This window comes from Scyliorhinus canicula, chromosome 2, assembly GCF_902713615.1.
Source record: "Scyliorhinus canicula chromosome 2, sScyCan1.1, whole genome shotgun sequence".
Classification (NCBI taxonomy): domain Eukaryota; kingdom Metazoa; phylum Chordata; class Chondrichthyes; order Carcharhiniformes; family Scyliorhinidae; genus Scyliorhinus; species Scyliorhinus canicula.
The window spans coordinates 138,386,949-138,963,664 of NC_052147.1; the positions used below are offsets into that span (position 1 = coordinate 138,386,949).

At 48.1% G+C, this 576,716-nt stretch overlaps 1 protein-coding gene and 1 non-coding gene across 2 annotated transcripts; both read right to left on the reverse strand.

Annotated features, from left to right (window-relative positions):
- Nucleotides 1–25,411: 25,411 nt before the first annotated feature.
- On the reverse strand, nucleotides 25,412–322,005 carry bard1 (BRCA1 associated RING domain 1). The gene is made up of 11 exons (XM_038787068.1): nucleotides 321,683–322,005; nucleotides 318,296–318,352; nucleotides 314,130–314,278; nucleotides 245,989–247,058; nucleotides 240,413–240,493; nucleotides 235,872–236,044; nucleotides 117,812–117,920; nucleotides 116,597–116,729; nucleotides 89,395–89,487; nucleotides 33,032–33,135; nucleotides 25,412–26,300 (listed from the first exon to the last, which is right to left on the reverse strand). The coding sequence occupies exons 1-11, from the start codon at nucleotides 321,793–321,795 to the stop codon at nucleotides 25,965–25,967; spliced, it is 2,418 nt and encodes an 805-aa protein (XP_038642996.1). The 5' UTR covers nucleotides 321,796–322,005; the 3' UTR covers nucleotides 25,412–25,964.
- Nucleotides 74,180–74,374, reverse strand: LOC119962543. The gene has a single exon (XR_005459906.1). It is a non-coding gene; the product is annotated as a U2 spliceosomal RNA (small nuclear RNA).
- Nucleotides 322,006–576,716: the final 254,711 nt, after the last annotated feature.

The following is a 576,716-nucleotide window of genomic DNA, read 5'->3' on the forward strand; positions in this document are numbered from 1 at the left end:
AAGAAAATTGATTGTGACATGGGACATGCCAAGTTAAATCTCATGCAGAATTCACTTGACTGACCCTTGGCCACTCCAAAGTGTGTGTGCGTTCGGCATATCTGTGCATTTCACCTCCCCAAGCATATTTCAAACATAAACTATGAATACTTCATGCACTTACAAATAATAAATCTCCCAGCCTCGTATATGCTCAGCAAGTGATTTGAAATAAGGATCAAAAATGCTGGAAATACTCAGTAGATCAGGCCGCAATGGGAGAGGCAGAACAGAGTTAATGTTTCAAGTCAATGATCTTTTTGTCAGAAAAGACTTGAAGCTCAGCAAGTGATCTGTTCCCTGCATTATGAAAAAATCATAGAGGTCGCTGGCAGAGAAAATATTTCAAGCATAATACCAAAATTGAGAGGATATAATCATCGGGTGAGATTCAGAAGAATGAAGTCCTTTTCTGCAGAAGAGATTGAGTTTTGACCTGTTAGGGGTCCTGAGAATTATGAAAAAGTTCCACAGGGTAGATCTAGAAATGGTGTTTCCACCTGAAAGGAATCCAAAACCAGAGATAGAAATATGTTTTTTTAATGTGCTGTATCGGGCCTGCATTTATTGCCCATCCCTAATTGCCCTTGCCCGAAGGAACGTTTAAGACTCAACCACATTGCTGTTTTTCATGAAGGCTATTCTTCTGAATCTTGCCCTTCGCTTGAGGTGTGGTGATCCTCAGGTTAAATCGCCATCAGTCAGCCCTCCCCCTCAAAGGAGGAAGCAGTCTATGGCCATCTGGGATTATGGCGACTTTACCTTTACATTGCTGTGGATCTGAAGTCACATGCAGGCTGGACCAGGTAAGGACGGCAGATTTCCTTCTCAAAAGCGCATTAGTGAACCAGATGGGAATTTTTGACAGTAGGCAATGGTCATCATTTTAACTTCAGATTTTTATTAAATTCAACTTTCACCATCTGCTGTGGTGGGCAGACATACGATGAAAAACACAGTGCTGCAACGTGGGGGCTCCACCCACAGTGATGTGGGAGCATGAAGCACCAATTAGTGTCAGTCCACCTCTGCTTTTTTGTATGCCCTTTGGGATGATTGGGACCCCATGTGTTTGTTGATGTGGCGACTGGAAGAATTTAGGAACATTGGATTCTAAGTATTATCAATTTAAGGGTTAAAAGCCTGGGGTTAGAGTGTTTGACTGCAGTGGTCATTTTAAAAAAAAATTATATTTTGCAGGGCCTGGGTGTTTTAGCAGCCAGAAGGTGAGATTGACAAAGGAATGCATTTTTCAGTCTGGGCTGATGGACTGTGGTTTGACTGGGAAACTTCCTGGGGAATTAATGTGCTTTGCAACCTGCAGAGATCATTTGTTTTTCAGCTTGGGGAGATGAAGTCATTGCTGGGAAGAGCCAAGAAATGCAGAGAGACATTTTGAAAAACTTTAGAGAGGCAGTTTTAGGAGAAAGCTTAGGAGAGAGGTGTTGAATTCTAATCTGCCTGATGCTGAGTCCACAATTCTCCCACAGAAATATAGTTATAGAAGAGTAATATGTAAAGCAGAGCAGGCTTGTCTGGGGACAAGGAAGAAGCTGAAACATGCCACGTGAACCATCTTTTTGAAGATACTCAGCTAGAGTCTGAAGGGGTTCCAGGAGTCAGAATCTGTTCTATGTAGAAAATATTACTCTATTCCATGCAGACTTTTATGATCGATTGAGAGCTGTTTGTTTCTTTTCTTGTGGTTTAATGGAGAATTGAGTAGTAGTGTTTAAGGGCAATTGTAAACTGTTCTTTTCAGTTGTGAAGTTAACAGTATAATATTGTATTCATAATAAAGTTTTGTTTAAAAAATACCCAACTCTATTTCTTCATGCAATAACTCCTGCCGCAAATCATTCTTTCCACGCAGTCTTACAAATAAACTGAAACATTGGGGTTTCGGCCCAGTATCCTAGCCACTGTTGGGGTCTGGGCTAGGATTAGAACATAGAACATAGAACAGTACAGCACAGAACAGGCCCTTCAGCCCTCAATGTTGTGCCGAGCCATGATCACCCTACTCAAACCCACGTATCCACCCCATACCCGTAACCCAACAACCCCCCCCCCTCCCTTAACCTTACTTTTATTAGGACACTACGGGCAATTTAGCATGGCCAATCCACCTAACCCGCACATCTTTGGACTGTGGGAGGAAACCGGAGCACCCGGAGGAAACCCATTGGAATAGATTGGAATAGTTGAGATGATTACAATTACGGAGATGGTGTTGGGCCAAAGACATACATCAATTTCAACTGAAGCACAAAACATATTTTATTGTACGTACACAAACATCAAATCCAGTAGGAGAATAGGAACTTCAGCAAGGCTGTAATGTTACTAGATGAGTAATCCAGAGGCCCAAACCAATTCTCCAAAGATGTAAACTCAAATCCCTCCACAGCAGCTGGTGGAATTTAAGTTCAAATAATCAATGAATCTGAAACCCATCTGGTTCACTATTGCCCTTCAGTGAAGGAACTCTGCCATCATTACCTGGTTTAGCCTACATGTGACTCCATACCCATAGCAATGTAGCTGACTCTTAAATGCCCCTCTGAAATGATCGAGCAGGCAACTCAATGTTATCAAACTGCATCAGAAAAGTCAAATGCGAATTAAGCCTAACAGACCAACCGACACCGACTAGAGACCAGAAATGGCAATGTCAACCCTGTGAAATTCTCCTCACTAACATCTGCAAACTTGTTGCAAAATTGAAAGAGCTGTCCCATAGTCTAGTCAAGCAACAGTCTGGATTGTACCAGACAGCCAGTGCCCCAGGCTCCCTCCATCACCATCCCTGGGTATGTCCTGTTTCGCCGGCAGGATGGACCCACCAGAGGTGGCAGCAGAGTGGTACACAGATGGGACCGAATGGCCCTTGGACTCCTTAGCATTCACTCCAGGGCCCAATGGATTCATTGGCTTCAAGTCAAAATAGTGCAAGAAAAATTCCTGCTAATTCCCACCTACAACTTTCCCACAGCTGGTGAATTAGTACTCCTCCATGTTGAACACCTAGATTTCACTTGGAAGAAGCATTGATGGTAGCAAGGATGTACTCTGGATGGGGAGTGCTTTAAAATCCAGCATTATTACTTACTGAGCTGCCTGAGATTTGAGGGATATATCTGCTGGACTGGGCCTGTGACAGGTGGTGAGAGAACCTCCAAGAAGGAAAAACCGACTTTACCGCACCCGCATAATCTGCATGCTGCAGCTTGCTCTGTCCATGGCTGCATTGGTAAGAGTAACCATTACACTGCTCTTGTGGAGAGTGAGGACATCTTTCTTGAGTTATCTGACCCTAACTCCGTGCTGAATGGGATAGGCTCAGAGCAAATCTAACAGCTCAAAACCGGGCACCCATGAGATGCTGTGGGTCATTAGCAGCAACAGGATTGTGTTCAATCACAATTTATAACCTCATAGTTTGGCACCCCTGCCATTACCATCAGGTCAGGGGAGCAAGCTTGGTTCCATGAGGAGTGCAGGAAAGCATGCCAGGACCAACACCAGGCATTGCTAAAAATTAATTGCCAACCTGGTGAAGCTCCAAAACATGTCTATGCTAAATAGTGGAAGCCGCATGTGATAGACAGAGTTCAGTGATACCACAACCAACAGATCAGATCAAAACTCTGCAGTCATGAATCGTGTTGGACAATCAAATAACTAACCAGTGAGGAAACTCCGCAAACATCCCCATCTTCAATGATGAGTCCAGCACATCAGTGTATAAGACAAAACAGAAGCATTTGCAAATGTCTTCAGCCAGAAGTGCCAAGTGGATGATCCATTTCGGCCTCCTCCTGAGACCTCCAGCATCACAGATGCCAGTCTTCAGCTGATTTGATTCACTCAGCACGATATCAAGAAATGACCAAAGGCCCTGGATACTGCAAAGGCTATAGGCCCTGACCTGAGTCCAGAGTCCAGAACAAGTGTGCCCCTAGTCTAGCTGTTCCAGTACAGCTACAAAACACACATCCACCAGGCAACTGAAAAGAACTATATTCACTCCTGTAATATGAATGTCCCTGACAAGGTCATCAGTTATTGCTCATCCCGAATGGAGCTGGTGGAAAATTGCTAAAGTATGTCCTGTCCACAAAAAGCAGGACAAATCCAATCCTGTAATAGGAGGAAACACTTGACTGGTTGGAATTATATTGGCACAAATTAAGATGGTTGTGGTTGTTGCAGGTCAATCACCTCAGTCCCAAAACATCATTGCAGGAGTTCTTCAAGGTAGTACCTTGGTAGTACCTTCAAGGTAGTACCAGGGGCTGGTTTAGCACAGTGGGATAAACAGCTGGCTTGTAATCCAGAACAAGGCCAGAAGCGCGGGCTCAATTCCCGTACCAGCCTCCCCGAACAGGCGCCAGAATGTGGTGACTAGGAGATTTTCACAGTAACTTCATTGAAGCCTACTTGTGACAATACGCAATTATTAATTTATTATTATTCCTTTTAAAAAATTAATTTAGAGTACCCAATTCATTTTTCCAATTAAGGGGCAATTTAGTGTGGCCAATCCACCTAGCCTGCACATCTTTGGGTTGTGGGAGCGAAACCCACGCAAACACGGGGAGAATGCTAACTCCACACGGACAGTGACCCAGAGCCGGGATTGAACCTGGGATCTTGGCGCCGTGAGGCAGCAATGCTAACGACTGCGCCACCATGCTGCCCTATCTTATTATTATTAGTACCCTTAGCGCAGGCATCTTCAGCTGCTTCATCAATCACCTTCCTTCCAAACTAAGATCAGAAGTGATATGTTTACAGTGTTCAGTACCATTCGCAACTCCTTAAATACTGAAATAGTCTGTGTGTGGCAAGACTTGGAGCACAGTAAAGCTTCAACTGTTAAGTAGTGCATGCCACACAAATGCCAGGCAATGATCATCTCCAACAAGAGAGATCTAATCAATCCCCTTGACTTTCAATGGCTTTACCATCACTGAAAACCCCACCATCAACAACCTGAGTGTTGGGGGTATGTCACCACTGACCAGAAATGTAATAGGACCAGCCATATAAACACTCTGGCTACAGAGCTCATCAAAAGCTGTGAATTCTCCAGCAAATAACTCATTGACTCCCCAAAGCCTGTTCACCATCTACAATAAATCTTCACTGTCTCATATTATAAACTAAGTTACCTGTGCCACATGAGCCTAAAAGCTGCTTGATATATTCTTTTAGAAGCTTGTGATATCCATAGAATCCCTAGAGTGCAGAAGGAAGCCATTCAGCCCATCAAGTCTACACCAACCCTTCGAAAGAGTACTCTATTAGGCCCACTCCCTCGCCCTAGCCCCATAACCCTGTGCATTGACCATGACCAATCCACCAAAGCTGCACATCTTTGGACTCTTAGGTGGTAAATCACAGAGTCCAGCAGGTCTGAAGTTAGATATCTGATCTGCATCGAGTTAAATGATCTCAGATGGAGTTGTTGGCAGATGAGGAGGTGTACGAGCTGGTGAGGTTTGCTACCCGGGATATGTGGAACTCAACGATACGGGGGAGGTCACGGCCATCACGCTGTGGGAGGCACTCCAGGCCGTGGTTAGGGGGAAGTTTATTTCGATTCGGGCGCACAAGGATAAGGTGGAACAAGCAGAGATGGCAAGGTTGGTGGAAGAGATTCTGCAGGTGGATAGGAGGTACTCGGAGGTCCCGGAGGCAGGGTTGTTCATGGAGATGCGGAGGCTACAGATGGAGTTTGGGTTGGTGTCCATGGGGAAGGCGGTAGGGCAGTTGCAGAGGGCCAGGGGGACAATGTACGAGCATGGGATGAGGGCGAGCAGGATGCTGGCCCACCAATTTAGGAAACAGGAGGCGGCGAGGAAGATTGGACGGGACAGGGTGGTACTGGACCCGGTGGGGGTGAATGAGGTTTTTGAGGAGTTGTAGAGGAAGCTATAGGAGTCTGAGCACCTGGCCGGGGGCGGGGGTGGACGAGGACCTAGTGGAGGGACTGTGGGCCCTCATTGGGTTGAGGGAGGTGATGGAGAGTATGGGGGCGATGCAGGCAGGGAAGGCCCCGGACCCGGACGGGTTCCCGCTGGAGTTTTATAAAAATAAATTCGGAGTACCCAATTCTTTCTTTCTCAGTTAAGGAGCAATTTAGCGTGGCCAATCCACCTAGCCTGCACATCTTTGGATTGTGGGGGTGAGACCCACGCAGACAAGGAGTGAATGTGCAACCTCCACATGGACAGTGACATCGACCCGGGTGGAGTTTTATAAAAGATTTGTGGGGATCTGGAGCCACTACTGGTGAGGGCATATAACGAGGCTAGGGAGATGGGGGAGCTCCCACCGACACCATCGCAGATGTCCATCTCCCCGATACTGAAGGAAGATAAGGAGCCGAGGAGTGTGGATCCTACCGTCTGATATCGTTGTTAAATGTGGATGCCAAGTTGTTGCCGTAGGTGTTGGCTTCGCGAATCGAGCACTGTGTCCCGGGGGCAATAGGTGAGGGTCAAACGGGGTTTGAAGGGGTGGCTGTTGTTGGCAAAGGCTTTCAACTGGGTGGAGTAGGATTATCTGTGGGAGGTGTTGGGACGGTTTGAGTTTGGGGAGGGGTTTGTGGATTGGGTCCGGTTGCTGTATAGGGCCACGGTAGCAAGTGTGCGGACGAACCAAGTGAGTTCAGGATATTTTGGTTTGCACCGTGGGACAAGGCAGGCGTGCCCGCTCTCCCCGTTGTTTTTGCCTTAGCGATAGAGCAATTGGCAATGGCGCTTAGAGTATCGTGTGGTTGGAAAGGGATTGTGCGGTGGGGTGGGGGGGGGGGATTGGGGGGGGGGGGGTGAGGGGGGTTGGGGGGGGGGGGACCAGAGGGCAGGAGAGGAGGCTGGGGGAGCTGCCGTTCAAGGTGGTGGGAGCAGGCTTTAGGGACTTGGCCGTCCAGGTGACCCTCAGCTGGGCGCAGCTTCATAAATTGAATTTGGCTCAGCAGATGAAGGGGGATTTTAAGAGGTGGGATGTGCTGCCATTGTCGCAAAACATTTTACAGCCAAATAAGTCCTTTGTGAGCTGTGGACACTGCTGTAATTCTTAATGTGTGCCAGCCATTTTGAATACAAACAGCAATGTATTGATGACTGGATAATCGGTTTTAGTGGATCCCATTCCATCCCTTACGTTGACTGTGAGATGTTGGCCTGGGAACCAGGGAGAACTCCATTTATCTTCTGAAGAATGCCATGGATTTTATTTTTTGTTATTTAAAAATATTTTATTAAGGCATTTATATATTAACACAATAGACAGAAACACAACCCAAATCCAACCAACATGACTGTACATAACCAGCTCAACAAAATGTACAGGTTAGGTGGATTGGCCATGCTAAAGTTGCCCCTTTGTAACCAAAAAGTTACCTCTTTGTAACTAAAAGGTAACCAAAAGGGTAGGCGGGATTATGGGGATATTGTGGGGTGTGGGCCTAGGTAGGATGCTCTCTCAGAGGGTTGGTGCAGATCTGATGGGCTGAATGGCCTCCTTCTGCACTGTAGGGATTCTATGATGATTCTATGATTTGAAAGATGGCAGGTGCGATTCTCCACTCCCCACGCTGGGTGGGAGAATCGCGGGAGGGCCGGGTGACTCATGACACGCCCCTCTGGCGCCCCCCCCATGATTCTCTCACCCCCCCCCCCCCCCCCCACCCACCCAGCTTGGAAGAATCGCCGCTCGATGTTTTTCACGGCGACCGGCGATTCTCCGACCCGGATGGGCCGAGCGGCCTGCCGTTCGCAACGGCGGCAACCACACCTGGTCGCTGCCATCGTGAACATGGCGCCAAACGCTGGTTTGACGCTTGTGGGGGGCGGAGAGGGGAGTGAGCACCACGGCCGTGCTCAGGAGGGGACTGGCCCGCGATCGGCGCCCACCGATCGTCGGGCCGGCGTCTCAAAGGGACGCACTCTTTCCCCTCCGCCGCCCCGCAAGATCAACCCGCCACGTCTTGCGGGGCGGCGGAGGGGAAGACGGCAACTACGCATATGCGGGTTGGCGCCGGCCAACCAGCGCAAGCGCAGCTGATGTCATTAGGCGCGCCGGCAGCGTCATTCTGGGCGCTCCGGGCCTTGACGCCAGCGACAAGGCCCGGCGGCCGAGAATAATGGAGCGCCGCTCCTAGCCCCCCGGGTGGGGGTGAATAAGGTGAGAGGAGCGGCCTCCAAGGCCGTCGTGAACTCGGCCGACTTCACGACGGCCTTCTCGATTTTCCACGGGAACGGAGAATTCCGCCCGGCATCTCTGACAGTGCACTTCTCAGGTGAGGGAGGAGGATTGGAAATGGGATGTAGTCCATCAGGTCAATGCCTTTTGAAGAGGTGAGGTGGAAGTTGGCAAAAACATCCAACCATGAAAAAGAAGGGAAAGACAAAATATTCAGTCCCACTAAGTAGGAGCAAAGTTTTAAGTGTTGTAAAATATTGCATGCCGTGCAATAATAGAAGTTGTCTCTGTACATTGGAAACTTCCCAAATCAGTGAAAAGGAAAGTCGCCAGAGTCCCAGATGATTATAGGCTGCTCCCCACTTTAAGAAGGGATGGGGTGGGGGGTGATGACTGGTGGTGATTTAACCTGAGGGTCATCACACCTCGGGTGAGGGGGCAAAGTTGAGAAGGCGGGCCCTCATGAATAACCCAAATCAGTACACCATCTGATGGGCACAGTATCCAGAGGAGCAGGTCTGACTTCCACTGATATGACCATTCTTCACGACTGACAACCAACCTAACCATACATCGTTAGGTTTTAGGGCAATCAGGATTGCCGACTCTGGTTGGATGTATTTCTGGAGGTATAATCACATGACCAACTGCCGCTTTAAAGTCAAATTGACCCCATCGCTAATATCCTTTGTGCTTAATAAAATAAATCGCTGAAGGAAAATGAGAAAAATCTGCCATTTTTTTTACATGTTCCAATCAAGGGTGGAACCAACAAATCGTGTGAACCCTGGATATCGATGGAAATGCAGCATTGGATAAAAAGAAAAAGGGAGGCTTTTGGCAGGATCGAGGGCTGTAAACAGCAGAAGCCCTGGAGATGTATAGAATGTGCACGAGGGAACTTAAAAAGGAAATTAGGAGAGCAAAAAGGGGACATGAAAGGATACAGGCAGGTTAAATAAAAGAATATCTTAAGTTGTTTTACAAGTACCTTAGGGTAAAAGGATAACCTGGGAAAGAGTCGGGCCCATTAAGGATCACAGTGGTAATTTGTGTGTGGAGCTGGAGGGTGTAGGTAGGGTTCCAAATTAATACTTTGTGTCAGTGTTCGTTCATGAGAGGGACAGTGTGGGTATAGAAATCAGGGAGAAGGACTGTAATAAAATTAAAGAGATTAACAGAGACAGGGAGGAGGTTTTGCGTAGGCTGGCAAGTTTAAAAGTAGACAAATCTCCCGGGTCAGCTGAAATGTATCCCAGGCTGCTGAGTGAGGCAAGGGAGGAACTAGCAGGGGCGCTGGCAATAATTTTCAATTCCTCTCTGGTCACAGGAGAGGTGCCGGAGGACTGGAGGATAACCAATGTGCTACCATTATTCAAGAAGGCAAAAAGGGATAAACCAGGAAACTGCAGGCCAGTTAGTCTAACCTCAGTGGTGGGGGAACTATTGGAAGCAATTCTGAATGACAGAATTAATCTGCATTTGGAGAGGCAGGGATTAATCAAGAACAGTCAGCATGGTTATGTTAAGGGGAGTTCATGTCTGACCAACTTGATTAAATTTTCCAAAGAGGTGACCAGGTGTGTAGATGAGGGCAATACATTTGACATAGTCTACTTGGTCTTCAGCAAGGCTTTCGATAAGGTCCCACATGGGAGACTGAGAGCGAAGGTAAGAGCCCATGGGATCCAAGGAAATTTGGCAAACAGGATCCAAAATTGGCTGAGTGGCGGGAAGCAGAGAGGAATGGCTGAGGGATATTTTTCTGACTGGAAGCCTGTGTTCAATGTGGTCCCACAGGGATCGGTGTTGGTGTCCTTGCTGTTTATAATTTATATAAATGATTTAGATACGAATGTAGGAGGGTTGATCAGTAAGTTTGCAGTGATACGAAAAGTTGTGGGGTGATAAATAATGAGGAGGATTGCCTTAGATTACAGGAGGATATAGACAGCTGGTAAAATGGGCTGATCAGTGTCGAATGGAATTCAATCTGGATAAGTGTGAGGTGATGTACTTGGGCAGGTCAAACAAGGCAAGGGAATATATGATAAACGGCAGGACCCTGGGAAGCTCAAAGGATCAGAGGGACCTTGGTGTACATGTGCACCGATCCCTTGAGGTAACAGAGCAAGAGGACACAGTGGTCAAGAAGGCATATGTATACTTTATTAGCAGAGGCATCGAGTTTAAGAGCAGGGATGTTATGCTGGAACTGTATAAAACGTTGGTTAGGCCACAGCGAGAGTACTGTGTGCATTTCTGGAATCCACATTACAGGAGGGGTGTGACAGCACTGGAAAGGGTGCAGAGGAGATTTACCCAGGATTTTGCCTGGGCTGGAGAGTTTTAGTTATGAAGAGAGATTGGAAAGATTGGGTTGTTTTCCTTGGAGCAGAGGAGACTGAGGGGTACATGATTGAGATGTATAAAATTATGAGGAGTCTTGATATAAAGGAAGAAACCTTTCTCCTTGGTGGAGGGATCAATTACCAGGGGGAATCGATTTAAGGTAAGGGACACAAGTATTTACTTGTGTACTTGCGATGCCAAGGCATACAAGGCTAATAAAGTATATCATATATGCCAAGTGCTGGAAAATGGGATTAGAATAGTTAGGTGGTTGATTTCAACTGGTGCAGACACGATGGGCTGAATGGCCTTTTTTGTGCTGTAGGACTCTATGACTCTAATGAGAGAAGTCTGCAATGTTTTTTCTCAGTGCCCCTGTAGTGTTTCTTTGAGTTGCTGCCAGCAATGTACAGGAGATTAATTTTCATGTCCTGTACCCTCTGGGACAACTTTACAGGAAAGAGGCTGCGCATTATATCTGCTTTACAAGCCAACTTGTTTTGTTCACTCAGCCTGTTCGGTTCCTAGCTCTAAAATCCCTCCCAGGTGCTTGACTGATTAAATTCACAGTTCTGTTTGATGGCTTGTCAGGCAGTGCTTGCTCTTCAGACTACCCAACATAATTGAAATCCTTTACACTCAAGGTTCACAACACAAGGATCCAACAACAGGACAGGAGGCCCTCTGCAAGGATGGACAGGGGGCCCTCTGCAAGGATGGACAGGGGACCCTCTGCAAGGATGGACAGGAGGCCCTCTGCAAGGATGGACAGGGGGCCCTCTGCAAGGATGGACAGGGGGCCCTCTGCAAGGATGGACAGGAGGCCTGCTGCAAGGATGGACAGGAGGCCCTCTGCAAGGATGGACAGGAGGCCCTCTGCAAGGATGGACAGGAGGCCCTCTGCAAGGATGGACAGGGTTGGACAATTTCACATTGAGCAGAACTTTGACCACTGGACATGCTTGCAGAGGGCCAGCAGCGGGACAGGAACCTGAAGGAGCGGGGAGCATGTTTGGTTGTGACTTTTCAACTCAACCATGGCTTTAACTTCCAGTCACTGATCAAGCAGGGTGGGCGAGTGTGATCAGGACCCATGCCTCAGTCGTCCAGCTTCAGTATCTAAATGGACCTCAGCGGGGGTCAGAATGGACTATCACTGTACGATGGCTGTCCCTAGCTCATGGAGGTATCCTTGGAGCAAATACCGCTTGTTTCAAAAGCCTGCAGGGCAATATTCTTTCTGGGAAATGGACGATACCAGCCTCACAATGCAATCAGGTGAGGTTGCAGTGAGCACGAATGTACCTTGTTCATGAATACAGTGTCTAAATAGGTTAAATGGCAACATCAGGGCCGAAAAGGTAAATGATAATAATAATTTTTATTATTGTCACAAGTACTCTTACATTAACACTGCAATGAAGTTACTGTCAAAAACCCCTAGTCGCCACACTACGGCACCTGTGCAGGTACATAGAGTGTCATGTGAGAGTACCTTTAAGAAATGGATGTTTAAGCAATGTACCTTTAAGAAATGCAGCAGCGCATATTACTGAAGTGATGTCAGAGGGAATCTGAGCTGAGATCACTTCTGCTTTTAGTTTCAGTTTGAGAAAGCAGCTGAAAAGTGCCTAGCTGGTTTGCTGTGAGCTGTTTGAAAGGAGAAAGCCAGTTTTTGAGGAAAAGAGCTTGGGTGTGTCTGTGTTTGCAGTAAGCTGGATCTGATGTGATCTCTGCCATGAAAGACTATCTCTGAATCATTTGGGTGATTTAAACTCATAATAGTAATATCTTTAACCTGATGTGTGTCTGTTTAAAGGGGTTAAGTCTTTTGGAGGTTTGAAGGAACATTTTGAGGGATTATTTAGTGTTGTATTGTTTGAAGTAAGGGGTGTTAAGGGATCCAATGTTTATTTAAGAAGGTTAAGTTGAATTCATGGCATAAACATTGTTTTGTGTTTAAAAACCCATGTGTCCATAATTGTAATATCACACCTGGAGAACAAGCCGTGTGCTTCAAAAGCAACAATACATTAAAGGGAGAGGTTGGTTGAATTCCATGATACATTTTGGGGTTCTGAAAACGCCGCTCCCATAACAATTGGGGGCTCGTGGGGAATAAAAGTTTATCTATTGGATTGGCTTTTGTGAATTTAAAGACAGTGAAGGATTGTTGCTTTTCCAGTGTGGTTTTAGTTTAAGTGAGGAGAGCGTTGTGAACAATGGCTCTTTCAGAGGCTCAGACTTTTTGGGGGTGGAGAATGTCACACGCAGTACCTTACGGACAGAGACAAAAAGCAGACTGTTACGTTTGGGAAAAATATTGCAGTTAACATTCCCTGACAAAATGCGAAAAGGTGAGGTAATTATGGTGGTGGTTAAACATTTAAAGTTGCCTGAGATAGAGTCTGTCTGATTGGAAGTGGCAAAAATTCAGTTGCAAATTAAACAAATGGAACAGGAGAAAGAATTAAAGCGGCTTGAATACGAAAGAGAGAGAGAGAGGAAAAAGAAAGAGAGAGAGAAGAAAAAGAAAAAGAAAGGGAGATACAGATCAGATAAAAAGATAAAGAGAGGGAGTTTGAACTTCGGAAAATGGCCATGAAACGTGAAAGTCAATTAAAATTGGCAGACATAAAAGGAAACGTACAGTGGATGATAGTGATGAGGATAGTGAGAAGGAACGTCATAGTCGAAGGCTTGTTGGGAATCTATTTAAATATGTCCAAGTATTGCCAAAGTCTGACGAGAAGGAAGTGGAAGCCTTTTTCATTTCATTTGACAAGGTAGCTAAACAAATGAAATGGCCACAGGACATGTGGATATTACTGATTCAAACAAAGCTGGTAGGTAGGGCTAGTGAAGTGTTTGCATCACTGCCGGAGGAGGTATCTGGGTTGTATGAGGAGGTGAAGAAATCCATCTTAAGTGCATATGAACTAGTGCCTGAAGCTTACCGACAAAGGTTTAAAAATTTAAGGAAAGAATTTGGTCAAACATACATGGAGTTTGAAAGGCTCAAACAGAGTCATTTTGATAGGTGGATAAGGGCTTTGAAAATAGACCAAATGTATGAATCTCTCAGAGAAATTATACTTTTGGAGGAGTTTAAAGATTCAATTCCTGATGTAGTGAGAACTCATGTGGAAGAACAGAGGGTTAAAACTGTAAGATTAGCAGCAGAAATGGCAGATGATTATGAATTAGTTCATAAATCAAAGATTGGTTTCCGACATCAGTTTCAGCCGGTGAGGGATAGAAACTGGGGACATGATAAATACTCAAGTGGTAGAGGTAAAGGTGATCTGATGGGAGACAATAAAGAGAGTGAACCTCAGATTAATAAAGATATCCAGGAGGGTGGAAAAGAAATGAAAATTTTCAAATATTTTCACTGTAATAAACTAGGCCATGTAAAGTCACAGTGTTGGTGGTTGAAGAAAAGCACTGGGAAGGCTGGTGTGGTTAAAACAGGATAAGACAGTGGGATTTGTCAGAGTGGTAAAGGAAAGCCCAAGGGAAGTAAAGGAGGTGCAAACGATTGTACAGCCTGTTCAAGAAGTAATTGTTAAGAAGGTGCCAGATGTCTTTTAAGAATTTACTTGTGTAGGTAAAGTTTACTCATGTGTATCAGGAGGAGCAGGTAAAGAAGTCACAATTTTAAGAGATACAGGGGCTAGTCAATCTTTAATGGTAAGAGATGAGGAATTATGTAGTTTGGGAAGAATGTTGCCAGAAAAGGTGGTGATATGTGGAATTCAGGGTGAGAGGAGTAGCGTTCCATTATATAAGATAAGGTTGGAAAGTCCAGTGAAGAGTGGTGAAGTGGTAGTAGGTGTAACAGAGAAACTATCTTGTCCAGGAATACAGTTTATCTTGGGTAATGATATAGCTGGATCGCAGGTGGGAGTGATGCCTACTGTGGTTGATAAGCCAGTGGAAAATCAGACAACTGAAGGGTTGAAGGACGAATATCCTGGGATTTTTCCAGATTGTGTAGTAACCCGGTCGCAAAGTCACAGGTTAAGACAAGAGGAGAAATCAAAGAGTGAAGATGAAGTTGAAGTTCAATTATCAGAAACGATTTTTGATCAGATGGTTGAAAAAGAACAAGAACTGGTGGAGGATGAGGTGGATATTTTTAGTTCAGGAAAAATGGCGGAGTTACAACAGAAAGGTGTAGAAATAAAACGGATATATCAGAAAGCATATACGGAAGAGGAATCTGAGTGTATACCAGAGTGTTATTACCGTAAAAGTGATGTCTTGATGAGAAAATGGAGACCTGTACATATGCAGGCAAATGAAAATTGGGCAGAAGTTCATCAAGTCGTATTGCCGGTAGGGTATAGAACGGAGGTGTTGCGAGTCGCACATTAGGTACCAGTGGGAGGTCATTTGGGAATAAGGAAAACTCAAGCTAAAATACAGAAACATTTTTATTGGCCTGGACTACATAAAGATGTAGTTAAATTTTGTCAATCATGTCACACATGTCAAATGATAGTGAAACCTCAAGCAGTGATAAAACCAGCGCCCTTAATACCCATTCCAGCATTTGAGGAACCTTTTACAAGGTCCTAATCGATTGTGTAGGACCACTTCCTAAAACAAAAAGTAGGATTCAATATCGTTTGACTATAATGGATGTGTCTACTAGGTTTCCAGAGGCCATTCCAATACATAATATTACAGCAAAACAGATTGTGGAGGAGTTACTTCAATTCTTTACTAGATATGGACTACCCACAGAAATACAATCGGATCAAGGATCGAATTTTACTTCAAAGTTATTCAAAGAAGTTATGGATAGCTTAGGAATAAAACAATTTAAATCAACTGCGTACTATCCAGAATCGCAGGGAGCATTAGAAAGGAGGCATTAGACATTAAAGACAAGGTTGAGGGCGTATTGTCAAGATTATCCAGAGGATTGGGATAAAGGAATTCCATTCGTATTGTTTGCAATTAGGGATGCACCTAATGAGTCTACCAAATTTAGTCCTTTTGAACTAATTTTTGGTCATGAGGTAAGAGGAACACTTAAATTGATTAAGGAAGAATTGGTGGGTGAGAAATCGGAAATTACATTATTGGATTACGTGTCAAATTTTAGGGAACGATTAAATAGAGCAGGTGAATTGGCTAGTCAACATTTGAAAGTTGCACAAAATGTGATGAAATGGGTAACGGACAAGAAATCCAAAGTTTGTACTTTTGCTAGTGGGGATAAAGTTTTAGTGTTGTTACCAGTGGTAGGTGAGCCTTTAAAAGCTAGGTTTTGTGGACCATATCAGATTGAAAGGAAATTAAGTGAGGTGAATTATGTGGTAAAAACACCAGATAGAAAGAAGACTCACCAAGTGTGTCATGTGAATATGCTGAAAAGGTACTTTGAAAGGGAAGGAGAGAAAAAGGAGGTTTTAATGATTCTAACTCAAAATGACGAACCAAATCCAGATGACTGAATTTGACGTACCTCAAATTAAATTGGAAAATTAAGATGTTCTTAAAAATTGGGATGAATTATTAAGTTATCTTCCAGAGGAAAAACGGACTGACCTGAAAGAGTTATTGATATCACATGGGCAAGTTTGTAGAGATAAATTGGGAAGTACTAAAATGGCTATACATGATGTAGATGTGGGAAATGCTGTTCCTATCAAACAACATCCGTATAGACTTAATCCTTTAAAATTGGCACAGGTTAACAGAGAGATTGAGAGTATGCTGAAGAATGGCATAATTGAAGTGGGTTTCAGCCAATGGAGCTCACCCATAGTTATGGTACCTAAACCAGATGGTATCCAATGGTTGTGTGTGGACTATCGAAAGGTGAATGCAGTTACAAGCACAGACTCTTACCCTATCCCACGTTTGAAGGATTGCATTGAGAAAGTGGGACAGTCTGCTTTTAATTCCAACTTCCAGATGTGAAAGAACAATTAAAACATTGTATGGAGTCCTTTGATCGACTTCAGGAGGCGGGTTTGGTGATGAACCTCACCGAAAGTGAATTTGGAGAAGCCCGAATCACTTTCCTTGAGGAGTTTCCGATACCCTCAAGACGAAGGGAAATAATCCAATTCACCTAACAAGCGCGTCTTTTGGGGCTTGTGGGAGGAAATCGGAGCACCTGAAGGAAACCCATTCAGACACGGGAGAACGTGCAGACTCTGCACAGACAGCAACCCAAGCGGGAATCGAACCTGGGTCCCTGGCCCCGAAAATGAAAATCGCTTATTTTCACAAGTAGGTTTCAAATGAAGTTACTATGAAAAGCCCCTAGTTGCCACATTCCGCTGCCTGTTTGGGGAGGCTGGTACAGGAATTAAACCGTGCTGCTGGCCTGCCTTGGTCTGCTTAAAGACCAGCTCTTTATCCCTGTGCAAAACCAGCCCTAATCAACAGTGCTAATCATTGTGCTACCAAATGGCACACCACATTGAAGTGTCAACCCCCATATTCTATCTTCTCTTGTTTTCTTGCAGCGCCACCCATTCCTCTCTCTCAAGGTACCACCTTACATTCCCCTCTGAACAGCCATCATTGATACTCACATTCACCTTGCTGCCATCCCAACTCCACTCCTTGCAGTCACCTCCACAAATTGCGACAGTCAGCCCAGCCTCTCAAAACATTCACTTTCACACATACCTAACCCTCTCTCCTTGCTGAAAAGAATACCGAACATCAGGGAGAGGCGGAGATCCAGAGTTGTCATAGTCACTCTGATCGATGCGGAAGAGCAGCCCTTGAAGATCAGCAGTGGCGGAGTCCATGGCCACTGGAGATGGAGAAGGGGAGGGGGCTTCTCCCTAAAACCTGGTTACAGAACTTGAGGAGGCAGTGGCATAGTGGTATTGTCACTGGTCTAGTAATCCTGAAACCCAGGCTAATGCCCTGGGATCCTGAGTTCAAATCTCACCACGGCAGATGGTGAAATTTGAATTCAGTACAAATCTGGAATTAAATGTCTAATGATAACCATGAAACTATTGCTGATTGTCGTAAAAACCCATTTGGTTCACTAATGTCCCACTAACCTTCAGGGAAGGAAATCTGCCGTCCTTACCGGGCCTGGCCTACATGTGACTCCAGACGCACACAGCGATGTGGTTGACTCTTAACTGCCCCCCCACAGAAATGGCCTAGTAAGCTACTCAGTTCAAGGGCAAAATGGGATGGGCAACAAATGTTGGCCCAGCCAGCGACACTCATATCTCGAGAACAAATAAAAAAATGAAATTACATAAGTTACCAGACACATGGTACAACCCTCATTTCATGTTGCTCTGATGTCATCCATTACTGAAATCTACACACTGAGGAAATGTATCAGTTAGCAGTCAGTTCTAATTAATGTCAAGTGCCACACAGGATCTGGTACAGGAGGAGGTGTGCACTCTGAAGAAGCACTATCAGGCGGACTCTCTGTCAGGTCTGATCACACACCTTGGCGGGCTTACCGAGGTCAGTGGTTGGATTGCTACTTGATGAACTACCACACCACAAGTCAGCAGGTGTTGGGAGACAGGGGCAACAGTCCTAATTTGAGGCTGCAAGGAACTCCAAGCTCTGCTCAGCTGGATGCACTTGCTGAGTCTTTAGGGTGATTAGCGAAGGGGATTGTACTGGAGCAGCAGCAGAAAAAAGTGTGTAGCTGCCATCAGCATTTCTAGAGGCAGTGTGCACCAATGGGGAGTTTGGAGGTGATCCAGATTTAGTCATCTGTCCTTTTTAAAAAAAATTTAGATTACCCAATTATTTTTTCCAATTAAGGGGCAATTTAGCGTGGCCAATCCACCTACTCTGCACATTTTTGGGTTGTGGGGGCGAAACCCACGCAGACACGGGGAGAATGTGCAAACTCCACACGGACAGTGACCCAGAGCCGGGATTGAACCTGGGACCTCAGCGCCGTGAGGCGGTTGTGCTAACCACTAGGCCACCGTGCTGCCCCTAGACATCTGTCCTAATGCTTCCTCGTTTGGCTCAGTATCAAATTGATTTGGGAGATTACATTCTATGAATTGCCTTGGGACATTTAACTGTATTAAAGGCACTCTATAAATACAAGTTGGTGAATACATAGTTAAAGAAAAAAGTGGGGGAGAAACCTTTTCAAACTTGTATATCATTAGTCAACATATTTCTGAAGAAAATATACCAATAGCTATATCGTGACACGGACATGATTTGTATGTTTTGTTATCTGTGATCAGTCTTTTTTACGTGGAGGTGATTGAATTTTCTGTCCCTCGGAGAGACTTGTCTCAATTTAAATTAATCCAGCAGCAAGCTTTTGTGAATTGAAAAATAAAGAAAATGATTTATTATCACACTCTTGCCCAGAAGTTTTAATGTGACATCACAAAGAGGAAGAATAGAAAAGATGAGGGAAATAAATACAATTACAAGTCAAAATTATTTCAGTCTCTTTAATAGCAGGCCTGTAGTTTTATTTTACCTAATTCATGATGTAACTGGAGTGGAGCTCAGGTAAAAGAAGGGGATTCTCAGTAAGCTGCAAGGCTTATAGTTGAATTGTCAGGAGGTGGGCTCTGATGTGAACTTCAGATTGACATCAGGTTGGAGGAGAATCTTTCTCCCACTTTCCTCTGTGGTTGGCTTGAGGCTGGTTTGATGGCTTTTTAAAAATGATATCTCAGGTGGGCATCTCGCAAAGTGTTTCTCTGATCAGAATAACTTCTGCTCGAACTTTTAAACACCATGCACAAATCTGGCTGCTTTAATCATGTGACCTATACAAGTCTAACGATCTCTCCCAAATAAGGTAACAGGCTGGGTCAACACCCATCTTGTGTTGTGGCCGTTCACACTTTTGAGTGTTTTGAGACTGCCAGTGTCTTTGTGTTTGAGATGAGGAACCATCACAATACATTGAATGGTCAATGAGTCTTGTTCCATATTTGTTAGTTTTGTGTCTCCGTTGTCCAAGGAGAGGCAGGAAAACAAATTGACTTCATAGTCCTGGTTTTTTACAGTTCATATTTAACAAAAGAGCTTGAGAGTTTGACAAATGTCTGGGCTTGTCCATATTTTCACGAGATATTTGCTTGAGTTTCAGGTCTTGTCTGGAGCCGATTTTTCCAAAATCACCTGACATGTTGTCAGTCATCATGAAATCTGTTGTGTCGATTTAAAAAACATAGTTATAAAGTTTGGAGCCAATTCATGCCTATACCAGCTATGTAAATTAACTTTTTGGATGTGGAATAGTTTTAAATCTGATTGTCAGAGTACACAAATTCTGACAGAAATTGCCTGACCAGTTCCCCTGCAGCTGCTTTGGGAAATGACAAAATACCAGCGGAAGCATGAAACGGCACCTGCAGAGTTGCACAATGTTGTTTTTTGTACAGAAAAGAAAATCAAAATACTGCGGATGCTGGAAATCTGGAATAAAAATACTGGGAAATCTCAGCAGGTCTCTCTGCATCTGTGGATTAATGTTTTGAGACTAAATGAGATACCCTCAATTACGACACAGGAGAGAAGATAGGTAATTCAAAGGCTTTAATCATCTGAGAACTGAACAGCAGCCGAGAAGTGTGCTCATCACATGCTGCCGAGTGAGCCTCACCTTATATACCGTTTCCTGGGGGCGGAGCCAGAGGCGGAGTCCCCCAGGATTCCAAGCCCGGTCTTAAAGGGCCAATGCATTAAAGGTAAGGTACCGTTACAGCAGCTACTGATAACATTCATCACACTACATGATTCTCCTTCAGAGCTTTTTGGGCAGCCAGCTTAAGCAGCCTATGCTGGAGGGGTCTGCAGCTGAGCCCGCAGTCAAGGGATCAATTCACTGGAAACATTTCTATGTTCGGGTTTGGGCATGTTGAACGGGGTGTTTCTTGGGGGCTGCAGAGTAGAGAATCATCTCACTATTCAAATGCACTTTGCCACATTTTTTTACCTCGGAAGTTTTTCTCTGCCGAGGCTGCACTCAGGAATTTCCTGCTGGTGCGCTCTCTTCGCAGATCGAGCCGCCATTTTCTCTGGCTGCATCAATCTTCCCCCCCAACTTGGGGAGGTCCCCGGGAATCGACCTCACCACCCCCCCCCCCCCCCCCCCCCCCCCCCGACCTGGCAAGGCCACTCGGGTCCGAACCCTGGTATTGCCAGCCTGCAGCAGTGCCACTGGACATCCGGGAGAATCCAGTGAATGTATCTTTAAATGAGCCATATCGCGCATTTAAATAGGATGATCTGGGTCACGCCCAGCGAGGGCGAGATTTGAATCGCGACGTCTCACGAGTTTATGTTGGATCACGCGGGAAGTTTCGAGCATCGCATATCCCGTGGGGATGCCTCTCTCGAGATTAAATGGTTTTATTCCGACACAAAGTCGAATCAATTGCCGCAAAAACCCTACTAGTCTCTTCAGGGTAGGAAATCTGCTGTCCTTACCTGGTCCAGCTGACATGTGACTCCAGATCCACAGCAATATGGTTAAAGTAGTCTTCAACCTCGTGGGGAGGGGAGCCAACCTGGGGCTGATTCCCTTTCATCTTGCCAGATTAAGCTTCAGGTATCTGGGTGTCCGAGAGGCCCTGTTCTAGACCTGGTTCCATAAACTGAACTGCGCCAGCCTGGTGAGTAAGGTTAAGTCTGATCAGCAAAGGTGGGATTACCTTCTCCTGTCCTTGGCGGGCAGAGTCCAGTCCATCAAAATGAATATTATTCCACGGTTTTTGTGACTTTTTCAATGTCTTCCTCCCTAAATCTTTTTTGGGAGGGTTAATAAGTTGATAGCAGCTTTCATATGGGGGGATTGTATTCCGAGAATTCATAAGACAGTCTTAGAGACGGACAATCAGAGGGCCTGGCATTGTCTAATTTGCTTTATTGGGCGGCCAACGTGGGAAAGGTGCTGGGTGGTGCAGTGACCCAAGTGCCGCGAGGGTGCAGGTTGAAGTGGGGTGATGTAAGGGGGCTGGGTTGGTGTAGTGACCCAAGGCCGCTAGGGTATAGGTTGAAGCAGGGTGATGTCAGGAGTCTGGGTTGGTGTAGTGACCCAAGGCCGCTAGGGTGCAGGTTGAAGCAGGGTGATGTCAGGAGTCTGGGTTGGTGTAGTGACCCAAGGCCGCTAGGGTATAGGTTGAAGTGGGGTGATGTAAGGGGGCTGGGTTGGTGTAGTGACTCAAGGCCGCTAGGGTATAGGTTGAAGTGGGGTGATGTAAGGGGGCTGGGTTGATGTAGTGACCCAAGGGCCGCTAGGGTGCAGGTTGAAGCAGGGTAATGTAAGGGGGCTGGGTTAGGCACACTGGTGACAGCTTTGTTCCCGTTTTCCCCAACAAAATATTCGACTAATCTGGTGGTTATATTCAGTTTGAGGATATGGAGGCAGTTCAGGTAACATTTTAAGCTCAGGACTCTGTCGAAGTTGGCCACTATTTGTATCAACCACCTATTTGAGACGGCGAGGCTGGACACCTTGTTTGGGGAATGGCTGGACAGATTAGGAGACTTGTTCTTGGAAGGTCGAATTTGTTTACATATCTCCAGTTTTGGAATTTCTTAAGACCTTCGCGACATGCCGCCTACGTCTCTTATGTAAAGGATCCTTTCATTTGCGGGGTCGGATGAGGATAGCACATATGACATCTATGGGCGGATCCTGTCAGAGGAAGTGGGCCCGGTGGAAGGGGTAAAAGTGAGGTGGGAGGGGGAGCTGGGGCCAATTGAAGATGACAAGGTGCGGAGTGAGGCCCTTCACAGGGTGAACTCCACACCCTCGTGTGCGAGGCTAGGCTTGATCCAGCTCAAAGTAATGTTTAGGGTGCATCTGACCAAGATGAAGATGAGAGTTTATTTTTCGGAGGTAGATGATAGCTCTGAGCAGTGTTCCGGGGGCCCTGCTAATCACACACACATGGTGTGGTCCTGTCCCAAACTTGAGCTATTGGATCGCCTTCTTTCGCACTTTGTCGGCGATTCTTAAGGTCAAATTGGAGCCCTGTCCTCTAGTTGCCATATTTGGGATGTTGGACTCACCGTGGCTACAGACAGGAATGGAAGCAGATGTCCTTGCCTTCAACTTTGATTGTCCAGAGGTGAGTTCTGCTGGAGCGAGATCTCCAACCCCACCCAGAGCCTTGGTATGGTCAGGAGTCCTAATGGGGTTTTTGTACCTGGAAGTCAAATATACCGTGACGTGATCGGTCGAGGGGTTCTACCGAACATGGCGGCCTTTCATTGCCTATTTTAAGGAACTAATCACCGTCAGTTTCTAGGGGCGGGGGGATGGGGTGGTGGTGGGAGGGTGGAACAGGATATGGGTTGTGTGGGTTTGTGTTTTTTTGGTTTGTTTTCTTGTATGGTATCGGTGGATTTGTAAACATTTTAAATTTTTGTACAATTGGAAATTTTTCTTTATAAATGACCGCACAAGCCACTCAGTTCAAGAGCAATTAGGCATAGGCAATAAATGCTGGCCCAGACAGTGACACCCAAATCCCATGAATGAATAAAAACAACCATCTGCAATAACGTTTTGCAGGAAGAACAATATGGGCAATGTGAACAAAATGGTACAGTTGAAAGGGAGGGCAGGAATACACCTGGATTATATTAAATTTTTATAAATCACTATCTGAGCCCCAGATAGAGCATCGGGTCCAATTCTGCACACTGCACTTTAGGAAGAATGAGAGGCACTGGAGAGAGTGCATAAGAGAATGATACCAGTGATGACGGACTTCATGTGGAAACACTAGAGAAGCTATTCTCCATAAGTGAGAGGTTATTTAATAGAGGTGTTCAAAATCATGAAGGGTGTTGAAGTAAATGAAGAGATAAAAGGTGGAATTCTCCAATTTTAAGGCCAAGTACGGTGGCAGACAGCTCCTGACCTGCTGCCCAGAATGAAGGGATGCCACACTTCATTGAACCCCTACAGAACAGGAGGCCTTTTGGCCCATCAGGTCTGCACCAACCCTCTGGAAGAACACCCACTCCCTAGACCCACTCCCCTGCCGTATCGCGATAAACCCACCAAACCAGCCCATCTGTTGGACACTAAGTATGGCCAATCCACCTAACCTGAGCGTCTATGGACTGTGGGAAGAAACCCACGCAGACATGGGGAGAACATGCAAACTTCACAAAGTCACCCAGGGCTGGAATTGAACTTGGCACTGTGAGGTAGCAGTGCTAACCACTGTGCTACCGCACTGACCCTTGGAAACTCATTTATTATGCATAGGTGAGCTCCCTTCAGACTTTCCTGGTGGGCCCTCAGCCGGGTTTGAAGGTTCTGACGCAATGTTTAAATACCAGTCCAGCACGCTCATATCACTGTCGCCAACCCACCTGTCTTCAGTAGACCAGACAAGTGTCAGCAACCCAGAGAGTAAAAACTCAGCCTCAAGAGAAAGCCTGGTCCTTGATTCAGCTACCATGTCCCGAGCCCATCACCTGCGAGGGCACCAGGCATAATTTAGACCTCTACTATAACATTTGAAGTCGTAATCCATCCCCTTCCAGTAACCAATGTGTATCCCTTTAGTCTCCTTATTTGTGACCTTCTCATGTAGCCTTATCAGGGTGCAGCTACCCTCCCCTTCGTCCTCCCTCTGCCTTTCATTGCTCATCTTCTTCATCCACCACCTTGCCCCTCTGTGCCAACGTGAGCACTTGCCTTCACAGCCCTCCTTTGCACATTACCCCCTTTTTTTTTATTAGGCCACACCCCCCTCACCCCCAGCTTCACCTGGCACTCCACCCCCGATTGAACTTTAAACCTTTGTTGCGGTGGCTGCGTGAGTCCTGTATCTCAGTACTGTCCAGATAAACACTGCTGTGTGACACCAGGCAGAAGATCCCCGTCGTCCCCAACCCTAAGTGCAGTACTGATCCGACTCGGTGACACAGGAGGGTCCATGGGTCCAGCAGCACTGTGCTGTCCGTGAAGACCAGATCCAGGACCAGGCATGGAGATAGAGGCACGAATGGTTCTACCCTGGCAGAGTGATGTACAGTGCATCAGGAGTAGCACAGCATTGTGTCAGAAAGTTGTTATATTCCCTCAGTGTCTCCAGCGAACTGAGGCCAGCCTTGTGCACGCCCCTCATTCGCAATCGGGTTTGAAGCTGACGCAATTTTCTGCCAGCAAGAAAAACCTGTCAGTGGGAAAATTAAGCCACCATTGGGAAAATTGTAATGGGATTTTACCCCAGCGGGTTCCTAACATTTTGGCTCTCTCCAGATTCACTGTGCCAGCCCTCAAACATACCACTCGTGCGCTGTGAAAATTCTGCCCATTGCTTCTACTGGCAGCAGGGTTAGTAAGCAGAGGACACAGATTTGGAATAACTGGTAAAAGAATCAGTGGGGAGATGATAATTTACACGCATCATGTTAAAATGATCTGGAGTATGCTGCCAAAGAAGGATGAAAGCAGATTTAATGGTAACTTTCAAAAGGGAACTGGGTGCATCTTCAAAAGGATACATTTGCAGGGCTCTGGGGATTGAGCAAGAACTTGGGACTAATTCAACAGACTCTTCAAAGCGCCAGCAGAGACATAAATGGCCTCATTCCATGGTTTCCGATTCTACGGCTTTGCCTGAATTCATAATTTCTAAACACATGGTAGTTTTCATTGCCCTGGCTGACTGAACCCGGCTAAACTGACGATACTGCTGATAATTATCCAGTAAGGTGCCACAAGTGGAAGTTTGCCTGCACAGCTCTCCATCCTGAATGGAAGTGACCGACAGTGATGATCCCAATTATCCGAAAATTATAGACCTGAGTAAATCAAGAACTGATCCACAGATTTTATTGGATTATTTTATTGGTTTATTTAAACTGCTTTTCATTTCAGTGATTTGGCAAGAGTTCGAGTGGTGGCCAGAAATAACTCTGGGACAATCCCTCATTACAAAGCACATGATTTGATAACTAGCATGTTAACAAAGAAAGGATTAACACATACCTACAAATGCTGCCACACAGCACGTCTGGATTCAAGTTAAACAGATGTATTTCATTATTCTTTTCATGTTAAAACAAATTGAGTGTGAAAAACGTGTAGAGCAAGATATAAAATAAATCTTTTTATTGAATGAGCTTAATTTAGCGTAATGAATACTTAATGTGACAGTATAAGTGAAGTTAGCAGAGGAAGGTCATTATAAAGCAATTTTTACAGTGATTAGTTTAACCAAATTTTGACCCATAATTTTAATGCTATTCACATTTTTTCTGAACTGCTTTTACATATTAAACCATTTTTCTTCCATAATTTTGAATCAATAACATATAGATGCACATTATTTTGAGTCTTCATTTTATAAAATAAATCAACTCTTTTTATAGATATAATTCCATCAGTGCTCAGGAACCAAGAGCAGTTCAAATGATTTCACACAGTCAATCAGCCATGTAGAATGGGTAGTCCACACTTTGCCCAGCCTCACTTTCTCAGGCTTGTAATTGCTGTCTTTGTCATAGATGATGTACTGCGTACAGAACGACTGATCTGAGCCAGGGAACGCATGGTAAGCTACAGTGTTGATGCTCTGAGTCACGTCACTATCTGGCTTGGGCTGCCGGGCAAGGACCTGACCACCACCAACCTTGACCAAATGAACAAGCTCTTCTTTCTTGCAACTTTTGAACGGCCCCATGAAGTAGAAGTGGCAGCCATCAAACAGCTTTGGCAGCTAACAGTCAAAAAATTAAAAAACCCAGAAAACATGTGATTAGAAGTATGTGACAGCATGGGACAATGATTCATTACAATGCATTTCAACTTATACCAGAAGCATGCACAGTATATAGTAAGGATCTGCAGAAAGAATTACTACTCACACAGTAATAAAGTATTAGATTATGGAATAATGTCAGATGAATTTGCTTAAATATCAGCATTTTTCACATTCACCAACATTGAACTATCGAACAAATATGAAGCAAGAGGCTCAGCTGTAATGATCTTAATTTCAATAAAATTGCTCTTCCATGAAGGACGTTATAAGCAATTTGCGCAAAATAGAACAGACTATGCCAGTACAGGAATAAATATGAATGATGAGGACGACAGAGAAGGGTAGGCATTCAGCCTTTCCGGCTCATACCATATTCAGGACTTAAGATTGAATTAATCAGAATTAAAACAGAAACACGCTATTTGGCCTGTGCTGGTGCTTATGTCTCTTACAAGCCTCCTCCCACCCAATTTCATCTCAGCCCCTTCAAAACGCCCTTCAATTTCCCCCCTCCCCCAGTGTTTCAAGCATCCCTTAAATGTATCCACGGTATTCATCTCAGCGATTAATCCCACATTTTAACCACTCTCTGGGTGGGGACCTTTCACCAAATTCCCAACTAGATTTATTAATGACTACTTATATATATGGCCTCTGATTGTGGTCTCACTAACAAGTGGAACATTTTCTCTGCGTGTACTCTATCAAACCCCTTTTAAAGACCTCCATCAGGTCAACCCTAAGATTTTCTAAGATGACATTCATTCCCCCCTCTTCTGAAGAACTAGTTATTTGCTGACTAGCTTTTTTCAAAATGCACTTATTGAAACTTTTGCTACTCCAGATGTACACTCACTCAACTAGCAAATCAAATTATCCCTATCTCAACTCCAGATTAAATAACATACTCTTCACTCTGTAATTACATGTCATTCTAGTATCAATATCGCATAAGATTCCATGAAATCCTTTCCCATCCCCCAGTCATTGGCCTAATTGCCAGGTTTCAGCAGAACTCTTAATTATATCCCTCTTGTTTAAGCATTTTAATTAACCACATAATTACATTCAATATCCTGAATGATTATAACGAATGATTAGAATGAAAAATTGAGGTTTGAGGACCAACACACAATTGACTGCACTGGATATATTTGGCCAACTCGAATTACAATTTTTAAATTTGCCCTGGATTCCCATTATCCAGCAATTGATTACACAAGTAACAGTTTCCTGATTCATCCTGTTTGGTTTTCAACTTGGCATGAAGTTGCTTGTAACCAACCTAATCAAATATAGATACCTATCTTCTCTATTGAGTAGTACTACACTCTGTATGCTTAACCCAATGTTCATGTCTATGTATTTACATTCTATATTTATCTTGTGTCTGATGTTTTTCATGTATGGATCCATCTGCCTGGACTGTACGCAGAACAATACTTATCTTTTTTTTAAATAAACACTTTATTGCGGTATTTTTGGTTTCACAACAACAAAATAAACAATGTACACGAGTCTATAAACATAGCGCAAAAGCCTGCTTCCTCCCTTACAGGTCCCAATTTATTAACCTCCTACTCGAAGCTAAACTAACCCCCACCTGCTGATGATTAATTTTCCACAAATAAGTCGACGAACGGCTGCCACCTCCGGGCAAACCCTAACAGTGACCCTCTTAAGGCGAACTTGATTTTCTCCAGACGGAGAAAGCTAGCCATGTCAGATAGCCAGGTCTCCGACTTTGGGGACTTTGAGACCCTCCAAGCTAATAGAATCCGTCTCCGGGCTACTAGGGAAGCAGAGGCCAGAATGCCTGCCTCTTTCTCCTCCTAAGAACAATACTTTTCACTGTACCTCGGTTAACGTGACAATAAATCTAATCTAATCTATAGAACCCGATACATTGGCTACACTGCTTTCATTCGTAAAACATGCAAACCAAATAATCAAACATAAATCCAGCACTAGTTCAGGTAGATAATTTTTACTCCAGGATGGGTTCAAATTGCTTCCTCTGAGGAGAGGCAGTGATGTTGTGCCAATGTCACTGCACTAGTAATCCAGAGGCCCAGGGTTCAAATTCCGCCACGCAACAGTCTGACATGTCATTTCACAGAATCATAGCTTCCAGACAATATTCCAAACATCAAAATCCTGTGTCTGTAGATAGAATGAGGTGACAGCAACCCGTTCCCCACTCTGAGCTCCTGACCTCATTACAGCCTTACTTCAAACATGGGCAAAGGAGCTGAACTCAAGAGGTGAGGTAATAGTGACTGCCCTCAGCATCAAGGCCGCATTTGGCTTTGCATAACCGAGCATGGCATCATAATAATAATCTTTACTGTCACAAGGAGGCTCACGCTAACACTGCAATGAAGTTACTGTGAAAAGCCCCTAGTTGCTACATTCCTGCGCCTGTTCGGGTACACAGAGGGAGAATTCAGAATACCCAATTCACCGCACAGCACGTCTTTCAGGACTTGTGGGAGGAAACCGGAGCACCCAGAGGAAACCCACGCAGACACGGGGAGAACGTGCAGACTTCGCACAGACAGTGACCCAGCCGAGAATCAAACCTGGGACCCTGGTGCGGTGAAGCCACAGAGCTAACCACTGTGCTACCGTGCTGCCCTCAAGGAGTCCGAGCAAAACTGGACTCAATAGCAATCAGGGGGAAAGCTCTTCAATGGTTGAAGTTATACCTGGCACGAAAGAAGATGGTTGTGGCTGTTGTCGGTCAATCATCTCAGTTCCAGGACATCACTGCAGGAGTTCCTTAACCCAAGCAGAGACCCAACCATCTCCAGCTTCTTCATCAATTAACTTCCTTCCGTCATAAGTGCCTGTAACTTGGTAAGAGACCCGTTCATTCCTGCTCTTTGTTTCTTGTCTGCCAACCAGTTTTCTATCAATCTCACTACACTACCCCTAATCCCATGCGCTATAATATTACACACTACTCTTTCAAGTGGGGCCTTGTGTGAAGCCTTCTGAAAGTCCAAATAAACCACATCCACTGGCTTCTTCTCATTAACTCTATTAATTAGATCCTCAAGGAATTCCTCGATTTGTAAAGCATGATTTCCCTTTCGTAAATCCAAGCTGACTTTGTCCGATCCTGCAACTGTTTCCCAAGTTCTTTGCCAGTAAATCTTTTATAATGGACTCTAGCATTTTCCCCACTACCAATGTAAGGCTGACTGGTCTATAAAGAGGTGGGAGACTAGAAATCTGTGGTGAGTAAATCATCTGACTTTGCAAAGCCTGTCCACCATTTGCAAGGCCCAGGTAATGGAGTATGATGAAATACTCTCCACTTGCCTAGATGAGTGCTGCACCAAAGCAGCCCGCTTGTTTGGTACCCTATCCACCACCTCAACATCTACTCCCTCAACCACTGGCACACAGTGCCGCATGTAACATCTATATGATGCACTGCAGCGACTCCACCGTGGTTCTTTCGACAGCACCTTCTAAATCCATAGCTTCTGCCACCTAGAAGGACAAAGGCAGAAGATGAAGGAAACACTGCTACCTGAAAGTTTCCCTCCGAGCTACACGCCATTCTAACTTGGAAATATAATGCCATTCCTTCACAGTCACTGGGATATCCTGGAATATCCTCTCCCATAACCCATGGCACCTTCCCATGCAATCGCAGAAAGTGTAACACCTGCCCCTTTACCTCTTCCATGCTCAACATCCCAGGCCCAAAACACTCATTCCAGGTTAAGCAGCGTTTCACTTGCATCTCTTCAAATTTGGTCTACTGCATTCGCTGATCCCAATGTGGTCTCCTCTATATCGGAGAGACCAAATGCAGACTGGGTGGTCGCTTCGCTGATCACCTTCAGTCTGTGCGCACTCAGGACCCTGACCTTCCCGTTGCTTGCCATTTTAACACAAGACCCTGCTCACATATCTGTTCCTGGCCTGGTGCAATGTTCCAGTGAAGCTCAACGCAAACTGGAGGAACAACATCTCATCTTCCGGTTAGGCACACCACAGCCTTGCGGTCTCAATATTGAATTCAACAACTTCAGATGATTAGCTCTACCCCACCATTTGTTTTCATCCCATTTCATTTTAACTGTCTTTTACCATTTATTTCTCTCTCGTCTTTCTTTATATATATTTACCCCCCCCCAATCTTATCCACCTTTCCTTACCCTTTCTCCCCTTTGCTTCCCTCTTCCCCTCCCCCCACATCTACATCTGTCACAGTTTACCCTGATGTTAGTTACTCTGCTGTTTGGCCTTTCACACCTTTTGTTCTCTCTGGGGACTGCCATTAGCACTCTTTCCCCGTGGTTTCTGTGGCTATTAGCATCCCGTTGCCCTGGGTTACTGTGGTTATGACTCATCACTCATTCTCACTCTACAGTATAAATATTTCCCACTTTCCCTGCATTATAAAAAGTCTTACAACACCAGGTAAAAGTCCAACAGGTTTGTTTCAAATCACTAGCTTTCAGAGCACTGCTCCTTCCTCAGGTGAAGGAGCCTGAGGAAGGAGCAGTGTTCCGAAAGCTAGTGCTTGAAACAAACCTGTTGGACTTTTACCTGGTGTTGTAAGACTTCTTACTGTGCTCACCCCAGTCCAACGCCGGCATCTCCACATCTCTGTATTATAGCTTTCACAAAGGGTCAGATGGACGTTAGCTCAAACGTTAGCTCTTTTCTCTCCCTACAGATCCTGCCAGACCTGCTGAGATTTTCCAGCATTTTTGCTTTGGTTTCAATATCCTGGAATGCCTTCCCCAGCAGCACTCTGGGTGTTCCTATAACCACGGACTGCAGCTGTTCAAAAAGGCAGCTCACCATCATCTGAAGGGCATTTATGGATGGGCCTAGCCAGTATCCACCCATTATCCACAAAATAACCAAAAAAATAAGCAGTTTCATAGCTTTCGCCCATAAACAGATGACTCCTGATAATTAAAAGTTGCTTTGGCATTAGAAAATTGAATTAGCCAGTCATTTCAATTAAGGGATGTAAAATTACAAAACAAAGTCAATATTTTTACATGTGTATGCCAGTTCTCAGGCTGTACATGACTCGACTCTCATTTTATTTAATCTCTGTACCAATATGTCTGTCAGTTCCTTTCTCCCTTTACAGCTCCAGGGTCCTAGGTTCTATATGCGGCTGGGTCACTGTCTGTGTGGAGTCTGCACGTTCTCCCAGTGTCTGCATGGGTTTCCTGCAGGTGCTCCGGTTTCCTCCCACAGTCCAAAGATGTGCGGGTTAGGTGAATTGTCTATGCTAAATTGCCCTTAGTGTCCAAAAAATGTTAAGTGGGGGTTACTGGGTGAGGGTAGATACGTGGGCTTCAGTAGGGTGTTCTTTGGGGGCCAGACCTCCAAAGTGCAGTGCAGACCTGATGGGCCGAATGGCCTTCTTCTGCACTGTAAATTCTATGATTCACTTGTCTAATTCTCCCCTTAAGTGCATCCATGCGATTTGCCTCAACCATTCCACATAATAATAACAATAATCATTTTATTGTCACAAATAGGCTTCAATGAAGTTACTATGAAAAGCCCCTAGTCGCCACATTCCGGCACCTGTTCGGGTAAGCCAGTACGGGAACTGAACCCGCACTTACTGGCCTAGTTCATCACAAACCAGCTGTCTAGCCCACTGAGCTAAACCGGCCCTCACAGGTAGAATGTTCCTCATTCTAATCACTTTGTGTAAAGAAGGTTCGCCCGAGTTACCTACTGGATTTATGAGTGACCATCTCATGTTTATGGCACCAAAAAGTGGGAACATTTTCTGTATCTCTGCCATATTGAACCCCTTCATCATTTTCAAAACCTCCATTTGGTTACCTTTCAGCCTTCACTTTGCCAGAGAAAAGAGCCTTAAGCCTGCAGTATTTCTTGATTGCTATGAACTCTGAGTGTAACAAAGATTTGCAAGGATGACACCAAAATTTTCTCCAGTGCCTAATCCTCTTCTAATATGGAGTTCAAAATGGTGTGATTTAACATAGGTCCTCTACAAATTCAATCTAACTCTTTCTTTTTGACTTGTTCCTGTGGAAATTAATCCCAGCACATTGTTTACACTTTTTATTGTATTTGTTTTATTTTAAGATGATTCTAAACGTGTTTCTATCAATTCCCGCACAATCCAATGTATAACCTGGGCATTGGCCGAGTACAACATAGCACTGGCCTGGAATGCAACTGCACCACAAATTGGATGAGATGGTCTCATGGAGGAGGAATCACACCACACTGAGTACAAGTGACAGTTTGATTGAAATGCACTGTCCAAGTTCTGCTGCCATTTTCATGCCGTTGCATAATCCAAATTACTGCATCGATATAAAGCTGTCACTATCATTCCACAGTGAAAACAGGCATTGACATAGATACAAATCCCAATGCCAAAAGCTCATTAGATATTTTCATCAATCTGTTAGGGCATGTGTATGAACATACAGTGGTGCTCTGGTACCCTAAAATCATTCTGATGACAAGCAGAGTTATGATTTTTCTTTTAAGCACAGTTCTCAAAAATCAGCTTCACAAGAATCAGTTTCAAATGCTGCAAATTGTGAGATGAAAGAAAAAGTGTTATAATTTGACAATTTAAAAAACAGAAATGGTGTTGTGACATTAAGTAATGTTGCAATATCCATCATTAGAGAAAAGGAGATTTGTGTTACCTGCTGCTCTTGGTTGAGTCGCCCACGTTTGGGACCATTTATACTGCTTATCTCATAGTCTTCTTCAGCAACTCTGTCATTGATCTCCAGGCAAGCTGTCACCCCTTGGCAATTGAGAAGAAAAACATTGCTGTTAACGAGCATTAACGGCACATGGAAGCAATTCTCCCTAATACTTAGCACACACAATTGTGCTTTTCCTGTCAGTATACAAAGAAAGTGACACAGCAGAGTAAGCATATGTCATGGTAAAACCACTGTGCAACTATTCTGTGCAAAGAGCTCCTGTCCCCTTACTGGCAAAAAAAGACATGTTTTTATTCTAAAGCTGTAGTTGCAATTTTTTTTTTCTTGCCATTATTTATTTGAAATATTTATACATGCATATGCTACTGTTAGATAAGGCATCAATCTGCCGACTGTAAGCTGGCAAAGCTTGGTTTACAGCCAAGCCTTGCGGCAAGACACAGCAAAATAGAGGTCGTTGAACTGGCAATAACATGTTATTTAGCTTCATGCAATGCAAGTTGACTCAACAACCCCGCTGGTTAACATCTTGAGTTGATTGTAATTAATGGGGCCACAGGCAACTCTGATATTTCCCTCCTCCCGTTTCCTCAGGGTGCTTTGGGCAATACCTTAGTCTACGTAAATACAGTTGCTGAAAAATGCTAAAAATGTGGAGATTTTGGGTACAGAATTTAACGTCTGACTAAAGTAAAAACATGTGGTTCATACTTACAGTCTTTTCTGGGAAGAGCATCAAGCAAAGTCATAGAGTCGTAGAGGTTTACAGCATGGAAACAGGCCCTTCAGCCCAACTTGTCCATGCTGCGTAGTTTTTACCACTAAACTAGTCCCAATTGCCCGCATTTGGCCCATATCCCTCTATACCCATCTTATCCATATAACTATCTAAATGCTTTTTCAAAGACAAAATTGTACCCGCCCCTAGTATTGCATCTAGCAGCTTGTTCCAGACACTCACCACCTTGTGTGTGAAAAAATTGCCCCCTGGACCCTTTTGTATCTCTCCCCTTAAATCTATGCCCTCTATTTTTAGACTTCCCTACCTTTGGGAATAGGTGTTGGCTATCTACCTTATCTATGCCCCTCATTATTTTACAGACCTCTATAAGATCACCCCTATACCTACTACGTTCCAGGGAAAATGTCCCAGTCTATCCAGCATCTCCTATAACTCAAACAATCAAGCATCCTAGTAAATCTTTTCTGCACTTTCTAGTTTAATAATATCCTTTCTATAATGTGGTGACCAGAACCGTACACAGTATTCCAAGTGTGGCCATACTAATGTCTTGGACAACTTCAACTGAACAACTTCAACAAGATGTCCCAACTCCTGTATTCAATATTCTGGCCAATAAAACCAAGCATGCTGAATGCCTTCTTCACCACCCTGTCCACCTGTGACTCCACTTTCAAGGAGCTATGAACCTGTACTCCTAACTCTCCCCAACACCGCACCACTAACTGAGTATGTCCTGCCCCGATTCAATCTACCAAAATGCATCACCTCACATTTATCTAAATCAAACTCCATCTGCCATTCATCGGCCCAATTAATCAAGATCCCTTTGCAATCCGAGAAAACCTTCTTCAGGTTAGTGTCCACTATGCCACCAATCTTGTGGTCATCCGCAAACTTATTAACCATGCCTCCTAAATTCTCATCCAAATCATTAATATAAAAAACAAATAATAGTGGACCCAGCACTGATCCCTGAGGCACACCGCTGGTCACAGGCCTCCAGTTTGAAAAACAACCCTCTACAACCACCCTTTGTCTTCCATAGTCAATCTAATTTTGTATCCAATTGGTTACCTCACCCTGGATCCCATGAGATTTAACCGTATGTAACAGCCTACCATGCGGTACCTTGTCAAAGGCCTTTCTAAAGTCCATGTAGACAAGGTCGACTGCACTGCCCTCATCTACCTTTTTGGTTACCCTTTCAAAAAACTCAATCAAATTCGTGAAACATGATTTTCCATTCACAAAGCGACAAAAGACGAGATAAAATTACAAACTCGGCCCTGGAAAGTTACATTCTTCAATGAATTTAGCAGAGAAAACATTTTATATTTAAAATAGAAAATCCACGTTAACAGAACAAATGGGCTTTCATAAAATTATAACTGCATTAATGAACGTTAAATATATTTATATTTAAAAAATGCCTTTTTATAATTTAAAGAATTTGAGTAAACTAGCCCAAAACTAAAACATATTATTTACCTGAAGTCTGTTAAAATAATGAATTCAGGTTGAAACCTGATTTTCTTGAGCAAAGAAAATCGTGGACTGCTTTCATCTCCCCAGAGAGCCGAGCAGGAATTTTATACCTCTCCACAGCTGTTACACACACTCAAGCATTTTTGAAAAATAGCCATGTCAACAACAGAATTAATCAAGGGCTGTGTGAGAATAATTTGTTGCGCGAACGCACATGGAGAGTCCAGTCTTACCCATTTGCATAAGGGAATAATGTCATGCACTGACCCACTATTAATGATGTTTGTCAAAGAAATGGTGACTGTCACGAACCGTTGGCTTTTAATACTGACCTCACACTCCCATACAGATCGGCGTATGTGTGCTTTCATCTGCCCATTTTCTAGATGAAAGGTATAAGACTCAGGCTGAACAGAGAGCCTCACCAATATACTCCAGTGTATTGGATATATCCCATGGTGTCAGGTGATCCTGACTTTGAGAGGTTAAATGCAAACCTTAATTAGAAAATCATATAGAACAGGGGGCTATTCAGCCATCAAGTCTGTGCCAGCTCTTTGAAACAGTTATCTAATTATCTCCACTCCTCTTATTCTTGCCCACAGTCCTGCAAATCTCCTCTTTTCAGATATTATCGAATTCCATTTTTGAAAACCACTACTGAATATACTTGTACCACCTTTTGTTGAATCATAAAATTTACAGCGCAGGAAGCCATTCGGCCCATCAAGTCTGCACTGGTCCCTAGAAAGAGCACCCTACTCAAGCCCATGTCTCCATCCCATCCCCATAATCCCACCTAATCTTTTGGACACTAAGGGGCAATTTCGCATGGCCAATCCACCTAACCTGCACATCTTTGGACTGTAGGAGGAAACCGGAGGAAACCCACGCAGACATGGGGAGAAAGTGTAAACTCCACACAGTCACCCGAGGCCGGAATTCTACCTGGGTCCCTGGAGCTGTGAGGCAGCAGGGCTAACCACTGTGCCACCGTGTCACCCAAGCTATTTTCAGGCATTGCATTCAAGATCATCATAATTCACTGCTTAAGAAAGAGTCTCATCAACTCACCTCGGGTCTATTGCCAATTTAAGGGGCGAGGGGCAAGGTTTAGAGTAGATGTATGAAGCACGTTCTTTGCACAGAGGGTAATGGGTGCCTGGAACTCGCTGCCAGAGGAGGTAGTGAAAGCAGGGACGATAGTGACATTTAAGGGGCATCTTGACAAATACATGAATAGGATGGGAACAGAGGGATACGGACCCAGGAAGTGTAGAAGATTGTAGTTTAGTCGGGCAGCATGGTTGGCACGGGCTTGGAGGGCCGAAGGGCCTGTTCCTGTGCTGTACTTTTCTTTGTTCTTTGAGACAGAGAATGCTGCAAACACTCAGCAGTGTCAGGCAAGGCCAACCAAAATTTATAATGACTACATATATTTAGTGAACATAAAACAGATACACGTATACGGATGATATTTTGAACACTTACAAAAATTACAAACTTTTATGAATCTTCTCAAAATGTCAAGAACAAACCACAAAATATGAACACTAAGAAGAGTCATACGGACTCAAAATATTAACTCGGTTTCTCTCTCCACAAATGCTGCCAGACCGGAGTTTTTCCAGCACTTTCCGTTTTTATGTTGAACATGAATGCAAGACGGACACCATAAAACAGGATCGTTTTACTTGTCACTGTAGAGCCCTTTGATGATCTCAAAAATCCAAAGCAGTTAATAACCAGTGAAGTACTCTTGTCACTGTTTCAATGTAAGAAATGTGGCAGCCAATTTGCACACAGCAAGATCATACAAGCAACAGTGTGATAATGACCAAGTTTCATATTTAATGGGCAGCATGGTAGCACAGTGGCTAACACTGTGGCTTCACAGCGCCAGGGTCCCAGGTTCGATTCTCTGCTGGGTCACTGTCTGTGTGGAGTCTGCACGTTCTCCCCGTGTGTGCGTGGGTTTCCTCCGGGTGCTCCGGTTTCCTCCCACAGTCCAAAGACGTGCAGGTTAGGTGGATTGGCCATGATGAATTGCCCTTAGTGCCCAAAATGGTTACGGGGATAGGGTGGAAGTGAGGGCTTAAGTGGGTCGGTGCTGACTCGCTGGACCGAGTGGCCTCCTTCTGCACTATATATATATAACATATATATATGTATTTATAAGTGATTTGAGGAATAAATATTGACCAGGACATTGGAGGGAACAGCCCTACTCTTCCTTCAAATAGTGCAAGAGGATCATTTATATTCACTTGAGAGAGAACATGGGGCCTCTGTTTTATGTCTCATTTGAAAGATAGCACCTCTCGACAGTGCAGCACTCCCTCAGTACTGCATTGGAACATCAATGAGATGTTGCACATACATTTTCAGGCATGTACAGTACCTCTGATGGCTGAAAATCAAACACAAATCTGCAACCTGTAGCTTCTAGCTAAAGAAATGTCTTCAATATCACCCACAAAGAATCATGGCCCTGCTCATTCATTCCATCAAATCTGAATTGTGTCTTCAACAAAGATATGGCAATTAATCAAGCCTATTCCTTAAAAATACAATTCACGTATGATGCGTGAACTGAATGGAATACTCTGATCCACTGATCAGTTCCAAACACGCTGAATGATCTGAAACACTTGTCTATATCCAAGGACAATGGCAGCAATCAAACAACAGATACCAAGGCCTTGTCCTGACACAAAGAGCCAGGCTGAGAAAGAGCAAGCAGAAACCAATTTTAATTCTGTACATGCGGTGGCCAGCAAGAAAGAATGCAATAAATAAGCCATCATTGCAATTTTTGTCACACTAACATATGATGTCACCAAGTAGTTGATTGAAATCAGACCAGGAATTTATCCAATAGCACTGCCTAGAGAAGGTGCGTGTCGTTGCTTTTTGGCCACAGAATAAACTCAATTGGCACATTGTTTGGTGGTGGGGAGGAGGAGGAGAAAAAGATGTTCTTGTGCACCCCAATTGCTGATATCACAATGGCTTAACCAGCAACTGTTTAGGTGATAGATTTAATAAGGGAGTATGATTACTTGACCTCACACTAACACTACCATTTTGAAGCATTTGATAAGTGTTCTCAGGCATTAATGATAGAATCATTGAATTGTACAACACTGAAGGAGGCTCTTTGGACCATCAAGTCTGCTCTGCCTCTTGAAGTCTGCTCTTGAAGGGCAATCTGGTTTGCTCTACTCCTCCTGCTCTATTCCCATATGCTTGCAATTTTTCCTCCAATTTCCTTTTGAAATATACTATTGAATCTGTATCCCGTCTATCAGGCAGTGCATTCCAAATCGTAACCAGTCATTGTGGAACCATTCCAATAACACTCTTCTATGCCCTTTTAAACTTTCATAATTTTCCTATAGGCGCAGTGCCATTAACTGAACACAGTACTCCAACTGGGGGGGGCAAACTGGTGATCCACATAGATTTAGCACAACTTCCTGGCTTTTGTACTTCAAACCACCCTGCCACCTTGAAAAATTCATATACAATCTCTCTGTTCTTGCACTCTTTTAAAAATTGCACAAATCAGTTTGCATCACCTCTCTTTCTTCCACAAAGTGCATCACCTCAATTTCCTGCAGTGAATTTCATCTACCATGTGTCCACCCAATCCATCAGCATTTCACAATGGCCTCTTGAAGTCCACTGATATCTTCTCACTTATTACTACACTTCCAAGTTCTGTGTCATCTATAAATTTTGAAATTGTGCTCACTATCCCAAGTCATTAATGTCTATCAAAAGCAACACTGGTATGAAGACAGAACTCTGGAGAATGATACTATATATACCCCACCAGTCCAAAGAACAGCCATTCACCACAACTGGTTCCTATCTTTTAACTAATTTTATGTCCATGTGGCTACTGCCGTTCTTCCCATTTCAAATTTCCCAACAAGCTTAATAGGCTTAACATATGTCTAAATACATCTAACAATGCTCCTACTCTCTTTAGGGCCCAAGGTTGGCATGAAATATGGACTGCAGCAGTTTAGGAAGGCGGCTCACCACCATCTTCACAGAGGTGCCCACATTCCATAATAAGGGAACATAGAACAGTACAGCAGAGTACAGGCCCTTCGGCCCACGATGTTGTGCCGACCATTTATCCTAACCGAAGATCAACCTAACCTACACCCTTTCAATTTACTGCTGTCCACGTGCCCGTCCAAGAGTTGCTTAAATGTCCCTAATGACTCTGACTCCACCACCTCTGCTGGCAGTGCATTCCATGCACCCACCACTTTCTGTGTAAAGAACCAACCTTCTAATCACCTTAAAATTATGTCCCCTCGTGACAGCCATTTCCGCACTGAGGAAAAGTCTCTGGCTATCCATTCTATCCATGCCTCTCATTACCTTGTACCTCTATCAAGTCACCTTTCTTCCTTCTTCGCTCCAGTGAGAAAAGCCCTAGCTCCGGCAACCGTTCTTCATAAGACACGCCCTCCAGCGCAGGCAGCATCCTGGAAGCACGGTGCTGAATTTGTACCCTTTTCAATATCAGCACTAACTCATCTCTTATCTCGCACAGGTCGTACACAAAATATATATATGTATGCGTATATTTGTCTCTCTGTCTGTCTTTCTCTGTCTCTCTGTGTTTTTTTCTCTCTGTGAGAGGGGAGATTGGGGTGTCCTCAGAGGAGGATGAGCACTCTGAGGATGCACCATCACATGACTCCAGCACACATTCCAACAGGACAGATATACAATTTGGTGGGCCTGCAATGGCAATAGATAGGTTGGCACATAGTAAGGAGCAGATCACATGAGCTGGAGACAATGAAGGCAGTGGAGTGTCCACATTGGAGGGTTCAGGACCCTTCAAGTTCTGCTCAGCTGCATGCAGGTGCTGAGCCTTGGGGGCCATCCATGGGGAAGCCACATGAAATGTGTATGCTTCTGTCAGCACATCCAGGGGCACCACTAAGGAAGGATTGGTGGACTCCATCTCTAACACGAGTGCCAATGTCAATGGTATATTCATTATATTGTTAGGATATACAAGTGAAGGGCATTGTTTAATCAAGTACTTGGATCATAGGTAAATATGGCATAAATTTGTTATTTATTTTTGTTCTGTTGTTTGACTCAAAGGAGTATAAATAGGGGATAGCTGGGACACTGTGCCTGTGAGGGAGGTCTGTGAGACTGAACCAAGTCAATAAACTTTCCTCCATAAATAAAAACTATCAACTTAATTCTGTTAACAGCCATGATCCTCTAGGCAGTGCTATTGGATACATTCCTGGTCTTATTTCAATCAGACCTTTGCGCTGATCTCTGTCTCCATGAGAAAAAGTGGCCGCCTGTATGGAGCATCAGATGCAACTGGCAACCAAATATATTCTGGTCAATAATGGTCTGAACACTATCTGCCAGTTTACACATTATGCAGCAAAGCTTTGCTCTGGTGGCTCAACTCACCACTCACATGAAGCCAAATGCTCTCCTTCTTGAGAAAGATGCCTTAGTTGCACTCGAGTGCTTATACTAATGTTAATGTAGTTATAATGATGTTTATTTCAATGAAGTAAAAAACACTCATCATTCCCTTGGCCTCCATTTTGTTGTATTTCCCCATTCATTCTGAAAAGTAGCTTTAAGGAATGGTCAGCCGTTATGGAGGAAAGGGTCTGAATGTTTAGATTTAGATTTAGAATTTAGAACAGTACAGCACAGAACAGGCCCTTCGGCCCTCGATGTTGTGCCGAGCAATGATCACCCTACTCAAACTCACATATCCACCCTATACCCGTAACCCAACAACTCCCCCTTAACCTTACTTTTTAGGACACTACGGGCAATTTAGCATGGCCAATCCACCTAACCCGCACATCTTTGGACTGTGGGAGGAAACCGGAGCACCCGGAGGAAACCCACTCACACACGGGGAGGACGTGCAGACTCCGCACAGACAGTGACCCAGCCGGGAACCGAACCTGGGACCCTGGAGCTGTGAAGCATTGATGCTAACCACTATGCTACCGTGCTGCCCGTAATGTAATGGTTTTATGCTCGATTGAGGTGTGGGTTAGTGGTTAGGGGTCTCAGGTTTTATGATGACACTCTTAGATGGCTCCACAAGTACATATTAAGTATGGCATGTTTGGATGAGTGCTTAACGGACTTGTCTGGTAGCTGGGTGTGCGACTGCAGTCACCATGATCACATCCAGCTCCTTCTCAAATGCTGACCATTGTTAACCTTACTCTTGCTGCAGCTCTAATCCCTCTCCACAAGGCTATGTTGTGAACGACACAGCACACCACACATCTTCTGGATGGAGCACCTCAAGAAACACATCTCGAGCAACCCAGTGGTTTAATCTATTATTGCCCGCATAGTGATGAGGCCTCCGATTGTATCTCTCCGCTGGTTCATTGGCAGGGTTTCTCACAGGGGTTAGAAAGCAGGCCTCTGGTGACTTTCGGTGGCGGTGTACTGAGTCCTCCAGAATACAACCAAACAGGCACTTTTAGTCGAATTTAGCCCGAACATTTGGACTAATTTCACCCATAAACAAGAAATGATGTGGAGATGCCGGCGTTGGACTGGGGTGAGCACAGTAAGAAGTCTTACAACACCAGGTTAAAGTCCAACAGGTTTGTTTCAAACACGAGCTTTCGGAGCACGGCTCCTTCTTCAGGTGAATGATTCACCTGAAGAAGGAGCCGTGCTCCGAAAGCTCGTGTTTGAAACAAACCTGTTGGACTTTAACCTGGTGTTGTAAGACTTCTTACTATAAACAAGAAAGGGAGAGAATAGGAACAACTTGCCAGTGAACGTGAGCTCGAGAGGTCATAGGGATGGAAGGAGCGGAGAGAAAGGCCAAGACTGTCCCTGGCCACCCCAGAGCGGAAGACATTCCTGACCAAGGAACTGTTGGCGATGAGGGAGGCGATAAAGGTGGAGATCCAGGTGGTCATCAAGGTGGCAGTGAAGGAGGCATTGGGTCACAATGCATACGGTGATGGACGGATTGGGGAAGAAGCTTGAAGCTCAAGGTAAGACAAAGAACGATACAGCACAGGAACAGGCCCTTCAGCACTCCAAGCCTGTACTGGTCATGATGCCACCCTTGACCAAAACCTTCAGCACTCCCTCGTGCCATAACCCTCTAAACCCATCCTATCCATGCATTTGTCGAGATGCCTTTTGAACGCCATTAACGTATCTGCTTCCACAACCTCCCCTGGCAGCACATTCCAGGCATTCACCACTCTCTGTGTAAATAACCTGCCTCGCACATCTCTAAACTTTGCCCCACAGAGCTTAAACTTATGCGCACTGGTGACTGACCCCTCCACCCTGGGAAAGAGTGCCTGTCCATCCACTCTATCCATACCACCCATAATCTTGTAGACCTTTATCGGGTCGCCACTCAACCTGTCATTCTAATGAAAACAGTCCGAGTCTATTCAGCGCCTCCACATAGCGTACACCCACCAGACCAGGCAACATCCTGGTAAACCTCTTCTGCACCCTCTCCAAAGCCTCCATATCCTTCTGGTAGTGTGACGGCCAGAATTATGCGCAGTATTCCAAGTGCGGCCTTACCAAAGTTCTATACGACTGTAGCATGACTTTCCAGTTTTTATACTCACTGCCCCGTCAAGACGATCAAGGAGCTTGAGAAGGCATCAACGGACCACGACAACAGAATTGTTGCTCTGGAGGCCAAAATGAGAAGATTGGTGGCAACCCAGTGGAGCCTAAAGGGGAAGAGGAACAAAAGAACCGGTCCCGGTGCCAACATTTACAGATCATAGGCCTGCCAGAGGGAATTGAGGGCAGGGACCCGATGGGCTATGGGGCCCAGTTGCTGGGCAACCTGGTCAGGAGGAACAGCTTCCCCAAACCACCGGAGATCGACAGGGCGCACAGATCTCTCCGACTGAAGCCCAAAGCGGGAGAACAGCCAACGGCAATAATTACCAAATTACATTGGTATCAGGATCGGGAAAGGATCCTGTCGTGTTATGTACTCTGGGATAACACAGGCTGTAACTGGATACAGCATTAACCAAAAGATACTCCAGACCTTGAAGTTAGTTCAATCTGATTTATTGAACCAGTAGCACAGTTCTCTATGAGTTCGACTCTGCTAACTGAAGTGTGGTTACTCTGTCTGACTGAACCAGAGTAGCTCTTAGCCACGTGCTGGAGGTGTGATACTGTAAATACACCCTGACACTCTGTAGATGTTCATCAGTGGAAAGAGGCAGAGTGTGAGTGCCTCGTGCCTTTTATAGTGAGATACCGCCCCTGAGTGTCCTGCCTCCTCATTGGTTGTGTCCTGTTCTCTGTGTTTATTAGCTGCCTGTCTGTATATCATTATCTGCATGTCTACATATCATGACAGATCCTGTGGTGGGTGAGGCAGACAAAGGTGAACATCTGGGAAGGACATAGAATTTGCGTCTACCAGGACATTTGGGTCGACCTGGCAAAGCGCAGAGATGAATTTAACCAGGCAAAATCGTCCCTGTACAAGAACGGAGTGAAGTTTGGAATACTGTTCCCAGCCAGGCTCTGGGTCACAAGAAACACGACTTCAACACCCCAGCAGAGGTGGATGAGTTTGTGAGGACGAACGGCCTGGACAAGGGCAGGCAAGACAGCGCTGATAGTGAAACAGAGGAAGAGAAAGGGGAGTACGAAAAGAACTACGATGGAGTTATACCATGTCTGTGCGGGTCAGTACTGCCTTGCTCTGATCATAAATTTTAAACCACATGAAAGGGCGAGGGCTGCGGAGCGCAAGAGAGGGTGAAAAGGAGACAGAGGAAACAGCAATCTAGCTGGCATAGGGAAGGGGGTATGATCAGCTCCGGAAGGGTGGGCCACCACACTAGCAGGGAAGCTAGCGCAGGACGTATGAGAACAAGGGGGGCTGCGGCGCATCTCCCGGCAGGGAGGGAGGTCTGGCGTGGGCGTGGGGGGGGATCACAGGGGCAGGGATGGGAAGTAGAAAGGGGTTAGATTGGAAGGGGGGGCACAGGGGCAGGGGGAAGTGGGTAGCAGGGGGGACAGAGGGGGGAAGGGGCAACACAAGGAAATATACAAGGATAAGAAAGGGATGGTTTTCAGATTGGCCTCAGCAGGCAAGGTACAGGTTGAGGGAACAAGATGATGTCGCAAGCAGCCATTTTGGAGGGTCCCTGGACAAAGGAAGACCCCGGAGTTCAGTGGCGCACCCATGTGGCTTACACACAGTTGGTGGCCACGTTGGGTGCCCCTTGGACAAAGGGAAACACCGGAGCGCAGGGACCCGGCCTCATGGTAAGTACGGTGACCGTGGCTATTTTGAACGGCCCCCTAACAAAGGGAAACCCTGGAGTGCAGCGACGCATTAACGAGGCAAATATGTTTAATCCCACAGGAAGGGAGGGATAGAAACCCACCACCAGGATTATCACCTGGAATGTCAGGGGGCTTAATGGCCCAGTGAAAAGATCCAGAATCTTCGCCCATTTGAGGAGTTTGAAAGCCGACTGTCTTTCTCCAAGAGACGTACCTGAGGAAGAAGGACTGACTGCGGGTAAGGAAGGGCTGGGTGGGTGTAGAGATCTACCATGCGGTTCAAGTGAAGTCTCGCAACACTAAAACTCAGTAGAAATTTGAGTTACACTTCTCGGATGCACATACGAATCTTTTATTGCCTCTACTGTTATCCCCTTGTTCAAGAAGGGGAGTAGAAACAACCCCGGTAACTATAGGCCAGTGAGCCTTACTTTTGTTGTGGGAAAAGTCTTGGAAAGGTTTATAAGAGATAGGATTTATAATCATCTAGAAAGGGATAATTTGATTAGGGATAGTCAACATGGTTTTGTGAAGGGTAGGTCGTGCCTCACAAACCTCACTGAGTTCTTTGAGAAGGTGACCAAACAGGTGGACGAGGGTAAAGCAGTTGATGTGGTGTATATGGATTTCAGTAAAGCGTTTGATAAGGTTCCCCACGGTAGGCTACTGCAGAAAATACAGAGGTATGGGATTCAGGGTGATTTAGCAGTTTGGATCAGAAATTGGCTCGCTGTAAGAAGACAGAGGGTGGTGGTTGATGGGAAATGTTCAGCCTCGAGTTGAGTTACTAGTGGTGTACCACAAGGATCTGTTTTGGGGCCACTGCTGTTTGTCATTTTTATAAATGACCTGGAGGAGGGCGTAGAAGGATGGGTGAGTAAATTTGCAGATGACACTAAAGTCGGTGGAGTTGTGGACAGTGCGGAAGGATGTTGCAGGTTACAGAGGGACATAGATAAGCTGCAGAACTGGGCTGAGAGGTGGCAAATGGGGTTTAATGCAGAAAAGTGTTAGGTGATTCATTTTGGAAGGAGTAACAGGAAGACAGAGTACTGGGCTAATGGTAAGATTCTTGGTAGTGTGGATGAGCAGAGAGATCTCGGTGTCCATGTACATAGAGCCCTGAAAGTTGCCACCCAGGTTGACAGGGTTGTTAAGAAGGCGTACGGTGTGTTAGCTTTTATTGGCAAAGGGATTGAGTTTCAGAGCCATGAGGTCATGTTGCAGCTGTACAAAACTCTGGTGCGGCCGCATTTGGAGTATTGCGTGCAGTTCTGGTCGTCGCATTATAGGAAGGATGTGGAAGCTTTGGAAAGGGTGCAGAGGAGATTTACTAGGATGTTGCCTGGTATGGAGGGAATATCTTATGAGGAAAGGCTTTTTTCGTTAGAGAGAAGGCTAAGAGGTGACTTAATTGAGGCAACCAAGATGATCAGAGGATTAGATAGTGTGGACAGTGAGAGCCTTTTTCCTCGGATGGTGATGGCTAGCACGAGAGGGCATAGCTTTAAATTGAGGGGAGATAGATATAGGACAGATGTCAGAGGTAGGTTCTTTACTCAGAGAGTAGTAAGGGCGTGGAATAACCTGCCTGCAACAGTAGTGGACTCGCCAACATTAAGAGCATTTAAATGGTAATTGGATAAACATATGGATGATAAGGGAATAGTGTAGATGGGCTTTAGAGTGGTTTCACAGGTCGGCGCAACATCGAGGGCCGAAGGGCCTGTACTGCGCTGTAATGTTCTATGTACCTGATTATAATTGAGAGAAACTTAAATCTATTCTCAATGAAGTCTTGCCAGCAAAAGAAAAGTAATTTATGAAACAATTTAACTTTCAAAATAATACAGAAATGGTTTCTTGCTTACGGCAAAATAGCTTGCGCCAACTTCAAGAGTTACAGTAGAAAAGTGAAAATATGAAAATAAGGATAGCAAGTAGTTAAAGTATAGAGTGATCCTGGATAGAAAATGGATGCGCGGACCCTCATGTTTAAGGAGAATGTTATCAGTCTGAAGCCATCTGTCTATACCTCTATGTCATCCTAATTGGTTTGGGTAAGTTTCAAATACATTTGATTCAATGGCTGACTGCCAATCCTCAATATGCAACATAAGTTTTGAATGTTTCATGTTTGAATATTTGTGTACGCTATGGAATGCGATTTTGTGCTGTAATCAAGACTAGTTTTTGCTGGTTTTCTGCTGACTTTACTTTATCCATATTCTGAACAATGGTGTCTTCATTTTGCTTTGGTGCTTATTTCAACCTTGATCTTGATTACTGGTACAGTGCATTTCTTATTGTGAAACTAACTTTGAAATCTGTTCATTAGAACAATAGTTTGTTCATATTGTCAGCAAAATTTTTTTTATCTCCAATTAGTTTGTGGATGTGTCAGGCTTTGTGCCTCTGTTTAAGTTATGTGTTTTGTCATGACCTAAGGTTATGAATACTGAAAACCTTATTTTAAAATGGGTATTAAAAACTGGGCTTTAATATTTACATTAAAATAGCCTTTTACCTATCAGAAAATAGTTGATTTCCTTCAGTGGGACAGACGTATCATTCATGTTATGGGATGAGGGCCAGGAGGTAGCTATCATGGTTAGCAAGAGAGCGGTGTTTACAGTGCCAAAGACGTTTATTGACCAAGGGGGACGGTACGTCATGGTCAGTGGTGTCCTGGACGGGGCACTGGTAGATCTAACAAATGTTTACGCCCTCAACTGGGGACTTTATAAAGAAGACCATGGCGAAAGCGGCACTGCAACACTGTGGTTAGCACTGTTGCTTCACAGAACCTGGATCCCAGGTTTGACTCCCGGCTTGGGTCACTGTCTGTACGGAGTCTGCACATTCTCCCCATGTCAGCGTGGGTTTCCTCCGGGTGCTCTGGTTTCCTCCCACAAGTCCCGAAAGACGTGCTTGTCAGGTTAATTGGACAGAATTGGACGTGCTTTTCACAGAAACTTCATTGCAGTGTTAATGTAAGCCTACTTGTGACAATAATAAAAAGATTAGATTACACCGACTGATCTTGGTTTGGGGGGGGGGGGGGGGGGACTTTAACTACGTACAGGGCCTATCCCATTGACAGACTGATCAAACCCCAAAACGAGGAAAAAGACAGGTATGGCTAGGGAACTGTGAACGTTCAGGAGCAGATTAGGGCAGTGGATCCATGGCAGTTTCTGCACCCTGGTGAGAAGGAATTCTCGTTCTTCTCACCGGTACACAAGGTGTACACCCATATCAACTTCTTTGCAGTGGGGAAATCTTCGCTTCCAGAAATAGTCAGAGCGGAATATTCCGTGATAGTCATCTCCGACCACACTCCACAATAAACGAATGTGAGGCTGGAGGCGGGCCATGCGCAATGCCCCACATAGAGGTTGGACACAGACTTCTGGGCCGACAAGGTCTTCTGCCAGAAAACATCACAGGCCATAGGCGAGTGCGTAACAAACAACTGGAACAGGAAAGTCGCACGATCTACACTCTGGGAGCCAATGAAGGTGGTGATTAGAGGAGAGACAAAGCTCGTAGAGACAGGGACCAGAGGTCGGCTAGGCAGCTACTGATCGACACCATCCTGGAGGTCGACAGAAAATACTCCAAGGCCGCGACCGTGGAGTTTCTGGTGGAGAGGAAAAAAACTGCAAATGAACTTTATACTGCTATTACCAGAAAGGAAGTGTACCAACCCAGTCAGGCACGGGGGACCTTTTATGAGCACGGAGAGAAGGCTCACCAGCTGAGAAAGCGGGCAGCCACGAGGGAAATAGCTCAGGTGAAGGCTAGCAGAGGCGGAATGGTAGCAAAACCAAAAAAGGTCAACCAAGAGTTTGAGGCCTTCGACAGAAGACGGGGACTCGGGGATGAAACGCTTCCTTGATGGACTGGGCAAGCCAGTCGCGGGGGACAATAGACGGAAGGAGCTGGAAGCACCAATAAGACTGGGGGAGGTCCCCTTTGGTGGCGATATTTGGCGTTTCAGAGAAGCCGGAGCTCGTGGAGGAGTAAGGCCGATGTTGTGACCTTTGCCTCTCTGATTGCACAGTGGAAAATTTTACGGGAGTGGCGTTCGGCATCGTCACCGGGGGTAGCGGCTTGGTTAAGTGACCTGTATGACTTCTTGCGGTTGGAGAAGGTAAAATATATGAGTTAAGGGGCTGTGTATGGGGTTTGAGAAAAGGTGGGGGCTGTTTGTGACCGTGTTTGAGGAGCTGCTCATCGTGTGGGTGGGTGGGGGGAGGGGAGGAAAAATTTGGACAGATTATAGACTTGATTGTTGGGAAGTATGTTTCCTGGGGTGTTTATGTGTTGTAACCTGTTTTGATACATGTTTGTAATAAAATACATTTAAAAAGAGATGATGTCTGTAACTGTTTATAAAGCCAAAAACTACCTCAATAAAATTGTTTATTAAAAAAAAAGAAAAGGACTGGGAGAGGTAATGGAGTGCATCAGCTCCATGCAGGCAGGGAAGGCGCTGGAAACTCATCGGCTCTGGCCCTCATTTACGGGAGATGTTCGCAGACTCGTTAGTGAGGGGCACCCTGCCTCCTACGCTAACACAGGCTATTACATCGCCCATGAAAAACAAAGATGCGACGGAATGCGGATCATATAGACCCATTTTTACTGCTCAACAGAGATGCGAAAATACTCGCCAAAGTCCTGGCAAAAAGACTGGTGAACTGCCTACCAGAGGTGGTTGCAGAGGATCAGACGGGTTTGTTGAGGGTAGACAGCTAACTAACTGCGAACATCAGACGGCTGCCGAATGTGATACTGATCAATCTGGGGAGCGAATACCAGAGGTTCTCCCTGGATGCAGACAAGGCCTGGAATCGAATGGAAGTACCTCACTGAGGTACTGGAGCAGTTTGGGCTAGGGACGGGGTTCGCGCTCTATGTGAAACTCCTGTACAATGCCCCCAAGATGACCGTTCGGACCAACACCACCAACTCTGAATACTTCCAGCTGCACAGAGGCACAAGGCAGAGATACCCGTTGTCCCCACTCCTGTTTGCCCCGGCAATCAAACCCCTGGCGATTGCTTTGCGAGACACGAGAGGCTGAAAGGGCATCCGAAGAGGAGGGAGAGCACACAGAGTTTCACTCGATGTGGATAAGCTGCTCCTCTGCATCTCGTACCTGCAGAATGGCTTGAAGGTAATCATGAAGCTCCAGGAAGAGTTTGGCCCTTCTCGGGCAACAAACTTTTTTTTTTAAATTTAGAGTTCCCAATTTATTTTTTCAAATTAAGGGGCAATTTAGCGTGGCCAATCCACCTACCCTGTACATCTTTGGGTCGTGGGGGCGAAACCCACGCAAGCACGGGGAGAATGTGCAAACTCCACACGGACAGTGACCCAGGACCGGGATCGAACTTGGGACCTCGGCGCCATGAGGCAGCAGGGCTAACCCACTGCGCCACCATGCTGCCCTTGGGCAACAAATTCAACTTGAGAAAGAGCGAGGTATTCCCGGTGAACTCGAACGGGGGAGGGATGGAGCTGGAGAGTGTACCATTCAAACTATCCCAAAGCAAATTTTGGTACCTGGGGATCCAGATAGCCCACGACTCGACACAAATCCACAAGTGGAATCTCACCAGTCTGGCGGAAGAAATCAAAATGGACCTACATATATGGGATGCACTCACGCTCGACCTGGCGGGGAGGGTGCAGATGATCAAGGATTTTGTACTGCCAAGGTTCCTCTTCCTGTTTAGATCCACACCGATCATCATCCCAAGCCCTTTTTCCAAGGAATAGATAAATGATTATAGCGTTTACGTGTGTTGGGGGAACGAGAGAGAGAGAGAGAGAGAGAGAGAGAGAGAGAGAGAGAGAGAGAGAGAGAGAGAGTGAATGAGCAAGATAAAAGAATCCCCAAGATTACACTGCAGAGGAGCAGAAACATGGGCGGCCTGGCCCTTCTGAACTTGCAATACTACCACTGGGCAGCCACAGCCGAGAGTGAAGGGATGGGTAAGGGAACCGAGCACGGAATGGATGAAGCTGGAAGAGTCCTCCTGTAAGGGAACAACCCTCCGAGCCCTAGCCACGGCAGCGCTCTCATCACCCCCCCCCCCCCCCCCCCCACCCAGCAAAATACACATCCAGCCCAGTGGTGGTAGCTACGTTAAAAAGATGGAACCAGATGAGACGACACTTCAGTATAACAGAGCTGTCCACCATGACCTTCATCTGCCATGCTAGACGCCACTTTTAAGAAGTGGAAACAAGACGGGGGGTTGCTAGTGATCAGGGACTTTTGCATGGGGGACAGACTTGCAACCCTAGACAAGCTAACGGAGGGACTGGAGCTACCGAATGGACAGCAAGGAAGGAGCCCAGTGAAATATCAGGAGGGGACACGGGAAAGAGCGAGGGGGCTGGGGGTGCCAAAGAGCCCCCTCCAACAAAGCCAATGGGACACGGCAACAATTACAAAATGAAAGAAAGACTACAATACCCATGATGGAAGAAGGGGCCAAGATGCTACCCGATCAATAATAGGGGGTGGAGAGCTGCTGAAAGGGGAACATGTAAATTGTACTTAAGAATCGTATCATTCTGTAAATATGATGTGTTTTTATATGTCGAATTGTTAAACTTTGAAAATTCTAATAAAAATATTTTTTAAAAATCTAGCCTTCAGAGGATAACCCTCGTCTCCCAAGAGCCAGCTGCTGAGGCTGTGTTGAGCAAAGAAAATCTGTGGGAGTTGAGATTGCTGCAAAATAAATGAGTCATGGCAGTTCTCTGGATATGTAATATGGAAATCTAATGGTCAGCAACGGGACATTGGGGGATTGGAAATTCAGCTACCACAGCGAAACCGACAGCCCTCTGTCTGACTGACCTCAGCAGTGGCAAAGTTCATATCATTGACAGCCTTGGAGAACAAGGTGCTTCGGGGAGATGCACGTATGGACCGCAGATTGAGGAATCCTGGAGATATCACCAACAGATCCCTATAAGTAGTCAGGGTGTAGAAATCTAGGGCTACAGTGGCCTTGACAGCCAGTGGTAATGCATGGCCCTTACTCCTCTTGGTCTTGCTCCAGGAGGCTGCAACCATCTGCCATGACCTGGCAGGAAAGCCTGAGGAGCCCATGGTGTTAAGGGCAAGATCCTGGCTTGTATGGAGAATTGGCTGACTGGCAGAAGGCAGAGAGTGGGGATAAAGGGGTCTTTTTCAGGATGGCAGCCCTGACTAGTGGTGTGCCTCACGGGTCTGTGCTGGGGCCACAACTTTTCACAATATACATTAAAGATATGGAAGAAGGAACTGAAGGCGCTGTTGTTAAGTTTGCAGATGATACAAATATTTGCAGAGGGTCAGGTAGTATTGAGGAAGCAAGGGGGCTGCAGAAGGACTTGGATGGGCTAGGCGAGTGGGCAAAGAAGTGGCAGATGGAATACAATGTGGAAAAGTGTGAGGTTATGCACTTTGCGAGGAGGAATGGAGGCATACGCTATTTTCTAAATGGGGAAATGCTTAGGAAATCAGAAGCACAAAGGGACTTGGGAGCCCTTGTTCATGATTCTTTAAGGTAAACGTGCAGGTTCAGTCGGCAGTTAGGAAGGCAAATGCAATGTTAGCATTCATAGTAAGAGGGCTAGAATACAAGACCAGGGATGTTACTTCTGAGGCTATATAAGGCACTGGTCAGACACAATTTGGAGTATTGTGAGCAGTTTTGGGCCCCGTATCTAAGAAAGATGAGCTGGCCTTGCGAAGGTCCATAGGAGGTTCACAAGAATGATCCCTGGAATGAAGAACTTGTCGTATGATGAATGCTTGAGGACTTTGTGTCTGTATACTCGTTGGAGTTTAGAAGGATGAGGGGGGATCCTATTGAAACGTACAGGATACAGCGAGGCCTGGATAGAGTGGACGTGGATAGGACGTTTCCACTTGAGGACACAACAGAGATGAGGAGGAATTTCTTCAGCCAGTGGGTGGTGAATCTGTGGAACTCTTTGCCGCAGAAGGCTGTGGAGGCCAAATCACTAAGTGACTTTAAGACAGAGATAGATAGGCTCTTGATTAATAAGGGGATCAGGGGTTATGGGGAAAAGGCAGGAGAATGGGGATGAGAAAAATATCAGCCATGATTGAATGGCTGAGCAGACTCGATGAGCTGAGGGGCTTAATTCTTCTCCTATGTCTTGTGATCCTGAGGCACTCTTTGCTCTATAGGGGTGGCACAGTGTTTAGCACTGCTGCCTCACAGCAGCGACCTGGGTTTAATTCCGGCCTTGGGTGGCTGTTTGTTTGGTGTTTGCACTTTCTCCCTGTGTCTACGGGGGTTTCCTCCGGGTGCTCCAGCTTCCGCCCACTGTCCAATGATGTTCAGGTTAGATAGATTGGCCATGCTAAATTGTCCCTTAGTTCCAGGGATGTGTAGGCTAGGTTAAAGGTTTATTGGGATCGGGTGGGGAAATGGGCTTGGGTGGAGTGGTCTTTCAGAGGGTTGGTGCAGACTCATTTGACCGAATAGCCTCTTTCTGCAGTGTAGGGATTCTATGATTCACTGCGTGGAGAAAGCTCACTCTCAGTCTGTAGACCATCGGGTGTATTGCCTCCTTTGAGTTGCACCTCTCGGTTCTTCCCCTCTGTCCTGTGGCTGCAAATGTGGCAGCTGTGCTGTTGCTGCTGGTATGCCTGTTCCTCTTCAGATCCCCAGGTTACTGCTTCACATGTTATTCCCTTGCTGCAGTGAAGGCTGACAACAGGCAAGTTTAGATGGGAGACCAGTAAACTCCAAGGTACTTAAAAACTCCAAAAGGTTGAAATTGAACTGAATGCAGTGATTTCAAGCTGTCAAATTAACCTGCAAACTCAAACCTTTCACAGTTGCTGACCAGAAGCGTAGTGAGTTCACTCTTTAAAGTCTTCCCAACACATCAATTTAACTAAGCAGATGCTCCCCACAGTGCTCTTATCTCCATTACCCTGGTGAGGTGCAGAGAGCTTAAACAATACTGTGCCATCTGCAGAGGGCAGTTCCGCTCGTCGGCGTCAAACATGGAGTAGGCAGGATCATATCATCTACATGATTCAATGCCACTTTTGGGAAATTTAATCCATGCTAACACCAGTGCTCATCTCCCACTGTCAGTTACAATTCTTCCCAATAGGACTGTAATAGTAGGAGATTTCAACTGCCCTAATATTAATCAGGATAAACCCAGGATACAAGATATATAGGCATAAAATACTTAAAATAGATTTCATATAACTATTTTTCTTTAAAACCAGCAAGGAATGTCATTAATCAGACAGAATGGACAATGCACAAAGTTTTCTCAGAGATTAATTGTTTTATCAGATATTCAATTGTGGTGTGCTCATGTCTCCCCAAACAGAAGACATATCACTGCAGTCACTTCATGGAGACTGAGGTGTCCAATAATGTAGCTCTCGCTGCTGCAGAGGTAGCCAATTCCGTCCCAATGAAAGTGTCTCCCTGGTGTTGCTGACACACAGCTGTTGGCCCCTCAGCAGCAACTACATTGCAAGGATGGCAGCGATCCTATTCACATGGTGCGCAGAATGGAACCTTGATGTTGAAACCTGGACATTGTCCCAATTGAGACACGGCTTCCGGAGGTGGATTTTTAATTGGCCACCTCCAAAAGATTGCATCCAACGCCCCCTGCCACCTTTTCCTGATCCCCAATTCACCCAGAAAAATTAAACTGCTTGGAATAGAATTTTAACAGAACGTGAAGAATGATACTGAAGATCATAGACTACTACACTTGCTGCGAGTGTTGAAGGGAGCAGAAACAATCAATATTCCACAGCGTGATACATGTTCTGCTTTTTGTTTTCAGTCAAAGTCTTAGACAGCAGTACCAGCTTTCTAAGGATAAAAAAAATCTCAAAATTGTTAACCTTGCGAGACAGCACTCATCCCTGTGTCAAGGGAGAATCACTGTCTTAAGCTAAGTTTCCTAAGGATCAAAGCCATCTGTGTTATAGTGTCTTTGCTATGCAAATACCTCCTGTGGTAACATGAAATCTGTTGACTGATTATTGGTGCATATATCCATTCTGGGTTCCAATTGTTCTGTGATGTAAAATTAGGACACCTCCATGTATCTTTGTGGGATAAGGAATTTTATCAATTTCCTTATCAGTATCAAAGTTACTGCATTTACATAGGAAATTAGATTAAGCCAATGCATTGTGTTTCTTGTGTCAGTAAACACCACAGCTTGCCTTTTTTCTGTATAAAGATCCCCACCTCCAAAACTTTGGTAGACGGAGCTGCACGAAAACAAATAATATTTTTCGCTCTGTGTTGTTAAAAACTGTCTCTCCTTGCAAGTAAAACTGACGTGAATAAAGATTATCCGTGGTTAAGTTTAAACTCTTGTTCGAGAGAATTTTTTCGACAGCTTAGTGGCAGCGGTGGGATGGCAACAGATGTTCTGAGATCGGAAGACCAGAAGTGGCTGAGAGCTTGAATCGAATTAAGTGGCCATGAAGGTAAGAACCTTGTTTCACTCTTGCTTGAAGGTTTCCAGTTGACACCATTCCGGAGAGATAACGAACATACAACAGGTACTCTTTATTCACGGCTCGCGCATTAGAAGAGAGTTAGAGTCCCCCATTGTAAAAAAAAAGGGAGGTTAGAGTCCCAAAAGATAAAATGGGTAAATTTTGAGTGTAGGGAATTTGATAAGGGAGAAAGGGATTTTAAAGTTCAGCCCACCTCCAACTGAAGGTGTGTTCCCAGTTAGGGAGCCTAAGAAACAGGCTCCGGCTGGTTCCAGGGATGTACAAAATGAAGAGGATGCGGTGGCCTGTGCGGCTACCTGCCTTGGAATACCCCCACCGTCTAATCCGACCCCCTCCTCGCCAATGCAGGAGCCCCTTCCTCATCTTCGTCATTCCATGACCAGATCAAGGAAATCTTACACCCCGTTTGTTCTAGCAGGCACAGAAATGGAAGGGGAGGTAATTACCCGCGGAGGGAATTCCCTAATGCTACCGGAGGGACAACTAGGGTCCACCGACCCTGAACTGCAGGGGAACTTAAGGATCTACTGAGTTCCTTGCCCCATCCCAAGGATGATGTGATTGGATGCTGTAAAGAATTAGACACCATAATTTTGAGCTATGATCCAATCATTTTTGACCTCTATATGCTCCTGAAAGGGAAAATTGGGGACACAAGGTTGGGAAAATTGTTGGACATGGCGAACTTGGGTAAACACAAAACTTTAGGGAAATGAGACATCAATGATAGAGACGAAGAGGGGCAGAAACATCTGGTAGCCATAGCACGAAACTTCAAACTAAAAATTGATTGGAGCAAGATAAGCGCTTGCAGGCAGAACCATGATGAAGATGTAGAGGATTTCATTCCTAGATTTTTAGACATTTTCTCCGCTAATTCGGGAATGGGTGAAGCGGAGTATTGTCGGAGGCGTTTATCATCAGTTTATGAATAATCTCCTGCCTGAGCTATCCCGGATGGCCAAAGATTTGCGTATTGGATGGGAAGTCAAAACTATCGAGGAACTAATCCCTATTCTTCTTCACTGTCAAGAGCAGCAGTGTAAAAATAAGGAGAAGAAATTCTGAGAGAAGGTTCCGATTGTGAAGCATGCACCTCCTGTAACTACTGCCCCTATACATACTTACGGTAGTTCTCAGCACAATAACACTTATAATAGAGGCCGAGATCGGGGACGAGGTAGAGATCGACCCTTCAATCCACACTATGGTGAAATTGGAGTGTGCAATACTTCCTACCAACCCGGTCATTGGAATAGAAATTGCCGTTTTCAAATTCAGCCCAATCCCTGTTTAGCTCAAGGCCAACGACAACCTCTTCAGTTTCCAGGGGAGGGAAACCAGGCAAATCAGGTGAGCCGACAGCAATGGCCGCCTCAGCGAAATTGGTTTCTACAGTAGGGTGTCAGACCAAAACTGCAGCGATCTAGTTTCACGGTAAATAATCCATTTCATTCCCAGTCTCAACCCCTGAATCGATATCCGCAATAAGGGTGCCAACCAGATGAAACTTCATCTACTAACAATCAACAGCTTTTGCAACTAACTAACCTTTCTTTACTTGATGCTATTTTCCTTCCATCTGAAGGGTAGCACGGTAGCACAGTGGTTAGCACTGTTGCTTCACAGCTCCAGGGTGTCAGGTTCCATATTCGGCTTGAGTCACTGACTTTGCGGAGTCTGCACGTTCTCCCCGCGTCTGCGTGGCTTTCCTCCCACAAGTCCTGACAGACGTGCGGTTAGGTGAATTGGACATTTTGAATTCTCCTTCTGTGTACCCGAACAGGTGCCGGAATCTGGCGACTCGGGGCTTTTCACAGTAACTTCATTGCAGTGTTAATGTAAGCCTACTTGTGACAATAATAAAGATTATTAAATTAAAACTTCCTATTATGAAATGCTGAGCGCATACTAATGCTAAAGATGAAGTTTCTAAAGGTAATGCCTTCGCTGACGTGGCAGTCAATGCAGCGGCCCAGTCTGGTCTGGACATTTCGCAGTAGTTAATCAAGGATTTTGATCCTTCCAATCCGCCTCACCACTCACCCCATCTAACTGATGTTGTTGACGTTCAAACTTCTGCCCAATCCCTGTTTATCTCAAGGCCAACGACAACTTCTTCAGTTTCCAGTGGAGGGAAGGAAAGGGATTCTTGGTTTACTGACAATTGTTTCATAAACACTGATAGTGTTTGGCAGCACAATGACGGCAGCATTGTGGCACCTTCGCTATTGTTACCATGGTTACTGCATTTTTTTCCCATAAATGGACACAGGCAGGAAAAAGAGGGATGGCAGACATGATTTTGAAAACCTTGTACACAAATGGCGAGAAATTGCCATATTTGCCAACAGCACAATGTTGGCAAAGTCACTAGAACTGTTCCTGCCACCCAACCTCAACCGTGGGCACCTTTTGTACATATGCAAATGAATTTTATTCAGCTGCCACCAGACAGTGGATTTAAATATGTTTTAGTGATTATTGGCCTTTTTTAGTAAATGGATTGAAGCATTTTGGTGTCAAAATAATTATGCACATACTGTATGTACAATACCGTTGATGGACATTATTCCCCGGTTCGGTATTCCTGGGAGACTTTTTAGCGATAATGAACTACATTTTGTGGCCACGATAAACAGACTGTGCAAAGCCTTACAGATTAATGAACATCTGCATTGTCCACACCATCCACAATCAGCTGGGATAGTGGAAAGAGCCAATGGAACTATCAAAACTAAATTGGCTAAATTAATGGCTGAAAAAGGCCTGAAATGGACAGAACTCTTGCCTATGGTTGTAATGTAATTGAGAAATACTCCCCAAAAGGATACCAAGTTAACACCGGTGTGGTAGTCACCAGTGATATATATACTGTATATATATGTGTTTTACGGTAAGGGCCCTGTACTCCAGGTACGGGGGTAGACCCCTGCCTGCTGGCTCCACCCAGTAGGCGGAGTATAAATATGTGTGCTCCCCGTACAGCAGCCATTTCGTCAGCTGCTATCGGAGGCCACACATCTCAGTGTAATAAAGCCTCGATTACATTCTACTCTCGTCTTCTCGTAATTGATAGTGTAATGCATCAATTTATTACACTGAGATTGTTCAAAGATGGACCTCCGCATCAAGCCAGATACCCTGTAGCTGCATCCTCTAGCAAACAATACCAAAAAGGACTTTGAACATTGGCTAGCCTGTTTTGAAGCATACATTGGGTCTGCGCCAGACACAATTCCAGAAGCACAAAAGCTCCAGATCCTTTACACGCGGCTGATCTCCAACGTCTTTCCCCTCGTCCAGGACTTGCTGACCTACGCAGAGGCCATGGCGCTACTGAAGGAAAACTACGCTCAGCGGACTAACAAAATCTACGCCAGGCATTTCCTCTCCACGCGGCGCCAACTTCCCGGTAAGTCGGTAGAAGATTTCTGGCATGCCCTGCTCTCCCTAGTTGGAGACTGTGACTGCCAGGCTATTTCGGCCACGGAACACTCGAATCTGCTGATGAGACACTAATTTGTTACGGGCATAGGGTCTGCCTACATCCGCCAGCACCTCTTAGAAGGGGCCACACTCGACCCCGCAGCGACCAAAAAATTAGCGGTCTCACTTATAGTCGCATCACGGGCCCCGCAGCCACATCAGCGATCGCCCTCAGCCAACCCCATGCCTGCGCCACGCGGCAACCAACCAACCCCGGGGGACCCAAATGCTACTTCTGTGGACAGTCAAAACACCTCTGACAGCGCTGCCCGGCACGGAGCGCTCTCTGCAAGGCCTGTGGCAAGGAGGGACATTTCGCTGCAGTGTGCCAGGCCTGCTCAATCGCCGCTATTGTCTCGGCAACACCCATGTGGGGCCAGTGGGCGCTGCCATCTTCCCCTCCTCGGACTACGTGCGGCCTGTGGGCGCTGCCATCTTGTCTCTCCGAAGACAAATGGGCGTCGCCATCTTGCCTGCCCCAGGACACGTGCAGCCCCAGGGCGCCGCCATCTTGCCTCTCCCAGGACATGTGCGGCCCGTGGGCACCATCATCTTACCCACCTCAGGAACCCTGCCTGTTGGGCACCTCATCAGGCCACTCATCGCCTGCAACCGCCGACGACCAGCCAAGTCTCGCCTCGGTCACGACTGACCACACAACCTCGTGACTGCTTCAACAAAGCTGAAGGTCAACAGGCACGAGTTCTCCTGCCTGCTGGACTCCGGGAGCATGGAGAGCTTCATTCACCCCGATACGGTAAGGCACTGCTCCCTCGCGGTACACCCCGCTAACCAGAGAATCTCCCTGGCCTCCGGATCCCACTCCGTGGCAATCCGGGGATACTGCATCGCCACCCTCACCGTCCAGGGCGTGGAGTTCAGCGGCTTCCGTCTCCACGTCCTCCCCAACCTCTGCGCTGCCTTGATACTCGGTCTGGACTTCCAGTGCAACCTCCAGAGCCTAACCCTGAAATTTGGCGGGCCCCTACCACTCCTTACCGCGTGCGGCCTCGCGTACCTTAAGGTCGACCCACCTTCCTTTTTGCAAACCTAACCTCAGATTGCAAACCCGTCACCACCAGGAGGAGACAGTACAGCGCCCAGGACAGGACAGGACCTTCATCAGGTCTGAAGTCCAGCGGCTGCTTCGGGAAGGCATCATCGAAGCCAGCAACAGCCCCTTGGGAGCCCAAGTGATAGTGGTCAAAACTGGGGGGAAAAACAGGATGGTCGTTGACTACAATCAGACCATCAATCGGTATACGCAGCTCGACACGTACCCCCTCCCACGCATATCTGATATAGTCAATCAGATAGCACAGTACCGGGTCTTCTCGACAAGTAGACCCAAAATCTGTCTACCACCAGCTCCCCATCCGTAAGGCAGACCGCCCATACACTGCGTTAGAAGCTGACGGCCGCCTTTACCACTTTCTTAGGGTTCCCTTCGGCATCACCAATGGGGTCTCGGTCTTCCTACGGGAGATGGACCGAATGGTTGACCGGTATGGACTGCGGGCCACTTTCCCGTACCTGGACAATGTCACCATCCGCGGTCACGACCAGCAGGACCATGATGCCAACCGTTCCAAATTTCTCCACACCGCCACTCTCCTCAACCTCACGTATAACAAGGAGAAGTGCATTTTCAGCACGAACCGCTTAGCCATCCTCGGCTATGTGGTCCAGAACGGAGTTCTGGGGCCCGATCCGATCGCATGCACCCACTCATGGAACTCCCCCTCCCCCACTGCTCCAAGGCCCTCAAACAATGCCTGGGGTTCTTTTCGTATTACGCCCAGTGGGTCCCAAATTATGCGGACAAGGCCCGTCCACTCATTCACCCCACCGTTTTTCCCCTGACGGCCAAGGCTCACCAGGTCTTCAACCCTATCAAGGCCGACATCGCCAAGGCCACGATGCACGCGGTCAACGAGACGCTGCCTTTCCAAGTCAAGAGCGATGCATCAGATGTCGCTCTGGCCGCCACCCTCAACCAGGCAGGCAGGCCCGTGGCATTTTTTACCCGCACCCTCCATGCCTCCGAAATTCGGCACTCCTCCGTCGAAAAGGAAGCCCAAGCCATCGTTGAAGCTGTGCGGCATTGGAGGCATTACCTGGCTGGCAGGAGATTCACTCTCCTCACTGACTAACGGTCGGTTGCCTTCATGTTTAACACACAGCGGGGCAAGATCAAAAACGATAAAATCTTGAGGTGGAGGATCGATCTCTCCACCTACAACTACAAGATTTTGTATCGCCCCGGTAAGCTCAATGAGCCCCTCGATGCCCTATCCTGAGGTACATGTGCCAGCGCACAAGTGGACCGACTCCGGATTCTACACAACAACCTCTGTCACCCGGGGGTTACACGTTTTTACCATTTCATTAAGGCCCGCAATCTGCCCTACTCCATCAACGAAGTCAGGGTAATCACCAGAGACTGCCAGGTCTGTGCGGGTGTAACCCGCACTTCTACCAGCCAGACCATGCGCGCCTGGTGAAGGCCTCCCGCCCCCCCCGAACTCCTCAGCGTGGACTTCAAAGGTCCCCTCCCCTCCACCGACCGGAACACGTATTTCCTCAGTGTGGTCCATGAATATTCCCGATTCCCCTTTGCTGTCCCATGCCTTGACATGACGTCTGCCACCGTCATCAAAGCCCTCAACACAATCTTCGCTCTGTTCGGCTTCCCCGCCTACATCCACAGCGACCGGGGATCTGCAATTATGAGTGATGCTCAACAGGGGCATTGCCTCGAGCAGGGCGATCAGCTACAACCCCAGGGGAAATGGGCAGGTGGAGCAGGAGAATGGGAAGGTCTGGAGGGCCGTCCAGCTGGCCCTACGGTCCAGAAATCTCCCACCCTCCCGCTGGCAGGAGGTCCTCCCCGACGCACTTCACTCCATTTGGTCGCTTCTGTGCACCGCGACTAATCAAACCCCCCATGAAAATCTCTTTGCTTTTCCTAGGAAGTCCACCTCCGGGGTTTCCTGGCAGCTCCAGGACCCGTTCTCCTCCGTAGACACGTGGGAATCCACAAGGCAGACAAGTTGGTTGAGAGGGTACAACTACTTCACGCCAACCCGCAGTACACCTATGTAGTGTACCCCGACGGCCGCCAAGACACAGTCTCACTCAGGGACCTGGCACCTGCTGGTTCCACACACACCCCCCCTCTGCCCCGGCGCCACCCTCCCTTCCCCCGGCGCACCCCACCGCAGCCCCCCTCCGGGACAATCCGTCCTCCCCTTGCTCCCACTCGGGGATGAAGAGGATTTCGACACGCTCCCGGAGTCACCGAAAACCAAGCCGCCGCCTGAGTCGCCACCAGCACTGCGGCACTCTCAACGGCAGATCAAGGCACTGGACCACCTGAATTTGTAATATCATCTGTAATTTTAAACACTACTTTCTGTATATAGTTCTCCACCGCCCCCGCTGTACTCATTTCTTTAACAGGGGGTGAACGTGGTAGTCACCACTGATGTATATACTGTATATATATATATATGTATATATATATATATATATATGTGTTTTACGGTAAGGTTCCTGTACTACAGGTACGGGGGTAGATACCTGCTTGCTGGCTTCGCCCAGTCGGCGGAGTATAAATGTGTGTGTTCCCCGTACAGCCATTTCGTCAGCTGCTGTAGGAGGCCACAGATCTCAGTGTAATAAAGCCTCGATTACATTCTACACTTGTCTTCTCGTAATTGATAGTGCTTCAATCGGCAAGACTTGTTTTTGGAAGACCCCTTTGTTAGCCTTACTCAGCCCCACTGACGGGTGATAAAGCCCTTGATATTCATTTAATGGAAGAAACAATGTTTAGATATGTGAAGGCCTTAACCAAAACCTTATCAAGTTTCTATTCACAGGCACGAAAAGCGCAAAGGACGCCAACCTAAGCCGAGTGCCACAATCTAAACCCAGGAGACGACGTCTTTATAAAGGCCTTTTATCGAAATACCCTTGATCTAAGGTGGACAGGCCCTCATCAGGTTCTCCTGGCGACGCACACCGCAGTGAAAGTTCAAGGAAAGCCAGGATTAATCCACGGCTCGCATTGCAAATGATCGATCTTGGACTCATCGGCGTTACCGTTTGTTCCAAGGCGTCTCAGCAGCAAGCTTAACAACACCAACAAGCAATGAAGCAACATGGACTCAAAATCCCCAACGAAAATGCAAAACTACCAAGTGTCATTCTAAAGATCCAATGATGCTTCCAGCAGGTGCGTCTGCAACCAGGGCTTTGATGGAACTGGTAGCGGTAGCGCTGAATGCACAGATCTGATCGAATGTGCTGATGGATCTGTGGAAGCCGGCATGCCCGTTATGACTTTACCCATCTTGAACTGTGTGGTGTTGAAAAATGCTCCATTTCAATTCATCCACCCAGTATAATTATTCTGCTTGTCCCACTCTCAAGAACAGGATGCGAACCCTTACATGTACCGGAGAGGTTGCTAACTATGGAAGTGCCACGAATGTTCCGCTCTGGATTCCTAGTGACGACTGTTACACCTTTTGACTTTTGTTTGATACATACTGATGGCACGATTGACCTTGGGGGCTTGGACTGTTCATTGTGCAGAAGGATGATCACATCCCATGGGATTGATGCTCGACACCTTCGGCGGGATTCTCCGCGAACCGGCGGGGCGGCCACTCCGGCGCCGAGGAGTGGCGTGAACTACTCCTGTGTCGGGCCGCCCCAAAGGTGCGGAATCCTCCGCACCTTCAGGGGCTAGGCTGGTGCCGGAGTGTTTGGCGTCACGCCAACCGACATCGAAGGACCTCCGCCTGCTGGCGCGATTTGGCGCATTGCCGGGAGCGCCAGCGTGTGCCGGCGTCATCCCAGCGCATGCGCAGGGGGGGTTTCTTCTCCGCACCGGCCATGGCGGAGGTTGACAGCGGCTGGTGCAGAGGGAATGAGTGCCCCCCACGGAACAGGCTTGCCCGCGAATTCGTGGGCCCCGATCGCAGGCCAGGCCACCGTGGGGGCACCCCCCGGGGCCAGATTCCACCGTGCACCCCCCCCCCCCTCCCCCACCGAGGACTCTTCTGCAGGCCGCCCGTGGAGCCAGGTCCCGCCGTTAAGGACCTGTTGTGATTTACACCAGCGGGACCGACCGAAAACTGCCGGCTACTCTTCCCATCGCGGGCCAGAGAATTGCCGGGGGTGCCACTGCCAACGGCCTCTGACCGGCGCGGCGCGATTCCCGCTCCCGCCAAAACCCCAGCGCCGGAGAATTCGTCAGCCGGCGGGGGCAGGATTCAAGCCGCCCCCCGGTGATTTTCAGACCTGGCGGGGGATCGGAGAATCCCACCCCTTAATTCTGAAATCCTGGACGCAACGGCATTCGACGGCCCACCAAGTGAGTGTGTGCAATTACAATTCCGAAGTTTGATACGACTGTCGATGGCGAGCAAAATGTGTGCTCTACCATCAATGAAAGGGACCTACTGGGTTTGTAGCCATACAGCATACAAGTATTTACTGGCTGGATTCAAAGGATCCTGTGGACTTGCTCACGTTCGTCCACCTTACGTGTTGAAGCACAATGTTCTGCCTGTTGACCCCGAGTGGGAAGCACGACAGATCTGGTCATCAGGACACAGGACCCCAACTAATCACCCGCAACAAAATAAGTGAAATGACCCTTTAGATACACATCAGCAGACTGAGTGGAACTGAATGCTGGGCGCCTTATTGCCCTTTTACGGCATCATGTGGTCCTTGGACCAGACTCGAGATTTGGTTCGGGACTTTGAAAAACTGGCAACTTGACTGCAAAAGGTATTCGAATCGTTGAACAAGAAGTTTCTCAAATCAGGATTATGACTTGACAGAACCATATGGCTCTCGACTTTCTCTTTACAGCCAAGGGGGGTAGGCATGCTCCATTATTGGACTAGAGTGCTGTACGTGGATTGGTGATTTCAATCAAACTATTTGGAACATAACAGAACAAATTAAGAAGGGTGGAGAAGTGGCTGGAGATATAGACAGAGACTCAGACTTAGGACTTTGTTGCGGACCGATTTGTGGGATCGAGAGTCTGATAGGCTCTTGGGGCAAGGATATTCTACTGTGGATCATTGTTATTATTTTTATTCTTGTCTCTATTCGGGTCCTGGCCACTTGTGTCGTACAGGTTGCCAGAGATATACTTTCTGTGCTACAGCTGTCTCTGAGACACAGATGATGAATCTAGAGTTTGAACAGCCTAATTGCTTGCTGGACTCTGAGATAAGCAGGTCTCACTGGAAACGGAAAGACTGGCGAAAATTTAGTTTGATTAACCGCTGCTACCACTCATGTTCATTCGGAACAGTGGATTAGTACTATTTGGAATTGTACCTCCACTTTTTCGGACTATCGCAGTAGTTACCTTTTGCATTGTCCTTGACAGGAGAAAAGAGGGGAATATGAAAGAAAATTGATCACTAAAAGGATTAAAGAAATATCAAAATTGTTAACCTTGCCACTCAACTTGAGCTTGACAGGCTCACGAAAATTCAGTTGAACTGGGGTGCCTGCGGCATGCATGGTCAGTCAAACATTAGCCCTCCAGCTGGCCAAAGTCAGCCTGTGCTAGCTGCCGCTCCAGTGGCAGCTGCTGCAGGGTTATCAGCCGTAAATACAACCTCTCCAGAAGAATCGGGTTCCAATACTTGCTCCCTTGCCCCATTAAAAGAATATAAGAAATCTTCACAATGTCTTTATTGTGGTAAAACAGGACACTGGATGAAAACATGTTGTTACAAAATGCATGACGAACAAAGAAATAATAGTTCCTGTATCAATTCGCCTAGTGAAATGTCCAATGACTTATATAATACGTTCCCGCCCCGTGTCCAGTCACGTCATGGGTACAGACAGGCCACACCCAGAGTTGCATTTCAACAAGACACGTACAGAGAGTCTAGGCCCCTCCAGCCGTTGCCACGTAGGGACGCACGCAATGACGACAATGAAATGTTTAACAGCTTAACCCATGCACAAAAACAATCTCTGTTGGAAGCTTCAAAAAACTAATACTGACCCCACTCTTGGTGATTCTTTTCACATTTCATTGCATGCACTACTTGAACAGAAAAAAAGATGGATTATATATTTCATTACGAGTTCGAGGATATCATATCGATTTTCTTTTTGATACTGGAGCTGAACTTACCTGTGTTACTCAAGACTATGCTGATTTATTGCCCCTAAATACAGGAAGATTAACACTTTTGTAGCAGGAGGAGATTCTCTTACCCTCCGAGAGACTGATCCTATGGTGTTAGAATTTGGACCACATCAACTGATGGCATTAATTTGGGTAGGTCCGGTCACTCAGGCACTTCTAGGTATGGACATCCTATCTCAACTTAATTCTTCACTCAATTTTAATAATGGAAAAATCACCTGGTCGATTAGATACATCAAAAAGAGAGAGATACCAAGATAACTCAATTTGGGCTAAAGACAAAAATGACTGTGGCCTATTAAAGATGGAACCAGTCACCTTCATTGGATCTGCACCACCTTGTACCAAACACTACCCTATTAACAAAACTTCAATTCAGGGCAAACTTCCTATAGTACAACAATTTGAAGAAAGGGGAATCTTGGTGCGCATTCACAGCTCATCAAACAGCCCAGTATGGCCTGTCAAAAAGGCTAATGGCACATGACTATTGACTATAGAAAAGCAAACCAATTCATTGTCAGGAAAGCTCCTTTAGTGGCAGATCCATCTACAGTCTTCAACTCTTTAACACCAGACCTTCAATGTTTTTCAGGCATAGGCATGTCAAATGGTTTTTGGTCAGCACCGCCAGCTAAGGATGTAGAGCCATGGTTTGCTTTCACCATAAATCAATAACTGTGCACATGGACTAGACTACCACAGGATTTTCACAATAGCCCTACTGTTTACCACATGGCTCTACAAAACCACATCAGGCCTGTCCTACCTTCCACCATTATCCAATATGTAGATGACATTCTGATAGCATCCATTAATAAAGATGATCACAAACAAGACTTGTATTTGGTTTTGGATCACCTCAGTGATAATGGACACAAAGCTAGCCTTTCCAAAGCACAAATCTGCCAGGATAAAGTTGTCTACTTAGGTCAGAAAATATCCAAAAGCAAAAGGGAACTGACTCAGGACAGAACAGCTGCCATCAAAGCTGCAAAGGATCCTACAACTGTCCAGGAAGTGAGATCATTTTTGGGACTGTGTAATTTTAACAGAAATTGGATTGATTCTTTCACTCAGATAGCTCAGCCATTGAATCATCTTTTAAAAGTCAACAGAAAATCAAAAGACACAGTTAAAGAATCATTTTTAAATCTGAGAAAGGCCCTATTTCAAGAGTAATTTGTTCCAAGAGTTTATGCGAAGAAATGGAATACGCGATGCTTGTACTGCTCATTTCCGTCCAGCGTCGAATGGTTTAGCAGAGTGAGCTGTACAGACACTGAAACAAGGTCTGAAGAGAAAGGCAGACCGGTACTTTGGGAACAAAGTTCTCACGGTTCTGCCAGTATAATAAGCCACAAATGACAACAGGACTTCCATTGGCTGAAATGTTGATGGGCATGAAACCAAAGTTTCATCTGGATCTGCTACATCCAGATGTCAATGCAAGAATGGGAAGGAGACAGGAAAAGCAGGAGAGGCATAACTACCATGCGAAGGAGAGGCATTTCAATGCAAATGACGGTGTCTATGAATCATCGTCTATGGATGGATTTTGGCAGTAAGCAATGATGGCTGCCTGGAGTTATTCGGAACCAAAGTGGTCCAGTATCTATATTGCTGAGAACGAAACAACTGGAAGGGTCACATTCAGACACAAAGGTCACATTCGCCAACGCCACGACTCTGAGACAGCTAAGTTTCTGGAGGGGAATTGCTGCTGTGGAAATTCAACTGGAAGTGGTTCCTGTTGCTCAGGAGCATCCAGTGGACTCTACTCCAGGAGAGGTTGAGGGACCTTCTTTCACTAACACCCAACCTTAGTGGGCATTCACAGCTCATCAAACAGCCCAGTATGGCCTGTCAAAAAGGCTAATGGCACATGGCGCCTGACTATTGACTATAGAAAAGCAAACCAATTCACTATCAGGAAAGCTCCTTTAGTGGCAGATCCATCTACAGTCTTTAACTCTTCAACACCAGACCTTCAATGGTTTGAATTGAATTGACATGGCAAATGGTTTTTGGTCAGCACCACTAGCTAAGGATCCAAAGATCAGAACATAGTCGCAAAGCTCCCGAAAGGCTGACGTATAATTGAGACATGTGTGTTTTTATGTTCCTTTTTCAAAGGGGGATTGAAATTTAAGAGGGGGGGGGGGGGGGGGGGGGGAGAGAAAGAGGGGAAAGAAATTTTATATTACGCATCTTCCTAATTGATTATATGTATGGATGTCTTTATCAAGTGTGAGCACGCAGTGTCGTCATTGGTAGCCCGGGCTTGCGCAGGTTTTCAGTATTGCCATGAGAAGTTTGGGTACAGTTGTGTGTAACTACTGTTGGTATCTGAAGTCAAGCTGTACTATTATATCGAAATTTTCATAAGATTGAATTTTTACAACGTGCTCGACTACCTTTTTGTGGTCAAGTTGCCAGAGTTGGCTAAGGCCTGAACTGGCGCTCTGGATATCAGGTTCCAATAATAAGTAATACGCATCCAGATTTGAATACAGATTGGCAAAAGCAAACCATTAGTCAAAAAGAAAATGCTTTTTTCAACCAGATGGGAAATCAGAGAAAATACCCTTTCTGTGGAATATTTACAAAGGTGTGTCCTTGAAAATAAATAAGGTCACTTTTTGAATTTATAGAGCATAAAATTGAATCCTTTTTGTCCTCACTTAAATGACAAGTGTTTTTTGAAAATTGAATCTTTGTTCCTTACAACATGTAATAGCCAATTATATTGATCAATGCGATCAACAGTATTCCACCTGGTCTAGAATAGGGCGGCATAGTTTCAACAGATACTTGCTTTTGAATATAAAGCAGCCAGAATAAGTTACAAGATTCCAAGGAATTGAGTCTAACCCTCTTGTTTTTTGATCATTTCCTATTAAACTCTTTTAAAAAAAAATATTTTTATTCTCCATTTTCACATTTTCTTCAAAATTTATACCCCACCAACAAAGTGAACAGTAACGAATACGATGTCAATCCTCATATCAACAACAACGATCCCATCCTCCCACCATCCCCCGGACAACGGCCCGCCTGACAATATAAGCATCAAATAAAACAAAACCTCCCAAGGAAAAAGAAAAGAAAAAGGAATCAGGAATCGCCTATGGTCACCATTGGGATATACAGTCCACCCCCCCGCCCCTTCCTAATATTCAATGCCATCCAATCCCCGAAAGAGTACCGTGAATGACACCCATGAATTGTAGACACCCCCTCCACCTCCCCTTCCAGACTCTTCCCCTCCACTTCCTCTTGTAAACTCTTCCCCCCCACCCGTGGTTCCTTCCCCCAACTTTTCACCCCGGCTAGACTCACCAAAACTTGTTCCACTAGGCTCCGATGGCCGCAGCACCCCCCCCCCCCTCCCCCCCGTTCACTGGCCGGCTTAAACCGGCAGTGAGGAGGCACCCGCCCAGATTTCCTTCCCCCGTGCCCGGTCCCAGGAAAACCAAGAAATCCCCTTTAGCACACAACCCCAGCACACACACCCACGCCCCAAAGAACCATCATTGCAAATGAGAGTCCCAACTCTTCCCTTATCCAAATATACAGCGTTGACTCATTTAGTACATACACCAACGCGCAGTGAAAAAATAAAGTTACATGAGGCTACATCGGTACAAGACGTGCTCTCAGTCCCACTTCTCAATTCTGCCTTTGCAAACTCCTCCGCCGCTTCCACCGTCCCAAAATAAAAGTCCTTGGATTTGTAGGTCACCTTCAACTTAGCTGGATACACTATGCCTCACTGCACCTTGCTGATGTACAGTGCCTTCTTCACCTGGCTGAAGGCCGCCCGCCTCCTCGCCAACTCCACCGTAAAGTCCTGGTATATGCGTATACCAGCTCCAGCCCACTGCACCGCCCGCTTCTGCTTTGCCCAGCACAGGACATTCTCCTTCAGGCTGTACCTATGGAAACAAACAGTTACTATTCTTGGCGGCTCACTCGCCTTTGGTTTAGGCCTCCATGACCGATGAGCCCGATCCAGTTCGTATCGAGAGGGATCGCCCCCCTCCCCCAATAGCTCCGCCATCATCGTGACAAAATATTCCCGTCAGCCTCGGGCCTTCCACCCTTTCGGGCAGACCCACGATCCTCAGATTCTGCCGCCTGGATCTGTTTTCTAGGTCTTGCATTTTGGCTCGCAGACCCTTGTTGGTCTCTATCACCTTCTGCAGCTCCTTCCCCATCAAGGTGAGTTGATCACTGTGCTGCGATAGTACCTCTTCCACTTCCTTCAGTGTCTCACCTTGCTCCCGCACCTCCGCTGCTCCACACAAGGAGGCTGGTTCCCGTACCAGCCTCCCCGAACAGGCGCCGGAATGTGGCAACTAGGGGCTTTTCACAGTAACATCATTGAAGCCTGTTTGTGACAATAAACGATTTTCATTTTTCAATACCACCGCCGTCACCGGGGCAATTGCATCCTCCACCAGCACTTTCAATACCGCCCCCATTTCCTTCGTCATCGCTTCCATGTGCTTTGTGAACTGTTTTTCAAGTTCCATGGCCATCACCTTGGTCATTTCTTCTGCCGTGAGCAATGCGACCTCCTCTGATACCCCAGCCTCCGCTTTCTTCACAGTTCCTGCGCTGACTTTTCCACTCACCGGCGGACTTTCATTAACCCCCTTTTTCATGGCAGTTTTTTCCCCAAACTTGGACATTTCTCCTCACTGTGCCTTCTTACAACTTTCTCAGCCTCCGTTGCCCCTGGGACTGGGCGTTAAAACCCCGAAAATTCTATTCCCAAGTGGGAGCACTCCAGTGTGTGGCTGCCTGCCGCCCGCCGTCACCGGAATTGGTTTCCTATTAAATTCGGTTGACCTTTTTATTTTTTGTTCCAACAATGAACGCTGACAACAGCTGAAATAGATTGGAGAGGTTTTCAAGCAGGACAGCGCAAAGGAACACAGTCGAACAGAGTGAAGTGAACGAGGTGCAAACATATACATATTGATCTGGATTCTCCGTTATTGGGACTATGTCCCCACGCCGGCCTCTGAACTGTGGACTTATAAGCCAGAAAAACTGGCGTGAAAGGGCCACATACTCCTAGCCGTGCAGGGGGCTAGCAAGGACCCGGCATAGATCTAGCAGATTTTGCTACAGATATGGGCCCCCACACTTCCGGATCGGAGGCCGCACATGCACACGGCGGCAGCCTCCAGTGGCCGAGCCGTGCTCCATGGCAGATTTGGACCGCGGAGTTGGACCCTGAAAGTAACCCCCCCCCCCCGATCGGCACACACCCTACCCTCAGCGCCCGCACAAACATTTCCCGGCCGCGTATTAGGCCCACTCCCCCCAATCGGTTGCCCCCAACCAGGGCGGCCGTGGACTGAGTTAGCAGCCGTCACGTGAGTTTCCCGACCGCCTGGGCCACATTTAATCCACGCCATCGGGACTTCGGCCGGTCGGGGGCAGAGAATGTCGGAGCAGGCCTCCAATAATGGCTCCAGGTAGGTTCTGGGTGGCGCGGCACACTCTGAGTATGCTGCTTTTCGGGGCCCGCAGAATTGGCGAACCAGCGCCGGTCCCAATTCCATGTGGGGAAATGGATTCTCCGCCCCACGCCTGCCGCAATTTTACCATTGGGGTGGGGAGAATCCAGCCCATTAAATGTGGCAAATGCTGGAAATATGGACTCAAACAGAAAATCCTGGAAATGCTTAGGAGATCAGCTAGCGTCTGGGACAAGGGCTAATATTTTGGGTTGAAGACCTGAAGGTCATCGACCTGAAACCATAACTTATTCCCTCGTCATAGACACTGCCGAAGCTAGGCGTTTCCAACATTTTCTGTTTTCATTTGGGTCCATTAAAAGTAAAATTTGAATAATTGATCTCAGAATGGCAACTTGGAAATTAACATAAAAAACATTTGTAAAAGGCAGAGCTAAAAGTGCAATATATGGGCTGGGGTTCTCTGTTCTGGAGACTAAGGTGCTGAGAGCGGGGCCTGGGTGCGAGTCTCTCTCCTTAACCATGCAAATATATGCAAAGGGAAGAGCCCGACGGAGTATGTCAGAATGGAATCCCGGTATCGGGCCTCCTGTGCAAAACGGAGCTAAGTGGCTTAATTTCCTCTTATCTACAGCAGAAAGCACTTAGCTGCTTATGTAATGGTGAGATGTCGCCAATTATAGCAAGAGTGTTTAGAAACATTGTGGTTCGCATCAAAGCAGGGTACTTGGGTGGCATTCAAGCGTGAAGGGAAAGATAGATCAACAATTCACCATAAATGTGTCTTTGGAGTAATAGAATTGTCAATCATTGGCTACTGCAATGTAGTGCTGTGTGAAAATGAATGAAGGCTTTACATTTCAAAGGTTGTCGGGGATTTGAAGCCCTTTCACGTGTACTTGACTTTCAAAGAACCTTCTGACACTTGTAACAGCTCCTGATTTAAACACTTTTATCTGAGTCCAGTATTCTTTCACTGTATTGCTCTGTACAGACAAGGATGAATGATGGGGGTCGGGCCACCCTCATGCGTGTGTGCTGTGTGAGGGTGGAATGACCCATTATTCTTATGAGTGGGGGATGGGGAACATGTTGGAAAGAGAATGCCTCTACTTGTCAGCTAGAGGGGGCAAGATTTGTGTTGATGGGGGTTGTGGAGGTTGGCGGGGAGGGGCATTCCGATGGATTTTAGGGGGCACCTCAGTTATGCACTGATCCCATTGACACACCTCAGGGTCCACCACATCAGGACCAAGTTTTGGCAAATCTTGCACCAAAGCCTGCCTGGTGGATTTCCTGCCATGGGGATCAGTAAATAACAGGGAGGTGGGGGAGGGTGTTGGTAAATCGGGCTTCCAGCCCATTAATCAAAATTAAATCTCCTGCCAGCAAGGCGCAGGTTGAAAGAATGCAACAATTCAAGAATTCATGTCTTTATCCTGTACATTTTAAAATAGCAACTATCAAAATTAAACTGGGATTCTTTCTCTAAATTTCAACATAGAAGACTGGAGACATTGGGTGAAGACACTGGAGCAGTGCTCAGAAATCAGTGAAGATGAACCAGTTTCGATGACTGGAACTGCTCGTCTGAAAGGTAAATTGATTTTTTGATGGCCAATTTCTAATTGTGATTAGGCACAAAGCCTAGTCTTGGAGAAATACACAAGGAAAATCAAGTGCAAACACTTTACCGTACCAAGTTATCAGGTTGTTGGTCAATTAGTTTGTCCAGATCAAAACAAGCAGCTTCTCCATCAAAGTGGTAATAACACCAAAGTCGTTCGTTCTGGTAGAGATGTTCAGGGTCAGTGGAAACATTGATGACTCTGGTATTATAAGTGCATCTGGCCTGTCCTAAAAGACTACACACTGACCAGTGCAGGTCCTCCAAGAAATGTTGATAGATGTTTGAAAGTTTGAATAAGTCCTGCACTATTTCATATTGTGTGTGTCTTTTTGTTTTAATCATTTTATCCGTAACCAAACCTGCCCATGCCATTTAGCCTTTAATCAGTAGTAATGTTGCGTCAGTCTTCATTCTTCCGAGATGCCAGGAATCTATGTGTATGCCAATAGATTAACTCTATTTTTGAAAGGCTTCTAGGAGCATTAGACATTTAGAACTTTGTTTCTCAAAGGATAATAAGTATTGAAATAATTTGTCAGGTTGTGTAAACGACAAGGACACCAAGGATTTCTGAAATACAGCTAGACATTACATAGGGAGAGTCAGACTATCAGAGCTTTAATGGGTAATTTCTAACCTTGTCCCTCATACAGATATGTTCTTGAGTACGAACACATGTAGGTTGAGACTCCCCTCATGGCTGGTTACATTACACGTTGCATTAGTTATCAGCATCTAGTTGTACAAACACAGAAAATAGCTCAATGGCATTGGTTTGTGATTTTGAGGACGGAAGCCTTGGGAGAAAAAGCCAACTTAAAGCAATGTTAATTTCTGGAAAGTACATGAGTACACACAATGTGGGCAGGATTTAACTCCGTTAGATGAGTTCCATCTAACCCACTTACAATCACTATACAGGCTCATAGAAGTAGCCAATGGTCTTACCCCACCATTCTCTGTTCTCTGCAGGAGAACAAAAAGAAAAAAGGCATTTCGTCAAGTATCTTCTTTAGACCATTGGGCTAGAATGCTGCTGTGCCAGGGTATCTAATGACATCTGCTCAGAAAATGTTTGCCCACAAAGTTGTTGAAAGTGCAAGCTGACAACAGTGCAGTGAGGGAAGCAGGACACAAAACAGTGTAACTTCTTTTTTTTTAAATTACTTTTTCAGAGTTACAAAGCCAGAGCTCAGAGTGTGGACAGGGGCGAACCCCTAATCTAGCTACCTTGCCTGCTCCAAAAAACAATTCAAATTGAATCCAATTCATGGTACCCACAAGAGAGACATACCAGATATGAACCAAAAGGCTGAGCAGATACTACACTTGATCTTAGCCAAAAGGCTGAGAAGCGATAAATGTAACTTCTTAACCTAATTGAATGATTAGGAAATAAACAGGAGGGACTCAGAGGGAGGGTGAGTTGAATGTTATGTCAGGTATACAAAGGTAAGAAAGAATAGATTGAGCAAAGGACAAAAAGGAAAAGATGGGAAAATAATTGAAGTTTAAAAACGTATCTCCCCAAAAATTCAAACCCTGAAGGAATGAAACTCCTGTCATAGTTAATTTTCAGTTCAAGATAGATTGATTGGCGGCAACATTTCTCACATTGTTAAAAAGGGTACTTTGGGCAGCACAGTGGCATAGTGGTTAGCATTGTTGCCCACGGCGCTGAGGACCTTGGTTCGAATCCCAACCCTGGGTCACTGCCCGTGTGGAGTTTGCACATTGTTCTCGTGTCTGCATGGGTTTCACCCCCACAACCCAAAGATGTGCAGGATAGGCGGATTGGCCACGCTAAAGTGCCCCTTAATTGGAAAAAATAATTGGGTGCTCTAAATTTATAAAAGAAAGGGGTACTTTGACTACTAATTGCTATCCATAAACATTTGCATGGGTTTAATTTGCATCTGAAACAAAAATACAGCCACTTTATGACACCTGATGCTTTCCTGTGTTAGCTAGAGAGCAGAATGTCATTTTCGCAAAGCTTGCTCAAACAGCACATTTCACATTTAACCACTCCTCTGCTTAACACCTAAAGTTGCTGCACCACTTACCCATAAATAAGATCGAGCACCATTCACCTCACCATTATTTTGACTCAAGTTCTTCCCCACTAATTTGAATGTAGCCTCCTGGTGCACAGTTGAATGTTTCATAATGCTTTTTATGTCTCAGTAATTCAGGAACTACTCTTCTAGCTGAAGCAGTCCTCTTTAAGCTCTTTCTCCATTTAGCTGGTTCAGAGCGTGCTGACTATGTCCATGTGAAATGTGACCTTTTGGCGAAGTCCTTTGATGCAATCGATTTTTGTTTAGTATGTGGTTGACGGCTTTTCTAAAAATTAGAGATGGGGGATACCATTCCTGTAAAGAGAAGTTAAAGGATAATCTTTTGTGCTTTGGAAAACGTGACACTTTAAATAATCTTCAAACTCGCTTCCGGTTGTGGCTATGCGGAGCTAAGCTGCATGTTCGGCAGCTCCCGCTTTAATAGGACTTGTGGGCTCTTTTAAGGGCCCCAAACGGCGCTGATTCGACGATTCCGGTGGATAAAGGGGTCTGGAGCAAAACCCCCCGGGATTTATGGTGCGGACTCGGAGTGGGGCGAGGAGAAAAACGGCAGCAGCTCCCCTGGAAAAGCGGGGGAAGGTGGACAAAATGGCGGCCGGTGGAGCCCCTGAGGAGTGGAAGCAGTGGGCAGAGGAGCAGCAGGCGGCCCTGCTGCGCTATTTTACGGAGTTGAAAGGGGTGTTGTTGGAATCCCTGAAGGTGACAACAAGTAAGCTGCTGGAGACCCAGACAACCCAGGGTGCAGCGATACTGGAGTTGCAGCAGCAGGCCTCTGAGCGCGAGGAGGAGGTTTTGGCCCTCGTGGGGAAGGTGGAGATACACGAGGCGCTTCATAAAAAGTGGCAAGATTAGTTCGAGGAGATGGAGTTTCGGTCACGGAGGAAGAACCTGCGGATCCTGGGCCTCGAGGAGGGGCTGGAGGGGTCGGACCTGCCGGCCTATGTGGCCGTGATGCTGAACTCGCTGGTGGGGGCAGGATCCTTCCATCTGCCCCTGGAGCTGGAGTACTGGCCAGGCGGCGTAAGGCGAATGAACCCCCGCGGGTGGTGCTGGTGCAGTTACATCGGTTCAGTGACTGGGAGTGTGTTCTGCGATGGGCCAAGAAGGTGAGGAGTAGCAAGTGGGAGAATTCGGTAGTGTGTATCTACCAGGACTGGAGTGCGGAGGTGGCCAAGCGGAGAGCCGGGTTTAACCGGACGAAGGCGGTGTTCCACGGAAAGCAGGTGAAGTTCGGCATGTTGCCGCCTGCGTGCCTGTGGGTCACCTACAAGGACCGGCATTACTACTTTGAGTCCCCGGAGGAAGCGTGGGCCTTTGTGCAGGCTGAAAAGTTGGACTTGAACTAGAGATTGGGGGCTGTGGGAGTTTTTTCTATTTCTGTTTCACTGTTTATGCTGTTGCTGGTTATTCTGTTTGTTTCTGTTTTTTCTCTCGCTTTCGGATGATGTTGGTTATGGTTTTGTGTTTTAAGGGGTTTTAACAGGGTAGTTGTTATGGGAGACTTTAACTTTCCAAATATTGACTGGAAAAGATATAGTTCGAGTACATTAGATGGGTCATTCTTTGTACAATGTGTGCAGGAGGGTTTCCTGACACAATATGTTGACAGGCCAACAAGAGGCGAGGCCACATTGGATTTGGTTTTGGGTAATGAACCAGGCCAGGTGTTAGATCTGGAGGTAGGTGAGCACTTTGGAAACAGTGACCACAATTCGGTGACCTTTACGTTAGTGATGGAAAGGGATAAGTATACCCCGCAGGGCAAGAGTTATAGCTGGGGGAAGGGCAATTATGATGCCATTAGACATGACTTAGGATGTGTTGGTTGGAGAAGTAGGCTGCAAGGGTTGGGCACACTGGATACGTGGAGCGTGTTCAAGGAACAGCTATTGCATGTTCTTGATAAGTACGTACCAGTCAGGCAGGGAGGAAGGGGTCGAGCGAGGGAACCGTGGTTTACCAAAGAAGTGGAATCTCTTGTTAAGAGGAAGAAGGAGGCCTATGTGAAGATGAGGCATGAAGTTTCAGTTGGGGCGCTTGATAGTTACAAGGAAGCGAGGAAGGATCTAAAGAGAGAGCTGAGACGAGCAAGGAGGGGACATGAGAAGTCGTTGGCAGATAGGATCAAGGAAAACCCAAAAGCTTTCTATAGGTATGTCAGGAATAAAAGAATGACTAGGGTAAGAGGAGGGCCAGTCAAGGACAGTGGTGGGAAGTTGTGTGTGGAGGCTGAGGAGATAAGCGAGATACTAAATGAATACTTTTCGTCAGTATTCACTCAAGAAAAAGATAATATTGTGGAGGAGAATGCTGAGACCCAGGCTATTAGAATAGATGGCATTGAGGTGCGTAGGGAAGAAGTGTTGGCAATTCTGGACAAGGTGAAAATAGATAAGTCCCCGGGGCCGGATGGGATTTATCCTAGGATTCTCTGGGAAGCCAGGGAAGAGATTGCTGAGCCTTTGGCTTTGATTTTTAGGTCATCATTGGCTACAGGAATAGTGCCAGAGGACTGGAGGATAGCAAATGTGGTCCCTTTGTTCAAGAAGGGGAGTAGAGATAACCCCGGTAACTATAGGCCGGTGAGCCTAACGTCTGTGGTGGGTAAAGTCTTGGAGAGGATTATAAAAGATACGATTTATAATCATCTAGATAGGAATAATATGATTAGGGACAGTCAGCATGGTTTTGTGAAGGGTAGGTCATGCCTCACAAACCTTATCGAGTTCTTTGAGAAGGTGACTGAACAGGTAGATGAGGGTAGAGCAGTTGATGTGGTGTATATGGATTTCAGTAAAGCGTTTGATAAGGTTCCCCACGGTCGGCTATTGCAGAAAATACGGAGGCTGGGGATTGAGGGTGATTTAGAGATGTGGATCAGAAATTGGCTAGTTGAAAGAAGACAGAGAGTGGTAGTTGATGGGAAATGTTCAGAATGGAGTTCAGTTACGAGTGGCGTACCACAAGGATCTGTTCTGGGGCCGTTGCTGTTTGTCATTTTTATAAATGACCTAGAGGAGGGCGCAGAAGGATGGGTGAGTAAATTTGCAGACGACACTAAAGTCGGTGGAGTTGTAGACAGTGCGGAAGGATGTTGCAGGTTACAGAGGGACATAGATAAGCTGCAGAGTTGGGCTGAGAGGTGGCAAATGGAGTTTAATGTGGATAAGTGTGAGGTGATTCACTTTGGAAAGAATAACAGAAATGCGGAATGTTTGGCTAATGGTAAAATTCTTGGTAGTGTGGATGAGCAGAGGGATCTCGGTGTCCATGTATATAGATCCCTGAAAGTTGCCACCCAGGTTGATAGGGTTGTGAAGAAGGCCTATGGTGTGTTGGCCTTTATTGGTAGAGGGATTGAGTTCCGGAGCCATGAGGTCATGTTGCAGTTGTACAAAACTCTAGTACGGCCGCATTTGGAGTATTGCGTACAGTTCTGGTCGCCTCATTATAGGAAGGACGTGGAAGCTTTGGAACGGGTGCAGAGGAGATTTACCAGGATGTTGCCTGGTATGGAGGGAAAATCTTATGAGGAAAGGCTGATGGACTTGAGGTTGTTTTCGTTAGAGAGAAGAAGGTTAAGAGGTGACTTAATAGAGGCATACAAAATGATCAGAGGGTTAGATAGGGTGGACAGCGAGAGCCTTCTCCCGCGGATGGAGGTGGCTAGCACGAGGGGACATAGCCTTAAATTGAGGGGTAATAGATATAGGACAGAGGTCAGAGGTGGGTTTTTTACGCAAAGAGTGGTGAGGCCGTGGAATGCCCTACCTGCGACAGTAGTGAACACGCCAACATTGAGGGCATTTAAAAATTTATTGGATAAGCATATGGATGATAAGGGCATAGTGTAGGTTAGGTGGCCTTTAGATTTTTTCCATGTCGGTGCAACATTGAGGGCCGAAGGGCCTGTACTGCGCTGTATCGTTCTATGTTCTATTGGGGTTTGTGGTTGATCTGTGTCTTTGTTTGTACGGCGTTGGTGGATGGGTTGGGACTGCTGTTTGGGAGCTGTGTTGGGGGGGGGGGGGGGGGGACAGTGTGAAAGCGCGGGCTTTTCTCTGGTTTCCCGCGCTGCGGGTCGAGGGGGGTGGAGCTGTTGGCGAGGTGCGTGGTTATCAGATCCGTTTTCCCGTGCTGAAGCGGTTCCAAGGAGCTGATGCAGGGGTGACCTGATATCGGGAGGGGTCGGAGTTAGGCGGGAGCTGCCGGGGTCAGCAGAAGTCAGCTGGCTCACGGGAGTACTGTGGAGGGAGCGTCGCGGCTAGGAAGGGTCCTAGCCTGTGTGGGGGGGAATAACGGGTTGCTGCTGGATTGGCCAGGGAGGAGTTGGTGTGGGTCGGGGGCAGGGGGGGTTTCTATCGCCGTGGGAAACGGGCCGAATGGGTGATGGCCAGGGGCGAGCAGTCGATGGGCTATGGCTCGTCGACGGGGGCGGGGTGCCCCCTGATCCGGCTGAACACGTGGAACGTGAGGGGGTTGAATGGGCCGGTTAAGCGGGCCAGGGTGTTTTTGCATCTGAAGGGGCTGAAGGCGGACGTGGCCATACTCCAGGAGAACCACCTGAAGGTGGCGGACCAGGTCCGTTTGAGGAAGGGGTGGGTGGGGCAGGTTTTCCATTCAGGCTCGACTCGAAGAACCGGGGGGTGGCGACCTTGGTGGGGAAGAGGGTGGCGTTCGAGGCGAATGAGGTTGCGGCTGATAGTGGCGGCAGGTATGTGATAGTGAGCGGTAAGCTGCAGGGGGAGAGGGTGGTCTTGGTAAATGTGTACGCCCCAGATTGGGATGATGCTGGTTTCATGAGGCATATGTTGGGCCGCATTCCTGGCCTGGAGGTGGGGGGCTTGATCATGGGGGAGGGACTTCAATACGGTGCTGGATCCCCTACTGGATCGTTCTAGTTCAAGGACGGGCAGGAGGCCGGCGGCGGCCAAGGTGTTGAGGGGGTTTATGGACCAGATGGGAGGAGTGGATCCCTGGAGGTTCGGAGGCCGAGGGCTCGGGAGTACTCTTTTTTCTCCCATGTGCACAGGGTGCATTTCCACATTGATTTCTTTGTTCTGAGTAGGGGACTGGTCCCGAGGGTGGAGGAGGCCGAGTATTCGGCTATTGCGATTTCGGACCATGCTCCGCATTGGGTGGATCTGGAGATGGGGAGGTGCGGGATCAGCGCCCGCTTTGGCGTCTGGACGTGGGGTTGTTGGCTGATGAGGTGTGTAGGAGGGTTTGGGGATGTATCGAGAGGTACCTCGAGGTCAATGATACTGGGGAGGTCCAGGTGGGGATGGTGTGGGAGGCTCTGAAGGCAGTGATTAGGGGGGAGCTGATCTCCATCCGAGCCCATAGGGAGAGGGGGGAGAGGACGGAGAGGGAGAGACTGGTGGGGGAGCTGTTGAGTGTAGATAGGAGGTACGCGGAGGCCCCGGAGGAGGGATTGCTGGGGGAGTGGCGTAGCTTGCAGGCCAAGTTTGATTTAATAATCTTCAAACTCATAAAGGTAAAACAGGAATGCTTAAAGCGTCACTGCTTTATTCTAGCCAAAAGGTGAAAATTCCCGTGATCAGCTGCTTGAAACAGAGCATTTCTATTAATTTTGGAGGACTGAACAAAGCAAATGATAAGAGGACAGTTCTTCCCTCAGATGATATACAGTCCACACAAAGCAGTGGCCGCTCCCCCGGCCTCCGCCACTTCTTTAATTTGTTTGGATCAAACTCAAGATTGTCACTGCTCCATTTGAACGACATGCAATTTACCCGTAGCAGACAGCTATAAGCCGAACTAAGCACCTTGTGATGAATCTGTATGCACTAAAACCCTGTTTCAAGAAAGCAATATGCAGTAACTGTACAATGAACGCATTTCTAAATTACCATCTGAACCATGCTTTTTCATAGTGATGAAATCACATCCAATCAGAAAACTGAAGTAATTAAAATGTGCATACTCAATCTGGAAAATTCTTAACTGCTTCCTGGAATTAGGCACAAAATATGCTATGTATAAATATAAAAGCTTCAGGTGCTTTCACCTGTTTGAGTTTAAAAGGCCTTAATTTTTTTTGAGCAATGCACTTCCATGGGGAAGGAAAAACATAGCGAGATTGTCAAGTCGCAAACATTCAGATCCCTGAAGAGTGCTGTCAGCTGGAATATTGGACTTTAAGCTACGGGATATAGCTTTGAATCCAACTTAAGATAGAATGGATAAAGATTGTTGATAGCTGTTAAGCATCTTAAGTGAAAAGGATTTGGTCAGCATGGATCCATTTTCCAATAATTGTGAACATGCAGCACAGAAATTTCACTCTCTTCTGGCAGCCTCAATTGGTTTCAATCAGGCAGCCTTCTGTAAAAAGAAGTGGGATAAAAGAAAAAGTGAACAGCTGACTAGGGCCTGCAACTTAGAAGGGCATTACACCTGGAGTTGGAAAAAGGTGACCAACATGGTTCCTCAATCAATGACTAGCAGGATTCCTAGGTCTGATTCATGGCGTATGCTGACTTAATTAATCTTAGTTGTGATGGTGTTAGGAGAGCAACATTTCATTTCAACAGTCATGGGTTAAAGGTGACGAAGGTCAAAAGGAGTCAAGATATCAGGAGTCACCTGCAAGTGCATGTATGTCGATGTCAAATAAGGGCAAGATCGAGTTCGGCTGTGATGGCCTCAATGACTCAATAATCTGTCAATGGCTTCTACACGGCTTTCTTTGGATGAGGTATGGGACACTGTGGTGTCACATCTCCACAAGCAATTAGTACCTTCAGGCAGCGAGGGGGCAAATAAATGTTGGGTGTAAGTGGGGAGAGAAAGAAGCTGCTTCCTTTTGCCACCATTTCTTACCCGGGTAAGTAAATGAAGAATCTACTTCATGCAATTGCAGAAAGCACCCGTAAATAAATCTGGAAGTTACCCAGAGCTGTAGCATCACAATAAAGGCATTAATTAATGGAATATCTAAATGACAACTACATTCCATAGACACGATTGAGATCGACAGGTGGCATATTGAATCAGCAGGACTTAGCACAGCAAGTTATAACTTCCGAAGTTACAAAAAAATAAATCCTTTGCTTGAAAACGCAGAACTGAAACTTCTTTGATCATGAAATAAAGACTTGCCTAAAGGTCACGTATATTTGAGCTGATTGGATAAATCGGAATAATATATCTGAGAAAATTTGAAGCACTTCACAATTTTTCTCTCCAGTTGTCTTAATTAAGGTTCCCCATTTCAATGTTCACGCACTGATTACACAGTTGACACCTTCATAGCATGAACACTACATATGGATAATCATTATTTTTTTCTTTTCAAGGCACTGCAGGGAACAGCATAATGGAAATGCTCTCAGATATATGGGAGAAGGTCAATGACTAACAATAAAATGAGAGCTTTAATTCATCACAACAATTTCTCAACCATCAGTAGGTTTAATCAGTGAAATTCTAATATGTCAGCATCATGGCCGAGATAGGATCCAAAGCACACAAGAAAGAACAAACTTGACTTACAAATCCCTATCCCACCCAAAGTGCTTTACAGTCAACTGAGTACTTACTGAAATAAAGGTAAAATATGCTGGAAATACTCAGCAGGCCATGCAGCATCTGTGGAGAGGAACAGTTAATGTTTCAGGTCGAGATGGCCTTTCATCAGAACTAAAGGAACGGGTGGCACAGTGGTTAGCACTGCAGCCTAAGGCGCTGAGGACCCGGGTTCGAATCCCAGCTCTGGGTCACTGTCAGTGTGGAGTTTGCACATTCTCTCCGTGTCTGCGTGGGTTTCACCCCCACAACCCAAAGATGTGCAGGCTAGGTGGATTGGATACACTAAATTGCCCCTTAAATGGGAAAAAATAATTGGATACTCTAAATTTATTTAAAAAAATGAACTGAAGGGAGTCAGGAATATAGTACCATTAAATCTTTAATTATTTATAATCTCTCCTGCTTTCCACCCTATCCTTCTGTGCTTCCTTCCCCTCCCCCTCTTCCATTGACTTGAAAGCTATACATTTCTACCTTTCATCAGAACCTAAAGATAATCTCGACCTGTAACTTTAACTCTTTCTCGCCAGATTTAGCCCGTCCTGTTGAATATTTAAGACCATAAGACGTTGGTGCAGGTGTCGGCCATTTGACCCAAGTATATGCCGCCAGTTAATGAGATCATGACTGATCTGATCTAACCCTCAAATTTTCAGTATTCTTAATTTTTACCTCAGATTCCTAGCATCCGCTGCATTTTGCTTTCATATAAGTACTTTTTGAAGTGTAATCACACAAGTGTAATAGTGTAAAGAATACGGCCGTTAATCTGCACATGACTGTAACAGTAATGAGATAATGGCCACATAATTTGTGTCGATGGCTTTCGTTGAAGGATAAAGATATTGCGTTGAACATTCATGTTTGTCTTCAAATAGTTCCATAGGATTTTTTGTGCCCATCTTAGAGGGCCTCAGTCACGTGAGAGACAATGCAGTACTGCAGCTGGACTATCAGCCTAGATTGTATGTCCACTGGAGGTACCTGAACTCACTCTTTTCTGATTTAAAGAGGCGAGAATGCCAGCACTGTGCCACGGCTGACACAAGGAAAAGGGACGACAGCAATTCTGACAGCAGTCTGAAGGATTAAGTAAGGAACTGACTAATTAAGTCTGGAATTGATTAAACTCTATTGCAGAGGGAAAACAGGAAATGTTCAGCGGAGAACAAACCATAATGACATATTAAACTAGAATGATTCAAAGATCAAGCAATCTCATTTAAAAAAGCTCACAATTTTTACCGGTGAGGCAGCAGAAGTCAAGGAACAAAATAATTCATATTAACATTACCCCTTTCCCCACGTGGACAGTAGTCACTGATGGTCACTGTTGCAGTCTCCATTTGCCCATGTGATCTACCTCAACCCAGCGACATTATGTAACTATTTTCAACATTCAAGAACTTTGAATTCAGACCACATAAAATATAATCAGTTCCCAATGACAAAAAACAGCTTCTGCAAAATTCAATGCCATGTTTTCTCTTCTGCTATGCGTGCATTTAAAATAAAAAGCCAGTGCTACAATTGTGCAGAGAAAGAAATCTAAGGGAAGAACAATAAGAAATAATAGACAAGGCCAGCATGGTGGCGCAGTGGATATCGCTGCTGCCTCACGGCGCCGAGGTCCCAGGTTTGATCCCAGCTCTGGGTCACTGTCTGTGTGGAGTTTGCACATTCTCCCTGTGTTTGCGTGGGTTTCACTCTCACTACCCAAATATGTGCACGGTAGGTGGTTTGGCCACGCTAAATTGCCCCTTAATTGGAGCAAATTAATTGGGTACTCTAAATTTTAAAAAAAATATTAGACAGAGCAGTTCCAAGTATAAAAGCAACAGAGTCACTTTTCGGGTTTGTTGCATGTGCATACACAGCAGCCTGGATGACTGAACATCAAATACTTAATTCAACCTGACAATTCATTATTCTAATGTATAATTTTGCTTTCCTCAGTCACATCAGACACAGATACTTAATCACGTGGCCTGGCAGTGAAGCAATCATTCCACAAAAGGCTGGGAAATTTGGTTCAATCGCACTTTTTTTTGGGGACCTGAAAAGTGGATGCACACTTGTGGGGTAGATGCCATGAGTGTGTAGCTGTCAGTGCGTGCAGTGAACGTCCGTTGAAAGTATGCAGAGCGCACAGATTATGAAGTCAATAACACGGATTTCGTGACCACCTTTCTTCTCAACACTCCAACCAAAGCCCCCTCTTAACCTTGCACATCTGAACATGCCTACAACAGTAGGCCAACCTTTGAGTCGCCCAATTTATATAAAGATTGAAGTCTGCCACAATACTGTATTACATTGCCTTAGTTACAAGCTCTAATAATTTGTTTAATGTTCTGAACGACAGTAGAGCTGCTGCTGTGGGATCTAAAAACTCCTCCTCCAGCATTTTCTGACCCTCGCTATTCCTACTCTCAATCCATACTGATGCCGCTTCCTGATTTTCTGAGCTAAGATCCTTTCTCACAAATGCCCTGCCACCCTTTGCCATCAGGGTTACTCCTCCTTTTCATATGCATATCTTTTCGAAATGTTGTGTACCCTGAAATAATTATTTCTCAATTGTGATCACCTTGTAACCATATCACTGTAATGGTGATTAACGCAATCTGTATGTCACGACCTTATTGAAGGTGTTCCGTTCATTCAGATAAAGTGAGCTTAATTCTATTTTTTCATTATTCTTTAATCCACTTTTTTCTTTTTTTTAAAAATAAATTTAGAGTACCCAATTATTTTTTTTCAATTAAGGGGCAATTTAGCATGGCCAATCCACCAAACCAGCACATCTTTTTCTGGATTTTTTTGGGGGTGAAACCCACGCAGATATGGGGATAATGTGCAAACTCCACACAGACAGTGACCCAGGGCCGGGATTTGAACCCGGGTCCTCAGCGCCATAGTCCCAGTACTAACCACTGCACCGCTGTGCTGCCCCACTTACTGTTAAACTTGCTGTCCCTGCCTGTCCCACTCAGCTTTTCTTCCCTCATATCCATATATTTTCCTATTGCTTCAAATATTATCTTTGGATTTCTAAGTCTCCCTTCACCCACCTCCATCTCTTCCAGCTTAAAGCCATGTTTCCCTACTTCAACCATATTTTCTGGTGCACTCATGTTTGTTCACTCTGTCCCTTCTGTCACAATCTGGTTACCAATACCCATATTGCTACTTTGCACTGTTGTCTTATCTCTCTAACTTTCCAAATCTCCATGTGAGCCCATTGCCAACTTGACATACGGAGCTTACTGAAACTCTTTGCTCCATGAGAGTTGAACATATTTCAGTCCTCTTGCCAGAGAGAAGCTGGTGAAGCAAGCCCATAGCTTCATTAGGATTGCAGAACTTCCCACAGGGCAGGGTATCACTGACTACACTTGCCTCAGTTTCCAGGTGCTGCATGTCAACTCTGTCCTATACTAGGACTGAAAAGGATCCCACTTGTTGAACGAACAGCTGGTGCGAGACCATAATCTGTGAATCACATAGATCTTTGCACAGCGTTATGATGCCAAAGGATGGTTACTGGACAACAAGGGCTATACCGCTGATAACATGGCTGAGGTCTCTGCTGTGCAGCATGTAGAGAATGAAAGCTATGACGCCATATGAAACGCAAACCACTGACTTACTGAAACAATGCATCTTCTGCCTGGGCAGCCGTGCTGTACTCAGTAGAGCAGGTGTGTTAGGATACTAGACCAGATCCCAACATTTGTTATAATACCCAAACAATTTTTTTAAGTTTGTAAACTGTGAGGAAAGGATTCTGGATCCCAGGAGTGATGACTCTGACCAATAGGCATCTTTAACATGAATAAAAACTTTAATTTAATCATAGAATTAACCACATTAACATCAAAGAAAATAGTGTTACAATGATCAGTTCTTAAATACAAGGAAAAACTTACTATCTATACCTGCTACTAACTCCAATCAAGGAACCCAATTCCGTTCAAATGACACTTATAAAGTTAATAGATTACTTGTCGAGTTGTGACATGACTTTTACGGAAAGAGAGAGACCCTTTCATGAGCAGAACCAGTGCACTTCTGCCCAACCCAGCAACATTTGGCAAAACTGATCAACTTAAAATCATTCTGTCTTGTCAGACACAAATCCTGTGGCAAAATCAATCAGGCCTGGCTCCTCCCATTAATTGCATCATCTATATTCCACTAAGATGTCACATGGCCTGCTTAGCTAGGACTAAATACAACCCCTCATAAATAATCTACTCACCAGGGAATCTCCAGCAATCATAATGTTCTATTAGCCCACCATGTGTAAACAAGGAAAGGGTTAGAATCAATCATGACTTCAACTTTTGCGACTTCTTAGTTACGGTTTTAGCTGACACAGTCTGGATACCTAGGTTGTTTATTAATATTACTGCAACGAGTGTATACCTCATCCCAGGCTTTTAACAACATTACTGTCATAAATATAAAATATAATATATAACAATTTTTACATTCATCACAGGTGTCAAGATTCGTCATGGTCTGCTGCATGCTGCACAACCTCACCATCATCAGGAAACAAACTTAGCCACCAGTTATATGGTGAGCAGCTGAGGAGGAAGAGGACAAAATCTAGACAACTCTTTTATGCTGGGTTGTCAATAAGGTGCAGTGATACCAATAACCATAATCTCAAATCATCATTAACAAAGTTTCATTCCATTCCTTTCCTCTATCATTGACCATTGCAGCAGTGCCCAGCTGGCCACAATGTAAAAGCCACTTCAAATTAAACATTCCAAACTAAACTTAACAATACAATTATGCTATTTGGCATACAAAGGTCGACTGATCACTCTTGTGGACCCCAATGTGCCTGTCTTCTGGGGGCCTATCCCCTCCTAGTGCTCATATGCAGTGCTACCCTCAATGCTACAGCGTGGCTGGTAGAGGTTTGCTGAATTTCACTGTAGGAGACTGCAGATGGCCTTGGAGGACAATTTTGAGTAGCTCAGCTGACAAGCCTCTCCCGCTGGCGTGGATTAAACCACCTGCCGTACCGGCGGGATTGGCGGCGCGGGCGGGCGCCTGGGGGGCCCCCGCGGGGTGATCTGACCCCGCTGCCCCCACGTTGGCCTGGGCCGCGATCGGGGCCCACCGATTGGCGGGAGGGCCTGTGCCGTGGGGGCACTCTTTTTCTTCCGCCTTCGCCATGGTGAAGCAGCCGCTGACGCTCCGGCGCATGCGCGGACTTACGCCAGCCGGCGAAGTTCTTTCGGCCTCGGCTGGCGTGGCGCCAAAGGCCGTTCACGCCAGCCTGCGGAGCAGGAACCACTCCGGTGCGGGCCTAGCCCTCAATGTGAGGGCTTGGCCCCTAAAGGTGCGGCCCGATGCCGGAGTGGTTCACGCCATTCCAACACGCCGGGACCCCCCGCCCCACCGGGTAGGGGAGAATCCCGGCCAGGGTTGCTGTCGCTTGTGCTGTAACAGAAGTTGAAACATTGGCCAACAGATTCTAATGATTGGGTTAACAACTGTGCAACAAAGTTGGCGATCACTTTAAAGTAGAATGAATGGGTACTAAAGTCAATGGAAAGCTCTGTACTAAGTTGGTGCTGGGCCTCTACATCTTTCATGACATTGACCACAGGCTGGCCTCCCAATGCACCAACCTTTTCCTTTTCATACCCATCTGGGTGCTTCTATTGGCTCCCCGAGCAAAAGCCTAATTTGAATCCTCGGCAGGGAACTCGTGTGTGATTTTGCTTCCTACAAGCTGGCACCTGCTGCCCAAATTTCAGTTTGCTTGTGCCCAGTGGTTCAACAGGTGCAGATCCCACCTCTTAAGCTATCATCAACTCTATCATTTATTTTGTGTAGGTTTCCAAGAAGCAACTTGAATGTGCTTTGTGCATCGAAACCAACTATGTAAAGTGTTGCAAACTTTGTGTGGTAGTTCTTGACCTTTTAACAGAGGTCAGTACATCTTTAGGCCAAAAGGAGCAGAAAAGCGCTTCAATTCCTGATCTGTACTGACTTAGCACATTTCAGCAAGTGCCTCATTAGGGGTATTACAATTGGCCTCAACTGCACCAGAGGGATTAAAAAGAAATCAGTCAGGATGAGCCCATGTTTATTGCTTACCAGTGACCCATGCCAAAAACAGAGTTAGGAAAGGGTCTCTTTTCTGCTGTGGGTGATGGGAAGACTATAGCCATGATGGCTTCCACGGCCAAATAGCATACCTTGTGTTACACATGAAGGTCAGCCAACTTGAGCAAGACACTGAGGGGCTGCTGGCAGGCATAGAACCATATCCTGGAGCCAGGTGAGAAAACTGAAAATGACGAGCAAGAGTTGGCCTTTCAATAAGATACTAGCTCAGCAAGTTCAATTTAATAAAGTCACTCTTTTTTTCTGCTCTGGTTAGATGGTGTCTCAAGCACAGCAGATACAGGTAACATCCAACTACAGATCAGAGTCTGGCCACTTACATCACAAAACCATGCAGATAAGTATAAGGAATTTGGGTTATTTCACAGTAACAGGCAGCAGGTAGATGCTGAAGTAGGAAACATGTGATTAGTTAACTCCTAAAGTGCAAGTGATTTACTACAAGTGTTGTTAAAATTTGATCGAATATCAAAGCATCAACATTTTCAAGTATCCCTGTATAATCTCTGGCCTTGCTGTTCCATTTAACATCTCAGCATTGATGTGAATTAGAATGCAATTATTTTAATCTCATGGTCTACTTACATTGAAAATCCACAAGCCAGCAGCCAGAGATGATCCCCATCAAACATTTCATGGTAGAGAGAGCACGGTCATTGGGAACAATAATGTGTGTCACTAAAAGCAAATAGGAAATCAAAACGCTTGGTTAAAAATACTTTCAAACAGACTAGAACATAATAAATCATTATCCCTTTTTCCCCAATAGACTTTAGTTTGCAGGTCAGGCTCTGATAGCTCAGATAATAGGATGTGTCCATTCATAAAAGATAAAGTGAGGCAACCATGACTACAAACTGGATCACATGAAAGATACGTAGACCTTTAAACCTCTGTCCATGTTTCATTATATTATCTAATTAAATAGTGATATGATACTGAATTTTCTGCATTCACCTGCCAATATTAAAACTAGCAACTGAAAATCAGGAGATCACAATTTTTGCCAGTGAATCCTTAAAAAAGTGTAATGCAAAATATATGCAACTGAAAAATACACACAATGCAACTTCGATTGTAAAATACCATCAACTTAACACCACAAGGTCAATGTTTGCAAACTCAGCTGGTAGCATGGCACACACCAGCCAAATCAGAAATGGTCACACAGGGCAGCACGGTGGTGCAGTGGGTTAGCCCTGCAGCCTCACGGCGCCAAGGTCCCAGGTTCGATCCCGGCTCTGGGTCACTGTGTGTGGAGTTTGCACATTCTCCCTGTGTTTGTGTGGGTTTCGCCCCCACAACCCAAAGATGTGCAGGCTAGGTAGATTGACCACACTAAATTGCCCCTCAATTGGAAAAAAATTATTGGATACACTAAATTTTAAAAAAAAGAAGAAAAAAAATTTTTAAAAAAAGAAATGGTCACACCACAAATGATTAGTGCACTCCATAGTTACAAACTTTTCCCTGCCACCATTCCTCTCTAAGTCTTCTCCACACAATGGTTACTTGAAGTCCACAGCTGCTTGTGATTTCTCATCATGGAGACAGACAGATTCAGTAGCGCTGTAGAAACAAGTGGACAACTTGCACGTAAGTTGTGGCAAGCAATTACTTTCTGGGTGCCAGACCATCCCCTAATGTTGACAAAGGTTCAAGAAAGAGATCTCGTCGGGGGCAGGGGTTCTGATGTTGTCCATCCACAAAAGGTGACAAGCTCTCCCCCAGTGCTGCTGCTGCTGCCTGTGGAGGCGATGACATAAGCCAAGCTGTTTTATACAGATCTCAGTTCTCTAGAAATGCTACTGCAGAAGCTTGGTGTGTGATCTGTGCTAACTCAGGAAGGAAACCTCAGGGTAACTTCCTTTTAGTGCCTCTGTTCCAGTTCTCTTGTCTTTCCTGAGATGACAGTGCAGTTTTGGAACTGATACAAGATCAGTACACAATGCAAGTACTTCAGGGAATGGAGACTGGCACGATTCCATGAACTGCATACAACAGGGTTTCAAAAATGATTTGAATGGAAATCTGCCAGAGTGAATGATAAAGGGGTGGGTCTCAGCTGACCAAAACACAAACAAAGGCACCGAGTCCAAAGAGTCAACAATTATGTTGAAACGTCTGAAAAACCATTTATCGAGCGGCTGCAAAATTAATTAGCATGATAACTACATTATGAACTATAAAACACTAATACATCATAGATAACGACAGCATAGAAGGTCAACTGGTCCATCACACTTTTGCTGGCTCACTGATCAAGTTATTCATTTTCCCACCACATTCCCAATACCGTTTTATTCTTTCTTAAATACTTACCTATGTTTTCCTTGAAAAACTCATATGGAGTGTGCTTCCAACAGTGGAAAATGTGTTTGCCCACCACCCAATTTACTTCTCAAAGCACGTCATACTCTTTCAACATTTTGATCAGATTTCCTCATAAGTGTTCACTGTTCAATTGTAGAGTCCAGTTTCTCTCATATCTGATCTTCATGAATCTCTCCTTACTCCTTCATGATCTCACGATCTTTTCTAAAGTAGGTTGCACAAAATGGACATGATATTCTAACTGTTGCCGAACCAATGATTTGTATACATTTGGGATCATCCGTTTGTGTTATGCACCATACCCTATTTACATCATCAAGGATTCCAATACCTTTTTCTTTGGCTAATTTACTTTTTGATTACGCCTCTGTGAAATGCCCTGAAATGCCGATATAAATATGTCATTGCAATAACAGCTGATGACAAATTATTTTCCATTTTTAAAGATTTGTGCATCTAAAATTTAAACTGTGTCTACTTCTTTTAATGTACATTTCTTCATCATTTTCACTCCAACAATGTATCACCTACTTTTCTCTTTGTGGTACATTCCTCCTGACTTCCTCTGCCCAATCTTACAAAAGTGCCAATGTCCTCTTGTTGCCAACAGAATCTCTTCAATGCTCATGCAGAGAATACCATGCTCTGTATTGTGTCCCACATATTCAAGCAAAGATCATTTGAACAGACAATAGGAATTCTTCTTTGAGCGTAACAACAATTGGCATTGTTTCAGGAAGCAAGAGAAAATGTAGCAGCTCAGCATGAGAGCTAATGGACTGGGGAGTAGCATCTAATCAAGGCAGCCTTGTATGGCACAAAGCTCCAGAAGGGAGAATATCATCTATTATTTTCCTTCTCCCTGTACCATCAATGGGTGTACAAAATTGTACTCTTGCCCATCTAAAACTTTCTTTGATTCATAATGGGCAGCTGTACCATTAACTGCCTCGGCCCCTCTCTAAACCGCTCTACCTTTTTTTACAAGATGCTCATTAAAACCTCTCTTTGACCAAACCTTCACTCAACTGTCCAATTGCCTCCTTACATCGCTCAATATCAAATTTTGCCTGATGAGACTCTTGCAAAGTGCCTCAGTTTGTTTTATTATGTTAAAGGCACTATATAATGAAAATAAGTGAATTCAAAATTGAATAAATCAAAATAAACTGCAATAATGATAATAAATCAGACCGAATTTACATCAATCTTGAACAGGAAAAAAATGAATGATTTATTATTAAATATTTACAGCCGCATCTTCTGATGACTAACTTGGTTTGGTTAAGGCTGAGCCACACAAACCAAACGTCCCAGGTTCAATCCCAATGTGGGACAAGTTTGCTGCTCTCAGACAGTGCTGAAATAAGGTATGACAACTGGGTTCTTTTTTTTGGAAAATGTTTTTATTAGGGTTTTTCTTTTTATACAAAACAAAGATGAAAGTGAACATACACAGAAACTATATACGTCAGCTACAATTCACATTTTTTACAAGTGCACAGCTTTGACTTGGCTTCCTAACCATAACTCCCCCTATTTCCCAACCACTTCTTGCGATCTGGCGTGTTTTCTTCATTTTTTTGTTCATCAATCCTGAACTTATCGGGATAGCATAGTGCTACGTGTGTTGCCTCGTGTTAAGTTGCTCTTATTTGGTTGTTCCTGTTCATAAGCATATTTGATCTAGAGGGGGTGCGTGCCCCCCCACCCCACCATGTGGGGTATGATTGGGTTCCGTGCTTTTTGTTCACTCTCTCCCTCCTCCCCCCCCCCCCAACTTTACAATTGTGTCTGTGGCTCTTCTGTGGACCCCACTCCCTCTGGCTTATTGGCTACAAACAGGTCTTGGAACAGGTTGGTGAATGGCCTCCACGTCTTTAGGAAGCCCACATCTGAGCCCCGGGTGGTTAATTTGATTTTCTCCATTTGGAGAAATTCCAACAAGTCAGAGAGCAGTCCACAGCTTTGGGTGGCGCTGCCGATTGCCAGCCGAGCAGGATTATTGGGCAGGCCATTAGGAAGACAAAGGCTAGGGCGTCAGCCCCCCTTCCCATAAAGAGTTTTGGTTGGTCTGATACCCTGAAGACTGTTATTTTCAGGCATGGCTCCACCCTCATCCCCACAACCTTGGACATCGCCTCATAGAAAATTGCCCAGAACCCAACAAGTCTGGAGAATGACGAGAACATCTGAGCGTGGTTGGCTCGGCCTCCCTTGCACTGTTCACATTTGTCCTCCACCTCCGAGGAGAACCTATTCATTCGGGTTCTGGTTAAGTGTGCTCTGTGTATCACATTTTGTTGCATTAGGCTTAGCTTTGCGCAAGCAGAGGTGGAGTTGACTCTGTACAGTGCTTTGCTCCAGAGTCCCCACCTATTTCAAACCCTAGCTCTTCCTCCTATTTTTCTCTTGTCTCATCCAGTGGGGAGCATGTCTTTCCCAGTAGTTGCCCATAAAGGTTCTGCAGTTTCCTTCCCTAAGTTGTCCACGTCCAGTACGTCCTCTAACAACGATTGTTTCTGTGCCCGTGGGTATGTCTTTGTTTCTCGACGTAGGAAGCTTTTAATTTGCATGCATTTTAACTCGTTTCCCCCGGTCAGTTAGAACTTCTCGGTCAGTTCCTCAAGTATTGTCAGTCTGTTGTCTGTGTAGAAGTCCCTAACTGTCAGTTTCCGCCCCCCCCCCCTCCCCCTCCCCCCCCCTCTTGTCTCCACCTTTTGAAGGTGGCGCCCATTCTGGCTAGTGCAAGCATGTGTTTGTTGCAGATGGGAGCCTTGATGGACAGTTTGGTTAAACCAAAGTGCATTCATAGCTGGTTCCACGGCCGCAGTGTGGCTATTACCACTGGGCTCATTGAGTGCTGAGTCGGTGGTGATGGGAGCCATCCGTGGCCAGAGCACGGAGGGATTTTTCCGTGCAGGGACTCTCCTCTATTCATACCCATTCGGCTTCTGGTTCCTTTATCCATCCCTTTACTCTTTCCGTTGTTACTGCCCAGAGATAATGTTGCAGGTTTGGTTCACCGGGAAGATTTCACTTTTGCTCAGGTTCAGTTTGGAGCCTGAGAAGGCTCCAAACTCTTTCAAGAGCACCATGATTCCTTCCATGCTGCTTTGTGGGTCTGCTAAGCAGAGGAGCAGATCATCTGCACAGAATGAGACTCTGCTCTTGGTCTCCTCTCTGGATCCCTTCCAGTTATTTGCCACTCTGAGCACGATCGCTGGTGGTTTGATCACTGGAGCAAACTGCAGCGGGGACAATGGGCATCCTTGCCTTGTTCCTCTGTGCAGCTGCAAGTCTTTAGAGTTGGTGGTATTAGTCCGCATGCTCGCCATGGGAGCGCTGTACAGGAGTTTCACCTGTTCTAAGTCCAAACTGCTCCAGTACCTCGATGAGGTACTTCTATTTGATTCTGTCAAAGGCCTTTTCTGTGCCCAGGGAGATGATCACCTCAGGTGTTCTCTCCCTCGAAAGGGTCACTATTACGTTCAGCAGGCACCTGATGTTCGACATTAGCTGTCCACCCATAACAAAAGCCCGTCTAGACTTCTGCCACCACTTCTGGTTCGCAGTTCTCCAGTTGCCTGGCTAGGATTTTGGCCAGTATTGTCATGTCTAAATTGAGTAGCGAAATGGGTCTGTAGGACCTACATTTTGTTGGGTCTTTGTTCTTTTTGGGCATCAGTGAAATTGTGGCTTGTTCTAACGTAGGCATAGGATGCGCCAAGCCAGTGGGTACTTGAACATCTTCCACAGGTGCGGGGCCAGTGTTGTTGCATTGTTTTGCAGAAGTCCGCCGGGAATTCATCAGGTCCCAGCGCCTTCCACGCCTGCATGGAGTTGATGTTCTCAATGACTTCTCCCAGTTCTAATGGTGCTTCCATCCCATGGTTTCCTATCCTCAGCCATAACTAGCATGTCCAGTCCATTGAGAAACTGCTTCATTCCCTAGTCTCCTTCAGGGAGCTCGGAGGTATTCAGTCCCCGGTAGAAGGCCTCAAATGCGTTTTGACCTTTTCCGGCTCCACTACTAGTTTGTTCCTGCTGACTCTAATCTATGCTATTAGCTCGTGGCTGCCTGCTTTCTCAGCCAGTGAACCAGCAGGCCGCTGGCTTTGTCTCTGTGATCGTACAAGGTCCCCTGTGCCTGGCGGATTTGGTGCACTGCTTTTCTCGTGGAAAGCAGGTCAAAGTCCATTTGTAACTTTCTCCTCTCCGCCAGGAGCTCTAGCAAGGCTGTGGAGTATTGCCGGTCCACTTCCATTTTGGAGTCGACTAGCTGATGCCGAGCCACCCTCTCTTCCATCTTTTTGTGCTTTGTAAGCAATAATTTCACCGCTGATCACAGTCTTCAGCGCCTCCCAGATCGTGGAGGGCGAGATCGCCCCGTTCCGGTTGTCAGTAATATACTCGTCCATGGCCTGTGATATTTTCTCGCCGAGGCGAGGAGGGCCATGTCCAACCTCCAGGATGTGTGATGGCATGTCCCGCCTCCAATCTCACATCCATGTGATGTGGAGAGTGGTTGGAGATTCCGCTCTTGCTACCCCTGGAAGCACCGATTTCCCCACTCCAATTAAATCAATCCAGGTTTATACATTATGCACCTGGGAGAAGGAGAACTCCTTTCGAGTGAACCTCCATGGGTACATTGCCCCATCTGCTCCATGAATGTGCTGAGTTATTTTGCCATATTCAAGGTCTTCCCTGTTTTGGGATTTGACCTGTCCGTCAGTGGGGCCTGTATACCAGTGGTTTATTCCCCCGGGACTCACTTTCACCAACCGGCCAAACTTTGCGACCCATGCTGGCCAACCTTTGTGACCCACACTGACCGACTTTCGCGACACACCATTTTCACTTACCTTAAATGTGACAGGTGAGCCTGCTTGGTCCTCATGATCTCACTTGCTTTGTCATTCAATGTTACATTTTTGCAAAGGACTTCAGCTGATGATATAAGTTCTTGCTGTATTCCTTGAAAAAAATCAAGACGTTTGTCCTTGAACTCGCCATGCTCAATCTTCAAATACATTTGTAGTTTTGAGGGTTTCAAACTTTCATTTGCCCGTACTTCCCTGCATATAACACACTTGGACTTTGAATCCTGATCTGCATTGACACAATTAGCAAGCCATACCTCAAGAAATCATTTTGATGCTGCTTTATTCCTGATTTGAGTTTCGTGTAAATGGGTTGTTCATCAGAGGCTTTGGAGATCTACATATAGTTCACCACCAGCATTACTTTGCTCTGCCGTGGACTCTCCTGTGCAGCTCACACCAGCAGATTCAGTTGAGAGATCCTGGCCTATTTGTGTCTCTGGCTCTCTCTTTCTTATTACGAAATGATCCATCTTCAGTTCTTCACAGTCCTGTGGCTTGCTTGCTGGCAGCTACAAAATGGAGAAATCTCTCCTTCGTGATTTTGCACCCAAAGTACGGACGTACAGGGTGCGTGATGTGCTCTCTGCTGCCACATCTGGTGGGAAGGCTCCTTCATTTGTAATTAAAGGCCGATTGCGGCCGGCATTCTCAACGTAACAGTCAGTCCCTGCCGGCATTCTTAAAAGCCGGTCGTGGCCGTTGGGCACTTCCCCTGCGATCGGGAATGTCACAACCAATTGCTCCATGACCCTTCTGACACCCACCTGCGACCCACCCGCGGGTTACGACGCGCAATTTGAAAAACACTGCTGCACACTAAGCCCCCCCATATAAGTCGGTGTCAATGGTGGGGATTTCCGCCATAGTCTTCTTTCTAAATTCCCGTCCAGGGCACCACTGACCATAATGTATCGTCTCCCTTGGTCCGTAACCATCTTAGTCGCAGTTGACATTGCGCTTTTATTTAGCAGTACGACTACCCCCTTAGTTCCCGTCCCGTAGCAAGTATGGTAGGTCTGTCCCAGCCCTTCCTTACCCGCAGTCGGTTCTTCTCCCTCAGGCGCATCTTTTGGAGGAAGACTATGTAGGCTTTCATACTTTCAGGTCTGCGAAATGCTGGATCTTTTCATGGGCCGTTGAATCCCCTGATGTTCCAGGTGACTATTCTGATGGTGGGTTTTGGTTCCCCCCTCCCACTCCTGTGGGATCAACCATACTTGCCTTGTGAATGCACCCCTACACTCCGGGGTTTCCCTTTGTTAGGGGGCCATCCATAATGGCCGGGGTCACCTTTCTCACCAGGAAGCCAAGCCCCTGAGCTCCGTGGTTTCCCTTTGTCCAGGGGCTACCCAACATAGTCACCAACTGTGTGAACGCCACGTGGGTGGCCCCCTGCACTCTGGGGTTTCCCTTTGTTTGGGGACCCTCCAAAGTGACTCCTTGTGGTGCCTTTTTGTTCCATGTTGCCATGTGTGGCCTGTTGTAGCTAACCTAGAGTCCTTACCATCATTGTCCCTGTGTTTCCTCTATGATTCTGCCCCCCTTGTCTTCACCACCCTTCTCCTATTATTGTCCTCCACCACCACCTTTCCCCTATTTACCCGTTAGCTGTTCCCCTATTGGTATTGTGTACATCGCACTCCTCCCCTTCCGTTGTTAGGAGCTCACTTCTCTATGGGAGATACACTGCGGCCCCCCTTCACTCATACATCCGACCGGTAGCTTTCCCGCTGGTGTGGTGGCCCCTCTCTGGGGTCGGTTATGCACCTACCCCATACCAGCTATATAGTTTCCCCTCCTGCTATTCTCCTCACCCTCTCATGTGCTCTGCTGCCCTCATCCCTTCCTTACTACATTTTGGCTCCAGTATTCAGAGCGAGGGCAGTGCATTCCCACGCAAAGTGGTTCTCAGGTCAGTTCAGTCCCTTCGGGTGATATTTTCATCGCTGTCTTTGCCGTTTCTTTCCCAGCCCGTTTTCCTGAGCAAATCTGTCCGTGTCCGCAGGGGCCATGAAGTATTGCTCCCTTCCCTGGAATGTGACCCAGAGTTCGCTCGGGTACAGCTCTAGTTGAAGAGCTAGGGAAAGATGGAGATTTAAGGACACTGGAAGGTTCACCCTGGTGGGACCAGAAGGATTCACTGGTATAGGCCATTCAGCTGGAAGTCCGTTTGCAAATTCTCAGAACACCGAGGGAAATTATTTGTGGTGGATATTGGATGGAGCGATCAGCACAACAGGCAGAAGCGTGCCTATTGGAAGCTTGGAGTGACTTTGGACTAGCTCTGTAAAGACCATCATTCTGTGGAGTACAGTACAACGTACAAGCATGATGTGGCGTTTTAGGTCATGTTGGGAAGTTAAGAAAAATGTACCTTTTCTGTAGTCAATCCATTAGTTGCCTACCAAGTATTGTTTAGTCAATAGTGATTTTTGTTTGCGACAGTAAAAGTCTTAATGTATGAAAACTTGTGTGATCCTTTGAGTCCGTCACTGGGAATGGGAATTCAAATTTTTTTCTCAATTAAAGTTATGTGGCATAACACATGCCACAGTCCTGGGGTTAGGGGCAAAAAATAAAACCATGTTAACTGAAAAATCTGAACCTTTCATTTTGCTGTGTACAATCTATGTTTGCTACACCTAGTGCGACACTTCACTCCTTGAAGGAGAAGCCAGAGGCTGTTAGTTCTGTTGTAGCATATCTGCCCACGATAATTAATTTCAAGAATTGTTTCTTTCGAATCTACAGATTAGCGAAGCATCTGGATCGAGTTACCTTTCAGCAGCAAGACTCCAGGAATCTGAATATCAGACGTAGCCTCAAGATTTCTATAACTCAAAGTATTAAATCAAAAGATGGAGCCATAAAATATTTAACAGTATGCCCCTAAATCCTTTCATGACTTTGTTGTAAACTTATATGTAAAATGTTCCTATTTCAAATATTTGGCATCCAATATGTTTACATATCAGTCACTGGAGGGAGTTTTGGTTCTAATAAAAGTTGCCAGGACAAGTTTGAATTACAATAAATTAGATTCTCAAGTTTCCAAAGGTGATTCTCCTTTCTTAAAAATTTGAGCTCGGTATTTTGTTAGTGTTCACAACTAGTGAAAAATGTGTGTTCCATTAACATTTTAACTCGTCTCCCAAAATATCACACGCACCCCAACTTAGATTTTTTTCCTCGATCCAACTTGTTAGCATGCCAAATGACATTCAATGAAGACTTGCATTTCTCTAGATTATTCCGAAGTTAAAAGTACTTTTGAAGTGTGGCCACTGTTCTAATGTAGGAAATACTGCAGACATTTTGCACACAGCCTTGTGCCCAAGGTTCCACAAACAGCTAAGTGATAAATGGACAGATAATTATTTTGATTTTCTTTTTTGAGGGATAAATATTGACCAGGACATCAGGGGAAACTTCCCTGCCATTCTTCCAAATACTGCTGTGATTTTTTAAGTTTTCCGGAGAGCGCAAATGGGGCTCCTGTTTAACCTCTCACGTGAAAGATGAGAGCTCCCACAGAATAGCACTCCCTCAAGAGTGTCAGCTGGGCCATGTGTTCATGTTTCTGGAGTGGGACTTGAACAAACAACCTTCTCGCTCAGTGACAAGAAAGGTACCAACTAAGCCACGTCTACAATTGCAAAGATGGGGCAGCACGATGGTGCAGTGGTTAGCACTGCAGTCTCACTGTGCCGAGGTTCCAGGTTCGATCCCGGCTATGGGTCACTGTCCGTGTGGAGTTTGCACATTTTCCCCGTGTTTGCATGGGTTTCGCCCCCACAACACAGAGATGTGAGGGGTAGGTGGATTGGACACGCTAAATTGCCCCTTAAGTGGCAAAAATGAATTGGGTACTTTAAATTTATATTTTTAAAAAATTGCTAAGATGACACGAGTCACAGTATTTTGCAGAAGGAGGCCATTTGACCCATGGAGTCCGTACCACCTCTCTGTCGAGCAATCCAATCAGTCCCATTCCTCCACTTCATCATGGTAGTCCTGCTAGTCTACTTCTCTTAAGTGGCCATTCAATTTCCTTCAGACATCATTCAATGTCTCCGTTTCCAATAAACGTGGGCAACGAATTCCAGATCATTACCGCTTGCTGCTCAACAAAGTTTTTCTTCACATCCACCTGCATCTCTTGCCCAAAATCTTACATGTATTCCCTAGCCCTTGCACTATTATCTCGCAAGAACTGTCAGTAGCAGTGCTGATGGTTTTTGGCTTCAAGATTTTGACTAGCTATGAAATTAACTGCAGCAATATAATGTTACATTAGCGGAGATTAGTGAGTGGAAGGAACTACACGAGAAATGTCTGTGTTATGTCACGACACCCTGGGCTAGTGCATGGTTAATTTCAGCCCCACTCGACCCAAAGTCACAACAAAGGTTTTTTTTCCCAATTAGGGAGCAATTTAACATGGCCAATCCATCTACCCTGCATATAGAACATAGAACAGTACAGCACAGAACAGGCCCTTCGGCCCTTAATGTTGTGCCGAGCCATGATCACCCTACTCAAACCCACGTATCCACCCTATACCCGTAACCCAACAACCCCCCCCCCCCCTAACCTTACTTTTATTAGGACACTACGGGCAATTTAGCATGGCCAATCCACCTAACCCGCACATCTTTGGACTGTGGGAGGAAACCGGAGCACCCGGAGGAAACTCACGCACACAGGGGGAGGACGTGCAGACTCCACACAGACAGTGACCCAGCCGGGAACCGAACCTGGGACCCTGGAGCTGTGAAGCATTTATGCTAACCACCATGCTACCCTGCTGCCCCTTAATATCTTTGGGTTGTGGGGGTGAAACCCACGCAAACACGGGGAGAATGTGCAAACTCCACACAGACAGTGACTCAGAGCCGGGATCGAACCTGGGAATTCGGCGCCGTGAAGCAGCAGGGCTAACCCTTTGCGCCACTGTGCTGCCCCAACAAAGATGAAAGTAGATTTTATTTTAAATGCCCAAGATCCTTGACTGAGTCTAATAAACTGCAGTCACTAGGTTTAACTTTAACACAAGTAACCTTTAATTATGTACAGTATTATAATTTAACTGACGGAAAATGTAACTGACTACCTAATGCCACTTACCCAACACAGCCACCCCCCTTCTAGCAACCCCGATTCTCGACATACACAAAGATAAACATCACTGAGGGGAAAGGGTGGTTGAAAGGCAAAGAAAATATTCATAAACTAAAAGGATAAAGGATATTTTATGCACTGGGATGATTTCCAGTTACTGGGCGGGATTCTCCCGTACCCGGCGGGCGGGGGTCCCGGAGCGACGGAGTGGCGTGAACCACTCCGGCGTCTGTCCGCCCCAAAGGTGCAGAACACTCCGTACCTTCAGGAGCTAGGCCGGCACCGGAGTGGTTTGCGCTCCACCGGCTGGCATGGAAGGCCTTTGGCACCACGGCAGTCGGGGCCAAAGGGACTCCGCCGGCTAGTGAGAGTCCGCGCATGCGCGGGAGTTAGTGTCTGCTGACGTCATCCCCGCGCATGCGCGGGCAGGGGTGTCACCGACGCGTTGGCCATCGCGGAGGCTGACATGGCCGACGCGTAGGAAAAGAGTGCCCCCACGGCACAGGCCCGCCCGTGGATCGGTGGGCTCCGATCGCGGGCTTGGCCACCGTGAGGGCACTTTCCAGAGCCAGATCGCCCTGTGCCCCCCCCCCCCCCCCCCCCCCCCCCAGGACCCCGCCCATGCCACCAGGTGCCTCTGGTAAGGGATCTAGTCTAATCTACGCCAGCGGGACTGGCAAAAAACGGACGGGACTTCGGCCCATCGTGACACGGATAATTCAGGCGGCCCCGGGGCCCATTGAGTTGCACCGGTCCCCGCCATTCTCTGGTGGGGGTCGGAGAATCCGCCCAATATCTTTCTGAAGTTCAGGTTTTCGATTTAGTACTTCTTCCTTCGAAGTTTGAGATTGCTTCCTCTGTCAAGGATGGGTGGCACGGTGGCATAGTGGTTAACTGCTGCCTCACAGCGCCAGGGACCTGAGTTTGATCCTAATTTTGGCTGACTTTGTGGAGATTGCACGTTCTGCCAGAGTCTGTATGGGTTTCCTCCGGGTGCTCCAGTTTCCTCCCACAGTCCAAAGATGTACAGGTTAGGTGGATTGGCCATGCTAAATTGCCCTTAGTGTCCAAAGATATGCAGATTAGGTGGATTGGCCATGATGAATGTGCAGGGAGGTAGGGCATGGGAGTGGGCCTCAGTAGAGTGCGCCGAGGGTCGATGCAGACTCGATGGGTCAAATGGCTTCTTTCTGCACTGTAGGAATTCTATGGGTTATCTACTTTCTCTGTAGATTCATGATCATTTTACCTCATTGTAATCCTTAGACACCCCTTCTGACAGCAAAGAAAAAACATTCTGCACCCATCCTCCCAGTTTATTTTACGCGGGAAATGTCCACTTTTCCTTCAGCTATTCCATTTGTGTTTCTATTTTAAATGCCATGAATAATGTCGCTTTGGTAGGGCCTGTATAAACTTGGGCATATTCCAACTGGGTCCTATCCTAGGATTAGGCTCCACTCTAGCTCTTGGCAGCTCTCCTTTAATTTCCACCATTTTTAGCTGGAACTCTCTCTCTTGCTTTTTCCTTTAATTCCAACTTCCTTATTTCAAATGCGCTTTCCTCCAATTCCATTTTTAAAAATTCCCTCTCATGCTCGAACTGCAATCAAATTATCTCCAGGTCAGATTCCTCACCAGAAAGTGCTTCTGATGCTACACTTTCTACACTACTTGCTCGTGGGCTCTCCTGTGTTTCTAACAGACCCAAGCACTCAACTAATATATTTTATATCTCTGCCTTCCTAGCTTTAACCTGAACCTCTACTTTTAATTCACTTGCCAATTTAATTAACTTGTCTTTTCCAAGACCTTGTAAATAAACCAAAGACAAGTCCTCCGCCTGAAAAAACGCTTCAAGAGTTTCCAGAGTCATCTTGTTACAAACCTGGTACCCATATAATATATACTGTATCCAAAAAAGTCACTGTCGACTGTTCCAAAGATCCCAGGACAGAGTTCCCGAATTATGTCATGACACCCTGGGGTAGTGCGCGGTCAATTCTAGCCTCACTCGACCCGAAGTCACAACACGGTGAAATTAGATTTGATTTTAAATCCCCGAGGTCCTTGGCTGAGCCAAATAAACTGCAGTCACCAAGTTTGTAACTTTAACACAAGTAACCTTTCATTATGTACAGTATTATAATTAAACTGACAGAAAATGTAACTGACTATCTAACACCCTTTAGCTAATCCCCCTCCTTTATAACAACAGTGAGGAAAGAATGGTTGAGAAGTCAAAATATTAGTAAAATAGATGGATAAAGTTTATTTGATGCACTGGGGTGGCTTCAAGTTAATGTCTTCCTGAAGTTCAGGTTTTCGTTTTGGGGTACTACTTCCATCTATGCTTGAGATGGTTTTCTCTGGCAAGGTTGCCTACTTTCTCTGTAGATTCAGGATCATTTCAAATTTACTGCAAAGATGTGCCAGGTACTCGCTGGTTTTAGAACAATAAAGCAGTTCTCTCACTTTAGTAAGCGAGAGAGAGAGAGAGAGAGTGAGAGAGAGAGAGAAAATGTTCTTTCTCCTTCCAAGGTCTAAACACTTCTGCCTAGGTCCCTCTCAGGAAGCATCACTCAGGGACCAATCACTGACTGTTGTCAGGCAAAACACTGTCCCTGGTCAACCCTTCGATTGCCAGCCAGCCAATCAAACTGATTTCCTCCGGTGCCGAGGAGTCTGAACTGATGTGTTAGGTGGGTTGGTTTGACGTTGACTGCAACTGGATGCAGGGAAGCTAGAAACAAACGTCTAACACCGTAGATGATCCAACACAGTTTTATTTAAACTATGAACGGCTGTACATGTTCAGCTGTGGGTTGACACTCCACTAATCCTACTGACGACCTCGTACTGATTCGACCAGAGTTACATAGCAATAATGTTCGCTGACTTGTGCACTCAGTCTCAGTGTCTGGGTCCCGAAAAGAGCGGGAGTCTTAATGCCCTGTGAGCTTTATAGTGGTGGTGTCTTGTCTGGTGATTGGTTGTCCTGTGTTGTGTGTTCATTGGTCATCCTGTGTGTCAATCACTGCCTGTCTGCATCTCATTATATACATGAGTGGATATTATGACATCTCCACCCCCTTTTTAAAAAAATAAGTTATGAAACGTGAAGGTATATACACGCCAGAGTATGTACAAACGGTGAGTTAACGAACATATATACATGGGAAGGTGTCTATCGTGCAGATACAGAGCAAAGTGAACAAAATTTACAAAAGTAAAGTCTATCGATTCAGTCTTTGAGGCGGGCACCGAATTCTGGTCGATCGCCGCAGAGGTGGAGCAGGAGACGCCGGCACTTGGGACAGGCGGGATTGCTGGCATTACGGCGGTGTCATGGACAGGCGGGATCGATGGCAGATCGGTGTCCTCATGGCAGGAAACATCCGGAGGAGGCACGATAGCCGGCGGAGCAATGCGGTTAGGTGGTAGGCAGGGAACTCTCCGCAGCACCCTCCTGCTGCGCCGGAGAATGGAGCCATCAGCCAATTGGACAATGAAATACCTTGGGGCGGCCTTCCTGATAACGACAGCTGGGGCCGACCAACCTCCCTCAGGCAACTGGACGCAAACAACATCTGGCAGCCAGCGCAGGCAGATCCGTGGCATGAGCATCATAGGTGATCTTCTGCTGGTCCCTGGACCGATGCACCTTTTGCAGCACCGTGAGGTGGTCAAGGTCTGGAATATGAATGGCTGGAACAGTCATCCTCAAGTTGCGGTTCATGAGCATCTGCGCCGGAGACAAACCAGTTGACAGAGGGGTCGCCCTGTAGGCCAGCAGCTCCAAGTTGAAATCGGATGCTGAGTCTGCAGCTTTGCACAACAACCACTTGACGATATGGACCCCTTTTTCGGCCTTCCCGTTTGATTGCGGGTAATGGGGACTGGAAGTGATGTGTCTGAAGTTGTAGGACCGTGCAAAATCAGACCACTTCTGGCTGTAAAAACATGGACCGTTGTCACTCATTACTGTGAGTGGTATCCCATGTCTGGCAAACGTCTCTTTGCAGGCTTTGGTGATGGACCTAGACGTGAGGTCCGACAATTTCACCACCTCCGGGTAGCTGGAAAAGTAGTCGACCAGGAGCACGTAATCACGCCCATTGGCATGAAAGAGGTCTACCCCTACTTTAGACCACGGAGAGGTCACAAGCTAGTGTTGTTGCAGTGTTTCTCTGGGCTGAGCCGGTTGAAACTTCTGGCAGGTCGGGCAGTTGAGGATCGTGTTAGCAATGGCCTGGTTGATAACTGGCCAATAAACCACCTCCTGAGCTCTGCGTCGACATTTTGCGACCCCAAGATGACCCTCATGGATCTGCCCGAGCACCATAGCTCGCATGCTTTGAGGAATGACGATTCTGTCCAGTTTAAGAAGGACTCCCTCAATGACCGTCAACTCATCCTTTACGTTAAAGAACTGGGGGCACTGCCCCTTTTGCCAGCCATGGGAGAGGTGTTGCATCACGTGCTGCAGTAGAGGATCCTTGGCAGTTTCTTCATGTATTTGGACCACACGTTCATCAGTGGCTGGTACGTTGCTGGCATACAACTGCACCTGTGCCTCTATGTGGCAGATGAGGTCGCCCTGTTCGCACAGCGTGGTGATGGACCTAGATAGGGCATCTGCAATGATCAGCTCCTTACCTGGCGTGTAGACGAGTTCGAAGTCATATCAGCGGAGGCAAAGAAGAATTCGCTGTAGCCGAGGTGTCATGTCATTTAGATCCCATCTGGATTATGTGGACTAAAGGCCTATGGTCTGTTTCCACCATGAACTTCGGCAGGGCATATACATAGTCATGAAACTTGACTATTCCTGTCAGGAGCCCCAAGCACTCCTTCTTGATCTGGGCATACCGTTGCTCGTTCGGCGTCATGGCCCTGGAGGCATATGCCACTGGAGCCCAGGACAAGGAGTCATCTCGCTGGAGGAGCACCGTCCCAATGCCGCCCTGGCTAGCGTCCGTAGATATCTTGGTGTCCTTGGTTGGGTCAAAGAACGCCAGTACTGGAGCTGTGGTGAGCTTCGCCTGTAGCTCGAGCCACTCCTTTTCATGTGCGGGCAGCCACTGGAACACTGTTGACTTCTTTACGAGATGCCGGAGGGCCATGGTGTGGGCTGCCAAATTGGGAATGAATTTCCCGAGAACATTCACCATCCCGAGGAAGCAGAGGACCCCCTTCTTGTCCTCCGGGGTCTTCATGGCATTGTTCGCCAACACCTTGTCGGATTCAGGTTGCACCCAGTGTTGTGAAATGTGGTCACCCAGGAACTTGATAGCGGAGTGACCAAATAAGCATTTTGCCCTGTTGAGCTGGAGGCCATTTTCGTGAACCCTGAAAGACTTGTCGGAGGCGGGCAATGTGATCATCAGGCGTTGTGGACCAGACGATCACGTCGTCCAAATATACTCGCATCCCCTCAATGCCCTCCATCATTTGCTCCACGATGCGATGAAATACTTTGGAAGCTATGATACCGAAGGGCATGCGGTTGCAGCAATAGCGGCCAAACGGGGTGTTGAACGTGCACAGCTTCCGACTGGACGCGTCCAGCTGTATTTGCCAGAAGCCCCGGGAGGCGTCCAGTTTGGTGAAGAATCTGGCATGCGCCATCTCACTGGTCAGCTCTTCACGCTTCGGGAACGGGTATTGCTCCCGCATGATATTGCGGTTCAGGTTGTTGGGATCAATGAAAATGCGGAGTTCACCAGAGGGTTTTTTGACGCATACCATGGAGCTAACCCAGTCTGTTGGTTCCGTGATCCTTGAGATGGTGCGCTGGTCTTGGAGGTCTTGCAGCTGCTTTTTTAGGCGATCCTTGAGAGGAGCCGGCATCCGGCGTGGCGCATGGATCACTGGGATGGCGTTCGGCTTTAGCAGAATTTTGTAGCGATATGGGAGCGTGCCCATTCCATCAAACACGTTGTGGTATTGCGTGAGGATGTCATCCATCTCAGCCTGAAGATTCACATTGGTCCAGGGAGTCGCCGGTGTCGAGGACATGGTGTGGACTCGCTGGACCAGATTTAGGGGCTTGCAGGCACGAGCACCGAGCAACGATGCCCTGTCAGGCCGAACGATCTTGAATCGTAAGTTTGCCTTGAATTCCTTGTGAGATACCCCTAGCCGACATGATCCACTGGCAGCTATGGCATTGCCATTGTAGTCGAGGAGTTGGCATGCTGGTGGAAGAATGCTTGGTCGGTCACGGATGCTGTTGAGATCTGACTGTGATATGAGGTTCGCAGACGTGCCGGTGTCCAGTTTAAATCGGATGCAAGCCTGGATGACTGTGAGGATAGCACACCACTCACCGTCGGGATCCACACTGAGGATTGAAAAGCGGGTTGCTGGTGCAGTGGGGGCCAGCTCGCGTGTGGTTACGATGCCCACCCGATATGGAGATTCGAGACAATCAGCATCGGGGTCCGTTGGGCTGTCGGGATCAGTATCCTGCATGCCTTGTTGTACCGAACGGATACTTCTGCGCCGTATCTGGGACTGCTGGCTGATAATCGGTGGAGCGGACCTGCAGCAGGCCGCGTAATGGCCAGGCTTCCCACACTGTAGGCATCGCCGTCCCTTGGCTGGACATTGCCGTTCTGCGCGCCAACGTGCATGCGCAGTGCGGTCGGCCGACGTACGCACCTGCGCATTAGGGTTGCCGGCCTCGTCGTCCACCCAGCTGTGGCGCGCATGTGTCGGGACCGGGAAAAGCTCTCATTCACTTCAATGTCGCAGTGGTTGTCGAATTTCGGCAGCACCATTTTAAACTTCGTCTTGTCTTCGCCATCGGCAAACGTAAGCCAGTTGTAGATATGGATGGCGTGATCCCCCGCGGTTGAGAGAAATAGCGCGATCTGATGCTGCCTCGAGGTCAGAGGCCTCGATATACAGGAGGAACTTTTGCTTGAAGATCTTCCAATTGGCGGCGAGGTTGCCGGAGATGCGGAGGAGGCTGGATGTTTTCCATGTCACTGGATGGCCGCTTTCTGGTCGTTGCAGATTTACTCGAGGTAGGTTCGGCAGGATTAATAGCTCTCTGGTACCATTATGTTAGGCGGGTTGGTTTGACATTGACTGCAACTGGATGCAGGGAAGCTAGAAACAAACGTCTAACACCAGAGATGATCCAACACAGTTTTATTTAAACTATGAACAGCTGTACATGTTCAGCTCTGGGTTGACACTCTACTAATCCTACTGACGACCTCTTACTGATTCGACCAGACTTACTAGCTACCACATGGCAATAATGTCCACTGACTTGTGCACTCTGACTGTCTGTGTCTGGGTCCCGAAAGGAGCGGGAGTCTTAATGCCCTGTGAGCTTTATAGTGGTGGTGTCTTGTCTGGTGATTGGTTGTTCTGTGTTCATTGGTCATCCTGTGTGTCAATCACTGCCTGTCTGCATCTCATTATATACATGAGTGGATATTATGACACTAACCTCTCCCCCAAAACAAGACCTGGGAACGCAATGGCCTGGCAAGCACTCTTCTGCTTCAGCTTGACTCTTCTGCTTAAAGACACCTTTCAATTATGGGTCTACAGACCAAAAATAATAAAAGAAATGGGAACAAAGGAAATAAACGGAAAGGACCTTTACAATTATTTGGTCTGCCATACAAGTTCATGGCATTGCAGCCTGATCGGTAGATTCAGGGCGACGTACCATTGATTGAAATCATGATGACTTACGAGCCTGAGACCAATTACAATCCCAGTCCAATAACTCTCAATCACGAAAGAGAAAACTGTCCATTAAATAAGTTAACTTACTGCTTGTTGGGTATCGTATTTCATTCTATTGGAAGATGCATAACATTGTTATTGTTTTAGCATTTTCAATCTAATGTGTTATTAACATGAAGAAAATCCACAGCCACATTTATATTGGAGATTTTGTTTGAACTAGACATGTTGGAAAAGACCGACAATTCTGTACTTTCACTGGTGCAAGTCGAACTGAAATGGAGCTTTTCACGCGCTACATGAAAATTCTTCATGCTTAACAGAATGGTGATTTAACGCTGTGATTTATTCATAATTTCTGAACTTTATTATAACAGAACGTAGCAGCAGATCTGTAGTTTATTCACATTTCATATTTACCTTTAGCATACATCAAATTTTCATCTGGAAAGAAATTTCTTGGTGGATTTTATCAAATGTTAAAGCACAAATTCTAAACGTCAACAATGGGGGAAACAAATTTATTTCAATTAAGTTAATGGATAATTCCTACATTACACTAAGTTTAAAGCATGGAAATAATCTATTCAATGCAGCTGGTCCACACTCCTTTTGATGCCCCATACAATCTCCCCCACCCATTTCACGTAACCCTACCTATTTATTTCTTATCTACCTTCCTCTGAGATACATCTTTGCAATTTGCCTCAACTACTTCTTGTGAAAGCAGCCTCCGGGTAAAAATGCTTCTCCTGAATTCTCTAATATATTTATTGATAACCATCCTGTACTTACGGCCATAATTTTAGGCTCCACATTAAATGGTAACATCTTTCCTCTATTTACCCTGTCAAGCCCTTTCATAATCTTAAAGACCTTCATCGGGTCAGCCCTCAGTCTTCTCTTTTATAGATAAAAGATTCCCCGCCTGTTCCATCTTTCTGGATAAGTATAACCTGTCAATTCTGCTGTCATCACAGTAAATCTTTTTTACACTTTTTCCAATGCACAGTATATTCTCTTCTAATATGGAGAGCAGAACTGTGCACAGTATCCCAAGTGTGGGCTAATCAAAATGTTATCCATGTTTAATATATAATTTCTGCTTTTAAGAACATATGATATAGGTGCAAGAGCAGACCACATGTTCCATTGAACCTGCTCCACTATTTAATACGATCATTGGTCTTGGGCTTCAACTTCATTTTCCCACCCACTCCCCAAATTCCCAGAATCCCCAACAATGTCTAACCCAGCCTGAAATGCATTCAACGATGGAGCAGCCCTCCCCTCTGGGATAGAAAATTCCAAAAATTCACAACCCTTTGAGTGAAGAAATTCCTCTGCATCTCAGTCCTAAATGATCAGCCCCTTATTCTGAGACTGTGGGCTGTGTTTCAGACTCTCCAACCAGCTGAAACAATCTCCCAGGATTGCTATCAAGCACCTTCAGAATTTTGTAGGTTTCAATGAGATCACCTCTCATTCTCCTAAACCCCAGAGAGTACAAGCCTAATTTACTCAGCCTCTCATTTTTAAAAATTAATTGATGGAATGTGGGGGTCACAGTCTGGGCCAGCTTTTATTGTCCATCCCTTAATTACCTTTGAACTGAGCAGCCTGTCAGGCTATTTCAGTGGGCATTTTAAGAGTCATCCACATTGCTGTGTGTTTGGGGTCATATGGAGGGCAGACCAGGTGAGGATGGCAGATTTCCTTCTCCAAAGTACATCACAGAACAACCCCCTTATCCCAGGAACCAACTTAGTGAACCTTCCTGTACTTCCTGTGATGCAAGTATATCCTTTTATAAATGCGGAGCCCAAAACGACACACTTATTATACTCCGTCTGCCATCTTGTTGCTCACCCACCTAACCTGTGTACATTTCTTTGCAGTCTCTGTGACTTCCCCACAGTTTCCATTCCACCTGGCTTGGTATCATCTGAATACCTAAATATATTACTCGCCGTCTCTTCATCTAATTTGAATACTAAGTGTGGAAGTGAATCCTACACCTTTGTTTTCCAAAATGGTTTTATCAACCTGTTTCGCTACTTTGTGATTTGTATGTTTCTTTTTTTAAATAAATTTAGAGTACCCAATTATTATTTTTTTAATTAAGGGTCAATTTAACGTGGCCAATCCAACCAACTTGCACATCTTTGGGTTGTGGGGGTGAAACCCACACAAACATGGGGAGAATGTGCAAACTCCACATGGACAGTGACCCAGGGCTGGGATTCGAACCCGGGTCCTCAGCGCCGCAGTCCCAGTGCTAACCACTGCGCCACATGCCACCCTGTGATTTGTATATTTCTAACCCCGAGATCCATTTACTCTTCAACCATATTTTGATTCTTATTTTCCAAGGAATACATGGCATCCTTATATTTCTGCAAAAGTGGACCTCCTCACACTCATCCATATTGAAATTAATTTGCCAGTTACACACACTGCATAAGGAAGTGTGAAGAGTGTAGTGAGGTGCTTAAGATAAAAATAAAGAGACACTGAAAAGGCTGGCAACACTCAGTAGAAAAATCATCCATCCCAGATTGGATGCAACCTGCATTGTTGAGGAAAGTAAGGGTGGAGATAGATGAAGCTCTTGATCACAATATTTTAATCCCATATCTTTAGATATGGGGAGAGTGGCAGTGAACAGGAAGGTTACAGATATTACATCCTTGTCCAAAAAAAAGATAGATAAGCCAGTTAATTACAGTGCATGCCAGTCAGCCTAATGTCAGTGGTGTGCAAGCTTCTAAAGACAATAATCTAAGATAACATTAAGTTGCACTTACAAGAGCATGGGTTAATAAATTACAGACATCAAGATACTTCATGTCTGACCAATTCTTCAATGAAATCATGAAGAGGATTAACAAAAGTCGGACAACAGAAGTTGCATAAGTGCTCTTTCAAAGACGTTTGATAAAGTGACACAGAATACACTTTTTAGCAACACTGAAGTTTATGAAATTCAAGGGACAGTGAGAGCATGGACTTTCCTTTTGTGTTTCAATTTTTTCCCATACCCTGCCTCTATGACCTGATCCTGAGCTACATGGAGAGAAAACAATTAGGCCCTTTCCAGTCTGCCACGAATATTAAGAGGCAAGTCATAAGTATTATCCAACCTTGTAGGTAATTCTCCTAATCCTTAAATTTTTTGTTGTTCAATTCTTTTTGGAGCCAATGCATCTCATTTGCCACTCATTTAGTCAGGACTAGGTCTGATGGGGCTAAAATGAAAAAAAGACACATCACTATTGGGCACAGCTTAAAACTACAGCTTTGTTTCTGAGTATCTCCTATTGTAATAGCTTGCTCAATATTCTTGTACTATACAATAGCTTATTATAGTAAGGGGCTGCAACATGTTGGGCAAGCTTTTATTTCTGGAACAATTATCTTTAACCATTCAAACTGACATAACTGAGGCAAAAGACTGCAGACTGCAAATCAAATAATCACTGGTGTGGGCTTGCACTAACTCAGAGTCAACTAATGAGTTTAAAATTGTTTTAACATCCATCTTAAATTCATTCCATTTCAGATACCTTAGGTCATTTTACCCCAGTCCAGCTCTTCCACTTCAGTTGAGGTTGCAGGGCAGGAGAGATTGACTGACAAAAGATTTCATGGAACAAAAAGGCAAAGGGCGTGGTAATGGCTGCAGTAAAGATACAAAGGCAAATACATGAAAAATTAGGTTAAGGGCAGCACGGTGGCGCAGTGGGTTAGCCCTGCAGCCTCACGGCGCCGAGGTCCCAGGTTCGGTCCCGCTCTGGGTCACTGTCCGTATGGAGTTTGCACATTCTCCCCGTGTCTGCGTGGGTTTCGCCCCCACACCCAAAGATGTGCAGGTTAGGTGGATTGGCCAAGCTAAATTGCCGCTTAATTAGAAAAAATGAATTGGGTACTCTAAATTTATATTTAGAAAATGGTTAAAACCAGCACATGCGGAAAAACAAACAAAAAAAAACAAGAAATTGTTTTACTCTATGTTGAGAGCAGAAGGCTGTAAAGTGTCTAACTGAAAGATGAGGTGCTGTTCCTTCAGGCTACATTGAGCTCCAATGGAACACTGCAGCAGGGAGCAGGCTGAGGACAGAGAAACATTGGTGGTAGGAAAGGGATAACAAAAAAAAGCAAAGCAACCATTACCCCTCCTTAGTCCTTGTTTCATGACAGTTTTATCATTCAATCTCTCCACCCTCAAACCTATCCCACACTTTCCCTTTTGTTCCTCCTCCACCTTCCCCATTTCAATGGCATAATAATAATAATAATAATAATAATTGCTTATTGTCACAAGTAGGCTTCAATGAAGTTACTGTGAAAAGCCCCTAGTCGCCTCATTCTGGCGCCTGTTCGGGGAGGCCGGTACGGGAATTGAACCCGCGCTGCTGCCTTGTTCTGCATTACAAGCCAGCTGTTTGGCCCACTGTGCTTAAAACCCATCACATTAGTGTCTTCCTTCAGTTCTGAAGGAGTCATATTCGACATGAAACATTAATTTTGTTTCTCTTGATAGTCATTGCCAGACCCGCATAGTATTTCCTACGCTTTGCTTTTATTATAGAATCTTAGTAGCTGTTTCACACTTTTAAACACTACATTGAACTTGGTCATTTTATGATTGTGGTTAGATAAATGTTCATGCACGGTTAGGCTGTTAACTAAATCTGCCTTATTATTAAATCTAATATTGCATGTCCCCTTGTTGGCTTGAGGATATATCCCAGAAAACTATCCCAGATGCACTCATGATATTATTCACGACCTTTCTAACATGTACTGGTCTGCTTGTCTCAATCTACATGCAAGTCAAAATCCCTGGTCAAAACCACTGCTTTCATTATATGCGTGTTTAAGATCTCCATTTATGCAATCTACCACTTCATACGGACTTACGGTGGCAGCCATGGTGTCAGTGGTCGCACACAGGGCAGCTCCTGCTCAAAGGCATAACAAAGAGCTCTTTTTACCCGATACCCGAAAAGGTGTAGTTCGAGGCCGGAGGAGTAGTTTCCCCCAGGAGTGGTATGTCCGCTGGCTACCAAACCTGGCAGAAGACGGTGAGAGGCCTGACCAAAGAGTTGGAGGAAACCTATGGCGCAGCAGTCGGTGTGAGGATGACAGAGGGGAAAGGGCTGGTACAAAGTGGAAAGCCCCAGATGGAACGTTGATGGCATTTATTAAGGAGGAATTCCGCCAGCAGAGGAAAGAAATGGGGGAAGAGTGCCCGAAGGCCATCGAAGGAGCTGTGCACCCCTAAAGAGTTTGATGGAGCAGGTGGAGAAATGCTTCGAGGAGCAGAGGACAAACATTCGAGAGATCGAAGGAGTGAGCTCAGACAACAGCGATCGTGTGATGGCACTGGAGGTGGGGGTCTTAGCAGACATTTGCAAAACGTTGAGGGCAAAGGTGGAGGAGGAGGAGAATGCCTCGAGAAGGCAGAACGAACCTGCGAATAGTGGGCCTGCCTGAAGGAGTGGAAGGTCTGAGTGCCACGAGGTAAGTTTTGAAGATGCTGACAGGGCTGGTGGTAGAGAAGGTGCTAGATAAGGCCCCTGAAGTGGACAGAGCTAGGGAGTCGCCACAGGCGGTGATCGTGAGACTCCACAAATTTGTGGAGAAAGATAAGATTTTACGTTGGGCAGGGAGAAGTGCACCTGCGAATGGGAGGGAAACAAGGTCCGAATATATCAAGACACTGGAGCCAAGCTGGCAAAATGCCGGGCAGGGTTCAACAGGGCCAAGGCGGTGTTGTACCAGCAGCGGATCATGGATGGCAGGGGAATGCCACGAGTGAAGAATCATAACCATGGACATGGCTGTTCTGAAGGGACTAGTAATGTTAATGGTATTGCTGATAGTCCTCGGCATTGGATTGAAAAATATCAGAGGTACAAAGAATGGAAAAAGAGCAAGGAATAACAAGAGCAGTAAAGTGAGCTTGACTGAAGAAAGGATAATATATTGAGATAGAGAACAAGAAATAAGCAAAAATGTAAGAATTTGAGAAAGGGGAAGGAGTTAAGTTGAAAATGAGCAGATAGGACAGATGATAACGCGTGGATTATTAAATTAGAAGACAAAGGCCATGATCACCTCAGCAATTTATTAAATTAGGTGCTTGAAAACGCATTTACCTCAGGCGCCAAGTGAGATCGCTGAGGGAAGCACTAACAGAAGAGGATGGTGCCGCATACAAGACAATTCACAAACTTATAGCCAATTATGGAGTTAACAAAAATAAGGTTATCTGAACGTATAGAAGGATGATTCGACTAAAACATCATCTGTAAAGCTTGTGCCTAGTCTTGACTGTATCCTGTTTATCGCACTGTAATATCGAAATAAAGGCAAGAAACAAGGACCAAGTCTGCCTATCATTTTACCTGACTAATTTAACTTCATTTTATTTCACTCTGATCCAGATACGATATTAGTTTTCTTGGGATGTCCAGCATGCTACATCTTCCTCTACTACAAATGCTGATGAAAAGTAATTATTTAGCACGCCCATCGTTTCCTTATTTTCATTTTTATGTTGCTTTTAACTTACCTCTTTCCTAATATAGTTGTGCTTTGAACCTGAATTTGTTCTTTCATAAGTGAAAAACGTCGCCCCGATTTGATTCCTACTCTTAAGAGCTTTTTGAATTTTTTTTTAAACCGAACACATTCAAAATCTTTCAGCTGACTTCCTTTCTGTCAAAGTCATTTGTCTTTGCAGCCTCAATGTCCAAACAAAACAACGGCTTTAGTTCGTCAACAGTGCTACACTAATGCAGAATCCTTTGCTATTCTGAATGACCGAACAATCGGTCAATCAGTTTACTCGATCAAGCTACATATTCAGCCAATCTCATGCCTTAATTTGCAACCTGACCTCTTGGGGCCCCAAATATCTCCCCCACTGGGTCTTCCAACTACTGCTATCCATCTACTTCCTGCAGTATGGCATGCAAGATATTCCCTCGTTTGGCACTAAACACTATACATGCCTCTATGGATTTGGCAAATTCTTTGTTGTTTTCCCCTCACTTTTGTTCTTTTGTCCTTTCTTTCTGTATCAGGGAAATAAACGTTATTTGTTACTGAATTGTTATTAAATGGTAATAAATAGTAATAAATGATATTCTCACTGGCATGGAAGGATTTGTAACTCACTCTAGGCTTTCCAATGGGTTTATCGCTCCAGCTATGTTTAATCATGCCTCTCTCTGCTGTCCCACAGGTACATTATCTTGATCTACCTGATCTATCCTGAGCAAACATTATAATTGAAAAGTAGTATCAACTACTATCTCCATAAATTCAGCAGATTTATAATTCATTATATAAACATTGAAAGAACCTCCCTCTTCTTTCCATCATGCAGGAGCAGGTATTTTTTTCTGGCTGCAATAGAGATCACCTCTTGATTAAGGTAAAGATAGTTTAGTATCATCAAGATCAACTGTGTGTGTGTATGTGGAGGTGGGGGGGGGGGGGGGGGGGGGGGGGGGGGGGGGGGGGAGAGTACACAGGTGGATTTTGACAGAACTTCCCCAATACTTGGGTATTAATCTATATTCTTTCCAACATTTTTTTTGAAATTTCCAAAATCTTTTAAGAAAATTAATAGAAATGACTCTCATTTCCATCTTTGTGTGTTCTTGTCCAGTTAAGCAACGAGTTAACATTTAGAATGCCTATTCAAAGGAGCATACCTGAGGTATTAAATTCACTGCAGTTCCCAGCTTTCAGCAGCTTTACCAACTTGTCAAGTTCATTCTTGCTGGCTGGTCGGAGCTCACTTCCCAGCAACACTATAGGTCCATCCCTTCGCTGGCTCGCAGTTACCTACTCGTTGGAAAGACAAGGAAAGGGTTAGCCTCAAATAAAATATCATCTATATTGAGACATGCAAACCATTGGGAACCCATCCTTCATGATTAAACACGCTCATACACCATGGAACTGAGAACCATGCATTCATAACGAATACACCATACCTCCCAGATACCAACTTGAGAATACAAAACACATGCTTGCACTAACATAAGTCTTCTCAGAGCAAAGAATCAGCGAATGAGTACTAAATACAACTACTCATAAGATGGACTGCAAAGATTACAGTCCAGCTACAACAATTATTACTCCCTGGGTCAATAATACGGCTAATTGTGTTTTAAACAAACTGATTGATTAGAAAATTAAGCTGCCCCAGATGGCTGACTGAGTAATCCCACAATGTGATATAGTTTTGAATCCAGGTCAGACCCATGTTTATATGGTGTTATCTGATCCCAGTTAGCATGCAATAACTAGGCTAGGGGCCGGTGAGGAGAATAAAAAACAAAACCAGCCAGAGTATCCATTAGAAACATAGAAACACTGAAAATAACAGCAAGAAAATAGGCCATGCAGCCCATTATATCTGTGGCAGCCGAATAAGAGCTATTCTTTCCAGTTCCTGTGCCATTGGCTGGTAGCTTATGGCTCTTCAAGTGCATATCCAAATATTCTTTAAATTGCAATGAGAGTTTCTGCCTCTGTGCTTTCAGATAGAGTTCCAGACTCCCACCACGCAAAAGTATGTGGATTTGAGTCAACCCAGGAGATGGAGTTCGTCTGTGGCACCCATTCAGATTAAACAGTCACTATCCGTGTTCATACAAAAATGCCACTTGGGTAATGTGCTAAAAGTCTCGCATTGTACATGGAACTACACACCATTCAATTGGTGAAAATAAATTAGACAATATCAGTGCTGAAAGAAGCTTAAATTGTAATCTAAGTATCCATTTAAAGGTTTATTCCATAGAATATTGCAGTAATAAAAGATGTCTTGATCATTAAAGACAATTAACAACAATGAATAGGTCATAAAATATTAAACACTTCAACGCAAAAATAATTGTATCATATCTCAGAATACATACTGCAAAGCACTGCTCAGCAAATGGATCTTCAACTTTCGGGGAGTGTTGTAGAGCTGCAAACATTTCTTCAGAATTTGCATAGTCAATAGGCCGCAAACCAAAGATATTGCTGAAGAGACAATTTAAAGATGAACATTTCAGCAACTTGGTATGACAGATTTATTCCTAAAACACATGAAATGTGATCAGCCACAGTTTAATTGTTCATAGTTTTGGGAAACCCACATTTGATAATTCTGGATACTCAATTCTTTCAAAAAACATTCTGAGGGAAGACTGAAAAGACACCTTCACCATCTCAGACATTAAGCACCGAAAGTGGAGAATTGGGCAGCTGAGTATTTTGTATAGTACCAATTTAACATTTGGAGGAAACAAAAATTTCCATCAAGTAAAACTGAATGATTATCCACAAATCCACATCTCACTGAATGACCTTCTCCTGTTTCTGTGCCTCAGATTTATCATGCAAAATGTGCTTTAAAAGAATTTGAGATATTTCTTAAACAATTTTAAGATTGCCTCTTCTGATTCTTCCTCTGTGCTCGAATATTGCAAGGCATACTCAAGAAATACTTACACTAGAAGAGATGTTATTCAGCAAACTCAAACCCCTATGTACACACAAGCCAAGGGGAACAAGGTGGAGGATTTAACATATTTTAAAAAGTTAATGGAGCAAATAATGGCGCTCAGGGTAGATAAATCTGCAGGGCGTAAAAGTTTCGATTCTTGGGTATTAAAAGAAACAGTTGGGAAATTCTAAATGTGTTCGTCACAATTTTCAATAGTGTTGTATTTGTGCACTGTATTGTTGGATTAGAAAATTGCAAATGTCACTCCATTACTCAAGACAAGTTTTAAGACCAAACTGGTTTCTGACTGGTTGATAGAAACTATGATTAACTGCATACACAACAACAGCTGACTGCCAAATCTTGACTGAAAAAAAACCATAACTAAGATGACAAAAATTGTCCCACATTTCTCAGTCTTCTCATTGTGAAACAGTGATCGAAATGGGAATTTACAAAAGCATTAAAATCTCATTGGAAAAATGTATGCCCAGCACAAACAAGAAAATGTCATTGCAAGGTAAAAAGTCAAGATTATCAAAATCTAGTGCAAGTACAATTAATTTGACACAAAAATAGGTTTGTGAAAAGTCAGATCCTTCCTGCAGGCCCAGAATCTCTCCGCCTTTGCATGTTGCCCTGAGGTAGCTGCGATGGGGAAGAGACCATCATGCAACTCCTTCTGGAATGTGCCTTTTCACAGGGGTCTGGAAAGACCTGCAGTGGTTTCTATTGAGGTTCACTGAACTGTTATATAAAATGCACCGCTACATATTTGATGAATGAAGTTGACATAAGAGAAGGTGCCTCCATTCACTGGGTGAACACAAAAAGGAGTCATAAATAACAAAGTCACGAATAAGCCCAATAAAGAATTTAGGAGAAACTTTATTCAGTGGTTAGAATGTGTAACGTGCTACTCAGTGGTTAGAATGTGAAATGTGCTGCACAGTCGAAGCAAACAACATGGATGCTTTTAAGAGGAACACTAATAAGGTTGGATGGAAAGGGGTAGGTCGAGGCTCGTGTGGAGCATAGCCGCACAAAATGGGCCAGTTAAGCCAAATGGTCAAATCTTTGTAAAATCTAACTGAGACACTGGCCTCACACATGCTCTTAGATAGTATGCACTATTGGCATAAATTTGTTGAACTGTTGTACATCACACTCTTCCCAGTGACTAAAGAGGTTAAGTGCATGTATGGAAACTTTCCAGATGCAATGGGGGGGGGGGGGGGGGGGGGGGGGTGGTGTTAAATATGGTTTCACACTTGACTGCATTCAGTGCAAACCACAAGAAAATCTCCTGAGTTGGTCCCACACTTCTTCTGTTAAGTGTACTCTGGAATGAGATTGTCAACCTGATAACGGAAGAATATCACAGGATTTGTAAGACATCTGAAATCATTCTACGTTTTTGTAAAAATAGCAGTTTACCAACTCGATAACTTGACTGAAATCTTACCTTTCTTCGAACATAAGAAATTCAGTAGAACTTATAATGGAACTTGGTTTAATTTTTGTTAAGTACCTTAAATGCACATCTTAAATTTATTAACGTTGGACACTTGGAGAACAGGCAGTTTGTTTCTTATAGTTCATTTTGAAAGGAACCCAGTAGATGACAGAAAAATTACTTATAATGAAAGTACCTATACAACATTGTCCATCGGCCTATAAATACAACAGTTTTGTATGAGTGCCAATTTTTCCAAAAGCAATTCAGCAGTTGGTGAAAGCGAGTCACATGTAAACCACAGGCATCAGTCATCATTAGGTTATCCGTTAAGTGGCATTCTAGTTATAAAGCCGAGAGGCTGAGTGTTGGGAAGTCTATGAAATGATGGATCACACAGCCAAGTCTATCAGGTGGCAGAATCTCTTTTTATCTAATAGGAATCAGAGACGTGATCAGGAAAAGGATTTTGGGGCAGCACGGTGGCAATCACTGCTATCTCACGGCGCAAAGGACCCAGGTTTGATCCCGCTCTCAGGCCATTGCTTGTGTGGAGTTTGCACATTCTCCTTGTGTCTGTGTGGATCTCACCTCCACAATCCAAAAGAATGTGCAGGGTAGGTCAATTGGCCACACTAAATTGTCCCTTAATTGCAAAAAAAAAATTGGATACTCTAAATTTATTTAAAAAAGGAAAAGGATTTCACCAGTCAAGTTCCTCGTTCAAGTCCACTGGCCCGGATATCAATTACAGCTCCTCGACAGGCATCTGATGTTAGCAAACTCAACATCAACTGGGAGTAGGACCTGATTTGTTCTGGCCTGTATGGTTTGGCAGCTCAATCATAGGCAATCAAACAATTGCTTGTTTAGTAAGAAATATTTAACCATTATTAGACCTTTAGCAATATGCGCCTTTGTGCGATTAAACTGTTAAAAATATGAAGGATTGAGCATTATTTTTGCACTCTCTCCTTAATTTAGAGTAAAATGGAGGCATGAAGGAGGTTATATGATCTGATTTGAGTACTGCCCAACAAGGACCTTGGATGCCTTGGTTATTAAAGGTTAAAGATGGCCCCAAGTCATATTATTGGGAAGAAGACATAAAGTATTCACATCTGTGGACAATGGAAAAGGAATCTGTGATGCCCGTGGTAGACAGTTTGTCTCCAAGTCTCATAGGGAGGTGTAAGGAAGAAAACTGTCTATTTAATTTAAGATAGAACAGAGTTAGGAATTTTAAAAGATAGTTAATCAGCATTTCTACATGCATACAAGGTCCATGCAATTTCTGGTCTTTGAGGGGAGAACAGGGCAGTGTAAGACTCGTATTTGGGTTACAGGATTTTTCATAAATTTTCCCTGAATCTTACAGGTAAGTTAGTCTGCAACGGTCTGAGAATAAAAGAGCAGAAAGAGATAAACAGCTGGTCCTGCACCTTAGGGACAGCACAGTAGCACAGTGGAGGAGTCTGAACATTTTCCCTGTGTCTGCGTGGGTGTCCTCCGGGTCTCCGGTTTCCTCCCACAAGTCCCGAAAGACGTGCTGTTAGGCAATTTGGATATTCTGAATTCTCTCACTGTGTACCCGGACAGGCACTGGAATGTGGTGACTAGGGGCTTTTCACAGTAACTCCATTGCAGTCTTAATGTCAGCCTAGTTGTGACAAAAAGGATTATTACCAATGCTCTGTTTAACTAAAGCATAATCTCCCTACTTCTGTATTCAATTCCCTTCGCAATAAACAATAACATTCTATCAGCTTTCTAATTATTTAATCACCTGCTAACTGTTTGCAATTCATGCACAAGGACACATCCAGATCCTTTTGCATCTCCGAACTTTGCAATCTCTCCCCATTTAGGTAATATGCTTCTTTTTTATTCTTCCTGCCAAAATGGATAATTCCGCATTTTCCCACAATATATTTAATTTGCCAGATCTTAGCCCACTCACTTGGGCTGGATTCACCACAGCCCCGCGGCGAAATCGCATTTGGTGCGGGGGTGGCAAATCCACTTTTGAGCTGAAACCGGGCCCTGTGTCGGTCCAGCGATTCTGCAGGACCCGAGAATCGGCGTCTTTGTGAATTACTCCACGCGGCTGGGGGGCCATTGCCAGAGGCCCACCCAGCAATCCTCTGCTCCCGACCAGCTGCGTTCCCAACAGCATGGACCTAACATGCTATGGCCGGTCGGGACTCTTGCGTGGCGACAGCGGACTCAGTCCGCGGATGCCCTGGTAGGGGAGGGGAAATTTTAAAAATGGGGCACGGGGGAGGGGGCCCGCGGTACAGATCGGGCGGGTTGAATGCAAGGGCGTGCGGCCGTTCGGGGGGGGCCTACATCTTGCAGCTGCCTCCGTGGTCCGAGCCCACCATGGTGCTCACGCGGTCGCTGGAGGCCGTTGCCGTGTGCATACGCGGACTCGAAACCGAAGTGCGGGGGCCCATGTCCGCAGCTAAAGCTGCGTGAATCACCACTCCGGTGCCTATTTGGGTGCACAGAGGAAGGATTCAGAACGTCCAATTTACCCAACAAGCATGTCTTTCGGAACTTGTGGGAGGAAACCAGAGCACCCAGAGAAAACCCACAAAGAAAAACTGGCAGACCCCGCACAGACAGTGACTCAAGCCAGAAATTGAACCTGAATCTAAGTACAATACATTCACTGGTTCACCTTTATCTACAGCCCGCTGTTTTTTTCAAACAATTCCAATAAATTGGTTCAACATGATTTTCCTTTCACAAACCATGTTGACTCTGCCTTGTTACCTTGAAGTCATCTAAAGCCTTGCTATAACATCTCAATAATAGTTTCTAACACTTTTCCTATGAAGATGTTAAGCAAAGCGTGTAGTTTACTGCTGTCTCCCTCTCTTTTTGAATAAAGGTGCTACATTTTCGATTTTCAAATCTAATGCAGGCTTTCCCAAATCTAGGGAATTCTGGAAAATTAAAACCAATGTATCAAATATCTCACTAGCCATTTCTTTTCACACCCTGGGATGAAGTCCATCAGGATCCGGCGACTTGTCAGCCTGCGTCCCCCAACAATTTACTTTGTACCAATTCCCTGGCGATTGTAATTTGCGAGTGTTCCTCCCTCCCTTTGATTTCCTGATGTTGCTTTTGTCATCTGTAGTGACGACCGGTGCAAAAATACCTATTTGATTTTTATGCTATTTCCTTATTTTCCATTATTACTTCCCCAGACTCACATTCTTTCACTCCAACACCCACTTTGTTAACTCTTCTTTTTTCAACATTGATAGAAACTTTACTTCTGTCTTTATATTGCTAGCTAGCGTTCTCTCATACTTCGATTTTTCTATCCTCAGTAATCTTTTAGTCATTCTTTGCTGTTTACATAATGTCCAATCTTTTTTCCTGCCACCTACCCTTGCACAATTATATGCTTTTTCTTTTAAGTTTGATGCTATCTATAATTTTTTAAACCCTGGATGGAGGGTCCACCCTTGAGATTTTTCTTCTCGTATCTATAAAAATGTATCAATACTATGCAATCTGAAATATACCCTTAAATGTCTGCAATTGCATCTCCATTGACCTTAACCTAATTTGCTAGTTCAATTTAGCCATCTCTGCTTTCGAGCCCTCATAATTGCCCTTATTTAAATTAACAAAATTAGTCATAGACCACTCTTCTCTCCCTCAAACATAATGTAAAATATCATAGTTTGAATTCTGCGCCTTCACTGTGAGGTTATTAAGTAATCCCATCTTGTTGCACAATATCAGCTCCAGTGTAGCCTGCTCTCGGGTTGGTGCCAGAACGTGCTATTCTAAGAAACTATCCCAAAAACATTTTGTGAATTTATCATCTAGGCTACCTTTGCAAATCTGATTTTTCCAGTCTACACATAGATTAAAATCCACCATGGTTATTGTCATATCTTTGTGACAAACTCCCATTATTCCTTCCTTTATATTCTGTTCTACCATGTGGTTACTATTCGGGGGCCTGGACACCAACTCCCACAAGTAACTTCTTACCTTTATAATGTCTACCCAAACCGCTTCTCCACTTATACATCCTGGTTTCCTGAACTTTTGGAATCCTTCTCTGTACCAAGACCATGATTAGTTAACAGATCCACTCCTCCACCTTTTCCTAAATACTATATTCAACATTCAATATTCAGGTCCCAATCTATGTCATGCTGCAGCCATGTCTCTGTAATATTCCCGTACCAGCCTCCCCGGACAGGTGCCGGAATGTGGCGACTAGGGGCTTTTCACAGTAACTTCATTGAAGCCTACTCGTGACAATAAGCGATTTTCATTTTTTCATTTCATTTCCGTAATGACTATCAATCCATTCTTATTTTTTATTTCTATTTGCGCCATCAGTTAATTTGTTTTGTTTTGAATGCATTCAGATACAGAGGACACGATCTTCCGGCCTTGTTACATTCGCGCTCAAGCGTAACGAGGCCACTGAATAGCGGGAGAGGCCAAAAAGGAGAACCATGCCAGGCACCAAACAGTTTGCGATGGAACCGGTCTGCTCTGCAGGCGAAATTGGAATCACACCGTAGTGTAGCTAGAAACCAATTATCACCACTTAAGCCCCAGTTCCATACAATTAACGAGAGCCATCCCATATCCAACAGCCTCCCATCATTCAGCGGCTTCCCCAGCAAGCGCTGATGTTGGCGCCGATTACTACTCCTTTTGAAAAACGTGAACCTGACGGAAGGGCTTCTGTGGGGAGCAGAGCAGGTGAGTAGCTCACAGGCAAAGAGCCCGGAGGTGCTGGGCTTGCTGTCCGTGTTCGGTGTGGGACCAACCGCTTACTACACCATCATGCCAACCCCTGGATCGTGTGTCCCCATTCCAGGGCAATCCTTATCCTTGCCTATCTGCTTTGGAACACCCATAACCCCCACCGATTGCCGAGGCCTCTGACTGTGCAGCTATTGCTAATAGGAATTGGTAATCGTGGTTAAGTGAACACTTCACACTTGCCAATTGTATTTGTGTGGGTGGGCGGGCCATGTAGCATGTTGCAGTCATTGCCTGGACAGTGTATCTGAACACTGCGGGAGGCAACACTACATATGCAACAGCTAATATCCGAACACTCAGGGGATGGGACACAGCTGCAGCGACATGTCCATGGCCAGAGGGTGGGTGAGTGCCACGGGGAGGGAGCCAGCACCCAGTCCGGGTGATGTTGTGAGCGGGTGTCCGGGGTACAGGATCTGGGTCCCGATGAGGGGGGCCCCGCTACGCCATGGAGTATGTGGGGAGGGCGTTCGGGTAGGGTGGTGTGAGTGAGAATCAATGGGGGAATGGAGTGCCCCGGGGTGGGAGCCACTGCTGTTTGTCGGTCTAACACACTCTCTCAATGACTTACAGATATTGGATGCTATGGCAGGGATGTTGGGCGCAGAGGTTGGTGCTGGTGGTATGCAATGCAGCAGCCTCTGCAGATGCTCAAGGCAGCGGCCCATGTGCCGGACCCCGCCCCACACCCTGAGGACCCGACCATCCATCAAGCTAGGGATGGATCCAGAGGAGGAGACCTGAAACAACCCAGGGTGTACAAGCGCTGCTGGTCATTCGAACAAATGACGGACTGTGTGTGCCACAGGAGGCTCCGTTTCAGCAAGGATATGGTGCGGCATCTGTGCCATATCCTCGTAGAGGAGGACACCCGCTCCCGGTGGCCGTCAAGTTCACTGCAACTCTGAACTACAGGGAAGAAGCCATGTCCTACATCACCGGGCCACAGGGTGTCAGCACACCAACATATTTGTCACACTGGACTGGTTCCATTTTGAGATTTAGTTTTGATATCAATTTTGTTCCATGTGGGACTTGGTCTGATTCACAAATGTGCAAGGGAGTAGTACACAAATGATAGACATTTGCAATTACATTTCTAAACAGTGTGTTCAGATCCTCTCCATCACAATTTAAAAATACAATGTCCCTCATTGTGTAGTATATCTACACACCACAAAAAACCCAGGCAGCATACAGGTCTACTCAAGGCTATGCCAATGCCTACCCACCCTTTTTCCATTTACGGTGTCAGCTAGTGAAATAAAATGAAATGAAATGAAAATCGCTTTTTGTCACAAGTAGGTTTCAAATGAAGTTACTGTGAAAAGCCCCTAGTCACCACATTCCGACGTCTGTTCGGGGAGGCTGGTACGGGAATTGAACCGTGCTGCTGGACTGCCTTGGTCTGCTTTAAAAGCCAGCTCTTTAGCCCTGTGCTAAACCAGCCCCTAGTGAGGCGGTATGTTCCTTGTCGTGCACTAATGTACACACCTTCATAAGTACACATTTTTTTAAAAACCTACATTCTGGTACCAGCAAACTGTCAATGCTTTTGAAGTTTTCATTTTAAAAATTAATTGGGTTAACAGCTTTCCTAATTTCATGGAATGACACTCGTTAGCTTGAAGATCTCTGATCTAAGCTAACAGATATAAATAGCGATAATGTATAATTACATACATTATTTCCAATTTGTTTCTCTGTGTCAAAATGCAGTCTGGCTTTGGAAATCACACATATTATGTAAAGTTCTTTCAAGAGAAAAAGAATCTACATCAAAACATCCATATGTAACAGCTGGTTTGTATATGCTTCTCAGAGTGAATTATTAGAAACCTCTGATGTCACATTTTTTGGAGGGGATTGGTATTTGAAGCTCAGTGAAATCTTTGCTTGAGGTGACCTTTTCTGTGACAAATGCAAGGCAGATTTTCATCAACTCATACAGCACAGGAGGAGGCCATTTGGCCCATTGTGTAATTTCTTCGAAAGAGCTATTCAATTAGTTCCACACCACTGCTCTTTTCCCATAGCCATGCATTTAAAAAAAAAATTTCAAGCACACATTTCCTTTTTGACAGTTACTATTGAATCCACTAACCCCATCATTTCAGACAGTGCATTCAGGAACATAACTCCCCATGTAAAATAATTCTCCAAATGTTCCTCTGGTTCTTTTGTTCTTCCAATCTTTGGTCATGCCTAGAAAGAGCACTTTTAGCCATATATCATCATGGTGAAGAGCAAGTCACACAGTGAAAGTAACAAGAGCAATTTGTGTCACTCATCTGTGCAATCTTCCAACCAGATAACAGCCGAAAAGTCCCACTGCACATCTGGTGAATAGCAAATATGCAGTTTAATATCTTCAAGAATGGTAGCTATGGCAGGACTTGAGACCAATAAATCAGGTCAATGCACTCTTAAGTTTCATATGGTGAATTAATATCTCAAACCCTTACATTTAACATACATTAGTGGAAATCCTGAAAGGTTGGTTTGAAGGATGGGGGAAATCATAGAATAGAATTTCTATAGTGCAGAAGGAGGTCAGTTGGCTCATCAACCCTTCGAAAGAGCACTCTACCCTGGTCCACACCCCATCCATCCTGCCCTATCCCCATAACCTAACCAGCACATCCCTAGACACTAAGGGGCAATTTAGAGTGGCCAATCTACCTATGTTGTTGGCAAGGCCACATTCATTGCCTATTCTTAGGCTAATTCAGAAGCAATTAGTAATAATTAGCATAGTATCGGACGAGTTGCATGGAGGCCAGACCTGGTTCCCTTTCCTGAAAGATATAAGTGGCTTCTTTCAACACACAAGCAACTTTCATGGTTACTCTAGCCCTCAAATTAGCTGATCTGTTGAACTCAATTTCACAACTTATCCAAGGGGGATTTTGGTCACAAGCACTGCCAAACTACCATATTACAAAAGACTTAATGTCACATTGAACTTCTCAGGTCAACACTGCCCTGACTTCCATCTCTGATTTCTGAGCAATTTGATGGGCTCTGCTGAGGGAGCTGGAAAGCTACAGTTAGCCTCAGCTTCTTTCATTACCGGGATTGGACGATAATGAACATTGACCGCAACCTGGTAAACATAGCAGTGTGGGCTATTTTATAATTGTTTGAATGAGGGTTAACTTTAATCAAGGTTATTTTCAGAAGCATTTCCATATTACGCCAGCCCTGGCTTTTTGAAAAACTACTCACTCATCAAATTACTTCACTACTAAAACTGATTAGGATTACAGGTTTTATATTAATCCATACGCAAGCCACAACATCCTGAGTTTCTGGTCCCAGACTCCTGCCACAGTCAACATCCTTGAAGACATTAAACAATATCATTGCTATTCACTATATGTGCAGTGTGACTTTTTAAGGGCTCACTGGGGACCTGTGAATTTGACCTCCACTCAGCTGAGATGGAAAAGTGCTAATGGTCTAATTAACAGTAGCCTTCACTGTCATATGCTTGCACTACAGCTATAAATTGACTACAGTCTATTGAACAAGGTTAAACAGAAGGTTTGGCTTAATTATAACTGCAAATATATATGAAAAAATACTAATTTAATAGCTAAATTTCAATCAGTGCCATTAAAACAATATTGTGGAAAAGGGTGTTTTGCAACTGAACAAAAATGCATCAAGGATACATGCTTTAATAGTGGAACTATAAACAACTGAGTATTTACTATACTTGTGCTTCAGTATTTGGAACTGCCTTGGGCTACAAAGTTAAAGTTCCAAAACGTCATCATTTGCGAAGGGTTCAGAGAGAACTGATTGTTGAGAATAAATCCTGCAGGGATTTCCTCTAGTGCCTCATGCATAAGAAAGTATAACTCCTCACCATATTTGACAGAACATCCCAAAGCGTTTCACACATAAATTGCTTTGTAATCCTTTAGCTTGCTATCCAGGTGATTGTGACACATTATTTTGTGCTCAGGTAAAGCCCCAAATACAGAAATGTGGTGAATGGATAACAAATCCATTTTTGGAGTTGTCAGATAAAGGATGCTGACCTGGCGCCACTGGGAGAACTCGTTACCGTTCATCAGGTAGTGAAGCTTTCACGTCTCATCTTTCGGGCAGGACAAGGACTGACATAAAAGAACCCAATACAGCCCTGGTGTGAAAGTTTGAAATCACAAGCCTAACTGAGGATCTTTCCTCATTATTTAGAGTAGGCTACAACTACAGCTTTTGTTTACTATATGAACCCTAATCCTCAGTGAAGCTTATTTGGAAACAACAAAGACTAATACTGAGCAAACAAATACAAGGGATGTTTTCGCTTTTCTAACAATACCAAGCACAAACTGTGATAAATATCCAGTTGTCTGTGGTTCCATTGCTAACCCGCATTAACAACACATTTTTACTGAATTTCAAAATACCCCATTCCAACATTTCCCTCTGGCAGAATTGATTGCTGCTCAATTGTGAGGTGTCAGTACTTTTCAAATATATTCATGAAATCCTTAGGCTGAGCCTCAAGAAATAGGAAGGGGCAGGCTCCAATATTTCCTGCAATAATTTTCTGCATTCTTAAACAGAACACAAAACAAGTGGTCTGAACTGCAATAAGATTCTCTGCAGAGCAACATGTGATATTTTGCGGAATCAAATTTTCCCTTGGCAGGAAATGGTTATCCCCTGCAGCACTGACATCAGTTCTAGCAGAGCTGGATCGAGATAGGAGCAAAAGAAATAATTGTCATAAGATATTCTCCGATGATGACTTTTACTCTGTCTGAATAAGCTACCTCCAGAGCTTCTCCGCAAATTGAAATTCCAGAAAGGAAGGAAAAAGTTGGCCGCACTATAAATATGGAACACCTTCCCAATGGAAATGGAAGGCAGTGATTCATGGATCAGCCCTGCATGTTTCTTGATCTGGGCCACAAGTGCTGCTGCGTTCAGAATTTTATAACCTCCAAATTTCTGAAGCCTTGTGAAATTCTGGGTGGATATGTACAAGGTGAATGAAGCATTTGATTTAGAAGGTAAAGCCTGCAAATGAACTCGAGGCAGATTTTAAATTTAGCTATAGGGCACTTGGGACTATACAGAAATGACAGAGAAATGCTTTCTGTGCTTTGAAGAACCAGCACGAGGACCGGCAGATTACATTATACAGGGCAGAAAGAATGGCATACAATAAAATAGGCGCCCTACCTGCTACCTCAAATCAGACATCACAATATTTGCTTATGTTTATAATGCATGCAATGATAAAAAATTTGAAAAATATTAATTTTTAATAATTTTTAATAAAAACAGCATACCATTAGGACTGAGCATTTTCACAGTGGAATCAGCATTTGTCATACCAGAGAGACCAGTGAAACTTAGGGCAGGATTTTACAGCTGTTCCAGCCAACAGTATCTTTCAGTCTCGCCAACAGCAACCACTCACAGTGGATTGACAAACAATGGGACCCGAAGATCCTGCTTCTGGCCAATAACGGGCCGCCTTCGTCCACACAAAACATGTAGTGAAGGGGTGGATCCTGCCCTTAAGAGTTTGAAACCATTTCACAGCATGTGTGTGTATTTCATAACTCTTTCACAACCTCATGGCTTGAAATACGCTCTGAAATACTTTTTATGGTCACAGCTGTAACATAGGAAACACAATAGTCTATTTATGTGCATCAAAATCCTGCAAACGAATGAATGAGCATATAATCTGTTAGCGATGATGGCTGAGGGATAAATATTGACCAGGACACATGGAGAATTCCCAAACTCCTCTAGACCAGTGTCGGGGGATCCTTTATATCCACGTGAGAAAGCAGTCAGGACCTCCACTTAAACACTGCACCTGAAAGCTGACACCATGAACAATATAGCACTCCCTCAATACGGCACAGAATATCAGCCTAGATTATAGTCTCTGAGGTGGTAGAACATCGGAATGGGACTTGAACCCATCACCACCTGATAGAGGGGTAAGAGAGATATCACTGAACTATTGTACTGACTACAGTATTACTTGGGATGAGAATATTGCATCCATATTTGGGTTTTACATTTTTAGAACAATCATTTCTGATGACAGCATTAAGAAACTAGTGTATCGTTGATTTGGACTTTGATTTGCGAAGAAAGCAATTGGCAGCTAATAAAAAGGAAACAAAATAGCAAGTAATGTATTGTTTGAGCTAAATTCATTGTGCAGAATGGCTAAACAGCTCCAGATTCAGACACCTAATGAAATCCCACAAAACCTATTTTTGTAGCTGAAGTGTGGACTTGCACTAAATACAACAAATAGGAAGCCTGTAGAAAGGTACTTGCCATTCACAAGGGAAATAAGAGGAAAGCAAGCATTGCTTCAGGGTATGGCAAGAATAGCCAGAGGCAAGGTAGGTAGCTGACAAAGATTTTGAAGCAATGAACGTGTTGGAAGTTACAAGTAGGAATTACAAGATTGAATTGATCAACTACAGTTTTAACCATGAGGTGAAAGAAAATGTCTGATGTGCCAGTACTGATATTTTTTTCTTCTTCTGGCATAATAAAGTCTGGTTTGGAAACATATTTTTATAAACTTAAAATCAGGCAATCAGTTTTTGCCCAAATTAAGTCCTGTGAAATGACAAGGAAATCTAGTTGCAAATAGTCACCAATGCTTTAACCATAATAACTGCTATGAACACTCTAAAATAAAATCATAGTGCTGCTTGCATACATATTGGAGGTAGGACTCATGGCAACACTAAGTTCCGCTGAGCTTCTTAATGAGTTTTACACAACTGCCATGCTTCATTGATTAGATTACTAATATGCCATGGCTTGAAATTCCGACATACGCTTTTCATTCAAATTTATTGTAACAGTTAAAACTTATTAAATGACTCATGCGGTTTGCTGGCTATGATTATAATAATTAATTTAACACTGTTTCACGTAGCTGAAAGCCCCTCAACAGCTAATGAACAGAGATTTGGCACATTACCAAATGCTTCATGCCTTCCACTTAGATTAAATGTAATTGTTTAAAGCATAGCAAGGCATCACGGGAATTGCAGCTCATCTGCTACTGTCTAACGACTCAGAACTCTGTACACATCATAAATGCACTCACTCGAGGCACTTGAAGAAACATTTAACAGCTCTCTCCTTGTGATGTGGCTGCTCGCTTCTTCACCCCCACCTCCGTCCCGCCCCAGGCCAGCAATGGTGATTAACATTTGTAGGCAGCTGCCCAGAGCCTGTTTACTCTGTCAAATTAGCACAGAAACCACTGCTCCGTTACAGTGGAAAATTGTGAAGGCTGTAAATGTGGACATATGTACATGGCTCTGTCAGCTTCTGAAAAAGGACAAGAACCAGAATACACATTTTGAATGCACACTGCTCCACACACACACTGCACCACCCCAAGTTTATTGTTTTTAGAAACTGTGACATATTTTCTGCTTTTGTGCAAAATCCATATGGTATTCTGGATTGCCAAGAAGTAAGGAGATTTGAGGTTATTGGGTTGATTGTTTTCTTTAATAAAGTACATTTTCTAACAAACACCTCTTGAGAATAATACATTTGTTGGCTTAATTAGCATTCACTTTTAAAATGGTGAACCATCTCAGCTTGGAGACAGATGGCTGAGCATTTGTTATTCCTACAGCAAGGTTCGAACTAAAGGGAATTAAAACACCACTAAATACTCCACTTACCTGGGAACCAATGACCTGAATAGAATTCAATCTCCTCAAATGTTTGGGCAGCACCTGGTCCCTGATGGTTTTCTACTGGAAGGCAATGATTACACTTTGATGAATGCACTGTGCTGCACAATGGGGCAGAAAACCAGGCAGCATTTGTATTCGGCTATTTACAAAAAAAACTTATCTGCAATTAGATTAAAAGGACCAATGTCCTTTTTTACTTAGTGAGGGAATAGCCAAATCAGAATTGTTTGGACGAGTTAATGCAACTCAGAACTGCTGCATTTATGTGCATTCCTGAATGATCTGCTGCCGTGTGGAATAGGGAAACAGTCCTTGAGGCCAAAGCAAAGTGTAAGATTTATTTTTGTCTATGCAGACCATAAAAGCTGCCGGCAAATTATTGATTTAATAAAGCTTTAAAAAAGTGAAGCAGATATCTAAATAAGAACAGAATAACCAGCCAATAAATCCACACAGTATTTGTAAGATCTCTCCAGTCTTCCACATCTTCTCGCTTTTATCTTCCACAAGATACCATCAACAATAATCAGTGTGGCATATCGAGTCACCATCCTGGTGGACAGCTGAGTGTGAAATCTTGCACAGATTCCTACACAAGACTGACAATGATCCCAATGAAAAAAATGCCAGCCCAGATTATAGCGTAATTTCCATTGCTCCCTAGGGCAGTTAAAGATAAGAGGTGCAGTCTTTGCTTCGTCTAGTTAGTTGGGTAACTCGTGACCCTCCGCAATTGCTCTGACGCAGTTGGGATTCTTCTTCAATTTAATTTTTTTTAATTAATTTACGGGATGTGGGCATCGCTGGCTAGGCCAGCATTTATTGCCCATCACTAGTTGCCCTTCAGAAGGTGGTGGCAAGCTGCCTTCTTGAACCGCTGCAGTCCCTGAGGTGTAGGTATATCCACAGTGCTGTTAGAGAGAGAGTTCCAGGATTTTGCTCCAGCGACAGTGAACGAATGGTGATATATTTCCAAATCAGTATGATGAGTTACTTGGATGGGAACCTCCAAGTGGTGGGGTTCACAGGTATCTGCTGCTCTTGTCCTTTTAGATGGTAGTGGTCATGGGTTTGGAAGGTGCTGTCTAAGGAACCATGGCCCGTTACTGCAGTGCATCTTGTAGATGGTACTCACGGCTGCTACTGTTAGTGGTGGCAGGTTTGAATGTTTGTGGAAGGGGGAGCAATCAAGCAGGCTGCTTTGTCCCGGATAGTGTTGAGCTTCTTGAGTGTTGTTAGAGCTGCACTCATCCAGGTAAGTAGAGAGTATTCCATTACACTTGTGCCTTGTAGATGGTGGACAGGCTTTGGGGGTCAAGAGGGGAGTTACTCACTGTTTTTGGATATTCTCTACCAGCAGGTCCTGCGCTTAATGCAGGAGTTCCCAAACTGTGGGGTCATGAGCTCAGATTCAGCCATGGCAGGCTTGGAGCTTGGGACTGAATTTTGACAGCTGCGAGGTCATTTTAAATCTCATGTTTTTCTCTGTTGGTGGCTCTATTGCCTGTTTCTTTGAGGCTGATTGTTGCAACCACAGCCTGTAAAGGTGAGATTTCACTTTTTTCTGCGGTTTACACCAGCCCGGCAAACACTGAACAATCCTCAAAATCCTTCCCAATTTTCACTCAAAGTCTGAGGCATTAAAATGGGATCATATCAGGAAAATGTTTGGCAAGCACCAGCCTAACACAGGACGACAAGAGTTGCATTTATGTAGTGCCTTGCACAAGCTCAAGATTTTCAAAGCATTTTACACCAGCGAAGTGCTTTTGAAGCATATTCACAGTTGTAATATAGGAAATGCCACCGCCAATTTGTGCACAGCAAACTTCCACAAACAGCAATGTGATAATGATCAGATCATTTGTTTGTAGTGATGCTGATTGAGATATAAAGATTGGCCCAAGACTTGACATGGAATCTTTAATATCCTCCTGATGGACAGACAGGTGCCTTGGCTTAATGTTGCATTTGAAAGACAGCATTGCCAATAGTGCAACACTCCCTCAATGCCAGACTGGGGCTTTGGCCTAGATTTTGTTATCAAGTGCCAGGGGCAGCAGCGACCTTCTGAATCAAGAGGCATGAGCCCTATCCATCAGCCATATCTGACAAGCACTGGATGGTGATAAACCTCAGCAATGACACTGCACCACCATGGACAGGTTCCAATGCAGGGAACATATAGCCTCAGTGCACAGATTTGGGTCAAAATCCTGGAACTCCGATTGTAACAGCACTGTGGGTGTACCTACACCATACGGAATGCAACAATTCAAGAATACAGCTCACCACCACCTTCTCGAGAGCAATTAGGGATGGGCAATAAATGCTAGCCAGCGTTGCCCACATCCTGTGAATGGATAAAAAACTACAGGGAACCAAAAATCACTGAGCTCTTAAGATATTGCAGGATCATGAAAGGCAAGACAGTGGCATTGATTCAGAATCACACCATGCATTAACTAAACATATTGGCAGATTCAAAGTAGAAGAAAATGTGGAATCGACAACTTTGAGCTACATCAAGTATTGGCTGTGAAACCATAATAAAAAAAATAAACGAGTAAAATAGTATGCAAGCCATATAATCAGCTGCCCTGTAAGTACACTCTAGCATTCAATTTTCTCGAACTATTGTTTCCATGGCACTGGTCACAAATATTTGGAGATATACATGCTGGAAGTTCAGATCTTTCTTTACACCTGCTTTAGTACTTTCCCTGAAGGGTATATGCATGTTCAGTATTTGTATTACCCACATGCATAAGAAAGGCGCTGTAGTGGCACATAAAGAGATTAGAATGTGTGATTGGCAAACAATCCCATAGATCTATTTTTCCCTCACCATCATCCCCTCCATCCCCACCCCACTTGGGCCATGTTTCCTGTTGCCATTCAACACACTGTTCACCTTTGCTTGCCATGAACACATTCAATCTCTTAATGTGCCACTATCAGCACCCTTCTTAGCCTTAATCATCTCTATTTACATTCCTTTTGTCTCTGTCCACATCTTTGCCGATCCCCACCTATCAGTGGCCACCTCACCACTCCACGCCCCCCCCACTACAATAGAAATCTGACTCTATTTCCAATTCTCTCCAGCTTTGACAAAGTCATCCAGACAGGAAACGTTAGCTCCCTTCTCTCTCCACAGATGCTGTCAGGCCTCCTGCGATTGTCAGGTATTTTCTGTTTTTGTTGAATAATACTACAGTTTTACTACATCTAACATTTGTCAATCACAAAACCCAACTATTAATGTGTTCCCCTAATTCATTGCAGACTTCTTCAAAACATACAATCAAAATAGTAAGATAGGGTCTCCTAGTTTTAAAGCCATTTCGAGTGTCCTTGATATATCCTTTACCTCTGCCATCCCTCACGATTCCCTAAAGCACTTTTCCTACTATAGACCTCAACTAATATGCCTTTGGATACCTCCATCAGTTTTATCGGCATTTTTTAAAAGATCTGAATTACATTAGCTGATCTTTCTGGTCTAAGTGAATAGTTCAGACTCCAGTGAGCTGTTAACAACATGGCTCAGGCATCAGCACAACATATGTCCCATCTCCCTGTGGACCCTCAAGTGGATATCATCCAACTGGCTGTCCTATCTATTTTAAGGTGCTGCCGCTATCTAAAACTTTTTTAAAAATTACCATTGAATTCTGACAGTCAAACAGTGAAGCCCAATCAACGCAAGGTATTCATTTTGTATCTTCGCCATACCTTGCAAATACTCTGCAGTCTTTCAGATGAGTTATTAACCCTAGACTCAATAGCTGCCCTCTAAGGTGAATGTAAAGTATCCTTCAAGGCTATTGGAAGAAGTAGGCAGCTTCAGCACTTTGCACCGTCAACCTGACATAACTCCTCCAGTCACGTTCTATGCTTCCGCCAATTCCTTAACCATTTGATAAAACAAAGCAGTAAACTTTATAGTTTACATTAAATCATAACTGGGGATGAAATTGTATAATTTTCCAAAATTCTGTGGCTAGCAAAATTGTAAAAACATTGGAGGGTAGCAAACGTGCCTCCTCTCTTCGGTAAAGGCAACAGGGTGAATTTCAAATGTGAGTTCTTTCCCTTGCACTAAACTATTAGAGTTCAGTATACATCATGAAATGACTAAACATTTGGAAAATAGTAGAACATTAATAGGAGTAGGCTGCACACTCCCACGAGCCTGCTCCAGCAAACTAACCAGCATTGGTCAGCAGCAGGATTTCTAAAAGACAGATCATACATGGCCAGCCATCAAGAATTGATTGAAGATATAACAGAGGATATGGAAAATGAAGTGAATTTGATTCACATTAATTTGTTTAAGTATTCAATAAGAACCCAATGACAAAGATAATAGCATACTGAATTAAGGGGCAATGGAGTCACATGGATAGAATAGAAAGAGAAAAAGGATGGAGGCAACATTACAATTTTTTGACTGGAAAAATAATTGAACCTGGTACTCAACTGGTGTATTTTTCACAAAAACAGAAAATACTGGACAATCTCAGCACGTCTGACAATATCGCTGGAGTGAGAAGGGAGCTAACATTTCAAGTCTGGATGACTCTTTGTCAAAGAGAAAGAGAACTGGAAATAAGATCAGATTGATACTGTTGTGAGTGGAGCTTGGAGCAGTGGGGCTGGATAGAAGACCAGCGATAGGTGGAGATTGACTAAGATGTTGTGGACAGAAAGACAAAGGTAACATAAATGGTAGGGATAATGACCAAGAAAGGTACTGATAATGCCCCATTCAGAGATCAGAATGTGTTAATGGCAGAGCAAAGGTTAGCAGTGCATCAAATGTCAACCTGGAACAGGGAACAGATGGCCCATGTTGGGCAGAGGAGAAGGGGGACAATGGTGAGGGGAAAACAGATCGTGGAAGACAAGAAAATGAATTGATAGAAATAAAAATGGGGATTTCTGGCGGCGGCCATGGTGTGAGTGGTTCCACATTTGGTAGCTCCCACTTGTGGAGGTGTGTTTGGGCCTTTTGCCCGATTAACAGGCGGATGTTTTAATGAAAAAAGGTGCAGGAGTGGTGGAGGAAGGGTTTATTCCACTGGTGGATCGATTTGTGGGCGAGAAGTGGTTTTAGGCGAAAGGAGTTGTCAGAACGGGAAACGTTTCCTGCGACACAGGGGAAGGAATCGGCCCTACTATCTCAGTGGTCTATGGCACAGCTGCTGGACTTCTTGAACGAGAAGTTCACCCAGCAGAGAAAGGAGTCTCTGGAGAGGACGGTGGTTCTGCTTAAGGAGAGGATCTACCGCGTGGAGCTAAGGCTGGAGTCTTGAAACCAGGCGATCCAGTGGATGGAGGAGATTGTGGGGGAGCCCGAGGAGTAGCTTACTTCGTTGGCGGCCGAAGTGGGGGTGTTGCAAGATATCTAGAAGCTTCAGGAGAAGGAGGAAGATCTGGAAAACAGGTGCGGAGACAGAACCTGAGGATTGTGGGGTTGCCAGAGGGCAATGAGGGACCGGACTTTGGCTCATATGTAACCAATATGTTGGAGAAGTTGCTGGGAGAGGGGCTCTTCGAACGACCCCTGCAGGTTGACCGGGCTCACAGGGTGCTGGTAAGGAAGCTGCAGGGTAATGCGCTGCCGAGGGCAATGATGGTACGGTTGCACCGGTTCCTTGATAAGGAATGGATCCTGATGTGGGCCAGGCAGACGAGGCAATGTACCTCGGAGGGCAGCAAACTTCAAGTATACCAGGATCAGGTTGCGGAGCTGGCCAAGAGGAGAGTGGGCTTTAACAGAGTGAATGCTGCCTCTTTAAAGGGGTGAAGTTCAGGATGCTGTACCCGGCCTGCCTCTGGGTGACCTACAATGGCCGGAAACATTATTTTGGGACACCGGAGGAAGCGATGGAGTTTGTGAGAGACAATGGACTGGCTGGAGAAGGAGGACATTGAACTTTGGAGGAGGTGTTTGGAAAGGTTGGTTCTCCCTGTCCCCTTGTCCGGGGAGGTCGGGGTTTTCTTTCTTCTTCCCCTTGGGGGGGGGGGGTTGTTGGTGGGAGGATGGAGGAGGGTTATGGGTGAGTGCATTGGGCTCTGTTTTTTCTCTGGGGGCCATTGCCCTTTGTTCTTCTGTGGCGGTTGTGTTCTTTCTTTCTGTCTTTGATTGTTGTATGAACCAAGAATCAGTGGTGGGTAGAATTCTGGGCGCCATGGGCTGCCAGGTTAGCTGGACAGATTAGTTCACGGAAGCGCAGTGGGAGTGAACAGGTGGGGAGGGGCTCTTGAAACATGGTATGATGGGGTTGATGACGGTGGACATCCGAGGGCGGGCCTGATAGGGTGCGGGACGTGGGCCAGAGGCTGGCCCAAGAGGGGCAGTGGTTGATCGGGGGGGGGGGGGGGAAGGATCCCCGACCAGGCTGAGAGGATTGAATGGGCCGGTCAAGGGGTCCCGCGTGTTCGTGCATTTGGGGAGCTTAAAGGCACATGCGACATTCCTGCAGGAAACACACCTGAAGGGATCAAACTAGGCTTAGGAAAGAGTGGGTAGGGCAGGTCTTTCATTCAGGATTGGATTTGAAGATGAGGGGGTTAACGTGTGAAGTGAGGAACATAGTAGCAGACACCGGGTGCAGATTCGTTACGGTGAGTGGGAAATTGGAACGGATGCCGGCGGTACTGGTGAACATTTATGCACCGATCTGGGACAATGCAGAGTTTATGAGGTGAGTGCTGGGGAAGATCCCGGACCTGGACTCTCACTTTGATATTGGAGGAGGATTTTAACACGGTTCTTGAGTCGGAATTGGATTGGTTGAGTCCGACGTCGGCGAGTGTATTGGCGGTGGCGAGGGAATTGAAAGGGTTTATGGAGCGGATGGGAGGAGTGGACCCGTGGAGGTTTAGGAAGCCGAGGAATTTTCATTTTCCTCCCATGTACATAGGATGTACTCCCGGACTGATTATTTTGTGATGGACAAGACGTTGTTGGCGGGGGTGGTCGGTTCGGCAATTGTGGTTTCGGACTACGCACCGCATTGCGTAGACTTGCAGGTGAATCAGGGAGGGGGGGTAAGCGCCCGCAATGGAGGTTGGATGTGGGGCTGTTGGCAGATGAGGAGGTTCGTGAGTGGGTGAGGGCTGCTATTCGGGGGTATGTGGAGCTCAATGACACGGGTGAGGTCTCGGCCAACATGCTACGGGAGGCACTGAAGGCAATGGTGAGAGGGGAGTTTATTTCAATACAGGCGCATAGAGAGAAGATGGAGCTGGTGGAGATGGAGAGGTTAGTGGATGAGATCCTGCAGGTGGAGGCCCTGGAGACGGGTTTGTTCAGGGAGCGACAGAAACTTCAGGTGGAGTTTGGACTAATATCTACAGGTAAGATGGTCGGGCAGTCGAGGAGGGCTGGGGGGGGGGTCTATGAATACAGGAAAAAGGCAAGTAGGATGTTGGCACATCAACTGAGGAATCAGGATAAGGGATAAGGATCCGGAGCAGTGTGGGTCTTACCGGCCAATTTCATTATTAAATGTACATGCTAAGTTGCTGGCCAAGATCGTGGCCTCAAGGATTGTAGACTGTGTACCGGGGGTGATAGGGGAGGCATCTGTCGGCTAACATCAGCCGATTGCTAAATGTTATAACGATGCCTCCGGAGGGCCAAAGTGCGGAGGTGGTGGTCGCAATGGATGCAGAGAAGGCCTTCGACTGGGTGGAGTCGTACTACTCATGGGTGATGTTGGGGCGGTTTGGGTTTGGGCAGAGGTTTGTGGATTGGGTCTGGCTGGTGTACCGGCGCCAACAGTGAGTGTGCAAACAAACTGGGTGAGTTCGGGTTATTTTAGTCTGCACTGGGGAACGAGGCAGGGATGCCCATTCTCCCCATTGCTCTTTGCCTTGGCTATAGAGCCATTGGCAATGGTGCTGAGAGCGTCACGGGATTGGTAGGGGATAGTGTGGGGAGGGGCGGAGCATAGGGTCTCGTTATACACGGACAATTTACTGCTCTACATATCAAATCCTTTGGAAGGTTTGGGGTGATTATGGGCATATTGGAAGAATTTGGTCAGTTCTCGGGTACAAATTGAATATAGAACATAGAACATAGAACAGTACAGCACAGAACAGGCCCTTCGGCCCTCGATGTTGTGCCGAACAATGATCACCCCACTTAAACCCACGTAACCCGTATACCCATAACCCAACAATCCCCCCATTAACCTTACACTACGGGCAATTTATGGGGAATATGGGGAAGAGCAAAGTTTTTCTGATTCAAGCGAGGGGGCAGAAGAGGTGGTTGCCGTTTCTAGTATGCGCTGGGCTTCACTTGAACATTGCAGCAGGCCAAGGGCAGACATGTGGACGATGAGTTGAAATGGCGAACATATTTTCATTATACTGTAATATAGAGAGAAAGTGATTGGGACTTGGGAATTGAAGGCGCATTGAAATTTGCTGCTGGTTCCAAATTGGTAATACATCAAATTGTGGCCACTTTGTGTAAAGCTGCAGAAGGACACTGATTGGCATTAAGAGGGACAGACTGGTGACAAATGTAGTTTAAAGTAGAAAAGGTGACATAACACCTTTTGAAAGTAAGAAAAAGGGAATGGAGGTGCAACTTGAAAGTAACATTTTAAATGAGTGAAGAACCTTGACATGTGCAATACAACAAATCATCAAAAAGCTACACGGTCAGATTAGACCATGAAGGCTAGCAGAATCCCGGTTTTCTAGCTATTGGCAGAACAGAAAAATAAGGAGTGTTAAATCTTTACAGGTTGTTAGTGAAGCTGTTGTTGAATTACAATTTTGAATATCCCTTTAAGAGAAGGATTAAAAATCAAATTGAAAAGTGTCCCAGCTAGATTTGTTAGACTGTTAGCAATTAAGATTTATGAACACTTTAAGAAGTGTGTGTGTGTGTGTGTGTGTGTGTGGTTGGGGGGATAGAGAGAGAGAGAGAGAGAGAGAGAGCAAGCGAGCGAGAGAGAAGAATGGAAGGGAGTTGTGTTTTTAACTAGAACAGAGAAGACCAAGAAAGAGATGTTCAAAATTCTAAAGATATGATAAAAAGGAACAGATTATTTCCACAGGTCACAGCATAGAATCATAGAATTTCTAGTGCAGAAGGAGGCCATTCAGCCCATCGAGTCTGCACCGGCACTTGGAAAGAACACCCCACTTAAGCCCATACTTCCACCTTATCCCCGTAACCCAGTAACCCCACCTAACCTTTTTGGACACCAAGGGTAATTTATCATGGCCAATCCACTTATGGACTGTGGGAGGAAACTGGAACACCTGGGGGAAACCCACGCAGACACGGGGGAGAATGTACAGACTCCGCACAGACAGTGACCCAAGCCGGGAATCGAACCTGGGACCCTGGGGCTGTGAAGCAACTGTGCTAACCACTGGCTAGCGTGCTGCCCCTTGAAAGGTCAGTGAAACACTAATAAGAAAACGCTAACTTAAGATCACAAAAATAAAAGTGAGCTGAGAATATATTGTTTGCACAGTGTATTTCAGCTTCCCTGCCGCAAGTTGGCTGTGAACCAGAGAACTTTCAAGAGGTAAATAAAAAGCCACTTAAAAAATAAATATTAACGGTAGCAAAAGAGGTCCCGAAAGATGTGCTGTTAGGTGAATTGGACATTCTGAATTCACCCGAACAGGCGCCGGAATGTGGCGATTAGGGTTTTTTCACAGTAACTTCATTGCAGTGTCAATGTAAGCCTACCTGAGACAATAAAGATTTTTTTTTTTTAATTAAAGAGGGTTAGATTCAGTGAGAAATTATATCGGTGAAGACCATAAATAACTGGCCTGTTTCTACACATTAACATTCTATGATAAGCAAAGTGAGGTTGGATAGACTTATTGGGTTCAAGAACATAAACATAAGTAGCCCATACTTGGGCAATCTCATTCACAGCAGCTATAATATCTGGAAAGGGGAAATAGAAAAGGGAATGGCAGCATGGTTGTGGCACAGAACTTCCATTTGATAAATAGAATTCTGGTGTCCCAGATAGTGGAAATTTAACACTGGAATTCGATCACATTGTTGGGACAACCGGGAAAGGCTTCTGAATTTAATCTAAACTGCGCAGAGTTTTAACATGGAGTTTGTATGTAAAACATAGAACATAGAACAGTACAGCACAGAACAGGCCCTTCGGCCCTCAATGTTGTGCCGAGCCATGATCACCCTACTCAACCCACGTATCCACCCTATACCCGTAACCCAACAACCCCCCCCCTTAACCTTACTTTTATTAGGACACTACGGGCAATTTAGCATGGCCAATCCACCTAACCCGCACATCTTTGGACTGTGGGAGGAAACCGGAGCACCCGGAGGAAACCCACGCACACAGGGGGAGGACGTGCAGACTCCACACAGACAGTGACCCAGCCGGGAATCGAACCTGGGACCCTGGAGCTGTGAAGCATTTATGCTAACCACCATGCTACCCTGCTGCCCCAGGAATACCTGGGGCTATTCCACTCCAAATCATTTATCAACTTGATCAGCAAAAATACATTCACGTGGTTAGATTAATTCTGTTGGTTTTGTTGCAATAAGCAGTGACAGAAACAGCTGAAATAGAAAACAACATGTGGCTTAAGACATACAGCGATTGAAAGCTAAGAAAATCAGTAGACTTTATAGAAGAAGCTCACACATGGCAAATTGTTCTTGCCATTTAAAAAAATTTTGTAACAACGATATTGATTAGTCACTGAAAATCACATATATAGCCCTTGAAAGGGAAGGAGGAAAGGATAATAAATTCAACTCTTGTAATCTCAAGAGACAATTGTGATGTTATGGTTGTCCTTTTTATATGGTGAAGTGGGCGCATGGTATATTGAGAGTTTTGTTGTGATAACCTTGTTTTTCTCTTCCAGTAAGAACTGAGGTTAGGGAACTGAACAATTCCAAAACCACAAACAGCGGTAAGTGACAGGTTTTCAATAATGCCAGCCCATACTTCTGAGCCAGATTTCTGGCACATATGCTCAACACTGCATGAAAGGACTGTCTGCTTGGTTAGATTGATGTGTGGATGGTGATTTTCACCCAGGGACTGTAGCTTCTCCCACAAACCTCCCTGGAGACTCTAAGGAACAAATGATGGAGAGTGTATTTAAAAGGAAGACATTAAAAGCACTTAAAGGACTGTTCACCAGAAAATTTGCAATTGATTTTCAACTTTCAGAAATCAGAACCATTTTCTCAGAGTACCTTTAAATCATTTTAATGGACCATTTTCTACACTATTGTATATTCAGGGTAATGTATACATTTTATCAGATCATTTAATGCAACTACATTACTCTATCACCTTCTGGGCACACAGAGTTTAGCAAGTGTGCCTTTTCATCCAGTATTCACAGCTCTCGACTGGAAAAACATTTTTATCTACAGGCAGTACACCGTTGTCCAGCCCACCCCCCAAAAAAGGTTTCAAACCATTGTTCAAAACCTTTTCAGATGGGAACGAGTCAAATTCCGAACAAACAGGTGAACAGCCTTGGTTTATTTTCACTGGAGAAGACCAGGAGGTTAGCTAACAGGGGTGTCTAATCTATGAAGGAGTTTAACAGGGCAGACTTAGGAGATGTTGACTTCCACTTTCATGGGAGTCCTAAATATGAGAAAGTCATTTCTAAATCTAACAATGGTATTCAGGAGCAACCTCTTCACTCAGAGTGGTGGTGAGACTGTGCAACATTGTATCACATGGAATATTTGAAGAAAATAGAATAAATGCATTTTAACTGGAAAGTAGACAAGCACATGATGGAGCAAGGAATAGAAAGATATGTGAATAGGGTTTGGTGATGTAGCATGGAGGGAGGCTCATGTGGAGCATAAACAGTGGCATGGACCTGTTGAAAAGACCCATTTTGGTGCTGTAAATTCTGTACAACAAATGCTGATGAATGGCATTATACAGAGAGAACAATTGATACCATAGAGGGAATGCTTGAGGGATTCAACTGACCAATTATTAGAGATAAACTAACTACCAAGTGAAGTCAGGAATTGGATTTCAGTACTGGCATCACTGCAGCGTTAACTGTGTTTTAGCACATACACTACTTCATTACGTGTGTGAGTTTTTAATCATCTTTTGTACCTGTGGAGTATGAAACTTTATAGCCAATAAATTCTGTGTGATTTACAAGCAACAGCCACTCTAATAACAATGCAACTTAATCAAGATATAGCTTCAGTTGTCTGCTGGGAAATTCTGTGCCCAATTTAAATATCCAATTTGCATGTTGTTAGAAGAAATACAGCTAAATGCATTTATGACAGAACGAAGAATATCAAATGACATTAAGTAAACAGTTCATGCAAATAGTAATCTTATCAAATATTCATTTTTTAAATTACAATATTTTCGCCATTCTTTTTAACCAAAGAATACTAGCTGCCATATTTTTCAGTGCAATAATTTTTGTACTTTTTCTAAAATGGAGTAAGCCTTTTAATAACAGTCCATATTCTAGCCTTAAATATAATAGTCTGATGGTCTTGAATTATAAATCTGGCTGATAGATTGTATATTCATCTCCGGTCTCAAAGAAAATAGGCTTGGGAGAGTTTCAACAGCAATCCTTCCAGCGCAGGGCTATAGAAGAAAACATCGCACATATTGACACTACGTTTGGGATCTTCAAACAGAATGTAGTCTTAGAGCATAAAAAAACATACAGGGCCAGGAGGAATGCTTGTTTGAAGCTGAGCTCAAGGCATCTTGTTCTACCAAATGCAAATTGGGAAGCTCAATACTGACATTACATGCAAAATACCTTAAAATGTCTTGTGCTAACATTCTTAATGGCATAAATTTATCAAAAGATCTAGAAATTGACTTTTTTCGTCAGCTATGACCATGAGAGTAAGGGAAGATGATAGAGGTAAAAGGGTTTAATGAGAACTCATTAAGAATAATTGACTATAATCATATTAAGCATTACTTGAGTGCAACAATAGCTGGGAATCCACTAAAGGTTAATCCAGATCACACACTTCAATTTATTTCTTAAACTTAGGCTTCACATCTACAAGTTGCTTGAGGCTGCAAGGTCAGTGATGTCAACGAGCTAAATGGCCCCATTGTATTGTAAGAACAGGTGCTGCTGTCCCGGTACGGGTACTCCCATTGCTATGGAAACAGCTAGTCTAGGGTGATAATGTCTTAACGAAAACTGGGTTTTTTCTAATTAATGTTAGGTGCAGGTGTGGATAATTTGAAAAATTGGCAAGCGATGGAATGGGAAATTTGCACCAACATTTAAATACATATATCTCTTAAATTGATGGACAGACATTTTGGCCGAATCGAGCAAATTATAAATTAGTCAAGGCCAATCAGAATTAAAAAGAAGGCTAGACCCTAAGATAATAATCTCCTTAAGAATCACTTACAAGGATGGAAAACCCATCCCGGGATCACCCCATCTATATTTCTGAAACCTATTTCCTTTGCTGCCTTTTTGCTAATCACCATCTCTCTTTTGTTTAAATTACTTAGTTATTTTATCCTGTGTATTATGATTTGTAGAATTACTACGATCTGTAATTGAATGAAAATTCAACTACTATATTCGCTTAAGGCAATCAATCTGACTAGCTTGCTGCAGGGCTAGTTGGAAACTTTCTAAATTTTTATTGAAAATAAGTTTACCAGTGGCACAGCTGACAAATAAAGTACAAGTGGACTTTGCCAAAAAGCACAGACTTGACCTCTGCTATTTGGGAACTGAGAAGGGATAACGGATATCCAGGGTTCCGAATAGACACAGAGGGCCATCAGTCATCTACATGTGACTGTGTAACATAAATAAATGTGTTGCTTTCCTATCAATTGTAAAATATTCCCCCACATAACAAATAATGGCACCAATCAAGTCAACTCAAAGTTCACCCTAGCACTGCGTACATAAACCATTGTACTTTCAAAGCTAAAATAAAATGTCAACTAGTCAACAAGATTCTCTCACCAGTATATCATGACTTAAATATTCCTGAAGAAAACTGCAATGATGAGCTCAGTACTGGGAAAACTTAAAAAATAAGCATAATGGTGTGGAGGCTAAAGGCACCAACATGGCCCCTCAGGAGTGTAAGAAAGGTTTGTACAACTTCTTTTGTTGAGCACCTTCTTCAGGAGGTTCATAATTTAGCAGGTCAATTCCAGAAATTTGATCACGTTAGCTATTCTAATTACACTCCCCTACACTTTCTGATTTTAGTATGAAGTCCAATCACGTCATTACAACTCACTGACTGGGAAATTCTTCACAGCTTCTGCTGCTGCTTTGCTGCATTACTAGAAGTGTGCCTGGAGTCCCAATTAAGCACATATATCCTATTTTCCATCGGATCTCCAGTGAAGTAGCACTGGTGAAGTCGGAGCAGATCAGAGGAATTTCAGGGCGACTATGTTCAGCTCCCTTCTTGCGCCCCCAACAGCCCCACATACTGTCCAGCTCAGAAGTGTACAAAATATGAAGCACACCATTTGGCCAAAGTATTGGACCTGTACAAACATATAACAATGAGGAGTCAGCACTGTTAGGAGAGAAAGAGTGAAAGTTGAAGAAGAAAATAAAGTGTCAAACAGCCTCTGGATTTAGAGGATCTCATCTGCAAACCCATTTCAGTAATAGCATTCTAACATTCTCCTGGCTATTAATATTCTGTAAGCAATATAATTTCCCAGCGAGACTGCCTAATACTTTCCAGATCTCATTTACTGACTGAGAGGCTCAATTCTGAATCAAATCTCAAGAAGTTCTTTATATTTGTTCGAATGAAGCATTTTAAGAAAAAATGAAAAATCGGAGAAAATGATGCTGACTGCAAAGGCTGCATTTCAACAGAGATCGAGAGTGAAAAGACTTATGGAGCTCAAGGATAGAAGAAAGCATTCTGGATAAAATATCCAGGTGAGGAAATGGTGCCGTGTTTAGTTCAATCTAATGCTGAACTGCTTGTAACAATGGTTAGATATTAATACACAATCTATTTACAATATTTAGTGTCTACAAAATGTCAAAACTCACATTTCCAATAATGTACAGTCAGTACATGCTTACGCAATGCAATAGGTCTCATTGTTATGGGCCAGGGTTTAACAACTGCAAAGTATATTATGGAGTCCACCTGGCCTGCAACCATTTATTGATTTTGGTTACGATGCGCACAAGAGCCTGCCTTTAGGCGTTATTCAACAGAGTTCTTACACTTTTAATCAGAAAACAAGCTTTATTCTACGAATTAAGTTAACATTTGTATAAACTCACACAGTAAGAATTATTATCAACTACAAACATAAAGACCCTACACAGCTACAGTAATCTACGCATAATCCTTAATAAATTCTACCCTTAACTGTTCCAATTCAATAACAAGATCCCATAAACCAAAAACCCCTTTTTACGAAAACAGTCGGTAACTAAAATAATTGGATTTCTTCCTTGGAATAACTCTTTAAAATTGAAAATAGAGAAATAGGCCAAAATACTTCTCTGTCTGAGTCGACAGCAGCCAAATGTGAAAAACAAAAGCAAAAACCCAGAGCCACAAACCAGCTCCAAACACAAAGCGAAAGTAAAACCAACTCCCAAAGCCACAGCCCAGCTCCACCCACACAATGATATCACTGAAGCCATGTGATAAGACAAAAACATTTCTTAAAGGGACGTGCCATGACAACATAAAGTGTAACATTAAATGACCACCCCTCCCCAGCTACTACAATGTATTCAGTCCTTCTTTGCCAGATTTCCCATTGCTTTCTTCCACCTTTTTGCACGTCCGATTCACAAAATGTTTTTCATTAATGTCCTGATGTGAACATCTCTAACATCCGACTTGACGACCTTACCAGGCAGATTATCACTCAAAAAAAGGTTTCTAATATTTGAATAGGGGGGATACAGTACAAAAGCAAGGATGTTATGATAAGTCTGTATAAAACACTGGTTTGGTCTCAACTGGAGTATTGTGTCCAGTTCTAGACACCATACTTTAGAAAGGATGTGAAGGTATTAAAGATGATGCAGAAAAGATTCACAAAATAGTTCCAGGGATGAGGAGTTTCAGTTGTGCAGATACATTGGAGAAGCCAGAGCTGTCCTCCTCAGTGATACATATGTCCAAAACCATGAGGTGTCTAGACAAAATAGATAGGAGAGACATTTTTCCCATTAGTGTAAGAATCAAGAACCAGAGGACACTGATTTAAGATGATTGGTAAAGGCATCAATAGCAACATGAGGAAAAACATTTTTATGCAGCGAATGGTTAGGATCTAGAATGTACTGCCCGAGTGTGGTGGTAGCTGATTCAATCAGAGTGTTAAAAAGAGAATTGGACCATTACCTGAAGATGAAACATTTTCAGGGCTGCAGGAAAAGGTGGAGGAGTGGCATCTGGTGGACTGCTCTTGCAGAGCTGGCATAGATACGATGGGCTAAATACCTCCTTCTATGTATATTATGATATTTGTCATTAAATACTGACAATTCTCTGGTCTAGAATTCACCTTTCAGCAGTTTAAATCATGTCCTATTATCTGACTACCTTGACTTGAAATTATGTTTTAGGTTCACTTTATCTGTACCATTTAATGTTCAAGTACACATCAGTGAGTATATAAACTATATAACTTCATAAGAGACTTTCTTTATAACACATTCTCTTTAAAGAAAAAAAAGTTTGTTTTTATTAGGCACTATTCATGACTTCAGGACTTCCCAAAGTACTTAACATCCAATGAAGTGAGTCTGAAGTGTAGTCGCTGCTGAAATATAAATGATTCCTTTTAACCTGCCCTACTCATTGTTCAATGCAGACCATCTCCTCTGCAACTGGTGAAAACAGCACCATTTGTCCAAATTTGGCAACAAGACACATGCAGAAGAACAAGTGCTTTACAGGCAAGAAAAAAAAAGAATTTATGGAATAATTAACAATGCATTTGTCATTAATCATTAATGCTCCCTTGAAAGATCATAAGGTCATAAGAAATAGGAGGAGGCCAATCTGCCTTTCGAGCCAGTCCTGCTATTCAATATCATGGCTGATCTCATCATGGCCTTAACTCCACTTCCCCCTTAACCCTCGACTCCCTTGCAGATCAAAAAATTGTCTAAAGCAAAGTACATGTGGAACACTATGAAAGATCTTTCAAATTGGAAGATTTTAGTTGTGGTTTATTTTCAGTTTTGGTCAATCTCACGCCCTTCCGTCCCTTATCCATTTTAATTCCACTGGCAAACAGAATAGAGTTAATGCAATTAGGTTTATGACATTTGCAGCAAGACACATCACAAACCTCCAGAGTCTCTATGCAGCTCCTTGTTGATTCAGTTAGTGTTTGGAAATAGTGAAAGCTATTAGAAGCCAATTCAGGGAGATTTACATCAACCCCTCATTTGCTTTCTTAATAATGGAACTTCATTTATCATATAGGAAGAATTAGATCTCCATAATAAGGATCGCAAAGTTGGAGAATGATGAGACCCATGATGGATGCACCACAAGAGACCCACCTTGTCAAGCACAGTTGAACACTTGACTGGGATAAGCCAACATGTAGAAATCCGCAAACCATTATAAAGGTCAGCCGCACTTCACAAACTGTACACTCAAACCTGTGCTGGCAAGTCTTTTCTTGTTGATCACAGCTTTATGTTGCAGAAACACTGGCAATCAAGGTCATGGTCAATCTGAGCCTTTCGGGAGTTTTACATTAAAAAAATAACGCAGGTAGAGAAGGTAATGTGGTGCGAAAAGTATAACAGATGGTCTCTTCAGGGAACTTCCACATCAAAAATGATAAATCTAAAATGAAGCCAAGAAATTTAATGGAATGCCAGTTGATCTCCGAGGGGGAGCAAAAGATGAGGCAGAACAGGATGGAGAGTAAGATCACGGTACACAAATTTAATTCTGTTCACATTTTGAAATACTTCCTTGTATTTTCCATTATAATTGCTTATGTCTCCAGTCGAACGGAAACGACCTCTGTAAACTTGCTACACTTGCAGTTCCACTGTGAAATTGCAGACTGGTAAGAACAATACAGTTTACATTATCAATGTGGACATAGAGATTTATCATGAAAACATTGACTGGAACTGTGTATAAGTCAGGCTATTTCTCATAAATTGCTGGTCGGCTTAAAAGATTGGAAAAAAAATCAGAGATCCCCTTTCCAAATGTATCCCCATGTGCTGCAGCTAGACAACCCCATATGCTTCTGTGCTACCTACCTACTACACGCTAAAATTGTTGATTGGGCCACCAAATTCACAAGAATGCAACACCTATTACATCTGTATGTGGCATTATAATGGATATTTCAGTTTTTAAAAAAATGCAATCTTTGAAAGCACCATCTGGGGAAGCGGTGGAATAGTGAAAATGTCACTGGGCCAGAGGTCACAGAGGACCAGACCAATGCTCTGGGGATACGGGTTCAAATCCCACACAGTAGTTGGTGGCATTTCAATTCAATTAATAAACCTGAAATTATAAGCTAGTCTTGGTAATGGTGACCACGAGACCATCGTCCTTTGTCGTAAAAGCCTGGATCACTAATGTCCTTTGGGGAAGGAAATCTGCTGTCCTTACCCGATCTGACCTACATGCGATTCCAGATCCACAGCAATGGTGTTGATTCTCAACTGCCCTTGAAATGGCCTCGCAAGCTACTCAGTTGTATCAAAGCACTACCAATTCTAAAAAGTGTGAAATGAACAGATCACCCAGCATCCACTTAGGCACCCGAAAGAAAAACAGCAACTCCAGCCCTGCTGACCTTGCAAAGACTGTCTTATTAACATCGGGGGCTTCGTGCCAAAATTTAGAAAGCTGTTCCACAGCCTGACATAGTCATGCTCATGGAACCATACCTTACAGACAATGCTTCAGACACTACCATCACCACCCCAGGCTCTGTTCTGTCCCACCAGAAGGCTAGACCCAGCAGAGGTGGTGGGACAGTACTATACAGTTTGGAGAAAGTTCTCTGAACCCCATTATATCTCAATGCAACAGACCAAAGAGAGGAAACTTCCTGAAGATTACCATATACCGCATGCCCCTGATGATTCAGTAGAAGAGGGAAAAGCCTACGGGACCATGTCCTCACCGATCTACCTGATGCAGATGCATTTGTCGATAACAATACTGGTAGGAGTGACCACTGCATAGTCCTTGCTGAGATGAAGTCCCATCTTCATATTGCGGATAACCCCCATTGGGCTGTGTGACACTACCACCATGCTAGATGGGATATAATTAGATGGGAGATATTTCGAACAGATCTAGCAATTCAAAACTGGGCATCCATAAGGGGTTGTGGGCCATCAGCAGAAGAATTGTAACCAATCACAATCTGTAACCTCAAGGCCTGGCATTTCCCCCACTCTACCATTACCATCAAGCCATCCTTGATGCAATACAAAGTGCAGGAGGGTATGCCAGGAGCAGCACCCAGCATAACCATAAATGAGGTATTAACCCGAAAAAGCTACAACACAGGACTACTTGCATGCCACAAAGTGGAAGCAGCATGCAATAGACAGCTCAGTGGTCCTACAAACAACACAGCAGTTCTGCAATCCTGCCACATCCAGTTGTGAATGGTGGTGGACAATGAAACAATTAACAGGAGGACGACCACCCACACATATCCTCACCTCAATGATGGCAAAATCTCAGCACATTAATGCAAAAGACAAGGCTGTAGTATTTGCAATAATCTTCAGCCAGAAGTGCTGGATGAATGATCCATCTCAGCCTCCTCACGAGGTCTCCAGCCTCACAAATGCCATGCTTCAGTGAATTCAATGCACGCCTTGCGATATCAAGAAATGGATGAAGGCACTGGATACTGCAATGACTATGGGCCCTGACAATAGTACCAAAGACTTGTGCTCCAGAACTTGCCGTATCCTGAGCCAAGCTGTTCCAGTTCATCTACAACATTAGCATCTCTCCTGCAATATGGACAACTGCTGAGTTATGTCTTGTCCACACAAAAACAGGACAAATCCAGCCCTGTCCCATCAGGCTACTCATTGGCAAAGTGATAGACGGTGTCATCGACAGTGCTACACAGTGGCACTTATTCAGCAATAGCCAGTTCACTGACGCTCAGTTTGGGTTCTGCCAGGGCCACAGTTCCTGACCATAATTAGTCTATGTCCAAACATGGTCAAAAGAATTGAACTCAAAATAAGGTGAGGGTGACTGCTCTTTAGTTTAAGGCAGCATTGGCATCAAGTAACCCTAGCAAAACTGGAGTCAATGGGAATCAGGGTGAAACCTCTTCACTGGTTGGAGACATATCTAGCATAAAATAAGATAGTTATCATTGGTTTATGTTTGATTCCTCAGTATTGTATTGGAGTGTTAACCTTGATTTTTATGCTTGGAACTGAACCCATAACTTTGTGATTTGTAGGACTACCGTTGACGGGGGTGCGCTGAGCAGTTGCACACCAGGTGGCTCTCCTCCTAAGAACCTGAAAAGAGGCTCTTTTACTCGAAATAGCCTGTTAAAACAGGGAAAAATGTATCCCCTCACCCTATTGACAGCACAAGAGTCGATGCCGAGCAACAGTATAACCAGAGACTGTAAAGAATGCGGCAGAAACCAAGAGAATCAAGCGATTGAGACGGCGGACACACAAGGCGACGAAGTGTTGACCACACCGAACGAGAGGGACTGTAGAACGAGAGGGGTATGTGACTCCGGGGGGGGGCTTCAGCGGTGGCCAGGCCTGCGATCAGGGGCCACCAATCGGTGGGCCATCGCGATCTGGGAGGGACCTAGCTTCTTCCGCGCGGGCCCGCTGTGTGGCTCCGCGATGTTGGCGGCACTTGCGCCGAGGTGGGCCTCCGCGTGCATGCACGGACCCTCTTGTGGCCGCCGTACGCATGCGTAGCCGTGCGGTCTGGCTAGCAGCTGCCCACCAGCAGCCAGAGCTGCGGGACACATGCCGGGGCTCTGCTAGCCCTCTGGAAAACAGAGAATCACCCCGGACCCTCGAGGAAAAAGTCCGGAGTGATTCTCACCCGTTTTCTGGCAGACATGGGGACCTAGTCCCCAGAAGGGTGAATCCCGCCCAAGGTTCTGTTCCTCCAGTTTGCACTGGGCTTCATTGGAACATTGCAGCAGGCCAAGGACAGACATCTGGACGTGAGAGCAGGACGGTGTGTTGAAATGGAAAGCAACAGGAAGTCTGGGTCCTGCTAGCAGACGGACCGGAGGTGTTCTGCAAGGTGATCACCCAGTCTGTGTTTAGTCTCTTCAATGTGGAGTAGACTGCACTGGGAACAGCAAATGCAATCAACCAGATTGAAGGAGGTGCACATGAAGTGCTGCCTCACCTGAAAAGAGTATTTAGGGCCTGAGATGGTAAGCGGGGAGGAGGGAAAGGTGCCATGGGCAGAGAGTGAGGTGTTGGGGGTGATGGAGGAGTGGACCAGGGTATCCCGGACTGAACGGTTCCTGTGAAATGCTGACAGGGGGAGTATGGGGAAGTTGTGTTTGGTGGTGGAATCATGTTGGATTTGGTGGAACTGGCAGAGGATGATTCTCGTTCTGGGAGGGAGGAGAGGGGGTGAGGACAGAGGCGCGGGAAATGGTTCAGATACGGTTGTGAGCCTTGTTGACCATAGTGGGTGGGAAACCACGATTAAGGAAGAATGAAGAATTGAAGATGGGTGATCATTTCCGTAATTTCTCCAAGAGTACACCAGATGGAGCTTCTCACTTCAGAGAAACAATATTAAACTGGTTTGCAGCAAAGTGAATACATTTCCTATAAATTGGGCCATCAAGTGCCATTCATCTTAGAAATGTCTAATGATTGGCTTTGCTTGCAAGAGAGTTAGTATAAAAGTGAGTACATTGGAAAATAACACACTTGCCATCTATGATGGATTGGGATAGTAATAGGGATATACAGAATATAAAAAATTCAAATTTAGTTCCATGATGTAAGGACAAAAAATATATTTTTCTATTTGGCATCTACAGGGAGTCATGAATCTATGGTCACTTATGGTAAATTCTAAATAAAGTATTCTTCCTTCATTGATGTCTATTCTGTAATGTTACTTTAAAAGATGCCGCCCCTCGTTGCAAAACAAGTTAGCATGGTTCAAAGTGCTGCATTTCTTGCCTGAAATCACTGAGGGACCAAATTAGATAACAATAGTCCCAATTCTCTTTCCGCACCTAGCGGTGCACAAAGGCAAACTTTCATCCATTTCCATTGCTAGTTATTCTAGGAACAGGTCACTAGTCTGTCACCAGAGGTTTACGGCTTGAGGAGTGCTATTCGACATCCAATATGGCTGACCAAGAGTCTCTCCCACTCTTACTGCCAGCTATTGACATGTTGGAAGGATTTGCACGTTAACACTCAATCTTTTCTACTGTGTTTTAAACGCACCTTCCCTGGCCATCAAGTCCTGGAGTGGGGCTTGAACCTGGAGCTTCTGGCTCAGAGACAGGGACGCTACCCACTGCACCACAAGACTCCCTCAAGAACAGTAAAGCTGGAACTATTTACAGTCAAACAAAATAGTTGCTGGGAAAGGTCTTAAATGAATATTTCTCGTCAGTATTTACTGTTGAAAAAGGCATGAATGTTAGGGAAATTGGGGGAACAAAAAGTGATGTCTTGATGAGTGTATTTATTACAGAGGAGGAGGTGCTGGAGGTATTAAAGTGCATCAAGATAGATAAATCCCTGGGACCTGATGACATGTATACTCGGACGCTGTGGGAGACTAGGGAGAAAATTTCCGACCCCCTCGCTGAGATATTTGAATCATCGACAGCCACAGTAGAGGTGCCTGAAGATCGGAGGGTAGCAAATATTGTGCCCTTGTTTAAGAAGGGCTGTAGGGATAAGCCTGGGAACTAGCCGTACTTCTGTAGTGGGTAAAATGTTCAAAGGTATTCTGAGGGACAGGATCTACAGGCATTTAGACAGGCAAGGGTTCATTAGGGAAAGTCAGCATGGCTTTGTAAGGGGAAAGCCATGTCTCATGAAGTTGAATGAGTTTTTTGAAGGGGTAACCAAGAAGGTAGATGAGGGCAGTGCAGTCAACGTTGTCTCCATGGACTTTACCAAGGCCTTTGACAAGGTACCGCATGGTAGGCTGTTGCAAAAGGTTAAATCTCACGGAATCCAGGGTGAGGTTGCCAACTGAATACAAAATTGGCTTGCCAACCAAAGTCAAAGGGTGGTTATGGAGGGTTGCTTTTCAAACTGGAGGCCTGTGACCAGTGGTGTGCCTCAGGGATCGGTGCTGGGTCCACTGTTATTTGTCATATATATTAATGATTTGGATGAGAATGTAGGAGGCATGGTTAGTAAGTTTGCAGATGACATGACGATTGGTGGCATAGTGGATAGTGAAGAAGGTTATATAAGATTGCAACAGGATCTTTGACCAATTGGGCCAGTGGGCTGATGAATAGCAGATGGAGTTTAATTTGGATAAATGTGAGGTAACGCATTTTGGTAGATCAAATCAGGGCAGGACCTAATCAGTTAATGATAGGAAGTTGAGGAGAGTTACAGAACAAAGAGATCTAGGAGTACAGGTTCATAGCTCCTTGAAGGTGGAGTCGCAGGTGGACAGGGTGGTGAAGAAGGCATTCAGCATGCTAGGTTTTATTGGTCAGAATATTGAATACAGGAATTGGAACGTCTTGTTGAAGCTGTACAAGGCATTGGTAAGACCACACATGGAATACTGTGTTCAGTTCTGGTCACCCTATTGTAGGAAGGATATTGTTAAACTAGAATGAGTGCAGAAGAGATTTATGTGGATGCTACCAGGACTTGATGGTCTGAGTTATAAGGAGAGGCTGGACAAGCTGGGACTTTTCCCTGGAGGTTTAGGAGTTATCTTATAGAAGTCTGCAAAATAATGAGGAGCATAGATAAGGTAGATAGTCAACATCTTTTCCCAAAGGTAGAGGAGTCTAGAACTAGAGGGTATAGGTTTAAGATGACAGGGGAGAGATATAAAAGAGACCAGAGGGGAAATTTCTTCAGAGTGGTGAGCATCTGGAACGGCTGCCAGAGGCAGTGTTAGAGGCGGGTACAATTTTTTTTCCTTTAAAAAACAGTTAGACAGTTACATGGGCAGGGTGGGTATAGAGGATATGGGCCAAATACAGGCTAGTGGGACTAGCTTAGTGATAGAAACTGGGCGACATGGACAAGCTGGGCCGAAGGACCTGTTTCCATGCTGTAAACATCTATGACTCTATGCCCCAGACTTGTTGGATTCTGGACAGCCTGCTACGAGGCGATGTCCAAGGTTGTCGAAATGAGGCTTGAGCCATGCCCAAAAGTGGCCATCTTCGAGGTATCAGAACAGCCAGAACTCTTTATGGGGTGGAGGGCCGACGCCCTAGCCTTTGTCTCCCTGATCGCCCGCCAAAGAATCTTGTTTTCCGACCCCTTCTCTTCAAGCATGTTTCCCCTATCTCCCCACCACTGAGCAGGTCCTTCTTTTTACCTCGTTTTCCCATCTTCTTGCTCTCCTTTTCCCACTCCTTCCTGTCTATTCACCCATTCTCCTGCCTAGGTCCAATTATCCCTCTATCTCGAACACTAATGAAGGCTGCACTTTTTCTGTCATCCCCTTCTGTTCGAACCAGATTTCCAAAAGAGCTTTTTAAAAAAAGGCTTCTCCAAAAATGATTGCAATACAATAACACAATAGGAACAGAGGTTAAATTAATTTTCTTTTTAGAATAGAGAAATAAGGTACATCACAGAAAAAATGTATTTATGTTCAAATTTAGTATTAGGTTTAAAAGTGTTACTGCACAAAGACTTTGGAAATTTCACTTATTTTATTACTGGAATATTTGTTTCATCATGGCATTGTATGATTAGAATGGTTAAAAATTGGCAAGTGTGGCTCCAAATATAATTCAAGGTATCTTTAACGTTAAATAGGATCTACTGAACCCAACAAATAAGAATTGCAAGAAGAAAGACATGCATTTATAGAGCACTTTTTACTACCACCAGACATCTCGAAGCACTGCACAACCAATAAAGTACTTTTAGGTGTAGTCACCATTGTAGAAGTGACATCCAGTTTGTGCAGAGCAAACGCCCACAAACAGCAATGTGATAATGACCAGATCATTTGTTTTGGTGACGTTGATTGAAGGATAAACATTAGGCAGGACGCTGGGGAAAACTCTTCTTTGGAACAAAGCGATTGGACTTTTAACATTCTCCCAATCAGGCAGATGCAAAATCTAACGTTGATTATTGTCCCATCCTTCTATACTGTATTGATTTTTATGCCTGGAGTTGAACCCGTAACCTTGTGATTAGTATGGAAAATTATTGAAAGCTGCCGTTGCAAAATGAGCATGTTACTTAGTATTTTAACACCGTGAAACCTGTTTAAAAATACATTTATTTTTGATACGAAGCACATAATAAATGAAAGCAATGTTTCCAGGTAGGTACAAGCGCTGAAGCAATGAAATGGTTATCATGTAAAGAATCTTTACTTGGAATATGGCACATAAGTTAAATGCAACTAATTTTCCGTTCACATCTAGCCCTCACCAGATATGTTGCTTCATGTGTCCCCAGATCTCAATACCTGAGTGTTTTGGAGATAGGGTGAGATTTACAACAAACATCTATTTTACAGCAGACAGAGTCTATTACTCAGCAGAGTCTACTTAAACACCATACTGCAGCAAATAGTCTACAGCGTCTATGAACTACAGCAGCTCAAACTGTATTTGGTTATACCACTGGAAACAACAGGAGCCTGAGTCTAAATACAAGCGTCCTGAACAGGATCAATTTTATCCTTTCCTCTAATGCTCCTGTTAGTCAACAGAAATGCATAAGGGACGTTTCACACATTTCACACTTCGAGCCAGTATTTTAATCTGGCTGCAATTCACTGAGTTTAGTCTGAAATCATGTTACGCAGGCTCCATGAGTTGAATGAATCAAATGCACTCATTTGAATCTTATCAGTCAACATTGAAGGAACTAGCTATTTACATTCCTCAACAATCCTGAATATCCAAAATAAACAAATTATTTTTAAAATTATGAGTTTATCCTTCATTAAGGTTATAATTGATAGCCATTTTAAATCATCAGGCTGAAAGCTTTTTCTTAATTTACTATCGAGATGTCCTTTCAGCAAGCAAACGCTGATATCTGTCTTGTCTGTTTGCTTTATATGCCCTGCCAGATCAACAAGGCAAAATGAAGAGTGCATCCAATCACCCATAACTAAATTAATCTTACAATAAGCACAGAGTGTGTTGTGTAAATCTTGGTTGAACATCATATAGTGTTACAACAGGTGTTTAGAAAGAAGTGAATTTAAAATGTCAAAAATAATCTTCAAAATTAGAGGAGAAAAGTGGCTCACATATCGATGAACAAGACATATTCCTCTTAATCAGCCAGAAAAAAAACCTACTAGTTAACACCTGAGCTTGTACAAACCATGTGAGCGCCACATCTCAGACAATATTTGCACCATGGCTTGAAGTACACAAGGTTGAAGTACAGTGAAGGGATTTAAATGATGGCATAAAAACTCAGAGGACAAAATGTAAACCATTTATGAGGACATCCAAATCCCTGACGAGTACTAACAGTTGTGGGCATGCTCCTTACTGTACATTTCTGAATAACCATGTACACTTTATAAGGTTACCCACTGGAAATTTCCTGCACTTTCATTCAATGTTGTCTTCTGTAATCATTATGGCACCAAATTTACACACCTGCTTATTCCTTATGTCACTGTTTCAGAGAGGTACAATCTTTTACGCACATTATGTTATTGCTGAGAATAGACTTTTGAAAAATACAAGGGCCACACAGGAATTAACAGATTAGAAGCACAATGATCAATATTTAAAATAAATTTAATAGTGCTCCTATTTTTGTCAAGTTATTCCCATTTGGTTTCCATTGTTTTGGCGTACTGTTACAAATATAGTTTGCAAGATTGCTGTGTCACTTGTGCTCACTGGTGGGTAGACTGTTAGTTTCCAAATGTCACAGGGAGGAATGTCAAGTTTCATAAACGGGAACACTTTGAGCTATCTGTGTAATTCCAAGATAGAATGGAGTTGGAGGTCGAGAGGATAGTTAATTAACATTTCCATCTGGTTCCAAGGCCCATGAGATTCCTATGTTATGGAGATGGGCTTCATGGGAGGTTAGAGTTCATAGGAAGCCATTCTAGTGTCCAATTACATGGTTTTGAAGGTATCCCTGATATCTACAGCCATCGAAAAGGAAAAGAGAGGAGATAGAAGCAGCTAGTCCTGCAACTGGCACAGAGAAAACGCTGACCCTAATGTCCATCAGGTAGAATGCAAATGGAAGCTCATACTCAGATTGAAGAGACCAAGGTTGGGTTCATATGACATGGGCAGTACGGTAGCACCGTGGTTGCTTCACAGCTCCAGGGTCCCAGGTTCGATTCCTGGGTCACTGTCTGTGCGGAGTCTGCACATTCTCCCCGTGTCTGCGTGGGTTTCCTCCGTCTGCTCCGGTTTCCTCCCACAGTCCAAAGATTTGCGGGTTAGGTGGATTGGCCATCTAAATTACCCTTAGTGTCCACAAAATGTTAAGTGGGGGTTTACAGGGATGAAATGAAAATCGCTTATTGTCACAAGTAGGCTTCAATGTAGTTACTGTGAAAAGCCCCTAGTTGTAACATTTCGGCGCCTGTTCGGGGAGGCCGGTATGGGAATTGAACCCGCGCTGCTGACCTTGTTCTGCATTACAAGCCAGCTGTTTAGCCCACTGTGCTAAACCAGCCCTCTAAATAGGATAGATATGTGGGCTTCAGTAGGGTGCTCTTTGTAAGGGCCGGTGCAGACTCGATGGGCCGAATGGCCTCCTTCTGCACTGTAAATTGTATGAACAGAAAACCAAAACTTTTTTTTGGTCCTATTTAAAAAAAGGACTTTCTGCTGAACCAAAAAAGATTACTGATACAAGTTACATGGCCATTAGTGCTGGGAGCTTCCGCCAGCAGTTACGAGAACAAAATAATTATTCTCAGCTTTGACAAAGAGTCACCCAGGCTCGAAACATTAGCTCTCTTCTCTCTCCACAAACGCGGGCAAATTGTCCACTATTTTCTGTTTTTGTTTCAGATTCCAGCATTCGCAGTAATTTGCTTTTAGAATTATTCTCAGCCTGTGAGTCTCACACCTTATGGTACAGGCCCCTTATAACCGATCAATAAAAGCAAAAGAAGTGCAGAAAAACTGATTCCCCAACATGTACAAAGGAGAGAAATCAAAAAATGTTAATGCCTGCAGAGCTGTTAAGGCTCATCTCATACACTGGACTGTCAAGATCCACTTCAAAATGGGATTATTGGGGGAAACAGATTATTAAACTGCAATTAATGGGCCAAGTCACATGACCCTAGTCTCTGTCCTTTCCAACAGTTTAACGTTTTACCTTTGGCAGACTGCTGTTTTATCAACTGGAAAGGACTCCAGCCACGAGGCTGCGCAAGCAGTCAGTTACCAGCTCTCAACTCATTGAAGCCAACTTGATTTTTTCAAAGTCTCTGATCAACACCTGCCAAGCGGTCTAAGCATAGAAAATCCACTGTACTGTAGCACCATTCGTGTTAAAGATTTTAGTATAGTTGTCTCCAACCATTAACACATCGGGACTCAGGGGCGACACGGTGATGCAGTGGTTAGCACTGCTGCCTCACGGCGCTGAGGGCCCGGGTTCGATCCCGGCCACAGGTGAAGTTTGCACATTTTCCCATGTTGGTCTCACCCCAACAACCCAAAAAGATGTGCAGGGTAGATCGATCGGCCACGCTGAATTGCCCCTGAATTGGGTACGCATAAAAAAACACCTGTTGAGACTGAACTCACCTGCGAAGAAAACACTGGACTTTGACTTACGGACTCCAGGAATCACATGAACTATTATTAATTTCTGTGATTCTTCACAGTTACTATCGATAGTTGTATAATTCTATTTTTCCATGAGTGTGACATATGACGTGTGTGTGTGTGTGTGTGTGTGCGTAATGGAGCAATTATTGTGCATGGTTGCTTTAGCAATGGCAATAGAGTTTTCACAGGTAGTTTTCAAACCTCAAGGCAAGCTGTTGTGATGTCTCCAGGGAGTAGCCATTGTTACCATTTAGGAATACAATGTGCAAGACTGAATAGGGCCACTGCAGTCTCAAATATAAAAACAAATACTGTATTCTTGTACCAAAAATTGCTCCTTTTTCCAAGAAACTACCCAGTTCCCTCTTGCACCTAACAACACCATCGACCTCTGCTGTTCCCCCTGGCTATCTAGCCTGCATATTCCGCACATATTTGTGCAAAATTAAACTCTATTCACCTTTGTACAGTCATTTCTATAACAACAATGGAATTGACGAGATAACGAAAGCAGTGATCTGTTAAGAGATTGATAAATTACATAGAATAAAGAGAGAAATGAACAAAGCAGCTGGCCAGCAGGCCAGACTGACCAGCGAGCCCAGCACCCCAGTGCTGAAAATAATTCTAAGTGTGGGCTCGCCTGGAGAGGAACCCGCTAGTGCCCAAAGAAATGTGCCGTTCGATCGTGGTCCAGACCTCATCAACGCGGCCATCAAGGAGCTCGTGAGAAACCTCACTTGCTACAGCACTTAGATCTTGTAGCGCCCTGCATCAAGTAAAAGAGATAGGTATTTTTTGATTTGGGGTTGTCACTGGACCAGTAATCCAGAGTACTGTTCTGGGGTCCCAGGTTCAAATCTTGCCAGGGCAGATGGTAAAATATGAATTCAATAAAATAAATTTGGAATTAAAAGTCGGATGACCACCATAAAACCATCGGGCAGCAGGGTAGCACAGTGGTTAGCGAAGTTGCTTCACAGCTCCAGGGTCCCAGGTTCGATTCCCGGCTTGGGTCACTGTCTGTGTGGAGTCTGCACATTCTCCCCGTGTGTGCGTGGGTTTCCTCCGGTTGCTCCGGTTTCCTCCCACAGTCCAAAGATGTGCAGGTTAGGTGGATTGGCTATTCTAAATTGCCCTCAGTGTCCATGAAAGGTTGGGTGGGGTTTCTGGGTTGCGGGGATAGGGGGAAGGTGTGGGGCTTGGGTAGGGTGCTCTTTCCAAGGGCCGGTGCAGACTCGATGGGCTGAATGGTCTCCTTCTGCGCTGTAAATTCTATGATTCTATGATTATTGATTGTTGTAAAAACCCATCAGCTTCACTAATGTCCTCCAGGGAAGGAAATTTACCATCCTTACCTGGTCTGGTCTACGTGACTCCGGGCCCACAGCAACTCCTAACTCAAGAGCAATTAGGAATAGGCAATAAATGCTGACACAGCCTGCGCCGCCCAAGTCCCAAGAACAAAAAAAAATTTAATTAAATGTCTTTAAGGGCAGCACGGTAGCACAAGTGATTAGCCCTGTGGCTTCACAGCACCAGGGTCCCAGGTATCGATTCCCTGCTGGATCACTGTGCGGAGTCTGCACGTTCTCCCCGTGTCAGCGTGGGTTTCCTCCGGGTGCTCTGATTTCCTCCCTCAGGCAGGTTAGGTGGATTGGCCATGCTAAATTGCCCCTCGTGACCAAAAAAGGTTAGGTGGGGTTATTGGTTTACGGGGATTGGGAGGAAGTGAGGGCTTAAGTGGGTTGGTGCAGACTCGATGGGCCAAATAGCCTCCTTCTGCACTGTATGTTCTATAACACATGGTCCACGTGACTCCTGTATTGTTTTTAATTGTCTAAGAGGGTTAGAGGAATTTTATGGAGTGTTTTTTCTTACTGGTCTAGTTATTTTTTTTACTTCTCTGAGATTAATGAGGGTGGATACGAGGGGTAGTTCAGGAGTAGAACATAGAATAGTACAGCACAGTACAGGCCCTTTGGCCCACGATGTTGTACCGAACTAGTCTGAAACTAAGATCAAATCAACCTACCAATCATTCTAGTGCACTCCATATGCCTATCCAATAACCACTTGAAAGTTCCTCAAGTGTCCACTACCATAGCTGGGAGTGCATTCCACACCCCAACCACTCTCTGAGTAAAGAACCTACCTCTGACATCCCTGCTATATGAACCTTATAGTTATGCCTCCTTGTAACAGCTACATCCACCCAAGAAAAAGGCGCTGAACGTCCACTCTATCTATCCCTCTCATCATCTTATACACCTCAATTAAGTCACCTCTCATCCTCCTTCGCTCCAATGAGAAAAGCCAGAGCTCCCTCAACCTTTCCTCAAGGCCTACCCTCCAATCCAGGCAGCATCCTGGTAAATCTCCTTTGCACCTTTTCAAATGCTTCCACATTCCTCCTATAGTGAGGTGACCAGAAGTGCACACAGTACTCGAAATGTGGTCTAACCAAGGTCTTGTACAGTGGCAGCATAACCTCATAGCTCTTAAACTCAATCCCCCTGTTAATAAATGCTAACACACGATAGGCTTTCTTCATGGCTCTATCCACTTGGGTGGCAACTTTCAGAGATCTATGGACATGAACTCTCTGCTCCGCCACATTCTTCAGAGAACCCTGCCGTTAACCCTGTAATCCGCATTCAAATTTGTCCTACCAAAATGAATCACCTCACACTTATCAGGGTTAAACTCCATCTGCCATTTTCAGCCCAGCTCTGCGTCCTATCAATGTCTCTTTGCGGCCGGCAATAGCCCTCCACATAATCCACTACTCCACCAATCTTGGTGTCATCAGCAAATTTACTAACCCAACCTTCAACTCCATCATCCAAGTCATTGATAAAAATCACAAATAGCAGAGGGCCCAGCACTGATCCCTGTGGCACATCGCTGGTGACTGGACTCCAGGATGAAAATTTACCATCAGAGAAGGGAAGAAGTGTTGAGCCACAATGCACATTAGACAGGATTGTTGAACTCAATGGCCTTTTCCAGCCCATCATCTCGGATATGTTTTTATGACTCTATAACTCAAGTTTGAAAAGTCAAAGCTTTCTTTTATACCACTTCATTTGTTCCCATAAAGACATTGCATAGAATCCACACGCTATCATGATAATTTACTGGTATTCACAATGAGTGGCACAACACCAATGTAATAGTCAAGAGAATGTCTACAAAATAGTACTGCGGAGTCACATCTACCATGTCTCTTCTTTAGAACTGCTTTCTCCTGAAGCGCAAGGACTAAGTCTTATGCTGAGCATAGGTCATTCAGAATCAGAGAGGGGAAGGTCAGAGGGTATGGTGAATACAGGGTCAGAGAGAAGGGATGTGGAGGAAGGATCTGGAGGGGCATTGGCATCGCAAGTTGTTGGCGCTTGGCTTGGAGAAAATACCTGAGAGGAAGCAAAAAGGTTTCTTGTTCATGACCAATGAAATAAAATTGGGGATCAAGGCAGCTTTGATATAGGAGAAGTGGCTGCTGCTGGAGAGTGAGGTTTATTGTGGGTGGCACTGTAGCACAGTGGTTAGCACTGTTGTTTCACAACGCCAGGGTCCCAATCAATTCCGGGCTTGGGTCACTTTCTGTGCGGAGTCTGCACGTTCTCCCTGTGTCTGCGTGGGTTTCCTCCGGGTGTTCCGGTTTCCTCCCACAAGTCCCGAAAGACGTGCTTGTTCGGTAATTCAGACATTCTGAATTCTCCCTGAGTGCCGAACAGGCGCCAGAATGTGGTGACTTGGGGCTTTTCACAGTAACTTCATTGCAGTGTTAATGTAAGCCGACTAATAATGATAAAGATTATTATTATTACCACATGTGGTGGCTCAGAGCATCACTGTGGCTCTCAGGTCATGGTTAGAACAGTACAAAGAATGTTGTGCAGCTGAGATACCTGTAATCCTGGTGAATTTGAAACAAGGATGAAACTTCAGTTGGAATTCATATGGGTTATAGCCAAGTTCCGCAAACATGATGTACGGCCTCAACTGGGACCTTGGATTCATGTTGCATTACATTCAACCCCCTACCATCTGGCCTGGACTTGCAAAATCCTGCCAACTGTCCTGGCTTGAGATAATTCACACCTCTTTAACCTGGGAATACCCCTTTCTCTGGATCTGTAAAGACTTAATTACCTGAAAATGTTTGCATTCAAAGTATCGTCTTGCATCTTTGACTTTGTCTATATATATATATATATGTTTCTGGAACCTAAAATGAAAGAGAAAATGCTGAAAAATCTCAGCAGGTCTGGCAGCATCTGTAGGGAGAGATTTGATCACTCTTTGTCAAAGCTATGTTTCTGGAACCTATCTCTTCATTCACCTAAGGAAGGAGCAGTGCTCCGAAAGCTAGTGATTCGAAACAAACCTGCTGGACTTTAACCTGGTGTTGTAAGACTTCTTACCATATGGGTTAAATTAGAGCTGCAGACAGTCACTGAAGAAAGAGTAGTGGCAATGAAAGTCAGCTTTGGTGAACACCTTATCAAACACCAGGAAGGAAATGGAAAGCATTGAAGGCAAAAAAGGTGAAAGAGACAAAACAAAAATCTCACGAGAGAGAAGAGCTGAACCTCTTCAAGGTAGGCACTCCTGGAAGAGAAGTGGCAGTGAATCAAATACGAAAACAAATGCTAAATACTGCAGATGCTAAGATCTCAAATAAAAAAAAGTGCTGAAAAAATTTCAGGTCTGGCAACATCTATGGAGAGACAAACAGAGCTAACGTTTTGAGTCCAATATGACTTCCTCAGAACTGACTATTTGGCATATCAGGATCGTTTTGATGATCTCAATATTCTCGAATCCATTTTCAAAACAATGCTACAGGAGTAATCCAAAAACTGTCTGGACAAAAGAAAGCATAGACAAAAAATTATGGCTTAAGTCTGCACCAAACTCAGAACTGGAGGCACTTAGTCATGCCGGACACTAGCTCTACCCTCCGCACCAGCACTGCAGTTCTGCCACAAGCTTTACTTAGTACATACTGCACAAAAAACCTGTTAGTCAATAAGCCTCAATGCTGCTTGACGCTTTGAATGAATCATCTCAAATTGTTTCAACCACTGACCACTAGTACTTCACCCCAGTGCTGTAGTGTTTAAAACATTCTATGCAAATACAATCCAAGGTTGGAGGGACAAATTCTACTGCTGACACTTTTCAGTCTAAATTGAATGCAATATCTACACATCATACTGAATTGTTACAAGACTTACGTAGAATGCTACAGCAGAGAAACAGGCCATTCAGCCAATCAAGTCTTTGACAATATTTTTCTCTTCAAATCATCTCGTCCCACTGCACTCCTGCATGCGCTCTATATTCTTTTCAGTATTTTAAAATTTTAATTTACTTTAAAACAAATACATGGCTTCTGCTTCAGAAATGGTGTTCACGTCACCCAATGAGACCAGCATGTAGAGATATCAGTCTTGTAATAATAATCTTTATTGTCACAAGTAGGCTTACATTAAAACTGCAATCAAATTATTGTGAAAATCCCCCAGCTGTCCGGCGCTTGTGCTTGTTCGGGTACACGGTGGGAGAATTCAGAATATCCAGTTCATCAAACAGCACGTCTTTCGGGACTTGTGGGAGGAAACCGGTGCACCTGGAGGAAACCCACACAGACACAGGGAGAACGTACAGACTCTGCACATACAGTGTCTCAAGCCAGGAATTGAACTGGGGACCCTGGCGCTGTGAAGCAACAATGCTAACCACTGTGCTACAGTGCCGCCCAGGGCAATGGTACGGAATTTCCAGCAGAAGCAGGATAGAGATGGGGTCGGGTGTCCAACTTGGGCCAAAGAACCTCATCTGTGAGGCTGCTAGTTAGATAATAAATTGCAGACTGTGACTTTGCAGCTCAGCAAGACAATATTATTGGTTCTACAAGCCCATGTCACAGGACTCCCACCTTGCCACACGATCTTTCACAAAGGACCTGTACCAGTCATCTGGATTGTTAAACATCTCGACCATTTGGAATTGAAAGGAAGGTTATGGGCCCCTCTGTCTTAGCAGACAAACAGACCGCTGTTGGTCAGCCTGGGTTATGAAATGCAATGCCGTTTGTATAACTCTTTGAATTTGGTATTTGACTCTTCGGGGATTACGATGTGCAAGTTTCCCAATACCTTCAGGTGGCTTATTTTGTTCGCAGTCATAGACAGACAGATTCAGCATTTTAGGTTATTGCCCTGATTTAAATTTTTAGAGATAGCAATATCTTATTTCAAAATAAAAAAAGACAAGCTGAGGCCTTAGTCGGTCATACTTTAAACTGTCTGCTTGTTCAGACAGATGCAAAAGATCAAAAGCACGAGCCAAAGAGCAGCAGGAAATTTCCCCATCCAAGCATCACGTTCCTCTACCAATATAATCAAAACAGATTATATGGTTATTTATCCAACTGCCATCTTTGGGAATGTGCCGTGTGTACACTACATAAATAGCAGTGACTACACATCAACAGTAATTCATTAATTTTGAAGCGCTTTTGGATATCGTGAGGACATAAATTAAGTTCCTTCCTGTCATTTTACATACTTCCTATGATGTGCCTGAATTGTACAGAATAGTTCAACTGCAACCTAATGTCTTGTACAAGCTCAACATCAAAATGCTACAGATGCACCGATTTTATTGTTCAGTACTTTATTACTGGAAACCAAGATTCTATCAAAAGCAATATAAATCAGGTGCAGGTTCCTTGAAAAAAATGAAAGATTCATATCTACCTATTTGAATTTTAGTGTCGGCATTCCGAGGTGAAACTGGCTTCTCTTGATCCAGCTGCACAAATAGATCAGAATTTCTATTATGCTCAAGTGCATAGTTAACCTGATATTCCAAAATTGTGAGAGCAGGATTAAAAATACATACATATTAATTATTTTTTATCAAACTATTTCCTCAAACCACTTTAAATTAAAAGAAAGTGATTTCGCCTGGCACAGTGGAGCATCTTTCATGTGTGAAGTTGCAATATAAAAGCCTTTGGCTGTGCTGATAATGTGTGACCCTGAATTATTTGTGGAACACAACATCCCTAAAGCAGGCCAACATAAGAACATAACGCCTTGCTCTGCAAACATGGTGCAAATACAATTTCATTTTGAACACACACCAACCAGAGATAGGAAGGTTCTAAATTAGATCAAAGGAGAAAACTCATCCTGAGCAATCGTATTTTCAATTTTTAAAAGAGGGATAAAAGGGGACCAGCTGAAATAAGTGCTGCTAGGCACTTAGGCCAGTGCTAACAGGAACAAGCAGGTGAATTCCAAACTGCTGAGCCACGGGTGCATGTGAGGCAGAGAATGAAGTTTAGTGATATTGTGTGGTTTGAAATTACTAGAGAATTTGTTGTGAGATTAACGTTTCCTGTTGCCAGGCTACCAATTAATAGGTCCAGTGGTCTATAACGTTTCATTTGATTTTTCAATTCTTTCTCAGGAGAGCTAGATTTAAAGGAAACCAGTGAAATTCTTTAACCCTCAGAGCATCTATTGCAGTTGGATCAAGTGGGCGCCAATTTTGCAAAAGCAAGCCTCACCATCTGAACTCTTTTCCAAAGATTCAATGTTTACAAACAACTCACTTCTTTACAGTTTCCACCATGAAAAAATCGTATATCAGAGTATTTTAACAAGAGGAATAAGATGTTGAGTAGGAGATTGAAAGGATGAGGATAAAAAGCAGTCAATTATGCTTTTAGCTAACTTCAGAAAGAAAATAAGTTGCAAGGCAAAATGGAAATATTAAATATATTATTTTCCCATGCGTAAATTGAGTTCAAATGAAATAATTAGGAACAATGGCATGGGAGAATTATAGCTTTGGACAGTTTGAGGGAGCTAAATCATCGAGAATTATTATTAATTCAGCTGTATGCTTATTAATTCAGCTTTCTTGCACTGTCAGAGACAGCAACCTACTTTAAGAGAGACAGGAACAAGAGTAGGACATTCAGCCCCTTAAGCCTATTCTGCCATTCAATGACGTCATGGCTGATCTGTATCTTAACTCTATCTATCTATCTTGGCTCCATGCAACTTGGAGGGAAATTTTAGTTTAGCCTGTCAGGAAATTAATATGATTTGGATGCATCAGTCCTGTATCCTGTTCAATCCTTCTCTCCAGTGAAAGGTCACAGACCTGAAACTTTGCTTCATTTACCCCTTCTACAGATGCTGCCAGACCTGCTGAGCATTTCCAGTGTCATCTGTTGTTGTTTCAACTGCAATTTTCCTAACCTCTCCAGAACTTAGGTGATTATCAGAGCGGTTTATTATCCACCTTGTAAGGTTGATTGATTTGCTGCCAACAGTTTAAAGAAATCACTCCCTGGAAGATGAGTGGATTAAATTTTCCTGAACTGGTGACAAATGCTTTTGGAAGAAATTATAGTTTTGTGTTAAACTTTCATAGTGACTAAAACACAATATGATGTCTGCTATTCAGAATCATGTAGCATGAGAATAAATTTTAATAAGAGTTGGCACTATTCCAATCCTTGTGATCATTATTCACGGCAAACTCATATTCTGTGTTTCATGGGATCTTTAAATTGAATTAGCGACTCAGTTGAGGGTTTTCAGGAGGATTAAAACATCGGAGTTTTCTTTGCGCCCATCAGCCATCTACAAATGTTAGTAATTTTTCCATCTCGTAAATCATCTGGCAAGAACAATTTATCAAGGAGGTTGTTATTTGGTAGTGGAGGAAAAGAGGACAATTATCTTTTCTCCAAATTTCGTAATTGAAGATATTTAAACTTCTCCTCCTTCTGCATTTTTCGTTTTCCCTGACTTCTCCCAAGTTGGCAAATCTACCCAAGAATAATTTTTTTACATGTCTTAATCCCTCTTTATGCCACTGTTTAAATTTTATATCCAATCTTGCCATGATGAATCAGTGGCTTCCATAAATAGGGGCTAGCACCGACATGTTCCCCATACCAAAATGTCGTCTCAATTGGCTCTAGATTTTTAAGGACGATGCCACCACCAGACGTTCGGTAAAACTTCCCCAGGAGTTGGGCATCAGCCGAAACCTTCAAGCTAGCATGATGCTTCCTCTACTTGTACCTATTCTGCTTCTTCCTCTTTCCACCATTGCCAAATCTTTCCTATATTAGCCACCCAATAATAATACTAGAGATTGGGTAGTGCTCAACCCTTCCATCCATAAGGAAAACATCGATTGACATAAAGAAAACATCGATTGGAAAACAAAAAGTGGGAGGGAGAGTTTAATATGGAATTGGAAACTATAGAGTGAAATTATGCACAGGGTCAATACTGCATCTTCATGTACTAGAATAAGCTTAATACAATTCAAGATAGTACAGAGGGCCCATATGACATAGGAAAGAATGAGCAGATTCTTCACAGAGGTAGAAGATAAATGTGAGAGGTGCAAAGGAGGATCAGCTAACCAACTCCACATGATCTGGCCATGTCTATGATTTGTGGTGTTTTGTACCCTGGTATTTAAAACATTATCAAAAATTGTGGAGGTGGAAGTATTACCTGGACCTCTTGAAGCAATTTTTAGAATGTCTGAAATACCAGGACTATTAGAAGGGAAAAGAGGCAATGTGCTGGCCTTTGCCATATTGATTGTCCAGAGGCGAATTTTATTACAATGGAAATCCAAAGATCTGGCAAAAATATTGACACAATTAGGGGATCTTGTGGAATTCCTTAGACTTGAGAAAATTAAGTTTGCCCTTTGTGGCTCAGATGGGGAATTCTGGATGAGATGGAAGCTGTTCTTGTCTCTGCAGATCTATTAGCGGGGAAAGAGAGAGAGTTGGTTTAATAGAAATAAAACATTTTAAATCTAAATATTAGGAGAATTTTATTTTGTTCATTTTATTACTGATTGATTGTACATTGTTATGTTTCTCCTTATTTGAATAAAACATGTTTTTTAAACATTGGAGAAACTTTTGTCGCTGACCAATCTGCTTCTTCTCCGGAAGGTATTGACTCTCAGTGCGGTAAATCTTGTCCAACTGTCAGTCTTTATATGGAAGCAATACTATGGACACCTCACAGGCAATCTTTGGGGCTGGTTGGGGGGGGGGGGGGGGGGGGGGGGAGAACACATCAGAGCTCAGCACAAACTTCTGTTCACCATGTCAGCACTGCTGCTCTTTCTCCATATCATCCAACTGTATTCCCCGTCCAAAGATGTGCGGGTTAGGTGGATTGGCCATGCTAAATTGCCCGTAGTGTCCTAATAAAAAAGTAAGGTTAAGGGGGGGGGGGGGTTGTTGGGTTACGGGTATAGGGTGGATATGTGGGTTTGAGTAGGGTGATCATGGCTCGGCACAACATTGAGGGCCGAAGGGCCTGTTCTGTGCTGTACTGTTCTATGTTCTATCTGGCTCACTCCCCATACTCCTAGGTTCCATGTTTGTACTTTTTGTAGTGTCCTAACTTAATAGAATCCAACCTAGTTGGTGAAGTGAAAGAAAAGGACACAAAGTTTTTTCTTACTAAGAGAGTTTATTGCCTTTGTTCAGTCTCAGACCTCTCCTTTCAACTCTGTGTCCCCTGTGTCCAGCTGTCCCCTATTTATGTATGATCAAAGCACTTCCCAGGATAATGAAGAACATTTTTAATTCTTTCCCACCAGAATAAGATAAACCTTGCTGTACCAGAACATCTATCCAGAAGATTGGCACGTGAAGCATTGCCAAAACTGACTAATTTCATATCTTCTGGATCACCTAAGGCTGGAACTCGAGTGTTCTCTGAATTTAATTTAATTTAATTTAATTTAATTTAATTTAATTTAATGTTTTATTTACCCTTAGAACTTCTTCAATTGTAGCATGTTTCATTGTAGTACTCAGTTCCAATATATCAAAACTAGCATCAGGACTAGTCTGATAGCACAACCAGGTGAACTGTTGAATTAAAGTTTGTAATTTGTAATTGGTCTTTATCTTCCTTGGATGCAGCATCCCCTTTAGGTGAGGACCTAGTATGATTTATTTGGATGCAATTGACATTTTAAAAATAACATTGTTGATTCAAGGACAGTCTTGACTTATTTCACATAATGTCTAACCCTATATATTTAATGGTCCTTGAAGGCAGACTTCAAATTAAACTCCTTCTTAATTTTACCTATCACCCATCGCTCAAATTCTGCAGAACCTCCCAATAGAAAATCATCAACGTGCATCATTGAAATGCTGGCCAGTTTCTCCTGACAATACCAAGGGAATATTGCTGGGTCTGCCTTTAGCTAAATATAAATTTCAAAAGGACAGAACTAAGAAATACCACACCATTGATGCTTCATCATTCAACCCATAATTGCACTCGATTAATTTCTATATTGCTAACTTCTTTCGGTGGTTTCAAAAACACTTCTCTTTGCAATTTCTCGCCCTGCAAAAATGCAGCTTTTAGGTCAATTGATTTACATTCCCAGGAATATGCTGCTAAAAGAGCCAAGGAAATCTTCAAGCTCACTTTTTCTGCAGTGGGGGTGTCCAGTTTGACATGTTGATCAACAAATCTCTCTTTTTGTTTGGCATCCTTTATCAACAACCTTTGAACTTGTCATCCATCACTAAAACTTTTCAATCATGGCAGCTTCCACTTCTAGTCATGTTTTTAGCTTGTTCAGTCGTCCGTGTTCTTGTCAAATTACAACCTCTACTCGCCTCCCCCCCCCCCCCCCCCCCCCCCCCCCCCCCCATCTCTTTCTGAACTACTGCTACACGATCACAAACTCTTACGACCAGATACTCGTTAACAAGCCCACGGTCTTTTCCAAGGACTGTGAGCACTTCCTGGTCCATTTTCCGGACTCTATGTCTTTTGTCCTTCCATATCTTTACCTAATTTTGCCAATCCATGGATCTTACCATCTGCCCCTCACCCTGCATATTCAGCCAATGTTTGTCTTTGCCAGTGGTTTTTCTTGCTCTCCCTATAATGGTGGCATCCTTCCATTCACTGGCCTCAACTGGTACATATGTCGCTCTAGTGTCAACTTTTGGTAGTTGTCCTTCAAGATAAATAGCTTTATCCTACGCTTCAGTATCACTTGTTCATATTCAGTCAGCTCCTTATCCGCCATAATCTGCTGCGTTCAATTGTCCAACATTTGTGTATGTGAAGTACATGGTGCCTCTTCACTTTCTATTACCTGTTCAGAATCTGTAAATGTATAATCAATGCCAATTAGCCTAGACCAATGTACCCTAACAGTTTGATTATCATGTTACAAAATTATTGTTTTTCCATCACTGTGCTGGCCTTCTGTCTTTCTGCTTTTCTATTTTATAAGGTACCATGTCCGAGGATTAAAATTAATTTCTAATGATCTTATGCAGTGCCGTAAGGCTCACCAAATTTTTATGGAATCATAGAATATCTACAGTGCCGTGCTAAATTGCCCGTAGTGTCCTAAAAAGTAAGGTTAAGGTGGGGTTGTTGGGTTACGGGTATAGGGTGGATACGTGGGTTTGAGTAGGGTGATCATTGCTCGGCACAACATTGAGGGCCGAAGGGCCTGTTCTGTGCTGTACTGTTCTATCTATCTCTGCAGGAGACCAGTCAGGCCATCGAATCTGCACCGACCGGTTAGGTGGATTGGCCATGCTAAATTGCCCTTAGTGTCCAAAAAAGGTTAGGAGGGGTTATTGGGTCAGGGGGATAGGGTGGAAGTGAGGGCTTAAAGTGTGTCAATGCAGACTCTGGGCCGAATGGCCTCCTTCTGCACTGTATGTTCTATGTTTATGTCTACCCTTGGAAAAAGCATCCTACCTAGGCCCACTCCCCTGCTCTACCCCAGTAACCCCACCGAATGGGGCAGCATGGTAGCACAGTGGTTAGCACTGTTGCTTCACAGCGCCAGTGTCCCAGGTTCTATTCCCACTTGGTCACTGTGCGGAGTCTGTACGTTCTCCCCGTATCTGCGTGGGTTTCCTCTGGGTGCTCCGGTTTCCTCCCACAAGTCCCGAAAGACGTGCTTCTTAGGTGAATTGGACATTCTGAATCCACCCTCCGTGCACAGGTGCCGAAGTGTGGCGACGGCGATTTTCACAGTAATTTCAATGCAGTGTTAATGTTAGACTACCTGTGACAATAATATTATTATAATAATTATAATATTATAAATTGGACACAAAGCGAGCGAGTAGCAGTAGCAGAAAGAGATGGGGGGGGGGGGGGGGCGAGTACATAGAACATAGAACAGTACAGCACAGAACAGGCCCTTCGGCCCTCGATGTTGTGCCGAGCCATGATCACCCTACTCAAACCCACGTATCCACCCTATACCATAACCCAACAACTCCCCCCTTAACCTTACTTTTTAGGACACTACGGGCAAATTAGCATGGCCAATCCACCTAACCCGCACATCTTTGGACTGTGGGAGGAAACCGGAGCACCCGGAGGAAACCCACGCACACACGGGGAGGACGTGCAGACTCCGCACAGACAGTGACCCAGCCAGGAATCGAACCTGGGACCCTAGAGCTGTGAAGCATTTATGCTAACCACCATGCTACCGTACTGCCTGAGTAGAGGTTGTAATCCGACAAAAACAAGGACGACTGAACAAGCTAGGAATACCACTACAAGTGGAAGTTCATCATGACTGAGAAGCTTTAATGATGGCTAACAAGTTCAAAAGCAATTTCGCATGGTCGATCCACCTATACCTGCACATCTTTGGACTTCGAATCTCAAACTATTTGATAAGGACTGCAGCTCCAAACCATTTAAAGTGAATTCTTCACATGGGCTGCCCACACCAGGGACCCAGGTTCAATTCTGACCTCAGGTGACTATGCGGAATAAAGAACAAAGAAAAGTACAACACAGGAACAGGCCCTTCTGCCTTCCAAGCCTGCGCCGACCATGCTGCCCGTCGAAACTAAAATCTTTTACACTTCCGGGGTCCATATCCCTCTATTCCCATCCTATTCATGTATTTGTCAAGATGCCCCTTGAATGTCATTATCGTCCTGGCTTCCACCACCTCCTCCGGCAGGAGGTTCCAGGCACCCACTACCCTCTGTGTAAAAAACTTGCCTTGTACATCTCCTCTAAACCTTGTCCCTCGCGCCTTAAACTTATGCCCCCTAGTAATTGACCCCACTATCCTGGTTAAAAGTCTCTGACTATCCACTCTGTCTATGACCCTCATAATTTTATAGACCTCTCTCAGTTCACCCCTCAACCTCCTTCATTCCAGTGAGAACAAACCAAGTTTATTCAACCTCTCCTCATAGCTAATGCCCTCCATACCAGGCAACATCCTGGTAAATCTCTTATGCACCCTCTCTAAAGACTCCACATCCTTCTTGTAGTGTGGCGACCAGGATTGAACACTGTACTCCAAGTGTGGCCTAACTAAGCTTCTACAGTAGTCCCCCTTTATAACGCGGGTGTTGGGGTCCAAGACCCCCACCCGCGTTGTAACCGAGCCGCGGATATCCACCATGGGGGTTTTAAATTTATTTAAAAATCTATGCTAGCGCTTCCCATTGTGAGTCTGGGGGGGGGAGAGGTCAGACCCCCGTAGACTCACAATGGGAAGCGCTAGCATAGATTTTAAATAAATTTAAAACCCCCATCGTGGATCCAATTAAAATTTCAGCGGCCGGCTCACTTTGATCCGGAGAGAAGCTGCTCTCACTGAAATCAGCCGGCCGCTGAAATTGACACTGCCCGCTGCTCTCTCCCTCCAATCCAACTTTTAAGTTTTAATGTTTCTGATTGGAGGGAGAGAGCAGCCGGCAGTGTCAATTTCTTTTTTTTTCCCTCCGGCTTGCCCCCTCTCCCCCCACATCCTCCAACTAGACCCCTCTCCCCCCACACCCTCCGGCTCGCCCCCTCTAACCCCCCAACACCCTCCGGCTCGCCCCCTCTCCCCCCACACCCTCCGGTTCGCCCCCACATCCTCCAACTAGACCCCTCTCCCCCCCCCACACCCTCCGGCTCGCCCCGTCTCCCCCAACACCCACTGGGCTCTGTCTCCTCCTCTCCCCCAACACCCACTGGGCTCTGTCTCCTCCTCTCCCCCCAACACCCACTGGGCTCTGTCTCCTCCTCTCCCCTCCCCCCCCACCCCACCCACCTCCCACCCTCCGGCTCGCCCCCTCCCCCCCCTCTCCCCCCCCCCCTCTCCCCCCCCCCTCCCCTCTCCTCCCCCCCTCTCCTCCCCCGTCCCCCAACACCCGCAGGGCCCTCCTCTCTCCCCCAACACCCGCAGGGGGGTCTCCCCCACACCCGCAGGGGGGTCTCCCCCACACCCGCAGGGGGGTCTCCCCCATACCCGCAGGGGGGGTCCCCCCACACCAGCCCCCCCTCCTCTCCCCCCCCAACACCCGCCCCCCCTCTCCCCCCAACACCCGCCCCCCCCCTCTCCCCCCCAACACCCGCCCCCCCTCCAACACCCTACCCCCCTCCAACACCCGACCCCCCTCCTCTCCCCCCCAACACCCGCCCCCCCTCCTCTCCCCCCCAACACCCCGCCCCCCCTCCTCTCCCCCCCCAACACCCGCCCCCCCTCCTCTCCCCCCAACACCCGCCCCCCCTCCTCTCCCCCCCAACACCCGCCCCCCCAACACCCGCCCCCCCTCCTCTCCCCCCCAACACCCGCCCCCCCTCCTCTCCCCCCAACACCCGCCCCCCCCTCTCCCCCCCAACACCCCCCCCCCCTCTCCCCCCCAACACCCGCCCCCCCCTCTCCCCCCCAACACCCGCCCCCCCCTCTCCCCCCCAACACCCGCCCCCCCCTCTCCCCCCCCAACACCCGCCCCCCCTCACCCCCCCAACACCCGCCCCCCCCCACACCCGACCCCCCTCCAACACCCGACCCCCCTCCACACCCGACCCCCCTCCAACACCCGACCCCCCTCCTCTCCCCCTCCAACACCCGACCCCCCCCCCCCCCCCCCCACACCCCCGCCCCCCCTCCTCTCCCCCCCCAACACCCGCCCCCCCTCCTCTCCCCCCCCAACACCCGCCCCCCCTCCTCTCCCCCCCAACACCCGCCCCCCCCTCCTCTCCCCCCCCAACACCCGCCCCCCCCTCCTCTCCCCCCCCAACACCCCGCCCCCCCCTCCTCTCCCCCCCCAACACCCGCCCCCCCCTCCTCTCCCCCCCCAACACCCGCCCCCCCCTCCTCTCCCCCCCCAACACCCGCCCCCCCCTCCTCTCCCCCCCCCAACACCCGCCCCCCCCTCCTCTCCCCCCCCCAACACCCCACCCCCCCCCTCCTCTCCCCCCCCAACACCCGCCCCCCCCTCCTCTCCCCCCCCAACACCCGCCCCCCCCTCCTCTCCCCCCCCAACACCCGCCCCCCCTCGGCAGTGTCAATTTCAGCGGCCAGCTGATTGTTTCAGTGAGAGCAGTTTCCCTCTCTGGATCAAAGTGAGCCGGCCGCTGAAATTGACACTGCCGGCTGCTCTCTCCCTCCAATCCAACTTTTAAGTTTTAATGTTTCTGATTGGAGGGAGAGAGCAGCCGGCAGTGTCAATTTCAGCGGCCGGCTCACTTTGATCCGGAGAGGGAAACTGCTCTCTCACTGAAACAATCAGCCGGCCGCTGAAATTGACACTGCCGGCTGCTCTCTCCCTCCAATCAGAAACATTAAAACTTAAAAGTTGGATTGGAGGGAGAGAGCAGCGGGCAGTGTCAATTTCAGCGGCCGGCTGATTATTTCAGTGAGAGAGCAGCTTCCCTCTCCGGAGCCGGCCGCTGAAATTGACACAACTGACAGTTGGGGTCCATCAGCCCCCCCGCGGTATATCGCGAACCGCGGTATTGCGGAGCGCGGTATAACGGGGGACTACTGTATATAGCTGCAACATGACTTGCCAATTTATATACTAAATGCCCTGGCCAATGAAGGCAAGCATGCCGTATGCCTTCTTGACTACCTTCTCCACCCGTGTTACCCCTTTCATTGACCTGTGGACCTGTACACCTAGATTTCTCCGACTGTCAATACTCTTGAGGGTTCTACCAGTCACTGCATATTCCCTACCTGAATTAGACCTTCCAAAATGCTTTTAAGATCCAAAGTCAAGAGCTGCCAATATTTTTCGAGCTCAACTGCCAAAACTCTGCTGATTGTTTTGGCCGTTAGTGGAGTGGCTGGAGAAGAATCTTCCATCATCATCAGTTGATCTGTGGGAGGCATTCGAAATTGGGGCCGACTGTTTTCCGGCTTTGCCTCCCCTTGGGCATCACACAGATGAGGGAACTCTACCCTGGTTAATTTACATGTTTTTTCAGCACGTTGAGACCTGTGGCACTGGGAAAAAGGGTTGAAAGGTCAGATTTCCAGCGGGAACTACCTCGTGTGTATCGTCCCCTCACATTGTGTCATCGGGAGTCCTCGATCCCTATGTCCTCAATTGGTTTCGGATCCCTGACATCTTCCACGGAGCACAGAGGATGCAGCTTTGGCTCCTCAGGGTCAAGAGCTTTCAACGAAGGACATGGCTGCTGACACCAATGCGGCGCCCTCAGATCCCCTGCTGAGGGAAGTCATAAGGTTAGGTGGATTGGCCAGGCTAAATTGCCCTTAGTGTCCTAAAAATAAGGTTAATGGGGGTTGTTGGGTTACTGGTATAGGGTGGATACGTGGGCTTGAGTAGGGTGATCATTGCTCGGCACAACATCGAGGGCCGAAGGGCCTGTTCTGTGCTGTACTGTTCTATGTTCTATGTTCTATTTGTCCGGATTAAACTCCATCTGCCATCTCTCCGCCCAAGTCTCCAAACGATCTAAATCCTGCTGTATTCTCCGACAGTCCTCATCACTATTCGCATTTCCACCAAACTTTGTGTCGTCCGCAAACTTACTAATCAGACCAGTTACATTTTCCTCCAAATCATTTATATATACTATGAACAGCAAAGGTCCCAGCACTGATCCCTGCGGAACACCACTAGTTACAACCCTCTAGTCAGAAAAGCACTCTTCTGGGACTTCCGGTGGCGGCCATGGAGAAGTAGGTCGCACATTTGATAGCTCCCGTCTGTGACAGACTTTTGAACATTTTTCTCCCGGTTTTTCCCGGATTTTATTGGATATATCGGTGAAGAGTGAGACAGTGAGGAGAAATCCCTCTCCGTTGTATGGAGAATTGGACCAGAAGTGTCCGTGTGAGAAGACAAAGTTTGCCATGGAAGATGCGAGCAGAGCTGGCAACGCGGGAAAGCATGGCGGAGAAGCAGGGACGGCACGGGGCAAGGCAGCTGGTGAAGTTTTTTGAAGATTGCTTCGCCAAGTTTAAGAAGGACACGCTGGACCCGATCAAGGCTTCGATTGATCAGGTGATGCAGAATCAAGAAACCCACGGACGCGAGATCCAGGAGGTGGAGAAAAAGGTGTCCGAGCACGAGGAATACCTAACCGTGCTGGAGACCAAGGTGGAGATGATGAATGGCCGCCAAAAGAGGCAGGAGAATCTGGAGGACCTGGAGAACTGGTCCAGGAGGCAGAATCGGAGAATTGTCAGCCTCCTTCAAGGCAGTGAGACATCAGATGCGGGGGTCTATGTGACGAACGTGCTGGAGAAGTTGATGGGGGCTGAGACGTTCCCTCGGCCCCTGGAAGTGGAAAGAGCGCACAGAGCCCTCGCGAAGAAGCCCCAAGCGAACGAGCCGCCGAGGGCGATGGTGGGACCTTTGCACCGATTCCTGGAAAATGACCACGTTCTGTGGTGGGCCAAGAAAGAACGGAGCGGCAAGTGGGAGAATTGTGAGCTGCGCATTTATCAAGACCTGGGCGCAGACTTGGGCAAGAGGCGAGCAGGGTTTAATCGGGCAAAAACAGCCCTCTTTTAGAAGGGGGTGAAAGTTCGGTATGTTGTTCCCAGCTCGTCTGTGGGTGACATATGAGGAACGGGATTTTTACTTCGAAACACCAGACGATGTATTGACTTTCATCAAAGGAAAAAGACTGGTTGTGAACTAACAGCGCCGAACCCTTGGAGAGTATTGTAGTGGCAATTTGTTGAAAATCACTTTTGTGCTGGTTTGAATAAGTAGTGTTACGTGCAATAAGGGGCTGTTTCGATGGCTAACGTTAACCTTGTCTCACTGGGAGCTGGTGGGAGTGGGGGTGGGGTTCTGTGTTTTTTTTCCTGTGGCCGTTTTTTCATTTTGTTTCTGATGTTTGTTTACTGGAGAATGTGATGCTTTGAATGTGTTTGTCCAAGTGGGGGGAGAGGGGAGAGAACAATGGGGATACAGACTCTTGGTGCCATGGGTGGGAGCTATCAAGTCAGCTTGGTTAGTTGACTCACAGAAGCACAGTGGAGGGCGAGCAGGTGTTGAGCTGGAGCTTGATATGGGGGTGGGGGTTGGGTTTCTAGTGCTGTTACCAGGGTGAGAGAGAGCGGGGTGGAGCTGCTTTGCTGACAGGGGAGGAACTGTTACTAGGGAACAAATGAGAGGTCGGGAACGGCGAATGCCCGGGGGTCGAGGAGGGCAGGGGCATGATCTGGAGGCTGGCCGAAAAAGGCTGATGGCTAGTCAGCAGGGTGGGGGGGCAGGAAGACACCAACCAGGCTGATTAAATGGAACGTTAGAGGATTGAATGGGCCGGTCAAGAGGGCTCACGTGTTTGCGCATTTGAGGGGGCTGAAGGCGGACGTGGCAATGTTACAGGAGTCACATTTAAAGGCTATAGAACAGACCAGATTGAGAAGGGGGTGGGGTGGCCAAATATTCCACTCAGGGCTGGACTCAAAGACCGGGGGGGGGGGGGGATGGGTACGTAATGGCGAGTGGGAAGCTGGAGGGGATGCAGGTGGTACTCATGAACGGAAATGCTCCGCATTGGGATGATGTGGAATAATGAGGCAGGTGTTAGGTAAGATCCCAGACAGAGAGTCACATAACTTGATCATGGGGGGAGATTTTAAAACAGTCATTGATCTGGAATTGGACCGGTCAAAATCCAGGACACGGAGGGTGCCAGCCGCGGCAAAGGAATTGAAGGAGTTTATGGAAGAGATGTGGGGAGTAGACCCATGGAAGTTCGCATGGCCAAGGACAAAGGAATTTTCTTTTTTCTCCCATGTTCACAAGGTATACTCTCGCATCAACTTTTTTGTTCTGAGCAGGGCGCTAGTACCGGGGATGATGGATACCGATTACTCGGCAACCGCAGTGTAGGATCATGCCCCACATTAGTTAGTTTGGAGCGAGAACAACACCTGTTATGGAGGCTGGATGTGGGGTTGTTAGCGGACAAAACGATCTGTGGGTGGGTGAACAAGTCCATCCAAAACTATCTGGAAACAAATGACACGGAGGAGATCACTGCAACAACGGTTTGGGAAGCTTTGAAGGCAGTGGTCAGAGGGAATCAATCTCGATACGGGCCCACAGAAAGAAGGCGAAGCGGGCTGAGAGGGATAGGTTAGTTGAGGAGTTACTCCAGGTGGACAGTAGATACTCGGAGGCCCCGGACGCGGGGCTACTGAGGGAGCGGCGGAGGTTACAGGAGGAGTTTGGGCTGTTGACTACAGGGAAAGCACTGAAACTGTTGAGGAAGGCAAGGGGAGCGATTTATGAGTACGGGGAAAAGCCTAGCAGAACGTTAGCACACCAGCTCAGAAAAAGGGAGGCGGCCAGGGAGAGTAAAGAGTAGAGGTGGGAATACGGTCCTGGACCCAGTGGGGGTGAATGAGGTGTTTAAGGACTTTTACTGCAAATTATATGAGTCGGAACCCCTGGCGGGGGTGGAGGGGATGAGGCAGTTTTTGAGTCAGTTGAGGTTCCCGAGGGTGGATGAGGATCTGGTGGATGGGTTGGGAGCCCCAATTGAGATTGAGGAAATAATTGAGGGGCTGGCGGGCATGCAGTCGGGCAAGGCCCCGGGGCCTGACGGCTACCCGGTAGAAATCTATAAGAAGTTTTCAGCGATATTGTGCCCACTGCTGGTGAGGACATTTAATGAAGCAAGAGAGAAGGGTGTCCTCCCCCCAACAATGTCGCAGGCCTCGATTTCATTGATCCTGAAACGGGAGACGGATCCGGAGCAATGCGGGTCACACAGGCCAATTTCTCTACTGAATGTGGACGCTAACTGCTGGCTAAGATACTGGCCACAAGGATAGAGGATTGTGTACCGGGGGTGATCGGGGAAGACCAGACGGGATATGTAAAGGGCAGGCAACTCAAGGCCAATGTTCGAAGGCTTTTAAATGTTATTATGATGCCCTCAGTAGGAGGGGAGATGGAGGTAGCGATGGATGCGGAGAAGGCTTTTGATTGGGCGGAGTGGGATTACCTATGAGAGGCTCTCGGAAGGTTTGGGTTTGGTGAGGGCTTTATTGACTGGGTGCGGTTTCTCCATCAGGCACCAGTAGCGAATGTGCGTACAAACCGGCTGAGGTCGGGTATTTTAAACTACATCAAGGGACGAGGCAAGGGTGTCACCTCTCCCCGCTACTGTTTGCTCTGGCCATAGAGCCATTGGTCATGGCGTTAAGAGCCTCTGGAACTGGAAAGGGCTGGTTTAGGAGAGGGGGGAACACGGGGTCTCGCTATACGCAGATGACCTGTTCTTGTATATTTCAGACCCGTTGGAGGGGATGGGGGAAGTTATGCGGATCCTTGGGCAATTTGGTAATTTTGAGGTATAAATTGAACATGGGGAAAAGCGAGATGTTCGCGATCCAGGCAAGAGGGCAGGAGAAGAGACTGGGAGAGCTGCCGCTTAGAATGGGAGGAAAGAGGATTCGATATCTGGGAATCCAGGTGGCCCGGGAATGGGAGGCACTGGACAAGTTAAACCTATCAGCTCGTAGAATAAATGAAAGAGGACTTTAATAAATGGGAAATGCTCCTGGTATCACTGGCGGGGAGGGTACAGACCATGAAAATGACGGTCCTCCCCAGATTTCTGTTTGTCTTTCAGTGCCTCCCCATCTTCATCCCAAGGGCCTTTTTCAAGCGGCTGAATAAGGTTATTTTGGGCTTTGTGGGGGTGAGTAAAACCACGCGAGTGAAGGAAGTGTTGCTGGAGCGCAGTCGGGGGAGGGTGGGTCGGTGCTGTCGAACTTCTGCAATTACTATTGGGCGGCTAATATAGCCATAATTAGGAAGTGGGTAGTGGGGGAAGGGTCGGCATGGGAGCGGATGGAGGCGGCGTCATGCAAAGACATAAGTTTGGGAACACTAATATCGGCACCTCTTCCGTTCTCGCCGGCCCGATAGTCCACAAGTCTAGTGGTGGTAGCGGTTCTGAGAATCTGGGGGCAGTGGAGGAGATATAAGAGAGTGGAGGGAGCATAGGTCTGGCCCCCGATGTATAATAATCATCGGGTTGTTCCGGGTAGGCTGGACGGTGGTCCGGAGATGGCAAATGGCAGGAATTAGGAGGATGGGAATCTATTCATAGACGGGAGCTAACCCAGCTTGAAAGCCTTGGAGGATAACTTTGAACTGCCAGCAGGGAACGGGTTTCGGTATTTGCAGGTGCGAGACTTCTTGAGAAAGCAGGTTCCGGCCTTCCCGCTGCTGCTGCCACGGAGGATACAGGATAGCGTCGTCTCCAGTACCTGGGTGGGAGATGGGAAAGGTATCAGATATTTACCAGGAACTTTTGGAATCGGAGGAAACTCCAGTGGAGAAGCTCAGGGACAAGTGGAATGACGAGCTAGGAGGAGAGACAGAGGAGGGTCTATGGGCGGATGCCCTAAGCAGGGTTAATACATCCTCATCATGTGCCAGGCTTAGCCTGATACAATTCAAGGTAGTCCACCGGTCACACATGACGGTGGCCCGGATGAGCAAGTTTTTTGGGGTAGAGAACAGGTATGCGAGGTGCGCAGGAAGCCCAGCAAATCATGTCCACATGTTTTGGGCATGCCCGAAGCATATAGGGTTTTGTTAAGGCAACGTCCACGGTACTCAAAACACGGGTGGTGCCGGGTTCAGAGGTAGCGATCTTTGGAGTGTCAGAAGATCCGGGAGTTCAGGGGGCGAAAGAGGCCGACGTCTTGGTCTTTCCCTCCCTGGTAGCCTGGAGACGGATCTTATTAATGTGGAGGGACTCGAAGCCCCCGAGTGTAGAGACCTGGGTTAGTGAGATGGCTGCGTTTCTCAGTCTCGAGAAAATAAAGTTCGCCTTAGGAGGGTCACTGGTTGGGTTCACCCGGAGGTGGCAGCCGTTCGTTGACTTTCTCGGGGAAAATTAAAATGTCAACAGAAGCAGAATTCCAAAGGTGGGTGGGAGAGAGGGCAAATTGTTGTTTTATGGTTGGGGTGTGTGAGGATTGTGATGGGGTGGAAATGTTTATTGTACCATGTTTATGTCACTGCTATTGTTATTATTATAAAAACTTGCAAATACCCTAATAAAAATGTTTTTTTTTTAAAAAAAGAAAAGCACCCTTCCATTGCTACTCTCTGCCTTCTATGACCTAGCCAGTTCTGTATCCATCTTGCCAGCTCACCTCTGATCCCATGTGACGTCACCTTTTGTACCAGTCTGCCATGAGGGACCTTGTCAAAGGCCTTACTGGAGTCCATACAGACAACATCCACTGCCCTACCTGCATCAATCATCTTTGTGACCTCCTCAAAAAACTCTATCAACTTAGTGAGACACGACCTCCCCTTCACTGATTTGTAGTCCAGGAGGTAGCGTTGCTGGAGTTCAGGAAGTCGAGGGCTGTGCAGTACTAAGGGTGGTACCAAGAGTGGACCTGCAGGCATGAAGGTGGTTTGAAGTGTGTCTACTTCAATGCGAGGAGCATCAGGAATAAGGTTGGTGAGCTTGAAGCATGGATTGGTACCTGGGACTACGGAGACGTGGATAGAACAGGGGCAGGAATGGTTGTTGGAGGTTCCGGGGTTTAGATGTTTCAGTAAGATTAGAGAAGGTGGTAAAAGAGGGGTGGAGTAGCATTGTTAATCAAGGATAGTATAATGGCTGCTGAAAGGCAGTTTGAGGAGGATCTGTCTACTGAGGTAGTGTGGGCTGAAGCTAGAAATAAGAAAGGAGTGGTCACTTTGTTAAGAGTTTTCTATCGGCCCCCAAACAGTAACAGAGATGTGGAGGAAAAGATTGCAATGCAGATTTTGGATAGGTGTGGTAGTCACAGGATCGTTGTCATGGGTGACTTTAACTTTCCAAATATTGATTGGAATCACTATAATTCAAATAGTTTGAATGGGGATGTTTTTATTCAGTGTGTGCAGGAGGGTTTCCTCACACAATATGTGGATAGACCGACAAGAGGCGGGGCAACATTGGATTTGGTACTGGGTAATGAACCGGGCCAAGTGTTAGATTTGGTTGTGGGAGAGTTCTTTGGAGATAGTGATCACAATTCAGTGACTTTCACTATAGCAATGGAGAGGGATAGCAACATACGGCAGGACAAGGTTTATAACTGGGGGAAGGGTAAGTACGATGCGATTAGGCTAGAATTGGGGAGCATAAGATGGCAACAGGAACTGTCAGGGATAGGCACAATTAAGATGTGGAACTTGATCAAGGAGCAAATACTGCATGTCCTTGATATGTATGTCCCTGTCAGGCAGGGGGGAAATGGTCGAGTGAGGGGACCATGGTTTACAAAAGAGGTTGAATGTCTTGTCAAGAGGAAGAAAGGTGCTTATGTAAAGATGAGAAAACAAGGTTCAGTTAGGGCACTTGAGGGATACAAGATAGCTAGGAAGGAGCTCAAGAAAGAGCTTAGGAGAGCTCGGAGGGGGCATGAGAAGTCCTTGGCGGGTAGGATCAAGGAAAACCCCAAGGCTTTTTACACTTTTGTGAAGAATAAAAGTATGACCAAGGTGAAGTTAGGGCCGGTCAAGGACAGCAGTGGGAACGTGTGCATGAAGTCTGAAGATACAGGAGAGGCCCAAAATGAATACTTTTCTTCAGTCTTCACAAAGGAGAGGGACCATGTTGTTGAGGAGGATAGTGCGATACAGGCTGGTAGGCTGGTGGAGGTAGATATTCGGAAGGAAGATTTGTTAGAAATTTTGGCAAGCCTGAGGATAGACAAGTCCCCTGAGCATGATGGGATCTATCCTAGGATTCTTTGGGAGGCGAGGGATGAGATTGCAGAGCCTTTGGCTTTGATCTTTATGTCCTCGCTGTCTACAGGAATAGTGCCAGAAGACTGGAGAGAGGTGAATATTGTCCTCTTCTTGTTCAAGACAGGGAATAGGTATAACCCTGGGAATTATAGGCCGGTTAGTCTCACTTCGGTCATAGGTAAATTATTGGAAAGGGTCTTGAGGGATAAGATTTATGACCATTTGGAAAGATACAGCTTAATCCAGGATAGTCAGCACGGATTTGTGAGGACTAAGTCTTGCTTCACAAGTTTGACTGTATTCTTTGAGGAGGTAACTAAGTGTGTAGATGAAGGTAGAGCAGTTGATGTCATATACATGGATTTTAGTAAAGCATTTGATGAGGTGCCCCATAGTCTGCTCATACCGAAAGTAAGGAGGCATGGTAGAGGGAAATTTGGCCAATTGGGTCAGTAACTGGTGGTCACATAGAAGACAGAGGGTGGTGGTAGATGGTAACTTTTCATCCTGGAGCCTAGTGACCAGCGGTGTACCACAGGGATCAGTGCTGGGTCCTCTGCTATTAGTGATTTTTATCAATGACTTGGATGATGGAGTTGAAGGTTGGGTTAATAAATTTGCTGATGACACCAAGATTGTGGAGTAGTGGATTATGTGGAGGGCTGTTGTAGGCTGCAAAGAGACATTGATAGGATGCAGAGCTGGGTTGAAAAGTAACAGATGGAGTTTAACCCTGATAAGTGTGAGGTAATTCATTTTGGTAGGACAAATTTAAATGCGGATTACAGGGTTAACAGCAGGGTTCTAAAGAATGTGGAGGAGCAGAGAGATCTTGGAGTTCATGTCCATAGATATCTGAAAGTTGCCACCCAAGTGGATAGAGCTGTGAAGAAAGCCTATAGTGTGTTAGCATTTATTAACAGGAGGATTGAGTTTAAGAGCCGTGAGGTTATGCTGCAACTATACAAGACCTTGGTTAGACCACATTTCGAGTACTGTGTGCAGTTCTGGTCACGTCATTATAGGGAGGATGTGGAAGCATTGGAGAGGGTGTAAAGGAGATTTACCAGGATGCTGCCTGGATTGGAGGGTAGGTCTTATGAGGAAAGGTTCAGGGAGCTCAGGCTTTTCTCATTGGAGCGAAGGAGGATGAGAGGTGACTTAATTGAGGTGTATAAGATGATGAGAGGGATAGATAGAGTGGACATTAAGCAACTTTTTCCTCGGGTGGATGTAGTTGTTACAAGGGGGCATAACTATAAGGTTCATGGTGGAAGATACAGGAGGGATGTCAGAGGTAGGTTCTTTACTCAGAGAGTGGTTGGGGCGTGGAACGCACTCCCAGCTATGGTACTGGAGTCAGACACTTGAGGAACTTTCAAGCGGATATTGAGTAGGCATATGGAGTGCACTGGAATGATTGGGAGTCGGTTGATTTGATCTTAGTTTCAGACTAGTTCGGCACAACATCGTGGGCCGAAGGGCCTGTACTGTGCTGTATAGTTCTATGTTCACAAAACCATGCTGCCTCTCACTAATACGTCCACTTGCATCCAAATGGGAGTAGCTCCCGTCTCGAAGAAGTAATTCTTCTCTCCAGTAATTTCCCTACCACTGACGTAAGGCTCACCGGCCTGTAGTTCCCTGGATTATCTGTGCTACCCTTCTGAAACAAAGGAATAACATTGGCAATTCTCCAGTCCTCCAGGACATCACCTGAAGACAGTGAGGATCCAAACATTTCTGTCAAGGCCTCAGAAATTTCCTCTCTTGCCCCCTTCAGTATTTTGGGGTAGATCCCATCAGGCCCCGACGACTTACCCACCTTAATATTTTTCAAGACGCCCAACACCTAGTCTTTTTGGATCTCAATGTGACCCAGGCTATCGACACACCCTTCTCCAGACTCAAGATGCACAAATTCATTCTCTTTGGTGAATACTGATGTAAAGTATTCAATTAGTACATCGCCCACTTCCTCTGGCTCCACACATAGATTCCCTCTTCTGTCCTTTAGTGGGCAACCCTTTCCCTGGCTACCCTCTTGCTTTTTATGTCAGTGTAAAAAGCCTTGGGATTTTCCTTAACCCTATTTGCCAATGGCTTTTCGTGACTCCTTTTAGCCCTCCTGACTCCTTGCTCAAGTTCCTTCCTACTTTCCTTATATTCCACAGGCTTTGCCTGTTCTCAGCCTTCTAGCCCTGACAAATGCCTCCTTTTTCTTTTTCAGGAGGCCTACAATATCTCTCGGTATCCAAGGTTCCCAAAATTTGTCAAATTTATCCTTCTTCCGCACAGGAACATGCCGGTCCTGAATTCCTTTCAACTGACATTTGAAAGCCTCCCACATGTCAGATGTTGATTTATCCTCAACATCCACCCCCAGTTTGGACATTCTCCCGGTGTCTGCGTGGGTTTCCTCCAGGTGCTCCAGTTTCCCTTCACAGTCTAATGATGTGCAGGTCAAGTGAATTGGCCCTGCCAAATTGCCCCTTAAGTGTCCAAAGGTTAGGTGGGGTTGGGGATTGGGCCTAGGTAACATGCTCTTTCGGAGGGTCGGTGCAGACTTGACGGGCTGAATCGCCTCCTTCTGCACTGTAGGGGCTTTATGATTCCATTCTATTCATTAAATTTATCATTGATCTCTTTTATAAGTTCAGCATCCATTTCCCTTGCATCACTTTTAACCTATGACAAAATGGATGATCAAACTGCCGATGTAGTCTTGAAATAATTTGTCTTTTTTCCTTTAAATTCCTACCCCTTGTTGTAAAGAATACTTATACATCATGATTAGAAATGTTAGGTCTTGTTAAGCAAATACAATGTTCCCTTCGTGTAATGTGTAAATCTATAGATTTCCCCAAAACAACTGCATCGTATTCCACTGATTTTGATTTCAAATGATCAGCCTCTAGCTTTGAAATTAGCTCAGCAGAATCTAACTTCATTTGAGCTTTTTTCACAGATGGCACACTCAACAGTAAGGGTATTTCACTGGATACTACATCTGTGCTAATAAAATCATGTACCCTGGCTGTTTTACATGGAATCATCACTCCACATGCTATCGTTCCTGAACCTGAAGGAAGTAGGATTTTCATATTCCTTAACTATTCTTTGGTCTTTACTATTTAGAGAATCTAGGTAACATTTTAACCGATCCACTCCACACACTATGATGTGCACCTACTGTTTAATACAGCACGGGGTGGCACGGCAGCACAGTGATTAGCACTGTTGCTTCACAGCACTAAGGTCCCAGGTTCGATTCCCAGCTTGGGTCACTGTCTTTGTGGAGCCTGCACATTCTCCCCATGTCTGCGTGGGTTTCCTCCGGGTGCTCCGGTTTCCTCCCACCAGTCCCAAAAGGCGTGCTATTAGGTGAACTGGACATTCAGAATTCTCCCTCAGTGTGGCGACTAAGGGATTTTCACAGTAACTTCATTGCAGTGTTAATGTAAGCCTACTTGTGACAATAAAGATTATTATAACAAAATTTCATGAGCCCACAACGGGAACACCCATTACCAAATGAAAGCTTCTGATGAGCAGTACAATTTCTTCAGACTAATCCTTATCATCAACTGTGGGTCATGGTTTGAGGACAAGGGGTAAACCTTTTAGGGCTAAGGTGTGAGTAGAAATGTCTTCACCCAGAGAGTGGTGAGCCTGGGGAATTCACCACCACAGAAAGTAGTTGAGGCCAAAACATTGTGTAATTTCAGGAAGTAATTAGGTATAGCTCTTGGGGCTAAAGTAAGCAAGGCTTATGGGGAGGGGGGATGGGGGGAGAGGAAGGAGGGATCAGGGTATTGAATTGATGATCAACCATGATCATAATGAATGGTGGAGCGGAAGAGAGTGTTGGGATAAGTCGGGCATTTTCAGGATGGCAGTCTGTAACTAATGGAGTGCCACAAGGATCCACGTTGGGGCCACAATTATTTACAACACATTTTAATAACTGGGAAGAGGGAAGTGAAGGAACCTTGCCAAGTTTGCAGATGACACAAAAATAGGTGGGAAGGCAAGTGGTGAGGATGATATATAGTCTATAGAGGGAAATAAGGTTAGGCGAGTGGGCAAAAATTTGGCAGATGGAGTATAATTTAGAAAATGTGAAGTTGTGCACTTTGGTAGGAAGAATAAAGGAGCTGAATATTATTTAAATGGAGAAAGACCGCAGGAAACTGCAGCAGAGGGGGATTTGGGGGTCCTCATGCATAAATCACAAAAGCTAGCATATGCAAGCTCAGTAGGTAATTGGGAAGCCAATGGAATGTTGGCCTTTATTTCAAAGGGAATGGAATATAAAAATAGGGAAGTCCTGCTTAAATTATGCAAGGCACTAGTTGTACCACACCTAGAATACCATGAAGAGTTTTGGTCCCCTTATCTAAGGAAAGATATACTGGCATTGGAGGCAGTCCAGAGAAGGTTCACTCGGTTGATCCTGGATATTGAGAGATTTTCTTATGAGGAGAGGTTAAGTACTCATTGGTGTTCAGAAGAATGAGAGGTGATCTTATGCAAACATATAGGATTCTCAGAGGCCTCACAGGGTAGATGCTGAGAGGATGTTTCCTCTTGTGGGAGAGTGTAGGACCAGAGGATATAATCTCAGAGTAAGGGGTCACCCATTTAAGACACAGACGAGGAGGAATTTTGTCTCTCAGAGGGTAGTGAATTGTGGAATTCTTTATCACTGAGCTGTAGAGACTGGGTCATTAAGTATGTTCAAAGCCGAGATAGTGAGGGAATCAAAGGTTATGGGGATAAGGCAGGAAAGTGGAGTTGAGGATTGCATCAGATCAGTCATGATTTCATTGAATGGCAAAGCAGACTCGACAAGCTGAATGGACTACTTCTGTTCCTGTGTCCTATGGTCTTCATAGAATCCAAAAACCAAGACATAAAGCTTTTCTTTACTGAGAATTTATTGACTTTGTTCAGTCTCATCCTCTCTTTCCAATCTCCAGAGTACCAGCTGTCCCGTACTTATATGTGCTCAAGTACTTAATTAAACAATGCCCTTCACCTGTGTATCTTAAACAATGTAACTAACATACCATTAACACCAACAATTTCATGTGATGGTTAATATTGGAGTACAATTATTGGAAATGCATTATTCTTTTTCAAAGGGCCTAGCACTGTCCCCTGCCAGATTCAGATGCAACCTGAGACATTTGTGATGGATATTCACCACAACCTTACATAGAAAATGCTCTAGGTTTTGGACATCTGGTGGTGGCCATGAGCTGAGCGGTCACATGAAAGGTGGCTCTCTCTTATAAACTTTGGTTTTGTAGCCACCGAGGTTGGCCATTCCCTGAATACAAAATGGAGGAACGCAAAGCATATAGGATAAAATGGACAATGTTTGCAGCGCCAGCAGGCTGCACCTAGCAGGTGTGGATTCTGTCTGCTAAGAAAGCAGACAGCACTGAAACGAACATTCCGCATACTAATGAGGCAATCTCCGGGATAGTTTACATGTTAATGGAACGATTCCAGAGACAATGGACACAAATGGGGAAGCAACTGCAACATTGTAAAGGATACCAGACACTCAGGCACCAGCAATGTTCGAAAACAAAGAGCCTGAAAGCTCGCCCAGTAGCTAAGGAACAGCCTCAGTGTGGGGGGGGATTCAAACATATCGATTGGGAAGAGACCCAATCGATTCCAAGCAGGTAAGGGAGTCCGCCCAAAGGGGCGCGGATCCCTGGGACCTATAAAAGACAGGTCCCACACGTGGTTCAGTCTTCTTGTCCAGCCCTCCTCAAGAACATAGAACAGTACAGCCCTCCCTTGTGGACCAGGACCTCGACCAGCTTTTGCCAAGAAGACCTTGAAGGAGCGAGAGAGGGGTTTTGGGACAGCTGCCGCCAGCAAGTAAGTGTCTCACAACGATCGCTACCAGAGATAGACACTCCTGACCCCTTTTTAACCCATACCAACCTGAAGTCTGCGGACCCAGTGCAGAGCAAGAGGCCTTGTCCCCTGATCCGGCAGTTCCTTCGAGATAAGTATTAGTTTATTTAGCGGTAGGAATAGTTTAATCCTTTTAGCGTGTGCATGGGTAGTTATTATAATTGTATTATAATAAACTCAGTTGTTTGAACTTACTAATTGGTGTATGGTTTTATTGCTTTGAACTTCACCTTGAACTTGTGGCGGTATCTTAACGACACCCGGCGACTCCAGAGCTAAGTAAAGAAACAGAGCCAAACTGAGTGTTAAGCACACTCACCCAGAACGAGCAACAGAGTAGACCTTTTAAATCCACCAAATGGGCACCAAAAGTGCAAAACATTCCCCAACGTAACCACCATCTACTACTCAACCGACCAAGATGCCAATGAGCCAGCAACCAAGCCGCAAAAACAGCAACGGTAGGGAGAAGAAAACCTCAACCCCAGAACAGGGGGTCCCGCAAGGTGGCCATAACCAAGTATGCCGGACCCAACAGATTCACCAATGCCAGCCCAGCCGATGGAGTCCATCACAACGGAACTCCAGAAGCACAGAGAAGCGGAGAAAGACAACCTCATGGTGGTAGTGAAGCCACGTTGGTCACCATGAAGGAGGCAATGGACAGGGTGGAGTGGTGACTGGGGGCCAAGAGGTAACGGTGCGGGACCTGGTAAAGGCAGCCACAGACCAGGGGGAGCTGATCGCCTCGCTCAAAGCCGAGGTGGCAAGGATTTTTGACGACACAGAAGGCACTGAAGGGAAAGGTAAACAACAAGGAAAACAGATCCTGTTGGAAGAATCTTCGGGTCATTGAGCTACCGGAGGGCACAGAGGGGAGGAACCCAACAGAATTTTTGGTTTGGTGCTCCGAACGCTGAATAGAGAGGGGGGGGCTTCATCAAGCTCCCAGAGATGGACCGGACCCACAGGTTGCTCCGACAGAGACCCATGTTGGGAGAACCATGACAGATAATGATAGTAAAGCTTCACAGGTTTCAAGACAAAGAACAGATTCTGAAATGGGCAAATAGCACATGATCGTGCAAGTGGGAAGGACACACCATCTGCTTGTACCAGGACATTGGAGCAAACCTGATCAAGCGGCGGGCAGAATTTAATGGGGCAAAAACTGCACTGTTTAAAAACAAGGTACGGTTTGGCATGTTGTACCTGGCTAGGCTATGGGTCACATACAAGGACAAAGAACACTATTTCGACATAGCGGAGGAGGCAAACAATCTTGTCTATAAGAACGAGCTTGGAAAGAAGCAGTAAGGAACAATAATCTTAACACGGATTTTCATGATCGGGGAGGGGGGAAAGTGCTAACTGTACTTGGCGACATGGTGGACGGAAATTAGATGGATGGATACAAAAGAATCCGTTCCCAGCGGGGAGCTAACACACTAGCGAGCAAACTGATGCACGGGAGTATTTGGGGGGGGGGGGGGGGGGGGGGGGGGGTGCATAAAGCAACAACCCATTGGGGACAGGGGTCGAGAGGCAAGGGAAGAGGGGGTGGTAAAAGAGTAATGGGGAAGTAGACAAAGGGAACACAGGACCGCATGGGCAGAAGAGGATATAACTGGGAAGAGGAAGGTTATGGTGGCCATCTTGATGGCTCAGATCAAAGGAAAACCCCAGTGCGCAGGGGCACATTTACGAGGAAAGTATGGCTGATCCCATAGTGAGCAGGGGGACAAAAACCCCTCCATCAGAATAGTGACCTGGAACATGAGGTAATTCAATGGACCGGCGAAAAGATCCAGAATCTTCGGACAGTGGCCCAGGGCCGGGGTCGAACCAGGGTCCTCAGTGCTGTGAGGCAGCATTGCTATCCAGTGCTCCTCTGTGCCGCCCAACAGGAGACACAATTTAAGAGAAAAGGATCGACTGAGAGTAAGGAAAAGCTGAGCGGAACAGACTTGTCAGGCGTGCTTTGACACAAGGGCAAGTGGCCATACTGTTGAACAAAAGAGTAGCATTTTCAACGACGAACACGGTGACGGACCCAGAGAGACAATACCTAATGGTTAGCGGGATCCTGAAAGGGGTCCGGGTGGTCCTTGTGAATATATATGCCCCAAACTGGGACGACGCACAGTTCTTAAAAAAAATTAAGCAATTGTAGAAATCCCCAATCTAGACTCCCACCAACTCATCTTGGGGGGAGACTTCAACTGTCAGGCAGCCTCAAGAGGAATAGCACAGGTAAGGGATGGTAACAATAGGTAGGTCAGAGCTCCAGGCGAGATCAATGGAGTCTTCGTAAACTTTTACCGGGGGCTGGGTACACCTCGGAGTCCCCAGAGGGGGACTTGAAGATGAAAAAGTTCCTTGATGGGCTGCTCCCACTCTCCTTGCCGGAAAGATTGTAGACGGTAAAAATGAACATGCTGCTAAGGTTCCTCTTCCAAATCAGATCACCCCCAATCTCCACCCCTAAATCCTTCTTCATCAGGGTGGATAAACTGATCATGGCATTTATCTGGGCGGGAAAGAACCCTAAGATAGGGGAAACCATCCCACAAAGGGGGTCTTCGTAAACTTTTACCGGGGGCTGGGTACACCTCGGAGTCCCCAGAGGACTGTGCTATTCCTCTCGAGGCTGCCTGACAGTTGAAGTCTCCCCCCAAGATGAGTTGGCTCTACCGATCCTCATAGTCTATCACACGGCAATAAACACAGAGGGTGCAGGGTGGTTGAGGGAGACGGAGGCGGAATGGGCGCAGATGCAGGAAGCCTTCTGGGATGATCCTCCGGTGCTGCCCACTGCCTCACTCCCATTTCCCCCAGCCAAGCACTCGGAGCCGGTTGCAGTAGCCACATTACGGACAACGAACCTGCTCAGATACCACTTTAAACTGGGTGACATGTCAATTGCGGCCTCCATCTGCAGGAACCTCAAATTTATCCCGGGCAAAATAGAAACCCCTTCAAAACGTGGAGAGAGGGCGGAGGGGTACGGATGGTAAAAAACGTGTACATGGACGGCAGAGTAGCGACCCTGGGGGAACTAACAGAGAAGCTCCAGCTCCCGAAAGGGAACGACCTCCGGTACCTGCCGGTGCGGGATTCCTCTGCAAGGAGACCATGACATTCCCCCAGTTATGAGGACATACCCTACTGGGCAGATTGCTCGCCAACAGTAAATGTGGCAAAATGTACATCTGATTGTTAGAAGTTAGGGATCCACTGGATGAGACGAGAGAGAGATGGGGGGAGGAACTGGACATGGAAATAGGGAGAGGACTCTGGATTGAAGCTCTGCACAGGGTAAACTCCACCTCCGCATGCGCAGGGCTGAGCCTAACGCAGCTAAAGGCGGTGCCCAGGGTGCAGGGCATGGATGAGCGGCTTCTTCCCGGAGGTGGAGGATAAGTATGAGCGGTGTCAGGGGGGGCCCGGCCAACCACACCCATGTGTTTTGGTCCTACCCTAAGCTCATCGGGTTCTGGACTGCTTTCTTCGAGGTAATTCCCACAGTAGTTGTGGGGAAGATGGAGCCATGCCAGTTAGTGGATGTCTTTGGGATATCGAAGCACCCAGAACTCGTGAGGAGGGGGGCCGTTGCTCTGGCATTCACCTTCCTGATTGTCCAGTGGAGACTCCCGCTTGGATGGAGGTCAGTAGCGTCATCCAGCCCCACTCAACCTGGCTATCTGACTTAGCAGACTTTCGAAAACTAGAAAGAATAAAATTTGCCATCAGGGGATCAGAGGAAGGGCTCCATCACATGTGGAAGTAATTCACCAGACTCTTCAGCAGCTACTGTGGAAGGGGAGGGGGGAACAATCTGAGAAAGGAAGGGGGTGGGGGTGGGGGTGGGGGGTTGGGAGGAGGTAACACCCACAGCATAGCGAGGGGAAGGAGAAAGCTGCAGAACACACAGAGCATGGTAGCACAACAATGCTGACACACACAGGGTGAACCCGCCATGCTAGAGCTCATCTCCAGTCTCTCTCCAACCTGGGGTGCGATATCCACGAGGTATCCAACACCTCAGGCCACGTAGGGACAGCTCAGATCATACCAATATTATGCGGATCAGTGTAATGTAAATAGACAATGTATCTGTTTCGTCATGTTTTTGTTTTTTCTTTAGCTGTTTTTATTGGATAACACTAATGTAAATTTAGACCACATGTAAAAGTAAAAGGGTGTAATTTATTTGGAACTTCAGTTATGATCAGTGCAACTGTACGATTGAACTTTATAACGATTCGACTTCCCTGTCATTAATGAAAACTCAAAGAAGAACATTTTAGAAAAAAAAATGTTCTGGGCACCCCAATTATTCAATTTCTTGGATATCTTCTCGGCAGGCCATTCCTCATTTCATACGCATTTGGGAAACATCAAAGATCATTGGCAAAGAAGTGCAAGTAACGTCCCGAGTTGCCAGTGGGACTCTAAATACTGTTCATCAGGCTCAGGCAGAGGAGAGCTGACTCTAAACCTTTCAAACTGCAGCTGTTGCAGAGCTGGTAGGAGGGCAAGGAAATGGTATGGAAGTGGATATCCCCACTAGCTCCAACACACCCATGCACATGGTCTCTCCACTGGTTCTAGGACTCGGTAAAACTCAAACTTTCAAATACTCCAGGTATAAATCCAGCAGTACTGCTATTTACACAAACTTGTTTAAAGACCTGCTCAGCATGTGTTGAGGTAACAGTCAGAAGCCAGTATATCCATTTATTTTAATTAGTTTTGTTCCATCCTACTGGCCCTATCAGGATGTCTTTCTATTTCTCTCTCCTTCATGTACTTACCTAACTTCCTTTTAAATTGGTCTATACTATTTACCGTAACTACTCCCATGTGGCAGCACGTTCCACTTCCTAACTACACTCAGTGTAAAGAAATGTTTTCTTAGCTCAGTGGCATAGTGGTTAGCACTGTTGCTTCACAGCGCCAGGGACCCAGGTTTGATTCCCAGCTTGGGTCACTGTCTGTGTGGAGTCTGCATGTTCTCCCCGTGTCTGCGTGAGTTTCCTCCAGAAGCTCTGGTTTCCTCCCACAAGTCCTGAAAGACGTGCTTGTTATGTGAATTGGACATTCTGAATTCTACCTCTATGTATCCGAACAGGCGCCGGAGTGTGGCAACTAGGGTATTTTCACAGTAACTTCATTGCAGTGTTAATGTCAGCCTACTTGTGACACTAATAAAGATTATATTAATGTTTTATTATTATCTTGATCCCCCTGCTGAAAGAGACAACAAGACATATTCTGGTCCAAATATATAATGTGCAACAGAGGTGAAGTGTCGACTGATGACTTAAGGATACATTTGGAACCTCTTTAACTTGATGCCGCTCTGATCATCAAATAGGTTTGTTCCAGTGGTAGCAGACATGCTTTCAATTAAGTTGACAGTAGAAGCAAGACACTACCTTGCTATACAAACTTCCAAGTATGCACTTCAGCATCACTTGCGACTCAAAACGACACTGAGCTTTTCGGAAACGAGCACAGGAAAATCAGACATTTTGTGGAAGTGTCCAATGCTTTTCCCTTGCTCATTTGAAACAATATGTAGCGTGTCTGAATCAGTGCTTTGAAACAGACTAATAACAATGAGAAAATATAAAAATCACTCAGCTGATTTAACTGCAAACCCAACTTTGAAGATTGAGAGTTGGCGAGTAGAGTTGTGATCAGCAAAATAAACACCGTCTTCAAAAAAAAGTTAAATGGAAAATGCAAAGTTTGAATCCAGGCACAGGCACAAGAAAGATTTTTTTTTTAAAAACAACCTTTTTGATTTATAAGGGAGCAAATGTAAGCCACTGAGCAACAGGATGAAAAGCAGTTTACGGTACGGAAACAGGAAATTATCCAAGACTCCCAGGACACAAAACTCTGTCCTAGTGATTTCTCATGGGTGCATTCCATTTGTTGGATAATAAGGATAACAGTGAGTGTGGAATGTTGAATGCACCAGAAAAACATAAGGAGGATGAAGAATCTGTGCAAATCAGGACAACTGGTCCCACTGGAAGTAATTTTGTCTTTGAATGTGATTGGCCAGCAAGCAAATTTGTCAGATACCCAGCTATAACTAAAAACACAAAGTACAGCATAAAATTGTACAGCAGCCAAGCAAAAACATGTTTTATAGGTTTAATTCACTTAAAGATTCAGATATTATATTAAGCATTTTACTTTTTACAATGCTCTGAGAATGGATATCATGACAATTTGAATGCATCAACAGCCTTGCAATTTGACTATGATTAGTCACAGGAGCACGTGCTCAAGGGCGGCAGCGTGTGATTAACCCATACCCATTGGTAGTGTTGCCACCAGCTGCCTGTTCACTAAAACGATTGCTGTTTGCAGCCACCAATGCCAATGCTATTTACTGGCTACACACATTAGGAGGGGGTTAATTGCAGGAGTCCACAACATTACTTAAAGGCAGTCAGCATCACTTAAATGCTGGAAAATATTTGAGTCCACCACCAATTTGATGCAGGACTTTGCACAGCATGAAGCCCAGCTTTTCCAAAGTAGAAGGTCTGCTCCATAGCACACCTGTAGAATTCAGCAAGGTGGAGCATTTCATTATGAATCTGACATCATAGCACAAACTGCTAGCCTGGAGGTTCAGGTGGCTATCTTTATGGGACTGATAACGACGGTTGCAAAAGGTTCCCAGCATATCTCAGCAGTCCAGCAAACTATTTTCAACAGATCACTAAACATGCTGAGGCACCATCCCAGGAGAGTGGCAGTGGCTCTATGGAAGAGGAATCGGTTTCATCAGTCACAATGATAGCACACCTGTTCCCACACTTGCCACTGCCGATGCCCCAGCTATTGCCTGGCAGACATCCAGGTCAAATTGCTGCAGCTTCAGATGGTGCAGTCTGCAGCTGGCCCCTCTGGACCCAAAACTGTTCGCGATCATCCTCCAAGGAAATCGATAGTCACCTCAGTGGAATCTCAACTGCCTTCCGCCTCCCAAGCTTCAACCACTAGGGAAGTACCTCGTAGGAGCACCAGAATAGGCAAAGGAAAAGAACAGAGCAACTAAAGGAATGGTGAGATTATGGATTTCACTAATTTGTCTTTTAATTTGGATTTGGAGTAGCTTTTTGCTTGCAGTCAAAATAAGTTTAAAAAAAGGTTGAGTGAGAGGACAATGTGATGATGAATGCAAAGAGATAGATAAGGAGTGAGGGACTGCTACTAAAAAGGGATTGGAAGTTGTGGCTTATCGAATAGCTCCTCGAGCAACTGTTCTCTTCAGAGCTCGGGCAGAAATGGGTTATCTTGGTTGCTTCCTCTCTTCCCCTGTTTAAAAAAAAATTTTTTAGAGTACCCAATTAATTTTTTCCAATTAAGGGGCAATTTAACGTGTTTAATCCACCTACTCTTCACATTTTTGTGTTGTGGGGGGTGGAACCCACGCAAACACGGGGAGAACATGCAAACTCCACACGGACAGTGACCCAGAGCTGGGATTGAACCTGGGACCTCGGCGCCGTGAGACTGCGGTGTTAACCACTGAGCCACCGTGCTGCCCCTCTCTTCCCCTGTTTATCAGTGTACAGGTGACAGTAAACGTTGGTCCCTCCCAATGGCAAAAGTTGTGCCGTGTGCAGCAAATGGCCACAATTCTGGATATCCCACAAATCTGGATATCCATTCAGCATTGGATGTGGTTGCTCCTATATGCAGTGGAAGCATTGTCGGAGGACTCTCAATGCTTGCTTAAGAAGATTCTTAATGTCAGCAAGGCCCTCACTATAAACCTTAGCAGAGCCATGAGCAATTGTTGCCCAATAACCAACCTTTAACTTGGGAGGCCTGGTTGTAATAAAGGTGACAGGAGGACTGATGGAGAACAAAGTTGTAATTGTCGCCTGGAAAGCAGACACAGATCTGCATGATGTGCTGCCTGTGGTCACAAACTAGTTTCACATTAAAATAGTGGAAACCCTTTCAACTGATGAAATTTCTTGTGCATGCGGTAAATGAAACGTTGCACTGAATCAAGCCTGTCATGTTGATATACTGTACATGGATTTCCAAAAGCTGTATGTTAAAATGTCACACAATAGACTTGTAGCAAAGCTGAAGCCCATGGATTAAAAGGGACAGTAGCAGGGTGGATACAAAGTTGGCTAAATGACGGAAAACAGATATTAGCGAACATAAGTTCTCAGAATGAGGAAGGTATAGTGCGGTTCCCACAGTTGGTGCAAGGACCACTGCTATTCTTGATGCATATTATTAACATAGACATCGATGTGCTAGACACAATTTCAAACTTTGCAGTTGACACAAAACTTGGAATTAGTGTGAACTAGGAGAACAGTGATAGGCTTCAAGATGATATAGACAGGCTGTGGAGTGGAATGGGCAGGCACATAAAAGATGAAATTTAATGCAGAGAATTATGAAATGGTATATTTTGTATAAGGAGCTAGAAGAGGCAATACATATTAGACGAGTATATATATTAAAGCGAGTGCAGAAACGAGACCTGGGTGTATAGTTGTCCAAGTCATTGATGGTGGCCTGGCTAGCTGAGAAAAATTGGCGAAAAAGACATGCGAGATCCTGGCTTTATGGATGGAGGTACAGAGTACATAAACAAAGAAGATATGCCTTTCCAAAAGCTCCAGGTGAGGCTGAAGTGGAGTACCGTGTCCATTTCTGAACACCGATCTGGATCGGCGCAGGCTGGAAGGGCCGAAGGGCCTGTTCCTGTGCTGTAACTCTTTTGGGCAAGCAAAGCCGTGATTCCCTCAGTTTATAAAGAAAGAGGATGCAAATGTTTCTCCGATGTAAAGAGACTTGTGACTCCAACCCCCATCCCATAGTGTATTGGTATATAGTAAACTGCTATCATCTGCTATCATCTGTTGCAGCCTATAAAGAACCTGTGGCATTAAAGGTTGAGGGCAATGGTGATCTTGAAATCACAGACAGCAATGTCCATACTTTGGCTCAACTTTGCAGTTGTGGCTTCAGCAGATGACGTTATTCACTAACAGCCTCCTTGGTAAATAAAGGCATCTCATATAGTGTTCCTCACTGAAGCTGACACAGGAGAAGTGCTTCCTGAAAACCGTCCGTCAATATTGCTTCCCACTGAATACTAGCCTCTCGTGACAGGTAGACTTGCTCTGTGATGTCTTCGTTCATGTTCCTAGTCATGCTGTGATTCCAGAGGCCTCCCAAACAGATCCCTATACTTTGAGCATTATAATGTGTGAAGGAAACAACAACAGCAGTGCACAAGCAGCCTGCCTCCTCGAGAAGATAAATTGAATTTTAAATCATGCTGGAAGTCACCTAGAAGTTAAGACTTAATTTATTGGCCAGAAATGTTGCTGCAAGTCCTGCATGATTCCTTTCAACATTGCTGGTCAGGGGTTCTTCATACCTGCTATCACTAAATTCTGCTGAGCAAAGTCAGCATCTACTCCGACACACTGGTGCCTTCCAAAATGACAAGCATGTCCTGTAGATAACGATACAATTGTCCATGCGATTTCTCTCTCCTTTACACCTTGCATGCAAAACTCTTACAAGCATGCTTTTCTACTAAATGTGGAGTGCTGCAGTCTTCCTATCCGAATCATGCTTGCATTTATCTTGGACAACATCTTGCATTCTAGACAGTAACTTTATGCCTATGAAATGTTTTTTTTTTACGCACCTCAATTTCTATGCCACTGTGTTGCTGAATACGTCATGCATTGACAGCCTTGGAAAAGTTTTAATAGGTGAACAATCAAGTACTCATAATTAAAATAATGTTAATGTAAAAGGCCATAATTCTTTCAGAGGCATATATGGCTTCAAACTGCGATTAATTTGACCGAGTGTGCTAATGAAATGCCCAGTATTAGGAATCATAATTCACTGGTGCCTATTTCACCTAAACCATGTGCAGGGACTGTAGCCATCTAAGATGGCCACCTGCAAAGGACCATGGGAATTATGGCCAACCCAGGACTCAGACAGATACAGAGCCTATGTGTATCTGAAATACAGGTAATCAGACCTGATCGAAACCCCCGCTTGTTTGCATTTCAATGGCCCATTTTCCTTGGACAACAGAGTAGAACAATGCCCCATATGGGAGGAAGAGTTAAGGAAATACTTAAAGGGGAAAGGATGGCCTCTTTGGTTGAATCTTTGCGCTAATGATGAGTCAGGTCCAGGAAAGATAGGACAAACTTAGTGGGAGAATCTAAGCGAGGTCCACAAGAAAAATGTAGGGAAAGTCAGAAAGCAGACGACAATAGTGTCCTATTTGGCACAGTTGCGAGGCACAGAGGAGGTCGTAGGCAGTCAATTGAGAAGGAAGAACAGAACGAGGGAAACAGTAACGAAAGCGAGAAGATAATTGAGCAACTCTGGGAACAGTTAGCAGCTAAGGATAAGGAAATGGCCGATGTAAAACGTGCACATCAATCTTGTCTAGTTCACCTTAGTAGCTTCCAGACCCAGTACAATAAAGCCTACCAAGATACACAGCGCGCAGTCCTGGTAAGACAGGAAACAGAACAATTCGCCCAGCTAACTAGCAAACGCGCAGATTTAAAAGCAGCTTTGAGAGCGCTGCACAGCTCCACTAAGGAACAGAGGCAGAGTACCGTTGATCATGCTAAATGCCGACAGAAGACAAAAAAGTTACAGTCGCTCTCAGTACAGAATGGCTTCAGGTACACTATCAGGCAGGATTTAGATGAGGAAGATTCTCCCGATTGGCAAGAGTTAAAGAAAAGCGCCTAAAGATACACAGAGGACACGGGAAATCAAAATCGAGCCGCCCACGCCCCAAAAAGAAAAGCACCCGCACCACCGACTGCACAGGCAGCACACACCCCCATGAATCCGGTTACCACACAACGCAAGACACCGGATCAGGATGAGCCTGATAACGTTTACACCACCCCACTATCCATAACCCAATTAAGAGAAGCCTGCACTAAAATCAGTCCATTCCAGCACACTGTAGACCCGCACAGCCTCTTTGAGGAGGTGAGCCAACAAAAAATTATGTACGGCTTAGATGAGAGAGAGGAAGTAAAGCTAATAGTTATGAGCCATAGCCAGTCCGTAAGATCAGCTTTGCCCGAACCCCAAAATGTAGCAGGAGGAACCCTACAAGAAATGAAAACAGCCATATGAGATGCCATCGGGTATAACAAAGGAGGTCCAGTCGAGGATTTAAATCACTGCAGGCAAAAGAAGGGAGAACATCCGACCGCATTTGCTGGTCGTCTATGGATTCATTTCATTGCAGCCTACGGACAATTGAACCGCGCACACCTAAATGAGGACACCACTAAATGGTCCCGCACCTTAGTCTCACATGCCACAGACGCAGATCAAAAGGCTTGTGTAAACTACGACCCCGCAGACCACACACGCCATGAAGTTTGGGTATTGAAACGACTTTCCAGAGCATGGGAACAAACCCTACACCGACAGACAGATCAGGACGAGATAGAAGCAAACATGCACCCACTTAGGACTAGCCAGGACCCAGCATGAATAAACGAGGGTAGGCACGATGGACAGCACCCCAGAGCACAGGCACACGAGGTTGTTACAATTGTGGCCACATGGGATATTACACCCGCGATTGCCGACAAAACCCCCCGAACCAGCACCGATACCAACAACCTAACCCCCCACCTAGGAACAATTTTAGGACTATGCATAACGTTAGCGCCCGTTCAGACAATTTCACGTTTAACTTCACAGATTGACGGTGTTCAGACTCCCCAACATGGGTCTGTGACACACGCTGGGACAAATCAGGCAGACCAGTAGTTACAGACACAGTCCAGGTACATACACTCTATTTTCTTTGGGACACAGGAGGATCCCTTACCACTTTGAACTCCTTCACCACGTTTCAACAGGACAAATGGCCCACCACAGATACCATCACCCTGAGTGGATTCACCGGCCACATACAGCAAGGATATATCACAGCTCCCGGACCCATTCAGGTGGGAACCATTAGCACCAGGCACCCAATAATTTTAGTTGACTTACCCCAAACAGCAGAGCACATTTTAGGCATTGATTTTTTGAGCTCCCATAACCTTTCCTTTGACCCAGTAAACAAATGTGTATGGCAAATGGCCAAAAAAGCTCAGGCTCCCGCTACGCTCACAGGATTTGCTGAGCCGGGGACTATTGGTTTAATCCGCAAACAATTAGTGCAGACCATACGATTAGAGAGGCCCTCATAAAAGACAAAGGTTCCTTCGCACAACACAAACACGATTGTGGGAAGATCCCAGGTACAGTAAAGATTTCAGGTCCCGATCCAAAGCCACAAAAGCAGTACGGTTTCCCACAGCAAGCCGAGGGTGAGATTTCGAAGGTTATTAACAGTTTGTTAGACCAAGGAGTTATTCGACCCGTAGCGTTCACAAATAATGCCCCAATTTGGCCTACAAAAAAAACGATGGTTCATGACAACTAACGATCGACTACCGAGAACTTAACAAGGTAACCCCTTTAGCAGCCGCCACTGTTGCTACGGGTCCTGAGACCATGCTCAAACAGGGAGTACAGACAAAATACTTCACAGTGCTGGACATCAGCAATGGCTTTTGGTCCATCCTGTTGGACAAGACCTGCCAGTATAAGTTCTCGTTTACGTTTCAAGGGCATCAGTACACGTGGACATGCCTCCCACAAGGATTCCATAACTCCCCCTCCATTTACCACCGACAATGGGCCAACGGACTTTCTAAATTTTGCCGACCCGAATGCCTCGAAAATATGTAGATGATCTGCTCTTGCAAACAGACACAAAAGAGGAACACGTAGAGCTCTTATCGGAATTACTAGACCTACTGCAATCAAACGGATGCAAGGTCAACCCCAAAAAGGCCCAGATTTTAAAGAAAAAAGTTATTTATTTAGGCACCATCATCACCCACGGGAAGAGAGAAATTGAGCAAAAACGGATCGAGTCCATCGTTAAATTGCCCCTGCCTCAAAATGTCACTGCACTTCAGTCATTCCTAGGTTTGGTAGGATATTGCAGAAATTATGTCGATGGTTTTGCCACCAAAGCAGCCCCACTCTCAGAGCTCCTTAAAAAGAACGCCCCATGGGAATGGCTTCCGCAGCACACAGACGCCACTGATGATTTAAAACACGCCCTGGGCACATCCCCCGCTTTACAAGTTCCAGACCCAGACTTGCCCTATGCCATAGAAGTAGAAACCACCCACCGAACCCTATCAGTAGTATTCCTGCAAGAACAACATGATCACTTAGGACCCATAGCCTATGCCTCAAGAGTATTAGACCCAGTACAGCAAGAATTCTCAGCCTGCGAACGGCACTCGCTTGCAGTCTTTTGAGCAGTACAGTACTTTGCGTACATCACAGGCCTCAACCCAGTAATGATCTTGACCGAACATACCCCCACTCAACTATTAATAGATGGTAGATTAAAGGTCAGCCAAATCAGAGCAGCTCGCTGGACACTACTGTTACAAGGTTACATTACGGTAAAACGCACACATTTCTGGCCGATAATCTCCAATATGCAGGGACCCCTGATGAGTGCCAGATCATAGCAGCCCAACACCACACAGGATCCTTTATCCCAAAGCCACTACATCCACGAGCAGGCAGTAAGACACAGGATTCCCAAACCACAGGAATGCTTTAAAAATTTATGTAGACGGTTCCTCCACAATCGAATATGGAGTTAGAATTACTGGTTGTGGAATTTACGTAGAAGACGCGCAGGGACACCAACGAGAAGAGAAATCTTTAAAATTGCCCAGCCACCTAGGTTCACAAGCAGCATAACTCGCAGCCATAGCCTATGTAATTCAGCACCCCGACTCTTTTCCAACTCCCACAGACATACACTCAGACAGCCTGTATGTGTGCAACAGCTTAACAGAATTCCTGCCCCTGTGAATCTCGAGGTTTTGTTTCAGCTGATGGAAAACCCCTACCCTCTGCCCCGTTGTTAAATGACATTCTCAAGACAGCCTCAGACCGCAAAAAAGTAAGAAGCCATCATTGCTCGTCCCCACCTGGTAATATAAAGACAGATGCCTTAGCCAAAGCAGGATCACGCCATGGTCATTCTGGCAGCCACCCGAAAGCGAACCGATACACTCGGTCCAGGTTTCCCAGACCAATATTGAGGATCTATCTCAAGCCCAAAAAGCAGACAACACCCTCCAACAGCAACTGCCCAGCCCCCTATGATAAATGGAAGGACGCACCAACTGTACAGGACAGCATAGTTTTAAAAAAAGAAATTTGTGTGGTCCAGCTCATTTACTAATTTCATGACGGACATGGACATCAGGGGATAGACAATACCATTGCCGATTTAAGACCTCTGTGTTGGTGGCCCGATTTAAAAGACAATGTAACCCAGTATGTCGAGAATTGCCTTATCTGTGCTCAGAACAATCTTGAACGTTACTCAAAGAAAGGATAATTACGTCACACCCGACCTCTAAATGGCCCTTGGACAAATTTGCAAATCAATTACATTGGGCCCCTTTTCCCTTGCAGAAATGGTTTCAAGTACCTGCTGGTTGTAATTGACACCTTTACTAAATGGGTAGAAGAATTTCCCTCACGGACAAACACAGCAAAGACCGCCGCCCAACAGATATTCACACGCTGGGGTCTCCCCCGCAGCATTGAGTCAGACCAAGGTTCCAGCTTCACCGGCAGAGTCATGCAAAATGTTTTAACAATTTTTGGGATCAGGCAGAAATTCCATATAGCATATCATCCCCAATCCAGCGGCATTGTCGAGAGAATGAATCGAACTTTAAAAGCAACCATTAGGAAGATGGCGCAACAGAACAATACCACGTGGGTCTGTGCAGAGTCTGCACCTTCTCCCCGTGTCTGCGTGGGTTTCCTCCGGGTGCTCCGGTTTCCTCCCACAGTCCAAAGACATGCAGGTTAGATGGATTGGCCATGCTAAATTGCCCTTAGTGACAAAAAAGAATAGGAGCAGTTATTGGGTTACGGGGATAGGGCGAAAGTGAGGGCATAAGTAGGTCGGTGCAGACTCGATGGGCCGAATGGCCTCCTCCTGCACTGTATGTTCTATGACACAGTTCTCCCATTTGCTCTGGTGTTTATTCGGAACACCGTTTCCAGTTCAACAGGTTTCACCCCCCACACTCTCATGAACTGATGGCCCATGAAAGGTACTGAATATTTAATAGGCCTCGATCTGGCAAGCCCTACAGCAACCGCCCTCACCCACGAAAAAGCAGTCCAACAGGTTACATATAACATTAAAGTGGCACAATTTGCTGCAGCTGTCCGATTAGGCACTAGAAGGAAGCAGAGTAAAGTCTGCTTTGACAAAACCGTCCACCCCATAGAGTCGGTCAGCAAGTAATGGTTTCACTTTACAACCCCAGTTCTTTCCGCTCCCAAATTTGCAGGACCCTACTCCATTTCCAACAAAGTGAGCCCCTCCGTGTACAAGATAACGTACCCCAACGGTAAAACTGGTTGGTTCCACATCAACCAACTCAAAGTCTACGGATCCCAATGTAGCCACTCCCACCACATCTCTCTGGCAAGATTACGCCCCGCCCATCGACAACCTAGTCCGACCCTACGCCAACCCTCCCCCAGCCATGCCGGCATTTATCCTTTGTCCACGCCCACAGACCCGAACTTGTCTCCGCCCACAGGTACAGACTTTCACCTTGAACTTGACACCGACAACAGCGCGAGCCTTCCGGATTTGATTACTATCCCTGAACACTGGCGCGATCTCTCTGCCCCAGTCACCCCAGCCTCCGGAACCACGAATTAGATATTTTTGACCCCCTATATGCCCTCCCGCAGCCACCGCCACAGCCCGACCACAGTAACTTGCTTTCCACAGCCACCGGCCCTATGCCTCACTACAAACAAGTCCCTCTTTGGCACCGCGGCAACTCTTGCAGAATTGTAAGGCACGACAATTCAGACTATCCGACGGCCCACGCGGCCAAGGTGCAGAAACGGCAGACACGAGTCTGGCAACCGGGAGATGGTGATGATTCAGATACTGACTCTCGTTTCGGTAATGCTTTTACAACACTGTTTGGTACAGAACCCCGAGGTGTCCAGATGATGAGAAAGAGACACCGCCTAAGTATTAAGGTGTCCAAGTTCTGATGAAGTCTGCCCGCCTTTTTCCTTCTTTTTCTACTACATGGTTTTAACTCATGTCGCCCGACACAAAATTACTCTTCTGATTCAAGGGTACAATGCCCTATGACAGTTAAAGGCACAAGTTTGTCGAGAAACAGATCACTCTTCTTCCAGTTTTTATGACAAGTTTCCACACGATTACAAACTCTTTCCCTCCACCCAGGTAGAGAGTAACGGCACTGGTCCCCGCCCTACCTGAGGACCCCAAATACATCCGGTCAGTTAAGCTTGGGTAGTGGAGTAACGGCACTAACAAGCTTATGCTTGTTTTATTACATTCTGCACTAAATTGTTATGGAGTTGATACAGCTTTTATGTGGGAAAATGCTGACTTTGGAGCAGGAATTGGGTCCTGTTTCCCGTTTTCGATCCCCAAGGTGGCTTTAATGCATGAGTTAGCAATGTGCACACAATTATCATGCTAAATGCTTGAATTGGCACATTTTGAAAATTAAATCAGAAGTGGCTGAATTTATAATTTGCACAAAAAAATGTTTGCAATTTTTGAAAGTTTTCTACACAGATAAACAAACACGAGTCAAAATAATGCAGAGGTCCAGCTTTCAAAACAATGAAATAGCAAGAGTATGATTTTTACGGAGACCACCTTTTGTTCCAAAAATCAATATCAGGAAGCAGAGTTCGCAGGTGGAAGCGAACATTTCTATAGCACCTTCCACAATCTGATGGCTTTTCAAAGCCTGCCATTGCCAACTGAAGTAGTCACTCTAGCGGGAAGTGTGACAGGTAACTTACATACAACAAGGTCCTTCAAACAGCAATGAAACAAGTGAACACTTAACCTTTTTCAATTAAGTTGGTTGAGTGACACTCCAGCAGCCCAGTGGTGACAGCCACCCTCCAATCCTGGAACCAACTGCGGCAGCAACTTGGCCTGACCAAAATGTCGAACGGGGCTCCCATCTGCAACAACCATAGGTTCAAACCAGCACTGACCGACGCCACCTTCAAAAGGTGGAGGCAGGACGGGGGGACACTGACAGTCAGGGACCTGTACACGGACGACAGGATCGCAACACTGGACGAACTGACAGAGAAATTTCAGCTAGCTGGGGGGAACGAGCTACGGTACCTGCAGCTCAAAAACTTCCTACGAAAGGAGACAAGGACGTACCCACAACCGCCACGACAGACACTACTGGAAGACCTACTGGACGCAAGTATCCTAGAGAAAGGGAACTGTAGTGACATGTATGACCGACTGGTAGATAGGGACGACACCGTACTGGACGCAACAAGGAGGAAATGGGAGGACGACCTGGGGATGGAGATCGGGTGGGGACTCTGGAGCGAAGCACTGCATAGGGTCAACTCCACCTCCACGTGCGCAAGGCTCAGCCTGACGCAACTAAAAGTGGTACATAGAGCCCACTTAACAAGAACCCGTATGAGTAGGTTCTTCCCGGAGGTGGAAGACAGATGTGAACGGTGCCAAAGAGGCCCGGCCAACCACGCCCACATGTTCTGGTCCTGCCCCAGACTCGTGGAGTACTGGACAGCCTTCTTCGAGGTAATGTCCAAAGTGGTGGGAGTGAGGGTGGAGCCATGCCCGATAGTGGCGGTCTTCGGGGTTTCAGAACAGCCAGATCTATTCCTGGGGAGGAGGGCGGATGCCCTTGCCTTTGCCTCCCTGATCGCCCGCCGTAGAATCCTGTTTGGCTGGCGGTCAGCAGCACCGCCCAGAGCTGCGGACTGGCTGTCCGACCTCTCGGAATCTCTCCAAATGGAGAAAATCAAATTTGCCATCCGAGGGTCGGACGACGGCTTCCACAGAACGTGGGAGCCATTCATGCAACTGTTCCGGGACCTATTTGTGGCCAATGTACAAGAGGAAGAATAGTCGGGGGAAGGTAGCGGGAGGGGGGGGGGGGGCTACAGGTTCGTTACGGGGGTTCGATGGCTAGCTAAGGCCCAAAACCAAGCTAAATAAACATGTTGAGGGGGGGGGGGGGGGGGGGGGGGGGCGCAGTTACTACTACGAAGATGCTTACCTGTAAATATGTGTGTTAATTTTTGCGTGTTTGTTTTTGTTTGTTTTTTTTTCTCTCTCCTAACAATTTGTAATTTGTTCAATATAAAATACGAAAACTGAATAAAAACATTTATAAAAAAAAAAAAGTTGGTTGAGTGATAAATATTGGCCAGGCCACTGGGAGAACGCTCTGACCTTCTTTCAAATTGCACCATGAGAAATTTTACATCCACCTGAGAAGACGACCAGAGTCTTGGTGCAACATCTCATCTAAAAGAGGCACCTCAGGCAGTGGAACGTTTTGTTACGACTGGTACTGGAGTATCAGTTCTAGATTTGTACATTTAAAATTCTGGATTGGGACTTGAACTCTCAACATTCTGACTCAGATAAGGTTGTTGCTATAGAATCATGGAATGGTTACAGCACAGGAGGCCATTTGGCTCATTAGGTTTGTGCTGCTGTCTCACATGAGCCAACTACCTAGACTTACCACCCACCTTTTCCCTGCAATTCTGCAAATTATTCTCTTCAGATAATTATCAATATATATTTTGAAAGCCACTTGAAAGACGGAATCTGCCTCCACCACACTGAAGCACTGTATTCCAGATCCTAACCACGTACCAGTTGATCTTTCGACAATCATCTTAAATCAGTTTCCTCTAGTTCTTTCACCAATGGGAACAGTTTCTCTTCATCTACTCTGTCCATACCCCTCATGATTATCTTTAACAAATTTCTCAACTATTTCTTTTTTTTTATTCATGGAACATGCAAGTCACTGGCTAGGCCAGCATTTATTGCCCATTCCTAATTGCCCTTTCGAAGGTGGCAGTGAGCTGCCTTCTTGTACAATTGGGGTCTATGTGGTGGAGGTACACCCACAGTGCTGTTCGTGAGAGAGTTCCAGGATTTTGACCCAGTGACACAGTTGATATAGTCAGGATGGTGTGGGGCTTGGAGTGCAATGTCCATGGGGTGATGTTCCCATGTATCTGCTGCACTTACCTTCTAGATGGCAGTGTTGTGGGTTTGGGAGGTGTGGTCTCAGGAACCTTAGTGAGCTCCTGCAGTGCATCTTGTAAATGGTACACACTGTTGTTACTGTGCGTCAGTGGTGGAGAAAGATTGTTCTCTTCGCCTTCTCCAATCTATCTACATAACTGAAGTTCCTCAACCCTGGAACAATTCTCATGGCACGCTTTGAAGAACAGAGAAAATAGTGGAAATTGTGATTCAGGAAATTACAAGAAATTCATGATTTATATATATGCACATTTACCCCCAAGTCAGTTTACAATTGTACCCTTTATATCGCCTCTCCCCGTTCTTCCTACCAAAATGAGGAGCTTCACCATTGAGCCAAGACAATGAAATTAGCAGCAAAGATACAGCCTTTGCCAATTGGCCTGTGTTTGCAGCAAAAATGACTGATCTAATTAATCAAAGTTTCATTAAAATTACCAAAACATGCGCAAATGGGTATACAGATTGTACTCAGTTTAAAATATCAGAAGTGCTGGAAATACTCAGCCAGCCTGGCAGCATCAGTGGAGAGAGAAACAGAATTAACTGTAATTCTGAAGAAGAGTCATCGTGGACTTGAAACGTTAACTCGGTTTCTCTCCCGACTGATGCTGTCAAACTTGCTGAGTATTTCCTGCTCTTTCGTTTTTATTTCAGATCAGATTTCTTGCAACCAGTCTTTTGATTTTATTTTAGTGTTTAGTACACTGGTTTAATATTGATGCAGTTGTAATACACTGGTCCATTATTGCAGATAAAAGAACCATAGTACTAAATGCTCAAAAAATGTCAACAGGTTCAGTTGGCATTTCTAAGAGCACAAATGGGGTAATTTTAGCAGCAGAATGGATACATTTTCCCATCTGTTGAGCACCTTTTAAAATGGACAAGAAACAGGAACAGAAACACTGAAACCCATGTAAACCGTACCGATGTGCTCCTTTACATTCGGGAAGAAGCACAAGTGTCCAGGTTGTACTGATGACCAAGGTATCCAGACAAGTTCCACACTCCCAAAAGTCAGATAAAGATTAGACTCAAAAAAGAGCCTAAATGAGCACCACGGCGCTACTGTGCTGACACACAGGTAGAGTGGTCCCAATGCTCATCATGCCACAATGATGGATAGTGGATTATGGGCACACTAACCCAGTGCCAAACCACAACCAACGGAATGATACTCCACTTCCAGCGCATAACATTGGGTGGTCTTAGCGGACTTCGTATAGGCAGATGTGTTTTGGATGTGACCATAAACCAGTTTTCAGGCTGTACTTAGCCCACCAAAAGGAGATAAGAGCGAAACAATTCACAAAACAAGGAGACAATTGTTGCAGCCTACACCATAAATTCCTTTCATATTACAAATTATGGATAAATCCATGTGCATAATAATGTTAACTCATCCAGTTTTACTGAATTATCTAAAAAATTAAATTCAATCATTAGAGATATTTTGATGTCCAGACACTACAGCTTAAAATATATTTTTAAAATTCTTCTTTTTGATAAAAATATATTAGGTTTAATTAACTAGTTTCAAGCTGACCCAAACACTGGCAGGACTCACATTTAGAACCTATTATTATATTATTTTGCAAATGTACATAATAAAGTTACTTAAAATACAAGCCTTCCACCGAAAACTCCAGTACTTCCTTTAATTACAAAGTGTTCCTTATGCCAATGTATAACTGCCACACAAAAACTTTTATATGACTAATTAAATGGCCGGAATAGGTAAACACAATGCATTTTTACCAGAAGAAATAAAAAGCCAAGAAAGTAATTTTTATGAGATGGAGAAGTGTACTGTTCAATTCTGTCACAAAGTGGTAGCATGCTGCTAAAATTAATATTTTTTTTGCACAATTAAAATCAAACTGCCATGTATTTTGTAAACCATGTCTGGGCAACAACTAAAAGAAAGAAAGGAAAATGAAATAGGGGACAGGTTGGCCTGTGCAATTGATACATTTAGAAGCCAGGAAGTAGGTTTGTCACAGGGTTTAAGAAGCAACAGCGAGAGAGGGAAAGAAGCGGTGGGGGGGGGGAGCTAACTTCAGGAAAACAGATCAGCTAGAGATGAAGTGCTAAAAGGAAAAAAAGTCATTTTGTGCAAAAGTTTGTTTTTGTCCTTGATCCAAAGGCCATTCCCAAGTCCTGATCACTTAAGCTCAACAGTGTGGTAGGCACTGGTTAGATTTGACCAATAGACTGATGGTGATGCTTGGGAAACGGAGGGGTCTCAGTAGAGTTTAGGACTATGGGGAAAATTGCTGCTTTTAGGTTTCCAGTCTTTGAGGGACTAAGTGCTTACTGTTAATGTGCCAAAGTATGAGATTGTTCTTTGTAGCATTTCATTATTTTTCTTTTACTTTAATAAATACTTTTATTGTTGTTTAATGAAAGAGAGGTTTGTGTTCTCATTGTTTCTGCAAACATTTCTCACGAATATCCAAAAGAAATATTCCACATGAAACCAGCGTTTTAGGTTGGAACACTCCCATACATAATATCAGTGGGGTTTCGTAACAAATCTCAGAAATGGGGGTCACTTGTCAAGGCAACTTTGCCCATCTCTAGTCATTCTGAGAAAATCATGATGGGTATACTTCTTGAACCACTTTCATACGCTCTGAGAAGTGTTTGATACAGTAAAGTGGTTTGCTCAGTGACTTCACAGAACAATTAAGAGTTAACCACATTAGTGGGGGACTGGAGTCACATCCAGGCTAGACCATATAATGGAAACAAAGCAGTTGGGCAAAATCACTTAGTTCGTGGCCTACCGGATTATAATGGTGGAACATGTACCAGAAGAAATAGCATCAAGCGGCACGGTGGCACAGTGGTTAGCATTGCTGCCTCACGGCACCGCCAAGGACCCGGGTCCAATCCCGGCCAAGGTTCAATGCCTGTGAGAAGTTTGCATATTCTCCCCGCGTTGTGTGGGTCTCACCCCCACAACCCAAAGATGTGCAAGGTAGGTGAATTGGCGAAGCTAAATTGCCCCTTAATTAGGAAAAAAATTGAAATGGATACTCTAAATTTTTTTTTTTTTTAAAGTAGCATCAAAATCATTTCTACTAAAATATACGGTAGGAAGAATACAATAAAAATGTTCATGGCTGATGACTCCGCTATAAATTTAATAATGACTAAAACATTTTATGCTTTCAAATTTCTTAGGATGTATGCTGATTCAGAGTAATTTCTAATTTCCAATTAGAATTTTTTTGGATAATAATAAAGGCAAGAGAAAAATATATTGCCTAGGGAATAGCACATATTACTTCGAGCCCTGCAACCAAAATGAGTAACTGCAGTGATGTGTGATTATAGGTGCATCTCAGAATCTAGCCCCTAGGTCCACAAGTATTATTCCAACCCAACATTAACGAGTAATTTGCAGAACGCCAGGACCAATTAGTAACCCACGAAGGATTGTAAACAAAAACTGGTTGCTTGGTTTTCTGAGAAACCGTGATTAGTTGAATGTGAAAATTATATATCTATGAACAAATGATAGAGCTACAATTTGAAAAGTTAAGGGAAAGGATGGGCAACAGAAAAGCTTGGTATATTTTACTTTCTATATACATGGAATATTTTCTGTCATTCTTATTTTAACTCTATGGTCACCTTTGCACTACCTCATGGATCCAAAAGCAACAACCAATTCAGTGCCACTTGGTCAGTTCTGTGTGCAGTTCTGGAATGCACATCATAGGAGGGATGTGACAGCCCTGGAATTGGTGCAGAGGAGGTTTACTGGGATGTTTGCCTGGGCTGGAGAGTCTTAGTCATGAAGAGAGATTGGATGGACTGGGGATGGTTTCCTTGGAGCAAAGGAGACCGAAGTGGGACATGATTGAGATGTATAAAATTATGAAGGGCCTAGAGAGACAGGAAGGAACTTTTCCCCTTGGTGGAGGGACCAATAACCAGGGGGTATAGCTTTAAAGTAGCAGGTAGGAGGTTTAGAGGGGATATGAGGAAAAACTTTTGCATCTAGAGGGTGATGGAAGCCTGAATTCACTGCGTGAAAGACCCTCATAAAATTTAAGAAGTAGTTAGATGTGCACTTGCTATGCCAAGGCACACAAGGCTATGGGCCAAGTGCTGGAGAACGGGATTAGAATACTTTGGTGGTTGTTTTGACCGGCGCAGACGCGATGGGCCTTTTGTGTGCTGGAGGCCTCTATGACTCTATAACCATGCATTTGGAAGATCAGTAAAAATATATTTTTAATTCTTCAAATCAAGTTTCTTCATATAGTTTAAGTGTTACAAGGGCGAGCAACCAAGCATCAGTTGAGAGTTCATATCTCACCATTTAAATTACAGAAAGTAAATCAGGAAATTCAGTAATATTTGAGCTGGCACCAGAGAAATAACCACAAAATATTTTTAAAACCTGACCGGTACATTAATGTTCTTCAGGGAAGGATGCCTGCCACTCTGACATGACCTCACCTATAATTGACTTCAGTTCCTAATATGTTGTTGACGGTTAACTTCCTCTGGAGTAGACTGGCACCTAGGCTTCATTACTGAGTCTATATGGTGGATTTCCTACGTCATAGTATTGTGGGAACACAAATATCACAAAAATTACAAGGGTTCAAGGAGGGAACTCACCACCATCCACTGAGCAACCCCATTGTCCAAATCTAAAAGAAATTATGAAAAAGAAATTACCGCCTCTTACATGTTGATGACTACACCCGTTGGTTCTGGGCAGCTATCAACATTCCTGGCATCATTATCTCCCCTCATCTCAAATGGAAATCTCAACTTGTACACTGAACCCGCTGGTTTTAGTAAACTCTCCAGCCCAACAGACATATTCACTTCAACAGCTCGGCTTTACAAAACCAAAGCAGAGCTGAAATTAACTAAGAACTAGTTCTTGACTTATCTTGAAATTTGTATTAAAATATATTTTTTTGACATGGTCTGCTACATTGGTTTATCAATTTTGAAAGATTCATTCATTTTTCCAGTATCCCAGGCCACTGACCAAATTACAACAGCCATTCGTACTATAACCGAAATAATTCTAGACCTTGACATTTATATGGTTATCACGTGACTGAAATAATTAGACAGATTTTAAAAAGTAAAAAGAGATTTTAAGGAATGCATTAAGAGTTAATTTAAATCTGTTAGTGGAAGTGTGTGTGTGTGTGGGGTGGGGGGGGGGGGGGGGGGGGGGGGGGGGCAGTGATGGAGAAACACTACAAATTGAGCAAATTAACTACTTCCTCTCAATATCTTGCATGCGACCAGGACTTTTTCTGGTCATGCGATTATCACAATTGACAAGTGCAATGAGACCGGAGGCTTTCATAATAGGCAGAAAAAAATTGAATTAAGACAGATTTCTTTCACCTGCCACCCTGTGAAACTCTAATTGCAGGCAATCCATCTTGTGGGATTAAGTCAAATTCTGTATAAAATTAAATCTAAAATGTTGTATGATCTATTTTCCTGAAAGTATTGATGACATTTTTTCTTCAATTTCAAATCTGCACTTTTCCACTCCAAAGGGGCTTACATATATAAAAGTATCTACAACTTTTCAGTTTTTTTAAATAATATTTATTAAGGTATTTGAAAATTGTTTATAACAGTAACATAAATAATGACATCAACATGGTAAAATAAGCATTTCCCCCCCAGCCCAATCTTCACGCACCTCAAACATACAATAATCACCCCCCTCTTCCTGGAATACTGCATCTGCTGACATTTTGATTTTCCCCGAGAAAGTCGATGAACGGCTGCCCCCTCCAGGAGAACACGACCATTGACCCTCTTAAGGCAAACTTTATCTTCTCGAGACTGAGAAACCCAGCCATGTCACTAACCCAGGTCTCCACACTCGGGGGCTTCAAGTCCCTCCACATTAATAAGATCCGTCTCCGGGCTACCAGGGAGGCAAAGGTCAAGACGTCAGCCTCTTTCGCCCCCTGAACTCCCGACACTCCAATCGCTACCTCCGGACTCGGCAACACGCGTGTTTTTAGTACCATGGACATTGCCTCAGCAAAATGCTGCCAAAACCCTCTGAGCTTCGGGGATGTCCAAAACATGTGGACATGATTTGCTGGGCTTCCCGCGCACCTCGCACACCTGTCCAAAAACTTGCTCGTCCGAGCCACTGTCATGTGTGCCCGGTGGACTACCTTAAATTGTATCAGGCTAAGCCTGGTGCATGATAAGGAGATATTAACCCTGCTTAGGGCATCCGCCCACAGCCCTGCCTCTATCTCTCCTCCTAGCTCATCCTCCCACTTGTCCTTAAGCTCCTCCACTGGAGTTTCCTCCACCTCCGAAAGCTCCTGGTAAATATCCAATACCTTCCCCGCTCCCACCCAGGTACTGGAAACTACTCTATCCTGTATCCCCCATGGCGGCAGCAGCTGAAAGGCCAGCACCTGTTTTCTCAGGAAGTCCCGCACCTGCAAATACCTAAACCCGTTCCCTGCTGGCAATTTAAATTTATCCTCCAAAGCGTTCAAGCTGGAAAAGCTCCCGTCCATAAATAGATCCCCCATCTTTCCAATTCCTGCCCTCTGCCAACTCCGGAACCCGCCATCTAGCCTACCCGGTACAAACCTATGGTTATTATAAATCGGGTCCAAATCGATGCTCCCTCCACTCTCGTTTGTCTCCTCCATTGCCCCCAGATTCTCAGAGCCGCCACTACCACCAGACTTGTGGAGGATCAGGCCAGCAAGAACGGCAGAGGTGCCGTTATCAGTGCTCCCAAACTGGTGTCTTTACATGACGCCTCCTCCATCCGCTCCCATGCCTCCCCCTCCCCCACTGCCCACTTCCTAATTATGGTTATATTAGCCGCCCAGTAGTAATTGCAGAAGTTCGACAGCGCCAAACCCCCCCCCCGGCTGCGCTCCAGCAACACGTTCTTCACTCGCGGGGTTTTACTCGCCCACACAAAGCCCAAAATAATCTTGTTCACCCGCTTGAAAAAGGCCTTCGGGATGAAGATGGGGAGGCACTGAAAGACAAACAGAAATCTGGGGAGGACCATCATTTTCACGGTCTGTATACTCCAGTGATAGCGGGAGCATGTCCCATCTCTTAAAGTCCCCTTCCATTTGTTCTACCAACCGGGTTAGGGTTAACCTGTGCAGTGCTTCCCATTCCTGGGCCACCTGGATTCCTAGATATCGAAAGCTCTTTCCTACCATTCTAAGTGGCAGCTCTCCCAGTCTCTTCTCCTGTCCTCTTGCCTGCATCGCAAACATCTTGCCTTTTCCCCGTGTCCAATTTATACACTGAGAAATTGCCAAATTCCCCCAAGTTTCGCATTACTTCCCCCATTCCCACCAATGGGTCCGAAATGTACAAGAGCAGGCCATCTGCATCGAGTGAGACCCGGTGCTCTACCGTTGCCTGCCCTTAACAAATCGCGTCTGATCTTCCCCATCACCCCGGGACAAAGTCCTCGATCCTTGTGGCCAGTATCTTAGCCAGCAGTTTGGCATCCACATTCAGTAGAGAAATTGGCCCGTATGACCCGCATTGCTCCGGATCCTTCTCCCGTTTCAGGATCAATAAAATCGAGGCCTGCGACATTGTTGGAGGGAGGACTCCCTTCTCTTGTTTTGTTAAATGTCCTCACCAGCAGTGGGCTCAATATCTCTGAAAACTTCTACCCAATTCATCAGGCCATCAGGCCCCGGGGCCTTGCCCGACTGCATGCCGTCCAGCCCCTTGATTATTTCCTCAATCGCAATTGGGGCTCCCAGGTCCTCCTCCACCCTCGGGAACCTCAACTGATACAGAAATTGCCTCATCCCCTCCACCCCAGCCGGGGTTCTGACTCATAATTTACTGCCAAAGTCCTTAAACACCTCGTTCACCCCCGCTGGGTCGAGGACAGTATTACCGTCTCTACTCTTCACTTTAGCATCACATTCACTAGTAAACAAACAACAGAAAAAAAAGTGAAGAAACAGTCACTTTAGGAAAAATAGTCACCCAAAAAGCAGAACTAAATTCAAAGCCCCCCCCCCCCCCCCCCAACAAGGTCCCTGCAAGACAAAGCAACCTATAACCATCACAGTCCACTATTTCACATAGAGCTACTTAAATGTATACAATCCAGCACCACAAATCGCTGCCACAGTATTTCTCCAAGGCTTCAGTGTCTTTTAATTCGCCTCCAGCTTCATTTCTTTAATAAAAGGTCCATACTTCGTCTGCCGTTTTAAAGTAGAAGTCCTGTTCCTCACGTGTGACCCAGAGATGGGCTGGGTACAGCATCCCGAATTTAACCACCTTCTTAAAGAGGGTCGTTTTTGCCCTATTGAACCCAGCTCGCCTCTTGGCCAAATCCACTCCCAGATCCTGATAGGTACACAACTCATAGTTCTCCCACTTGCTGCTCCATTCTTTCTTGGCCCACCGCAAAACGTGTTCCTTGTCCATGAAACTGTGAAAACCTACCACCATGGCCCTCAGCGGCTCGTTCGCTCGGGGCTTCCTCGCGAAGGCTCTGTGCGCTCTGTCCAATTCCAGGGGCCGAGGGAACGCCCCAGCCCCCATCAACTTCTCCAACATGTCCGTCACATAGGCCCTCGCATCCGATTCCTCACTGCCTTCAGGGAGGCCAACAATTCTGAGATTCTGCCTCCTGGACCAATTCTCCAGGTCCTTCAGCTTCTCCTGCATTCTTTTCTGACGATCGTTCATCATCCCCACCTTGCTTTCCAGCACGGTTATATAACGCCTCGTGCTCAGCCAACTTTTGTTCGACCTCCTGGATCGCTCTCCCGTGGGTTTCCTGATTCTGAACCACTTGATCAATCGAAGCCTTAATCGGGCCCAACATGTCCTTCTTCAGCTTGGCGAAGGAATCCTCAAAAAACTTCACCAGCTGCTCCGTCGACCACTGTGCCATCTCCCCTCAACCCTTGCTATCCGACATCCTGTCCCGTGTTACCAGCTCTGCTTGCGTCTCCCTTGCAGGGCTTTGTCTTCTCATACGACCACTTCTGGGCCAATTCTCCATATACCGAAGAGGGATTTCTCCTTACTGTCTCACTCTTCACCGATTTACCCCATAAAATCCAAAAATAAAACGGGGGAAAAAGGTCCAAAGGTCCATTACAGGCGGGAGCTATCAAATATGCGACCTATTCCTCCATGGCCGCCACCGGAAGTCCTACAACTTTCAGTTACAACAACAAAGTAAGGCTAAAGGAATGCAACTGAAAGACCATATTGATTACAATGATGAAGTAAGTGATAGAGCTACCTGTGCTTACTATTCAATTTTTTACTTCCCCGTTATCGCACTGCATTTTTTTATTTCCACTCCATTTTAAAAATTTTTGTTTGTTGTGATTTTATTTATAAATGAACAGTTCCCAAACCAGACCTGCATTCAGAACCTATAACAGTGAATCTCCCTGAACCACAGTAATATCTCGTCAGTGATCCAAGTCAGTATAATATATTTAGGAAAGTAACACAACAGAGTATGGTATTCTATATTCACCAAGTTATATTTACAATTTAGACTTCTACTCAATACTTTTTTGATGCAAAAACTAAACTATCTTCTGTGATTCCTTTGAACCAATAGTTAATCTTGTGTTTGATGTATTAGCTAGTACATTGCAGGGTAAACAATCAATCTTGATACAATTAAATATACTGGAGCAAGACATAGAACAACCCACCAACCATGTCTTCCACATCTCTCCAATTAGCAAATATCGCCGCCTTACAGACAATCTGGTTTAGGCTTAAAGTTGCAGAGAGTTTATTATACTCCAAATTATATGGAAGCAAATTGCATATTAATAAATAAAAAGTACTTCACTCTTACCAATATTTTAAAACTTTTGAGGTCAGAATTCTCAGTTAATTTCCTTTGTTCATTCTCCCTGTGTTTACGTGGGTTTCACCCCCACAACCCAAAGATATACAGGCTAGGTGGATTGGTCACACTAAATTGCTCCTTAATTGGAAAAATTGAATTGGGTACTCAAAATTTATTTTTTCTTTAAATAATTTCCTTTGTGGCTTTTTGGTTAAAATTATTTACTACACATGATCAATTAGGCTGTAGGGACAACAGCTCAGCAACACGGAATTAATTAATTGAATAATGTAAACTAATGCATTTGTCAACAGTTCCGGTAATAGGTCTTGCATCATCTCTAAAGATGTCACTGTCAATCAAGCCTTACTTCAGAAACAAAAGGTTGTGCTCATAACTGGTTTTCAGCAGATACTTACACCCTCAAAACAAATCAAACCTGTCTCATTAGAGTTTTGCAAAAGCAGGGCCGCTACCTTTTATCTAATTACCCGGAGAAACAATCTGGAATGCTTCTGCAGAGTGAAATCCACATACACTGAGAAAACAATCAAATCAATTTTACCCTGGCAAGAACATGTCTATGAGGGATCAATACAAAGACAGGCTACTCTTTTGAATATCAATGACCACACCAGGCAAAGATAAATTTGTTAACCATTCTTCCCCACTCTCCACAAAATATTAAATAATTCTCAGTGTTGCAAATAGAAGCTCAATTTTAAACTGGATAATAAAACAAAATAGAGGAAGAAGAGGTAATTAAAAGTTAAATAGGTTTTTCATTAAAATACAAAATGTGACATTATAAATTCCATTTCAGTAAATCGCTGATAAGATACTAAAGAAACAAAATAGTCGATGAGAAGTAGTGAAAATGCTGGAAAATTAAAATAAAAGCTGAAACAAAAAGGATTGGAAAACCACAACCAGCCAGGATCCTGAGGGCAAGGCCCTGCCAGAACTGTTTTTCAACAGTGCTCACATAGCAACCCCAATTCAATTCTTATTCCTCAGACATAAGCAGGCTAACTCCACATTATTACAAGCCGTGTAGGAAAAAGGGAGATGCCCAAGTTGCTAAAATGAACACAAATGCAAAAAGCTTCAGGGTGCACAGGAGACAAAAGGCTATTCATGAAGCTCACATTGTACTTGCTATAACAATGGGCGGGATTCTCTGGACGGCGACGGCAAAATCGCGTTCGGCGGTCGACCGGAAAATCAAAGTTGCCGTCGAAATCTGGGGTGGCACCACTTTCGCGATGCTCCGCTCCAAAGCTGAGTACTCTATGAGTACACCGCAAGCAGTATCTTTTTTTATTTTAAAATAATTTTTATTCAAGTTTTTCAATAACAAATTTTCTCCCCACAATTTAAAACAGACAAGGCGTGTTTCCACACCAACACAAGAAAATAACTCACCACCCCCAAAATAAATAATAACAAAAAACCAACAGCGATACAAGAAGAAAATAACAACATCACAAACCCACCGCCGCAACAACAAACCCCCTAACCATCCCCAAACCCCCCCCCCCCCAAGTTGCTGCTGAGACCGACCACTCTCTACCCCTTCGCCAGGAAGTCGAGAAAGGGCTGCCACCGCCGAACGAACCCCTGTACCGACCCCCTCAGGGCAAACTTCATCCTCTCCAACTTGATGAACCCAGCCATGTCGTTGATCCAGGCCTCCGAACTCGGGGGCCGCGTATCCCTCCACTGTAACAGAATCCTGCGCCGGGTTACTAGAGACGCAAAGGCCAGAATGCCGGCCTCTCTCGCCTCCTGCACTCCCGGCTCTGAAGCTACCCCAAAGATCGCGAGCCCCCAGCCCGGCTTGATCCTAGACCCGACCACTTCCGACAAAGTCCCCGCCATCCCCTTCCAAAGCCTCTCCAAGGCCGGACATGCCCAAAACATATGGGTGTGGTTCGCCGGGCCTCCCGAACACCTCCCGCAACTATCTTCCCCTCCGAAGAACTGGCTCATCCTTGCCCCTGTCATGTGAGCCCTGTGCAGCACCTTCAGCTGAATTAAGCTGAGCCGTGCGCAAGAGGAGGAGGAATTCACCCTCTCCAGGGTGTCCGACCACGTTCCATCTTCAATCTCTTCCCCTAGCTCTTCCTCCCACTTCGCTTTGAGCTCTTCTACTGAGGCCTCCTCCTCCTCCTGCATCAGCTGGTAAATAGCCGAGATCTTTCCTTCACCGACCCACGTCCCTGAAAACACCCTATCTTGCACCCCTCTTGGCGGCAGCCGCGGAAGCTCCGCCACCTGCCTCTTAACAAATGCCCTGACCTGCATATCTAAAAGCGTTCCCAGCAGGGAGGTTCCACTTTCCCACCAGCTCCTCCAAAGTCGCGAACTTCCCATCCAGGAAGAGGTCTCCAAACTGTCTGATGCCTACCCTGTGCCAACTCTCAAATTCCCCCACCCGTTCTCCCCGGCGCAAAACGGTGATTGCCCCGTATCGGGGCCCGAACTGAGGCCTTCACTTCCCCCCTATGCCGCCTCCACTGTCCCCAGATTTTAAGGGACGCAACCACCACCGGACTCGTAGAGTACTTTGCCAGGGGGAGTGGAAGTGGGGCCGTCACCAAAGCCTCCAGACTCGTACCCGCACAGGACGCCACCTCCAATCTCTTCCATGCGTTACCCTCCCCTTCCGTCACCCATCTGCGAATCATCGCCACGTTCGCCGCCCAATAATATCCACACAGGTTGGGCAACGCCAGGCCCCCTACCTCCCTTCTTCGCTCCAAAAATACCCTCCTTACTCTTGGGGCCTTCCGCTTAATCGACTTATTCACCCTTCTGAAAAAAGCCTTTGGGATCAAAATGGGGAGGCACTGGAAAAGAAACAAAAACCTTGGGAGCACCGTCATCTTAATCGACTGGACCCTGCCTGCCAACGAAAGCGGTAGCGCGTCCCACCTCCTAAATTCCTCCTCCATCTGCCCCACCAGCCTCGAAAAGTTACGCCTATGCGTGGCCCCCCCAGGTCCTAGCCACCTGGACCCCAAGATACCTAAAGCTCCTCTCAGCCCTCTTCAACGGGAGTTCACCTATCTCCCTCTGCTGATCCCCCGGGTGCAGGACAAACAGGTCACTTTTCCCCACATTGAGCTTTTAGCCCGAAAAGTCCCGAAACTCCTCAAGTATCTTCAGCACTTCTGGCATCCCCTCAGCCGGATCCACGACATACAACAGCAGGTCATCTGCGTACAGCGACAACCGGTGCTCGCCACCCCCCCCCCCCCCCCCCCCCCCGGGACAATCCCCCTCCAACTCTTTGAGTCCCTCAGCGCCATGGCCAGGGGCTCAATCGCTAACGCGAAGAGCAGGGGAGACAAGGGGCACCCCTGCCTCGTCCCCCTGGTAAGCCGAATGTCCGCCGACCTCCTCCCATTCGTCACCACACTCGCCACCGGGGAGCTGTACAGCAACCTCACCCAGCTGATGAACCCCTCACCAAACCCAAACCTCCGCAACATCTCCCACAGGTAACTCCACTTCATCCTATCAAAAGCTTTCTCCGCATCCATGGACGCCACTATTTCAGACTCCCCAGCCGCCGGCGCCATCATCATGACATTAAGGTGCCTCCGCACGTTGGCATTCAGTTGTCTCCCCTTTATGAACCCCGTTTGATCCTCATGAATCACCGTCGGGACCACATCCTCCACCCTCCTGGACAGCACCATTGCCAACAACTTGACATCTACATTAAGGAGCGAGATCGGCCTGTAAGCCCCACACTGAAGGGGGCTTCAGGAGCAAAGAGATAATTTCCCTGGACATCGTTGGGAGCAGTCCATCCCACCTGCGTCCCTGGGGGGCACCGCCCGGTACAGCCCCTCGTAAAAGGATCTGAATTGATGTCCTTTCCACCCCGCACCAAGTTCCCTCCTGCATCCGTGGCTCCCCAAATTTCTCTAGCTGCCTCCCGCTTCCGGAGCTGGTGAGCCAACATCCGACTTGCCTTCTCCCCGTACTCATATACCACCCCCTGCGCCCTCCGCCACTGCGCCCCCATCTTCCGGGTGGTTAAAATGTCAAATTCCGCTTGGAGATTGCGTGGCTTCCTCAAAAGCCCCTCCTCCGGGGTGTCTGCATATCTCCTATCCACCCTTGCCATTTCCTCCACCAGCCTCTCCCTCTCGGCCCTCTTCCCCCTCTCCCTGTGCGCCCGAATAGATATCAGCTCCCCTCTGACTACTGCCTTTAGCGTTTCCCAAACCACACCAACTTGCACCTCCCCGTTATCATTGGTTTCTAGATACCCCTCTATGCCCCTACGGATCCGCCCGCACACTTCCTCCTCTGCCAAAAGCCCCACATCCAGCCTCCACAGCGGGCGCTGATCCTTCCCCTCCGCCAGCACCAGATCCACTAAATGTGGGGCATGATCAGAAATGGCTATCGCCGAATACTCCGCCCCCACTACTCTCGGGATTAGCGCCCTGCTAAGCACTAAAAAATCAATCCGGGAGTACACCTTATGAACATGGGAGAAAAAGGAGAACTCCCTACCCCCCGGCTCCAAAAACCTCCAAGGGTCCAGCCCCCCCATCTGATCCATGAACCCCCTCAGCACCGAGTCCGCTGCCGGCCTCCTGCCCGTTCTAGACTTCGAGCGATCCAGAGCCGGATCCAGCACCGTGTTAAAAGTCCCCACCCAGGATCATTCCCCCTGTCTCCAGGTCCGGGATCAGGCCCAGCATGAAGCCCGCATCATCCCAGTTGGGAGCATAAACATTAACCAAGACCACCCGCTCCCCCTGAAGTCTCCCACTCACCATCACATATCTACCTGCACTATCCGCTACAACTTTGGACGCAACGAACGACAAGCTCTTACCGACCAAAATTGCCATCCCACGGTTCTTCGCATCAAGCCCAGAGTGAAAAACCTGTCCCACCCGACGTTTACTTAGCCTCACCTGATCCATAACCCTGAGGTGCGTCTCCTGGAACATAGCCACATCCGCTCCCAACCCCCTCAAGTGAGCCAAGACCCAGGATCGCTTCACTGGACCATTCAGCCCCCTCACGTTCCATGTGACCAGCCGAACCCGGGGGGCCATCCCCCTCCCCCGATCAGCCATAGCTCTTCCTCAACCCGCCACGCGCCCAGGGAACCTCCCAAGCCCGCTCCCCACGGCGGCAGACCCCCCTCCCAACCCCCCCTTCACCATCCATTCCCTCACAGTCCCTGCAGAAACAACCCGGTAACCCTCCCCTTCTTCCTCCCCCCCCAAACCCCCCCACCCCCTCAAAGCTGGGACCCCCTAGCTGCGTTACCCCTAACATTGTGCTTCCGTGAGTCAGCTGACTTCTGCTGACCCCGGCTACTCCCGCCATAACTACGACCCCCCCCCCCCCCCCGACGCAATACAGCCACCAATCCTTCCCTACCAGCGCCAGCCCCGCCCCCAATTCCTCCGGCGCGGGAAGAAAGCCCGCGCTTCCAACCCGAGCTCCGTCCCTCAATACCGCACGCAGGGTTTCTGACAGAGTGGGCCCCTCGTGCTATTATTTGTCGGGAACTCGGCATGGTGGCTGTGGACAGAGTACAACGCCACCACAGTCGGGAGAGCGCCGATCCCTGGGCAGGGGGTGCTTTGGCAGGGGCTGAGAGCACTGTTGAGGGGTGGTCCGGGAGTTGCGAGCCTGCCATAGGGGGTGCAGTATTTGACAGGCCAGGTCCACGCGTGGCTGCCGCCATGTTGCACAGCGTGGCTGCTGCAGGCCGCCGCCGTGCGCATGCGTGGCCACGGACCCGGCAATTCTCTGGCCGTATCGGCAACTAGAGCCGGGAGCTCCCCCCACCAAATGGAGGATCAGTATCCATTTTGCGCCGGCTTTTCAGTCGTAAAACACCACCGTTCCCACGCAAATGTCAGGACATAGCTTTAAAATCGGAGAATCCAGCCCAATGTGTTGGAAAAATAAAGGTAGTTTGAATGGAATTAAATTGGTATTGGTAAACATTAGAAATAAGTATGTTTAATTTAATGTTTCTATGCTTGGAAGGGTAAAAGCTATAGATACATTCAGTCTGGACAAAGGTGTTAGCATGTTGATTAAGTTCCAACTGTGTTTCTATTGTGTTTAGATAGGGCTATGATGTGAATAACAAATAGGCCAGCAGAGGTATGCAGACGTTGTTTAGCAACTGGAGCTTTGTAAGATAGAGAAGCTTTTAAGTTTTAATTTAGCTAATTTGATTGCAGTTGGGAGATAGGTCGTGAGAGACAAGGTGGTTCTCACACCTCTGCTGGAACCAGTCGATTTTAGAAGTCTCTCAGCTTTGCTAGAAGCAAAATCTTACCATGGAGTATTGGTTAAAGAACCAAATGCAAAGACCTGAAGAGCAGCAAGTTAAGGAAACTAGAGAAATGAAAAGTTTCCAAGAAGTCTGAGCTTAAAGGTACGACAACAGAGAACTGTTCAGCAAAGATAAACAGAACTGAGAAGAAGGCCGAGACTCCAAGAAAGATATTTGAAGTAATTTTCAGGTTTCTGAGATTTTACTACAGCCTGTGGAATGCGAGTTAAAGTAACTATGAAAATCGGTGGCTGGGTCTCCAAGTTAATGTAAAAGTGGTGCAGACAAAAGGAACCTAAAAGGGGTGGTGAAAAATCCCACACTGGATTCGCTGTTAAGAATCGAGAGAACGCTTGTGTTAAAAGAGTCATTTGTAAAACCGGGGTTGAATTTTAGAATGCAAACCACTAAGGGAAAGCAGATTTTAAAGCATGTTTTTGGGAGTGGAGTTTGGAAACTCTAATGTGATCGACATCTGGGGGGAATCTGTGGAAAAAGTCCAAGATATTAACTTAGGTTCAGAGCGATGGGTGTGTATTTGAGCACAGTCACCCTGTGTGCTTTAAAGGGACTTTGTGTTAATTAAACCATTGTAGATTAAGATGTACTTTGTAATCCTTGTTAATCCTAAAACCTGCGTGTAATTGTGTTTTTTTTAATTTAGACTACCCAATTCTCATCTTCCAATTAAAGGGCAATTCAGCATGGCCAATTCACCGACCCTGCACATCTTTTTGGGTTGTGGAAGTGAGACCCACCCAGACACAGGGAAAATGTGCAAATCCACATGGCCAGTGACCCGAGGCCGGGATCGAACCCGGGTCCACGATGCCATGAGGCAGCAGTGCTAATCACTGCGGCACTGTACTGCCACCTTAATTGTTAAGCCAAGGGGAAAGTAAAGGCGTATTGTATCATAATTCAATTTTTTCATGTTTAATGTTTTTTCTTGTTAAAACTAATTTGTAGTCCTGTGACTCTGTTCCTCCACGTTTTATTGAAACAAAAGTTATGGTCTTTTGAGCCAGATTTCCATTCTGGGAGCTCCCGTCCGATTAAAACATCAGCTAGGTTCGGAACAGTGCAAGAGTCTCAAGACAGATCAGCAAGATTAGAATTGGCAGTTGAAGCAGTGAACACACTTCAGCTTCTACAAAGTAGAAACACCTTATTAAAAGTAAAGAATTTTCATTGATGTAGTGTCTTTCATGACCTCAGGACACCACCAAGTGTTTTACAGCTGATTAACAAGTACTTCTAAAGTATAGCAACTGTTGTAATGTAGGAAACATGGCAACTAATCTGCACACACCTAGGTCCCACAAATAGCAATGAGACCAAATCTGTGTTAGAGATAGTAGTTGAGAGGTAAATACCTGCCAGGACATCAGGGAGAACCACCCTGTTCTTAACTGAATAGAGGCATGTGATGCATTCTGAATACAACATCTCATCCCAGAGATACCATTTCCAACAGGCAGCCATCCATCAGTACTGCACTGTTGTGTCAGCCGGGCACCTGCAATGAAGTCTTTGGAGTAGAATTTGAATCTATCCCCTGATTCAGAGGCAGGGGTCAAGGTTAACACTAGAATGGAGGACATAGCATGCAAATTTCTCCCTCATTCCCGCTGATTGAAGTCCTGGTCAATGTTGTGGGTACAAGCGTCTGGAAGTTGCAGTGGTGGAAGAAGAAGCAAGTATATTTCAAACAGAAGAGTTCTCCTGAAAATCACGGGGGAAAGGAGAGATATGTTTATTGCATTCTGCAGGTCACCTGATAGAACACAGAATAATCTTTTAGTGTCACAAAGCTGTTCCATGCGGGGCCAAATTCACACCTCAATATGCCAGGGGTTGGTTTAGCACACTGGGCTAAATAGCTAGTTTTTAAAGCAGACCGAGGCAGACCAGCAGCACAGTTCGATCCCCGTAAAAGCCTCCCCGTACAGGTGCCAGAATGTGGTGACTAGGGGGTTTTTCACAGTAACTTCATTGAAGCCTACTTGTGACAATAAGCAATTTTCATTCAACATCTTCACGCACAAGTTTGAACAAGACCTCCTCACCACACAGGACCTTCAACCGATGTTATACACCAGATACATCAATGACATTTTTTTCCTTTGGACCACGGTGAAGAATCACTGAAACGACTATACGATGACATCAATAAGTTCCATCACACCATCAAACTCACCATGGACTACTCTCCAGAATCGGTTGCATTCTTGGACACACTCATCTCCATCAAGGACAGTCACCTCAACACTTTGCTTTACTGCAAGCCCACGGATAACCTCACAATGCTCCACTTCTCCAGCTTCCACCCTAAACACATTAAAGAAGCCATCCCCTACGGACAAGCCCTCCGTATACTCAGGATCTGTTCAGACGAAGAGGAGCGTAACAGGCGCTGAAAGATGCCCTTGTACGAACGGGATACGGCGCTCGACTCATCGCTCGACAGTTCCAATGCGCCACAGCAAAAAACTGCACCGACCTCCTCAGAAGACAAACACGGGACCCAACTGACAGAGTCCTTCGTCGTCCAGTACTTCCCCAGAGCAGAGAAACTACGACATCTACTTTGCAACCTTCAACACTTCATTGATGAAGATCTTGCCAAGGTCATCCCCACACCCTCACTACTTGCCTTCAAACAATCGTGCAACCTCAAACAAGTCATTGTTTGCAGCAAACTACCCAGCCTTCAGTACAACGACCATGACACCACACAACCCTGTCATGCCAGATCATCGACATGGGTACCACCATTACACGCGAGAACACCACCCACCAGGTACCTAGTACATACTTGTGCGACTCAGCCAATATTGTCCACCTCATACGCTGCAGGAAAGGATGTCCCGAAGGTGCTAAATCGGGGAGTACATCAACTCCATCCAATCAGGGAAAACGCAGGGACCGGATGGGTTCCTGGCAGACTGTTACAAAAATTTCTCAGCAACATCTGCGAGAGATGTTCAACGACTCACTATCTAACAGGGCTCTGCCACCCACGCTGGCACAGGCCTCGATCTCACTGATCCCAACAAAGACAAGGCCCCGATAGAGTTTGGATCATACAGACCCATCTCTCTCAAACACTGATGTGAAAATCTTAACAAAAGCTCAGGCGAGGCGACTGGAGAGCTACCTGCCACATGTGATCAGACCACGTTTGTTCAGGGAAGAAAATTAACAGCGAACATCAGATGCCTGCTGAACATAATGACCCAATTCGGGGACAGGACATCAGAGGTGATTGTCTCCCTGGACGCTGAGAAAGCCTTTGATCAAGTAGAATGGGTTCGGATCAGGATTCATCACATGGGTGAAGCTCCTATACGGTGGTCCTATGGCAAGTGTATGGACGAACGCCACCAACTTCGAATACTTTTGCTGCACAGGGGAATGAGGCAGGGTGCCCACTATGCCCGCTCCTGTGCGCGCTGGCAATTGATCCAATGGCCATCGCCCTTAGATCGACGGATTGGTGGATGAGCATACGAAGTGGGGGCAGAGCGCATAATTTCACTCGAGCGGATGACCTGCTCCTCTTTGTGGAAAACCCCTTAGCCAGCATGGGAAAGATGACCAGACTCCTCAGGAAGTTCAGCGTCTTCCCAGGTTACAAACTCAACCTGAGGAAGAGTGAAATCTTCCCTGTAAACTCCCGAAAGGAGGGAGCAGAGCGGAGAAGCAACTACTGCTTGAAGTAACCCAATCCATGTTCAGGTACCTAGGAACCCAAGTGGCCAACACCTGGAGGAAGCTCCACATTGGAACCTCTCCAGTCTGGTGGAGGAGGTGAAGAGGGACCTGCAAAGATGGGATTCACTCCCTCTTTTGCTAGCCGGAAGTCTATAGTTGATCTAAGGGGTTGGTTTAGCTCACTGGGCTAAATCACTGGCTTTTAAAGCAGACTAAGCAGGCCAGCAGCACGGTTCGATTCCCGTACCAGCCTCTCCGGACAGGCGCCGGAATGTGGCGACTAGGGGCTTTTCACAGTAGCTGCATTGACGCCTACTCGTGACACTAAGCGATTTTCATTTCATTTTTCATTTTCAAATGAACGTGCTGCCTAGGTTCCTCTTCATATTTAGATCACTCCCGATCTTCATAACCAAACCCTTCTTCACCAAGGTTGACAAATTAATCATGGCTTTTTCGTCTGGGGCGGCGGGAGGGGTGGGGGGGGTGGGGGGTGGGGGGGGGGGGGGGGGGGGGGGGGGGGGGATTCTGACAGTAGAGGAAATGTATGTTGACAACAGACTTGCGATCCCGGGGGAACTCAGAGAAACTCCAACTCCCAAAAGGGAACAAGCTCAAATATCTGCAGCTATGCAACTTTCTTCCCAAGAAGATGAGAACATTCCCCCAGAGACCCACGCACATATTCTTGGGCATGATGTAGGGCTGAACTGTTAGGGGATGATAAGTGCAGTGACATGTACAGGAAACTCATAGAAAAGTTCAGGACTCCAATGGATGAGACCAGAGAAAAGTAGGGGGTGGAACTGGGCACGGAGATGGGGGGTGGACTCTGGATCGAGACACTGCACTGAGTCAACTCCAGCCCCTCCTGCGCCAGGCTAAGCCTGATGCAGCTCAAGGTAATGCATAGAGCATACTTTCCCAAAACACGCACGGGTGAGTTCTTCCCGGAAGCGGAGGTCAAGTGCAAGAGGTGCCGGGGAGGGGGGGGACCAGCCAAACACACCCACATGTTTTGGTCCTGCCCCACACTCCGGGAATTCTGGATGGCCTTCTTCAAGGCGATGTCCAAGATGATGGGGGTTGAGATGGAACACTTCCCATCTGTGGCGGTCTTCGGGGTGTCAGAGCACCCAAAGCTTTGGACAGGAACAGAGGCGGACACCCTGGCCTTCACCTCATTGATCGCCAGACGGAGACTTCTGCTAGGGTGGAAATCAGCAGCTCAGCCCCGGGCCTCGGAATGGCTATCAGATGGGCAGCACGGTAGCATGGTGGTTAGCATAAATGCTTCACAGCTCCAGGGTCCCTGGTTCGGTTCCCGGCTGGGTCACTGTCTGTGCGGAGTCTGCACGTCCTCCCCGTGTGTGCGTGGGTTTCCTCCGGGTGCTCCGGTTTCCTCCCACAGTCCAAAGATGTGCGGGTTAGGTGGATTGGCCATGATAAATTGCCCGTAGTGTCCTAAAAAGTAAGGTTGGGGGGGAGGGTTGTTGGGTTACGGGTATAGGGTGGATACGTGGGTTTGAGTAGGGTGATGATTGCTCGGCACAACATCGAGGGCCAAAGGGCCTGTTCTGTGCTGTACTGTTCTATGTTCTATGTTCTAGATCTGGCCAAATTCTTGAAGCTACAAAAAGAAAAATCTAATTTGAAATAAGAGGGTCCAAGCAGAGATTCCACACCACATGGAGAAAATTCGCAAGCTTATTTACAGACCAGTTTGCAACCAGCTGCCAGTAGGCAGGGGGTAGGGTGGTGCTGTGACATCATCTGAGAGGTCCTCATAGTCATACTGCCTTCTACAAAATGATCATAGTAAGATGATCAGAACTGCAAACAACTCCATTTGTGGCCTAACCAAAGTTTCGTACAACTCCAACATAACTTCCCTGCTCTTATAATCTATGCCATGACTGATAAAGGCCAGTGGCCCATATGCCTTCTTAATTACCCTATTGACCTGTCCAGCGCCTTCAGGGATCTGTGGGCAAGCACCCCAAGATTCCTCTGAGCTTCCTGGTGTCCACTGAGTACTCCCTTGTCTTGTTACTCCTCCCAAAGTATCAGCTCACACTTTGTGTGAAATTCCATCTGCCACTGATCTGCCTATCTGACCAACCTGCCTATATCTTCCTGCAGCCTAAGACCTTCTTTCTCAACATTAACCACCCTGCTAATCCTCCTATTATCCGCAAACTTACTTATTACCCCTCACATTCTCATCTATATTGTTTATATATCACAGACAATAGCAAACCTAGCACTGATTCCTGAGGTACATCGTGGGACACTGGCCTTCAGTCACACAAACAGCCTTCTACTACCACCCTCTGTCTCCTCCCACAAAGCCCGTTTTGGACCCAACTAACCAAGTTACCCTGGATCCGATGTGGTTTTATCTTTGTTATAGGCCAGGGTTTAGAAAGCTCCAAAATATATCATGGAGTTCACCTGACCTACAACTGTTTATTGATTTTGATTACAATGAACACAAGAGTCTGCCATTCTTAGGCACTATTAATTAAAAAAAACAAGCTTTATTTTAAGAATTTAGTTAACATTTGTATAAACACACACAGCAAGAATTTTTATCAACTAGAAACACAAAGACCCCACACCGCTACAGTAATCTATGTATAACCCTTAATGAATTTCCCCTTAACTGTTCCAATCCAAAACAAAATCCAAGTAAAGCCAGAAACCCCAGCATATGGCATTCTCACTGGTATAAGACTTGTTATTGATACTCTGTTCCCCTTTTCAAACAGCAGATTTGAATTCCTTCCAGAAAGCCATTATCTCTTTCAAGTTATCAAGCAGTCTGGAAACAGCTTTTAAATTGTAGAGACATTGTAAATCACAGAGCCACAGCCCAGCACCACCCACACAGTGACATCACTGAAGTCATGTGATAAGACAAAAACATTTCTTAAAGGGGCATCCACATGACACCTTCTTTATCAGTCTCCCAAATAGGCCTTAGAATCATAGAATTTATAGTGCAGGAGGTCATTTAGCCCATCTAGTCTGCACCGACCCTTGGAACGAGCACCCTACTTAAGCCCACCGTATACTCGTAACCCAGTAACCTGACCTAATCTTTTGGACACTAAGGGACAATTTAGCATTGGTAATCCACCTAACCTGCACAACTTTGGACTGTGGAAGGAAACTGGAGAACCCGGAGGAAACCCACAGAGACATGGAAAGTACAAACTCCACACAGTCACCCAAGACCAGAATTGAACCCGGGTCTCTGGAGCTGTGAGGCAGCAGTACTAATCACTATGCCACCGTGCCTTGTCAAAGGCTTTTCTGAAATTCATATAAACTACATCAAGGCACTACCCTCATCCACAAACCCAATCACTTCCTCAAAAAATTCAATCAATTTAGAAGAGTGGAAATTAAAATAAATGGTAAAAAGCAGAGGATTAGTGCCAAAGAACCTCATCTGTTGAATTGGCAGAGGGCATCAGAAGATTTAGGTGGGGAATAGGCAAAATACTGCCTGCGTCAGGCAGGCTCCATTTTTTTTAAGCTTTATGGACTGGAACAAAGTCATATAACAAAATGCAAAATTATGAACTGAGACTTATCAAATTATTGAATCCATCACACATTAAACAACGTCACAGACAAAGCAATGGCCAACTATTACCATCCCTGTTTGTTGTTGCTGCCACCGATAATGTAATTAGGATAAGTGAATTCAAACTCTTGCCAGGGCAAGGGTAATGCAACAATTTATTCTTTGATGACCGAAAAGTGAAAGTTAGGCCTAAAAGCATTACATAAACTAATAGACATTAGAGAGACAACTTAACATTGTAATTCAATGTCAGAACTCTGCTGAAAGCATTCAAACCACTCTGCAGATTTATGAGGGCAACAATAGAACTCAAATGAACTACAATCTCAAAATTCCCAAAATTCCACCAGTCTTAGCTGTTATTCATATTGCACAATAATGCATCTTTGAACATAGAAATATTTTGGAAATAGAATATTACTTGGCTGCAAATTAATCATATACCCTCTTAGAATAAGATTTAATCTTTCAGACAATTTTCTTTTCAAATTTTTTTTCTAGCTGATTATGAAGTATATTCCTTATTGCAGATTCTGCAGTCTCCTCTTACAGCATTATTTAATCAGGATGACATATTTTCTTTGGTAATACTGAACCAGATTTAACCCTCGGCTGATGATTGGACCAAGCAATGATTACTCACATGACATCCTGAGAGGCTCGGTGCAAGATCAGCAGCTTGACAACATCCACATGCCCATTCCTGACAGCATCATGCAAGGGAGAATCGTTCTGGTATCCTGGTGTGTTCAATAGAACGCCAAATTTCAGTAACAGCTCGACAATTTCCACATGTCCATGGTTACAGGCTTCGTGCTACAAACACATAGCCATTTATTAAAAGCTTGAAGAAAGATGTGCACAAAGATCACAATGCCAACATCAAGTCAAATAGTAAAACATGGGGTCAGATGAATAAGCTTAGCAATCAAGCAATAGATTTAAGACTCTACCATTGGACGGTTCCCAAATATTTGAGAGAGAGCAGTATTTATTTTCTGTGAGAACATATTGGAGCTACAAAGTGCATAAATTTTGTTAATATTCACAAGATGCAGAGGCAGGTACCAAGTAAAAAATTCTAATGCTAAAACAGCTTGAGCAGCAAGTTGGGGCAGAGTTCCATTGAGCAATGGGGTTAATCTACAACCCTCCCCCCCCCCCCCCCCCAATATGTTCAATTCCTGCTCTCCATCATCAAGATGGGAAGATCCCAGGACAAAAACCAGAACACAGCGACAAACACTGTCAGACTTCATTGCACAATCTGCAACCGCCAAATGAACTTCTTTGAACAAAGGTTGATTAGAATATGGAAATTGTTACCACAAGGAGCAATTGAGGTGAACAGCATTGATACATATAAAGAATGCTAGATAAGTACGAGGAAGAAAGAAATAGAAGGATATGCTGAGAAGGAATAGATGAAGATAGTTGGGAGGACACTTGTGTGGAACATGAACACCAGCATGTGTCAACTGGTCTGAATGGCCCATTTCCATGCCGTGCATTCTACTTAATTATATGTAACACCGGCAGCATAAGTGGTTAGCACAGTTGCCTCATGGCGCCGAGGTCCAAGGTTCGATCCCGACTCTGGGTCGCTGTCCGTGTGGAGTTTGCACATTCTCCCCGTGTTTGCGTGGGTTTCGCCGCCACAACCAAAAAGATGTGGCAGATAGGTAATTGGCCACGCTAAATTGCCCCTTAATTGGAAAAAATGAATTGGATATTCTAAATTTATAAAAAATAAAAAAATATATATGTACACCACAGGTCTGGCAAAAACTGACTCATTTTCTGTTCGGTAGCACAGTGGTTAGCACGGTTGCTTCATAGCTCCAGGGTACCAGGTTCAATTCTCGGCTTGGGTCACTGTCTGTGCGGAGTCCGGAGTCTGCACGTTCTCCCAGTGTCTGCGTAGGTTTCCTCCGGGTGCTCCAGTTTCCTCCCACAGTCCAAAAGTATGCAGGTTAGGTGGATTGGCCATACTTAATTGCCCCCATTGTCCAATAAATTTAGATGGGGTTACTGGGTTACAGGGATAGGGTGGGGGTATGGGTTTAAGTAAGGTGCTCTTTCCAAGGGCCGGTGCAGACCTGATGGGCCGAATAGCTTCCTTTTGTATTGTTAATTCTATGAAATAAATTTCTATGAAATGTGGAAGAACTGGCAAAAGTGATTTTTTAGCACCTTCCAACTTTCAACGGACTTGAAGAAAGCAAAATAGTATTTAACATTTTTTTTGATCAGCTACTCCAGGCTGGTTTCTCATGTGGATCTGTTGCAAATGGAAATTTTTTTGTGGGTAAAAGAAAGCTAAAAGAAAGCACAGCTAAGTGTAGCTTGCTCGCCCAGAGTGCTCTCAATAAACTAATCACCTATATGGGGATAGACATAAAACTGATTTAGATGCAGCCGGTGCTGTTGGGCATGCAGTAAAGCGTGAAACCAAGCTGAGCCTCAATAACAAACCTCTTGTTCTCATACATTCCCATCACCTGCATCTAAAGGAGTTCTGTCTTTCTTTGAAAGCACTGTGCGTAATAAATATATTTTACTTTAATGACATCCAGACATTGATGAACAATCTGAATTATGTTGCAGTGATTCCCTTTTGTTGCAGCTTGTACAATTTTGAGACTAGAATTGAACAAAACTCTATTTTTTGGGACGTTACTGTAATTTTCCTTATATTTCAAGTCTTTGTTGCTTTTTACACTTCATGCCAGTTGGCACTGATCAGGGCTTTTTGTAGAAGATCATTGAGATTGCAGCATGTGATGAAATACCCAAAACTTGGATTTGGCACTGCTGGGTCACAAAATCTCATGATCTGTCATTTCATTGCATGCAATTTGTGATTTGCTGCCTACTCAGTTTTCCAGGCACAGCTGTCTATTACACTGCACTGCTTGAGGAACAAGAATACTATGGGTTTTCCCTGGAGAACCTGTGGACACATCTGTTCACACATTACTTGAAACGCAACTGTCCCAATTTTATCAAGCTTGCTCCATGAAAGAAAATAAAAAGTTCAGAAGATGAAATAATGGCCAAATATCTGATTGCCATTAATAGTACAGCTTCTGGAAGGCTAGCTCTCAGCTAAGTGATAATGCATTTGTTATTTAACAGCAACTTTTCCATTGCGATAATTTGTATAATTAACAACACAATCTTTGAAAAGTTCTGTAAATTACTTTATTTTGAAACAGTCAAATGCAAATGAATTGAAAAAGCCAATTAAGCAAATTGTGCATGTCTATAGACATTGTTTAACCTGTGCAAAAAAAGTGTGGTAATTTACGCAGCGCAACTTGCATTTCCAAAACACTGATAAAATCCAGAACCGCAAAAAGCAGAACCGATGCATGAACAGCATGTTTGCCTTACTTGGCACCACAAACTAGTGATCTCAGTCATGGTACATCAATCACCCTCTGTAGCTCCTTGACTGAACAGCAACCATAACACTGAATTCATGCCTTAGCTTGGGCAATTGTAGGTGTTGCATTCCTACATTTTTCTGATCTCCCATGATAGCTGCAACAGTGCTTACATTGTAAATGGGTGGACGTTGCTCGAGGGAGACAGTTTCTAGTTGGGAGTGGAAGCCTCAGATTCCATAGAATCCACACAGTGCAGAAGGAGACCATTCGGCCCTTTGAGTCTACACCAACCCTCCACACTATGTGCAAGAGTACCCTACATTTGCACCCCCCCCCCCCCTATCCCTGTAACCCCTGCTAACCTGCGCATCTTTAGACTCGAAGGGGCAACTTTTCGCATGTCAATCCACCTAACCTCCACATCTTTGGACTGCAGGAGGAAACCAGAGCAGCCAGATGAAACTCAGCCAGACGCAGGGAGAACATGCAAACTCCACACAGACATTCACCCGGGTCCCTGGCGCTGTGAGGCAGCAGTGCTAATGACCTTGCCGTCCTTTATAATGCTAATGACCTTGCCGTCCTTTATAGTGGGTTAACTCACTGTAAACTGTCAGAAGCTTTTTGTCAGGTATCCCAATGAGGAAAACTTGTTGCTGCTGTTACTCGTTGAGAAAAGTAGTGAGACAAATCGAATCATCCTGATTGCAATAAAACAACTGACAGGTAATTCGCAGGCAGCTAAGCTACAAGTTACAGCAATCCTACTGAAAAAAGATAATCATATCTGACTGGTAATGTAGTCACATTTAATTGACAAATTGTTGTGTAGCCATCTGGGATGGCCACTTACAAAGGGAAACATGGCCACTTGCAAAGAATCACGGGAAATATGGCCAATGCAGATCCAAACGAACTCAGAGCTTAAGGGTACATTTGCCACTAGATAACCAGACACTATCGAAACCCCCAGCCGATTTGCATTCTAATGGCCCATTTCACCAGAACAAAAGACTTGTACTCAGGTATCAGATACAGATCCAGACTCATCGGCGCCGCTCCCTTCACCCAGGAAGCCCAAACAGCAAAGATCAATGACCACTCAGGACACGCCAGTCATCAAAGAACCCGCCCCTTTATTGGCTAAAATCGAAGGCAGTAATCGAAGGCTGCCAAAATATTGGGTCCAAAGCTAAGAACCGCCCAAAGAGCGCAAAATCCCCGAAGGATAAAAAGAGACACTGCCATGTGTTCAGTCTCTTTTGGCCCCGGCACTCTCTTGGCCCCGGCTTGTGCCCACAACCAATTGCAGCACCAGAACCAGAAGCAAGTTCAAGACCAACGATCGCTGCCAGACGGATAAGCCCAGCAGAAACAAAGTCACTTCTCCAGACCCAGCCACGCAAGATCCGAACAAAGGCCTTGTTCCTCTGCATAAAGCCGGGTGCCTAAAGTTAAGTGCAGGTTGTTGTAGTGTTAGGTGTAATTTAGCTTGTAGTGTTTTATGTTGCATGTCAAAGTAATTCTTTGTAAATAAACTATCATTGAACTTGAACTGACTAACGGGTTGTTGGGTTTTTGATCAATATCCGTCCGGTAAAACCTTGTGTGGTATCATTTGATACCTGGCGACTCTGAAAAGCAATATCATCATTAATAACTGTCATATCAGTATCCAGTTAAAAAGAGCAACATTATTGGCATCTCCGGTGCAAATTTGAACTAGTTTACGTTTTTAAATCAGATGCAGTCGTACAAAATAATTCTTTTGTGAATAGGAACAAATACATACCAATGGCGTCCATCCTGCATTATCTTTGATATTTGGATTAGCTCCATTGTCCAATAGCTGCTCCACTGCTGTAATGTCACCCTAAAACACAGTAAAATGGTCGGATCAGTATTACACTGGTTAAATAATACGGCACACTCCGTTTTTGTACATAATCTGCTTATACATCAATTCATTTTTAATATTTTGCTTTGGTAAAGTAAAATACAGTGACCAATTTACCAGAACTGTGATGTTACTTAAAAGATTTTATACTAAATACAATTCACCCGTTGCCTTCAGCTCTCGGATCGCTTCAGCGTTGCAATCCTTATGATAAGAACATAAGGGATAGGAGCATGAGACAACGTCATAGCCCTTCAAACCTGCGTCGATACCAGGGTGTGAACAGTTGTGCTGTATACCATCGAATTAGGTCAAAGATAAGAGAAAGTTGGGTCAAGAATAGCTCTTCAGCAGTTCGACCAAGATGCAAGGTTAATGTGATTCACACTGCCATGGGGAGGAGGCCATTCTTCCAGTTACAAACTTTGAAAAAGAGATTCAAACTTCCAGTTATCAGTCTCTGATCGTAACTACACAAACGATGTAAGGACACCCAGAGCCTTACAAGTTTCGGCATTTCAGACCACTTCTCTTGAGAAAACAACGCAGCCGACCGATCCACATAGAGGCAAGCAGTGAAATAAGGTTCAAAATATTTCAGAATAAATCCGCAACACCCAATATACCCAGAGGGTGGTGCAGCTGCAGAAGCTTCCAGAAACATCAATAGAAATGTGAACTGCCAGTTCTGTAGATGTCCATGGCAATCCTGCATATCCAGTCACAAGGGGACCCACAGGAAATAATGAACTCATGTACAGTTTGGAAATACTTGAAAGGAACCTACCAGAAAACATGAGGTGCCAATCTGGTGAAGCTAAAACAAAGAACTACATTTGGATGCTGAGCAGAATGAGAACACAAAGGGATTACACAACCAACAATTAGGTCTAAGCTCTGCAGTCCTGTCACATCCAGTCTTGAGTGGTGATGGAAAATTAAGCAATTAACAGGAGATTCTAGGAATAGACCCATGCTCAACGATGGCAGAGCCCGGCACATCAGTGCAACACAAGGTTAAAGCATTTGCAACCATCTTCAGCCAGTAAGAAGTGAATGATCCATCTTGGCTTCTTCCCAAGAGCCCAATTATCACAGAGGCCAGACTTCAGCCAATTCAATCCACATAATATCAAGCATAAATACACGAGAGATAACAAAGATTATGGACCCCAACATCCCTACTGTAATACTGCAATGATCTCCAGAAACTATGACAAACCCAAGCCAAGCTGCTCCACAACGGCTACAACACTGGCATCTATCTGACAAAGTGGAAAATTACCTGGGTATTTTCAGCCCATAAAAGCAAGACAAATGGAATCCACCCAATTTCCATCCCATCACAAGGGTGGCAGAGGTATAATTGGCAGTGCGATCGAGTAGCTGTTACTCAGCAAAAATCTTCTCACCAGAGTCCAGTTTGGATTTCACCAGGATCACTCACCTCCAGGCCTCATTAGAGTCTTGGTCTACACATGGTCAAAAGAACTAAAATAAAGAGCAGAGGGGAGTGCGAGTGCTCTTGGCACAAAGGCATCAAGCATTTGACCGAGTTTGACACAAAGGAACCCCAGTAAAACTGAAGTCAATGGTAACTGGGGTGGCGGCCGGGGGGGGGGGGGGGGGGGACTATTCACTAGCTGGGGTCCTGTGTAGCACAAAGCCTCGGGACATTGCATAGTTTTCAGGTAAATATTCCAGCCCCAACCATCTTCAACTGCTGAATCAATGACGTCTCCTGCATAGGTCAGAAAGTTCACCAGAGCTGGTTTAACTCAGTGGGCTAGACAGCTGGTTTGTGATGCAGAACAAGGCCAGCAGCGTGGGTTCAATTCCCCTATCAGCTGAGAATTCTGAATTCTCCCTGTGTGTACCCGAACAGGTGCTGGAATGTGGCAACGAGGGGATTTTCACAGTAACTTCATTGCAGTGTTAATGTAAGCCTACTTGTGACAATAAAGAATATGATTATTATTATTATTATTTATGATTGCAAAGGTTTTAGTTCCATTCATAATAATGAAACGTTTGTGCCCTCATCAAGACCTGGATGATACACATGCTTAAAAGTAGCAAGTAATATTCGTGCCACACAAGTGACAGCAATGACTATCTCCCACAAGAAACAGTTGAACCATCTCCCCATCACATTCACTGACATTACCATCATCGAACGCCCCACCCCAACATCTTTGAGATTCCCCAATGGCCAGAAACGTAACTGGATCTGTCACGTAAATACTGTGGCCATAACAGCAAGTCAGCGGTTGGTTATTCTGTGACAAATAACTCATCTTCTGATTCCTCAAAGCCTCTCCAACACCTGCAGGGCACAAGTCAGGAACATGATGGGATACTTGCCTGGATGAATGCAACTCCAAAAATATCAAAGAAGCTCGACACCAACCAAAACAAAGCAACCCACTTGATTGGTACCCCATTTACCACCTTAAATATTGACTCCCTCCACAACTAATGTAACATAGGTTCAACATACACCATCTATAAAATGCACTGCAGTAACGTGCCAAAGCTCCTTTGGCAGCACCTTCCAAACTTACAATCTCTGTCACCTGGAAGTACAAGGGCAGCAGACTCTTGGCAACAACACCATCTCCAAATCACCCACCATCCTGACTTGGAAATATATTGGATTCTCCAATTCTGTGGCTATGTCCACAGGATCCATCTGGCCTTATGACCAGAAAGTCGGTGCCACTCCCGCACCGATCCTCTGCCCGGTGGGGGGCTAGCAGCCGCCCCACGTAAAGCCCTCGGCTTTATCTGCGTATATGGCCGCAGAATGGCCATGTACATGTGCATTGTGGCTGCCTCGCTATATAACATGGTGCTGGCTGTGCACAGACCCGACCTGCCAAAAACTGCCCCCCTGTAACCTCCCTCGCTACCCCGGACCACCCTTCACCAGTCCCCCAAACCCCGCCAAAGCCCCCCCTTGCCAGCAGAACTCCTCCCCCCACCACCCGACTTGGGTGGCGCTGGACACAGTCCGCAGCCGCCACGCGAGATCCCCGAAGGTTGTGAGGATATGTGTCTCGGCTCATCGGGGACGGAGCATCAGGGGAGGGCCTCAGGTGATGCCCGAGGCCGTCCCGACAGCGTGCACGTATTCCTAGAGGACGCCGTTTTTGATCGGGAAAAACAGGGCTGCCCCCGCTTCCAGCATAAAAATGGTTTCTCCGGCTGATCACCGAATGCGATTTCGCCATCAGCAATCGGTGAATCCAACCCACTGTCTTTTCTTCAGCATTGCCAGGTAGAAATCCTGGTGCGCCGTACCCCATTGTCTCTGTGGGAATGGGACCATCATCATACAAACTGCAGCAATTAAATAGGTAGCCCACCACCTTTTGAGGGAATTAGAAATGGGTAATAAATTCTGGCCTTGCCAGTAACACACACACTCCATGAATAAATGAATACATGGAAAATAATAAACTGAATGACTAGCATTACTTGTAAAAATTCCAAGGGTCTGCAGGGAACTTGGGGCAAGCTTACTTTGTGTGCAAAGGAAAATAAAATTGGCACAGCAGCTTCCCCAACAACTATCAGGGGGTCATTTTCTTTTTGTTTCTCCGACAATAAAATGTCATTCAACCTATGTAGGTAGTTCAGGAATCTGCTGACATTTCACTAAATGTCATTTAGTGAATTCACAATTTCACAATTCCCTGCTCGTCTGTCACCGAGCTCAAGATGAGATTATATTACTGGGAGATGTATCTGACCCTACCTGACCTGACCGCAGTTGACCTACAGCCGGTTGCAAACCTCAAATGAATAGCAAAGCGCTCCCATTTCACCCCAGTGCCATACTAAAGGAGTTGTGCTCTGACGGAGGGAGCTAACTTTTGGATCAGACTTTAAACAGGGATGCTGTTTTCCCTCAGGTCGAAGTAAAAGATCCCTTGACACTTTTTTGAAGAACAGAGCATTCTCAACAGCGTCCTGGATCATTTTTATTCCCCAAACAATACCGAGAAAAAACGAACTGGTTATTTATTTCTTTATTGGTTGTGGAATGCTTCCCTGGCACAGCAACTATACTTAAAAAGGCATTTAATTAACTACAAAGCATATTGGGATGTCTTGAAAAGGTGCTATTACAATTCCAACTTTTCATCCACACTGTCACCATTCCAAAGTGGAAGCTGCTTCAGCACACTAGTCACAAAGACAGTGTCAAAACACAGTGACCTAAAGCTGTAATATTCCAATTTTAATTATCTGTACTGCATTTCAGACACATTCCCAGAGCATATATCAAATTAACCAAATTTTCTTCATCCAGCCGTAAATATATGACTACTGTCAAATTTAAACAGATTGCAAATTTAAATTGTCAAGTCAGAGAAATTGAATAAAATCCCCATGACCAAGTAGGCACCAATGTATTTAAAAAGAAAAGCGCAATGCTGTGGATGCAATAATCTAAAATAAAAATGCAAGTGTTGGAGGCGCTCAGCAAGTTGGGCAAGTTAGCTGTGGAGACAAACAGTTAACGTTTCAGGTTGATGTCCTGTTATGGGAACTGGATGATTATAGAGCCTAACCAAGTAGAGGGGATTTCCTATCGAGACGCAGCTAACAGTGTGTTGGTCCACACACTGGGACTACACACTTTCTTTCCTACATTCCTTGGCCATGGGAGTCTTTCTCTCTCTCTTCCATCTTTTCTATGCAACCCTCCCCCTCTTGTGATTCTGCAGTAACCAGTAGAGAAATAGGTGAGCAGGCGCGACAGAGCTTGAGCAGGCGCGACAGAGCTTGAGCAGGCGCGACAGAGCGTGAGCAGGCGCGACGGAGCTTGAGCAGGCGCGACGGAGCTTGAGCAGGCGCGACGGAGCTTGAGCAGGCGCGACGGAGCTTGAGCAGGCGCGACGGAGCTTGAGCAGGCGCGACGGAGCTTGAGCAGGCGCGACGGAGCTTGAGCAGGCGCGACGGAGCTTGAGCAGGCGCGACGGAGCTTGAGCTGACGCGACAGAGTCTGAGCTGACGCGACGGAGTCTGAGCTGAAGCGACAGAGTTTGAGCTGAAGCGACAGAGTTTGAGCTGAAGTGACAGAGTTTGAGCTGAAGCGACAGAGTTTTAGCTGAAGTGAGAGTTTGAGCTGACACGACAGAGTTTGAGCCGAAGCGACAGTTTGAGCCGAAGCGACAGTTTGAGCTGAAGTGAGTTTGAGCTGAAGTGAGTTTGAGCTGAAGTGAGTTTGAGCTGACGCGACAGAGTTTGAGCTGACGCGACAGAGTTTGAGCTGAAGCAACAGAGTTTGAGCTGAAGCGACAGAGTTTGAACTGAAGCGAAGGAGTTTGAGCGAAGCCTGTAGATGACCCAGGAATGACATACTGACAATTTGCTATGAGAGGTTCAGAACAGAGGCAAAATGAAAGTAATTCTGAAGTGGATGCTTTTGTCATCTTTCAGCTTTTATTGGTGTACTGTACCTTTATAGAGGCGATGTGAAGTGGAGTCTCACCCTTGTGATTTCTCTTCAACGTGGGAGTAAGAGGAGATATCGGAGTCATTGCACAACTTCCAGGTGGCTGGTTTCTATACGTAGGCAGAGGCGTTCGAGGAGATTTCGGTGTTGCACATTGTTTTCTCTGACTATTGTGTCTGCTAGATGGTGTTCTCCAGGTATTTTCTGTTGAAGGGAAGGCTCTTGCCCCAGTAATATTCTCGTTGAGTTCGGAATCAAGTCGTGTAGGAGCTGGAGATCCCTGGTGTGTGTCGAATTTAGCTGGCTCACGTTCATTCACACTATAACTTGCAGGTGGTCTTTCAAAGCAAGAAGAACTCGGTACTTCTTTTCTGCTCTTTTTTGAGGGAGTTTTTGTGCTTGAATCTGGAAATTTTCTTGACCTTTTGGCATTAAAATTGGTTGTTGGCTCTGGAAAAGAAGAAGTGTCTCCTTTCTTCTTGAAGGTTTGACCCAACTGTTCAAGGGTAACATCCTTAGAACTAGAAACGGCTGTAATGGAACATGCTTCAGAAAGATGGTTAATCATATTTTTGGTTGAAGACTCTGCACTGGAGCTAACCAAACTGTCAGCCAGTGGATCTACAAGTGAATCCTCACCCATCTCACCTGGAATTGTTTGTCTCCGACTGCTGAAGACCACTGGTTGGCTGCAAAATGAGACAACTCTATCACAATCTATTTCTCCAGGGTTGACATTTTCTTCCTCTGTTTTCCTGCTTCTTCGCTTTCCAAAACCCCAATCTTTATTGGCATCAGCCAATCTTTTCCTCACTGCCTGTTTTGACTTGGCCACAGGTTTCTTCTTTGGAGAGTCGTGTGGAGGAGATGGCGATGACAAGAATTCAAACACAGATGGAGACGTCCCAATAAAATCAGAGCTTCGATTCACTTTCTGGTTCTTCGTCGTAACATTCATATCCAGCACACACCTCATTTTTCTACTGCGTGGACTGAACCAAGTTCTCATTTGCCATTTTTTACCAGTTACTCCTTCAGGATTAATTTCTGGTCCAGCTTGATTACATTTGGCAGCTAAAATGAACAAGAAAATTAAAAAATGATTTAAAAAACAAATACTTTGCACGTAATTTCCAATCAATAAGCAGTACATCAGAAACAAAATGTAGGACCAACTTTCCTTAACCTTTAGCCAAAAAACTCAAAATTTCCTCCACCATTGGTTGCAGAAGCCCCTTTTCCTAGAAGCAAGGTTAGGAGAAAGGGAATTTGGGCGGTACGTGGCGCTGTGGTTAGCACTGGGACTACGGAGCTGAGGCCCCGGTTTCGTATTCCGGCCCTGGGTGACTGTCCATGTGGAGTTTGCACATTCTTCCCGTGTCTGCATGGGTTTCACCACCACAACCAAAAGATGTGCAGGTTAGGTTGATTGGCCACGCTAAATTGCACCTTAATTGGAAAAAAAATAATTGGGTCTCTAAATTTATTTATTTTTAAAAAGGAAAAAGGAATTTGATCTTCCAGGTCTCTGACCCACTCCTACCTTTGCAATACCAGGGGTTCCAGAGTTCCAGGTATTCCAATTCTAACTGCATTACTTAATGATATAATTACATCCATTATCTTGGCCAGTGTTTTTCAAACTTCTTTGCCGGGGCCAATTTTTACCAACCGGCCAACCTTTGCGACCCTCCTGGCCGACCTTTGCGACCCATGTGGGCCGACCCTCGAGACTCAGGCAAGCCGACCTTTGCGACCCACCATTTTCTCTTACCTTTAATGCGAGAGGTGAGCATGCTTGGTTCTCATTCACTTGATTGCTGCTGACAAAATGGAGGATTCGCAATCACGCCCAAAGCACATGACGTCAGTGTTCGGGACACGTGACCTGCTCTCTGCTTTGCTTCAGGCAGGAAGATTATAATGAACTTAATAAAAAATCTTCTCCTGCGTCAGCACGCTGACGTCAGGAGAAGGCGGTGCTTCTCGCGTGCATTTTCTTTATAGGTTCGCAATCATCATTTTCAAAGCTGCTTGCTGCCGGCCTTGTTAAAAGCTGTAAGATCTTCTCAATTTGTATTCCTACATTACAACAGTGGGTGGACATCAGAGTAAACTGTAAAGTGCTTTGGGACATCCTAAAGTTGTGAAAGGTGTTTTAGGAGCATAAGAAATAGGAGCAAGTGTATTATTCTGCCCCTCAAGCTTGCTCTGCCATTCAATATGATCATGGCTGATCTTCTGCCTCAATTTGGGCCTGTTCCACATATTCCTTGATGCCCTAAGAGTTCAAAAATCAGCCTATCTCAGCTTTGCATAATACTCATGATGGAACATCCAGCCCTCCGAAGTCAACAATTCCAAAAGACTCAACCCTTTCAGTGAAGACATTTCTCATCTCTGTTTTAAATGATCGGTCCCTTATCCTGAGACCATGGGGGACAGGGATTTGTGTTGGGGCACCCCCACCTCCCAGGGTCATCTGACGCTTGTTCTTTAGTCTTCCTTTCACTGAGCACTGACCATTGTTCTCCTATTAAAACATTCTGACATCTTACCTTTATGCCACTATCAGCACCTTTAGTCCTTAATGTTACCAATAACACTATGGTATACGGCACTGCCCGTATATTAGAGGTACAATGGTAAATCCCTGCCCGCTGGCTCCGCCCAGCAGGCGGCGTATAAAAGTGTGTGCTCTCCTGCGCTGCAGCCATTCTGGTTCCAGCTACAGAAGGCACAACATCTTGTTCAATAAAGCCTCGATTGTTCCACCATTCTCGTCTTGTGATAATTGACGGTGCATCACACTCCCTTTGTCTTGTGCCCTTTTTCAATCTCTCCTTGGCTCCAACCTATCCCCGACCTTCTATTTTGTTCCACCTTCTCCATCCCCCTCTCCCATTATATAATTCATCACACTTGTACCCTTCTTCAGCTCTGAAGAATCATACAGATGTTAACTCTCTCTCCACATATGCTGACAGGTCTGATGAGTTTATCCAGCATTTCCTGTTTTTATTTTATTTGCCTTGCATATTGCTTGCTGTACCTGCATGATCATTTTGTGTTCCTTGTATGAGTACACCCAAGTCCTTCTGAACATTTGCAAGTTTCATTCCTTTTAAAAAATACTCTACTTTTCTATTCTTACTGTCAATATGAATAATCCCACACTTCCTTTCATCATATGCCATCTGTCAGCTTGCTGCCTATTCAATTAATCTGTCCATATCTCTTGACAGCCTTTTTGTGTACTCCTTATGTTCCCACCTATCTTTGTATCATTAGCAAACTATTGGTCTCTTTAGATTGTAAACAGCTGAGGGCCCAGCACTGATCCTTCAACACTTCACTTGTTACAGTCTAACGAAAATGTGCTGTTCATCCCGCCTCTGCTGCCCATTTGTTTTTTTTAAACAAACATTTTATTAAGGTATTTATGGTTTTATAACAACAAAAGATACAAATACAAATGTAAACATAATTCAGTGCGTAGCACCCCCCTCCATTTCTTCTCACTATTCCCATCTAAACGAAACTAACCTACCTCCCCCTGCCCCCCTTAATCCCTAACCCCCCCCCCCCCCTCCTTATTGAATCTGCTAACAGTTTTGTTTTCCCCAAAGAAGTCGATAAACGGCTGCCACCTCCGAACGAACCCTAACGTTGATCCTCTCTGGGTGAATTTAATTTTTGCAAGCCTGAGAAACCCAGCCATGTCGCTAACCCATACCCCAGATTTCGGGGGCTCCGAGTCCCTCTATGCTAATAGGATCCGTCTCCAGGTTACCAAGGAGGTAAAGGCCAAAGCGTCAGCCTCTCTCGTACCCTGGACTCCCGGGTCTTCCAACACTCCAAAACTCGACACCACTGGACTAGGCGCCACCCTCATTTTTAGCATTGTGGGCACGAGATCCTCAAATCCCTGCCAGAATCCCCCAAGCTTCGGACATGCCCAAAACATATGAACATGGTTTGCAGCCCCACCTGCACACCTCACAAACCTATCCTCCACCCGAAAAACCTGCTCATCTGGGCCACTGCCATGTGTGCCCGCTGAACCACCTTGAATTGTATCAGGCTGAGCCTGGCACATGATGAGGACGTGTTGGCTCTGCTCAGAGCATCCTCCCACAGACCTGCCGCTAACTCCTTTCCCAACTCATCTTCCCATTTACGCTTTAGCTCACATATCTGGGTTTCCTCCCACTCCATATGTTCTTTATAGATTTCCGATACCTTACCCTCCCCATTCCCGTTCTAGAAACTACCTTGTCCTGTATCACCTGTGGCAGTAGAAGTGGAAAGGTCGCATCCTGCCATCGCAGAAAATCCCTCACCTGTAGATAATGAAACCCATTCCCTCCCGGCAATTCAAACTACTCCTCCAGATCCTGCAAACAGGGAAAGCTGCCATCAATAAACAGGTCCCCCAGCCTCTCAATCCCTGCTCTCTGCCACCTCCAAAACCCCCCATCCAACCTCCCCGGGACAAACCGGTGATTACCACAAATTAGAGCCCACACCGACGCTCCCTCCACTGCCCCCAAACTCTCAGGTCCACCACTACCACCGGGCTTGTGGAGTACCGAGACGGCGAGAATGGCAGAGGAGCCGTTACCAATGCCCACCAAACCTGTGTCTTTACATGAGGCCACCTCTACCCGCTCCCACACCGACCCCTCCCCCACTACCCACTTCCTAATCATGGCTATATTTGCCGCCCAGTAACAGTTCCTAAAGTTCGGCAGTGCCTACCTCCCCCCATTCCACTCCACTCCAGCAGCACTTTCTTTACTCACGGGGTTTTACCCGCCCACACAAACCGCATTTACCTGCTTAAAATAGGCCTTTGGTACAAAAATAGGGCGACACTGGAAAACAAACAAAACTCTCGGGAGAACAGTCAACTTTACGGTCTGTACCCTCCCCACCAGTGACAACAGGAGCATGTCCCACCTCCGGAAGTCCTCCTTCATTTGCTCAATGTACTGGGCCAGATTTAATTAATGCAATTGCTCCCATCCCCGTGCCACCTGGATTCCCAAGTATCGAAAACTCCCTCCCACCACTTTAAACAGCAACTCCCCCAGCCTCCTCTCCCATCCCCTCGCCTGGATCACAAAAACCTCGCTCTTACCCATGTTCAATTTGTACCCCGAAAACCGATTAAATTCCCCTCATAGCCGCATGATCTCACCCATTCCCCCTAACGGGTCAGAAATATACAGGAGCATACAACGAAACCCTGTGTTGCGCACGCCCCCCCCCCCCCCCCCCCCCCCAACCAGTCCTTTGACGTTCTCAGAGCCATCGCCAATGGCTCTATAGCCAGTGGGGTGAGAAGACATCCCTGCCTTGTTCCCCGGTGCAGTCCAAAGTAGTCTGAACTCACCCGGTTCGTCTCACAAAGCCCTGCCCAAACCCCAAACCAGCCCAGGGCCTCACACAGATAATTCCACTCCACGCGGCCAAAGGCCTTCTCCGCATCCACAGCAGCCACTCACACACCCCACACACACACAAACACCCCCCCACCCGGAGGGCATCATGATTACATTCAAAGAGCCTTCTAACATTGGCCGTTAACTGCCTGCCTTTGAAAAACCCTGTCTGGTCTTCCCCTATCACCCCCACAACGTAATCCTCTATTCTTAAGCCCCAAATCTTGGCCAGCAGCAATTTTGCATCAACATTCAGTAGGGAGATTGGTCTGTATGATCCGCATTGCTCTGGGTCCTTCTACTGCTTCAGGATCAATGAGATCGAAGCCTGTGACATTGTTGGGGGAAGGACACCCCACTCCCTAACCTCATTAAATGCCCTCACCAGCAACGGGCCCAACATCCCAAAAAACTTCTTGTAAAATTCCACTGGGTAGCCGTTCAGTCCCCAGGCCTTACCAAACTGCATGGCCTCCAATTCCTCTCCTACTTCTACAATTCCGATCGGGGCTCCCAACCCCTCCACCAACCCTTCCTCCATCTTCAGAAACTCCAACCACTCAAAAACTGCCTCATTCCCTCCACCCCAGCTGGGGGCTCTGACTCATATACAGCCAACCTTAAAACTCCTTCACATCCCGTTCACCCCCGCTGGGTGCAAGACCGTGTTTCCCCCTCTATCCTTCACTCTTCCTCTCTCCCTGGCCACCTCCCTTTCCCCAAGCTGGTGTGCTAGCATCCTACTGGCCTTCTCACCGTACTCTTATATCGCCCCTCTCGCCTTCCTCAACTGCCCCACCGCCTTCCCTGTAGATTTCAGACTAAACTCCATCTGCAGCTTCTGCTGCTCCTTTAACAGCCCCGCCTCAGAACTTCAGAGTACTTTCTTTCCACCTGGAGTATCCCCCTAACCAACCTATCCGTCTCTGCCCGCTCCACCTTCTCCCTATGAGCCCATATCAAAATCAGTTCCCCCTTAACTACGGCCTTCAGCGCCTCCCACGCCATTGCTGCTGAAACCTCTCGTGTCATTTCTCTCCAAATAATTCTGGATGGCCTCCCTCACCCGCCCGCTTCCTCATCGGCTAACAGTCCTGCATCCAATCTTCATTACGGGCACTGACCCCCCCTCCTTGCTCACCCATAAAGCCACCCAGTGTGGGACCTGGTCCGACACAACAATCGCCGAATACTCGGCATCCACCACCCCCGCCCAACAAAGCCCTGTTCAAAATGAAAAATTCAATCCAGGAGTACATTTCATGAAAATGGGAGAGAAAAGAAAATTCCTTCGCTCTTGACCATCCGAATCTCCACAGATCTTCCCCTCCGTTCTGCTCCATAAACTCCTTCAGCTCCTTTGCCGCGGCTGGAATCCACCCTGTCCTTGAACGCGACCGTTGTAACCTCAAACTCCACGTCGTCCCGGTTTGGTGCATTGATCCTCACTAATACCACAAGCATCCCCTCCTGTTTCCCACTCACCATAACATACCTATCCCCGAGTCCGCCACTATATTCCCCACCTCAAATGACACCCGCTTATTGATCAATGTCACTATCCCCCTAGTCTTAGAGTTTGGCCAACCCACTCCTTCCTCAGCCTAGTCTGATCCACTACCCGAAGGTATGTCTCCTGCAGCTCGATTGCCATGTTATGGGGAGAAGGCAGGAGAATGGGGATGAGAAAATATCAGCCATGATTGAATGGCGGAGCGGACACGATGGGCCAAGTGGCCTAATTCTGTTCCTATGTCTTACGGTCCACCTTCAAACCCTTCAAATGAGCAAACACGCGTGCCCTCTTGACTGGTCCAATCAGTCCTCTCACGTTCCATGTGATCAACCTGGTCAGGGGGCCACCCAGCCATCACCCTCCTTAGGCCAGCCTCCAGCCCACATCCTACGCCTCCTCAGACCCGCCCTCAAGTGTCCACCGTCATCAACCTCCAACGTGTTTCCAAGCACCAGACCCTCCCCTGTCAGCAGAACAATTCCCCCCTCCCTTCCCATAACAAAATAGCAATCCCAAGCCCCCATCAACAAACTTATCGCCTGCTCGCCCTACCCCACTGCGCTTCCGTGAGCTAGCTTGCCCAGATAGCCCCCGCCCATGGCGCCAAGCATCCTACCCCCCACTGATCTCCCTCCCCCCCCCCCACCCCCACTTGAACATGCATTTGCAAAACATCACAATCCCCAACAAGACAAAGAAGAAAATTCCACCCACTATCCCCATTAAGAACAAATTCACCTGCATACAAAACTGAGCAACGGCCCAAAAATTAGTACAAAAACAATACACATAGAACCCAAAGAGAAAAGGAATTTAGCAGCATCAGTACAGAATTACTCACCCCCAAGTTCCATGTCCACCCATCACCTGCCTGCCAGTCCCCTGTCCTTAACAAAGTTTATCGCCTCATTCGGCGATCCGAAATAAAGTTCTTGGCCCTCGTAAGTGACCCACAAACGAGCTGGGTACAGCATGTCAAACTTCATCCCCTTCTTAAAGAGGGCCAATTTAACTTTATTGAAGCTCGCCCTTCTTTTGGCCAGTTCCACACCCAAGTCCTGGTAAATGCGCAGCTCGCTATCTTCCCATTTGGAGTTTCTCATCTGCCTGGCCCACCTCACGATCTGTTCCTTGTCCAGGAACCGGTGCACTCGAACCACCATCGCCCTCGGCAGCTCATTCTTCAGCAGTTTCCTCATAAGCGCTCTGTGCATCCTGTCCACCTGCAAGGGCCGAGCAAACGCACCTTCCCTCAGAAGCTTCTTGAACATAGGCGCCATATATGCCCCTGCGTCCGATCCCTCGTTGCCCGCCGGGAGGCCAACAATCCTCAGGTTCTGCCTGCGCGACCTGTTTTCCCAGATCCTTAATGTTCTCTTGCAGCCTTTTCTGGTGGTCCCTTATCATCCCCATCTCTGCCACCATCACGGTTAGCTGGTCATCATGCTCAGCAACCGCCTCTTCAACCTTCTTAATCGCCTGGCCCTGGGCTTACAATCTTTGCTCCACCCAGTCAATCCCCATCTTAATGAAATCCCGGTACTCTTGTCTCTGCTTGACAAAGCTCTCCTGAAGGAAGTCCACCAGCTGCTCCGTTGACCACTGGGCCGGCAATCCCAGTCCCTGAGCCTCCGCCATATTTTTCTGTACTGCAGACTCCACTCCCTTCTTTGACCAACAATCTCTTCTTTTCAGACCTCTTCTGGTCCACGAATCCATACACTGGTGGGGAATCCGACTCATCTACCTCACCAATCTCCTATTTTGCCAATCAAATCCCCCATAAGTTGGGGAAAAAGGTCTCAAGGTCCACCACGAGCAGGAGCTACCAAATAAGCGGCCACACACTCCATGGCCACCACCGGAAATCCTGCTGCCCATTTGTTAACCAATCCTCTATCCATGCTTAAATATTACTCTCAATTCCATCTTATCGTGTATATTAATCTTTTATGTGGCATCCTAACAAACGCCCTTTGAAAATCCAAGTACATTACATCCATGGTTCTCCTCTACCAACTCTCCCAGTTACATCCTCAAACTGTTTTAATACATTTACCATACATGATCTTCACTCTCATAAAACCATGCTGACTTTGTCTGATCACATTAAGATTTTCTAAGTGAATTGTCAATAATTCTTTCATGAGACAGCACGGTGGCGCAGTGGGTTAGCCCTGCAGCCTCACGGCACCGAGGTCCCAGGTTCGATCCCGGCTCTGGGTCACTGTCCGTGTGGACTTTGCACATTCTCCCTGTGTTTGCGTGGGTTTCACCCCCACAACCCAAAGATGTGCAGGCTAGGTGGATTGGCCACGCTAAATTTCCCCTTAATTGGAAAAATGAATTGGGTAGTCTAAATTTATTTTAAAAAAAAAAAATTATTTCATGGCAGCACGGTGGCGCAGTGGTTAGCAATGCTGCCTCAGGGCGCCGAGGACCTGGGTTCAATCCAAGTCAGGGTCAGTGTCCTTGTGGACTTAGCACATTCTTCCTACGTTTGCATGGGTCTTATCCCCACAAACCAAAAAATACATGCAGGGCAGGTGTATTGGCCACATTAAACTGCCCTTTAATTGGAAAAAAAAAAGAGTTGGGTACTCTAAATGTATATTAAAAAAATAATTCCTTCACAATAAATTCCAGCATTTTCTTGAACATAGGCCCAGACTAACTGTCCTGCAGTTCCCTGCATTCTCTCTTCCTCCATTCTTGAATACAGTAGTGATGTTATATTTGCTATCATCCAATCTGCTGGGACCATTCTGGAATCCAGGGAATTTTGAAAAATCATAATCAGTGCAGTTCTTTTGTTTCCTGCATTGACCCAGCCATTTGATCATTTAATTACCTTTTTGTTGGTTGAAGCCAACAGTGAATCTTTAAATTCATTTAACAAAGGATGAGGGGAAGAGGGCAAAAAGCAAGTGGTTGACAAAGTTGAGGAGAGGGCTAAATTGCAAAATGCTGGCATCATTGATGAGTGTTGTTTCATTTTTTGTTGACAGCAAGTGAACCTATTGAGAGTGAGAATATAACATGGTACAAGTACCAAAAGAAAACCTTTGGTCTGTCAATTCAGCCTATCCACTGCATCTTCTTTGTACATTTCTAATAAGACTGAATCCCATATGTTGGCATCTTGTTGCTTCTTGAAACACATTAAAGTTTCTTGTCTACTGCATATGCCACAGACATGATTAGCATAGTTAGCACACCTTTAGTTAAACAGTTCCTCCTGCATTTCCTATTTTATGTTGACCTTAATCTATAAATCATGTCCATGTGTTTAAAACAGGAATGTAAAATTCCAATTCAAGACTATGTGCTGTACTCCATGTTCAACAAAGGAGTGTTTAACTTTTTTAAATATTCAAATCATATATCTCAATTACCTTTATCCACAAGAGCTCAACCTAGAAAGATGCTTTCTAGAAGGTTATGATTATTCCCCAGCAATTGGAAGTCAACAGAACCTGCATTATTTCACATTCCACCAATAGGGCAGAGGAGTCAAAAGTAAATACTCTGTGATCCAAATGCAGTCTCAGAATTATTATAATTTTCCCCAGTATCTATGCATGTACAGCAGAAAATCTAGCATTTTCCTCACAATTTGCAAGTTTGGTTATTTGCCAACTGGTTTAATGAACAGCCCATTTTCACTGTGAACTCTCCCCAGAGTTAACCACTGTATTTTGAGGGCCCACTCCTTTTCACCGAGTGTACTTTGCGTGAAAATTTGCAACATAGTGAGGCGACTAATCCTCTTTACTGCATTTATTTTGTTTATTTTGTTAACAGTTTATTTGTATTTTGTTTTGTCTGTGTCAAATCTTGTCTTTTTTTTCTCATTGGCTTGCTTAACCGTTCCCTTTGGGTCTTTTGTTGCCATTTTAAGCATTGCTATGACAGTTTAAGCTGTCCCTCTCATGGAAGGTTGACAACAGAAAAATGGCATTTGAGGCATTCAACTCATCCCAATTGAAATGTAAAGAAGCTGTTTGTTCTCCCTCCATCACATTCCAGTGTCAAGCTTTTATTCTCTCACTCCCTCGGATAAGGAGGCCACAATACATCCCTGGGGAAATAATAACCTAAATGGGGTAAAGCAGCAAAGGATTTTATGGGGTACATAATCACAAATAATTGAAAGTAGCAATGCATGTTAATGGCAACAATCACAAAAGGAATATCAAGAAGAATGATGCAACTACTGTGTTGTCCCTTAGAAATTCACTTTTTAAACGTCACACATGCCCTTATCCTGTAAACAACAGATAAATGCTGTAAGTGTGTACGACAACTATAATAACTTGTTCTGGATTGATTCACATGGAAAAGAAAAACCCTCAAATTGGAAAGACTGCAACCTTTCATTTTCAAAACTGATAATTATGTCCCCAAAATTACTTCACTCTAACGCGTTATGTGAGGGAGAATGAAAAATGAGCTGCTCAGATTATAACCATCCCTAAAATTTAGCTGTTATCAAAGTAAAGAAATCGAGCAATCAATACATTGAAGTAATCTCATTTATCTAACAATTTGAATAGTAAGGAGGCACAAATATGAAGCGAACTAGCAGAAAGCTTTACTGGAGTCAATTTTCTTTCAACAAACGACATCTTACATCAAACAAAGGTGGCTCAACTACATATTGAAAGCTCAATCTTGCAAGGCTGGCTTTAAATCGACAACTTGTACCATAATTGTCCCAGGCATTAAATGCTTGGCATTGAGCAGACAAGTCCCTCTAATTACTTGCAATAATTACAGTAATTCTGCACATTAAATAATAAAGCACAAATAAAAGACCTTTTTAAAAATGTGAACCCCTTCGCCTTTCAAACAGATAAAGATGAGATTGCACAGCTGAAGTGAATTGTTTTTTTTACCAATTAAAGCTAGATATAGGTCGATTCTCACCATAGTGTTTGAAACGGGATCAGATCAGTTGCTTGTGCTACTTATACCTACAAGGAAAGGAGTCTAATTAAACCAATATCTGTATTAAACCAACATTTCTCTGTCCAACTGCAAAATGACAAAGTTATCATTTTCTACTCAATCAAGAACCCGCCACAATGAAGAGAGTGAATTGAATGTAAGAGAGCCTTCACCTCAATTAATTATTCTGGTACACAATTATAAAACATTATGCCATAGGTACACAGATGCTGAAGCTCGGTACTGCTGCATAAATAGCCATTATAGTCATTCTGAGCTAGCTCATTCCAGCTGTTGCATTCCCACGCGAGGAAACCAAACTGTGCAGACTCTCTTTCGGTTATACTTCGGAGGTGACAAAAAAAAAGTGGCTATCAGCAAGCTATAGTCTGCAATCAGTTAAGAAAGCAAAACAGCAGTTTTTTTGCAATGTGTTTAGCAACAACATACAATAAAACTAGGAAAATAGGAACAGGAGTAGGCTATTTACCCATTCATGCCAGTTCCACTATTCAATAAGATCATGGATAATCTGCAGCCTAACTCCATATACTCGTCATTGCCCTGTATCCCTCAACACCTTTGGTTAATAATAATCTATCAATTTCAGATCGAAAATGAATTAGCAATTGATCTCACATCAATTGGCATTTGTTGAAGAAAGTTTCAAACTTCTAACACACTTTGAGCGTTGAAATGTTTCTGGATTTCACTCCCGAGGGTTCTGGCTCTAACCTTGACTATGATCCGTAGTCCTAGACTCCCCAACAAGCAGAAATAGTTTCTATCGACCCCATCAATTCTTCTGATAGTGTGAAAACTTTGGTCAAATTACACCTTAACCTTCCAAATACTAAATTTGGCTTTTAACTTGGCCTTTATTAAACCACCCACTATGAAAAAAACTCAAACGAGGGTAGTGCTAGTATTATTTCAGTTCAAATTTGTTTCCTTCACATTTTCTTTCCTATAGGCAGGCACGTTTGCCTGGGGCATTGTGCACACATGCCCAAAGCCCTCTTGCAATTGCCTCGTATCTGAGGTAACCACGAATGGACACAGGGCATTCAAACACAAGGGGCTGGATTCTCCGCCCCACCCCGCCACATTGCAGGTTCACCCCACTGGCGGGATGCTCCGTTACACCGGCTGGTCAATGGGGTTTCCCATTGTGGGGCAGCTCCACGCCGTCGAGAAACCTCCGAGCTGCTGGCAAAACAGAGCATCCCGCCGGCGGAGAATCCAGCCCAAGATGTATCACAACAATTTGTATTTATCTTGAACAAAGCAAAACATCCCATTGACTGCCTAATCAATCGCATCCAACCACTCACCCAGTGTCCTAGCTGGGCAGTGATTAGTGATAGTGGCAAGATGCAGGAAACCTCTGAAACAAAGGCAGGTAAAAAAAAGTTTAAAACAACGAATTAATTGATTACTTTAACTTATATAGCTTAAGCTTTTGTAAAAAGGGGCTGAGTCATGGCAGGAGAGCTCGCACCCATGGTAATCTCCTCCTGTGCTTTGTGGCAGATCATGGAAGCTCCAGCTGTCCCTGGTGGCCATGTGTGCATGCAGGAAGTGTGTCCAACTGCAGCTCCTGACTAACCGCATTTTGGAGCTGGAGCAGAAGGTGGATTCACTGTTGAGCATCCGCCATGCTGAGCAGGTTGTGACAGCACATTCGGTGAGGTGGTCACACCGCAGGTGAGGACTGAACAGGCAGAGAGGGCATGGATGACCACCAGGAAGAGTAGAGGTAGGCAGGTAGCGCAGGAGTCCCCCGTGGCCATCCCCCTTTACAACAGATATACTGTTTTGGATACTGTTGGGTGTATGACTGTACAGAGGAAAAGTGTGACAGCCAACTTAATGGCACTATGGGTGGATCTACTGCACAAGAGGGGAGGGGGAAGAATGGCAGGGCTATAGTGGTCGGGGATACAATTGTTAGGGGAGCAGATAGGCGCTATTGTGGCCGCCAACGTGACCCTAGGATGGTGGGTTGCCCACCTGGTGCCAAGGTCCGGGATGTCACTGAACAGCTGCAGGCATCCTGAAGGGGAGGGTAAAAAGACAGAGGTTGTGCTACATGTTGGTACCAATAAGAGAGAGAGAGAGATGAGAGCTCGCATCAGGAATTCAGGGAGCTAGGCTGAAGTCTAAAAAGCAGGACCTCTGGGGTTATTCCCAGTGCTACGCGCTAGCGAGTATAGAAATAGGAGAATAGCGCAGATGAATGCGTGGCTTAAGAGTTGGTGCAGGAAGGAGGGTTTTCGATTCCTGGACCACTGGGACAGTTTCTGGGGAAGGTGAGACCTCTACAAGTGGGGCGGTCTACATCTAAATTATAGCGTGACTAACATTCTTGCTGGCAGGTTTGCTAGTCTTCAGGTGATGTCCCGGAGGACTGGAGACTAGCCAATGTTGTTCCTTTGTTTAAGAAGGGTAGCAAGGATAATCCAGGGAACTGCCATTCCCCTGCAGAACAGATATACCACTTTGGATACTGTTGAGGGGAATGGCCTCTCAGGGGAAAACAGCAACAGCCAAACCCGTGGCACCACAGTTGGTTCTGCTGCAGAGGAGAGGGGTGATAAGTGTGACAATGCAATAGTTATAGGGGATTCAATTGTAAGGGGAATAGACAGGCATTTCTGTGGCCGCAAACGAGACTCCAGGATGGTATGTTGCCTCCTTGGTGCTAGGGTTAAGGATGTCTCGGAGCGGGTACAGGACATTCTGGAGGGGGAGGGTGAACAGCCAGAAATCGTGGTACACATCTGTACAAACGACATAGGTAAAAAAAGAGACGAGGTCCTAAAAACAGAATACAGGGAACTGGGAAGGAAGTTAAGAAATCGGACGTCGAAGGTAGTGATCTCAGGATTACTACCGGAGCCACGTGCTAGTCAGAGTAGAAATGACAGGATGTATAGGATGAATACGTGGCTGAAGAGCTGATGTCAGGGGGAGGGTTTCAGATTCCTGGGGCATTGGGACCGGTTCTGGGGGAGGTGGGACTTGTACAAACTGGACGGGTTGCACCTGGGCAGGACTGGAACTGATGTCCTAGGAGGGCTATTTGCTAGAGCGGTTGGGGAGGGTTTAAACTAATGTGGCAGGGGGATGGGAACCGATGCAGGAAGTCGGAAGGTAGTAAAACAGGGACAGAAACAAAAGGCAGTAAGGGGGAAAGTGTAAGGCAGAAAAGGCATAGTCAAAAATAAGAAAGGGTGACTGAGGGAAGCTCAGTGAATACAACTAAAAGGAATAAAACAGGAAGAAAAAACACAAATGGAAAGCAACACGGCAGTTTGTTACATGAAGATATGGGTTCAATGACAACGAAAATCAGGAGAAAAGTTAAGAGGAAAAATAACTTAGGAGGTTACCGAGCAAGGTGTTAAGATTCAAAACAGTGGTATAAAAGCCAACATAAGTGTACTTTACCTGAATGCTCGTAGTATTCGGAATAAGGTAAATGAGTTGATGGTGCAAATCATCGTGAATGACTATGATTTAGTGGCCATTACTGAAACATGGTTAAAGGATGGTCACGACTGGAAGTTAAATATCCAAGGGTATCAAACTATTCGGAAGGACAGAGAGGATGGTGAGGGAAGTGGTGTAGCTCTGTTATTTAAGGATGACATCCTGGCAATAGTAAGGGATGACATTGTTGCTATGGAGGATAAGGTTGAATCCATTTGGGTGGAAATCAGGAATAGTAAGGCGAAAAAGTCACTGGTAGGAGTAATCTATAGGCCACCAAATAGTAACATTATGGTGGGACAGGCAATAAACAAAGAAATAACTGATGCATGTAGAAATGGCACAGCAGTTATCATGGGGGATTTTAATCTACTTTTCGATTGGTTTAACCAGGTCGGTCAAGGCAGCCTTGAGGAGGAGTTTATAGAATGTATCAGCGATAGTTTCCTCGAACAGTATGTAATTTCACCTACGAGGGAACAAGCGGTCCTAGGTCTGGTCCTGTATAATGAGACAGGATTGATTCATGATCTCATAGTTAGGGATCCTCTCGGAAGGAGCGATCACAATATGGTGGAATTTAAAATACAGATGGAGGGTGAGAAGGTAAAATCAAATACTAGTGTTTTGTGCTTAAACAAAGGACATTACAATGAGATGAGAGAAGAGCTAGCTAAGGTAGACTGGGAGCAAAGACTTTATGGTGAAACAGTTGAGGAACAGTGGAGAACCTTCCAAGCGATTTTTCACAGTGCTCAACAAAGGTTTATACCAACAAAAAGGAAGGACGGTAGAAAGAGGGAAAATCAACCGTGGATATCTAAGGAAATAAGGGAGAGTATCAAATTGAAGGAAAAAGCATACAAAGTGGCAAAGATTAGTGGGAGACTAGAAGACTGGGAAATCTTTAGGAGGCAACAGAAAGCTACTAAAAAAGCTATAAAGAAGAGCAAGATAGATTATGAGAGTAAACTTGCTCAGAATATAAAAACAGATAATAAAAGTTTCTACAAATATGTAAAACAAAATAGAGTGGCTAAGGTAAATATTGGTCCTTGAGAAGATGAGAAGGGAGATTTAATAATGGGAGATGAGGAAATGGCTGAGGAACTGAGCTGGTTTTTTTGGGTGTGCTAGTGCATGAGTCACAGAAGGTTGGTTTACAAGTGCAACAGGTGATTAAGAAGGCAAATGGAATTTTGTCCTTCATTGCTAGAGGGATGGAGTTTAAGACTAGGGAGGTTATGTTGCAATTGTATAAGGTGTTAGTGCGGCCACACCTGGTGTATTGTGTTCAGTTTTGGTCTCCTTACTTGAGAAAGGACGTACTGGCGCTGGAGGGTGTGCAGAGGAGATTCACTAGGTTAATCCCAGAGCTGAAGGGGTTGGATTATGAGGAGAGGTTGAGTAGACTGGGACTGTACTCGTTGGAATTTAGAAGGATGAGGGGGGATCTTATAGAAACATTTAAAATTATGAAGGGAATAGATAGGATAGATGCGGGCAGGTTGTTTCCACTGGCGGGTGACAGCAGAACTAGGGGACATAGCCTCAAAATAAGGGGACGTAGATTTAGGACTGAGTTTAGGAGGAACTTCTTCACCCAAAGGGTTGTGAATCTATGGAATTCCTTGCCCAGTGAAGCAGTTGAGGCTCCTTCATTACATGTTTTTAAGGTAAAGATAGATAGTTTTTTGAAGAATAAAGGGGTTAAGGGTTATGGTGTTCGGGCCGGAAAGTGGAGCTGAGTCCACAAAAGATCAGCCATGATCTAATTGAATGGCGGAGCAGGCTCGAGGGGCCAGATGGCCTACTCCTGCTCCTAGTTCTTATGTTCACAGTGGAAGACACAAATAACATGCCTGTGACTGATAGAAATGAGGCTATGACAGGTGAGGAACTTGAGGTGATATCACTCACTGAGGAGGTAGTGATGGGCAAGCTAATGGGGCTAAAGGTAGACAAGTCTCCTGGCCCTGATGGAATGCATCCCAGAGTGCGAAAAGAGATGGCTACGGAAATTGCAAATGCACTAGTGATAATTTACCAAATTTCACTTGACTCTGGGGTGGTCTCGGCGGATTTGAAATTAGCAAACGTGACACCACTGTTTAAAAAAGTAGGTCGGCAGAAAGCAGGTAATTATAGGCCAGTTAACTTAACTTCGGTAGTTGGCAAGATGCTGGAATCTATCATCACGGAATAAATAGCAAGGCATCTGGATGGCAATTATCCCATTGGGCAGACGCAGCATGAGTTCATAAAGGGCAGGTAGTGCCCAACTAATTTAGTGGAATTTTTGAGGACATTACTAGTGCGGTAGATAATGGGGAGCCAATGGATGTGATTTATCTGGATTTCCAGAAAGCTTTTGACAAGGTGCCACACAAAAGGCTGCAGAAGATAAAGATGCATGGCATTAAGGGTAAAGTAGTAGCACGGATAGAGGATTGGTTAATTAATAGAAAGCAGAGAGTGGGGATTAATGGGTGTTTCTCTGGTTGGCAATCAGTAGCTAGTGGTGTCCCTAAGGGATCAGTGTTGGGCCCACAATTGTTCACCATTTACATTGATGATTTGGAGTTGGGGACCAATTTAGAAGGATGCGGGGGGGGGGGGGGGGGGGGGGGGGGGGGGGGGGGGGGGGAAGAGAGAGAAACTAGGGAGCATAGCCTCAAAATAAGGGGAAGTAGATTTAGGACTGACCTTAGGAGGAACTTCTTCACCCAAAGGGTTGTGAATCTATGGAATTCCTTGCCCAGTGAAGCAGTTGAGGCTCCTTCATTAAATGTTTTTAAGAAAAAGATAGATAGTTTTTTGTAGAATAAAGGGATTATGGGTTATGGTGGTTGGACCAGGAAGTGGAGCTGAGTCCACAAAATATCAGCCATGATCTCACTGAATGGCAGAGCAGGCTCGAGGCGCCAGATGGCCTACTCCTACTTCTTATGTTCTTATGTACAGGCCGGTGAGTCTTACGTCAGTGGGAGGGAAATCACTGGCCAGAATTCTTCCGAGACAGGATGTACTCCCATTTGGAAGCAAGTGGTCGTATTAGCGAGAGGCAGCACGGTTTTGTGAAGGGGAGGTTGTGTCTCACTAACTTGGAGGTTACAAAGATGATTGATGCAGGTAAGGCAGTGGATGTTCCCAAATGGACTTCAGTAAGGCCTTTGACAAGGTCTCACGGTAGCATGGTGGTTAGCATCAATGCTTCACAGCTCCAGGGTCCCAGGTTCGATTCCCGGCTGGGTCACTGTCTGTGTGGAGTCTGCACGTCCTCCCCGTGTGCGCGTGGGTTTCCTCCGGGTGCTCCGGTTTCCTCCCACAGTCCAAAGATGTGCGGGTTAGGTGGATTGGCCATGCTAAATTGCCCGTAGTGTAAGGTTAATTGGGGGATTGTTGGGTTACGGGTATACGGGTTACGTGGGTTTAAGTAGGGTGATCATTGCTCGGCACAACATTGAGGGCCGAAGGGCCTGTTCTGTGCTGTACTGTTCTATGTTCTATGTCTCTCATGGCAGACTGGTACAAAAGGTGCAGTCACGCGGGGTCAGAGGTGAGCTGGCAAGATGGATACAGTACTGGCTAGGTCATAGAAGGCAGAGAGTAGCAATGGAAGGGTGCTTTTCTGATTGGAGGGCTGTGACTACTGGTGTTCCGCAAGGATCTGTACTGGGATCTTTGCTGGTTGTGGTAAACATAAATGATTTGAAAGGAAATGTAACTGGTCTGATTAGTAAGTTTGCGGACGACACAAAGGTTGGTGGAATTGCGGATAGCGATGAGGACTGTCAGAAGATACAGCAGGATTTAGATAGTTTGGAGACTTGGGCGGCGAGATGGCAGATGGATTTTAATCCGGACAAATGTGAGGTAATGCATTTTGCAAGGTCTAATACAGGTAGGGAACATACACCCTTAAGTGTATTGACAGTCAGAGAGATCTTGGTGTACAGATCCACAAGTCACTGAAAGGGGCAACACAGGTGGAGAAGGTAGTCAAAAAGGCATACGGCATGTTTGTCTCATTGGCCGGGGCATTGAGTATAAAAATTGGCAAGTCATGTTGCAGCTGTATAGAATCTTAGTTCGACCACACTTGGAGTATAGTGTTCAATTCTGGTCACCACACTACCAGAAGGATGTGGAGGGTTTAGAGAGGGTGCAGAAGAGATTTACCAGGATGTTGCCTGGTATGGAGGGCATTAGCTATGAGGCGAGGTTGAATAAACTTGGTTTGTTCTCACTGGAACGAAGGACGTTGAGGGGCGACCTGATAGAGGTCTACAAAATTATGAGGGGCATAGACAGAGTGGATAGTCAGAGACTTTTTCCCAGGGTAGAGGGGTCAATTATTGGGGGGCATAGGTTTAAGGTGCGAGGGGCAAGGTTTAGAGGAGATGTACGAGGTACTTTTTTTACACAGAGGGTAGTGGGTGCCTGGAACTCGCTGCCGGAGGAGGTGCCGGAAGCAGGGACGATAGTAATATTTAAGGGGCATCTTGACAAATACATGAATAGGATGGGAATAGAGGGATACGGACCCCGGAAGTGTAGAAGATTTTAGTTTAGACAGGCAGCATGGTCGGCACAGGCTTGGAGGGCCGAAGGGCCTGTTCCTGTGCTGTACTTTTCTTTGTTCTTGTTCTTAGTGCTGTTGGGCAGAGTTTAAACTAGTTTGGTGGGGGAGGGGACGCAGACTGTTAGCAGAATAGGGACACAGTGTATCACAGAAAAATAATCAAGTCAGAGAGAATACAGCAGTAGCAAATTTCAGGAGAATAATGCAACGGAGATTAAAGGGAAGATGGATGAGTTAAGGGTGAGGGTTGACATATGGAATTATGAGAGAGGAGCCATCACGGAGACATGGTTGAGGGAGGGGCAGGACTGGCAGCTGAACATCCCGGAATACAGAATCTTCAGGAAGCAGGGGGAGAGGGCAAAGGAGGGGAGGCATTGCACTATTCGTTAAGAAGAATTACTGCAATAAGAGATGATATCTTGGGGGTGGCATTAAATTAAGCTTTGTGGGTAGAGCTTAGGAATAAAAGTGGGACAGCCACATTGCGAGATGTTTATTATAGACCCCAGATAGTCACCGGGAAATTGAGGAACAAATATGTGCGCAATTTGCAGAACTGTGTAAAAATAATAAGAGGGTAATTATAGTGGGTGATTTCAAATTTCCAAACATTAACTGGGATTGTTATTGTGTTAAGGGCTTAGATGGAGCAGAGTTTGTAAAATGTATACAAGGGAACGTATTAGCTCAACATGTGGAGGGTCCAACAAGGGATGGTGCAGTGCTGCACCCAATTCTGGGAAATGAAGCTGGACAGGTGGTTGATGTCATGGTGGGGGAGCATTTTTGTGATAGGGACCACAACATGGTGCAATTTAAGTTTGTTAAGGATAAGGAAATAGACAAATTGCAGAAAAGGGTCTAGGACTGGGGGAAGTTCAGACTTCAGTAAAATAAGGCAGGATCTAGCCACGGTAGATTGGAACAAGTTACTGGTGCGGAGAGCTACGGAAGAGCATGGGGGGGGGGGGGTGTTCAAATACGAAATGGGGAGGGTACAGTCCCAACATGTTCCCTGTGAGGCAATAGGAAGGAGTAACAAGCCCAGAGAACCATGGGTGTTCAGAGATATTCAGGATACAATGAGAAGGAAGAGAGAGGTTTCAATGATTACAAGGGGTGCAAATCAACAGAGGTAAATCAGAAAGTGCAGGATGGAGCTGAAGAAGGAGAGCAAAGAGGGGATATGAGAAATCTCTAGCTGGTAAGAGTAGGGAAAATCCCAAGATAGTCTATAGGTATATCAATGGGAAGAGGATAACTAGGGAAATATTAGGGCCCATTAGGGACCAATGGGGGAATCTATGGGTGGAGTCAGAGGACATTGTTAGGGTGTTAAATGAATATTTCACATCTGCCTTCACCCAAGAGAATGAGGAGGCAGATATGGAACTGCGGGAGAGAGACTGAGGTTATTGAGCAAGTTGTCATGGGGAGGGACAAGGTATTGGAGGTGTTGGCAGGCTTACAAGTGGAGAAATCTCCAGGCCTGGACGAATTGTGGCCCAGGTTGCTGTGGGAGGAGAGGGAGGAGCTTGTAGGGGCCCTGATCCAAATTTTGAATTCTTCTCTGGCCATGGCAGAGATGCCAGAGGGCTGGAGAACAGCGAATGTGGTCCCACTATTTAAGTAAAGTGGTAGAGACAAGCCAGGGAACTACAGACCTGTGAGTCTCATGTCAGTGACAGCGAAACTAATGGAGAAAATTGTGAAGTAAAGAATCTATCTCCACTGAAAGAGGCACGTTTGATCAGGGAAAGTCAGCATGGCTTTGTCATGGCTTTGATTGAATTGTTTGAGCACATGACTAAGTGTGCAGATGATGTTAGTGCTGTCGATATAATTTACATGGTTTTCAGCAAAGCATTTGACAAGGTCCCATATGGGAGACTTATAAAGAAGGCAAATGCACATGGGATGCCAGGGAACTTGATAAGGTGGATTCAAAGCTGGCTGAGCTGTAGAAAACAGAGGGTGTTGACGGTGGCTGCTTTCGTGACATACCACAGGGATTTGTGCTGGGTCCCCTATTATTCGTCATTTACATAAATGACTCAGATGACTATGTGGGGGGTAGGATCAGTAAGTTTGCAGATGACACAAAGATAGGCCAGGTGGTTAACAGTGAGGCTGAAAGTCTTGGATTACAAGAAGATATAGACGGGATGGTCAAATGGGCAGAAAAGTGGCAGATGTCATTCAATCTTGAAAAGTGTGAGGTGTTACAATTTGGAAGGAGCAATTTGATAAGAAATATTCAATGAATGGCACCACACTGGGAAGTCCTGAGAAAGAAAGAGGCCTTGACGTGTTTGTAAATAGATCTCGAAATGCAGATGGGCAGGTTAATAGGGTGGTGAAAAAGACATATGGTACACTTGCCTTTATCAATTGTGTCATAGATTACAAAAGCAAGGAGGTCATGTTGGAGTTATATAGAACATTGGTGAGGCCACAGCTGGAGTACGGTGTGCAGTTCTGGTCGCCACATTATAGGAAGGATGTGATTGCACTGGAGGGGGTGCAGAGGCGATTCACAAGGATGCTGCCTGGGATGGAACATTTAAGTTATGGAAAGAGGCTGGATCGGCTTGGGTTGTTTTCGCTGCAGCAAAGACTGAGGGGCGACCTGATTGAGGGGCGTCCTGATTACAAGATTATGAGAGGCCTGGAAGCCTACTTGTGACAATAATAAAGATTATTATTATTAATGACAGGGATAACCCCCTTCACCCTCCTCCCCCCACACTAGTATCAGCTAACCCCCATCCTGACTCATCCCTAACTGTTTCATCGGTTTCACATTTTATGTTACATATTTTTAGGGTTTTAGTTATTTACATGTGGCAGCACCATCTGAAAATAGGAACGGGAGGCATTACATGCCAGGGTATCCAGATAACCTTACATCTATTCCTGTCCCCTTTTGAATGTGCATTGGTTTGGCTTGTCCGCCTGTTTTATTTACATGTTTTCATCCGAGGAGGTGGGGTGGTGCCACTCCCTGTACAGGGTTAGTTTGGCATGTGCTTGTCCCCGGTTCTGACCTGGGACCTTTTGAACTGCTGTCGGGTCCTCTCTTTGTGGCCTTGCTTTCAGCCCCCTTCCATCTGCCTTAGCGGTTTCTGTCCCTCCCTTTCCCCCCCCACTTCTTCTCTCCCTTACTCTTTGGTGCTTTTGTGGTCCCTCTGCGGAGCCCCCCGCGCTATTGACTGTTGGCTTGAAACAGATCCTGGAACAGGTTGGTGAATGGCTTCCACGTCTTGTGAAAGCCCTCTTCTGACCCCCAGATGGTGAATTTGATTTCCTCCAGGTGTAGAAATTCCAATAGGTCGGCCAGCAGCCTGCAGCTTTGGGTGGTGCTGCTGATTGCCGGCCAAGCAGGATTCTTCAGTGGGCAGGAGGTCCCCATGTCTGGTGGAGTTGGTGCACTGTTTTCCTAGTGGATAGCAGGTTAAAGTCCAACCTCCACGGAGCTTTGGGAACGGCCCGTCTCCAACCTCACATACATGTACTATGGAGCTTGGCCGAGGATTAAATTGCGGAGTTTTCATTCTTACTATCCCTGGAAGCACCAGTTTCCCCAGTACAAAGAAGTGTATCTGCGAGAAGAATGAAGCTCCTCCTCCCCGGGTGCGTGAATCCCCTCAAATCCACTGCCCCCATCTGCTCCATAAATGCCGATAGTTCTTTTGCCACATTTGATGTCTTCCCCATTTTAGGGTTTGATCTGCCAGGCAGCGCTTCTGTATGCAATTAAAGGCACCCCCCCCCCCCCCCCCCTCCCCCATGATCAGTGTGTGGGTATCCAGTTCGGAGTGCACACGTTGACCAGGATCACTGGTGTCCTGTCCAGGATACCGTTGACCATGATGTTCTGTCCCCCTGGGTCCGGAACTGCCCTCATCGCAGCAAGCATCGTCCTCTTATTTATCAGTATGGCAAACCCCCATTGCTCTCGTCCTGCAACATGAATGGTACGTCTGTTCCTCCCATCCGTTTCTTACCTGCAGTCGGTCCTTCTCCGTCGGGTGTGTCTCTTGGAGAAGGTTATATTGGCTTTCATTCTTTTCAGCTGGGCGAAGGCTCTGGATCTTTTCACTGGGCCGTTTAATCCCCTGATATTGCAGGTGACTGTTCTGATGGGGGGATTTCTGTCCTCCCGCCCCTGCAGGAGCAACCATACTTACCTTCTGGATGCGCTCTGCACTCCGGGGTTTCCATTTGTTCAGGGGTCATCCAAAATGGCCGGGGGCCACCGTACCCACCAAAAGGCCGGGCCCCTGTGCTCCGTGATATCCCTTTATCCGGGGGCCACCCAACATCGCTGCCAACTATGTGTACACTATGTGGGTGAGCCCCTGCACTCCAGGGCTTCCCTATGTTCAGGAACCCTCCAAAGTGGCCGTTTGCTGTGCCATTTTGTTTCTTATTACCTTGTGTGGCCTGTTGTGGCCAGCCTAGAGACCTCCTTTAACATTTTCCGCATCTCGGGTGTCTGCTTCGTCGTTGTCTCTGCTTTTTACCCAGCCCATTCTTTTGGACGAAACCCTCCACGTCCAGAGGGGCGTGAAATAATGCTCCCTGCCCTGGAACTCGACCCAAAGTTTAGCTGGGTATAGCATCCGGAATATCACTTCAATCCTGTACAGGGCTGCCTTCGCTTTATTGAACTCTACCCGACGCCGTTAGCAGAAGAAATTGCTATATGTATTAAAGAATTGATATAAGTAATAATAAAGATGTTGCAGGTTCATAGCAGCACATCACAAGGGAAAAAAACAGTAGGCAGTGGTTAAAATGTAGAGCCTTAAAGAAAAGTCACCTGCATTCAGGATAATTCAATCATCCTACAGAGCATTAGAATAAGAATGGGGACCCACGTCACAGAAACCATGGCTTCAGCCTGTCTGTAGGCGATTCATTGTCCAGCCCAAAGGCAGGGAATAAAAACACATTAGCACCCCATCAAGGAGTTCAGGTTAACGGGAATATTTTGAAAGGATCCAGGAAATTGTAAAGATACATTGTATCAGCAAATTGTTTTCCCATTAAGGAGCCAAGAAAAATATGCCTACTGATCACCTTGTATTGTTTGGAATAAATCGATGACATCAATGCCTCCTTGTAACTCTGAAAGATCTTTAAACATATATGCATGTAACCTCAAACATGATCAGAGCTGACTTTTGTGAGCTAAAGGTAGCAGCAGAATCTGTGCGTACACAGTAATTTTGAATAAACACAACATTTGCAACTCCACGCGGTCAAGAAAAGGCTCGAGTATTCCTTCCCTCCAACAGGCGCTTTGCCAGGTCCGCCCCATTGTCCCGGTATATCCTGATAATCGCGGTCAAGAAAAGGCTCGAGTATTCCTTCCCTCCAACAGGCGCTTTGCCAGGTCCGCCCCAATTGTCCCGGTATATCCTGATAATGCCCCCCCCCCCCCCCCCCCCCCCCCCCCCCCCCCCCCCCCCCCCCCCCCAAAAGTTCAAGGCCTTTGTTTCCCTGGCCCAGCACAGAATTCTCTCCCTCTCTTGTTATTGGTGTAATTTGGTAATGATTGCCCTTGGCTGCTATCCATTCTTGGGTTTTGGCTGCAGCAACCCATGGGCCATGTCGATCTCTGGTAGGTTGGGAAAGCTGTCCCATCCCACCACGTTTCCCAGCATCTGGGCCACGTAGTCTGTCAGGTCCCTACCCTCAGTTTCCTCTGGCAGGCCCACTACCCTGAGGTTTTGGTGCCTTGACCGGTCCTCCTGGTCCTCAATCTTTCCCTTCAGGTTCCCCTGGATCGCTACCTACCTCATTTTTTCCACCCCCAGGGCGACAATCTGATTCCTCTGGTCCACCGAGACTTTTTCCAGATCCTTGATCGTGTTCCCTTGGGTCTCCAATCTCCTTTCTACCTTGTCAAGGGTCATGTGCATGGTGGCCTGCACTTCTGTGACCGTCACCTTAACCGCTGCCTCGATCTTGTTTTCATCTTTCAGCTCTTTTAGTTCCCTCATGAGGAACTTCTTCCATCCAATCTCTGCAGCGAGGGGGCTCGTTTTGTGGCTTTGCTGGTCTCCCTCTCTCGGATGTGGTTGGGGCCCCCTGCCTCGTGGGTCCGCTGATCCGTCCTCTCGCTTCTCCTGCCCTTTGCTGATGTTTTTGGCCTCTGCAGCTTCTGGAGCTATTGCTACCCAGATCTCTCCTGGCCTGTGTTATAGAAGGTGAGGGGGACATTTTTGTCCGCTTTTTGCAGGCTAATTTCGGTCAGAAGTGCCTATTTTCTAGTTCTTCAGAGGAGAGCCACCTTTTGTGCGTCCGCTCAGCACATCCCCGTCACCAGAAGTCAGCCATAATCATAATGAATTGCAGAGCAGGCTCAAAGAGCCAAATAGCCTACTCCCGCTCCTATTTTCTGTTTCACTGCTTTTACATTCCATTCCTCTTGCAATAATCATCGACATTAATTTGCTTTCCTAATCACTTGCTGTATCGGCCTTTTGTGATTCATGTACCAGGACACCTCGACCTCTCTGCACCACAAAATTCTGCAATCTCTCTTCCTTTAAATAATATTCTGCTTTTCTATTCTTTTGCCAAAATGAACAACGTGAAATTTTCCCACATTATACTCCAAATGCTCAAGTTTTGCCCACTTACCTAACTTATCTAAAGCTCTCTACACACTCTTTATGCCCTCTTCACAACTCCTATCTCCGTGTCATCAGCAAATTTAGCTACCACAAAGTCTCTTTATCCATGGGCGTGTTACGTCTTCTAAGATCTCGAATGAAAACCATGATTACTCTGCCTGATTGCATTAAGATTTTCTCAGTGCCTTGCTATAACGTCCTTATTAATAGGTTCTAGCATTTCCCTATGACAGATGTTAGGCATTCTGTCTCCCTCCTTTCTTGAATAATATTCCATTCACTATTTTACAAACTGATGGGATCTTTCCAGAACCTAGGGAATTTTTGAGAATTACAACCAATGTTATTACTATCTCAGCAACCACTTCTTTTAACACACTAGGGTGCAAGCCTTCAGGTTCTGGGGTCTTGCTAGCCTCAAGTTCTCATAGTTTTCTCAGTACACGCTACCTGGTGATTGCAATTGTTTTAACTTTCTCCTTCCCTTTCATCTTTTGGTTTCTGGGATTTTCTTTATGGAGAAAACAACAACAAATTTGTTCTAAGATACCACCCCTTTTCTTGTTTCTCATTAATAATTCTCCTGACTCTCGCTCTCTCTGGAAGACCAATGCTCATTTTAATTCTTTTTATTTTTCATTATTTATAAAAATTATCAATTATTTTTATATTTCTACCTAGCTTTCTCTCGCGCACTTAATTTCTCTTCGTCCCTTATTCAACTTTTAAATTATTCTTTGCAGTTTTTTAAAATCAGGTCCAATTTTCTGCCATTACTCTGGAGAGAGCTGTACACCTTTTCTTTCAATTTGATATTATTCTTCTCCGTCAGCCACAGGTGGGGTATCCTTCTCATGGACTTTATTTCCCACTGAACTGTTTCTTTGTTGTCTGTTATGAACTATCTTCTTAAATGTCTGCCATGCCTAGTATCCCCGTTCACTTTAGCCAGTTGTCTTCATATCCTTGATTTAAGTTTAAAAATACTAGTCTTAGATCCATACGTCTCACCCTTGAATATTTTTCTTACACGATTCCGCTATTTTTTCCGGTATACTCTGTCAGACACACTGTAGCTACTGTTAGGAGGCCAATAATCTACTCCAAGTGACATCTCACCTTTATCTTTTCTCTCCCCAAACTGCTGCTATATTTTGATTCGGAATTAAGTTCACCTCTCACTATTGCACTAATGTCATCTTTAATTAGCAGATCCACCTTTCCGGTGATGGGGATGTGCTGAGCGGACGCACGGAAGGTGGCTCTCCTCCTTGGAAATCAAATTTAGGCAGTTTTATCCAAAATTAGCCTGCCAGGTCTGGGGAAAAGGCATCCCCTCATCACCCCTGCTTCAACCCACTAAAGAAGATACAAGGGGCAGCGCGGTAGCATGGTGGTTAGCATAAATGCTTCACAGCTCCAGGGTCCCAGGTTCGATTCCCGGCTGGGTCACTGTCTGTGTGGAGTCTGCACGTCCTCCCCGTGTGTGCGTGGGTTTCCTCCGGGTGCTCCGGTTTCCCCCACAGTCCAAAGATGTGCGGGTTAGGTGGATTGGCCATGCTAAATTGCCCGTAGTGTCCTAATAGTAAGGTTAAGGGGGGGCGTTGTTGGGTTGCGGGTGTAGGGTGGATGCGTGGGTTTGGGTAGGGTGATCATTGCTCGGCACAACATCGAGGGCCGAAGGGCCTGTTCTGTGCTGTACTGTTCTATGTTCTAAGTAAATAACCAAAATCACGAATAGCAGCTGCACCAGATGCCGCGAGGAGACGAGAGGCAACAGGGGCAGAGAGAAACCAACGGGTGAGTCAACGGACCCACGAGGCGAGGAAACCCTGGCTGCACCCAAAAGAGAGGAGCTAATGAGCCGGGAAAGGAATTCCCCCTCGCCGGACGCTGGCTGGAGGAAATTCCTCACCCGAGAGCTAAAGAAGCTCAAAGAGGGCATTAGGCTCGAGATCCAGGCAGCTACCAAGGTGGCAGTCATGAAGTACTGGCCACCATGCAGTGGCCCTGGACAAAAGAGGGAGGCAGCTACAGGCCCAGGAAAACACAATCCACGGATTAAAGTGATCGGATTATCACCCTAGAGGGGGACATAACAAAGTTTGTGGCGACCCGGGAAGCCTGAAGAGGAAGATGGATGACCACAAAAATCTCAGAATAGTGGGACTGCCAGAGGGGACCGAAGGCAGAAATCCCACGGACTATGTGGCCCAAATACTGGGAAACCTGGTGGGAAGGGACAGCTTCCCCAGCCCGGCAAAAATAGACAGGGCACGCAGGTAGCTCCGATCCAACCCCAGGGCCAGAGAACAACTGAGGGCAGTAATTGCAAAGATGCACCAGTACGAAGAACGGGAAAGGATCCAGAGATGGGCAGGCAGACAAAAACCTGCCACTGGGAGGGACACCAAATAAGAATTTATCAGAACATTGGGGCAGACCTGGCCGAGCGCCAGGCTGAATTCAATAGAGTGAAGGCGGCGCTGCTCAAAAGTGGGTCAAGTTTAGGATGCTTTACCCAGCCAAGCTTTGGGTTACCTACCAGCATAAGGAGCACTATTTTACAGCCCCTGCAGAAGTGCACGGATTTCTCCAAAAGAATAGCCACACTCCAGTTGTGGAACCAGCTGAGACATCACTTAGGTCTGACAGAAATGTCCGTCATGGCCCCCAACTGCAATAACTATCGGTTTGAGCCAGCCAAAATGAATGCCACCTTCAAAAGGTGGAGACAGGACCGGGGGAGGGGGGCAGTGACAGTTAAGGTCTTCTACTTGGACAACAAACTGACAACACTAGAGGAACTGACAGAGAAACTCCAACTGATCGGTGGGAACAAGTTACGATACATGCAAATCAAAAACTTCCTACGGAGTGAAACGAGGACATACCCACGGGCGACGAGACAATCACTATTAGAAGAACTACAGGTTGCGGACAACTTGATGGTTGGGGGGAGGGAGGAGTGAGACAGGACTGACTGCAGGGACTTGTATGGGCGACGACTGGGGAAGGCCCGCTCCCCACTGGATGAGACAATAGAAAAATGGGAGAAAGAGCTAGGGTTTGAAATAGGGTGGGGTCTCTGGAACAAGGTTCTGAACAGGGTCAATTCCACCTCCACATGCGCAAAGCTAAACCTAATGCAGTTGGTGCATTGATCGCACCTAACCAGAACCCAAATGAGCAGGTTCTTCTCAGAGGTGGAGGACAAATTTGAACAGTGTCAGGGAGGCTTGGCCAACCACACCCACGATCCGGGCATGCCCCAGGCTTGTTGGGTTCTGGACAGCCTTCTTCAAGGCAATGTCCAAGGTTCAGAACAGCCAGAACTCTTTATGGGGAGATGGGCCGATGCCCTAACCTTTGCCTCCCTAATTGGCCACCAAAGAATCCTGCTCGGCTGGCGATCAGCCGCACCACCCAAAGCTGTGGACTGGCTGACCGGCCTGTCAGAATTTCTCCGAATGGAGAAAATCAAATTCACCATCCGGGGGTCGGAAGAGGGCTTCCACAAGACATGGAGGCCATTCACCAACTTGTTCCAGGGCCTGTTCGTAGACAACAGGGTGATGGGGGAGGGGGGCCCTCAGAGGAACCACAGACACTAACGAAAAGGGGGAGAGAGAGAGAGGGGGAGGATTAGGGAAGCACCTAAGCTGACCAACCCCCTCCCTCTTCTTCTCCCTCATTTCACACCCCCCCCACCCCCCGTTCCTGGGAGGAGACGAGGGGTGGGTGAAAATTGAAGATTTTTAAATACAGACAATTAAATAAGAACAACCTATCACGATGTAACATATGTATCATTATATCACTATATTACCTTGCTATGTACAGGATTGATGAACAAGGAAATAAAAAAAACACAGCAGATAGCAAGAGGGCGAGGGGGTCTCGGAGGAGCGGGGTGGAAAGATTTGGGGTTAGGAGGCTAATTCTAATGCCGGGCTTTTGTAAATTGTAAACTGGTTGAGGTGTACAGATTTGTTTATGTTTGTTTTTGTTGTGTATCAAAAGAAAAAAACTCTAATGAGATGTTCAAAATTCTGAACAATTTTGACAGGGTAAAGAAGGATATTCTGTTTCCAATGGTTGGTATGTTAGTGACTGGGGATCACAATTTCAAGATGGTCAGCAAGAGAGCTATGAATGAGACGAGGAGAAACTTCTTTACTCAGAGTTGTTGGGATTTTGAATGCGCTGCCTGGGAGAGTGGAAGAGGTAGATTCCATAGGAGGTTTCAAAAGAGAGCTGGAGATTTATTTGAAAGTAATGAATTTACAGGGCTACAGAGATAGTGCTGGGAATGGGACCAACTGGGTTGCTCTTTTGGGAGCCGGTGCAGACACACAGGCCTAATGGCCTCCGTCTGTGCTATAAATAACAAACAAATAATAAAAACATTTTCAAAAAAATAATTAACAGAGCCACCCTACCACCTTTTCAGAGTTTCTTGCCTATCAAAATTGTCCCCGTACCCTTGAATATTCAGGTCCCAGTCATGTTTCTCTAATGGCCATCAGGCCATACACGTATTGGTGCTTAAAATTGATCTGCCTTGTTGTGAATGCCACTCAAATTCAGATAAGAGAGCATTTAATTCTGACTTTCTCCTATTTCTGCAATCTCTCGCCTTATCTACTGGTGCACACTTAAATTTGTACTTTCTTATTGTTATTACCCTTTTTGCTACCTTACACTATTGCCTTGTCCTCTAATTTACCACATCTTTCTCAAGTGATCCTCACCACTCTGCGCGCAATTAGATTAAAGCCCTCTCCAGTGCCCGAATTAAGCGAAGTGCACCGAACAGTACCGTTCAGATGAAGACGGTCCCAATAATTCCCGTGTTTGCAATACTGGTGCCGGTGCCCAGGACTCGAAACCCATTCTGCCGACATCAATCTTCAAGCCAAACATCCAACTCCCTAATCTTACTTACCCTGTGCCAATTTGTTCATGGCTCAGATAATAATCCAGAATTTACCACCTTTGTGGTGCTGTTTTTTTAATTTAACCCCTAGCTACTCACTCCATGGAGCAGAACTTCTTTCCTAGTTCTATTTTATGTCGTTGGCATCTACATCGAATATGCAAATGGATCCACCTCTCACACTGCAAGTTCCTTCCCAGCCCAGAGCAACTAGCACCTGGTAGGCAACACAGTCTTCTGTGTAATGCTCTCGGTGTCTATTCCTCAGACTCTACTGTTCCCACTACTACATCCCTACTTACTTAATCCCCACCACTTGAATGACGTCCAGTGCCATGGTCCATTTGCTCATAACCCTGTAGCCCCTGCTCTGATCCATATAGGGTTAAAGAACCTCAAACTTGTTGGACAATTGCAAAGGCTGTGGCTTTTTTGCTTCTGCCTTTTCGACCTCCATGCCGTCCATGATAGCATGGCATAAGCTACACAAGTCAAAACCCTGAAGTATAAAACAATGAATAAAAGCAAGTAGATTGCCGCATTTCAGTGAGACGTCAACATTATAGCTTTTTATTTTCATCTTTTGAGAGTCTACAGCATCATGGGACCAAAAAAGTAATTGACTGTCAAACTGGAGGTTAGAGTACATCAATTGTTCAAACTTAAATTAGTTTGCTCAAACCATCATAATTTGTTTCCTGCACCAAAAGACTGCACAAAGCCAGCAACAACAGCAGAGAAGAACAGCAGAGTAACAATGGCAATCACCTTGACAACTGTGCAGGTTATCACTAATGATACACTTATTCTTTCTGTAACTCTGTGAAGAGATGCAAAGATTTTCTATGCCTGTGCTGAAGAATGAGTGGAGCAGTACACATTTGCATTTTGCTGCTACAACACAATCAATTGTGGAAAACTACGGCATGTTCATCAGGTGATGCAGGTGAGCGTGGTGTGAAACAGAACATTGCAAAAAATCAAATTCTAGTCTGCAATCAAGGTCTAGCAAATGATCCAATCCTATGGTGTGCAATTCCTGAGAGTTTGAAAGCAGCAAAATAGAATCAAATGAAAATGACAGAAGCCAAACTCCACTTGTAGAAAAGGCTCAGTGGCAGACTGGTTTAAAAAAAAATGATAAACTGCTCTGTGGCTGTCCCATTAATTCTGTGCAATTACTCAGTGACTAAGTGACAACCCGAATTATTTTGATTCACACTGCTAGCCTAGAGCTTCCCTAGAGTATTATAAGTCAGACTAGCTTTATTTTATTTTATTTTAGGGAAAATAAATATTTTATAGCTCAAATTTGTTTTCCTGACAAAGCAGCACCCAGCTGCCCCATTTCCCAGCAACATTAGAAAGATTTGCAATACACCCAGGGCCCTTAGCTTCTGCAATTCTTCAGCTGTGGAAAACGACAAAGGTGCGTACCTTTAGCTTCAGAATTTCTCCATTGCTATCCATCTGACATGTTTAACTTGCTCTTTTAAAGTCACAGAACAAGTAACAAAATGGCCATCACAAGGAAAAAAGTTTTCATCTGAAGGAGTGGGGGAGATTAAATTTAACTCTTTCAAACTCCATCCAACATATAGCTCAAATCAAGCCGAGTGTCTGACATCACACAGCCAATCAGGTGATTGAGGACAATACATCCAAGCAGCAGAAGAAACACAAGGAAGATGCTGAATGATCTCTTCATACTCGCCACACCCACCGACACATTGATCTTTGGAACTGTCCCACAAGTACATCTGCCTTTATAAAATTAAAACTTGGACTCTTATTCACTCTGTGCATACTTAATAATGAACCCCTGATCAGTGTAAAGTGCCTGTTGAAGAATATGTGGAATGGCCACCCCAATCAAAATTATCACCAGGTTAACAAGAACAGGCTAAAACTATGAAATCAGATTTATTTACAGGCAAAAGAAACAGCTGCAGCAAGATACTAAAATAGTACAATAATCAAACTCACAATATGTGCATTGGTTGAATATAACATAAATTATTGAAACTTCCTGAAGTTCTTTGCAGCATTAGTTTTAGTCTCCGATGCTCTCAGGGCGCTGTGCTACCAGACAAGCATCATATTTTTGCAGATTATAAACATCACTGAGATCATACATTCTTGGAAAAAGTTAAGTAGAAAACCATTTGAAATGGTAGAAATGACACCATTGTTGTGAAAAGAAAATACCGTGTAGCGCACAGTTAAAACTGTACACTTTGGTCAGTTATTAGACCGCGACACAGCTGAATTTACATGATGTTTAAATGTCATTCAGATCCACATTTGTGCCTTCTTGTGCTTTCTGGGACCAACTCTCTGCTGAACGTGTAGTCAGCCGGCTGCGCGTTCAGCTACACTTCGTAATCATCCCGAATGAGCATGAGGTAATCAAGCATTGCAATCCCCACACCCAAAAAACAGCTGTGACATTTTTAGTCAGCTGATACTTAAAGCCTGGCCCCATCCACCTTCTCAGGTCTATGCCAAAGATCCCACAGAATTTGGGAGTCCATTTATCTCTTAAGCACCATCACTAAAACAGATTATCTGTCATTATCTCATTGTCGTTTGTGGAACTTGCTCTCCCGTATCCTATGTTGCAACATGGATATCATTTCAAAAGTATTTCATTGGCTGTGAAGCACTAAGGGTCATGCTGAGGTCATGTAAGATATTATAGATACTATGGAACTTCTTTTTTTCCTTTTACAATGCCATCCCATGATTCTGGGATATTTGACACACAGAACTTAAAACATCTCGCTAATTACAGCTCCACATTTCGCTGCCAAACTCCAAAAGGTCTTGTGAAAGTGCGCAAGCCTGTTTGTGCCGCAGTGCTAAGCTACGGCCTGCATCAACAACATTACCATTTCTGCAGATGTATGGGAAAAGACAGTTCAATAAACTCAGGAGGGAAGAGCCAGTCATGAAGAGCTCCACTCTGCTGTGTTGACTAAAACTCACTCCCAGCCAACTAAATTTACCAGCCCCCACCACATGAAACTTCCGTTCGGCCATCTGCTATTCAAAATACAATACCATTAATTTCCTCAGGTCAAAAGTTTGGGACAAAATGTGTTACGACAATACCTGCCGAAGCTGCTAAAATGATGCCATCATTTAATCCTCTTGCTGACAGCATAATTCCGACCCTGCGCTGAGAGAAGAAAGAGTTTGCACACAGATTGTTGATAATCAAGCAGCTCTCTGGCAATTGAAATATTGTGAAGTACTCAAATTGGGTGTCAAAAGGCCTTGTACCCGCTTGGGGAAAATTTGTACTGATCACTGTGAGTGGTTAGAATGCATTCAAGAAGTGCTTACCATTTTGTTGCAGAACTGAAGCACAGACTTTTGGGGGCCAGTCCGTTGAAAGAGCAATCAATATAGCTGTGCAGTGGTACACAGGAACCAACAATCATTTTCTCAATGCTACACTGAGAGGTAGCTACAGTGACAAAACGAAAAGTTACTGCCTGCTCCTTAAAAACAAGTCACAGGACCAAAGCCCCTTTATCAAGCCATTACTCTAGAGTTTCTTTATAATTCAGGTGGTGCCAACACAGATACCACAGAAAAAAGTATTTGTTGTACACACAGCCAAAAACAATAAAATATAATTTAGCTCCTTATTAGCCTCCCACCAAAAATGTCTAGCTTGTTACCTACAAAATTAATAACATTTTTATTGGAAAGAAATTGAACAAGAATTTAAATTCATGTTTTAAAAATATCTCATAGTCCACGCTTCATTGCATCTTAGAATAGTAAATATCGGATTAGAAAACAAATGGGAACAAATCAGCTGAAGTAGGAAGGTGGGTGGAGGCCATGGAGTGAGTGATCGCACACAGGGAAGCTCCAGCTCGAAGGTGTGGATTTGAGCTCTTTCTACACAAAATCGGGAGAATTTTTAAAAAATAAATTTCGAGTACCCAATTAATTTTTTCCAATTAAGGGGCAATTTAGTGTGGCCAATTCACCTACCTTGCACATTTTCTTTTTGGGTTGTGGGCCCTTTGAAGTCATAAGAACATAAGAACTAGGAGCAGTAGGCCATCTGGCCCTCGAGCCTGCTCCGCCATTCAATTAGATCATGGCTGATCTTTTGTGGACTCAGCTCCACTTTCCGGCCCGAACACCATAACCCTTAATCCCTTTATTCTTCAAAAAACTATCTATCTTTACCTTAAAAACATGTAATGAAGGAGCCTCAACTGCTTCACTGGGCAAGGAATCCCATAGATTCACAACCCTTTGGGTGAAGAAGTTCCTCCTAAACTCAGTCCTAAATCTACTTCCCCTTATTTTGAGGCTATGTCCCCTAGTTCTGCTTTCACCCGCCAGTGGAAACAACCTGCCCACGTCTATTCTATCTCCCTTCATAATTTTATATGTTTCTATAAGATCCCCCCTCATCCTTCTAAATTCTAACGAGTACAGTCCCAGTCTACTCAACCTCTCCTCATAATCCAACCCCTTCAGCTCTGGGATTAACCTAGTGAATCTCCTCTGCATACCCTCCAGTGCCAGTATGTCCTTTCTCAAGTAAGGAGACAAAACCTGAACACAATACTCCAGGTGTGGCCTCACTAACACCTTATACAATTGCAGCATAACCTCCTTTGTCTTAATCTCCATCCCTCTAGCAATGAAGGACAAAATTCCATTTGCCTTCTTAATCACCTGTTGCACCTGTAAACCAACTTTCTGTGACTCATGCGCTAGCACACCCAGGTCTCTCTGCACAGTGGCATGCTTTTAATATTTTATCGTTTAAATAATAATCCGGTTTGCTGTTATTCCTACCAAAATGGATAACCTCACATTTGTCAACATTGTATTCCATCTGCCAGACCCTAGCTCATTCACTTAACCTATCCAAATCCCTCTGCAGACTTCCAGTATCCTCTGCACTTTTCGCTAAGGTGCTCAAAGGAGTGGGAAGCCTTCACCAGATGCGCTCTGTCCGGCCGGTAGAGGTGCGGTTTGCACTCCGCGCAGACCTGGCAGTCCCTGGTCATGGTCCTGACCTCCTCGATGGAGTAAGACAGGTTGCGGGCCTTGACAAAATGAAAAAAACGGGTGACCCCCAGGTGACAGAGGTCATTGTGGAGGGCCCGAAGTCGGTTTACTTGTGTGCTGGCACATGTACCACGGGACAGGGCATCTGGGGGCTCATTGAGCTTCCCAGGATGATACAAGATGTCATAATTGTAGGTGGAGAGTTCGATCCTCCACCTCATAATCTCGTCGTTCTTGATCTTGCCCCGCTGTGTATTATTGAACATGAAGGCAACCGACCATCGGTCAGTGAGGAGAGTGAATCGCCTGCCGGCCAGGTAATGCCTCCAATGTCACACAGCATCCACAATGGCTTGGGCTTCTTTCTCGATGGAGGAGTGTCGAATTTCGGAGCCCTGGACGGTGCAGGAAAAGAAGGCCACGGGTCTGCCTGCCTGATTGAGGGTTGCAGCCAGGGCAAAGTCAGACGCATCGCTCTCCACCTGGAACACGATAGACTCGTCCACAGCGTGCATCGTGGCCTTGGCAATGTCTGCCTTGATGTGGTTGAAGGCTGGGCGGGCCTCAGCCGACAGGGGAAAAAGGGTGGATTTGATGAGTGGGCAGGCCTTGCCCGCATAGTTTGGGACCCACTGAGCATAGCACGAGAAGAATCCCAGGCATCTCTTCAAGGCCTTGGGGCAGTGCAGAAGGGGAAGTTGCACGAGGGGCCGCATGCGGTCGGGATGAGCCCTCGGACTCCGTTTTCCACAACGTAGCCGAGGATGGCTAGGCGGGTTGTGCGGAAAACGCACTTCTCCCTATTAAACGTAACATTAAGGAGCTTGGCGGTGTGAAGGAAACGCTGGAGGTTAGTGTCATGGTCCTGCTGGTCACGGCCGCAGGTGGTGACATTATCCAGATAGGGGAACGTGGCTGACAGCCCGTACTGGTCAACCATTCGGTCCATCTCCCGTTGGAAGACCGAGACCCCATTGGTGACGCTGAAGGGGACCCTGAGGAAGTGGTAGAGGCACCCATATGCCTCAAAGGCAGTGTATTGGCGGTCCTCCGGGCGGATAGGGAGCTGGCGATACACGGACTTCAAGTCTACCGTGGAGAAAACTCGGTACTGCTCAATCTGGTTGACCATGTCAGATATGCGGGGAAGGCGGTACGCATCGAGCTGCGTGTACCGGTTGATCATCTGACTGTAGTCGACGACCATCCGGAGCTTCACCCAGTCTTGTCGACCACCACTTGGGCTCTCCAGGGGCTGGAACTGGCCTCTATGATCTCTTCCCGCAGAAGTCACTGGACCTCTGACCTGATAAAGGCCTTGTCCCGAGCACTGTATATCTACTCCTGGTGGCGACGGGCTTCCAGTCCGGGGTTAGGTTAGGAAAGAGCAGGGTTGTGGCGACCTTAAGGGTCGCGAGGCTACAGATGGTGAGAGGGGGCAGGGGTCCACCGAACGTTAGGGTCAGGCTTCGGAGATGGCATTGGAAGTCTAGGCCTAATAAAAGGGGAGCGCAGAGATAGGGGAGGACGTAGAGTTTAAAGTTAATGTACTCGACACCGCGTATCGCAAGAGCTACGACACAGTACCCCTGGACCTCAACAGAGCATGATCTGGAAGCCAGGGAGATTGTCTGGGTTGCAGGAAAAATTCGGAGGGAGCAGCGCCTTACTGTATCCGGATGGACGAAGCTGTCCATGCTCCCGGAGTCGAAAAAGCAGGTCGTCTCGGGCCCATTGATCCGGACGGCAATCATGGAGTTCTTGAGATGACGGGGCCAGGACTGGCCGAGGGTGACGGAGGCGAGCTGCGGAAAGTGGCTGGTCTGGTCGGTGGTAGCGGGTCGCGTAGAAGACGGCGGCCAAGATGGCGCCTCCAGGAGTCGCACAGGGCGGTTGCGTCGGGGATGCCGAACAAGATGGCGGACTCCACGGGTCTCACGAGGCGGATGACGCGTTAGAAGGGGGTGGTCCCAACAGGCAAGATACCACGCAGCAGGAATTGGATGTTTTAGGCCGGGCCTGGCAGACTTTTGCAAAGTGGCCCTACTTACCGCACACGCTGCAGGTCGCGTTCAGAGCTGGGCAGCGTTGTCTGGAGTGCTGACCCTGGCCGCAGAAGTAGCAGGACGGTCCCCCGAAGTTGGCGGGCTGCCGCGCGGCACAGACTTGTGACACTCCCGGATCGGGTGATGGCTGTGCCCAGGACGCCCACAAGGATGCCGCATCGTCAGGCGTGAAGGCATCCATATTCTCAAAGGCCACGTCCAGGGAGTTTGTGAGCCACAACGTGTCGTTTAGGTAAAGGGTACCCCTTTCGAGCAGGTGCTGACGGATGTAGTCAGACCTAACGCCGGCCACATAGGCATGCCGGATCAGGAGCTCGGTATGTTGAACTGCCGTTACTGCCTGGCAGCTACAATTCCGGGCCAGTACCCGCAGGTCACGCAGGAACTCGGCCAAAGATTCTCCTGGGCGCTGACGCCTCATGGCGAGGAGGTGCCGAGCGTACACCTCGTTTACCGCCCTCACGTACTGCCCTTTGAGGAGTGTAATCACCTCGTTGTATGTGGCCACGTCTCTGACGAGGGTAAATATTTGGTGGCTCACCCAGGTGTTGAGGACCCGAAGCTTGTGCTCCCCTGAGATGGCGTCAGTGGAAGAGTCGAGGTAGGCCTCGAAACAGATTAGCCAATGCTGGAAGATTGCAGTGGCGTCAGCTGCTTGTGGGTTCAGGTCCATCGCTCAGGCATGAGTGACTTATCCATCGCACTATCCTAGAGTATTAAATTGATGCACCATCAATTACGCACGAGGCAAGTTGTAGAAGACGAAGGAATGGTTTTAATACTCTAAGATGTAGCCTGTCTGCTGCTGAACCCAGACTGGAGACAGGGCTACACATCAGTCAACTATATACAACACCCAGTGGGGTGGAGCCACGGAACAACAATATATAACACAGTGAGTAACAATGGAACAAACAGTAACAGAGAATATATACACAGCACTGGAAGTAACATTGGAACAACTACAATAACAGTGGTTCACCACATTACGGGACTTCAGGTGGTGGCCATGGAGTGAGTGGTTGCACACAGGGCAACTCCAGCTCAAAGGTGTGGATTTGAGCTCTTGTTACACAAAATCAGGAGAATTTTTTTTTAAAATCTACAGTGCCCTATTAATTTTTTTCCAATTAAGGGGCAATTTAGTATGGCCAATCCACCTAGCTTGCACATTTTTTTGTGTTGTGGGGGCGAAACCCACGCAAACACGGGGAGAATGTGCAAACTCCACACAGACAGTGACCCAGAGCCGGGATTGAACCTGGGACCTCGGCACCGCGAGGCGGCAATGCTAACCAGAGCACCACCATGCTGCCCGGAGGAGAATTTTGATGGGAAAGTGTAGCTGAAGGTGTGAAGGAGAAGTTCCCCCGGGAGTGGCATGTCTGCAGTTACCAGACCCAGCAGAAGGTTAAAGACCTGGCCAAGTAATTGGAAGAGACCTGTGGCGCAGCAACAACTGGAAAGATGGCAGAGAGGGGAGGGTCATCGCAAGTTGGAAAACCCCAGGAGCTGCTGATGGTATTCATCAGAGAGGAGTTCCATCAACAAAGAAAGGAGATGCAGGAAGACTGATCGAAGGAGCGGTTGCACCCCTGAAAGTCTCGACGGAGGCAGTAGCGAAGTGCTTGGAGGTACAGAGGTCGCAGATCCAGGAGATGGAGAGGGTGATGGCTGACCACAGCGATCGGTTGGTGCACTGGAGGTGGAGGTGGGGCTCCTGGGGGACCTTTGCAAGTCTTTAAGGGCAAAGGTAGATGAGCAGGATTGCAGATCTAGAAGGGAGAACCTACGAATCGTTGGCTTGCCTGAGGGTGTGGAAGGCATGGGTGCTACAAGATATGTCTCAAGGATACTGGCTGGGCTAGTGGCAGAGGGAGTGCTGGACAAGGCCCAAGAGGTGGATAGAGCACACAGGTTCCCAAGGCAGAAGCCAAAAGCGGAGAGCCGCCCCGAGCAATGATTGTGAGGCTCCACAACTTCGTGGAGAAAGAAGATCCTGCAGTAGGCCAGGGAGAAACTGAACTGCATATGGAAGGGGATACGGTCTGAATATATCAGATGATGTGGAGATGCCGGCGTTGGACTGGGCTGAGCACAGTAAGAAGTCTTACAGGTTAAAGTCCAACATGTTTGTTTCAAACACTAACTTTCAGAGCACTGCTCCTTCCTCAGATCAGGAAGGAGCAGTGCTCCGAAAGCTAGTGTTTGAAACAAACATGTTGGACTTTAACCTGGTGTTGTAAGACTTCTTACTGTGAATATATCAGGACATTGGGGCAGAACTGGCAAAAAGGCGTGCCAGGTTTATCTGGGCCAAGGCGGCTCTCTATCGACGGCAGATCAGGTTTGGGGTGCTGTACTCAGCAAAAATGTGGGTGACTTCTGAAGGCCGGGAGTATTATTTCAAAACCCCAGAGGAGGCCAACTGACCTTTGATGGGAGACAGAGGAGTTGGCAGAGCGGAGTTCGGAGGATGCGGGTAGTGTGGGGGCCGGAGGGTGTTTGTTTTCCATTTCTTCTCGGAGGGGCGGATTTCACTGTGGTGATTATTTGTTAAGGGGTAATAAATTTGTTAGCCCAGCCCCCACCCCAGCCTGTGGTGATATTTATTTTTTGGAACAGGTGACCTGTGGTTTTGGATCTTTCTTTGTTTGGGTGGGGGAAGTTCACAGGGAGCCGTCTATACACATCAAGGAGGAAAGGTGGGGGGGCGGCGGCAGCAACATGGCATTGTTGGAGAAGTATGGTCATGGGCAGAAGAGGGGGCCATCCTGGATGGGCCTGGTTTAGGGTGAAATTAAAGGGGACTGATCAGTAGTGGGGGGGATGGCAGACAGTAGAGGGGAGTGGAGGTGCAAGCATCCAGTAAGGATCATCACATGGAACGTGCGGCGGGCTGAACGGGCCGGTGAAGAGGCCCCAGGTCTTGGGAAGCTTGAAGGCAGGTAGATGCACCTCCGGGTTAGGGATCAGGTTGGGTTGAGGAAGGGATTTGGGGGGGGGGGTCAGGTGTTTCACTCAGGCTTTGACTGTAAGTCGCGGGGGGTGGCCATTCTGTTGAGTAAGAAAACGGAGTCGGTAAGTGCCAAGGAAGTGTGGGGCCCAGGTGGGAGATATGTGATACGTTGGAGGGGACACCGGCAGTGCTAGTGAATGTATATGCACCAAATTGGGATGACGTGGGGTTCATGAGGGGGTTGCTGGGAGCAATTTCGGACTTGGCCATACATCAGTTGATTATAGGAGGGAAATTTAATTGTGTACTGGAGCCAAGGGTGGACAGGTCGAGCCCCAGGCGAATGGGAAGGCTACGGATAGCGAAGAAACTGGGAGGGTTTATGGAAAGGATGGGTATGGTGCGCCTGTGGAGGGTTAAGAACCCGGGAGAGCGAGAGTACTCCTTCTCGCACATCTGGTATACTCCAGAATCTATTATTTTGTGGTGGCTGTGAGGTGCTGGTGGGGGTAGCGGGGGCGGAGTATGCGGGAATCATAATTTCAGACCACGCACCGCACTGGCTGGAGGTTCGACTTAGGTTGCGACAGGAACAAAGGCCGGGGTGGAAGCTGGGCCCGGGGCTGTTAGCGGACAGAGGGTTCTGCGATAAGGCCGATGATTAAGGATGACATGGAGTTTAACCAAAATGGGGAGGTATTGGCGGCCACATTCTGGGAGGCGGTGGTTCGGTGAGGGGAGGGGGGGGTGTTATCTTGTTCAAGGCGCACAGAGATAGGAAGATGAAAGCGGCATATGGACGATTTTTGGATGAGATAGTCGAGGTGGTGAGGGAATATTCGAGAGACTCCACCATGGAGGGAGGTGAAGAGAAAGAAGTTACAGGGGACGACGGGAAGGACTGTTCGCAGCTACGGAGGGAGAGGGGGGCGCAGAATGAATATGGAGAGAAGGCAAGCCATATACTAGCCCATCAGCTCCGAAGACAGGCCGCATCCAGAGAAACCCTGAGGGTAATGACAGGGAAGGGGGAAGTAATGTCAGAGCTGGGGAAGATAAATGAGGAGTTCAGGGAGTATAATGAGAAATTGTATATGGCCGATCCAGGAGAGGAAGGGGATATGGGGCGGTTTTTGGATGGGTTGGCATTCCCACGGCTGGATGAGGAGAGGAGGCAGGCGCTAGAGGAGCTGTTAGGATTGAGATAGGTGATGGAAAGCATAAGAGGGATGAAGTTGGGGAAGGCCCCAGGGTCAGACGATTAGCCCGAGTTTAATAAGGAGTTTGTGGCAGAGTTGGCACCACATTTGCTGGGGCGTTTAGCAACGTGCTGGAGAAGGGGGAGCTGCCGGAGACAATGACACAGGCAACGATTACGGTAATTCAAAGAAAGGAAGGACCCGCTAGAGGGTGGGTCATATCAGCCCAGATCACTGTTGAATACAGACGTGAAAGTGTTGGCTAAGTTAGTGGTGGGGAGGATGGAAGGATGCCTTCCAGGGATGGTTGCAGAGGATAAAACAGGCTTCGTGAAGAGTAGGCAACTCTCAAGTAATATAAGGCGGCTGTTGAATGTTATCATGACCCCGTCGAGAGGATGGGTACCGGAGGTAGTGGTGCTCATGGACATGGAGAAGATTTTTGACCGGGTGGAGTGGCAGTACCTGTTCGGGGTTCTGGGAAGGTTTGGATTTGGGCCAAGGTTTGTGGCATGGGTACGTCTGCTGTACTTGGCTTCGGCGGTGAGTGTACAGACCAACAAGATGAGCTTACGTCTGTCGCCGCTGTTGTTTGCGCGAGCAATAAAGCCCTTGGCACCAGCCCTTAGGGGATCAGCAGAGTGACAGGGGATTATGAGGGGAAGTAGGGAGCACCAGGTGTAGCTGTATGCGGACGAGTGTGGGGAGAATTATGGGCTTATTAGAGGGGCTCGGGGGTTTCTCGGGTTATAAGTTGAGTGTGGGAAAAAGCGAGGTGTTTCCGGTGAACAAAGCTGGTCAGGGAGCTAATTTAGGGGTGCTACCATTTAGGGTAGCCAGGGGTACACTTAGATATCTGGGGATCCTGGTGACAGGGGAGTGAGTGGCATTTCACAAATGGAACTTAACAAAGTTGGTGGAGGAGATAAAGGAGGACTTTAGGAGGTGGATACACTGCACCTGACGCTGGCGAGGAGGATCCAAGTGGTGAAAATGAATGTCCTGCCAAAGTTCCTAATCGTATTCCAGACACTCCCGGCCTTTTCCCAGATCCTGGACGCAGTGATTTCAGAGTTTGTATGGGCGAGGGAGGTGCTCAGGGTAAAGACGGCCCTGCTACAGAGGCAGAAGCAGAAAGGGAGGTTGGCATTACCTAACCTGCTGCACTACAACTGGGCAGCGAATATGGAGAAAGTGAGGAGGTGGTGGGAAGAAGAGTTAGAACGGGTCAGGATGGAGGAAGAGTAGCATTGCTGCCTCACGGCGCCGATGTCCCAGATACGATCCCGGCTCTGGGTCACTGTCCGTGTGGAGTTTGCACATTCTCCCAGTGTTTGCATGGGTTTCACCCCCACAACCCAAAGATGTGGAGGTTAGGTGGATTGGCCATGCTAAATTATCCCTTAATTGGAAAAAATGAATTGGATATTCTAAATTTATTTTAAAAAAGGATGGAGGAAGAGTCCTGTAGAGGCTCCAGCCTGAGGGCCAAAGTTACAACAGCGCTACCGTTGGCACCGAGGAAATATACTGAGAGCCCATTGTACAGTCCACAATAAAGATGTAGAACCAGCTGAGGAGAGATTTTAGGGTGGAGGGGATGTCAGTGTTAACAACGTTGTGCGAGAATCACAGGTTCAAGCCGGGGGAGACAGATGGCATGTGCAGGAGGTGGAGAGAGGTAAGGCTGGTGAGGGATTTATATTTTCAGGAGAGGTTCACAAGTCTGGAAGAGCTGAGGGAGAGGGTAAAGCTCCTAAAGGTAAGTGAATTCAGGTATATACAAGTGAGGGACTTTGCATGGAAGGTGTGGAAAGGGTTTCCCAGGCTGCCAAAGTATGCACTATTGGAATGGTTGCTGCTTCCAGACGTGGAAGGGGACGATAGGATTGGGGACATAAATGGGTGGCTGGGGGAGCAGGAGGAAGCGCAAGTGGCGAGGATCAAGGAGAAATGGGAGGAGAAGTTGTAGGTGGGGGTGGGATGGAAAGACAGGTTAGAGAGCGTGGAGTGAGGTGCTATGCAGGGTGAATTCGACCTCCTCGTTTGCGAGAATGAGTTTGATACAATTTAAGGTGGTACACATGACTCAGGCGAGAATGAATGGGTTCTTCCAGGGGGTAGCAAACAAGTGTGGGAAGTGTGGGCAAGGACCAGCAACCCACACGAATATGTTCTGGGATTTTGAGAAGTTGGAGAGATATTGGGAGGGGGTGTTCGGAACGCTAGCAAAGATTGTGTGGGTAGAGGTCAGGCTGGACTCTATGATGGTGATTTCTGGGGTATCGGAAGTGCCAGAGCTGATGGAGGGGAGGAAGGCCAATGTCGTGACCTTCGCCTCTCTGGTTGCCCGGCAAAGAATGTTGCTGGAATGGCGGTCAACAATGCCGCCCGGGGTGGCGGCCTGGCTAGGGGACCTGTACGACTTTCTCCGGTTGGAGAAGATTAAGTTTGAATTGAGAGGTTCAGTGGAGGGCTTTGAGACACCGTGGGGATTGTCCACAACCATGTTTGAGGAATTGTATGTCGTTGGGCAGGGGTGGTGAAGAAGGGGAAAATCTTGTATAAACTGTAAAATTGGGAGTTGGGGGAGAATGTTCCCCAGTTTATTTATCTTTTAGTATTTTTGAATATGTTTGAAATAAAATAATTTTTTTTTAAAGTGTGAATTACATTTTATGCAGGGATGTGTGGAAACTATTCTGAATACGCGCCACATTTGAAAAAAAAAGCACAGCAAATCAACTGTACTTCTTACAGGAAACGTTTAACAATTTGGGTTTTGGAAATTGATTTTGCAGAGATCAAATTGAAGTTTGCAAGATTGAGGGGGCCAGACCAAAATTGATCAGGGTGAATTCCTCACTATAGCAGAACAGTCAAATAGCAGTGGTCACAAGTGATAGAGTTGGGTATTAGAGCAAAAAATTAAGTCAAGCAGAACTTCCCATCAAAGTATAATAAAGTGCCAAGAATAAGTAAATTACCAAGAGAAGGATTTTGGACTTTTCGATGTAAAATGGAAAACGCTTCTCTGGAAACTCAAAGAATTGGCTAGAAACCCAGATTGATTATCGGCTAAAGCAGCTGGGTATGGGTGAAAGTATTAATTTGACAAAAGTGTTAAATGGACTGTTCAACGGAAGTGCCGAGAGAGTTAGTCACAGTGGAAATACCTCACTCAGAAGGCTGTCTTGAAGGTTACCGAGAGCTGCAATGCCCCGAGACTCTGTAAGGAACTATTGTAATTATCAGATGCTGCAGACTTAACCTTATTTTAAGGATGGCACGGCGAGAGCGAGGGGGTGGAGCCGGAGGGAGCGAGGGGGTGGAGCCGGAGGGAGCAAGGGGGTGGAGCCGGAGGGAGCCAGGGGGTGGAGCCGGAGGGAGCGAGGGGATGGAGCCGGAGGGAGCGAGGGGGTGGAGCCGGAGGGAGCGAGGGGGTGGAGCCGGACGGAGCGAGGGGGTGGAGCCGGACGGAGCGAGGGGGTGGAGCCGGACGGAGCGAGGGGGTGGAGCCGGACGGAGCGAGGGGGTGGAGCCGGACGGAGCGAGGGGGTGGAGCCGGACGGAGCGAGGGGGTGGAGCCGGAGGGAGCGAGGGGGTGGAGCCGGAGGGAGCGAGGGGGTGGAGCCGGAGGGAGAGAGGGAGGGGGGCAACCGGAGGGAGCGAGTGGGTGGAGCCGGAGGGAGCGAGGGGGTGGAGCCGGAGGGAGCGAGGGGGTGGAGCCGGAGGGAGCGAGGGGGTGGAGCCGGAGGGAGCGAGGGGGAGGATACGGAGGGAGGGAGGGGGTGGAGCAAGAGGGAGCAAGGGGGTGGAGCCGGAGGGAGCGAGGGGGTGGAGCCAGAGGGAGCGAGGGGGTGGAGCCAGTGGGAGCGAGGGGGTGGAGCCAGAGAGAGCAAGTGGGTGGAGTTGGAGGGAGCGAGGGAGGTGGGGGGGAGAACTGGAGGGAGCGAGGGGGTGTGTGGCGCGTTAGGGAGAGTGAGGGGAGTGTGGGGGGCGGGAGAGTGAGGGATGGGTAGTGAGTGTAAGAAGGAGGGCCGGGATCCCTCAGGTAAAAGATTAACCTGGCCCCTTCTCTCATCTTCAGATTAGCGGTTTCCAGCGAGGCGAGGCAAAAAGCCAATCTGCAAGTGCCAGAGGATCCCCCATTAGCGCCCACTCTCTGACCCTTACTTGGCCATTCCTTTAAAAATAGCAGTGGGTGGGCCTGGAATCGGGCCATGCAGGGAACTGGTCCACGTTTCGTGTTCCTGCCACCGGAAGGAAACTTCAGCCCTCAGTCTCCCAAAGCAGACTTTCCAGTCATACTACTGACTTTAAAAGATTGTATGGATTTGTCAACTTTCCGTTTTAATGTTAATAAAACCAATTAGTTAACAATAAGCCTTGATTGATTCTAACCACTAATTAAGCTGAAGAATTACAATAAATATCCAACTCAAAGCAGTACAAATGATCAGACCCAATTCTTCTTTTTAATGTTTTTATTGGTTTTACAATTATTTACAATAACATTTGTCATGGATAACACACAATAGTAAAAACAACGAAGAATGAACATCCATAAAATGGGTATACAAATGAAAATAATGAGGAACCAACAGACCTTTATACATTCACGCAAATGGACCCATGTACAGGAATGGTGGCCCCTGTTTGTGAGCCCCCAGGGATTGGTTGTCACAACCGTAGTGGGGTGGGAGAGTGTTTGTTGTCGGTGTGCGTGCTTCAGGTTTTTCAGGTTTGCTGCTGTGTTTGCTCACGGTGCCTTCGCCCATTGTCCCTTCTGGCTCCCCTGTCCTGCTTGCCCTAGTGTTCGCCTTGGCAACTTCACTGCCCTCCTATCCCCCCCCCCTCCCAATCCCTTTTCTTCCCACCAAAGCCTCCATCTCCCTCCATTGTCTGGTTCAGTCCTCCTTCCCTTCCCCCTCGCTTATTGGTTGCTGGTCACAAACAGGTCTTGGAACAGGCTGGTGAGTAGCCTCCGCGTGCTGTGGAAGGCTTCCTGCAATCCCCAATGGCGTATTTTACTTTTTAATTTGAAAAACTCTGCCAAGTCGGGCAACCAACCTGCCAAGTCGGGTGGCCTTGGGTGGTGCCGCTGATCGCCAGCCGAGCAGTAGTCTTCGGCGGGAGATAAGGGAAGTAAAGGCAAAGGTGCCTGACCCTCCCACCATAAAGAGTTCTGGCTGCTCCGCAACTCCGAAAACCGGCATTAGAGGGCATGGCTTCACCCTCGCCCCCACCACCACCACCATGGACATCGCCTCGAGAAAAGCTGTCCAGCCCCAACAAGTCTGGGGGAGGGTCTCAGGCAATGTCCTGAAGCTGTCCATACGGCGTGCTCCTGGAGTACGCTGCTTTGGGGGTGGAGCATCGCAAAAGCAGCGCCGTCCCCGATTTTGTCGCAAACCGGGATTCTCTGGCCGATCATCAAACGCGTTTTTGGCATCAGAGACCGGAGAATCCCACCCATGGTTCTTGCAAATGGGAGCCATGGTGAACACTGCAATCAGACCAAAGTGGTGCCACAGTTGGTTCCAAATTTTCAGTGTGGCCACTATCACCAGGCTTCTTGAGTATCTGGCTGGGGGGAATTGGAGTGGGGCCCTGGCCATTGCTCGGATATCTGTCCCCGTGCAGGAATTCTCCTCCATTTTGAACCCCCCCACCATTCCTGTGCTATCTCTGCGCTATATCTGTGCTATTTCCCTTGTGGCAGCCTGCTTTCTCAGCTGGTGTGCTAATAAGTAGCTTGCCTTGACCCCATGCTCATAAAAGGTCTCCCGTGTCTGGCATAGTTGGTGCACTGCTTTCCCAGTGGAGCAGGTCACACACACACACACACACACACACACACACACACACACACACACACACACACACACACACACACCCCCACCACCCCGCGTAGCACATCCCTGCCACCGGATGTGGTCAGATCCAATTCTTACTGAGAGAAGCAATTGAAGAGCATGGTGCAAATGTTGGTAGGTGGTGTTTAATCAGCCAAATGGGAAGAAACCTTTTGGGTGCAATGGTTTTCTTGTGGCACTGAAAATTCTCAGTTCATATATTGAAAGGCAGCATTTTCCAAGATTTTTGGAGTGGAAAACATATGATGGAAAATACTGTTGACAAGAGTAGTGAACTAACTGGTGCCTCTAATATCCTTTCAACTATCCTTTATTTTCAATTTTTTTTAAATTAGACCAGCAGAGGAGCTGGCAATGTTATGGAGGTGGAAATAAACCATCTTATTCACAGCACAGGAAGTCAGAAACTCATCTTGGGGTCAAATATGACACCAAGGTTGCACACAGCCTAGTCTGAGCTCAGATAGTTACCAGGGAGAAGGATGGAGGCTGTAGTTAGTGAATGGAGTTAGATGCAGCCTAAATTCATATAAATCGAGATCCTACTACAACAACAGAAGTCCAATTTAACTGGGGACTAAGCAGGGAGCTGCAGCTTTCAGTTTGGGCAGACAGAAAAGGCCCTTCAACTAAGTTCAACACTTCTCCAGACCCAAAAAAGTTGTGGAACCTTACCTCCACCACAATCCTACCCAACCCTTGAGAGAGCTTCCCAAAACCACCTTCCCATCACAGTAGAATCGGGGTGTTTAAATACTTCTACTGGCCATAAAATCAATTCACTCAGGGCTAAAATCCACATCAAGGCGAGATTTTGTTAAAACTCCAGTCATAGCCTCGTGACCAGCTTGGCTCAACGTAATTTTAGTTCACTTATCAGAATCGCCAGGACAGGAATCTATTAATTTTGAACAAATACAAACTGATTTGTTCAGTTACGCGTGTGCCAGCCAATCATTTTTAAATGTAGTCAATAGCTAGTCAAAAACACAGGGAATACCAGTAACAGCTTTTGTTTTGGGAATATTTTGGAAAAGAAACCAGAGTCTGGAGTATGAAATTAAGTGTATTAGTTTGCTATTCTCCAGTAAATAGTTTAAAAGGAGTAAGAAACATTTTTTTTTAACAAACATGCATATATATATATATATATAAAATGATTCCAAGGAATATAATAAGTATTAAATTGCAATCTTTTAATTTTATGAAATTGGAAGGATTGTTCTAAATAAGTTTATATTAGTTATTAACTTTACATTTTTTGCACAAAGAAAACTTCAAAACAAAAAACATCTACTACTGTGCTATTCTCGGTCATTCACTAAAAGACAAAAAAAGCCTTTGATGGCGTGGTACAATTTCAGCAGTTTAAAGAATAATTCCAGGAGATCAAAGGAAATTCACAAAAAGGTTGTTCTGCTTGCTATCCTGAATGATGGTGAATGCCAGCTAACTGTCGAGGCTGGTAACGCCAAGGGGAATTGGGGGTGTTCCCAAGTTGCCGAACAATCTTGAGCAGGAAGGTAGAAGAGAACCAAGACACAAGCATGCAGTTCGAAACAAAAATATTCCACAAGCTATGCTAAAAATTCAACGTAACTGCACAGAATACAATCCAATTAGACGAAGGAATAGAGAGCTGTATACCCCAGTTTGCGAAAGACATTAAGGCAGGAAGCACAGTAAATGAAAGCAAGTTACAAAAGGAAATAGATTATGTGAATGGAGGAAGCTGTGCAGGTGCATTGTGGGGAAAGCATGATGCCATCAACTTCAGATCTGAACAAGCAAATCAAAATATTGGGATGGTGGATAGACTGTCTGAGAACAAAAGGATTTAGGTCTCTATACCAGGGACTTTCAAAGTGCAGGTCACAACCGGTGGGTAAGTCGCGGGCGGGTGTCAGGAGGGTGGCAGAGTGATCAGTCACGATGTTCCTGCAGTGGTCCCAGTCATGGGAGAAGCGCCTAACAGCTGCATCTAGCATTTACATTGAGAATGGTGTCCGCTGCTGCCTTTTAAATGAAAATAGATGAAGCTGTGGAGAGTCTTCAGATCAGAAGCAGCAATAGAGAGCAGGTCTCGCACCCTGCATGTACACTTAATGTCAAACGTCTTCCATGTACTTGCTTTTAACACCAAATCACAGAGCAGAGCTGCTTCCATTTTCCAGGTGCGAAGGTGGATCATTTTCTTAAAAGAGATGGCAAGTAACTCAAATAGGCAGTGTACCTACTGGAGAACAGAATCTGCTGGAGAGTGCTGCACAGGAGAGTCCAGGGTAGGACAGAACAGTGCTAGTGTTAGCTCTGTACAGAGCTCCATGGCCTCTGGTTAACAGCCTACAAAGAAGAAACTTATTTCGTAAACAAAGCAGTAGAAAGATGATTTCTTGAGGCATGGTTTTGTCAATTGTGTCAATGCAAATAAGGATGCAAAGCCCATGTGTGTTATATACAGGGAAATACTGGCAAATGAGGGAAGTTTCAGATTTTGAAAGAGAAGTGGTGGGTGAAAACATTCCTTCGGAGGTTGAGACCCCAGAGTCAGTTATTAACTTACAGCTGACTCCAAATTAAAAGACGACGCTGCTATACCACTTTAAAAACATGCCAAAAGTCCATTAGGCTTTAAGTACTCTGGAGTAGTATCTCCCAGGAGTATCCAGTGGTGTGTAAAACAAGCATTTTATTGCTATTGTGCTTCAGGACGACCTACACGTGCAGGGCTGGATTTTCCATTTTAATAAAGATGAAGATGGCACAAAGGAACTGGCTGAAGTCTGTATTGCCATCTCTGAGGAAGTGAACAAACGAATATGATGGACAGTAGGACCCTGAGGGTAATGAGTTCACAAACAGAGAACAAAGGGATGAGCACAGCATGGCTAGGAAGGGGGAGGGGAGCTTTGCCTCGTGGAGAGAATAGTGAAAAGGATGCTGGGTAACAAGAGGCCAGGATTGGGAAAATGCGAAGTGAGCCAATCAGGATATATGGCCAGGTCAGAAGGTGTATACATTGGCCTATGGGAAGCTTGTATGCGAATCTTGGTGTGATTCAAATAAATATGTGCTGTGATTTCTTTGTCTTAGCTCTCACTAACTTTTGGGAACTTTAGAAGACAGCTGTGTGTGTTCTAATGTCTCACGAGTGAGTCAGCCTTGCAAGCTGGTGGAAATAAAACAATAATTGATACCTGCTAATCCATCGCAGATTTTATTGAGTCCAGGGATTAACATCTCCTCCTATGAACTTGATTCAAGTGAGATTGTGAATACCAAGCAGGCTCCCCTTTCGCATTAAAGGTCCAGATCAGGAGAGCACAATCTTAAAATTAGCCTTGGTTCATTTAGGCATGAAACCATGAAGCATTTTATCACACAAAGAGTAGCAGAAATCAAACTTATTCCCTAAAACGTTGTGGATGCTGGGTCAATTGAAACTTTCAAGTCTGAAATAGATCATTTTTGTTAGTTGGGGATAATTGTGGGCTATGGAACAAAGGTACAAATTGACAATGTTGTAATTGAATGGTGGAACAGGTTCAAAGGGCAGAATGGTCTATTGTTGTTACTACGTTGCCATGAAAACTGAAATTTACGAGAATGTGTATTATTTTCATTCATTTACGGGACATTGGTGTCGCTGGATAGGCCAGCATTTATTACCATCTCTAGTTTCCCTTCAGAAGGTGGTTGTGATTTGCCTTCTTGAACTGCTTGTCCTTCAGGTGTAGGTACACCCACTGTGCTGTTTTCGAGGGAGTTCCAGGATGTTGCCCCATCGACAGTGAAGGAGCGGTGATATATTTCCAAGTCAGGATGGTGAGTGATTTGGAAGGGAACCTCTAGGTGGTGGAGTTCCCAGGTATCTGCTGCTCTTGTCCTTCTAGATGGTAGTGGTTGTGGGTTTGGAAGCTGTTGTCTAAGAAACCTTGGTGAGTTACTGCAGTGCATCCTGTAGATGGTACGCATGGTTACCACTGCTCATCGGTGGTGGAGGGAGTGAATGTTTGTGGAAGGGGAAGCAATCAAGCAGGCTGCTTTGTCCTGGATGGTGTGGAGCTTCTAGAGTGTTGTTCGAGCTGCACTCATCCAGGCAAGTGGAGAGTATTCCATCACACACCTGATTTGTGCCTTGTAGATGGTGGACAGGCTTTGGCGGGGTCAGGAGATGAGTTACTCGCCGTAGGATTCCTAGCCTTTGACCTGCCCTGGTAGCCACAGTATTTATATGGCTCGTCCAGTTCAGTTTCTGATCAACACAACCTCTAGAATGTTGATTGTGGGGGATTCAGCGATGGTAATGCCATTGAATGTCAAGGGGCGATGGTTAGATCCTCTCTTGTGGGAGATGGCCATTGCCTGGCATTTGTGTGGCGCGAATGTAACTTGCCATTTATCAGCCCAAGCCTAGATATTGTCCATATTGGGCGGGATTTACCAGCTGTTTACGTCGGTGAGATATTCCGGTCCCACCCATGGCGCACCGGTTTCCTAGCGACTAGGGATGCAGTCAACGGGAAACCCCGTTGACAATGGCGGGACCAGAAAATCCCGCTAGCGGGCTGCCTCCACTGCCAAAAACGGGTGGCGGTTTAGTCGGTAAATATCATCGAATAGGTTTAAAAATGCCTTTTTTAAACACCTCCGTTTGGAGAAATGCCGATGTGATCCAGTTACCATAGAAGGAGAAACTTAAATAGAAATCCAATGGGTAGGGTGACAATGGGTAAAGCACCAAAATAATAAGCTACTGTTGTGTAAATGCAGAGCAACTGTTTTTTGTTAAAAAACAAGTGGATGCTTCTAAAAGTTAGGCTTCTGTTCAAGAGAAAGGGAACAGAACAGACAAGAATGGGGAGATGTTGAGGTATGCCTTGCTGGTGATAACCATAGCTTGGAAAACTCAGGCGGAGTGGAACAACTGTCGAAGGACAATGGAAGTTTCGACCTGGCATAGCAGGGAGAAATGAACCTATGCTGAAGATCTGAAGGGTCTGTGGACTGTTCCTATAATGCCACATATCTGTCAGAATCATGGCACACAGTAAAGGTATATTTTGGTTGATTAGATAGTTAATGCAAAAGTACCCTTCCTTTAGTTTGATATATTAGTTACCTATTAAGTAACAATTGGTCTATGTCAATTTTAGTTTGTTTGTTACAGTAAAAGTCTTAAAACATGAACTCTTATCCTTCGGTTCTTTCTGTCAGTCATTGGGAAATTGATCTCTTTTTAAAATATATCCATGTCTACAGGGATTGTTAACAATGTTTCGACTAACACAGTTCATTTCACTCATTCAACAGAGCTGCTGATATCACATGTGAGCTATGGGCAAAAAAGTGAACGGAAATCGAATGCTTTTCCCAAATGGAGGAAGAAAATGACCGAGGAAGAATAGTGCCAGAGGTGCTATCTTCTTATTAAAAGACGATTGTAGTTTCTGGTTTAATGTGGACATGCTTGAATACTTTAAAAACAAATTTATATTCCGTGTACAGCAATTACTCCAAGTCACGAGTTCTGAATTGTTCAAGGCTACAAGTTGTTAATAAAATCTAATGAAGAACAACATTGTTTAGAGGTGCCACTACATGAGTTTTAAATCATTTCGACAATGCTCAACTCCAATGTTCTGCCTACCAATCAGTTCCTTGCTTTGGCTAAACAGAGTCAAGCTTCAGCTTTTTCCAGCAGTCTGGGCCAAGCATTGGTGGGAAAAAGTAAGAATGATATGATCCATCTTCTGTCACAACTTCCACTGCTGAGATTTTAAACATTTTTAATTGGAAGACAGAATGCATCAAAAAAGAGAGAAAAGCTGTGCTCTACAGGAGCTGGTGAATTGATTGTGATGCAAATTTCTGATAGCACTACAGTAGGGCATTCAACACAGTAACTTAACCTCCCTCACCCAGTGAAATTAGTGCAAAGGAGGCATTGGGCCAAAACCACTGACTGGCCCAAGGTCACTCTCCAATGTCATTTTATCTTCTCAGAGTTTCAAGTCAGCCAACACTTCTGCTTCAGGCAGGCAGGGCCCTACTTAACATTCAAAGATAGTACCCCGATTATGTCATGTGCTTTGACATGATCTTAACTAAATGTTAGAGGGAGGTTCCTACTGTCTGCGGTCTGGCAACTGAGCTTTATTAAGTTTCAAAAATATACTTGTGTCCGAACTCCTTGTGGGCAGGAGGTGGTCTGCTCTCCAGGCTCCACAAGGAGTTCATGGGTCTTCACAGCCCCAGCCACAGCCTCCCCTGACCCGATCATCATTGAATCTCCAGCCTGCCCTCTCCATCCTGTCCCGCTCCAAACTTATCTGCACCCACCCAAATCACTTTCAACTTCTGCTTTTTTGGACTGGCAGGGACCATTCCCACAGGTCCCCAACTGCAGCCTCCAACTGCAAAAATCCTATCCTGCCATCCAGCCTGGGTTTGGTTGGGTGTCAGGAGAGCGATTCCAAACTTTTTGGCTCAAAGATAGGGTGCAGAGGTCGCAGCAGCAGCAACCCGGGGGGGGGGGGGGGGGGGGGGGTTTGGCAACAACGGGTGTGGTGGGTTATTTAAGGTTGTAATGCGGACGAATTTGTTCGGAGTTCATGTTTGATGTTAATTGTTGCTTTGTTTGTTTTTTTGGGGGGGGGAGGGGGGGGGAGGGACAGCGCGCGCGGGGGGTCGGGCGGGAGGGGGATATCTGTTAAGAGGGAATATTGTGTAATAGTCTATGGTTAGGGGGGGTAAATATTTTCTTGTAAAAAATCTCTTCAATAAAAATTATTTTTAAAAAAAGGAGAGCGATTCCACAAGATTGAAACTAAATGAATCGCTGATGTTGGGACCACCCACTTTGAGGCTTACTGCCACCATTCCTGACTCCCTTAGAAAATCAGTATCAAACACAAACTACAAAACTTCGGTGGCACGGTGGTTAGCACAGTTGCTTCACAGCGCCAGGGTCCCAGGTTCGATTTACAGCTTGGGTCACTGTCAGTGCAGAGTCTGCACGTTCTCCCCGTGTCTGCATGGGTTTCCTCCGGATGCTCCGGTTTCCTCCCACAAGTCCTGAAAGATGTGCTGTTAGATTAATTGGGCATTCTGAATTCTCCCTCTGTGTACCCGAACAGGCGCCGGGGTGTGGTGACTAGGGGCTTTTCACAGTAACCTCATTGCAGTGGGATTAATGTAAGCCTACTTGTGACAATAATAAAGGTTATTATTATATTCCGAGACTGGAAGAAACAGAGACGCGGGAAATGTTTGCTCAGATACAGGAAATGTACATAATCCATATACAGACTCAGGGTGTTGTTTTCTTGTAACATGCAGTGAAATGAAACCTTGTGTCTGCAGGTCACATCATTTCACACAATCACCCATCGGCTAGAGCCACATAATTAGACTATTGGAGCCTGCCAGTTATCACTGTCCAACATGACACCCATAACCAGCGAAACATTAAAGAAAAAGTAAATGCCACAAAGCAGAATTGAGCCAGTCCCCAATTGAACAGAAAGGTTGGAGTGTTCTGACGCAACACATCCAGAAACGAAGGTAACGGTGATAAATAGTTCAAGTGTCACTATCTGTTAGACGTCTAACCACAGGCCCTCTCCTCCACAAACATGCTACTAATGTATAATGTTTTACAGTTTATTATTACAGTTTACGGCTGGTTTAACACACTGGGCTAATTCCCGTACCGGCCTCCCGAAACAGGCACCGGAATGTGGCGACTAGGGGTTTTTCACAGTAACTTCATTGACAATTAGTGATTATTATTATCATTATTATAGTTGAAGTGGTTAGCACTGCTGCCTCACAGCGCCAGGGACCCGGGTTCGGCTCCGACCTTGGGTAGCAGTCTGTGTGGAGTTTACACTTTCTCCCCCCATCTGCGTGGACTTCCTCCGGGTGCTCTGGTTTCCTTCCACAGTCTAAAGATGGTCTGGGATCTTAATGAATAAGTGAGGCTGGACATAAATGGCAAGGTTGGTAGTGTGCCACGAGTATAGCATGTGGGAATCCATGGAATACACTGCAATCCTGGACAACCATATCTGCAGAAAGTGTCTGCAGCATAGACAACCCGGGCTCAGACATGTTGAGCTGGAGTCCGAATAGCCGACATTGCAGGACATTAGGGAGGAGGGAGAGTTCCCTAGATACTTTGCTCCAGGAGGGAGTCACGCCCCGTAGTTAAGCAAAACTTTACGTTTGGTCAATAGTCAGCAACAGGAGCACGTAACTGCAGTCAGGCAAGGATGGGGAAACAGCATGTAGTGATGGAGAAGCCTCAGGCCCTGACTTTGTTGGACAGGTATGAGGTGCTTGTTAATTGTATGGCTGAGAAGGGCAGGTGGATGAGTGGACTGGCTAAGGCACCATAGTGAAGAATGGCATTCAAGAGGAGGGGACCGAAGAAGGATGCAATAGTGACAGGAGACAGCAGAGTGAAGGGGATAGATATCTGCATCCACAACTGCTGGCCAGGCGCCGGGGTTGAGAACATCTCCTCACGACTGGAGTGGAACTTGAAGCCGGGATGGAACTTGAAACCGGGGAGGAACTTGAAGGCGAGAGGGCGCGCGGGCGAGAGGCGGGAGGGCACAGTCCACTTGTAATCTCCGCAGATGCGAATGGTTTTATCCAGTTTCACAACTGACATTATGGATGCTGCACATTTTGCAAGTCGCAATAGTTGAATGATCCCTTGGTCTTCCAGCCTTTTCAAATCAGTTTCGACCTTCTCTAATATAGCCCTGAAAAATCTTGGGATGGCTTCCGGGTTCACATGAATTCTCGCCTTTCCTCTTTTTATTTTTCCCAGTTCTTTCTGAAAAACATCTTGGTACTTGCTGATGATCGTGTTCGGCCGCCTTTTCTAAATGCTAAAAATCTCTAGCCACTTTAATTTGACCTCCTGAAGCCAGTCACGCTCCATTAAACTCAGTCCCTGACCAGACACCACAACTAAAGACAGCTGGGATGGCAGTCAATAGCTCACCGGAGTCATTATTGTACCTATTATCTTTATGGCTCCGCCCGTATATGTTGTCAGCCTGGTCTCAGTGCTCTTCAACCTCAGGGGGCGGACCCCTTCTTGAAGGTACTGACCGGTAGGTCTGCTCCCCCGCCACGGTGGCTGAGCCCGTGTCCACTTCCATTCATAATGGCCTTCTGTTTACCAATAACCCCACTGTGATTAGAATCACTTTGACTGCAACATTATTGACAGACATAACTTCCCGCTCCTCCTCAGGACCATACAATCTCCTGGTGCTGTATTGTTTGGTTTAATAGTGCTAGGCAGGCTCTGCTTGTACTTGCACTTGTTGTCTCAAATGTCCTTTTTCTCCCACACACGGGGGTACCCCTCTCTCTGGCTCTGAAAATACTTAATTGCCTGCAAATGTTCGCATTCAAAGTATCGTGTTGCATCTTTGGCTTTGTCAATATAAATGTTTCTGGAACCTACCTCTCCATTCACCTGAGGAAGGAGCAGTGCTCCGAAAGCTAATGATTTGAAACAAACCTGTTGGACTTTAACATGGTGTTGTAAAGCTTCTTACTGAACAAAATAACAGCTCCAGTTAACAATTAAAATACTTAAATAAAAAGGAAAAACATTAACTTATCCCTACACCTGTCGCTATATTTTCCAATTCAGCAAACCAATATAGTTCAAAGGCCACTTATAAACAAAGTTAACAATCGGGTTTACTTGCTTTTCTCTGTGTAAAGACCTTGGAGAAAACCTTTCAAGAGCCAGCTGAAGACATGTCTTATCATGTTAAGAAATGGGTTAAGAGACATTCCAATTAGTTGTCTCATTTATGTTAAGTATCCAATAATTGACACTGATATATAAAGAGGCTTCAGATGGCCTTTGTGTCAGATGATGTGATGATAGAGTTTTGTGTAGAGTCTGTTGAGGTAAAATAAAGGTGTTTGTGGAAAGGAGTAGAACCTTTGACTCTTTATACAACTGCAGCTAAACATCTAACAAATGGTTGCTGTGCAAATGTGAAAGGTTGAAAGATACAACTTTTCCAGACCAAACCAAGGAGTGAGTGAGAAGAAAAAATATTTTTATGGCTGAACCTAGGATAAAGATGGCTGGATATGACTATCCCCCCTTATTTTCTGAAAGGGGATCGTACGACCAATGAGAAGTGCAATAGTTATGTGGACTAAGGTAACTGCCTTGGGAAAGAGAAAACAGGGTATGGCATTGGCTCTTTCTCTACCTTATGACAGTAAAATCCGAAGCAAAGTGTTTTCTAAGCTGGAATTGGAAGAGTTCAACTTAGAAGGTCTGGATACTCTATTACGTTATATGGATAAGATTTATAAAAAGGGTGACTTGGTAGGTGTGTATGAAGCATGGTCGGATTTTGATAGGTTCCAGAAAATAGAGGATTTCTCCATTGAATACTATATGATGGAATTTAACAGACTGTATAGAAGGCTGCAGAAACACAACCTGGAATTTCCAGTCTGTCTTGGCCTTTAAATTACTTGACTGTGCTAGAGTGAGCAACATGGATAGGCTCCTGGTTGTGACAGGGGTTCAGTTTGCAGATAAGGATACCTTATTCGATCAGATGACAGCTTTAAAAAACTTTTCTGGGGAAACATTCGATTCCAATGCCTCTGATGACCCAAATAGGTCAGTCTGCAATAAAGCAGAATACGGAAGATACACTACTAACAGGATGGCGTAATCGTATGGCTACGAACAGGTTCCAAGACTATAGGAGGAGATCGGAACCCGGAAATTATGGAGACCCAAACCCAGTTAGAACCTACAATAGGAAGATAAACCCCAGAAATGCACGACGTATGATAAATCGATGTTTTTGATGTGATTCTCAATACTATTATGCTTTCAACTGTCCAACACGCTATAATAATATTTGAAGCGACACATGACACGGAAGTCAGAAGAGGAAAAAGATAGTGACCAGAAAGAAGGCATTGTCCTATTAACAAGCAGTTTTACTCGGGTAATGAGTTGCAGAATCGTTCAATTGTGCTGTATTGGACAGTGGCTGCATATCTACTGTGTGTGGAATTGACTGGTTAAAATGTTACCTGGACTCCTTGAATGCTGAAAATCAAAACAAGGTTAAGGAATTTGAAAGTTCCACAAGTTTCAGGTTTGGGATGGTAATACTCTGAAGTCGCTGAAAAGAGTGGTGATCCCTTGCAATATTGCCGGAGTGAATCATTTCATTGGCACAGATGTTGTATCAAATGAGATACCTTTGTTTCTGAGCAGACCATCGATGAAGAAAGCACACATGACACTGGATATGGAACAGGATAAAGCAACAGTTTTTGGAAAGACCGTGGACTTACAATTGACAGTCGGGACACTATTGTATTCCACTACTGACAATATTTCAAGTACAGTTGTGAAGGATGTGTTAATGGTAGTTGAAAATGGGACTTTAGCTAAAAAGATTGTTGTATTAAAACTGCATAGGTAATTTGCACATCCATCTCCTCGGAGGCTGAAAAATGTATTAAAGGATGCAGGGGTGAGGGATGAAGACTATACTAAGCTGATAGAACAGGTTAGTGATCGCTGTGAAGTGTGCAGGAAGTACAGGACACCAGTACGACCGATAGTAACCCTACCTTTGGCCAGGGATTTTAACGACATTGTGGCCATGGACCTTAAGATCTGGGACAAAGCCAATAATATATTTCTATTGTATTTTGTAGATTTAGCAACCAGATTTAGTCAATCAACGATTGTACAAAGTAAAGAAAAGAGTAATTCTGGTTCAAATCATGGAAAAATGAATAGGGACAGGAATGGGCCTGCTGGCAAAATTCGTTACAGACAATGGGAAGAATTTGCTAATGATGAGTTTAGGAATGTGTGTGAAAACGTGAATATCACAGTTATGAATAAGGCTGCAGAAGTCCATTTAGTAATGCTTCGGCAAATTTTGGCAGATAGACCAAACTACGAGCTAAATTCAGTTTTAGAATGGGCGGTACATGCAAAGAATTCATTGCAGATGGTTGGGGGCTATAGTCCCTATCAATTAATGTTTGGTAGAAATCCTAAAATTCCATCCATTTTGGATGACCAGCCTCCAGCTTGGGAAGGGACTACAATTAGCTCTGCCTTTGCTGAGCATTTAAATGCATTACACAGCAGTAGAAAAGCTTCTTTGGAAGCAGAAGTCTCTGAAAGAATTCACAGAGCTTTAAGGCATAATGTACGGCCATCAAATACCGTTTTTCAGCAAGGAGACATAGTATATTATAAGAGAGACAATTTTAATGAATGGGAAGGCCCTGGGAAGATCAGACACATAGATGGCAAAGCAATTATTTTGCAACATGGCAATCAAATTGTTAGGGTACATTCATCAAGGATAATGGGTACAGATTACAAATTTTCAAATTTAGACAGAGCAGACAGACATGACGAGGAACCAGGGTCATCTGGTACGCACGTGTTACAGAACAATGAGGATCAGTCAACTGATATAGACAGGGTTTCTGTAGAGGAACACAACACTTCTAATGAATTAGAACATGCCATTTTCCCGAAAGGACAACTGCCAAAAGTTGGTACAAAAGTGACATACTTGCCTGAAGGGTCTTGTCAATGGAAGGATGCAACTGTTATTAGTAGAGCAGGGAAGGCCATTGGAAAGTATAAACATTGGTTGAATGTGCAACATTCAGGGGAGGAAGTCAAAACAATGGATTGGGAACACGAAGTTCAAATATGGAGGGCACAGAAACGCAGTGCCAGTTCAAATAGTACATCGGATAGTGGACAGGTCCGCAGGAAAAGGTCGAGAACTATTGCAAGGACATCCCACAGCAGAAGGGAAAGATCAAGCAGTAGCAGTACAGAACGAGTTACCAGGCGGGAGAGGGGACGTAGTTTATCAAGGTCTCAGAACAGGAGTAAGACTAAGAATACTAATAGGAGTAGAAGCCCACATGCACATGAGATTTTGGTGGCTTCCAATAAATTAATAGGATGCCAAACAGCAAGAACTGCATAGTTGGAGTGAATTTGGGGTATACATGGAAGTACCGGATAGGGGACAAAGAGCTCTAACCCATAGATGGATTTGCACGGAAAAGGTTCTTCCAGATGGAATATTAGGATAGATTCACCTACGGCAGTAAAGGTTATTTTAAAGATCTTCTTGGCTCTATTAGCCACAAAAGCATTGGAATGCAAATCTATAGATATAAAAGGTGCCTTTTTGCAGGGGCATCAGCTCCAGAGAGACATTTTTTTCTGTCCTCCTAAAGAGGCATCTAACACAGAAGGGGTACTCTGGAAGTTGAACAAATATGTATATGGATTAAATGATGCTTCTCGAGTCTGGTATTTTTCGATACGGTCAATTTTGTTAAAGTTAGGCTGTTACCAGTTGAAAGCAGATCCGGCAATGTTTTACTGGCACTATAAAGGAAATTGTTCTGGCATCTTTATGATGCATGTCGATAATTTTTTGTGGGGTAGGACTAGTGATTTCAAAGCTATTGTTATCTCTGGTTTGAAGAAAGAATTCAGGGTTGGAAGTCAGACTTCCGGTACATTTAAATATATTGGACTGGAAATCGGACAGACTAAGTTCGGGGCAATTTTACATCAGCAACCTTATTTGGAAAGCATCAGCCCAATAGCAACTTGTGGCCGGGTTGCACAAAAATGGTTTCAAAGATGGAAAAAGAGCAACTGCAAAGTTTAATTGGGCAACTGAATTGGTTAGGTAGACAGACTAGACCTGACGTGAGTTTTGATGTCTTAGAGTTGAGTTAAAAAATGAATGATCCCAAAGTAGAAAACATAATAAGAGCAAATAAAGCATTGGTCAAACTAAAAATGCAGGAGTGTGTTTTGAGGTTCCCGGTTTTAGGTGACCGTAGGCACTTGAAACTCAGTTTATAGTGATGCGCCCAATGCAAATTTATGTGATGGGGTTTCATGCGCAGGAGGTTTTATAATTTTCCTTTTGGGGAACAATGGTAAATGTTGCCCTCTTGTGTGGGAAACAAAGAAAATAAGGAGAGTGGTCAAAAGCACTTTGGCTGCTGAGACGTTACGCCTTGTAGAGACAGTGGATATGGCCTTTTATATATCTCCGATATTGACAGAAATTTGAGGATTTGTGTAATATACCTGTTCAATGTCACATTGACAATAAATCCCTGTGGGAAAATGTCCACTCAACAAAAAGTGTCAATGAGAAAAGGTTTGAAGCAGATGTTGGACAGAGGGGAAATAGCAAAAATTAAATGGGTTGACAGTAGCTATCAATTGTCAGACTGTTTTACAAAAAGGGGCGCTAGTTCACAGGATCTTTTAGATATTGTTAACGAAGTTTCTGTGACTGTTTTTCTCTTTTTCTAAAAATGAAAAAAGGGGGGAAAATTGAGTGTGTTTTTGTCATTTTGTTTTCACTTCATTATTTTTTCTCCAAGAAAGGGGAGACTGTTAAGCAATAGGTTAAGAGACATTCCAATTAGTTGTCTCATTTATGTTAAGTATCCAATAATTGACAGTGATATATAAAGAGGCTTCAGGTGGCCTTTGTGTCAGGTGATGTGATAGAGTTTTGTGCAGAGTCTGGTAAAGTAAAGTAAAGGTGTTTGTGGAAAGGAGTAGAACCCTTTATACAACTGCAGCTAAACGTCCAACATATCAGACTAAAATCCTTTGGCAAATTGCAAGCTCCAGCAAACCTGGCTCCACCCATTAATTACATCATACGGTATTCTTCAGTCTCCTCTCACTAAGATGTCCCACAATGTCCTGTTTATCCAGGATTAACACCATCCCTCATAAATTATCTACACCCCAGGATCCACCCCAGGAGGGGCTGGTTTAGCTCACTAGGCTAAATCGCTGGCTTTTAAACCAGGCCAGCAGCACGGTTCGATTCCCGTACCAGCCTCCCCGGACAGGTGCCGGAATGTGGCGACTAAGGGCTTTTCACAGTAACTTCATTGAAGCCTACTCGTGACAATAAGTGATTTTCTATTTCTATCCTCCAAAATCAAAACAAGATTCCGTTAGCCATCTATCGATATTTTAAATGGTTAAAATCAATGATTACCTCACTTTTACAACCCCCTACTCACAGCTTTAGAACACATGCTGCCTGTATTAGGGGCCTCACGGTAGCATGGTGGTTAGCATCAATGCTTCACAGTTCCAGGGTCCCAGGTTCGATTCCCGGCTGGGTCACTGTCCGTGTGGAGTCTGCACGTCCTCCCCGTGTGTGCGTGGGTTTCCTCCGGGTGCTCCGGTTTCCTCCCACAGTCCAAAGATGAGTGGGTTAGGTGGATTGGCCATGCTAAATTGCCCGTAGTGTAAGGTTAATGGGGGGATTGTTGGGTTACGGGTATACGGGTTACGTGGGTTTAAGTAGGGTGATCATTGCTCGGCACAACATCGAGGGCCGAAGGGCCTGTTCTGTGCTGTACTGTTCTATGTTCTATGTATGTATCTTCAACCAGGGTTATTGAAAATATTACTGCAACAAATGTAAAATCTAATATTCTGCAATTTCCTACATTCATCTCAGGTGTGAAACTTGTAAGTGTTGCTGTTCAAAGAGACTTGGTGTGCTTGCACAAGGATTGCAGATGCATCAAGCAATTAGGAAGGCAAATGGATGGTGGCCTTTACTGCAAGGGGATTGGAGTACAGGAATAAAGAAGTCTTGTTACAAACTGTACAGGATTCTGTATGTAAAACTGGAGTTGAATCCCAAGATCAGCCATGATGGTATTGAATGGAGGAGCAGGCTAGGCAGGTCATATGGTCTACTATGCTATTTCTTGTAGTCATGTTTTTGTGTTGACCCAGTCTCTACTTTGGAAAATTGATGTAAAGAAACAAATCAAATTGAACACCATACACTTACACATCAGGAAATTATTTAATAATATGGAAGCAATGAATGAAAAGATTGAAAATTCTCTGCTTCATGGACGAAATTGAACATTTATACGTGAGTATTTCAAAATCCATTCTCATTGGAAAACTCCCTCTGTAAGAAATATTCCTGTCGATTATAAAGTTGCCTAAACCTATAACTGATGACACTCACTGGTATGTACACATACACATTGAAGGATTCTTGCACTTTAGCTAAATTAACTGATAAAAAAGGGCAGTTGGTGGAGAAGGCTGTTAAATCAACTGTTCAAGAATTCATACAGGGAAGGTTAGCCAAACTCTCAAAGAGTTACATAGACTGACCAAATGGCTACAGAAAAGGAGGCTTTCCGAAACTGTGGTATCCACATGTGCTGCCTGTTAGCATCAGTCTATGTAACCATAGGAAAGAGAATGGAAAGTTACTGATGGGTTCAAGAACAGTATAGATTCAAGAAAAGTACGCAAGTCTGTCCACAAGACAGACCTTAAGAACACAACACAAGATGGCAAGATTATTAAATTATCATGCACGGAGGATTAACCTTTGCGTGTTTATGAAGCAGAACAATCAGCAATTCAGATTTTCAAACTCTCTACTTATGATCTAAAGATTGGCTTAATAATCTGTTTTAGTGTCTCAAGTAGGCTTACATTAACACTGCAATGAAGTTACTGTGAAAATCCCCTAGTCACCACACTAGGGCACCTGTTCCGGTACACTGAAGGAGAATTCAGAATGTCCAATTCACCTAACAAGCACGTCTTTTGGGACTTTTGGGAGGAAAGCAGAGCACCCTGAGGAAACCCACGCAGACTAATGGAGAAAGTGCAGATTCCGCACAGTGACCAAAGTCGGCAAACGAACCCAGGTTCCTGGCTGTGAAGCAACAGCGCTAACCACTGGCTGCATCACCATCTGTAAACCTGGGTTGTTAATATAAGCATTTACTTTGCCAATGGTTCCGAGTAGGTATTCAAGGAGCCCAGGGGTGTAGTCCACAGTGAAGATATGGAATCAGTTGAGGAGGCATTTTAGGGTGGAAGTGATGTCGGTGCTAACGCCGCTGTGCGAGAATCATGGGTTTGAGCTGGGGGAGCATACATAATGTATACAGGAGGTGGAGGGAAGTGGGGCTGGTCAAGGTGAGGGATCTGTATTTGGAGGAAGGGTTTGCCAGTCTGGAGGAGCTAAGGGAGAGGGTAGAGCTGCCGAGGGGGAGTGAGTTCAGGTATTTGCAGGTTAGGGACTTTGCGCGAAAGGTCTGGAGGGGGTTCCCTAGGTTTCCGGGGTACACCCTGCTGGAGCAACTGCTGCTTCCGGATGTGGAAGGGGAGGGAAGAATTGGGGATATATACAAGTGGCTGGAGGAGCAGGGAGGTGAGCAGGTAGCGAAGATCAAGGAGAAATGGGAAGCGGAGTTGGGAGGGGAGATCAATTGGGGTGTATGGAGTGAGGCACTGCGTCGGGTAAACGGGACCTCCTCCTGTGCAAGGATGAGCCTGATACAGTTTGAGGTGGTGCACAGAGTGCATATGACTGGGGCGAGAATAAGTGGGTTCTTTCAGGAAGTAGCAGATGAGTCCGAGAGGTGTGAGCGGGGGCCAGCAAATCACGCGCATATGTTTTGGGGTTGCGAAAAATTGGGAAGATTCTGGGCGAGAGAGTTCACGGTCTTAGTCAGGATAGTGGAGGATGAGGTGGACCCGGACTATTTGGTGGCGATATTTGGGGTTTCAGAGAAGCCGGAGCTCATGAAGAGGTGGAAGGCGATGTCATGGCCTTCGCCTCTCTGACTGCACAGCGGCAAATTTTGCTGGAGTGACGGTCGACTGCTTGGTTGGGGGACCTGTACGACTTCCTGCGATTAGAGAAGATGAAGTATGAGTGAAGGGGCTCTTCAGGGGTTTTGAGGAAAGGTGGGGGATGTTTCTGACCGTGTTTGAGGGGCTGTTCATCGCAGGGGAGGAGGGGTGGCAAAGGGGAAAAATCTGTACAGACTGTATAGTGGATTGTTGGGAAGTATGTTTCCTGAGGTGTTTACTGGCTGTAACCTGTTTTGATACATGTTTGTAACAAAATACATTTTTTTTTAAAAGCATTTGTTTGAAAAGTTTAAACTCCTGCTTGATCTCTCCTCTGATTTACTGTCGAGTAACAGAGTTAAAACAAATTCATACACCACACACTGCAGCATGGAGACACAAACGCTGGCCAAGTCTTTCCTCCCCACTTAGGGCAAGGTCAGAGAATGCAGCACAAACAATAATAAAGCAGGGAAATTCTAGATACACTCACTAAAGCATTAGGAAAGGACGTCAACAGATTACTTTCAGAGTATTTCAACTTTGCTGAGCTTATTTAACTTGTATTTAAGTTATTTGAGGACAGGGCAGCACGGTGGCCTAGTGGTTAGCACAACCGCCTCACGGCGCTGAGGCCCCAGGTTCGATCCCGGCTCTGGGTCACTGTCTGTGTGGAGTTTGCACATTCTCCCTGTGTCTGCGTGGGTTTCGCCCCCACAACCCAAAAATGTGCAGAGTAGGTGGATTGGCCACGCTAAATTGCCCCTTAATTGGAAAAAATAATTGGCTAATCTAAATTTATATTTAAAAAAAAGTTATTTGAGGAGAAAATAACTTAAGTGAGACAAATTCAGTCAACACATGCAAAACAAAACTTTTCAAAGTAGCAGAATCAATAATTTCCCTTCAACCTGAACATAGAACATAGAACATAGAACAGTACAGCACAGAACAGGCCCTTCGGCCCTCGATGTTGTGCCGAACAATGATCACCCTACTTTAAACCCACGTAACCCGTATACCCGTAACCCAACAATCCCCCCATTAACCTTACACTACGGGCAATTTAGCATGGCCAATCCACCTAACCCGCACATCTTTGGACTGTGGGAGGAAACCGGAGCACCCGGAGGAAACCCACGCACACACAGGGAGGACGTGCAGACTCCACACAGACAGTGACCCAGCCGGGAATCGAACCTGGGACCTGGGACCCTGGGAACCTGGGACCTGGGACCCTGGGACCCTGGAGCTGTGAAGCATTGATGCTAACCACCATGCTACCGTGAGGCCCCAAAATGAAGTGGAGAATGTGGGCATCGATCCCACTACCTCTCACATGCTAAGCAAGCGCTCTACCATTTGAGCTAATTCCCCCAACCTGCAACATAAGTAATTTTCAGCAAGAAGAACTGGAAAAATCCAGCAGCATCTGTGGAGTGAAAAAGAGTTAACATGGACTCCAATGCAACTATTCTTTGGAACGGACGGAGTCACAGTGGACTCGAAAAATGAACTTGGTTTCACTCTCCATAGATCCTGCTGAGATTTTCAGAACGCCAGCATCTCCGGTATTTTGCTTTCATTGTGTGAGTCAGTATCAAACTGTCAGACAAACTGTCAATGGCAAACACCATTCTCAAGTTCTCGCCTTACCTGGAGAGCCTCTGTCATCCAGTAGAACTCGAAGCTGGCTGCACAGGTTGGCCATGCTGTGTAGCTGTCTGTTTGGCTGCAGATCTTTCACCCAGGCTGGCGTGTGACATACTGGACAACCCTTCCCAAAAGAATCAGCAACACAAACTCTGCAACAAAAAAAAAAATCATACTTCAGTTTCATACCAACTTCACACAAAATATTCAAATCATCTGCAATTTTCCAGAGAGCGGGTTTAATTCTGGCCTTGGGTGACTGTATGTGTGGAGTTTACACATTCTCCCAGTGTCTGTGTTGGGTTCCTCAGGGAGCACCAATTTCCTCCCAGTCCAAAGTTGTGCAGGTTAGGTGAATTGGCCGTGATCAATGTGCAGGGTTAAAGGGGATAGAGCAGTGGGAGGGCTAGGTAGCATGTTCTTTCAGAGGGTCGGTGAAGACCCGATGAGCCGAATGACCTCCTTCTGTATTTTAGGGATTTTATGGATTATATGGCCAAGTTAATTAACCATTCCTTCCCTCTCCCTAAATTCATCACATCACCCATTGTTTCCCCAAGTGAACGCGGGAACAGGCAAATCATTCTCAATATTACCCCATTATTACTCTGCTGGCAACCCCTGAGTGTGGGGTGCAGAAATTGCTAAGGGACAATCAGCTTTATTATCACCCTCTTATTCCTAGCCTCTTGTCCGTACCATCCAGCAACCCTCCCAAAATTGAAAACATGCTGAAGTAAATTAAATAACAAGAATAATGCAGACGTTGGAAATCTTAAGAAAAAAGATGGGACAATACTGGAAACACTCAGCAGGTCAATCAGTGGGAGGAAAGATGAATTATCTTTCCCTGTGTGGACCATATTTAGTGTAGTAAGTGGACAGGTGTAGTACCACAATTAGAAAAAAGTGGAGGGAAATATACATCTGTATGCATTTTACATAAGAAACGGAGAGACAGAGATAAAGAGGGAGAAAAAGAAATGTATCCCAAATGGAATTATCAAAGTTAAATGAAGTAATAGGCTTTTTCAAATCGTCATGCTTCTGATCCTGTTGAGGAATCTACGGAGGACACAATAACCCATCTCAACTTTTTCATGAATGTATATGTGCACGTTTGCCTACACAGATAGGAATCTGTTTTAAATAAGAAACAAACTATGTTCAATTATAATAATGTTAAGATAGACTTGCATTTATATAGCACTTTATCAAGTCTCAGAAACATCTCAAAGGGTTTCACATCATATCCAAATGCGGTGACTGGAGGGAAAAGTGATGGCCAGCTTCTGCATAGCAATGAGATGCATTATCAGATCATTTTTTTTTTGTTTGAGACAAAGGGGAATGTGGGAGCGAGTACCAATACTAAGTTCTCATTACAGAACCCTAGTGCTTTTATTGGGCAATACAGCATGATACAGTTGAAGTAGTTATATCAAATTGATCAGGTAGGCACAGTAATTTACAATGTTTCACTTTAAGGTTAGTTAGCCAAATGAAGAGTAACTTGTTTTCACAATTCCGATCATTGCATTTGAGTTTTGAGTTTATAAGCTAAATATCTCTTGGATTCAGTGTCATTGGACCCTTCACCTCAGGGTCCCTGCAAATCAAAGGGCACATTTTTCTCCTCACTATCTCGGTAATAGCAATACGTACACAGAATAGCTCTAGACACTGGCTACATGATTAACCTCAGTGGACTGAATTATCATTCCGATCAAGTGCCCAGCCTTTGAAACAACTGTTTTCATTTATACCAGACAGATGAGCAGGAAATAGTGAAATATACATTACTCTATTCTCTCCAATACATGAAATAACAAAGTCACCAGCATGCAACACGATCCCACTGGGATTGACCCTTCATGCAATAATAATTACTGGTTCGACAGTGCTGCCCATATCCCCAGAGCAAACAAATAAAATCAAGAATCAATTGGCTATTGCTGTACAGGGTCTTTAGGGTCATTATGGATGGATACATTAAGATGCATTGAATATCTATCTTCAGCTACAATTATCGTGACTGTTAAAGATTCCAGCCAATCAATGATACCCTCTCTTCGCAAAAGGTCTCAAGACAGAGCTGTTAATCAATCCTGCTATCCCCAGGCTTAGCCTATTCCAGCTCTCCACCACCCCACCCCCCCCCAGCAATGCTGAAATAAAAACAATAAATGGCTACAGCTCAGATAGTTCCATAAAATCAAAGTCATTTATCAGTATCAATGCATGATTTTTACAGTACAAGTGACTGCAGATCAAAAGTACTTAATTGGCTGAAAAGATATTTATAACGTTCTGAGGGCATGAAGGGCCTGTGGAAGTGCATGTCCATCTTCTTTTCAAACACAGAAAGTTTGACAATGGCAAAGACGCCTGCACTTTGACAATACTTTAGATAACCATTATACAGGGCCAAGGAAACTTGCATCTTAGCTCTCAACTTCTGGCCTTCTGTTGAGAAATTCTGAGACAGGCCTGGGCACTTAGCAGAACATTTCCTAACATCGCCATTTTATCAAGGCTTGAACAGTAAACAGGAATTTTCCTTATATATAGATTGAAAGACTGTGGTCCAACGTGTTGATTTTGGCCAAGAACTGACATGAAATGAAAGAGCAAAATATTGGAAATCTGAAAAGGAAAGCAGAAAAATAATTCAGGAGGGCAGCATTCGAAACAACTTGCCTACATGTTTCCTCCACTGGTGATATAGGCCGCTGGAAATCCTCCTCCTACCCTTGGCTAAAAAGATTACCACCCAGGATTTATGTATTTCGCCTGCTCAGTGAAAACCGCCTGCCTTTGAGTGCTGTGTATATATGCGCGGGTAATCACAAGGGGTCACATTTCGATCAATATTGATAGAGGTTTCCCACACAAAAAAGTTTGAAGACTGGCTTAGTACTACTATTACTATTAGTAATATACTAATTACGGCACTATCATTTTATTCCTTGCAGAGCCCTGGCGCAGCATGCTAGCTACACTGAGATAGCATGGGTGATTAGGTAAAGGAATGAGGAAACTGTTGCAAATATATATTTCACGAGTTGAATACTGCAAGTATGGATATATTTAGTGAAAAATAAATCTATTTCACTGGTTGACATGTTCTCTAAGTTGGCAGCAGGAATCATATAGTCTTAACATATTCAGAGGATCCCAATTCAGTTTGAACATCAACCACACCCAGTCGCCGAACCGGTCAGGAGGTCCTGTGGCAACGTTCTAGGGCTGAGATGATAGGCCCCTAATAACCATTTTGCTTTGTTCTGAGTACAACTCCAGCCACTGGAGAATTCCCCCCCCACCCCGTTTCCATTGATTCAATTTTGCCAGTGCTCCTTAGTGCATTACTTGGGAGTAATGCTGTTTTAATATAAAGAGCAGTCAGTCTCATCTCTGGACTTCTGCCCTTTTGTCCATGTTTGGACCAAGGTCCAGAGATTAGTGGTCCTAAAAAAAACCTTAATTGAGCCTCGACGGCCAGGTTATTACTGAGTAAATACTGTTTGACGACACCTTCCACAACTTCACTGATGCTGGAGAGCAGACCTCTCAGGCAGCAATTTGGCCAGATTGGATTTGTCCAGCATCTTGTGGACAGGAGATACATAACTGAGCAATTTTCCAAATTGTCAGACAGATAGCTGTGTACAGGAACAGCTTAGACAGAGGCCCAGCTAGTTCTGGAAAATTATTCTTCAAAACGACAGCCAGCTATTACCAGCACTGGGAGTCTTTGCCTTCTCTGAACTCAGGTGTCATGCGGAATGAAGTGCATTGTCTGAAGGCTGGCATCCATGATCCTGGGGGCCTCAGCAGGTTGAGAAGGACCATCCACTCAGAAATTTTGGCTGAAGATGGTTGCAACTGCTTCAGCCTTTTCCTTTCCTGGGATCTGCCGTCACTAAGGATGGGGGATGTTCACTGAGTCGCCTCCTTCTGTTAGTTACTAAATTGTCCACCACCATTTGTGACTGGACACGCCAGTGTTACAGAGCGTTTTCCTGATCCATTGTTTGTGGGATGACTTAGCTCATTGAAATGTCATTGCTAATAGCTCCCGCAAAGTTACAATAACGTGAACAAGATAACAGCATCCTTTACAGCAATTTTATTTGACACAAGTCAGATTTTGACAATCCCCTTACCGGCAAAATATATGCTCACAGCCTCCAAGGCAGACAGGCTCCTGCAGGAGTTTGCAACTGAAAGAGAGAAACACTCCTGAATAATCAAGACACATACCATAAAATAAACAATATATTTTCTGCTCTCCATGTGCAGCTATTGAAAACAGACCACAGGAAATGCATATAAAAATCAGACAAGGATGTTTGCCCCAGTCACTGTCCGTGTGGAATTTGAACATTCACCCCATGTCAGCGTGGGTCTCGCCCTCACAACCCAAAAAATGTGCAGCTTAGGTGGATTGGCCACGCTAAATTGCCCCTTAACTGGAAAAAAATAATTGGATACTCTAAATTTATAAAAAAGAAAAAAAATGATTTATGCTTTAGTTTTTTTGGTATTTGTTAGGGGACAAAACTAAACCATGCAGAGGAGCTGCAGTACTCGCAGAAAGCACCTAAACATAGAAAGTGAATGAGCAAATCACATGGGTTCTTGTTCTGGCAGTGGTAATTTGACATAAGGATCTGTACAGGAATAGGCCTTACAATCTCATGGGTCTGCCCCAACATTCAGTAAGATCATGGCTGAACTCTTACGTTAATTTAGCTTTAGCATTCTATTTCCATATCTCTCGATTCCTTTCGTGCCCATAAATTCAATGACATCTGCATTGAATATATTCAAGTACTGCTCACATTCTCCACTTTCATTCTGGGCAGCACGGTAGCACAAGTAGCTAGCACTGTGGCTTCACAGCGCCAGGGTCCCGGGTTCGATTCCCCGCTGGGTCACTGTCTGTGAGGAGTCTGCATGCTCTCCCCGTGTCTGCGTGGGTTTCCTCCAGGTGCTCCGGTTTCCTCCCACAGTCCAAAGATGTACAGGTTTTGCCATGCTAAATTGCCCCTTGTGCCCAAAATAGGGTGGATGGGGTTATTGGGATAGGATGGAAGTGAGGGCTTAAATGGGTCAGTGCAGACTGGTCTCCTTATGCACTGTATGTTCTATATGCTACGCATTCATAGCTCTCTGGAGACAAAATTCTAAAGCCTCTGAATAACAACTTTCACCCCAGCTCATCCTAAATAGCCAATTCTTTATCCTGAAATTTCCAATTGTAGACTCTTCAGCAAGGCGACACAAGTCTCTCACATCTACCCTGTCAAGCTCCCAAAGAATTTTATACACTTGCTTCATTAGACACCTCTCATTCTTCTAATCTCAACAGTATGTAGGTCCACCTCTACTCCATCTTTCCTCACAGGAGAGCCCTCTCACCCCAGAAATCAATGGAGTGAACCCCCTAAGGAAAGTATAGCTTTCCTCAGCTAAGGACGCCAAAACTGTACACATGGCATCAGGTGTGGCATCACTAAAGCCCCGTTAATTTGCAGCAAGACTTGCTTATGATTATACCACAACCCATTCATAATAAAGGCTGGCATACCATCTGCCTTCCTAACTTCTTGCTGCACCTACATGTTAACTTTGTAACTCCCACAATGGCGTCCAAAACCCCTTTAAATACCAATATTTATTGACGTCTACCTTCTGCTTTTCCTGAATATGATCCATTTAGTTCTGTATTTAGTCCATTAAACAATCTTAAATTCATGCTAATTTACCTCAAATCCCATGGGTTGTGATCTTGTACAACAAGCCTATTGCACAGCCCCTTACCAAAAGCCTTCTGATAATGCAAATTGCACCCTCAAAAAACACTAAGATTTGTCAAACATAATTTCCCTTTTATAAAACAGTTGACTCTAATTATATTATGATTTTCTAAGCATCTGTTATCATGGTAGCACAGTGGTTAGAGACCCGGATTCAATTCCCAGCTTCGGTCACTTTGCAGAGTCTGTACGTACTCCCCGTGTCTGCGTGGGTTTCCTCCGGGCACTCTGGTTTCCTCTCGCAAATCCCGAAAGATGTGCTTCTTAGGAGAATTAATTGGACATTCTGAATTCTCCCTCAATGTTCCCGAACAGGCGCCATAGTGTGGTGACTAGGGGATTTTCACAGTAACTTCATTGCAGTCTTAATGTAAGCCTACTTGTGACACTAATAAAGATTATTCTCACACTTCCCAGCAATTTCCCTCCTCTTGTCTGAAGTTCACTATTTTCCCCTCCTTCATTTCTTGAGAAAGTGGTGATATATTAGATATCCTTCTATCCTTTGGGGCTGTCTTAGTACTGTTGGTTGAGAGAGGGATGTTGGTGTGGACATCAGAAGAACACAAATTCTCTTTTAAAACAACGTATTTGAGGGTTAAACTGAACCTCGGCTTATCATCCTGGGGAAGGACATAGCATTGTCTCACAGTTGTAATGAGTGATAGAGACAGCCAACCCCAACATTGTGTCTCAGCACTTCTGCCAACGTGGAAGACCAAATCAAAAATCTAAGTTCCAATGCAGCAGAAATGCACAACCAGCTGTTGGGCTGCCTGCTGTTGCATGGGTCAGGTCTGGATTGAATATACTTAATGAAGAGTAAAATACTCTTACGGTCAAACACGCTGATTGCGTTCCCAAGCAGCCCCACTCCACTTCCCAAAATCCCCTTACACCCCAACTCCACACCCCCACCCCAGTATCATCAACAGCCACCCTACCCCACACATCCTCCCCCCAGACATTCCGCCCCCCTACCCTAACCTCCCTAAATTCCTATCCCGACACAAACAAGCCCCACTAGTTCGAACACTCCACCCTGCACCATCCCTACCCCCACAAACACCCTAACCCCACCCCCTGCCCCGACACGCCACCCCCACCCCCACCCCCACCCCCACCCAGACACGCCCCCTACCCCCACCCAGACACGCCCCCTACCCCCACCCAGACACGCCCCCTACCCCCACCCAGACACGCCCCCTACCCCCACCCAGACACGCCCCCTACCCCCACCCAGACACGCCCCCTACCCCCACCCAGACACGCCCCCTACCCCCACCCAGACACGCCCCCTACCCCCACCCAGACACGCCCCCTACCCCCACCCAGACACGCCCCCTACCCCCACCCAGACACGCCCCCTACCCCCACCCAGACACGCCCCCTACCCCCACCCAGACACGCCCCCTACCCCCACCCAGACACGCCCCCTACCCCCACCCAGACACGCCCCCTACCCCCACCAGACACGCCCCCTACCCCACCCAGACACGCCCCTTACCCCCACCCAGACACGCCCCTTACCCCCACCCAGACACGCCCCTTACCCCCACCCAGACACGCCCCTTACCCCCACCCCACCACCCAGACACGCCCCTTACCCCCACCCCCACCCCCACCCCCACAACACCACCTAACTTTGATATTCCCCCTCCCACAGCAACCACCCTGCCCCTCACCATCCCCCGGCTCTCTAACCGCCAGCGCTATAAAATCGGCAATTACCAGCCCGAGCACTGCAGCATCGCCTCCAGCGCGGCCAAGGCCCCGGCTGTACGGTTCCAGTCCTGTCTCAGCCCAAACTCAGGCTGCGGCCCCAACATCACGGCTCGCTCCATCGGCCGCTACCACTCGCGCCAAAACATCAAAGTAGGAGCGGGAGTGGTCTCGCCATGATTGACAGCATATGGGCGTGGTCTCGCCATGATTGACAGCATATGGGCGTGGTCTCGCCATGATTGACAGCACAGGGGCGTGGCCCCGTCGGGATTGACATCCCAGTTTCTCCATGCGATATGACTGTCAGACTGGAGCGGGCCTTTCAATGATTGACAACCCAGGGAAGGGCTTTGCTGCAGTCTGGTAGTCCAGGGGGATTTCATTGACAGGCGGTGGTGATGCGGGTTTGTCAGTGCCGACCGAATTGTTTGGACGAGGTGTCGGGGGCGTGGCTTGGAGTTGATTGACGGCTGGTCGTGGTGGGCGATGCGTGCGCAGATGGCTTCACTCCACCCCCATTGGGGAAGGAAGGGGGAGTTAGTGGCCCAGAGTTCCTGTCATGTGAATTAACTAGTTTCGACAGGTGGCAGATTGAGTAGCTGGGTGGGGGGTTTTGGAGGAAAGTTAGGGGGCCCTCTAATACACTATGGCAACATGCATTTTTATATGCATGTCTTAGTTTGGAGCTTTGGCTTAGTGGTAGGGGTTCTAATGTTTTTTCCATCACACAGCTGACCATGAATCTTTGCCAATCTCACTGCCTGTCATTGTTGTGTAAGAAGGATTTCCAGGGAGATAACCTGTTTGGCCACAAAAGGAACACACATCCCTCCATCAGCTCCGAGGGTGTCACTCACACCTGGAGCCTCTGACTCAGAAGGAGGCCTGCCACCCATCACCACAAGATCTTCCTTAAGAGGCCCCACCCAAGCCAAAAAACATAGGCCAGCTGCCCTCGGAGCACCGCAAATGTGGCAGTGCAATGTGATGCTATTGATCACATGGCATCTGATCACATGACATTGGTGGTACCTGCTCAATGTTTCAATTATCATTGCAATTACAGCCAACAATGTCATACTGAGCAACTAATCTGCTTTAGCATTGTTGGTTTAGGGATTTTGATATTTGATGGGACACTGCAAATGCTTTGTGTTTCTTCAAATGAGCTGCAATTCTGTAAATGGGCTCTAGCGATGATTATAGTGAATTGCCTTAAAATCCTCTGAAATTAGTTTTTCTTTAACAGGTCCGGCAGTGTTATTTTCACTAAATTATTAGGGTTTTACCCTCTAATCATCCTATTTATTATGTGAGGAGAAATTCGGCACCCCCAAAAAACAAAGCCCGAAGTCCTCCTCCAGATCTGTGGAACAGCTACCCTGGGAAGAAAAGATGTGCACAAGTACATTTCACCACATTCCACTGAATGTCCCAGATGACCAGAAACCAAGAGAATGAGGAATCGAAGAAAGTGAAGCAGCGAAGGAGCGGGCTGTGAAGAATTGTAGTTTTGAGCATATTCTTGTGTCAATAATAGATTACCACAGCATACATGATTCCACATTATACCTGTTTCCTCCCAGCTTGGCAGGATGCATTCTCTTTAACACTGACCCATGCCATGTGAAGTAGTAGAATATCATAAAATATTTATTTACGGAAAGAAAGCACGTACTTCAAAAACTGGAAAATTCACTGACTAAAATGTCAAAAATCCAAATATTCTGATGGGTGCACACTAGCTTGATAAATTGATGTCTTTGTCAAAGTCTACTGGTCGGAGGGTCATTGAGACAGAAATGCCTCACGATATGGTTGGAATGTTAAATCCACTGACATTCACTTCTCTATTTGATTGGTCTCTTTGAACGACAACGCTTTCTTCAAAATGTTCTGGTATCTTAGCTTTGAATCATTTGAAATTATGGGGCCGGATTTTCTGGCCATTAAACCCCCCCCCGCCCCGGAGGGATCGTCTGGTCCTGCCATTGGTGAGCCCCCGCTGCGGGTTTCCTGGCAGCAAAGGGTGCGAAAGACAGGAAACTCCGTTGACAGTGGCAGGACCAAAAGATCCCATTGCCAGCCAATGTGGAACACTTCAATGCAATAGAACATGCATGAGAAAAGTGCTGCAGAGGCTGGAAATCTGAAGTAACAGGAGTAAAAGCTGGAAACACTTTGCAGGTCAGGCAGCATCTGTGGAGGCAAAAGTGGAATTAATGTTTCAGATAAATGACCTTGCATTAGTCGCTTCATGGGAGGTTTATTCATTTTATTGAACAATTTGAAATGAGCGGACTATCAAATACTCAGAACTGAATCCCCGGCTATTGAACCTCAGTACTGTAAGAGATGGAGGAAAGTTCTGTTGCCCCCATCCTAACTCGCATCATGTTCCATTCAGCTATTATGCACGTGCTCACTGACCTACATTGGCTCCTAGAAACATAACAACATAGAAAATAGGTGCAGGAGTAGGCCATTTGGCCCTTCGAGCCTGCACCACCATTCAATATGATCATGGCTGATCATGCAAATTCGGTATCCCACTCCCACTTTCTCTCCATACCGTTTGATCCTTTTAGCTGCAAGGAACACATCTAGCTCCCTCTTGAATATATCCAACGAACTGGCCCCAACAGTTTTCTGTGGTAGAGAATTCCACAAGTTCACAATTCTCGGAGAGAAGAAGTTCTTCCTCATCTCAGTCCTGAATGGCTTACCCCTTATTCTTCGGCCGTGACCCTTAGTTCTGGGCGCCCCAACATCAGGAACATTCTTCCTGCATCTAGCTTGTCCAGTCCCATCAGGATTTTGTATGTTGGTCCAGCAACACTCCAACTCTCTTTGCTTCCTTAGAGACTCTTTAAAATCTACCTTTTAGAGCAACCTTTTGGCCATGGAGTCATAGTTTTGCAGCATAGAAAGAGGACCTTCGGCCCATCATTCCCATATTGGCCATCAAGCACCTATCTATTCTAATCCCATTTTTCAGCACTTGGTCTGTAGCCTTGTATGCTGTGGCGATTAAAATGCTCATCTAAATGGTTCTTAAATGTTATGAGGGTTCCCATCTCTACATTCCTTTCAGGCAGTGAGTTCCAGATTTCCACCGCCTTTGGGTGAAAAGGTTTTTCCTCAAATCCCCTCTAAACCTTCTAACCCTTACCTTAAATCTATGCCCTCTGGTTATCGACCCTTAATGAAGAGAAAACTTTTCTTCCGATCTACCCCATCTATGTTCTTCATCATTTTGTACACCTCAATCAGGTCCCCCCCTCAGCCTTCTCTGCTCTATGGAGAACAACCACAGCCTAACCAGCCCCTCTTCATAGTTGAAATGCTCCAGCCTGTAGCCAGCTGGGATGGCCACTTACAACTAGGAACAGAGAAACTCGCAAAGCCGAGCGGGTAAAATGGACAAAGCAAGATTCAGGCAGGCTCAGGGCCTGAAATGTATATTTGCAAGCAAGGACTCCAGACGGTATCGAAACTCCGACCAATTAGCATTTTGATGGGCTGATTAGCATTTGATGGCCCATCTCCACCAAGACAAAGGACTGGTACTCGAGCGACCGGTACAGTCCCAGACATTTCGGCGCCACTCCCTGTTCTAGGGAAGCATAAATAACAGGGTCAGTGACCGCTTGGGACACGCCCAGACATCCAGGCACCCACGCATTTATTGGTTAGAAATCGAACACAGTGATCGGGGATCACCCAATTAGTGGGGTCCAAACTGAAGGACCGCCCAAAAGAGCGTGAAAACCCCCAAGTACAAGAAGAGAGTCCGCCATATGTTCGTCCTATCTTGGACCTGGCACCCCGGCTACGACTATTTCCAAGTGCAGCACCACCAGAAGCAAGTCCAAGTTCACCGCTCACTACCAGACGAATGAGCCTAGCTGAGCAGCAGTTACTTCTCCAGACTTGATAGATCCAGAATCGGACAGCGGCCACTGTTTCTCTGACCTAAGCCGGGTGCCTGAAGTTAAGTACAGGTTGTCTTAGTTGATAGGTGTAGTTAACTAGTAGTGTTTATGTTGCATGACTACTTCTGTGTAAATAAAGTACTCTTGACCTTGAACGAACTAATTGGTGTTTGGCTCTTTGATCGATAGCTGATTGAACCTTGTGGCTCTGAGCATTAAAATATAGGTACCGAAAGAAAGGAGGGCAAACTCACTGATTGCCGTAGTTAGAGCAGAGCCACAGAAAAGGCAACAAGCCCAGGCAGCATCCTGGTGAACCTCCTTTGCACTCTCTCTTGTGCAATCACATCCTTCCTATAGTGTGGAGAACAGAACTGCACACAGTACTCTAGCTGTGGCCTAACAAGTGTTTTATATAGCTCCATTATAACCTATCCTAAGTATTTCCTTATGTAGCTTGGCACCAATATTTTCTGGTAAATCTGCTGTGAAGGGCCTGGCATGTTTTACCATGTGCTGTATAAATGCAAATTGTTGTTGAGAGAAAGCTGTTGGATTGCCACCTTGGGAACTCACCAACTTAGATTTGTAGTTTGTAATGATAGGCATTAATTAGAAGGCTATAACCTAAATTTGTCTTGGAACCAGTTAAAATTTTCATTCCTTGACATTGGCAATATTATCCAATTATAAATACATCTCAACATTAAAGCTCTAATGTAAGTGCTGATAATTTGGATATGTTTCCTGTCTCAATTTCCCATATGACAAGTTAAAGAAGGACGTTAAAAGCTAAAACAATGAATGCTTTCTGCCTCGTTATAGCAATAAAATTGTAATATTCTCATTTGTTTATCATGACAGATTCCCCAAGCCAGAAGACCCACATTCTGCCAGGAACAGATTTATATAGGTGTTGGCGAGATAGCTGTTGATTTGTTCGGCAATGTAATCCTTTACCATTTAATGGGAAAAATGTGGCAAAAATATCAAGAAATACAAAAAAAAGTCAACAACAAAGGCTTGAATTTTAACTCTTTAAATGAAATATTCAGCAAATAATTATCTTTATAAATCTAGGGCTCTCCCTTATCTTGGTCAATATCAAAACACATTGAGTCAACACTGTCGACATCTTCCCATCCATGCAAGATGGTGGATGTGCAGCAAATCAAATCCGTGATTTGAAGTGGTTTTTATGCATTGTTGGGTATTGTTTGCGGCTTTGGCACTTGTTGCCAAGCCACGGTAGACACTGATCAGCATGGTGGCGCATTCCAGTTCACAAGTGATCTTGCCACCACGACTGTCTCCCCAGTGCAAAAATCATAGTTTAGCGCTTTTTTTATACCCCTGAGAATCCTCAAAAGTAGAACTTTGGGTGTCCAGCTGCTTATCTGGCTCCAATTACGTCACCCTACTGAAAATTCAGAAGTTGCAACCATCTTGCATCCTTTGAATTTGTCCAAGCGAACAAAGTCTCTCTGTTTCATGAGTGCCAACGGGCGGTATTCTCCCCCCCCCCCCCACAGGCCGGGTGGGAGAATCGCCATGACGCTGCGCAAGTCACGCCACGCCGCCCTGACACCCGCACGCGATTTCCCCCACCCCGGAACCAGCGCCGTGAGAATCGCGCCGGGCCGCTCGGAGAATTGCCGCAAATGGCGAGCGGCGATTCTCCGGCCTGGAAGGGCCGAGCAGCCGTTCCGACACAACAGGTTCCCGCTGGCGCCGTCCACCCCTTGTCACTGCCGGCGGGAACTGTGCGGGAACGCTGGGGGGGGGGATGGCCTGTGGGGGGGGGGGGGGCTCCTTCACCGGGCGGGGGGCCTCCAATGGGGTCTGGCCCGCGATCGGGGCCCACCGATTGGCGGGCCGGCCTCTCCTCCCCCGGGCCTACCTCCTTCCGTGGCTGGCCCCAGAACACCGGAGCCATGTTGGTGAGGGGCCGTCGTGCGTCAGAAGTTCCCCGCGCATGCGCAGGATGGCGTGGCCCAAGTGCGCATGCACAGGATTGAGCTGCCCCAACTGCGCATGCGCGGGTTGGCGCGGCGCCCATTTGGCACCGTGTATAGAGGCTGGAGCGGCGTGAACCGCTCCAGCACCGTACTAGTCCCCTGTTGCGACCAGAATAGGGCATGCCCGGGACCTGTTTGTGCCGTAGTGAAACGCAACAGCGTTCACGATGGCGCGGGCACTTAGTCCCGGGAGCTGAAAATACCGCCCAACATACTTGAGAGATTTGCCTTTGAAATAATTGTCACATTCATGATTCTGTCTCATGATTCCATGAGATGCCCAGAAAAACCAAAAACAACGAAGGTGAAAGTTTTTTTTTTCTGTTTTTGTTCAGGCATTTATGTATATATACCTGAAACACAGCCACAACCAAAAAGAGAACAAACAGGAATTCACATAACAAATAAATAATTAACACTCCACCGCCCCACCCCCCTACCATTACCCACCACCCGCCCTGCCTCCTTTTTTTATCCCCAGAATTCCCCCCCCCCCCCCCCCCCCCGCTGACGTCTTAACTATCCTTGAAGAAGCCGATAAACGTTTTCCATCTCCGGACAAACCCTTCCACAGACCCTCTCAAGGCGAACTTGATTTTTTTCCAACCGAAGGAACTCTCCGAGGTCACTACCCCACACCACCAGTTTTGCCAGCCCCGAGTCCTTCCGTTCAAATAAGATCCGTTTCTGGGCTACCAGGGAGGGAACGGCCAAGATGTTGGGGTCTCTCACCCCCGGACTCCCGGTTCTTCCAACACTTCAAATATTGTGTTGTAGGCCAGGGTTTAGAGAACACCAAAGTGTATCATGGAGTTCACCTGACCCACAACTTTTACTAGATTGTGGTGTGGGGAGCACAAGGGCCCACTCTACAGGAGTGATGCAGCAGACCATCTAAAGTACTTTTAAAATAAAACAATGTTTAGTCTATGACTCCAGTTAACATTTTATAAACACACAGTAAACATCTTCGCAACTATCAACTCAAATACTCTCGCCAAAGAATACAGTACTCTATGAGTAACCCTTAATCTTTCCTAGCAACATCCATAAGACAAATACCCTCTTTAACAAAGATTGCAGGTTTTTAATTCTCTACTGAGAGCAGTTATGACTTTTAAATTAGCAAGTGATCTGAAGACATTCTTTACATGCAGAGAGATCAAAATTACACCTTGTTTGGCTGGATGCAGCTCCAACTCTGGAAACGAAACTAACACACACACTGCAGCTGCCAGCTCAAAAACAAAAGTAAAGCAGACAGACAGCCCAACTCCACCCACACTCTGACATCACTGCAGCTATTTGATAAACACCATTTCTTAAAGGTACTCTCACATAATAATCACCACTTTTGGACTCGGGACAACCTTCACGCTCCGCACCTCGGACATGACGAACCCCCGCCAGGATCCCTCCAGTTTCAGACAGGCCCAAAAGATGTGGGTATGGTTTGCGGGGGCCCCCGCGTACCGCCCACACCTATCTTCCACCCTCTCAAAAAGCCTGCTCATTCTGGCCACCATCATATGCGCCCTGTGGACTACTTTGAATTGAATAAGGCTAAGCCTGGTGCACAAAGAGGATGCGTTCACTCCTCAGAGCCTCCTCCCACAGCACAGCCTTCAACTCTCTCCCCAGCTCTTCCTCCAACTTCCGCTTAACTTCTCCTGTCGGGGCACCCTCCCAGTCTATTAATTCCTTCTAGATCTCTGACACCCTACCCTCGGCAATCCCTGTTTTCGACACCAACTTGTTCTGCAACCCTGGGGGCGGCAGATTAGGAAAGTACGACACCTATTTCCTCACATAGTCCTGCACCTGTAAGTGCCGGAACCCATTTCCGCTGGGATGCTTATACTCCTCAACCAGTCCCTTCAAGCTCGAAAAGCTGTCTCCCATGAATAGATCCCCAAACTGCTCAATCCCCGCCCGCCGCCACCCCTGGAACCCCACATCTGGGCACCCCCCCCCCCCCCCCCGCACCCCCCACCACAGCAAACCTATGATTTCCACAAATCGGTGCCCAAAGCGAGGCACCCTCTAGCCTCAGGGCCGCCACCACCATCAGACCTGTGGAGTGCCTGGTCGGCGAGAATGGCAGGGGTGCCGTCAACAGTGCCCCTAAGATAGTGTCCTTGCAAGAGGCTGCCTCCATCTGTTCCTATATCGGCCCCGCCCACACTATCCAATTCCTGACCATGGATATATTTGCTGCCCAGTAATAGTTCATCACATGTGGCAAGGCCAGCCTGCCAACGCCCCCCACATCCCCACTCCAGCAGCACCTTCTTCACCCATGAGGCTTTCCTCGCCCACACAAACCCCGAGATCAATGCATTAATCTTCCAAAAGAAGGCCTTTGGAATAAAATTTAGAAGGTTCTGGAACATGAATAAAGACCTCGGGAGTACCATCATCTTCACGGACTGCACCCGCCCCACCATCGACATTGGGAGCACGTACCACCTCTTAAAATCCCCCTTCATCTGCTCCACCAGCCGGGCCAGATTCAATTTATGTAATTGCTCCCATCACCGCACCACCTGGATGCCCAGATACCTGAAACTTGCCCTCATTACCTTAAACGGCAGCTCGCCCAACCTCCTCTCCTGCGCCCTCACCTGGATCAGGAAAAGCTCACTCTTAGCCTTGCTACTTATACCCAGAGAACCGGCCAAATTCCTCCAAAATGTCCTTGATTCCCCCTCCCCCCGATACCTTCCAGTGGGTGCGATATGTAGAGCAATAAATCGTCCGCATATAACAAGACCCTGTGCTCCAGCCTCCCACCCCTGCCCCACCCCCCACTATACCTTGCCAACTCCTTGACGCTCTAAGCACCATTGCCAATGGCTTGATTGTCAAGACAAAGAGCAACGGGGAGAGTGGACATCCCTGCCTCATCCCACGATGCACCTAAAATACCCCAAACTCACCCGGTTCATCCTTACACTCGCTGTCGGCAAGCGATACAACAACCGGACCCAATCCACAAACCCCTGCCTGAACCCGAACTGCCCTAGTACTTCCCACAAATACTCCCATTCTACCCGATCAAAGGCCTTCTCCGTGTCCATAGCGACGACTACCTCCAAATTCTGCCCCTCCGAGTGCATCATTATAATGTTCAACAAACTCTTAACGTTAGCCGATAGATGCCTTCCCTTTACAAACCCCGTCACGTCTTCGCCTATCACCCAGGGAACACAATTCGTATTCCGCGAGGCGAAGATCTTTGCCAGCAACTTGGCATCCACATTCAGCAGTGACATCAGACGGTAGGACCCACACTGCTCCGGGTCCTTATCCTTCTTCAAAATAAAAATAATAATAATCTTTATTAGTGTCACAAGTAGCGTTTCATTAACACTGCATTGAAGTTACAGTGAAAATCCCCGAGTCGCCACACTCCAGTACACTGAGGGAAAATGCAGAATGTCCAATTCACCTAGAAAGCACGTCTTTCGGGACTTGTGGGAGGAAACTGGAGAACCCGGAGGAAACCCACGCAGACACAGGGAGAATGTGCAGACTCCGCACAGGCAGTGACCCAAGTCTGGAATCAAACCTGGGACCCTGGTGCTGTGAAGCAACAGTGCCAACCACTATGCTACCATGCTGCCCTATGTTGCATCTGAATCTTGACACACGGTGCCGCCGTACAACTAAGGATATCGTGGCCTGCTATAACATGGGGGGGGGGGGGGAGCTCCACCTTGTCCCTCACCTCATTAAATGTCCTTACCAGCAGGGGCCCCAAGTGTCCCAAAAATGTTTCATAGAATTCTACCGGGAAGCCATCTGGGCCTGGAGCCTTCCCTGCCTGGATTGCCCCCATACCCTCCATCACCTCCACCAGTCCAATGGAGGCCCCAGCCCCCATACCAGGTCCTCTTCCACCTTGGGAACTCCAACCCGTCCAAAACATGCCTCATTCCCTCCCCCCGGTGAAGGGTTCTGATTCATATAACCTCTTATAAAAGTAGTTGAAAACCCCTTTCACCACCCACTAAGTCAAAGACCATATTTCCCCTCCTATCCTACACCTTTTCGACCTCTCTCACCGCCTCCTGCTTCCTCAGTTGATGAGCCAATATCCTGCTCGCAATCTCCCCAAACTCACAGATTGCCCCCCTGGCCCTCCGCACCTCCCCCACTGCCGAACCAGTAGACATCAGACCGAACTCCATCTGAAGTTCCTGCCGCTCTTTAAACTGCCCAGCCATCGGGGGCTCCGAGTATCTCCTATCAACATGCAGGCTCTTATCCACGAGCCTAGCCATCTCTGCCTGCCCCATCTTGACCCTATGTGCCTATGTATCAATATAAACTCCCCCCTGACTACTGCCTTCACTGCCTCCCATAGCGTGGCAGCCGAAACCTCACCCATACTAATCAACTCCACACAGCTCCGAATGGCAGCCCTCACCCGCTCACACACCTCATCTGCTAACAGCCCCACATCTAACCTTGACTGCAGGCGCTGACCCCCCCCCCCCCCACCCCTGGTACACTTGCATGTCCACCCACAGCGACGTGTGGCCAAGACCACAATCGCTGAATACGACGAACCGACCACCCCCGCCAGCAGTGTTATCCATCACAAAGTCAGCGATCCGGGAGTACACCCTGTGCACATGGGAGAAGTACGAAAACTCCTTTGCCCTTGGCCTCCCAAACCTTCTTGGATTCCCCCCCCCCCCCCCCCCCCCCCCCCCACCCACCATGCGCTCCATAAATCCTTTTAGCTCCCTCGCCACTGCCGTTACCCTCCCCAACTCGACCGGTCCAATTTCAGCTCGATAACCATATTAATATCCCCCCCCCCCCCCCCGCATTATCAGCCGTGTGACTCCTGATCCGGAATCTTCCCTCCCACCTGCCTCATAAATTCAACGTCACCCCAATTTGGGCATAGACGTTCACCAAAACCACTGGCATCCCCTCCAGTTTCCCACTCATCCATCACGAACCTTCCCCCACCGAGTCTGCTACTGTATTTCCCACCGCAAACGTTACCCTCTTATTTATTAGCACCACCACCCCATGCATCTTCATGTCTAATCCTGAGTGGAAGATCTGGCCTACACCCTTTCCTAAGACTAATCTGATCCCCAATCTTCAGGTGCGTTTTCTGTAAAAATGCCACATCCACGTTTAAGCTCCTCAAGTGCGACCATTTGACCAGCTCATTCAGTCCTCTCACATTCCATGTAATCAGCCTGGTCGGAGGGCAGCTCGCTCCCCCCCTCCCCCCCCCCCCCCCCCCCCTCCCCACCCCCACCTATCAGCCAGAGCCTCTTGGACCAGCCCCCGGCCCATGCCATGTGACCCTCCAAGCCCGCCCTCAGATGCCCGAACCGACCACCCTCGCCAGCAGAGTCTTATCCATCACAAAGTCGTCGATCCAGGAGTACACCCGGTGCACATGGGAGAAGTACGAAAAGTCCTTCGCCCTCAGCCTCCCAAACCTATACGGGTCCACTCCCCACGCCCCCAATGTGCTCCTTAAACCCTTTTAGCTCCCTCACCACCGCCGATACCCTTCCCAACCGCAGACTCGACCATCACAACTGTTACCAGCATCCTCCCTATTGCACTTCAACAGCCCCACCCATGTCAGCAATCCCAACCCCCTCCAACACTCTAATCACCTGCTCTCACCACCCCCCCACTGCGCTGCTGTGAACTAGCTCACCCACTAGCCTGGCAGCCCTCGCTCATGGCACCAAACATCCTCTCCCCCACTGATTCCCCTCCCTCCGCTCGCAAACTTCCATGGTGCAAACAATACAATAATAAAGTGCACTCACCCAGCTCGATCTGCCAGCATCCCACCAAAGAACGCCACAAGAAAGAAAAACGACCCCTGAGTGAAGAGATTCTCCTCTGACCATCCCCCCAAAGAAACAGAGCAATAACAATAAAATAACTCCCCCTCTCCCCCCCCCCCCCCAACAAGGGGGGGGGGGGGGGGGTGGGGGGGCAGAGAGAACCAGCATCCCATCACACCTCCTCCAAAGTTCAATATCTGCCATCTCCTGCCAATCCAATGTCTCTCACAAACTCCATTGCCTCCTCCGGTTTCCCAAAATAATACTTGCAAACATTGTGGGTCACCCAGAAGCAGGCCAGGTACAGCATCCCGATCTTCACCCCCTTCTTAAAGAAGGCAATCTTGACTCGATTGAATCCAGCTCTCCTTTTGGCCAGTTCCGCACCCAGGTCCTGGAATACCCAGAGCTCCTTACGGTCTCATCTCCTCGTCTGCCTGGCCCAGCTCAAGATCCTCTCCTTATCCAGGAATCTATGTAACCTCACCACCATCACGTTAGCCTCAGGCTGCTGTTGAGTAAAGAGTCAAGAGTTCTGTTCCTTTTCCCAAACACCTTTATTTTTCCTTTGAACACACTCAGCATCAAATTCTATCATCATATCACATGCCCCCAAGGCCATCTGTAGCCTCTTTACATAGCAGTGCCAATTATTGGATCAATGAGACATCTAATTGGAATGTTTCTTAACCCATTCCTTTACAGTCTTCCCTTCCTTGGAGAAAAAAAGTAATTAGGTGAAAACAAAATTACGAGAAACTCCAAAACACATGCAATTTCCCCCCTCGTTTTATTTTCGTTTTTGGAAGGAAAAAAACCCCCAAAACAGCAGTCACAGAAACAGGCGCCCTTCATGAACAATACCCAAAAGTTTCTGTGAACTAGCCCCTCTTTTCGTTAAACAGTCAGATAATTAATAGCTACTGTCGACCCATTTAATTTTTGCTATCTCCCCTCTGTCCAACATCTGCTTCAGACTTGCGATGTCTGTCCTCAGCCTTTTCTCATTGACACTTTTTGTAGAGTGCACATTTTCCCACAGGGATTTATTGTCAATGTGACACTCAATGGGTAAGTTACCCAAATACCCTAATCCCAAAATGTCTGTCAATATCTGAGATATATAAAATGCCATATCCACCGCCTCTACAAGGCTTAAAGTCTCAGCAGCCAAAGTGCTTTTGACCACTCTCCTTATTTTATTTGTTTACCATTGTTAAGGAAAATTATAAAGCCTCCTGCGCTTGAAACCCCATTACAAATTTGCACAGGACGCATCACTGTAAACTATGAGTTTCAAGTGCCTAAGATCCTCTAAAACCGGGAATCTCAAAACACTCCTACATTTTTAGTTTGACCAGCGCTTTATTTGCCATCATTATGTCTTCCACTTTAGGATCATTCATTTTTGTACTCAACTCTAAGACATCAAAACTCAAGTCAGGCCTAGTCTGTTGTTATGGGCCAGGGTTTATGGCCATTTATGGGCCACTTTGAGAGCCCCAAAGTGTATCATGGAGTTCACCTGACCCACAACTTTGAATAGATTGTGGTTATGGGGAGCACACGGCCCTACTCTGCAAGTGTGATGCACATCTACAGTACTTTTAAATTAAAACACTGTTTATTTATGAAACCAGTTAACACTTTATAAACCCGCAGTAAACATCTTAACAACTATCAACACCAATAAATGCCCCAAAGAATACAGTAACTCTTAATCTTTCCTTGTCCAGAAGACAAAAATAACCCTATTTACAGAAAGACATCAGGTTTAACTTCACTACTGAGAACAGTTACCACTTTGGAATCACCAAATGAACATTCATAAGCTTGCAGAGATTCATACACATCTTTCTGTGATTGCAGCTTTTCCAAATCTAAAACAAAACTAAACACACCCTGTAGCAAACAGCCTAAAGCAAAAGTAGTCAGACAGTCCAGCTTCACCCACACTCTGACATCACTGATAAACACCCATTTCTTTAAGGTACATCCACATGACACTGTCCACCGAACCAATTCAGTTGCCTAATTAAACATCACAGGTGCTCTTTTTCCATCTTTGAAACCACAGCGTCTTTTTGTGAAACCCGACTACGACTAACTGCTATTGGGCTGATGCTCTCCAAATAAGATTGTTGACGTAAAGTTGCCCCAACTTAGTCTGTCCCATTTCCAGTCCAATATATTTAAATGTCCCGGAAGTCTGACTTCCAACCCTGAATTCTTTCCTCAACCCAGAGATTACAATAGCTTCGAAATCACTAGTCCCACCCAACAAAAAATCATCGACATGCATCATAAAGATGCCAGAAAGATTTCCCTTTTGGTGCCAGTAAAACATTGCCGGATCTGCTTTCAACTGGCAAAAGCCTGACCTTACCGAAAAATACCAGGCCCTAGACGCATCATTTAGTCCATATACACATTTGTTCAATATCCAGAGTACCCCTTCTCTGTTAGCTGCCTTTTTAGGAGGACGGGAAAAAATGTCTCTCTGGAGCTGATGCCCCTGCAAAAGTCAGCTTTTATATCTATAGATTTGCATTCCCATGCCTTTGTGGCTAATAGAGCCAAGAAGATCTTTAAAATAACCTTTACTGCCGTAGGTGAATCTATCCGAATCTTCCATCTGGAAGAACCTTTTCCGTGCAAATCCATCTGTGGGATAGAGCTCTTTGTCCCCTATCCGGTACTTCCGTGTATACCCCAAATTCACTCCAACTATGCAGTTCTTGCTGTTTGGCATCATATTAATTTATTGGAAGCCACCAAAATCTCATGTGCATGTGGGCTTCTACTCCTATTAGTATTCTTAGTCTTACTCCTGTTCTGAGACCTTGATAAACTGCGTCCCCTCTCCCGCCTGGTATCTCGTTCTGTACTGCTACTGCTTGATCTTTCCCTTCTGCTGTGGGATGTCCTTTCAATAGTTCTCGACCTTTTCCTGCGGACCTGTCCACTATCCAATGTACTATCTGAACTGGCACTGCGTTTCTGTGCCCTCCATATTTGAACTTCGTGTTCCCAATCCCTTGTTTTGACTTCCTCCCCTGAATGCTGTACATTCAACCAATGTTTATACTTTCCAGTTGCCTTCCCTGCTCTACTAACAACAGTTGCATCCTTCCAATGACTAGACTCTTCAGGCTAGTATGTCACTTTTGTACTAACTTTTGGCAGTTGTCCTTTTGGAAAAATGGCCTGTTCTAATTCATTAGAAGTATTGTATTCCTCGACAGAAACCCTGTCTATATCAGTTAACTGGTCCTCATAGTTCTGTAACACATGTGTACCAGATGACGCTGGTTCCTCATCATGGCTGTCTGCTCTGTCTACACCGATTATCCTTGATGAATGTGCCCTAACAATCTGATTGCCATATTACAAAATAATTGTTTTTCCATCTATGTCTATGATGTTCCCTGGGCCTTTCCATTCATTAAAATTGTCTCTCTTATACCATGTCTCCTTGCTAAAACATGGTATTTGAAGGCCGTACACTGTGCCTTAAAGCTCTGCGAATTCTTTCAGAGACTTTGCCTCCAAAAAAGCTTTTCTACTGCTATGTAATGCATTTAAATGCAAAGGCAGAGCTAATTGTAGTACCTTCCCAAGCTGGAGGCTGGTCATCCAAAATGGATGGAATTTTAGGATTTCTACCAAACATTAATTGATAGGGACTATAGCCCCTAACCACCTGCAACAACTTCTTCGCATGTACCACCCATACTAAGGCTGAATTTAACTTGCAATTTGATCTATCTGCCAAAATTTTCCAGAGCATGTCATCTATTACTGCATGGTTTCTTTCACACACACCAATACTAAATGGACTTTCCGCAGCCATATTCATAACTGTGATATTTAGGTTTTCACACATATCCCTAAACGCATTATTAGCAAATGCTCCCCCGTTGACTTTAAGGAATTTTGCCGGTGGGCCCATTCCTGTCCCTATCCATTTTTCCACGATTTGATCCAGGATTACTCTCCTTACTTTGTACAATGGTTGATTGACTAAATCTGGTTGCTAAATCTACAAAATGCAAAATAAATATATTGTTAGCTTTATCCCAGATCTTAAGGTCCATGGCCACAATGTTGTTAAAATCCCTGGCCAAAAGTAGGGTTACTATCGGTCATGATGCTGTCCTTCTGTACATCCTACAAACCTGACAGCGATCACTAACCTGTTCTATCAGCTTTGTCTAGTCTTCATCCCTTACGCCTGCATCCTTTAATAAATTTTTCAGCCTCCAAGGAGACGGATGCGCAAATAGCCTATGCAGTTTTAATACAACATGCTTTTTATCAGCTAAATTCCCATTTACAGCTGCCAATAATACATCCATAACAACTGCACCTGAAATATTATTTGTCAGTAATGGAATACAATAGTGTCCCGACTGTGTAAGTTGTAAGTTCACTGTCTTTACAAAACCTGTTGCCTTATTGGCAGCACGGTAGCACAGTGGTTAGCACAGTTGCTTCACAACTCCAGGGTCCCAGGTTCGATTCCCGGCTGGGTCACTGTCTTTGTGGAGTCTGCACGCTCTCCCCGTGTCTGCGTGGGTTTCCTCCGGATGCCCCGGTATCCTCCCACAGTCCAAAGATGTGCGGGTTAGGTGGATTGGCCATGCTAAATTGCCCTTAGTATTCAAAAAATGGTTAAGTGGGGGTTACTGGGTTACGGGGATAGGGTAGATACGTGGGCTTGAGTAGGGTGCTCTTTGTAAGGGCCGGTGCAGACTCGATGGGCCGAATGGCCTCCTTCTGCACTGTAAATTCTATGATTCTATCCAGTTCCATATCCAGTTTCATATATGCTTTCTTGATCGATGGTCTGCTCAGAATCAAAGATATCTCACTTGATACAATATCCGAGCTAATGAAATGATTCACTCCGGCAATATTGCAAGGGATCACCACTCTTTTCAGTGACTTCAGAGTATTATGATCCCCAAACCTGAAACTTGTGGAACTTTCAAATTCCTTACCTTTTTATGATTTTCAGCATTCAAGGAGTCCAGACAACATTGTAACCAGTCAATTCCACACACAGTAGATGTGCAGCCATTGTTCATTTCAGAACAACTGAAGGATTCTGCAACCAGCACCCTCATTTCTGAGTAAAACTGCTTGTTAAGAGGACAATGCCTTCTTTCTGATCACTATCTTTTTCCTCTTCCGACTCTTCCAAGTCATGCATAGCTTCAAACACTCTATTATAACGTGTTGGACAGTTGAAAGCATAATGGTATTGAGAGTCACACCGAAAACATCGATTTATCATACCCTGGGTATTTCTGGGGTTCATTTTCCTATTTCCACTCTCCATGTCCCTCCTTCTATTATAAATTTTAAATGAGTTTCTGTCCTGATAATTTCTGGGTCCCGATCTCCTTCCATATTCTCGTAACCTGTTCGTAGCAGTACGACCTCGCCGTCCTGTCAGTAGTGTACCTTCCATAGTCTGCTTTATCGCTGATTGACCCATTTGTGACACGAGAGCCATAGGAATTGAATGTTTCCCCAGGAACTTCTTTAAGGCCTCTATCATCTGATCAAATAAGGTATCATTATCCGCAAACTTAACTCCTATCAAAACCACAAGCCTATCCATATTGGACACTCTAGCACACTCTAGAAACTTAAATGCCAACACAGATTGTGAAAATTTCAGGCGGTATTTGTGCAGCCTTTTGTATAGTCTGCTAAATTCCATGATATAATCCTCAATAGAGATATCCTCTGTTTTCCGGAATCTATCGAACTCTGACCAGTAACATAAACAATGACATCAACTTGTTAAAATAAACATTCCCCCCCCCCCAGCCCAATCTTCACGCACCTCAACCATACAACAATAATCCGTCTGCCCCCCCCCCCCCCCCCCCCCGGGCCCTTGGGATATCTGCTGACATTTCCCTGTCTTGTTATGCTCTTGGCGTAGCATAAGCGGCTTCCTTGATGTGCACTCTGACAGAGGAAGGTTCAGACGTGGAGATAACTTCAACACGTTTATTGAACTATTTACAATTCTCCTACTCGGGTTCGACTCTACTGTTAATCCTTCGACAGCTACTCAGACTGACAAACCAGCCTGCTACAATCCACGTGGTGGGTGTGATGTTCAATCAACCCTGTGTCTGTACTCACTGAGTGTCTCCACTGGAAAGAGGAAGATCATGTGTGCTGTGTCCTTTATATATGGGTTGGTGTAATGTCCCCCTGTGGTGGTGTCACCTCTGTGTGTATTGTGAATGCCCATTGGTCTTGTCCTATCTTACTGGCCTATTGGTTGAATGTCTGTGTGTCAGGTCTCTGGTGCTCCCTCTAGTCTCTAGCTATTCTACGTGTACTTACATTAACGCCTTGTGTATCTACAGTGATGCATATCACCACAATTTTAATATCTGCTGACATTTTAATTTTCCCAGAGAAAGTTGACGAACGGCTGCCACCTCCGGGTGAACCCGAACATTGACCCTCTTAAGGCAAACTTGATTTTCTCGAGACTGAGAAACCCAGCCAAGTCACTGACCCAGGTCTCTACATTAGGGGGCTTCGAGTCCCTCCACATTAACAAGATCCGTCTCCGGCCTACCAGGGAGGCAAAGGCCAAGACGTCGACCTCTTTCGTCCCCTGATCTCCCAGATCTTCCGACAATCCAAAGATAGCTACCTCCGGACTCGGCACCACCCGTGTTTTTAGCACCGTGGACAATGCCAAAGCAAAATCCTGCCAAAACCCTCAAAGCTTCGGGCATGCCCAAAACATGTGGACATGATTTGCTGGGCTTCCCGCGCACCTCGCACACCTATCCTTGACGACAAAGAACTTATTCATCCGAGCCACTGTCATGTGTGCCCGGTGGACTACCTTAAATTGTATCAGGCTGAGTCTGGCACATGATGAGGAGGTATTAACCCTGCTTAGGGCATCCACCCACAGCCCTGCCTCTATCTCTCCTCCTAACTCATCCTCCCACTTGCCCTTAAACTCCTCCACCGGAGTTTCTCCTCCGCCTCCGAAAGCTCCTGGTAAATATCCGATACCTTCCCCTCTCCCACCCAGGTACTGGAGACTACTCTATCCTGTATCCCCCGTGGCGGCAGCAGCTGAAAGGCCAGCACCTGTTTTCTCAGGAAGTCCCGCACCTGCAAATACCTAAAACCATTCCCTGCTGGCAATTCAAAGTTATCCTCCAAAGCTTTCAAGCTGGGAAAGCTCCTGTCGATAAATAGATCCCCTATCCTTCTAATTCCTTCCCTCTGCCAACTCTGGAACCCACCATCTAGCCTAGCCGGTACAAACCTGTGGTTATAAATCGGGGTCTAAATCGATGCTCCCTCCACTCTCTTATATCTCCTCCATTGCCCCCAGATTTTCAGAGCTGCCACCACCACTGGACTTGTGGAGTATTGGGTCGGCGAGAACGGAAGAGATGCTGTTATCAGTGCTCCCAAACTGATGCCTTTACATGACGCCGCCTCCATCCGCTCCCATGCAGACCTCTCCCCACTACCCACTTCCTAATCGTGGCTATATTAAATGCCCAGTACCAGTTGCAGATGTTTGGCAGCACCAACCCACCCTCCCACCGACTGCGCTCCAGCAACACTTTCTTCACTCACGGGGTTTTACTCACCCACACAAAGCCCGAAATAATCTCATTCAACCGCTTGAAAAAGGCCTTAGGGATGAAGATGGGGAAGCACTGAAAGACAAACAGAAATCTGCGGAGGACCGGCATTTTCACGGTCTGTACCCTCCCTGCCAGTGATAGCGGGAGCATGTCCCATCTCTAAAAGCCCCCTTCCATTTGTTCTACCAACCGGATTAGGGTTAACTTGTGCAGTGCCTCCCATTCCTGGGCCACCTGGATTCCCAGATACCGAAAGCTCTTCTCTGCCATTCTAAGTGGCAGCTCTCCCAGTCTCTTCTCCTGTCCTCTTGCCTGGATCGTAAACATCTCGCTTTTCCCCCGAAAAATTGCCAAATTCCCCCAAGATTCGCATTATTTCCCCCATCCCCTCCAGCGGGTCCGAAATGTACAAGACCAGGTCATCTACTGAGAGCGACACCCGGTGCTCCCCCCCCCCCCCCCCCCACCCCCTCCTGCCCCCGAACCAGCCCTTTCCAGTTCCTAGAGGCTCTTAACGCCATGACCAATGGCTCTATGGCCAGAGCAAACAGTACCGGGGAGAGTGGGCACCCTTGACTCGTCCCTCGGTGTAGTTTAAAATACCCCGACCTCAGCCGGTTCGTACGCACACTCGCTACTGATGCCTGATAAAGCAACCGCACCCAGTCAATAAAGCCCTCACCAAACCCAAACCTTCCCAGCACCTCCCACAGGTAATTCCACTCCACCCAATCAAAAGCCTTCTCCGCATCCATCGCTATCACCACCTCCACCTCCTCTTCTTCTGCTTCTGAGGGTATCATAATAACATAAGAAGCCTTCGAACATTGACCTTGAGTTGCCTGCCCTTAACAAATCCCGTCTGGTCTTCCCCTATCACCCCCGGGACACAGTCCTCTACCCTTGTGGCCAGTTTGCCGGCAGTTTGGCATCCTCATTCAGTAGAGAAATTGGCCTGTATGACCCGCATTGCTCTGGATCCTTCTCCCATTTCAGGATCAATGAAATTGAGGCCTGCGACATTGTTGGGTGGAGGACACCCTTCTCTCTTGCTTCATTAAATGTCCTCACCAGCAGTGGGCTCAATATCTCTGAAAACTTCTTATAGATTTCCACCGGATAGCCGTCAGGCCCCGGTGCCTTGCCCAACTGCATACCCTCCAGCCCCTTGATTATTTCCTCAATAGCAATTGGGGCTCCCAGCCCCTCCACCAGGTCCTCCTCCACCCTCAGGAATCTCAACTGATCCAGAAACTGCCTCATCCCCTCCACCCCAGCTGGGGGTTCCGACTCATGTAATTTACTATAAAAGTCCTAAAACACCTCGTTCACCCGCGCTGGGACCAGGAAAGTATTCCCACCTCTATTCTTTACTCTCCCTAGCTCCCTAGCTGCCTCCCTTTTCCTGAGCTGGTGCACTAACATTCTGCTTGCGTTTTCCCCGTACTCATAAATCATCCCCTTGCCTTCCTCAACTGTTCCACCACTTTCCCTGCTGTCAACAGCCCAAACTCCGCCTGTAACCTCCGCGTCTGGGGTCTCACAAGTATCTCCTGTCCACCTGGAGTATCTCCTCCACTAACCTTTCCCACTCAGCCCGTTCCACCTTTTCTCTGTGGGCCCGTATCAAGATTAATCCTCCTCTGACCACTGCCTTCAAAGCTTCCCAAACCATCGCTGCAGAGACCTCCCCCGTATCATTTGCTTCCAGGTAGTTCTGGATGTACTTATTCACCCGCCCACAGACCACCTTGTCCGCCAGCAACCCCACATCCAGTCTCCACAGCGGGCGTTGCCCTCTCTCCACACTAACCCATGGATCCACCCAATGTGGGGCATGAACCGACACTGATTGGCCGAGTACTCAGTATCCACCACCTTCGGTATTAGCGCACTGCTAAGAAACAAAAAAGTCGCGCGAGAGTATACCTTGTGGACATGTGAGAAAAAGGAAAACTCCTTCGTCCTCGGCTGTGCAAACCTCCATGGATCTACTCCCCCCATCTGTTCCATGAAACCCTTCAATTCCTTTGCTGCAGCCGGCCTCCTCCCTGTCCGGGATTTTGGCCGGTCCAATTCCGGATCAATGACTGTATTGAAGTCCCCTCCCGTGATCAGGTTATGTGACTCGAAGTCTGGGATCTTACCTAACACCCACCTCATAAATTCCACGTCATCTTAATTCGGAGCATATATGTTCACAAGTACCTGTCGCACCCCCTCCAGCTTCCCACTCACCATTATCTACCTACCCTGCTAGTTTGACACAATTCTCCCTGCCTCAAATGCCACTCGTTTGCTGATCAAGATTGTTACCCCCCTGGTCTTTGAGTCCAGTCCTGAGTGGAACACTTGACCAATACACCCCTTTCTCAATCTTGTCTGGTCTATAACCTTTAGGTGTGTCTCTTGTAACATTGCCACGTCCGCCTTCAGCCCCCTCAAATGCGCAAACATGCGACCCCTCTTGACCGGCCCATTCAGTCCTCTAACGTTCCATGTGATCAGCCTGGATGGGGGGCTTCCAACTGCCCCCCTCCCACCCCCGACGACTAGCCATCGCCCTCGGCTTCCTCAAGTCCCCACTCGGGCAGTCACTGTTTCCGACCTCCCATTTGTCTCCTAGTAACAATTCCTCCCCTGTCAGCAAAGCAGCTCCCCCCTCCCTCCCCCACTAGCAACAACACTAGAAACTCAATCCCCCAAATCAAGCTCCAGCTTAACACCTGCTCACCCCCATTGCATTTCCGAGAGTCAGCTGACCCATGCTAACTTGATAGCGCCCTCCACTGGCACCAAGCAGTCTGTCTCCCCCATTGTTCTCTCCTCTCTCCCCCTACATGAATAAACATTTTAGAAGCGTCACATTCCCCAGTAAACAAACATCAGAAAAAAACAGTGACATTCACTTTAGGAAAATAATCACCCAAAAAGCAGAACCAAATTGAAAGCCCATCCACCCACTAACCAGCACCCTGCAAGACAAAGCAACCTTTAACCATCCACACAGCCCATTATTTCACATAGAGCTACTTAAATTTATGCAATCCAGCACAACAAATCGCCACCACAGTACTTCTCCAAGGCTTCAGTCTCTTTTACTTCGCCTCCAGCTTCATTTCTTCAATAAAAGTCCATACTTCGTCTGGTGTTTCAAAAGTCGTTTTTGCCCTATTGAACCCAGCTCGCCTCTTGGCCAAATCCGATCCTAGGTCCTGATAGATGTGCAACTCACAGTTCTCCCACTTGCTGCTCTGTTCTTTCTTGGCCCACTGCAAAACGTCCATGAAACGGTGAAAACGTACCACCATGGCCCTCGGCGGCTTGTTCGCTTGTGACTTCTTCGCGAGGACTCTGTGCACTCTGTCCAATTCCAGGGGCCGAGGGAATGCCCCAGCCCCCATCAACTTCTCCGACATGTCCGTCACAAAAGCCCTCGCATCCGATCCCTCACTATCTTCAGGGAGGCCGACAATTCTGAGATTCTGCCTCCTTGACCTATTCTCCAGGTCCGCCAGCTTCTGCTGCATTCTTTTCTGGTGGTCATTCATCATCCCCACCTTGTTTTCCAGCACGATTATATACTTCTCATGCTCGGACAACTTTTGTTCCACCCCCTGGATCGCTCGCCAGTGGGTTTCCTGATTCTGAACCACTTGATCAATTGAAGCCTTAATTGGGTCCAGCGTGTAGTTCTTCAGCTTGGCGAAGCAATCCTCGAAAAACTTCACCAGCTGATCCATCGACCACTGTGTCATCTCCCCACGGCTCTGCTGCCCTGCCATGCTGTCCCATGTTACCAGCTCTGCTTCCGTCTCCCTTATAGGACTTTGTCTTCTCACCCAGCCACTTCTGGTCCAATTCTCCAAATACCGAAGGGGGATTTCTCCTTACTGTCTCACTTGTCACCGATTTATCACATAAATCCCTGAAGAAAACGGGGGAAAAGGTCCAAAAGTCTGTTACAGACGGGAGCTATCAAATGTGCGACGTACTCCTCCATGGCCACCACCTGTAAACTGTAATAGTCTCCAGACCTTCTTCTGAGTCTAACTCTTCCAATTCCAGTTCAGAAAACACTTTGCTTCAGATTTTACTCTCATAAGGTAGAGAAAGAGCCAATGCCATACCTTGTTTCCTCTTTCCCAAGGCAGTTACCTTAGTCCACATAATTACTGCACTTCTCATTGGCCGAACGATCCCCTTTCAGAAAATAATGGTGGATAGTCATATCCGGCCATCTTTGTCCTAGGTTCAGCCATATTTTATTTTTCCTTCTTACTCACTCCTTGGTTGATGAAAAATTAATTTTTTTTTCCTGGAAAAGTATCTTTCAACCCTTTACATTTATACAGCAACCATCCTTTGCTACCAATGATAGCCTCGGGCTGCTGTTAAGTAGAGTCAAAAGTTCTGCTCCTTTTCCCAAACACCTTTATTTTTCCTTTGAACACACTCAGCATCAAATTCTATCATCATATCACATACCCCAAGGCCATCTGTAGCCTCTTTACATATCAGTGCCAATTATTGGATCAATGAGACATCTAATTGGAATGTTTCTTAACCCATTCCTTAACACATCACCCTCGCGGATCGTTCACCTGCAGCTTCCTTATCTGCGCCCTATGCGCCTGATCAACCTCCAAGGGCCGGTAAAAGGCCCCCTACTCCATTAACTTCTCCAGCATTTTGGCTACATAACAGCCTGTGTCCGCTCCCTCAATGCTCTCTGACATCTCCACAATTCTTAAATTTTGCCCCTGGGAGCGGTTGTCCAAATCCTCCATCGTCTCTTTAAGCCGCTTCTGGGTCTCCCACATCATTCCAATCTCGGCTACTAACGAGGTAAGCTGTTCTGTGTGCTCCCCCACCGCCTCCTCCATCTTCTGGATCTCCTGGCTCTGGGTCTCCAGCCTCAGCTCGATCCCTGCTCTCAGCGTGTCCACCAACCTCACCAGGTCCTCCTGAGCTTCCCTCCTCTGGTGGCTGAACTTTTCGTTCAGAATATCCATCAACTGCTCCGTCGGCCATTGGGCTGGTCAGGCCGACCCCTTGCTCTCCGCCACCTTCCACAGTGTTGCACCAAGTGTTTCTTGCTCTTGCAACACCTTTCTTCTAAATCCACTTCTGGTCCACAAATCATTCACCAGTGGAGTAAAGTCTTTGTCCTCCACTCCTGCACCCTTTTCCTTCAAAACATCCACCTAGCAACTGGGGAAAAGGACCGAAAAGAGCACCTCGAGCGGGAGCTGCCAAATATGCGACCACTCACACCATGGCCACCACGGGAAGTCCCCAGCGAAGGTGAAAGTTTTCTCCCTTGATAGCTGGAAGTCATCTATGTTTCACAGCCAGGCAGCAAGGAGCTGAGAACACCGGCCTCTTAGTGAATGGCGGAATAGGCTTGAGGAGCTGAGTGGCCTACTCCTGCTACCAATTCATATGATACCTAATCTTGTGTAAACATTTCTTTTTTTTTTAAATTTAGAGTACCCAATTCATTTTTTCCAATTAAGGGGCAATTTAGCGTGGCCAATCCCACCTACCCTGCACATCTTTGGGTTGTGGGGGCGAAACCCACGCAAACATGGGGAGAATGTGCAAACTCCACACAGACAGTGACCCAGAGCCGGGATAACGGCTAACCCACTGCGCCACTGTGCTGCCACATGTTACAATCTCTTTTGTGGCACCTTCGCAAGTATTTTTGAAAATCTAAATACACTGCATCCACTGGTTCCTCTTGATTTGCTCTGCCAGTTGCAACCTCAAAAAAACTCTTAATAGATTTGTCAAACCTGATTTTCTTTTCGTAAACCATTTACCCAAAGAATAGTTTTGGGAAAGAACAACGTGTAATGGCTGAGCTGAAAGATGGTACCTCCAACAGTTCTGAACTCCCTCAGTGCTGCAAAGGAGTACCAGCGTAAATTTACTTTGCGCGTCCCCATAACCTTTTGATTGACAGGTAAGAGTGCTGTGGCTAATGCTTGGCATTTTAATAGAAACATTCTACTCCCTCTCCAGGTAGTATCCTCAATTATTCAAGGGTCGCTGAAACATGGCTTCTGCCACAATTTCACCATGGGGCAAGGCGGGGAGGCAGGCCTTGTGTCTACCTCAGTTAGAACAGGGATCGAACCCCATTTTATTCTGAACCACGTGCTAGCTGTCTAACCAAATGAGCTAACCACCCATCCCCATAAACACCCCCTGCCACCACCACCCCATCCTCAGCAGAAACATTTGTTATATTACCATGATTGGTAATATGCTGTATTCTCTGTCTTTTCTTCCAGAATGACCCTTAGCGTTGTCAAAGAATGTAATCAAAAGATTGAAACAAAACTGATTTATTATTATACTACTAATAAAGTGGAGTTTGAACACTCTACTGAGCTATAAATGATAATAAATGATATTGAATCTGTATGACAGTATTCAATATTCTATCTAGTCACTAACTACACTATGATCTAACCTCATGCTATTTCCAATTAACATTCAATCTGCTCTCAGCTCTCCTTGTGTTTCTCACCATGTTTCTCCCAGAATTCCGAGAGGCTGTCTTAAATACAGAGAATTAGTAACGCCCTCTTGTGTTTGATTTACACATAGATGTAATTAGTAACCCTTCACTAACCTGACCAAATATATATCATTACAGCATTACACTGCTAAAATAAGAGGATCGGTTCCTCCGCCGAAATATTAGGGATGATGTGGAGATGTCGGCGTTGGACTCGAGTGAGCACAGTAAGAAGTCTTACAACACCAGGTTAAAGTCGAACAGGTTTGTTTTGAATCACGAGCTTTCGCAGCACTGCTTCTTCCTCAGGAGAATGGATCCCTATAATTCTGGCACCTTGCGTAATCCTAATTCCACTGTTGACGGGTGTTCCTTCAGCAACAATTCTGTGATTCTAAAAATAATGTGCAGGGGTACGGGGAAATGACAGGGGAGTGGCATTAAGTCTTGATACCGGTTTGGAGAGGCGGTGCAGACATGATGGGCCAAATAGCCTCCTTCTGCCATGTAACAATTCTGTAATTCTATACCTATAACCTAAACGTCCTTCCATAAACACCTCCACCTCTCTAGTTCGTGCCCTCTTCCTCTAAGACAAACATTATAGAGCCTGGGCGGGATTCTCCCCTAACCTGGGGGGTGGGCCATACTGGCGCCGAAGAGTGGTGGGAACCACTCAGGCGTCAGGCCGCCCGGAAGGTGAGGAATCCTCTGCACCTTCAGGGGCTATGCCGGCACCGGCAGGGTTGGTGCCATGCCAGCCGGCGTGAGTTGGCGCATGCGCAGGAGCGCCAGCGTGTACTGGCGTCATCCCAGCACATGCGCAGCGGGTTTCTTCTCTGCGCCGGTAATATGGGAACTTTACACCGGCCGGCGCGGAGGTAAAGAGTGCCCCCACGGCACAGGCCCCTCCCGCGGATCGGTGGGCCCCGATCGCGGGCCAGGCCACTGTGGGGGCACCCCCTGGGGCCAGATTCCCCCTGCGCCCCCCCGAGGACTCCTCAGGCCGGTACGGACCTGGTTTGATTCACGGCGGCAGGACCAGCAGAAAACTGACGGCCACTCGGCCCATCGCGGGGTGGAGAATCACCGGGGGGGGGGGGGGGCTGCCAACAGTCCCTGACTGGCGAGACGCGATTCACACCCCCGCCGAAAAACCGGCGCCGGAGAATCCAGCAGCCGGTATCGAGGCAGCGGGGAGGGATTCACGTCACCCCCCAGGCGATTCTCCAGCCCGCGGGATGTCGGAGAATCCCGCCCACTATCTCTTTGATCAAGTTTTTGCCCATCTCTTCATTGTCAAATTGTGTTTGGTTTCGGCCCTGTGGAATGTGATTTGCCACATTGAAAGCGCTTTATAAATGCAAGTTGTTGTCACTAAACATCAATGAACAATTTCTGATGAGTATAAATTAATTGCGTTAAGTTTACAATATTTCCTGCTCGCTGTGTAACCTTTACACTGCTTCCTCTTGCCTGAAGTTGTGCAGTCATGTATTCGATAAAACAAGAGAGCAATTTGCTGAATTACAGGTTCTGCAGCATTGAGATTCCATGCAAGTTCCATTTACCAGCTACCGATGGGGCATGTCAGAGGGCTCAGCCAGTCATCTCCAGTCAGATGCTATATCAGCACAAAAATAAACCTGTGCTTTGTGTATTTGCTCCCCTGAATGATTTCATTTATCAGCTTGGAGAAAGTGCAACTTGCTGCAGCGTTAACAAGTATTACGTTAAATCTTGTCCAGGAATTAAGATAACTTTTATAACCACTGCATTCATATCCCAATGTAGGACTCCATCCCAAACAGCATTGTAAACAACAGCACTTGCATTTATATAACAACTTGTAACGTAGTAAAATGTCCCAAGGTACTTCTCATCACTTATCAGACAAAATGTGACGGTGGAAATTTGCCACTTAAGTACATATTAGGACAGTTAAGCATGAAGCTGAAAAAGGTAAGTTTTAAGGTGCGTTATAAAGGAATAGAGAGGTAGGTAGTGTTGTATCTTGAAAGTCTGGCAACCACCAAGTAGATTAATGAATAAACGGTTTATAAAGGCAAATAACTATTTACAGAGAGTGAGATAAAGGCTACTGTATTCCCTGACTCCTAACTCCTAACAGGAAAACCCCTGCCCAGCCACAGGATTTGCGCACTCCAGCCTGATTGGTCTTCGGAACCCTCCGAGAACTCACCCCCTTCAAGGGGCACACGACCACATCTCTCCCTCTTTACGTCCCTGATCAACATATTACAAAGAACAAAGAAAAGTACAGCACAGGAACAGGCCCTTTGGCCCTCCAAACCCGTGCCGACCATGCTGCCCGTCTAAACTAAAATCTTCTACATTTCCTGGGTCCACATCCCTCTATTCCCATCCTATTCATGTATTTGTCAAGATGCCCCTTAAATGTCACTGTCGTCCCTGCTTCCACCACCTCCTCCGGCAGCGAGTTCCAGGCACCCACTGCCATCTGTGTGAAAAACTTGCCTCGTACATCTCCTCTAAACCTTGCCCCTCGCATCTTATACATATGCCCCCTAGTAATTGACCCCTCTACACTGGGGAAAAGCCTCTGACTATCCACTCTGTCTATGTCCCTCATAATTTTGTAGACCTCTATCAGGTCGCCCCTCAACCTCCGTCGTTCCAGTGGGAACAAACCAAATTTATTCAACCGCTCCTCATAGCTAATGCCCTCCATACCAGGCAACATCCTGGTAAATCTCTTCTGCACCCTATCTAAAGCCTCCACATCCTTCTGGTAGTGTGGCGACCATAATTGGCGACTATACTCCAAGTGTGGCCTAACTAAGGTTCTATACAGCTGCAACATGACGTGCCAATTCTTATACACAATGCCCTGGCCAATGAGGGCAAGCATGCCGTATGCCTTCTTGACTACTTTCTCCACCTGTGTTGCCCCTTTCAGTGACCTGTGGACCTGTACACCTAGATCTCTCTGACTTTCAATACTCTTGAGGTTTCTACCATTCACTGTATATTCCCTACCTGCATTAGACCTTCCAAAATGCATTACCTCATATTTGTCCAGATTAAACTCCATCTGCCATCTCTCCGCCCAAGTCTCCAAACGATTTAAATCCTGCTGCATCCTATGACAGTACTCATCGCTATCCACAATTCCACCAACCTTTGTGTCATCTGCAAACTTACTAATCAGACCAGTTACATTTTCCTCCAAATCATTTATACTATGAACAGCAAAGCACTGATCCCTGCGGAACACCACTAGTCACAGCCCTCCAATTAGAAAAGCACCCTTCCATTGCTACTCTCTGCCTTCTATGACCTCGCCAGTTCTGTATCCACCTTGCCAGCTCACCCCTGATCTAGTGTGACTTCACCTTTTGTACCAGTCTACCAGGAGGGACCTTGTCAAAGGCCTTACTGAAGTCCATGTAGACAACATCCACTGCCCTACCTGCATCAATCATCTTTGTGACCTCTTCGAAAAACTCTATCAATTTAGTGAGACACGAGCGCCCCTTCACAAAACCATGCTGCCTCTCACTAATACGTTCATTTGCTTCCAAATGGGAGTAGATCCTGTCTCGAAGAATTCTCTCCAGTAATTTAAACTGACGTAAGGCTCACTGGCCTGTAGTTCCCTGGATTATCCTTGCGACCCTTCTTAAACAAAGGAACAACATTGGCTATTCTCCAGTCCTCCGGGACATCACCTGAAGACAGTGAGGATCCAAAGATTTCTGTCAAGGCCTCAGAAATTTCCTCTCTAGCCTCCTTCAGTATTCTAGGGTAGATCCCATCTGGCCCTGGGACCTATCTACCTTAATATTTTTCAAGACACCCAACACCTAGTCTTTTTGGATCTCATTGTGACCCAGGCTATCTATACACCCTTCTCAAGACTCAACATCCACCAATTCCTTCTCTTTGGTGAACACTGATGGAAAGTATTCATTTAGTACCTCACCCATTTCCTCTGGCTCCACACATAGATTCCCTTGCCTATCCTTCAGTGGGCCAATCCTTTCCCTGGCTACCCTCTTGCTTTTTATGTATGTGTAAAAAGCCTTGGGATTTTCCTTAACCCTATTTGCCAATTACTTTTCTTGACCTCTTCTAGCCCTCCTGACTCCTTGCTTAAGTTCCTTCCTACTTTCCTTATATTCCACACAGGCTTTGTCTGTTCCCAGCCTACTAGCCCTGACAAGTGCCTCCTTTTTCTTTTTGACGAGTCCTACAATATCTCTCGTTATCCAAGGTTCCTGAAATTTGCCGTATTTATCCTTCTTCCGCACAGGAACATGCCAGTCCTGAATTCCTTTCAACAGACATTTGAAAGCCTCCCACATGTCAGATGTTGATTTACCCTCAAACATTCTCCTCAAATCTAGGTTCTTCAGTTCCCGCCTAATATTGTTATAAATAGCCTTCCCCCAATTTAGCATATTCACCCTAGAACCACTCTTATCCTTGTCCACCAGCACTTTAAAACTTACTGAATTGTGGTCACTGTTGCCAAAATGCTCCCCTACTGAAACTTCTACCACCTGGCTGGGCTCATTCCCCAATACCATGTCCAGTACAGCCCCTAGCACTTAGTGAGTCCCAGTCAATATTGGAGAAGTTGAAGTCTCCCATCACACCAACCCTGTTGTTTTTACTCGTTGCCAAAATCTGTCGACCTATCTGCTCCTCTATCTCCCGCTGTCTGTTGGGAGGCCTGTAGTAAACCCCCAACATTGTGACTACACCCATCATATTCCTGATCTCTACCTATATAGCCTCGCTGCCCTCTGAGGTGTCCTCCCGTAGTACAGCTATGATTTTCTCCCTAACCAGTAGCGCAACTCCGCCACACCTTTTACATCCCCCTCTATCCCGCCTGAAACATCTAAATCCTGGAACGTTTAGTTGCCAATCCTGACCTTCCCTCAACCAGGTCTCTGTAATGGCAACAACATCATAGTTCCAAGTAGTAATCCATGGCAACAACATCATAGTTCCAAGTACTAATCCAACTAATTACAACAATAACTACTCACAATATTATGCAACATATGGATATCAGCGGAGTCCCTTATAGTGTAAGTCGGTTCGGAGACTTCCTGATCCTTTGGGAGCATTATAAGTCACCAGCAGCTACTCCCACAGTAGTGGTAACTTTCGTGTGAACCTCAATGGGTTGACTCTCGGCTTGACATTGTGTATCCGTGCAGATATTCTTCCGAGTTCCCCCTGGAACATTACTGGGCTCTTCCTCGGAGGAGCTTGCTGTAACATTACTTTCATCCGTAGCAATATCACTCACAGGCATACTGTCCCACTGGATCAGTGTGCAATTCTCTCCTTCACAAATGTCCTGGTGTTTCTTCACCTTTTTCCCTCGACATCTATCTCATACAACACTGGACCTGTTCTCGCTATGACCGTTCCAAGGATCCAATTTGGATATGTGGTAGTATGGGCCCTTTAAGGGGGCTGGTTTGGCTGATCACCTCACTGGCTCAGAGTTAATCGTGCAGGAGCGTGCAAACCCCGGCCAATAGTGAGTTAGCACACGTCCCTGGGAGCAGGGGCCCAGGCAGTGTGGACCCCAGAGCCAAAGAGACCAAACCCATCCTATTGTGTCTGTACCTGTATATAACCCAGCCTTTGCCTTTTATTAATAAACCCCGTTGTTACTGGAAACTTTCAGACTGTTACTCGAGCCACCACAGACCAGCAACAAAATTCTTCACATAGACCAAGTCGTCCACCTCAAATGTTCTCTCAGGTTTTCTCAAGCCGTGATATTTCTTCTGTGCGTTCTACCTCCACCCTCCCTGCCAAATTCGGAAATATCAGATCCAACCGTGTTCTAATGAGTCTGCCCATTAGCAACTCAGCAGGTGGAATGCCTGTTGGGACATGAGGTGTTGTTCCATAGGCGATCAGGGAACAGACCAGTTTGGTTTCAAGTGAGGCTGATGACTGTTTCTTCATAGCGGCTTTGAATGTTTGGACGGCTCTCTCAGCCAGTCCATTTGAAGCAGGGTGGTAGGGAGCGGTTCGACTATGTTGAACGCCGTTGTTTCTCATGAAATGTTGAAACTCTTCACTAGTAAAAGCAGTCGCATTATCTGAGACCAGCACCTTGGGCAACCCGTGGGTGGCGAATGTTTGTTGCAATTTTTCTACCATTGCTGATGAGGCAGCACGGTAGCATTGTGGTTAGCACAATTGCTTCACAGCTCCAGGGTCCCAGGTTCGATTCCGGATTGGGTCACTGTCTGTGCGGAGTCTGCACATCCTCCCCGTGTGTGCGTGGGTTTCCTCCGGGTGCTCCGGTTTCCTCCCACAGTCCAAAGATGTGCAGGTTAGGTGGATTGGCCATGATAAATTGCCCTTAGTGTCCAAAATTGCCCTTAGTGTTGGGTGGGGTTACTGGGTTATGGGGATAGGGTGGAGGTGTTGACCTTGGGTAGGGTGCTCTTTCCAAGAGCCGGTGCAGACTCAATGGGCCGAATGGCCTCCTTCTGCACTGTAAATTCTATGTTAATCTATTTCTTGTATGCCCAATCACTTGGAGGCTGCATCTATGATGATCAAGAACATGGAGCCTATGAATGGGCCCGCAAAATCACTGTGTTGTCGCACCCATGGATGACCTGATCTGAGAGTCGACTAAGGCCGCAGACCAACAGTTTTGCTGCCTTTGACACTGGTTGCATTGTTTGACCAGATTCTCTATGTCATTATCCACCCTGGCCCACCACACATAAATAACAGTGTGTAAGCATTTTCATCTTTGTCATCCCAGAATGGACACAGCTCTTCAATAATAGCTGTCCAGTGGGAGTGGGAACGACCACCCCGCTCCACATAATAATATGCCGCCTTCACAATTTAACTTGTCTTTTCTTATCTGATAGAGTTGGAACTTCCCAGACCTCTTATCATGATGCCAACCGTGGAAGACAGTGTGCTTCACTCGAGATAATATGGGGTCTTTTAGGGTACAAAACGTAACCTGTTGCGCCACATCTGGCAACGTTTTGAGAAAGTTTAAAGCAAGAATGATTTCCTATGGTACTGGTGGAGGTTGTTTACTTTTGGGTAGGGGAAGGCTGCTCAAAATGGCCATGTTTGAAATGTGTGTGCCCGGCCTATGTTGAAATGTATACTGAAATCTATTGTTGGCAGCTGATGGGCTGCCAACAATAGAGCCCAGTAAGAAGTCTTACAACACCAGGTTAAAGTCCAACAGGTTTGTTTCAAACACGAGCTTTCGGAGCACGGCTCCTTCTTCAGGTGAAGCACACTGTGAAGGCATTTGGGTTGATGGGTGGAGGACACAGCAGTGCAGTCTCAGGGGAAGTTTGAAGAGCTTAGACGAAGGGGAAAAAATGGAGACAGAGTTTTAGGGTGCAAGGTTAGAGCAATGGAGAAAAGAAGGAATCAGAATGCTCTTGATCATTTACCTCAGGAAGTGAAGTCAGTGATTTGTCAGTGCTTTACAATGTCTGAAGGAATTCATGGCCGCGAATTACCGGCCTTGTCACACCAGACTTGGTGACGTGACAAGACCATTGAATATCATGAGAGTCTTCTCGCGAGATTCGCAATGCGTGAGACGTCTTGCGAGATTCATCCGAACCTCACGAGATGTCACGATCTCGATCTTGCCCTTGCTGTGCGAGGTCCAGATCAGCATATTTAAACAGGTTTGTTTCAAATCACTAGCTTTCAGAGCACAGCTCCTTCCTCATCTGAAGAAGGAGCCGTGCTCCGAAAGCTCGTGTTTGAAACAAACCTGTTGGACTTTAACCTGGTGTTGTAAGACTTCTTACTGTGCTCACCCCAGTCCAACGCCGGCATCTCCACATCATGGCTACAATAGAGCCCAGCATTGGACCCTAGCTGAAGCTATGGGGGAAATGGCCTTATGATCCCTAAGTAGGCCCAACAGGGGTTTGTGGTCATTAACTACTATGAAATGTTGTCCATAGACATATTAATAAACTTTTTCACTCCAAAGATTATGGCTAGTCCCTCTTTTTCACTTTGTGAGTAAGCTTGTTCAGCATCAGCCAGAATCCTCAAGGCATAGGCGATAAGACCTTCTGCAGCATCTTTCATCCTGTGCACTAAATTTGCTCCGATTATGGAAGGAGGCCCATCACAGGTAAGAATGATCTCTTTTGAAGGGTCCAAATGAACCAAAAGACTGGATGACTGAAAAGCTAGTTTGATGTGTTCAAAGGCGCCTTTCTGATGCTCTCTCCAATACCACCTCTGGTGAATCGAGGTGCTAACACTGTAGACAGATTGTGAATAAACCTTTTATAATAATTCACCACTCCTAAAAAGGATTTCAACTCTGACATATTTTGGGAGGCCGATGCTTCCTTAATTGATTTTATCGTCTCCTCCGCAGGACCCTTTGGCGTCCAAAGTGTGATAACCCACATGAGGATCATGAAGAATCACTCATTGAGCTACAAGTTTCCATGGTAATGGGCTGAGACCCATCCCGCTTTATCAAGCCTTTTAAATATCGTCGCAGGCCCTGACTGGGAGTTCTTGTCAGTTCCGAGCTTGGACACTAGTCGGAGATGCGGCTTTAAAATAAATTAAAATAAGTTCAAATAAATTTGGTTTCATCTTTATCTTCACATCTCCTGGATTGCTATACTAAGTATGAGCTAGGAACGTGCATTTTTCTCTTTTCAGCCTTCTTAAAAACTTTTTTGAGATTTTATAGGGGCTCCTTATCAGATGCTCCTGTAATCAGTACATCATCTGGATAGACAACCACCAACCACTTTGGATTGGTCCTGTAGTAACTTTTAACGTGCGTTAGAAAATCACACATGCTCACCCACGCTAGCACAGGCCTCAATCTCGCTGATACCTAAGAAAGACAAAGACCCAACGGAATGTGGGTCATACAGACCCATCTCACTGCTGAACGCAGATGCCAAAATACTGGCCAAAATCCTAACTAAAAGGCTAGAAGACTGTGTACCTGAGGTGGTCACAGAGGACCAGACGGACTTCGTCAAAGGTAGACAGCTTACCTCGAACATCAGGCGCCTGCTGAACGTGATAATGACCCCCTCCGGGGAGAGAACACAAGAGGTGATCGTCTCCCTGGACGCAGAAAAGGTCTTCGACAGAGTCGAATGGAAATATCTCATAGAGGTACTGGAGTGGTTTGGGCTTGGAACAGGGTTCACCGCTTGGGTAAAGCTCCTATACAACGCTCCCATGGCGAGCGTACGGACCAACAATACCAGCTCCCAATACTTCTAACTGCACAGGGGCACCAGACAAGGATGCCCACTGTCCCCGCTGCTGTTTGCCCTAGCGATCGAACCTCTAGCAATCGCGCTCAGGGCAGCAAAAAGTTGGAGGGGGATCCGAAGGGGAGGCAGAGAGCAGAGTCTCACTCTATGCAGATGACCTGCTCCTCTACATCTCGGACCCACAAAGCAGCATGGACGGAATCATCGCGCTCCTGAAAGAGTTTGGCGCCTTCCCGGGCTACAAACGCAACATGAGCAAAAGCGAGATCTTCCCAGTACACCCACAAGGAGGGGGGGGGGGGGGGGGGGGGGGGGGGGGGGGGGGGGGGGGGGGGGGGGGGGGGCAGCACTAACGGGACTGCTGTTTAAAAAAGCCCGACACAAATTCCGCTACCTGGGGATCCAAATAGCCAATGACTGGAAAGGGATCCACAAATGGAACCTCACCAGCCTGACGGAGGAAGTAAAAAAGGACCTGCAAAGATGGGACACACTCCCACTCTCCCTCGCGGGGAGAGTCCAGACGATCAAAATGAACGCACTGCCCAGGTTCCTCTTCCTACTTAGATACATCGTGATCTACATCCCCAAGGCCTTTTTCAAAGCACTAGACAAACTAATCATGCCATTCGTATGGGGGGGGGTAAAATGCTAGGATCCCAAAGAAGGTCCTACAAAAAACAAAATACAGAGGGGGGGCTAGCCCTCCCAAACCTACAATTCTACCACTGGGCGGCAACAGCCGAGCGAATAAGGGGATGGATCCAGGAGCCAGAGGCCGAGTGGGTGCGCGCGGAGGGGCCTCCTGCATGGGGACCTCCCTCCGGGCCCTCGCCACGGCAGCACTCCCATCCCCACCCAAAAAACACTCCAGCAGCCCAGTGGTGACAGCCACCCTCCAATCCTGGAACCAACAGCGGCAGCAATTTGGCCTGACCAAAATGTCGGACAAGGCTCCCATCTACAACAACCGTAGGTTCACACCAGCACTGACTGACGCCACCTTCAAAAGGTGGAGGCAGGACGGAGGGACACTGACAGTCAGGGACCTAAACACGAACGGCAGGATCGTAACACTGGACGAACTGACAGAGAAATTTCGGCTAGCCAGGGGGAACGAGCTACGGTATCTGCAGCTCAAAAACTTCTTACGAAAGGAGACAAGGACGTACCCACAACCGCCACGACAGACACTACTGGAAGACCTACTGGACGCAAGTATCCTAGGCTGTTTAGCACAGGGCTAAATCGCTGGCTTTGAAAGCAGACCAAGGCCAGCAGCACGGTTCAATTCCTGTAACAGCCTCCCCGAACAGGCGCCGGAATGTGGTGACTAGGGGCTTTTCACAGTAACTTGATTTGAAGCCTACTTCTGACAATAAGTGATTTTCATTTCATTTCGTAAAGGGAACTGTAGTGACATGTACGACCGACTGACAGAAAGGGCTGACACCGTACTGGACGCAACAAGAAAGAAATGGGTGGATGACCTGGGGATTGAGATAGGGTGGGGACTCTGGAGCGAAGCACTGCATAGGGTCAACTCCACCGCCACGTGTGCAAGGCTCAGCCTGACACAGCTAAAAGTGGTACATAGAGCCCACCTAACAAGAACCCGTATGAGTAGGTTCTTCACGGAGGTGAGGGATAGATGTTAACGGTGCCAAAGAGGCCCGGCCAACCACACCCACATGTTCTGGTCTTGCCCCAGACTGGTGGAGTACTGGACAGCCTTCCTCCAGGCTATGTCGAAAGTTGTGGGAGTGAGGGTGGAGCCATGCCCGAAAGTGGCGGTCTTCGGGGTCTCGGACCAGCCAGATCTATTCCTGGGGAGGAGGGCGGACGCCCTTGCCTTTGCCTCCCTGATCACCCGCCATAGAATCCTGTTTGGCTGGCGGTCAGCAGCGCCACCCAGAGCTGCAGACTGGCTGTCCGACCTCTCGGAATCTCTCCAAATGGAGAAAATCAAATTCTCCATCCGAGGGTCGGACGACGGCTTCCACAGAACGTGGGAGCCATTCACGCGACTGTTCCGGGACCTGTTTGTGGCCAACATACAAGAGGAAGAATAGTCAGGTAGCCAAGAATCAGGGGAACTTAGTCAAGAATCAGGGGAGGGTAGCCAAGGCATGAAAGGGAGAGAGGGACTGGGAGGGAGGGAGGGAGGGAGGGAGGGAGGGGGGGGGGGGCTAAACCTGAAGAAAGAAAGGCAAACCACAGGGGGGTGGAGACAGCTGAACTTGAGGAGGGAGGGGCGAACCATGGAGGGAGGGGGGACAGGAGAGGAGAACCAGCGGGATGGGGCGGGGGGCAGGGAAACGGGAGGCGGAAGGAAGGCATGGGGTGCCAAAATGTGCATGACATCTCCAGGAGCGGGGAACGAGGAGGTTGGGGATGGAGGACGGGAGGAGCAGCGGAGGCGAGCGGGGGAACGGCAGCGAGAACCGTCCGGGAGAGGCGGGCGACAGCGGCACGCGACCCGGCCAGGTGTCGCACACTGTGGTTATCTCCCCGGCACCCAAATGTATATTTGCCCCCCACAGTCCCTGCCACCCCTGCCCCCCCTTCTCCCCCCCCCCCCCCCCCCCCCCCCCCCCCCGCAAACAGTCGCGTACTTACGTGATGTAAATAATTCGGCCAGATGCACAGAGCTGCCGCTGTCGAGCTGGTGCACAGTACCCCACCAGTTAGTCTATTTCATATTTTATTGTGTTCTATGTTGGGGTGTGCCCTTCTCTTCTAAATATGTGTATATATATACATGTTTCTTATTCTGTGTACATAACGGTAATTATACCCTGTTCAAAAACCCAATAAAAACATTTATAAAAAAAAGAAAATCACACAGGCTGATGGGATTCTGATGGGTAGTCGAGTATACTCATATAGGCCTTTGTTGGTATATATAGTAAGAAATTCTCGGGAAGCTTTGTCTAATTCTAATTGTTGGTACACATGGCTTATAGTAAGTTTTGTGTAAGTTAAATCTGTTAATTTAATGTTTAAATCTTCAATTCTTGGTATTGGGTATCGGTCCAATTTTACCACCTGATTCACAGTTAATTTGTAGTCCCCACATATCCTAATGGTTCCATCTGACTTACCCACTGGCACGATGGGAGCTGCCTGTTCAGGCTTGGTGATGCCTAATTATTTTAGCCGCATAAGTTCATATTTAACCTTCTCATATGAGGCATAGGGCACGGGTCAGGCTCTGTAAAACTTGGGTGAGGCCTCAAAATCCACATAAATCTTTGCTTTCAGGCCCTGTTTCTTGCCTAACTCAACTTGGAAAACCTTGTGGTATTTTTTTAAGACATCATAAAAGCCTCCTTCATACATTTTCATTTTGAAGATTTCTCGCCAATTTAATCTAATTGGGCAAAACCAATCTCGGCCCACAGTATTTGGTTCTTGGCTCCTCACTATTATTAGAGGCAGGTGAGCTGACTGGTGCTAATAACACACATGCATTGTGGTTGATCCCAGGATCCTTAAAGCTTCCCTAGTATGCGTGGCTAGCCTGGTCGTCGTCCATCTTCACTTCAGGGGCTAGATTCATTGTAAATAATGATACATTTGCTCACCTACAATTGTAGCAGAAGACACCCCCCCCCCCACTGTGTCCACCTCCATTCTTAGTGGCTGACCATTTGCCATTAACACAATTGTAATTACAAAGAACAAAGGACAAAGAAAAGTACAGCAAAGGAACAGGCCCTTCGACCCTCCAAGCCTGCGCTGGCCCTGCTGCCCTTGCGAGCCTAAAACCTTCGACATTTCAGGGGTCCCTATCCCTCTATTCCCATCTTATTCATGTATTTGTCAAAACACCCCATAAACGTCACTATCGTACCTGCTACCACCACCTCCTCCGGCAGCGAGTTCCAGGCACCCACTACCCTCTGTGGAAAAAAACGTCCCTCGAACATCTCCTCCAAACATTGCCCTTTGCACCATAAACCTATGCCCCCTAGTAATTGACTCTTCCACCCTGGGAAAAAGCTTCTGACTATCCACTCTATCCATGCCCCTCATAATTGTGTAGACTTCTATCAGGTCGTCCCTCAACCTCCATCATTCCAGTGAGAACAAAGCAAGTTGATCCAACCTCTACTCACAGCTAATGCCCCCCAAACCAGGCAACATACTGGTAAACCTCTTCTGTACCCTCTCCAAAGTCTACACATCCTTCTTGTAGTGTGGTGACCGGAATTGAACACTATACTCCAAGAGTGGCCTAACTAAGATCTTATACAGCTGCAACACGACTTGCCAATTTTTATACTCAATGCCCTTTATGATCCTTCTTTTTAAAAAAAAATTATTAAGGCATATATAATTTTAACAATTTTCAAGAGGAAAAAAACAACAAAAACAAATAACACCCATCCAACCAACAACCAAACCCAGCCAAAGTGGCTTACACACATAGTTCCCCAATCCCCCTTTCCCACGAACTAATTAACTAACCAGCCCCCCATGCCTCCCTCTTTCCCTTAAACCGCCCCCCCCCCTCCCCCCCCCCTATCAGCTGACAGCTTAATTTCCCCAATGAAGTCGATAAACGGCTGCCACCTCCGGGCGAACCCTAGCATTGATCCTCTCTGGGCGAACTTGATCTTCTCAAGCCTGAGAAATCCGGCCATGTCACTAACCCATACCTCCGATTTTGGGGGTTCCAAGTCCATCCGCGCCACTAAGATCCGACTCCGGGCCACCAGGGAGGCAAAGTTCAAAACATCAGGCTCTCTCGCCCCCTGGACTCCCAGGTCTCCCAACACCAAAAATCGCCACCTCTGGACTCGGAACCACCTGTGCCTTCAATACCATGGACATGACATCGACAAGTTCTTGCCAAAATCCCCTAAGTCTCGGACAGGCCCCAAACATGTGGACATAATTTGCGGGCCCTCCCGCACACAGCCCACACCTATCCTCCACCCCTTCAAAGAAACTGCTCATACGGGCCACAGTCATATGCGTCCTGTGAACCACCTTGAATTGTATCAGGCTAAGCCTGGCACACGGCGACGTGTTGACCTTACTCAGGGTGTCCTCCCACAGCCCCGCCTCTAACTCCTTGCCCAATTATTCCCCCCACCTGTGCTTCACGTCCCCTATCGGGGCTCCCTCCCATTCCATGAGCTCTTTATAAATTTCCAAGACCTTCCCCTCCCCCACTCCCGTTTTCAACACTACCTTATCCTGTATCCACTGGGGCGGTAGGAGTGAAAATGTCGAAACCTGCCTCTGCGCAAAGTCCTTCGCCTGCAGGCATCGGAACCCAGTCCCACTGGGCAGCTCAAACTCCTGCAAATCCTCCAAACACGGAAAGCTGCCGTCAATAAACAGATTCCCAAACCACTCGATCCCAGCTCGCTGCCACCCCCGAAAACCCCCATCCAGCCCACCTGGTGCAAACCGGTGGTTGCCACAAATAGGTGTCCATACCGACGCCCCCTCCACTCCCATCTTCTTCCGCCACTGTCCCCACACCCTCAAGCCAGCCACTGCCACCATGCCCACGAGAATGGCAGCGGTGCCATTATCAGTGCCCCAAACTTGTGCCTCCACCCGCTCCCACACCAGCCCAACCCCCACTACCCACTTCCTAACCATTGGTATGTTCCCCTCCTCTCGACCCCGCTCCAGCAGCACCTTCTTTACCCGTGGGGTTTTACCCACCCACACAAACCCAGAGATCACCGCATTCACCCTCTTAAAGAAAGCCTTGGGGATAAAAATAGGCAGACACTGAAATATAAACAAAATCCTCGGGAGAATTGCCATCTTTACCATCTGCACCCTCCCCGCCAGGGACAATGGGAACATATCCCACCTTCTGAAGCCCCCCTTCTTCTGCTCCACTAACGGAGCCAAATTCAGCTTGTGTAGCTGTTCCCACTCCTGCACCACCTGGATGCCCAACTGCTGAAAGCTCCCTCCCACCACCTTAAATGGCAACCCCCCATTCTCATCTCTTGTCCCCTAGCCCGAATCGTAAAGACCTTGCTCTTGCCCATATTCAGTTTGTACCCCGAAAACCGGCCGAATTCCCGATCACCATAATCTCTCCAATCCACCCCAATGGGTCAGAAATATATAATAATAATAATAATTTTATTTTTTTTAAATTTAGATTACCCAATTATTTTTTCCAATTAAGGGGCAATTTAGCGTGGCCAATCCACCTACTCTGCACATTTTTGGGTTGTGGGGGCGAAACCCACGCAGACACGGGGAGAATGTGCAAACTCCACACGGACAGTGACCCAGAGCCGGGATCGAACCTGGGACCTCAGCGCCATGAGGCGGTTGTGCTAACCACTAGGCCACCGTGCTGCCCAATAATAATAATAATAACAATAATCGCTTATTGTCACAAGTAGGCTTCAAATGTAGGTCATCCACATATAGCGAGACCCCGTGCTCCATCCCCCCTGTACTATCCCCTGCCAGCTCTTTGACGCTCTCAGTGCCATCGCCAATGGCTCCATGGCCAAGGCAAACAACAGTGGGGAGAGAGGACATCCCTGCCTCGCCCCCCACTGCAGCCTAAAATAATCCAAGCTCACTCGGTTCGTCCGCACACTCGCCACCGGTGCCTGGTACAGCAACCGGACCCAGTCCACAAAACCCTGCACAAACTCAAACCGCCCCAGGACCTCCCATATGCATTCCCGTTCCACCAGGTCAAAGGCCTTCTCTGCATTCATGGAGACCACCACCTCATAACCACATTTAGCAGCCTTCTAATGTTCGCCGCTAAATGCCTCCCCTTCACAAACTCCGTCTGGTCTTCCCCTATCACTCCTGGAACACAAATCTCTATTCTTGAGGCCAAGAACTTGGCCAGTAGCTTGGCATCTACATTTAGAAGGGAGATTGGCCTATATGACCCACATTGTTCCGGGTACTTATCCCGCCTCAGGATGAGGGAGATCGAGGCCTGTGACATCGTCCCTAGCCTCATTAAACGCCCTTACCAGCAAGGGCCCCAGCACCCCTGAAAACCTTTTATAGAACTACACTGTGTACCCTCCGGCCCTGGGGCCTTGCCCGACTGTATTGCCTCCAGCCCCTTAACCACTTCAAACAGCCCAATTGGGTCCCCTTGGCCCTCCACCATATGCTGCTGCAGCTTGTCAGCATCCTGAGTATCAATCCCGATCCCAGCGAATCCGGCACTGGTTCTCATTGGATCAGATTGTGTTCCACGTGGCGCCGGTGCTAGCCCCTTAACAGTTGCTGAATCCGCCCAGGTGCGGCACCAGTTTTGCTGTCATGGAAGTCCATGAATCGTGCCCCAGCGGCAATACTTAGGGCTGGATTCTCCGTGGGATAACGGCAAAATCGCGAAATGCGATCGGCTGGAGAATCGGCTCCGACTCCGAAATCGTGCCTGACTCTGATTTCATGACGAATCGGCATTCGCTGGACCCCCAAAATAGCCGAAATCAACGCGGCCACCGCACGGCCCTAAAGTACAGTATGCACCTCACTCTCCTGGGCCTCAGCGATTCTGCGCATCGGATGGGCCGAATTCCCAACGGCGTGTTTCTAATGTGGTAGAGAAAATCGTGAACCTGACGTGCTGGCTGAGGCGGCTGAGAGAGGAGGTAGGAGGTGGCGTGGGGGGACTGCGGCTCCAGGATCAGACACCGCTGTGCTCTCTGCGGGGAGGGGGGGGTGGGGAACAGGCCAACCAGCCAGGGAGCCCCCAACAGGACAGGGGCAGTGCCCTGGCACTGACCGCCATTACAGTGGCCATCTTGCTGGCCACCCACCCCGGCCCCTGGGTGGACGCAGAGAAAACGGCCTTATGGGTGGGTGCCCCTGCCCTGCGCCCCCCTCCCCCGCCCCGACCACCCCACATAACCGGCGACACCCACCGGGGGACCATCCAGGGCCATGCCGACGGAAGCCCCCAGTGAGGGCAGTGCCATTAAATGGTGCTCCTGGCAGCAGGGACGGGCGCCAGGATCGGGGGGCACCGATCAGGTCGGGGTGCAGGGGTGGGGGTCATGAGCGGCTAGGGCGTGCGGTGACAACCGGGGACACCGTGCAGCTCATGGTACCTGGTTGTACAAGGGTGTATGCACCATGATGACATGATTTCCCCTCACCCCTTGTAGATAATTATGGTATTTGGTCATCAACCAGTGATGTTGGTCGCCGTGGCGGCGGCTGCCCTGCATGCAGCCCTATGGCAGCGTGAGCGGGGGGGGGGGCTCAGAGAGGTGGCAAAGGGACAGGTGGCAGCCGCTCAGATTGGAGGGCCTGCCGTCCAACAGGACGAAGAGGAGATGCGGGTGGTGCCAAGGAGGCGCCGGATGAAGACATGTGTCTACCACGACCACATGTCCTTTGAGGACCTTCCGGCCCGGGCATGCAGGAGGAGACTGCGGATGAGCAGAGGGACAGTGAGCCACAACTGCCACATGATAGCACACCTGGCACCACATGGGAATGGGGAGGACACCTGCTACTGGTGGCCGTCAAGTTGACGGTGGCCTTCAACTTCTACGTGATGAGGTCTTTCCAGCTGCCGAGTGGGGACCTGTCCGGCATCTCCCAGACATCGGCACACAGGGGCATCCGCGTTATCACGGGCGGTATGCCCTGGCGGACCGGTACATCTAGTACCCAGTGGACCACTCCCACCAGGACGCCCAGACAGCAGGCTTCACTACCATCGCCGGGTAGCCCCGGGTCCAGGGGGTAATCGATGGGGTGCATGTCGCCCTCTGGCCTTCAGTGGACAACAGGTCGATGTGCAGGAACAGGAAGGGGTACCATTCCATGAATGCTCAGGCGGTCTGTGACCATCAGTTGCGGATCCTGCACGTTTGCGCCCGGTACCCGGGGAGTGTACATGACTCATTCATATTGGCACAATCGGTGATCCTCGATATGTTCGAAGGACGCTTCTCGTACCCCCCCCCCTCCCCCCCCCCCCCCCCCCCCCCCCACCCCGCCCACCCTCCAGCTCGGGGCTGGTTGCTGGCCGACAGGAGTTACCTGTTGTGGCCGATGACACATATCCGGAGGGCACAGAGCACCGCGGAGACCCGCTACAATGAAGCCCATACAGTGACCATGGGGTGTGGTCGAGTGGTGCTTCAGGGTCCTGAAGATGTGCTTCAGGTGCCTGGACCGCTCTCTAGTACGAAGCCAGGAGGGTCGGCCGCATCGTGGTGGTCTGCTGCGTCCTCCACAATATAGCCCAGCAGAGGGGCGACGTGCTGGAGGAGGATGAGGAGGAAGGGCAGGCCTCGTCAGATGAGGAGGATGAGGGGGATGAGGGGGAGGGGGACAAAGAGCGGGACCTGGGGCAAGGCCAGGCATGGGAGGCGCACAACGGAACCGCCAGGGCCAGCACGCACGGGAGACATTAATCGGGACACGATTCACCAACTAGCGGGGAGGAGGGTTGCTGGGCAGTGGCAAGGACATCACAATACTGCACCCCTTCACCACCGACCACCCTCACCTCCCACACCACCCAACACCCACACCTCCCACACCACCCAACACCCACACCACCACACACCCTCACCTCCCACACCACTGACCACCCTCACCTCCCACACCAACCAACACCCTCACCTCCCACACCACTGACCACCCTCACCTCCCACACCAACCAACACCCTCACCTCCCACACCACCGACCACCCTCACCTCCCACACCACCCAACACCCTCACCTCCCACACCACCCAACACCCTCACCTCCCACACCATCGACCACCCTCACCTCCCACACCACCCAATACCCTCACCTCCCACACCACCGACCACCCTCACCTCCCACACCACCCAACACCCTCACCTCCCACACCACCCAACACCCTCACCTCCCACACCACCCAACACCCTCACCTCCCACACCATCGGCCACCCTCACCTCCCACACCACCCAACACCCACACCTCCCACACCACCCAACACCCACACCAACCAACACCCTCACCTCCCACACCACCGACCACCCTCACCTCCCACACCACCCAACACCCTCACCTCCCACACCACCCAACACCCTCACCTCCCACACCATCGACCACCCTCACCTCCCACACCACCCAATACCCTCACCTCCCACACCACCGACCACCCTCCCCTCCCACACCACCCAACACCCTCACCTCCCACACCACTGACCACCCTCACCTCCCACACCACCCAACACCCCCACCTCCCACACCACCGACCACCCTCACCTCCCACACCACTGACCACCCTCACCTCCCACACCACCCAATACCCTCACCTCCCACACCACCGACCACCCTCACCTCCCACACCACTGACCACCCTCACCTCCCACACCACCCAATACCCTCACCTCCCACACCACTGACCACCCTCAGCTCCCACATTACCAAAACACCCGCATGCACACGCCCTCCGTTATATATACCCGTGGCACGACGAGCTGGCGGCACTGGGTTGGCAGTGACAGCAGGTCTGGTCGATAGGATGGATTATGATGACAGCCCGCTCTGCGATGAGCTCCATGCTCAACATCGTATGACAATGTCTCACTCATGCCCACCTGGGTGATCCCTGAATGTGAACAGGCCAGTCAATCACACGGCCTTGTCGAAGAGCTGGGGAGGGGGTACTGAGGACGGTTGGGGGGGGTAGGCGGGTTACACGGTCCACCCACTGGGCCTCACCGTTCACCATTCCCACTCCCAGTGGCCAGCACTGACTGCCCGACACCCACACCCATCAGACAGAGCAGCAAGGCTGGTTTTAACGGTGTGAATTTATTCTGTACAATAATATACAGTCTGTGCCCTCTCCCCTATATCTAAGCTGTGCCCTGCATTGGTTTCAACTCAACTGGTGTCTAACATTCTGGCCTTACATACCTACCACTACGCCTCTGCGGTTCCCCAGATGGTACAGTAGCAGTGGAGGTGGCCTGCTGTGACTCCTGCCCTGCGATGAGGGTCCCCGTTGACACACGTTGCCTGGGGTGACCCAGCCTGGATGGGCCCGGCTGCACCTCGGGCGTCCTGGGTGGTGTGGTGCTGCCCTTTTCTGCCCGCTGCCCACCAGATTCAGCAAGGGCAGGAGGGGAGGAGTCCAAGGTGCTGTGGTGTTATTGCACCTCCCCAGCAGGATCCACTGGCATGGGCCCCAGCACCTCCTTCTCCCTCGGGGTGCCCAATGGCCCCCGGGCTTCTCCATGGGACGGAGGAGTGAGCGGAACCAATCCCCGAGGACCCCCACCACCTGGTGCTGCCAGTCTTGGAGGCCCACTCTGGTCTCGACAAGGGTCTGCACGCTCACGGCCATGGAGCACAGGGAGTGGCCCATCTCCATCTGGGACTGCAACACATCATTCTGTGACTGTGCCACCACCCGGAGGGTCTGTGCCAGTGAGTGGGCCATGTCCCTCTGTCTGTGCCACACAACCTCCGGCCTACACCTGGGCATTGTCGCCGATGCTATCAGCAATGGCCTGCTGGACTGGGCCACACTGAGGAGCACCGCTGCAATCTCCAGCTAGCTCCGGCTGTGAGAGGGCAGCCCTGTCCTGGGCCTCGGCCCCCACCTGCACAGAATGCCATAGGCCTTGGAATCGTTGACCCATGTCCGACACCGTCACCCCCATTGCCTCACCGTGGACGCCACCTGTGTGGTTTCGGCCTAGATGGCCGCATGACCGGCACCACCCCCCTACTCCTACATGCGGATGGACTGCTCCACCTGCCCCTGCAGGTGCCGGAAGCGGCCGTCATCCCCTCCTCTAGTCCCTGGGTCTCTGCCTGCATCTGCACTGTGGGTGGGACTGGATGTTCCAGTAGCCCGGGACCCATCTGGATGGTAGCTGGTTGCTTGGGCCGGTCTGCCCTCCGACCTTCCGGCCCCATGGCTGCTCCTACCTCCACCTGCTTCACTGGACCGACTGTGTGATACACACCAGTGAGTGTCCCAGGAGCCTCTTCACTGAGGTGATAGTCTCTGAGATGGTGGGCAGTGTTGGAAAGTCAGTGTCCTCCTCTGACTTGAACTCGGTGGTATGTTGGGTCTCGGGCAGAGGGCTGGTGTTCCGGCTGTTCTACCCGTCAGTGTTCGGCTGTCTGGGGGGCACCGGCTCTGGCACTGGCTGGGGGCGGGTGGGCCGCGGCTGGTCCTATAAGACACAAGATGGTATGTATGGTTAGACAGCGGGTGTGAGCCGTGATGTGGTGGGGTGGGGGGTGAGGATGGTTGGGGTGTGGGATGAGAGGGGGTTGGGGTGTGGGGTGAGGGGGGTTGGGGTGTGGGGTGAGGGGTGTTGGGGTGTGGGGTGAGGGGGGTTGGGGTGTGGGTTGAGGGGGGTTGGGGTGGGGGGTGAGGGGGGTTGGGGTGTGGGGTGAGAGGGGTTGGGGTGTGGGGTGAGGGGGTTGGGGTGTGGGGTGAGGGGGATTGGGGTGTGGGGTGAGGGGGTTGGGGTGTGGGGTGAGGGGGGTTGGGGTGTGGGGTGAGAGGGGTTGGGGTGTGGGGTGAGGGGGGTTGGGGTGTGGGGTGAGGAGGGTTGGGGTGTGGGGTGAGAGGGGTTGGGGTGTGGGGTGAGGGGGGTTGGGGTGTGGGGTGAGGGGGTTGGGGTGTGGGGTGAGGGGTTTGGGGTGTGGGGTGAGGGGGTTGGGTGTGGGGTGAGGGGGGTTGGGGTGTGGGGTGAGAGGGGTTGGGGTGTGGGGTGAGGGGGTTGGGGTGTGGGGTGAGGGGGTTGGGGTGTGGGGTGAGGGGGTTGGGGTGTGGGGGTGAGGGGGTTGGGGTGTGGGGTGAGAGGGGTTGGGGTGAGGGGGTTGGGGTGTGGGGTGAGGGGGGTTGGGGTGTGGGGTGAGGGGGGTTGGGGTGAGAGGGGTTGGGGTGTGGGGTGAGGGGGGTTGGGGTGTGGGGTGAGGGGGGTTGGGGTGAGAGGGGTTGGGGTGTGGGTGAGGGGGGTTGGGGTGTGGGGTGAGGGGGTTGGGGTGAGAGGGGTTGGGGTGTGGGGTGAGAGGGGATGGGGTGTGGGGTGAGAGGGGTTGGGGTGTGGGGTGAGAGGGGTTGGGGTGAGGGGGGTTGGGGTATGGGGTGTTGGGGTATGGGGTGAGGGGGTTGGGGTGAGAGGGGTTGGGGTGAGAGGGGTTGGGGTGTGGGGTGAGAGGATTTGGGATGAGGGGGGTTGGGATGTGGGGTGAGAGGATTTGGGATGGGGGGGTTGGGGTGTGGGGTGAGGGGGATTGGGGTGAGGGGTGAGGGGGGTTGGGGTGAGAGGGGTTGGGGTGTGGGGTGAGAGGATTGGGATGAGGGGGTTGGGGTGTGGGGTGAGGGGGGTTGGGGTGTGGGGTGAGGGGTTGGGGTGAGAGGGGTTGGGTGTTGGGTGAGAGGGGATGGGGTGTGGGGTGAGAGGGGTTGGGGTGTGGGGTGAGAGGGTTGGGGGGGTTGGGTGAGGGGGTTGGGGTATGGGGTGAGGGGTGTTGGGGGACGGGGTGAGGGGGTTGGGGTGGGAGGGGTTGGGGTGAGAGGGGTTGGGGTGTGGGGTGAGAGGATTTGGGATGAGGGGGGTTGGGGTGTGGGGTGAGAGGATTTGGGATGAGGGGGGTTGGGGTGTGGGGTGAGGGGGGTTGGGGTGTGGGGTGAGGGGGGTTGGGGTGAGAGGGGTTGGGGTGTGGGGTGAGAGGATTTGGGATGAGGGGGGTTGGGGTGTAGGGTGAGGGGGGTTGGGGTGAGGGGTGAGGGGGGCTGGGGTGTGGGGTGAGAGGGGTTGGGGTGTGGGGTGAGAGAGGTTGGGGTGTGGGGTGAGGGGGGTTGGGGTGTGAGTGGTTGGGGTGGGGGGTGAGGGGTTTGGGGTGTGGGGTGAGAGGGATTGGGGTGTGGGGTGAGGGGGGTTGGGGTATGGGGTCAGGGGGGTTGGGGTGTGGGGTGAGAGGGGTTGGGGTGAGGGGGGTTGGGGTGTGGGATGAGAGGGGTTGGGGTGAGGGGGGTTGGGGTGTGGGGTGAGGGGGGTTGGGGTATGGGGTGAGGGGGGTTGGGGTGTGGGGTGAGGGTGGTTGGGGTGTGGCGTGAGGCGGGTTGGGGTGTGGGGTGAGGGGGGTTGGGGTGTGGGGTGAGGGGGGTTGGGGTGTGGGGTGAGGGGGGGTTGGGGTGTGGGGTGAGGGGGGTTGGGGTGTGGGGTCAGGGGGGTTGGGGTGAGGGGGTTGGGGTGTGTGGTGAGGGGGGTTGGGGTGTGGGGTGAGGGGGGTTGGGGTGTGGGGTGAGGGGGGTTGGGGTGAGGGGGGTTGGAGTGTGGGGTGAGGGGGGTTGGGTGAGAGGGTTTGGGGTGTGGGGTGAGGGGGGTTGGGGTGTGGGGTGAGGGGGTGGGGTGAGAGGGGTTGGGGTGTGGGGTGAGCGGGGTTGGGGTGTGGGGTGAGAGGGGATGGGGTGTGGGGTTAGATGGGTTGGGGTGTGGGGTGAGAGGGGTTGGGGTGAGGGGGGTTGGGGTATGGGGTGAGGGGTGTTGGGGTATGGGGTGAGGGGGTTGGGGTGAGAGGGGTTGGGGTGAGAGGGGTTGGGGTGTGGGGTGAGAGGATTTGGGATGAGGGGGGTTGGGGTGTGGGGTGAGGGGGGTTGGGGTGAGAGGGGTTGGGGTGTGGGGTGAGAGGATTGGGATGAGGGGGGTTGGGGTGTGGGGTGAGGGGGGTTGGGGTGTGGGGTGAGGGGGGTTGGGGTGAGGGGGTTTGGGGTGTGGGGTGAGAGGGGTTGGGGTGTGGGGTGAGAGGGGTTGGGGTGAGGGGGGTTGGGGTGTGGGGTGAGCGGGTTGGGTGTGGGGTGAGAGGGGTTGGGGTGTGGGGTGAGAGGGGTTGGGGTGAGGGGGGTTGGGGTGTGGGGTGAGAGGATTTGGGATGAGGAGGGTTGGGGTGTGGGGTGAGGGGGGTTGGGGTGTGGGGTGAGGGGGGTTGGGATGAGGGGGGTTGGGGTGTGGGGTGAGAGGATTTGGGATGAGGGGGGTTGGGGTGTGGGGTGAGGGGGGTTGGGGTGTGGGGTGAGGGGGGTTGGGGTGTGGGGTGAGGGGGGTTGGGGTGTGGGGTGAGGGGGGTTGCGATGAGGGGGGTTGGGGTGTGGGGTGAGAGGATTTGGGATGAGGGGGGTTGGGGTGTGGGGTGAGGGGGGTTGGGGTGTGGGGGGTTCGGGTGGACATTTGTCGTGAGGCTCCGCAACCAGGCAGGGCGTCTCACTTTGTCGCGCGCCGCCGACCTTTGTGCCGGTGACCTCCCTCTCCCCTGACCGCCGACCATGTCCAGTGCCCTCTGCTCTGCCATGGTGAGGGGCCGCAGGTCTGGTGGCCCCCCTCCGGTCTTCTTCCGCTCCCGGCAATTGTGCGCGGTCTTGTCCTGGGGGAGGGGTGGAGGGCAAACACAAACAACGACAGTGTTAGACAGTGCTGCACCGCCCACTTTGCGGCCATGTTGGCTGCGACGTTTGTGTGTGGGAGGGGAGATTGCCCTATGTCCAGCCGCGGTGGTGTGTCAATCACGGAACCGGCCGCCGTTCTGTTCCCAGAGTCGACGTTCCTTGTTACGCCCATGCTAGCCCCTTGGCAGCGGTTGAACCGCTGCAGCTGTGGACCCGATTTTGCTGCCGTGAAACTCCACAGTTTTCATGTCAGCATCAACACTTAGTCTCCAGAATGGAGAATCCAGCCCTTAGTCTCAGGAATGGAGAATTTTGCCACTAATCTCTCAAACAGAGAATCCAGTCCCTTGTGTCACGCAACAAACTTTAATGATTATACTTCAATCTTAATCTGCATTCTGAAGAACAGGTGATGTGTAATATATCCTCTGACTATACCTACTGGCTAATTAAAACTGTGTCAGACGTGGCTCTATAGGTAGCTCTCTTACCTCTGAGTTATGGTCTCAAGCTCCACTCTAGAAACCTGCCTGTAAAATTGCAGCTGACATTCCAGTGCGGTACTGTGGCTGGTTTTTTTTGGATGAAACATTAAATTCAGGCCCCTCTGCGTCCTTGGGTGGCTGCATAAAATCCTGCAACATAGTTTTTTTAAAAAAACATTTTATTCAGGCATTTATGATTTTATAACAACAAATACAAATGTAAATATAACTCAGTAAATAACACCCCCAGAACCAACAACCATACCCAGCCACATGGCTTATACACAAAATTCCCCAGTCCCTCCTCCTCCTCTCGTTGATCTCGCCTAAACTAAACTAACTCCCCCCCCCCCTTATTGTATCTGCTAACAGTTAAGTTTTCCCCAAAGAAGTCGATAAACGGCTGCCACCTCTGAACGAACCCTAACGTTGATCCTCTCTGGGCGAACTTAATTTTCTCAAGCCGGGGAAACCCGGCCATGTCGCTAATCCACACCCCTGATTTTGGGGGCTCCGAGTCCCTTCACGCCAATAAGATCCGCCTCTGGGGTACCAAGGAGACAAAAGCCAAAATGTCAACCTCTCTCACCCCCGGACTGCCGGGTCTTCCGACACTCCAAAAATCACCAACTCTGGACACAGTGCAACCCTTGTCTTTAATACTGTGGACATGACATTGGCAAATCCCTGCAAGAATCCCCTAAGCTTTGGACATGCCCAAAACATGTGGACATGGTTTGCAGACCCTCCAGCACACCTCCCACACCTATACTCCACCCCTTCAAATAACCTGCTCAACCAGGCCACCATCATGTGTGCCCAGTGAACCACCTTGAATTGTATAAGGCTGAGCCTGGCACATGATGAGGACGTGTTGACTCTACTTAGAGCATCCTCCCACAGACCTGCCTCTAGCTCCTTGCCCAGCTCATCTTCCATTTACCTTTTACCTCCCCTATCGGGGTTCTCTCCCACTTCATGAGCTCTTTATAAATTTCAGAGACCTTGGGCGCCATACCCGGCGGGGCGGGGGGGGGGGGGGGCCCAGCGGGGACAGAGTGGCGTGAACCACTCTAGCGTCGGCCCGCACCTTCAGGGGCAAGGCCGGTGCCGGAGTGGTTTGCGCCCTGCCGGCTGGCGTGGAAGGCCTTTGGTGCCACACCAGCAGGGGCCGCAGGGTCTCCACTGGCCAGCACGAGTCCGCGCATGTGCGGGAGTGTCAGCAGCTGCTGACGTCATCCCCGCGCATGCGCACGGGGCGGGGGGGGTTCACCTACGCGTTGGCCATCGCGGAGGCTGACATGGCCGACGGGTAGGTAGGAAAAGAGTGCTCCCATGGCACAGGCCAGCCGTGGGCCCCGATCGCGGGCCAGGCCACCATGGGAACACCCCCCAGGGCCAGATCTCCCCGGGGCCAGATCGCCCCGTGCCCTCCCCCAGGACCCCGCACCACCAGGTCCCGCTAGTAAGGAACCTAGTCTAATCTATGCCGGCGGGGCTGGCAAAGAACCAGCGGGTCGGAGAATTGCCGGGGGAGCTGCTGCGAGCGGCCGCCGACCGGCGCGGTACGATTCCCGCCCCCGCCGAATCTCCGGTGTCGGAGAATGCAAATATCTCGTGGAGAAAGGCCACAAGTTGCTTGGTTGACCACTGGGTTGGCAGTTTCGGTCCCTGACCTTCTGCCATATTCACCTGTGTCGCAGGTTCCACTCCCGTCTTCGACCAACGTTCTCTTCTTTTCAGACCACTTCTGGTCCATGAATCCATACACTGGTGACGAATCCTCCTCTTCTACTTCATCAGCCCCTTGTTTAATCGACCAAATCCACTGTAAATCGGGGGAAAAGGTCATGAACGTCCACCACGAGCGGGAGCTACTAAATGTGTGACCACTTACACCATGGTCGCCACCGGAATTCCCAATTTCTTTTTTTAATAATAATCTTTATTGCCGCAAGTAGTTAACATTAACACTGCAATGAATTTACTGTGAAAAGAACCTCGTTACCACATTCCGGCACCTGTTCTGGTACACAGAGAAGAGAAGATAAGTTCTCCCTTGGCTGGTGGCAAATATTTATCATTCAGCCAACACCTCAAAAACAAGTAATCTGGTTATTTTCGATGTGTTGTCTGTGGGACCCTTGCCGTTATAGAATGTTCCAGTAAGCATCTTCCTCTTTGATTATGTATAAGGATGTCTTTAGCATGCGTCAGTGACACCATCAACGGCAATGACTTGCGCAGGTTTTAGTATTGCCATGAGAAGCTTGTATATCGCCCTGTATAGCTGCTGCTAGTTTATGAATCTATAATGTACTGTTATTTCAATATTTGTGTAAGTAAAGACTGAACTTTCACAGCTCATTCAACTGCCTTTTTGTGGTCCAGTTCCCACACTTGACATGTGCAAATTGCCTGCCTGATTTTCCACATTACAATAGTGACTACACTTCAGATAACACTTTATTGGCTGTAAAGTGCTTTGGGACACTGTGAGGTTTTGAAAGGAGCTACAGAAATGCAAGTCTTTCCTTTTTCAGTCCTTAATCCGTTTAGCTTCAACTCCCAACGGCAATAATTTAATCCATATTTTACCAACATCTTGAAGGGGAAAAAAATAGCAACTGAACACATGCTTTAACATACCGGACAGGAAGATAGTTGTGTTAAATCCAAAGAATGATGTGCAATAAAAGAATCCCGACGCAGTTGTCCAAGAGTTACAGATTACCTCCTTATTTCATGGTCAAAAGATCTGCACATGCACAATAAAAAAAATCCAAAGTTACACAGGAGCTTTTCGCTGGAGAGGCCCGCTTCACATACTGGTCTGGCATTCATCAATTTTAGCTTGGCATTGACATTTTACTAACCATTATCTTTCGCACAACAACAGGGAATGCGTGAAAGTTCAAGTTCACGGGTTGTGGTTTTTATGACATGATTTTTTTTTAAACCACGTTAAAGAAATCCAGTTTTATGCATTGCAATTACTGAAGCACATCAAGTGGTTATAGCAGGGAATTCATCATCTTCATGAGGAGTCACTTTCACTTGTATATAAAAGATGTGGCGGATATTCCAAATACAATTTACAGCTGGATAACCATTATTTTATATTTACGATACCCAGGAAATTAATTTGAATTTCACCGTAAACCCTGAAGATATTTTGATTAAAGAGGTGCCAACTTTATGAAAAATGTTTAGCAATTCCTTTTCTGTGTGCCAATGTATTAGTGTTTAAAACAATATGGATAGATATAACTCTTCCAGCTTTTCCACTCTTTGGGCTGAATAATACACTTGCAAAACAGGAGTGATTTCCACATTGGGAAAGGTGATATTGGACGTGATGCTGTCGGGCAGCATTTCTGTCGTCCTCACACTAGTTTTGAGTCATACGGTAGATGGGGCGGGATTATGTGATCCTGAGGCTGTTGACGCCGTCGGAAACACCGCCGCGTTTCTTGACTGCGGCAACACGGCCTCAGGATCAGCAATTCTGGCCCCTACAGGGGGCCAGCACGGCACTAGAGCGGTTCACTCCACTCCAGCTGCTGATCCCGGCGTCAACTGGGCGCCGCGGGATCCGCGCATGCGGCACCGACGCCAACGCGCGCATGCGCGGTGGCTCCCTTCGACGCAATATGGTGCAGGGTTACAGGGGTCGGCGCGGAAGAAAGGAGGCCCCCAGCCAGAGAGGCCGGCCTGCCGATTGGTGGGCCCCGATTGCGGGACCCGCCCTCCCCCACCCCACAGGCCGCCCCCCCGACCCTTCCACGCCGAGTTCCCACCAGCTGAGAGCAGGTGTGGACGGCGCCGGCGGGACTCGGCTTTTTTATGACGGCCGCTCGGCCCATCCTGGGCCGAGAATCGGCGGGGGGGGGGGGGGAGCCGCATAGAGCGGCCCTCAACTGGTGCTGCGTCATTAGCATCGATTCTCCACTCTGCGGAGAATTGCGTGCGGGCACGGGGCGATGTGGCGTGATCCACGCCGGTCACGGGGATTTTCTGGCCCGGCCCTGGGCTGAGAGAATCCCGTCCATGATGTGGTTAAAATTCAGAACCCGCGCTATGCTAATCTCCATAAAAGGTGTCATTGAGGTTGTTCAGAACTGCTGTCATATGCTATGAAGGCAGTGATATGTTTTTTGAGCCAGAATCACACCATGTGGGGAATCCGTTTTGCCATGGTATCTTTATACTAGAGGGGAGACACCCCTTTACCGGGGAAATTCATATTCCCGGAGGGCACAGGAAGCCTGATGATTTCTATCCCGTGAGCTCGCTGGGGTTATAACAGACCCCATTCACTTATTTAGTTATACCAATGGTATTATTGTGTCAGTTAGCAATGTGAGAAACTGGGGAAACATTTGTACCTTCACGAACAACTTTTGTTGATTGGCCCTGTGGACCTATTTAGACTGAAATTTAATGGTAGTTGTTTCATCAAATCACAGCTCCGTATTTTGGTATCAAAATAGAGTCTGCGTTCCCTGTGCATGTTTCCAGCACAATTCGCAGCAAACACCATCCTGGTGTGGGTATTACATGGGTGTTAGGAGGAGATCTGTAGAGTAGGTAGATCAAGATACCAGTCACTGTGAAATTGATTTGATGCCAGACCGCCATTTTTGACCTCAATGCTCCAGTTAACACCCTCTCTGAAATAGGCACGTTTGACGTGTACTTAGTGGCAGGAAGGACTCCTACCCATGCTACTTAAATGGATTATCTGTTATACCAGAGGCGAGTTTCTCCATTTCCCAAGCGTCGATTTCGTAATCGGCCATCGGGCAAAGAATCCATTTTAATGACTGGATCTGGGGCGGTGCCTGTTTTATGAAGGTTACGCATGCTCTCCCCCTCTGAAACTGCGTCATCGCGGCACACGCCGCACGGTGTTGGGATGGCCTCAGGACGTCACCTAAAGACCCTCCCCCGATGCTCCACACCCGATGGGCTGAGTTCACTACCACGCAGTTCACTCATGGTCCCAGCCGCGCAGGAACCTGGCATGGTGGCTGCGGACTGTGTCCAGCGCCACCACAGTCGGGGTTGGGGGGGGGAGCGGGGAGCCGTGCTGCTGGCCGGGGTGGGGGGGGCTGCTTCCGTGAGGGCTGGGGGGACTTCTGGGGGTGGCCTGGGGTGTCCCTGGTGGCACTATTTGGCAGGTCGGGTCAGTGGCTTGAGTCGCGAAAGATGGTCGGTGAGGGTCATGAAGATCGGCTAGCATGGATTCCGAGGATCAGCTGGTTGGCAAAAGTGAGTTCCAGTAAAAAAAGTTTGAAAAATTCTCTGCTATACCCCTGCTAGCCAGTTGGTGAAAGAAGAAATCTGTAAAGATGCACTTTCACAGACTCAATTAATGAACACAAAGAACAAAGAACCATACAGCACAGGAACAGGCCCTTCAGCCCTCTAAGCCTGTACCGGTCATGGTACCACCCTTGGCCAAAATCCTCAGGATTTCCTAGTGCCGTACCCCTCGATACCCATCCTATCCATGTATTTGTCGAGATGCCTGTTGAACGCCGTTAATGTATCTGCTTCCACAACCTCCCCTGGCAGCTGGTTCCAGGCACTCACCAACCTCTGGGTAAAAAACCTGCCTAGCACATCTCCTCTAAACGTTGCCCACGGACCTAAGCCTATGACCCCTGGTGACTGACCCTATCACCCTGGGAAAGAGTGCCTGCCCATCCACACTATCCATGCCTCTCATAATCTTGTAGACCTCTATCAGATCGTTCCTCAGTCTCTGTGGTTCCAATGAAAACAGTCCGAGTCTATTCAGCCTCTCCACATAGCTAACACCTTCCAGACCAGGCAACATCCTGGTAAACCTCCTCTGTACCCTCTCCAAAGTCTCCACATCCTTCTGGTAGTGTGGTGACCGGAATTGTGTGCAATATTCCAAGTGCAGCCTTACCAAGGTTCTATACAACTGTAGCATGACTTGCCAGTTTTTATACTCGATGCCCCATCCAATGCATTCCGTTTGCTTTCTTGACCACCTTGTACACTTGTGTTGTCACTTTCAAAGATCTGTGGACCTGTGCACCCAGATTGCTCCGACTTTCTATATTCTGAAGAGTTTTGCCATTTACTATATATTTTCCCTCCATGTTACACCTACCAAAATGCATTACCTCATATTTATCTGGATTAAATACCATTTGTCATTTCTCTGCCCAAGTCTCCAACCTATCTATATCCTGCTGTATCCTCTGACACTCCTCAACGCCATCTGCCACTCCACCAACTTTGGTGCCATCCGCAAATTTACTAATCAGAGCAGCTACACAGGCGCTGGAATGTGGCGACTAGGGACTTTTCACAGTAACTTCATTGAAGCCTACTTGTGACAATAAAGCGATTATTATTATTATTAGTAGTACATTTTCCTCCAAATCATTTATGTATAGTACAAACAACAGAGGCCCCAGCATTATTTATCACTAAGAAGAGTACAGCTGCCTCATGGCTATAGATAACTTCCAAGATGTCTCTATGTCTAGGAGCCTCTCTCACCATGGGGATGATTCCACACTCTGAGTCCCCATTAGTCACATGCGTCATGTGACCCTTACTCTGCTGTGTAGCCCTTAAAGGGACAATCGTCACAAAACCAAAGTCGGTCTTTAATTGAGAAAGATTTATTCACACAGTTAAACAATACAGGTATCTCCACTTAACTCTTGTCGCAGTCAGCGTTTCTTTGTACTCTTACAAAATAAAACAAAAGTCAATAAATTAAATGAGAGGGGTGACAGCCCCTGGTGGAGAACTGTAACTAAAGCAAAACATCAAAGGAACCTTATTTAACCAAACAAAAATGCCCTTTCCAGGAGTGATGATGCACCACAGCCCCAAAGGTGCCCACCTGTCAAGGAAGAATGTTTATTTCTATGTACTCGAGTAACCGGCCGTCCAATGTCTTCCAACGGTCTCTACTGAACGTCAATTAATACATTTTACATTGCAGGCTACTTTCAGAGCTCTGGGTTTTCTGATGGTGGTGTGTCACAGTTCACTCAGGGGTCCACACTAATTACATGCATGTTGACGTCTGGAGCTATGGACAGTGATGGGTAGGCTGCAACTTCCTTCCCATCGCACGGCTGACCAGGAATCTCTCCCACTCTTACCATCTGCCATCAATGTTTGTTGGGCAGATTTGCAGATTGGCTCAGCAGTAGGGTCACATCAACTACACCACAAGAGCTCCTCATGGGCTTTCTACTGCTGTTTAAAGTTGATTAAGTTGATGGCGGTGTGAAGCTGCATACAGAGTAGGTCATGGTTCTGACATTAGAGGTTCTGATCTTCTCACTTGGTCTTAGGCATGGATGCTGCAGTTTATATTCCCCTTTGGCTGTAGCATGCAAGGTAGACTGGGCAGTCAGAGAAGGAACAGCTGCTCACAGAGGGACAAGGAAGAGGATATCCTCAGAGAGCATTTATTTTTCCTCAACTTAAGCCAGGAACAATGTACTTATCACTTTAATTTTATAAAGGAAGCACTCACAGATATCACAGGATCCCTACAGTGCAGAAGAAGGCCATTCAGCCCATCAAGTCTTCACCGACGCTCTGAAAGAGCACACCACCCAAGCCCACTTCCCCGCCCTATCACAATAACCAAACCTACACATTCTGGACACTAAGGGGCTATTTAGAATGGTCAATCTACCTAATCGGCACATCTTGGGTCTGAGGGAGGAAACCCATGCAGACACGGGGAGAAAGTACAAACTCCACACAGAGAGTCACCTGAGGCTGGAATTGAACCCGGGTCCCTGGAGCTGTGAGGCAGCAGTGCTAACCACTGTGCCAGCGTGCCACCCCATATCTGCCACCTCCTGCAAGTAGAGCTCAGAGCAAGGCAAGGGTGGTGCTGCCTGTGGCTGAAAAGATGACTAAGGCCATGAAGTTTTCATTTCAGGATCCATCCAGGCTGGAGCAAGCACCATCTTTAACATAACCCACTTTGCAGACCTTGGCTGGATAAGGGAGGTGACTAACACTCCTTATACCAGGAGAGATAAGTACAACGTTGTTCCCTCTGACCAGAGAGAAGTAGGCAGAGCATGCCTTTGCCAGGATAGCAGAGTTCACCATGGGGCAAGGAAGCATCGACTGCACATACACACAGCACAGTTAGTGTGTAACTATGTTTGCTCTTCCCAAAGTATTTCAGCCACCAGGTCAAAGCAGAGTGGCTGCTGGAACACAATGTCAAGTTCTGTAGACTGGCCCAAGTGAATGATGAACTACAGAACACCTAGTTTAAATAATTTATTATGGAACAACTGAGTGATAAGATAACTAGGATAAATAAAATAATAATCTACTAACACTAATTAACTATTATAGAGCAAAATATGTCTATCCTCCAACACGACCTACTCTCAACTCCTCAGCTACAGGGTCACATGGTGGGTTTACAGTGTCACCTAGTGGTTGGAGGTTGTGCATAAGATTATGTACAAACTTGCTTTATGCATATTATCATACACAAGAGCTACCTGCTCTACAGCTGACTCATGACCCCCCCATCCCCCACAACCGAAGCATACATGGGCAGCACTCATATAGTGAGAGCCAGGCTGCCACAAAAACAATATTGAGCAGATGATTATGGCGATGAAGCAATGGTTCTGCTGTCTGGACTGTGCTCGACTAACATTCACTAGAGCACTTGTCACAATTCTGTAAGGATCCTTCCTGTTGATTCCCTTATTTCCCATTTCTTTTATTTTGTGGTTGTCATTTTGATCCATTACAAAATAGTACACTGTGCTATTGGAGATTTAACTTTTGAACAGAAGAACTCAGACATTCTGGCAACCGAGATATCAGAGGGATTTGGCTCGATTGATTGGCTGGTGGCCGATGAATTGGTCAAAGGCCATATTCTGCCCAGTAACAGGCAGTGATTCGGTCCTACCCGTGTGGGATGATTTTCAGTGGACCCAGGAAGGGACTGGTGGGTCCTGGACACTCAGAGAAGAAGATGTGAGTCTCTCTCTCTCTCTCTCTCTCTCTCTTTCTCCTAAAATGCTGCTCAGCTGCTGTTTTCTGAACCTGCAGAGAGGTTTTTTAGACCTTGATGAATCTACAGTGAAAACCGTTACAGAGTGAAAGCAAAAACCTCTGGCTGAAGGCCTAAACTGAAGAAAGGTGTAGTGGAAGATGTCCATCTGAAACAGGCCAGATTCTGCGAGCCTGCGTGCCAAAATCGCGCTCGGCGTGGGGGTAGAGAATGTGGTGTCAGACCTGTGATCGGGTCCGACGCCTTCCCGCAATTCTCCAAAGACTGGAGAATTGTCGTTAGTCGCGCGAGCACGGTCGATGCGCCGCCGGTCGGGGGCCATTGAAATAGGCCCATGTGGTGATTCTCCGCCAGCAGCTGGCCGAGTTTCCGCCGGTGTGGTTCTAACATGGTTCCACCCGGCGGGCACTCGGAGTGGCGGCTGCTGCGGCCGCCTTGGTGGGGCGCGGGGGGAGATCCGCAACAGGGGGGTCCTCCAGGACATCCAGGGCTTCGATCGGGGGCCACCAATCGGCGGGCGCGCGTGATCGGGGGGGGGCCTATATTGTTGGGGCTGGCTTGCTGTGTGGGTCCGCTATGTTTCTCGGGGCTGCCGCCTCAGGCAGCCGCCGCGCGCATGGCCGGAAGTGCAGGGCCTTGTATCGGCAGCCAGAGCTGCCACGGAGCACTCAGGCGCCCTGCTGGCACGCTTTAGGTAAGTGAATCGTTGGGCCAAGGGGCCTGTAGGCGCCGGCGTGAAACGCTCGTTAGCCACCAATCTATATCATGTATAGCGATTTTAGTACTTCCCAATTTATCTCCACAAACTTGCCCGTGTGATATCAATAACTCTTTCAGGTCAGTCCGTTTTTCCTCTGGAAGGTAACTCAACAATTTATCCCGATTTTTAACAACATCCTCATTTTCCAATTTAATTTGAGGTCTGTCAAATTCACAGTCATCTGGATTTGGTTTGTCACTTTGAGTTTGAATCATTAAAACCTCTTCCTTTTCCTCGCCTTCCCTTTCAAAGTACCTTTTAAGCATATTCACATGACACACTCGGTGAGCCTTCCTTATACCAGGTGTATTTACCACATAATTCACCTCACTTAATTTCCTTTCAATCTGATAAGCCCACAAAATCTTGCTTTAAAGGTTCACCTGCTACCACTGGTAACAATACTAAAACTTGGATTTCTTGTCTGCTGCCTATTTCATCCCATTTTGTGCACCTTTTAAATACTGTCTAGCCAATTCACCTGCTCTGTTTAATCGTTCTCTAAAATTTGACACGTAATCCAATAATGTAATTTTCGATTTCTCACTCACCAATTTGTCCTGAATCAATTTAAGTGGTCCTCTTACCTCATGACCAAAAATTAGTTCAAAAGGTCTAAATTTGGTTGACTCATTCGGTGCATCCCTAATTGCGAACAGTACAAATGGAATTCCTTTATCTCAATCCTCTGTATAATTGTGGCAATAAGCCCTCAACATTGTCTTTAATGTCTGATGCCACCTTTCTAACGCTCCCTGCGATACTGGATGGCACACAGTTGATTTAAATTGTTTTATTCCTAAACTATCCATAACTTCTTTGAATAACCTTGAGGTAAAATTTGATCCTTGATCCGATTGTATTTCTGTGGGTAGTCCATATCTGTTAAAAAATTAATTAACTCCTCCACAATCTTTTTAGCTGTAATATTACGTACTAGAATGGCCTCTTGAAACCTAGTAGACACATTGATTATAGTCAAAAGATATTGATTCCCACTTTTTGTTTCAAGAAGCGGTCCTATGCAATCAATTATGACCCTTGGAAAAGGTTCCTCAAATGCTGGAATGGGTATTAAGGGCACTGGTTTTATGACTGCTTGAAGTTTCCCTATCACTTGACATGTGTGACATGATTAACAAAATTTAACTACATCTTTATGTAGTCCAGGCCAATAAAAATGTTTTTGTATTTTAGCTTGAGTTTTCCTTATTCCCAAATGACCTCCCACTGGTACCTCATGTGCAACTCGCAACACCTCCTTTCTGTACCCCACTGGCAATACGACTTGATGAACTTCTGCCCACTTTTCATCCGCCTGCATATGTAGAGGTCTCCATTTTCTCATCAAGACATCACTTTTACGGTAATAACACTCTGGAATACACGCAGATTCCTCTTCTGTGTATGCTTTCTGATACATCCGGTTTATTTCTACATCTTTCTGTTGTAACTCTGCCAATTTTCCTGAATTAAAAATATCCGCCTCATCCTCCACCTGTTCTTGTTCTTTTACAACCATCTGATCAAAAATAATTTCTGATAATTGCACTTAAACGTCATTTTCACTCTTTGATTTCTCCTCTTGTCTTAACCTGTGACTTTGCGACCTTGTTACTACACAATCCGGAAAAATCCCAGGATATTCGTCCTTCAACACTTCAGTTGTCTGAGTTTCCATTGGCTTATCAACCACAGTAGGCATCACTCCCACCTGCGATCCAGCTATATCATTACCCAAGATAAACTGTATTCCTGGACAAGATAGTTTCTCTATTGCTCCTACTACCACTTCACCACTCTTCACTGGACTTTCCAACCTTACCTTATATAATGGAACACTCCTCTCACCCTGAATTCCACATATTACCAGCTTTTCTGGCAACATTCTTCCCAAACTACATAATTCTTCATTTCTTACCATTAAAGATTGACTAGCCCCCGTATCTTTTAAAATTATGACTTCTTTACCTGCTCCTCATGATACACGCGAGTAAACTTTACCCACAGAAGTAAATTCTTTAAAGACATCTGGCACCTTCTTAACAATCACCTCTTGATCAGGCTGTACAATCTTTTGCACCTCCTTTGCTTCACTTGGGCTTTCCTTCACCACTTTAACAAACCCCACTGTCTTATCTTGTTTTACCACATCAGACTTAACAGTGCATTTCTTCAACCACCAACACTGTGACTTTACATGGCCTAGTTTATTACAGTGAAAACATTTGAAACTTTTAATTTCTTTTCCACCTTCCTAGATTTCCTTTTTAATCTGAGGTAAACTATCCTTATTATCTCCCATCAGATCACCTTTACCTCTACCACTTGAGTATTTCTCATGTCCCCAGTTTCTATCCCTCACAGGCTGAAACTGATGCCGGAAACCAAGTTTTGATTTATGAACTAATTTCATAGAATTTACAGTGCAGAAGGAGGCCATTCAGCCCATCGAATCTGCACCGGCTCTTGGAAAGAGCACCCTACCCAAGGTCAATACCTCCAGCCTATACCCATAACCCAGTAACCCCATCTAACACTAAGGGCAATTTTGGACACTAAGGGCAATTTATTTATTTTTTTAAATATAATTTTTATTGGAATTTTTTACAGAAAATATAAAACATAATGACAAACAATGAAATGCAACAAAATAACCCATAATAACCGTACCACCCCCAGACCGTATCGACGCATGTATCCCATCCCCCACCCCCCCCCAACCCCAATGAACAACAAAAGAACTTCAAAATAAATTCAAATTAAATAAACAAATATAGTCATCGTCCGCCCCCCCCCACCTTTTCCCTCCCCCTGCCCCCACCCCCCCCCCCCCCCCCCCCCGGGTTGCTGCTGCTACTGTCCCCGTACCCTATCGTTGAGCCAGAAAGTCGAGAAAAGGTTGCCACCGCCTAAAGAACCCTTGTACCGACCCTCTCAGGGTGAATTTGACCTTCTCTAGCGTAATGAAACCCGCCATGTCATTGATCCAGGTCTCCACGCTTGGGGGCCTTGCATCCTTCCATTGTAGCAAGATCCTTCGCCGGGCTACTAGGGACGCAAAGGCCAGCACACCGGCCTCTTTCGCCTCCTGCACTCCCGGCTCCACCCCAACCCCAAAAATCGCGAGTCCCCATCCTGGCTTGACCCTGGATCCCACCACCCTCGACACTGTCCTCGCCACCCCCTTACAGAACTCCTCCAGCGCCGGGCATGCCCAGAACATATGGGCATGGTTCGCTGGACTCCCCGAGCACCTGACACACCTGTCTTCACCCCCAAAGAACCTACTCATCCTTGTCCCAGTCATGTGGGCCCGGTGCAGCACCTTGAATTGGATGAGGCTAAGCCGCGCACACGAGGAGGAAGAATTAACCCTCTCCAGGGCATCAGCCCATGTCCCGTCTTCGATCTGTTCCCCCAGTTCCCCCTCCCACTTAGCTTTCAGCTCCTCTACTGACGCCTCCACCGCCTCCTGCATAACCTTGTAGATATCAGATATCTTCCCCTCTCTGACCCAGACCCCCGAAAGCACCCTGTCGCTCACCCCCCTCGCGGGAAGCGAAGGGAATCCCTCCACCTGCCGCCTAGCAAATGCCTTTACCTGCAGATACCTGAACATGTTCCCCGGGGGGAGCCCAAATTTCTCCTCCAACTCCCCCAGGCTTGCAAACCTCCCATCAATAAACAGGTCCCTCAGCTGTCTGATGCCCGCTCTGTACCAACCCTGAAATCCCCCATCAATGTTCCCGGGGACGAACCTATGGTTCCCCCTCAACGGAGCCTCCATCGAGCCCCCCACTTCTCCCCTATGTCGCCTCCACTGCCCCCAAATCTTGAGGGTAGCCGCCACCACCGGACTCGTGGTATACCTCGTAGGAGGGAGCGGCCACGGCGCAGTTACCAGGGCCCCCAGGCTTGTATCTCCACAGGACGCCCTCTCCATCCGTTTCCATGCTGCCCCCTCCCCCTCCATTACCCACTTGCGCACCATCGACACATTGGCCGCCCAACAATACCCCGAGAGATTGGGTAATGCCAGCCCCCCCCCCCCCCCCCATCTCTACCCCGCTCCAAGAAGACCCTCTTCACCCTCGGGGTCCCATGCGCCCAAACAAAGCTCATGATGCTGCTCGTAACCCTTCTAAAAAAGGCCCTAGGGATAAAGATGGGCAAACACTGAAAAAGGAACAAGAACCTCGGGAGAACCGTCATTTTGACGGACTGCACTCTACCCGCCAACGATAGCGGCATCATGTCCCACCTTTTAAATTCCTCTTCCATCTGCTCCACCAGCCTGGTAAAATTAAGCTTATGGACTAAGGGCAATTTATTATGGTCAATCCACCTAACCTGCACATCTTTGGACTGTGGGAGGAAACCGGAGCACCCGGAGGAAACCCATGCAGACACGGGGAGGATGTGCAGACTCCGCACAGACAGTGACCCACGCCGGAATCGAACCTGGGACCCTGGAGCTGTGAAGCCATTGTGCTACCTGTTGTAATTGATAGTTGTAATTGATAATCATCTGCCATTTCTTCTGCTAATCTCGCAGTTTTAACCCTCTGCTCTTCCACATGAGTTCTCAGTACATCAGGAATTGAATTTTTAAACTCCTCCAAAAGTATAATTTCTCTGAGAGCTTCATACATTTGATCTATTTTCAAAGCCCTTATCCACCTATCAAAATTACTCTGTTTGATCCTTTCAAACTCCATGTGTGTTTGACCAAATTCTTTCCTTAAATTTCTAAACCTTTGTATGTCGGCTTCAGGCACTAGTTGATATGCACCTAAGATGGATTTTTTTCACCTCCTCATACGACCGAGATACCTCCTCCGGTAGTGATGCAAACACTTCACAAGCTCTATCTACCAGCTTTGTTTGAATCAGTAACACCCACATGTCCTGTGGCCATTTCATTTGTTTAGCTACCTTCTCAAATGAAATAAAAAAAACTTCCACCTCCTTCTTGTCAAACTTTGGCAATGCTTGGACATATTTAAATAGATCCCCACCAAGCCTTTGACTTTGATGCTCTTTCTCACTATCCTCATCACTATCATCTAACTGTACATTTCACGTTACGTCTGCCAATTTTAACTGACTGTCATGTTTCATGGCCATTTTCTGAAGTTCAAACTCTCTCTCTTTATCTTTTTCCCTGATATGTATCTCCCTTTCTCTTTCTTTTTGATCTTCTGGGGCTATTCTTTCTTTTCTCCTTTCTTCTCTCTCCTTTTCTTTTTTTCTCTCTCTTTCTTTTTCCGCTCTTTTGTATTCAAGCTTCTTTAATTCTTTCTCATGTTCCATTTGTTTAATTTGTAACTGAATTTTTGCCATTTCCAATGAGTCAAACTCTATCTCAGGCAACTTTAAATGCTTAGCCACTGCCATAATTACCTCATCTTTTTGCATTTTGTCAGGTAATGTTAATTGCAGTGTTTTTGCCAAATCTAAAAGTCTGTTTTTAGTCTCTGTCCGTAAGGTACTGTGTGTGACAGTCTCAACCCCCAAAAACTTCAGAGCCTCTGAAAGAGCCATTAACCACAACACAATCTCTACTTAAACTATAATACCACACCTGAAAAGCACCCACAATATGCTCACCCCTCACTGTCTTTAAATTCACGAAGCCAATCCAATAGATAGACTTTCATCCCCCTCAAGTCCCCAATTTGTTTTGGGCCACGGTTTAGAGAACCCCAGAGTGTATCATGGAGTTCACCTGACCCACAACTTTTAATAGATTGTGGTTTGGAGAGCACACAGTCCACTCTACAGGTGTGGCACAGCAGAAATGGAAAAGTATTTTTTAAAGCAAAACAATGTTTATTCTATGAACTCAAGTTAACCTTTTTAAAACATACAGTGAACACCTCAGCAACCATTAAATAAAAGACAACCCCTAAAGAATACAATACTAAGTAATCCTTAAGCTGCCCTTTTAACATCGATAAGACTTACAAAAAAAAACCTTTAAACAGAAGCACATCAGGTTAAAGTCATTACTGAGAGCAGTTATTAGTTTTAAATCACCAAAGGATCGATTTACAGTCTTTAGATTACAGAGCGAGAGACTAATGCACCTTCTGGCTGTGACTGCAGCTATCCAGCTCTGAAAACGAAACTAAAACACACCCTGCAGCAAACAGCCTAAAATGAAAGTAAAAAACTGACAGACAGCACAGCTCCACCCACACTCTGACATCACTGATAAACACCCATTTCTCAAAGGTACATTTCTTAAACACCCATTTCTTAAAGGTACTCTCACATGTCACTCACCATGTGCAATTTCCGACTCTACACTATCCTCTAAAGAATGGATAGTGGCGGTACCTGGGCTGGTGGCTGCAATTGTGAAATTGCGACATGGTGTTGCAGCACCATCAGTTTCTTCTTCCTCTTGGGTTTCATGCTCCTGCGATGCTGCTTGATCAGGTGGCACAGCGTGAAAAGAGAAATGCACAATGGTAGGGCTGTGGAGCGGGTGGCACGAGGTACATGATTACGCTATCTGCAGCTTGTAAATCAGGAGAGATTGTGGGATGAAGTGGAATGTGTGACAAGGTAGTGTGCCGCCTACAGCACAATGAACAGGCTGTGTTAATAGTAATGGTTCATTAATCCCCACAGCATTTTCTGGCCGTGCCCAATATTGCCCCTAAAACCATGACCTCTGCGTGAAATTATGGGGCATTAAATTGGTTAGCATGTTTATAAATCTACCAGATATATTCTGCCATCAATAAATACATAGAAGAGTGAGTTTCGAGTGTTTGGAGATCTGTAAAATTAAAGTTATATGATGTTATCTTATATTTTATGAATGAGATCTGGGAACTACATCTTTACAAGCTTTTCAAATCTTTAAATTTATTGGTTTAATCTCTCCTGCAAAAATGTATGGTGCAACTTTAGTGTAAGCAGAAACCCCCATTGTAGTGGGTGGCAAAAACGTGATCACTATAGCAAGGCAAAGGCTAGGTTTTAGTTATGATCAAGGGTAGGGTCTTTTTATTTCACACTATACCAAATAGTGCAGCTCTTGCCAGAGCAAAAGACAAAAGTTTGTTCTGCATCAGGCTGTAGTTTAAAGTCATTTTCACTTGCACTTCATGGCAAGGTGCCCATTATTTTGCTTCATTTATGCGAGAGATAGCTTTCCTGTCTGCATTTGACAGCCAGACATTCATTCTGCTGATACCAGCTCTCCTCAGTACGTTAGCAGCTGCAATGAGGCAAACAGCGACGCAGGGGGATAGGAAGTCTGATCAGCACCTTCCTGATGTTTGCCAACAAATATTAAAATTAAAAACCAGCTTAAATTGCATACTGTTGTGAGAATATTCACACAGCTAATGTTCATTACAAAGTAAACATGCAGACAGATATCTTTCCAGCTATAAATTAAAATGAAAGAGTAAAGAAAAGTTAAAGTTCAGCATGAATTTATTTTTATTAATCATCCGTGTTGTGATCCATTATATTTGCCAGTGTCTAGAATAAATGGCTGACTGTATTAATGAATGGCTAGTGTAGATTGTGTCTTTGCCTGAATTTCTATGGGCATGCACCTTAAATGCAATGAAACGCCCCAAAGCCCTGCACAGGAGCGGTTGTCATAGAAAATTTGATGCAGCCATATAAAGAGATTTTCGGCTTGCTTCGGCAAAAGGGTACATTTCATGGAGTGGTTAAAGGGAGCAGAAGGAGGTGGAGACAGAGGAAGGTTAATGGAAGAATTTCCAGAGCTTGGGGCCTCAGCAGCTGAAGCCCTGGATGGGCATTCCCTTAGCCAGATGGGTTTTTACAACAATCGACAATGGTTTTATGCACAACATTAGACTTTTAATTGTATTTTTATTGAATTCAAATGACACCACCTGCCATGGCGGGATTCGAACTCGGGCTGATAGAACATTACCCAAGGATTACTAGTCCAGCGACAATGCCACTACGCCACTGCCTCCCCGACAGAGGTACAAACCTTACATAAGAATAGCTGGTGCTTGAATGCCGATTGCAACGCAGTAAGGTGCTGAAGAGATTCAGGTGACATCAATAACAACAAGAGCAAATCTCTAGTGATTCATATAACCATCTGAACCACGGCATCATTTTTCACCACATACCCAAGTTTCACCTCAGCAACTTTCCAGAGGTGTTTTCTTTGTGAGACCTCGATTATCAACAGAAATCTTCACTGTAATATTGGCAGACTTCCCAGGCAGCTCTGCCTCATGACAGGAAGAAAGATCTGCTCATTATATTAGAACATTGCACAATACCTGCAGTTTGGTTAGCTGATTGTTACAGGGAGAGCAATAAAACACTCCCGTTCGCACCTCTCTGCTTTCAATAACTCCACATGAAAGCATTTAGCTCCTGCTTCTGGTCTTCAAGTCCCTCTGCAGACATTTGAGTATACGAATCCAGGCTGACACTCCCAGTGCAGTACTGAGGGGAGTGCTGCACTCTTGGAGGTGCCTGGACATTAAATTGAAGCCCCATCTCCTTGTTTGGGTGGATCTTGAAGATCTATGGCGCCCTGGGAAGGCACCGGACTCGACGGGTTCCCGGCGGACTTCTACAAAAAATTTGCACCAGTCCTGGCCCCATACCTAAGGGGCATGTTTGCAGACTCACTAGCAAGGGGCACCCTGCCCTCACATTAGCGCAGGCCACAATCTCACTGATACCCAAAAAAGATAAAGACCTGATGGAATGTGGATCATGCAGACCTATTTCACTGCTGAACGTGGATCCGAAAATACTCGCAAAGGTCCTGGCCAAAAGGCTACATTTTCCAAATGTACCAGAGGTGGTCGCAGAGGACCAAATGGGCTTTGTCAAGGGTAGGCAGCTCACAGCGGACATCAGGCGGCTGCTGAATGTAATAATGCCCCCCCCCCCCCCCCCTCCCCGGAGAGAGAACACTAGAGGTGATCATCACCCTGGACGCAGAAAGGACCTTCGACAGAGTATAATGGAATCACCTCCTTGAGGTACTGGAACGGTTTGGGCTAGGAGCGGTGTTCACCGCCTGGTTGAGGCCCCTGTACAATGCTCCCAAAGCGAGTGTCCGAACTAAAACCACCAGCTCCGAATACTTCGAGCCACAGAGAGGAACAAGACAGGGCTGCTTCCTGTCCCTACTCTTGTTCGGGCTAGTGATCGAACCCCTGGCGATAGCCCTGCAGGACGTGAAATGCTGGAAGGGAATCCGAGAGGAGACAGAGAGCACAGAGATTCACTCTATGCAGATGACCTGCTCATCAGCCACAGGAGGGACTGAAGGCAATACTGCAAATATTGAAAGAGTTTGGAACCTTCTCGGGCTACAAACTTAACCTGGGCAAAAGCGAGGCATTCCTAGTGAACCCAAAAGGGGGAGGGACAGAGCTGGAGGGGCTCCCGTTCCAAACAGCCCAGAACAAATTCTGTTACCTGGGGATCCAAATAGCCAGAGACTGGACACAGATCCACAAGTGGAACCTGACCAGCCTGGTGGAGCGAGTAAGAAAAGACCTTCAACAGTGGGGCTCACTCCCACTCTCCCTGGCGGGGAGAGTGCAGACAATCAAGATGAACGTACTGCCAAGGTTCCTTTTCCTGTTTAGATCCATTCCGATCTTCATCCCCAAGGCCTTTTTCCAAAACGTAGACAGTCCAATCTGGGAGTCTAGAAGGACAATTGGCACAGGGAAATGATTAGCGTGGTGTGGAAGTTAAGTCGAGGCACAATGTCGGGGCAGCAATGAGAGAGTTTTGCTTTGCTACAATCTACTTCCTTGTCAACAGAAGACAGCTGTCCTGATTTGGGGGATTCCAAGGTTAGAGACTATGGAGGGAAGACCTCCAGAGAAGATGACTGTCAGTTACTGTTGGGGAAACGATGGCTTGATCTTTAGTGATGAGATTATGGTCTGCGAGATGTAAGAGGAGGTGTCAAAGCTTTGACACTCAGCTTCGGCAAGGTATGTGTTCGTTCATCAAACAAAAATCTCCATTCTGGAGATACTAGTTTCCACTCCAGAGTTCCTGACATGCCTTCCAGGAGGACCACCAATGCCGTAAGAAGGTCAATGACCTCCACCGGGCCGCACAGGTGAGTTGGCACCGGACCCCCAAACCCCCCTCCCCACAGGTTTACGGCAGGTACCGTCCCCACCCAGCACCATTCCGTGGCCTAGCTCACCCATGTCCAGCAGTGTTGCTTACACCTTTCCCCCAGCAAACTCCCCATTCCCTGCCCCCACACAGGCCATCACCCCAACCCTCCCACCCCCATATGGGCCATCTACCCAACTGCCCCCCCTCCCGATACAGGCCATTGCTCCAATCCCCCCTGACCCTCACCCTCTAAACACCAAGTCCACCCTCTCAATGATCAATGCATGCGGCTAACGATGTGTCCCCGCAGGAGAAGGTGGTCCACAAGAGATGGGAGAGGGCCCAGGCAGGCTGTGGGGTGACGGACATCAGCATCCTCACCCCCTATAAGGGCCCTGGAGGTCACGGGGGTGGCTGAGGTCAGATCTGTAACCAATGTAGAGGTTGGCGTATGACGCAGAGATGAGGATCCACCATCCCCCACCCAGATGACTTGTCACGCATGAGTTGTTAATGCCATATAGACTGACCGAACCTTCCAACTGACCACATGTCCATTCTCCTGCAGGATCTCCATCCAACGGCGTCGGCCCATCCAGTTGGTTCCATCGCCCCCCCCCCCCCCCCCCCCCCACCCCCCACCCCCACCCCCCCCTCCCCCCCAGCCTGCCTCCCATGAGAACACCTCAGAGGAGAGCTCCGAGGATGCCACCATCAAAGTGTCACTGCTGTCATCCCCAACCTCCACAACACCTTGGTGGTGGACAGGCTTTTGGAGCACAATCCGGTGAGCAACAGACTGTTGCAGATGCACATCGGGTGGAGGCAGGAACGCCCAGATGATACAGCAGTCAGAGGTCTGCAGGACCCCAGGGCCCAGCTGGGTCCCAGTCAGATGCTGACCCTTTGGATCAGGTTTACTGGGAGTTGATGCAGATGCTAGGGTGCAGCTGAGATATCCAGAGGGGAATATCGGCAACCCTCCAGCAGGACCATAGCTGATTGGAGGAGTCCCAGAGGCTACAGGTACAGGAGATATCGCTAGCAATGCATGGCACGTAGGCCAATACTGCTCAGGTGGCGATTGCAGTGGAGAGCCTGGTGCATGACATTGACACCATGATTGGAGGTGTCCAAGGCATGGCTCAGTCAGTGTGTTCCAGTCGCTGGGAGACACGATCCCAGTACCAAGTAGACCTTGAGGCACTGCGGAGCATGTCCCAGTCTCAGGTGGGCATTATAGAGGCTCTACAGAGACTTCCCAGTCGCTAGCGGAGGCCTCTCAGTCCCATGTAGGGATAATCGAGGCGCTGCAGAGCATGTCCTAGTCACTGAGGAGCATCGGCAAGAATGTAAACATTGTGCTGCATACATTGGGGAGCCTCCAAGGCTTGTAGAGCCAGATAGTGCACGGTCAGCCAGGCTCGATCCAGCCACTCCTGCATCCTGAGGTGAACTCCAGGGCTCTATGGGTACTGACTGGGAGGAGGGGGTGCTAGCTGCTTACCCGGAACCACCCTATGGAGTGGCGACGGCGGCCACTCGCTCCCCCGAGACCCACCCCACTGACAACGGTGCCTCTCAGAGTCAGTAACTGGAACAGGGTGGAACGGCGGGTTATGTGCTGATGACAAGTGCTCCAGGGCCTTCTGGCCCCAGAGCCCCCACAGGACTCCCACCTGCGTAGGCCGCTAGACGTATTAGACAGCAGGCTGCCTCCACCTCTGATGTGCATCCTGGGGACACACTTAGACGCAGCGTTAAGGCGAAGAAGGCTAAGCAGGTTGAGGATCACTGAGTGGGCATGGGGGCCGGCGGGGGGGGGGGGGGGGGGGAGGACGATAGGGATGGGGCCAAACTCTGTGCGCTTGGCCTGGGATCAAAAATTCAGGCCTAATTCTGTTTCTCTCCCTCTGCAGCTTTACCTGCCGTCTGAGCATTACCTACGTTTTCTATTTTTATTCCAGATTTACACCACCTGAATTAAACCCTTTCACAATGTATGTCAGGGAGCACAGAGGAGATGGGATGGCAAGACTTTGTATGAGTTAGGACCTGGGCCACATAGTTTGAATGAACTGAAGGTTGTGAAGGGCAGAAGGAGGGGGACCGGCCAGGAATGCATTGGAATAGTCAAGTCCAGAAGTACCAGAAGTACCGAAGGCATAAATGAGGGTATCAGCAGCCAATGAGCTGAGGCAAGAGCAGAACCAGGTGGTGTTACGGTGCTGAAAATGGCTGACCTTAGTGTCGGCTGTAGTAATCCACCACTGTATATATATGTGTGTGCCTGTATTAGGGGATGTACAACAGTACCTGCTATTACAGGTTTGCCGGTAAGCCCCTGCCGGCTAGCTCCGCCTACAGGGAGCAGTATAAATATTCATGAGCTCTCCTGAGCTGCCATTCTACAGCTGCAGAATGAAGAGGGAATAACATCTCACGGTAATAAAGCCTCTCTTGTACCGATTTGTGTCTTTGTGTGCAATTGTTAGCGCATCAATTTATTACCGTGAGATTTCCCACATTATGGACATCAGAATTAAACCCGACTGTCTGCAGCTGGATCCGCAATCGCCGAACGTCAGGAAAGTCTTTAACCACTGGCTGGCTGTCTTCGAGGCCTACATAACCTCAGCGGACCCTACACCATCGGAAGCTCAGAAAGTTCAACTACTCTATTCAAGGTTGAGCTCCAGCGTGTTCCCGCTGATACAGGACGCGCCGAACTACGCACGTGCTATGGAACTGCTCAAAGAAAATTGCATCCAGTCGATGAACACTCTGTTTGCGAGGCATGTACTCTCCACTCACGTCCAGCAACTGGGTGAGTCGATTGAGGACTTCTGGCGGGCCCTTATCCCTCTAGTACGGGACTGTGAGTGCCAGGCCGTCTCGGCTATGGAACATTCCAACCTCCTCATGCCTTTGTGACTTGTATTGCATCAGACTCCATCCAGCAACGACTGCTGGAAGGGGCTGCGCTCGATCTAGCGGCGACAAAGACTTTAGCGCTCTCTATGATGGTCGCGTCCTGTAACGTGCAATCCTACCCTACCGGCCGCGCGGCCCATCCATCCTACCTCTCGTGGACCCCGCAACCGACCTCCCCGACTGGGGCCGCTCCCGCGCAGTATGCCTGCACTGCTCGCCACACCGCGTATCCGGGGGGTCCCCGCTGCTCCTTCTGCGGCCAGCAGAAGCACCCCCGCCAGCGCTGCCTGGCCCACGCTGCGACCTGCAAATCCTGTGGAAAGAAAGGCCACTTTGCAGTGGTGTGCCAGGCCCGCGCAGTTGCCGCTATCGCGCCCGACCTCTCCCCCTCTCCCCAGCCGATTGCGCAATGGGCCCCACTGTCCGCTGCTCCCGGGGCCACGTGCGACCAGTGGGCGCTGCCATCTTCTTCCCCCAGGTCCACGTGCGATCAGTGGGTGCCGCCATCTTGCCCCGCCCCCGCCACGAGCACTCCACGGTCGCCGCCATCTTGCCCCGCCCCCACAACGTGCGCTGCATGGGCGCTGCCATCTTCTTCTCGGCAGGCACTTCGGACGCCGCCATTTTGTCCTCCCCTCGGGACTGGACCATGGGACCCGGGTCGCTGCCACTACTCATCGGACTCTTCGGACGTTCGCCCGCTACTCGCCTCCATGACGCTTGACCAATCCCGTCCTCGCAACCTGGCTACCGCTTCAACGACGGTGCTCATCAACGGCCACGCGACCTACTGCCTACTTGACTCCGGGAGCACCGATAGCTTCATTCATCCGGACACGGTAAGGCGCTGCTCCCTTCGCGGTCCATCCCGCCAACCAGCGGATCTCCCTGGCCTCTGGATCCCACTCTGTCCCGATCCGGGGCTTCTGTCTGGTCAGACTCACCGTACAAGGCGTGCAATTCAGCCGTTTCCACCTGTACGTTCTCCCCAACCTCTGTGCGACACCTTTACTGGGCCTGGACTTCCAATGTAACCTCCAGAGCCTCACCCTCAAATTCGGTGGACCCCTACCCCCACTCACCATTTGCGGCCTCACGACCCTCAAGGTTGACCCTCCCTCTCTCTTTGCCAATCTGGCTGCAGATTGCAAGCCCGTCGCCACCAGGAGCAGACGGTACAGCACCCAGGACAAGACCTTCATCAGGTCCGAGGTCCAGCGGCTGTTTAGGGAGGGTATTATCGAGGCCAGCAACAGTCCCTGGTGGTGGTGGTTAAAACTGAGGAGAAACACAGGATGGTCATGGACTACAGCCAGACCATAAATCGGTACACGCAGCTCGACGCGTACCCCCTCCCTCGCATATCTGATATGGTCAATCAGATTGCACAATACCGGGTCTTCTCAACAATTGACCTGAAATCCGCCTACCACCAGCTCCCCATCCGTAAATCGGACCATCCCTACACTGCCTTCGAGGCGGACGGTCGCCTCTATCAATTCCTTAAGGTTCCCTTCGGCGTCACTAATGGGGTCTCGGTATTTCAATGAGAAATGGACCGAATGGTTGACCGGTACGGACTGTGGGCCACGTTTCCGTACTTAGACAATGTCACCATCTGCGGCCACGACCAGCAGGACCATGACGCCAACCTTTCCAAATTTCTCCACACTGCATCTCTCCTCAACCTCACTTATAACAAGGAGAAGTGCGTATTCAGCACAGACCGCTTAGCCATCCTCGGCTACGTAGTCCAAAACGGACTACTGGGGCCCGATCCCGACCGCATGCGCCCCCTCATGGAGCTCCCCCTCCCCCACTGCCCCAAGGCTCTCAAACGCTGCCTGGGGTTCTTTTCTTACTACGCCCAGTGGGTCCCACAATACGCGGACAAGGCCCGCCCACTGATCCAGTCCACGCAATTTCCCCTCATGGCCGAGGCACAACAGGCCTTCGCCAGTATTCGCTCAGACATAGCCAAGGCCGGGATGCACACAGTAGACGAGACACTGCCCTTCCAAGTAGAGAGCAACGCTTCAGATGTCGCCCTTGCTGCCACTCTAAACCAGGCAGGGAGACCCGTGGCATTCCCGCACCCTCCATGCCTCCGAAATTCAACATTCCTCTGTTGAAAAGGAGGCCCAGGCTATCGTTGAGGCGGTGTGGCATTGGAGGCATTGCCTGGCCGACAGGAGGTTGACCCTCCTCACTGACCAATGGTTGGTAGCCTTCATGTTTAACAACACGCAGCGGGGCAAGATCAAAAACGATAAAATCTTGCGGTGGAGAATCGAGCTCTCCACCTATAATTACGAGGTCTTGTATCGCCCCGGCAACTCAACAAGCCCCCAGACGCCCTCTCCCGAGGTACATGTGCCAGCGCACAAGTGGACCAGCTCCGTGCCCTGCACGACAGCCTTTGCCATCCGGGGGTCACTCGGTTGTACCACCTAATCAAAGCCCGCAATCTGCCCTACTCCGTCGAGGAAGTACAGGACAGTAACCAGAGACTGCCAGGTCTGTGCTGAGTGCATGCCGCACTTCTACCGGCCAGACCGCGCACGCCTGGTGAAAGCGTCCCGCCCCTTTGAACGCCTCAGCATGGATTTCAAAGGGCCCCTCCCCTCCACCGACCGCAATACCTACATCCTTAGTGTGGTCGATGAATTCTCTAGGTTCCCCTTCGCCATCCCATGCCCGGATATGACGTCTGCCACCGTCATCAAGGCCCTCGATTCCATAGTCGCTCTGTTCGGTTTCCCCGACTATATCCACAGCGACAGGGGATCCTCGTTCATGAGCGATGAGCTGCGTCAGTTCCTGCTCAGCAGGGGTATCGCCTCCAGCAGTACGACCAGCTACAACTCCCGGGGAAACGGGCAGGTAGAGAGGGAGAACGGGACGGTTTGGAGGGCCGTCCAGCTGGCCCTACGGTCCAGGAACCTCCCAGCCGCTCGCTGGCAGGAGGTCCTCCCTGACGGGCTTCACTCCATTCGGTCGCTGCTGTGTACCGAGACTAACAGTACACCCCATGAACGTGTTTTTGTCTTCCCTAGGAAGTCTACATCTGGGGTGTCACTCCCGACTTGGCTCGCAGCTCCAGGGCCGGTCCTACTTCGTAGGCATGTCCGACACCACACGGCAGACCCCCTGGTGGACAGGGTACGCCTGCTCCACGCGAACCCCCAGTATGCCTACGTGGAGTTCCCCAACAGCCGCCAGGATACAGTCTCGCTCAGGGACCTGGCTCCCTCGGGTGCCGATCCCACACACCTCCCCACCCACGCCCCACCATCCTTTTCCCCGGCGCCCCCAACATCAGCCCCATCAGGTCCATCCCTCATTCCCCTGCCCACACTAGAGGACATGGAAGATTTTGGCACGCTCCTGGAGTCGTCCAGCCACTGGCCAGCACCAACACCCCCACCACCAATGCCGTCAATGCCAACACCACCTGTGCAGACGTCGCCACCACTGCTGCGTCGCTCTCAACGAATCGTCAGACCACCGGTCAGACTCAACCAATGACGGGCACCAGGTTGCAAGATGGACACTTGATTTTTCTCCCCTCCCCTCTGTAAATAAATCACTGCTTATGTATAATAGTTTCATGTCACCCCCGCCGGACTCATTCTTAACAGGGGGTGAATGTGGTGATCCACCACTGTATATATATGTGTGTGCCTGTATTAGGGGATGTACAACAGTACCTGCTATTACAGGTTTGCCGGTAAGCCCCTGCCGGCTAGCTCTGCCCACAGGGAGCAGTATAAATATTCATGAGATCTCCTGAGCTGCCATTCTACAGCTGCAGTCGAGGGAATAACATCTCACGGTAATAAATCGTCGTCGTTGACACGAGGGAGCTGGATCATCTCAAAGTCAGATATAACAACAATTGAGCACAGTCTAACTCTGCCTCAAGGAGCACTGCCTGTGGCAGTTAAGGTCACCTCAGGTTTATGCCACAGGCATCCTTCAGGCTTAAGGAGTCGGCATCAGTGACATTTCCTGCTCCACCGCTCTAACCAGGGAAATAACTGAAGTATCTGCACTACGTCTTCTTCCCAAGGCAGAACAAAGCAGGTCTGAGAGCAGACAGTACATGAAGGAGCCACTGTACGTCAGTGATGGAAAGGGTAGATACCGAGATCAAGGAACGTCAGGAAAGATGGCAGGCAGGTCAGCCCAACTGATCACAGCCCGCACAATGGCATGTCCAGCGCGATGACGGGATTTAAATCAGTGCAGTAGAGTAACTGACTCATAATTCTGATGTGAACCCTCAGTGTCATTGTTTACAGCACCTGAGAGAGAGGGAGAGAGAGAGAGGGAGAGTGAGGGAGAGAGAGAGGGAGAGTGAGGGGGAGAGAGAGGGAGAGGGAGGGAGAGAGAGAGGGAGAGGGAGGGGGAGAGAGAGAGAGGGAGAGTGAGGGAGAGAGAGAGGGAGAGGGAGGGAGAGAGAGAGAGGGAGAGTGAGGGGGGCGAGAGAGAGAGGGAGAGTGAGGGGGAGAGAGAGAGAGGGAGAGAGAGAGAGGGAGAGTGAGGGAGAGAGAGAGGGAGAGTGAGGGGGAGAGAGAGGGAGAGGGAGGGAGAGAGAGAGGGAGAGGGAGGGGGAGAGAGAGAGAGGGAGAGTGAGGGAGAGAGAGAGAGGGAGAGGGAGGGAGAGAGAGAGAGAGAGGGAGGGTGAGGGGGAGAGAGAGAGAGAGGGAGAGTGAGGGGGAGAGAGAGAGAGGGAGAGTGAGGGGAGAGAGAGAGAGGGAGAGTTGAGGGAGAGAGAGAGAGATGGAGAGTGAGGGGGGAGAGAGAGAGGGAGAGTGAGGGGAGAGAGAGAGAGAGGGAGAGTTGAGGGAGAGAGAGAGAGAGATGGAGAGTGAGGGAGAGAGAGCCATGCTAACAATGCTATGATGGCTTTCGAGCCGCCACTTTTATTTCCAAATACCGCAATACTGAGATGGCACAATAACTTCAAATAAATCATTAATTCAAAAAAATAGACAACCAAATTCTGAAGGCTTTGGATTCCAGAGAACAGGCTGGAAATGTTCAACAGTCATTAACTGAAGACTAATAACATTCGCAACACTTTAGTCATACAAAGAAAATAAAAATATTCTTTGTCTGCCTCCAAGCTGAACAAAATTTGTTGTGTAATCCAGTGTGACCTCAGGTCAGGTAATCTCAAAAACACTGAAAACAGAACTGAAAATCAAACAGTTGTTCAATTTTAACTTTGATCCAAAGAATTCATGGTGTGAAATGCTGAGAGCTGCGTACAATAATGCACGGGATGGATTCTCCATTCCTGAGACTGAGCGTTGACGGGAGCACAGGATTCAGGGAGTTCCACAACAGCCAATCTGACCCCGCACCTGGACCAATTCAGCGACTGTTGAGGGGCTAGCACTGGCACCATGTGGAACATAATCCATTCCAATAAGAAATGATATGGGATTTGCTAGATTCGCGATTGACACTCAGGAGGCTGACAAGCTACAGCCGCATATATACACGGCTGCGGGCAGCCACGGCCCGCCATGGCAGGGCGGATCCAACGGCCAGACCCCATGACGGTGGACACGTGGCTGTCCACCCAACCCGTTCGCTGTCATGGCGCGGGCAGCCCGGCCGTCCTGATGTGTGCCAGACCCCCACCCCCTCCACCCCCCCATCAAACTGGCAGCACCCACCAGCGGGAAGGTCCAGGGTGGCACACACGGCAGCCCCCCCCCGGTGAAGGCAGTGCCACCAGATGGTGGCCCTGGCAGGGAGGACGGCCGACAGGTCTCAGGGCACCGGGGGGGAGGGGTGGGGCGCGTTCTGGCAACCGGGCCGGCCATGTAGCCCATGGCACCTGGTTGTGGAGGGGGCTATACCAATGCTGAAACCCTGCCTACTCCCACCCCCTACAGATAGTTCAATGTTCAGCCATCTCCAAGCATTGTTGGCAGCCGTGGTGGGGCTGCTGCCCTGCATGAGGCCCAGTGGGAGCTGGAGCATGGGTGTGACAGGGAGGTGGTGGAGCCTGTTGTAGAGCAGCGAGCTGCAGTGGGACACGTGCAAGCCGCCCAGGCCACAGGTGCCGCATGCCCGAGAGGTGCAGGAGGGGCACCACGCCGTGCCGGAGCCACAGCATGGGATGCCGAGGGGGAGGAAGAGGAGAAGGAGGAGGAGGAGGAGGAAGAGGAGGGTGTGCCATGGCCAAGGAGGCATCCGATGGGACAACGTGTGTACCGGCCCCGCATTTCCTTCAAGGACCTCCCGGACAGGGCGTGCAGGAGGAGACTCCGGATGAGCCGGGAGACCGTCGCCCACATCTGCCACCTGATGGGACAACTGGCACCACGTGGGACCGGGGGTTGACATGGCCTCCCGGTAGCCGTCAAGGTTGCATACAAGGGTATTACGGTAAGGCCCCTGTACTACAGGTACAGGGGTAGATCCATGCCTGCTGGCTCCGCCCAGTAGGCGGAGTATAAATGTGTGTGCTCTCCGAGCTGCAGCCATTTCGCCGACACATCTCTGCTTAATAAAGCCACAATTACACTCTACTCTCGTCTCGTCGTAATTGATAGCACATCAATTTATTACGCAGAGATTTTAAAACGATTGATCTCCGCATCAAGCCTGATCGCCTGCAGCTGCACCCTCAAGCAGACAATGCCAAGTCAGCCTTCGCCCACTGGCTAGCTTGCTTCGAGGCATATATCGGATCTGCGACTGAACCACTCTCAGAGGCACAGAGGTTCCAGATCCTCTACACGCGGCTGAGCTCAGACATCTTCCCCCTCATCCGGGACGCGCCAACATATGCTGAGGCCATGGCGCTACCATGCAGCAGACCAAAAAAATCTACGCCAGGCACCTCCTCTTCCCGTGGCATCAACTCCCCAGTGAGTCTGTGAAAGATTTCTGATGTGCCCTGCAACTCTAGTGAGAGACTGCGATTGCCAGCCCGTTTCGGCCGCTGAACATTCAGACCTGCTACTTAGGGACGCTACAGCCGCCAACGACTCTTAGAAGGGGCTACCCTCGACTTTGCGGCAACCAAGAAACTAGCGCTCTTGCTCACAGTTGCCTCACGCAATATACAGGCGTATGCCCCCGACCGCACGGCCCAACCCCCCTGGACATCGTAGACCCCGCCAGCGAACACCCTACTATGCACCCCACCAGCGACCTCCCCCAGCCAACCCCAGGCCTGTGCTGCGCGGCAACCAAACAACCCCGGGGGACCCAAGTGCTACTTCTGCGGACAGTCAACGCACCGCCGACAACGCTGCCCGGCATGGAGCGCGCTCTGCAAGGCCCGCGGTAAGAAAGAACATTTTGCTGCTATGTGCCAGGCCCGTTCGGTCGCCGCTGTTGCTCCGACACACCCCATGTGCGACCCGCGGGCGCCGCCATCTTCCTCGCCTCAGACCTCGTACGGCCCATGGGCGCCGCCACCTTGCCTGCCTCAGGACACGTGCGGCCCGTGGGTGGCGCCATCTTCCCCGCCTCAGGATCCCTGCTCGTCGGACACCTCAGCGGGCTGCTCATCGCCTGCAACCGCCGCCAACCAGCCACGTCTGGCCTCCATCACGATCGACCAGACACGTACAACCACGCGACCGCGCAACGACAGTGAAGGTTGACGGTCTCCAGGAGCACTGAGAGCTTCATCCACCCCGATACTGTAAGGTGCTGCTCCCTCACAGTACACCCCGCTAACCAAAGAATCTCCCTGGCCTCCGGATCCCACCTCGTAGCGATCCGGGGGTACCGCATCGCCACCCTCACCATGCAGGGCATAGAGTTCAGTGGCATCCGCGTCTATGTCCTCCCCAACCTCTGCGCTGCCCTGCTACTCGGCCTGGACTTCCAGTGCAACCTCCAGAGCCTAACCCTGAAATTTTTAGGGCTCCTACCACCCCTTACTGTATGCGGCCTCACGACCCTTGAAGTCGACCCACCTTCCCTGTTTGTGAACCTCACCCTGGATTGCAAACCCGTCGCCACCAGGAGCAGACGGTACAGTGCCCAGGACAGGACTTTCATCAGGTCTGAGGTCCAGTGGCTGCTGCGGGAAGGCATCATCGAGGCCAGCAACAGCCCCTGGAGAGCCCAAGTGGTAGTGGTGAAAACTGGGGAGAGAAACAGGATGGTCGTTGACTACAGTCAGACCATCAACAGGCACACACAGCTCGACGTGTACCCCCTCCCACGCATATCTGAAATGGTCAGTCAGATTGCACAGTACCGGGTCTTCTCCACAGTGGACCTGACATCTGCCTACCACCAGCTGCCCATTTGCAAGGTGGACCGCCCGTACACCGCATTTGAAGCGGACGTCTGCCTTTACCATTTCCTTAGGGTTCGCTTCGGCGTCACTAACGGGGCCTCGGTCTTCCAACGGGGGATGGATCGAATGGTTGACCGGTACGGACTGCGGGCCACTTTCCCGTACCTGGATAATGTCACCATCTGCGGCCAGTGCCAGCAGGACCACGACGCCAACCTTGCCAAATTCCTCCACACTGCTAAACCCCTCAACCTAACCTATAACAAGGAGAAGTGTGTGTTCAGCACGGACCGATTAGCCATCCTCGGCTATGTGGTCCAGAACGGAGTTCTAAGGCCCGACCCCGATCGCATGTGTCCCCTCATGGAATTCCCCCTCCCCCACTGCCCCAAGGCCCTCAAACGATGCCTGGGGTTCTTCTCGTACTACGCCCAGTGGGTCCCTAACTATGGGACAAGGCCCGCCCACTCAGTCACTCCACCGTTTTCCCACTGACGGCCGAGGCTCACCAGGCCTTTAACCGTATCAAGGCCCACTTCGCCAAGGCTGTGATGCACGCGGTTGACGAGGCGCTACCCTTCCAAGTCGAGAGCGATGCATCAGACGTCGCTCTGGCTGCTACCCTCAACCAGGCAGGCAGGCCCGTGGCATTCTTTTCCCGCACCCTCCATGCCTCCACAATTCGGCACTCCTCTGTCGAAAAGAAGGCCCAAGCCTTCGTAGAAGCTGTGCGGCATTGGAGGCATTACCTGGCCGGCAGGAGATTCACTCTCCTCACTGACCAACGGTCGGTTGCCTTCATGTTTAATAAGACACAGCAGGGTAATATCAAAAATGATAAAATCTTGACGTGGAGGATCAGCTCTCCACCTACAACTACGAGATTTTTGTATCGCCCCGGTAAGCTCAATGACCCCCCTGATGCCCTATCCCGAGGTACATGTGCCACTGCATAAGTGGACCTACTCCGCACCCTGCACGACGATCTCTGTCACCCAGGGGTCACCCGCTTTTATCACTTCATAACGGCCCGCAACCTGCCCTACTCCATCGAGAAAGTCAGAGCTATCACCAGAGACTTCCAGGTCTGTGCAGAGTGTAAACCGCACTTCTACCGGCCAGACCGTGCGCGCCTGCTGAAGGCCTCCCGCCCCTTTGAATGCCTCAGCGTGGACTTCAAAGGACCCCTCCCCTCCACCGACTGCAACACGTACTTCCTCAATGTGGTCGACGAGTACACGAGATTCCCCTTCGCCATCCCATTCCGAAATGACGTCTGCCACCGTCATCAAAGCCCTCCACACCATCTTCGCTCTGTTCGGTTTCCCCGCCTATGTCCACAGCGACCGGGGATCCTCATTTATGAGCGATAAGCTGCGCCAGTACCTGCTCAGCAGGGGCAGTACCTCGAGCAGGACAACCAGCTACAACCCCCGGGGAAATGGGGAAGGTGGAGCGGGAGAATGGGATGGTCTGGAAGGCCGTCCACCTGGCCCTACGGTCCAGAAATTTCCCAGCCTCCCGCTGGCAAGAGGTCCTCCCCGATGCTCTCCACTCCATTCGGTCGCTCCTTTGTGCGGTGACTAAAGAAACTCCCATGAACGTCTCTTTGCCTTCACAAGGAAGTCCACCTCCGGGATTTCGCTCCCAACATGGCTGGCATCTCCAGGACCCGTTCTCCTCTGCAAGCACATGCGGCTCCACAAAGCAGACCCATTGGTTGAGAGGGTACAGCTTCTTCACGCGAACTCGCAGTACGCCTACGTAGCGTACCCCGATGGCTGCCAAGACACCGTCTCCCTCTGGGTTCTGGCACCAGCTGGGTCCCCACACACCCCCTCTCTGCCCCGGTGCCACCCTCCCTCCCCCCGGCGCACCCCACCTCAGCCCCCGCTCCAGGATGATCCACCCTCCCCTTGGTCCCACCCGTGGATGAAGATGAGGTCGACACGCTCCCGGAGTCACCGGTGACAGAACTGACGCCTGATTCAGCGGCACAACTTTGTCGCTCGTAACAACGGACCCCACGGTAGGCTATTGCAGAAAATAAGGAAGTATGGAATTGAAGGTGATTTAGCGGTTTGAATCAGTAATTGGCTAGCTGAAAGAAGACAGAGGGTGGTGGTTGATGGCAAATGTTCATCCTGGAGTTCAGTTACTAGTGGTGTACCGCAAGGATCTGTTTTGGGGCCACTGCTGTTTGTCATTTTTATAAATGACCTGTAAGAGGGTGTAGAAGGATGGGTTAGTAAATTTTCAGATGACACGAAGGTCGGTGGAGTTGTGGATAGTGCTGAAGGATGTTATAGGATACAGAGGGACATAGATAAGCTGCAGAGCTGGGCTGAGAGGTGGCAGATGGAGTTTAATGCGGAAAAGTGTGAGGTGGTTCACTTTGGAAGGAGTAACAGGAATGCAGAGTACTGGGCTAATGGCAAGATTCTTGGTAGTGTAGATGAACAGAGAGATCTCGGCATCCAGGTACATAAATCCCTGAAAGTTGCCACCCAGGTTAATAGGGCTGTTAAGAAGGCATATGGTGTGCTAGCCTTTATAAGCAGGGGGATTGAGTTTCGGAACCACAAGGTCATGCTGCAGCTGTACATAACTCTGGTGCGGCCACACCTGGAGTACTGCGTGCAGTTCTGGTCACCACATTATAGGAAGGATGTGGAAGCTTTGGAAAGGGTTCAGAGGAGATTTACTAGCATGTTGCCTGGTATGGAGGGAAGGTCTTACGAGGAAAGGCTCAGGGAATTGAGGTTGTTTTCGTTAGAGAGGAGAAGGCTGAGAGGTGACTTAATAGAGACATATAAGATAGTCAGAGGGTTAGATAGGGTGGATAGTAAGAGTCTTTTTCCTCGGATGGTGATGACCAACATGAGGGGACATAGCTTTAAATTGAGGGGTGATAGATATAGGACAGATATCAGAGGCAGTTTCTTTACTCAGAGAGTAGTAGGGGTGTGGAACGCCCTGCCTGCAACAGTAGTAGACTCGCCAACTTTAAGGGCATTTAAGTGGTCACTGGATAGACATATGGATGAAAATGGAATAGTGTAGGTCAGATAGGCTTCAGATGGTTTCACAGGTCGGCGCAACATCGAGGGCCGAAGGGCCCGTACTTCGCTGTAGTGTTCTATGTTCTATGTTCTATACCAAGGCGCCTGACCGTCTAAATTTGTAACCTCTTTCTTAATATTTAAACAACCTGTATTTAAAAAAAAAAGAAAACATCCTGTATGTAAATAGTTTCCACCACGCCCGCTGGACTCTTTTTAACAGGGGGTGAATGTGGTAGTCACCACTGTTGTGTCGTGTATACTGCATACAAGGGTATTACGGTAAGGCATATATAGGTACGGGGGTAGATCCCTGCCTGCTGGCTCCACCCGCGCAACAGGTTTTACTGCTGTTGCCCAGATAACCATGGTTCAGGGGCCGATCGATGGAGTGCACATCTCCATGAGGCCCACCTCGGAGGAAAGGGCCATGTGCCTGAACAGGAAGGGTACATATTCAATGAACGTGCTGTCGTCTGTGACCACAGGCTGACGGTGTTGTGTTGTGTTCTTTCATGTCTGTCTGTTCCCTGTGTGCTTGTGTCCTGTGTCCTGTGTTTTTGTGTCTGTCTGTCCCCTGTGTGCTTGTGTCCTGTGTCGTCATGTCGTGCCTGTCTGTCCCCTGTGTGCTTGTGTCCTGTGTTTTTGTGTCTGTCTGTCCCCTGTGTGCTTGTGTCCTGTGTCGTCATGTCGTGCCTGTCTGTCCCCTGTGTGCTTGTGTCCTGTGTCGTTGTATCGTGTCTGTCTGTTCCCTGTGTGCTTGTGTCCTGTGTCATTGTGCCTGTCTGTTCCCTGTGTGCTTGTATCCTGTGTTGTCGTGCCTGTCTGTCCCCTGTGTGCTTGTGTCCTGTGTCGTATCGTGTCTGTCTGTTCCCTGTGTGCTTGTGTCCTGTGTTGTCGTGTCTGTCTGTCCCCTGTGTGCTTGTGTCCTGTGTTGTCGTGTCTGTCTGTCCCCTGTGTGCTTGTGTCCCATGTCGTTGTGTCGTGTCTGTCTGTCCCCTGTGTGCTTGTGTCCCATGTCGTTGTGTCGTGTCTGTCTGTTCCCTGTGTGCTTGTGTCCTGGGTCGTCGTGTCTGTCTGTCCCCTGTGTGCTTGTGTCCTGTGTTGTCGTGTCTGTCTGTCCCATGTGTGCTTGTGTCCCATGTCGTTGTGTCGTGTCTGTCTGTCCCCTGTATGCTAGTTGATGGAACCATCAATTCTACGGACACGTGCTTGTAGGATTAGAATAGCGGTTTTAATATACTTACAACAGAGCCAGCCTGTTCGCCGTTGAACTTTCGATGAACTGGCCGGCTGACTCTGTGGCACGGATCTTTATACAGCAGCTTTAGGGGGAGGAGTTCTGGGCGGAGCCAAAGGGGGAGCCCAGTACAAACTCTCGAGTACTCCCAGAGCTACTCCCCCTGGTGGTCAGGTAGTGTAACTGCATTCACAATATCGGTACATCTATACTGGGAACAGAGTGACATTGGTAACTTATAATACCGTGTGAATCTCATTCACCACATTCACCCCCTGTGAAAAAATTGAGTCCAGCGGGGGTGGTGGCTCACAGAGTTAGTCTGTCCGGTGGACGAGTTGTTCGTTTCGATCTGCGGAGCACCGGGGTTGCAGCCTCTTGCGGTGGCTGGGTGGGTGTTGAGAGCTGGGGTACGATGGCAGACTCCAGGGCGGGTCTCGCCCAAACTTCATACACCTCTGGCTCGACCGGAGACTGGGGGCGCTGGGGGCAGGATGGTGCTGGCGCGTAGAACAGATGGGGCAAACTTGCGGAACCGGGGGCGCGAGGGGGTGGCAGCATAGGGAACGGGGTAAGGGGTTCCTCAGTGGGGGTGGGGGAGGGGGGCTGGATCCAGCGGGTGCCAGGTCCCGAAGGGATACTGTGTCCTGGCGACCGTCCGGGAACTCCACGAATGCGTACTGGGGGTTGGAATGGAGGAGGCGCACCTATTCAACAAGGGGGTCAGTTTTGTGCCCCCTGACGTGCCTCCTCAGGAGAACCGGGCCTGGTGTCCTCAGCCACGCCGGAAGTGAGACCCCCGTGGTAGTGCCCCTAGAAAAAATGAAGAGCCGCTCGTGAGGGGTTTGATTTGTCGCTGTACAGAGGAGGGATCTAATTGCGTGGAGCGCATCTGGGAGGACTTCTTGCCATTGGGAGACTTGGAGTTTTCTAGACCGGATGGTCAGTAGGACGGTCTTCCAGACTGTCGCGTTCTCCCTCTCCACCTGCCCGTCCCCCTGGGGTTGTAGCTGGTAGTCCTGCTCGAGGTGATGCCCTTGTCGAGCAGGTACTGACGCAGCTTGTCGCTCATAAAGGACGAACCCCGGTCGCTGTGCACGTAGCTGGGGAAACCAAACAGGGTGAAGACACTATGCAGGGCCCTAATGACTGTGTGGGAGGTCATGTCGGGGCATGGAATGGCAAAAGGGAATCGGGAGAACTCGCCTATGATGTTGAGGAAATAAATGTTCTTGTTAGTGGAGGGGAGTGGCCGTTTGAAATCGATCGCAAGGTGTTCAAAGGGCCTAGAAGCCTTGACCAGGTGGGCCCTGTCTGGTCTATAGAAGTGCGGTTTGCACTCTGCACAGATCGGGCAGTCCCTGGTGACCGCTTTTACCTCCTCGTTGGAGAAAGGCAGGTTTCGGGCTCTGATGTAGTGGGCGAGCCGGGTGACCCCTGGATGGCAGAGGTCAACGTGGATGGCTTTCAGACGGCTGATCTGCGCGCTGGCGCATGTCCCGCGGGATAGGGCATCCGAGGGCTCGTTGAGCTTTCCCGGTCGATATTTAAAATCGTAACTATAGGTGGAGAGTTCGATCCTCCACCAAAGGATTTTATCGTTTTTTATTTTGCCCCTTTGCGAGTTGTCAAACATAAAGGCAACCGATCGTTGGTCAGTGATGAGGGTGAACCTCCTACCTGCGAGGTAGTGACGAACAGCCTCCACAATGGCTTGTGCTTCCTTCTCGACTGAGGTGTGTCGGAGTTCTGAAGCGGATAGGGTACGGGAGAAAAATGCAACGGGCCTCCCTGCCTGATTTAAGGTGGCTGCTAGAGCTACCTCTGAGGCGTCACTCTCAACCTGAAAGGGAGTGGATTCATCCACCGCCCGCATGGCTGCTTTGGCGATGTCCTCCTTGATGCAGCTGAAGGCCTGGCGCGCCTCAGCTGACAGGGGAAATCGTGTGGCCTTAAAGAGTGGGCGGGTTTTGTCCGCATATTGGGGGACCCACTGGGCGTAGTATGAAAAGAACCCCAAGCACCGTTTGAGGGCCTTGGGGCAATGAGGGAGGGGGAGTTCTAAGAGGGGGCGTATGCGGTCCGGGTCTGGGCCCAGGACTCCGTTCTACACGACGTAGCCGAGGATGGCCAGTCTGTTTGTGCGGAAAATGCATTTCTCCTTGTTATAAGTGAAGTTTAATTTCTGTGCCGTCTGGAGAAAACGGTGGAGGTTGGCGTCGTGGTCCTGCTGGTCATAGCCGCAGATGGTAACATTGTCCAGATACTGAAACGTGGCCCGCAGCCCGTACTGGTCTACCATTCGGTCCATTGCTCGTTGGAACACCGAGACCCCGTTAGTGACGCCGAAAGGGACCCGGAGGAAATGGAAGAGGCGGCCATCGGCCTAGAACACCGTGTAGTGGCGGTCCTCTGGGCGGATTGGGAGCTGGTGGTATGCAGACTTCAGATCCACCGTGGAAAATAGCCGATATTGGGCGATCTGGTTAACCATGTCTGCAATTCTGGGTAGGGGATACGCGTCTCGGAGCGTAAAGCGATTTATGGTCTGACTATAGTCGACAACCATGCAAAATTTTCCCCGGTCTTGACGACCACCACCTGAGCTCTCCAGGGACTATTACTGGCCTCTATGATCCCCTCACTGAGCAGCCTTCGGACCTCCGATCGGATAAAGACCCTATCCTGTAGGCTGTATCGCCTGCTGCGAGTAGCTACTGGTTTGCAATCTGTAGTGAGATTGGTGAAGAGAGGAGGGGAGGAGATGCGTAGCGTGGCTAGGCTGCAGATAGTGAGTGGGGGCAGGGGCTCGCCGAAGCTGAGGGTGAGGCTCTTGAGGTTGCACTGGAAATCCAGGCCTAATAAGAGTGGCGCGCAGAGGTCGGGCAGGATAATAAAGTTGAAATTTCGAATAACTCGCGTCTTGAATTGTGAGCGTAGCGACGGTGCGTCCTTCGATTTGGACTGAGTGGGAGCCCGAAGCGAGGGCGATAGTTTGGCTCACAGGAAAAATAGGAAGCGAACAGCACCTTACCAGCTCTGGGTATATGAAGCTCTCAGTGCTCCCGGAGTCAAAGAGGCATGGCGTGCTGTACCCGTTGATCTGGACCTCCGCCATCGAACTTCGTAGGTGCTTGTGGCGGGATTGATCTAGGGTGACCGCGTTGAGTTGCGGACCGCGTGATGGGTGCTCGGGGAATTCGTAGTCTTCCGAGTGGGCGTCCGGTCGAGTAGATGCCGGTACGTTCTGGCGAGCTTGATGCAGGATCGCTGCGCTGAGTTGAGGGCCGCGTGATGAGTGCCCGGGGAAGTCGTAGTCTTCTGATGAGCATGGAGATGCAGATGGGGCCCGTGGATCGCACGTGGTGAGCGGCGAGGAAGATGGCATCCAAGATGGCGGCCCCCATGAGTCGCACGTGGCTGGCCGCATGGTGGGGGTTTGCCAAGATGGCGGCCCCCATGGATCGCACGTGGCGGGAGGGGGCTGAGTTGGGGCGTAGGCCGCAGCGTTTCGGGCCCCGCGGGCCCGCTGGTGCTGGGAGCGATTTGTTCTCTCTACTGGGGAGTTAGAAACTGGGGCCCTTTTCGCGAGGCACACTCTGGCATAGTGGCCTTTCTTCCCGCAGCTGCTGCAGGTCGTGGATCGGGCTGGGCAGTGCTGCCGTGGGTGCTGTCTTTGTCCACAGAAATGGCAGGTTGGGGCAGCGGAGTAGCTGGCTGGGGCAGCAGAGTAACTGGCTTTGGCAGCGCGGTAGCTGGGGGGCCGTGCGGCACAGGCTTGGGGGAGTTGTTGGTCGGGGGCCCACGATGGTGTCGCGGGGTCCGCGGGAAACGAGGTGAGGCTGCGGAAGTAGACTTCCATAGTGGTAGCAGCCTCCACAGTAGTGTCTATGTCTTGGGCCCCCTTTTCCAGCCTTTGGCGCACATAGTTTGATCTAAGGCCCGCTACGAAAACGTCCCGCACAGCAAGCTCCCTATGTTCAGCCGCGGTAACGGCTTGATAATTACAGTCATTGGAAAGATTGTTCAATTCCCTTACAAATTCAGCTAGTGTTTCTGTAGGCCGCTGACGGCGAGTCGTAAACACGTGGCGTGCATAAACCTCGTTAATGGGCCTAACGTACATTTGTCCAATATTGCCAGCGCTGCAGTGTAAGAACCGGCCGGGTTTAGCTGTGTGGAGATTCTGTGGCTTACCCTCGCGTGCAGTAGGCTGAGTTTTTGTTCCTCCGTTGTTTCAGCGGTGCTGGCTTCTGCCAGGTAGGTTTTAAAATATCTCAGCAAGTGGGAGAAAATTTCTTTAGCCTCTGCATCCTGCGGGTTGAGTTCTAGGCGTCCGGGCTTGAGGGCTGCTTCCATGATTTACTTCGACTGTTTCGTAAGTATATTAAATTGATGGAACCATCAATTCTACGGACACGTGCTTGTAGGATTAGAATAGCAGTTTTAATATACTTACAACAGAGGCAGCCTGTTCGCCGTTGAGCTTTCGATGAACTGGCTGGCTGGCTCTGTGGCACGGATCTTTATACAGCAGCTCCAGGGGGAGGAGTTCTGGGCGGCGCCAAGGGGGGAGCCCAGTACAAACTCTCGAGTACTCCCAGAGCTACTCCCCCTGGTGGTCAGGTAGTGCAACTGCACTTACAATATCGGTACGTATATACAATGGGAACAGAGTGACATTGGTAACTTATAATACCGTGTGAAGCTCATTCACCACACTAGTGTCCTGTGTCATCGTGTCGTGTCTATCTGTCCCCTGTGTGCTTGTATCCTGTGTTATCGTGTCGTGCCTGTCTGTCCCCTGTATGCTCGTGTCCTGTGTCATCGTGTCGTGCCTGTCTGTCCCCTATATTCTTGTGTCCTGTGTCGTCGTGTCGTGCCTGTCTGTTCCCTATATGCTTGTGTCGTCGTGTCTGTCTGTCTGTCCCCTGTGTGCTCGTGTCTTGTGTCGTCATGTCTGTCTGTCCCCTGTGTGCTTGTGTCCTGTGTCATCGTGTCTGTCAGTCCCCTTTGTGCTTGTGTCCTGTGTCATCGTGTCATGCCTGTCTGTCCCCTATATGCTTGTGTGCTGTGTCGTCGTGTTGTGTCTGTCTTTCCCCTGTGTGATTGTGTCCTGTGTCGCCGTGTCGTGCGATTGTGTCCTGTGTCGTTGTGCCTGTCTGTCCCCTGTGTGCCTCTATCCTGTGTTGTCGTGTCTGTCTTTCCCCTGTGTGCCTCTATCCTGTGTTGTCGTGCCTGTCTGTCCCCTGTGTGCTTGTGTCCTGTGTCATTGTGTCTGTCTGTTCCCTGTGTGCTTGTGTCCTGTGTCATTGTGCCTGTCTGTTCCCTGTGTGCTTGTGTCCTGTGTTGTCGTGCCTGTCTGTCCCCTGTGTGCTTGTGTCCTGTGTCGTCATGTCTGTCTGTCCCCTGTGTGCTTGTGTCCTGTGTCGTCGTGTCTGTCTGTCTGTCCCCAGTGTGTTTGTGTCCTGTGTCGTCGTGCCTGTCTGTCCCCTGTGTGCTTGTGTCCTGTGTTTTTGTGTCTGTCTGTCTGTCCCCTGTGTGCTTGTGTCCTGTGTCGTCGTGTCTGTCTGTCTGTCCCCAGTGTGTTTGTGTCCTGTGTCGTCGTGCCTGTCTGTCCCCTGTGTGCTTGTGTCCTGTGTTTTTGTGTCTGTCTGTCTGTCCCCTGTGTGCTTGTGTCCTGTGTCATTGTGTCTGTCTGTTCCCTGTGTGCTTGTGTCCTGTGTTGTCGTGCCTGTCTGTCCCCTGTGTGCTTGTGTCCTGTGTCGTCATGTCTGTCTGTCCCCTGTGTGCTTGTGTCCTGTGTTTTTGTGTCTGTCTGTCTGTCCCCTGTGTGCTTGTGTCCTGTGTCGTCGTGCCTGTCTGTCCCCTGTGTGCTAGTGTCCTGTGTCATCGTGTCGTGCCTGTCTGTCCCCTGTGTGCTAGTGTCTTGTGTCATCGTGTCGTGCCTGTCTGTCCCCTGTGTGCTGGTGTCCTGTGTTTTTGTGTCTGTCTGTCTGTCCCCTGTGTGCTTGTGTCCTGTGTTGTCGTGTCTGTCTGTCCCCTGTGTGCTTGTGTCCTGTGTTGTTGTGCCTGTCTGTCCCCTGTGTGCTTGTGTCCTGTGTTGTCGTGCCTGTCTGTCCCCTGTGTGCTTGTGTCCTGTGTTTTTGTGCCTGTCTGTCCCCTGTGTGCTTGTGTCCTGTGTTTTTGTGTCTGTCTGTCCCCTGTGTGCTTGTGTCCTGTGTCATTGTGTCGTGCCTGTCTGTCCCCTGTGTGCTTGTGTCCTGTGTTTTTGTGCCTGTCTGTCCCCTGTGTGCCTGTGTCCTGTGTTTTTGTGTCTGTCTGTCTGTCCCCTGTGTGCTTGTGTCCTGTGTTTTTGTGTCTGTCTGTCTGTCCCCTGTGTGCTTGTGTCCTGTGTTTTTGTGTCTGTCTGTCTGTCCCCTGTGTGCTTGTGTCCTGTGTTTTTGTGTCTGTCTGTCTGTCCCCTGTGTGCTTGTGTCCTGTGTTTTTGTGTCTGTCTGTCTGTCCCCTGTGTGCTTGTGTCCTGTATCGTCGCGTCTGTCTGTCCCCTGTGTGCTAGTGTCCTGTGTTTTTGTGTCTGTCTGTCTGTCCCCTGTGTGCTTGTGTCCTGTGTCGTCGCGTCTGTCTGTCCCCTGTGTGCTTGTGTCCTGTGTTTTTGTGTCTGTCTGTCCCCTGTGTGCTTGTGTCCTGTGTCGTCGCGTCTGTCTGTCCCCTGTGTGCTTGTGTCCTGTGTTTTTGTGTCTGTCTGTCCCTTGTGTGCTGGTGTCCTGTGTCGTTGTGTCATCACTGGACTGGGCGGAGGGGCTGTTGTTGGAGCTGCCCTCCGCATCGCTGCTAGAGTCCCTGTGAGCTGGCTGCCCAGTCGCTGGCCGGGGGCAGTGTCTGCCTAATACGCCCAGTTGATCTGCGTCGGTTAGCCGTCCAGGCGCTGGATGCGGCCGATGTCTGTCAGCTGCTCCGGGTCGGTCACCGCGTGTCCCTGCGACACACAATACACCATCATGGTTAGGCAGGTGGAGGGGGGTCTGCATCACCGTACGGGATGAGGGGCAAGTGCTGAGGGGATAGGGCTGAGGGGAGAGTGCTGAGGGGTGTTTTGTTATGCTCTTGACGTAGCATAAGCTGCTTCCTTGATGTGCACTCTGACAAAGGAAGGTTCAGACTTGGAGATAGCATTAACACATTTATTAAACTGTTAACAATTCTCCTACTTGGATTCGACTCTCCTGTTAATCCTTCTATAGCTACTCAGACTGACGAACCAGTCTGCTACAATCCACATGGTGGGTGTGATGTGTTTCAAATCAACCCTGTGTACTCACTGAGTGCCTCCATTGGAAAGAGACTGAGCATGTGTGCTGTGTCCTTATATATGGGTTGGTGTAATGCCCTCCTCTGGTAGTGTCACCTCAATGTGTGTCGTGACGTTCCTGTACCAGCCTCCCCAAACAGGCGCCGGAATGTGGGGACTAGGGGCTTTTCACAGTGACTTCATTTGAAGCCTACTTGTGAAAATAAGCGACTTTCATTCATTTCATTTCATTTTGAATTCCCATTCGTCGTGTCCTATCTTACTGACCGATTGGTTGAGTGTCTGTGTGTCATGTCTCTGGTGCTCCCGCTAGTGTCTATCTAGTCTATATGTATTTACATTAACCCCTTGTGTATTTACAGTGATGCATATAACCACAAGGGAAAAGGGCTGAGGGGAGAGTGCTGAGGGGAGAGTGCTGAGGGGAGAGGGCTGAGGGAAGAGGGCTGAGGGGGAGGGCTGAGGGGAGAGGGCTGAGGGGAGAGGGTTGAGGGGAGAGTGCTGAGGGGAGAGTGCTGAGGGGAGAGGGCTGAGGGGAAAGGGCTTGGGGGAGAGGGCTGAGGGGAAAGGGCTGGGGGGAAGGGGCTGAGGGGAGAGGGCTGAGGGGAGAGTGCTGAGGGGAGAGGGCTGAGGGGAAAGGGCTTAGGGGAGAGGGCTGAGGGGAGAGTGCTGAGGGGAGAGGGCTGAAGGGAGAGGGCTGGGGGGAAGGGGCTGAGGGGAGAGTGCTGAGGGGAGAGTGCTGAGGGGAGAGGGCTGAGGGGAGAGTGCTGAGGGGAGAGGGCTGAGGGGAAAGGGCTTAGGGGAGAGGGCTGAGGGGAGAGTGCTGAGGGGAGAGGGCTGAAGGGAGAGGGCTGGGGGGAAGGGGCTGAGGGGAGAGGGCTGAGGGGAGAGTGCTGAGGGGAGAGGGCTGAGGGGAGAGGGCTGAGGGGAGAGGGCTGAGGGGGAGGGCTGAGGGGAGAGGGCTGAGGGGAGAGGGTTGAGGGGAGAGTGCTGAGGGGAGAGTGCTGAGGGGAGAGGGCTGAGGGGAAAGGGCTTAGGGGAGAGGGCTGAGGGGAAAGGGCTGGGGGGAAGGGGCTGAGGGGAGAGGGCTGAGGGGAGAGTGCTGAGGGGAGAGGGCTGAGGGGAAAGGGCTTAGGGGAGAGGGCTGAGGGGAAAGGGCTGAGGGGAGAGTGCTGAGGGGAGAGGGCTGAGGGGAGAGTGCTGAGGGGAGAGGGCTGAGGGGAGAGGGCTGAGGGAAAGGGGCTGAGGGGAGAAGGCTGAGGGGAGAGGGCTGAGGGGAGAGGGTTGAGGGGAGAGGGCTGAGGGGAGAGGGCTGAGGGGAGAGGGCTGAGGGGAGAGTGCTGAGGGGAGAGGGCTGAGGGGAGAGGGTTGAGGGGAGAGGGCTGAGGGGAGAGGGCTGAGGGGAGAGGGTTGAGGGGAGAGGGCTGAGGGGAGAGGCTGAGGGGAGAGTGCTGAGGGGAGAGTGCTGAGGGGAGAGGGACCAGACAAGGGGGGGGGGGATCTCACTTGGTGGCGTGCCCCCTATCTCGGTGTGGGCAATCTCCCGGTCCTCGGGAGCACCAGCTTGTCCAGTGCTGTCAGCTTGTGCACGATGAGGGGCCGCAAGTCAGCTTCACCCCCTCCGGTTGGTTATGGCCGCTCTTCTCCCGGGGTGGGAGGAGGGGGGAATGGCAGCATTGTTAGGTGGTCCGATGCATGTGGTTGATCTATGTTGGCATGGTGCACGCGGCTTGCATGGGTGGCTGCAGCCATGCGGATCACAGCTGTGGTTATATCGTCCCCCTGGGGAAGGAGTGGGTGTCACACATGTGGGGGGTCGGGGGGGTTGGTGACATGGGCACATTGCTGGGTACTCAGACTGGCTGCCCTCAGTAGGTCGTTGAGCTTTTTGTGACACTGCTCGCCAGTCCTGTCAACGCGATGGCACTGACAGACATGCCCACCTCCCTCCACAGACGCCGGGCCACGTTGGTTGGGATCCTCTGGCCAGGTCCAGGGTACAGACGCCCCCTCCTCTTCTCGAGGGTGTCCAGGAGCGTCTCCAGGTCGTGGTCGGGGTGCCATGTTGCTCCATCGGCGGCCTGCGCTCGCGTCGTCTTATGTGCGGTTCGATTGCGTGCCGCTGCATCTCCGACGCTACTCTGAGGCCGCTCCCCCGTGCCTCATGCTGCGCCCGTGCTCGCCTCCTTGTACGACGCCGACCGCAGAGTGAAACACTCCCGTTTTGACGACGGCGCCGACACTCTGCCGTCGGAGCAGAGAATCGCGCCCGTGGTCTCAGCAGCCATTCTAAACGGTCGGAACAAACAACCATTGCATGTAAACGATGTGGTTATAAGCACCTACCAAGGCAATGTCCAGCTTTTGGCAACATACGCACAAAGTGCAAAGGGAAGAATCAGTTCGCAAAACACTGTTTCTCAAATAAGAAATTTAATGCAATGCAGTCGATTAACATGATCGATGACCCTAATTTAAGTGACACATTTTTCATTGGCCAGATGCTGGATAAAGTCATAGCAAATGAAGCCATACCAAATAAAATGCCGCCTACGAGTATGAGTGCTGAAAGTGATACTGCAACAGTAACAAGGGACAAACGGACTGGCCACTTGATTATCAATTGATTGCTAATTACTGTTATATTAGATACTGGTGCGAAAGCAAACCTAATCAGCATAAGTGATATTATGACCATGCAGTTCAAGCCACAAATTCAAAATCAACTGGTCTTACTTAAAAACTACAATGGTAAGAGGATTGACACCTTGGGTATGTTCGTAACCTTGTTTATGATTCTCTTGAGGTTAATGTGCAGGTTCAGTCTGCAGTTAGGATGGCAAATGCAATGTTAGCATTCATATCAAGAGGGCTAGAATACAAGACCAGGGATGTACTTCTGAGGCTGTATTAAGGCTCTGGTCATAACCCATTTGAAGTATTGTGAGCAGTTCTGGGCCCCGTATCTAAGGACGGATGTGCTGGCCTTGGAAAGGGACCAGAGGAGGTTCACAAGAATGATTCCTGGAATGAAGAGCTTATTGTGTGAGGAATGATTGAGGACTCTGGGTCTGTACTCATTGGAGTTTAGAAGGATGAGGGGGGATCTTATTGAAACTTACAGGATACTGCGAGGCCTGGATAGAGTGGACGTGGAAAGGATGTTTCCACGTGTAGGAAAAATTAGAACCAGAGGTCACAATCTCAGACTAAAGGGACGATCCTTTAAAACAGAGATGAGGAGGCATTTCTTTAGCCAGAGGGCGGTGAATCTGTGGAACTCTTTACCGCAGAAGGCTGAGGAGGCCAAATCACTGTCTTTAAGACAGAGATCGTTAAATTCTTGATTATCATTATCATAGAATTTACAATGCAGATGGAGGCCATTCATCCCACCGAGTCTGCACCGGCTCTTGGGAAAGAGCACCATACCCAAGGTCAACACCTCCACCCTATCCACATAACTCAGTAACCCCACCCAACACTAAGGGCAATTTTGGACACTAAGGGCAATTTATCATGGCCAATCCACCTACCCTGCATATCTTTGGACTGTGGGAGGAAACCGGAGCACCCGGAGGAAACCCACGCACACACGGGGAGGATGTGCAGACTCTGCACAGACAGTGACCCAAGCCGGAATCGAACCTGGGACCCTGGAGCTGTGAAGCATTTGTGCTATCCACAATGCTACCGTGCTGCCAATTAATAATTAATAAGTAATTAATAAGGGGATCAGGGGTTATGGGGAAAAGGAAGGAAAATGGGGATGAGCAAAATATCAGCCATGACTCGATGGGCCGAGTAGCCTAATTTTGCTTCTATATCTTATGGTCTTATGTGCAAATTAGACGGGCAACTAAAACACAAAGTGCACGAGCTGAATTTCTCAATTGTTGCTGAAGATCGTGAATCATTATTGGGTGATGAAGCGTTTGAAGCACTGGAATTGGTGCAAAGAGTCTATAGCACTGACTGTGCACTGAATACACACAGCAGATTTGGTGCCTTGCCTTTCACGTATAAAATACCATCAAGAGTGGAAGCTCAACCAGTGATACACGCTCCTCGAAGAGTTCCAGCACCACTGCATGACCGTCTCAAGGCAGAGTTAGACAGGATGACACAACTTGGAGTCATAAGGAAAATAGAAAGCCTACAGGTTGGGTCAACTCAATGGTCTGTGTGAAAGAGAAGAATTTTTCTTTTTAATATATTTTTTTCTCCTCCTTTTTCACATTTTCTCCCTAATTTACATCCAACAATAATAAACAATAAGCAGTAACGAATATAATGTCAATCCCCATATCAACAACAATCCCATCGTCCCACCATCCCCCAAACAACTGCCCGCATGTTAACATAAACAAATAACAAAAAGGAATCAGGAATCACCCATAGTCACCATTAACACATACAATCCCCTTTCCCCCAACTCTCCCAATGCCCCACCCCCATTAATGTTTGATGCCATTCAATTCTCAAAAGTGCATAATGAATAACTCCCATGTATCGTAGAACCCCTCCATCCTTCCCCTCAGTTCAAATTTGACCTTCTCAAGAGTCAAGAATTCCAGCAGGTCCCCCCACCACGCCAAGGCACAGGGTGGAGAGGCTGCTCTCCATCCCAACAGGATCCGCCTTCGGGCGATTAATGAGGCGAAGGCTACAACATCTGTCTCCGCATCCGTTTCCAACCCAGGTTGGTCCGACATCCCAAATATGGCCTCCCGAGGGCCCAGGTCCAGTTTCACCTGCACCACTTTAGAGATTACCCTAAAAACCTCCTTCCAGTAATCCAACAGCTTTGGACAGGACCAAAACATATGAACGTGATTAGCGCTCCCCCCTCCCTCCCCCCTCAACGCTCACAAACATCTTCTACTCCTTCAAAGAATCGGCTCATCCTCGCCCTCGTCAGGTGTGCCCTGTATACCATCTTCAGCCAAATTAGCCACCTTCAAATTTGCCATCCCAGGGTCGGACGACGGCTTCCACAGAACGTGAGAGCCATTCACCCCAATTGTTCCGGAACCTGTTTATGGCCGACGAACAAGTAGAAGAATAGCCAGGTAGCCAAGAATCAGGGGAAAGTAGCCGAGGTGGGGGAGGGAGGGATAGACTGGGGGGGGGGGGGGCAGGGCGGGGGGGATAGCAGCTAAATCTAAGAGAAAAGAAAGGCGAACCACAGGAGAAGGGGGGGAGGGGTGGAAGAGGGAGGAGACAGGGAACAATAGAAGGGAACCAGTGAGGTGGGGGGATGGGGGAGGCAAGGGAATGACAGCCGGAAGGAGGGCATGGGAAACAACAACAAACTTGGCCTCTACAGGAGCCGAGAACAAAGAAAATTCGGGACGAACGGCTGAAGGGGGGATGATCACGAGACAACAATGGCAGCGAAAACAATCCGGGAGAAGCAAGCGACAGCACCAACAACCCAAATGTATTTGTACCCCCCCCCCGCCCCCAGTTTCCCCCTCCCCCACAAACAGATGCCTACTTATGTGCTAACAACAATACTGCCAATTGGACAGAGCTGCTGTTGTTGAGCTTGCACATAATACCATACCAGTTATTTTATTCTAACTTTATTTTTGTTGTTCATTTTGTTTTTTATGCGTGTTCCCTTTCCTTCTATGAATATATATTATATTTTGTGTACATAACGATAAATATACTTTATTCAAAAACCCAATAAAAAACATAAAAAAAACAACTTCAGTCATCTTGAGACATTCTTTCAGTCCCAATTCCCTGGTTATCTGGATTGTATCTTGTTCCTTAGGAAGCTTGATTGTTTTTTTACTCGTTCATGTGATGTGGGCATCGCAGGCTGCGCCAGCATTTATTGCTCATCCCTAATTGCCCTTAAGGGGGCAGTTAAGAGTCAGCCACATTGCTGTGGGTCTGGAGTCACATGTAGGCCAGACCAAGGGCAGCATTCTCCCCTACCCGGCGTGATGGAGGGTCCCGGAGTAGGGGAGTGGCGCCAACCACTCAGGGGTCGCGCCTCCCCAAAGGTGGGGAATTCTCCCCACCTTTGGGGGCCAGCCCCGCACCGGAGCGGTTAGCACCAGAAGACTGGCGCAAAAAACCGGCGTCCCCGGCAGTGGGGCTGGCCGAAAGGCTTTCGCCGGTCGGCGCATGCGCCGGCAGTGACGTCAGCGGCAGCTGGCCACTGACGTCACTGCCGGCGCATGCGCGATGTGGGGTTCTCTTCCGCTTCCGCCATGGCGGAGGCTGTGGTGGCCACAGAGGAGAAAGAGTGCACCCAGGGCACTGGCCCGGAGTCTGAGCGGGGGGCCCCAATCACGGGCCTGGCCACCGTGGGGGCACCCCCCGGGGTTCGATCGCCCCCCCGCCCCCCCCAGGACCCGGGGGCCAGTTCGCGCCGCTGAGCCCGCCGTTCCAGAGGTGGTTTAAACCTCGGCGGCGGGAGAGGCCTCCCAGTGGCGGGACTTCGGCCCATCCGGGCCGGAGAATCACCGCAGGGGCCTCTCTGATCGGAGTGGCGAGAAATTTCGCCCCAGGTAAGAAAGGCAGATTTCCTTCCTTAAAGAACATTAGAGAACTAAATGGGTTTTTACAACACCAACAATGATTTCATGGTCATCATTAGACTTTTAACTCCAGAATTTTATTGAATTCAAATTTCACCATCTTGATTTGAACCTGCATCCCCAAGACATTACTCTTGGTCTCTGGTTCTCTACTCCAGTGACAATATCTCTACGCCACCACCTTCTCATACTGCTTCCTTGTCCTGTGCAGCTTCCCCTGGCGATGTTGAGAGCTGCTCACTCCCCAGTGTCCTGTCTCCAACTGCAATCAAATTAGCTAAACTAAAACTTGAAAGCTTCTCGATCTTACAAGGGCCTAGTTGCTAAGTAACACTGGCATACCTCCGCTAGTCTATTTACTCTTCACGCCGTAGCCCTGTCTAAGCACAATAGAACACAGTTGGAAATTAACCCATCCCCACAGATACAAACACCTTTTTCCAGCAAGAATCTAACTAAAGGCTTTACTCTTTCAGGCACAGAAACATTACATTGATTGAACCTACTTAAAACAATACCTTATTTCTAATGTTTACAATGCAAATATAAATCCCTTAAAACTTTGTTTTTTGAACAAAAGACAAGGCTGATGAAACAGTAAGGAGAAAAATGTCCCAACTGGAATTTTTAATTGTTTTGTAGCTCATTTCTTCAAGGTCAACAGATGATTTATGCTATCATATCTGCTTGCTAACTGGATTGTATATCTGTAGCTCGACTAGGGTGGGGTTGTACTGGGCATATTCTTTGGAGTAACTGCATTAAATTAACCAATTCTTTGGCATCACATTGTTGATACAAAAGCAAGTGGACAGGTAAATAGACCTGTTGCTGCTTGGTGTACAGTCATGCAAAGCCAAGCACTAATTCCACAGTGTTTATGGCTCCATGTACATAAATACAACAGCTCATAATTCACTGACAGCCCATTCATGACTGCTGCAGAATTTGCATAGCTCATCTTCCCTTTGGCGGAATTAGTGAATACCAGCAATAAAAGACATGGAAAATTAAATCACAGTAACTACAGGGATTAAATTAATCTTCCATCCTGAGATAAAATGCATAAATTGCAAACACATCACAATATAAAGACAGGCTTGCATTTAAATAGACCATTTTCATGACCTCAGGACATCCAGTTTTGCAGACAAAGAAGTACTTTCTGAAGTATAGTTGTGATATTTTGTAATGTCGGAAATGTGGCAGCCAATTTGCAAATGACAGGGTCAAACAAACGTGATAATGAGCAACTAATTTGTTTCAGTGATGTTAATTGAAAGATAAATCTTGGCCAGGACACTAGGGGAAACTATACAATTCTTCTTTGAAAAAATGGTACAGGGTCTTTTGCCTACATCCGAAAGGGGTGATGTGTGCCTCATCCAAGTGATAGCACCTCCAACAGTGCAGTACTCCCTCATATCTTTCCTGGATTGCCACCTTTCCGTGGTGGAGAGGCTTGAATGTTCTGTTGATCCCGAGAGCAATGCTGTTGGGAGTCTTGAACTCCTGGCGGGGTCACCCAGGATGGCAAGGTCGTAGGGGAGGAACCAGACAAAGCACAATCCAAAACAAGTCCTCACCGGCAGATCAGGTGGAAGATACTCGTATAGTATCAACCAGTGTGATGGAGGATGAAAGCTGCAGCAGGAGGGAGATCCCCAGTCGGCAAGGTTTCCTTGCCACTGGAACTGGATCTACCTTCTGTCAAGGCCCATCACGGGATTCTCTGTCGGCTGAGGCAGAATCAGGAAACGCGACTGGGCGGACAATTGGTTCCGACATCAAAATTGTGAAGGAGCTCAGATAGCCATCAGGACTGGGAAAGAGATTTTGGGCTGGATTCTCCGCACTCTGACGCTGAAATCGCGGCCAGCGCCAGGACGGAGAATCCAGTTTGACAGCAAAATCCGGCTTTCCTCCGGTTCGGAGATTCTTCGGGGACCAAAAAGTGGTGTCACCGGGGAGTACGCGGTGCTGCCGGGAGACATTGCCAGAGGCCCGCTCCGATACCCTCCACCCCCGTCCCGCCAGTTCCCAAGGGCATGGAACTAACCTGATGTTGCCAATTGGGAAACTCGCCATCCTGGTCGGGGGCGGGAAGATCGGAGGTCGGAGTGTCTTATAGGTGGCTGGGGAATGATTTTGAGGGTCGGGCGCGCGGCGGATCAGGGGGTCTCTTTCTTGGTTTGGCTCCACGGCCCGAGTCCGCCATGGAGCATGGCGCAGCCCCTGGAGGTCCCCGCCTTGTGCATGTGCAGCCTCTGACTCGGAGGTGCAGGGGCCAGTATCTGCAGCAAAACCTGCGAGATTTACTCCAAGTCCCTGCTAGCCCCCTGCAGGGTTATGAATTTGTGTCATTTTCTTCCAGTATTTTCTGGAGTAAAACACCGTTTTGATGCCGGCTTGGGGACATAGTCCCAATAATGACGAATCCAGCCCCTTGATTGTGATAGTACAAGTTTTCCCAAAGTTCAGTCACCTTTGAACTGTGTGTGTCAGGGGTTGGGAAGAGCTGAAAAATTGTACAACACCATCTGGTGGCCGGCAGCGAGAACTGCACTGATCTGAACACCCCAAACCTAACTGTCTGGTGGCCAACGGGCCGAATCGCACTGACATGGAATTCTTCGGTGAAACACCATCTGGTGGTCGAAGGACAGAATTGTGCCATCCCGAACCTCTTGAATAAATCTATTTCCCAAAGGCTGCAACCACAGTGGAGAAGACTCATCTCAGATGCACCCCTTTAATCCCTGATTTTTTATTCCTCGCCGATCCTTACCTTGTGTCTGCCTTGTGTGTGTCTGGGCAGAGGTTGGGATGGGGTCTTGGGATTAGGTCATCTGAAAGACGGAGACTCTGTGTTGACGCCGACACAGAATTCGTGGAGTTCCACGACATCAAAACAGGCGCCGCGTCTGGACTGATTCCGCTACCGTTAAGGGATTCACCAGTTTTGCGATTCACGCTCAGGAGTCCAACGCACCATCCCAGGCATCAAGATAGCAGCAAGGAGAACAGTCCCAGAATTCACCAACACTGAGCTGGAGACCCTCCTGGACGTGGTGGAGGAGAGGAGGACAACCCTGCACCCCGGCCCGAGAAGGAGGCTGCCAGCCACCACCGTTCGCTGTGCCTGGTCGCAAATGGCAGAGGCGGTCAATGCCATGGGCAACATCAACATCAGCAGTGATGAAAAAAGTGCATGGCATCCTCAGGGAGGCCAAGGTGAGTAGGCAGCACTGTGTCCCTGGCACTAACCCCCCCCCCCCCCTCCCAAACTCTAGTAACCCCCTGCTATCCAGAGGGTGGCAGAATCCCCACCCTACACAACGCACCGGCACCCATACCGCCAGGAGCTGGAGAAGACAGGAGGGGGACCACTGGACCTGCAGCCCCTCACCATGGCAGAGCAGAGGGCCCTAGATGTGGTCGGTGGCCTGGAGGAAAGGGAGGTCGCCAAGGTGAAGTTCGGCTGTGGGTGAGGAAGTGAGACCCAGCTTAGTTGCGGTTCCCCGTTACATGTGCGTCAACCCGCACCAATACCACCCCCACACCACCCTCACCCCCACACCACCATCAGACCACCCTCACCCTACACCACCCTCACCCTACACCACCCCCACCCCCTACCCTACACCAACCCACCCTCACCACCCCTAACTCCCACCCACACGCTCATCCCCACCACTCCCCGGCCCAATTGTCTTGTCCTGTGTCTGCCAGGTCCTGCTGGGGATGGGGCAGCTTCTTCTGGCATTCCCTGCTCCCAGCCACTGCCTCAGCCGGAGACCCCCGTCAGCCAAGCAGCGACAAAGGCAACTTGGATACCTGCGCTCAGCCCGAGACTCAGGAGACCCCGGAGCTCGGGTCAGAGGATGACAGTGATTTTCCGTCACAGATGTCTCCAACACCCTTCACCATCCCAGAGACACTCACCTCGGTTGGGCACTTTAATGAAGAGGCTCCTGGGACACTATCTGTTGTGCACCACACAGCTCATCAGGTACAGCAGGTGGATGCAAGAACACCCGAGGCGTTGGACTGTCGGAGGGCAGGCCAACCCCAGGAACTGGCTGCCGTCCAGACAGGTTTCGGGCTTGTGGAATGGACAGTCCCGTCAATTGTGGTGATGCAGTCGCAGAGCCAGGGACTACATTAGGGGATGTCAGTGAGCGTCCAGTACCTGCAGGTTCAGTTGGAGGGGTCCAATCGTATGCAGCAGCAGGAGGTGGTGCCGACAATGCGCGCCACCCAGGCCAACTCCGCATGGGCGGTGCTGGCAGTGGAGGCATTGGGGGAGCGCAGTTTTGGCTATGGATCAGCATGTCCAAGGACATTCTGTGCAGGCGCTGGCAGAGGCCCAGGACAGGGTTACCGCCTCACAGACAGCCATGTGCCAGAGCCACCTTGACAACGCAGCGGCGCTTATAAGAATGGCCTAGTTACAGCAGGCCATGGCTGGGAACGTCGGTGGCATTGTGCAGGCGCTGGCAGCAGACAAAGAGGGAGGTGGCCCAGTCCCAGAGGGACATAACGCAGTCACTGGCTGATATGACGCAAACCTAGAAACAGTCAATGGGTGATGTAGCGCAGTCCAAGATGGAGATGGCCCACTCCTTGTGCTTCATGACCACGAGCGTGTGGACCCTCCAGACTGGCAACATCAGGTGGTGGGGAAGCCTCAGGGTATAGTTCCCCTCACAGCCCCATCCCATGGAGAAGCCCGGGGGCCATCAGGCACCCCGAGGGAGGAGGGGGTGATGGGACCCATGCCGGTGACTCCCGCAGGGGAGGTGCCGAAACACCACAGCACCTCGGGTTCCTCCCCCTCCTGTCCCTGGTGCAGTGTCTGGTGGGCAGCAGGCGGGCAGCACCATGCCACCTGGGACACTCGAGCAGCTGCCAGGACCATTCATCCGACCCAGAAGACACCAGCCAATGGGGACCCAGGCCACAGGGTGGGAATCACAGGGTGGAGGCTTCCTCCACTCCTGCTATACCATCTGGGGGTCCACCTAGACGTAGTGTTAGGACTTGTAAGGCCAGAAATTAGACACCAGCTAAGATGGCACAGATAGATAGAGATAGAGAAATACAGCACAGAACAGGCACTTCGGCCCACGATGTTGCGCCGAACTTTTGTCCTAGGTTAATCATAGAATTTTGGACAATTTTTCATGGCCAATCCACCCAACCTGCAGGACACAGCTTCGTTATAAGGGCTAGAGCACGTATATGTATATATGTGTTCACATAAAACAACTGTTACTACCTGCCTCAGTGCTCTGTCAGACAAGTGTGGGTGGGGGGCTGGCCAGAAAGGGGGTGCAGGGGGGAAATGGGCAGGTGTTGTGGGCAGCCCGGGCCCCCAACCTCTTTCCCCAACTGTCCCCACCACCGTCACCCCAGGGGATCAATGGACTGTGTGATGGAATGGCCAGCTCACTTGTAGGGATCACCCAGGTGGATGGTGGAAAGTGCTACCGTGGGCAGGAGTCAGATGTTGGTATACAATGCGGAGCAGCAGAGCTCATCGCAGAGGGGGTTGTCATCATCCTCCATCCCATGGACCAGACCACTGTTACTGCCAACCCATGGCCCGCACCCCATTGTGTGGCAGGTATGTATCATGGAGGGAGTTGCAGGCAGGAGGGTTGCTGGAATGGGGGTTTGTGAGAGGGGGTGGGGGTGGGATGCAGTGTCTGTGCGTGGCCCTGGTGCACACGTCCTGCGGACTCCTGTGTTTGCCTGGGCCTTATATTCTGCCCATGCACCTCCTCCCCCACATCCTCCTCATTGGACGAGGCCTCATCAGCCACCATGTTGATTTCACAATTTTTAAAAGCACATTGGGAACTTGGCCCATCGGAGACGTAGCATCGCGGAGGTCCCATAGAATACTGGGTCAAACCCGCTGATTATATGCAAACAGTTTTTTACTGTACTTACGTTCCAGAAAGCATTGACGTTGATGTTGCGGTGACGGAGAATTGCGATTTGGTGTCCGGAGCCCGCTGTGATTTCTGCATCGGAACCGATTCTCCCCCCAAACGGGTTTCCCAATTTCGGCGTCGGTTAACGGAGAATCCCGTGCCCAATATTTATAGTTCCCAGTTTTGGTTTGCCCCACAAGTGGAAACATCATTTCTAAGTCTGCCCGATTAAACCCCTTCATAACCATGTCTGTGCATTCGCCCCTCTCCTATCTCTTTCAGTGCAGGAGGGAGCCGCTTGCTCTTTAATCATTCCTGATAGTTGTAACCTCCCAATTCTGCATTATCCTTCATCCCCATTGCCTCCATATCCTTCTTAAAATATGGAAGTCAGAACTGTTCACAATAACCAAAATGTGGCTAATCCAGACTGACACATGAGTGCAGATAGTCTGATCATTCTGTCCTTGCTGTTTGTGGGAGCTCATCACAAGTTGATTGTCTGTTGAGCAACCTATGGTGATTACAGGGCACATGTACTTCTTTCGTGGCATGCTGGAGGCATGGGGGTGCTACATGTCCACAGGAAATGGTTCAGATGATTGCAAAAGAAAGCTGGATGAGAACCCGAGAGAAAAGGGAGTAGAAAGATCTACTCGGAGGCTGGAATGAGGTAAACAAAACGGAAGAAGGACTTGTGGGGAGCGTGAACACCAGCACTGAATCGTCTGTTTCTATGCAGTGTATTCTATGTATTTCCACTATTTTAAATGCAAACTTTCTTCTGTTTGTACAGTTTTCATGGTGACACACCTGTGTATAACAACCTTCTCCTCACTAGTTCATGCAAGCACTCTCTTCTTCTGGTCAATTTTGGCATCCTATCCCCGAACCCCCACCCCCTCCCATCCCATCACCACCCCACCCCCACCCCCTGATCACCCTGCTCCAAACATCCTAGAACGGGACTGCTTTTCATCTATGATAACGTGGAGAAACGTGCAAGGGGAAATTAAATTGGCAGTGCTCGCCATTACTTGCAGTGTGAAACATAAAGTGCAATTGTTCCACATCAGGTGCAGCTCTGCAGGTTTTAGCTCCTGTGCATTCCAATGGAAAATCAGGAGCATAGTCTCATCAGTTACAGCTCCATACCATGATAAATTTATAGAAATATAAATAATGTAATATTGGAAACATAAAAATGTTCTTTTTAATGTACCTCTGGCTGTCTATAAATTTGCATTCTATTCCACAATCGTTCCCATGACAACCTGGCAGCCACCATTTCACAAGCATGGTTCAGCAGTAATTAATATGCTATTTCTTTTGCTATTTGCTTATTGCTATTCAATATCTCGCCATTTAAAGGGCTTTTGTGTCTTTTGCTTTGGATTCCTTCAATGAACTGCCAGATCTCTCCAGAAGGGAATTCTCAGAGTTGTTACCACAGTCATTTCCTAGCAAAGTCTTTAATGAGCTTCCAGCACAGAGGCTCTGGGGGGGCAAGGCTTCCTTGGGCCTTGCTCTTCCTTGGTAGTCAGCTTTACCCTCAGTCATGAGGTGCCGGCAGCTCTTAAAGGGCCAACGCTCTTGACTCAGTTTTGAGATGGAAGGCTGTGGGTCCAAGTCCTACTACGGCACTTAATCTAGGTTGATGTTACCTATTGAGTTAAATGCAAAATTAAGGGCCGCATGTCTACCTCCTTAGCTGCATGTAAGTGATCCCATGGTACTATTTTGACAGGAGTTCTCCCTGTTGTCCTGATTCAATATTTATCCCTCACCCAACATCTTAAAAAAAAGATTAGCCATTTATTTCATTTCTGTTTGCGGGATCTTGCTATGCACAGGTTGGTTGCTATTTTCCTACATTGTATATACTGAAAGTACTCTGCAGGCTGGCAATACTTTCAAACTTTTTGCGAGACGCGCTAGATGACTGCAAGTTAATCTTTCAATAATTTATTAATATCCGAGCAACAGGTTCAATATGAACAAACAAAAAGCCATTGTTTGCAAATAAGGCAACGTTCTTGACTAACATAATGGCTCCACTGTGTGCGGAATAGGTGGATGCAGCTTTCATCAGCCTCCTTGCTGAGGTTCCTACCTCAGCAATGCCACTGTGGGAAGGTATATTGAAGAGGGGTCTCTCTGTTACTGTCAAATCACATTTTCTTAAAAATTTAGAGTACCCAATTTTTTTTCCAATTAAAGAGCAATTTGGGTACCCAGCACATCTTTTTGGATTTGGGGGTGAGACCTGGGGAGAATGTGCAAACTCCACACAGACAGTGACATGGGGCTGGGATCTAACCCGGATTCCTGGCGCCGTGAGGGATCAGCACCACCGTGCCACCCTTGTCAAATCACCTTCTCATGGCCAGTTCAATGAAATCCTGGCTCATTTACTTTCACCACAGAAAACTGAGGAGGAACAAAAAAACTGTTATAAGATAGCTAGCTGGAGGCCGCAGGGTGTGGACCATTCATTTCCCTGTGACCTCCACAGATACAAAATTCCCTGGTAATGGGGCAGGGCATCCCGTTTAATAAGGGAAGCCCTAACAGTATAAAAACCCTGACCTGCATGCAGATAGGAGAGGGAGAGCCACCAGGGAACAGTGGGCTAAACAGCTGGCTTGTAATGCAGAACAAGGCCAGCAGTGTGGGTTCAATTCCCGTACCAGCCTCCCCGAACAGGCGCCGGAATGTGGCGACCAGGGGCTTTCCACAGTAACTTCATTGAAGCCTACTTGTGACAATAAGTTATTATTCTTGTTAATAAAAGAGTATCGTTTGCATCCTCCTTGTTGTTTCATGTTTATTCTCTTGGCATGGATACTGTTGGAACTAATATGTTGATAGAAGAAGGTGAAGTGAGGTGGGAGGAGGTTCATGGGGCGGATAAATACTGCCATTGACTAAATAGCTGGTTTCAATGCTGTAAATTCTGTATCATTCGATACAGTCTTTCAACACAAACCTGGATCAAATCTTAATTTTAGCCTACTTATCTTGGTTAAGATGCAAATCAATGAAAAGTATTCAATATTCAGTGTTGTTTTACTGGTCTCCTCTAAGTCATAGAACCATAGAATTTGCAATGCAGAAGGAGGCCATTTGGCCCATCGAATCGGCACTGGACCTTGGAAAGAACACGCTACTTAATTCCATGCCTCCACCCTATCTCCGTAATGCAGAAACTTCACCAAACCTTTTGGACACTAAGGAGCAATTTAGCATGGCCAATCCACCTAACCTGCACACCTTTGGATTGTATGAGGAAACCGGAGCATCCGGAGGTAACCCACGCAGACACGGGGAGAATGTGCAGATTCCACACAGACAGTCACCTGAGATCGGAATTGAACACAGGACCCTGGAGCTGTGATACAGCATTGCTAACCACTGTGCAAATGTGTCACCCTTAAGTGAAGAAGTTCAGCTGGTATCCCTGCTGATAGGTCTATGTGAAACTCTAGCTTGCATATGACCCTGCATGATTAAACATTGCATCATAGGCCACAAGACCACAATTTAGATTTCAAAAAGACGTGGAGCATCACTGTCCTCTTATCAAACTTCTTTTCTCATGACTCTAGGCTTCATCCACTCCCATCTCCCGCTAGCTATCCCACATGTGATCATTCTGTGTGATCTCTGCCCATCAGTTTCATTTAATTGATTTAATTCTCACCCAACCTGCTACCCCCTCATGTCACTGTCACCATTTGAGCAGCATTTCCAATCGATTTTTCCAATACCAGTCAGTATTGCGCAGAAACAAAGGGAGGGATTTTCTGACCCTTCAGGCTGGCAGAATCTTCCGGACACTCCGAAGGTGACCCTCTCCCCACCCGCCCATGGTGGGTTCCCCGGCAGCGTGGCCGGTGAGCAACGCAAACGGCCGTTGACATCGGCCGGACAGGAAGACACCACTGGCAGCCAATGGTGAGCCACCATCGCTGGTGAAAAACCCCGCCGCGGGGTTGGGGCGGGGGGTTGCAGAAGATCCCAGCCGAAGACTTGCATTTATATGGTGCCTTCCACAATCTTGATATGTGATAAAGCCGCATATCACGTTCATATGTTTTGGTACTGTCGAATGCTGGAGGATTACTGGAAAGAGGTTTTTAGGGTAACCTCTAAAGTGGTGCACGTGAAACTGGACCCGGGCCCTCGGGAGGCCATATTCGGGGTGTCGGACCAGCCGGGGTTGGAAACGGGCGCGGAGGCAGATGTTGTAGCCTTCGCCTCATTGATCGCCCGAAGGCGGATCCTGTTTGGGTGGAGATCAACCTCTCCACCCTGTGCCCTGACGTGACGGGGGAGCTGCTGGAATTCCTGACGCTTGAAAAGGTCAAATTTGAACTGAGGGGAAGGATGGAGGAGTTCTACAATTCATGGGCGTTATTCATTATGCACTTTCGAGAATTGGATCACATCAAACATTAGTGGGGGGGGGGGTTGGGAGGGTTGGGGGGAGAGGTACTGTATGTGTTAATGGTGACTATGGGTGATTCCTGATTCCTTTTTGTTATTTGTTTATGTAAACATGCGGGCAGTTGTTCGGGGGTTGGTGGGAGGATGGGATTATTGTTGTTGATATGGGGATTGACATTATATTTGTTACTGATTATTGTTTATTGTTGGGTGTAAATTTGGGAGAAAATGTGAAAAAAGAAGAGAATAAAAATATTTTTAAAAAAAATATACTGTGCTGAAGTGTTGGCCTGGATTATGGGTTCAAGTCTCTGATTGAGAAACTACAGTGTTAAGGACAAAACAACAGCTGACAGATAAATCTAAGTAGCACCATTGCCAACAGTTGTCTAATTTATTATTTTGGCAGAAATTACAAACACTACAAAGGATCAGACAAGGACATGATGAAGCAAAAAAGCATTGGTTTTATTTATTACTCAAGTTTGCAACTTTGTTGGTGAGAAATGGTCGCAATAGTCAATCATTGAGCTGGCAGGAACAGTTCTGCGCCATTTTGGGCTGCATTACCAGAGGATCACCCTGTAATGGTCTCCTACATGGCACCATCCAGGACAAAGCTTCAGGCTTGGTTGGCAGCCCATCAAATCTCTCCACCACCAGCTCATCAAGACTGCACCGTGTCCTCTCTCTCACCCTGTCAATTTGCCAAGGTTTCTTCAACAACACCTCCCAAACCCAGGACCAATATCACCTAGAAAGCAGATGCATTGGAACACCTTTGCCTCCAAATGCCCCTCCAAATTATGCACTACCCCAGCTTGGATATATTTCCAAAGGAGTTAGCATTGAGTACAATTCACTGTTGGTGGATCAAAATCTTGGAACTCCCCACTGAGCTTCATTGTGGATTCACTTACACTGCAGTTGTTTAAGAAAGAGTTATGTCCACATTGTCAAGGATAACTAAGACAATAACCGCTGGCCATGCTGACAGCACTCATATTCCAAGAACTGTTTTTAACTTAACTTTCATTTTTTAGTAAAGGATAGTTGACACCATGCCTCTGCAAAAAATCAATACCCTTTCTTTTCCGTTCCTCAAAGTACACCACTGCTGGTCAGGGGTTATATCACACTAGAAGATACAGCGATGAATATGAGATCTCCTTCAGTAGAAATTATACCATCGTGTTTGGCTCTCACTGGAACCTATGTGCCATTGACTCCATCAAGAACTCTGGCTAGTCAACTGGATAGAGCCCTGCTTTGCAATGCCTCTATACCCAGTCAGCACGCCTCGAATTGGATTAATGACAAGACAATCTCCTTCAGTCACCAAATTGTTGCCCTTTTAGAAAAGTTTGCATTGCTGGCTAGGCCAGCATTTATCATCCATCCTTAATCGTCCTTGAGAAGGCAGTGGTGAGCTGCCTTCTGGTATCACTGCAGTCCATGTGGTGTATTTACACTCACTGTGCTGTTAGGGAGGGAGTTTTAGGAGTTTGACCGAGTGACAGTGATGGGATGGTGATATATTTCCAAATCAGGATGGCAAATGACTTGGAGGGGAACTTCCAGGTGGTGGTTCCCAGGTATCTGTTGCCCTTGTCCTTCTAGAAGGTAGTAGTCATGGATGTCATGATATGCAAACATGCAACCAATGAACACTCAGAATAGGACACAACCAATGGGAAGTCAGGACACTCAGAGGTGGCATCACCACAAGGGGGCATGACATAAACACTATAAAAGGGATGAGGCACTCACACCCTGCCTCTTTCCACAGACAGACCTCTAGAGAGTTAGACAGGGTTGATCAGCAGCATCACACTCCAGCACGTAGCTTAGAGCAAGCTGGTACAGTTAGACTGAGTTACTACAGTTAGATTAGCAGAGAGTCAAACTCATTTGAGAACTGTGTTAATAGTTCAATAAACACGTTGAACTCATTTCAGAGTCTGGAGCATCCTTTGTTAAGACTGCATCAAGTAGCAGCCTGTGTTATCTGAAGCAGCATAACACAACATGATACCAGGAGTGACTGTTCAATCTATTTAGTTCAACTCAGCAAGATCCGTGACAACCAGCTACTGAATATAGGCACAATGGAAAAGATTCAGGCTCCTCAGGACCACCGGCAATCTTAGTGCCAACTGGCGATCATTCAAGCAGAAATTTCAACTATACGTAAAGACAAATCCTTCCCGTACCAGCCTCCCCGGACAGGCGCCGGAATGTGATGACTAGGGGCTTTTCACAGTAACTTCACTGAAGCCTACTCGTGACAATAAGCGATTTCCATTTCCATTCCAGTATCCAACCTCAATGGCGCGACCGATGCACGAAAGGTAACTCTTCTACTCACCACTGCGGGTGACTATGCGATGGAGATCTTCAATTCCTTTCACTTTTCCGAAGGGCAGGACAAAACGAAGTACCAAACCATCCTGGACAAATTCGACAGCTACTGCGAGGTGGACACCAACAAAATCTTCGAGCACTACATCTTCAAGTAGAGGATGCAAGGTAAAGACAAATCCTTCACCTCCTATCTGACTAACCTTAGACTGCATGCCCGATCTGCAACTTTGGTGATATCACTGACTCCATGATCAGAGACCAAATCGTTTTTGGAGTCCACTCTGATCCTCTGCGAGAGCAATTATTGAAAATCAAGCACATGACCCTGCCAGTCGCGATTGAAACGTGTATTGTGCATGAGCACTCTAAAAATCGCTATTCACAGTACATAATGGCAGAAAGTGAAAAACAAGCCTCCCACGAGGTGGAGAGTGTTCAGGCCATCTCCTGGATGCAGCGCCTCCACGTTGACGAAAGCGGGCAATTCACGTGCTCTTCCCGGGGCCCGATGCATGCGCAATGTGATCGGGAACACGAAACGGCCGAAAACCGCACTGCGCAGGTGCAGACGTATGAGCACCGCACCGAGCATGCACCACGACGTACTGAGTGTCATGACGCCCACATCATGACGTGCGTGAACTGCGGCACCGCCCATTTTTTAAAAAACTGCCCTGAAAGAGGCAAACGTTGTGTAAACTGTGGGAAACCAAACCACTATGCAGCCCTGTGCAGATCTGCACCACCAGTCAGGAGCCAGCGCTCCCAATTCCAACAGCGGCGCATCAGAAGTGTGCAACACCGAATGCATGACTCTGATCCAGGCAGTGCGACGGATCCAGATGATGAATATCTGGACAGCACTTACCAAGTGGGCATTATTACAAAGTGCGAATATGCCACACCGGAGACATCACAAGTCCAATCAATCTGGCCGTGGATTCCGTGGACGAATGGCATGCAGTGAGGAAGGTCAACCATTGCCCCATCCAGTTCAAATTGGACACTGGTGCCTCCGCCAACCTGATTTCGCAGGTGGACTTCAAGAGAATCAAGAAGCCCCCACAATCCTTCCAGCTGCCTGCAATCTCCTGGGGTGCAATTCTCCCAAAGGGAGACAAAGTGCCGACGCCAGAGTGAAAACCGGAGTTTTTCACTCCGGCGTCGGAGGCCCCTATTCTCCCACCCCAGGGGGCTAGGAGCGGCGCCGAGTCAATTACGCGCGCCGGGCCTTGGCGCCCGCGTCAAAGCGGTGTCGCGTAAATGACGCGGCCGGCGGCGCTTAAATGACGTCACCCGGCACTCCCGCGATTCTCCCACCCGGCGAGGGGGTCGGAGAATCACGCCCCTGGACTACAATGGAAACGTAATAAAGGCACTGGGGTCCAGCCGACACACACAAGCAAGCCTACGCTTCGAGATTGTTAAACCAGACATGGCGTCCCTGCGAGGTGCGCACACCTGCAAGCAACTGAACCTCATTCAAAGGGTCTGCACCACGACGCCGTCCTATTCGGATCTTCAGGCCAGCATCATCGACATCCTAACCCAGTACCCAGATGTATTTAGTGGGATGGGCACGCTGCCATACAAGTACAAGATTCTACTGCGGCCTGATGCCAAGCCAGTGGTCCACGCACCACGACGTGTCCCTGCTCCACTGAGAGAGTGCCCGAAGGCAGAGCTCACGAGTCTATAACAAAAAGGCATTATCTTCAAGGTCACTGAACCAACCGACTGGGTCAGCTCAATGGTGTTTGGAAAGAAGCCTTTGGGGGACCTACACATCTGCATTGACCCCAAGGATCTAAACAAAAACATTATGCGGAAACATTACCCATCCCGAAGAGGGAAGAAATCACAAGTGAGATGGCACACGCCCGCTTCTTCACAAAATTGGATGCATCCCAAGGATTTTGGCAAATCCAACTTGAAGAATCCAACAGAAGGCTCTGTACCTTCAACACCCCTTTTGGCAGGTTCTGCTACAACCGAATGCCATTTGGCATCATCTCGGCATCAGAGACTTTCCATCGCATCATGGAACAGATAATGGAAGGAATAGAAGGGGTTCGTGTCTACATTGACAATATCATAATCTGGTCCATAACCCCAGAAGAACATGTGTCGCGACTTAGGAAAGTATTCCAACGCATAGATGAATACGGCCTCAAGCTAAACAGGTCCAAGTGCTGTTTTGGGACATCCACGCTGAAGTTCCTGGGCAATCAGATTTCGCAACACGGTGTACGCCCGGACACAGACAAAATGAAAGGCATCGAGGCAATGAAAGTCCCCGAGGACAAGAAGGCAGTACTGCGCTTCCTGGGAATGGTCAATTTCCTTGGCAAGTTCATCCCGAATTTGGCCACACACACCACGGCCCTACGCAACCTGGTGAAAAAATCAACCGTCTTTGAGTGGAAGGAGCTGAAAGCCAAGCTCACCACTGCACCCGTCCTTGCATTCTTTGACCCAGACCGCGAGACCAAGATATCCACAGATGCGAGTCAGGATGGTAATAGGGCAGTGTTGCTTCAAAGAGACGACACGTCATCCTGGATACTAGTAGCATACGCGTCACGGGCAATGACACCCACTGAGACTAGCTATGCGCAGATTGAGAAGGGGTGTTTAAGTCTTCACACCGGCATCCTTAAATTTCATGATTATGCCTACGGCTTGCCAACATTTACTGTTGAGACGGATCATAGGCCTCTGGTCCACATCATCCAAAAGGACCTGAACGACTTGACGCCTCGTTTGCAGAGAATTCTGCTCAAACTCTGGAGGTATGATTTCAATTTGGTGTACACGCCTGGCAAGGAGCTCATCATCGCTGATGCATTTTCCCGCTCCGTCAACTCACCCACTGAGCCACTGGAGATCATCCAGCTCATTGAATTGCAGGTACAACTGTGTGCAAGCACTCTCCTGGCAACAGATGAGAAGATCGTTCTCATCCGAGAAGAAAAAGCCAAAGACCCCCTGTTGCAGCGAATCATCCACAACCTCAGCAATGGTTGGCAGAAAGGGCAATGCCCTCAATTCTACAACGTCAAGGATGACCTGACGCTGATCAACAGCATCCTGCTCAAGCTGGACAGGATAGTCATCCCAGTACGTCTCCAGAGCATGGTGCTGCAGCAGATTCATGAGGGACACCTTGGCATAGACAAGTGCAGACGCAGAGCCCGGCAAGCGGTCTACTGGCCCGGCATCAACCAGGACATCACGGACATGGTCCTGAACTGCGAAACCTGTCAGAGGTTCCAACCAACGCAAAGCAAGGAGACGCTCCAACCACATGACCGAGAGACCTCTCCGTGGTCCAAGGTTGGCATTGACCTATTCCACACGAATGGTCGCGACGATATCTTAATTATCGATTACTTTTTGAACTATCCTGAGGTGCTGAAGCTGCCAGACCTCACCTCATGGACTGTCATCAAAGCGTGTAAAGAGACATTTTCACGGCATGGCATCCCAAACACCGACATGAGCGACAATGGCCCACCACCCCACCACCCCACACAACCCTCCCTCCACCAGCACCCCACACAAACCCTCCCTCCACCCCCACCACCCCACACAATTCCACAGTCGAGAATGGTCCACATTTGCCAAGAGCTACAATTTCAGGCATGTCATCTCCAGTCCGCACTATCCGCAGTCCAATGGCAAAGTTGAAAAGGGGTGCACATCGTTAAGCAGCTCATCCGCAAGGTCTTGGACTCCGCTTCCGACATACACCTTGCAATTCTTGCGTACCGGGCGACTCCCTTGTCCACTGGCATGTCGCCAGCTCAACTCCTGATGAACAGGGACCGACGGACGATGCTTCCAGCCATACACCTGCCCAACCTTGATCGCCTCCCATTGCTGCAGAAGATGCAGCAGCTTTGCGACAGCCAGAAGCAGGGCTATGACACACATGCCACCGATCTGGACGTGCCATCCCCAGCAGACACGGTCAGGATCAAGATACCAGATGGTGGGTGGTCTGCTCTGGCTGTCGTTGTTCGACAGGCTGCACCCAGATCCTATGTCATACGTATGGCTGATGGCTCCATTGTGCGAAGGAATCGAGGGGCACTGCGAAAAGTTGCTTGCCCACAACCACTTTCCCCTCCATTTCCACATGTCAAATTGCCACCTCCAGACACCTCGAACCACAAGGCCACCAGTCGTGCCTCCCACTCGCCTGTCAAGACACCGTCATCCCCTCCACCACCTCTCCGGCGGTCGATGAGGATTAGACGCAAGCCTCAGAGACTGGACTTATGAGCATTTGTTTTGTTTGTTCTGTTCTGTATTCCTCAGTCAGTCACATTAGACAGACATTCACATGTATATACATCTTAAAAAAAAGGGGAGATGTCATGATATGCAAACATGCAATCAATGAACACTCAGAATAGGACACAACCAATGGGCAGTCAGGACACTCAGAGGTGGCATCACCACAAGGGGGCATGACATAAACACTATAAAAGGGATGAGGCTCTCACACCCTGCCTCTTTCCACAGACAGACCTCCAGAGAGTTAGACAGGGTTGATCAGCAGCATCACACTCCAGCACGTAGCTTAGAGCAAGCTGGTACAGTTAGACTGAGTTACTACAGTTAGATTAGCAGAGAGTCAAACTCATTTGAGAACTGTGTTAATAGTTCAATAAACACGTTGAACTCATTTCAGAGTCTGGAGCATCCTTTAGTTAAGACTGCATCAAGTAGCAGCTTGTGTTATCCGAAGCAGCAGAACACAACAATGGGGTTGGAACGTGCAGCCTATAGAGCGTTGGTGAATTCCTGCTGTGCATCTTGTAGCTGGTACAAATGGATGCTGCTGTGCGTCGATAGTGATGGGAGCAAAGGTGGTGGATGGGGTGTCAATGAAGCAGGCTGCTTTGCCTTGGATGGTGTCAAGCTTCTTGAGTGTTGATGGAGCTGCATTTATCAAGGCAAGTGGACAGTATTTAATCCCACGCCTGACTTGTGCCTTGTAGATGGAGGATGGGCTTTGGGGAGTTAGGAGGGAGTTACTCGCTGCAGGATTCCTAGTCTTTACCTGCTTTGGTAGCTATAATATTTATATGGCGAGTCCAGTACAGCTTTCGGTCATTGGTAACCTTCCAGGATGTTGATAGTGGGGGAATCAGCAATGGCAAAGCTATTAAATTGCTTCTCTATCCTAGGAGTTGATCAGCGAACATCCCTATTTCTGTCTTATGATGGAGGGTAGGTCACTGATGAAGCAATTGAAGATGTTTGGGTCTAGGACACTAGCCTGAGGAACTCATGTTGTAATGTCCTGGGATTGAGATTATCAACTTCCAACCACCACAACCATTTTCCTTTGTGCCAGGTGTAACTCCAACCAGCGCCGTGTTTCCCCCCTGATTCCCATTTGTCATAATATACACCAATATATCATGGTGCAGACACACACTGATGGACACACACAGGGACCAATCAACATGTACAAACACCGCAGCCAATCACCAGTTAGAATACACACACTATAAAGGCAGAGGGCACCACGGTTCCCACTCATTCTGAAAATGAAATGAAAATCACTTATTGTCACGAGTAGGCTTCAATGAAGTTACTGTGAAAAGCCCCGAGTCGCCACATTCCAGCGCCTGTCCGGGGAGGCTGGTACGGGAATCGAACCGTGGTGCTGGCCTGCTTGGTCTGCTTTAAAAGCCAGCGATTAAGCCCAGTGAGCTAAACCAGCCCCTTGGGTGCTGCCTCTGGAGTGTAACAGGAACTCATTCAGCCCAGCATGGACTCACAACACGTGCTGAGAGAATCAACTGGTTCGGACTAGGCTTCGGTCTCTAGTTCAAGTTAGCATTATTTAGACCACAGTCATCGTGTGTTAGTTAGTTAGAAGTTAGTTAATAAAATTGAGTTGAACCTTCATCTGTGTTGGAAGTGTCTGTTCATCTCTCAAGCCTACACAAGCCAACACATCACCATTGACTCCAGTTTAGCTAGGGCTTCTTGATGCCCCAGTCAGATGCTGCCTTGATGTCAGCTAGTTTGTCCCTGTTTGAACCAAGGCTCTAATGAGGTCAGGGGCTGAAGGGCCCTGGCGGAACCCAAGCTGAGCTTGGATGATGAAACTGCCACCCATACCTTTCTCATCTCAAATGTTTTGTTTGGTCGTCTCCCCTCACTTCCCTTTCATTCCAATGTAAATTTCAGCTGAACGGTAACTTTGAGCGTTCCTGGTATTATACTGCACTGCCATCACTCCAACGATCCCCCAGTTCCATTGTCTCACTGTTGTCCAGTTAATGGACACCTTCAATGTAAATCCCTTCCAGTTTCTTCACTCTTATCTCAGTAACTGTGCCTTTGTTCCAGGGTAACTTATCCATTGCAGCTTTTGCTCACCCATTCTCATTTGTTCTCTTGGACCCTCTCCTCAAATAGTTTTGCCATGCCACCTCTTCAGAAATCCCCCTTAATCCCTGCACCTCTGACTTGAGGCTGGCTTCCAAACCACATGCTCAATGCGTACCGCTCCTCTTGTCAAATGCTGTGAAACATTTTGTTACACATGGAGTGCAAGCTCTAATGTTATCCTGTGAGGTTTGTGGGATATCAGGTCGTGTGCTGAATAAAATTGGGAGATGATTTTGTGTTTTCCATCATTATAATGGGGGAAAGATGTGCACTCCAGCATGGAGGTTTACGGATTTATTTTTAAGGCTTAATTAAGAATTCTCTCTAAGGTCGTTCGTTTGCTTTGGTGTTTTTTTTTATACCCCTATTTTTTGCAAGCACTCAGTATAAAAACAATATAACAGATTCCACAGCCTTTCTGCTTATGTGATGTGATTAGCAGGAAAGTCCATGAATCAAACCTGATGGAGTGTTGCGAGCAGATGCACAAATATCTGTCAAGAAAGCCTGCCTTCATTGTATTTCAGGACGCTGCTGCATTACTGCAACTGTTACTGCGAGCAAACCTTTTATGTTCCAGTTTCCAGATTTGATATGCAGATTTTCACATTTCATTGTGCGTACATCACTATTGGGTGCATCCTGCTCATCACACATTAAGGGTGTCAGCCTTGGTTTAGTGGGTCGCACTCTGATCTTTGTGTCAGAGGATTTTGGTTGCAAATATAGATTCAAGCACAAAATCTAAGTTTACATTCCCACTGCGATACTGAGGGAAGCTACACAGTCAGTGGTGTTATCTTTTAGATGGGCTGGTAAGCCTAAGCCCTACCAGCACCCTACATAAACAACAATACGACACTATTTAAAGTAAAATAGGGGTCTTTTCCCTGGTGTCCTGTTTAATATTTATCTCTCAACCACTATCAAGAATACAGATTATCTGGTCGTTATTGCATTGCTGTTTGTGGGAGCTTGCGGTATACAAATGAACTACTGTGTTTTGTACATCTCAAAAATATTTCATTGGTTGTAAAATGTATTGGGATGTTGTGAGGTTGTGAAAGGCATTTAAATGCCAATTCTGTTTTTCTGAAAAGCCAGAGTATTTTTTGATCACACTCCTGATTTGTGCCTTGTAGATGGTGGACAGACTTGACGGAGTCAGCAAGTGAGTAACTCACCATAAAATTTTCAGTCTCAAACCTTAAAGGGCCGCTCCCAATAGACTCCAGGTCAATGGTAACATCTAGAAATCCATGGAATCCCTACAGTGTAGAAGGAGGCCATTTGGCCCATCAAGCCTGCATCAACCCGCCGAAAGAGCACCCTATCTAGACCCCTCCCCCACCTCATCCCACAACCCCACCTAACTTGCACATCTTTGGAAACTATGGTGCAATTTATCATGGCCAATCCACCTAACCTGCAGACCTTTGGACTGTGGGAGGAAACTGAAGCAGCTGAAGGAAACCCACGCAGACACGGGGAGAAAGTGCAAACTCCACACAGTCTCCAAGCCCAGATTTGAACCCAGGTCTCTGGCACTGGGAGGCCGCAGTGCTGACCACTGTGCTACCATGCCACCCAGAATGTTGATTTTCGGCTATTTAGCAATGGTAGTGCTGTTTAACATCAAGGGTTAGTTTCTCTCTTGTTCGAGATGGTCATTGCCTAGCATTTGTGTGATGGGCTTGTTACTTATCAAGCCAAGCCTGAATCTTGTCCAGGTCTTGCTGCATGTGGGCATAGGCTGTTTCCGTACCTGAGGGGTTGTAAATGATGCTGAATGCTGTGCTAACATTAACAAATAGCTCCACTTCTGACCTAATGTTGTGGGAAAGTCATTTATGAAGCAACTGAAGATGGTTGGGCCAAGGTCATCACCCTGAGGAACCCCTGCAGCTATGCCCCGAGGCTGAGAATATTGACCTCAAACCACCACCATCTTCCTTTGTGCCAGGTATGACTCTAAATAGTGGAGAGTTTCCCCCCTGATTCCCATTTACTTTAATTTTGCTGGATGTCACACTTGGTCAAATGCTGCCTTGATGTTATTGTAGTCACTCTTACTTCACTGCTGGGTTCCATTCTTTTGTCTATATTTGGACCAAGGTTGCAATGAGGTCTTGAGCAGAATGGCCTTGGTGGAACCAAAATTGAGCATCACTTCTCGGCCTTTTGGCTAAGGTGAGCATGGGGTCAGGTGTAATGCCTGGATCTGGTATGTCTCTCTTATGGGGACCATGAATGGGATTCAATTTGAATTGTTTTTTGGAGCAGGCAAGGAGCTGGATTAGGGGTTTGCCCCGTCCATACTCCGAGCTCTGGCTTTGTATCTCTGAAAAAGTAATAAAAAAAATTTTTTTGAAAAAGAACCAAATTGAGCATCGATGAGTAGGTTAAAGCTGTGTTAGTGACACTTGATAACACTGTCAACAACACCTCCCATCACTTTGCTGATGATTGAGAGTAGACTGATGGATGTTAGTAGACCAGATCGGATTTAGTCCTGCTTTCTGTAGACAGGACATTCTGTAGACGGGGCAATTTTCCACATTGTTGGGCCGCGTCCTATGTTGCATGTTGCACTGAATGACTTGCCAATAGGAGCACAGCTAGTTCTGGGGCTCACGTCTTCAATACTACAGCTGGGATGTTCTTGCGGCCTTTGCTGTTTCCAGTGCCTTCCGGGATTTCTCGATATCACAAGGAGTGAGTTGCATTGTCCAAAGACTGGCACCTGTGGTGAAGACATCAGGAGGAGGCAGAGATGAATCATCTGCTTGCCATTTCTGGCAGAAGATAGTTGCAAGTGCTTAAGCCTTGTCTTTTGCACTGGCATAGAGCCATACCATAGAACCATAGAATTCCTACAGTGCAGAAGGAAGCCATTTGGCCCATTGGGTCTGCACCGACCTTGTGAAAGAGCCCCACATGATCCCCTTAACCCAATCTAACCTTTTGTACACAAGGGGCAATTTAGCATGGCCAATCCACCGAACCTGCACATCTTTGAGCTGTGGGAGGAAACCGGAGCACTCGGAGGAAACCGACAGGCACAGGGAGAATGGGCAAACTCCACACAGACAATCACCCAAGGTTGGAATTGAACCCAGGTCCCTGGCACTGTGAGGCAGTAGTGCCGTGCCGGAATTCTCCGGCCACTTGCTGGCGATGGGATTCCCTGCTCCTGCCCGCAGTGCTTCCGACAATGTGGGATGATTTCAGTGGGAATTCCCAGGGCAGCACGGTAGCATTGTGGATAGCACAATGGCTTCACAGCTCCAGGGTCCCAGGTTCGATTCCGGCTTAGGTCACTGTCAGTGTGGAGTCTGCACATCCTCCCTGTGTGCGCGTGGGTTTCCTCCGGGTGCTCCGGTTTCCTCCCACAGTCCAAAGATGTGCAGGTTAGGTGGATTGGCCATGATAAATTGCCCTTAGTGTCCAAAATTGCCCTTGGTGTTGGGTGGGGTTACTGGGTTATTGGGATAGGGTGGAGGTGTTGACCTTGGGTAGGGTGCTCTTTCCAAGAGCCGGTGCAGACTCGATGGGCCGAATGGCCTCCTTCTGCACTGTAAATTCTATGATCTATGATCTATTGACAGCAGTGGGAGCGGAGAATCCCGCCACCAGTGAACAGCACGCCGCCTCACGCTGCTGAGAATCATGTGGCTGGCGGGGGGGCTGGAGAATCCTGCCCTCTTGGTTTCTCAGTCAGTAAGGAAGGGGATATTTGTGAAGCCTCCTCCTCCAGTTGGTTGTTTAATTGTCCACTACTATTTACAACTGGATGTGACAAGACTGGAGAGTTTTGGTCTGGTGAGAGTGGAGGTCGTTTGAGAATCACAAAGCTGAGAATGATAGACTATGATAGGGAAATGTATTAAAGGATATGGAACCTGGGATGGTAAATGGAATTAAGATAGAAATCAGCTATGATAACTGAATGTTCAACAGGCTCAAGGGGCTGAATGGCCTCCTCCTAGTTCTATGTTGTCAAGTGTTGATCCTTCCATCATGTAGGATCTTATTCTCTTTACCTAATTCTTAAAGACCTCATTATTCCTTGTGAAAATTTCCTTTACACTTCAACAGATCTGGCTCCAACTGTACGGGGTGTTGGTAAGGCCACACCCACTACATACAGGTTTGGCCTCCATGTTTAAGGAAATATATATTCACACTGGAGGCAGTTCAGGGAAGGGTTACTAGTTTGGGATGAAAGGGTTATTTTATGAGGAAAGTTTGAGTAGGTTAGGCCTACATACATTAGTTTAGAAGAATGCGAGGTGATCTTATATAAATACATCACATTCTGAGGGATGTAATAGGGTAATAGCTGAGAAGGTGATTTGCCTCATGGAGATCCAGGCAAGGGGATCATAGTTCCAGAATAAGAGGTCCCCCAATAAAGATGGAGATGAGGAGGAATTTTATCTTCCAGGCGTCATTAATTTTTTGAATTCTCAACCCTAGAGAACCGTGGACACTGAGCCATTGATTAATCTCCCTGTGAGCCTTGGGCAGTACGAGCTCCCCACAGAAGGGCGTAGGCCCATCAGCGGGCTCGTTGATTCATCGCCATTAAAGCTGGCTCTGGTCGGAGCCAAGCTCCAGAAATGGCCCGACTGGGACTGTTACTTGTAAATGCTTTCCTTTTGGAAGTAAACCATTTTTTTGACTCTGTATTCCGGCCTCCTCTATGACTACCAAAAGAGGTTTCAGAAACATGGAAGAGTAGAGGGCAATGGGAAACAGGGAAGAAAATAGAATTAAAGCCATAGTCAGATCGCCCATGACCTTAATGAATGGCAGAGCAGGTTCGAGGGGCTAAGTGAATGAGTTCTGCTCCTATTTCTTATGTTCTTATTCAAAACACCAATCTGAGGAGATGGCTGATTTGTACAGTTTCTGTATTTGCTTTCATCAATTTTAACTGTAGCCTGGTCTGCAGATTGAGACTCTCAGCCAGAGAATTGCATGGAGTATTAAGTAGAAATTAGAAAAGGCTTTTCAATAACTGAAGTAGAAAAAGAGGAGCTAAACTTTAATCAAACCAGATTGTCATGTTTTCCTGTGTGATTCTCGATTCTCTCTGTGAATGAAGGCTCCTGTGATGAATGGAGGAATTTTAGATGTATTGTATTATAGGTATTTGGTGCAGCAAGGGTTAAAAACCTGGGGTAGTGTGTGTGACTGCTGCAGTCCCAATTTTAAAAGAAATTCTGGTTCGAAAGACAACTAAGACTTTCGGAGCCAGAAGTGCAATTGAAGCCTCATAAAAAGCTTGGGCTAGTGGAATGTTGTTCGGATTAAGGGAATTCCCTGTGGAGTTAATTAGATTTCAGCCTGGTAAGATGATGTAATTACTGGGATGAGCCACAGATTCAGGCATTTTGCAGAAAAGCAGATTTTAGTTTCAGTGTTAGTTGGAGTAGTGAGCAGAAGTCAAGCATTTCAGTTCAGTTAAAAGATATGTCTGTAGCTAGATTAGCTGTTTATTTCCAGGCAGTTCAGAGGAGTGTGATTAGAAGGTGAGCTGAAGAAGCTTCTTATGAAATACAGCCAGAGTTTCTGCATGGTTCTGACAACATTCAGATCTTTACTTTACAGCAGTGTCAAAAGATCTTTCTTTCTCAAAGGACATCTCTGTAAAGCAGAAATTGCTGAGGGCTAACTGTATTTAACAGTGGATTTAGAGCTGAGATGGCTTTTCTTGTTGTCTGAGTGGGAATAAAGATAGCAGTTATGGGTCACTGTATTCACTGTATTGAGTGACATTGTTTGATGGATAATTGTAAACTATTTTCTGCTGTGATTAAAGATATTTTAAAACTGTGTTAATAATAACGTTTGTTTTAATATATCAGATCCCTATTTCTTCGTGCAATCACTCCTGGAGCAAAGTATCCTTTCCTCATAGTCATACAAAATTAAAATAAAATATTGGGGTTTCTGTCCAGTATCCTAGCCATGGTTGGGGCCTGTTTCGGGATCATAATAGGCCTGACTTATATGTGCTGCATCCGTCTCACTGACAGGGTAGCCACTATTTTCGCATGATATATGTTTTTGCTATCCAACCAAAGGCCCAATCCTTTCACAACACTGCATAAGTGTGGTGGCTTGAAACAGACACTGGAGGCTCCCCATAGTTAACAAAGGGGTTCATTGATGAAAGGCAGAGGCAGTGAAGTAACAGGCATAGGACACTATACAACAAGTCTTAACATTTCAGCTCCTTGGTCCACCCTGCCCTAGGTTCTGCTCCCTATTAGCTCCCTATTAGCCGGGGTTTGTGCATTCCCATGCAATTGGCACCGAGCTCGTCACATAATCCTGGAAACCCGCTCCCTTAAAAGGGCTATCCTCCCATTGTTAGCCCTCAGCAATACCTGCTTTACAGAGATGTTTGAAAAAGTACAACAATTAATCAGCCAAACCAATTTAATAATAACATTAGTGAGAGAATTCAAAACAACATACCATAGTACTGGCAGTGTTCATGCAATGATACCATATGCTTGCTGACCTACTTTGGCTACTTATCGACCAACACCTTGATTTTAAAATTGCTCCCTCTTGTTCACATCATTTAACAGCCACATCCCCGTTAGCTCTATAACTTCCACAACCCTCTGAGATCTCTGTTTTTTTTTTCCAACTCTCATCTTTTGTGTATTTCTTTCATTCCATCATTGGTGGGCACGCCCTCAGTCCTAAATTCTCGAATTGCCTCACTAAACCGCTCTCTGCTCCTTCAAACCATCCTTTTTTACTAAGATTCTGGTCACCTCTAATGTGGCCCGTTGTTAAATATTGCCTGGCAAGGCTCCTGTGAAGCGCTTTGTGATATTTTAATCTGTTAAAAGAGCTGTATTGATGCAAGTGGTTGTTCTTAGGACAGACCAAAAATTCTGAATGTGTCAGTTTTATAACCCTCTCCCACTACATCCGAAGGAAAGGTAGTAAATCTGGGGTTAAAATTGCTATGTGCACTATTACGAATGAATGCCTTTCCTCACACAGCATGTTTCATTTCCTGTGTGTAACAGTTAGCCACTCAGGCAAAACTGTTTGGAACTGCATTTGGTAATTATGTTTATGGCACATATTCAAACCCGACTTGTCAAAACTAACATTCTCACACAATTCCAACTATCCGCCACCTTGTGAATACATTTGTGTCTCTCTGGTGGCATTGCTTTTTTAAAAAAATAATTTTTATTGAGATTTTCAAAAACATATCAAAAACAGAAAATAACAACAAGAAAACAGTATTAACAACAACAAAAAGAAAAACACACTAACCCCCAAAACCAAACCCTCCCCCCACCCCCCCTCCGTAACTACAAAAAGAAGAAATAGATAAACACCCGGCATGTTCAATAAACAAATATACACATTTCTCCCTTCCCCCGAAACAACCCCCCCTCCCCCTCCCCTCCTCTCCCTCCCTCCTCCCCCCCCCACCCCCAACCCCTGGTTGTTGCTGCCGCCGGCCTATTTTCCTACCGTTCTGCCAGGAAGTCCAGGAAAGGCTGCCACCGCCTAAAGAACCCCTGTACTGATCCCCTCAGGGCAAATTTCACCTTCTCCAATTTGATGAACCCCGCCATATCATTGATCCAGGCCTCCACGCTTGGGGGCCTCGCATCCTTCCATTGAAGCAAAATCCTCCGCCGGGCTACTCTCCGGTGGCATTGCTTATAGTAAATCACATCATGGTTGAGGACAGAACTCACAATGCACTATACTGTCACAGACGTTAGGCTGTGTTTACAATCCTCTGTCCTGTTAAGGCTACAAAATACAGCAGATGATAATTCCAGCCTATCAGACTGGTGGCAAGGGAAGCCTCCAGGTTGCCAGGCGTTATAGAAATTTGGGGATCCTGGTTAGCGGAAACCAGCGTAAAATGAACGCCTTCCTTTCCCTTTTTTTCTCTACTTTTGTCGTTGTGAGATGTGGGCCGAATTCTCCGATCATTTGCTGGTGGCGTGGTTCTCTGGTCCCCCGAGCAGAACACCCCCCACACGGGGATTTCACGGTAGCGTAGGGTGGTTTCCATGGGAATTCCCATTGGCAGCCGTAGGAACAGAGAATTCCGTCAGCAGTGAACAGTGTGCCGCCTCCCACTGCCGAGAAACAGGCGGCTGGGAGGCCGGCGAATCCAGCCCCATGATGTCTGGAGTATGAAACACGTACACTAGGCACAGAATCATATTATTTGGTACTTTCAATTGAAAGGTGCCTCTCTCAACAATCTATACAGCTTCACTATTTCACCCCACCCCCCCCCCCCCCCATTCCTATACTTAGAGGCCTCCCACCCATAATCAGAACGTTCAATTTGCCAAACATAGACCTATTCCCACAAGGAACAGTGGATTCCGAGAGCTCACTCCGTGTGGTGGGTTTGCTGTCAGCTTTGACTCACTTGGGAGCCACTCTAATCGCCCAGCTGGGGGTTTCCCACGCCAGACACTCAGCACAACATCTAGAATGATGATACCCCAGTGCAGTTGGGAGCCAGTTTAGCTCAGTTGGCTAGACAACTGGTTTGTGATGCAAAGGAAGGCCAGCAGTGGGTTCAATTCCCTTACCACTTCTCAACCTTGACACTCACCTGAGGTGTGGTGATTCTCAGCTTGAATCACCACTAGTTATCTCTCCCTCTCAAAAGGGAAAGCAGCCCCTATGGTCATTTGAAATGAAATGAAAAAATGAAAATCGCTTATTGTCACGAGTAGGCTTCAATGAAGTTACTGTGAAAAGCCCCTAGTCGCCACATTCCGGCGCCTGTCCAGGGAGGCTGGTACGGGAATCGAACCGTGCTGCTGGCCTGCTTGGTCTGCTTTAAAAGCCAGCGATTTAGCTGAGTGAGCTAAACCAGCCCCTGTGAGCTAAACCAGTCCCTCTGCAGCCCATTTGGGCCTATGGCGACTTTACTTTACTGAGCGAGAGCTACCCTGTTGGAGGTGCCATTGCATTTGAAAGATGAGGCCTTGTCTGCCATTGCTAATCGGTATGGAAGACCGAATGAGACCGTTTTGAGGAAGAGCAGGATAATCCTCCCCTCCCCTCCCCCACCAATTTAAAAAAAAATCTTTTTTGTTGCCAATTCTCATACTTATAAACAGTTGTGTATATATACATCACATTTTTCTTACCCGCGTTAATTTACTTTATTGTAGGGCAGCACGGTGGCGCTGAGGTCTCAGGTTTAACCCTGGCTCTGGGTCACTGTCTGTGTGGAGTTTGCACATTCTCCCTGTGTTTGCGTGGGTTTCACCCCCACAACCCAAAGATATGCTGGTAAGTGGATTGGTCGTGCTAAATTGCCCCTTAATTGGAAAAAATGAATTGGGTACTCTAAATTTATTTTTAAAAAATTAATTGTACAGAAGAGGTTTATTTTGTCTTTCTTTTAATTGGTCCTATATACATTTCGCCGCCCTCTGGGTCGGTCTATGGTCCCTCGCCCCTCCCGCCCCCCCCCCCCCCCCCCTCGCGCCCCCCCCCCCACCTCCCTTGCATACTCCCCCTGTCCCTCCCCCGCTTCCCCTAGTGTTCTGACCAACCTTTATGCCTCAGCCACCATACTCAGAACAGATTATCTGGTGATTATCACAATGCTTCTGGGATCGTCCTGTGTGCACGTTGGCAGCTGTATTTCCTACATTACAACAGGAGCACTTCAAAAACACTTCATTGGCTGTAAAGCACTTTGGGGTGATCTCAGGTCATGAAAGGTCCTATACAAATGTAAGTCTTGCTGTTCTTTTAATAATGCATTGTCAGAGTTAGAGACTTATTAAAATAACATTATTCTGTATTCGAATCGTACAGACTCATAACGTTAACTCCGTTTCTCTCCCCACAGAGGCTGCCAGACCTGCATAAATTTATTCAGCATTTTCAATAGGTTCAATGATCTGACTTCTTCAATGAGGAGCGCATTCAAAGGCAAAGCACAATTGGTAGAATTACACCACTTCAATCAACGTTGAACTACATTAACGGGTAGAAATATATCCACACACTCCCGGTGGGGCCATGAGCTGAGCGGTTGCATGAAATATGGCTCTCGCCTAAGAACTTCGACTATGACCTTTTAACCCCAACCAACGGGCACCTATAATCCCCCAGTTTAACCCCCCCATTGACCGCATTGCCATGCAGGATGGGAAAGAACCAACCGGCCAGCAGAAAAGCCAGCAGAGACACGGTGAGGGAAACAGCCTCAGAGCAGGGAACCACACGCTGAGGCACAGTACCTGTGAGGATCGGCCCCACAGAGCTCCCAGCACAGACCCAGGTGCTGATGGACAGGTTGACGAGCTTCATCGTCTCCGAGCTCCTGAGACAGAGGGAGGAGATGAGGAGAGACCTCCTGGCAGCCGTCGAGGCGGCAGTGAGAGGCACAATAGCCCCATGAGGGAGGCAATGGACAATATGGAGCAGAGGTTAGAGGCCCAGGAGACTGCGACAAGAGTCCTGGAAAAAGCCGCCACGGACCAAGGGAACTGGATCGTAGCACTCGAGGCCAAGGTAGCAAGCCTGGTCAAGACGCAGAAGGGGCTGAAGGACAAAGCCGACGACCAGGAGAACCGATCACGTCGGCAGTATCTGCGAATCTTGGGGCTGGCCGAGGTACGTAGAGGAGAAACCTCACGGAATATGGAGCAGTGAGTACGAAACGCTGGTCGGTGAGGAGGGCTTCGCCAGTCCCCCAGAGGTAGACTGTGCCCACAGGTTGCATTTGCAGCGGCCCAGGGCTGGGGACCACAGCGGGTGATAACGTAAAGCTCCACAGATACCAGGACAAAGAATGGTTCCTGAGGTGGGCAAAGAGCGCGAAAGGGGGCAAGTGGGAGGACATTCCATCCATTGTACCAGGACATTAATGCTGACCTGACCAAGCACCAGGCAGAACTCAATGGTGCTAAATCTGTGCTGTACAAAAGTGGGGTGCAGTTTGGCATGCAATGCCCTACCAAGCTATGGGTCACATATCAGGTTAAAGAACATTTCTTTGACATCTTTGAGGAAGCCAACAAATTTGTCCAGAAAAATAGACTGGGTAGATAACGACAGGGGCAGAGGTCAGAACGCGTGCTGCAAGAGGTCAAGTGGGACAGGGGTAAACACAGACAGAAGCATAGAGAGTGCGGGAGTAGGGTGGGAGAGAGGTAGTTGGGGGTTAAATAGGGGAACTTGACTGTTAGGGGAGCCATTACACTAATGGGCAGCCTGGTGTACGGGAGTATAGCAAAGGAGGAGGCCGCTGCATGCCTCCCAGGAGTGGGGGAGGATCTGACAGAGCGGAAGTTAAAAACAGAGCTTCAGGAGAAACGAAGGGCGAAAAGACCAGGGAGGCAGAGAAGGGGTAAAGCCAAGTGGGGAGGGGGGAACTAGGAGGGGGGAGCACAAGGTCAGGGGTGTGCAGGGGAAGAAACAGAGGGGTAGGGGAGGGGGGGTGGTTGAGCGCTGGTTGCAACAGGTTGCACGGCAAAATGAGGAAGTAGTCAGTGGCCATCTTGAATGGCCCATGATCAAGAGGAGGCCCAGACAAATAGGACCAGGCCCACAATGTGAGTATGGTTGACCCCACAAGGTTGCCCCCCCCCCCCACCCCCCTCAATCTGGATTGTAACATGGCACTCAATGGGCCACTGAAGAGATCCACAATTCTCGCCAAACTCAAGAGTCTGAGGGTGGACATAGCCTTCCTACAGGAGACACCGAAGAGAGAGGGATTGATTACGAGTGAGGAAGGTCTGGGCGAGACAAACGCTTCATTCATGTTTCAACACCAGTACGATGAGGTGACCATATTAGTTAGCAGGACATGGGTGGCTCGGTGGCAGAGTAGTTAGCACTGCTGCCTCACAGTGCTAAGGACCTGGATTCGATCCCGACCCCGGGTCACTGTGGAGTTTGCACATTCTCCCTGTGTCTGCATGGGTCCCACCCCCACAACCCAAAAAGATGTGCAGGGTAAGTGGATTTACCGTACTATATTGCCCCTTAATTAGAAAAAGAAATTGGATACTCTAAATGTTTTTTAAAAATCAGGACAATTTCATTCACGGTGGCGAGTACAATGATGGACCCGGGGGGGGTATGGGTGGGGGTAGCCTTGGCAAGCATATACAGAATCTGTCAAGAAAATGATGGCTGAAATCCCTGACCCTGGACACCCATTGACTTCTCATGGGGAGAGGTCTCTAACTGTATACAGGACCCGCCAATGGACATATCCAACCGCAGGACTGGAACCGTGTCAGGTAGCCTTCGATCAAGTATAATGGATGTACCTCATGAAGGTGCTTGAACGGTTTGGGTTTGGAGCACGATTCACCATGGGTGAAGCTCCAGTACAGCGCCTGAACAGTGAGCATGCGGACGAATGCACCAGCTCTGATTACTTTCAACTGTACAGGGGAACGAGGCAAGTGTGCCCACTAACCTCGCTCCTATTCGCACTGGCAATTGAACCACTGGCCATCATCCTTAGATCGGCGGAGTGGTGGACAGGCATATGGAGAGGGGGCAGAGATCACAGAGTGTCGAATCCCTAGCCGGCATGGGAAAGACAACAAGACTCCTCAGGGAGTTCGGTGCTTTCCCAGGTTACAAACCCAACCTGGGAAAGAACAAAATTCTTCCCGGTGAACCCCCAAAAGGGAGGAATGGAGCTGGAAGAACAACCATTTAAAGTGACCCAAATGAAGTTCAGGTCCCTGGGTATCCAAGTGTCCCACATCTGGAGGCAGCTCCACAAATGGAACCTGTCCAGCCAGGTGGAGCAGCTGAGAGGAACCTGCAAAGATTGGACTCACTCCCTCTTCCGCTAGCGAGAAGAGTGCAGAAGATCAAAATGAACGTGTTGCCTAGGTTCCTCGTCGTATTCAGATCACTCCCGATCTTCATCCGCAAATCCTTCTTCACTAGGGTCAACAAGTTAATCATGGCCTTTGTCTGGGGGGGGGGGGGGGGGTATGGGTGGGGGGTATGGGTGGGGGGGTGGGGTATGGGTGAGGGGGGGTATGGGTGTGGAGGGTTATGGATGGGGGGTCCCCGAGGGTACACGAGACCATCTTACAACGAAGAATGACACGTGGAAGGCCTGGCCCTCCCAAACCTCCTATACTACTACTGGGCGACAAATGTGGAGAGGGTGAGGGGGTGGCTAAGGAAAGATGGGGGAGTAGGAAGAGGGGGTAGAAAGTGGGGGGGGAGGGAACACAGCCTGGATGAAAGGGAGCTTTCATATAGCACAGAAGGAACGGGGAGGCCATTCGCAGGAGGGGACACAGATCCCTCTCACATGGGCCAAACCTGGAGGACAGACCTGTCTAACCTCCCTCGAGAACTCGAGGGAGGCACAGGATTTCCCTCCTCAGCAAAACGAATGTAATTGTAATTATAATTATTAATTATAAACGATGTAGAGTCCTTGCATCACAAATACATATATAAAGTTGTGTGTAACAGATATCACTAAATGTCAAGATTCCCGATAAGAACATTTCTAAAAAAACTGTAAGATACACACTAATGTAAATCAAGTAGGGAAAAGATAGAACTGTCACAGATGCGGGGACAGCCTGTGGCACCAGAATTGATGTTGTTACTGTGTTGATTATTACTGTTGTTTCATTTGTTTCAAAGTTTGGATATTAAGTGCAAAATGGCAATAAAAATACTTTTCAAAAAAAGAAATACATCCACACAACAGTTTATTATGTAAGCGCAATTCATGTTCAAGTCTCCTGCAGTTTTTTTGTCCATTAATCTTAGTGGATATAAAATTGTGGGGAATGCAAATGAAATGGGGTCAAGGCTCCATACCTTGGGTCCCTATTCTTAGTGTTTACTCTGGTTGGTCACACTCCTGCGGCAGTGCGCATAGGGAGGTGAGAGCAAGTTCAGTTTTGATTCAAACAGGCTTTCAGGTTTTTAACTCGACTAGATAAGATTCCACACAGGAGGTTAGTGAGCAAACTTACAGCACAAGGGAATATAATGACAGGAACCGAGGATTGATTAACAAACAGAAAACAGCAAGTAGGAATAGATAGGTAATTCACTAGTTGGCAGGCTGTGACTAGTGGAATACTGCACGAATCAGTGCTTGGGCTCCAGCTATTGGCAATCTATATCAATGATTTGGATGTGTCACGTTTACTGGTGACACAAAACTAGGTAGAATGTGAATTGTGAGGAGTATGCTAGGAGGTTTCAAGGGATTCAGACAGATTTAGAGAGTGGACAAATACATTGCAGATGGAATTTTATGTGGAAAACTGCAACGTTATCAAATTTGGTGGAAAAACAGATTTAAAAAATGAGTGACTATGATGACACGGCTATGAAAAGGGTCACGTGGCGGGAGTTATCACCGAGAGCCTGAAAAGAGCACAAGTGTTGAAATATCTGCAGAGTTAGTGAATAAATTACCTTGTTGAAACTCCTTGTTGGCAGTGATTCAGGGAACCCACAACATTTACATGGTGCCAAAGGTTGGCAAAAGTGGTGCAATGACTTCACCACATCGATTCACTTGCCTTTGAAGAAAATATTGCAGACATAGAACATAGAACATAGAACAGTACAGCACAGAACAGGCCCTTCGGCCCTCAATGTTGTGCCGAGCCATGATCACCCTACTCAAACCCACGTATCCACCCTATACCCGTAACCCAACAACCCCCCCCTTAACCTTACTTTTATTAGGTCACTACGGGCAATTTAGCATGGCCAATCCACCTAACCCGCACATCTTTGGACTGTGGGAGGAAACCGGAGCACCCGGAGGAAACCCACGCACACAGGGGGAGGACGTGCAGACTCCACACAGACAGTGACCCAGCTGGGAATCGAACCTGGGACCCTGGAGTGGTGAAGCATTTATGCTAACCACCATGCTACCCTGCTGCCCTCAGACAGTTTGTAAAAGTTCCAAAAGGAGTTGTATTTACTGCGGTGCTGCACGCTCTGACAAGTCAAAGAAAGTACAGGCCCTATTAAATCCCATGGGCCCTCAGGCCATTGAAAATTTTGAGTTGTTTGTTTTCTAGACAGAGGAGGAAAAAGAAAACCCTGGGATTATCAGGATATAATCATTGTGTCATGAATCTTCCTGAACACTACAAAGGAGACCCCCCCCCCCCGATCGGCCACGCGCCCGACTCTTAAACACCGCACATTAATTCCCCGGCCGCCTGTAAGGCTCCCCCAGCCTCCGATCGGCCCGCCCCCGACCAGGGCGGCCGTGGACTGAGTCCACAGCCGCCACGCGAGCATCCTGACCGGCAATAGCAGATTAGCTCCATGCCATTGGGAACTTGGCCGGTTGGGGGGTGAATGGGCCTCTGGCAATGGCCCCCGGCGGCGCGGCGTACACTCCGGTGACGGCGATTTTCGGTGCCCGGAGAATCGCCGAACCAGCGCCTGTCCCAATTACAGCGTCAAACTGGATTCTTCGTCCCCGCCGCGATTTCGCGTCAGGGTGCGAAGAACCCAGCCCAGCATATAGATGTTTGGGAAGATCAATGAGATCTACATATGTTAATGTATAGTTAAGGACGCTCATAGGGCCAGACTGCGAAATATACAGAAGGCATAATCAAAGAGGAAAAAATGTACAATTGCCTGGACAATCAGAAGCCAGACAGGCCAGTTAACATCAGGCTCAAGAAGCAGAATGTGCATGGCTGCAATGCATGCTGCTAAAGTTGCAACGTTACAAATTCAGCGTTGCTTACAAATGTGGCAAGGCGCTGTACTTGGCTGATGCACTCACCAGATCAGACCAATCGTGAGGAAACTAAAGACATTATGGCAATAGAGGCGCTATCCTCTTGTCCAAACAGACCATACAGACGGACATCACGTGCAGGCAACTGGACAACGTCATCATGAGGGGCTGGCCAGAGTTTCTAACCCAAGGCAGCTTCCCCATGAGTTCTGCATATTCGTTGCTGTCAGGCATGAACTGACCATACAGGAAGGACTGATACTGCGTGGACAGTGATTTGTCATTCCTACTCCCTTCAGAGGTACTGCACACAACTGCACCAGGGGCACTTGAGGCTGGAAACATCCAGATACAAGGCCAAGGACTTCTGTACTGATCTTCCATGTATGCAGATATGGAAAGGGAATTCCCTGATGTACACCATGCAATGCACTTAAGCCACAACAAGAAAAGGAAATTTGTATTTGTACGAGGTCCCAGACCTCCCACATCTTCGAGTAGAATGGTAAACAATATTTAGTCTTAATTCATATTCTGGGTAGTTTGAGCTCGACTACCTGCCGAGCTTTGACAAATGGTCATCTGGACTCGAAACGTTAGCTCTTTTCTCTCCCTACAGGTGCTGCCAAACCTGCTGAGATTTTCCAGCATTTTCTCTTTTGTATGACGAGTAACACAGTCCTCATCAAGATTAAGAAACCCTTCGCCACTCAAGGCAGCTCACAAAGACTCATAGCCGACAATGCTCACCAATTCGTCTCCACTCAGTTTTGCAACTTTGCCCACACATGGGACTTGGAGCATATTGCGCGCAGTTTCCTATATCCACAGTCAAACAGCCTGGCAGAATGGGTGGTTCGCTTAGCCAAGCATCTTCCAGGGAAATGTGCTCAGGATCGCACAGATCTCTGTGCTGCACTCCTCAGCTTGTGAAATCTACCACGACAGGACCTGCCATCATCCGCACCAGGACCATGATCCTTACTCCCTGCTGCAGCCTAAACCTGAGAGCAACATGAATGCTGCTGTCCTGCAATGCAGATTGGAAAGCAAAATGCAACATGATCAAATTTCCCCCAGACTCAACCCTTTCACACCAGGTCATATGGTCAGGATTCAGACTACAATTGGCATGACCAGTTAGCAGAGGTACACAGTATCACTCCACAATCACACAGTTATGTGGTAGCCTCCGACAGTGCCCACTATGCACGCAATCACCTTCACCATATCAGAGCCAGCACCAACAAAAAAAAACACTTCAGTCATCGCCCGACAGCACCAGCCCCCTGCACCAGCGGACATGCAGACGCCTACAGAGGCCAAAGCAGCGAATCCTACACCTGACAAACTCACAGATAAAACCCGTGTTGCTACAAATGAAGATACTGGTCACAGAAAGAATACAACACCACCAATTGAGCAGGCTGAATAGAAGATCTCAGAACTTTATTACCACTTAGCCTAGAACTGACTTTCGAATTTCAGTTTTCCTTCCAACAGCAGAGGCGGGGGAGGAGACATGTTGGGCTATGCGCAAGTTGCTGTGGCTTAATCTATGCCTCTATATATATGTATCACAGAAGATAATTGAGGCCAAAACATTGTATGTTTTCAAGAAGGAGTTAGATGTAGCTCTTGGGGCTAAAGGGATCAAAGGATATGGGGGAAAAGCGGGAACAGGTTACTAAGTTGGACGATCAGCTGTTATAACTTCATGAAGACCATGGGGGTTCTCTGACTGATGTCCCTGTGGGCTTCGTAGAATATGAGTTCCTGTGTTGAGTGGATGGAAGCTGCCTAATTGGGGCTAACCACGGGGCATTAAATATCAACCCCCGGAGTCGGACCTGCGGTTCCTGATAGTTCCGTGCTGGGACATTTGTTTTGTACGTCACGGCTGAGGTTTTATTTGTGTTTGAGAATAAACCTGCTTTGATTTTTAGCCCGCACCTCCTGAAATCATTACATTGGTGACGGACATCAAGAGCGGGATTCTGAGCAGCCTTTAAAACTCTAGAAGACAACTCTGATAAGAAAAAAAACAAACCTGGAAATGCCTTTTAATGGAAGAGTTGCACCGTATGATGCAAAGGTAGAGGACTGGAGCCAGTATGCAGATCACATGTGCTTTTATTTTTGCACAAATGGTATTAAAGGGGGTGAGAGGCAAAAGATAATCGTCCTAACAGCCGGAACCACGACGTTTAGCATTATCAGAATCTTAATCTATCCTGACACTAAGACATTTGTCGAGCCTGTGGATCTGGTGAGGTATCATTTCGACCCAAAGTCATCCATAATCCTTCAACGCGATCGTTTTAACAGCTGGGAAGACCCTGGGGGAACTCGCTACAGAATGTCTTGCTAGATTTCAGATGTTGGCAGATTATTGCGAATTTGGCCCGTCCTTAACCGAGATTCTACTTGACAGACTCATGTGTGGGATTAACAACGTTATAACCTGTGAACAATTACTGGTGGAGCCAATCCAGGCTTCAAAAAGATAATGCCTGGAGAATACCAATAAAAGGGATGCACGAACTTCAAGGGATGATGGATAGTCACGTCCTTGGGTTGTTGGGAGGGTCCTCACATAGAGAAGCCAGAGTATCCAGGGAAGGCAGCCACATGCCTCACCCAAGGACACCCGGATAAAGATAAGGCTGCTTGTCAATAGTCATTCCTTAGAGATGGAGGTGGATACGGGAGCTGCCAGCTCCATCATTGGGGAACAGACATTCTGGAATTTCTGACTGGGTATTCTGCCCTTAAACCTAAGCGACACCAGGGTCGGACTAGCCATGTCCACAGAAGAACAAGATGTTTCCCCAGCAGCTTGAGTACAGAAAGAACGATGGCTGCTGGGAAACATGGGTTCTTATACCCCGCCTCATTGGGCGGAGCTACCTTCGTCTTGACAAATGAGAACATTATGGACTGGCGGGAAATACTTTAATTAGTGATTGGTGGATTGTACGAGGTTACTAACAAAAACCCTGATATATTCCAAGAGGGCCTGGGTAAAATAAAAGGAGCGAGGGCCAAGACCTATATGGATCCTGACGCCTTACCAAAATATTTCAGAGTTCGGCCAGTCCTATACTCTTTGCTTGTGGAAATCGAATGGATAAAATGAATCGGGATAAAACGGGCAGTACAGTTCGTGGAGTGCCTGCCCTTTGGAGTCTCGTCAGCATTTGCCATCTTTCAGCATATAATTGAAAATATTCTCCAAGGGCTGGCCAGGCTGGCAGTATATCTTGACGATGTATTAAGCACAGGAGCCACTACACAAGAGCAACGACCAAACTTGGAGGAGGTATTGATTTTCCAGTGCAGGCATACGTCGCGAGAGAGAAATGTATATTCCAGGCAGGCAAAGTGATCTACCTTGGGTACCAGATCGATAAGAAAGGTCCTTGGGGGATATAAGCAAGGTGATCAAAGTGGCACCAAACCTGTGTCTATAGCTGACATCTTGTAATCATAATAGACTACAAGCCTTTTCAAAGAAGATAACGTAATTCCCCACATCGCTATGGCTGGGATACAACTTTGGGCCCTGATACTGGTGACCCATGAATACTCCCTCGAGCATTGCTGGCCACGTGTTTAGTCCCTTTTCTGGCACTGATAGGAGTCGTCATGGCTTTAAATTTTTTAGATACCTTGCCAGTATCTGGGAAACAGATCAGAGCTTTAACTCAGAAGGACCACCCATTGTCAAAGTTACAAATGATAGCAACCATTAATTTAAATACAACCCCCAAATACTACAACACTATGTAATCCTTTAAGCTTTACTTTTAACATCCATAAGACTTAAAAACAAAACCTTTAACAGAAGCACCTCTTTGTTACCACATTGAAATCAGCAAATGGACATTCATAAGCTTGCAGAGATTCACACACATCCTGCTGTGATTGCAGCTTCTTCAAAACTAAAATGAAACCAAACCCACCCTGCAGCAAAAAGCCTAAAGCGAAAGTAAAAAGCTGGCAGACAGCCCAGCTCCACCCACTCTCTGACATCACTGCAGTAGTAAACACCCATTTTTAAAATGTACTCTCACTACAGATATTTATATACATACCCATTTATAAACACCTGTTTCTTAAAGATACTCTCACATGACAATGGTCAGGAAGACCATTGGTACGGGTGCATGAAGACTTAGCTCGCCCGTCCTGAGGATCAAAGTTCCTTATTATGGTTGAATCCCACTCCAAATGCCTGGAAGTGCATTGTATGGCCTCTCACGCACCAATAGAAAAATTCTGTCAAAGTTTCTGTACCTACGGCAATACCAGAGGTGCTCTGGAGTAATTTTGGAGAGGACAGAACCTATCTCCTAGAAGGTCACGGTCCAGGGAAAAGCTGTGAAGAAGCACCTGGACCACCTGAGGAGTAGTGAGCCCACTCCAGTGGAAACAACTTCCTCAAAACCAGTCACAGTGACCTCCGGCACAGGGTCTCAGCCCATGGGGGACCCGAGGGTCATTCTCCCCAACTGTGAAGACTTGGCATCCAAGGTGGAGGCTGAGGAGACTGGTTTGCTTCTGGAGGCCAGCAGAAAAGACAATCGCCTTCCGTAACCCTCAGTTGCTTGTCGAAGAAGCAGCAGTCCCCATCCCTTTCACGCCCCCCCCCCCCCCATCCCCCCACCCGATCCAGCTCCACCTACCACAGGCTGGAGGCTGAGTGCCAAAATGCAGAAGAGACCCCTTCGCCATTGGAGTGAAGGGGATGAAACAGACTTGAGAGGGGGAGGGATGTTATAATCATCATGAAGACCCCCGCCTTCTTTTGTGTCCCCTTCCCTCCCTAACCAACGCCTTGCAAAGCCTTTCTATCCCATTTCCGCGCCCCCATATATTAATCCCTCCATACCATACCTCTCTTCCCCCCCTCTCCAACCTAAACCCTTCCCCAGTTCATATGCTGGTTTCTAAATGCTCAGCCCTGTCTGAGTACTGCTGCATAGTGCTGGCCTTGTGACCCCAGGGGCAGGCACCAGGAGGGGAGCAACCCCCCCCCTCCCCCCACCTCAACAGTGTGGCATTCCATTGGCACTGAACAAGACTGGCACAGCGCTATGGAAGATTGGCTAATTATGTTTCACTCACTTCCCGAGCAAAGCGGGGTCTGATGTGTGGGCGTGATCCTTTTTCAAACGTGAAATGCCGACGTGACACAAGATTGGAAGATTGCACTCCATCCCAGCGAGAGGTTAATTTAATGCGCATTCATGAGACAGTGATGAATGAAAATGGCATTCAGTCCACGAGTTAGCAGGATGCCCGGCCCGCCAATAACCCACAGTCAGGAGAATCTCACACTAATTCTTTACGCTGGTGGTTTCCTGCCTCCTGCCCACATGGGAGAATGGGAAAATTCCATGCTACGCGTTTTGGTGAATTTTCGTCATTAACAATGCAATAAGTTCTCAAACCATCATGATCTTGATTTGTCCAGTTTAGAAATGCTTAAATTTTGTGGCCTATAATGCGTAGCTGGGCTGGATCCAACTTCACCTGACAGAAAACAAAAAAGTAGTGCAGACATCTGCAGAATTCTGGTGAGCGGAGATACGTCAATGTACCAAGCACACACTCTTAACTGATCGGACCGGAGCTGTATCCTCACCGTTAACCAACTGCTCAACATCAAGAGCACTTATTCTTTATTCTCCAGTGATATTGATAATCTTCATCTTGTTGTTGCTATAAAAAACAATCACCAAGTAAACAACTGAAATTCAAGAAGGGCCCATCACTCTTATTCTTATTCCAGTCAAATCAACTCAACTTGAAAATACAGCCAGAAAGTAGGTCAATGCCAGAATGTTATACATTTCGATCAATTATATCTCACCTCCTCCTGCGTGAGATTAGAAAATTATGTATTTTAATGAGCATATTACATTGTGTCTCTTTTTACTATTTTGCAGAGAGGATGCCTGCAATTCTCTTGCTCACCACATACAATGCCACTTTTTCATTGTTGTTCGTCCCAATGACCATGGTTGCCTAATTTCTGTGGCGATCCAATTAGTGGTGAGTGGCCATAACCAAAGAAAGCAGGTGCAGTGAGAGCTGTATTGTGTCCGTGTGGACTGAGATTTTGCACGTGTTCACGGCTGCAACGTTCAGGTATTCAACCTTGCGCATTTCATGCGGTAGTTCCAGGAACCTTGGGAAACTGTGGAAGGTCAGTGCCATTCAAAATATGTTTGAGGGTCTCCAGAATATGCAAGTATTCGAAGCCGACAAGTTTAACATCAATATATTTATAACACGAGCTTTTCTACAACAGAATTTTAACATTGACAAACATATAGCAGAGACCTCCAACTAAATGTGAACAGTGATAAATATATAACAGGAACCCTGGAATCTCCAGAATGATAAAAGGGTTCAGAACAGGTTGAATAGATTCCGGGTGCAATTCTCCAGCCGCGCTGTGCCCTCGCTTGAGAGCAACGCGGCTGGAGAACCTTGGCAGAAGCTTCCAGCGAGCCTTCCGACAGACTGAGCGCCTCGCCAGATTCTCCGGAGACATTGGAGTCAGAACACTGCCCAAATGGGCATGATCAAACGTCGCTCCCGGAAGTAGGTCATAAACCTACCTACGACCAACCTACACAGGATCCACCGGCTTCCCTCGATTCCTCGGCGCCCCCAGGGAGGCTGCAGCCGGGCGCCGATTAGTGCTGGAATGGCACCTGGGGGCCCAGGGTAAGTGCAAGATGGCTCCCTAGCCTTCCCCTGGAATGTAGGAAATGGGGCTTAAGTGGTGATAATTGATTTCTCGCCACACTACAGTGAGAGCCTGATTTTGCCCAAGGGCGGTGGCTGGTTGCATTTAAAACTGTTTGGCGCCTTACGCGGATCTCGATTTTGGCCTTTCCCGCTATTCACCGGCCTCGTTTCGCTTGAGCAAGAGCGTAACGAGGCCGGAAGATCGCGCTCAAACTATTTCCTCAGGTGGGGGTGTCCAGAACAAGCGGGTATAACCTTCGAGCCATGCTGTTCCGGGGTGCTGTTGGGAAGCACTCCTTCACACAGAGGGGAGCGGAAATCTGGAATTCTCCTCTCCCCTGAAGAGCTGTGGAGACTCGGGGCGCAATCCACCAGCCACGTGGCAGTCTCCCTTGAGCGCGAAGCGGCCGGTAAATGCCGGGAGATCTTTCTTGCTGGCTTCTCAACCGTCGTCACGCCTTGCAGGATTCAGCCAAGTCCCGTGAGGCATTTGAACCTGAAACACGCCCACAAGGGGCGTCACCAAACACCACATGCTGAAGCCGGGGCAGCCACCGGACTCCTTCAATTCTCCAGCCTCCCCAGGGCAGCCGCAGCCGGGCACCGTTCAATACTGGTCCACATAAACGTGGACCAGGTGGAAGGGCAGCCAGGGGTCTCCCGGGCCATCGGAATCCCCTGGGTGGTCAAGGTCAGTGCAGGGTGGCTCCTTGGCCCTCCCTCTGGAACATGGACACCTTGCCACTGCACAGCTGGCACCTTGGCACTGCCACCCTGGCACTGCCAAGGTGTATGGGTAGCACTGCCAAGTTGGCAGGAGGACATTCTGAGTGCCTTGATGGCAGTGCAAGGGTGCCCAAGTGCCAGGGTGGCCATGCCCATGAAAGGAAGGTGGAGTGGGATTTTGAAGAGTGGGGGTGTGCAGGGCAGGTATGTTTGGATTGGATTTGTTTATCGTCACGTGTACTGAGGTACAGTGAAAAGTATTTTTCTGCAAGCAGCTCAACAGATCACTAAGTACATGAAAAGAAAAGAAAATATATAATAGGGCAACACAAGGTACACAATGTAACTGCATAACACCAGCATCGGGTTAAGCATACAGAGGTGTAGTATTAATCAGGTCAGTGTAGGGGCCTCTGGGAGGTTCGAAGGGTGATGGGTGGGGCTCCTGGAAGGGAGGGGGTGCTGTTAGGGGCTTGGGGGTGCCTGAAGAGGGGTGAACCCCAGGGACCCATAGCGGGGTGCCCTCACTTGGGGATGTGAGGTAGGGTGGTTTGGAGGGTGGTGACATTGCCCATGGGTGTGGGGTGTGGGGTGTGAGAGACCCACAAGCTCACTTAGAGATCAGGGATCCCTTTCAGAATGGCTCCTTGATCGCTGAGTTCAGCTCCCCAGTGCTAAAAAAACAATTCTCCATGGGTGGGCTGAACCAGTGAGAAACTCCCCAGGGCTCAAAAAGTGACTTAAGTTAAATTTTTTTTTTTTAGAACAGTACAGCACAGAACAGGCCCTTCGGCCCTCGATGTTGTGCCGAGCAATGATCACCCTACTCAAACCCACGTATCCACCCTATACCCGTAACCCAACAACCCCCCCCTTAACCTTTACTTTTTTAGGACACTACGGGCAATTTATCATGGCCAATCCACCTAACCCGCACATCTTTGGACTGTGGGAGGAAACCGGGGCACCCGGAGGAAACCCACGCACACACGGGGAGGACGTGCAGACTCCACACAGACAGTGACCCAGCCGGGAATCGAACCTGGGACCCTGGAGCTGTGAAGCATTTATGCTAACCACCATGCTACCGTGCTGCCCTGATTGCGGTGGGAAACTCCCTGAAAAAACTGCCACAAATTAACTTAGCACAGTTTTGGGGAGAACCGCACCCTCGGGGTCAAATGAAAATTTCAAAACTCAGAATGGTAGATTTTTTGCGAGGTAAGAGTATTAAAGATCTTGAAACCAAAAGCTGGCGAACAGTGTTAAGATTCAGGTCAACCATAAACTTACTGAATGGGAGGAGAAGGGTGAGGGGGCCTCCTCTTATTCCTATCTTCCTGAAAGAACCACAAACAGGAGTGTGATGGTAGTGGCGGGGGGGGGGGGGGGGGGGGGGGGGGGGGGGGAGGCTGCAGAGAGAGCCAGGCAGATGCAGGAAGAGAAGGTGCAAAGGGGAAGACCCAGAAAGAAGATAATTAATAGATTCATAGAATCCAACAATACAGAAGGAGGCCAATGGGACCATCAAGTCTGCACCAACCCCCTCCAAAAGTTCACCCTACCTCGGCCCGATCCTTGCAATCCCGCCTAACCTTTGGACACTAAGGGGCAATCGATCATGGCCAATCCACCTAACCTGCACATCTTTGGACTGTGAGAGGAAACTGGAGCACCCGGAGGAAACCCACGTAGAGATGGGGAGAACGTGCAAACTCCACACAGTCGTCCATGGCTGTAATTGAACCCAGGTCCCTGGTGCTGTGAGGCAGCAGAGCTAACCAGTGTGTCACCGTGCCACTCATAATTGGAGAAAATCAGCTTCAGCCGAGCTTCTAAATCTCAGGGGTGGGATTCTCCGTTTGCTGACGGCCAAATTGTGAAACGCGATTGTGTGGCGAATAGGTTCCGACACCAAAACTGCGGCGGAGACAGAGGAGTCAATGCGTACTGGAACGCACGTACAGTGGACACCATTTGCATGTCATTAGCAGGCCTGACCCGGTATTCTCCGGGGCCTCTGCGATTCTCTTCCTCTGATGGGCCAAGTTCCCAACAGTGCGGTTCACTTGTGCTTTTAAAAATCCTGAAACAGGCATGACAGCTGCTGAGGGAGAGAGGGCGGGGGGAGGGGGGGGGGGGGGGGGGGGGGGGGAGGAGGGGGGGGAGGGGGGGGGGGCGGTGGTACGGGGAGTGTCCAACATCACTATAGTTTGCTGACAGTTGTGCCGCTGGCCGGAGGGCTTCTGCCAGGGCTGGGGTTGTAGCGGGGGGTGGTCAGGAGGTGAGCTGCGGGGTCTGGGTTGACGTAAAAATAATACTATTGCAGCAGACGGCAAGGCGGCCTTGCAGCTGCGCATGCCGTTGACAGTCCACTGTGAACTTAGGGCCACGGGTCATATAGCTGTGCCCTCTGGCCCCAGCCGAACCATCAGCTGTATGGGTGCGCTCCAGTGCATCTTGTTGGCTGGGATGAGTGTGTGTGGGGTTTGTAATGTATGCAGCTGCAGCTTGTCAGACTCCCGAGTTTCAATCACGGACCCGGCGAATCCCGTACTGTTTTCCATTGGAATCGATTGTGTTTCACGTGGTGCCAGTGCTAGCCCCTCCGCAGTAATGGAATCAGCCCAGGTGCGGCACCAGTTTTGCTGCTGTGAAAGTCCACGAATTCTGCATCAACACTTAGCCTCAGAAACAGAGAATCCCACCACAGGTCTGTGGCAATGCTGAGCCAATGAATATAAGTGCACGTTTCCAGTGGAGGCTGAAATGTCACTGGCAATTTAAAACATGATTTTGGGACATGTGAGGTACCTGCACTATAATTTCTTAATGCATGGCAGTTGAATAATATGGAACTCATGTTTTCTGAAAGGAAAATTGGCGTCACGGTGACTGACTCTGAATCTCATTTCAATAAAGTAAAATTACAATAGGTAATTTTGAAATTCTGATCCAGTAAATGACAAACTGAGGCAAGTCTGGACATACCAGCAGTGGGTAACAGTAGTGCTCTGCTAAATTATATATCTAATACTTATTTTTCTAGTTGTTGAGATTAGCAATGTCAGAATTGTTCAAATGCATCTTTCGCAAGCAAGAGCACCCCCTGCTGTACTAGTGTGATTTTATTTTGATGCCTGTATGAAATAGGATATTGGATAGCTCAGTTAGCTGGGCGGCTGGTTCATGGTGTGGAGTGGCACCAACAGTAGGTTCAATACCCATACTGGCTGAGGTTATTCATGAAGTCTTAACCTTGCCCCTGGCCTCAGGTGTGGCAAACCTCAGGTTACATCACCGCTAGCCGTTAAAGGAGAGAGCAACCTCTGTGATTGTGGTGATGTTTTCATTTATATCAGGACCCCGGGGAGGGGTAGGCCGTTCAGGCCTGATCCATCGTTCAATCTTCTTCGGCGATCACTTGCTAACAAGTATGACTGTCCATCCACCTAAGAAACTTGGCGTTACAGGTCATCAGTTCTGTGGGTTCTCAAGGGGCTGATGTGCCTGATCCTAGAGCTGCATCTATGACCACACACTCGGAAGGTGAAACACCCTTGGACTCTAGGGGTGTGATTCTCCGTCCCACTGCACCTGTTTTCTGGTGCGATGTGCAGCTAGCCAATGGGGGGGGGGGGGGGGGGGGGGGTCTCCCCATTGTGGGCACGCCCATGCTGCTGGGGAGATTGGGGGGATTCTTTTTGCAATGCATTTCTGCGATCTCGACTGCACTATCTTGAAGGTTATGTTATCGGCCGGGGTTATGAAAATTCCAAAGTATATCATGGAGTTCACCTGACCTGCAACTGTTTATTGATTTTGGTTACGAGGAGCACAAGGCCTGCCTATCAGGTGTTATTCAACAGAGGCCTTAAGCACTTTTAATCAAAAAACAAACTTTATTCTACAAATTCAGTTAACATTTTTATAAACACACACAGTAAGCATTTTTATCAACTACAAACATAATACCCCACACAGCTACAGCAATCTATTTATCACCTTAATACATTTCCCTTAACTTCAGCTGTTCCAATTTAATAACATGATCCCATAAACCAGTACCCCCTTTTCAAAGGTGTGGCCCAGCCCACAGCACTCAAGCCCTTGTATAGATGTCCTTGTTTTCTTTTCAAAACAGCAGGTTTGAATTCCTTCCAGAAAACAGTTATCACTTTTAAATTATCAGGTGATCTGGAGACACCTTTTAACATGCAGAGAGAGAGAAAGAGACAAGACAATACTTCTCTGTCTGAATCCAGCTTCCAAATGTGAAAACAAAAGCAGAAAAATTCAGAACCACACAACAGCTCCCAGCTCATAAACGAAAGTATAACCCAGAGCCACAGCCCAGCTCCACCCACACAATGACATCACTGAAGCCATTTGATAAAACAAAACATTTCTTAAAGGGGCACTCCTATGACAGTTGGTAAAAGCAGATTCAATAGTCACTTTTGAGAGAGAAAGTTTAAAAAGGACAGGGTTACAGGAAGGAACTGTGGGAGCAGCATGGTGGCACAGTGGTTAGCATTGCTGCCTACGGCGCTGAGGACCTAGGTTCGAATCCCGGCTCTGGGTCACTGTCTGTGTGGAGTTTGCACATTCTCCCCGTGTCTGCGTGGGTTTCACCCCCACAACCCAAAGATGTGCAGGATAGGTGGATTGGCCATGCTAAATTGCCCCTTAATTGGAAAAAATAATTGGGTACTATAAATTTATTTTAAAAAAGGAAGGAACTGTGGCTTGGGATGAATTGGACAGGTCTATTAAAGAGCCAGAAAAGGCAGGAGGGCAAAGGTCTCCTTTTGTGCTGTGTGATTCTATCTGGAATGGATGCTTTGGAAAGCATTACATTGGTCATTCCACTAGTTGTTAATTTTAGTAAGAACAATGTAGATGTGAGTAAAAAGAGCGATGTAAAGTCTGGTGACATCAGTCATGGGCTATTCCATCTGTTGCTATGGTTACAACTGTTTTCAGAGTCAGTGCCTACTGTGACCAGGATGGCAATGTCTTGAGTGCCAACTGATTGTTCCTGTGTTTTGTACGGCACTTTACTTTCTCCCTCGGTACTGCCGTGTTTTGTGACTGATCAATAGCCCTATTTGTAAAGCAACTACTAGTCTCTTACATTTTTTCTCTCTGGCACAGACACTTTGGGAATGCCAGACTTGCCAGATCAACACAACTTGTTGTCAGCAGACACCTAGAACTGGCTGTTACTCATGGTCGGAAGGACACCAGATTTCCTGGATCATATAACCGAGAACTAGTGCCTTAGGTTGATGCTTCTTCAGAACACTCAACGAGTATTCTTTGTTGGTGGTACCGTGGTCATTTCACTGGACTAGTAATCTTGGAGGCCCTGGCTGCTGCTCTGGAGACATGGGTTCAAATCTCATCATGGCAGTTGATGCAATTTAAATTCAAATTTGGGATTGAAAACTAATCTCAGTTATGGTAACTGTGAAACTGTCATTGATAGCTGTAAAAACACATCTGATTCCCTCCAATGGAATTCTGCTGTCCAGGCCCACAGTAAGGTGGTTGACTCTTAACTACCCTCTGAAATGACCCAGCAAGCCACTCAATATGGTGGAAATTAAGGATGGGCAACAAATCCTTCCTAGTTCCTTCCTAGTGACCCACATATGCCATCAATGAACTTTTTTAAAGTTGCAATGTTACTATCTCTAATCAGGCAGAGCCTGTTTACCCTTTAAACCATGCTGGAAGGTAAACTAAAAGAGGATTTTAGACAATGGAAGGAAATAACCCAGGCAAAGATTATCCCCATCTGAACTCATTCCAGCCCGTGTTCATCAGCCTACATTGACTCCTAGTGCACCAGCTCGTATGTTTTTCTTATGAGTTTGTTTGGTGTCTCATTGATGAGATCTTGAGACTTGTATGCTTAAACATGAACACTTTATCGGTAGTCTTTAACCATGTGCAGATCCCAGTAACAGCCATGTATGATGTTACTGCCATGCAAGTTGTTTCTTTCTAATCTGACCTTCTATCACCATGTGACTCTGTGCATCATACCATGGGTGGTGCAATTATCCAGTCCCATGTTAACTATGCCAAACATGTTTACATTGCAATAGCATGCAGGCACACACAACAACATGAATTATAACATTCCCAGACTAATTTTTGAATTCTTCCATGGCCTCGCCCCTCCACATTTCTGTGACTTCCTCCAGCCCTGCAATCTCTGCAAAATTTGCATTCCTTCCACTGTGGCCACTTGCACAAGCCCCAACTTCCTCAGCAGAGAAAAGAAGCTGCTTGACCACAGCCAGTTGCAGGAGGGTGATGGTCTCCAGTTGAAGAGACATGTGCGACAGCCATCTGAGCATTCTGGGAGATTTGTTCCGTGCATGGACAGGAGGAAGTGGAATCATTGGAACAGGTGGTGCTGGATTTTATAAACTCTCCAAAAAGAGGAAAGTGACTGGAGCCGGTCATTCAAAGTTACTACTCAGCAAAGGCGGGGGGGGGGGGGGGGGGGGGGGGGGGGTTGCAACAGGAACCCTCTGGGAGCTGGGAGCAATTGTGTGCTGTCTGCTACAAGATTCTGTGGAGAATGCAATTAGTACACAAGGAAATGTTCCTCTCTGTAGTTTAAAGTATAAGGGGCGAAATTCTCCGCACCCGCGGAAAGTCGGCAAACGGTCGTAAAAATCGGGACCGTTTTACGACGGTCGCGAAGGCTTCATTTCCCGACCGATTCACTTCCTGGAAATGGGCTAGCAGCGCGGCCGCGTCAATTACGTGCGTGATGACGACGGAACGCGACGACGACACGAACCCGCCCATGTGACGCCGCCCGACGCCGTAAAAAGGCGCGGGCGACCACAGAATCTGTCGGGCAGGATGTCGGAGCCTAGGCGAGCTGCACCTCGCTTTATTGATGCAGACGTCGAGGCGCTGCTCGATGCCGTGGAGCAGAGGAGGGGCATCATCCGCCCGCGGAGAGGGCATCGCCAACCTGCCAGCACGGTACGCCAGGCCTGGCGTGACGTGGCTGCTGCCGTCAGTGCTGTGGGGCAGACCCCTCGCTCAGCAGAGCAGTGCCGAAAGAAGCTACATGACCTCACCGGGTCTGCCAGGGTAAGTGCCATGAGGGTGCCCCCTAGTCACAACCATCCCTCCCCCTTAACTGCCCGGGGGGGGGGGGAGAGGGATTGGGGCAGAGTTATTTGAGGGTGGTTCACAAAGTTGTCACAGACCCAGCGCTCTGGCCCCGAGGAGAGATGCAATCATCTGATGACAACTTGCCCCCCCCCCAAACTGTGCCAGTATCAGAACGGACTTCTGAGACCTACCGTTTTGTAATGATCTACCTATGTTTCCTCCCCCAACAGGCCAAGGCCGGTCATAACCACCGTGAGCGGCACAAGACTGGAGGGGGTTCGCCCAACATGCACCCCCTCAGCACCTTTGAACAGAGGGCACTGGACCTTGTTGGGGGGTCTGCCACCCGCGATATCGCGCAATGCGAGGTTGGCGGAACTGCAGCAAGTGAGACAACCCTCCCTGACAAACACCCTCCCCCCCCCCCCCCCCATCCTCTGTCCCTTCACACACCCTGCCCACTGGGACACCTCCCCATCCTCTGTCCCTTCACACACCCTGCCCACTGGGACCGTCCAGCGGCCTGCCGAGCAAATCGAAATAACCCGTCTCATTCTCTTCCCTAGGACGTGATGCCGAACGACCAGGGCCGTCTGGCTGCAGACGGAGACAGGAATCTGCCGCCACCTCACCCGGGGCCTCACAACAGAGGGTGCCCGATCAGCGGGCAGCCCTATCTGCCCCAACCCAATCTGCGGACCAGGACGCACAGAGGGTTCGAGGTCCACCACCACCACCAGAAATGGCCAGGGACAACCCTCCTGTCGCTGAGCGGCCCCACACCCTGGACGAGGACCTAACCATTGAGAGCGTCGGGCTTGCGGCACTGCTTTCTCCCACCACTTCCATCATCCCAGAGATACACACCCCGGCGGGCCTATTTAGTGATGAGTCTCCTGGGGCACAGTCTGGTTGGCACATCACAGATGAGCAGGTACAGCAGGTGGAGGTCGGAGCAACAGAGGGCCCGGACTCGCGGAGGCCAGACCAGGCCCAGGATGCAGCTGGCTCCCAGACGTTTTCGGAGTTCCTGGAGTTTCTCAACCCACCCGCACAGCCGATGCCTCAGGAAACCCAGGGAAACAATGACGGGATGAGGGCTTCCTTCCAGACTCTGCAGACGCTGTTAGAGGAGTCGATCCGCGTCCAAGAGCAGGGAGTGGTGCCGCTCATGGCAGAGACCCAGTCCGACACCGCACGGGTGGCATCCGCGGTGGAGGCAATGGGTCAGGTTATGCAAGACGTTGGGATTAATGTGCACGCGTCATCCTCGGCCCTGGACAGGGTTGCCCTCTCACAGGCAGCAATGTGCCAGAGCCAAACCGACATTGCCGGCGCCCTGCGGGCCATGGCCGAGTCTCAGCAGGTCATTGGCCAGTCGCAGCAGTCAGTCGCCGAGAGCATCAACCGCCTGACACATGTGCTGGATGGCGTCGTGCACAATCAGGTTGAGATCGCACAGTCCCTGGCGAGAATGTCTAACTCCCTGGACTCCGTCTCTGCAAACCTTCGGATCCTGGTGGATACCGTTGCAGGCCTCCAGGACTGGCAGCGCCAGGTGTCGGTGGTGCGACGGGGAACCTCCCCGCTCGCACCTCTGTCCCAAAGTGAGGCCCGGGGGCCACCGGGCTCCCCGAGGGAGGAGGAGGTTTCGGGGCCCGTCCCATTAACTCCATCACGGGACGTCCCGGAATTCTCGGCCTCCCCCCGTCCCATCCCTGGTGCATCGGGTGGGCAGCAGGCAGAGCAGGGTGGCACAATGTCACCCGAGACGCCCGCAGAGCAGCCTGGCCCATCAAGGCCGGGTCGCCCCAGGAAACGCTTGGCCAAGGAGAAACGAGTCGAGGGGGGCGATTCGCAGCAATCCTCCTCCACTCCTGCTGTATCATCTGGGGATTCACTTAGACGTAGTGGTAGGGCCCGTAAGGCAACTAAGATAGACACTGAGTAAGTTGGCACGGGTGAAGGGCACAGTTTAGTTGTAAGGGCTAGGGCACCTGTAAATAATTGTTAATATTAAACACACTGTTCCACCTTACTTGTAATACCGTGTGATTGTTCCACAGCCACAGGAATCGTGATGGTGACCGAGTGTCGCTGGGGGTGGCGGGTGGTGAAACCTCGGTGCCGGGTGTGCAGTCCCTGCCCCTACCCCCCTCCCACAGCTAGCCCACGCGGGCACGTGATGGAGTGTCAGTGACGAACTCAGCGGCCACCAAGGTGGATGGTTCAGCTATTGCCATGGGTCAGACTCTCTCTAACGATTCTGAGCTCACAGCTCTTCGCAGAGCGGGCTGTCATCATTCCACATGGCACTGATCACACCCGCTGACACAGCCATCAATGTTGTGCCATTCCGTCTGGACCCAGTGATAAGCGTCATGTCGAAGTGGAGCAGTGTACACTGAGGGGGGGGGGGGGGGTTTGGTGGTGGCAGTTGTGTGGTGACCCTCTGCATGACTAGCGATGCAGGTGGTGGTTTGGTGTTCATCGGGGACGTCACATGCGATGCGTGAACCGTGCTGCCACCATGGCGTCGCGTGCCCGCCGTCCTTGCCGGGTCCGTCGTGCCGCCTCCTGGACATCACCAGCACCTGGGTCGTGTCTGCGTGCTGCGCCCGCCACTCCGCCAGCGTCCTCCTCCTCCTCCTCCTCCTCCTCCTCCTCCTCCTCCTCCTCCTCTGTGCTGGCACCACTGCCACTAGCTTCTCCCTCCGCCTCCTGCAACAGGTCATCTCCCCTCTGCATCGCGATGTTGTGCAGCGCACAGCAGACCACTACAATGCGAGCGACCCTGTCGGCCTGGTACTGCAGGGCCCCTCCGGAGCGGTCCAGGCACCTGAATCTCATCTTCAGGAGGCCAAGGCAGCGCTCCACCACACCCCTGGTTGCTGCATGGGCCTCGTTGTATCGGGTTTCCGCATTGGTCTGAGGCCTCCGTATCGGCGTCATCAGCCAAGACCTCAGCGGATAACCCCTGTCACCTAGCAACCAGCCCCTCAGCCGGGGGGGACGTCCCTCAAACATCGCAGGGATGAACGACTGCGCTAGTATGTAGGAGTCATGCACACTCCCTGGGAACCTTGCACAGACGTTCATGAACCTCATGTGGGGGTCGCATACCACCTGGACATTAATGGAGTATGTCCCCCTCCTGTTTGTGAACACGTCCCTGTCCACAGCAGGCGGGCGCATGGGGACGTGAACACAGTCGATTGACCCCTGAACCCTCGGTATCCCGGCCACACTGGCAAATCCACGGGCTCGTGAGTCTTGACTTGCTCGGTCCTCGGGAAAGGTGATGTAGCGATCGGCGATGGCATAGAGGGCGTCGGTCACATCCCGGATGCACCTGTGCACCGATGACTGGGAGATCCCAGAGACGTCCCCGCTCGGAGACTGGAAGGAGCCGGTAGCATAGAAGTTCAGAGCGACCGTCACCTTGATGGCTACCGGGATCGCGTGTCCTCCCCCCGTTCCACGTGGGGCGAGGTGCGACAGGAGTTCGCAGATATGTATCACCGTCTGCCTACTCAGCCGGAGTCTTCTCCTGCAGGTGATGTCCGGCATTGTTAGGAAAGAGACCCGGACACGGTACACCCTCGGCTTTGGTCGTCGCCTCTGACGCCGTGGCTGCACCCTCACTCTCTCCTCTTCCTCTTCCTCCTCCTCCTCCTCCTCCCCCCCCCCCATGCTGCTCGACGACTGGCAACTCCTCGGCCCTTCCCTCTGCTGCTGCAGCTGGCCCTGCAGCCACTGCGGGTTGTGGGTGTGGATGCTGCTGCATCTCCAAATCCAGTAGAGCTGCCCCAACCACTGCGCAGAACATAGCCGTTCTGTTCCCATGCATCGTGCTAACCTACAGAAGGGTGGTGGGGGGCGGAGAAACGGGACATGTTAGACGGACGTTAGTCGACACCTCGGCAGCCGCCAGCCATGGGATACCAGTGTGTCCCGGTGGCCTGGTCGCGCTGCTGACACGCGGTCAGCCTAACCCCTGGTCACTTCCTGCATCCAACGGCCAGTAAACTATGTCCTCCTCACGGGTGCGTCAGTGGCCTGTGGCCGGAAGCCACAGGGGAACCAGCGGCCGTGTCCTCGTCACCTGCACACCATGGCATGGTGGCAGACATTTTGTTACGGGGTTGGACGGCTCACTCTCTACCTAACCCCCCCCTCCTTCGCCCCCCACTGCTCCCTCCGTCTCCCCTACTGCCCCCTCCGTCTCCCCCACTGCCCCCTCCGTCTCCCCCACTGCCCCCTCCGTCTCCCCCACTGCCCCCTCCGCTCCCCCACTGCCCCCTCCGTCCCCCCCACCGCCCCCGTTCTGGACCCCCTCCCGTTCCCAGGGATGCCTTCCCCGTTGTGGCCAGACTCGAGCGGTGCGCTGAGCGGTGCGCTGAGCGGTGCGCAGAGTGGTGCCCTGACCTCCTCCAAGCAGTCGTCAGCCAGGCCGACTGGTTGACGAATTTAAAAAGCAGGTGTGTTTCACGACGTCCAAACAGGGCGCCATGACGTCGGGACTTCGGCCCATCCGGGCCGGTGAATAGCGGGGGGGCTCTCAGTGGCGATTCTGGTCGTGTCAGGGGCGGGAAGGAGGCGTTTGTCGGGAAACGCGACTCCGACAATTTGCGGGGTTCGGAGAATAGCGGGAGGGCGTCGGAACAGCGTCGCCGTAAAAATTTCCGACGCCCGCTATTCTCCGACCCGTCGTGAATCCGGAGAATCTCGCCCAAGGTGTCTAGAAAAAGAAAAATGTTCAGTCAATTTTAGTACAATTAAGAGTTTGTAGCAGCGATAAAGTATTGAGTATTCCTGCCTGACCCCATCCACCTCGTGCATCTCTAAAAATGGGTGATCAACAGAGGAAGGTTAAACCCTGAAGCATAAGGCCTCAACTGGAAAAAGAAAAGCACAGATGGTCAGAAATAAATTGTCCTGAAACATGGTGTGAGTTGCAAGTAATGCTTGTTCTTCAGACCTCAGCAGAGCTGGTCCTCCTCTCCCCCTTGCATTGTGAGTCAGGATCAAAAGCCATTTTAACCTGAGGATCTCCAGTATGGCTTCTACCTAACACTCTGCCATTTGAAAGCTTGTAATGTAACCCTTCTACCTGACTCTTCTTTCCATTGTTTGATTCCAACTATTATTCAATTGCTGAAAAAAATGAGCCATTTTTGTCAAAGTGTTTCATCTTTCACTCATCAGATTACTCTGCAAGAACACAAATCCAAGAGAGACAACTTTGTATGAGAAGAGATTTTAAACAATGCTTTGCAGTGAACTGTCAGTCACCATCAACTGGTGTATTTTCCATGGCAATGCCTCTACCAATCAGAGTCCACTTTCCAACCAATCAGCACTCTCTTCTCACACATTTGGATCTGTATTCTGCAAAATGTCCTGATGAGTACAAGAAAAAAGGCTTTGACAAAATGTCAAAAACACTCAAGTTTTGTGCTACCAAATGACTGTTTGTATTTTATTATTTCATATCTCATATTGATTTGTATTTCCTCTTATCAACCAAGTCAGAAAATAACAGAGAATAGAAGCCATGGTGCTGAGCACATTGAGGCTGGACTGGCTTTTTGAAAGAGCTAATTAGGCTAATTCTCTTTCACCTTTCACTTGCAGCACGGTGGCACAGTGGTTAGCACTGTTGCTTCACAGCTCCAGGGACCCAGGTTCGATTCCCGGCTTGGGTCATTGTCTGTGTCGAGTCTGCACATTCACACCGTGTCTGCGGGGATTTCCTCTGGGTGCTCTGGTTTCCTCCCACAAGTCCAAAGATGGACAGGGTGGGTGGATTGGCCATGATTAATTGCCCTTAGTGTCCAAAACGTTTAGGTGGGGTTACTGGGTTACGGGGATAGGGTGGAGGGTGATCTTTCCAAGGGCTGGTGCAGACTCGATGGGCCGAATGGCCTCCTTTTGCACTGTAAATTCTATGATTCTATGATTGTTCCCATTCCTTGACACAAGTCTCTGTAAAAGATGAGGGGTGTTGTTTGACGGTGCAATGTTCTGTGGTGTATCTGGCAGCCCGCCACAATCAAACCCACGGAGAGCTGCGTGGTCCAACAGCAACCATGAGCCATGGCAACTGAGGAATAAAAAACAGCAGCAGGTCCACCAGAATAATGCACTACTAAGGTCTCTATACACATAGAACTACAACTCAAAATAATAGTTTGCTATTTAGCTGCTTTGTGATGTAAAGCGAGGCCAACAACGTGGGTTCAATTCCCGTACTGGCTGAAGTTATTTACAAAGGCCATGTCTTCACAACCTTGCCCCTTTGCCCTGAGGTGTGGTGAACCTCAGGTTAAATCACCACCAGTCAGCTCTCCCCCTCAAAGGGGAAAGCAGCCTATGGTCATCTGGGACTATGGCAACTTTTACTTTACTTATGTTATGATCAAAAGGGAAGGCTGCTGAACATCTGAAGTGACAAGACCTCCTTTTCTTGAACTTCAATTTTTCTTCATGCAGGTGCTGACCTGAGAATTTGATAAGCATCTGCAGATAAGAGAGAAAGTGCCCAATCCAATTAAGAAAAATATCCACTGTAACATTCAGCAAAATAAGTAAGAAAGGATTTGTTTTTCATAGCTCAGAGCATTCCACTTTTCACCGAATGAAGTACTTTATGAAACCGTGTCACTGACGTAATATAGGAAATGTGACAGCCAATTTATACACAGCAAGCTCATGGAATCATAGAATTCTATGGTCCAGCGAGGTCCAGCTAATCTGTTTCACAACAACCAGCTAATCTTCTGTTTTGGATCCTGGTGGAAGGACAGCTATCGGTAAGGATCCCAGGGAGAATTCTCCTCCTCTTCCTGGAACAGTGTTGTAGCAGCTTTTACATTGACCAGAGAGAGCCATTGGTCTTGGTTCAGTGTCTTCCCTGGATGATGGCTCCTCCGTAGTGCACTGGGAATATTAGCCCCAATGCTCAGGTTCCTGATGCAGGATTCGAACCGACGACCGTCTGACCCAGACAAGAGTGCTAGCCACTGAGCCAGGGCTGACAGCAAGGATTTAGTCTTTAACTCGCCACGACAAATGGACAGGTCAGGTGGGCTGAGCAATGGCAAATGGATTCAACGTGGAAAAATGTGAGGCAATGCACTTGGGAAGGGCCAACAGGGCAAAAGATTACACTGTGAATGGCAGCACCCTGGAAAACACAGGTTAGGCCACAACTGTAGTACAGTTCTTGTCACCCCATTATAGGAATGATGTGACTGCAATGGAGATCTGTAGAGGAGATTTATCAGAATGCTACCTGAGCTAGATGGTCTTGGCTGTGGGAAAGATTGGATAGATTGGGGCTGTTTTCCTTTAACTAGCGAAGGTGGAGACGGGACCTGATAGAGGTGTATAAAATTATGAGCGACATAGATAGGGTGTACAGGAAGGCATTTATTCCATTAGGAGAAGGGTCAATAACCAAGAGGCTCAGATTTAAGGGAAGAGGTAGAAGACTAAGAGCAGAGTTGAGGAGAAACCTTTCCACCCAGAGGATGGTTGGAGTTCGGAACATACTGCCTGAAAGGGTGGTGGAATCAGAAACAGTGGTAACATTTAAGAAGCATTTTGATATTCACTTGCACTGCCATAACCTCCAGGGCTAAGGACCAAATGCTGAAGAATGGGATTTGTGAAGTCAGATCTTTGTTGGTCAGTGTGGACACAATGAGCCGAATGGTTTCCTTCAGTGCTGTAAACGTCAATGAATCTATGAATTTTTAAAATGTGTGCGCATATGCCTGCCATATACAGGACTCTTTATTGCATGATTTACTTATAGCCCATGAGGAAATGAATAAACAATTTCAAATCATCTGAAATATTTAGAAATTGGTGTCTTGGCTAACAGTGGTGTGGCGGAGGGGGCTCTCCCGAGGAAATTACTCCCACTCTCCTCTGAAGCCCCTTGTTTAGGGCAAATAATCCAGGGCCATTTGTACACCCCAACTTGCTTCAGTTAACCTTCTCATGCCTCCATGTCCCAGAAGTGATTTGCAGCGGCCTAAAACATTCAAGCCTGGAGCAGGAATAGAAAATGACCCTCATTTCACTCACCATTTTCAGAGGGCCCAAGAGTTATTCTATATGTAGTACCATATCTATGCAATCATTATATTAACTTCATTCCATCTGTTTGCTTACTCCCTCTAATTAAAGCAATTAAATATTTAAAAAAAACAATATTTTTGCTAATAAATTTGTGTTTGATGCAGATTACGGCAAACGGATTCTGTTGGGACCATATGGTTTGACAGCGGACCATATGGCAGTAAAGTGTTTGGAATGAAGCAGCAATGCTTAGCAAAAGACTCTTAAAAAGCAATTAAAATGTTCCAACTGAATGGGACTCATTTTTCAATGCGTACAGCAGGTTGCAAACTTCCCTGTGTTACAGCATCATAACAAATAGCTGCAATTTTCAGTGAATTGGTATTTTTAATTCCAGGTATTGATGAATTATCTTGAGATTCGCAGCGCAAGAGGACAGTGCACGTTTACTTTGAAGTGTGAGATCTACTTTTAAATTCATACCCTTCAGTCATTTTTATCTCAGCCCCCACTCTATTTGTTAGCCTGATCAATTTTTTTATACCAAGCTGCTATGGTCTCTGGTACAAAAGAAAGTGCAGATAATTATTTCCAGGAATGATATCAGAACCAGTGGTTATAAATATCAGGAAAAACGGGATAGCAAAAACTATTTTATTTTTCTGCAAAAGTGAAGGACAAGGGGTGTCCGATGGAGGTCTTCAAAATTATGAAGGGATTTGATCGGGTAGAAACAGAAAAGGTGTTTCCCCTTGTGAGAGTGACCAAACCGAGGGGTCATAAATATCTGGGCCAGAATTCTCCGGTTGTTGTGATCCACAGCAGACCCCCACCCAAGAGTTTCCTGGCTGCTTGGGGGGCTTGAATGGGACCTCCCATTGACAAGTGGTGGAAAGAGAGAATCCCGCTGCCAGTTAACAGCGCGCCACCAAGTAACATACGGCTGGGAGAACCGAGGTTCCAGCCCAAGATTGTCACTCATAAAACCACAATGAAATTCAAGAGAAACGTCTGTGCCCAGATTGGGTTTCCAATCTCACTAATGAAATGGAGGTTGCTCTTAATTGGTGTCAATTGGTGCCTCGTCACGTCTGGGCGAGATCCGGAACCCGCCACCAGGAGCAGGTCGGTTAGATCACAAACTGATTCATGCCCGGCGCGGATCCCAATGTCCCGCGATTTAACTGGCGTGGCTGGATCCGTCTCTGGTGCAACATCGCTGTTAAATCGCGCCCTAAATAAGGATAGTTGGTTTCCACTGACAGGAGGGTTGGCAACCAGAGGGGACAGACTTAAGGTACAGGTAAATGGTAAAAGAATCAGCTATGAGATGAAATGAATGAAAAATGAAAATCGCTTATTGTCACAAGTAGGCTTCAAATGAAGTTACTGTGAAAGCCCCTAGTCACCACATTCCGGCGCCTGTTCGGGGAGGCTGGTATGAGATGAGAAGACTATCTTTCCACGGCGAGTTGTTGTGATCCGGAATGCGCCTGCCTGAGGGGGTGGTGAGAACAGATTCAATTGTAACTTTCCAAAGTAGATTCAGATATATTTTTGAAAAGGGGAAAAGAAAATTGCTCGGCTATTGAGAAGGAGGGCGGCGGGGGTGTGGGATAAGATGGACAACTCTTTCAAAGAGCAGGCACACCACAACGGGCCGTCAGTGTCAGATAGCAAACAAGAACTGCAATAAGTAATTCAGGAGCAGCTTCCTCACCCAGAGATTGCTGAGAATATGGAAATCACTGCTGCTGGAAGTACGTGTGATGAATAGTGCAGGTGCATTGACAGGGAAGCTGGATAGCATGTGAAGGAGAAAGGAATAGAGCAGTGATGGGCAATTGAGGCTAGTGAGTGGACCACATGAGTGGCCCTCTTTAATCTCAATGGGCCACAAGATTGAAATCGGGCTTGTTCACCAACCATGATCCATGAATAAGATTAAATAGATTTAATACACGCCGAATATTTCATAACAAGTTAGGGAACATGCTTAATCTTTTTTATATTAATAGAACTTGCAGACTTCCGGTGGTGGCCATGGAGTGAGAGGTAGATACTTATTTGACAGCTCCCATTTGTGGTGGACCTTTGGAACCATTTTCCCCGACTTATGGTGGATTTGATCGGTAAAATAGGAGACTGCTGAGGTAGAGGAGAAGAATCCCCCACCAGTTTATGGAGTCGTGGACCAGAAGTGTCTGCAAAGGGGAGATTGTTGGGCAAAGAAGGGAATGAAGGCTGCAGCATAGGAAAACATGGCGGAGGCTCAGGGACTGGGATTGCCAGCCCAGTGGTCAACGAGCTTCACCAAGCAAAGACAGAAGTATCTGGACCCGATTAAGACGGGGATTGATCGGGTGGAGCAGAGATTGGAAGCCCAGGGCCAGGCAATCCAGAAGGTGGAAGAGGCGGTGGCTGAGCATGCTGACCAGCTAGCCGCGATGGCGGCGGAGATGGGGCTGTTGAAAGACCACCAGAAAAGGCTGCAAGAGAAGGTGAAGGATCTGGAGAACAGGTCGCGCAGGCAGAATGTGAGGATCATTGGCCTCCCGGAGGGGAGTGAGGGATCGGACGCAGGACCATACGTGGTGCATATGTTCGAGAAGCTGCTGGGTGAAGGTGCGTTTACTCGTCCCTTGGAAGTAGACAGGGTGCACAGACGCTTATGAGGAAGCCCCGGATGAATGAGCCGGCGAGGGCGATAGTGGTTCGAATGCACCGGTTTCTGGATAAGGAATAGATCTTGAGGTGGGCCAGGCAGACGAGGAACTGTAAATGGGAAAATAACGAGCTGTGCATTTACCAGGACTTGGGTGTGGAACTGGCCAAAAGAAGGGCGAGCTTCAATAAAGTTAAATTGGCCCTCTTTAAGAAGGGGATGAAGTTCGACATGTTGTACCCAGCTCGTCTGTGGGTCACTTACGAGGGCCAAGAACTTTATTTTGGATCATCAGAGGAGCGATGAACTTTGTTAAGGACAGGAGACTGGCAGATGACGGAGGACATTGAACTTGGGGGCGAGTAATTCTGTGCCTATGCTGCTAAATTCCGTTTCTTTTTGGACTGTGTATGTTGTGTTTTTGTACTAATCTTTGGGCCGTTGCTCAGTGTTGTATGGGGGTTAACTTTCTTCTTGTTGGGGGATGGTGAGTGGAATTTTCTTCTTTCTGTTTGTTAGCGATTGCTATGTTTTGCAAATGTATGTTCGAGCGGGAGGAGGGAGATCAGTGGAGGTAGAATGCTTGATGCTAAGGGCAGGGGCTACCAGGCTAGCTGGGTGGGCTAGCTCACAGAAGTGCAGTGGGGGCTGAGCAGGTGTCTAGTTTTATATGGGGGTGGGTTGGGAGGGGGGAATTCTCCTGACAGGGGAGGGACTGGCGTTGGGAGACAAATTGGAGGTCGGGAATGGTGGGCACACGAGGGTGGGCCTGAGGAGGCGCGGGACGCGAGCTGGAGGCTAGCCTAACAAGAAAGATGACGGTTGATCGGCGGGGGAGAGGGGGTGATCCCCCCGCCCTGAATGTGAGAGGGCTGAATGGGCCGGTCAAGAGGGCTCGCGTATTCGCGCATTTGAAGATGTTGAAGGCGGACATGGAAATATTACAGGAGACACGCCTGAGGATAGTGGATCAGACTAGGCTGAGGAAGGGGCGGGTCAGACAGGTATTTCATTCGGGGCTACATTGGGGTAGCGATCCTGGTCAACAAGCGGGTGTCATTTGAGGTAGGGAGTATAGTGGCGGACTCAGGAAGTAGGTATGTCATGGTGAGTGGGAAGCCGGAGGGGATGCCAGTGGTATTAGCCAATATTTAAGCATCAAACTGTGATGATGCAGAGTTTATGAGGTGGGTGTTGGGGACGTTTCCAGACCTGGAGTCGCAAAAGTTGATCATGTGGTGGAGGGGACTTTAATACAGCCATTGATCCAAGGTTGGAACGGTCGAGTTCAAGGGCAGGGAGGTGATGCGACCATCAATTCATTCATAGACACGAGTGAAGTAAACTGTGGCTTTAATCGACTTACAACTGAGCCTGCCAGCAACTAGCTGAACTGAAGACAGGCTCGCAAGACCGCAGCACTTTATACGTCCTGCTGGGGGTGGAGCCAAGGGCGGAGCCATGGGCGGAGCTAAGGGTGGAGCCCTGAACATGCTCCTCATCTCCCCTTGTGGGCAGAGCCACGCAACAGCTCACAGATGGAGCCCACAGGGGCACAGTAATATACAGTGTGGATTTATAGGTTATACATTCGCCACATTCACCCCCTGTTAAAAAATCAAGTCCGGCGGGGGTGACGGGTCTATAACTTCAGTCGTTCCGGTGCTCGAATCGTTCGCTGGGACCAACGGAGCACCGGAGTTGCAGCCGCTTTGGATGGCTGTGGACAGATGTTCGGTGCGAATCCGAGGGTATACTCTGGAGTGGTTCTTCCAGAGCTTCGTTCCTGCAGACCGGTGTGACGGGTGAAAGGGGGCGCAGGAAACCTGTAGGTGCAGGGGCGCAGGGCGTGGGGGGTCGGGTGGGATGTGGTGTGAGGGGTACCTCGGCGGTAGTGGTAGTGGTAGTGGTAGATCCTGCAGGTGCCAGGTCCCGGAGGGAAACGGTGTCCTGTCGGCCATTGGAATGTTCGATAAATGCGTAGTGGGGGTTTGAATGCAGGAGTAGGACCCTCTCTACCAGCGGGTCTGTTTTATATGTCCGGACGTGCTTCTGAAGGAGGACAGGGCCCGGTGTCCTCAACCAGGATGGAAGCGAGGCCCCCGTGGTAGTGCCCCTAGGGAAGACAAATAATCGCTCGTCAGGAGTCAAATTTGTGGCCGTACACAGGAGGGACCTAATAGCATGGAGCGCGTCGGGGAAGACCTCCTGCCAATGGGAGCGAGCAGTGTCTTACCAGGTCTGGGTGAACGAAGCTCTCGGTGCTCCCGGAGTCGAAGAGGCACGGTGTCTCGTATCCGTTAATTTGGATGGACATCATGGAGCTCTTGAGGTGCTTTGGCCGCAACTGGTCCAAAGTGACTGCACTGAGCTGCGGGCAGTCGGTGGTGTGGTCAGCGGTGCTGGAGCGGCCCCGTGATGACTGTCCGCGGCGGTCGTAGTCGTCGAGTGGCATATCGGGTGATGGCCAAGATGGCGGCCCCCATTGATCGCACGTGGCAGACGGCGAGAAAGGTGGCGTCCAAGGTGGCCGCCCCTGTAGATCGCACGTGGCGGGTGGCAAGGAAGATGGTGTCCCAAGATGGCGGCCCCATGAATCACACATGGCCAGCCGCGTGGGGGAGGATTTTCAAGATGGCAGCCGCCATGAGTCACAAGTGCTGTGCGGAGGCAGAGTCGGCAGACACGCTGCCACATTGCGGGGTGTGCGGGCCTGTGAGTTGGAGGGGCGAGTTTTAGCCAGGCAGACCTTCGCAAAGTGCCCTTTCTGCCCGCAGCTGCTGCAGGTCGCGTTGCGAGCCGGGCAGTGCTGTCGGGAGTGTTGGGGCTGGCCGCAAAAGTGGCACGATAGCCCTCCATGGTGGGCGGGTGGCCGCGCGGCACAGGCCTGAGGCAGTCTCTGGTCGGGGGTCCACGATGATCGGCCAGGAACGAGTTTAAACTTTGGAAATCAACCTCTAACAGGGTCGCTAGTGTTACCGTGTCCTCCAGGTTCTGGGCCCCTTTCTCGAGGAGGCGCTGGAGCACATAATTGGATCGGACCTCTGCAGCATACATATCTCGGACGGCAAGTTCCATGTGCTGGGAGGCTGTCACGAACTGGAAGTTACATTCTCGTGCTTGAGCTTTAAGGTCGCTCAGGTAGTCTTCTAGCGACTCTGCAGGCCACAGGCGGCGTTGTAAAGATGTGCCGCGCGTAAACTTCATTCACGGGCCGCACATACAGGCAGTCGAGTATCGCGAGGGCCTCGGTGTAAGAGTCAGTAACATCAAGTTGAGTTGAAATACGATGGCTCACCCGTGCGCGGAGAAGACTGAGTTTCTGTTCTTCAGTAACAGCGGAGGTAGTCGACGCAGCCAGGTAGGCCTTGAAGCACCGAAGCCAATGCAGAAATATTTCCTTTGCTTCTGCGGCCTGTGGATCGAGTTCCAGTCGATCAGGTTTGAGGACTGATTCCATGGTAGTTTTTTAAGTCGATTAAATTGATGCGACCATCAATTCATTCATAGACACGAGTGAAGTAAACTGTGGCTTTAATCGACTTACAACTGACCCTGCCTGCGACTAGATGAACTGAAGGCAGGCTCGCAAGACCGCAGCACTTTATACTTCCTGCTGGTGGCGGAGCCATGGGCGGAGCCATGGGCGGAGCCCTGTACATGCTCATCATCTCCCCCTGTGGGCAGAGCCGCGCAACGGCTCACAGATGGAGCCCACAGGGGCACAGTAATATACAATGTGGATTTATAGGTTATACATTCACCACAGGAGAGTGCCAACCATGGCAAAGGAGCTAAAGGGGTTTATGGAACAGATGGGGGGTAGACCCATGGAGGTTTGGACGGCCAAGAGCGAAGAAGTTTTCTTTTTTCTCCTATGTACATAAAATGTACTCCCGGATTGATTTTTTCATTTCAAACAGGGCTTTGCTGGGCGGGGGTGGGAGATGCCGAGTGCTCGGCGATTGTTGTGTCGGATCATTCCCCACACTGGGTGGCTTTATGGGTAAGCAAGGAGGGGGGCCAGCACCCGCAATGGAGACTGGATATAGGACTGTTAGCAGATGAGGGGGCGTGTGGGCCGGTGAGGGAAGCCATCCAGATCTATTTGGAGATAAATGATACGGGGTAAGTTTCAGCAGCAACGTTATAGGAAGCACTGAAGGCAGTGATTAGGGGGTAGCTAATTTCGATAGGGGCTCATAGGGAGAAGGTGGAACGGATTGAGGTGGATAGGCTGATTAGGGAAATACTCCAGCTGGACAGGAGGTATTCTGAAGCCCCGGAGGCGGGATTGTTGAAGGAGAGGCAGAAGCTTCAGTTGGAGTTTGGTCTGATATCCACAGGGAAGGCGGTGATTAGGGGGTAGCTAATTTCGATAGGGGCTCATAGGGAGAAGACGGAACAGATTGAGATGGATAGGCTGATTAGGGAAATACTCCGAAGCTTAGGGGATTCTGGCAGGGATTTGCAGATGTCATGACTACGGTGCTAAAAATGAGGGTGGCACCCAGTCCAGAGATGGCGACCTTTGGAGTGCCGGAAGACCCGGGAGTCCAGGGGACGAGAGAGGCTGACGTTTTGGCCTTTGCGTCCTTGGCAGCCTGGAGACGGATCCTATTAGCGTGGGGGGACTCAGAGGCCCCGAAATCAGGGGTGTGCGTTAGCGACATGGCCGGGTTTCTTAGACTTGAGAAAATTAAGTTCACCCAGAGAGGATCAACGTTAGGGTTCGTTCAGAGGTGGCAGCAGATTCAATTCGATAAGGGGGGGGGGGGGGGGGATGATTGGATTATTTGCCTTTAGTTAGCACATACCATTTATGTGCTTTGTTGCACACAGCTAATGGCATGTGTGTGCACATGTGTGATTGTGTTTGTGCATGCTGTGCACATATGACTGTGTTTATGTGCGAACACACAAACTAGGAGCAGAAGTAGGCCCCTCGGGCCTGCTCCACTTTGATAAACTAAAATCACTACAGTGCAGAAGGAGGCCATCAGCCCATCGAGTCTTTGCCGACGCTTTGAAAGAGCACCCCACCTAGGCCCATGCCCCATCCTGTCCCTGTAACCCAGCAATCCCACACTAAGGGGCAATTTCAGCATGACCAATCCACTTGGACTGTGGGAGGAAACTGGAGCTCCCAGAGGAAACCCACATCCTGGATGATCTGATTGTGACCCAAACTCCACTTTCCTGTCTGTCCGCTAAGCCCTTGATCTTCAATCAAGAATCTAACAAGAGCTTAAATGTTTTGAATGACCCAGCCTCCGCTGCTCTCTGGGGGAGGGACCACCACAGACTAATGACCCTCTGAGAGAAAACACATTTGCCTCTTCTCAGTTTTAAGTGATGTGGAGATGCTGGCTTTGGACTGGGGTGGGCACAGTAAGAAGTCTTACATCACTAGCTTTCGGAGCACAGCTTCTTCCTCGGGTGAGTCTCACCCAAAGCTAGTGATTCAAAACAAACCTGTTGGACTTTAACCTCGTGTTGTAAGAGTTCTTACTTAGTTTTAAATGACAGACCCCTAATTTTTAAACGGTGTCCACTAGTTCTAGTCTGTTCCACAAGTGCAGCCATCTTTTCAGCACCCACCCTGTCAAGTCCCCTCAGGATTGTAGCCACCTGGGGTGACCACTGCCCAACACAAAATGGAAGATTGCAAGGAATGCAGGGAAAATGGACATGTTGCAAAAGCAAGCAGCTTGCAAAAGCGCTTGTGTATTCTAACTACTGCAGAAACCAGTTGTGAATGCTGCAGAAACCAGACAGCACTGTGAAAGAAAACAAGTTAGCATACTAATGAAGCGATACCGAGCGATCTCCAGGTACAATGGAAACAAGTTAACGCTAATCGATACATTTAATAGAAGGCCAGACTTCTCAGCGCCAAAAGAAGTCCAAAACAATAAGTCCCAAGAACCGCCCAGTGATTGAGGCACTGCCCCGTTATTGGGGAATTCAAATCAATCGATTGTGAAGAGACCCAATCGATTGCGAGAGTATATATCTTTATAAATGTTTTTTTATTGAGTTTTCATATTTTATATATGACAAATTACAAGTTATTAGAGAGAGAGAAAAAAAAAAAGGAAAAAAAGGAAAACACAAAAATTTAACATGAATATTTACAGGTAAGCATCTTCATAACAATAATTGTGGCCGCCCCCTTTAGCCAGCATACATATTTTACATTCCCCAATATGGCCGAGGCACATGTTTATAGGCATTTATTTATAGTTTGGTTTTGGGCCTTGGCTTGCCATCAAACCCCCATACCGAGCCCGTATCCCCCCCCCCCCCCCTCCCCCCGGCTACCTTCCCCCGATTCCCGTCCATTTCCCCCTGGTTCTTGGCCACCCGACTATTCTTCCTCATGTACGTTGGCCACAAACAGGTCCCGGAACAGTTGCATGAATGGCTCCCACGTTCTGTGGAAGCCGTCGTCCGACCCTCGGATGGCGAATTTGATTTTCTCCATTTGGAGAGATTCCGAGAGGTCGGACAGCCAGTCTGCAGCTCTGAGCGGTGCTGCTGACCGCCAGCCAAACAGGATTCTACGGCGGGCAATCAGGGAGGCAAAGGCAAGGGCGTCCGCCCTCCTCCCCAGGAATAGATCTGGCTGGTCTGAAACCCCGAAGCCCGCCACTATCGGGCATGGCTCCACCCTCACCCCCACCACTTTGGACATAGCCTCGAAGAAGGCTGTTGCGAGAGTATATAGAGGGTCCGCTCAGGTGGGCGCGAGACCCTGAGAGAGGTATAAAACAGAGACCGCGACCCCAGCTCTCTCTCTCTGCCAGCCTCTCCTTGGCCAGCCAGCCCTCCCAGCAGAACACCGTTGCAGCAGAAGAACCTTGAGGAGGAGAGGCCTGGACAGTAGCCGTCATCACGTAAGTGTCATACAACGCACGCTACGAGAGTAGACACTCCTGACCCCCTTTAGTCCATAACTACTGGAAGCCTGCGGACCCAGGACAAAGCTAGAGTCCGTTGTTCCCTGATCCGGCAGTCCCCTTATCCAGATAAGTATTGGCCTGTTAGTGGTATGATTAACCTAGTCTTATAGTTTTATATGCATGGTTAATAGATTACTGTATTATAATAAACGTGTCTTGTTTGAACTTACTAACTGGTGTATGGATTTATTGGTTTGAACTTGAACTTGAAACTTGTGGCGGTATCTTAACGATACCTGGCGACTCCAAAGCTAAGGAATGAAACAAAGCCAAATTGAGTGTTAAGCACACTCACCCAGAACGAGCAACAGGATCTTAAATATTTCAATAAGATCACCTCTCACTCTTCCAAACTCCAATGGGTACAGGCCCAACCTGCTCAACCTTCCTTCATATGATAATCCCTTCATCCCAGGAATCCGACGTGTGAACTTTCTCTGAACTGCTTCTAATGTCTTTATTAAGGAAGGAGAGTACATCTGCACACAGAGAGTGGAATTTTCCCACTTTTTTGCAGGGTTTTGCAGTAGCGGGAAAGGCGGTGTTAAAGCCGCCTTCCTCAATGACGGCTTTCTCTGCCCTATTATCAGGCACTTCGCTTAAAACGGTGGAGGGGGCAAGTGCCACAATTTACCACTGGCAGGGTGGGTTCTGACTGAGCCCTCCCTGCCAGCAACTCAGCCTATTAAAGATTGGGGTGCCCTTTTTAAAGGCCGCCCTGATACAAAAAGGGAAAAGCTGAACATTGCCCATCCTCAAACATACCCCCACCCAGAACAACATCCCCAGAGCACACATCTCCAGGATATCGCCTCCGCCCAAATCTGGTGATGGGGATGAGCCATCAGGTGGCTCTCCTCCTGGAAACCTGAAAATAGGCTCTTTCGCCCGGAATAGCCCGCTCATAACAGGGAGGAAAACATCCCCGTTCCTCAGCCAACATCAGCGTGAAGAAGATGCTGAACAACAGCCACTCCAGAGGCCGTGTAGAAACAAGAGGTGGAAAAAGTCCAGGAGAAGCAAATGGCTGAGCTGGCGGATGCATAAGACGCAAAACTCGTGCCTTGCCACAGCACGAAGGACCGACCCGCCACACAAGAAAGCCCCCCCCCCCCCCCCCCCCCCCCCCCCCCCCCCAAGCAGGGGTAGTTGGAGGATGTTTCTCTCAAGAGAGCTGAGAGAACACTGAGACGAGACAAAAACCGATATCCAGGCTGTAGTCAGGGTGACAGTCGCGGAGGCTCTGGCCACAATGTGGAGAGGCAATTGGAAGCGCAGGAAAGCACCATAAACAAGCTTAGAGAAGGCCTCAACAGACCAGGGCAACCAGATTCCCACCCTGGAAAAGGAAATATGAAGGTTGGTTGTGACGCAGGGGAGTCTGAAAGGAAAGATTGAGGATCAAGAGAACCGGTCGAAGCGTCAAAACTTACGGATTGTAGCCTGCTGGGTGGGATCGAAGGTAGGAACCCCACGGACTACGTAGCTCAAATCTGGCATAACAATGCGGCACCACGCCACCTGGGACACCCAAGCAGCAGCCAGGCTCATCTATGCCCAGTTGCCCCAGGAGATGGCCGCCAACTGGGACGCAGAGCGGGAATCTCAGCAGGCCACCTCCACTCCCGATGTACCGTTTGGGGATCAACCTAGACATAACATCAAGGCTAAGTCACAAGGCTGTACATGTTTGTGCACATTAAACACCTGTTCACACTGTTACAACCCATCTTGGTGCTCTGTCAGATGGTTGAGAAGGGTGGGATGGTCTGGGCTGGCAGGGGAGGTGGGGGTGGGGGGGGGGGGTGCCTGGGGAATGTGCAGGCGTTATCACCGAGGGATCACAAGGTGGACGGTGGAAAATGCTACCATGGGCAGTAGTTAGATGTTGCCATACGATGCGGAGCACTCATCGCAGAGAGGTTGTCATCATCCTACATCCCTGGACCAGATCCGGTGTTACCGTAAACCCAGGGCCTGCATCCTGTAGTGTGGCAGGTATGGTGCTATGTCTTTTCGTCCGACGTCATTTCGTCCAACGACACTTCGTCCACGTCTTTTGGTCCAACGTCTTTTTGTCCGCCCGTCTTTTGGTCCAACGTCACTTCGTCCAATTATCCAATTACAAATTAACTCCGTATAAAACCATTCAATTGATAAAATGCAAGTACAATACAGCAAGTGAATTTAGTTGCTAAAATGCAAGTAATTGATAAAATGCAAGTAAAATGCAAGTTGAAAAATGCAGTTTAAAAATCTGAAATTGCAGTTAAAAAATCTAAAAGTTTTTTGTCTAAGACTTTTTGTAACTTGACTTTTTGTAACTTGTACCACTCCACTCCACTCCACTATTTGATAGACGATGAAGAAATACCTGCTGAATTCATCGTTTACTTCGACTTGACTTACATAGGCATTGTGAGAGGACGTGGTGCCAGACGAAGGAGTGAAACACCTACATTCCCGACAGCTGTATGGAATGTTAATCAGCGTGTTCTACAAGATCTACCGAGAACAAATAATGCTGCTGAGGGGTTTCATTCTGCCATAAAGCGTTCGGCGGGTGGAGCTCATTTGAATATCTGGAGGTTAATCAAAACTCTGAAGGAAGAGGAAGGGTTCATAATAGGCAAAAAGGCTCAAATTCTTCGGGGAGATCAGTCGACTTCATGTACGCGATATAAGAAAATAACTGAACGCCTCAAAAGATTGGCCGTTGAATATGATTCTACAACAAAAATTGATTTCTTTAGGAATGTTGCTTACAATTTACATCAATTTTAAGTAATTTCGGGAATTTGAAGTAATTAGTAAACTTTTAGATTTTTTAACTGCATTTTTAGATTTTAAAACTGCATTTTTCAACTTGCATTTTACTTGCATTTTATCAATTACTTGCATTTTAGCAACTAAATTCACTTGCTGTATTGTACTTGCATTTTATCAATTAAATGGTTTTATACGGAGTTAATTTGTAATTGGATAATTGGACGAAGTGACGTTGGACCAAAAGACGGGCGGACAAAAAGACGTTGGACCAAAAGACGTGGACAAAGTGTCGTTGGACGAAGTGACGTCGGACGAAAAGACGCGACACGGGCAGGTATGTATCACGGAGAGGGTTGCAGGCGGGGTGTTGGAGGGGGGGGGATGCATCACGCCCCTGCAGAGAGGTGTTGCCGATGATGTAGCAGACCGCCATGATGTGGGCCACTCTCACAGCATTATACTGGAGGGCCTTCCAGAGTGGTTCAGACACCTGAACCACATCTTCAGGAGGCTGATGCACCGCTCGATCACACTCTTGGTCACTGCATGGGCATTATTATAGCAGGCCTCCGTGTTGGTCTATGGCCTCTGGATAGGTGTCATCAGCCTCGACCACAGTGGATAACCCCTGTTGCCCAGGAGCCAACACCCCAGCCAGGATGGGCATCTCAAACATGTCAGGAATCGTCAAGTGTGCCAGGATGAAGGGTATCGGGCATGGAGGTGTATGATGTGCACCTGATGGTCACATATCAGCTGCACGTTCATCGAGTTGAAACCCTTTTGGTTTGTGGAGAGGGACCTGTCATCTGCAGGTGCTCATAGAGGGACATGCATCCCGTCGATCAACCCCTGGACCCAAAGCATCTCGTCGATGACGTTGAACCCTGCTGCCCGAGCACCATGATGGGCTCAGTCAACGTTGAGATAGATGTGCTGTGCCAACCGGGAACACAGGGTCCCAGAGACAGTGTGGATGTACCTGTGCACCGAGGTCTATGAGGAACCAGACAGTCCCCACTCAGCACCTGGAAGGACCCTGTGGCGTAAATGTTCAGGGCGACCGTAACCTTGATGGCCAACGGGAGTAGGTGTCCTCCCCCATTCCCCAGGCTGGCAGGCGCGTCATCATCTGGCAGATATGTTGCATTGTCTCCCTGCTCAGCCAGAGTCTTCGATGGCATGCCCGGTCCGGAATTCCTCGAATGACAGGCACTGCCAGTACACATGAGGCCTCATGTGGTGCCTCCTTTGCACTTCCTCCTCCTTGGCCTGTTGGGCGGCTGTCTCTCCATCCTGCGTGGCTACCTCTTGTTCTTCTGGGCCATGCTCTGCTGCTGCAGCTTCCTCCTCCTTTTTTTTAAATTCCAGTGCCCAATGAAATTTTTCCATTAAGGGACAATTTATAGCATGGCCAATCCACCTACCCTGCACACAAACACGGGGAAAATGTGCAAACTCCACAAGGACTGTGACCAAGAGCCAGGATCGAACCTGGGACCTGGGCACCGTGAGACTGCAGTGCTAACCACTGCGCCACCGTGCTGCCCAGCTTCCTCCTCCTCCTTGAGCAGCTCGAGCTCATACAGCCATAGGGCAACCCTCAGGCCTGCGGCGACCAGGGGGAAGGCCACCATTGCTGTTCTATTCCAATATCCATTGTCTGTAGGGGATGAAAGGCTGACATGTTAGCATGGTGCATACCCCCTTTCCCAACTAGGTCCAACAGGCTACATTGGCACTGCGGGCTCTGCCCCTATATGTCCCTCCTATTCCCGCGATCCTGGCCCCCAGTCAGTGCCCGGCACCATGGAGACCTCTGGCCCTGGCACCTGTCCCTATTGCCAGGGGTATCTTCGGTTGGCGCTGGCCTTGCCAACACTACGCTCCGCGTCCCCCATCTGGTGCCCCCTTATGGGCTACAGTGAGCGTTGCCCTGGATGTCCTGCCAGCGGGTGGTGGCCGGTTGGGTAAGGGGGTTATGATATGGATGAGGTGGGTTGCGGGGTGGTGGATGTTGGGGGCTGGGGTACGGGAGTGGCCGCACTCATACGGCCGGTGTCACTCTGCAGAACCAGGGCCCAAGGTGGGTGGTCAGTAGGGTGTGCAGCCAAGATGGCTGCCTTGCAGGCGCGGCAATGGAAGTTCATTCCTGGACACCGCTCCAGTCCTGTGGGGGGTCATCCTGGCCATGCGGCTTGTTCCCCCATCACCACCCCCGAGCGTCAAATCGGAGTCGTGAGCTTGGGAGTGTGACCAGATGGACTGGCCTCCAGTGTGGCAACAAGGTCAACAACCTACACCAGGCAGCATGGGTGAGTGTACAACACCAGCAACCACCCCCCCAGCCCCCTCACTGATGTGTTGGGTGCTCTGGCTCCGTGGAACACATACAGGCCACCAACACTTAAAATAGTACAACACTATTTTATTAAACTATAAACTGTTGAACATACTCTTACTGTGTGTTAACACGATGTTAGATTAACTAAAGACCTGTGCCTATCCTAACCAGTCTATGCACTCAGCACATGGTGAGGATCTGTGCTGTAAGCTCTAAGCTCTGTACTTCTGAAAGGCTGCATCCCGAATGAGCGGGAAAACTGATGCCCTCTGTCTTTATAGTGAGTGTGCTCTAACTGGTGATTGGCTTTGGTGTTATGCATGTTGATTGGTCCTAGTGTGTGTCCATCAGTGTGTGCCTGCACCATGATATACTGGTGTATATTATGACACCCACGCCCCACCCCCGAGACCTTTCTGCCCTAATGCGAGCATTTAATGCTCCATGTGGCCCCCAACCCTCCCTTCGCCCCCCCTCTCCCTTCAACGCCCCCCCCCCCCCCGGTCTTTCCTTCACAACCCCCCCCCAACCACTGTGAGCCACGCGTGCAGCTAATGATGCCCTCTCTGTGTCTACGCAGGAGAATGTCTCCCACAATCACTGGGAGAGGGCCCAGGCTGGCGGCGAGGTGCTGGACGTGTGATTTCTCACCACCTTCGAAGAACAGGCCCTGGACGTGACTGGGTGGCTGAGGACAGAGTGGTCACCAACGTGGAGGCTGGCGGACCGCTCAGAAGTGAGGAACCATGGACCCCATGAATTGTCAATGCCATTCCCCCTGACCCATCCCTCTGACTGACCTTGTGTCCATTCTCCCACAGGTCCGCCAGCCAACGGCGTGGCCCATCCGGGATGGCCCCCTCCCCTGTCTCCCATGAGACCACCTCAGAGCAGAGCTCGGAGGATGCCACGATCGACGCGTCACAGCTGTCATCCCGATCCTCCGCAAACGCAGATACACACACCTCAGTGGGAAATGTTACAATCTGGTGAGCACCACACCGTGGCTGATGCATCAGGTGGAGGCAGGAACCCCCAGCCTGATGCTCAGCCTCTGGTACAAGGTTACCCGGAGCTGATAGAGACATTAGGGAGCAGCCGGGACATTCAGAGGGAGGTGTCAGCAACACTCCAGCAGGTCCACAGCTGATTGGAGGAGCCCCAGAGCCTAAAGGCGCAGGAGATTTCACCAGCAAAGCGTGGCACCAAGGCCAACACGGCTAGGGTGGCTACCGCAATGGACAGCCTGGTGCATGACCTCGGCACCATTAGTGTAGGTGTCCAAGGCGTTGCACAGTCATTGGCAGACATGGCCAAGGGTCTCAGCAGAATGTCCGACTCGCTGGGTGGTGTGGCCCACTACCAGGCTGACCTGGTGAGGTGCTGTGGGTCATGTCCCACTCTCAGATAGGAATGGCCGAGGCGATGCCAAGGTTGTCCCATCGCAGGCGGGCATTGCCGAGGCGCTGCAGAGCATGGCCCAATCGCTGAGGAGCATTGCTGAGGCCTGAGGGCATCGATACGATGGTGCAGATATCGGGGAGCCGCCAGAGCTGGCAGAGCCAGATGATGAGGGGTAGCCGCAGCTTGAAACAGATGCCCCTCTGTCCCGAGGTGAACATCAGGGCCCTATGGGCACGGAATCGGACGAGAGGGCGCTGGATGCCAACCTGGACCTATCTCATGGAGTGGGGATGGTGGCCATCAGCTCCCCCGAGTTTCACCCCTCTGCTGCGGCCGCATCTCAAAGTCATCACACGCGACAGGGCGACACGGCTCTGCATGTGCCACCGACAAGTGAGCCGGGGCCCTATGGCCCCAGAGTCCCCAGAGGACAGCTGCCAGGGACATCGAAGGCCAAGGGATGTGGTAAGCAGGCTGCCTCCACCTCAGATATGGGGACACAGATAGTCGTAGCAGTAGAGCTAGGAGGGTAAAACACATCAAGGATCACTGAGGGCACTGGGGGCGGGAGTAGAGGGCGGGGAGGGGTAGGTAGGGGGTGAGGGGAGTGAGGGGTTGGTGGGGAGAGTGGGATAGCACCATCCGGAGAGTGGGACATTGTTCGACACCTGTGAAACATTAAAAACCCTTCACCACAAGCAGTATGATGCTTTTGTCACTTTCTTCTGCAATGCAGCCCGACCTCCAAACCCGTGACCCATCTCTCCAGGTATCTCCCCCTCCCCATTGCACTCACCCACCCTCCATCTGTGAACATGACCCCGGGGCTATGTCCCATCCTCTGGGTGATTGGATGTTGGCGGCTGAGTGTGTGGTGTTGCCTCCCGCAGAGTCCAGGCATCACGGACTGATTGGGATGCTAGACAATGGCTCCCATGTGCTACATGGCCCACCCACCCACGGAAATCCACTTGGGTTGTGTGAAGTCCGCACTTAACCATGATTGCGCGCCCATCGGCAGTTGGTGAGGTTATGGGTGGTGGGTGGGGCAGATGGGGCAGGGGCGAGGGTTGAGCCTGGAATGGGTACACACGATCCAGGGGTTGGCATGCTGGTGCCATGTGCGGTTGCCCCCGCCACTGCGCCTCTCCCCCTCCCCCTTCCCCCCCCTTCGCATGGCAGCACACTGCTGCAGATGGGACCCACCCCCCCCCCCCCTCAGCCAAGCACTGGGGAGGCAAGCCCAGCACCACCGGGCTCTTTGCCTGTGAGCAAAGATGGCTACTCACCTCCTTGGCTCCCCTCAGAAGCCCTTCCGTCAGGTTTAAACTTTTCAAAAGGAGTACTAATCGGCGTCAGCGTGAGCACTTGCTGGGGAGGCCGCTGAATGACGGAAGGCCCTTAGATATGGGGTGGCTACCATTAATTGGATGGAAATATGGCTTAATTAGTTTCTCGCCGCGCTGGAGCGGGATCTAGATTTTGCCTTCGGGAGAGGGTCGGTTGCATCGCAAACTATTTGCCGCCTGCCATGGTTCTCGTTGTCATCCTCTCCACTATTCACCAGCCTTGTTTCACTCATTGTTCTTTATATGTGTTTTTTGTATAAAATCTGAAAATGCCTTGAATAAAATATTTTTCAAAAAAAAAAAATCAGTGAGACATATGAACCGTATTTTCCCAACCCCCACCCTCCACCGAGGAAGGACATTTGAAGAATTGTGTTGAAATCAGGGGCACTTTGGGTTATCCCAATTTGTCTCAATTATTTGATTAGGTGACAGAAACTTGATGTGGGTGTGGAAAGGGGCAGGAGGGTTCACAGTAAGTTCACATACTCAGAATGATGTGAAAATCTGCACAACACAATCTGCTTGAACTGTTCCTTCATCACTTGTCATTGATTTAATGTAGATTTTCAGGAAACTGCCTGACAGCTGACCCAATCCTTTCTGATGTAAGTTCTTAGGATACTGAGCAGAAAGAGCTGCAATTTACCTCACGCTCTTGGAACACTGTGCAGTCAAATAACAAACCCCATGATAAACATTGACCTATATTACTCATATATAATATCCAAATCACCATGTCCTCACTTCTGCTCAGTTCCTTATTCAGATCACTGACCTCCTTCACTCAGTATTCAGCCCTGTCTTTTGCCAAGGATTCCACTCCAAGTTACTCAACCTCCCTCCAATTTCAACCCAACACTGCATGTAATCTTTGCTAGGACGGCATGGTGGCACAGTGGTTAGCACTGCTGCATCACAACGCTAGCGACATGGGGTTCGCTTCCAGCCTTGGGTGACTGCCTGAGTGGAGTTTACATATTCTCCCCGCGTCTGCGTGTGTTTCCTCCAGGTGCTTTGGTTTCTTCCCACAGTCCAAAGATGTGCAGGTTAACTGGGGTTACGGGGATAGAGCGGGGAAGTGGGCCCAGATAGGGTGCTCTTTCAGAGGGTCAGTGAGGAGCTGATGGACTGAATGAGCTGATGGGGTGGGGTGAGGGGGGGGGGGTTCAGTGGGGGAATGGAGTGTCCTGCAGTGGGAGCAACCGCTGTTTGTCAGTCTAACACCCTCCCAATGCTTTGAAAATATTAAACAATATTGCAGGGATTTTGGACCCAAAACTTGCCTTATTGGTTATGCTGGTCGTTCGGGTGGCCTGACGCCAGAGATGACACAGCAGATGCTCGAGGCAGCCCATGTGCCGGACCCCACCTGGCCACCATTGCCAGGGAGGGAACCCCGCGGGGGAGTCCCATGTCGGCCCAGAGTGGACAGGCGTCACTGGTCATTTGAACAGATGACAGACAGCGCGTGCTGCAGGACGCTCCATCTCAACAAGGAGATGGTGCGGAACCTGTGCCATGTCTTCGCGGAATTGGCACCACATGGCGGGGAGGACACTCGGTCCCCGTGGCCATCAAGGATTACTACAGCCCTGAACCTTTACGCCTCAGAATCATTCCAAGGCTCCAGCGGGGACCTGTGCGGCATATGGGTGGCACGGTAGCACAGTGGTTAGCACTTTTGCTTCATTGTGCCAGGGTCCCAGGTTCAATTTCCACTGTGTGGAGTCTGCATGATCTCCCCGTGTTTGCGTGGGTTTCCTCCACGTGCTCCGGTTTCCTCCTACAAGTCCTGAAAGACGTGCTGTTAGGTGAATTGGACATTCTGAATTCTCCCTCCGTGTACCTGAACAGGTGCTGGAGTGTGGCAACTGGGGGCTTTTCACAGTAACTTCATTGCAGTGTTAATGTAAGCCTACTTGTGACAGTAATAAAGATTATAAAGATTATATTATCTCACAGGCCACAGGCCACTGGTGTATCCGACAGGTTACTGATGCTCTGTATTCCCGGATGGAAAACTACAATATTTTTGACTTGGACCAAGCTCACCGTGCCAACTGGGGGTGCCCTATGTAAATAGGGAGGGGTTCCGCTCCTCAACATACAGCTTGTGTGCTACCACCAGATGAAGATCATGCACGGGTGTACCTGGGGCAGTCAGTCATCCCCAGCCTCTTTGAGGAGCACCCCAGGATGGGCTGGTTCTTGGGGGATAAGAGGTACCCGCTGAGAACCTGGCTATTGACACCAGTATGGAGGCTAGAGACCGATGCGGAGACCGAGTACAACGAGGCCCATGTAGCCACACGGGCTGTGATTGAGCGGAGCATCGGACTGTTCAGGATGTGATTACAATGCCTCCGGTGGTGCCGTGCAGTGCAGTACACCGCCCAGAGGGTCGCCAGCTTTGTGGTGGTCTGCTGTGCCCTCCCCAACCTGGCACCGCAGCGTGGTGACGAGCTGGAAGTTGGTGATGAGGAACATGTCGCTACCTTTGAGGAGGAAGAGGACGAGGATGAGGATGATGAGGTGGTGCTGGACCATCAGGGGCTAGAGCATGAGGCCAGGAAGCAACCTGAGGACCAGCCAGAGGCTGCTGGACAGTCAGCAGCGACGAGGGTCCGGCAAACCCGGGGGGCCAGGGAGGCCCTCATCCTCGCCCAATTCATTTCAAATGGCCTGGTCTGTCACCCCCCACAATCCCATCTCCCAGCCTCCCAGGGTCTGTGTGGCATCACTGCGGAGTGCTGGGACAGCAGGTTATCATCACACCCCTGTACTCAACAGTGACCTGCTGACGGGACTGACACTGACCCAGCACCCTGGACTGATGGCCTCATCCTCTAGGCCCTGCAAGTCCAGCAACCCACCCCCCCCAGTACCCCATCCCTTCCGGGACCCCCACCCATCACCTCTCCCAGCTCCTGGAGGCCCCTACGTATCTGCCCTGCACACCCCCACCCTTCCCACTCCCCCTCTCGGACCCTGACCTTGGCAGTGCCACCCTGACACCTGGGAATCCTTGCACGTGCACCTTGGCACCCAGGCAGTGCACCAACTAGCTTGGCAATACCACCTGGGCACCTTGGCAGTGCCAAAGTACCCACATTCCTGGGGAAGCCAAGGGACCCCCTGCACGACCCTGACTACTCAGGGGTCTCCGATGGCCCAGTCCATTTATGTGGACCAGCACTGATCAGCACCCGGCTGCAGCCTCCTTGGGAAGGCCAGAGAACTGAGGAAGGCCGGTGGTCCCGGATGATTAGGTCTTAAGTAGGTTTAAGACCTACTTCCAGGAGCGCCGTTTGATCTTACCCCTTATGGGCAGAGTTCCAACTCTAACACCTTGTGGACTGGATGAACCCCGTGAGGTGCGGAGGCTGCCGGGAGGCCCGTGACAGGGCGCTCCCGAGATTCACCAGCTGCGTTGTGCTCGAGTGAGAGAATCGAGCCCATAATCGTTAAGGTAGGAGTCAGCATGGGACCCCTATCCCTCTTCCAAACCATAAGGATGGAAGAGTGAAACATTCTTCCATTCTGACAGCTCAAAGACTTGGTCCAAGTACCAAAAGGTGTGAATGAAAGTTGGAGGAGAGGGCAGAGGGCAACATCTGCTTTTTCAGCATGACCAAGGATGCACAAGGAGACTATTGTGAAGGATGCTTTTAAACGTGTCTCCCCAAAGTTGCCCTTGAACATCTGTGCGTGATAGTATTTTCAGACCTGTAGAGGGAGAAACTCAATTTAAAATAACTGGCATCAAAACCTTTTTCCTTAAAAGAAAATGTCAGTGCAGTTCACTCTATTATTGCTCTGTGAGTCCGCCCTGCTATCGCTACTGGTGAGGGCGGAGAATTAGGTGCCCAGCCAAATCTCCCGTTCACTACAGCGCGAATTCCGCTGACTGAGAATCCCCCCCAAAGTTATGAACATATCCCAACACAAATTGGCTGCAAAGCAAAATAAAAGAATGCCTGTAAAAAGTGGAACAATTCAGTCTATATTTGGTGCAGGTCTGATACGTCCTGAAGTTGAGGTCTTGAGTTCTCTGAAATGAAGGTTGTCCTTGCTGCTGCAATGGTTTCCACTGATGAATTGGCAAAGGCTGCTTTAAAAGGAGGGCTTCGGAGGTGGAACCAAGCTTACAGAGGAATAGAAGTCTCCTTGCTTTTGCTTCAACAGAAGTGGTGGATTCTCCGAAAATGGGGCTAAGTGCTTACGCCATCATGAAAACCGTGGAGTTTCACGATGACGCCATCAGGCTTTCAGGTGGAGCTATTCAACGGCCCACAAGGGGCTAGCATGGGGGAATGTAAAATGCCTGAGGGAGTGGCTGCCAATACATGGGTTGCGTCATTGATGTGACACCACGGCTGCTCAGAAACATTCTGTCCCCCCCCCACCCCCCCCAACCACCACCACACACACACACACACACACACACACACACACACACACACACACACACAGCGTCGCAGGCAAGATGGTCGCCAGACAAGCAGCCCCACGATTTAAGGACGGCAAGTTGGACACCCTCCTGGACGCTGTGGAGGAGAGGAGGCTGGTGTTGTACCCCGGGCCAGAACGCAGGACAGCAGGCGCCATTGTTCGGCGTGTGGGGGCAGAGGTGGCCAAGTCTATCAGCGCCGTCTGGCTGGTGGCCAGGACCACAGGCCAGTGCAGAAATAAGCTTCAAGACCTCCTCAGGGCAGCCAGGTGAGTACCGAGCACTGTGCCCCTGGCACCAACCACCCTACCCCCTGCCCCCCCCCACATATGTGACGGTTCCACCCCGACCATGACCCGCATGGCTGACACCCACCCATGCCAGCCGCAATGGCCAGATGTCCTGTGCACTAATGCCATCAGAGACCCAACCCCTGGGCTGCATGCGTCGGACCGTCTAACACTGTTGGTGTTTGTCCTTGCACCCAACACCCCACCCCCCAAGAGAGTCCGCGCAAAACCACCGGGAGTGGGAGAAGACCAGAGGAGGACCACAAGAACTGCGTTCCCTCACCGTGCCCGACCAGAGGGCACTGGACATTGTTGGCGGACCGGAGGAGCGGGAGGTCACCGTGAGAAGCCACTGCCTCTATGTGGCCCCTTACAGCACATGTGTGTGCCCACCCCCACCCCCTCACCCTACCCCCTCACCCCACCCCACCTCCCAATCCCCTCACCCAACCCCCTCACCACTGCACGCCTTACCACCTCCCGTCTGTCTAACCATACATGCTGTCTGTGTCTTGCAGAACCTGCCAGTGCCCCCCGCCCCCAGCCAGTGCCAGGGCTGGTGCCCCCCAGGCACCGATGGGGAGTGCAGCTGCAACAATAGCCCTCCGCCTGAGATGGGCCAGGACACCACGACCCAGGGGACAGACACACAGCACATCACGACCCAGGGAGCGGACACACAGCACACCACGACACAGGGGACAGACACACAGCACACCACGACCCAGGGGACAGACACACAGCACACCACGACCCAGGGGACAGACACACAGCACACCACGACACAGGGGACAGACACACAGCACACCACGACACAGGGGACAGACACACAGCACATCACGACCCAGGGGACAGACACACAGCACACCACGACACAGGGGACAGACACACAGCACACCACGACACAGGGGACAGACACACAGCACATCACAACCCAGGGGACAGACACACAGCACATCACAACCCAGGGGACAGACACACAGCACATCACGACCCAGGGAGCGGACACACAGCACACCACGACCCAGGGAGCGGACACACAGCACACCACGACCCAGGGAGCGGACACACAGCACACCACGACCCAGGGGACAGACACACAGCACACCACGACACAGGGGACAGACACACAGCACACCACGACCCAGGGAGCGGACACACAGCACACCACGACCCAGGGGACAGACACACAGCACACCACGACACAGGGGACAGACACACAGCACACCACGACCCAGGGAGCGGACACACAGCACACCACGACCCAGAGAGCGGACACACAGCACACCACGACCCAGGGAGCGGACACACAGCACACCACAACCCAGGGGACAGACACACAGCACATCACGACCCAGGGAGCGGACACACAGCACACCACGACCCAGGGGACAGACACACAGCACAAGACGACACAGGAGACTCTGGACTTGGGGTCCATTTCCATCACTGCTGTCTCCAACACCCTCCACCATCTCAGAGACTATCACGTCGGTTGGGCTCTTTCGTGAGGAGGCTCCTGGGACACTTACTGGTGCGCAGCACACAGAAGTACCGGTACAGCTGGTGGAGGTAGGAGCAGCCGAGGGGCTGGATGGTCGGAGGGCAGCCCAGCCCCAGGAACCAGCTGCCACCCAGATGGTCCCGGGTTCCTGGAATATCCAGTCTCACCAATAATGCAGGTCAGTCAGAGACCCAGGGACTGGAGTAGGGGATGACGGCCGCTTCCAGCACCTGCAGACGGAGGTGGAGGAGTCCAACCACCTTCAGGAGCAGGGAGTGGTGCTGGTCATGCGTGCCACGCAGGCCAAAACTGCACAGGTGGTGTCCGTGGTGGAGGCAATGAGGGCGACGGTGTCGGATGTTTTGTTCTGCTCTTGACATAGCATAAGCTGCTTCCTTGATGTGCACTCTGACAAAGGAAAGTTCAGACGTGGAAATAACTTCAACATGTTTATTAAACTATTAACAATTCTCCTACTCGGATTCGACTCTGCTGTTAATCCCTCTATAGCTACTCAGACTGACGAACCAGTCTGCTACAAATCACGTGGTGGGTATGATGTTCAATCAACCCTGTGTCTGTACTCACTGAGTGTCTCCACTGGAAAGAGGAAGATCATGTGTGCTGTGTCCTTTATATATGGGTTGGTGTAATGCCCCCTTGTGGTAGTGTCACCTCTGTGTGTATCGTGAATGCCCATTGGTCGCATCCTACCTTACTGATCTATTGGTTGAATGTCTGTGTGTCATGTTTCTGGTTCTCCCTTTAGTGTCTAGCTAGTCTACATGTACTTACATTAACCCCTTGTGTATTTACAGTGATGCATATCACCACATCGGACATGGGTCAAGTTATGCTAGGCGTGTGGTTATCTGTGCAGGCGGGGGCCGTGGCCCAGGACAGGGCTGCTCACTCACAGGCAGCCATGTGCCTGAGCCATGTGCAGATTGCGGCGGAGCTCCTCAGTGTGACCCAGTCTCAGCAGGCCATGGCTGAGAGCATCGGTGCCATTGCCCAGGTGCTGGCCGGCGTCTCAGAGACCCAGACAGGAATGGCCCACCCCCTGTGCTCCATGGCCGCTAACATGCAGACCCTGGCCGATATCAGAGGGGGCATCCAGGACTGGCAGCGTCAGGTGTCGGGGGGCCTTAGGGTTTGGCCCCGCTCGCACCCCCGTCCCATGGAGAAGCCGGGGGGGTCATCGGGCACCCCGAGGGAGGAGGAGGTGCTGGGCCCGTGCTGGTGACTCCCGCAGGAGAGGTGTCAGTTCATCGCAGCACCTCGGACTCCCCCATCCGTTCCATGGTGCATCTCGTGGGCAATGGGCAGAACAGGGCGGCACCACACCAGCCGGGACACCCGAGGAGCGGCCGGGCCCATCCAGGCCGGGCCGCCCAGGAAACGTGCGCCAACGGGGACCCTCGGCGCAGGGCAGGAGTCACAGCAGTCCACCTGCACTCCTGCAGTACCGTCTGAGGAACCACCTAGGCATAGTGTTAGGACCCGTAAGGCCAGAAAGTTAGACACCAGATAAGTTGGCACGGGTGCAGGGCACAGTTTAGTTATAAGGGCAGGGGTACAGACTGTATATACACGTTCTGCACATTAAACACATGTTAACACCGATAAAAGCTGCCTCTGTGCTCTGTCTGATGGGTGCGGGGGTGGGGCAGTAAGTGACGGCCCCTGGGAGTGGGGGTGGTGGACGAGTGAGGCCCAGTGGGTAGGCCGTGCAGCCCCCCCCCCCCCCCCCCCCCCCCCAGCCTCCCGCATGTCCCCATCACTCTGTTCCCAGTGATTCGACACGGCCATGTGATGGACAGGCCAGTTTGCATGCTGGGATAACCAAGGTGGAAGGTGCTACAATGAGTCAGACATTGTCTAACGATGTGGAGCTCGGAGCTGATCGCAGACTGGGCTGTCATCATCCTCCATCCATGCACCAGATCAGCTGTCACTGGCAACCCAGTGCCCCCAGCTCGTTGTGCCGCAGCTAGATATATAATGGAGGGGTGGTATGCGTGCGGGTGGTTTGGTGGTGTGGGAGGTGAGGGTGTTGGGTGGTGTGGGAGGTGAGGGTGGTCAGTGGTGTGGGATGTGAGGGTGTTGGGTGGTGTGGGAGGTGAGGGTGTTCGGGGATGTGGGAGGTGAGGGTGGTCTATGGTGTGGGAGGTGAGGGTGTTGGGTGGTGTGGGAGGTGAGGGTGGTCGGTGATGTGTGAGGTGAGGGTGGTCGGTGGTGTGGGAGGTGAGGGTGGTCAGTGGTGTGGGAGGTGAGGGTGTTGGGTGGTGTGGGAGGTGAGGGTGGCGGTGGTGTGGGAGGTGAGGGTGTTGGGTGGTGTGGGAGGTGAGGGTGGTCAGTGGTGTGGGAGGTGAGGGTGTTGGGTGGTGTGGGAGGTGAGGGTGGCGGTGGTGTGGGAGGTGAGGGTGTTGGGTGGTGTGGGAGGTGAGGGTGGTCAGTGGTGTGGGAGGTGAGGGTGTTGGGTGGTGTGGGAGGTGAGGGTGGCGGTGGTGTGGGAGGTGAGGGTGTTGGGTGGTGTGGGAGGTGAGGGTGGTCGGTGGTGTGGGAGGTGAGGGTGTTGGGTGGTGTGGGAGGTGAGGGTGTTGGGTGGTGTGGGAGGTGAGGGTGGTCAGTGGTGTGGGAGGTGAGGGTGGTCAGTGGTGTGGGAGGTGAGGGTGGTCGGGGGTGTGGGAGGTGAGGGTGTTTGGTGGTGTGGGAGGTGAGGGTGGTCGGGGGTGGGGGAGGTGAGGGTGTTTGGTGGTGTGGGAGGTGAGGGTGTTTGGTGGTGTGGGAGGTGAGGGTGGTCAGTGGTGTGGGTGGTGAGGGTGGTCGGTGGTGTGGGAGGTGAGGGTGGTCGGGGGTGTGGGAGGTGAGGGTGTTGGGTGGTGTGGGAGGTGAGGGTGGTCAGTGGTGTGGGTGGTGAGGGTGGTCGGTGGTGTGGGAGTAAGGGTGGTCGGTGGTGTGGGAGGCGGTGGTGTGGGAGGTGAGGGTGTTGGGTGGTGTGGGAGGTGAGGGTGTTTGGTGGTGTGGGAGGTGAGGGTGGTCGGGGGTGGGGGAGGTGAGGGTGTTTGGTGGTGTGGGAGGTGAGGGTGTTTGGTGGTGTGGGAGGTGAGGGTGGTCAGTGGTGTGGGTGGTGAGGGTGGTCGGTGGTGTGGGAGGTGAGGGTGGTCGGGGGTGTGGGAGGTGAGGGTGTTGGGTGGTGTGGGAGGTGAGGGTGGTCAGTGGTGTGGGTGGTGAGGGTGGTCGGTGGTGTGGGAGTAAGGGTGGTCGGTGGTGTGGGAGGCGGTGGTGTGGGAGGTGAGGGTGTGGGAGGTGAGGGTGTTGGGTGGTGTGGGAGGTGAGGGTGTTTGGTGGTGTGGGAGGTGAGGGTGGTCGGGGGTGGGGGAGGTGAGGGTGTTTGGTGGTGTGGGAGGTGAGGGTGTTTGGTGGTGTGGGAGGTGAGGGTGGTCAGTGGTGTGGGTGGTGAGGGTGGTCGGTGGTGTGGGAGGTGAGGGTGGTCGGGGGTGTGGGAGGTGAGGGTGTTGGGTGGTGTGGGAGGTGAGGGTGGTCAGTGGTGTGGGTGGTGAGGGTGGTCGGTGGTGTGGGAGTAAGGGTGGTCGGTGGTGTGGGAGGCGGTGGTGTGGGAGGTGAGGGTGTGGGAGGTGAGGGTGTTGGGTGGTGTGGGAGGTGAGGGTGTTGGGTGGTGTGGGAGGTGAGGGTGTGGGAGGTGAGGGTGTTGGGTGGTGTGGGAGGTGAGGGTGGTCGGTGGTGTGGGTGGTGAGGGTGGTCGGTGGTGTGGGAGGTGAGGGTGGTCGGTGGTGTGGGAGGTGAGGGTGGTCGGTGGTGTGGGAGGTGAGGGTGTTGGGTGGTGAGGGAGGTGAGGGTGGCGGTGGTGGGGGAGGTGAGGGTGGTCGGTGCTGTGGGAGGTGAGGGTGGTCGCTGGTGTGGGAGGTGAGGGTGTTGGGTGGTGTGGGAGGTGAGGGTGGTCGGTGGTGTGGGAGGTGAGGGTGGTCGGTGATGTGGGAGCTGAGGGTGGCGGTGGTGTGTGAGGTTAGGATGTTGGGTGGTGTGGGAGGTGAGGGTGTTGGGTGGTGTGGGAGGTGAGGGTGGTCGGTGATGTGGGAGCTGAGGGTGGCGGTGGTGTGGGAGGTTAGGGTGTTGGGTGGTGTGGGAGGTGAGGGTGTTGGGGGGTGTGGGAGGTGAGGGTGGTCGGGGGTGTGGGAGGTGAGGGTGTTGGGTGGTGTGGGAGGTGAGGGTGTTGGATGGTGTGGGAGGTGAGGGTGTTGGGGGGTGAGGGAGGTGAGGGTATTGGGTGGTGTGGGAGGTGAGGGTATCTGGTGGTGTGGGAGGTGAGGGTATCTGGTGGTGAGGGGGTGCAGTATTGTGGTGTCCATGCACCTGCACAGCGAACCCCCCCCCCCCCCTTAGTTGGTGAAGCATGCGTTGATCAAAGCGTCCCATGCTCGCTGGCCCTGCTGATGGTGTAGTGCAGCCTCCCGTGCATGGCCAGCACCTATGTCCCGCCCATTGTCCCCCTTCCCCTTTTAATGGTATGTCGACAGACATGTAACTAAAGGGTTCATCACAACACCTCGCTGTAACACTAACACTGGAGGACATTACTAGATCCACTATATAACTGAGGTCCCAGAAGCTCTAGCTCTTTTCCAGCTCTCTTTTCATGCAGGAGTTACCAGGGAGCAGGAATGTAGTAGAGAGGACGTCAGCCTAGACACCATGTGTAGCTTAGAGACAGTTTGTAGTTATCCTTACTTTATTGCTAGAGTTAGTTCAGTGGCGTGTCAAACTCATTTATTAGTTTTATCGTTATTTAATAAATTCTTTAAGCTTACTTCGAAGACTCGAGTTCTTCAACGTCCTCTACAGTTAGTAACGACATATATTACTTAAACCCAGTAATCTAACATGCTACCAGGAGTAGCAATCTAATATAACACCCCTCATCCTCCTCGTCTGACGAGGCCTGCCTTGCTCCTCATCCTTTTCACATCACCCCTCTGCTGGGCTATATTGTGGAGGATGCAGCAGACCACCACGATGCGGCTGTCCCTCCTAGCCTCGTACTGGAGAGCCCCTCCAGAGCGGTCCAAGCACTTGAAACTCATCTTCAGGACACCGAAGCACCTCTCAACAACACCCCTGGTCACACATTGGGCACCATTGTAGCGGGTCTCCGCGTCGCTCTGTGGTCTCCGTATAGGTGTCATCAGCCCCGACCGCAACGAGTAACCCCTGTCGCCCAGCAACGAGGGGGGGGGGGGTTCCTTCAAACATGCCGGGGATGAATGATTGCGTCAATATGAATGAGTCATATACACTGCCCGGGTACTGGGCGCAGACCTGCAGGATCTTCACCTGGTGGTCACAGACCACTTGAACGTTCATGGAGTAGTACCCCTTCCTGTTCATGAACATCAGTTGGTGGCTGCAGGGCGACATGCACACCATCGATGACCCCCTGGACCTGGGGCATCCCGACAACGGCAGTGAACCCCGCTGCCCGGGTATCCTGGAGGGCACGGTCCACAGGGAACTGGATGCCGGTCCGCAAGGGCATACAGGACGCCCGTCATGGTGCGGATTCACCGGTGCGCCGATGCCTGCGAGATGCCAGACAGGTCCCCACTCGGCGACTGGAACGACCCCGGGGCGTAGAAGTTCAGGGCGCCGTCACCTTGACGGCCACCGGGAGAGGGTGTCTCCCCCCCCCCCCCCCCCCCCCCAACTCCCACGCGGTGCCAGGTGAGCCATCATGTGGCAGATGTGAGCGACGGTTTCCTGACTCATCTGCAGCCTCCACCTGCATGCCCAGTCTGGGAGGTCATCGAAGGACATGCGGCGCTGGTACATGCGGGGCCTCATCAGACGCCTCCTTGGCACCACCACGATCTTGTTCCCCTCCTCGTCTTGTTTCTCTTGCTGTTCCTCGGTCTGTTGGGTGGGAAACCCTCCAGCCTGAGCGGCTGCCACCTGCCCCTCTGCAACCCACTCCTCTGCTGCAGCCTATGCCTCCTCTCCGAGCCGCATGCGCTCACTGTGCCACAGGGCAGCCTGCAGGGCAGCGGCCGTCGCCACGGCGGCCAACATTGCTGGGTGGTTCCCAAACATTATGATCTGCTGAGAGTGAGGGGGGACATGTTAACATGGCGCATGGAGACTTCCGGTTGCGGCTATGACTAGCTAAGCCGCACATTTGGAAGCTCCTGCGACAAAGGTGTTTTTGGGCCAATTGGAGGGCCCCAACGGTGCTGAAAAGACGAATCCCGGTGGGGGAAGGTCCCCGGAGGAGAACTAGACCGATTTTATGGTCGGTACCCGGAGTGGAGCGGCAAGAAAAACGGCAGCAGCTCCCCAAAAAAAGCGGGGGAAGTAAATCAAAATGGCGGCCGGCGGCGCATCGGAGGAGTGGAAGAAATGGGCGGAGGAGCAGCAGGCCGCTCTCCTCCGTTTTTTCACGGAGATGAAAGTGGAGCTCTTAGAGTCCATGAACGCGACGGCCACCAGGTTGGTGGGAGCCCAGGCGATCCAAGAGGCGTCGATTAAAGAGCTGCAGCAGGAGATGACCGCGAGGGAGGAGGAGGCCACAGTCATCGGGGCAAAGGTGGAGGTGCACGAGGCACTCCACATGAAGTGGCAGAGCCGCTTCGAGGAGCTGGACACTCGGATGAGGAGGAAAAATTTGAGGATCCTGGGCCTGGAAGAAGGCCTGGAGGGGTCGGATCTCCCGGGATATGTGGCGGAGATGTTGAGCTCCCTGATGGGGGAAGGGGCCGGTCCGGCGCCCCTGGAATTGGAAGAGGCATACCGGGTCATGGCCAGGAGGCCTAGGGCAAACGAGCCCCCGAGGGCGGTGCTGGTGCGGTTCCAGCGGCTAAGTGATCGAGAGAAAGTCCTGAGGTGGGCAAAAAGGGAGAAAAGCAGCAAGTGGCAGAACTCGACGGTAAGGGTGTACCAGGACTGGAGTGCGGAGGTGGCAAAGCGGCGGGCCCAGTACAACCGGACAAAGGCGGTGCTACACGCGAAAAAGATCAAATTTGGAATGCTGCAGCCGGCGCGCTTGTGGGTCACCTACAAGGACCAACATCATTATTTCGAGTCCCCAGAGGAGGCCTGGACCTTTGTACAAGAGGAAAAGTTGGACACGAACTAAAACCTGGGAGCACCGGCGGTCGTAGCCGCCTGGGGACTCTTGATTGAGCAAGTGGCCCTTTTCTTTTTCAGGCCAGGTCGGAACTGGGTAGCAGTTTCGTGGATTGTTTGGGGTGTTTTTTCTCGAACGGTTGACTTTTCTGAATATCTTGAAGGTTTCGAGTTGTTGGGTGTTTCTGTATATTTGTACTGTTGAAATCTCTATTGTGGGTCGTTGGCTTCTTATGGGGTGTTTCTTCCCGTTTCCAATTGCCCTTAGTTATTTACCCCTCTTACCCTTTTCCTTTGGGTGCTTGGGGGGGTTTTTTGTTCTTTTTTTCTTTTCGGGTTATGGTTATCTGCGGTTATTTATGCTGTTTGATGGAGGGTGATGGTTGGGCACACTGTTAGTTGATAGCTAGTTAATTATTTTGTTATTTAAGTATGTAGTTAAGTATTTATGTATTTAGTTGCCATTGGGTATTTATATCGTTAAGTTGGGGAGACGGGACGGGGGGGAGCGGGTTGATTATGCGGGTCTTTCTCTGGGGTTTTAAGGGGATCTTTCACGGGCGCAGATGGGGTGAACCGGGAGGAGCCGGAATGGGGCAGGAGCAGCCGGGTCAGCGGAGACCAGCTGACTCTCGGGAGCACGATGTTGGGTACATCGCGGCTAGGAGGGGTCCTAGCCAGGGGGGGGGGGGGGGGGGGGGGGGGGGCTGGGGGGGGACACCGGGTTGCTGCTGGAAAGACCAGGGACGAGAAGGGGAGAGCCGGGGGGGGTGGGGGGGGGGCCATCGCTATGGGAAGCGGGTCAGAAAAGGAGGGATGACCCGGGGCGAGCAAGGGACAAGACATGGCTAATCGACAGGGAGTAGGGACGGGTCGTTCTGCGATCCGATTGATCACGTGGAACGTAAGGGGGCTGAATGGGCCGGTCAAAAGATCAAGGGTCTTCTCACACCTGAAGGGACTGAAGGCTGATGTAGCAATGCTGCAGGAGACTCATTTGAGGGTAGCAGATCAGGTCCGCCTGAGAAGGGGGTGGGTGGGACAGGTGTTCCACTCAGGCTTGGATATCAAGAACCGGGGGGTGGCGATTTTGGTGGGAAAGAGGGTGTCGTTTGTGGCGGCAGAGGTGGTGGCAGACAAGGAGGGCAGGTACGTGATGGTGAGGGGTAGGTTGCAGGGAGAGAATGTGGTACTGGTAAATGTGTATGCCCCGAACTGGGACGACGCGGGTTTTATGAGGCGCCTGCTGGGCCTCATCCCGGGACTGGAGGCAGGGGGCCTGATCATGGGAGGGGACTTTAATACGGTGTTAGACCCTGGGCTGGATAGATCGAGTTCCAGGACGAATAGGAGGCCGGCAGCGGCAGAGGTGTTAAGGGGGTTCATGGAGCAGATGGGAGGGGTAGACCCATGGAGATTTGGTAGGCCTAGGGCGAGGGAGTATTCTTTTTTCTCCCACGTCCACAGAGTGTACTCTAGGATCGATTTTTTCGTATTGAACAGGGGGCTGATACCGAGAGTGCAGGACACGGAGTACTCGGCCATTGCGATATCGGACCATGCACCACATTGGGTGGACGTGGACATGGGGGAGGCGCGGGACCAACGCCCGTTGTGGCGCCTGGATGTAGGGCTGTTGGCGGACGAAGAGGTGTGCAGAAGGGTGAGAACGGGCATTGAGAACTATCTGGGTACGAATGACACAGGTGAGGTGCAGGTGGGGACGGTCTGGGAGGCCTTGAAAGCAGTGATTAGAGGAGAGCTGATCTCCATAAGGGCACACAGAGAGAGGAAGGAGAGGCAGGAAAGGGAGAGGCTGGTGGGGGAGCTCCTAGAAGTAGATAGGAAATATGCGGCGGCGCCAGAGGAGGGGCTATTAAGGGAGCGGCGTAGCTTGCAGGCCAGGTTCGACCTACTGACCACTAGGAAGGCGGAAATGCAGTGGAGAAGGGCGCAGGGTGCGGCGTATGAGTACGGGGAAAAGGCGAGCAGGATGCTGGCACACCAGCTTCGTAAGCGAGATGCAGCCAGAGAGATTGGGGGAGTGAGAGAGAGGGGTGGGGACGTAGTGCAGAAGGGGCAAGAGGTGAATAGGGTCTTTAGGGACTTCTATAGGGAATTGTATAGGTCTGAACCGCCGAAGAGGAGAGGGGGAATGAAGAACTTTCTCGACAAATTGGGGTTCCCAAAGGTACAGGAGGAGCTGGTAGAAGGGTTGGGGGCGCCGATAGAGCTGCAGGAGCTAATTAAAGGGATAGGCCAGATGCAGGCGGGGAAGGCGCCGGGGCCGGATGGGTTCCCGGTGGAGTTTTACAGGAAATTTGTGGACTTGGTGGGTCCAGTGCTGGTGCGAGCCTTTAATGAGGCGCGCGAGGGGGGGGTTCTGCCCCCAACAATGTCGCAGGCCCTGATCTCCTTGATTTTGAAGCGGGACAAGGACCCGGTCCAGTGCGGGTCCTACAGGCCCATCTCCCTCCTGAATGTTGACGCCAAGCTGTTAGCAAAGGTCCTGGCAACCAGGATAGAGGACTGTGTGCCAGGGGTAGTCCATGAAGACCAGACGGGGTTCGTGAAGGGACGCCAACTTAACACAAATGTCCGGAGATTGTTAAATGTGATTATGATTCCAGCAGTGGAAGGGGAGGCGGAGATAGTGGTAGCGTTGGACGCGGAGAAGGCATTTGACAGGGTGGAGTGGGAATACTTGTGGGAGACGTTGGAAAGGTTTGGGTTTGGGGAGGGATTTATCAAGTGGGTAAAACTGCTCTATTCAGCTCCGATGGCGAGTGTGGTAACAAACGGGAGGAGGTCAGAATATTTTGGGCTCCATCGAGGTACTAGGCAGGGATGTCCCCTATCCCCCTTACTCTTTGCATTAGCGATTGAGCCGTTGGCGATGGCACTGAGGGGTTCAGGGGGGTGGAGAGGACTGACAAGGGGAGGGGAGGAACATCGGGTCTCGCTCTATGCGGATGATTTGTTGTTGTATGTGGCAGACCCGGAGGGGGGAATGCCGGAGGTAATGGGGATACTAGCGGAGTTCGGGGACTTTTCGGGGTATAAATTAAATCTGGGGAAAAGTGAGGTCTTTGTAATACACCCGGGAGACCAAGGGGAGGGAATTGGGAGGCTCCCCTTCAAAAGAGCAGTTAAAAGTTTTAGGTATTTGGGGGTGCAGGTGGCAAAGAACTGGGGGACCCTCCACAAGTTGAACTTTTCCAGACTGGTGGAACAGATGGAGGAGGAGTTTAAGAGATGGGACATGGTGCCGCTGTCGCTGGCAGGGAGGGTGCAGTCAGTTAAAATGACGGTCCTCCCGAGGTTCTTGTTTTTGTTCCAGTGTCTGCCCATCTTCCTCCCCAGGGCCTTTTTCAAGAAGGTAACGAGTAGTATCATGGGGTATGTGTGGGCACATGGCACCCCGAGAGTTAGAAGGGTCTTTTTGGAGCGGAGTAGGGATAGTGGAGGGCTGGCGTTACCCAACCTTTCAGGATATTACTGGGCGGCAAATACATCGATGGTACGAAAGTGGATGATGGAAGGGGAGGGGGCAGCCTGGAAGCGCATGGAGAGGGCGTCCTGCGGCAACATAAGCTTAGGGGCACTGGTAACGGCACCATGGCCGCTCCCTCCCACGAGGTATACCACGAGCCCGGTGGTGGCGGCCACCCTCAAGATCTGGGGGCAGTGGAGGCGACACAGGGGGGAAGTGGGAGGTCTGATAGGGGCACCACTAAGAGGGAACCACAGATTTGCGCCGGGAAACACAGGAGGGGGATTCCAGAGCTGGCAGAGGGCGGGTATTAGACAACTGAGGGACTTGTTTATAGAGGGGAGGTTTGCGAGCCTGGGAGAGCTGGAGGAGAAATTTGGGCTCCCCCCGGGGAACACGTTCAGGTACCTCCAAGTGAAGGCATTTGCCAGACGACAGGTAGAGGGGTTCCCCGCGCTCCCCGACAGGGGGGTGAGTGATAGGGTGCTATCAGGGGTCTGGGTCGGGGAGGGGAAGATCTCGGACATCTATAAGATTATGCAGGAGGTGGAGGAGGTACCAGTAGTGGAGCTGAAAGATAAGTGGGAGTTAGAGCTGGGGGAACAGATAGAGGACGGGACATGGGCAGACGCCCTGGAGAGGGTCAACTCGTCGTCGTCATGTGCGAGACTAAGTCTCATTCAATTTAAGGTACTGCATAGAGCCCACATGACGGGGACAAGGATGAGTCGGTTTTTCGGGGGTGAAGACAGGTGTATTAGATGTTCGGGAAGCCCTGCGAATCATGCACATATGTTTTGGGCATGTCCGGCACTGGAGGAGTTCTGGAAGGGGGTGGCAGGGACGGTGTCGAGAGTGGTGGGGTCCAGGGTCAAGCCAGGATGGGGACTTGCGATCTTCGGGGTTGGGGTGGAACCGGGGGTACAGGAGGCGAGGGAGGCTGGAATATTAGCCTTTGCGTCCTTGGTGGCTCGGAGGAGGATCTTGATTCAGTGGAGGGACGAAAGGCCTCCGAGTGTTAACACCTGGTTAAACGACATGGCAAACTTCATCCAATTGGAAAGGATCAAATTCGCCCTGAGAGGGTCGGTGCAGGGGTTTTTCAGGCGATGGCAACCCTTCCTGGACCTCTTGGATCAGAGATAGAAACTGAGGTCGTGACAGCAGCAACCCGGGAGGGGAGGGGAGGGCGGGAGGGAGGGGGGGGGGGGGAGGGGGGACAAAGACGAAGGAAGTACGGTAGCGGTGGTGGCACGGGCAAGGACTGCCCGAGGACGCTGCTAGAAATGATAAGTTGGTCTGACTGTCGGTTCGCCGGCGGGGGGGGGGGGGGGGGGGGACGCGCGAGTAGGGGGGGGGGACTTTTTTCTTTTTTTTTGTTGTTAAGTAGGGGGGTTTGACTTTGTTTTGTTATAATTTAAATGTAAATGTAGGGGGGGTTAAAATGTTTGTATTTTGAAAAATTTCTTCAATAAAAATTATTTATAAAAAAAAAAAAACATGGCGCATGGACCTGTGCACAACCAGGTGCCATGGGCTACATGGTGGCCCCAGTTGTCTCCGCGCGCCTCAGCCATGCATGCCCCCACCCTCGCCACGCCGGTGACCCGCTCCTGGCGCTCTTTCCTGTTGCCATGGCCACCATTTGATGGCACTGCACTCACTGGGGGCTGCAGTCAGTGTGGCCCTGGGTGTCCCCCAGTGGGTGTCGCTGGTTGAATGGGATGGCCATGAATGGGGGCGCCACCCACCCATACGGCCGTTAATCCTGCATTCACCCAGGGCCAAGGTGGGTGGCTAACCAGATGGCCGAGGTAATGGGGCTCGGGGCGTGGGCCCCTTTCTGTCATGTCGGGGGCTCCTGACTGCTCGGCCTGTTTCCCCCCCCCCCTTCCCCTCTCCTCCACCGACCCTAGCAGGGCCCATCCCCACAGAACGCACGGCCGGTGTCCGTTTTGGGAGCCTGTGGTCCCCCCCATGCCAACCCCTACCTCCTCCCGCTACCGCATCTGTCCCACGCCGTTGGCACTTCGTCGGGGCATAGAATCGCTCAGGCACTGGAGACTCGGTCGTTGGGGCACCTAATGCGATTCTCCGGGCCCTGCGACAGGTGTCGCGATTCCGTCGTGCTGGGGGGTCCAGAGAATCGGAGATCGGCACAAAACCAGCGTCAAAGACCATTTCGGTGTTGGAGCCGATTCTCTGGCCAATCGCATTTCGAGACTTTGGCACAGAGCTGCAGTGAATGGTATTTTTTGCTACCTAGTTATCAGTAGCTATTTATCAATGCCTTTCTCAAACTGGGTTGAAGCTTCTTCATGGTGGATTTCTATCTTTCTGCCAGCTTCCTGTCTTTCACAATGCTTTTCCCCGGTAAGCCAAGATGGCCACTGTCATCATGTGATTGATTCACTTTCCACAAGACTTCAAACAGCCTTTCTCCCACCTGTGCTTCTCAGCTTTTGTTCCAGCCAAGGCAACAGTTACAATCTTCCCAATGAGGTATCGACAAAACCGTCATTATATCCTGGATGAGATACAGTGAAGCATAATTAAAATTAAGACTCGTCTTTTGTTCTCTCGGTCGAGGAATCCCAGTCTGAAACCCACAATTCTCTCTGGTAGCTTGGGAGCCATTTTGAAACAGTCTTTAAATTCAGTCCAAGCAATTTTTAAAAATATAGCCTTTAAAACAGCATTCTAGAAACTTGTAATATCACAACAGTACACCGTAACACCATGAATGAAAAACGCAAGCCCTGAAATGATATTTGGAACCAGTTATGAACTTAAAGGGAGGATTTTGCAAAAGCAGAACCAGTAATAACCATTGTCTAAAATGGCTTAGTGCTCAATCAGACCAATAGTACAATGAAAATTCAGATGCGCTTTATAGATATTTTTGTCCTATTATGGATTCCTTTAACTGTGCAGGATAGTGGTTATACCTCAACAGAATGTGATAGATTGGTTAAAATGTTATGCTGATTTATTGATATACTCAGTAGTGAGGACTGACCAAAGGTTAAGGAATATAAAAAAATGTAATTACTTAGAAATATACATAGAAAATAAATATAAGCAGGAGTAAGCCTTTTCGCCCTTCGAGCCTGCCCCCCCCCCCCCATTCATTATGGTTGTGGCTCTTCATCGAGTTCAATACCTTGATTTACCCCCCCCCCCCCCCCCCCCCCCACCCCCCACCATGTCCCATTGCCCCAAGAGCTATACCTAACTCCTTCTTGAAGCTACACAACATTTTGGCCTCAACTACTTTTTGTGGTAGCGAATTCCACAGGTTAACCTCTCTCTGGCTGAAGACATTTCTCCTCACCTCAGTCCTTAAAGGTTTACCCCTTATCCTCAACTATGATCCATAGTTCTGTATTCCCCACTATCGGGAACATAATTTCTGAATCTGCCCTGTCTAATTTTATAAGAATTTTATAAGTTTCTATGAGATCCCCTCTCACCCTTCTAAGCTCCACTGAATATAGTCCTAATCGACTTAGTCTCACCTCATACGACAGTCCCGCTTACCAGGAATCAGCCTGGTAAACCTTTGCAGCACTCCCTCCATAGCAAGAACATCCTTCCTCAGATAAGGACACCAAGACTGCACACAATATTCAAGGTGTGGCCTCACCAATGCCCTATACAATTGGAGTAAAACATCCCTATTCCTATTCTCAAATTCTCTCGCTATGAAGGCCAACATACCATTTGCATTCTTTACTGCCTGCTATTTATTTTCAATGACTGATGCACAAGGACACCAAGGTCTCTCTCAATTTATAAATTGTTTTAGGATTGGCGATGGCAAGGTACTGAGTAATTAAAGACAGATATAATCGCATGTTGAATAGCTGGAGTTATGGTGCTGATGTAATCTCTGGTGTGATACTTATGCTGTTGGGTAAAGCGTCTACGAAGAAAGCACAATTGAACCTCAACATGGAGCATTTGCAAGGTTTAGGGTCTCAAAGTACAAAACCATTCTAAATTTTAAAAATTCTAAGGTCCAAATTTTTAATATCTAACTCTCGGGTCCTCAGTTGTCCTTGATCTACAAGTTCCTACTCATATTTATGAATCAGGTAGAGTTTATTGAACAAGGTTTGACACATACTTAACAACAAGTAGTGAAGACAGCATAGAAGTTTCTCATCCCTGAAGATATCGGGATATATTGGTGTTGTCAGCACAGGTGATGCCTCCTTTCTTTGTCTTTGAAGTGATTTTGAACTGTGACCAGAAGAATCATACGCCAGAAGCCAGGGTAGCACTGTGTCGACAAGGATTATGATTTCGCAACTTTTACCCATCTCCTTTTTTGGAGATGGTCCACATTCACCACTCCTACTGGCTATCGGATGAAAATCATCTCATGCCACCCACCTTGACAACCCCTGCTTTATGGATTCATAAATTGAGGCGCAGCTCTATTCCTTACTTTTTTCAGAAGTTTACATTCCATCACAAACAAATGCACATTTCCTTCCAGATACAGAGAAGGCATAAATAAAATCACATTCTCCTGTCAACAGACGTTAACCCAAATCCCAGACTAAAACTATTAAAATCAAGAATTTGGATCACTTTCTACCACAGAATTGGAGAATAAAGGTTTCCTCTCACACAGGTCAATTAAAGCAATGCATGATTTGTTTAAACATGGTGACATCTTATGTTCACAATGTTTTAGCCATTTATTCAAACTGATTTTAAAAAAAACATCTAATTGTATTGTGGCCATTAAGACAGTATACATTTGTTTCAACTCAAGACACAAAGGAACTCCATCATAAAACAGTAAACCGGGCAGCATGGCGGCACAGTGGTTAGCACTGCTGCCTCATGGCGCCGAGGTCCCTGGTTCGATCCCGGCTCTGGGTCACTGTCCGTATGGAGTTTGCACATTCTCCCCGTGTTTGCGAGGGTTTTGCCCCCACAACCCAAAGATGTGCAGGCTAGATGGATTGGTCACACTAAATTGCCCCTTAATTGGAAAAAATGAATTGGGTTCTCGAAATTGAAAAGAAACAGTAAACCGATTTTGTTTCTTCACAAGCAACTGTTCTGTTTCACGACTACCTTGACTGTTAGTTGTCTGGCATACATTCAAATTGATCCTTTTAAAAAGTAGTGCAGGAATAAGTTCCAAATACATTACAGTTTCTAAAATTTAGCAGAATTATCAAAGTCTTACATATGATCATTATTTTTGGAAAGCCAGTTGGTCTGCAGTGTGCCTAGACAGGGTATTATTGTAAATCCCTAATAAAAGCAAAGCCTTCTTTATATAATCCACCAGGATGCTGATTGGAATCTGGTTTAAGTGGAGCCCATCACAATGGAACAGCGCCCTCTTTCCCTATTACTGGTGCCATTCCCCTCCACCCCCACTATCCAAGCCATGCATTTAATTCTCTAATCTGCTTGACCTTGTGCCAATCAGTACGTGGCTCAGGTAACAATCGATCTTGAAGATTCTGCATATTAACCTGAACCCTGCCTTGGTACCTGAGCTGCTGTGGAACCAGAATCTTGAACATCATCTTGCCTGTCTGCTGTTGCTGGTTGTCACTGTTTGCTGAGTTGTAACTATATGGATTTAACAGTCACTCACTGGTACCATGTTTTGTTATGCTCTTGACATAGCATAAGCTGCTTCCTTGATGTTCACTCTGACAAAGGAAGGTTCAGACTTGGAGATAGCTTTAACACATTTATTAAACTGTTGACGATTCTCCTACTTGAATTCAACTCTCCTGTTAATCCCCTATAGCTATTCAGACTGACGAACCAGTCTGCTACAATCCACATGGTGGGTGTGATGTGTTTCAAATCAATCTTGTATACTCACTAAATGTCTCCAAGAGGAAGATCATGTGTGCTGTGTCCTTTTATATGGGTTGGTGTAATGCCCCCCTGTGGTAGTGTCACCTCTGTGTGTATCGTGAATGCCCATTGGCCGTGTCCTAACTTACTGGCCTATTGGTTGAATGTCTGTGTGTCATATCTCTGGTGCTCCCTCTAGTGTCTATCTAGTCTATGTGTATTTACATTAACCCCTTGTGTATTTACAGTGATGCATATCACCACAAACCCTAACTCTTCAACCACTCTCACAGAATATCTTTCTCGTTTCTACCAAGGCCATTGGTCCCCACATGGACTACAATGAATGGATTCTCCTGATCCTCCTCCCACTCTCCAGCCACACGGAGATACTCTGAATCAGGGCAATGCAACAGCCCACACAACCATCACAAACCCCTGACATGCCATCTACCACCCTCCCCCTCCAAGTGAACTGTCCTTTATCACTACCCTCATCACATTTCTCTTCACTCCCCCCACTTGAAAGGATATCCTGCACCATTGTTCTATGATCAGTTTGCTCATTCCCTTGTTCTCTCCCACAAAAATAACAAGTACCTTGCACCTGTTGATTAAAATCAACATCCTGGATTCCAATACCTGCTTATTTTATAATGACATCCTCCACTCCCTGACTACAGACCAGCTCTAAGATTCTACATAAGCTAAAGGGAGTGATTGCCTCCTGGAACAAAATGTCCAGGTTAACTTTCCCCTCCGGCAATGGTGACCCACAATGTCCCCAGTTTGGAATTGTTATGTATTGTAACCAACATCCTTCTGTACAGTGTGTCACTTGATACGTGGTGACATCACCAAAGGCACTTGGGAGGTTTCCCCTCTCTTTCACCTAGGACCGTGAGCCAGTAACACCTCTGCAATAAACTCTGACAACAGGTTAAGTCCTAGTTATCCTTTATCTTCTATATACAGTGTAAAGAGAAACCTAGCGAAGAGGATGCTTTTCCAGTAAAATAATCAGAAGAAATATCTCAGACTTAGACCTCGTGTCAAGGATTGATTTTCAGGAGACCACTCCACCATCGATTGAAGTGCGGTAAATCTGGCCATTGGAAATGGGTGTTTGACCTTTGATAAGGGTGTACATTAATTTTTTAATTAATATAAAATACTCTGATCTTTTCCATTTTTTTTATACTCGACCATGAGCCGAGAGCACTCAGAGATTCGTAAGCGGGAAATGAAAAAATAATTTTGTCAACACGTCGCCGGTAAAACTAGTCAATTAAAACAATTGGTGGACTCAAAACCTCCTAGAAAATGAGCATAGGAAAGAAGCAAAGGGGTAGGTTGTAAAAAAGAAAGTTACTTATCAAAACTGGGGTGTCTTTTCAAGCTGCGCGTAACCGAGATTAAGCAGAATTACAGCTGAAATCTTCTGATTTTAAAACAAATTGGTGTTCGTAAAAAGTCACAGTCCAATCAAGAAAGGCGGCATGGTAGCACTGTGGTTAGCACTGTTGCTTCATAGCACTGAGTACCCGGGTTTGATTCCTGGCTTCGGTCACTGTCTGTGCGGAGTCTGCACGTTCTCCCCGTCTCTGCGTGGGTTTCCTCCGGGTTCTCCGGTTTCCTCCCACAAGTCCTGAAAGACGTGCTTATTAGGTGAATTGGACATTCTGATTTCTCCCTCCGTGTACCCAAACAGACGCTGGAGTGTGACAACTAGGGGCTTTTCACAGTAACTTCATTGCAATATTAATCTGAGCCTACTTGTGTCACTAACAAAGATTATTATTATTATGAAAAGACTGATTTTAAAGAAACAACAAAAGAAATAATAAAAATTAAATTGGAAGAGAAAGAATTTAGAGGGGAGGAATAGTTAAAGAAAGTACTACAACTTAAGAACTCGGGTAACTGTGATGCTGGGAAAAGGTTCCGCTATGAAATCATTCGATGAAAATGGGGAAAAGCGGAATTCTATGAAGAGAGGTTCCAATACTGCCTCACTGCAAACAGGATACCGGTTGAAATTAAAGTAACAACTTTCTTGAGTATAATAGGATGGAAAACCTTCACCCTATTACAAACTCTTATCTATCCTGTAAAGCCTGCTGCAATAAGGTTGTTTTCCTTGGGGCACAGAAGGCTGGTGGGGGGACTTGATTGAGATGTATAAAATAATGAGGGTGGATAGGAAGCAACTTTTCCCATTAGTGAAGGGGTCAATAGCCAGGGGGCATAGATTTAAGGTAGCGGGAAGGAGGTTTAGAGGGGATTTGAGGAAAAACTTTTTACCCAGAGGGTTGTGTGAATACTCACTGCCTGAAAGGATGGTGGAGGCGGTGTGGCCATCTAAAATGGCTGCCCGCAAAGATCGATGGGAAATTTGGCCAAGCCTGAGCACAGACAGGCTGCAGCCTGCAAATATACAAAAGCTGCACCTCAGACTTATGCAGAAGCTAACACAGAAGAAAAGCCATTAAAAGGTCTTCCCAGGACAATGGGCTCCAGGTAGAAGCTGACAATAAGTGGCAGACTCAGCGGCGCCTGCTTTCCTTATTTGGGAAGGCTTATGTGCCTCGGACACTAGCGGCCATGGCCGACCGGCACCCGCCTAGCCATCAAGGTGTCCGCCCCCAATTGGTCATGATCGATCAGGGTGATTGAGATCCGATCATTCCATTGGGCCTTCACCTGGGACTGCCCAAAATCTATGGGAATAATAGGTGCTGTGGAGCCCACCACTCGCTCTCTCGAATGTAGCCTTCCAGACTACAGCTTTGGCAGCCAACAGCAACAGAGAACCCATCACCATGCAAGAGAAGACCACCCACGCCATCCATAGAGGGACCAGAACAGAGGACATAACCAACCAGCTACAAGAACTCCAGCATTGCCAGACTACCAAATTCCAGATAAGGCCATATCTGTTTTGTACTTGCCAGTCACCTGGAAGTTAAGTTAAGGTCGTTTTAGTGGATGCGTTTATAGTCCATTGTGCATGAACGTGTGATTGATTAGTATTAACCTTGTGTGTATTAATAAACTATTATTGTGTTGAGCAACTTGTGTGATCATTTGTCCACTGTATACGGGTTAAACACACACTATGGTTTAGAAAGCACAACAGCAGGGACCCTCACAACATTTAAGTAGTATTTAGATTAGCACTTGAAACACCATAGCAAGCAAGGCTAGGGACCAAGTGCTGGAAAATGGGATTAGAATAGATAAGTGCTTGATGGCTGGCTTGTACACGATGGGCCGAAGGGCCTCTTTCTGTGCTGTCAAACTCTATGACTTTAACTAGTAATTGATTTAGAAAGGTAGTTGCAAGTTAGCTTAGAAACAAAAAAAAACAATTACCACCCTACTCCTTCAGGGCATTGGCAACACATTGGTCCATGATTATATTTGGTGAAGTACTGCAGTAATTCTGCAACACAACTGGCCGAGGGATTCACTCACTCTAACCACCTGCCGTCACTTGTATTGGAAGGATTTATGGGCTGATCCTCAACCTGTTTGCCCACATTATGTGGCTATCAATTCCTGAAGTGGGATTTGAACACAGAACATCTGGTCCAAAAGTAAGGACACGACCACTTCACCACAAGACCCGTACACCAACTATGGGCTGTAAATCAAGTAGAATTAAAGGCAGCACCTCCTAACCACTCTTAGAACAAATTCTTAACTTGGAGTTCACAAAGCACTCTATTGCCCCATTACACAACGCAGTAGCAAACATTGCCCACTTACATAGAGAAGTTATATTCTTTTTAATAGAAAGCAAGTTAACAAATTAATAACACAAATGGGAGGGGTGGTACGACAAATCTTAAATCAAAATGTAATTTCAGGGGCAATGATGTACCCCAGCCCCTGTGGTACCCACCGGCCATGGCAGACCTTAATTGGCTATACTATTTTGGACAACCAATTGAGTTACACTAACAAATTAAGGGACAAAATAAAAGAGCAACCCCTTAAAGGAGCACTGCATCAAACAATGACACATTGTGAAGGAAACTTAAAACGTCAAAACAAAAGGTGATTAAAAGGGTCGATTAAACGCCTCAGTCTCCACGATGCCCACTGGACATAGAAGGCCTCAATCGTGCCAGCTTGCTACAGTAATTAAGATTTATTTAGGCAGACACTTACGGCTGATTGACAGTTAGCCACCAATGCCACTGACAGGCAGTTTCTGTTAACTCGATATCTAAACAGGTTTGCAATTTCTTTTGCCGTTTTATAGTTCTAAGTCAAACTCTAAATATTAATCTAAATTAAAGCTTCAGAAATACTTGCCTGAGAGATTCCTTTTGCATCAAATTCCTGCCTTTAGTACTCGGTTTACAAAATTCTCAGCCCCCTGGTTACTCTGTGTCAGACATCACCGGTGCCCCTTCCAATACCCCACACACAATCACATATCTCCCACCCGGATCCTTCACCTCCTTCACACTCACAAATCCCATTTCTTTGCTCATTAAAATCGCCACTCCCTCGATTTCGAATCAAACCCCGAGTGAAAAACCTGCCGGACCCACCCTTCTTTAACCTAACCTGGTCCTTCACATGGAGGTGCATCTCCTACAGAAAGACCGCCCCGCTTTCAAGTTCCTGAGGTACGCGAACACCCGCGACCTTTTTGTAGTGATCTGTACATCTGTACGTACATCTGCACATACACCAAGGACTGCAGCACAGATGTAACAGCCACAGCATCACTAGAGGGCAGCTTCAGAGACGGGTATAAAGGGTCGAGCCCAAGGCAGGATCCGCCTCTTTCAGAAGCACAAGGCTAGTGAGCAGCAGCAGACAGAGACAACTCAGCACAGGCAGCTTACCTTGGCTTCACTGGTCATACCTCTTGACTGTATTTATCTAGTTAAGCTCTGGAAACAATAAACCCACTGAATAAAGTATTTGGGTTAACTGTAAGTCTACAATCTTTATTCAGACTTAGAGAACAACATACTTTTAACCGGCCCATTCAGTCCCCGGACGTTCCACGTTACCCTCCTTACCGTGTTTTGTTATGATCTTGACGTAGCAAAAGCTGCTTCCTTGATGTACACACTGACAAAGGAAGGTTCAGACTTGGAGATAGCTTTAACACATTTATTTAAACTGTTAACAATTCTCCTACTTGGATTCGACTCTCCCGTTAATCCTTCTATAGCTACTCAGACTGACGAACCAGTCTGCTACAATCCACCTGGTGGGTGTGATGTTGAATCAACCCTGTGTACTCACTAAGCGACTCCACTGGAAAGAGGAAGATCATGTGTGCTGTGTCCTTTTATATGGGTTGGTGTAATGCCCCCCTGTGGTAGTGTCACCTCTGTGTGTATCATGAATGCCCATTGGTCGTGTCCTATCTTACTGGCCTATTGGTTGAGTGTCTGTGTGTCATGTCTCTGGTGCTCCCTCTAGTGTCTAGCTAGTCTACGTGTACTTACATTAACCCCTTGTGTATCTACAGTGATGCATATCTCCACATACCGGATGCTTATGCCTCCAATCCCCTCTACCTTTTGTCATCGTTCCCACTTTACTCCCACACGTTTTGTTCCACCCTGTACCTAGCCCATTCCAGATGGCCCCTTTCTCCGCCCATGTCATCTCTCACTCCCTGCCACGTTGCAACAACCTCCCCTCCAGCCCACCCTTCCCCCTCCTCCCTCCCTCTCTCCCTCCCCCAGCCACGCCCCTCGGCCTTCTCCCCCACCACCTCTCTTCCGTTCACCAGCATAACGTGCTAGTGCAGCAGCCCCTGCCCAAAGGCACCTACCAATGACCTCCTCCTCCCTCCCCCCCATTCCTCAGCTCGAGGAGGAAGGCTCCCTGTTGACCTGACCCTCCCCCACCCAAACAAGGACTTCTCCTGAACTCCAGGCAGCCTTCTCCAAAAGCAAACAAGCAAATGTTGAACATAAACAGACTCAGAAAACAGGAGGGGGGGACGAGAACATCCATCCCCACATAAACCTTCCACCCCTTACAATCCCAACAGTAACCAGCAAACCACCCCCAAAAAAAAGATGGACATTCCTCAATCTCTAACTTCACGACAAATATGTTCCCAACCACTACAAAGTGGCAGCACCCCGGTTCCCAAGCATTGTCTGCTCAGTTCTCTCCCAGTTTATGCTCCTTAATGAAGTCTTCAGCTGCTCTGGGGACTCGAAATAATATTCCCGGCCTCCGAACATCATCCATAATTTCGTCGGGTGGAGCACCCCAACCCAGATCTGCCGCCGGTACAGCACCACCTTGGCCTTGTTGAAGCTTGCCCCTCGTTTTGCCTACTCAACTGTCGACTCCGATGTCCTGATATATTCGGACCTCATTCTCCTCCCAGTCGCAGGTATGCTTCTCCCTGGCCCAACACAAAATCTTCTCTTTCTCTTCACATTTGTGGTTACGATCACCGCCCACGGCGGCTCCACAGCTCTTGGCTTCTGCCTCAGGGACCAATGTGCTCGGTCCACTTCAGGCACCTTATCTAGCACCATCAGCCCCACCAGTATCTTCGAGACGTACCTCAAGGCACTCACACTTCCACTCCTTCAGGCAGGCCCACTATTCGCAGGTTCTGCCTTCTCGAGGCATTCTCCTGCTCCTCCACCTTTGTCTTCAACGTTTTACAGCGGTCTCCTAGGAACCCACCTCCGCCTCCAGAGTCACCACACGATCGCTGTGATCCGAGATCACTCCTTCAATCTCCCGAACCTGTGACCCTTGCACCTCTAAACACTCCTCCACCCGTTCCAAAGAACTCTTCAGGGGTGTCCCGCTTCTTCAATAGCCTTTGCGAAATCTTTTCACATTTGTTCCCTCTGCTGCTGGAATTCAGCTTTAATTAAGGCCATCAAGTCAAGTTGAAGCCTTTGAGCTTGGCCTTTTACACATGCCTGATATTAATCACGCCACTCTTGGTGGCTGTGGTGAATGTGATTCACACTGGATTATAATCTGTATATACATGTGTCTGTATTGTAAGTGCAGTTGCACTACCTGTCCTCCAGGGGGAGTAGCTCTGGGAATGCTCGAGTTGTACGGGGCTTCTCCCAGGACTCCTCCCCCGGGAGCTGCTGTATAAAAGAACAGTGCCACATGGTCAGCCGGCCAGTTCACCGAAAGTTCAATGGCTAATAGGCTGGCTCTGTTGTGAGTATATTAAAACCCGCTATTCTAATCCCACAAGCACGTGTCCGTAGAATTGTTGGTTCCAACAGTGGCCATGCCCTTAGCTGCCATGACCCTGAGGTCATCTCCTCCTCTAGCCCACTCTTGCTTCAGGATTCTCTTTGAAAACTACCTTCATTGGCCAAGCTGTTGATCATCTGCCTTAAGGTCATCTTCTGTGAAGTGTGACGTGATCTACCGGCCACTCTACCCCCAAAAAGCAGCACGTTGCGGCGCAATGTGGCTGGTAACTGCTGGGAATCACCAGGGAGATCCCGCTCCCGGGATCTACCAGGCTCGCCACACCTTGCTAGATCTAACGTGCTTTTGCAAGACGTTGCGATGTGAAGCCTGCCCACTGTGGGTGGGGTCACTCTTTGGAAAATCTGCATATTAGAGCCAGACAGCTAGTCTCACTGTAATATGCAGTTCCTTGAGGTAACCAAGGTGTGGGATCTATTCCCTTCACCTTGGGGACCTCAGGCACATGCTGTTCAGTACGGGTATGCACAAATGGGGACCAGATGGAACGGCACTTGTGGGGATCTCCCAGGGGATTGATGGCCCCCAGGTGCTTGCCCTCTGGAAAGGTGGGAACTCTGGCTCTGCTGGTGTCACCTGGGTGCCAGCCTGACAATACCAAGGTACCCAGGTGCTACTGCCAGCTGGAAGGGACATTGCCTGGCTGATAGTGCCAAGGTGCCAAGCTGGTATTGTTTTGCGTGGTGGTGATAGGGCCCGGGTGTGTCCTCTGCACATGAGGTGGTGTGCGGGTGCTGGGGGGTTGAGGAACCCCTTTTGGTGAGTTGGGGCTTTGGTGGAGCTTTGGGGGTCACGTCTGGTGTCGAAAGATTGGGATGACATATAAAAATGTCGTCCTAATCTCTTCCTGCACTGAGGAGTTTCGGCGAGTGGGGCTCCTCAGTGTAGGAAATGGGGCTAAGTGCATTCCCCACTCAAGTCCCGAATCAAACCAGAGTCAGGTTAGATAGCATTGTGTTTCTCACCCTACCGGCGCCAGGAAACACACGACTAAAAGCGGTGGCTAGGGACAGAGTTCCCATTTGTTTCGATTGCGTCCCTGGTGTCAAGATTGTGTTTGATAACACTCCTGTGCAGTGTCTTGGGCATTTTATTTCATTGGAGGCACCTCTTGGTGGCGGTTATTAAATACGACTCAAGAGAAACACTATTGGCAGGAAGTAAGCATTCCTCGGCGGAAAATGTCAAATATCTGTCGGTTCTTGAAAGACACATTTCAAATGGCGCCTCACATCTTGCAAGTCTGCATTGGGAAAATTCATCGTTAGTCACCTGCCTCATGCACATCCACCCTCAGGTAGATGTCACCTCTAATCGTCCATGGTCCAGTATATAGTCCATCTTGATTTACCATACAAATATACGAATTAGGAACAGAAATAGGCCACTCGGCCCCTCGAGACTGCTCCGCCATTCAATAAGACCATGGCTCATCTGATTGCAACTTCAACCCCACTTTCCTTTCACCCCCTTGTTGAACAAGAATCTATCTAGCTCTGCTCCAATTCTCTTTTCAGAGAGAGTTCCCGCGACTCATGGCCCTCTGAGAGAATTAATTTATCCTCATCTCCGTCTTAAACCCCTTGTTCCAGAACCATCCTATCTTCTCTGACGTCAGATGGAATCTTGATGTCAGCGATGGTTCAGTGGGTAACACTCTTGCCTCTTGAGTCAACAGGTTCTGGGTTCAAATCCCAACCTCAAGAATCTCAAGCAAAATGACTAGGCTGGTTCTCCGGAGGCCGTACTAAAGGAGAGCTGCCAAAGGTGGCCGTACTAACGGAGCGCTGTCAAAGGTGGTCGTACTAAAGGAGAGCTGTCGAAGGTGGCCGTACTAAAGGAGCACTGTCAAAAGTGGCCGTACTAAAGGAGCTCTGTCAAAGGTGGCCGTACTAACGGAGCGCTGTCAAAGGTGGTCATACTAAAGGAGAGCTGTCAAAGGTGGCCGTCCTAAAGGAGAGCTGTCAAAGGTGGCCGTACTAAAGGAGCGCTGTCAAAGTTGGCTGTACTAAAGGAGCTCTGTCAAAGGTGGCCATACCAAAGGAGTGATGGAACCATCAATTCTACGGACACGTGCTTGTAGGATTAGAATAGCGGTTTTAATATACTTACAACAGAGCCAGCCTGTTAGCCGTTGAACTTTCAGTGAACTGGCTGGCTGACCCTGTGGCACGGATCTTTATACAGCAGCACCAGGGGGAGGAATTCTGGGCGGAGCCATGGGGGAGCCCAGTACAAACTCTCAAGTACTTCCAGAGCTACTCCCCCTGGTGGTCAGGTAGTGCAACTGCACTTACAATATCGATACGTATATATACTGGGAACAGAGTGGCATTGGTAACTTATAATACCGTATGAATCTCATTCACCACATTCACCCCCTGTGAAAAAAATCAAGTCCGGCGGGGGTGGTGGCTCACAGAGTTAGTCTGTCCGATGGACGAATTGTTCGTTTCGATCTGCGGAGCACAGGGGTTGCAGCCTCTTGCGGTGGCTGGGTGGGTGTTGAGAGTTGGGGTACGATGGCAGACTCCGGGGCGGGTCTCGTCCAAACTTCGTACACCTCTGGCTCGACCGGAGACTGGGGGTGCTGGGGGCGGGCTGGTGCTGGCGCGTGGAACCGGTGGGGCGAGCTTGCGGAATCGGGGGTACGAGGGGGCGGCAGCACAGGGAACGGGGTAAGGGGTTCCTCAGTGGGGGTAGGGGGGGGCTGAATCCAGCGGGTGCCAGGTCCCGAAGGGATACTGTGTCCTGGCGACCGTCCGGGAACTCCACGAATGTGTACTGGGGGTTGGAATGGAGGAGGCGCACCTTTTCAACAAGGGGGTCGGTTTTATGCGCCCTGATGTGCTTCCTCAGGAGAACCGGGCCTGGTGTCCTCAGCCACGCCGGAAGTGAGACCCCCGTGGTAGTGCCCCTAGAAAAACTGAAGAGGCGCTCGTGAGGGGTTTGATTGGTCGCTGTTCAGAGGAGGGATCTAATTGCGTGGAGCACGTCTGGGAGGACTTCTTGCCATTGGGAGACTTGGAGTTTTCTAGACCGGAGGGTCAGTAGGACGGTCTTCCAGACCGCCGCGTTCTCCCTCTCCACCTGTCCGTTCCCCCTGGGGTTGTAGCTGGTAGTCCTGCTCGAGGCGATGCCCTTGTCGAGCAGGTACTGACGCAGCTCGTTGCTCATAAAGGACGAACCCCGGTCGCTGTGCACGTAGCTGGGGAAACCGAACAGGGTGAAGACACTATGCAGGGCCCTAATGACTGTGTGGGAGGCCATGTCGGGGCACGGAATGGCAAGAGGGAATCGGGAGAACTCATCTATGATGTTGAGGAAATAATTGTTCTTGTTAGTGGAGGGGAGTGGCCCTTTGAAATCGATAGCAAGGCGTTCAAAGGGCCTAGAAGCCTTGACCAGGTGGGCCCTGTCTGGTCGATAGAAGTGCGGTTTGCACTCTGCACAGATCGGTCAGTCCCTGGTGACCGCTTTTACCTCCTCATTGGAGAAAGGCAGGTTTCGGGCTCTGATGTAGTGGGCGAGCCGGGTGACCCCTGGATGGCAGAGGTCATCGTGGATGGCTTTCAGACAGCTGATCTGCGCGCTGGCGCATGTCCTGCGGGATAGGGCATCCCAGGTCTCGTTGAGCTTCCCCGGTCGATATTTAATATCGTAATTATAGGTGGAGAGTTCGATCCTCCACCGAAGGGTTTTATTGTTTTTTATTTTGCCCCTTTGCGAGTTATCAAACATAAAGGCAACCGATCGTTGGTCGGTGATGAGGGTGAACCTCCTACCTGCGAGGTAGTGCCTCCAGTGACGAACAGCCTCCACGATGGCTTGTGCTTCCTTCTCGACTGAGGAGTGTCGGAGTTCTGAAGCGGATAGGGTACGGGAGAAAAATGCAACGGGCCTCCCTGCCTGATTTAAAGTGGCTGCTAGAGCTACCTCTGAGGCGTCGCTCTCAACCTGAAAGGGAGTGGATTCATCCACCGCCCGCATGGCTGCTTTGGCGATGTCCTCCTTGATGCAGCTGAAGGCCTGGCGTGCCTCAGCTGACAGGGGAAATCGTGTGGCCTTAAAGAGTGGGCGGGCTTTGTCCGCATATTGAGGGACCCACTGGGCGTAATATGAAAAGAACCCCAAACACCGTTTGAGGGCCTTGGGGCAATGAGGGAGGGGGAGTTCTAAGAGGGGGCACATGCGGTCCGGGTCTGGGCCCAGGACTCCGTTCTCCACGACGTAGCCGAGGATGGCCAGTCTGTTTGTGCAGAAAACGCATTTCTCCTTGTTATTAGTGAGATTTAATTTCTGTGCCGTTTGGAGAAAACGGTAGAGGTGACGTCGTGGTCCTGCTGGTCATAGCCGCAGATGGTAACATTGTCCAGATACGGAAACGTGGCCCGCAGCCCGTACTGGTCTACCATTCGGTCCATTGCCCGTTGGAACACCGAAACCCCGCATAAAACCGACCCCCTTGTTGACGCCGAAGGGAACCCGGAGGAAATGGAAGAGGCGGCCATCGGCCTCGAACGCCGTGTAGTGGCGGTCCTCCGGGCGGATTGAGAGCTGGTGGTATGCAGACTTCAGATCCACCGTGGAAAATAGCCGATATTGGGCAATCTGGTTAACCATGTCTGCAATTCTGGGATGGGGATACGCGTCTAGGAGCGTAAAGCGATTTATGGTCTGACTATAGTCGACGACCATGCAAAATTTTTCCCCGGTCTTGACGACCACCACCTGAGCTCTCCAGGGACTATTACTGGCTTCTATGATCCCCTCACTGAGCAGCCGTCGGACCTCCGATCGGATAAAGACCCTATCCTGAAGGCTGTATCGCCTGCTGCGAGTAGCTACTGGTTTGCAATCTGGAGTGAGATTGGCGAAGAGAGGAGGGGGGAGATGCGCAGCGTGGTTAGGCTGCAGATAGTGAGTGGGGGCAGGGGCCCGCCGAAGCTGAGGGTGAGGCTCTTGAGGTTGCACTGGAAATCCAGGCCTAATAAGAGTGGCGCGCAGAGGTCAAGCAGGACATAAAGTTTAAATTTTGAATAACTAGCGTCTCGGATTGTGAGCGTAGCGACGGTGCATCCTTGGATTTGGACTGAGTGGGAGCCCGAAGCGAGGGCGATAGTTTGGCTCACAGGAAAAATAGGAAGCGAACAGCGTCTTACCAGCTCTGGGTGTATGATGCTCTCGGTGCTCCCGGAGTCAAAGAGGCATGGCGTGCTGTACCCGTTGATCTGGACCTCCGCCATCGAACTTCGTAGGTGCTTGGGGCGGGATTGATCTAGGGTGACCGCGTTGCGTTGCGGGCTGCGTGATGGGTGCCCGGGGAAGTCGTAGTCTTCTAATGAGCTATCTGAGCCTGGAGAGCAGATGGGGCCCGTGGATCGCACGTGGTGAGCAGCGAGGAAGATGGCGTCCAAGATGGCGTCCCCCATGAGTCGCACGTGGCCCGCCGCATGGTGGGGTTTGCCAAGATGGCGGCCCCCATGGATCGCACGTAGCGGGAGGGGGTGGAATCGAGGCGTAGGCCGCAGTGTTTCGGGCCCCGTGGGCCCGCTGGTGTTGGGAGCGATTTGTTCTCTCTACTGGGGAGTTAGAAACTGGGGCCTTTTCGCGAGGCACACTCTGGCATAGTGGCCTTTCTTCCTGCATCTGCTGCAGGTCGCGGATCGGGCTGGGCAGTGCTGCTGCGGGTGCTGGCTTTGGCGACAGGAATGGCAGGCTGGGGCAGCTGAGTAACTGGCTGGGGCAGCAGAGTAACTGGCTTTGGCAGCGAGGTAGGTGGGGGGCCGTGCGGCACAGGCCTGGGGGAATTGTTGGTCGGGGCCCACGATGAGGTCGCGGGGTCCGCAGGAAACGAGGTGAGGCTGCGGAAGGAGACTTCCATAGTGGTAGCAGCCTCCACAGTAGTATCTAAGTCCTGGGCCCCCTTTTCTAGCAGTTTTTGGCGCACATAGTTCGATCTAAGGCCCGCTACGAAAACGTCCTGCACAGCAAGCTCCCTATGTTCAGCGGCGGTAACAAAGAACAAAGAAAATTACAGCACAGGAACAGGCCCTTCGGCCCTCCCAGCCTGCGCCGATCCAGATCCTTTATCTAAACCTGTCTCCTATTTTCCAAGGTCTACTTCCCGCCCATTCATATACCTGTCTAGATGCTTCTTAAATGATGCTATCATACCCGCCTCTACCACTTCCGCTGGTAAAGCGTTCCAGGCACCCACCACCTTCTGCGTAAAAATCTTTCCACGCACATCTCCCTTAAACTTTCCCCCTCTCACCTTGAAATCGTGACCCCTTGTAACTGACACCCCCACTCTTGGGAAAAGCTTGTTGCTATCCACCCTGTCCATACCTCTCATAATTTTGTAGACCTCAATCAGGTCCCCCCTCAGCCTCTGTCTTTCCAATGAAAACAATCCTAATCTACTCAACCTTTCCTCATAGCTAGCACCCTCCATACCAGGCAACATCCTGGTGAACCTCCTCTGCACCCTCTCCAAGGCATCCACATCCTTCTGGTTATGTGGCGACTAGAACTGCACGCAGTATTCCAAATGTGGCCGAACCAAAGTCCTATACAACTGTAACATGACCTGCCAACTCTTGTACTCAATACCCCGTCCGATGAAGGCAAGCATGCTGTATGCCTTCTTGACCACTCTATCAACCTGCGTTGCCACCTTCAGGGTACAATGGACCTGAACTCCCAGATCTCTCTGCACATCAATTTTCCCCAAGACCTTTCCATTGACCATATAGTCCGCTCTTGAATTTGATCTTCCAAACTGCATCACCTCGCATTTGCCTGGATTGAACTCCATCTGCCATTTTTCTGCCCAACTCTCCAATCTATCTATATTTTGTTGTATTCAACAAAACGGCTTGATAATTACAGTCATTATTAGAGAGATTGTTCAGTTCCCGTACCAATTCGGCTAGCGTTTCCGTAGGCCGCTGATGGTGAGTCGTAAACACGTGGCGTGCATAAACCTCGTTAATGGGCCTAATGTACATTTTGTCCAATATTGCCAGCGCTGCGGTGTAAGAACCGGCCGGATTTAGCTGTGTGGAGATTCTGTGGCTTACCCTCGCATGCAGTAGGCTGAGTTTTTGTTCCTCCGTTGTTCCAGCGGTGCTGGCTTCTGCCAGGTAGGCCTTAAAACATCTCAGCCAGTGGGAAAAAATTTCTTTAGCCTCTGCATCCTGCGGGTTGAGTTCTAGGCGTCCGGGCTTGAGGGCTGCTTCCATGATTTACTTTGACTATTTCGTAAGTATATGAAATTGATGGAACCATCAATTCTATGGACACGTGCTTGTAGGATTAGAATAGCGGTTTTAATATACTTACAACAGAGCCAGCCTGTTAGCTGTTGAACTTTCAGTGAACTGGCTGGCTGACTCTGTGGCACGGATCTTTATACAGCAGCTCCAGGGGGAGGGGTTCTGGGCGTAGCCAAGGGGGCGAGCCCAGTACAAACTCTCGAGTACTCCCAGAGCTACTCCCCCTGGTGGTCAGGTAGTGCAACTGCACTTACAATATCGGTACATATATATACTGGGAACAGAGTGACATTGGTAACTTATAATACCGTGTGAATCTCATTCACCACAAGGAGCGCTGTCAAAGGTAGCCGTACTAAAGGAGAGCTGTCGAAGGTGGTCGTACTAAAGGAGAGCTGTCAAAGGTGGCCGTACTAAAGGAGCGCTGTTGACGGTGGCCGTACTAAAGGAGCGCTGTCGAAGGTGGTCGTACTAAAGGAGCGCTGTTGACGGTGGCCGTACTAAAGGAGCGCTGTCGAAGGTGGTCGTACTAAAGGAGAGCTGTCAAAGGTGGCCGTTCTAAAGGAGAGCTGTCGAAGGTGGCCTTACTAAAGGAGCGGTGACAAAGGCGGCCGTACTAAAGGAGCGCTGTCGAAGGTGGCCGTACTAAAGGATCGCTGTCAAAGGTGGCCGTACTAAAGGTGCGCTGCCAAAGGTGGCCGTACTAAAGGTGCACTGTCAAAGGTGGCCGTACTAAAGGAGCGCTGTCGAAGGTGGCCGTACTAAAGGAGAGCTGTCAAAGGTGGCCGTACTAAAGGAGCACTGTCAAAGGTGGCCGTACTAAAGGAACACTGTCAAAGGTGGCCGTACTAAAGGAGCGCTGTCAAAGGTGGCCGTACTAAAGGAGCGCTGTCAAAGGTGGCCGTACTAAAGGAACACTGTCAAAGGTGGCCGTACTAAAGGAGCGCTGTCAAAGGTGGCCGTACTAAAGGAGCGCTGTCAAAGGTGGCCGTACTAAAGGAACACTGTCAAAGGTGGCCGTACTAAAGGAGAGCTGCCAAAGGTGGCCGTACTAAAGGAGAGCTGTCAAAGGTGGCCGTACTAAAGGAGCGCTGTCAAAGGTGGCCGTACTAAAGGAGCGCTGTCAAAGGTGGCCGTACTAAAGAAGCGCTGTTGAAGGTGGCCGTACTAAAGGAGCGCTGTTGAAGGTGGCCGTACTAAAGGAGCGCTGTCAAAGTTGGCCGTACTAAAGGAGCGCTGTCGAAGGTGGCCGTACTAAAGGATCGCTGTCAAAGGTGGCCGTACTAAAGGAGAGCTGTCAAAGGTGGCCGTACTAAAGGAGCGCTGTCGAAGGTGGCCGTCCTAAAGGAGCGCTGTCAAAGGTGGCCGTACTAAAGGAGAGCTGTCGAAGGTGGCCGTACTAAAGGAGAGCTGTCGAAGGTGGCCGTACTAAAGGAGAGCTGTCAAAGGTGGCCGTACTAAAGGAGCGCTGTCGAAGGTGGCCGTACTAAAGGAGCGCTGTCAAAGGTGGCCGTACTAAAGAAGCGCTGTTGAAGGTGGCCGTACTAAAGGAGCGCTGTTGAAGGTGGCCGTACTAAAGAAGCGCTGTTGAAGGTGGCCGTACTAAAGGAGAGCTGTCGAAGGTGGCCGTACTAAAGGAGCGCTGTCGAAGGTGGTCGTAATAAAGGAACGCTGTCGAAGGTGGTCGTAATAAAGGAGTGCTGACGATGGTGGCCGTACTAAAGGAGCGCTGTTGAAAGTGCATGTCAGTGCTGGTGGGATCTAGCTTTGCACAAGTTGCCTGCTGAGCTCCCTACATTCCCAAAAGCACACGATTGGCTCGGATGCTCTTGAGAAAGCCCTGAGGTCGTGAAAAGTGCTAGACAAACGCAAGTCCTCTCTTTTAAAAGAGTGCGTAAAGATGATTCAGTCACTGAGTTCCACTGGACCTGGTGATGAATAGACAGTATCAAGATGCCATTACTGATGGTGCTTTGTCTCTGTAGATTTCTAGAGTTGTGCTGAGTAAGAACAGATCATTTACCATGTCAAAGAGCTAGTTGGCCAGGCGAGCGTTGCTCCAATTCCCGAAGTATGCTGCAATCATTTAGATCCTGTCTAGTGCTCCATCATGACATAAATCATTGAAGCTGAAAGTCATGATGAAGCACCCTGGGTGAGCACACAGAGCCGTGAGAGAATGGACTGCATCTCTAATGCATAAACGAAAAATAGATCAGATAATCAAGTGGACAGAAAAGGAAAAAAAAATCTTTTTTGTTTAACAGTTTCTTGCTCCTTAATTTAGATTGTGCCAGAGAGCCCACAGGCCCATTGGTAATAGAGTGAGCTCTATGGATCTAAAAGAATGCTGATTGAAACCACACAGCATGTTTTATATAGTTGTAACTGACCAGATGGCTGATTTTTCATGACAAATTGGTTGAATTCTTTTGTGTAGCACATTTTTCAGCTGTTTAATCTCGCACTCCAACCTTTGTGCAATAGAATCTCTTTTTTTAATTCTTTTACAGCCTATGGGTGGCCATTTAACACTCATCCCAGAACATTTCGTCACCTTTTGCCATTTGCTGGAGCCAGTGTCGACACTCGTTAAACATGGGGCAAAGCTACCTCCCCATAGTCGAGGCCTCTGCGCTCCCCCCCCCCCCCCCCCACCCCAGCACTCTCCCTGTCAAATGTATTTTATTCCAAATGTATATGAAAAGTTACAACGCATAAACAATTCGGGAAACAAACTTCCCAACACACAACTATATAGTTTATACAAATTTTTCCCCTTTTCCGCACCCCCCCCCCCCCCCCACCCCACGATGAACAACTGCTCAAACACGGTCACGAACATCCCCCACCTTGCCTCGAAACCCTCCGCTGATCCACTTAACTTGTGTTTGTTCCTTTCCAGCCAAAGAAAGTCAACAAATGTCACCCAGCCAGGCTGCTACCCCCAGTGGCATTGCCGACCGCCACTCCAATAAAATTCATTGCCGGGCAATCAGAGAGGCGAAAGCCACAACATCGGCCTTCCTCCCCTCCATCAGCTCCGGCTTCTCCGAGATCCCAAGTATCGCCTTCTCCCCCACTATCCTTGTTAGCGCTGCGAACACTCCCTCCCAGAATCTCTCCAACTATTCGCAGCCTCAGAATGTGTGTGTGTGATTCGCTGGTCCCCGTCCACACTTATCACATTCGCCTGCCACCCCCTGAAAGAACTCACTCATTCTTGCCCGAGTCATGTTTACTCTGTGTACAACCTTGAACTGTATCAGGCTCATCCTTGCACACGAGGATGTCCCATTTACCCTTTGTAGTGCCTCACTCCATACTCCCCAGTTTATCTCTCCTCCCAGCCCTCCTTACCACTTCTCCTTAATCTTCACCACCCGCTCACCTCCCTGTTCTCCCAGCCACCTGCCAATGTCTCCGATCCGGCCCTCCCCTTCCACATCCAGAAGTAACAGTTGCTCCAGCAGGGCGTACCTCGGTAACCTGGGGAACTCCTTCCAAACCTTCCTTATCTGCAGATACCTAAAACTCACTTCCTCTTGGGAGCTCTACCCTCTCCTTCAATTCATCTATACTGACAAACCCTTCTTCCAGATACAAATTCCTGACCTTATCCAGCCCCATTTCTCTCCACTTCTTATACATGCCATCTATCCCCGGCACAAAACAGTGATTTTCACACAACTGCGTTAACAGCGACATCCCCTCAATCCTAAAGTGCCTCCTCAACTGTTCCAGATCTTCACTGTGGACTGCACCACCGGGCTGTCTGAGTATCTGCTCGGCGCCATTGGCAACACTGCCGTCACCATAGCCCTTTAGCTGGACCCCCTACAGGATTGCCCCTCCCTCCTGACCTATTCTGTCCCCTCTCCTCCCCACCATTATCTCACCTTCTCCACGTTCATTGCCCAATAGTAACATAGAAGGTTTGGCAACGCCAACCCTCCCTGCTGCTTCTCCCTCTGTAACAAAGTCCTCTTAACCCTTGACACCTTCCCTGTCCATTCAAAGCCCAATATAATTGAGTCCTGTTACTGAAAGAAAGCCTTCGGTATAATGATCGGGAGTGTCCGATCATTATGGCTGGTCAAGGGCTGGTTTAGCACAGGACTAAATAGCTGGATTTTAAAGCAGACCAAGGCAGGCCAGCAGCATGGTTCAATTCCTGTACCAACCTCCCCGAACAGGTGCCGGAATGTGGCGACTAGGGGCTTTTCACAGTAACTTCATTTGAAGCCTAATTGTGGCAATAAGCGATTCTCATTTCATTTTCATTTCATGAACAGGAATCTCGGCAGAATGTTCATCATCACCATTTGGACCCTCCCTGGAAAAGTCAAGTGCAGCGTATCCCACCTCTTGAGATCCTCCCTAGGCTCTTCCACCAGTTTTGTTAAATTCCATTTGTGAAGCATCGCCCATTCCCTCGCTGCATGAATCCGCAGGTATCTGAACCTGTCTCTGGCCACTTTAAATGGCATCCATCTTAAATTGGCTCGCCGACCCAACTCATTCACCGGGAACATTTCGCTTTTACCTACATTTAACTTATATCCCGAGGGGGCGGCACGGTGGCACAGTGGTTAGCATTGCTGCCTACGGCGCTGAGGACCCGGGTTCGAATCCCGGCCCTGGGTCACTGTCTGTGAGGAGTTTGCACATTCTCCCCGTGTCTGCGTGGGTTTCACCCCCACAACCCAAAGATGTGCAGGTTAGGTGGATTGGCCACACTAAATTGCCCCTTAATTGGAAAAAATGAATTGGATATTCTAAATTTATAAAAAAAAAACTTATATCCCGAGAACACCCCAAACTTCCCCAACAGGCCCATGCGCTCCAGTGGGTCCAAAACATACAATAGTAGGTCGTCCGCATATAGCGACACCCATTGCTCCCTTTGTTCCTCTCTTAATCCCTTGTCACTCTGCCGATCCCCCAAGACCCATTGCCAGAGGCTCTATCAGCAGTGGCAATAGCGGGCACTCCTGCCTTGTTCCCTTGTGTAGTTCAAAGTCCCGTGAACCCATGCCAATGTTCCGGATTGGATGATTCTTGACTGGCTATCTAGCAGTATTTTATTTCTGGTTTGACCAAAGCCTTCAAGGAAATCGAAAGGAAACCTCAATTTATTGTAACACCTTTTGGAAAGGGCAACGAAAGGAGCTGTAGAGAAAACAAAACTTATTTTATTTAACATGTTAACTATTACGTACAGCTCCAGTAGTTCCCAATTGAGTCTTCTCTCGTCGATGCCTGACTGGCAGACTCTATTTATACTACGGCGCATGAACTGAGTTAAGGGTCCCCCGCCCTCTTATCAGGGAGCTCGGATTTTGCAAGCTCCACGGGGTAGCGGATCATTACTACCCCATGGGACCCATTACGAATCATGTACTCAATCCTGGAGGAACCCTTTTCATTCAATCATCTTTGACTTGGTCGGTCGCAAAATAGAATCAGAGAATTCCAAGAGCGCAGAAGGAGGCCATTCAGCCTATTGAATCTGCACCAACCCTCTGACAAGCACTCCACCCAAACACACTCCCAATAACTCCTTAACCTAACCTACACATCCCTGGACACTAAGGGGAAATTTAGCAAGGCCAATCCACCTAACCTGCACATCTTTAGACTGTGAGAGGAAACCGGAGCACCCGGAGGAAACCCAGTCACAGGGAGAAAGTGCAAACTCCACACAGACAGTCACCCGAGGTCGAAATTGAACCCGGGTCCCTGGCGCCGTCAGGCAGCAGTGCTAACCACTGTGCCACAATGCAGCCCTCTATCGGGAGAGACAGTGGACAATCATTAGACTGTAAACAGGTGGATAGAGCACAGGTAAATCAATGGAATAAAAATAGCTACTTTCTGACAATCAAATTTAGAGTACAATCAAAGAAATAATGGGCGCGATTCTTCGCTGCCCTCGACGGGTCGGAGTATAGCGGGAGGGCCTTCCCGACATTTTTCCCGACCTCCCGCTATTCTCCCCCCCCCATGGCCGCCCCACGACACGAATCGCTGCTCGCCGTTTTTTACGGCGAACAGCGATTCTCCCCTGGCCGATGGGCCGATTTCCCAGGCCTTTACGGCCGTTTTCACGAACGCAAACTCACCTGCTCTCACCGTTCGTGAAAACGGCCGCAAAGTGCCGTTCCGGACAACCATGGCACCGTGGCATGGGCCCGCGATCGGTGGGCACCGATCGTGGGCAGCGGATCCGATACCCGCGCACTCTTTGTTCCTCCGCCGCCCCGCAGGATCAGTCCGCGGGCGGCTGAGGGGCATGACGGCCCGCGCATGCGCGGGTTTGATGCATATGCATGATGACGTCATCCGCGCATGCGCGGGTTGGAGCCGTCCAATCCGCGCATGCGCGGCTGACGCATCGTGCGCGTCTGGTGCCGTGACCCTTGGCGCGCGGGCTTAGCGACCGTCGCTAAGCCCGCGATGCCGTGCTTCGCAGGGCCGCGCTGCTAGCCCCGCCCGGGGGGGAGAATCGGGTCCCGGGAGGGGGCGCGGAGGCTGCCGTGAAACACAGCCAGTTTCACGGCAGCATTTACGACTCTCCGCATTTGCGGAGAATCGCGCCCAATATGTCCCACCAACATGGTGGAATGTAAAGTTGGGAAATATGATTTAAAAAAGGGAAAGGGACAATTGAGGAAAATGGGCAAATTGGAACTAACAGCAGTGCAGAAATCTTATCAGAAAGGTGTTGGCAATGGCAAGTGTGGCAAGGCAGCACAGTGGTTAGCTCTGCTGCCTGACAGCGCCAGGCACCCGGTTCAATTCCAGCCTTGGGTGACTGTCTGTGTGGAGTTTGCACTTTCTCCCCGTGTGTGCATGGGTTTCTTCCGGATGCTTTGATTTCCTCCCACAGTCCAAAGATGTGCAAGTTAGGTGGGGTTACGAGCATAGGGTGAGAGGATGGGCCTCAATAGGGTGCTCTTTCAGAGGTTCGGTGCAGACCCGATGGACCAAAGGGCGGCACGGTGGTTAGCACTGCTGCCTCACAGCGCCAAGGACACGGGTTTGATGCTGACCTTGAGTCACTGTCTGTGTGGAGTTTACACATTCTCCCGTGTCTGCATGGGTTTTCTCCGGGTGCTCTGGTTTCCTCCCACAGTCCAAAGATGTGCAGGTTGGGTGAACTGGCCAAGGTAAATTGCCCCTTTGTGTTCAAAGATGTGAAGGTTAGATGGGTTACGGTGTTGCAGGTGCTGGGCCTAGGTTAGGTGCTCTTTCGGAAGGTTGATGCTGACTTGATGGGCTGAATAGCCTCCTAATGCACTGGGATTCTATGTTTTCTATGTGTTTACAGTTTTTTGCTTTAATAATACTCCCCTCCTTCCCTCAGTGCAGGCTAGCAGACGCTCACACAAATAGGCCCTTCCTCACCTGGCCAGACCAGTACTCTCAGTCTCCGAGGAAGGGCCTCAGTGGCAGTCTGGCTGCTGCCCTAAATCGCTGGCCAGAAGGCTTTTAGTCGGCAGAGCTGCCCAAGCCTGAAGGAGGAAATAAGGGAGGGCTGAAAGACACACAAGAGGATGACCAGCAATATCAAGGTGAGCCTCATCCTCAGGCCCCAAGTGTTGCTATCACAATACATCCCAACATCATGGCACCAATGCTGCAACCTCCGGTCGACATTCTGCAGCAGGGGAGCAGTCATCAACTCACCCAAGCACACCTCTGTGAGGTACAGAAGCATCCGAAGGACCACCATGTTGTGAAAAAGGCCAAACTGCAAAGTGATCCCACCAAGAAGACACATCCTCATGACAGGAAGGACAGCCTCAATTCCCACAGTGATGACGGCAGATCACACTCAAAAATAAACATTGGGTTCGCAACTAGAACGAATAAAGTGAACATTGTCTCTGAAAAGGACGGGATAAGTTGGTGGCCCTCAAGCAGGCCAGATGGGGTGATAACAAGGAGCAGTTAAACTCCAAAGAGCAGATAAAGAGAATTTTTAAAAAGACAATCCCACTGGTTTAGCTCAGTGGGCTAGATGGCTGGTTTGGGATGAAGAACAAGGCCAGCAACGCGGGTTCAATTCCCGTACCAGCTTACCCGAACAGGCGCCGGAATGTGGCGACTAGGGGCTTTTCACAGTAACTTCATACTTGTGACAATAAAAGGTTATTATTATTATTGTCCGCAGCCCCGCGCCAAAATCGTGTTTGGCGTTTTTGCGGTGTATTCTGCGCGGCTGGGGGTCCATTGCCAGAGGCTTGCCCAGTGATTTTCTGCTCCCAACCAGCCCTTCCGGATGGCCTGGTTCTAAACACCTATTGCCGTTCGGGACTCTCGCATGGCGGGTGCGGACTCAGTCCGCGGCCGCACTGGTGGGGTGGATCGGGCACCGGTGGGGGGGGGGGGGTTGGCCTTATGTGCTGTCGGGAGACAGATCGGACCAGTCGGCTGCAAGGGCGCGTGGCCGATCGGGGGGGCCTACATCTTGCAGCTGCCTCCGCGTTCCAAGCCCGCCATGGCGTTCGGCGCAGCCGCTGGAGACTGCCGCCATGCGCATGCATGGACTCTAAACCGCAAGTGTGGGGCCCGTATCCGCAGCTAAAGCTGCATGAATCACCCTGGGACCCTGCTAGCCCCCTGCAAGTCATTGAATCAGCTCAAACTTTCTTCAGGACTCTTCGGAGTGAAATGCCAGTGATTTTACGCCGGTGTGGAGACATAGCCCCATTTTGGGAGAATCCAGCCCAATAAATGCCAGAAAGCCAACCTACAATGCCACCTGCGAATAAAGTTTGTCTAATTAACAGAGCCTAACACTCCTCCAAATTGAACCACAACAAAGCTGGAAGAATTGTTAAGCATCAAACTACCTGAATCTGTAATGTCAGAGACCTGAAGGGGAGAAGAAGCATAATGGTAATGTAAATATTTTAGATAAAGATTTGGGGTGATGCAGTATAAGGGTAACTGGCAGAGCATGGGTTAATGTGGGATTGGGTACAATACTGCTCACATTGTGATGTAGAGACACGTGACTTCAGACGAAACAGGGTTGTGGACTTGACAGAGACCTGCGTAGAAGCAAGTATGGAGTTAGCTGATAGCTTGAATTACGTGTAATGTGTTATCAATAAATAATTGATATTTGGACTTCCGGTGGCTGTGATGAAGTAGGAAGCCACACATTTGGGAGCTCCCGTTTTAAACGGACTTTGCGGCTCTTTTTAGAGCCCAAAACGGAAATTTTTCGACGTCTCCCGGTGGGGGAAGGTGTGCTGAACGACTTTCCCCGCAGTCCATGACTCGAACTCGGAGTGGAAAGGGGGAAAAAGCAGCAGCAGCTCCCCAGAAAAAACGGGGGAAGGGATCCAAGATGGCCACCGGCAGAGCTCCAGAGGAGTGGAAACAGTGGGCCCAGGAGCAACTAGCTGCTCTCCTGCGCTGCTTCACAGACTTCAAGGCTGAGGTACTGAGCTCTCTGCAGGAAACAAACAGAAGGCTGTCGGAGATTCAGACCACCCAGGGTGGTGCCATCAAGGAGTTGCAGACGCAGGCCACTGAACGAGAAGAGGAGGCCGGGATCCTCGTGAGTAAGGTGGAGGGGCACGAGGCACTCCATAAGAAGTGGCAGGACCGCTTCGAGGAGCTTGATCACCGCATGAGGCGGAAAAACCTGCGGATCTTGGGCCTTGCGGAGGGGCTGGAGGGGTCGGACCTGACAACCTATGTGGCTATAATGCTGAACTCGCTAGTGGGGGCCGGATCTTTCCATCTGCCCCTGGAGCTGGAGGGAGCACACAGAGTACTGGCCAGGAGGCCTAAGGAGAATGAACCCCCACGTGCGGTACTGGTGAGGTTTCACCGGTTCAGTGATCGGGAGTGTGTGCTGCGCTGGGCCAAGAGGGTGAAGAGCAGCAACTGGGAGAATGGGGTAGTACGGATCTACCAGGATTGGAGTGCGGAGGTGGCTAAGCGGCGGTCCGGATTTAATCGGACGAAGGAGGTGCTTTACAGGCAAAAGATAAAGTTCGGAATGTTGCAGCCCGCGCGCCTGTGGGTAACTTATTCGGACCGGCATTATTATTTCGATTCCCTGGAGGAGGCGTGGGCCTTCGTGCGGACGGAGAAACTGGACTTGAACTAGAGGTTTGGGGTTGCGGGGTCGGTCGTAATATTTTAGTGCTGGATTCTGCTGTTGCTATGTTCTTTTTTTTTGTACTTTTGCAATTTTGATATGGTTATTTATGGGGGTGTTGTTCTGCTATGTTTTTTTCTGCTGTGGGGCATTGGTTGAGTTGTGTATCTTGCGGGGAGGGTCGGGGGGGGCTTGTTGTATTCTATGTCGGGTTGGGGGTATGGAGTGGGACTGGTATTTGGGAGCTGCGTCAGAAGGGTGTGGTGGGGCAGTGCGAAAGCGCGGGCTTTCCTCTGGTTTCCCGCGCTGCGGGGCTGGGGGGTGGAGACAATGACGGGGGGAGGCGGGGCCTTAACTGGTTCTTCCCCGCGCTGGAGCGGTGCCTGGAGGAGGGATAGATTGGGGGATGATCCCACTTTGGGAGGGGTCGGGTTATTGGCGGGAGTTTCCGGTGTCAGCAGACGTTAGCTGACCCACGGAAGTACAATGGAGGACGGTTCGCGGCTGGGAGGGTTCCTAGCCTGGGGGGGAAGGGAGGGGGGGAAAGGGGAATACCGGGTTGCTGCTGGTAGGGTCAGGAAGGAGCTGGTGGGGGCTGGGGGGACAGAGGAGAGGTGTTGTCGTTGTGGGGACTGGGTCGGGCAGGGGGTGCTGGCCTGGGGCGGGCAGTCGACGGGCTATGGCTAGTCGATGGGGGAGGGGGGCGGGACGCCCTCTGATCCAGTTGGTCACCTGGAATGCGAGAGGGTTGAATGGGCCGGTGAAGCGGTCGAGGGTACTGGCTTACCTGAAGGGGCTAAAGGCAGATGTGGCAATGCTTCAGGAGACCCACCTGAGGGTGGCGGACCAGGTCCGCCTGAGGAAGGGATGGGTGGGGCAGGTTTTCCACTCTGGGTTGGATGTGAAGAACCGGGGAGTGGCGATTCTGGTGAGGAAAAATGTGTTGTTTGAGGCATCGGAGGTGGTGGCGGATAAGGGGGGTAGGTATGTTATGGTTAGGGGCAGGCTACAAGGAGAGAAGGTGGTACTGGCTAGTGTGTATGCCCCAAATTGGGACGATGCGGGCTTTATGAGGCGTATGTTGCGACGGGTCCCGGATCTGGAGGCGGGAGGTCTGATCATGGGGGGGACTTCATTACGGTGTTGGATCCTTCACTGGATCGGTCCAGCTCTAGGGCGGGTAGGAGGCCGGCGGCGGCCAAGGTACTGAGAGGGTTTATGGACCAGATGGGTGGGGTGGATCCATGGAGGTTTGTGAGGCCGAGGGCACGCGAGTACTCTTTCTTGTCCCACGTACATAGGGTCTACTCTTGGATAGATTTCTTCGTGGTGAGTAGGGGACTGATTTCGAGAGTGGAGGAGGCCGAGTATTCGGCCATTGCAATCTCCGACCACGCTCCGCATTGGATAGAGTTGGAGATGGGGGTGCTGTGGGACCAACGTCCGTTGTGGTGGTTGGATGTGGGGTTGTTGGCGGAGGAGGAGGTGTGTAGGAGGGTCCGGGCAAGTATTGAGGGGTACCTCGAGGTGAATGATACGGGGGAGGTTCAGGTGGGGATGGTCTGGGAAGCCCTGAAGGCAGTGATCCGTGGGGAGCTGATATCCATCCGGGCACACAGGGAGAGGAGCGAGAGGAGTGAGAGGGATAGACTGGTGGGAAAGATGCTGGAGGTGGACAGGAGTTATGTAGAGGCACCAGAGGAGGGACTGTTGGGGGAGAGGCGCAGCCTGCAGGCTGAATTTGATTTGCTGACCACTAGAAAGGCGGAGGCACAGTGGAGGAAGGCACAAGGGGCAGTGTACGAACATGGTGAAAAGGCAAGTAGGATGCTGGCTCATCAGCTCCGCAAGCGGGATGCGGCTAAGGAAATTGCTGGAGTGAGAGACAAGAGTGGGAATGTGGTGCGGAAGGGGGTAGAGGTGAATGAGGTCTTCAAGGACTTTTACGGGGAACTGTACCGGTCGGAGCCAACGGGGGAGAGGAAGGGAATGGAGAGGTTCCTTGACGGGCTTTCTTTCCCCAAGGTGCAGGAGGAGAAGGTGGAGGGGTTGGGTGCGCCGATTTTGCTGGAGGAGCTAGTTAAGGGTATCGGGCAGATGCAGTCAGGGAAGGCACCGGGGCCGGATGGGTTCCCGGTGGAATTTTATAAAAAGTTTGTGGACCTAGTGGGCCCCTTGCTGGTGCGGACACTCAATGAAGCATGGGAAGGGGGGACTTTGCCCCCGACGATGTCGCGGGCGCTGATCTCGTTAATTTTAAAGAGGGACAAGGACCCCCAGCAGTGTGGCTCATACAGGCCCATATCTCTCCTCAACGTGGATGCTAAGGTCCTGGCAAAAATCCTGGCCACCAGGATAGAGGACTGTGTGCCAGGGGTTGTGCACAAGGACCAGACAGGTTTCGTGAAGGGAAGGCAGCTGAACACGAATGTGCGGAGATTGTTGAATGTCATCATGATGCCGGCGATTGAGGGGGAGGCTGAGATAGTGGTGGCGCTGGATGCGGAGAAGGCCTTCGATAGAGTGGAGTGGGGGTACTTATGGGAGGTGTTGGGGAGGTTTGGATTTGGTGAAGGGTTCATTAGGTGGGTAAGGCTGCTATATGAGGCCCCAATGGCGTACGTGGCCACGAATAGGAGGAGGTCGGAGTACTTCCGGCTTTACCGAGGGACCAGGCAGGGTTGCCCCCTGTCCCCCTTGTTGTTTGCACTGGCAATCGAGCCGCTGGCGATGGCGTTGAGGGATTCAGAGAGGTGGAGAGGCTTGGTGCGAGGTGGAGAGGAACATAGGGTGTTGTTGTATGCTGATGATCTGTTACTGTATGTGGCGGACCCGGTGGGAGGGATGCCGGGAGTGATGGAGTTGCTAGCTGAGTTTGGGACCTTTTCAGGTTATAAATTAAATTTAGGCAAGAGCGAGGTGTTTGTGGTGCACCCTGGAGACCAGGAGGAAGGAATTGGTAGGCTCACGCTTAGGCGGGCAGGGGAGAGCTTTAGGTACCTGGGGGTGCAGGTGGCCAGGGACTGGGGAACTCTTCACAAGCATAACTTCACCAGACTGGTAGATCAGATGGAGGAGGAGTTCAAGAGGTGGGACATGCTGCCATTATCGTTGGCGGGGAGTGTACAGTCCGTCAAAATGACGGTGCTTCCGAGGTTCTTGTTCCTCTTTCAGTGCCTGCCCATCTTTATCCCCAAGGCCTTCTTTAGGAGAGTGACTAGCAGTGTTTTGAGCTTTGTGTGGGCACATGGGACTCCGAGAGTGAAGAGGGTGTTCCTGGAGCGAGGGAGGGATAGAAGCGGGCTGGCGCTGCCCAACCTTCTGGGGTACTATTGGGCAGCCAATGTGTCAATGGTGCGTAAATGGGTGATGGAGGGGGGAGGGGTGGCATGGAAAAGAATGGAGATGGCGTCATGTAGAGGTACGAGCCTGGGTGCCATGGTAACGGCACCGTTACCGCTCTCCCCTAAGAGGTTTACCACGAGCCCGGTGGTGGCGGCGACCCTAAGAATATGGGGACAGTGGAGACGGCATCGGGGGGAAACAGGGGGCTCGATGGAGGCTCCACTGGCTGGTAACCATCGGTTCATCCCGGGGAACAAGGATGGGGGATTTGGGGGTGGCAAAGGGCGGGCATCAGCAAATTGAGGGACCTGTTACTGGCGGGAGGTTTGCGGGCCTGGGGGAACTGGAAGATAAATTTGGCCTTCCCCAAGGGAACATGTTCAGATACTTGCAGGTAAAGGCGTTTGCTAGGCGACAGGTAGAGGGATTCCCTCTGCTGCCGTCGCGGGGGACGATGGACAGAGTGCTTTCGGGGGTGTGGGTCGGAGAGGGGAAGGTGTCTGACATCTATAAGGTAATGCAGGAGGTGGAGGAGTCGTCAGTGGAGGAGCTGAAGGCTAAATGGGAGGAGGAACTCGGGGAGCAGATAGAGGACGGGACTTGGGCGGATGCCTTGGAGAGAGTCAACTCTTCCTCCTCATGTGCGAGGCTTAGTCTCATCCAATTTAAGGTGCTGCACCGGGCCCACATGTCCGGGACTGGGATGAGTAGGTTCTTTGGGGGTGAGGACAGGTGCACCAGATGTTCGGGGAGTCCAGCGAACCACGCCCATATGTTCTGGGCATGCCCAGCACTGGAAGAATTCTGGAAGGGGGTGGCGGGGACGGTGTCGAGGGTGGTTGGATCCAGGGTCAAACCAGGGTGGGGACTCGCGATTTTTGGAGTTGCGGTAGAACCGGGAGTGCAGGAGGCGAAAGAGGCTGGTGTCCTGGTATTCCTTATTGTAGTGTCTATTCTGTAACTTTATATTGTGTTAATTTGCGTTGTTGTTAAAATGCTGTGTTGTTCGTGGAGGTGGGGGCGAATGTTTATGATTGTTAATATTATTGTTATTTTTGGTATTTTACTATGGTGCGTTATTGTTGTATAAATTCAAAATTTTTCAATAAAAATTATTTCAAAAAAAATAAGTAATTGATATTTGACTGTGCACGATTCAGAGCCTCTTCATGAAAGATCTACTGAATATACAACATACATCAATAACGCAAGTGTGAAGCACCTTGGGGAATTTTAGTATGTTAAGAATGCAAGTTGGAAGTTGGAATAACACTAAAAGTAGGTCAGTGAATTTCTACCCCGGCAGACAAGACAGCGTGCAAGTTACAGCTGGGTTTAACCTGCGATATAACTTAGATCTTAGACCAGTGAGTGCACTGTAACTGTACCATTAGTGAACCATTGTTGTGCTTTAGTTAGGTTACAGCGTTGAAGCATTCAACAATGATCTCCTCTGGATCCTGCTTTCCATTGTTTTCAGGTTAATCTGCAATAGCTCATAGGTGGCACATGGTGGTGGACTGTACCAAGTTGTCCGTGTGCCACAGATCAGCTGGGATGTATATATATACAGCAGAAATTCACTAACCTGCTGCTCTATTTTAAATACGGGTAATGTCTGTCCTAAAGAACATAGGAGCAGGATTAGGCCATTCAGCCCATCGAGCCTACTCCACTATTTAATACGATCATGGCTGATCAGACATTTCAATCCCTTCTGTCCACACTATCCTCATAGTGCCCAGGGAAGGTAATCCTCCTTTAGTGAGATTGTTGTATGGATCAGCGGACGAGAAGTGCAACGAGGAAGACCGGAAGATCCATTCACCTGAGGAAGGAGCAGTGCTCTGAAAGCTAGTGATTCGAAACAAACCTGTTGGACTTTAACCTGGTGTTGTAAGACTTCTGACTGTGCTCACTCCAGTCCACTGACGGCATCTCCACATCACGAGAAAGCGAGAGCAGCTGGACCAGATTTTGTGGTGCAACACAGGTGAAGATGGCAGGGGGCAGTGTGCCCGCTCAGTGGTCGATGGAACAGCTGGTGGAGTTTTTGAATAATAAATTCCAACAGCGGAGGACAGAGGCCTTGGAGGATATGGCCAAGGTGGTGGAGCCGCTCAGGGTGGCGATTGAGCAAGTGGAGCAGGCAAGAGGCTCAGGGCCTGGAGATTAGAATGTGGAGTAGTCGGTGATGGAGCACGAGGATAGGCTTGCCTCACTGGAGGTGGAGATGGAGATGGTGATCTACTGCCAGAAGAGGCTGGAAGAGAAATTGGAGGATCTCGAGAATCGCTCCAGGAGCCAGAACTTGAGGATTGTTGGGATTCCTGAAGGCATCAAGGGAGCACAGGCGGCCACGCTTGTGGTGAGCATGCAGAGAGGTTGATGGGGGAGGGGGCCCCTCAAGGTAGATTGGGCGCACAGGGCGCTGAGGAGTAAGCCGCAGGTAGGGGAACCCCCCGAGAGCGATGGTGATGAGGCTGCACCGGTTCCTGGATAAAGAAAAGATCCTGAGGTGGGCGAGGCAGATCAAGAAATGCACCTGGGAGGGAGGTGAGCTGCGGATTTCCCAGGACCTGGATGTGGAGCTAGCTAAGAGGAGGGCTGAGTACAACCGGATAAAGGTGTCCTCTTCGAGAAGGGAGCTAACGTCGGGTTATGTGTCTTGCTTGCTTCAAAAACAGGAATTTTATTTTCACTCGCCGGAGGAGACGATGGACTTTATGAGAGACTGGGAGGAGTGTGAGGACATTGAACTTTGGAGAGGAGATTTATGTAAATTGTGGGACACATTGGGTGCGTAATTTGGGGTGGGTTTCAACGGGGGAACGGAGACGGTGCGTGTGCCTTTTGTTTCTCTTTGTTTGGTGGCGGTTGGGAGGATTGGTGGGGGGAGTGGTGGACTGGAGGGGTGAGGGGTAGTCAGAGGCCTGGGGTGGGGGCCACCATGCTAGCTGGATGGGCTAGTTAACGGGAGTGAAGTGGGGGGTTGCCAGGAGGAAGGAGGGGATTGAGTTGGTTTCTTGTTTTGTTGTGGAGAGGAAGGTTGCTGCCATGGGTGTGCCTGGTGTGGCGTAGTTGGGAAGGGAGAGATGGTGGCAGACATCTGAGGGTGAGCTTGGGGGGACGCGTGACGCGGGCTGGCTTAAAAAGGGATATGGCTGATCTACCGGGCGGGAAAAGGGGGATCCCCCTGACCATGCTCATCAGGTGGATGGTGAGAGGGTCGAATGTGCCGGTTAAAAGGTCGCAGGTGTTCGCGCATCTGAGGAGTTTGAAGGCGGACGTGGTGTTCTTCCATGAGACGCACCTGAAGGTGGGGGATCAGACGAGGCTGAGAAAGGGATGGATGGGCAGGTGTTCCTCCCAGGGCTGGGTATGAAGACGAGGAGGGAGATATGTGGTGGTCAGTGGGAAGTTGGAGGGGATGCCAGTAGTCCTGGTGAATATTTATGCCCCAAATTAGGACGACGTGGACTTTATGAGGCGGGTGTTCAGGAGGATTCTGGACCTGGACAAGCACCGGCTGAACAGGGGGGCGATTTCAGTACAGTCCTGGATACGAGTTTGACCGGTCGAGTCCTAAGTCATCCAGGGTGTCGGTGGTGGCAAGAGAGTTGAGGGGGTTAATGGAGCTAATCCGGGGGGGGGGGGGGCGCAGACCCATGGAGGTTTGGGAGGCTAAGGACAAAGGAGTTTTCGCACTTCTCCCATGTTCACTGGGTGTACTCCCTGATCGACTGTTTTGTTATGGATAAGGCGCTGCTTTGGGGGTGATCGACTCGGAGTACTCGGTGATTTTGGTTTCCAACCATGCGCTGCACTAGGTGGGTTTGCGGGTGGTGGGGCCTGCTGGCGGATGAGGGTGTGTATAAAAGTGTGTGGGCTGCGAAGCGGGTATATGTGGAGTTTTAAAAATAAATTTAGAGTACCCATTTTTTTCCAATTAAGAGGCAATTTAGCATCGCCAATCCACCGACCCTGCACATCCTTTTGTGTTGTGGGTATAAGACCCGAGGCCGGGATTGAACTTGGATCCTCGGCGCCGTGAGGCAGCAGTGCTAACCACTGCCCCACCGTGCCACCTGGGGGTGTGTGGAGTTGAATGATATGGGGGAGGCCAAAGCCGCCACGCTGTAGGAGGAACTTAAGGTGGTAGTTGGGTGGAATTTATTTTGATTCGGGTGATTGGGTAAAGGGTGGAGTGTGAGTAGAGGGTGAGGTTGGTAGAGGAGATTCTGAGGGTAGACCGGAGGTAGTCGGTGGTGCCGGAGGAAGGGCTGTACAAGAAGAGGCAGAGGTTCCTGATGGCGTTTGGGTTAGTGTCCATGTGGAAGGTGCTGGGGCAGTTGTGGCAGACTAGGGGGAAGGTGTTTGAGTACAGGAAAAGGCAAGCAGGATGCTGGCTCATCAGTTGAGGAAGCAGGTAGAGGCGAAGGAGATTGGTAGAATGAGGAACAAGATGGGTAAGGTGGATACAGATCTGGAGCGGGTGAATGGGCATTTGAGGAATTCTGTAGGAGGCTGTAGAAGTCAGACTCCCCGACCAGGAAGGAAGGGATGCAGCGGTTCCTGGAAGGGATGGAGCTCCCGAAGGTAGATGGGGCGAGGGTGCAGGGACTGGGGGCCCCGATTAGGTTGAGAGAGGTGATGGACGTCATAGGTGCGATGCAGGCAGGGAAGGCCCCTGTGCTGGACTGGTTCCCCGTGCATTTTTATAAAGCGTTTGGTATGGAGCTGGGGCCGTTGTTAGTGAGGACGTACAGTGAGGCGAGGGATAGAAGGGAGCTCCCCCCCACATTGTCACAGGCGTCCATCTCCCTGATCATAAAGAAAGATAAGGACTCCGAAAAATGTGGGTTGCACCACCCGATATCGCTGCTGAACATTGATGCGAAGTTGTTGGTGAAGATGCTAGCAGTGCAAATTGAGGACTGCGTGCTGAAGGTGATAGGGGAGGAAGAGACAGAATTTGTGAAGGGAAGGTAGTTGTCGGCAAATGTGCGCAGACTACTTAATACAATTATGATGTCCCCAGAGGGACAAGAGGTGGAGGGGCAATAAACACAGAGAAGGCATTTGATTGGGTGGAGTGGACGTATTTGTTGGAGGTGCTGGGGCGGTTCGGGTTTGGGCAGGGGTTTGTGGATTGGGTTTGTCTGTTGTACAGGGCGCCGATGGCAAGTGTTTGGATGAGGCAGATGAGTTCAGGGTGCTTTGGGTTACATCATGGGACAAGACAGGGGTGTCAGCTCTCTCCATTGCTTTTCACATTGGTGCAGAACCGTTGGCAATGGCGCTTAGGGCGTTGAGGGATTGGAAAGGGATTGAGCTGGGTGGGGTGGGGAGGGGGGGAGGTGAGCATAGGGTTTTGTTATATGCGGGTGATTTGTTATTCTATATCTCGGACCCGATGAGCAGCATTGGGGGAGATAAAGGAATTATGGAATTTGGCTTGTTTTCAGGGTACAAATTGAACATGGGAAAGAGCGAGATGTTCCTGATCAATGCCAGAGGGCAAGAGAGGAGGTTAGGGGAATTGCCAGTCAGGGTGGTGGGGCGAATTTTAGTTATTTAGGAATTCAGGTGGCGTGGAGCTGGGCCCAACTACACAGATTGAACTTGGCTCGATTGGTGGAGGGAAGGAAGGTAGATTTTTTTCCAATTAAGAGGCAATTTAGCGTGGCCAATCCACCTACCCTGCACATCTTTGGGTTGTGGGGGCAAAACCTACGCAAACGCTGGGGAGAATGTACAAACTCCACACGAACAGTGACCCAGAGCTGGGATCGAACCTGGGACCTTGGCACCATGAGGCTGCAGTGCTAACCACTGCACCACCGTGCTGCCCAAAGGTAGATTTTTTAAGAGGTGGGATGTGTTGCCGCTGTTGCTGGCTGGCATGTGCAGAAGGTGAAAATGACGGAGCTGTCCAGGTTTCTGTTTGTGTTCCAGAACCTCCCTATCTTTGTCCCCAAGTCCTTTTTCAAGAAGGTCACATCCACTGTCCCTGGCTCCTTCACGTGCAAGAAGTGTGTCCAGCTGCAGCTCCTGTTAGACCGATTGACGGCTCTGGAGCTGTGGATGGATTCACTTTGGAGCATCCGCGATGCTGAGGAGGTCGTGGATAGCACGTTTAGAGAGTTGGTCACACCGCAGATGAAAATTACTAAGGGAGATAGAAAATAGGTGACGAAAAGACAGAGCAAGAGTAGGAAGGCAGTGCAGGTGTCCCCTGCGGTCATCGCCCTGCAAAACAGATATACTGCTTTGGATACTGTTGAGGGAGATGGCTCACCATGGGAAGGCAGCAGCAGCCAGGTTCATGGCACCATGACTGGCTCTGCTACGTTGGAGGGCAGGAACAAGAATGGCAGGGCTATAGTAATAGGGGACTCAATAGTAAGGGGAATAGACAGGTGGTTCTGCGGACGCAATCGAGACTCCAGGATGGAATGTTGCCTCCCTGGTGCAAGGGTCAAGAATGTCTCGGAACGCCTGCAGGACATTCTGTGTGTGGGGGGGGGGGGGGGGGGGGGGGGTGATCAGCCAGCTGTTGCGGTGCACATAGGCACCAACAATACAGGTACAAAACGGGATGAGGTCTTACAAGCTGAATTCAGGGAGTTAGGAGTTAAACTAAAAAGTAGGACCTCAAAGGTAGTAATCTCAGGATTTCTACCAGTGCCACAAGCTAGTCAGAGTAGGAATGTCAGGATAGATAGGATGAATGCGTGGCTCGAGAGATGGTGCAAGAGGGAGGGATTCAAATTCCTGGGGCATTGGAACCGGTTCTGGGGGAGGTGGGACCAGTACAAATTGGACGGTCTGCACCTGGGCAGGACTGGAACTAATGTCCTAGGAGGGTGTTTGCTCATGCTGTTGGGGAGGGTTTAAACTAATGTGGCTGGGGGATGGGAACCGATGCAGGAAGTCGGATAGAATTAAAACGGGGCTAGAAACAAAAAGCAGTAAGGGGGAAAGTGTAAGGCAGAGAAGCCATAGTCAAAATTCAAAAAGGGCTACAGTACAGGGTACAGTGACTGAGGAGAGTGTGAAAAGGGAGGTGGCCAATGCAGGATTGAGGGTGTTTTACCTATATGCGTGCAGTATATGGAACAAGGTAAATGAGCTTGTTGCGCACATTGAAATTGGCTGGTACGATGTTGTGAGCATCACAGATATGTGGCTGCAAGGGGATCAGGGCTGGGACCTAAATATCCAAGGATATATGTCCTATCGAAAGAACATGCAGATGGGCAAAGGGGCCGGGTTGCATTGTTAGTAAGGAGTGAAGTTAAATCGATAGCAAGGAGTGATATAGGATCAGAAGGTATAGAATCTCTGTGGGTAGAGTTGAGGAATCGCAAAGGTAAAAGGACCCTGATGGGAGTTATGTACAGGCCCCCTAGCAGTAGTCAGGATGTGGGGCAGAAAATAAATCAGGAGATAGAAAAGGCATGTAAAAAAGGCAATATTACAATAATCATGGGGGACCTAAATATGCAGTTAGACAGGGAAAATCAGGTTGGTAGTGAATCCCAAGAAAGGGAATTTGTGGAATGTCTAAGATGATTTTTTGGAGCAGATTGTGACAGAGCCTTCCAGGGAACAAGCAATTCTGGATTTGGTCATGTGTAATGAGGCAGACTTGATTAGGGAACTTAAGGTGAAGGAACCCTTAGGGAGCAGTGACCACAATATGATAGAATTTACCCTGCAGTTTGAGAGGGAGAAGCTGCAATCAGATTGAAGGGCAGCACGGTAGCATTGTGGATAGTACAATCGCTTCACAGCTCCAGGGTCCCAGGTTTGATTCCGGCTTGGGTCACTGTCTGTGCGGAGTCTGCACATCCTCCCCGTGTGTGCGTGGGTTTCCTCCGGGCGCTCCGGTTTCCTCCCACAATCCAAAGATGTGCAGGTTAGGTGGATTGGCAATCATAAATTGCCCTTAGTGTCCAAAATTGCCCTTAGTGTTGGGTGGGGTTACTTGGTTATGGGATAGGGTGAAGGTGTTGACCTTGGGTAGGGTGCTCTTTCCAAGAGCCGGTGCAGACTCAATGGGCCGAATGGCCTCCTGCTGCACTGTAAATTCTATGTAAATTCTATGAAAAGAGTGTAAAACGGTATTACAATTAAATAAGGGTACCTACAAAGACATGAGGGGGGAGCTGACCACAGTTGATTGGTGAAGGAGCCTAGCAGGGAAGACAGTGGAACAGCAATGGCAGGAGTTTTGGGGGGTTATTCGGGAGGCACAACAGAAATTCATCTCTAGGAGGAGGAAACATGCTGAGGGCAGGACAGCATCCATGGCTGATGAGGCATGTCAATGAAAGCATAACGGCTAAAGAAAAAGCATACCAAATGGCGAGGATTAGTGGGAAAGCAGAGGATTGGGAAGCCTTTAAAAGCGAGCAGAGGACAACTAAAAAAGCAATAAGGGGGGAGAAGATGAAGTATGAGTGCTAGTAATATAAAGGAAGATAGGGAGAGATTTTTTCAATATATAAAAGGGAATTGAGAGGCAAAACTAGACATTGGACCACTAGAAAATGTGGCTGGATAAGTAATAATAGGAAACAAAGAAATGGCAGATGAACTAATAGTTACTTTGCATCAGTCTTCACGGTGGAAGACACCAGTGGGATGCCAGAGCTCAAGGAGAACCGGGGGCAGAGGTGAGTATAGTGACAATTACTAAGGAGAAGGCTCAGGGAAACTGAAAGGTCTGAAGGTGGATAAGTCACCTGGACCGGATGGACTACACCACAGGGTTCTAAAAGAGATAGCTGAGGAGACATTGGTGGTGATCTTTCAGGAATTACTGAGGCAGGAAGGGTCCCAGAGGACTGGAAAGTGGCTAATGTAACACCATTTTTAAGAAGGGAGGGAGGTAGAAGGCGGGAAATTATAGGCCGGTTAGCCTGATTTTGGTCATTGGTAAGATTTTAGAGTCCATTATTAAAGATGAGGTTGCGGAGTACTTGGAAGTGCATGGTAAAATAGGACTGAGTCAGCAAGGCTTTGTCAAAGGGAGGTCGTGTCTGACAAATCTGTTAGAGTTCTTTGAGGAAGTAACAAGGAAGTTAGACAAAGGAGAACCAGTGGACGTGATTTATTTAGATTTCAGAAGGCCTTTGACAAGGTGCTGCATAGGAGACTGTTAAATATGTTAAGAGCCCATGGTGTTAATGGTAAGATCCTGGCATAGATAGAGGATTGGCTGGCTGACAGAAGGCAGAGAGTGGGGATAAAGGGGTCTTTTTCAGGATGGCAGCCGGTGACTAGTGGTGTGCCACAGGGGTCTGTGCTGGGACCACAACTTTTCACAATATACATTAATGATCTGGAAGAAGGAACTGAAGGCACAGTTGCTAAGTTTGCAGATGATACAAAGATCTGAAAAGAGATAGGTAGTATTGAGGAAGCAAGGAGGCTGCAGAAGGACTTGGACAAGTTAGGAGAGTGGGCAATGAAGTGGCAAATGAAATACAACGTGGAAAAGTGTGAGGTTATGCACTTTGGAAGGAGGAATTTAGGCATAGACTATTTTCTAATGGGGAAATGCTTCGGAAAGCAGAAGCACAAAGGGACTTGGGAGTCCTTGTTCATGATTCTCTTAAGGTTAATGTGCAGGTTCAGTCGGCAGTTAAGAAGGCAAATGCAATGTCAGCATTCATGTCAAGAGGGCTAGAATACAAGACCAGGGATGTACTTCTGAGGCTGTATAAGGCTCTGGTCAGTTTTGGGACCCATATTTAAGGAAGAATGTGTTGGCCTTGGAAAGGGTCCAGAGGAGGTTAACAAGAATGATCCCTGGAATGAAGAACTTGTCGTATGAGGAACCTTTGAGGAATCTGGGTCTGTACACATTGATTCTGCGAGGCCTGGATAGAGTAGACGTGGAGAGGATGTTTCCACTTGTTGGGAAAGCTAGAACCAGAGGACACAATCTCAGAATAAAGGGACGATCCTTTAAAACAGAGATGAGAAGGAATTTCATCAGCCAGAGGGTGGCGAATCTGTGGAACTCTTTGCTGCAGAAGGATGTGGAGGCCAAATCACTGAGTGTCTTTAAGACAGAGATAGCTAGGTTCTTGATTAATAAGGGGATCAGGGATTATGGGGAGAAGGCAGGAGAATGGGGATGAGAAATATATCAGCCATGATTGAATGGTGGAGCAGACTCGATGGACCGTGTGGCCTAATTCTGCTCCTATGTCTTATAGGATGAATTTGAGTACTTTGTTGTTGGCACCTCGCGATCAGGTAATCTGTGAGCCCTCTGGTTGTTTCAGCATTACGGGTGTGGAGCCATTGCAGGCAACATCTGGAGGACATGTCGTTGTGGGTGCCGATATGTGACAACCATAGGTTTGTGCCGGTGGGGCTGGATGTAAGGTTTCGGGGATGGTGGCAGCTGGGCATAGAGTACTTTAGGGTCTTGTTTATAGTGGACAGATTAGCGGGGCTTGAGGAGTTGGAGGAGTTGCCCAACTGCAGGTGAGGGATTTTGTGAGGAGAGAGAGCTGCCATCCTTTCCGGGGTTGTCGCCTCCAGTGTTGCAGGACAAGTTGTCGTCAGAGGACGATATGGGGCGGGGTAGGTGTCGATATTTACAAGGAATTGGTGGAGAGGGAGGGCGCTCCAGTGGAGGAGATTAAGCGTAAGTGGCAGGAGCAGCTAGGAGGAGAGGTGTGGGCTGGGACATGGGTGGAGGCCTTACAGCGCATGTGCGAGGCTAAAGCTCATCCACTTTAAGGTGGTGCATAGGGTCCACATGATGGTGGTGAGGATGAGCAGGCTCTTTGCGGGGGTGGAGGACGGGTGTGGACAATGCGCGGGGGGGGGGGCTGTGAATCACGTCCACATGTTTTGGGTATGTCGAAGACTGAAATGTTCTGGTGGAAATTCTCGGATGTTACCTGCAAGGTTCTGGGTGTCGGGGTGGCCTCCAGTCTGGAGGTGGTGATATTTGGTGTCTCGGACAATCTGGGTGTCCTGGGGGGAGAAAGTCCGATGTATTAGCCTTCCCCAAGCCTGATAGCCCGGAGACGCCTTTTGCTGTATTGACGGGACTCAGAACCACTGAAGGCAGCTGGGTGAGTGAGCAACCTGGCAGAATTCCTGCAGTTGGAGAAGGTCAAGTTTGCTTTCCGGGGGTCGGTAGAGGGGTTCATCTGGAGGTGGAAACCATTCATTGATTTCTTCAAGGAGGATTAGGGGGTCAGCAGGGTGTTATGAGCCAGGATTTAGAAAACCTCCAAGTATATTACGGAGCTCACCTGGCCTACATCTGTTTATTGATTTTGGCTATGATGAGCACAAGAGCCTACCTTTCAGGTGTTATTCAATTTACTTCTTCAGCGCTTTTACTCAAAAAAAAAATTTATTCTAAGAATTTAGTTAACATTTGTATAAACACACACAGTAAGAATATTTATCAACTACAAACATAAAGACCCCACACAGCTACAGTAATCTATGTACAACCCTCAATGAATTTTCCCTTAACTGTTCCAATTCAATAACAAAATCCAAGTAAAACCAATAAGAAGTCTTACAACACCAGGTTAAAGTCCAACAGGTTTGTTTCAAACACTAGCTTTCGGAGCACTGGTTCTTCCTCAGGTGAATGTTCAAAAGGGAGAAAGGCATTAGTGCAGTCTAATTCTAGCCTTGTCTCGGTTCCTGATTTTTAATTGCTCCACCAATGTCGGCCATGTCTTCAATTGCCGAGACCCCAAGCTCTGGAATCCTCTTCCTCCAGCTCTCCACCTCGTCTTCCTCCTTTAAGATACTTAGACCATAGACCATAGACCAGTACAGCACAGAACAGGCCCTTCGGCCCTCGATGTTGTGCCGAGCAATGGTCACCCTACTCAACCCCACGTATCCACCCTATACCCGTAACCCAACAATCCCCCCATTAACCTTACACTACGGGAAATTTAGCATGGCCAATCCACCTAACCCGCACATCTTTGGACTGTGGGAGGAAACCGGAGCACCCGGAGGAAACCCACGCACACACGGGGAGGACGTGCAGACTCCACACAGACAGTGACCCAGCCGGGAATCGAACCTGGGACCCTGGAGCTGTGAAGCATTTATGCTAACCACCATGCTACCGTGCTGCCCCTACTTCTTTAAATCTTTGACAAGCTTTAGACCCGTAATCTCCTTATGTGCAGGGGTGACATATTTTATTTTACCATGCTCCCGTGAGGCCTCCGAGGGATGCTTTGTTACCTTAAAAGCACAATATAGGTGTAAGTTGTTGTGAAGGAGCACAGATTGCCCAGTTACTTCTGGCAATTTTTGACTCCCGGGATATCACTTCCTCACCCTAAGCCACTGGACGACGTTTACATTAATAAATAGAAGTGCCCTTAATCTCGCCATTATTTTGGCAGGGAAATCTGGTCCATTTGGAATGCACCGCACTGAACATGGGTACACTCATGATGAATCACTGTCAAACCATCAATCTTCACATCCACATCTAATGACTAAACCTTTGCTAAATTAAACCTGCAACAAACCTGAAGGTTGGCGAGTGAAATGCATGTAATGATTTTTCTTTTGAAGTAATTTAGAGGTTGTTGATTTACTTCACTGGGAAGCAGCTGTGGAACGATTGTGAAGTACTTCAACTTGTCTGGAAGACTTACAATACTCTGATTGCACAGTCAGACAGATCCGTCCTCCTGTCTGAATGTCAGCTGATTAATTGTGAGCCTCCACTCTCTGACAAGGCCGTCACAGGTAATAACTTGTCCTGTCATCAGTCCCTGTTAGGTCCTGGGGAGAAATATATGAGAGTCAGATTTAAAATGTGAGGTGGAATTATTTCCCAAGAAGGTAGCAGACACTTGTTGCATATTAAAGTGCTTTAGACTCTCTGGTAGATCATAGAATCCCTACAGCACAGAGGGAGGCCATTCAGTCCAGCGAGACTGCACAGCCTTCTGAAAAAGTACCCCAAGTAGGCCCGCACCCCTGCCCTATCCCTGTGACCCCAGCTAACCTACACATCCTTGGTCACTAAGGGGTAATTTAGCATGGCCAATCCACCTAACCAGCACTCCTTTGGACTAGGTTGGCTGTACTAGAAATGAAGAAACATCCAAAATAAGAAGTATGATGGACAATAAAGAGATTTGTAAGTAGAATTCTCCTCTTTGAGTCATGCTATCTTGGCTTGGAGTAACCTAATGAGATGTTAGGTCTGATGTCCAAAAGTTTGGTCAAAGAGAGAGGTTTTAGGCAACCTCTGAACAAGGGAGAGCGAGAGGTGAGACACAGAGAAATGCACGGAGGGATTTCCACAGAGGGGCTGAGGCAATTGAAGGCCCACTGGCTAATGGTGGAGTGATTGAAAATTGGGGATATAAAAGAGGCCAGAATTAGAAGGGGACAGAGCACAGATATCTTGGAAGGTTGTGAAGCTGGAGGAGATTACAGAGATGGGGACGGGGAGATTCCATGGATTGATTTGAAAACAAAGACGGGAATTTTAAAACCAAGGTGGTTCTTGACTGGGAGCACAGCCGGGTGATAGGGGAATGGAAGTTGCTTCGACTTAAGGTACGGGCAGCAGAGCTTTGTATGGCCTGAAGTTTACGGAGGGTATATTGTGGGAGGCTGGCTGAGAGAGCATTGAAATGGTCAAGTATAGAGGTAACAAAGGCATGGGTGAGGGTTCAGCAGCTGATGAGCTGAGACAGGGGTGAAGTTAGATGATGTTAAGGAGATGGAAATAGGCGGCCTCAGTGATGTCGTAAATAGCAGGTCGGTAGCTCATCTTGAAATCAAAGGTGATATCAATATTATGAACAGATTGGATTCTTCTCAGACTGTCGCCAGAGAGTGAGGTGGAGTCAGTAGTTAGGGAATGGAGTTTGATGGAGAACGGAAACAATAGCTTCAGTCTTTCCAATATTTAATTGGAAGAAAGTTCTGCTCATCCATTACTGGATGTCAATTAAGCAAAGTACGTCAATTGAGCAATTGTATGGACTGTGACTAATTTGGGCCCCTCTGGATAACTTGTGGAGCTCTTTTTCGAATTGGCTAAGAAGAGCTAATCTTTAAACAATTAATATTTAGCCAAGCCTCTGACGTTTTCTGAAGGGCAGTGAGATTCCATCTGTCTTATCATTAGATCACCCTTCAACCTTCTAAAATCAAGGCTGAGTTTATGCAACTGGTCATTGTAATTTTAACCCTTTAAACCTTGGAAAATTGTCATAACTGCACTACCCTCGAGGCCAATATTTTTCCTGAGGTACAGGGCTTCAAACAAAATTTAGTACGCAAGTGGCACCTGACTGTATAATTGAAGAATGACTTGAAACCCTTTCTTTTCTGGTCTTCTGGAGTTGATAGTCAACATTCAAATCATTGAAGGTGGCAGGACAGGTAGAGAGAGCAGTTAATGAAGCGTACAGTATCCAGGTTTTATTAATGGAGCATAGAGTACAAGAGCAAGGAGGTTAAGCTAACTTATACAAGACACTAGTTTGACCTCAGCTGAAGTATTGTACACAGTTCTGGGCATCGCACTATAGAAAGGATGTGGATGCCTTGGTGAGATTGCAGAAGAGGTTGTGGTAGTATGACTAGGGAGATTACGGTACCCTAGAACCAAGCTGCCATTGGTGCAGAAGGCTCGCTGCCCATTGGCCCAGGCAAGTCATGTGACTCTCTGCCAATTGGCTGAGGCTGGTCATGTGCCTCCCCGCCGATTGGCTGAGAGGTGGGTAGCCCCGCCTATGAGGTGGAGTATAAGAACCTGTACCGGCTGGCAGTCGGCCTTTCTCTTTACGTCTACTGCCGGGCACATATTTAGTGTATTAAAGCCTGTCGTTTGGAACTACTTCTTGTCTCGTGTCCGATTGACGATGCATCAATTTAATACACTAGAATTTTGAAATGGAGCTACGGATTAAGCCAGACTGCCTCCGCATCAGCGCGCATGCCACAAATGCGTCAGCAACGTTTTAACATTGGCTGGTGTGTTTTAACAGCTACCTCACCACAGCAGAAAACCACCCGACGAGGGAACAGAAACTCCACATCCTCCACTCGTGCGTGGGCACCGCCGTCTACTCTCTGATAGAGGATGAACTCGACTATGATGCCGCCATGGACCTGCTGAAGGGGCATTTCATCAGGCCGGTGAACCAGGTCCACGTGCGGCACCTCCTGGCTACATGGCAGCAATTCCCCGGTGAGTCCCTCGACGAATTCTACTGGGCCCTCATTGTCCTGGGGAGAAATTGCGCCTGCCCACAAGTCTCTGCGGCTGAACATACCGAACTTTTGATCAGAGCCGCTTTCTTGCGGGTATGCAATCATCCCAGATACGCCAGAGACTCCTGGAAAAAGACACTTTAAGCCTCGCTGAGGCACGGACGCTCGCATCCTCCTTAGAGGTCGCTGACCCACGGGGCCCCGCTGCTACTTTTGAGGTCAGGCCAAGCACCCCCGCCCGCGCTGCCCGGCCCGCACTGCAACTTGCAACTTGTAAAGGCTGCGGCAAGAAGGGTCACTTTGCGGCCGTCTGCCAATCAAAGTCGGTCGCTGCCTTTCCGAACAGAGACCGCGGCCCCCCCCCCCCCCCCCCCCCCCGCGCTCCTCTAGGGCCCGTGCGGCTCACGAACCTCGCTGCCCCACCCCTCACCGCCATGAGTGATCCCCGGACGCCGCCATTTTGGGCCCCCAACACCACGTGCGATGCCCGGGCGCCGCCATTTTGGGCCCCCGACTCCACGTGCGACCACCGGGCGCCGCCATCTTGTTCACCCCCCACCACGTGTGGCTGACGGGCGCTGCCATCTTGGATCGGCACAGAGGACCCCACAAGTGACTACTCGCTGTTAGATGACGACTCTGAGTTCCTGCCACGACTCGCCTCGCCTCGTTGGATCAGTCACGGCCCCGCACGCTTTCCACAGCGACCATGAAGATCCTCCTCAACGGCCATGAGACGAGCTGCCTACTGGACTCCGGGAGCACAGAGAGTTTCATCCACCCCGACACGGTAAGACGCTGCGCGCTCCCCGTCCACTCAGTGAAACACAAAGCCCGCTCCCTCATCCAGTCCAACATGTTTCCCCTATCGATGGAGGCCCGCCAGGCCTTTAGCCGCATCAAAGCAGACATTGCAAAGGCCACGATGCACGCTATCAACGAGTCCCTCCCATTCCACGTCGAGAGAGACGCGTCTGATGTAGCTCTGGCGGCCACCCTCAACCAAGCGGGCAGACCCGTGGCCTTCTTCTCCCGGACCCTCCACACTTCCGACTCCGCCATTCCTCGGTGGAAAAGGAGGCACAGGCCATAGTCGAAGCTGTGCGACTATCTGGCTGGCAGCAGGTTTACCCTCCTCACAGACCAACGGTCAGTGGCCTTCATGTTTGATAATGCACAGAGGGGCAAGATCAAGAACGACAAGATCTTGCGGTGGCGGATCGAGTTGTCCACGTACAACTACGATATCTTGTATTGTCCTGGGAAGCTTAATGAGCCTCCCGATGCCCTGTCCCACAGCACCTGTGCCAACGCACAGGTGGACCGCCTCCGCTCCCTCCACGCGGACCTCTGCCATCCGGGGGTCACCCGCTTCTTTCATTTCATTAAGACCCGCAACCTGCCCATCTCCATCGAGGAGGTCAGGACTGTGACCAGGAATGCCACATCTGCGCGGAGTGCAAGCCGCACTTCTACCGCCCCGAACGAGTGCACCTTATTAAGGCTTCCCGCCCCTTTGAACGTCTCAGCATGGACTTCAAAGGTCCCCTCACCTCCAACAACTGCAACACGTACTTCCTCAATGTGATTGACGAGTACTCCCGCTTCCCTTTTGCCATCCACTGCCTGGACATGACCACGACAACTATCATTAAAGCCCTGCATACCATCTTCTCCCTGTTTGGTTACCCCGCTTACATCCATAGCGATCGGGGGTCCTCCTTTATGAGTGACGAGCTGCGTCAATTCCTGCTCAGGAGGGGCATCGCCTCTAGCAGGATGACCAGTTACAACCCCCGGGGTAACGGTCAGGTCGAGAGGGAGAACGGTACGGTCTGGAAGATCATCCTGCTGGCCCTGCGGTCCAGGCGTCTCCCGGTCTCCCACTGGCAAGAGGTCCTCCCAGACACCCTCCACGCTATTCGGTCCCTCCTCTGTACCGCCACGAATCAAACACCTCATGAACGTCTTCTTGTTTTTCCCAGTAAGTCTTCCTCAGGGACCCCGCTCCCAACCTGGCTGGCCACCCCCGGGCCCATCCTGCTCCGGAAGCACGTGCGGGTTCACAAGTCCGACCCGTTGGTTGAAAGAGTCCAGCTACTCCACGCGAACCCGCAGTATGCATATGCGGAGTATCCCGACGAACGACAGGATACGGTCTCCCTTCGGGACATGGCACCCGCCGGAGTGCGGCCACACCCCCCCAGCACCAGCACCCCCCCCCCCCCCCCCTCCTCCCTCCAGTCCCAACTAGCTCCAAACAGGGGTACGGACATAGGACCACGACCGCCGCTCCCGGAGTCACGGACGACCATCGCTCCAACGTCACCGACACCGCTGCGTAGGTCCAGCAGGACATCGAAGGCACCCATCCGGCTGATCGAGTCAATTTGATGTACTGATGGACTTTATGGACTCTTGTGTCCTTGCATATGTTCCTTGCCTGTTCTCCATTTTTTTTTGTTCCCTCGTACACTGTAAATAGCATTATCGCTTTCTTGCACATTAGTCACGGGCCCGTGGGCAGCCATAGATACCTTGGTACGGTTTAAACATCTCTAGTCATACTACCAGTCTCACGCACCCGCGGGACACACCCCCCCCCCCGCCGCTCTTCTGTCTCTCCTTCTCCCCCCACCTCCCCCCACCCCCCCCCCCCCCCCCCCCCCCCCCCCCGCCGCTTCTTTCTCAACAAGGGGTGAATGTGGTAGTATGACTAGGGAGATTACGGTACCCTAGAACCAAGCTGCCATTGGTGCAGAAGACTCGCTGCCCATTGGCCCAGGCAAGTCATGTGACTCTCTACCAATTGGCTGAGGCTGGTCATGTGCTCCCCGCTGATTGGCTGAGAGGTAGGTAGCTCCGCCTATGAGGCAGGGTATAAGAACCCATACTGGCTAGCAGTTGGCCTTTCTCTGTACGTCTACTGCCGGGCACATATCTAGTGTATTAAAGCCTGTCGTTTGGAACTACTTCTCGCCTCGTGTCCGATTGATGGTGCATCAGAGGTTTACAAGAATGGTTCCAGGGATGAGAAACAGGGATGAGCTATCAGGATAGATTGGAGAGGTTGGGACTGTTTTCCTTGGAGAGAAGGAGGTTGAGAGGATGTTTGACAGATATGTTCAAAATCATGAGGGTGCTGGACAGAGTAGACAGGAAGAAACTGTTCTCGCTCATAAAATGATTGAGAACAAGAGGGCACAGATTTGAAATGAAATGAAAATCACTTATTGTCACAAGTAGGCTTCAAATGAAGTGACTGTGTAAAGCCCCTAGTCGCCACATTCCACCGCCTGTTCGGGGAGGCTGGTACGGGAATTGAACCATGCTGCTGGCCTGCCTTGGTCTGCTTTAAAAGCCAGCTCTTTAGCCCTGTGCTAAGCCAACCCCGAAAGAAGATTTGCAAAAGAAGCCAGTGTTGCCTAAATTGCCGAAAGGTTAGGTGGGGTTATAGAGTTACAGGGATAGGGCGGAGGCGTGGGCCTAGGTAGGGTGCTGTTTCAGAGGGTCGCTAGACTCAATGGGCCTCCTTCTGCACTGTAGAGATTCTATGATTTGCTGATTCTATGATGTGAGAAAAAACGTTTTCACAGAATGAGTGGTTGGGGTGTGGAATGCACTGCATGGAAGTGTGCTGGAGGCAGGTTCAATTGAGGCATTCAAGAACACATTAGATGATTATTTGAATAGAGACAATGTGCAGGGGTAAGGGTGAAAAGGCAGGAGAATGGCACTAAGTCATAATGCTCATTTGGAGAGCCAGCACAGACACGATGGGCCAAATGGTCTCCTTCTGTACCATAACAATTCTGTTATTCCAGTAGCCTTTTTGGCTGTCTTTTTTTCTACCGGTGCACAATTTTATCACAATCTGTGTATTTGGACAGACTTCCCCATTTCATCTTTCCCAACATCTCAGCATTAAGAAATTAATGGAGAGTGTATCTTTCTACTAAACAGTCAGAATGTGAAACATTTCAAGTTTCAGTTCCCACACGGGCCAATGGGCACAAGGAAAATTTATTTCAACCTACTTACACTGTCTGGTGTTCAAGTTACTGGAAACCACCTTCTGGAATTGGCTTTCAATCACCTGGCTTTAGTACTTTCAAGAGTCATTCTGTAGCTTCCTGTCAATGCACATCTGAATTCTCTTTCAATCACCCTGAAATCAACAGTGTGGCAGAATAAACGGATCTTAAGTTTATAGCACAGTTTAATTTGGATAATTCTGAAAATCCCCAAACTGCTGCAAGTGCCCCAAATAAGATGCTGGATAAGCGGGCGTCTGAAAAAAGAGACCCAAGGATTGATGGAGCTCAGTCTCCTTGGGCCCCTGTGGCATTCTTGGCATGAGCTGCCAGTCCTGCTCACACATCCTTCATAGGTAGCTTGCCTAAGAGCAGCCTTCTAGGTTGAGCCACTTGCCCCACAGGCAGTGAACCATGTGTAGGTCTTGGGAGTGGGAGACTGGAGTGAGCTATGGTGTGAGCTCCCCATACCCCTTGCTGCTACCCCCATACTGCTGCACTCATCATAAGGCTATAAGATGTGGGGGCTAAAGTAGGCTATTTGGCCCATCGAGTTAGCTGCACCATTCAATGATTATGACTGATCTGATATGTCTGCTATGGTTATAACACCAATCATAGTGACAGAAAGCTTACGAAAAGCTACCGATTCAATATGAAGAATTAGGTTTGCAATCAATTAAAATTCCACAGAACCTGTGTTAGAAGGCAAGCAAATTACACCTTCCTTATCATTGACATCATTCTCAGCTGTTACCATCAAATTACTGTTTTCACATTACCAGATGGCTCCTGGCTACAGTGGTGACAAGGTAGGCACTAATTTACTCCAATTAAACCAGAGGCGAGGAACAGAAAAAGAAGAGAAAAGAATGTTGACTTGGCTTAATTAAACCGTATCCGATTATTAAGCAATTGTTGATGCATTGGAGAAGCAAGTCTGATGGGGATTCAAGAATGAGATTACCTTTGTTTGTAACCAAAGTGCAATTAACTTTTAATTGACAAAATAAAATGCTTCATTGAACAATTGATTGCCAGATCCCAGTCACCAAGCTCCTTCCAAGCAGCACTGACTTGGAGTAACTTAGATTTGTTAACCACGTATCTCGGTTCCTCAGAGTGGATCCTTAAATAATACATGGGCTGCTGATGCACAACCAGCTAACATCTTGCATCTATATAAACCTCTAAAGAGGTAAAAACCAATTACAGAAGCTCACAGTCTGACAGGGATGTGCCAACAACCATAAATTGCATCTATATAAAACGCCTTTTAACATAAAACAGTGGTGGGCAGCCTGCAGCCTGGGGGCCACATGCGGCCCATTTGGGTTCTGAGTGTGGCCCATGAGACATTTTGTTGACCATTGCTCACATGCAGGGTCGACACATTCCGCTGGTTTCCCTCGTGTAGTTTTTTCCCGATTGTTCTGACTGACGCATGTAAAGCGAGGGTAAGTGAAGTGAGCTGTGTGCTGACCGATCGCAACATGGACTGTGAGAGCTGTGCACTCCCTCTGTATTGAAAGTGTAAATATTTCTCTTGTTTTTACTATTTGAAGTTGATGACAGTTCTATTAATACATAAATAATTAAACATTTTCTATAACTGGTTATGAAATATTTGACGTGTATTAAATGTATTCATACTTTTTCATGGGGTCATGGTTAGTGAACAAGCCCAATTTCGATCATATGATCCACTCACTAGCCTAGGTTGCACATCACTATCCCAAAGCACACCTCAAAAGCTTTATGAAGCCAGATTGGACAGTAAGATACATGTAACCTGACGCAAATGCGTTGTCAAAAAGGTTAACTTTAAGGAGGGAGGTGAGATAGAGAGGCAGAGAGGTTTAGGAGCTTAAAGGCCTGGGCAGCTGAAGATCTGGCCACCACAGAATCCATAGAATCCCTACAGTGCAGAAGCAGGCCATTCGGCCCATTGAGTCTGCACCGACCCTCTGAAAGGTCAGCTGGTTTAGCGCACTGGGCTAAATCGCTGACTTTTAAAGCAGACCAAGGCAGGCCAGCAGCACGGTTCAATTCCCATACCAGCCTCCCCGAACAGACGTCGGAATATGCGACTAGGGGCTTTTCACAGTAACTTCATTAAACCCAATCGTGACAATTAGCGATTTTCATTTCATTTCGGGGTTGTTTAGCACAGGGCTAATTCGCTGGCTTTGAAAGCAGGCCAAGGCAAGCCAGCAGCACGGTTCAATTCCTGTAACAGCCTCCCTGAACAGGCGCCGGAATGTGGCGACTAGTGGCTTTTCACAGTAACTTCATTTGAAGCCTACTCGTGACAATAAGTGATTTTCATTTCATTTCATTTCATTCATTTCAAAGAGCATTCTACCTCAGCCCACTCCTCCTCCCTATACCCGTAACACCCCGCATTGATCATGGCCAATTAATCTAACTTGCACAATCTTGGACTGTGGGAGGAAACCAGAGGACCCGGAGGAAACACATGCAGATACAGGGAGACATGCAAACTACAACAGACACATTTACCCAAGGCCAGAATTGGATCCAGTGTCTGGTGCTGTGAGGCAGCAGTGCTAACCACTTTGCCACCGTGCCATCCAGCATCGGATTAATTAAAATCAGGGGGTGCTCAAGAGGCAAGAAACAGATGCGTGCAGAAGGCTCAGAGAGTTGTGTTTTTGAAGGAGATTACAAAGATGGGAAGGCGGTGAGGCCACAGCTGGTTTCAAAACCCAGATCCCAGTCACCAAGCTCTTTCCAAGCTTGTTGAGAATTTTAAAATTGAGGCATTGTTTTTTTTTCCAATTAAGGAGCAATTTAGTGTGGCCAATCCACCTATCCTGCACTTCTTTGGGTTCTAGGGGTAAAACTCACACAAACGTGGTGAGAATGTGCAACACCTCACAGACAGTGACCCAGGGCTGCAATCGAACCTGGATCCTTGGCGCCATGAGGCAGCAGTGCTAACCATTGCGTTGTTGTGCCTTTATTGAGGCGTTGTTTAACTGGGAGTCAACATTGGCTCATGAGCGAGGGGGGGGGGGGCATGATTGGTGAACAGGTCATTGAAAGCTCAATGGGGAAAAGTGACAGAATTTTGAAGCATCTCAAATTTTCAAAGGAAGAATGTGGGTGACCACCCAAGGGGGTGTTGGGATAGAGCTAGCACAAGGAATGGATGAGAATTTCAGTAGTGGAGGAGCTGAAACAGGGGCAGACTCGAGCAATGTTACGGAGATGGGATTGGGCGGGTCGTAGTGAGGGATGTGTGGTCAGAAGCATATCACAGGGTTGAATATGACAACCGTCCAAGATCTCTGAATGCCTAAAAATGTGGCTTCTTATGTTTTTAGTTGCTCCAATATTGACAGCCGTGCCTTCAGCTACCTAGGCCCAACCAACTGGAATTCCCTCTCTAAACCACTCACCTTCCCTTCCTCCAGTCTTCCATTCGGCCTATTGTGTCCATTGCTGACTCTACTGTTATCTCATTCATCTCACTCGCCTGTCCTTTTCGCACTTTCCCTGTCATTTTCACAGCGAGTGCTCCTAGTCAATGGACAATTCAGCGGCCTGATTTGGTGTCGAGATGAGGCTGCTGAATCTCGTGAGGAGCCTCTCGCGAGATTCGTGATGCTCGAAACGTCTCATGAGATTCAACGGAATCTGAATCTGGATCTCGCTCTCGCTGGGCAAGATCCAGATCTGAATATTTAAATGATCTAGTAGGCTCATTTAAATATGTCTGCACTGGATTCACCCAGTGCCCGGGACCTAACGGCCACGCATGGGAGACCTTGCCAGCGCACCATTTAGTTCTGGTCATCTCAATCATGGACCACTCATAACGGCACCTGGATGGGTCTCCCAGACCATTGGAGACCCCTGAGTGGCTGGGCATTGGGCAGGATGGCATCCTGGCACTCCTGCTGGCATGTGGGCACTTTGGTACTGCCACCCCGGGCACCTTAGCCAGGGTGCCAGGCTGGCAATGCCATGGTTTCTTGGTGTTAGGTTGCCTATGCAAGAGGTTGGACCGGAAGTGCCTTGTCCATAAGAGGTGGGTGAGGGGGGGGGGGGGGGGGGGGGGGGGGACTCAGGAAATCTGGAAGTGGTAAGTTGAATGAAGTGGCGGGGTCCAGAGGCTGAGGTGGGGGCACTGAGGGGAGTTCAAAGATCGGGGCTGCCTTTAAAAAACGGTGAGCCTAGCTCGCCCGTGCAGGAAATGATGTAAGTGCGGTATTGTGGGAGAATTTGTCACCGAGGCCAAAAAAACCAGCAAAGTGCCACCTGTGGCAGGGTCTTTCCCGACACTGCAGGCACTGAGAAATACCCTACTAAACACGTCCAAAACCGGACATAGAAATGTTTTGGTTGAACCGTGCCTCAATCTGTTTCCGCCTCCCTTTCAAGTGGCACATCCCAGATCTGAACAACTCACTGTGCAATGTAAAAATGTCTCTTCCTGTGTTGGTAACTCTGTGACTTTTAAGACATTTTACTAGATCAAGGTTTCATGCAGGATGTTGTGAAACTGCAAGTACACAGCAAACATTGATTTGCGATCATGGGAAAAAAATCAAACAGAAAGTTTTTGTAACTAAGCCAGGGTGTTGAGCACAGTACACATTGTAAGTCAACAATGTTTGGACTTACAACTGATTTGTGTCTCTGAACATGAATTGTAATGCTTCTTTTGGCAATTGAAAACTCCTGAGTGATAAATGAAGTGGTGCTAGCTTGTCACTTCTATTTAATTAAGCTATCCTAGCAGGGCAACAATCAAAATATTAAAGAGAAGGGAAAACAGCTTGAGAACACTTCCAATGGAAATATCAGAAACATTGGCCAGAGTCTTCTATTCCGGAATCCAAGCTCAATGGTGGCTCCGGATGTAAGATTGATTTACGGTGAGATTCTAGTAGGCTGACCATACATGATCCAGCTAATTACATACGTGTCCACAAGGAGCATGCGGCGAGGGGAAGGCAGTGAGTAACTGTTCCCACCATTAACCTATGGGGGCAGGGTGGCAAAAGGTACGCGTGCCATCATTAAAGAGCACCTAGGAAAGCACGGTGGCGCAATGGTTAGCACTGCTGCATCATGCGCCGAGGTCCCAGGTTTGATCCCGATCCCGGGTCACTGTCCATGTGGAGTTTTCACATTCTCTCCGTGTTTGTATGGGTTTCGCTCCCAAAACCTAAAAAGATGTGCAGGGTGAGTGGATTGGCCACGCTAAATTGCCCCTTAATTGGAAAAATGAATTGGGTACCCTAAAATTTTTTTTAAAAGAAAAAGTATATATATATATTTAAAGAGCACCTTGGCAGCCTGCACTAATTTGTCAACTTTTGACTGGGCACAGCTCCAAAATTCCCTCCTAATTCCTCCCTCCCATCGCAGGTCAGCCTCCAGCAATCTGCACCAGTCGCCGCCCCAGTCTCAGGCATAGGTTGCCATTTTACAGACATTCCCCAAAAGGGACAATGCAGCAGTAACTTGCCATTAATCATGGGAAAAGCCTACCTTGTCAGGTGCCTGTCACTTATTTTTAGTCATATAAATAAACATTCTGATGAACCATCAATCGAGAGCGAGACGAGTTGCTGTACAAAAGTTAGGCTTTAATAAGCTAGAAGTTAGCCCTGCAGTCGACTACAGTAAATGGACGACCGCTGGGCGTTCTGGGTATTTATACCTCGCTCTGGAGGCGGGGTGAACAGCCTCTCGACCAATCGGAGAGTCATCACATGACTGGTCTCAACCAATCGGTCGAGAGGCACATGACCGACCAGGGCCAATGGTAAGCCAATGTTCTGCACCAATGGCAGACAGCTATGCAAATCATACCACCACATTCACCCCTTGCGGAGGAAGAAGCCGGGGGGGGGGGGTCAACGAGAGCTGGGGGGGGGGGGGGGGGGGGAGAGAACTGGTGGTATGAGTAGCAGCCAGAGAAGGGAGAAAACAAATTTTGGCTTCCCACTGGCCCAGACAATTAACAATAGTACATATTGTCCCACAAGGTCCATGGAGTTGTTGTAAATTAAATAGACTCGATCAGTCTTTTCGTGGCCCGTGACGTCCTGGCAGACCACCACAGTTGCCAATGGTAATGGTGACGTTGTTTCAGCCGATGGTGGTGGTTCCGCTGATGTCCTGGAGTCCGGGAGCGATGGTCCTTGAACAGTCTCCGTCACCCGGGCTGGTGGTGGAGACGCAATGGATGGAGAAGGGGTCGCCAGGGTGGGGCGCTGGGGGGAAAAAAACAGGGGGGGGGGGGGTGTGGTGATATGATTTGCATACCTGTCTGCCATTGGGGCAGAACACCGGCTTATCATTGGCCCTGGTCGGTCATGTGCCTCTCGACCGATTGGTCGAGAGGCTGAGTTAACCACGCCTCCTTGCCGAGGTATAAATAGTCAAACGCCCGGCGGTCGTCCATTTTATTGTAAACAACCGCAGGGCTAAGTTCTAGTTTATTAAAGCCTAACTGCCGCGTGAAACTCTCCCCCCCCCCCCCCCCCCCCGCCCTCGGGCCCCGGCGCCCGACCTGCGCCCCTCTCTCGCATCTCTGGGCCCTCCCGGTCCCCTCCTAACCGCCGCACGAAACTCCCCCCCCCCGCCCCCGGGCCCCCGCGCCCGGCCTGCTCGCCTCTCTCTCTCCTCCGGGGCTGCTCCAGTGCACCGCGCTCCTCCCACCTCGCCGCCCCCTGGCACCCGCGCCTGGCCTGCTCGCCTCTCTCTCTCCTCCCGGGCCGCTCCAGCGCACCGCACTCCTCCCAGCTCGCGCCCCCGCGCCTGGCCTGCGCGCCTCACCGCCCCCTCTCGCAGCCGCTCGAATCGGCCTGCCGGCACCGCTAGCCCCGCCCCGAGCAACCACGAGGGCCCCACGAGCGCCGCCATCTTGGGGCGCCGACTCCACGTGCGGGTCCTGGGCGCCGCCATCTTGGTGCGCCGACTCCACGTGCAGGTCCTGGGTGCCGCCATCTTGGGGCGCCGACTCCACGTGCGGGTCCTGGGCGCCGCCATCTTGGGATCCCGACTCCACGTGCGGATCCTGGCCACCACCTTCCGGGACTGGCATGCAAGTTCTTCCAGCATCTACTCGGACGACGACGACGAATACGGATTTTCTCCACGGCTCGCGGCCATTCAGCTCGACCAGTCACGTCCACGCACGCTCGCCAAAACGATTACGCTCATCTACCTCAACGGCCACGAGACGGTCTGCCTGCTGGACTCCGGGAGCACGGAAAGCTCCATTCACCCTGCCACGGAAGGGGAGACCGTGTCCTGCCGACCGTCGGGGTACTCCACATACGCATACTGCGGGTTAGCGTGGAGTAACTGGACTTGTTCCACCAACGGGTCGGACTTGTGCACCCGCACATGCTTCCGGAGCAAGATGGGTCGGGGGGCGGCCAGCCACGTTGGGAGAGGGGATCCGGAGGACAACTTCCTGTGGAAAACAAGAAGACGTTCATGAGGTGTCTGATTTGTTGTGGGACAGAGGAGTGAACGGATAGAATGTAGGGCATCGGGGATAACCTCTTGCCATCGGGAAATAGGGAGATCCCTGGACCGGAGGGCCAGTAGTATGGTTTTCCCGATGGTACCATTCTCCCGCTCGACCTGCCCGTTACCCCGAGGGTTATAGCTGGTCGTCCTGCTAGAGGCAATGCCCCTGTTGAGCAGGAATTGACGCAGCTTGTCGCTCATGAGTGAGGACCCCCGATTGCTATGTATGTATGCGGGGTAGCCGAACAGGGAGAAGATGGAGAGTAGGGCCTTAATGACGGTCGATGTGGTCATGTCGGGGCGGGGAATGGCAAAGGGGAAGCGGGAGTATTCGTCGATTACCGCCAGGAAGTAAATGTTGCTGTTGCTAGAGGGTAGGGGCCCCTTGAAGTCAATGCTGAGACGTTCGAAGAGGCGGGATGCTTTGATCAGATGTGCGCGCTCGGGGCGGTAGAAGTGCGGTTTGCACTCGGCGCAGATGTGGCAGTCACGGGTTACAGTCCTGACTTCCGCGATGGAGAAGGGCAGGTTGCGGGTCTTTATGAAATGGAAGAAACGGGTCACCCCTGGATGGCAGAGGCCAGCGTGGAGGGAGCGGAGGCAGTCTATCTGCGCGCTGGCGCAGGTACCGTGGGGCAGGGCATCAGGAGGCTCATTGAACTTCCCAGGACGATACAAGATCTCTTAGTTGTACGTGGACAACTCGATCTGCCACCGTAAGATCTTGTCATTTTTGATCTTGCCCCTTTGTGCATTATCAAACATGAAGGCTACTGACCGTTGGTCTGTGAGGAGGGTAAACTTCCTGCCGGCCAAATAGTGCCTCCAATGTCGCACAGCTTCGGCTATGGCCTGGGCTTCCTTTTCCACAGAGGAGTGGCGTAGTTCGGAAGCCTGGAGGGTTCTGGAGAAAAAGGCCACGGGTCTGCCCGCTTGGTTCAGAGTGGCCGCCAGAGCTACTTCTGATGCGTCGCTCTCGACCTGGAAGGGGAGGGACTCGTCGATGGCGCGCATCGTGGCCTTTGCGATGTCCGCTTTGATGCGGCTAAAAGCCTGGCAGGCCTCTGTCGACGGCGGGAAGGTCGTGGTTTGAATGAGGGGACGGGCCTTGTCAGCATAATTGGGAACCCATTGGGCGTAGTAAGCGAAGAAACCCAGGCAGCGTTTGAGGGATTTGAGGCTATTGGGGAGAGGGAGTTCCATCAGGGACGCATGCGTTCGGGGTCGGGGCCTATCACTTCGTTACGCACTACGTAGTCGAGGATGGCTTGACGGCCGGTGCTAAACACGCACTTATCCTTATTGTATGTGAGGTTAAGGAGTTTTGCGGTTTGGAGGAATTTCCAGAGGTTGGCATCATGGTCCTGCTGGTCGTGGCTGCAGATGGTGACATTATCGAGATACGGGAAGGTAGCCCGTAATCCGTACTTGTCGACCATTCGGTCCATCCCCCGTTGGAAGACCGAGACCCCATTTGTGACACCAAATGGAACCCTAAGGAAGTGGTAGAGGCGCCCATCAGCCTCGAACGCGGTGTACTTGCGGTCACTCGCGCGGAGGGGGAGCTGGTGGTAAGCGGACTTAAGGTCCACAGTGGAGAAGACTTTGTATTTCGCGATATCGTTTACCATGGCGGAAATACGGGGGAGAGGATACGCGTCCAGTTGCGTAAACCGGTTGATGGTCTGGCTATAGTCGATGACCATCCGGTTTTTCTCCCCAGTCCGGACCACCAGCACTTGGGCTCGCCAGGGACTGTTGCTGGCCTCGATGACCCCTTCCTTCAGCAACCTCTGGACCTCGGACCCGATGAAGGTCCGGTCCTGGGCGCTGTACCGCCTGCTCCGTGTCGCGACG

Bases quoted from the DNA above. Each gene is read 5' to 3' on its own strand.
- bard1 (XM_038787068.1), bottom strand. From the start codon at position 321,795: ATGGAGCGAGCCGTGATGTTGGGGCCGCAGCCTGAGTTTGGGCTGAGA. The intron at 314,279-318,295 runs GTAAGGGGATTG...TTTTTGTTGCAG, and splicing joins TGTGAGCATATATTTTGCCG to AGTTTGTGTTGCTGATTCTT. The intron at 89,488-116,596 runs GTATGCTCCTTT...ATTTGCTTTTAG, and splicing joins CAGTGAATTTAATACCTCAG to TGACACACATTATTGTTCCC.